Source organism: Ammospiza caudacuta, chromosome 5 (genome assembly GCF_027887145.1).
Source record: "Ammospiza caudacuta isolate bAmmCau1 chromosome 5, bAmmCau1.pri, whole genome shotgun sequence".
NCBI lineage: Eukaryota > Metazoa > Chordata > Aves > Passeriformes > Passerellidae > Ammospiza > Ammospiza caudacuta.
This window is the reverse complement of record NC_080597.1, coordinates 8,539,677-9,116,392: the sequence shown is the minus strand read 5'-3', so window position 1 is coordinate 9,116,392 and position 576,716 is coordinate 8,539,677. Positions and strand designations below refer to the sequence as shown.

The window sequence follows — 576,716 nt, the reverse complement described above, 5'->3', positions numbered from 1 at the left end:
ATGTAAATATGGTTATATTACAACCATATTTACATTCTCTCCAAAATCTGGTTCTCACTGGAGAAACAGAATAACAGCAAAATACTTGAACAAAATACTGCGCCAAGCAAGTGTGCCCCTGCCAGCCTCCTGAAGGCTGCAGTTCACCTCAGCTGCTGCCTTCAGACACGCCCTCAAACAAACCAGGAGCTTGTTCTGCTGTGGCTTGCGTTGAGGTCTCTGAGTTTGGCCTCACTTCCCACTATCTGGGCTTCATTAGCACGGATCAAAGAGCTGCTCTTTCCAGCCTGGGCTTTGGGAACCACAACGTAACCACAGGTAAACTCTGAAGCAGACCACATTGTTCCCCAGCTAGCTGGTGCTTCAAGCCTTCACTCTGAGATTTTGGCTCCTCCTGTACTTTCAGACTTTGGCTTTTGACGCCAGACTCAGGTGCTCTTTGATTCCTGCCTCGTTTGTTCCGCTTCCAAAGAGCAGCAATGGACCTGGTGAAGGGTGTGGAGCACAAGTCCCTTGAGAAGTGGCTGAGGGAGCTGTGGGGGCTCAGCCTGGAGAAAAGGGGGCTCAGGAGTGACCTTATTGCTTTCCACAGCTCCCTGACAGGAGGGTGTAACAAAGCGGTGTGACGGTGTTCACAGGGGTCTCAGGATGAGGGAAGAGATGAGGATCTGACTCCATGTTTCAGAAGGCTGATTTATTATTTTATGATATATATTATATTAAAACTATACTAAAAGAATAGAAGAAAGGATTTTGTCAGAAGGCTAGCTAAAAATAGAAAAAGAAAGAATGATAACAAAGGATTGTGGCTCAGACTCTCTGTCCGAGCCAGCTGACTGTGATTGGCCATTAATTAGAAACAATCAAAGATCCACCTGTTGCATTCCACAGCAGCAGATAATCATTGTTTACATTTTGTTCCTGAGGCCTCCGAGCTTCTCAGGAGGAAAAATCCTAAGGAAAGGATTTTTCATAAAAGATGTCTGTGACAAAGTGGGTGTCAATCTCTGTTCCCAAGTGACAAGTGACAGGACGAGGGGAAATGGCCTAAGTTTGCACCAGGAAAGGTTTAGATTGGATGTTAGGAGAAATTTCTTTGCAGAAAGAGGTGTCATGCTTTGGAACAGGCTTCCCAGGGAAGCAGGTGGGTCACCAACCCTGGAAGGATTCAAAAGATGTTCAGATGTGGCACTTGGGAACATGCTTTAGTGGTGGACTTGGTGGTGTGATGTTAATAGCTGGACTTAGAGGTCTTTTCCAACCTAAACAATTCCATGACTCTGTGACACCATGATTTTTTATTTCTGTCTTGGCTCTGGCCCTAGATATTGTGCATTAAAAGGTTCCTCTTCCTTTCATTACTGGTTTCTGCTGTTTTCCTTTCAGGTGACCCTTTCATGTGTGCGTTTCAGTATTTCAGATCAGGTGTTTGGTGTTTGCCAGCAGCCTTGGAAAGGCACTGTATTTGCACATGTGGAAGACTTTTCCTTAAAGCACTCTGGCACAGCAGTGCCAGCAGGCTCAAGCTCTGTTTTTATTGACTAACAGATATCCCCTGAGCAAGGAAACAGCGGGACTCAGATTCCCTTAGGGAGACTCTTTCAGCAATGCTTTCCACTTTAGAGAACAGAGATTGGCAATTTGAGCATTCATATCCCCGTGGGTTTTGCTAGAGAAAAATTTATCTGTTTCCCAGTGAAAGAAGAGAATCTGAGAAGTCCCAAGAGTGAACATCTCTGTGTGCTCACAGAAGCTGTGTGACACAAGAAGCACAATCACACACTCCATCAACTTTATTTTGACAGTGTAGCTGAAATTTGCCTGGACAAACCTTATCTAAAGAGTAAAAGAGTAATTTATTCCCCTCATTCATTAAATCATTATTTTCTCTGAAGCTGCCTGAGGAAAAACTAGCCTATTTCAGCATGGACCATTTTATTAGTGGTACAGACAGCATTCTACTAGAAATTGAATAAATTCTTACAAGCTTCCAAACAGCTGGGAAGCGTTTGGCATGAGAAAGGAGAGCATCAAAACAGAGCTGAAAACACTCAGGTCTTTTGATAGACATGATATCCCATCATTTTCTAATATGGAAAATCTAAAATGCTGGTTTAGATACCTTTCCTCTTTGTTTTTGCAATCCTACTGCTATTAAATGGTTATTAAGTTGGATGGACATTTTAGTTGCATGGTCTAAATCTGAAATGCTTCCTCTCTCTTGTTTAAGAGTGCAGTGCTCAGCATCTTTGCAATGGTTTTATGAACTTCTAGAAAATTTATTTGAATCTGGTTCCTGTTTCTATTTATGTATCCTAAGGAAGAAAAGCTGTTTACAATAAATAAGTAATGGCCAAGCACTTGTTTGAGTGATCTGCAACTGGTTAGAAGTCAGGATCTGCCTGCACGTGGATGTGACAGGAACGTGAGTTTACAAGGAACACTTGAAGCTTTACAAAGATGCTGATTCCAAAGGGGAACATCTTCCCTTGCTTCATTTTGAAATGTGATATCTCAGTCACGTGGCTTCTCAGGCCTCTTGAAAAGTTATTGCTTGTGTTGTTTCCAACAGGGTAAAGTCAGGGCTGAGGCGCATCTCTAGCAGCTGTGGGGATGGCTTGGATTGGTAGGACTAACAACAGCTTTGTAAACAGAAAATGCCCTTTTCTGTCTCATAACTAACTCATATTCTTCCATTCCCTCTCAAATCACAGTACAGAACAAACCTCTTATTTCTGATTGCACACAGAAATTTTCCCCTCCCTGTTAATTCTTCCTATTGGTTTTCTGCAGAGATTTTTGTGGCAATGTTTTTAATGGATTTTTGTATAAAAATAAAAAAGTACCTTTTTGGTGTTTTCAGCTTAAACCTCAAATTATTCTATAATGATATTATGAGTTAGCATGAATAAGCAAGTCTAGTTATAATTGTTTCTACTCTTGACAATAATGTGTGGTTTACACATCCTGAAATAAAATAGTATATATTGCTTCAAGGACTCATGCCAAGCACAAAAGTAAATTGTGTCACCCTTTTAGCCACAGTGGTTCCAAGAAAACACTTTTATGGATTTAACTTATGTGTCTAATTACCAGGAAAGAGCCCTGAAGGCCTGTGTGTCTAATAAACCCCAACCATTCTGCTTTAAAACTGAGTGCCATAAAAATGGCACAATATCCCATACCTTGTATAGATTGTACTTAAAGAATGATTTCATATTAAGAATCCAGCCCATGCAGAATAATTTATTTTAAAAATCCCTGATATTTCTTTCAAAATACAAGTACTTAAAGGTCAGAACCACCTCTCTTCTGACCCTCTCTGGCTTTTCCCCAAGGATATGATGTCCTTGCAAAGTCTTGCATTGAGTATATCTTTTACAGCCACCTTCTTCCATTGCTCAAAACAAGGCACAGTCTGGTGCATTTTTGAAAGATTAAAAAAAAAATTGAAAGATTTTTTTAGCTGTTAAAAACTATGCATGTAGAACTGGGTAAAACATTGATGTAGTAACAGTCTGTGAATAGTCAGAAATTTATGAACAAGGTCAAAGATGGGGCTGCTGTTTCTAGGATGTGAATGGTGTATGAAATACCTGGTTTCTCATCTCTTGAACTCTACAAATGTGAGGTTGTTTTCATTGGAGAGAGGAATATTCTAAATTTGGAAGAAGTGAAGATAAAAAAGAGAAAGATGAGGAATTCCCAAAAAACTGTGGCAGTAACCCAGGGCCACTTCCATGGAGTCACAGGACAGATGAGGTTGGAAGCAGCCTCTGGAAGTCTCCAGAGAAACCTCCTGCCATCTGTTTTGTAAATAAATTCAGTGACTGAGTTTTAAAGATTTAAGGATATCCAACAGGTTCTGTGGGTACCTTTTCCAGTGCTGTGCTCTCTCAAGTGAATACATTTTTCTTATGTCTAAGCAGGACCTCCTGAAATTTGTTGCATTTCACTGCACAAATCTGAGAACAGTTTTGTATTCTCTATAATCCTTCTCTAGGTACTTGAAGACAAAAAGGAAAAGCCCTCCCATCCTCAGCTCAGCCTTTTCTTCTTCAAGGAGAACAACTCCAGCTCTCACTGCCCCTCTCATAGCTCCATGGACTGACTGCAATATGCCAACATTTTTCTTGCATGGGAAGCCCAAAACTGGACCCAGCAGTGCAGAATTCACCTCACAAGGGCTGGGCAGAGGGGAGGAATCACCCACTGGCAAAACTCCTGCTCATACATCCCTGGATGTGTTCAGCCTTTGTTATCTCATGGACTTCTTCAGCCATGGTGGTAGAACTCCAGATTTGGTATGGGGGTGGCAGGCAATGGTGAGGTACCCTGATAAGAGATAACACTATAAAGGTAAAGGTAAAGGTAAAGGTAAAGGTAAAGGTAAAGGTAAAGGTAAAGGTAAAGGTAAAGGTAAAGGTAAAGATAGATAAAGACGAATACGAATACAAAGACAAAGACAAAGACAAAGACAAAGACAAAGACAAAGACAAAGACAAAGACAAAGACAAAGACAAAGACAAAGACAAAGACAAAGACAAAGATTTGGGTTATTCTATTGCTTGGAAAATTTGAGGCATGAAGAACTAAGACCACTGTCATAGACCTGTCAGCACACCTTTATCTTTCAGGGCAGAAAAACAATTTCTCCAATCAAGTCAAACTGTACAGCAATGAAGAGAGATGTCTTTTCTGAAGGCACATGGGCATGTCTTCCTTCTGGGACAGATCTATTTAAGATAGAGGTTCCTCCAGCATCAGGAGGTAAGAGTTAAATTCATTAATACCCTTCATGAGTTCCCTTTCCCCGTATGAATTATTTGTGCTGAGTCTGGTTATTCCATCCAAGAATAAGCCTTGAATTAGATAACTGAAACTCAGGGAGGATGATTATCCCAGGCCACAAAAATAAACATTTCCAGCTTTATTGTTTTCAAACTTAACTCTGAGCTTTTTAAACACAAACACAATAGCCCTGAGAGGCCATATCTGAAAGGCTGTAGTGAATTAAGTGTATTTGCTTTGTTCTGCAGATATTAGAAGCATTGCCCACAAAATATGACAGGTTCAGTTAATTTTATCTTAGAGAAATGTAATGAGCATCTGTTTTGATTTTGCTCAGTCACTGATACTATTCCTTTTGAACTTGATACCAGCTGGTTTATACAAGTGTGCAAAAGTTGTAAGCAGCCAAGGATGAAGCTATTCCAGTGCTGAGGAACATTTATTCATTCCACTGTTATACTAATAAATATAATACCAAATTAATAAGAAAAAGAAAAAGCCAGGAGTACTTCAAAACACAGCAGGACATGTATCTCCAAATAGGGTCCTTTTTGCAGAAGTGTTTTATGTGTCTTTGTAAATATTATATACAGCATGTGCATAAATGTATTCATAGTGTTATCCTTCCAGCAAGATAAAGTGAAGAACCATGCACTCCATAATATTTATAACATGGCTTCACAATTTATTATGTGCTTCTGCAAACCTCATCTGTCCTTTCCCTGCTCACCTCTCTCTCTTGGGACTATTTCTACCATTCCACACTTCTTGTCACCTTCCAACAGCTGTTCTCTCCTCTCTGGGTAACCCACAGCAAAAATGTGGGGTTTTTCCTCAGAATGTCCCTCTGTAAAATTGGGATTTTTGCCTCTCAGCTCTCTGAGGTGGGACAAGCAGGTGGCACCACCAACCTGTGCAGGTTTCCTGAGCCCAAGTGCCAGCACAGCCCACGTGTCTCATCACTCCTCCCCTCACACAGAGGTGGGATTTGGGTGTCATCCCCACTGCTGGATCCCTGTCAGCACTCCACAGCACACACACACACACAAGGAAATGGAGGAGCTGCTTTCCATGCAGCCACAGAGTCTGGACTCTGCTAAATCATGGATGTGAAACACCACAATGCTTTGTGCTACTGAATGTAGGGTTTTGACCTGTTTCCAATGCCTCCCCTAAAAAAAAAAAAACAAAACCCAACCCAAACCTCCTATGCTATTCAAATTGTGGGCTGAGAAATGCCTGTTCCACAATTATGAATCAACCAAATGTAAGCTGACATTGTTGGAACCCACAAAAGGCACCTCCCTAAGCTGGGATTTGTCCTTCCAGGAAATTTTCAATCATGCAGTGAGTGATAGAAATATCAGGATGATAAAAAAAAAGGATGAGTTTATGTGTGCTTGCAGGCATGAAGGTGCAACAGCAAATACCACTCTTCTGACAGCAAACACAGTGGGGAGAAGAGCACTAAATGTCTTCCCAATGACTTGTGATGCAACATCAGCTCTGACATTAGAGATTGCATTTGTTTGCCTAGCATTTCAAAAGCTCCTGGCTAGAAATCCTGACCACATGGCAATTTTCAATCCCTTTGTTCAATATCTTTGGGGTGAGGAAGGCTCATTCAGTTTGCTTGGATGCACTCAGCTCTTGTGAAGGGGAACCATTTTTCTCCCCCTCAATTCAAATTCCAGTGGATCTTGAGAACAGCTCAGAGGGAAAATGAAAGATAAAAAAAAAGACAGGAAGATTGACAAGTAGCATGTAGATGAACAGAATAGAGAGTAATTCAGAATTCACTCCTGTATTTTGTAAAGATTGTAGATGCTGAAATATTCTTGTTTAGCATTAGTGGCAATACATGATGAAGCCGCTGATCCTCAGGGAATGTATCAATACCTATTAAGGTCTTTCATTCTTGCTGTGACCCTCAATGGAAAAAGAGACTCTGTGCCTGATTTCACTTGCAAAAGAATAGAAATAGACCCAGATACTTCACAAGCAAAATTTTTCTGTTACATAATGAAATGTCTTTAAAAGCAGCATTTTTAGAACTACTGTCTCTAATATATTAAACCTCTTTTGCAAAGGTGCTGCTGGCTTGCTTTGCTTTCCTTGCTTTCCTTGCTTTCTTTGCTTTCCTTGCTTTCCTTGCTTTCCTTGCTTTCCTTCCAAGCCAATGCAAGGGAAGACGTTACGATTGTTTTAAATTGTCTAAAAATGGCTTTCTCCTTTGAAGCTAATAGCCATAATTGATGCTTTGTTTATTTAGTGGATTATCATGCTCTCAGTTTCCTCCAGTAGAGGTAGGTTTTCTTCAGCATGTTTATTGCATATGGCATGGATTTTTGTTTATTTGGGACATAGGGCGGCAATCTGTATTGATAAAGGATCAAAGGGAAAAGATTGTGCACTATTTATTTGTGTTTTTCTTTGATTTAATTGCTATGGCAATCCTTTCAATCTGTATGGGGTTCTTTCCTTTCTATTAAGCTGGGTGTGTTATATCTCCCATCTATATCAGCCACAACTTGGCCCAGTAATTGTGCATATTGCTGATGAACAAGAAATATATGGATTGAAATATCAGCAGGTTGCCTGGCACAGATTAACTACCTGAAAAGGCTGTGGTGCTTTCTTCTTTAAGGACAATTGGAACAAAAAAAAAAAACGTAATAAAATCCTATACAGTGTGCAGTACATAAGATATAATCATCTCCATATAGGACAACACAAACAGTAACACTGTCAATCTCAATTTCATGTCAGTGTAACCAACTTAGATTCTCAAGGGAAAAATTAATATTTGTTTGTGATTATGTTCCAGATGGTAACTCCTCAGAAGTTTTATAGGTAAGTGTTTCTTTCTTCCCTAACAAAGCTTTTTTTCTTTAACTGGAGGAGTCTTGTAAATGGTCCTGTGTGATTACAGGGTGATATCCCTATTAGCTGGTTGTATACTTGAAACCTGTGGAATGAATCTTCCTTTTGGTAAAAAATGTAAACACAAGAAGCTGAATCAAGATCCCAGCCCTGCAATCAGATCTCTGCAGGTGGTCAAGTGAATGCAACTTGGAAATGCAACCTAGAATGCAACCACAGGGAAAAAAAAAAAGGTGGCTTTGACATTCAAGGTAAAAAGTCTCTCTAGACAAAGAAAATATTTGTTAAAGAATACCAATATGTGATTATATATTCTTCTTAGAAGCAAGACAATTTTTCAATGTGTTTCATGTCATCTCTTGCTGATACAGAACAAAAGAATATATCTTGATTCTACTTGGACCATTCTTAAGATTAATAAATGTCACTCTGATGGAAAAGCCTTTCATGCCTTGTTTAGGGACATATTCCCTCACTTTTTTCAGCCTTCTGAAATAGCTCTGACAAATCAAAAATTTCCAGTTAACAACCAGATCAGTGAGAATGCTGGCAGCAAAAAGGGCTCTGATTTATTCACTGGCCACTGCTACCTGTAAACCCCATAAAGCCTTACAGCTGTTAGAGCAGCCCCATGATAGCACAGCCCTTTAGGATTTATCACTCAGTCCCACTCCCAGAACAGCCCACTTGTTTCAGTGAAATGCAGCTTCCAGTTTCATCCTGTAAAGCAATCAGCCTCTTCTATAAATTACCCATTTTTCTGGAGTAGAGACCTGCATTTCCTACACGGGGTGTGCTGAAGGAAGCATATCTGGAAGAGGCATTCCCTTCCTGTTAGGGACACTGCTTCTGTGGAGTTAGCAAGAATGTAAATCTTTAGCAAGTTTAGCAAGCATTTTCCACTTCTTTGCATCAATCTTCAGAGGCTGATTAAAAAGAAATGCTGTAATATTGATGTTTTAAATAGCCATGTGAAATGAGGAATGAGACAGCAATCTACACCTCTCTGTCTGTCTTTGTAAGGATTTTTTGACTGATTGCTACCTGATGATTTACTCAACTCCATCCATGGAAATCTTTGATACACTGTTTCCAAAATTCACACTCCATTTCCAGGATTCATTCATTCATATTCATTTAATCCTATTAAGATCCTGTCTTCAGGAGCATGTTCTCTCTGTTGGCATATTTCTCCTTTCCAATTAGGTGCATATAATCTGCTAACAAGTCTTTCCATGTTATTCTTTTCGTTAAACTCAGCAGTAGGAGATCCTTTCTGTTTACCATTTGTCACTCATCATTCTCCTGTCTCCTCTGTGAAACACCTGATTTATCAACATTACACTTTTATTTTCTGGTCCATTCACAGTGGCTGTGTCTGCTCTCTTCTGCTAGAGGCTCTGCTCAAGACAGGGTTTTGCAGCAAATCCTCTCCCTGGTAGGATTAGCTCCACCTTGGTGTCATGATCCTGTGACTTGGTTCTCCCTCACCTCCAGAGCCCTTTTTCACCTTCTCCTGCTCCCCTGCAAATTTCCCTAAGCTTCTCCAAACTTGATGCTCCCTTGCCACAATGCTGGGAAGCAGGTGAGCTGCCCTGCTCATGCCAGAGCTCCATGCTTTCTTCATCAAAATTACTTGTGGTTTGAAATATGCTTGTCCCCTCCTGGACTCTTAATACTTGAATTAAACTGGAAAAAAGGTTTTACTTCTCACTGCCATCCCCAGCTTAGAGAATGTGCTTGACAACACGTCACATTGACACCCAAAATATTCAGCTGTCCCATCAGTGGGATTCCTTCCTATCCCACCAGTGTACCTCCTTCCTATCCCACCAGTGCAATTCCTTCCTAACCCAGTGTAATTCTTTCAGACACGCCTTCCTGGTAGCCATAACCACAGGCAGAGGAAGGAAAAGCCATGGTCTGATCCATGTTTAACATTCCACAAGATAGGTAGAATCTTAACATACCTGCCAGATAATAAAATCATTCCAGAGGATGCTCTCATCCTGTTCGTGGCCACATAGAATTTGCATAGTATTTAAATTTGCTTCTTATTTGAAAGCAAAGTGATATATATTAATATTTTCAATATATTTTCAATTGTGTGGTTAGATCAATATGTGTTACCATTCCTTGAAATTCCTTTGAAAAGAGGTGTGGTGAAAGTAACCACATTGAATGTCTTTTGCTATTGTACAGTGAAGTTTGTGTATATTGCCTTATAATGTATACAAATGTGCTCAGTTTTAGGCACTAAGGTCCTGTTAAGTCCTTAGAAACACTAACATTTGTAGGGCAGATCTTTCTTGCAACCCTCTTTCTAGATGACAGTATAAACATTTCCAAAGAAAAACACATTTTGTAAGAGTCAATACTATTCATTTGCCATTAAGCAACACAATAATTATTGTAATAAAGTGTAGCGTACACCAAGTGACATTGTGGTTCTTAAATTTCTGCCTGGCTTTAGTAGTTAGAGCCAAATTTTACTGCCCCTCAAATCAATGGGGAATTCTGGAAAGTTCAGTGAGAAAGAGGCTAGAACCTCCATCAGCTGCAAAAGCTTCTTTGTCTCTTCAAGAACCATTGCTTTCAGTTGTACATGTCTACAAATTTGTAGCTTTCTTAACCTTAGCCAAGCAGGAAAAGCTTCCTAAAGATGCCTAGTTAATTATCTTCACTGTGCTTTTACTCCTGAAGCAAATTTGAGCCCCTCCATGGCTCACATTGCAATTTTGAGGTCTTTTATTGTGGGCTAGCAGCAATGTCTAACTCTCGGTTCTTACCTGCTGTCCTTTGCTGATTTCTTCTCTAACACTGAGTTATTCACTGAAAGAGCCAAACTTTCATAGTCCACCTGATGTGAAACAGAGGTGACTTTATTTCTGGAGAGGTGGCCCAAATTCAAGTATCCCAAGAGCAGCCCCTCTCTGCTGCCCTCCCCAAGGAATGATGATGGGATGCACATCAGCGCCGAGTTACACAACAAGTGCCCGAAAATCCTTTCTGCGTTCTGTGCTTTTCCTGCATTAATGAGAGGGTGATGATAAGGGCGTTACAACACACGTGTGCAAGACTGGGCACTGCTTGTTATGACAGAAGGACTAGCTGGGTTCATTGGAAAGAATCTAACCTCTCCCTACCAGAAGAGTGAGTTCTTAATTAGCACGATGGGCCCAAGTTTCAGTCACCACCTTGGAGATTTACAGACCCTGATGCTTGTGCAGGTACAGCACTAATTAAAGATCCAGGCTTGCAAGCTGGGTAGTGTAAGAAAGCCACACCACCTGCATATTGGCCAAAAAAGGAAATTTGTAGCACAAAGCTACCAAAAGTAGACATCCATTTTGTTTTATCATCTGGAGGTGGAGCTAATGTTTCTGTGCCCTCATCTTTGTTTTCAACACCAGACAAAAAATAAACTGGAATGTATTTCTGTTGAAATAAGATGTATTCTCAAGCAGGGCCACTTTGTTATTTCTTACTCTTCAAGGGATTCAAGAGAGGGTTGGTAGCATCAGGCAAAGCTTTAGATTTTATGATGGCAGAGTTTAAGGTTGAGGTGGCAAAGCTCTTTTTGTTCCCAGTGTGATTAGCTTTGCCAAACCTCTTATTCTGGAATGTGAATCAGCACATTGGTACCATTTTCAACTCTTTCCTGACTGATTCCAGATCAGCTTTAGTCACCAGGCAGTCTGGGCACAGCACTGGTACTAAGCACAATCTTGCCAACGACCCTAAAGGCTCTTTCTCCTCTCTGAGAGGTGTTGCCATGGGGCCACAGGGCACATCAGAAAAATCCCCATCTGCTCCTTCTGCAGGTGCATTCACCACGTGTGAGCAAAGAGAAATTGCGTAAAAAAATCTGGTGAGGATGAGGGACTGAAGCCTCTGAGCCAAGAAGCTTTTGTGTGAAAGAGGAAGCAGGGAGCAATGGAGGGGAGGAGCAGGAATCCAGACGTTACCTCAGGCATAAACGCCCCGAGGGCTCGTGAGAGATATGTTGGTGTGTTTATAGAGACAGATTAAAATCAGATTTCACACATAGATATCGAGCACACCAAGGGTTATGAAAATCCTCCTTGACTGGTGAAAGAACAATAGAATCGTGGTTGGTTGCCCAGCAAACCTGGGGAAGCTTGGCTCTGCTCCATGCCAACAGACAATACAGAAACCACACAATGAACAATTGCTTTTGTACTGAGCTGAGGAAATCTCAAGTGAAGGAGGGCAAGATCTGAAAGGTAAGCTTGTAGTTACACAAATCCACCCTATCTTTTACGTATACCTCAGTAAACCATTACTCAGCCTGTGAAACCAGGCATTCACCTCCTGTGCCTTTTCACAGCAGTGTCACACACACTCAAACATTTCTTCAAACCCTTGAGCAACCCTTTTTTTTTTTTGCTTTTCCCAACATCATGGTGGGAATGCCGAGATGCCATTTGGTCTGCAGGCCAGGGCCAGCATTACATGTGCCTTGAGCAGCTGCCAGCCCAGCGTGCTGGCTGTCCCAGCTGCCCAGAGCAGAGGCAGCCAGGGACCAGAGTGTGGTCAGTGCTGAGCACAGCCCGGGCTGCTGGGCCAAAGATAACAGCACTTCTCTCCCAGCTGAGCTCATGGAAGATCCGTGGTGGCTCATTCAGTGGCCCAAACAGACTCCTGTCAGCCTGGAAAATACCACGTAGATAAAGCCAGAGCAGCTTTCAAAGGAGGCGAGGAATGTGCGTGCTTAGGTGTGGAAGAACAGGGTCCTCACGTGCCACCTGGATCTCCAAAAGCATTTGGCAAGTGTGATGCACACCAAGTCACTCGATTTGAGCTCTGTCCTGCTCCAGCAGTCGTGTATTTCCTGTTATTGGCTGCATAAACACTCCAGCAGGCAGACCTGAGGACTCTCAGTGAATCTATTTTTGCTGTCTGCATCTCAATTGCACAACCTATCTATGCTCATAACTGAAAATAATGTGGGACTTGGTTATGGCGTGATACCAAAAGGACTTTTTCATGCTAAAAAGTTATCAAAAAAGAGGGTTTAGCCTCTCTCCTTCCTCCCAAAGCTACAAGAGCTGAAGCCATACACACTTATTTTTCAGTCCTAGAAACTTACTCGGTAAAATTAGCCATTTCAGGGCTGTCTCCCAAAGGAGCACTTCTGCATGTTTTCCATTAAATAAAATGAAAAGGTAATATTTCTCATTTATGTTTTTATGTCATTTCAGCTCGAGGAAACTCATAATCATGACTCCCACTGGGGCCAAGAAGCAGGTATGACAGTGTCTTGAGCTGCAGGGACAATATTCATGTCCCACAGGCAAGAAAAAAGAGCATTTTCCTATCAAATTCCTGAGAGCTAACAAAACCATGTGCTCATGGAGATGCATTTATAGACAGTCAAATCACAAAGCTTAACTCACCTTAAGCTTAGGGAACATCAGTGAGGCCAAGGGAAGCACTTACATATGGTTAGATTAACTGGAACGCTGTGTCACAGCTATAAACTATCTGACTACACTTCAGCCAAAGTTTTATTATTAAGACAGCATCTTAACCGACTTCCCCTCCTGTTTTTGTGCTTTGCATGAGCACAGATATTAAACCCACTCTATATTGTCTTTACGGACACAGAACCTTCTGTGAAAAAAATACAACAGGTCCATGAGCAGAAATTTGCATATCTCTGGAACATTAAATATGGGTCATAAAAGAGTGATTCTGCATAATCTCACTACCTGGGATCAAATCACTGTAAAACACTTTATGGAAAAATTGTCAGGGGATTACATGTCAAAGTGTCAGTAAAGTCATACAGAATAGTCCTGGAAGAGGCCTGGGTGGGTTATGGAATATTTCCTGGTGTCCAAAACGGGACCAAGCAACTTCAGCTCAGCTGAGGCCTCTCCAGTCTCACAGTCAGTAAACTCCAGAAGCAACTCTTCCTAACATTAGGAAGGTTTTTTTCCCAGTATTCAGATTAAATACTCCCCCACTGAGTTGGCCCTACCTTAGTCCTATCCAGTAAAGACATATGAAAATGATTTATTCCCTTTGTCTTTATAGAAATTTTTGTAGATATCAAGATGAGCTGCCTCATTTATTTTTTTCTGTAGACTATTCATGCATACTTCATTCAATTTTTCTCTACATTTTCTTTTTCCTGAGCCTCCAGTCATTACTGCAGCTGTCCTGCTAACTTTTTCAGCCTGTGAAAAATCTGAGTTGGAAATGGTTCATACAGCCTAGTAGGAATTTTGACCTTTTAGAAATTGTATCACTATTGACTTTTTTTCAATTTGTAACCTCTTACCTATAGTGCCTCAGTGATCCTTTCAAATACCAACTTTATCTCATTCTTCAGAAGACATTCTGAAAATTTTCTCCTTTGTTTTGGAAGGGGTTGCAATAGAGTAATTAAATTTCAGCCACGTAGTTTGCTTCTAACACACAAATCCATCTTCTTTAATATAGGAGATGGAAACCACAAAATAATCTGATATTCTTGCAGGAGGCTCAGCTTGGGCAGGGCTCTGTCACAGGCCACAGCTTTTGTACCTACATGTACAAATATATATATAAACAGGTAATTATCTTAAAGTCTGATAAATTGAAGCCCTCCAGGGTTAGATAAGTGAACTTTATATCTTTTAGAAGGGAGAATTTCCCAGCATCCCAGTGAAACACACAACTGTTGCTTCTAGCTATGTTAGAGCCCAAAATAAAACTAATTAAACACGAAGACCAGTGTAGGTAAATTTATTCTAAAAAATAGCCCAAAATAGCCTAGCCTGGAAGATCTGTGCTGTTTTATTCTGCTCTTGAGTTTCACATGTATTTATAATAGATAGGATATCATATACTCAAAGAAGAAGGAAAAATATATTTAAAGTTTTCTAAAAATTATTTTTTTTTTAAATTTGTGCACATATTTACTTTTTAAAAATTACTTAACTGAGTTTGTCTCCATATTTACTATTGCTTTTTCTCCCTCATCCAACCTTAGATTTTACCCATCAACTTGATCACCACATATATGTAAATATTTTAGATATTCAGACATACAATTGATGCTCAGGGAATTGCTGTGCTAGGGGTGAAAATTTCTGAATTGTTCAACATGTAATTTTGAGTATTTTGAAAACATAATCCAATAATTTTCAACATGTGCAAACTCAAGTAGCATTTCTTTGTGGAGTGATTCTTCTGGAAGCCTTACGACTAAATGTATTGGCTTTTTAACCTGCCTCATGCCAGACTAGGTATAAAGTCTTTCCCATTTTTGGGATATGCTATCTACATAATTGCTTTTAGTGTGATCTGGGCCACTTCTGCATGGGCACTACTTATTTATACAAGTACAAAAGTAATTAATAATTGCAATCAAACATTTCAGCTTCGTACTGATCTGACCTTTACCTCTGTCACATTTTAGGTCCTTACTTTCCACCTCCTTTTCCTCCCAAGGTAACATTAGCACTTTGTACAGTAGAACTGACAATTTCCAAATGCGCTGAATTTGTTTGAGACATTAAATTATACTGAAAGGCTCTTTAAACAGCAAGAGATTTGTTTAGAATAGTGCACATCCAGCTTTTGTAAGCACAGGCTAAATCAAAGTATCCATGTAGCAACGTCTCTAATGTCTCTATTTCCTCAGTCTGAGCAGCAGCACTAAAGTTATTAAACTTTCTGTTTAGTACACTCCTCAAAAGATTCGAAAAACTCTTAGTTTGGCCCTTTTCTTTTAAGATTACTTTCAGAGAAAAGTAAAAATAGAAAAACACAAACTGTGAGGGTAATTCATCTGAACCTTGGTGGATACCAGAGATGCAAATCAACTCTTCTGTCTTTAATAGTGTTTGGAAACAGTACTACTGTTTCCAAAAATGTGTTCCATAACAGTTTGGTCTTTCCAGTTCATTTAGGGTCAGTAAAAGAAAGAATTCATTGCAGCAGATCCAGTGTAATCAACAGTTGCTCAAAGGCATCTCCAGCAAACTCTCAGATGGAATGAAATGTGCTACCTTACTTCGGTTGATCCTGGCACATATTGTGTTTGAGGCTTACCTTCACTTACTCCCAGAGAAGAGATCTGACATCAGAAGATGACTTGGAAGGTGAGAGAAATGGGAATTAATTAACTTTACTTGCACACAGGCCTGTCACCCCTGCTGTGACTCCAAGTTTAGACCCTTACTGAGAGATACTTGCATAGAAAACAAGTAGCATAAGAAACATATGTCCTGAAAATCAGCAAATCTTCCTTCTTGCCCTTCCTCTCTCCTTTGCTTCATTTCTTCTTCCAGGTTTCAATAGCATAGAGCTAGGGACTGCTCCAATATGTTTGGAAAACTGCTTTGCTCAGCAACCATGACTTTCACACAGGCTGCAAGATCCCCGAGCAAATCCCTGCTTTGTCTCCTTCAGATCAATCCCTTGAGCCTGCATCATCTGTGTCTGGCAGGAGCCATGTGGGCCAAGGCATTTCATTCTTTTAATCCCTTTTTCTATTCTTCTTTCAGTTTCTGAGAATTTGCTACTGATTCCTATTTCCTCCCAACAAATGTAGCTCTGCAGAAGGAACCACTTCAGCAGGTCAACAGTTTCAACAAGCACTAAACTAGGGGCAGGTAATTCTCCACTTGCTCTCTAAGTGTTTCTCCTGATATCTCTTTTTGGATAAAAGATCCTATCCCTGTGACTCCAGGGACAGAGGTTCTGTGTTTAGTTCATACAATTACTTGGAGCACAGGAGAAGAATTTGGCCCAAGCAGAGGAGTGGAAGGCAAGTCTGCAGCAAAGTACTTGCTTCTCTTAAATAATATGAACCACATCTTAAAATAAACAGTGTCTCCATTAACCAACAGGTCACTCTTGCTCCTTCTCCTCAACCTTAAACAATGCCACAAGGAAATATCTCTTCTTTTCTTCCTTTTGCAAATGCCATTCAGAAAGGGGAAGTAGCAACTAATGGTGAATATGCAGGTGAAGAAAAGTGGATTTGTTTGGGTTTTTGATGGACAGGCTGGCAAGAGGCAGTGACAGTGTCAGAAGAGGAAGAATAGAAGGAAATCTGGTAAGGACACCAAATCCTTGGGATTATATTCATCCAGTTCCGAGCAGGATTTGCCTAATAGCACCAGAAATGTATTACCTAGAAATCCCATTTCTTCCACGTACCCGAACTGACGTTGAGTCAGTTATGAGATTTCCCATACCACTGTTCTGTAATCACTCAGAATAGAAATGACTTCAGCCATTTCTTGAGAAATAGCCATCATGATGTTTTAAAAATTGGCAAAAGGTTCTCAAAAACTACTTTCACTGTGGCAAATTTAAAGGGAAACTGGATTACTTCAAAAAATGCTATCCCTTCAATCGGTATGGCAGCCACTTGAGGACTGGACAAACTGGAAAATAAAAGTGTTTTTTTAAGCCTTAATTTTTCAAATAAAGTCCCTCATGTTTGTCCACATTTTAAATTGTGTTTTCCTAGTTATCAATCCCTAGGAAATGCCCATACACTGGTTTCTCAGTTCTTTTTCTTGCTAATTCCTGTTCTACAGGGCGAGAAAAAAAAGAGGAGGTCTAAGTTTTTTTGGTTCTTACAACTGGTTTCTCCCCTGATACTGCACAGAGGTGTTCTTAATGAAACATTGTGTGAAGCACAGATTAATATCCTTTTATTCATTCAAGGAAATGGCATCTCCATCTGCTCTGAGATGAAGTGAAACAGTGAAAGCAAACCCGTATTGCAAGTCTACATTTTATATGGAGGGAAATGGACCACATAAAATACAAAGAGGATAATGAACCAGGACAGTTATTAATTAATAAACCAGAACTCTGCCTATTATAAATATCCATTAAGCCTTTTTTTAAATTCCTTGCAGTCTTTTGAACTCACCATGTACCAACTTGATGAAGTCCGAACACTTATTGTTACTTTTTAAAAGGGGGAAAATAAAAAAGACAGGGGCCATGAGAAAAAAAGAAACTTTCTGCTTTGCACCACACAGAACAGTCAGGATACTTCTTTTGTTTTAAGGAATTAAAAGATTAGGCAATATATTTAATGTGTAAGGAAATAACTTATCTGGTTGAGCTCCCTTGAAATATGATAGATGGCAATTAGGTGAATTCTAGCCTACAGGATGATACATTTTATTCATTCACTACCAAACAAACTCAAGAGTTGAAAAGATCTGAAAGAATACATTTCGCAAAGCCAGCACAATCCTATGTGAAGCTAATCTCTGCTAACAACCCAACAATGTTATCCAAATTGCCTAAGGTGAGGAATGAATATAAAGGGAGAATGCACATTATGTTTCACTAAGGAGAATAGATGTTAATTTAATTAAACAAAAAGGCTTCACAGTGCTTTCAAAGCAACCACAAATGTAAACACATTTAATCCCTGGGAAAGTGGCTATTGTAGTAGGCAGTGAAATGCCATGGAAGCGTGACCAGAGCCTCCACTGGAAGCAGCACTGACCCAAATCCCCCACTGCAAAGCAACCCTTGTTGTGACCCCAGCTTCTGGAGCTCACAAGGACCATGCTTGTGTCACTGCCACAACCACAGCTCGCTGCTGTGGGAGTGCTTGGTACGAGCAGGGCGCTTCTCAGCCACGGGAAGCAAAACCGACGCTTTGGGTGTTATTTTTATTCAGCCTTTATGTGTCTGAGAACTAAATCTGACCATACATCTGTAACACAGGAATCTTTTCTTGTGTCACAGAGCCAAGCTAATACCCACTGGCTCTTGAAACCTGGTAAATGTCCTTCAAGTTGTACTCCAGTTTAGCAAAAATGATCCAACAATGCTTAGGAGAAATGCGTGCCTGAGCAGCACACCAACATAATGCATCTAAGCTCCATTAAATATTCAAATTCAGTATGAACAGAAAAGGTGTTTTTATTTCATGAGCTCTCTCTATAGGGGCAGAAACAGGGGTTTACTAAAACAAACCACCAGAGGACACATAAACATGACTGGAACAAGCACATAGAGCTTTATGCTCAGGTGTTCCCCTCCCCTACTTTCTCCAAAACATTTTTAATATGATCAGCAAGGAACAGATCTTTTTATCTTTATTACTGCCATCTCTAATTTGGTTGATTCTATTGGTTCTTTCAGTTGCAGAAAATAAATATTTCACAAGGTTCTCTGTACCACTGTAGAGAGAACCTACAGTTCTCTGCTTATACCCTTCCAGAAAGATTTAATAGAAGAGAAGGAAAATGCACGTGGACCTGCCTACACAGAGGTGCTGTACATAAACTAATTGTCTTTGTTCTATTTGCCATAGCAGAATAGAAGAAAAAGAGTTATTTTTCTTTCATGTCTGTAAGTTAAATCAGTGAAGTCACGTGTGTCTGTGGAATCTTAGGAAGAGGAACAAGGGAGGTGAAGGAAAAAAACACTGCTTTGAAATGTTTGAGAATTAAATTAACAAAACTGGTTCAGTGACAACTAATAAAGCTCTTGAATGAAAAAATATCCATCAAGAGTTCACTGCAGTTAGTAGTCACCACCATATTGAAATTTCTAGGGCGTTTTGAAGTGCAAACAATGAAAGGCGGTTGTAGGTGCCCTCCAGCGCATTCCCTCACACATATTTCCCTAATGTTTCTTTATTGACATTAAAAGTAAACCTCTTTCAAAACGAATGCAAATCATTGAGCTGAAGGACAGCTCAATGTCATTCCTGACTTCCACGCTGTATCATCTACGATGGGTGTGTTGTGCATGAGGATCTCCAAGGGTGGTTGGACAGCTCCCTTCCCCTCCTCAGCAACTCTGCTCCTGGCTGTTCAACAGGTCCTGGGGTGGTCAAAAGCTCTTCATCTCCAAGGCCTTTACTTTCTAATGGAACAGAATCATTTGGGTTGGAAAGGACCCTTAAGATCATCAGAGTCCAACCAGATCCAGATCATGGATGAAGACATAGAACAGAACGGGCCTGGGGAGCACCAATGGTGCCTGGGCACCAGCTGGACCCAACCCCACTTCCCACCCTCTGCTCCTGACTATCACCATGATATTTTCTGAAAAATCCTCTTTGCCCAGGATTTTCTCCTGGGAAGCTGAGAGGTCTCAGAAAAGAATGAAAATAATAATTATCTGATTGCTTGGAAGTGTGGCCTGGAGATCATTTACCAGCAGGAGCATCTTTGATTGGTTCCATGTGAATTGTTTTTAATTAATGACCAATCACCATCAGCTGTGTCCGACTCTGAGGAGTCAGTCATGAGCTTTCATTATCATTCTTGCTAAGCCTTCTCTTTCTTTAGCATAGTTTTAGTATAGTAATTCTTTTAATATAATATCATATCGTAAAATAATAAATTAACCTTCTGAGAACATGGAGTCAAATTCTCATGTCTCACCTCATCCTGGGGACTCTCACAACACCACACCTGACCATCCAGCCACTTTTTCACCAGCGGGCTGTCCACCCATCCCAGCCATGAGCAGCCAGGAGAGCTTTGAGGGAGACAATGTCAAAGGCTTTACCCAAGTCCAGGCAAGCAGCGCCCACAGCCTTTCCCTCATCCTCTCAGTGGGATGTCTTGCCATGGAATGGGATCAGACCAGTCTTTTAGAGCCCTGGGTTGGCTGGGGCTGTTCCCCTCATTGTCCTGTGTGTGCTGTGTGGTGGCACTCAGCAGGATCTGCCCCATCATGTGGTGTTCTGGACTCTCTCCTGAGCTGGGCCACACGACCTGGGCACATTTCAACACCAGAGACAAACAGCAACAGAAACTGAGAAGCTTCCTGTTTCCAGCACACTCAGTTTTGTATTTGAACAGGCTCTGAACTAAGTGCAACACAACTGATCCACCCTTCCCTGGGGGTAGGGAGTTAAATACTTCCTTTTGCCAAGTTTGCCATGTAAATCAGAGGGGGTTCCACCACCTTGGGAATGCATTCGGTGCCCTTGTCCTTGAATTCTGACATTCCGTGCTCCGCAGTAAATGCAACAGAGTATTTTCAGTGGAAGGAGACACTGGACACTGTTTCCTGAGGAGTGGAGGGACCCAAACTAGTTTGAAGTCATGCTCAACTTAAAAAAAAAAAAAAAAAAAAAAAAGTGAAAAAAGACATTATAAAGGTTTTTTAAAAAAAGGAAAATAATAAGGGCAAAGAAGAATAGTGAGGAAAGGGACAAAGGATGAGAAAAAGGGAGAAAAGGGCAGAAATGGAAAAGGGGAAGAGAAAATGGGAGGGGGGAAGCAAGAAAGAGAAAAGGAAGAAAAGTAGAAGTGGAATGGAGCAGGAGAGGAGGGAAAAGGGAGGAGAAGAAAAGGCTGAGGAAGTGAATATTCAAGTAGAATTCCAGTCAAGACAGAGTAGATCTGTACAGTTTTGGGTCTCACCTATTTTAATGCTTATGTTTATCTATTTGGAGACCCTGACTGCTCTTTTGTGTAGTGTACCAGTCTCTCATCCTTTCAAAATGAGTAAATGCACTGAGTCCCTGCATTGCCTGGGAGCCCAAGTGAAACATAAAGCCCTCATCAGTCACCAAGGGATTCTTCCTCCTGAAAATACAAGATATAGTTTTGATAGCAGAGCTCCTGTTGTATAACCTTCCAGATAATTTAGAATCTTTCTGACTAGCCCACCACAACTTATTGCAAGGGAGGAAATCTACCTGGACTTTTATTATATATTTATGTATGCTAAATCTCAGGAATTCTACCTTAAGATTATTTTTGAACCTTAGGTGTTGCATGAGCCCCATTCTGACTTCCAGCACAAACAGGAATTCCTTCCTCCCTGGCAATTCCATTCACTGCTATTCAAATATATATTGTTTATAAAATGGTTTCCTTCATAATTTGTCTTCATATACACAAGCAAATACAGAGACATTTATAGATTTAGCAAATGCCAAGCGTTAATGGAAATACTCATTGATTAATTCTTTAGTGTGGCCACAAAGCAGAATTTCAAGAGCATTCCAGTAGATGATGCAAAGATTAAGACTTGGGAAGACAAAAACATAATTCAGAAGAGGTGTGGCAAAAAAAGAATTAATAAAACAATTCTCCCAGACTTCCATGTAGATGGACCATGGCCAGAGGCCCCCCATTTCCACCTCCTCCTTCTCTTCCTCCTCAAAAATCTCCAAACCACAAAACCTACTCTGAAATAAAAAAATACCTCAACAGAAACCAAGACTCAGCACGTGTTCATTAGCATGGCTTAACAAGGCTATAACGTGCTGCTTTTCTTTTCTTGTTAATAAAGTTTGATAGCTGTTATTTAAATTGAATAAATGTTAGAAGACATAATTGGCATTTCAAGAGGATTCTTCAAAAATTAACCATAAAATACCTGAGATGAGGAGAAGGAGGCAGGGAAGTGAGAACTGCACAACTTAGTCCCAGATTTACTTTCTCCAGCTCCTTTTAATTTTCTTTTTTTCAAACTGTGGGGAGCAATGATCATACCAAAAATAAAGAAAAGTAGAAACTGGAATGTACTTGTGTGATAAAATGGTCATGGCACCATTCACTGGAATCCTATAATTTCACATGGTATTGAGGAGGTGTAAAATAATAGTGCAGACCTGGCATAATTATGACAATTGCTACTTCAGTCAAGTATTAATTCTGAGGCTTCTCATGAGGCTTTTTTCTTTGCTTTGTTTTTTTTTTTTTTAGCAGTGAGTAATGCCTAGACCATACAACTCCTCTGTCTCCATCACCTCTTTAAATCAAGACTGCTGTTAGGATACAGTTTATATTTAGAAATAATAATGTATATAGTCACAGGAATCCATGAATGAACATGGGCAGGCAGAGTTTTCCCTACAATCATGCTTGCCTGGGCAAAGTACCTTAATGCAATAGAGCTACGTGAAATTCTTGTGCTACGTGTTGCTTGAAAGTCTTTTTTTTTTTCAGCATAGGAAAGATGGTATGTGTAGATAGTTATTTTTCAAGCTACCCTCATTAAGACAACAAAAATCAGTTGGAAATGGTTTCCCTCCCCTTCCTCACCATCTGTTATCTAAGTATATCACCCAAACCCCAGGAGACTGAGGGGTAGTGCTGGAAAATTCCCCTCTGCTCGAAGGTGTAGATTTCACCCTCTACCAAATAAAATTTAAAAAATAGTGATTTTTAAAAAATCAGCTTCACCCTGTACATCTGGATTGAGGATCTTGGCAGAAACTGCATTGGGATGCAGAGTTGTAGTAGCCTGCTATTGCATTCGCAGCAGCTGGAATTGCAGACCCTAATTTGGAGTTACAATGGAATGCCATAAAGGCAAATGCTTATTTGGGTTTGGTTACAGCCCTTCAGCTTTCACAACATCTGTCCCCACCCACACAGGGCCAGTTTCATCTTACAAAAGTGGGGGTAAGCCCTGTTACCTGTATCCTTGTGTCAGGAGACATTTGCAGGACCTACATTTCCAGACTCTGCTCTGGCAATGATCCTTGTAGGTGAATTCCTGTATTCCTGAATTCCCTTCAAGGCTTAACTCCAGCAAGCTGCTTGTCATTTCTCAGACAATTCCCCTTCCAGCCAGCCCTGATCCTTGGCATCCCTGCTCCTCTGTGGTCTTTGGAGCATCCCACAGCCCCAGCACTCACTCAGTGTTCAGCATGAGCAGAGAGCTCAGTCCTGCAGCATGGGGACCCTGTTTAATATGGCACAGCAAACCCTTCTGATCTCACCAGCACTTTCTTAACAAGAGGCCCTTCAGCACTCAAAAAAAAAAAAAAAAAAAAAAAAAAAAATCCCACCAAACATTAAAAGCAAACAAACAAACAACTTCCTTGAAGTTTTAATAGCTCACTTAGTGGTGGTGACAGATGTCGGATTGACGGCGGTGCATGAGACAGCTTTCAGTGGTGCATGCACAGGTTCTGCTGGGGCACTGACAGTCCTTTCTGCCTCCTGTGCCACCCCCAGACCTCCCCTCATGAATGCAACACGGTGCTGAAGGCATCACCTGGAGGGACCACCTTGAAGGACAGTGTAATCCCCATGCCAAATTAATGCTTGGGTTCCTGGCTGACACTGCCAAGAGAGGTGCCAGTCCTGATGGTCTTTTTAATGTAGATACCTGCCACCCACTGAGAGCCAGACTGAGAGACCATCAATTCATAAATTTATTCTATTTATTTTATGACATCACATTCAATTAAACTCCTATTCCAAAACCTCGGGTTGTAGCTGAAAATACCTCTAGGCAATACCTTCACATTTAAATTAAAAAAATATCTCACTTCATCTGGCTTCTTCTATTCCTCCTTCCCCCTCATTGTGGCTCAGAAAGGACATACAACAGATGAAGGACTATGGAAACAAACTGAAAATCAACATTTTAGACATTATCCCAGCAGGTGTGCATGTTTTTCTTGGAACTTATGAGAAGCAGTAAATATTGCAAGCTCACCTCTGCCCATCTTGCTGCAAACAGTGGCCAGCTTATAAACACCATCCCATTGCCACTGGTGGCAGGGGACATGGCCATCAGAACCCACTGTGGGAGACTCTAAAGAGCTAACACCTTCTAGTATTGCCTCCCATTGATGCTTTAAATTTTTCATTAAAGTTTTGGGTTTTTTAAAAAATTTTTCTCTGTTTGAATTAGCCAGCAGCAGAGAAAAATCTCATGGAAAAGTAATGGTTTGGGGCCCTTTCAATTCAGATGCGAATCACTTGGCCTAAATAAGCAGCCTGTCACTGCTGAATTTCATTACTCATTTCCTGTCATTAAATTAAATGAGATTAATAAATAGAAACTGAAAGACAGTTGGCCAAATTCAGCCCTCCAGTGAAACTCATCCCCAGACAAAGCTGTGAAGGGAGCCCAGTCATTCACTGTATGTGCTGTGGGGCGTTTCTTGCACCTTTTAGAGATGCTCAAGCAGAGTGGGATTGCTTAATTCCATTTGTCCCAGGTAGGCATCCCAGCCTGACAGAAAGCACTGCTGGACACCAGACAGGTTTTGATATAAATGGGAAGAGAATCCAGCCCCACAGCCGAAGAGAGACTGATTAATGACATTTCAATGAGACCCTAATGCACCAGAGAGGAGAAAACATCCACAAAGAGAAGCCCCAAGCAGCCTGCACAGCCTTTGGGGCTGTTTTCTCTGCCAGGGGATGCAGTTCCCCACACCCCATTAGTGCCCATCCCTCTGAGGTGCTGAGCTGAAGCTGTCCCACACACTCTGTGAGACAAGAACCGTTTGCTTCAGCAAAGGGAGTGAGTGAGAAAAGCTGAAAGAGGACTCAAAATCGGGATGCAGTTGCCACTTTGCCCCAAATCTGGTCCTGTAGTGCCTGGGCATGGTGAGACAGACGAGCCTGTTGTTGTAGTGGGAGCTGGCAGCAGCCCCTGGATGGAAGTTGCTCAATGCTTTCCATCCTAAGATTCTTTCAATCCATTTTCAAACAGCGTTAACACCTCCATTGTTTGTCTTCGAAATCTGGCACCAGTGGGGATTGCCCCAGGGCCAGTGTCATGCCTTTCACTGGTACTGTTAATAAATTCAAATTTGGACAAATAACAGAGGTGTTGAAAATCATCATTTTTTTGGGTTTTTTTTCTCTGTGTTTTCCAGAACCCAGAGTTATTTTGGCAAGTAGCAAACACCCCCAGAGGTTTGCTGTGTCTGCCTCCGCGCTGCACCCTGAGCATCTCCATGCATGGCAATGCCTTGGGCTGGTAGAGGCAAAATCCCTCTGCCAGTCCACCAAGGGGACTGGGTGTGATAGGCACAGGAATCCAACAGCAAGTGTGGGGTCAGGGAATGGTGGCAGGAAACAAGGAAGGAAGAACAAGTCACTGGGATGAGGTGTCTGCAGTGTGGGAGCTGTTGACAAAGAAAAGAGAGTTGAATGGAAGGAAGAGGGAGGGTTACAAGCAGATATGTAATAAAGACATCACTTAAAATTAAAATTAGGAACTAGAACTCCCTGTGCATCTCCCTCAAATGTCCAGCTCACATTTTGTACTGAACTGAATGACCTCTTTCTCTCTCATGACACTCAGTTGGAAATTGCTTGCATTGTTAGGCCTGCAGGAATTGTTATCAATGGGGAATGATAAATGACTGTTTAGAGTAGAGCTTTTTTTTTGTGGCATCTATTAATTAAATGCCTGTAACTAATGAGAAATTGCATACATATAGCTAATGAGAGAAGGCTGTGGTTTTAGTTTCCATTGTAAGGCTTCCAGAGGTGGAGAACCAACAAATTCACAACTGCTTTCTGTAAGTTGAAGTATGGCAGAACTCAATGGCAGGAAAACATTACTATTTTGTCACAGGAACCCTGTGTCCATCTGGAAAATGAGGCAGCTCCTGCTCCCCCTGAAGATGTGACAATCTGAACTAAATACAAATTAATCTGGACCTAATACACAAAATGTTAGAGAAAAAAATGGTGGAGAAGATGAAGGGAAAACCAGCACACCTCCAACGATCAAGCATGTGGTCATAGTTCCCTTCATTTATTTCTGTGCTTGCAGTAGACCCTCAGAGCAGCAACAGAGAGTGATGGGAAGCAAGTGAGCAGCATAAGGTTACCAGAAATCAGTGAACTGAGGCCCTGTTGCTTCTGGAAGGTGGAAGCAACAGCAAACCCTCAAGGCATCAGGATGCAGGGGACAGGAAAACACAATTCCCATGGTTTCTGTGTCATCTCGAGGCCCATTTGTGTAAAAATCTCAAACACAGTGCGTTGGAGCAGCAGATATTCAAAGGCCATCTTGAGAGGACTTCTGAACTTCCATGATCCATCTAACTAAAGGGAAGAATTCTGCAAAGAATGGTCTAGAAATTAAAAATTCACATTCTGGCTGAGACTATTAGGATTACCTCTGGGATTATTGTTTACTGACTTTCCAGCAATGCCTGTAGATTAATTATTTCAAGACAATGTTCCAAACTCTTTTCCCAAGAAGTCCTGTTAATGTAACCTTCTTTAACTACTCTTTTGATCCATATATACAAAAAAAGGTCACACAAAGATTTGAGGAGGTAGAGGAAAGCTCTTTTGGTACCTAAAATTCCACAGTTCCTGTAGGCAAAAATAATGTTCATGTCCCACTCAAACTTCTCTCAAGGTACTGCATTTAATTTTGCTGCAGCTTTAGAATTGTGTTATTTTCATTAAATATTATGGAATACTGATGTGCAGTGTTGAAATGCTTTTTGATACCCTCCTGTGTTAACAATTAAGAAAGTTATAATATCTGGGGGTAATGTAGAGGCATCAAAGCTAACACAAGTCATTCCCTGGGCTTTAAAGGAAACTCATGTTAAGATCTCCAAGTTATGTTTTAAGTCTGTATGGTATTTGGGAAGGCCCCTGAAGGAAGATGATCCATAAGGAAGAAATATCATTGCAAAGTGTAGATGTTCTTACAGGATAAATTATACTTCAAGAATAGAACATATAATGTAATTCTTGTAGAATTGTGTACAACAAAAATTTTAAAAACCTGCTCACAATTTGTTAAAACACCATTAATCACAGTTTCGCAGTCTAACAAAGCAGTAATTTTTAAAAATTTTTAATTAATAGTTTCCTACTTTCCATTTAGCACAGCGGGAGAATTGAATCAGTAATGACACAGAAATAATGCTCAAATAAATATATTTAACTTTAAGGAAAGGGCTTGTTCGTGTCTGCACTAAAAGGAGAATGATTAATACTTCAGCTATTATTTGAATGCCTAAAGGGCATCAACTCCTGTTTTCCCATTAAAGCCAACACTGACTCAGCGTGTGGTTGCATGAGGTGTTTCTTTTTGGATGTGTCAACTGAGAAGGAGCCTGATGCAACTGCAGCCCAGCTCTGAAGTCAGAGCAAATGGAAAGAGGCACGTAGTCAGGGCCTGATGGTGCTGAGAAAAATATGGCAAAAATAGATTTATTTTTCTGTCAGCCTGCTTCGCCATTAAACGCCAGTTTGGTTTTAAGGTTTTTATTATTTAATCCTGCATTACAGTCACACCTGTCAGTGTTCTCACTCACCAGTGCTGTGCACTGCTAGGTGTGTGGCACCCTGGGAGAAAGCAGGAAAACCTCACAATGGATGCTTTCTAGGTGCAGACGTGCAGTTTACACAAGCACAGTTTGGCATTTCGGATCGTAAAAGTTCATTTCAAGTGGCTTGACTGGGAGAAAGGACTTTCAGCTCACTCCAGTACACATTGGTTGCTGTGGTGAATGTTTCTTTACCACAAGATGCAGTCCCAGACATGAGGTTTCATAACCCTTTGCCAACCCTTTCTCACTAACGAGATCAGTCCTGGGCCCTCTCCTTCTCTGCACATTTTTAATCTTTAATTTTCTGTTGCTTAAAACTTTCCCAAACTAATGTGCACTTCAGGAAGAAACACCCTGTGCCCACTTTCTACCACTAGATAATTTCCTCCCTAGCTGTGTTTCTATCTGAGCAAATCTCATTTATGTATATCTGCACTCTGAACTCATACAGCTCCCATCCATTCCAAGGAAAGTCTTGCACTCACACAGCTAAAAATCACAATCCAAGCTGCGCATTTTGCATGCAGACACCTGGAAAAGTTCCTGAGTATCCTGCTGATGTGACTAATGGCATCAAATAATAACATTGCAGTTGTGGCTGCAGATTTCCAAGGGCATCTCATGGAGGTGGTGTAACACATATCCACCATAAGGGGATACAAGCTGGGAATAAAATTCATAACATGAATTGAGCAATATCTGAAATTCTGTCAGATTTTCAGAAGTGGAGTGAGCATAAACACCCTACCTTGATTGTTTACCTCCAAGAGGGCCTTCCTAGACAGAAGAGTTCCCTGTTACATCCCAGACTTACTATTATTAGCAAATAGATATATCTATATCTATATCTATATCTATATCTATATCTATATCTATATCTATATCTATATAATGTGTGTAACAAGTATAAGCATATACAAATCTCCATATTTACTATACACATACAAAATACATAACAAACATATTTTTTATATTACATTTAAAGCCCAGCCCATCTAGACCCACATCTGTATGACAAATGACATTTTCTTTTCCTGTGAAACAGTCCCTTAAATGCCGAGGATTTAGGACTGAGCGCCCTGAAGCAGAGGATTCCATTCCATGCCCAGATCTCTCTGTCATAAGTGGGCTTCTCAAGAAAGCTGAGCTTTCCCCCAGCAAGAGACAGATTAAAATGCTGAGCATGGCTTTTTTTTTTCCTCCAGCCAGACCACAAAACCCTTTCTCAAGGAAGAATGACCTCATATTTTATTAACCCCAGCACAAGGCCAGTGAGCTCACACACACATACACACACACACACACACACATACATATATATATATATGTATATATATATATATATGCAACCACACACCCAAGAAAAACCTGCAAGACAGACTTTTAAAAACAGAACTTCCAAGGAAACATTAGTAAACATAGATTCTGGAATCTAATTTCCCTATAAAGGTAATGCCTGACAATGGTCCTTCAAGAGCTTTGAAAAACACATGAGGAATTTGCAGGCGTAATTTATACTTTTCCATTTCCTTTGCTTGCTCCTCTTTGGATCTAACAGGCAAATAAGTAAAACAATACATATTTTTTCTTCTTATTGGATTGCTTAGAGGAGAAAAGCAATTTGAGATTTTCTTTATAAGTACTCCCAAAGGACAGAATACACAGAAACCCTGTGGGACCAGAAGCACTAAAGCTGCAAACAAACCCTGCAGAACAGCCACGAGTATCTGGACATTGCCACAGAAATTAAATCCTACAAAAATGTGAGAAAAAGCAAAATGAGTTCTGCATATTCTTTCAAGGTGTATTTGCACCCTTCAGAATAATTTCCTAATTCTGATTGTCCTTTGACAATTATGACACAGCAGAAGTTGAAAAGATGCAGGGCATAACTCTACTGAGAAAAACAACTTAAATAAAGAAAAGCTTGCACAGGAAGATAAAGAAAAAGGACTACAACTTCCCTGCTGGAAAAAGAGATGACAGAAGAGAAATATAATAGCGTCTATAAAATTCTGAATGGCAAGGAGAAGATGAGCAGAAAACTACTGTTCCCTTTTTCTCATGACATAAAACATGAGGGAGAATTCTGTTCCCTCCACACAAAAACAAAAGGAAGCACTTTTTCGCACTACATAATAATTAAACTGTGGAAGTCAACCACAGGATGTTGTGGAGGCCAGCACTTTAACCAAGTCCAGAAAATGTTTGAGTAGAAGTCAGGAAAAATAAGTTTTTATTGGTGGTGCAATGCATCTACCAGTCTCTCTCTAAATCAGCAATTATTGAGAGACAGGAGAATTTAATTGGGAAGGTGACTCACTTTATATTAATGTCTGCGTCTGCTGTTGGGTCCTGCTGCAGGAAATCCAAAGGTATAGCTACACCTTGGTGCTGCACCTTGATTCTGATTTTACAGGATGATTTACAGGCTCTTTGAAGACTTTAAATGTCAAGGTGTGTGTAGGTGTAGGTCCTATGAAATAATGCACGTACACAGAGAACTACCACATTTGCCTTTTATTTTCATGAAAATGTAATTTCCTCAAATCAGTGCAGAGATGAAGGGAGCATACACGTTAACATGAAACTAGCAAAATGCATATGAGATAGGGTTATTTTTCCCCTCAGTGTCTACCCAGTCTCACAGTTGGCTTACTTTCAGCCCATGCTCCTGTTTTAGTGTGTGACTGCTCATTTTAAAGCAAGTTCTTGTAGGCATATGCTCAGTGTGATTTCCAGCATTGATTTCATAACCAGAACATCATCAATAAGTTGGGTTTTTTATGAAATTGAGGAATATATAGTGAAGTCTGACATCTGACACAGGGACTGTGTGATTTCAATGTTCATTGATGAAGCTAACACTGTCTGGGGCCAGGCAAGCATCAGAAGTTTTCCATGTAGTCCTGCAATGCCTTTCAATCCTTAGGCAGGTTCCAACCCTTTTAATATTTTAGCCCCTGCTGTGCTTGGTTCTGAAGCAGAGCAGCTCAGCTGTCCCTGCCTTGAGCCCATGGATCTCCCTTTCCTGGGATGTTTGCACTCCCAGTGTGTTTTGCTTGGTCCAGGGCACAGCTCTGCTTTCCTCTTCTCCCCCTTTCCTCCAAAGTATGGATTTTGTAGCACCTGCATCTGTGGAAACCCATGTCTACTTCATGTATCCTTGTTGTTCATTAGGTATCAAGGTTAAGAAACCAAATTCCTGTAATCCTACACAGGATGTTAGCCTGACTCTGGTGAGATGAAAAGGCAGCCAGGGCACAGCTGAAAGGGCCAATGTCCCAAACTCATGGTTCATTCCCAACAAATCCTACTGCTGTTTTCATAGGATTCCCATAGATTTTCGAGGATCAGCGTTATTTCTGGAGTGCAGGCTACCTAAGCGAGGATTCTATATGAAAACTGGAAATGATAAGTGGCAATTTTTAAATTGGGTTCCTTTGGATTTCTGGAAGCAGACCTTGTTTATGATCTTCTCATTTGCATTGTTCCTTGAAATGTTGGAAAGTTTTCTGCCAGCCTTTAATCCATAGTAGCTGCTCATATTTAAAGCCTGTCACACTCCTGACATGTTGGGAAGTATCTCAGCCCAGTATAATATTTGGCTTTCAAATTTTTATTTTGCAACAAGAGGACCAACAGTCTCGATCAGCGAGAGCAACTTTGGTTATTAGAGTTCGGACACGAACTTGGCTTGCTAATGCCAGAGAAATACAAGAGCCTTCTTTCATGCTCTTAATGAAATCATTAATTATGTCAGCGGCTCAAACGATACATCTCCAAACACTTTACATTACTTTGCAAAAGGGTAGTCACATAGAAATTGTAGGGGGAAAAAGATATTCTTAACTTCTAAATTCATAAATTCTAATAATAAATAGATTTCTGGTTCCAGGCATTTTTACAATCGTTTTCTCTGATCCTCCCTCCTATTCTGTCATACTGTGTCTGAGGATTCTGTCATTGCTTGTGGGGGAAAAAAAATGAAACTGAACAATATATCCATATACTGTTGCCTCGTTGCAACCTAAATGAACTTCCTGAGGCTGAAAATTTGGCATGCATCTGATTAGCAAAGAAACCATCTCAATAGACTTCTTTCTTTATTGCTAAGATTTTGCTGTACCTTACTGTGACCCTTGCTATATTTCCTATCATTACTAAATAGCTGTTTTGATTAAATAATCAACTTGTTGACAATGTTATAAATAACAATTAAATTATTTATCTTTCAGGACTTAAGTAGACACAGCTTCATGCTTTAAAACAGCCTCCATTACAGAAATGAGCTTTTATAGATGATAAATAAAACCAGATTCCAACTGCTAAAGTCAAAAGGAGTCTTGGGGAAAACTGTTTCCAATCACAGAGCTATAATAATGCTGCTTGTGCTGTAGTACACTTGGGGAGATAGAGAACTTTTGGAGTAAAGCAAAGACTGACATTCAGATTGGTTTTGTTAATTTTCCACATGAAATATATAATTTAATTTTTTATTCTAATAAGGCCAGCTCCCCTGTTACTGATTGTTTCAGTAAGCAGCCATTCATTCTCTTTCTCACACCATCAAAGCTTATCTGTTCTGTGGTGGTATAAGTAGAATAAAAAGCACAGTAGGATGGAAAAGATAGCAAAATTAACAAGATAATATAAATATATCAAATTTTTATTTTGTTTATGACCAAGCGCTGTGTTCACATGACTCATCAGAAGATCATGAAACCTACAGTGAAATTTCTGTGAAAGAGGCTGGGATAAAAGCCCCAGAATTCCTTCACACTGCAGTGATTTCATGGAACTTTGTACAAGGAAATTTTGGGACTTAAAGGTGTGATTGCATTATCTATAATGTGCTTCCAACAAGGCCCTGGAAACAATGAGAGAAATTCAGAAAAACTTCATCTATATGTCCCCATGCCAATATTACTGGGGAACCTTCCAGTACTGAGGGTGGATTAAGCAATCACCTTTAAATGGGATTTGAGAGAATGGTTTCAGGTCAGTGAACAGGCTGATGTGGTTTGGTTCTTTGGAGAAACTTGAAAGATTTGGTACCTTGTGTGAATTACTTCAACAGGTAATGTAAAACTTGAGATGTTTCTAAAATAGCTCTGATAACACAAGGGTGTGATTGAGCTGTACAATCAAAATTTGTACACAAAAAATTAAAAGTCAGGATGGAAAAGCTTGGGAATCAGGGTATAAACCAACTGTAGGAGGTAAACTTATTACAGAGAGATATCCACAAAGGGCAATGATAGACTTGAGAGATTAAAAAAAATAAAAGCAGAGAAAATACCAACTTTTCATACTAAGGTTAAAGTTCAGGAACAAGAAGACTCAAAAATGTTGAGTTGTAACCCAGCTGTAGTTGATTGAGGTTCATGTAAGAGTCACAGTTCCAGCAGAATGACTTTATACCTGTGAACTTTGCACTTGGCAAAATATTTCTTTCCTGCACCAATGGGATGAAATAAGACAGAAAAAGTCACAACACTTTTTTAAACGTGCTATAGTTCTTCCTGTCTTTAGGTAACCCACACTTGACAACATTCCTGTTTCTTTCCCCTTGCAAAGGAGGTTGTGTGGGTTTTGCAACACCAAAGGAAAAAAAAACAAAACAAAACAAAACAAGTCCTAGAATTCTTCTCATTAATACTGTTCACAGCTGTCTCTGGTTTGATTTCTAGCCTCATCTTTTGGCTAATGCAGTTCTCAGATAAGTTTCCAACCCCTTTCTCTTGGCTAAATCCCAAATCTGCTTCTCCATCCACATGCTCATAAATGGCTCATTTCTTCTGTTCACAACACCTTGTTTAAATTCCTCTTTGCACTGGGCACTGAGTTTCATTACATTCCTATACCTGGCCATTTAGAACCATATCCAGATGATCTTTCCTCCTTTCCCACTTTCCTTTCCTTGAGCTTTTCTTTTCATTGTGCTGTCATAACCCTTCCTTTGGGATTGTTGTGTGTTTGCATTACTACAAAAAAATAAAACTTCACTGTGGACTGAGACCCACAGTACAGAGCACAGAACCTTTATTCACTCTCAAACTGCCTTTAGAATGATGATACAGGAAACTCCCTCTGTCCAGTTCCACCCTTCATTCCATCTCTCACTTGTATGGTCTGGAACTTCAGCTTAACATGGTTAAAATCCCAGTGGAGCTCCAAGTCCACACACTATTTTTTACTCTTTCTCCCTGTTGATAAAAGTCTTATCAAACACGCAGTCTCTCTCAGGGTGATGGTTCTGGACCTTCATTTTGGTGGTGTTGAAAGGGGACTTGAGGCATTTTTTTCTTTCAACTCTTTTTCTATGCTCAAACATTTTCCTCTTTCAACATCTTCAGAAGATATCTTGAACACAAAAGCTTTCACCAGGATGCTTCGTCCCTAAATCTTAACCCTCATCCACTACAAATTATTTATCAACTGCTCTGTTAAAGGAATTGTCCAAATCATCCTTTTTCCTAGTTATTTCAGTCCTGTAATTTATATAATTCAGAACCTTCTGCTTCCTCCCCCTTATTTTCTACAGGGGCAAACAAACAAATAGAAAACCCCAATAAACAACAAACAAACAAACCCAAATAAAAAACAAACTACCTTTTATCCCTTGTTTTAGATCCTTTCACAACTGAACTTGGCCTTACCTGGCTGTTCAGTTCTTTCTATATTCATGTGTTCACACTAATAGCACTTCCCTCTTTCCCTGCCTGGTCATCCACATCAATTCTTGTATCCTTTATACCATTAAACCATTTCCATGCACACCTTTAAATTTCACCTGAAGCTTTACCTGCCTTGATTTACAGACAGCAGGCTGAGCTGATACAAAGCTAGCTGAAATTGATTTGGGATTATTGTTATCCCTTTTTTCTTGTTTTTTTCCCCTGTTGCAACTTGTCCTTAAAGTGGGTTGTTAAGCAGAAGATATTTTTGTAAACCAGGAGTTCCCACAGCACCAAGTGCAGCAGTCCTGTGGCTCACAGGCAGCCTGGAGATATTTTATATTGTGCAAAACTCTCTAGAATATTCAGGGGATCTCAGAGGCTTGGCAAAACTTGACTGTCTTAGTTCAGCTTCTGTGTGTTTATGGGAAAAGACCTTAAAGTTTAACAAAGGTGTTGCTTTGTGCATTCTTACACTCACATTTTTTTTTTTATTTTTTTGTCAGTAAATGCATTTTGAGGCATAACAAGTAAACAGCTTATACAAGCCTGAGCCTGAAGCTGAGCACCTGCACCTCGAATAAGATCATTGTTTGAGTAAGGTTTAAATAATTTAGTACAAATTGGCTTTCCTATAGGTGTTGACAAGCACATCATCACTAGTTACTAATGAGTGCAGGATTCCAGAGGTCTGCAGAGATATCGCTCTCCTCCTCCCCTGACTGCGCATCTGTCCCTCGAAACAAAGAATTTCACAAACAAGCACCTGGAGACCTTGATTAAAAACCACCTGCTCTGAAGCTCTTGGGAAGACAGATTGCACAGTGTGCAGGTGGCCTCCACAGCACAGCTTGCTGATGTTTCTGATAGCTGGAGTCACTGAAATGAAGTTTGCTTCCCTTCCTCCCACACACATACCCAGCCCTTTGTGGTGCTTGGCCTCCTGAAAGGAGTTTATGAGTGTGCCCTCAAAGGGTCTGACACAGCCTGGCTGCAATGACAGGACTGATGAGTCTAACAAACCCTGCCTTTGTCACAGGACGGGCCTTTCTTATCACTGAGGACCTTTCAGCCTGCAAAAATAGTGATATTTGGTGAAAAGAGGACAAAAGCATCCCAGAGATAACCAGTTAAGGAGCCATTTGAGAAGCTTCACCACCTGTTGCACAATTTTTCCCTATTCATTCCTGAGCCTCTATGGAAAGCCATGCAGATGCAATGAGATCTGACATCCCTCTCCCTGAGTCCTGCAGGCTCTTTATACAAATGGGATCCCTCCACTTTAATGTCATTTTTTTTCTTGGCACAAGGTTCCTGAGGGAGTTTCGGTGCTGTGCTTTCAAAGGTGGAACACGAGAAAGTGATGGGGAGCTCTGCTGGGTCTGAGCTCACATGAGGGATTTCTGCAGTGCCTTGGGTCTGAAACAGTCCCTGGAAAGGACTAGAACAGCCTCACACCCTGAATGAATTAACTCCTTGTGGGAAAGCCCAGGAGCCTTTTCTGTCTGTGTGGAAGCATAATTTCAAAAGTGATATATCACTCAGAGCTGGAGCAAGGAGCTCATCACCTTTCCATGCCCAGCTACAGCCCTTTGCCAAAAGCAAGAGGCAGAAAAGGATCCAGGGGACCTCTGGATCCTTTGGGTCTTCTTGCCCTGCTGCAGGGACAAAGCTTATCCAAGAGGGCAATTCCAGTTAGTCAGACAGCAAAGGCAGCACTTCTACAGGGCAAAGATGGGAAACCAACCTAAATATAGTGTTTCTAACCTGAAAAGCTGTTGAGAAACCTAAATATTTCCAATAAAAGAGAATGCAAGCCCTTGCTGTTATTCTGGTCTGTAATGCTGTGACCTGTGATGCCAAGGTGTGTGTTACAGCCTTGGACCTCAGTTCCTGGCAGCACAGCCACCTCCAGCTCCCTGCTGGAGCTGTCCTCAGGCTGACCTAGGCACAGCTGGCTTTGTTTCCACACCTTGTGTGGGGCCAGCCCTGAGTCATCCAGGAAAAACTCCCGGCTCTCACTCCCTCACCTGCCAGCTCCAGAACCCACGTTAGACTCCAGGCGTCTCAAGGGCTTGGAAAAACAATAAGAGCAGCAGAACCCAGGAATTCTGCCTGTAAATGTCCAGTCCTGCCCAGAGCCAGAACTCTTTTGGGCACCTTTACTCTTCCATTTCCCACAGCCACTGAAATTTTGTCAAGCATCTGGCAAAAATAGTCTAAATTTCTGACAGACAGAAAACAGCTTCTAGAGAGCACCATTTCTAAGTCAGATCAAACACACAGAGTAATATTTCTAGTTTTAAGAGAGATGAAATCTGGAGATGAAGGAGCAATTAACCTAATCTCAGTGTAAGGCAAGTTGTTATAAGAAACATTTTCCTTATCTTGAGATAAACATATAATAGCTAATAGCTTTTATAGTTTATCCTTTCTTATTTCTTCAGGTTAATTGAATTTCAAATTTGATAATCTAGTAAATTTAGAACTCTAACCTGCAAGGGTTAATTGAAAATCCTAAAAGGCATGATTGCTCACATCTCCTACTGTCCAAGCTTATTATACATTGTGTCATGGGCAGCTCTCCAGGCTACATTTCACTGTGCAAGGCCTGATTAAAGCAAGTGAGGTGGTCATTCCACTTTGCTTATTGCAGCCTAGAGTTCACAACCTATGGGACATCATGTCTGCAAAAGGAACCACACTGAGATTAAAGGAAATTCCATATTTAGAGAAGGGATGGCCATATAAGATGCTGACCACCATCCAAATGAAGTGCACAAAGAGAAGCAGTCTGGTTTCAATGAGAGCTGGACTGGATCCCATGACTTCTGGGAAGAGGTTAAAGATGAAGTTTGTTCAGTGGGAGTTAGGGATATGAAAGCAGATAATTAATGTGGTGTGAAAGAAGAGAATACAGGATCATTTTACTTGCATAGGAGCAAAGGAAGGAAGAAAGCACATCTGAGTCAAAGCAGGGGATGCACCTAACCGTTGCAGTCATCTCTACTTTTTAAAGCAAGAAGCAGAAAAATTCCTGGAAGGCAGACAGGGGATTACCAAAAATAATTAGGTTAACAAAACCAAAATGCATAAAACAAAGATATGTACTTCAGAAATGTTAGCTAATAGAGGCTATGCTCAAGGTAGAGCTTGTGATGGTGCCTTTCTGCCCAGAATCACAGGCATGACTTCAGGCTTCACACAAACCTGTTCTCTCCATCAGCGTGGAAAGGCAGCCTGTCTTCTCAGCTGAGAACTCAAATGAGACTAGATGATCCAAACTACAACTTTCTCTTGTGCTCCATGAGCTAGAGGAATGGAAATGATCGAGCAAAACCATATCCAAGGAAAACACACCCCAGCTATACTAGCCCTGTGTGGCTATGAGAAAGCCACAGCCTTTTTGCCCAAATGATCTGCAAAGATAAAGATAAAGATAAGATAAAGATAAAGATAAGATAAAGATAAAGACAAAGACAAAGATAAAGATAAAGATAAAGATAAAGATAAAGATAAAGACAAGATAAAGGGAAAGGGAAAGGGAAAGGGAAAGGGAAAGGGAAAGGGAAAGGGAAAGGGAAAGGGAAAGGGAAAGATAGATAAAGATAGATAAAGAGGAAGATGAAGAGGAAGACGAAGAGGAAGATGAAGACGAAGATGAAGACGAAGACAAAGACAAAGACAAAGATAAAGATAAAGATGATAAGATAAAGATAGGATAAAGAAAGTATGTCTTAACCACACCAGCCCTGTGTGCCACCAGAGAAGGAGACTTTTTCTTAGCTCACCCCTTCTTTTCTCAGCTTTCAATTCCTTTCCATTGGTCGTATGATGGCTGGCTGGACTTCTCTTTGTTTAACCAAAAAAAATTCCAAGAATAACTTCTCAGAATAACTGTTTGGTGGGATTTTTTCCTTTATTAAGCATTCAGTTTTCACCCATTGGAAAATATCAATTCATCACAAATGTAAAAAAGTCTGGGGTGGGAAGGAGCTGAGGGAAACTGAGAGTCCAGGAATTAGGACTCTGAATCAGAGAAAGGGAGGACTTGACCTCTGGTGTCCCACAGCCCGCATGAGTACATTAACCACTAAGCCATTCCAAGGCAGGAGGTGAGTCTGTCTCGTCTCAGAAAAGTGTCTAAAGGGATGGATTTTGTTCCAGCACAGCGCAAAAACAAATTACAAATCTTTCCCCCCCTCCACCTCTTCTTCTTTAAATTGAATTCTTGTTCTCTAGCCAGCCCAGCTTGGTATTAGTTTTGTGTGAGTTAAACAGACCAGACACGTTTCTTCCTGTTGGTATTTGATAGATATTCGGTAAAAGGGGGAAAAAAAAAAAAAAAAAAAAAAAGAAAGAAAAAAAGAAAAAAAAAAAAAAAAAAAAGAAAGAAAAGTTCGGTGTGTGTTTAGGTGTGTTTCAAGCTGGAGTCAAGGCCAGAGAGGGAATCGGGAGCTCCGGGCCATGGCCGCACCACCATGGACAGCGCCCCGGGGCTGGAGCGGAGCCACGGAGCCGCCCCGGGATCCATCGCCGCCTCCTCGCCCTCGCCGCCGAAAATTGCTCCGTCTGCCGGGTTCTAGGAACCAGACAGAAGATCTGGCAAAGCTCTCTCCTCCTCGGTTCCACGCAACTTTTTTTGTGGGTTTTTTTTTTTTTTTTTTTTTTTTTTTTGCTTTGCCCCCATCCCGGCCCCGCCCGCCCTTTCTCGAGTGCACTAAATTGAATGCATATTGTCCAAATAAACGGCTTCGTTGTGTCAATAGCTGGGCTGGGGAACTCCGGCCGCCCCTGGGGTGCGAGAGGCGGCTCTGCGCAGCCACTCTATCTCTGTTTAATAAAGGACATCGCTGTGCTCGCTTGGAGCACCACGGAACGTCTGGGGCTTGCTGATGGGGAGGGGAAAAGCGCGTTTCTCCTTCTCCCCGAGCAATCCTGTCACTCAGTGCGAAGATGACACCATGTCAGACGTGGAAAAAGGAGTTTCTCTTTCCCGACGGGGAGGCAGAGGAGAGGAGAGCACCCTTCATAAGCACTGCAGAGCGCAGCTAGAATGCGTGTGTGCTACAAAGTCTGCCCCAATCTGCGAGCAATTGCACCGCAACCTTGTCCTCAAGCCCACCCTCGGAAAAATATTCCGGGGCTTCGCACCTCGCCTGCAGAGAGCCGAGCTCTCTGGTTTTAACCCCGCCGGATCGGAGAGGTTGGGCAAACCAGGGGATTTCTGGTCCTCGCAGGACGAGTCCAGCGATCGCTGTGGTGCCGCTCCCTTCCCTTCCCCGCCAGGCTCTCCAGCCTGGGTGTTTGTGTGCTGAACACCATTTTTTTCCACCCCGGGAAGGCTGGGGAGGTGAAACTCCCCGTCTGAACCGAAGCCCTGGACGGGTGCAACTGAGGTTATAGAAATCCGGGAGGGGAAATGACGAAAATGCTTTATTGTGAATAAAACAAGAGGGAGGAGGGAGAGGCGGAACTTCGCGGAGGTGAGGGATGGGAAGTTCGCGGAGCTGAGGATTTATCCCGTCTCCGAGCGCCGGGCGGGGGTTTAGTCATTATTTCCCTTTCTCCCTGGGGCTGCAAGGGCATCTCCTCCCCTGAGAGCTGAACCTGCCCCAGCCCTCGCTGGATTTTGTTTCGCTCCTTGAGCGGCTTCTGGGGGCAGCTCAAGGCAGAGCCCCTGGCCCTATTCCCCGCTCGGGAAAACCTGGGAAAGGGACTTATCTCCCCAGCCAAGCTCCCGGGTCAACCTCCTGGTAGAAAAGCTGATTTATGCCTGTTTATACGCATGGAAAAAAAGGAGGCAGAAGCCAAGCGCGGCATCCCTCCAAAATCTCATTGTGTTTGAGGCGGGAAGACGGCAGATAGTGGAGTCAGAAAACTTAAAGTGATAAAGTTTGCCTTGTCGCGGCGGAGAGGGCTCAGCCAGCAGGGCAAACACGGGGTTTTGCCTCACCTGTGCACGGCTGGAGCCTTTCCCGGGGCACACAGAACCAGGGGCTCCCCCCGCGCATCCCGGCCGCAGAAACAGCCTGGGCGGGCAGCCCTTACCGGGCCCGCAGGTGACAGCCCCGCAAAGGTTGCGGGATTTTCCCGTCCCCGACACAGGACCAGCCGTGCCCGGGGGGCTCCGGGAGCGCAGCCGTGCTCGGCACAGGTGTGGGGGGTGGAATGCTAAAGCTCCCAAAGCCGGTGCGTGCTCCAGCCCAGCCCATCCCTTCTCGCCCCTCCGAGGCCGGGCGCACCGGGGGATGCTGCAGGTGGAGCATCCCCCGCGGCATCCTGCGGGAAGGGAAGGCTTAAACCCCAGCTCAGGGGGCTTTTCTGCCCATCCTGCCCACGGAGGAGGGCTCGGGATTGCGGTGAGGCTTGGGACCAGGATTTTGCTCACGGGAACCTGAGTTTGCTCCTTTCAAGACGCTGCTGCACCCTCGGGGATAACAGCGCTCGGGGAGCAAGGGGGGCATGGGGTGACAGTGACTCTCCCAAAATCCTTTGGCATTGCTCAGCCCCTGCCAGATTAGCACAGCCATAGTTGGGTTTTGTTAATTTTTTTTTCTCTCTTCCCTCTTCTTTTTTTTTTTTTTTTTTTTTTTTTTTTTCTCCCAAGCCCACTGAGGCAGAGAAGAGGCAAACTCAGCCATAGGAAGGTGGTTAGTGATGTCACAAGTTTGGTCTTTTCAGTAAAAGCAATGGAGAAGGGTCTCCCTCCCTATATATATTAGGGGAAGCTTCTGTTCTTCATAATAAAAAGAGCAGCAAGGGAGAAAAGCACCTGCTTTTAACACCCTTTATTTAGCCTTTAGCTGTTACAGGCAGAATCAAAGCTCTGTAGGCTGGATTTTTGAAAAGCATTGACTTTTATATTTTTAAATTTTTTATTCATTTAACTTCTTTTTTCCTTCTTTTTCTTTTTTTTCTTTTTTTTTTTTTTTTTTTTTTTTTGTTCATTTTTCTCCTTTTTAAGCATAGAACATAGTTTTGGAAGCGATTGCTGAGAAGAGCAACCACTGTTGGCCAGAGTGATCTCTGAGAGGCACAGACAGCTGTAACTCAAGGAAAAGGTGAAGTGATAAATTGAGAAGAAACTTCAGGATTCTGAGTTTATAGAGGCTATTTACTTTTCCTGAGTCTGTAAAGGATGATGTGTGTTGGTTTTTGGTGTATTTTTTTTTTTTAAGAAATAATTTCTGGGGAGAGAAAATTCTAAAAATATTTGATGGAAATTTTACTTTTAACATGAGCAATGAACCTGATGAGTTTATGGGGGTTGTTTTCTGGGGATGTCACGATTATTTTTAATTAGTCGAAAGGGCAGTGTAAATCAAAGACGCCTGTTAGCTATACATTTTAATTTATAGCCTACCAGGCGTTCAGGGAATTTATTTACAGCATAAACGATTTAATGTTTTCAGCATGATTTCTATTTCAGCCTTTATGGTGTTTCATTTGCCTGTGTGGTGTGGAATCTGGGCTTTTAAATCGCGTCAGCTAAACTTCAAATAACCTGCAGGTAGAAGACCGCTTTGCTTTGCGCCTCAACCCTCCCGGAGCGCCTGCTTTGACTCGGGGGGCAGGATGAGAAGGAGCCGGCACGCCTCAGTGTGTTTTGTTGCGGCTGGTGGTGGTGTTGGGAAAGCATTCCCTGTAAATCAGGCTGTCAGCGGCTCCGCGGGCTCCGGGAGCATCCCGGGATGCTGCGGGCACGGAGCGGCGCTCCCAGGTGTGCGGGGAGCTGGGCGAGCAGGGCATTCCCTCGGGATGGGGCTGCGGGCGAGGGCAGCGCTGCCCTGGCTCTGTCCCCGTGTCCCCCTGGAGCAGCGGGGCAGCGCCAACAGGCTGGAGAGGCGTCACCGTCGCTTTCACTGCGGTGCTGTCCCGGCATGGAAAAGTTTGGTGCCTCCAAATTTTGTGTCGGTGCCCGCCGTGTTTCGGGGATAACCGGGTTTAACCGGGATTAACCCGGGTTAGCCGGGGCTCCGGTCCCCGCACAGCCCCGCGCCCTGGCCAGGCTGAGAAGCAGGGCGAAGTGGAAGGCGGAAAAAAGGGAGAGGAGGAGAAAACTTTCCACTGGTTTACTTTTTTGGCCAGGAGCGCCTGTGTTCATAGAGCGCGAGTCCTCCCCCCAGCCCTGCCCCTGCGCTCCCCCCCCTCGCCGCACAATTAATTAGCATCATTAGGAGCCGACCCTCCAGCTAATAGGGAGCGGCGAGCAGCCACGGTAGGTGCAAGGAGAGGCGGCGGCAGTCCCGGGCAGCGCTCGGGGGCTTGAGCTAAAAAGCGCTGCCAGCGATGGGAGGAATCCCCGCGGCTGGGGAGGCGCTGGCCCGGGGGTAAACACAGAAAGGGAGAGCTGGAAGGTGAGCGGGAGAGGAGTGCGGCTGCAGGAGATGCGGAGAGCGTGCTCGGAGCGCTCGGGGTCCGCTCGGTGCGTGTGCTGCCGGGTGCTTCCCTTTCCTCGCTCCTCTTTGGAGCAGCGCTGACTCCCGGTCTCCGTTTTGGCTGCGGGTGTCCCGCCCGGGCTCTCGCTCTCTCCGCACATGTTCCTAGGGCGCCATCTCTTTGCAAAAGCCTCCGTCCTGCCGCAGGTCTCCCAGAGGCTGCTCCGGAGCGTGTGAACATCGCGGGCTGCAGCCCAGTCCAACCTGCCGAGCCAAGCGTGATTCCCGGCCCCTTCCCAGCCCGACCTTCCCGGCCCCGGAGCCTCCCGGGGCTGCCGCTCCTCCCAGACCGCTCGGGCTCTCCAGACCTCTGCTTGCCTCTCTCCTGGTCACCGCTTCCCTCTCTCCTTGTCACCGCTTGTCTCTTTCCTTGTTGGGGACCAAAACTTTTCCGGCAGCTGGAGACGCGAACCTGACCTTTTTTTTTTTATTTTTGCAGAGGTATTACTGAAAGGCAGATGTGGGGATGCGTTCCGCCTCAGCCTGTGTGTGTGTTTTGTGTGTCCGCGCGTGTTTACAGGGAAGCGAGCAGCTGAGCTGACTTTTGGGAATCTTTCCTTATCTGCAAAGAGGGCTTCTGCTGTAGCACAGAGCCCTGAGAGGGTGGCTTAGCGGACTAGAACTAAGCAGGGCTCAGGGAGCTCGCTGAACCCCGCTCTAACCCCGCTCAGACGAGAGCTGGATGCTTTTTGAACTCATACCGAGAGAGATCTTGCCTGCGGGCAGCGAGAGACAGAGAGAGGGAGGGAGGGAGGGAAAGAGGGAGGGAGAGGCAGACAGCAAGGAAGGGAGAGAGACAGAGCGAAGTTTGGAAGGAGTGAGCCGAGAGCTCAGAAAGTTTGTTTTTCCTTCAGAGCCTCGGAGCTGGTAGAGCCGGAGCGGGGACTCCTTGCAGACGGCGCTGGCGCATCTGTCCCTGGGGACTGACCTCTCTTTCCTTGCAGGTTTTTAAGCCCCCGAGGATACAATGTTCGCTAAACTCTTCCAGCAGTGGAGTTTCGCGGTGTTCCTGCTGAGTTATTCCGTGCCCTCCTACGGGAGATCAGTCGAGGGGATCAGCCGCAGACTGTGAGTTTCTCTTTTTCTTTTCTTCTTCGCCTCTTTCTTCTAAAGAAAGAAGACGGGGGCCGTGGGGATGGAGGGAAGGAGGGATGGAGGGAAGGAGGGATGGAGGGATGGAGGGAGGGAAGGAGGGAGCCCAGGAGGTTCCGCAGCCGGGTTACCTGCCCGGGTTACCTGCCCGGGTTACCTGCCCGGGTTACCTGTCCCAGGTGCTCACCTGAGAGCCAGGAGGAGGCATTGGGGAAGGAAAAGGGCGTTTTGCAGCTGTCTGACCTTACAGAGCTCCGGGGAAGGCGATGTGAAAGCTCAGGGGCTTCTCTTCACACACACCTGGGTGATTGTTGTGCAGCTGCCCGGGACCCTGGCAGGGAGCATCCCGGTTTATCCAAATGCTGTGTGTGTGTTACACTGAATTACAGACACTTCCTGGGCTCTGGCGTGGAGCCAATATTGATAGGGGTAGGGGAAACACGCAGAAGTGAGGGACATCGTGACACTGAGGTACTGAACAATTTCTTTGGACTTCTGCCACTTCAGGGGGAAAAAAACTCCAAAGGGAGTCCAGTATCTTACTTATAGGCAGAGGCATATTTTTTGATAAATGATAGTGTAACTTAAGACAGTCTGTTCAGGAAATGACCTTTTTGCTTCTTCCAAAATAATCAGCCTGGTTTATAGTAATGCCCGTACACAAAGTGCAGGAGAGGGCTCTGTGCTGATGCAGGAGCAGCTCTCTCACACATCCAACTCGCTGGCTTTCTCTGGACTTGCATCAGATTTTCTAAGGAAGAAACACCTCAGCCACACTGGGGAGGGCTGTATTGTTATTCAGTTCCAAAGGAGGCCAAGTTGGAGAAAGAGTGCTGGAAAATCCGATCACAACTTACAGGGAAACATGACACAGCAAACAATTTCAGATGGGTTTCCTTGTAAATGTTTTATTGCATACATAAAGAAAAGATCTCCAAATAGCATTTCCTCTGCCAGTTAAGCAGCACACATAATAATAATAATGATAGTTTAAAAAAAACCCCAAACACCCAAAAGGAAAAAAAAAATAATTACCCCACGTGAAGCGACTTCAGACACACCTAAAGTTTGGCACCAGGCAGAGAGCTATTACAAATCTCCTACAGCAAATTGTGTAGAACATGTTATTGCTGATAATGTTACAGTGTATTATTCTCAGTCCAATAACTTTTAACTGCTTTGTACTCCTGAAAGCTGTTCTTGGGCTGTTTCTTTCTTTTGGGACCATATTGTATAGAGAAATCAAACTTCAGTTTCAAAAATAAATTAAAAAAAAGAAAATAGCTGAAGTGCAGTTAGATGCTGTTATTTTCTTGGCTAGGAAACTCTGAAATGGATCTAAGCCAAAATTGGTTGTAAAAAAAAGAAAAATATTTGCAGAGAAGTACTCTTTCTCTTTTTGAAGTTAGCGTAGTTCTAACACTTGTTTTTCAAGGTCAGGATTCCCAACTTCCCCATTCTGTCCTGACAGGGGGGAAGAAAAGTGTAAGCTAACCAGTGAAAAGGTATTTCTCAGCCCCCTCTTTGCTCTGGCATGTAAAATACACACAAGAAACCGGTCAGCTGTCAGTTAGTGGCATTCGTGTAGTTTTGTTTGTGGGCACAGCACAAACACAGACACCACACTCAAACATGTGTCCTGTTTTAATATCACCACAAACCATTCCTAGAGTTAATGGTTAATAACTCATTTAGGCTTCAAGATTTTTTTCTCTCAGTCAAAAACTTCAGCCAGTAGTGGATGAAAATACTGAAGCACATTATTATAGACATGCAAAAATAATCAAAATTACATAGGCCTAGTTCTACAGACTTTGCTGAAGCAAATATCTCATGGCAAGCAGCAGCAAATTTTCCCAAGAAAAGGTTTCCAGACATGTTATTTGTTATAGGAGTGCTTTAGCTGCTAAAGAACTTCTGAGAAACCAGTAATGTCTCAAAATGAAATTACATATTTTTATCATCATGTCCAGACATCGCAGCATCGTGTCCCTAGATCTGTTCAAAATATTTTTCTGAAGCCTGAGATAGGTTGAGCAGATTTCCCTCCCTTTGGAGTCAGTGGCAAGGGCACTCACAGTCTTGCAAAATACAGAGAGCTGACTGAATCCTCCTCAGTTATTTTGCTGAATTTAGGATCAGACCCAACATGAACAGTCAAGGATAATAACAGCTAAATAAGAGCAGCTCTCTGAGATAGAAGTGGTAGCTTGAAGAATGTTGCCTTTTAGAAACGCTAGATATCTCAAGGAAAAAAAAAAAAAAAAAACCAAAAGGAATGTGCCTGAAAAGAGCAGCTTATCTGGAAGTACGTGAAGTCAGGATAGTCACAAGTCATGGATTTCTGCTGCTCTCCCCGTGAGGAGACACTCAGCCTCATGTGTACACAGTGTACTTGGATCCAGTAATTAGTTTGGATGCTCTGGTCAAGTACAAACCATCAACATCCCTCCCTCAAAAGTGTCTGCCACATGTAAGCTTAGCATTTACTGCTCTTGGTTTGGGTACAGGATCCTTCTCCTTGGAGGAGAGGTGTGTTTTACAGAAGGATGGAAGGGACCTCTAGTGGGTCATCTTAACCCTAACAGCCTGATGGTTTTTTCCATATTGTGGCCAATATGTGAATGCAATCATTGCAGCCTCCATTGCCTTCCTGCTCTGAGTGTGTGGGTGAGATATTGTTGATATCTTCATTATGAAGCACTCCTTACATCAGTCCTCTTGGGCAAGCCTTTCTCCATGGCTTACAAACACAGGAGCTGTTTGAATAACTGAGGCAGAAAGAGGCAGGAGGTCACAGAGATATGTATCTACCACATCTTTGTTTCAAGGAGGTTTTTTTGGTCTAGAGTATACAAAGGAAGCTGGTAGGCAAAATGTAATCCTTAAGTCTGGCTGAGTAAGAGAAGTCATGTGAAATGTAACACTACATAATGTTATACAATCATCTGGAATAGCAGAATGTTATTTGGGGCCAGACTTGATGCTAAATATCATACAGACATTTAAAGAGAAACCTTCCCTCTTTGGCACACCAGTGCCTCACACGTCAATCCCTGCATTATTTTGGAAATGCATACTCACTCAAGATGTAGATCTTGTAATGCTCTCTGACTGCCTTGTGTGTACTGGAACCAAATGTTTAGCTCTCAGCTCTGTAAAATGGAATAGGCTTTCAATCAAGAGGACTTTGTAATAACAGGCTTTGGAGAGTCGAGATTTTGTCACAGTGGGGAAGTTGACCAAATACACATTAGAGGATTAAGGCAGCTTTGGGTTGTCTGTGATAGAAGGAATTATCCTTGGTAGTTCACAAGAGGCAGTAGGAAAGCTTTGCTCATCACGAGACACTGGTTTACACTCCCTAAAGCAGAGAGATTTCATACACTTTCTATGAACTAGGAGGGTGAAAGCAGAACTGCATTTCCCATGGAAATTTGCTGAGAAAACAGGCTCCTGAAGCTCAGAATGTAACCTGAGTCACACTGGACAGCCTGACAGGCAGCACAGAGGCAGTCAGGGTGAACACAGGGTGCTGGGCTTGCCACTCAGACTGACCCTAATGAGAAGGGTGTTGGAGATGGCTCTTGTTCAAAAAACTTCTTCTGAGGCAGATCACAAGCTTGTGCTAATGGTCACAGCTGCACTGAAGGGAAAGACAATATAGGATCAGCTGAATGCATTATCACATTGCATTTTTGCTTAGGGACATTTAGAAGAGGGGCATAAAATATTTGTCCTAAAGGCTGAAGTCATCCAAAACTGATTTTGGGATGCTTAAACCACAGACAATATTTGATGACATGCACTCACAAGCCTCTGTGTATGCAGAGCTGATTTTGAGCAAGATTTTGACAGTCATCTTCCGGTCTCATTGTGGAATGGGGGAAATCTGCTGTTTGAATTTTGCACTGAGCAATAGAGATGTAGTATCACTTCAATCCATTACTTGAACCCAATACTCAAAAAGTATATTATATAATACTCTACAAGACAGAAATTGAAGGGGATGCTCTTAGAACAGAGCTGCTTAAAATTGCCAACTACCAATAGCTCTGCTGTTGATCAAGTCATAAACCTGACGAGTTTGGCTGAGGGGACTGAGAAAGAGAACCTGCAGAATACTCCCAAATATTTTGCATTTTCAAATCTGGAAATGGAGGAGGAAAAAGAGGGATGGGATGGAAGGAATATTCACTCTCAGTGATGTGTCTTTTCCCAGTTCACCTGCATGCAGAAACCACTTCTCATCCAGCTAACTGACCAAATGATCGTAGGAATAGCAAGGCAGTGAATGGATTTTCTTTGGCCAGTGAGAATCCAGTCACATGCCATATCCTGATGCAAGAGGAGAGATTCCATGGCCAAACTCTGCATGCTGGAGTAGAGCAATTGGAAGGATGAACTGCATTATTGTATTCATGGGAACATAGCTAAAATCCCAGCTTGTGCTCTGTCTGTGGTTCGCAGCACAGCTGTGCATCTATTCCACTTCAAGAAAAAGGCATGTATTTTCTCACATTTTCCCTGGTTATTTATTATCCAGGTGTCATTTGTAGCTTCTTTCCTCAGATGTTTAATACATTCCTTGCCAGTACAACATCTCTAAAAGACAGATAGCTACTCAGCTCCCAGTTCCTTGAAAACAAGGCAGAGCTCAGTGTACCAAAAGGTCAGGATGAACTCTGGAGAAACCACTCTAAAAAAACAAGGATGCTCTTGAAGAAGATTCAGTGAAGAGGGTTAGCACAAAATTCAAACAGCACAGCATACAAGAAATTTGGCCCCAAAAATTCACACTTCAAGCAATACTAGGAGGGCATCTAAAGCCATAATTAGACACAAGTGAGCAAGCAGTAAATCCACAGCAGTGGCTGAGGCTCTTCTCTGCTGATGCTCAGGCTGCCTCCTTGGATAGCTCATTATGGACTGAAGTGCCTGTGCTTTAGGCACCCAAATTCAAATATTTTTCCCTTACACTCCTGCATTTGCACTTATTTCAATGTAGGATTAAAATGCACTTTTATGTGCTTGTTTATGTTTTTGAAGTACATGACTGAGCAGAAGAGAATCACCAGAATGGCGCTGTATAAACACCGCTTCCAGCTCCAGCACAAGTGCTGGGTTTCCCCTCTCTTGCTGCATTATCTGACCCTTTAGTTTTTCTGTCTCTGAGTAGGAGAGATAGGAACTGCCTTCCTGCTTTTACTGCCCCAAGTGTGATATATTAAGAGTCATGATGCTTTCCTAGAACAGGGCAGTGACTAATCCAGCTCCAGTGGTGTGTGATCGGTCAGCTGAGAATTATTACCCGCTTAGGTCTTTCTCTTCTCTGCTGACAGCAGCTACCCTGAGGATGAAGCAGGACTTGCTCCAGCAGTCTGGCTTCACTGGATGTCTCCAAGCCTGGTACATGGTCACTGTGGCCACCACAGCCAGAGAAGAGAGGAGCTTTGCCAAACACTGGGCAATAACCAAATCCTAAACATTTTTCCCCCCCTACTCTCTTTTCTCCCTTTAGCAAACGGGCTGTATCAGAGCACCAGCTACTGCATGACAAGGGCAAGTCAATCCAAGACTTAAGAAGAAGAATATTCCTCCAAAATTTAATCGAAGGAGTCAATACTGCGGAGATCCGTGCAACGTCGGAGGTGTCACCGAACCCCAAACCTGCCACCAACACCAAGAACTACCCTGTCCGCTTTGGCAGTGAGGATGAGGGCAGATACCTCACTCAGGAGACAAACAAATCACAGACCTACAAGGAGCAGCCCCTGAAGGCGTCAGGGAAGAAAAAGAAAGCAAAGCCTGGAAAACGTAAGGAGCAAGAGAAGAAAAAGAGGCGAACCCGCTCAGCTTGGCTAAATCCTGGCTCGTACGGCGATGTCGTGACCGAGAGCCCACTCTTGGACATCTCTGTTACTACACACAATCAAACTTTAAGGTAATTCTGCTGTATTCTTTTGGGGAGCATGCCATGTGTTTAACTGAAGTTGTTATCCCTTGGTGGGAGAGGCTGAGGCCAAGGCCTTGCTCAAATTGGGAGTAAAAGCAGATTTTTGTGCTCATGACCTGGCAGTGGCTTTTCGAGCACAGTCTCTGCAGGTAAGTGCCTCTCCCACCTTGCACTGGGGACAGAGCATTTCTTTCCTATGAGACACAACTCACATAAACAACTTATTGCCAAAATCTGCTTCCTGAAGCTGAGTAGCAAGTGAAGGTAATCATGTAAAAAGGAAACACATCACAGTCAATTAATTTTCCCTTCCTGCTTTAACCTTAGTGCATCTCACATCATATCTTGGTCCCACACTTGGGCCTCAGCAAATTGAGAGATTTGACTTTTATTTAAGGCCTTGCATCCATAAAATGGAGAAGTTTTGTCTCCTTCCTCTCAACACCTCCCCTTTTTGGCAACTTTCCTACCCTTGCTTTACAGTTTTTCATTTCACAGTTTAACCTTAGGGGAGAACATGGAAAAATTCTCTCTCAGTAATATCTGCAAACAACGCAGATCGGCCTTTCACCATAATATTTTCCCTGCCATTAGGATTTTCTAATTCAGCTCCATCCTTTTGCCACCTTGTGAAGCAATTACATTGCTGCTTAAAAATGTTTGGCATTGCTCTTGGAGAGGGACAGGCTTCCCTCATGCATGACAGCAAAGGGCTTTTAGGGCAGTGGCCTGGAGACATCAGCCTAGATGTCCCAAGTGAATCATCCCCTTGCAGTCATCTCAGCTTGAGTGGAAATCTGCACACTTAGAGACAAAGCCAAGGATTCCACTCTTCATTCCTCCTCAAATGTTTGCATTTCATCAGCAAAACTCCATCCTTTTCTCTCCTCCTGCCCTTCACCTTGGCAGAAGAGAGACATCTGAGCAGTGCCACTTGTTTGCAGCAAATCCCTTGGAAAGAGACACCAGCTGTGGGATTTACTGAAAATCCAACCTGGGTTTAGTTTTACAGGCCACAGTTTGCAATGTGCTCCATCGCCTCAGCTCGTGCTGGCATCTACAGGAGCTGCCAACACCTGGGGCTGGGCACTCAGACCATGGGCCAGGGTATCCCTGACCATCAACCAGGGTATCCCTGACATAAACCAGGATACCCCAGACCATGGGCCAGGGTATCCCTGACATAAACCAGGGTATCCCTGACATAAACCAGGGTATCCCTGACCATGGGCCAGGGTATCCCAGACCATAAAAGAAATCTAGAATGTAGAAAAAACCATCCTAGGGAATTTCAGCAGTTCATTTGCTTGCTGTGCCTTCTTTGGTGTCCATCTAATGGGATATATAAAAGAGCTGCAGGTACAACCCTGCTGATTTTCTCAGTTCAGCCTTTCTGTTTGAAGTGTGTCTGGGTGGCTGAAGGCTCTCAGCTTTACTGTGGAGCCCAACATCCAAATGCAGCATTTCTCACAGATTCCTAAAAATGACTTGCATTTTAGATAATTAATTGGAGATTATTAAACAAGGAGAATACTTTAAAAAAGGAAAAGGGAATTCCTCCTTCACAACTACAGAGAACATGTTGATTCAGCCCTAACAAACTTCTAGTACCTGAGTTTTTGGTTATCTCAGTAGGCTGGCAAAAGATGTAAACTTTGAGCATGATTTTCACTGTATCTCTGTGCTTCTTTTCTGCTGGATTAAATCTTCATGTCAATTCTCTCTGATCAGTCTTGAAAGCAAAATTTTGGGTTTAGGTCTAAAATAAATGGACAACAATAATATAAACTCTAGATCTCTTGACTTACTACAAGGAGTATCTCATAGAAGAAGCCAAACTTGCTAAACCTAAGTCCAAATCACAGAATGCAGCTTGCAAATTATCATTAGTACAGAGCCCACTGTCAAGATGTGGCTGAGCTTAAACTTTAAAACCAAGCCTAAAATCCAGGCTAAAATGAAAATGTCACCCTCCTAGAAGTAGACTTGAGTAGTGCAGACACACACACATACAGAGCCATGCTGTATTAATTATGTGCCATTGTTACACCTCTTGGAGTATATCCTGAAATGGACCTTAATATTGTTGGAGGAGGAGCTTCATGCTAGCCTTTCCATCCCAGGCACTTTCAAAGTTATTTCTCATGGACATTCCATCTATATTTCCATTTAAATTAAATTAAGGTGCTCTTACTTAATTTCCAAGAAAACCTTTTAAATGGATAAACTCCCAAATGATAGATGTACCTTCCCTTTTAATGTGCATGCTAAGAAAACCTTTTAAACTCTCCAGGAGCTGAGTTTTGTTGTGTCTCACATCCCATGGGGATGCTACCCCCAGCTCTGGTGATCAGTCCTGCAGCAGAGGGAATCCCCACTCCATCCTGTATCTCCACATTCCACCCTCGGGTGTTTCCCAGGGAACCCCTAAAAAACACATGTGCTGCTCACAGGGACAGGAGGGGAAAAAGCACCTCAACCCTTCAGCATTTCCTGCAGCACCTCGTGCTGGAGTACAAGGAATCCACTGAAAGCTCTGCTTTGTTCTCATGGGGAGAGAGAGCTGACAGCAGCCTGCAGCATCCCCGGGAAAGCTCCCAGCTGACTGCTGGATGCAGCAGGAGCTGCAGGGGGACAGCACGGCATGGTTGCTTTCTCTCAGGACCAAGCTGTCTGGCTCCAAGAGAGAAAGGTTCAGGAATAGAGGGTTATTATTCAGGGTTATTTTCACTCAGTCAGGCACAGGAGGAGATGCTATCAAGGGTGTGCCTGCTCCGAGCCCTGTGATTTGCTCACATGCACCACAGCCTAAGGGGTGGTCTATCAGTGAGAAAAAGAGACCAAATAAGCTCCATGACGCTGTTTTAATCAGAACATGGCATCACACCCCAGCAGAATTACAAGGACTACTGTATTTTTTTTTTCAGCACTTGACATTTTTATCATAGGGTGATACAATTCTACTGCCTGTAGCATCACGAATCTTCTTGCATGAGGCTCTAAATAAATAAATAAATAAATAAAAAGCCCCTTTCCATTCCTCTGAGGGTGACAAACTGTGGGTCATCACACTCCTAGAGGGGTTGCATTGAGAAAAACATAACAGAGATCTTGAATAAATGTCTAAAACTGTGACATGGTCAAACAACCACTGGCAGATAGTTACTAGCAGGGCACATCTGTTACAGTCTGTGGCACTCTTGATATTGATTCTATGTCCACACATTTGAAGTAAAAAAGTGAAAATTAATTAATTTTCCTGTTTTTCCTGTCCCTTCTTGTCTTTGCAGGAGGCGCTGACGTTTTCAGCAAGAGATATTTGGAAGACACATTGCAGTATTCTGTAATAGTGAACATATGGGAAGTATTAAAATATTTATTACCTGTAAATATTGTAAATGCTCAGAATAAAACCTTTTCCCCCCATTGCTCTCTGAAACTGCACATTTGGTTATTGTGAATTTTCCTTTTTTTTTTGGCTAAGGCTAAGACAATTCTTATTGTCCCATTTACCATAATTTATTTTGTTGACTGGTGTATTTATTTTGTGAACGTATCTTGGTGCTGCTGACTTTCTATATTTTTTGTAACATAATGCACTTTAGATATACATATTGAGTACATTGATATCTGACATAAAATGTTCCTGTTTTGTGGTTGATTTAAATGAATGCCTACATACAATTGTCCAAACTGATTTTCCTTTGTGCATGTATAATAGCAGTATTTTAAAATTTGTAAAGAATGTCTAATAAAATATAATCTAATTAAACCCTGACTCAGAAGGAAAAATGCGTTTTTTGGGTAATTTCAAGGGCAGGAACAATTCTTTTATATTTTCTACATCTGAAAATTGTTTTAAATGTAATGTGTTTACATTGGTCTAAACTCCCACATTTTCACATTAGCTTTCACTTAAAGATCACTCAGAACGTGTTTTTGTTCCAGTGCTCTATTTCAAGTTAGTTTGGTCGCTGAACAACCTGGGGGTGGAAAAATGGTCCCAGTGCAGGGAAACAGATTCCAAAGCTGCCCAGGCCCAGAATCCCAAATTTGGCTCTCCATGGATGAGACCAGCTAAGAGAGAGACCCCCTTAAGACTTCATATCCACTGGCTGAAGGAAACACAAGAAAAAACTCATGGTCTATCCCTTTTTCTTGCTTTTATCCCTTTCAAATCACAGCAACTGCTGTGGGGACAGCCTGAGTAAAGGGAATTGTTTCACAGAGATATCTGAACTTCGCAGAGTCCAACTGAATTTCCTCTGTCCCGCTTCTTCAACACCAGCAGCACCAGAAAAAAGGCAAGCATGGAAAAATAAATTACAAATCCTGGGAATTTTGAGATAGTTCTTGTAATTGTTGCTCTGTCCTGTAGTTGCCAAACTTTTCCTTTTTTTCCTCTTCTTTCCCTTTTTTTTAAAGTGCCATCTTTTTCCATTGCCAAAGTACAGCCATCATGTAATATAAACCAGATGTATTTCTGCTCCCTACCCAATCTTGCAGAAAAACTACCTCCAAGAAAATACTAAAAGCAGGAAAACTTGAGAAAAAAATGACCCATCCTTCCCAATCTGCTTCTCTGAAGTGTGAAATTCAACTCTTCATTATGTCCAGTTAATTTCAGCAGCCACAGAGCACATGCGTCCTGTTTCCTTTTCAGATGAAAAATATTATACATGATGAAGCACAGCACTAAGGAAAAAAGGCAGGGTTTCTGCACATTTTTGACTTGGCCTCCTTGCACATCCTGCCTATTTATATCATCCAGCTAATGCTTGGATTTATATAACTGAAGTTAACTGCGACACGTTCAGAAAACAATTTTGTATCTCAGGATTACCAGCGTATCCCAGCTGGAGCTAAAACTGAAATCTCTGGTGGTCAGAGGCAATTTATCTTCATCAGAGAGGATGAGCCTTGGCAGACAGGGGCCCAAAGAGCAAAAACCAAACCAAAAACCCAAGTGCTTAACCTTGCCCTCCTCATAAGAGGAAAACTGATTTTGAAGTGTCTCCGCTCTGCCCTGTATCCTTCCACCGTCCACTAAGGACTTGTGATTTTTTCCTGGTTTCCTAGAGGTAAAATCTGCAGTTTTGGAGAGTTTAAGCAAAAGTCCTGTTTTTCTGGAAGATATTTGCACAGGCCTTACAAAATCTGTGTGTGGAGCCTGTGCTTCACAGACTCTGGTTTGAAAGTTGATGCTGCAGACTCCACCAAGCTGAGTGCAATAGTTTTTTGAGCTCTCAGCTTTACAGGAAAATAAATCCTGAATATCCCCATTTCTGAGAGAAACTAGAGCAGCTTTGCCTTTCTTGTGGTGGGGGGTAAGATCTCCCTTAGATTTCAGTTTCTCCCAGATATTTCAGTTTCACTTAACCCCTAAAGGTTTAACAAGTCTCAAAGACCCCTACAGTGGTCAGGACCTAAGAATCAGGACTTATCCTGCTATTTTCTAATGTCCATGACACCAAATGCTGGAGGAGAAAAGAAATAATGCTCAAAATATATGCTTAAACTTCAATATTTCATGTTTCACTGAATGACCTCTAGGAACAGGTCATTCAGTAGAACATGAAATATCTGTACATCATCCCCACCAGCTTCATTCTGCTCCCTGCCCCACTCCCAGCAGGAAAAGCAGCCAGAACAGAGTGGGGAAGTTCCTCCTCTCTTTTGCCTTTTTTTTTTCTTTTATTTTCTTTTTTTTTCTTTTTTTTTTTTTTTCCTTTTTTTTTCCTTTTTTTTTCCTTTTTTTTTCTTTTTTTTTCTTTTTCTTTTTTTTTTCTTTTTTTTTTTTTTTTTTTTTTTTTTGTTAATACAGCCCCTGCAATTAGTTAGTGGAAAATTATTTTTGTTTAATATTTTAGCAAAAATACATTACAAATGAGAATTTGTAAAAAGATTAAAAACCCTGATTTTTTCTATGTAATCATGTTTATTACAGATTTATATGGACAAAATTTGTTGTAAAAGGGCTAAAGGAAACCTATAGATTTTCCATGATCAAAAACGAAAAATATCAACAGTGTCTAAATACCTAGTCCATTGGGAATACTCTTAGGAAAATGAATAAAAGGAAATGAAGTTGAAGACAAAAATGTATAAGGGATTGACTTTTTATCTGGATATTGTTTAAAGGAATGAAACATAAATTACTTTGCCTTCATCATCTCTGAGCATGAGCCTGCTCAGATGGCAGGGTCTGCCCTCCTGGAGGGTGGTGGGATGTGCACAGAAAGTCCTCTCATGCAAGGAGCTGAACCATAATGAAGGCTTTTGCTGATAAAGGAGATTCCACTGAATTCGTGTGATTTTTTGAAGGTTTACAGCATGCCCAGATGTTCCTCAAGGTGATAAAAGAGCATTCACCATGCAGAGGATGCCCTTCCAAATTTCCACTTTTTCCTCTGTGAGCCACAGAGGTGCTAGGGCTCCTCAGAAGAAATTCCAAAGGATTTTTTACCATGGGCAACACAATTGGTTTTTCTTAGTTTACGTTTAAACACAGAAATCTGGCTGAAATCTCCTGAAAGGCCCTTTCCAAGGTTTCAGCTAGAGAGTCAGAATTACAATGAAATACGAGTCCGAATTACGAAGGAATTTGTAATTTGAATTGCAGATTTCAGAATTACAAAATTCTGGATTACGGAATTACAAAAATCCAAATGCGAGTCAGAATTACGAAGGAATTTGTAATTTGAATTGCAGATTTCAGAATTACAAAATTCTGGATTACGGAATTGCAAAAACCCAAATGCGAGTCAGAATTACGAAGAAACTTGCAATTTGTGATTCGAAATTTGTAAAGAAAATAAATTTGAAATTTGAAATTTGAAATTTGAAATTTGAAATTTGAAATTTGAAATTTGAAATTTGAAATTTGAAATTTGAAATTTGAAATTTGTAAAGAAAAGCAATTTGAAATTTGAAATTTGAAATTTGAAATTTGAAATTTGTAAAGAAAATAAATTTGTAATTTGCAAAGAGTGAGGCCAGAGTGCCCCACCAGGGGACGGTGGCCTCACTCAGGTGTGCCCTGAGCTGCAGTCCTTCCTCCCAGACCCAACCAGCACAGTCTGGAACTTTGTTCCTGCCCAGGACCTCCAAGGTTTGACACCCCACCACATCTCTGGTTTCACAGCAGTCCCCGTGTTTACTACAGAACTCAAAAGTGGTTTTAGAGACATCAGATGCTGACAGCTCTTCCCAGCAGCTGCCCTGCGCTGGCCCTCCATCACAGCCCTTCCCAGGCTCCGTGCGCTTGGCACAGGAGCTCCTCCAGCAGCAGAGCTCCTCTCACAGAGCTTGTTTCGTGGTCCTTTGTAAATACAGACATTTATCTGGCCTTGGAGACGCACAGAAAACAGCCAGAGCAGTTCATGCTCTCAAGGAAGGCATTTCAAGCACAGGAGCTGCTTGGCTTGGTTTGAAGCGTTCCCAACCTGCGGACAGCGCTGACCCAACACAATGCAGCCACAGTGCAGGGATCATGCCTGTTCACTTGTGAGTAAGTGCCCTTGATCTGCTGAGCCACCACAGAGAACTTGGCTTTCCTGCAGTGATTCAGAAAGGGGGGGATTGCTGGCTGTATTCGGTTACAGCCTTTAAGAGTTTGAAACATTTTGTTATTTGGTCGTAATTTACTGCAGAGAAAAAGTGCTGTGATAGTTTCTGTGGAGTCTGAGGAGCTGTATTTATTAAAAAAAAAAAAAAAGAGACACTACTAGAGGAAGCACAAGCTACTACAACACAATACCTCCCAAAATAAAATGGGAACCATCAGGATGAGGAGTTGGGTCAGATGAGCAACAAAGTCACTAAAAAGTACATTTTGTCCTCTACTGAAACCACCACCGGTTTCTGCAAAGAGATTCAAGAACAAAGCAAGGAAAGAGGCACATGCATTCATCCCCAATTTTAATGGGGAGAGCACTGGGACTCCTTGGAAACATAATTTCATTTCTTTATCCTAGTTATTATTCCAAATGGAGTCAGATTTGCCCACTTTTCTGAAGGTTTGTGAGCTGTGTGAAAAGCTTGGGGCAGAAATGTAAAGCATTGGTGCATAGCCTGCCCCTCTCCCCCTAAATGGATTGGTTGGTTGGTTGATTTTGGTGGTGGTGGTTTTTGTTTGATTGGTTTTGTTAGTTTGGTTTTGTTGGTTTGGTTTTGTTTTGTTGGTTTTCCCCCGTGGTTGCTTATCCCAGTTTTTTAATCAGGCTATCAACACAGACATCAGGTAATGAGTGACAGGTTCCATATTCACCCAGATAAAGGTGACAATGCTTAAAGACATTTTCCAATTAATCCATCCATCCCCCAGGAAGCCCCTGTGGACCCTGACTTCAGTGGAAGCTATGCACACAGCTTCCCACACAGTTCTCTGAACACACACCCCCTCGAGTCCACTTCTTTAATTGGTTTCCTGGACAGTTCTCCTCACAAATAATTTTTTCCTGCAGTTAATGCTAACTAATTTGCTGTGGAAAATGTCTATGATCTAACCTTCTCCATGCCTTTCTTTCCAGATGTGCGAGTGATCCAAAAGAGTGGTTTGCAATGCCTATGCCATGGACCATCCAACAGCTGGATTCTGCCCTCTGACAGGGCAGGTGAGCATCCTCTGCACATTCACAGGCTCACTGCTGTGCTAAATACAGGCCAGGACTTCAGAGAGCATTTTTGAGGCCACTCTGCATATTGTGGATAAGTTCCCTTAAGAAAAACTCCTGAACATTTGAAGGGAATAATTTTTTTTCCAGTGGAACTTACAGGAAAGCCCTACACATTCACTGAGGAAAATCCTTCATTATGTATTGGAACCACCTTCTTTGCCATGGCTGTGCATCTACAAGCACGTCACAGGCAGGAGGGATTTGTGGGGATTACCGCTGTTAAAAATACATTTTACAAGATCTGGGTCACTCAAGAAGAAAACTATGGGACAAGAAAAGTAAAAAGGATCCCATCTTGTTATCTTGTGTATGCATTTTCCCCATTTTATCACTGCACTAGGGGAGTGAAGATCTACTCTGATTCAGCTCAAGTTTTCACACTGTTAGACATTTTACCTGTTTTCATAAACTTGTTCTTGCCCTCCCTCACCCTTTACTAGCTGCAAGGCCATGCAAACACACAAGCACTGGTGCGGCTAACTCTGAACTCTAAACCAGATCAGACTTTTCCCAGTAAGAGGAAAAGTCTGTGTAACATTCTGTCAGGTCAGCAATCAGATCAGCCTCAGTGTGAAATGGGAACTGCCCCTGGCTCCTCTCACCCAGGCCAGGGAGCACAGGGGTGATGTCCCATCCTTGGGACAACTGGAGCTTCAGTGGCCAATTCCTCAGTCAGGCTTTATGGCAGTCTCCTTTTGGAACTCTGAGACAAAACAGGGAAGATTTAGGGCTTTGCTGTACTCACTTTAGAATGTCTACAGTTTCCAGTGCCAGCAGGCAAGAAGAGCCTGTAAACAAATTCTTCTCCTTTCTACCTTTTGCATTGCTCCTGTTCCAATAACAACCAGGAGAGATTTACCAGGAAAGCACATAGGCTTAATACATTTTTCACAAGATAAAATGGGTTTATCATGCTTTTGGGGATAATGATGGATCTTCTGGTGTAGCAATGACATTCTGCTCACACACATGAAATCACCAGAGATGAAGGATGAGCCTCCTTGTAACTCCCCAAATATCCTGAGAAATGCATTTTGGGTTGGTGCACAGCCTCAAGCAGTTTGAGTCTAATGTACTAATATGAATCCCACATCATTCCTTACCCATAAATAAGTAAGGATTGCATGTTCTGGACCATAGAAGGGTTTCTCACAGGCACAAGTGCTCACAGGGAGGCTCTGGAGTTTGTTGGGTACAGAACCTGCCAGGCACTCACAGCAAAACCACAACAACACACAGACCCTGCAGGGAAGGGGGGAAGGAGAAGGCAAGAGCCAGCTCCAGAGGCTGGGAGGATGTGTGGGCTCATCTCCTGGGACAGCCAGCACAGAGTTCCTGACAGCCACGTGAAGCACACACAGTTCCAAGTGATTGCTGAGAAAAACTGGCATTGGTATAAAAAAACTTTAAAAAAGTTTGGGATTTTTGAGTGTGAAAGATCCAGAGAAGCTGTGCTTCAAAAGGCCTCTTCCCAAGCAGCCTGGATGTTGTGCAATGGCCACAGGAAGTTCCTTACAGGACGGAGTAGATTTGTTAATATCTGAAACATCAGATCATGAAATAAGATACAGAAAATGATATCCACATTAATGAAATGCAGCTGACATCTACTGATTTTGGATTTTATTTTTGTATTGTGCTTACTCCTACATCAGGACTCCATAGGGGTAAGCAGATCCAGAGCTCTCAGCTTTTCTCAGTTTTAGACGCTCATTATTGGCGCAAGAATGAAAACTTTAAATAAATATATCACAATCACTATGACTGCATCTGAGCTGCTCAGATAATGATAAGATGACATGGAGTAAATACTTGGAGTTAAGAGCAGTTCTAACAACAGTTGATTTGTCACTTATATTTAATCCATTTAAGAGACATTTTTATCAGACAAAGATCAACCCACTGGGACCATTAATAGTAACACATATAAAAAAAGCCAGCAGCCAGAGACCAACAGAGACAGACGTAGCAGTCTCATGTTTGAAAATCAGAAGTAAATTTAGAGCACGCTCACATGAACGTTTTGCTGTGTGTGTTATTATTTAAACAGCATTGTAGTAAGAGCATATGCATGCATAATCAAAACCATGCCCGAGGATCTAATGAAAATACTGGGAACAAAGGAGCTCAGGAGAATGCCTGGCTCTTCCCAGGTGATTTTAGCAAATGAAGAGGAAAGGCAGCGCAAAGGGAAGCTGCCTGGAAGAGCAGTGGTCTGATCTGTGAGAGCCTAGGTGGGATTACATGGAACAATCCTCGGGGAACATGCAGTGTCTGCTAGGTACCGAGAAAGGAATGCTGCTCTGAGTGCACTATAAACACCCTGCAGGGCTTTTGTTGATGTTAGCAGGAGCTGTCCCCGGGCACTGCTGGATGTGCTCACTGCACACCGGCTGCCTCTGAGAGGGGGGAGGCTCACAGAACCACAGAATCACTCACAGAGTCACAGAACCACAGAGTCACAGAGCCACAGTGACAGTCACAGAACCACGGAGTCACAGAATCATAGAGTTACAGAATCAGTCAGAGAGTTAGAGAATCCCAGAGTCACAGAGTCACAGAACCACAGTCACAGAGTCACAGTGACAGTCACAGAGTCACAGAACCACAGAGTCACAGAGTCACAGTCACAGAATCACAGAATCACAGAATCAGTCACAGTCAGAGTCACAGAATCCCAGAGACACTGAGTCACAGAATCAGTCACAGAATCACAGAATCACAGAATCACAGAATCAGTCACAGAGTCAAAGAGTCACAGAATCCCAGAGACACTGAGTCACAGAATCAGTCACAGAGTCACAAAACCACAGTCACAGAGTCACAGAATCACAGAATCACAGAGTCACAGAGTCACAGTCACAGAGTCACAGAATCACAGAATCAGTCACAGAGTCAAAGAGTCACAGAATCCCAGAGACACAGAGTCACAGAATCAGTCACAGAACCACAGAACCACAGAACCACAGAGCCAGTGACAGTCACAGAGTCACAGAATCAGTCACAGAATTCCAGAGTCACAGAGTCACAGAATCAGTCACAGAGTCACAGAGTCACAGAGTCAGAGAATTCCAGAGCCACAGTCACAGAGTCACAGAGTCGCAGAGTCACGGTCACAGAGTCACAGAATCAGTCACACAGATTCACAGAATCACAGAGTCAAAGAATCCCAGAATCACAGAGAGACAGACACAGAGTCACAATTCAAGAGTCACAGTCACAGAACCACAGAGTCACAGAGTCAGAGAATCCCAGAGTCACAGTGACAGTCGCAGTCACAGAATCAATGAAAGAGTCAAAGGGTCACAAAGTCACAGAGTCACAGAATCACAGAACCATGGAATCACAGAATTACAGAATCATCAGAGAATCCCAGAGTCACAGAACCACAGAGTCACAGAACCACAGAAACCCAGACTCACAGAACCACAAAATCCCAGAATCATCAGCGAATCCCAGAGTCGCAGAACCACAGAATCAATCCCAGCATCACAGAACCTCAGGATCAGAGAATGACAGGATATCCTGAGCTGGAAGGGTGGAGCCATAGGGATCACTGAGCCCAGCTCCTGGCCCTGCAGAGCTCCATCCCCAAGAGTCACACTTGTTCCTGAGAGTGCTGTCCAAATACTCCTTGAGCTCTGTCAGGCTTGCTGCTGTGACCAAGCTTGTCTCAAGGCAGGCTTTTTCATCCATCTCAAAAAATATCAGTAGTCAGCCCAGAAACCAGATGTGGATCTCACATTGGATTCTCAGGACTCATCCCTCATTTCACCAATATTTACCCTTCTGCCACTAGACAGGGCTATCAAGAATAAGGAAGGTCACAGCAGATCAGACACATAAGTTATGTCCAAGCCAAACTGCACACTGCAGGCATTTCCAGGCTGGGGAATTTATGTGTGGATTTCCCCCAGTACAGCAGACAATAAATTCATTTGTAAGGATCTTTCTTAAACAACCAGACTTCTGTTTTTTGATACTGTTGTGAGGCATGGACAGGCAGGGCGAGGGAGGCTGTGGGGCAATATTTAAGGGCCTTTAGTCATGGAAACCTTCTTTTGGGTTCATTGGTAGCATTGCCTTAATAAAAAATACCTCCAAGTGCGACGGTGTTCACAGGGGTCTTAGGATGAGGGAAGAGACAAGGATCTGAGTCCATGTTTCAGAAGGCTTGATTTATTATTTTATGAAATATATTATATTAAAACTGTACTAAAAGAATAGAAAAGAGGATTTCATCAGAAGGCTAGCTAAGAATAGACAAAGAAAGAATGATAACAAAGGTTTGTGGCTCAGACAGAAAGTCCGGACTGCTCACTTTGATTGGCCATTAATTAGAAGCAACTAACATGGGCCAATTAAAGATCTACCTGTTGCATTCCACAGCAGCAGATAAACAATGTTTACATTTTGTTCCTGAGGCCTCCCAGCTCCTCAGGAGGAAAAATCTTAAAGAAAAGATTTTTCATAAAAGATGTCTGTGACACCCAAGGACCCGTCCGAATTTGACGGCATTTGACTGATTTTCGACACAATTTCTCTTCCAGTCTATGTTGATCTGTCTTTCCTTTGCCTACAGAGGTGTCTCAGTCTCAGCCTCTGATGCCCTCCCCTTTCATCCCTGTCCTCCAGGGCTGTCCCACCAGCCCTCTGCAGAGCACAGATTTACAAGCTGTACATATAAGGTGAGCAGGCTTATAACTTCAGAGCTTCTGGCACAAGGTACAAAGTAAAGGCAACAAAAACACTGACATATGCAGCTGTTTCTTTAAATAAGGGAAGGCCAAGCAAGGTGACTGCTGCCAGCCAAGTCTGAATGTATAAAGAGAAGCACTTCCAGAAAGAGGGCTCACAAAGTTCTTGAAAGTGGGACCACCTCAGAGATGAAGTTAGTCCCTTCCCTTCCCCCAGTCTTCCCTGACCTGCCTCAAACTTCAGCAAATCAGTTTTTCCAAGCCTCTCACCCCCTCCCTCCCCTTGAGCAGTCTGATTTTTCTATGTGAACATTTTGGCAGATCTGAGAACAGTTTTGCTCATTCGTTTAATAGTCACAAATAATGGTTCTGTTTCACCAGTTAATTATTTCGCCAGTCTCACAGATGCATGCTTTTTCTTCATGTTCAGTGGGGAGGAATCCAGTGCCCACACAAGCAACAATAAAAATCTTATTTAAAGACTTATCCCTTCAACACATTTTTGCTCTGTGGATGTTTAGAAAAAAAAAAAAAAAAACAAAGAAAAAAAGGAAAAATGAGCCCAATTTTTTGGAGGGTCACAGCATGAAGGACATAAATGAAGAGAACCACTGGAGGTCACTGTGACAGAAAAGGAGAATGAGTCAGATGAAAGCAGGACCTCCAGTGCACCAGCCAGTTTGTGGTGGTAGTGGTGATGGCTGTGGGGCTGAAGGGGTGAGAGAAGAGATTGTATCTTCAGTCTGACTTTACTGGAATTTGGAGCCACTGGCTGCAGAAGCAAGGCAGGAGGTGAGGCTTGTGTCCACATCAAAAGCTTGACTTCTGACCAGGTTTCCCTCCAAAGAACACCAAACTTTTATCTCCTCTAAGTGTTTACCATCTTCAGTCTGACTGTGAAGCGTCCTGCTCTGCTCAGGGTCTCCCAGCTCGGTGCCTTGCTGGATGGGAACTTTTGCAAAAGACAAAATTATGTTATATTTTACGTATATAATACCAATCTGCTGTTTTTCCCAGCACTGAGGGAACTTTCAGCTCAGACTTTGCCTCTTCCCCAGCTGGCAGAGAGGTCCCAGCCCTGTACACAGCACATGGGACTCGTTCCTAAAAGGAGAATCACACATTGGTTTCAGCTCTCCAGCCTGTTTCCAAGAACTGCATAGCTCGAAATCCTCATTTGCTTTATTAATGTGTGTGTGGGAGGGAGGAAAGGAAGCGCTCTGGGGGCAAGGGGGACAAGCAAGAAACTTCACACCTTTCAAATGTAGGGGGTCATTTTCTGCTTTTTCCACCCTTCCCCCGGCCAGCTGTTAGATCCCACGTTTCTCCAGCCATGCCTGCTGCCTCTTGGACAGAGGAATGCACAGCAATCATCACTTGCAATGGCTGAAATCAATTGGCAGGACCCACAGGAGAGGAGGCTTGCGAGTTCATTTGGAATAAGAGCCCAAAAACCCACACAAGTTTGCTTTTTTGCTTCCCTTTGGAAGTACCCCCTCTTTACCCTGCAGCTTCCTTCCCACCCCATAGACTCTCTCTCAGTTTTTGATGTGCCCTGCTGCCCTCCACAAGTTTCTGGTGACTTCTTCTTCAGCTCAGAATACCTTACAAAAGAAGAAAGAAAGTGAAATATCTGCTGTCAAATACAAGAACAAAAATCAAGCTGCAAATGCTGCATCTTGTGAGCCGTGTCCCCTTCAAAAGCAGCTTTCCTTTCTGCCTTGTTTTTTGGGTCTGTCTGCATGTATTTTTGACTAATAACTATGCATACATGCACATGCACGTACGAGTGTGTGTGGGAGTGAGTGCCAGGGAGCACATAAAGGGTATTTGGGGATTCTTTGGTTTTGGACTCTCACACACAGTTGGGGGAGGCAAGTTATAAACATATAGGTAGGTCCAAGAATGAATACTTTAATATTTGCAGACCCTGGTGGCTGCCAAGTGCTAGCATTTCAGGGATGCATATTCACATGCAGCTGGAGACACACGCTGGAAGGTGCCCAACATTTTGCCAGTCGGGTTCCAGACTTGAAATATCTCAGCAGACCCACATGTGGATGTTAACACAAAGCAGGGAATGTTTCCCCTTATTCTACATACTCATTAACTAATCAGCAAGCAAAACAGCTTGCAGAGAATGGGAGGATGGAAATCACGCTTTACTAGAAATCCTCCTCAAGGCCTCCAAGTCAACCTTCTACCTCCCCAACCTGGAGAAAGACACCAAAGCTTATTAAACTCAATAAAAATCCAGCCCACAGTCATCCCCCTTTGGGATGCCTCACCTTCAGGATATTTTCTAGGCATTTGTGCTAAATGGCTCTTTGCAGCTGGGGTTTTTTATTTGATTTCAGTTTCTTAGGGCCATCTCCCCGCTCCAACATTCCCCAGGCTGTTTACGGCCAGTCTCACCAGTGAGCCGGGTGCCAGCTTCATTTAATTTGTTTTTCCAGTGGCAGCAACAATCTGTGTGGAAAGCATAAACAGAGGGAAAGAATCTGGAATCAGCAAATGGTGTGCACAGCTGCACGCCATAATTTCTGCTAGTGAAAGTTTTAATTCCGGTCATCAGAAGAAGAGCAGAAGAGTTGGAGGCAAAGGAGAGGTGGAGTAGTGGAAGAAATATAGCAAGAGGAAATAGTAAAATCCAAGGCAGCTGGAGAATCTTGGAGTCATTATAATTAAGGCCCAACAGGTTACAATTTCTCCAAAAGAAGTTGAAGCCAGAAAGCAGCCAACAGGTCTTCAGGAGGAATCGCTCAAAGATGTGATTCTAAAATACATAGCTGTAGAAACAGGAAAATTTGTTCTTTTCTCTTGCAGATAAGAATGTTTCACCAAGACACAAAATGAGGGGAAAAGAAGTCAATAAGAAAGAAAATTGCCATAAATTTAAAAAAAAAAAAAAACTTCTTTAGAAGGGAAGGGAAGGGAAGGGAAGGGAAGGGAAGGGAAGGGAAGGGAAGGGAAGGGAAGGGAAGGGAAGGGAAGGGAAGGGAAGGGAAGGGAAGGGAAGGGAAGGGAAGGGAAGGGAAGGGAAGGGAAGGGAAGGGAAGGGAAGGGAAGGGAAGGGAAGGGAAGGGAAGGGAAGGGAAGGGAAGGCCACAGCTCACATGTCCCAGAACAGGATGTACTGGGGGACCTTCCCTCTATGCCCTCACTCCCTTCCCAGATAAGAGCTGCAATGGGCCTTGTCACATTCAGATTATTGCCCAGATAATTCTTCTTAAGAACTTAATTTAAGAACTTAAATGGCTGCTGATATCAGCATTAGGTGTGGGCATTAGTACAGAGTGAGGTGATCCCTGTGTGAGGCCTCAAAACCTGTGATAGTTGAATTTGTTTGTGAGCTGACATCTATGTTGACAGCCTTCACAATTTTCTTTTGATCCACCATCACTCACGCTTGAAGACACACAACTGATTGAAAACTTTACACTTCTAGCAGTGGATGATATTCATATTAGTTTATTCGAAAGAAAGAGTGAAAAAATATGTAAATTCAAATTCTTGCATATCAGTCATGCAAAAAGAACTCTTAAAAAGTAAATAAATTAAATAAAATATAAAATAAAGACTTCTGAAGTAAACAATGTATTTTTATCATGATTATTATCTTGTAGCTCAAAGGAGCTATGGATGAAGACAAAACTGCAACTGAGTTTTAGCAAAGATTTCAAAGCATTGCAATTAAGCTTAACTTATTTATTTGAAAACTCTCTTGAATTTCTAGACTGGGAAGTGGCTGAAAGACCATAAACAAAAAGGCAATAAGAAGGACTGCATTTTTGTCACAGCTGTCATGCAAGTCATGGATTTTCATGTGCTTTCAAAGTATCCGTGACTTTTGATATTTAGGGATTTTGCATGTGGGCTGGTAAACGTGATGGTTAAAGAGCTGAACCAATTTCTCTGAAAACCCCGAGTTCTGCCAAGTTAAACCCTCGACTGCACGGGAGGCTAATGGAGAGCAGGAGCTCAGCAGCAACGCTGTGGTTACACAAAGGATCAGAGCCCTGAATTCTCACTGAGAGCTTTAATTCCTCCAGGGATACAGAGATTTCTCTTTCCCCACAGCATTTGCTGTTAGGTTGGATTTGCAAAGGCCAGCTCTGGCAAAACAATGACTGAAGCTAAATGGCTTCTCACAGTAAAACACAGCAAAATAATTACTTGAGGGAAGGAGGAGGGGGAGAAAAAGAGAGAGGGAAATAAAAGGGAAAAAAAGATGTGTTATTTATAACCAAATAAAACCCACAACACCTTCACCTGCATCCCTGCATCTGTCACAACTCTCTCCTGACACTTCCATACAATTGTAAGAGCAGTGAGTCAGACCAAAGATCTGTCTGGCTCAGGACCCTGTCTCCAAATCTGGCCAAAGCAGATGCCCAGGGAAAATTATAAGCAAAAGATACAGTGATACTTCCTTGGAACACTCTTCCAACTTCCAGCAATTTGCAGTTTAGGGACTTTCTGGTTTTGTATTTAATAGCCTTAGTAGATTTTTCTGCTATGAATTTGCCCACACAGTTTTTGAAGCTGTGTGGTTTTTTTTCTTGTGGTTGCTGTTACTGAAGATTAATCAGAGAATTCATTACTAAACAATGATACTAAATGAATTTTCAGAAAGCACAGGCAAATGTGCCAAAGGAATTGCCCTTGGTCCTGTGGTGAACATTCCTTACTAAAAAAAAACAAAAAGAGATGGGGAAAAAGAAACATTTCTATTACTCCATCAATTGCCTGGTCACACAAGCAGGATGAAAAAGTGATCAAGTGTCTCAGGATACACTTGAGCTAATTATACACCAGAACTTCTATATATACAAACTATACGAACAAGAAATAAAGATAGGAAAATACTGTTTACAGTAAGAAAGGCTGTTAATAGCTATGACAGCGTGGAGAGGCATTTCAGACAGACAGATGATGGTTTCCTGAAAAAGCCATGATGAGGCTATTCATCCTTTTCCAAGTGCACTTGTTCAAACAGAGGATGAGTTTTGCAAAGGGTCACTGAGTTTCCTACAGCCAGGGCACCAAAGGCTAAATTGATCCAGCCAAAAGTCCTGCTGTTCCTGCTGTGCCTTCTGTGCTCTAAACAGAATAGCAGGAGCTGGAGACTTCTGAAAACTCCCACTCTGAAGGGCCTTACCACAACAGATCATGAATTTGTCATCAGACTGGCTAAAGAGGCCTCTTATATTCCTTGTCAAGCTTTCCCTCTCTGTTAGAAGGGTAACCCTGCGCTCATGCATTGTGCTGTCCACTAGCAAACAGACCAGTTCTGCTGTCAAACCAGCTAGAAACAAAACAAAATTGCTCTTTTCTTTTTATTCCTGTCAATCTTCAGATTGACAATCTATCAGATTCCTGATATCTTCTTTTCATAAACACAGGTAACGAGAAGTGGCAATCAAAAAGACCCAAACCAACAAGCCGCAGGAAAGAATCACATCAGGATTGCATAAGCTTGTAAACTAGATAGGTTAAACTGAGGAAATTGAAATTCTGCATTGAAACCCCAGTTCTAGGAAATGTCAGGGCGATTCTGTGTCCTTGATTTGCACGTACAATCACAGATAGCGTTCATGCATAGAAAGGAATATTTTTCAGGGGAATTATTGCAGTGAGACAGCAGTATAAGGCACTTTAAGGGCATTGGGTGTCATGAAAAACTCCTTATTCCATTTATCTGCAGTCACTGTGGACACAATACAACTCAGAAATAATTATGTGCATTGAGTCAGACCACAGAGAAGATGTCAATTAGTTTAGTCAATTCAATATTCAAAGTCCTCTACAGACAGGACCCTACAGTCACAGGTAATGCTGCCAGCTCCATCTTACCTGTCCAAACTGCACTTTCCATTCCAGGCCTTGGGAAGTCCTACTGCCCTGCAAGTGATGTTTCCTTGAGTTCCAGAACTCCATGAGCCTGAGGCTGCAGCTGTGGTCCAGTTGGAAACCCATCATGGAATGGCTTTGCCCAGCTTTGCCTGCCTCTGCCAGTCAAAAGTCTTTCATTAGTCAATGGAAAGAAAGGTTGGGGTGGGGTTTTTTATCCTTCTTCCTGAATATATTATTTACCTTTTGATATCGACATTAGTTTTCTGTTCCCTTTACAAATAGTTAAGGCTCACATAGACTTTTTAGTGTCAATGTGATAAATAAAAAGCCTGCTCACCAATATTCTGCTTTTAAGGCTATTTCCCATTCATGTTTTCTGGGTTTGCATGGTTGTATGGAGTTTTATTAAAAATACCCATTTTCTATCTTATTAGACTAATTTTTTAGTAATAATGACCTTGATCACAGCCCTTGGAGAGGAAAAGGAGGGGTTTTCCATCATTCCTGAGTCAGCCCAAGAACACGGCGGCCCATGGGAATTCCGCAGTGCCGTCTGCTGTGAGGCACCAGAATGACTGAGAGTGCAGCAGGGCTTTTCCTCTGCATCTCACCTTCCCCACTAGTCCCAAGGACTCTTTTGCCTCTGTGCAGATCCCTGCAGAGTTTGTCCCCATGCCAGTTTCTCTGGCTCTCCTTTGTGCTGTGCCTATGCTAACAGCGCTGCGCTCCTTATTTCCAACCCCAATTTCACCATCCGTGTTATTATTTTCTTTTGTGGGTGTGGTGAAGCCGTGCTGGTTTCCGAGGTATGACTGCCTCCCCTTGCCAGATCTGTGACATCATCTTTCCTCCAAGAAGACCTCGAGAAAATTCCCTTGGGAGGCTGCCCATGCAGAGAGATGGCTGGCCATGGGGCGAGGCGAAGCTTTCAAACCAAGCAAAGCACTGACATCCTTCCGGAGGGAGCTGAATGTGCTGCTTCTGCAGCTTCTGCTGGCCTTGGAGCAGGAGGTGGGCAGAGAGGAATCCACCACTGCTTGGTCTGAGAGAAAAAGAGCAGTGCCTGTGCTGACTGACCAGCTGAGCACAGCCCATTGCTTAGCAAGGATCAAAGCAACCAAAGTTCACAGGAGCAATGCTTTCTCCCTTGACACCCTGAGTTGTTCCATTAAGGTAAAATTTGGAAGCCCAGTGTTTGAGTGGCAGGTGAGGGGGTTGTTGTTTAACACTGTGGTGTTCAGTCCTGATTTTCAGGCTTTTTGTTTCAGTGCACAGTGAGACAGTGAGAAATGTTCATCAGTTACCCCACCACCAGCTGACAATGTAAACCAATGTTTTGAACAAAAGCTTCTTCAGTGTCTCAACAGATTATTAGCTTTAATATTTTCTAGAATTAAAACCATGTTTAAAAATTAATGCCTCATACAATGAGACTCCACTAAGGGAATTATTCTATCCTGCATATTCCTGATGGGTAAGCAAAAGGGAACTTCATGTTTGGCCATAGAATAAGTAGCCACAGAAGCACAGCCTAGAGCTTGCCTAGAATCTGACTAAACTGAATTAAACTGAACACTTTTCACTGCAGCTGCCAGCAACTGGAGTCTACAAATCCCCATAGAATAACAAAAAGGAAAAGCAATGGAATGGAATGGGGAAAATATTAGGCTGCAAATCACAATATTCCTCCAAGCCAAAGTAAGGCATGTTTATTCCCCAGCCCGCTTCTCACCTCAGGTTTGATTGATTGCTGTTGTGTTCTGACCAGATTAGAGAGCTAATAATGAATTATGGATAATAAGCAAACACAGGAAAGAGAATGAAGTCTGGTTATCTGTCTATATTTTTCTTTAAATCATAGACTTTTCTGTGCACTGGTCATGTACAAACGTTTGAACATTAGTGCATGTTCAACAATTCCAGGCAGGAAGATTTTCTTCATTACTAAAAATAGATCTGCAGCCTGTTAAGCACCAGCACAGTCATTAAGGAGTTATGTGTATTCTCTGATCAGAAAATAGTTCTACCTTGCCATGCCAAAATGACATTGATATTTCTAAAATTAGCCAGGGGAGGTCAGTAATCTTTTAATAGCTGCTAGAAATTGGCAACCTAATTAAGTTATGAATTGCAAAAGGCTTGTCAAGTTGGAACTACTTGTTCAAAGACCAGATAGATATATAAGGAGAGGTTCCTCATCAAGTCTCAATTCCTTTCTGTGTAAGTAATGCCCAGGAATCCTGAGTAAGGGCTGGTCCCAGCTCCACAAGTGTCTTGGGAGCTGGTTAGCTGCTTAATAGGTGATCTAAGGAAAGAGTAATTGCAAGTGTGGTTTCATTTTAGTTTGGTGTGTCTGTTTTGTTAATCTTGGAGGAGGAAGGAGTTCAGTCATTACCCTCACTCGCTTTGGTGATTGATCTTTTTTTTGTTCCGTGGAAAGGGCAGCTGGCAGAGCGCTGAGGAATTCCAGCAGGCTTGGAGTATTCCTCAATGGGCAGCTGGAGCAGGGCTGAAATGGCCAATGTTTCCAAGGAACACTCGGGGTCACCCAGCTGGTTCCTTGCTGGCCAGCCTGGCAGTGCTCCCTGCAGGAATTGCTGTGGAAGTGGGGCAGGACCATCTTGTGCTCTCAGCAGAGCAGTGGTTTCAGCACCTGAGCCTCGATGGTCACTCAGTTCCCAGCACACACACACAGAGGAAACTGGACAGTGAGATGCTGTTTTACCACAGCATTTTTTTAAACATTAAATTACAGCTTCCTACCCCTCAACAAAGGATCCCCTTGGAGGTTCACCCCTGTAATTCACTCTAAATAACCAGAAAGGCCATACAAACTCCATCTTCTGCAGAGCTGTGCAACTTTTCCCCGGGCTGGGGGTTATTTTCCCATGCAGAAATGACCCCTTGGGCATTATAGCATATTTTCAGTTCATATTTACCTGATCTATGAGAGGCAAAAGCAGTTCTGACAAAAGCAGTAATTGCAAGAATGTAATGTTAATTTCTGCAGAAGGCATGGTGTCTGCATGCCTGGGAAGGGCCCAAGATGCTTACAGCATTTCTATTTTCCATGCTGTGGTGAATTTGGAACCTCTACACAGCTTAAGACAGAATAAATTTCACTCCAGCACAAATCTCTTGATCATTTCTCCTTCAAATGTGGGAAAACAACACTGAGAATGTGGAAAGTGTAGAGCACATCATAAATCCATGGACACAGGAACTCAGAAAGCTGCATAAGGCACATAAGGTCCGCTATAAAGGAAGCACTGTGCTTTCATATTATTTTCTGTTTAAAATCTACATGTGTGGTTTGGGACAAAGGTCTTTTAGTGTGGAAGAAAGAAGGTTCAGTGTTTTTCTTTATTTTTTTTTTTCCCTGAAGAGAGGTACGTCTCTGGAGAGACAGTGGAGAGATGTGCTCCAATCTCTAGCACACACTGCTGTGGGAAAGGTGGAATTTCTGAAACCACAGAAAGAATTCTGGGGAGAGCTCAGCACCCAGGATACAGCTCAAGTGTGAATAACCAACAGGTGCTTAAATAAATGTGCAGCTTTTGCATTTGCTGGAGTTTCCCTGCAGATTTCTGATGCTGGAGTTGGGATGTCTTCCCCTACCACCTAAATCCATGTGAAAGCATTCCTGATCTTTCTCTTCCCAGGAAGGCAGAGAGTGGCTGCTTCTCCTGGCACAGAAATGTGACACCTGCATATTCCTGCTGCTGCTCGAGGAAGCAATTCCCTGAAACCAAAGGGGAGTTTCTGTATCACCAGATTCCTTGGGGCATCTGAGTCTGTGCTCCACAGAGCATGGGAAACCTGCAGGTTCCTATATTCATGTTTTCCACATGCCTGCCCTTTTCCTTGTCCCAGATGAAGCGCAGAATTGAAATCCCCCGAGGACTTTCGGTCCAAATAATCCAGACAATCTAAAAACAAATTGCAGGTTAGTCATCTCTTTAATGAAAGAAGTCAAATCACCAGCATCAGCTGTCACAATAAATGCCATCAGCTCTATTTTTGCCCACATCTGCTCCATACTGGAGAGAGACGTGGAAGCTGAATTTTGTGATTCATGCTCGCAGTGGGAGCAGGGGTGGGGCTCATCTCCCCTCACTTTACAGATTTTAAAATCTTTACAGATTTTTTCTCAGTTGAATGGGCTGCTCTGGGCTCCCTTGATAGAGTTTTCACAAGTGATGGAGCTCATTTTGCCCCCCATTCCCACCAGCCAGACCTCAGAGATTGGCTGTGATCCCAACACAACCACGGATCCACCATCAATGGAAAAAGTAGGAAAACATTCTATAAATCTATCCAGAACCTTTCCTGAAAATATCCATCAGGACACATTCTCACCTGCCTTGTGGAGCTGCCTAAGGGGTATCAGGAATGCAGTCACAAACAGAAAGGGGTAACTGGGCTGGGACATCTGAGACCACCCAGACCCCCAGTGAGACTCAACATTGGTTTAGGAGCAACCTCGCCTGACTGAAAGAAATCATCAGCTTTGTATTGCTTGTGGCATCCTAAACTTCATTTTTCCCAGTTCAGTTTTCATTATGTTACATTTATCCTATATCCTATATTATATATATCCCTTATATTACATATATCCTAATCCTACTTTTCATTATATTACATTTCCCTCCTTTTCTTATATAAATGCACTTTTTGCAAAATAAAAGAATTATTTTAAAAACTACAAGCCAAACATGAAAAATTTCTAATCTAAATAAATATTTACATTTTACAGTATAGATAATACTTTAAAAATATTTTTAGGTAGTTACACTGCACTGGAAAGGAAAAGTAAGATAATATTTTCCTCAAGAAAGGCTTGCTTAGGTGAGGTGAGCTTCAAAAATTATTGTTGCTTTAGGAAATAACGATTTTTCTTGTGGCACAAACAGATAGAAATATCAGAATGCAACTAGAACTACAGCTATGTGGATGATTAATCAAATTCATGGCCACCACAAAGACTGTCTTAGTGTTCTTCCTGCAGATACTCCACAGCACTGCAAATTGCAGAGCAGTGAGGTGCTGCTGCTGTGGGAGAACAATCACTCCTCTCTGCTGCATAAATGTGGGGTTTTGCAAACTGGGGGGCTGCAGAAAAGTTCAGGTTCTCTGAGGTTTCTCTGTGCTCTCTTTCTGCCTGATCATTTATTATTCAGAGCCAGAGACACCCAGCAGCCCCTCCTGTTGTAAGACACAAAGTCCTCAGTGGGGTGCACACACAAAGGATCAATGAGAAGGGATGACATAAACAAATATTTGATACCAGTCTGGCAGTCACTGTCCTGCCCAATGCAGGAACCCAGTTCCCCTGAGAGCCTTCTGCAGGTGCTTCTGGAGCAATTTCACCTCCTTTGTGCCAGACCCAGGAGAATCCTGCCACTTCTGTCCATGACAGGATCCAGGGACACAGCCCAGCTTGGCTCAGTTCCTACAGCTGGACCCTCCTAAATAATTTCATTTGACTTCTCGGCAAAGAGGGGAATAAAAGCTGTTGCATAGCTGTGAGGTGCCAATTTTCTGTTGGTCTACAAAGATCTGACAGCTCAGATCCTTGCTGTTTCATCCCTGTGCTGTTTCAGTGGGTTTGTACAGAGAGAGATTCGTGAATGCAAGATCTCGCCCCAAAACTTTACACATCTCTGGATTCTGGGGACAAAAAAACCAACAACACAGCACTGATGCAATTACCAGGATTAATTTATTCATTGGATTGGAAAGCACTTGTAGGAACCCAATGAATCACCACTGAGTTGATGTTGCTCAGTTAGAGGTAAAAAGCTCCAGCCACGAATCAGGAAGAAAGCAGAAGTTGTAGCTGGGCTATCAACCTCTATAATCTCTGTGCCCACACACCTACACAAGCACAGTGCCCTCTGTAACAGGGCATCCTTAATCCTGCTGAAATATACACAGGAACCTGTGTCAAATCAAGGCTCTCATTCTGCAGGATATTCTAGATGCTGATTTATTCTAGATGGTATTATTTATTTAGGAGCTTTTATTGCATTGTGTGTAAAGAAGGAAACAAACAGATGCTCCATTTAAAATCCTGCCTTAAGAACCCAGGCAGCTTCCAGCAGGCACCACAAACCTGTGCTAGCACTGCAAGCTGCAGGAGACAGGGGGTTGCATTGAGAAATTTTGTTCTACCATACCATGTAATAAACAGCTCTTAAAAAAACCTCTTTTGGTTACTGGCAGTGTAGGTAGGAGAGCTAACCTCCCACCTACTGGAACTCTCTCAAATCCATGGAAAGAATATCAGTGATTTTACTCTGGAGCTGGCTTTAAAAGTGTGCATATCTTACATCAAATCAAGAAGCTGCCTTTAAAACAAGAGCATACATCTTGTCAAACTTTTCCAAATAGAGATGGCTCATTCCTCATTGAAATCATGCCCATCAAATATCTGAATTTATTTGTTCCTGTAATAAGCTTTGTAATTCCTAGAATCCACACTTAACACCCAATGGGAAATTTGCTGTATTTCCTACAGATTCTTAAAAGTAAATATGGATTTTCCTAACACTTACCACGTTATCATAGCTGACCAGCCTCCACGGTTTTCCAAGAAATCTTTGGGATCCTGTGTGGAAAAGTGTGTGTTACATATGGAAACATGTACTGGGCTTGGAAACTTCCATGGCCTGGAAACTTTGCAGCACTGAAGGATTTATTCTATCATCCATAGAAATATTAGATCCTTCTGAGAATCTTTCATGGATGTAGGCTCTTTGGGTCTATAAAGAGAGGGAATTTTCAGCTCAAACAAGTGCCCAGCATTAAAACCTCCACCTTGAAAGGACAGAGTGAGGTTTAATAGGCATTTCAGTGCCAGGACATGTCAGTCAAATTATTATTGGCTCTGGCTGCACTCTCACAAGCTGTTACATTCTTTACCTGCAGCGGAGTGGCGCTCGAAAAGGTGCAAAATTCTTCTTTGCTTTTGAAAAAACACCAATGAAAGCGAAAAAAAATAAAAAAAAAGCCAAACCCACACACCAAAACCAAACCAACAACCCAAACTGCCCAGTCCAATTCACACAGCTGAAAACCTCTGATCTTCACATAAGAAGGGTAGACCCACAAACTTCAGGAGGAAGGGTCCTTTGAGAGGTAGAAGCAAGTCCACAAAGCCCAGACATTTATTAATTAATGTGAAATCCATGAAAGCAGCTGATTCCCAGCATAAATGGCCGTGAATTCTGGCCTCATTTCTCCTGTTACCACACAGGCAGGGATGTTTGTGCATGCATGGACAGGGTTACATAACATTGCACAAATCACAATAGTGACCTCAGGCTTGCTCCCAGCCCAGGTCCAACTCACAGAATCAGAACTGTGCCTTGCAATAAAATCTGTCTCACTCAAGTGTTGTGTGGTTCATAAATTCCCAGGATGGGAATTTTTCTTCAGAGAAAATGAATCACATTTTACAGAAGGGCAGGGAGGAAAGAAAGAGAGGGAAGGGGAAAGCAAAATTATTATTTTTAGATCACAGTGTTTTGAAATGTGATCTGCTCTTTAGTCTAAGATTTCCCATCTGCCCTGTCTCCTTTATTTTTTTTTCATTCCTTTTTCTTTTTGTGAGGAAAGGGTTAAGATAGGAGAGAAAATCATATATACACAAAACAGCTTTGTCTGTAAACTCTAAAAGTGTGTTTGGCCTTGCAGAAAAGAAGTCCTACATGAATTTGAGGAGTGGAGGCCAGGGGATGTTTTGTGGGGAATCACACTGCTCTGTAATTAGAGATCTTGTATATGCATAAACAAACTCTGCTGTAAGATCAGCAGAGAAAAGACTTGCTCACTTGTCTGATGGCCAAGGAAATTTAAACCAGAGCAGGCTATAAATAGAATGAAGAAGAAAACAGAAAGGGGGGAAAAAGCTCTAGCGGGGGAAAGAAAAGGCTCCTCCTGGCAAAAGGGTTAAATCTCTGCATACAAACTTTGTCAGACCTGGTATAAACCTCTTTTTCTTTGAGTTCATAAGAGATATCATGGCACAGACCTTTCCTGTGGAAATTTTTGACCATCCCTTAGGTGTGGAGATGAGCTTTAATAAGTTCATTTCAAGGCAAGGGTCAAAGTGCATTTCAGACAAAATGAAACTATTCCAGTAATAGAAACAATTTCTATGGCCAGAAACTCCACCAACTGAAGCTGCCAGGCTGTGTCCTTTTTGCAGGCCAGGAAAGCAGAGTTCTGTTTCAGCTCCCAGCCCTGCCCAGCTCCGGAGCCATGGTGGTCCCTCAGGGGTGATCTGCCACCTGAGAACTTCCAGACACAGCTACATCATCTGGAGCCCGGCGCAGGAAGCACCTGTAGGAGTTTTACATCCACCAGGGACAACACCTCCCAGCTTGCAGCCGTCTCATCTGGCCAGCACAGCCAGGGACCGACCCCCTCCTCCTCCTCCTCATCCTCCTCCTCCTCCTCCTCCTCCTCAGGTAGCCAGAGCGCTGGGAAGGGGCCACAGCTGATGCATTTCCTCTCTGCCATAAAATGCACCATTTGCTATCACAACCTCTTTCTCCGTGGGGAGTGCCTGGTGAGGGATATTTGCTCCTCTCAGCCTTCCTCCTCTCCTCCTCTCCCTCTGTTTTTCCGCCGCCCCCGCACATGTCAGCCCCGGGAGGTTTCAGGGGAAGGAAGAGGAAGGTTGTGCATTGTCTGGGAAGGGTTTATAAGCTGCCCTTCTGGCACAGAGCTGGAACCAGGACATTGTTCAGCTGCATGTCTGAACTAGACCAACTAGGCACAGTTGGATGCCATTGGGTGGCTCACAGGGAGTAAATTATCCCTGAGAGAATTAACCAGCAGCACATCAGCCCAGCTGCAGCTCTCCCTGCCTTCCTCTCTGCTTTTGGCTTTGCCAGGCATTATCCTCACAATGCCAAGTGCACCTTGGATTATTCCATGTTTACTGCACAACACAGCAACCCTGGGAGACAGGGCTGGAGACGAGGCTGCCCACACTGCCTGGCTCCATCCAGGAGCTCAAGCACCTAGTGGAGACAGAGACAAAGACAAGGCCAGCGATATTGCAGCTCAGACAGGATCACAAACAGGGCTGGAGCACAGCCTGGGAATCCAGACAGCAACTCAGGACAGCAAGAGACAAGAGACACCTCTCAGGCGCACTGTGAGCCCAGGACCGAGCTCAGTGGAGCTCATGGACAGACTGATGTGCAGGGGCTCCATGGATGGAAGCTCTTGCCCTTTTCAGGAATAAAGCAGTGAATGGAGTACAGGAATAAAAGAAGTGTTTAGATTGGGTTCCTCATCCCTTTATCCCCATTTTCAGCATCAGCATATCTAACACCTTGACCAGTTCCTTGAAGCCAACTGGAGGAAAAGCATCAGTCTCTTTTGTTTGGGTTCAGCCAGCACTGTGATCGCATTAACCATTCAAAGCAGCCAGAATGTTCTCCCCTTTTTAATCTCTGTGAGATAAAACCATGAGATGCTCATGCAAGTCTATCTGAAGGCACTGTATGTCTGCCTGAAGAGAGCCACCTTTTACCCTGTATTTAAGTGTAACACCCTTACCAACACTATTGTCCCTGCTGTCCTGCAGCCTAAACACAGTTTTGCAGTCTAAATCCAAAGTTTCACTCTGATACAACCAGAACCTTAAAGTTTTAACCTTAATCTGCAAGTCTGAGAACAAAAACTCTCATCTAAATGGTGCATTTCTGAGTCAGAACCACACTTGCTGTAAAGTGTTCCATTTTATAAACCCCAGTCCTTGAGGGCAAACAGTTAATTGTTTAATGGTGTTGTGCAAAAATTCTAGAGGTGAAAAATCCCCAAAACACCTGCTGCTGTAGTTAATGCCTGTGCATTTACTTCTAGCTATGACATGCATACATATAATCTGTCTGTGAAGAGAGCAGTATGGAAAGTTTCAAAAAGGCAGGAATGTTCAAGCCATTTTCTTCCACCTTCTCTTTACCAAAAAGACAGAGAGAGAATGTGCAGACAAGTGTGATCCCATAACAAATGGTGAGAGGGTTTAACTCCTTTTAAGCAGACACACACACATAGTGGAGGGTTTGGAAAAGTGGCTGTGCAGTAACTGGATGATAAATCACAACCCAACCTTGACAATTTTCTGAGAACATGATTTAATGTCAGGCAGCCCACTGGCTGTGCTGCTTTCCTCCCACGTGGGCTGTGGAATCGCAAAGCTCAGAAGCAGGGGGACCAGACCCAGTGCAGGTTTTATTGACCATTTGCTCTGCTGTCCTCCCCTCAGGCACCAGCTTGCTCAGGTGCCCCACACCCTAGGAAAGCATCCCACAAAGGGCCCTGAGCCACAGGCAGGAGCAGAGACGAGCTCTTTCACAAGCTGAGATGGCAGTTTATGCCCAGAAGCAAAAGAACTGATAAACCTCATAATAGTTTAACCTCACATGTTAACTACAGGTATTATTCCTATTCAAGTGCTTAATCCTACCCTGGCTCTCAAACTGTTTGTCTCCATGTCCCACAGCAAAAAATTCCACAGGTTGATTAGATGCCACTTTAAGGTTTACTGCCTTTCAAGTGCTTTAAGCACATATCCTTCATTTTATCATGTTGATCCAGCATGAGGAGATAAATGGAAGTGTCCAGTTAATTACTCCTCAGTCAGCTCTCATCCTGGTGGGAGAAGAGCTGGCCAGGTACCCAAGAGCTCCCAATGGCAAGGAAGGATGTTCCTAAACTAAGGAGGTAAGGGTTGGGGCTCCAAGCATCCTGGGTGGATGTTAATGACAACAAATGTGTGGCCAGTGTTTCTGAAGTGGCATATCTTTGTTCCCACAGAAATTTTATTGCATAGTTTAGTGAGAGTGAATTGATCTGTTGGAAGAATCCTCATTTAAATCCTCCTGAAGTTTCTCCTGTCTACCAAAATCAAGCTGGGTTCATCAATGTATTTTTCTCTCAGAGGCAAAATAATAATCCTTCTTTGCTCAGATTGGGATGTTCACCTATCAGGTGTCTGCAGAAAAACACAAACACCCATAATGTGCCTTTTGAATATATATTTAATTTCAAAATTACCATTTACATAAACCAGCATTCTTATGGGGACATCTTAATTTAGCATAATCTTGATTCTCAAAACTGCTTCTAAATTTTGAATGGAAATTTTCTGTGAAGTCTAGTTTCAGTGATTTGGCACTCACCTGGAACCCTTGTTTCCTTGAAAAATTACTTATTTAGATAAATGGGACTGCTCTGTAATGACAGAAAGACTAAGCTGCAGATCTGCCTATAGACTCACAGCCAGCCTTCATCAAAATAAGCTGTCAATAAGACACAGCAGACCAGCACAAAGAAATCCAGTGGAGTCTTAGGCCTGGCCAAATACATATATTTAAAAAGGCTGGAATATTCAGTAGCTGGGGGGACCACAAAACAAATTAAAATTACTGTGTTTTAAATCTTGGTATAACTTTTTTTGGTACAAAAATAATTAACATGGAAATCCTCTTACCATGTATGAGAGATTACTGCATGGGAAGGAGGAAACCCATAGACCACAATGATTTGAGACAGGAGAGGCTGACCAAATAACCTCAGGGTGGGTGATAGCCTACTGATTGGGGCTGTCAGCTGGGATATAAAATCTGGATTTAAACCTCTGCTAAAGCATTCTCTGCCAACCCACTCCAGTGCCCTAAGCAGAGAGCTCTCAGCTGTCCCCAGGTGCCTTTGCACATGTGTGTGAAGATATTTTACAAAGCCTTTTAGTCCTCATTGGCCTCACCACAACACAAGAGCCTTTCTTGAACCTCACACACTTCTGTGGGATGAAGCACTCATCTTCCTGCTGTTGAAAGCTGTGCACTTTTAAAGCTCAGCCTCCTGAAAATTTTGACAGAAGGAACTGGCTGTGTTAGATCTGCAGAGGATTCTGCTATGCAAACGGGCACTGAAGTACTCAAACCATCAAAGCAATGCTTGCTATTCAACAATGAGCTGCCATTTGTTGCCAGAGAAACACTGTGTTGAATGAAATGCATTTAGGAAAACATTATAACAAGGGGAAAATATGAATAATCAACCTAAAGCAATGAGCCACGGAAGTTTGTTTTATGAAATGTCTTCCGGACTGTCTCAAAACATCAGACATGCTGACAGAGATACCAGAGAGGTTTTCTACTATTTCCTAGAGAGGTGGTTTCAACCCTGGATTCATCATCCCAAAACTATACCAGCTTGGTCTACCTGTCAAGTTGAGTTTTTGAGTGGAGGAGACGGAAAGTCTGAACATCCTGAGAGAATCTGAAAGAACTTCCTTCCAAACAACGTGCTCATGGTTATGCCTTTTTTTGGTGCTTTTTTGTGTGTGTGTGTCTATATATGAATGTTCTCCTCTAGCTCTTCTGTATTCTTCCTCCCCCTTCCTTGAAGACAGGGAATCAAATCATGCTCCCTGCACCAAGCAAAGAAACTCTGGTATGAGCAGAGAAGGAAAATGACATTCCAGGAACTTCAGCTGAGCTCTCCACAATCATCTCCCATCTTGAAGCCTCTTGTTTTATTAAATCCATTAATCCAGGCATAGCCTGACTTATAATGAACCAGAAATTCAGTTTGCACATGAGCAGCCTTCCTCCCAGCATGACATATTCTGCATGCAGTATTGCAAAGCTGATTGCCACATCCCTGGAAGTGTCCAAGGACAGGATGGATGGGGCTTGGAGTAACCTGGTCTAATGGAAGGTGGGGTGGAAGGCCCAAATAAATTATTTTTAAGGTCCTTTCCAACCCAAACCATTCTACCATACTACAACTCAATATATTCTATATATTCTTTATTTTCGTTGTATTCTGCAGGCTAGTACCAATGTAAGACTTTGTCCAGCAGGAGCAAGAAGGCAACAAAAAAGGAACTGTGCCTTATTAAATCATGCTTTTTTGGTTGTTTTTTTTCTTTTTTTTTTTTTTTCCTTCCCTCAGGTGCTCCTGAAGTTACACAATTTTGGCTTACTTAAGTTAAGAAAATCTACTGGGAATCACATACACACACAGTATGTGTATGTGATTCCCAGCTCATTAGCCTACTGGGTGATTTTAATAACCCACAAATATTTGAGGAGGAAAAGAATTTCCTCCTTACAAATGAAATTATGGTGTTATATAAGCAAGTCTGGTCATATCAGCATTGTGTATAGAACAGCCTACAGCGGGACTTTGGTCATTGCAGGGAATAAATAAATGTATTGGTGTATTCTGCGCAGATGAGCAATATCTGTTCATCTGAAGATATGGAACCTTGAATCCACTGCAGTTGTCTTTTTGTTTTCAAGGGTACAGGATGAGTTGCAAGTTGAACAAAGCACATTTTCAAGTAAAACATGGGGCAAAGAGAAATCATAAATGAATATGAGCTCCCATCTGGGCCTTGAGATTTCTTGATTAGCCAGTCAACAGACACAGAAGGCAGAAAAAAACAATCTTAATTCTCTCACCCTTTGTGTCTTAATTAGCTGTTAAAACACAGACTTGAAAACACTCAACAAATAACAAAAACACTGACTCATACCAAACCTTTTTCTTTCCTTTCCATTTGTTTTTCTTTCCCATCAAGTTTCAAGCCTTCTTAGCTAATTTAGGTGTCAACCTACCTTGTAGAAATGCTGTCAGTTTTATGACATTGTTTCCATTAGGGTGTGCACTTTTCCATTTTGATGTCTCTCCTTAATAAGAAGTTCCATCAGAATTAAAACACTTGAGGGTAGGATTATGCCTAAGTATATCCATTACTTTTGCTCAAGGAAAATAAACTGCTGCTGTCACTTGATAGGAACTTCATCTGTTACAACAGGATTTCTTTTTTTCACTGTAATTCTGCCTTTTTTTCTGACTGATGCATATTCTCCTATGACACCTTCCTGGAGAATTTTTCCTCTGGCCATATGTATTGGTCATCAGCACAACCCAAAAATACCATTCCAGGCACGCAGCTGGTTCTAGCACATCTCAGGCAATCTGAGCCCTTCCACAGGCATTGTGTCTGCTCTGCAGGAGCACCACACCTCCAGGACCTGCTGTCCCTCCTCAGGATGCTAATCCAGATAGCTCTGAGGGCACAGGAACAGCCTGCCAAAGCAGAGTGAAACAGAGATCCCATATTCAGATTTCTCACTGCTTTTATCTCACTCTCCAAAATCCTTCCTTACTTCCCTAATGACATGGGGAGGCTGCTGCTCTCCCAACAATCCACTGAAAGCACTCAACTCCTTGTTGCTGTACTAAGTGGAGCCCAACCCAAAATTCAGTGATGCCAGATGAAGTACAGGCTCCCAAGCATCTCTGATTGGATTTGGGCAGCTGGGGGAGAGGGATTAGTTCAATATTCTCATTAGGTTTATGCCTCATGGTCAGCCTCAGGCACCCAAGAGCTGTGAGCAAGAACTCTGCTGCCACACAAAATGTTGAGATTTAGTTCCTTTGAAAGCAGAAAACAGTAAAAGCAGGTTTTGTCCACGTTCAGTTTTAAACTCCCACCAGCTTGCTTGTGACATTTAGTTTTGCCAACTCCTAGAAATTTGTATGGAGTGATCTTTGGCCTCAGTATCCCCACACAAATTAATTAGGCACTCCTTCAGCCCTGTGCTGAATCCTTCAGTGCCTAAAGAAATCTGTCCTCTGTGTCCACTGCACATTTGCTGCATGTGCAGAAGATCTTCACCTTCTGACCAAACCAGGGAAGGGCTGTTTCCAGAAGACTTCTACTTCTACATCAACTCAATGCTGAGGCAGAAGTAATTACTTGAGAGGCATCTTGTCCCATTTATTTCCTGGAATGGAAATTAAAGGAGCATGGTGAGGAGGGAAGAGAGAACCAGAGTGTAAACTGACTCTTTTTTATTTTTTTTGCCTAGTGATGGAGCCAGTTCAGATGCCCTAAAATAGCGGGCAGTTTCTGTTCCACTTCCATCCCAGGAAAATAACATCAATGCTGTCTCTCCTTGAGGTTCTCTGGTATCCTGAGGAAGAAGAGCAGAGGGAGGGATGGCTCAGGCTCCTGCAGGAACCTCACAGTGCTCTGTCCCACAAGGAGAGCAGTCCCTGTGGAAAATCCAGCTTGGCATGGCACTGATGGCCAGCAGCAGGGTCAAAGGCCCGTGGTGGTTTAAGGTGAGAGGTTCACAGCTGGCACTGCTGCTGGGATGAGCTCAGACACCAGGGTGGCTCCACATGGAAGCAGTTGCTGATGCTGTTAATGCTATTAATAAATCCCGGGCTTTCCGTCCAGCCCTGCAGCTCCATCCTGCTTCCCAAGTATCCAACCGGACTGAAAACGCAGATTTGGGTTTCTTTGCACAACTCCAGTGATCAAGAGAGAGGAGCCAACCCTGCAGGATGTTCCTGGCCTGTAGAACTTTGCTGAGTGGTCAAGGGAGGGCATGGTGACCCAAGGCTCTCCCAGCTTTGGCATGACAGGCATGGCTGAGGAAGAGGAAAATCCTTTCGGCTGAGGGAAATTAATTCGGTCTTGTGGCTCCTCCAGTTCTTCCCAAGCCAAGCAGGGATCTGACCTAGCTGGGAATATCAGAAGGTGGCACAAAGCCAGGTGTGCCATCCCTTTATGAGGGCTCCAAAGTCAGAATTCAGGATATATTTGACTGGGTTGCTGTGCTCCAGCATCACTAGGCCAGACATCTTTTTTAGATATTACATTTTACATGTATGTTTTAAATAAATAGCCTGTATTTTAGGAGCACTTAGCCATAAGTATATAAACTGCTCTGAGGTTTACCCCATTGGAATTAGAATGAACCTAATTCATAATTCAGACATCAGGCTAGAAACAGCTCAGCTTTGCTCCATGGACCTATAGCTTGATGTCTGAACTGCCCACGAGACGCCCTCTAATCCCAATAGCTGTAACCTAACCTCAGAGTGGTTTCTAAACTTACTAAATAAATATACTTTTTAAAGAGGAATGCACCATATTTATTAGGGTTTTTGCTCTGTTCAGGCAGGCTATCATTTTAGAGCAGTTCCTAGGAGAGAGGCTGTGGAGAGACACAACTATATTAAAAAAAAAAATTCAGAGCCTATTTTGTTTGGGTTTTTTTAAATATAAAATTATTAAAAATCCAGCTGGTGTATTTAACTGACAACAGGAAGTATCTGATGGTACAAAGTCTTAAGAATAAGCACTTACCCATGCAAAAACTTTCTTTGCATGGGTAGTTACACTGAATTCACTGTCCCTGCCAGCTTCAAAAGGCAACCAAAGAATGGGCTCAAGTTCTTGTTCCGTTCCTCGATCAACATCTTTTTTGCATGTTCACATGTGGTACTCAGGTATATTAAAAAAAAAAAAAATTCTTCCCATTTAAAATGGAGTGACAGCATTTGGTTTTTCCTCAACGTGTGCATTCAACCCTCACTCCCACTTTGCAACAAAAACCCTGCTCATTACCAAGAATTATTTTAGAAGCATCAGTGTAGGAAGACAGAAAAGCTGAATTCTCAAAATAGCATTTTTTGCAAGAGGAAGGAACACATTAATAGCGTGAAAGTCTGGCTGTCTGATCAGATCGTGGCGTTCAGATTTTATCTTCATTGATCATTTTTCAACTTCACTCAACACTTTGGATACTGGAAAAGGGCTGTGCAGCAGGGACTTTTCTGAATGCCTCAATACCACAAACTGTATCTGGTCAGTCTGTCTGCTCTCCATGTGTGCCTGGCTTCACAGCAAATAAATGCCAGAAATAGCATTCCTACAGGATTTCCAGTTCAAAAGCCACAAGAATGTTCTTTCTCATGGTATGGCACCGCGCAATAAAATGGTGTCATCTGGAAAATCACAGCCTTGGAAACAAATGTTTTTCCCTCTTGACTGATTTAAATCATCTAAAAATAGATGGGTTGTCATGTAACTTTATATTTGTCAGGGGAGCCCCTCATTTCATCTTTTGACATTACAAGAAATGTATCCCATAACAAGACAGACAGATCTTCCTAGGGAATCCCCCAGGAATATTTCTTTCTTTTTCTCTAACTGTGGAAACTCCTCAGAAATGAAACCAGAGAGCAATTCATCAAAGATTGAGAACCCATTCAGGGTCACTCTGAGCAAGGATTTCAGGATTTATAAAGTACAAATTTAGGGGGATAAGGAAGGAAGTGTCACGGACAAAACTCCTCTTCAGTTCTTCTTTTTGCTTTCCTAAGTAAGACTTTTAAAAACTGACTCCATATAAAAACAGGTTGTCACATCTGGTGGGGGAGAGAAACATCACCTTAATCCTGATCTGTGCAGCTGAGCCACTCAGGAATGGTGTTTGTCTGTTGACTTCAGAAAACAGGAAAACCTTGGAGCTGAGAAGTCATAGCATAATTGAACATAGAAAACCAATAATCTAACTGGATAATTGAACCAGAAACCAAGGCTTCACAACTTGTCAAGGAAGAATCCTTTTGGTTTCTAAGATAACAGCTCATCATGGATCATGCATTGATTATGGAAGGTCACCAAAATACCAAATCTACTGTTGTCTTCTTCCCTTTCCATTTTTCCTGGCTTCCCTCCTCAGACTTCTCATAAAGCAGCTTCTCAACTCTTTTGTCACCATGTGAATCCAGTGTAAACAGAGATGTTTGTGAAACCTGCTCTTCTAAAATCAGCTGGTCATTGATGAGCAGCAGTTCCCATCTCCATGTACTTGCTGCCTTTTGCAGAAACTCAAAGAAAAAGCATGGTCCCCATTTTGAGAGCGTTTCATTCCCATTATTTCAGATCACTTTTTAACAATCAGCACAAAAACTTGAAGAATTATCTGCTTCATTACAAGCCCAGCTCTTTATTTCCATCTGAGAGCATTCATACTTTCACTATTTAGAGTTCAAGGGTTCGGGCCACACTGATGGTCTGAAGCTGTGCAGACATAGGAATTCTGGCAGTCTCTTGAACACTACATTTACAATTCTATATATAATCTATATCACATCAAGGATCAAACACTCCTCATAAGCAAAGTAAGCAATAAATTGTTATGTCTGAAGGTGTCTTTGCAATTTTCAGTGACTCAATTCTGAGAAATGCTAATGACGGAGAAAAGAGCAAGTCTGCAGGTGTGGAGTAAAACGTCAATTACCATGAGTGGCATGCTAGATTTCAGGTAATAAAGGACAATTAAAAGGACATTTATACACATCTACCTGACAGGAGGGTGCAACCAGGTGGGAGTCAGGCTCTCGTCCCAAGCAACAAGGGACAGGGCAAGAGGAAACAACATCAAGGTGTGCCAGGAGAGGTTTAGGAGGAATTTCTTCCTGGAAAGGGTGGTCAGGCGTTGGATGGGTCTGCTCAGGAAGGTTTGGAGTCCCCATCCCTGGAGGTGTCCAAGGAAAGACTGGATGTGGTACTCAGTGCTCTGGGCTGGGTGACAAGGTTGGGATTGGGCACAGGTGGGATTTGATGACCTTGGAGGTGTTTTCCACACTCAGTGATTCTGTGAATTAAAGGCTGAATTGTTTCTATTCTGGTGACAATCCTGTAATTACTTCTTTCTATCCTACTAAAGATATATACAAGCAAAACTCTAGGGTACCTTAGAAGCCTTTTTTCCTTCCTTTTCTGTTTGCTGTTTGCTTTGTTGGCACCTACCTTTCTGTACTAGCTAGCAATCCCTACATTACAAATTGTCCTATTAACTCTAGAAACAACAGGCATATTAAAAATTAATTTTTCTAAGTGGGAAAATCCGCCATTCTTGAGAGCAAAAGCCCTTTGCTGAAAGCACTTCCTTGCCCAGCCCCAATAATTAACATCTCTTGGACTGAAACACCTCTGCTTGGCACCCACAGAAGAGATTTGCATGCAAGCTTTCTTCCACATACTTTTGCTCACCAGCTGCATACGAGATCAGCCAGGACAGGCACATGACATGCTTTCACATGAAATGCACATGTGAACCATAAGCCTGCTAGAAATTCCCAGAACCACAATATTTCACTTGTCATCTCACTTGGCCTCCTTCCTACACTGCTACAGAGCCCCACAGGCATCTTACATTTTGGTTTCAGGCATTTGGTCACCCACATTCACAGCAAAACTGCAACCATGTTTTGACCACATATAATTATTGTTCTTCATCTTTCCTTATGGTTTTGAAAAGTTATCTGGCATTTACGAGCAGCAGACATTTCCTTCTCTTACAGGTGATAGCAAAATGATGGATAGTGACAGTTCTGAGAGAGGAAGAATTGGCCCAAAATCTGTATGGAAAGAGAGGTCTGATAACTAGATTTTGAACAGTAACTAAGCATTTAAATGAGCAGGCAGACATCAGCCAGGATTTTAAATCTCTAGACTTTTGATAATCTAAATGCTTTTAAAAATGTAATTCCCTTTGAGAAATGGAAGATCTCACTAAATAAGCCTAAGGCCTTGGTTGCTTTTTATTTTCTGTTTGACTTCCTTCTCTGAAGCCCACCTGTAATTGTGCCTTGGGGCATCTCTATTCATTTGGGAAAAGGCAACCACCAAAGGAGTAAAAAGGGTGTTGCTAAAACCTTGTGAAGGTCAAAGCACTTTGACCACAGCTCTCCACTCTCCCAAACCAAAACTCAAGAGGGCTTGTTGTGGAGAACAGCACCATTGGCAAAAGCAAAACCAACTTCTCAGCCCCTCAGAATGGGAAAGCTTTGGGGTAGAGGGGTAGGCATGATGGAAAAATAAGAGAAAATGGGACATTCCCCACTCCTTGGCCTACAGCAGGGACCTTGAGCCCAGCTCCAGCTTACAAACATGAAACCACCCACAGAGTTTCACTGCCAGGTCCCACCTCGTTCTTGAGCTCCTGCAAGCTCCCCTCCTTCCTTTCTCCCCTGCACAAGGACTCACTGTTCCCCCAAAAATATAGTGCCAGGATTGGTAACAAACTGATGGGAGGAAGGAGCTCCCAGCTGATTGTCAACATTTGTATCTCCCAGAGGGCAAAAAGGAAGAAATTGTGAGGGGGAATTTTCATCCCCAGTAGAGTAAAGATATTGAGGCGATTGGCACCAAAGAATCTGTGTCCAGGTGGGCCTCAAAGTGGATGATTACCTTTGCAAGGGGCCCTTCCATGAAGATCAAGCCTTGTATCCAGTTGGGAGTTTTCTGGTCAAAGTATGGAAATATCTCAAATGCAGATATTACACAGCACCCATCACAGAGCAGCACTTTGCTGGCTGGAATTTGTGAGGATTTCACACAGGATTTCTCCTAACAAGTATTAACCTGAGGGCTTCCTGCAGGAAAAAAAAAAAGGAACAAAATTTGTATCTGCATCAGAAGGGAACTGTTGTTGTCCATGTAAGTGCCTGAGCTTGTAGCTTTATTTTTATTCCAGATCCACCAAGCACAAGTCTTGCAGCACTGAGTTTCCACTTCATTTCCTCACACAGGTTACCTTGTCCATCTCAACACACTGTGACAGCCCTCAGCATGCTCAAGATGTTACCATTACTTGCAAGAAAATACATCCAGAAAGTATTAATTAAAAGTATTAATTTAATTTTGGGGTTTTGCATGTGCTTCCCAAGAAACGCTGCATTGATGATTCTGTACAAACTCACTTTTTGTCACTTCAGAAATTGCTGCACCCTGCTTGTTTGAGAGCAGGATCTGGTCTCCTTTATCATAAGAACCTACTTGGTTGATGTAATTCTGCTTTCATGCAGGCATTGTTGTTCAATAATTTAGTGATTGCTCCCAAATTTAAGCCTAAATGTATATTCAGCTCATGTCGACACACATCCTGCCAACATGAAAAACCATGCACTCTAGGAAAATAAGCAGAAGGAAAGAGCATTAGGCAGTAGGAAGAATACAGTACCAAAATAAGTGTTTTGCTCATTAGACTGTGTTTTTATCCATGATTCCGAAAAATGGCAAAATGCAGTTTGTTACACTTTCAAGCTTTCTGCATAATTCGTTTCCTGCAGGAGAAGTTTGTTAGTGAAGAAATGGCTAAGAGTTTCAGGGCATTTTCAGAAATCCAGAATTATGTTTAACCTGTGTAAAAGTTGTCTGGCTAAAGAATCCGAATTTATTAGAAATGTCAATCAATAACTTAAGGCTTTGTAAATTTTAGCAAATAAATATCTTGCTATGGATAGACCAAAGTCCACTTCAATTTTCAGTGATCACAGTGTAAGGCTTCATATAATTTAGTGGGAACAGCACTAGACACTGAGGAGCACACCCAGGAGGTCATAGAAACATAGAACTATTTATGTTAGAGAAAACCCATAAGACCATCAAGTCCACCCACTGACCTGACACCACTTTGTCCCCACTAAACCATGTCCCCAAATGCCACATCTATACATCATTTAAATCACTTCAGGGGTAGTGACCCAACTTTTTCCTTGGGCAGCCTGTTCCGATGCTTGACAACCTTTTCTGTGAAGAAATTTTTCCTAATATCCAACCTTAACATCCCTTAATCCAGCCAAGCACCTCTGAACGTTCTGAGCATGGCTTTGAGGGTTGGAGAACATTAATAATGGAGATTCTGGAAAACAGCTGATAGGAAAATCTGGGGGCTGGCACAGTGGGAATCAGGCTGTCCATGGCCTCAGTGTCAGGCTCCTTGCCAGCACAGCTTGGAGACTGCCAGTGCTTGACAGAAAGAAACACTTTGGACAGAAGTTTTCCTTCAGGTGTCTTCCTTCAAGCATCAGGGATCTCTGTTTTGGAGCTGCAGCTCCAGAGTTGTAGATCTGCCCTTCCAGGTGCATGGATTGTCAGTGGCTTCCTCAGTTATAGAAAACTTGAAAATTTTCAAGTTTTCTATATGCAAGTATTTCTATATTTCAAGTTTTCTATTTTCAAGTTAACACAAACAACCAACCAAAGCAAGATAAATCAATTTCCCTTCTGGCAATCTGTAATATCCTTTGTTTTATTCACCACTAAAAGTTATAGAAAACTTGAAAATTTTCATAATTTAAGAGACCTGGGCACTCCCACCTTCAGTGCAGTATCACTGACCACTTGAATACTTCCTGAATGTTTGCAATAGGCAAATTTTAAATTATGAGTTCTTATAATTGCTTTTCATATATAGTTGTATCCTTTCTTCTGTATATCTAATACAGATCTTTGGACTGAAAAAAGAAATGGGAACAAAGACAGACAAGGGAGGTTTTTAAATGTAGGAAGCACAAAATGTAAACAAAAGTTACATTGCTGGAAAAGGAGACAATTCTCTTAAGAAGCGCAGTGGAGACATTCACTCTTAGTCTCAGAACTGAACTGGCTAAACTTCAAAAAGCAAAAGAGACTCCAAATCTGGTAAAGCAACTCCTCATCCTGCCTTCCCTCAACAAAAATGCCCCCCTGAATTCAGAGGAATTTTCCAAAGGAAGGAGCAAAGGAAGAGAAAGTTTGCCAGAGGTTACATAGGGAATTTGCTGCAGAGCCAGGAATGGAGCGAGCTGCTTGCTGAGGAGTGAGAGGCAGGTCCTACCCTTAGACCACAGCAATCTCCAGATTTAGCTAGAGCAACAGTGAAGCCAGTCAAACAACACCCATCTCCTCAGTCCCTAAAGGTGCTGAGACTTCCAGATGAAAAGCACAGCGTGCCCAAAGCCTTGTTGGCTTTTGGGGATGGAGCTCCTGGTGATCCCCACTGCCCCGTGCCACTGAGAATTCAGGGCTAACCAAGGTTAGGGAGAGGGTTTTGTGTGGGATTCAGGGCTTCCTGAAGAGCAGTGATCTGAAATAAAGAGTTCAACCCCACGTCTGCAGCTGTGGTGGAGTCCTGCTGCTATGGAGTCCTGAACCCAAGCCACCAATCTGGAACAAAACCAAGCCAGTGACAGCAATAAAAAAAGGGTTAAAAAGAGCTGAGCTCTTCCAAACCTGTATGTAACCTTAAACCAAATATTAACAGAAAAAAACCCCTGGCATTCAAGTTGGCGCTTAACTCCAGTTAATGAGGAGTTCAGATTTCCATTCTAAACCTCTTTTTCTGTTGCTTGTAATTTTCTCAAATAAACTCCGTTTTGGGCTGAAATTTTCCGTGCTTGAGATTTTTTTTGGAAAGTTTATACAAAATCAGTTAAACAGTTTATTTATGTTAGCGCTGAAAACAAAAAAAGCCACACAAAAATATTTCCATGTATGCACTGATCAGATATTTTCTGCTCAATGAACTCAAGATCAGCCACAGTATGGAATTTCCAAATTTTGCTTGTGTTTATCCACAAGAAGTTTAGGGAAAAACCCAACAACAAACAAACACGAAAACCTCAATCTGGACATTGACAGGTTGAGTCTTTAAAGTCCTTTAAATTTCAGTTTCAGGATGTTATGAAAGTACTTTCTGTCTTTCAAGAAGCAGTGGGAAGATTTATAAATGGTTGGAGTGGCAGCATCATACCCTGTGTGGGTATATCATGGGCTGCACACTGTGAGTTAATTCCACCTGAGATTGTGCTTGTGGACTCAGAGAAGCTGAATTCCACTTGTTGCAGCTGTGCTTTGGCTGCGCCAGTTGTCCTGTAGGCCCATAAACCCACTTTTGATTGCCAGTGATTCAAAGGAGAAAAGATAAATTTTAAATTCCGGTAGTGCAAGTTCTTTGAAAGGCAATGCTCACAAGCACAAGCAGCAAGACTTCCCCTGTGTCAGTAATTCATCCTTGAAGACTGCACACAAAATCACTGTGAACATTGCAGTCTGGTCCTTTGGGGGAAAGTAAGTAAAATTTTTGTTCTAATTAATCAAAATACCTAAACATATGCATAACTATATATATATCAATAGCTATGTACATGTCTATTAATACAAAAAGTCTATATGTTAATTGGCCAGCAGTGTTTCCTTGCTGACATGAGGTGAGAAAAAAGATGCTAAAACAGAGTTTAGCAGAGATTTCGATATGGTAAAAACACAGGACACTAACTATGTAAAACACTTCAAGTATGTGTGACATTTCTTAACACAGACAACCAACCAAAGCAAGATAAATCAATTTCCCTGCTGGCAATCTGTAATATCCTTTATTTTATTCACCACTAAAAATGTTATTAATGGCTGGGATGCTCAGCATGCTTATGAAGAATGTATTTCAATCCCTCTGATGAATGATCATAGACAAAATAGCTTATTTCCACTGAGAAATCTTGCTAGTTGGTAACAACAAAAAAAGACAAAAGAATGAGAAAAAAAGAGAAAATAGGTCATTACTTGCAAACTCCAGCAGTCAGGAAGAGTTCATTTCCTTTGTATTGTACTTTTTTACGGGGGGCATTTGATTTCAGGGAGAAAAAAATCACAAAACATTATTCTCATGAATGAAAATCCCATACTCCTCTGTAGATTAGTTTGTGTGAAGCTCCTCTTCTGCTCTCATCTGATTAAAGCCTCATTTCACCAGAGGGAATACTGAACAAAAATACCATCCTGGACATAATTCACAGCTGAAGTTACTGGGTCACAATTCCACAGAGCACATCAGTGGCAGTATTTCTGCTCTCAGAAAAACTCACAGCCTTGGCACTAGTTCATAAATTTTTAAGCACACATGAATCACAGGCATTTTTTTGTCCACTTTTCTGCTCATGCTGATATTCTGTTGTTTTTAACCAGAAGTCTCGTTACAGTTTGTGAAGTTTGGAAGCAAACAAAGGGGGATGGTGCTGCCTCTGGGTAACCTGCTTTCACAGAAGTAGTAAGCAAATGATGTTTGGCAGGTTCTGATGTGAAGGAAATGTGTTAACTCAAAACACAAGAAGCTCCTACTTAAAAAAAAAAATCCATATCAACACATTATGCTTCCTTCAGAGAAAAAAAAAAAAAAAGAGGAGAGAGAGAAAAAAGCAGGCAGACTGTCTGAACCACAGACTCCCTTCAGTCTCTGAAGCCCACAGACACACACTTTGTACAAATATATGATCTTATCCACAGACACACAGATTCTCCCCCCCTTCCCCTCTTCCCTTGCTGCCATCCTTACTCACAGGGGTGGTATGTGGGCTGTGCATGGAGAGCACAGACACTACAGCCTGCCTTGGCACACGCAGATCTCAGCGCTGGCACACACACACAGGAGGATGTGCACATGACTGTCCAGGCCAAGATGGGAATAACACAGCCAGAGGAAGCAAAAACCACCACACTCTCCTGTATTAGTACTGCTTGACACTTCCAGTGGGACAGCACACGCAGGAAAATTGAAAAGAGCTCTCCAAACACAAGGAGCATTTCGTGTTTTCTTCATAAGCATCATTGTCCAGGCAGGAAAGCTGAGGGGCATGGAAGTCAAAGGAACTGGTTTCCCTCTGAGTTCAGGCAAGTCAGTGGAAGGGCTGGGATAGAAGATTAGATTCCTAATTATTCATTCATTCATTCATTCATTCATTCATTCATTCATTCATTCATTCATTCATTCATTCTGACCCCTTCCAGGACACTCTGAAAGCAGATCTGGAGCAGGGCAGGGCACAATGGGTACCCCAAAGTCACAGCACACCCCAACAGGTGGCAAATGCCACAGGCAGCTGCAGGAGCAGTGAGTAGGAGGGCACAGGAATTTTGCCAATGTCCTGGCCAGTTCCAGATCCACAAAGCTTCTTTTATTCCACAGTTCCTCCCACTCTATGCCAGCTTCTAGCATGGGCTGAATTGGAAGAGGAAACGCCTCCTAAAGAGTTGGGAGACACTCATGGGACCAGGGAGGGGAAGGAATGCAGGGGAAGGAGTACAGGGCTCAACCCTGCCCATCTCAGCTCCTCGGCCTCCTGACAGCTCACTATCACTGTACTCTGCTGTCTCCCCTCTTCCTGCAAGGGAAGAACCAGCTCCTGTTCATTCCTCTTTCTTCTCTCATGCCCTTACATAAGTCTTACTTGGCAGAAGATGTGGCATTTTTAGTATCTAGGAGAAATACATAAGATTATGAAAAATTTGGATATTAGCAACAGCACCAAGGCTTTTAAAATGACATAAAATGACATCCTCCCACAAAAAATTATGAACAACTTTTTTCCCCAATTGGTTTTATTCTGTATTACAATTTATAGGTTGTAAAATACAGCAATATATCTAAACGAGTGTTTAAAATCCTTTGTTGATCCACTTCAGTTGGTATCAGCTGCTTCTTTTCTTCATCTCCTTTCCTGCCAAAGATTCTCCACATTGCAGCCTGAACCAGAGGTGGGAGAGGTGACATTGTCAGCTCAGTGCTCAGTGCCATGGCAAGAATCTTGTGCTGGGAGCAATGGATGCACTGGAGGATCAGGAGCCCAGCCGGAAGAGGGGAGAGCTGTTTCATGGGTGAACAATTACCTCGTGTTAATCTGCACAATACTGAACAACAATTCATTTCAGCAGGGAACACCTGGCTAAAAGAAGTCACTCTGCTTTTGGCAGGGGAAAGATTCTTCCCCCTCCCATCCTTTCTGGGGGCACTCATCCCAGTGAGACATGGTGGGTGTTACCAAAATGCCTGTACAGCTGGTGATGTGCAAATCACTTTATCCTGGAGGTGAGGAACGGGTACCAAGTGCATGCTAAGTGCAGGAGTGATCCCTCCTGGAGCAGGTGCAGTTGGTGCTGGGGTTATACCTCAGATCCTGTGTCCAGCTCTGGATCCATCACTACAAGATGGACATTGAGGGGCTGGAGCATGTCCAGAGAAAAGACTGGATCTGGGGAAGGGGCTGGGGCACAAATCTCATGAGGAGCAGCTGAGGGAGCTGGGGGGGCTCAGCCTGGAGAAAAGGAGGCACAAGGGGGACCTTCTGGCTCTGCACAACTCCCTGACAGGAGGGAGCAGCCAGGGGATGTCAGGCTCTGCTGCCAAGGAAACAAGATGAAAAGAAATGGCCTCAACTTGTGCCATGGGAGGTTTAGTTGGGATCTTGGAAAATGCTCAACAGGTAGTCAAACATTGTGAACAGGCTTGGGGATTTTCACTGAAGCCAGTGCTCAGATGCCATCAGACATTGATTTAGCCCAGAAGAACCCTGACACTGGGACAGGACCTACACACAAGAATGTCTATTAAGCTGATGTTGGCTTTAATTGGTTCAGGGATGGAAAGCTATGGTGTCACAGAGAGCCCCAACGTCCCTTGGTGGAACAGGCAGTTAATTCTGCATTACAAGAGGTCTGTCTGGAGGCTTGAGGTCAAAAGAGCTCCTAAAAGGATTTTGAAACTTTCTCGTAAATGCCGAATGTTTAAGTTATGATTAAGTCATGTTTACCCATTAATTGTGCAGTAAATAAAGCTGTGGCTTTAACCTCCCAGAGGCAGCGAGGCAGTGTGTTAATTGGGGCTGAGAGCAAGGCCTGGGAGGCACAAGTGTGTTATCAGTTGTGCTGACATGTGCTGAGCTCTGCGGTCGCCGCGCGCGCCCGGCAGATCCAGCGCGGGCTCCCCCGCCATGAAAGGGCTGCTGTCTGCAACACCTGGCCCTCAGCCAAGGTCTCAGAGCCTGAAGATCAAGAGTTGGTTGGGTTGACTGGGGTTTTTTTGGGGGGGTTTTTTTGGTGGTGTTTTTTTTTTGTTTTGTTTTGTTTTGGTTTGGTTTTTTTTTGTTTTTTTCTCCCTCATTTCTATTGGTTTTCATAGCTCCACTTGCCCCCTCACAGGCTGACTCATACAGCAGCAGTGCATGGGGATGTGGAGAGAGGAGAATAAAGGGTGTAAAAGTTTGACTTGCAAGCTCTGCTTCTATTTACTCTTTTCCCACTCTTTCTAACCTCAGCCATTTAACAATACTCGGAATTTAGTCCTAAGATGGGACTTGAAACTTTCCCACGGGTTGAGGCTCCCTGGATTCAGAAATCTGCACGAGCCATTGCTAAACATTTACCAAAGCAGTCTGCTCTCAAGCTCCCAGCATGTTCCTGGGGCACTAAACGGAGAAGCAGGATAACAGAGGGAAGTGACAGATAATTAGGAAATGTGAGGAGGAGAAGGTGATGAAAAAAACCATTGGTTGTTCACAGAAACACTCTTGCAAAAATGCTTCCCAGACAGAAAACAGAAATCTAAATATTCTCATGTGAACTCTTTCATGTCCATCTACAACCCAGTTTCATACCACTCATGCCAGTACCTTTTTTTGCACCTCTATTCCTGCTCCACAGGACATTTCTTCTGAACTTTTTGGGACCCTAACACATAAAAATGTGATGATCTCTTACAGCAGTCAGTCCTGATCCACTAATCCAGCCCACAAACAAATTGCACAATCAAAATCCAAGGAAATTCTGAAAGAAAAAGGAAGAAATGTCAGTGCCTGAGAAATTATTATCAGATGGGGAGAAGTGGATGGATCTTGAAACAATTCAGTATTTTGTTGCTTGGGTTTGTTTTTTTTCTGGTAGTGTAGCATTTTCTTAAAAGAAACCACAGGACTTGAGATATTACAGTCCTGCAAACACAGCTGCAAGCTACAACCCAGGAAACATAGATCTAGTTCTCACTTCTGATTCATTACATCACTTTCTGCCTGGTGAGCCCCCATTCTTGTCTGCCAGCAATATTTGTTATAATAACAATTAATATTTTATTGTAAGCTTGTTGAAGCAGGAATTATCTCTTGCAGAATGAGCACAATGAAGACATTAAATCCAGCTATAGCAAGGAGGGATTTTTTCACAAACAGAACACATGGTCTCTGTCAGAAAACACAGCTCATCTAATATTTATTCTCTACTTACATGAAAATAATAGATTTATTTTCCCATTCCTCCATCACCAAATTACCATTGTAGGCTCATTATTTGCAAAGTAATTAAACAGACTCTATCCAGATGATCCCTGAACAACAGCAACAAAAATGTTGATGTCACTTTCTTCAGTATGAAAGCCATCATGTTCCTTAAAATGAGCTTCCAGAAATCTGTACAATTCACACAAAAATGCTCACTTTGACATTCAGATGGGAACATCCATGGGTATGTGACAGCATCAGCAACACCAGAACAACACCTATTTCCAGTTCATTCCAAGTGGAAATCAATAGTGGCAGGATAAACAGCTTTCCTCACCAAACAGAAAGTCACTGGCATGGACTGAACTGGAAGAGAAAATTCCATGATCCTCTCCTTGTCCTTAATCCACTGGCCCTGGAATTCCAAACTGTATGCAAGGCAACTACTTTTATGTTTTTTCCTTTTTAATCAGCCATAATAGGGGCATTTTGGTGTCTTTCAAAAAAAAAAATCTTGAAATAAAGGACAATCTATCTTGTTATTGTTTGTCTGTCAAGGATATAATTTTTGGGAGACAAATTCCATGGACTGTTTTGACAGTGCAAATTACTGTAGGATCTGTGCAAAGAATGAAAACCAATTTCTCATTCTCCAGGGGTGTATCCACACATGGGCAGATTAAATTAAAAGGTTTGAAGCAAAAGCTCCCTTTTACTTCTTCTTGGTGCAACTCCTATTACTTGAAAGAGATATTTTGAAATACCTCATACTCACATGCAGTTATGCATGGGGGGTTGCAGACACAACTTTAATTGGTCCCCAGGACCTTGCTTTGAAGTGATGACTCACAAAGAGTATTTTGTCAAGCCAACTGTGCCATAAAAATATTAAGTGTGGCTTAAAACAGTAAAGGTTTTATTATCCTGTTAACTTCCTGTCATGAAGCATTGCATTAAATTGTACTTTTAAGGGATTAATGACCTATTTGCTTCATTCCTTGCTGCAGTTGTGGTTATAGAAGCTATTAAAAGCCATGTTATCAACAACAGTGTTAATGAAGATATTGGAAAATCAATCAAGCACAAATATATTCTAATCCATAGTATTAATCCAATTGCCTTTCCCTAGGAGAGGGTTTTGTTTTTTTATTTTTGTGTTCCCTGATGACCTTGAAGCATTGTGGCCATTTTGTGGGCACAGCCAGGGGAAGTTAAATGTTTCAGAAAGAAATACAATGAAGAAAAGTCCCCACCTACATTGCACAAATCTGAAGCCCCTCACTCAGGAAGGAGCATCCAGAAGCGTGGAAAATGTCCCTGTCAACACAGACAACAAACAGCACAACGTGCCACTGCCACAGCTGAAAACAAACACCAAACTATGGGAAACAGCCACCATTCCCGGGGTTGTTGTTTTGGACAGACTCACTGCAAGACAGAAAATTAATCCAATTTATTCCGTAAGAGACAGGTCTGCAAAATCTGCTTTGTGAAACAATGATGGATTCTTAAAGTTCTTGTTTATAAATAGAACCAAGTAATTGATTTCTCTGCTTGTTTGGCAAGTAGCTTATCCACAGAGCTATGTGGTCCTGGGAAGATGGAACCATTCATGCAGTTCTGCCGAATTTCGCAATCACTTTTGACTAAAAAAGATTAAAATGTTGGAATGCTTAAATGTGTTGCCCTGATGCCTGATTGAAACATTTCAAAATTGTATTTTTCTTTCTTCTTTTTTCTTTTTTTTTTTTTTTAAGCAGGATTTGAGAAAAAGAAGTTAAAGGTGAAACATTTCAAGCAGACTTGAAACAGGGTCATATTTTCAGTATCGCAAGTAACCCAAGCCCCCACTACTTGTGTAACTTAGCACAATTTTTTTTTTTGTTTCTTTTTTTTTGTTATTAAATTGCTAACCAGTAACAAAACACAAAGTGCTCCATACTGGTATTCTGATTGCTGCTCAGGGATTTTCTCACCAAGCTGCCACCACCCAGAGTAAAAAGGACATGAGGACACTGGTCCATCACACCGGTGAGAAATCACTGAAACACAGTGAATGTTCAACACCCCCAGACACTGCACAGTGGAGGAAAGGAGTGCTGAAGGCAAAACAAGCCACCAAACAACCCCTCAAAGCCCTGTCTTTCCATGTCCAGGGATGCAGGAGGTCTCCCAGCCATGGGCACCCTCCTTGGATGGAGATTGATCCTCTCCACCCTCAAGAGTTCACTGCGAGAGGGGCTGTCCCAGACGGGGGCTCCCAGCTCAGGCACTTCCCTAACCCCACACAGCCACTCACAGAGAGAACCCAGCCCAGCCAGCTCCCAGCCTGGTCCCTCATCAATGGATCTATTATCTACACAATGCAGTTTTTAACATCTTATATGAAGGCCTCATACATATTAGGATGCGTGGCAGTCAATTTATTTACCTCAGAAAGGTGAAGAGATTCAAAAATTCTGACTGGTGAGTAATTGGTGCCAAAGTAAGGAAACTAATGTGAGCTTTTCTTCCTTCTAGGTTATCTTGTTTTTTTTTTTACTGACTGCATGCAGTTACTGATAGAAGAAAATTCGAGTGTGACTCTGCAAATGATTGAGAAACATTTGAGGATGCTGCTCTCACATGGGATTGTGAAGAGAGCCATCTCTGACACCAAGATCACTGCTTATGCACTGCAAAGCAGGTGAGTTCTTTCTTTACATCACCATTTCACTGTAAAAACACAAGAATTGCAGTGAAACTGATAATGAAGTTTTTTTTACTCTCTAAGTTATAGTCATAGGTTATTTAATAATGCCTGCAGAGGCACTAAACTTTTTTTTTTTTTTTTTAATTTGCAATTAGCACAAAAGAAAAAGGAGTGAGAAACATTTTCAGAACTATTTCCAAGGTTAGTTCTTCCAGGGTGGTGCCTTTTACCATTAGCTGTGTGCGGCTTCAGACACCTGAGCGGTGTTAACAGCATAGATATGTCAGCTGAACTGGTTACTTGCTTTCTATATTTTCCTTTTATTTCTCTGCTTTTTAAATCTCTTTTAGTGTCTTCTTTATTCTTCTCTCTTCCTTTTTTTTTTTCTCTGATTACTGTGTTAGTAGATGGAATAGATGTTGCTCATCTATTCCTTCTTCTTTCTGCACAGTTGTCGTGGCCTCTTCCTGCCTATTTCAGACCACAGATGGCATCTACAGCTTGTTCAGACGCAGAATTTTAGGATATTCAGGTTCTCCATCATGCAGTTGTGCCCTTGGGAAGCACTGGATGCTGGACAGGAGCAGCCCATTGAACCATGATTTCCAAAGCCTGGATGTAGATCCTTCATCTCCTGATACCAAGTGTTATTGATGCAAATGTTGACACAGGTAGACAGCAACTTGCCAGAAGTTTTGGCTCTGCATAATTCGAGTTGACTCTAAAAACTATTGGAAACAGAAACCTATATAGAGCTTACAGGTTTAAAACAAAGCCAGCTGTTTATGAGGGAATGCTCTTCATTAGAGGAGCTTTCAGAGATGCTGAAGAAAGGCTTTTGTCTCAGATTTCTGGGGAGAAGATAGGGATTTTTTGATATAAGTTGTTTTTACAAATTTTATATGCTGTATCATTGAAAATCTCCAATGACTTTGAACTTCTAAAACTTTCAATAGAAATGGAGAGAAAGGCAAAAAATACAAGCCCACAGCCATGCACACTCTTTGGGAAATGCAGAGATAGCATAAGCAATAGCACTAAAAAATCCATACCATAGCAGATCAGCTCATCCAGTGTCAATGGATTCAAGCTTTATTATTAAAAACATTTATTACTGAAAGCACTCAGAGAGCAAATGCTTGTACCTGATACTACATTACTCAATTAGTCTGAAATATTTAATATTCATATCAATGAAATAACTCTACATGGGGAATTGAAGAAATAGGGACTAATATAATGCTGGCTGCTGATTCTGATTGACAGCTGTGAAGTATAGCCACATCTGGTTGTTAAAGTTTAAAGGATTTTAAAATTAGAAGTAGTGTTTCTGAGCCTAGCACTGAAAAACCCTGACATTTGCAGTGCTGGGAGCAGGCTGTGAGAGGGATTTCTATCCTGGTTTCCCACCCAGAAGAATATATTTACTGTTCAAACATTTTGAGGCAGGCACCCATGGAAATCAACGGGAACTCTGCCACGGGTTTTAAGGGGAGCAGAATCTGTCCCTATGTGTAAAAATACAGCAATATTTTTTTTCCTCTGACTGTTAAAAAACCACCATCACAACTGGATGGATCCCAGTTTTAAACACTCAGACACGGGGCCTCTTTACCACAGGAGTCTCCAACGATGCCCATCCTTAACACCACACCAGCTGCCAGCAGAAGGCTCTGAAATGCTGATTTTAATCAAAAACTTTCCTTTCAAATCTATCCTGCAGTTTACTCACAGCGTAAAAGTGCTTCTCAGCGCTGGAATTTTCAGGATGCGATGCCGAGCCAAATTCTGCAGGCACAGCTTGCTCATAAGACAGCAAACTTGTGGCCCACCTTGGAGGCTGTAATAGGGCTACTGTACTCAGCCTCCCACCCTTGGTGAAGCCCACTAATAGCATCTGTTTTATAGCATTCACTCCTGCAACCTGCTAGTTCCTTGGCTCTCCTGCTGTCACAGAGAGGATGTGCTTTACTATGCTGCAGGTCTGGTGGAAAGTTGTCAGACTTCAAGCCAAAATGTAAAAGCAGCCAGTGCTGAATAAATGACTTGAAACACTTTCTCCAGGGACCCCTTCCAGGTCCAAGATAGGCAGATTTGGCCAGTGTTTGTAGACAGTCTTGCTCAGAGGCAAATTAAAAATCAAAATACAGACACCGTTTGAAAAACATCGAAAGCTAGACTCAAACATCCACCATGTATTAAGACATTCTTATATAAAAATAACCACAAGGTTGCAAATTCATACTTTCCTACTTGGTGAGACCAACTGCAACCAGGAATAAACCTGGACATGTGTGGGGCAGACTGCCTTCAGAGAAAGCATAAAACTGGAGTGAGAAAAACAGGAGGCTGTGAACCAGGCAATTGAATGGAGCAGTGGGTGGGTGGCACACGGAGCAGGACCCTCACCTGCCCCAGAGCAGCCCACAGGAGCTGCCCAGCTCAATCCACTGGGACAAAGCAGGACACTCACGGTGGAAATACTGAAGTTTTACCCAGGAAAGTCCATGGTACAAATAATGCCTTAAATTTTAGCTTTCATATTTTCCATATTCTGTACTGCATTAGTACAGAAAATGGACTTCACATAAAGCGTTAGCAAGCTCTGAACTTAACATAAAACACAGAAAACTCTGAACTTCACCTAAGGTGTTAGCAAGTTCTCTTCACAGTTTAGTTAGACCAAACAATCCTTTTCCAACCCCAGAACCAAGGACACTGTTATAGCTTTGGGCTCAAAAAGCACAAACAGTGAATTGAGGAGAGCAAACTGGGAGGATGGGACTTCATAACTTGAAGCTGGAATTGGACAGTAAACCCCAAAATGTAAATGGACCAAAACTTATAAAAGTGTAAAAATGTGTGACCTGCTGTCCATCTTGGGCAGAGCCATGTCTGGGCTCTTGTACTGCCCAGGGTGTATTCAACACCCTCACAATAAAGAATTTCCTCCCAAGATCTAATCTAAACTTCTAAATCTCATTCAGTTTAAAGGAATTATTCTTTGTCCCATCACCACATTTCCTTACAAAAAGTTCCTCCCCAGTTTTGTTGTAGGCTCTCGTTAGGTACTGAATGGAGAGCCATGAGCAAATGCCACCTACCTTATTTCATTTTTGGGGGGTTTTGTACCTGCAGAGCATTAAGAAATCCTACACTCTAGCTGCCAGGTGTGGCCACATAAATGACACACAACTGAGGGGGTTAGGATATTACAGAATGAGTACAGAAGAGTGGTAAAGTGGAAAAAGAGACAAGGGAAATACTTCAAGCCAGTTTTGCTTTATCTCAGAGAGGTACAACCTCAGACAAAACCAGTCACCTTTCCAAGCAGCAGCCCTTCCACATGGTGCTTGCTCTTGGCAGTCACTGTTTAGATTCTCTGGCTGGGCTCACAGCTGGGCTACATAAGAGATTTTTGGGTGTAACAGAGCACTGCTACTGCCACAGCCCAGATTGCCACCAGCATCCTGACCCCTGGTGGACCACAGGCTGTGCTCTGGATGACTTGGAAGCGGCCATGCAATTGTTAGGGCAAAATCTTGTTTACAGCTCTTGCTTCCCACAACACAGAAAGAATTTCAGCCCATGAAGATCCTTTTGCATCCTCCTGCTCCCCTTCTCCGTGGCAGGATCATGTAGCACAAACTGCTCCCTCCTCACAACCCCAGTTATCGTTGCAAATCCTCAGGATCTGATCACTCTGCCTCTCCACGCTGCTCCTCCTGCCATACATCACCCTTCTTGCTATATGGGACAGCCAGAGCCACTGTGAAAGCTGCAGGGCTCCCATAAGAGCCACTCATGGCACGAGCCAGGTCTCAGTGCTGCTGTGGTTTGGTGAGGAGCTGATCATGACAGATCCATGGCACAGCTGGAACAGAACACCCTGCAGTCAGCACTGCCTGCCTGGGACACCTCTCACTTTTGTTTTCACTGTTCTTCATCGTTTTCATCTGCTCATCCATCTCCCTGTGTGTGTGCCACCAGTCCCAGGGATACAGAAGCAGCAAAATGGAGAGGATTTCTGTGCTTCCATGAAACTGAAGTCTATCCTTGCATCCATATCTGAACAGAATCTCACTCAAGCACTTCAAGGTTAAAATCTGAAACCAGTCATTGCGGGATGTACTGTTTGTGCACTTATCAGAAATGCTCTTGCATTACCTGGATTTGGGAATGACTTGAAATGTGTTTAAAATGATAGTGAGGAAAAGAAAAATCTCCCAAGCAGTAAGGAGATCAGAATTTGGGGCACATACCCAAAGTGATATTTAACACAACCTTCAGCCAACTCAAACCTCATGTGAGACAGTATTTGCCTGCTTGAAAATGTGTGCTTGCACACTAAAAGTAAAATTGTGCCAAACAACGTTAAAGCATCACTACAACTTATTTTAATTATCATTTTCAAGAGGAAATGGTGAAAATGTGAGTTAGGAGGCAAAAGGAAGAAATAACCTGGAATCAAAGGAATAAATAACCTGGAATCAACCACATTCTCCAGCTGTTTAAGCACCACAGAGTTTTCTAGGCTAGGCAAAAATTTTGAGCTGCCTAAAAGTCCAAATTTTTACTTTAAAATAATAGCATCAACTTTGTATTATGTACATTTATTAGGCATTGATGTTGCTCTTCATGCTCCATCAGAGTGGGCTTGTGTGGGTGTAGGTGAAGAGAAAATTTCTGTAACCATTGGGGGAGGAAATTGAGAAAAAATAATCACTGCCAAATTTGAAGCAAGAGAATGAAGATGCTTTTCCTGTGTTGCCCCAGTTAACTAGACATCAAATAATTAGTCAGAGTGGTGGGTTATTGTTGTTTGTGGGGGTTTTTGGTGTTTTTTTAATTTGGGGGTTTTTTTTATTTTTCTAGATTTGGGGTAAAAAAAAGGGAAAAAAAAGCAAAGCTTCTCACGATCTTTAATGCATAAAAGAGCCTGGGAGTCCTGGAAGATGCCAGGAGAATTTCTCAACATACTCACTGAAATGCTTTAGAAGGTTACACATAAAAGTCTGTCTTCAAGAAACTGATAGGACCACATGCCAGCTCTTGGATACCTTTAATATTGAAAAGAGCTGCCAATGTTTATTATTTCACATCCAATTTGTTGCCATAAACAGTTCAGAAGCGAGTGATTAACTTCACATTAAAGGGGCTCTGCCAGCAAGGGAACAGAGCACGACAGAGGTGCCAGAGCCCGTGGCTTTGCTCCTGGCCTGTTGGGAATGCTTTCAAATCACACAGCACCAGACAGGAGCAGAGCTGGAGGCAAAAAGCAGAATAAACTGAAAGCTGAACAGTGTGACCCTGTGTGTGTGTGTGTGTGTGTGTGTGTGTGTGTGTGTGTGTGTGTGTTATTATTGTGTCTTACTGGAACACTGTTATTGCAAGCCCATCATGACATCATGATAAAACTGCAGTCAAATCCATCATATTTTTGTAAAGGATCTCAAGGCTCTGGAATATTTTGACTAGAGGGAAAAGCAAAGTCAATCTCCCATCTTCCACAGCTAACAAGAGCTGACCTTCTCTGAATTTCCTTTGAAGGTTGTACAGTGCAGCAATAAACATGTTTCATGCAACACATGAATCCTGAGTTGAGGAAAATAAGTTTTAGATTTACACATGGAAAGTGAAATGGAGGAAGGACAGGGAAAATAGACATCCAGTTAAACTCAGGACACTCACAACAAGTCTAACAGAAATGCCAGAAACGTCAGTAATCTGGGAACATGGATTTGAGAGATTATACCCCTTCCAATCCCACTGGTATGGTCTATCAGCTCCCTCTCCTCAAACAGGGAATCATCAGTGGTACTGAACAGCCTAAGGAAAAATATTTTCCATCATGACCAAGAGCTGCAAAAAGATACAATTATAATAAGCCTCCACTCCTGGAAGCAAGTTTTTACTTCATACAAATAATCCTTTCAGAGTCAAAACCATATATTTATTCTAGATAACAGATTTTGCACTGCTGTTGCAAAATCAGGCTGTGCATTTGGTATAGCATTTGATCCAGCAAGCCCTAGCAACATTTTCTTCCCCCCATCATGGGGAAGTCTGCATCTGTGCTGGAACAGGCTAGATAGCTACTTAAATATTTACTAAAGGAACTATATTATATGCTAAATATTTATAGAATGCATGGTATACTTCACAAAAGCAGTGAACTGTAGCTGTGGAATAATTGCATTTGGTTTATCTTAGGTATATGAGTTTACTTTTGGAAATGTTCTTGAACAATGCAAAATGTGACATTTTTATAGCATGTGACAAATGGGAGCTTGTGTTAAAATCATATTTGGAATTGTGACTTTAGGACAGAGCATGTAGATCATAAAGAAGTCATTAAACAATCTTATCTTAATCTAGGGTGTAGATCCATATAAAACTGGAGAATGTGTAAGTTTTTATGTTTCAAATGATAAGATTATTTTAACACTGTGGTTTTCATGTGCTGTAAGTGTTAAATTTTTAATTGGGCACTCAAAATCATCTCGAGTGAGAGGGATTATCTGGAAATTAATTTCTTTTAGATAATACATCCCTTAAAGTTGAAGGAAAATCTTTGCAGAGGTAACAGTGACAGGAAGATTTTTGCAGCAGGGACCTGGATGAACGTATGCCCAGATTCTTTTATACAATATCCAGACCAAAAGCAGTGGAACCATGACGTCCCTGCAGGTTCTCAACAGAGGAGCAGCTGAAGGTTGAGATTGGCACAAAACCTGGTGCCAGTGGCCAAACAGAGCTGGTTCAAACTCACACAGAAAAGGGAGTTCTCACTCCTAATTTCACTGGTGAAGTTCCACCAAGGTGGATTCATTCTGACCTGAGCCTGCTGAGGAACATTTCTTCATACCAAAAACCTCTGAATGCAACAGTGCCCACCTGACCCAGAACAGATTGAACTGACAACCACCTAGAACAAGTTCATGTGAAACACTGGCAGGGTTCTAGGAAAGGCTGCACATCTTTCCCTCCCTATCCACCACCTCTTGCTGCTGTAAAAATCCATTCTCTGTTGCAAATCAGTAGGATTCAGACTAGGATTAAGACTACTGCTCTGAGTATTCCTCACTGGTTCCTTTTTCACAGAGATCACCTGCAAACCATGGAGATCTGTGATGGCAAAGCCTGGGAAGTGGTTTTTCTGAGATCCCAAAAAAAATATTATGCAATATTTTTCCAGGTCTTTGTAGGAAACGATCAACTAAATAATTTTCACAGTTGTTAGCCCTTGTGGGATCCCATCAGTGTCACAGCACGTCATCAAAATTGATATTTCTTCTGCAGATTCGAGCCACAAATTTATAAGTCATTACTTGCAACAGAAAGGTAGTTTTAAGTGAATGAGGTAAAAGAACTTTGTGTCCTAAATATTCCTTAACAGCCACTGCTGTCAGAGAACAAGGGACAGAGAGATGTGCACGGCTGCTCCCTTGTCCCAAAATCATCTCCAACATGCAAGGGATGTCCCAGTCACAGGAAACACAGGAGATGGGAGAGGAAATGAAAGGATGCAAAATGAGAAAATGTCTCTCAGCATTGGATAGAACAAACTCTGGCTAAATGAAGTATAAAAATGGGCAGATGGTGGATGGACACCTGCACCAAAGTGGTGTGCATCCAAACCCAGGTTATCACTTTGTTGTACAGATATAGACCCTCTATTTCCAGGTACTTTTGTTTCTCTGTCTCTCTCCTTTTGAACATGCAGTGCTTCTGTTGCTACACTCCATGATTAAATAAACCCCACTGCTGGGTTCTCCTGCGTCACATGATTCCTGTTTGCTGATCCCTGCTCAACAGCTTTCAATGGACAGGACAAATAAAATGTATTTGCAGTTTCTTATCTGGAATAAGAAAGCATTGCACAAAAACTGTGGAGAGTTGAACTGGAAGAGCTGCAGTTCCACACTGGAAGTGAGGGACTATTTCTGTCCAGATAACGTGGCTCAAAGGCAACCAACCCAATTTAATTTGTTCCATTGAGCAAACAGCGCTTTCAAAGTTGCAAAGCCTTCAAGAGAGGAAGATACAGAAAGATGCTTAGTAAAATGTACAGAAACAGCTCAGGGTGTTGACTAGACCTTCTAGATGGCTAATTAGAAACACTTCAGAAGGCACTTAAGCACTGAACTTTTGAATTTGAGTCCATTCTGAAGAGCCAGAAATTTATTGTCCCCATATTTAAGGCATCACAGACCATGTTAAAAAATCTTTGCCCCTTTTTTCCTATGGTGCCATTGCTGTACTTATATGTGAACACTAAAATTACAGGGTGCTCTCCACCTCAATTCACTTTTTCATTGCACCACAACATTTTCCTGACCATTGCCTTCATTCACTTTCAAAGATATTTGAATCCTGACAAAAAGACTGGCAGACTTTAGCATTAATATATGTGATCCATGCTTGCTGCAGAGGGTGGAATTCAAATCCCAAATTTTCTGCCTCTCAAGAAAATCACGAACTTCTTTGAAGACCTCCCACAGAAACCAGGAAAGAATTAATGGGCTGCTGAGTTCCTAATATGTCCCACCCTGTGGCACCTGAAGGAAGTAGGTGTTAGACTGGCAGGGAACAGCTTGACAGGTTGAATTTCCAGCTATTTATGGCAACTGACAGAGGGGCCTGCAGCCAAGGACGGCTGCTCCCAAGTCAAGCCTGCCTTTGGCACGGAAATCCTGGCAAAATGCAGTGATTTTTCTTGCTGCCAGTGACTTGGGGGTCTCTGATAGCAAGCGGGATGGAAGTATTTGCTGTTGTTTTTCTCCTCTCTGGCTTTTATTGATCACTGGAGGGGTGAGGAGGCTGCTGAGTGCTGGGCCCAGAAGGGGTGAACGGGTTTATGTTCCTCCGTGTTTACTTTGGACCTCAGGGGCCACGGAGAGAGTGGAACTTTTTATGCAATGCAGCTGGCAGGAGAAAAATCTCTCTGATTTGAGGGTGTTGGAGGGTGGATGGATCAACCAAAATTCAGAGGGAAACAATTTCAGAGTCACTATTAAATTATGCTGCTCGGGAAGGGGATGTTCTCTGGGCCACACTGATCAATTCTCACTCCTCAGAGTGGCAGGCAGCCTTCACAGCCAGCCTTGAAGAGCTGGACCAAGCTCCCAGTGAAACCACCCTGCCAGAAGAGCCCTGCCCAGGTCCCCCCAGGCAGGTACAGTTATTCCAGGCTGATGGACAGACAGACAGACACTCCTGTTTCACCAGCTGGTTTACAACGCTCAGAGGACGCAGCGGGAACAATGTTCATTTCAGTACTCCAGTAGCTGAAACAGATTTCAAGATAAAGCAAGGGAATTAACATAGAGGAAAAGCAAGCTTGGACACACAGATTTTGGTGCATTGTACAGATGTTTAATGTTTAGACATCTTGGGGTAAATATTTTATTTTCTGAAAAACAGACAATTTAATTATCCCACATAAAACTTCACAACTGTTTTTTTTTTTTGTTTGTTTGGTTGGTTTTGGTTTGGGTTTTTTGGTTTCTTGGTTTCTTTTAGTTTTGGGGTTATATGGTTTTGGGTTTGGTTTTTTTTGTGTTTTTTTCTTTTTTTTGCTTAAGCAAGTAACAAAAACTAGTTACCCATACAAACTGAAGAAAGAAGGAAGTTTATGTTTACTGGGAGATTTGCCAAGGCACAGGAGATTTAGCTTTAAGTCTATCCTCTTCCTCAAGGATTTCAAATCCCCATGTGGGACACACCCTTATCTTTCCTATAGAGGAAAACCACCCTGAGATGTTTTGTTCTCAAAAGGTTCCTGGAGCTGTTTCACCTTGCATGGAATATCAGCCAAAGTTCTAATCCTTGTAAAAATAAATCTTCTCTACTTGTATAAATTCACAGTAACACAGGGATGATGCCTGTCAGTCCCACATGACCATACTCAGGTAATTTTTTTGGCTATGGCATTATCACAGCTTGTGGGAGAAGGATCTAATGCCTGGATACAAGATTTTTTTCTTTTTTTTTGAGATGCTATTGTGCAAGAAAACAAGCAAAGAAAAATCTCACAGCACCAGGATATAAGGTAAAACACTTCAACCTCACCTCACACACCACATTTCTTGGTACAAGGAAACACAGATGTGCTTTGCTGGTCAGAACCAGAAGTATGAGAGCAATGTTTTCTCAGTGATTCCCCACCAGCATAATTGTAGAGATGTTCACCTTCTCCCCAGATATTCCTAGGAAAACATCATTCTCCTGATTTTTCAGAGCCACTGTATTTGATAAGCTTGTGTTAACACAATGGACATCTTCAGAGTGAAATTCAAACACCACAGATGGGGCATATCAGAGATCACACTGTGCCAAGGCTCTCCAAGCCTGTGCCTCTTCTTTCATCAGCCAGTTGTACAGTTAACATCCCTTTGGATTCTTTCAGAATTATCAAATTCACTCAATCATGTGCCTAATTCCAAGCTGGTTCTCTTTATTAACATCAAAGGCTTTGGATCAGGCTCTACTAGAAAAAAAATTAAAAAAAAAAAAGAAAGTAGTTTTTCTTCAAGGCTATTGTGCATTTTTATCAGGTCCACAATAGAGCTCTGTGACTCCTCTCCCTGCCTCACCTCTCATCACACACACATTAGCAGATAACATGACATTAAAGAGCCATCAGTGTCTCCAGGAAAGCTGCAGGAAGGTTTCTTGGCCTGCCAGGCAGCAGTTCTGATAAGGGATCACCTGCACAAGCAGCACATTCCTACCTCACTACCAACACTCTCTTCCAAGTACAGATGCCTTGCCACAAATTACTGTGACTGAAAGGGTTTGGGATGTAGCAGAAGAGATGGGAAGAGGGAAAAAGGAGTTCTCATTTTAAAACCATTTCTGTCTGGTTCTGCAATTGAAAATTGCTTATGCCTGGAGGTTAAAGAGTGGCTGTCTCTAAGCATCTCTTTCCTAGATTAATCTCCACCCCTAGCACCCAAAATCGTGTATTTATGGGCTCCACTGCAGTTATCATCAATCAATAATTTACAGCTTCAAAATACACATTCTCAAATGACACAGCTCTGCTCTTCATAATAAATCAAGGCCCTACCTGTGGGCAAAAACTTCCCTTACAACCAAATAAAAAGGCATTCAGTGGGATACCAGACAATTATAACAGTCCCAAAGTGGAAAAAGTAGATTGTTATAACAATATCCAAAGATGAACACAGAGCCCTTTTAACATCACCTCCAAAATCACTGCTCAATTGAAAGTGTTTTAACTTTAGTGAATGGTGTAAAACTTAAAATTAGTAAATTAACCCAATTAAATTAGTTAACTGCAAATTAGAGTAAGTTTCAGAGGAAATGAAGTAATGACACATTTTACATTTCAGGCCTTGCACAGCTGAAGTCATGTCCTTGAAGAGCTACAGATATTTCCCTGCTCTTGCACTGTTGAAATCCCTGATATTTTCAATACTAAGTACAGAAAAGTAATCAAAACTCTACAAAGCCATTTTTCAAAGCATGACTAATAAAAGTAAACCAGAAAGTTTATAGAATTAGTAATTTTGAAGATGCTGAAAATTATTTATAAAAAGTGTTCTTATCACAAGACACACCCTTTAATACACCTGGAAAATATCAGAGAGTGGAAAATCACCTGAGTGAATAATCATAAATTTCAACTGAAAAGTGGAGGGAGGGAAGGATGATTCAGAGTTTGTGTTCACTGCTCAATCTTAAGTAATGGTGTAAGTACCAACAAACAGCAAAAACCTTTGCTAAGGTGCTGAATGTCTTTCTCTCCTCTTGAAGCATTTATAGGTTGAAGATGTTCAGCACATGATGTACCTGGGCACTCTAAAACTGGACCCTGTAAAATCAGCCTTCCACTAGAAAAGCACAGGAATTGTAATGATTCCTGGTTTTTTGTTCTAATTGCAAAAAAGAAACCAAATCTTACTTTAGACACTGATATTCACAGGAGGTATCAGCATGTGTTTACTGGTAAGGTCACTGCTTTTAGAAAATAATCCATATAGCATGTATAACTAGGAGAGTGATTTTAAATCTGTGAATGCATGATCCCAATCAGATCACAAAATCCAGACTCCTTTTCCCAACTCCACTCTCCTTCTCAAGAAGTAATAAAAAACAACTACCTAGAGGTTGCACTAAACTAGGCTCAAAGCTGGTTTAGATGGAAATCACAGTCTGAGAACAGCTGTAAAGGGGTTTAAATTTTCTGTCTGAGAAAATGAGCTCTGGCTCCTAAGCCTTACTGTGGGGCTAGGGAGCCACCCTTTGGTCACTGCTCTAAGTGCAAAATCCATTTATTCACACTGACAGCTTCTGCCCTCTTGATGAACACCTATAAATTTGCTGGACTTGCCAACAGGTGTTCCAAGGATGTCTCTGGTTTAGCATCATTTACAGAGTGTATCTTACAGGGACGGCAGGGAGGAATAACTTCTGCATGTGGGGGGGCTTTGAGCACGTTATGTGCCAAATAAACAAAAAATGTTATTACATTCCGTGCCCTCCATTGTCCATCCTGTCACAGACACAGATCAATTCCCACAAACTGAGTGCCTGCAGTATCACTTCTCACTGAAAGGAAACTGAACATTTGTAGCTTTGTAGGTTTCTCTTCCCAGAGCCCAAAACTGACTAAGTGAAAAGGTTACACCTGAATTACAAACTACTTAGTGACAGACAGACAGACACAGATGAGTGTGAAAAGGAGAGCAACACACAGAAAAAAACCAACAAACTGCTAGCATATGATTTCAGCACAATGGGCTGGACACTGATGTAGAAAGGCAAAGTCCTCAAAGAACGTAAAACACAGATATTAAGCTCAAGAGAGGTTGGCCGACAGGGCAGAAAGGGAAACCCGTGGAAAGCAGCCAGAGAGATTAAACTTAAGCCCCACACAACTCCTATTTCACATTGAAAACCACAAACCATTCCCAGAAAGGAAGAAACTTTTATGCTCCCTCTTAGCCTTGATATGAGCAACCTTCTCAAATGCTTCTGCATTTTACGAGGAGGGACTGAGTTCCCAGAGTTTGCTGTTTACTCCTCTCCCAGGACTTTGGGGGCTGCTGTTCTTCCTTTCAACTCAGGATCATCCTCTGCCATAACCAGCTTTTGCTGGTCAGTATCACAGGGAACCAGTCCATGAGGCTGAGAAGATAAATAGTGGAGATATAAAGCACTGGATAACCCAGACACAGCAGGAAAGCAGCGGTCTGGAGGATGGATCCAGACTTGGGAACACCAAGACCAGGAAACTTAGATGAACCACAGATTGTTGGGTGACCAAACAGAAAAAAAGAATAGAAGGAAGGAAAGAAGGAAAGAAACAGGCTGGAAATAGTCATTAGTTCAAATTACAGGTAATTAGCAGAGTTTGAAGTAATTAGCACTTGCTGAAGCAGTCTGAATAGCCAAGGAAGTGGCAGTGACAGCACTGAGAACAAATGTACTTCACAGGAACTCAGGAATTCCTTCAAGATGAACATTCCTACTCACCCACTTTTGGAGATGCAGATGCCAGGAGCTGGAAGGATCTCTCCAAGCCCACATTTGGAGCAACATGAGGACAACAGAGGAATTTCCAGTTGATCAGACTGCAATGACTCTTTGGCTACTTCTAAAATCAAGAAATTTCAAATTTCCTCCCACCACCAGAGAAAGGAGAGCACACCAGATCACTGCACAATTCCATTGGCTAAAAAGTAGTGTTTTAATTATTCTGTTAGTGGCTCTCAGACACTTTTCCTTGCCCCAAAATATAAAAAGTGAATATGGAGTATAAAACTGATAGAAAGAAAATAAACAGGGCACAAGACAGTCATTACAGTGTTTGGTTTCTTTCCTGAGGTATGGGGCCACACACACTGCATACTTTTCTGTAAAGGATTTTGTTTAAAAAAAAACATTTATTTTTATTTCAGCCTGTAGTAATGGAGTACATTTAGATTCTTACACTAATTAATGCTACCACTAAATTAAACACCAGTTTTGATTTGTGACTGCAGTACTGTCAGATGTCAGTGCAGGAGCCATTTGCACCATGGACTGACAAAAGGGTCTGATTGTATTTATGGTCAGACACAGCTTTGTCCTCTGCATTTGAGCAAGTTTTCAAGGTGGTCACTTGATTGCTGGAAGTTGAAACCAAGACAAACCCAGTGTGGAAAGGCCTCTTCTGAAAAAGAGTAATCACACCAAGAAGATGATGTCATAGCTTTTGGAATTAAGACTGCACTAAGAAATGAATGGGTTTGAAAGGTCTTGATTTGATAAACCCCATTGCAAACCCAGGAGTGACAGAGTTTCTTGGTTAATTTGCTAGGAAAAAAGAATATTGTGAGTTAGTTGTGATTCCCTCCACCAACATTGGTCACAGTTGACTGTAGAGTACTGAATCTGGAACTGAAATGAAATTTAGGAAAGCAAGTAGCATAATGTGACTGAGATAATTTATCACCAGGCTATGGCACCCTGCTTATATTTATTCTGAAACACTTCTGGAAGAAGCATCTTATGAAAATCACCTAATTATTTCATTGCAGAAGAGTAATTGTGTGGTCTGATACCGCTGTCAAAACACAGCAGTTACACAATGCCTTCAAAGGAAATAAAAACACATCAACATGGACTTAGCTAATTGAAGTCATACAGAGCGGAGTGGCAGGCACCAGTTTGGGCTGAGGCAGGACATTCTCCACCAGGCTGCAAAATTTCCACCCAAAAAAGGCAAATCTCAGAGACCCAAAATACCTTGTATTGTGGTTGTTTTCATCCTGAGAGTGTTCAAACAAAAATGCCCTCATTCTGGAGAAGTTTCCTGGGATTTTCTGTTTGGGTTGCTACAGGTGATTGGAAGCACAAAGATTAATGTGTGAGCAGGGACTGGCAAGGCACTTTAAGACTGATAACCCTTTAGCAAGAACAGATTTCATTCAAAACTATGGAAAAGCAAGGAATTACAGGCACCCTGAGGGAACCATTGCTGCCTCATCCTCTGTACAACAGACCCCTGTCTTCAAAAGAAGATTCGGACTCCTGAATTCTAATGGAGAAACAAAAAATACATGTCCACACATTAAGAATGAGTTCAGGTGCTTTAAACCTCATCTTATGTGTATGAACAGCTGGTGCAGAACCAGCATCCCTGCAATGTGTTCAGCACATCTCTAACCTGGCTCTTCTCCTGGTAGGCCAGAGCTGCTTCTCCTCTCCTTGCTGTGAGGACACACTCTCCAGAGCTGGGCAGGCACCTCAAGCAGACCTTTTGCACTTGTGAGCTGCAAGGAGAAAAGGGGCCAATCCTGGCTGCAATTCTGCCAGGCAGGAACTGGGAGAAGCTCCTGCAGTGTCCACTGGAGAACCCCACAGAGGAGTGCTCACAGTGACCACCTTACAGTGCCCTGTACACAAGGACAGCATTGTGTGGCAAACCTGAGGCAGCCTTCCCTGGTGACACAAGAATGAGCCAACACTCAATGTCCCTGCTCTGGGGGACGTGTTCAGGGGGTAATTTATGAGAGCCAAGCCTTCCATGCATGTCCCACAGGAGGGTTACCAACCAGGATGTGCCAGGAGCAGGATCACCCCTGCTCAGGGACATCTTCACAACACGCAGCTTGCTGCCAGCTGCAATGTGATCTTTAAAACTCAGTTCTAAGTACCACAGAACACAACAAGGTAACTAAGACTCAAACCTTTATGACAATTAGGGAACTCCACCATTTGAATAAAAAGCCTTTTTACTTCTGTCTTAACAGCAGCAAGAAATGCTGCCAACTTCCATTAAAGGAGCATCTACTTTGCAATAGGCAACTGCAGCCTCTAGGTAATTCCTACCAGTCCCTGGAAAAGCATTGACTACAAATAATTCAGAGAAAGTTCTTGATGGGACCCCAATTGCTGGCACCTTTGAGAATCTCACTTGCTACCATGGAAGAGATAAAAATGGGACAGTATAGAGAATCTGAAACAGTGTGCATTTGACAGAACATTGCTTGAGTAAAAACTGTACTTTGAAAGAAATAAATCCTGTTGTGATTTTGATTATACTAATTATTTACTTTATTGAATTGTTTCCACTTTTAAAATGTATATGTTTTGTGCTACACTGTCTACTAAGACAAAGAATAAAACCAGACTGATCAGTTTTGCATTTGGAACTCCTGTATCAGTTGCCAGCACAATAATTTTACGTTTAAATTGCAAACAATACCTGGTGAAATTTTAATCCAAACTAGTAAAATTTTCAAATCCACATCTTCAAACTGTTTCTGGAAGCATTTCTCTTCATACTGAATTCTGAAACCTTTTTAGAGAACAGAATCAGTATTTTATGCCTGCATTATGCAACCAGATGACATTCTGAAAATGGAATTATTCAAAGGGAGCAATATTTTATCAAAAAAACATAATGAACTGAAAAGAAAACCCTGGTGCTGCTACACTTTTCGCCCATCAGGCAAATACATAGAACAGATCAGAATGTTCTGTCCAAAGGCTGGGAAGCGCCCCAGGGTCTCCCAAGTGTCCGTGAAGATGTTGTACTTCAGGAAGAGACGCTGCTCCAAGCTGGAAGACAGAGTAATATTCCTACTCAAGATATAGACTCCATCGTTGTGGAGCGTGCAAGTCAAGTTAAGGCCGGATTTGGAAGAGTTCTCGTTGAGGTAGAGCCACTCTTTGGTGGCGATGTTGTAGGACTGCACGGTCAGCACGTCCTCGCTGGGGCTGGATCTGTGGCCGGGCCCTGGCTCCAGGATGCAGCCCCCCACCAGGTAGATGGTCTCCTCCACAGACAGCATCTGCTGCTTGCGCACGTGCACGTCGCACAGCTCCAAGTTGGTCCAGGAATCAGAAGTGGGGCAGTACTGCAGGATGCTCATGTTCCTGCCTGGAACACAGAGGAGACGTTCACAAGTCAGTAATTCTGTCACAAGGCACCACGTGCAGAAGTTTTTCCTCTCCTACAAAGCGTCCCAGCCTTTCCTGCAGATCTCTCACACCACACACTTGCAGGGCAAGCCAGGGAAGAAAGAGTGATCACTGACAACTGCAGCTCTTTGCCCTTGACAAGAAACTTTGAACGTTCTGTTCCTTGGCACAGGGAAAAAAATGAGGCTACTTCTGGCACATTACATGATGTAAATTGTCTGGGCCCCCAGATTTTAGCAGGATCTAATCCCTACCTTTCAGCTCATGCTTTTAATTTTGTCTCTGATTGATACATAAGTATTTTTTTACAAAGAGGGAAATGGAGCAATATTCTCATCTCCAGAAGTGGTCACAGATGAATCGAACTATCATGAAGAGAGTACACTTCATTAATGGCTGCCAAGTGATGATTTATCATCCAAGCTTAACTCTGATACATCATATTTCAGTCCATGTTTCAGTTACATTTTCATGTTTCATTACTTTTAACATTTCATCACTTCGCATTTCAGTTCCAAAGTTTTATGGAATAAAATTTGTAAAGCTGGTTAAATTTCAGCAAGTGGTCTGGATGACCTAAGGGCACTTTATAAAGAGAGAAACACACATTGTCAAAATCATCTAAGAATCAGGAACTCATCTCCATAATTCACAACTCAGTGTGTGCATGTGTTTGCAATAGTGTTATTCCACAAAACTGTCACAATGCCACCCTAATTTATGGTGCAGAGAAGACCCTGGCTGTGCCCAAGGCTTCACTAAATTATCACAGAATGCACACGACTCAATAAATTCAGTCTCTCTCAAGTCTCTGGAGACCTGAGCTCAAATCCAAGCTCAAGTGACAAGCAGGAACAGGTTTGCAGACTCTAGACAGGTCTTTTATTAAATCTCCTCCATGGTACCAGTCTGTCCTGCATGATGGCTTCTAGATGAGCTCCCAGGGGGAAGAGCAGACAGGGACACACTGACAGGCTCTGTGAGGGCACAGGTATAAATAGCCAGAAATATCACTGGACTGTCCTGAATGAAGTGCATCAGTGGCATGATCAGGGAGGTGCTGCTCCATCCAGCATTTGCACCCTGATTATTTTCATGGCAGTGCTCTGTGAAACTACAGCTCTACATATAGATGACCTTTGTCTACAAACAACCTATCATTCTCTGACTCATTAAGGGGAGGAGAAGTCCCAGTTAAGTTTTATGACTATCTATAGCAGTAAACTTCCATGGAAAATGTGCTATTTGAGAGGAAGTGTATGAAATAGAAGTCCATTTCAACATGGCCCTCACATGCTCAGTTGACAGTCTCGGTCTTTTATATCCACTGAAACAACAAGAAAACCCCAAAACAAAACCCACAATACAAAATATGAACGCTACAGTGTGTGACATGGAATTTCTATTCGGATCTAGGTTCAGAAGTGAGAGCTGTAGACTCAAGAGAGGGACTTTATTCAAGAAGGGTCATTATAATTTACAGTGGGAAATTCCAGATCCTGCCATCTTTTGGAAAGTGCAGTCTCAGGAGAATGCTCTACACAAATTTAAAAAACAGACCACAAAATCTACCAAAACTGAGGTATATACAGAAATACCAAAAATTACTAAAAATAACATAATAAAAAAACCCCATTAATTGCTGCATGTGTTTTATGTAGTAAAGGTAGCAAACCAGCATATAAACCTTAGTGTTTCTCATATCTTTAGGTCTTAACACTTTCTGACATCAGCATACTTCAGAAGGAAAATTACCAGTGTAACTGTGGCAATTCTGGTGTGTAAGTCTGCTACCAGTGTGTCTTTTATAAAATTATTCAGAGGCTCAAATCTGCTCAGAAGTTTGTTCTAACATCAGTTCAGTTTTGCTTGCAGTACTGTCTGTAAAAGTTGATCTGTCTTCTAATTTCATTCTCTGCTTGGAAAGAAAGCCTTAAAACTGCTGTGGTCAACTGAAGTGGGCAAAGGCCAAATTCAAACTTACAAAATCCTGGTAAATACTGAACATTTGACATGTTTAAAAAATTGACTTCCAAAGCTCTGAGAAAATGTCTTCCTCCCAAAAAATGGCACTATGCACTTAAGAAATGAACAAATGGCAGCTTTTTTTAACTGAACTTATTTCCCCACTAGATAAAAGAAAAGTAATTGTCAGAAGAGAATGAAACTTAAAATCCTCCCCTCTGTATAGTGTCTGCAGAAAATTTGGTATAGAAATTAAATAAGCTGAAAGTGCTGGTTCTTGCTTCTGCTTTTGATTGTTCTATTCTGTTATTAAGGTACACCTTGAATTTGCCTGTGAAACACTGAAATACTGTAGTGAAAAGACCATGATATCTATTAATACATGAGAAATACTAAGGCAGGCAGATATTTTTTATTAATTATTCCTTCTGACAGTCTAAACCAGGTATTTAAAAAGGAAACAAAGTATATCTGTTGTGACCTCTCTCTACTGTGTGATCAAAATCTAAGAAAAGGGGTAGTGGCTAAGCTGGGTGCTGAAGTAGCCATCAGCTTGTTCTCTGCAAGCAACAGAGCCACAGGTCCACAGAGGCTCTGAAAAAAAAAATAAAATACCTGATTCTTCTCTGATAGAGCTATTATTTTGTTTTGTTTATTTCACCAACAATTTTCTACCAGCAATTTCTTTGTGTTTTAATCAGCATTATGCAGCCTTCTCCATGAGTTCAAAAGCTTTCATGAAGAACAGCAGAAAATTATCTGGGCCTTGGAAACAACCAGTAAAAAGCAACAAGAACTAACAGCAAACTTGTTACCTCGTGCAGTGTATCCTCCAATAACGTAGATCTTGCCCTTGCACTCACAAGCTGAGAATTCTGCAAGAGGGTTTGGCATGGACGCCACAAAATTCCACCAGTCGTTCTCCGGGTTGTAGCACTCCACGTTGGAAAGGGACTGGCCACCGATGGCATAGAGCTTCCCACTGACAGCCAGCAGCTTGAAGTTGGACCTGAAAGAACAGATTGCAGCACTGAAATGAGGTGCATCCATGGGCAGAAACACAGAGGGAAGTTCCTCCTACCCAGGCTCTGACGGACTCATCACCACTCACAGCTTTCTTGAGGGATCTGCAGCATTTGAACTCTTCTGTGCCAGCCCAAAATGCTGTAACTACACTGCAATTACTCAGGACAGTAACCAGTGACAGTTTGAATGGTATTGATGATGCTGCTGAGACTGAGGAATATTTTATTTTGTATTTCAGTCTGTGCCAGTTCAGCTCTAGATGTTCAGTTAACCACTGTGCTCAGCACACAGGTCATTTTTATCAGGCTTTTAACAATGTGCCATCGGTAGAGAAAAGTGCATTACATGGACACACAGAGAAAGATGTAATTTCAGCTAAAATTGCAGAAATTTCAAACAAGGCTTGATGGATGCCTATGAAGGCATACTTATTTGACTCTCATTAATAACCCTAATAAAAAAGCAATTTAAAGTGGAACACATTGAATCCTGTTCAGCAAAAGAAAGAAGAGAGAATCCCCTGTAGCCTACTCAGCATTAAACTACTAAATACATCCTCTGAAGCAATATCTATCTGTAAATTATGTTCTACCCATAGCTAAACCAAAATGACATTGCACCCCATGACCAATGCCCTCCAAATGGGTAATTTATTTCTTAGTCTGTTCCACTATGCTCTCAAAATTCACACATGGCAAAGGACAAATTCCTGATTCTGAAGCACGAGAAGTCTCCGATCTCACACCCTGAAGGTAACACAGACAGAAACAAATGGTCCATGGGTGTTAGAGGGGCAGATCTGGAGGAAGAACCTGGAGGATGTGAAGACAGAACTCTTGTATGCTGCTCTTCCTTCTAGCTAGGAAGTCTGGTCTAACAAAAGATGAGCTTTCCCTCTCCCCAGGAACAGTCTCATTGCCTAGAAAGGTTGTTCCTTCTCTTCTGCTGAGCCAACTGAGATTTTACCATTGCTATCCCAATTAACTGGATGTGTGGCAGTCTCTGGAGTGCACCAGCTCAGCACAAAGCCAAACAGGGAACTGTGTTGTGTCTAAAACTGAAATGGTGCTTCAGACCTGCTGGGTAGCAAAGGGAGTACCACCCTGCAGGAATCCAACATTCAAAACTTACTGCTAAGTACTTTTGCAGGTTTTGTCTGGATAAAATGAACCCTGCCTAGCTGAAGACTGCCCTGCAGCTTCTTTTATTAAATCTATTTGGAAAAAGGATTTGTTTCCCGATGGAATCACTTTGTTCTTGTCAGCCTGATACAGCTTTGGAAACTAAAACGCTCCTTTAAAGGAATTAATTGCTTTTTATTCTTATTTTTTTCCCCTGACATCTACGATTAGGTCAGTCTGTTCATATTCCCTCAATAGCAATTATGCTTTCCATTTCAGAGAATCTGGAATAACATGGCAATCAAAAGCAGGTATGAAATGAGGATAACTATTTGCAAAACATTATTATTTTGAAAGCAATATACCTATTGCAAAAGTTAGGACCGAGAAAAAATTTCCACAAATTAACAAAGGAGAAAAACCACTGGGAAAGTTATCTATTGAAACACAAACAGGATAACTTTCAGCTTTAAATAATCTAAAAGGAGGCCACAAACCTTTGCATCAGTCTTTTTACCACTTCCAAACACTCATTAAAATGGATGACATTCAGTGGAGGTATCTCAGATTTATGGAATTCACTAACAATAAGGTTCATTTTACTCAAAAGTAGCTGCAAGTATCCACCAGCACACTTCATATGAAAGCTTGGACAATGGCTCAATATGTTATGAAAAACTTCTGCCCTTCACCTTTCCATGCCAGTAACAGCAGGTGTCTTTATGGAGAGTGCACATTAGGAAATATTTAGCGCATTTTTAGTCTCTTTTCATGTGTGGCAGCAGCTGGAAACAAGGAAAGCAAACACTGAGCAGGCAGCCAGCTCTCCACAACCAACTGTTCCATGGACCACAGCCTGGAAACAGCAGGGCCGAATCAGACAGATTCCACCACGACAGAGCTCCACTCACACCTGTGACTTGTCTAAACCTGAGGGACCAAGATGTACTTCCCAAAAACCAGGCCTAGAAGGTCCCTTCTTGCTGGGACAAGCTGAGATATGAGCTGTCTTCTGCTGCCCCCACTGACTCTGAACAGGAGCCCAGGAACAGCAGTGAGTGGGAGCTGTGGGGTTTCACCATCGCTCAAAATCCGTTCTTCACTCAACAAAGGGCAAAGTGCTGGTGCACAAAGGAAGGAAAATATAACAATGAATGCAAAGGAGCTGGAGCAGAGAGGCTTTTTGCATGGAAGATGACATTCCATAGCTTCCCAAATCTCTCATGGCTCTGCACTGTGCTCCGTGTATCTGCAGGAGCCCGTGGGGGCAGCGGCTATGAAGGACACACACAGTTTTTGTTCACTGACAATCTCACTTAGGGTACAACAAAAAGAGTTAGCCCAGATACTGGGGAGCACTTTCTGATCAGAGGGGCGGCTAAACATGGGAACAAGAGAGCTGGGAGGATGATTCCAGTGTAGGTTGGAATCTACACTGCTGGAATATTTCAAGAGCGAGTTAAATATGTATTTATTTGCAAGGTAGCCTAGGTCCTGCTGCAGAACATGAGCCTTGGAGTAACCAGCATTGTTTCTTCCTGCCAAATGATGAATTTAACCTTAAAATTTCTCAAAAATCAGATGAACTGTTTATTCTAGAGTTAAAGCACTTACAACATAGACAAGGAACCGTGAAAACACAGTTATGGAGCAATTCCAAAGTGTTTTACATATTTTCAATGACTTCACTTTCCTCCCTTTTTTATATTATGAGAATTTTCAGAGTACACTGCATCAAACATTTAGCTTTAGAAGTGTGTGATACATTTGTGGTAAGTAAGGTGTGGATGGTTCTAACTTAAAAAAATTTTGAAGTCTATTTTCTTCCAGCACAGAAGAATTGTGAGCAAATTAAAAAAAAATAAAACACTAAAAAACGGAGAAGGAGAAGCTCTCCTGAACAAGCAGTATTCCCTGGAATCATCATCTCCTACACTTCTGTAAGAATCCTGAGAGTGGCAGTGGTTCAGGTACAGATCGCTCACAAAAATCATGTTCCATGTGCATAATTCCAGCCTGGGCTTAAATAGGTCTTCCAGGCCTGGGAGATTTACCTGCCATGAGTGGGAAGGTTCTGATGGAAAACTGAAGCGGAATATAACTGGCACATGCAGCAGAAATCCTATGAGTATATAATTTTTAAATAGTAATTTTCACCAGACAGTGTTCACTTAAAAAAAAGGAAAATGTTTGGAAAGGTATTCAAGGACATTACTGAAACACTTTGTTACCTTCTTGACTCCAGAGACCAGATCTTGGGCAACGCTAACATGGAGCTGCTTCTATTAAAAAGTTCAGGTCATTCTCTGTCTTGAGAATTCCAAGTACAGAAACACGTCTAGAATGAAAAGGTCTAGAAAACCTGATCTGCTGTGGACTATTTGTGATCAGCACTGGATTTAGCACTCAGATGATGAGAAATTCCACGCTCAGCCAAAGGCTTCCTTGGTGAGCCTGAGCACATTATTTTAGCTCCCTTGGGTAGGCATAAATTGGGAATAACACTCTCTGAAGCTCCTGGGGGATATCACAAGAACATTATACAGGACTTGGCTCTTGTGAAAAAGTTTGAAATTAAAGTAATTAGACCTGTACACCTAAAAAGAAAGCCAACAGTGAAGACCCAAACCAGAATGACTGCTAAACATTCAGGTGACTTTTGTCTTCTACTTAGAAGTAACTTTGAAGTGTTTCATCTAAGCATGAGGAGATTACAACAATGGAAATAATTAATGATAAAAACACCATAGAACCTGAAAGGTTTGTTTAGGGCAGAAAGCTCTTACATGAAGAGTAGAGCACCAAAATTATATCCATAACTCCTCAGCCTTCCTTTGAGGCCAACACATGGGGCCACTCATGCAGGACAAATCCAGATCCTCTGCAGTCTGAAGTCAAACCAACTTCAATGGAAACTAGAGCCCGCCCTGAAGGTATGTCGAATTTCATCCATGGGATGTAATTGTATCAGCTGACATAAATTCATTTGCCAGACAGTCACATGGCTGTAATTCCTAAGCAGAAGGCTGGGCAACCACCCTGCTTATTTTACTACAGCATAACAAAACTAAAAATACAATGCCAAGAGAACTGCAGCTCCACTTGCAGCACAGATGTGTGGCAGACAGGCATCAGCACTGCACATGCAGCATGCAAACCCCTCATGTTAAAAATGATGCTGCTCCTGGCTCCCAGGACACAGGCCATCCCTCCTGCAGGAGTACCAAGCAGGTAATCAGGGAGCTGACATGCTATGTCAGATAGAAAAAGCAATAATTAACTGCAGAGCTGAGACTCTGTGAAGCTGGTAAAATCAGAAATGTGTGTTGTGAAGGGGTCAGCTGAGTTTTCATGAAGAAAAAGTTCCCCCAGTTACTCAGGGAACAATGTCCTCACTGCTACTTTGCAGGTGTAATTCTGGGGACTTTTTGGCTTGCAATAACTACCTGGAATTTAAGAATAAAGACTATTCCAAAAATACTGCAGAAAGGCAGCAGGCAAATGGGTAAATGGCCAGTGTGAAATTCTAGTCTAAAGGTGTCACAGACATCTTTTATGAAAAATCTTTTTAAGATTTTTCCTCTTGAGAAGTTGAGAAGCTTCAAGAACAAAATGTAAACAATGATTATCTGCTGCTGTAGAATGCAACAGGCGCATCTGTGATTGGTCTCATGTGGTTGTTTTTAATTAATGGCCAATCACAGTCAGCTAGCTCAGACTTTTTGTCCGAGCCACAAGCTTTTGTTATTATTTTTTCTTTTTTTATTCTTAGCTATTTTTTGATGAAATTTTTTCTTCTATTCTTTTAGTATAGTTTTAATATAATATACATCATAAAATAATAAATCAGCCTTCTGAAACATGGAGTCAGATCCTCATCTCTTCCCTCATCCTCAAACCCCTGTGAACACCGTCACATAAAGGAACACCTTGCTGACAACTGTGATGGTTGTGAAGATTAAGCTGATGTGGCAATGCCATTGAAAACAGTAAGAGGATAAAATATCCATGTGTTTGTCTCAAGTATAATGATTATACATCCTAGCAAAAACAAAAAAAGGGAAACTGTGGAGGAAAAAAAGGCTGATCTAGAGTTTGAATACACAAACTGCAAGGTGCAACAGAGGCCTTGAAAAGCGATTTTTTAAAAACCCACCTTGCAGAGTCAACATACATAGTAACAGCTCTCTTGCTAAAGACATGAGAGAAGCAGAACCTCGTGATTTGATCAGTGTGGCACTTCTGTGATCAATTTCCATAGGAGACACGGTGTGGGCTGACCCCACCCTGCTCTTCTAGTGAGCCCAAGTGCTCCCAACCCCCTTCACACAGGTCCAGCTGTCGAATTAAGCTAGCTAAAACATCTCTGTTCCCCAGGCACCTCAGGGAACTCTGCTACAGGCTCAGCCTCTAAGAAAGGTCTGTAAGAAAAGGTGTTTGTAGTGCTTAAAAGCCAAACATTCATTTTACGGATGAAACTTTTCCCAGCGCCGTTCCAAGCAGTCAGAAACACTGAGAAAAATGGTTTCTGATCAGTTGAGATGACTGATTAGGGAGGTGATTATTTTAGTAAAATAGAATTCTCACAATACAAGAAGTGGGGGGGACAAAAATGTGAAATGGGAAAGACTTAATTTTAGGTCTAATCCCTGTTTTGAGAGGGTTTAGGAGGCAAAAGCTAAATAGAACCAGGAATAGAGACTGCAGTTTAACTACCCAGATACAAAGCATTTATGCCAACAGCTTGGGTCTCTGTGCATGCTCTTTCAGTTCACTGGATAGAGAAGAGGATTTCCATTCTACAGTGAATTTTGGCCTCCTTACTTTTTCTTTTTTAGAGAGAAAAGATAAAATTTAAAATACTTTTACTAAAATGGAAACAAAGAGGAAGTTCATGTTGGAAACAAAGCCAGTTTGTTTCAGTGAAATGAAAGCTTTTGTTTTTATAACTCCAAAGTGTGGTTAAGGTAGAGGAGCCACAACCTTGGCCAGGGACAAGGCCTTCCCTCTTGGGCCCTCCTCAAGGCTAGGTCTCTATTGCTCTTTCAAATATAAATTATACAAGTGTTTCTGAATGCAAACTAAAACATCAATGTGTAATAAACAGTTCAAAAGGATAAAGGTAAAAAAGAAAAACTGTCAAAACAATGAATGATTCCCAGATCCAAACATTCCCATCAAGTGAGAAATTTCTCACCATCTTCCTGACGGTTTTTCTGGTATTTCACTGAAGTGCAGGCCTAAAACATTCAGATTTTTATGAAATGGACAACTGCTGTAACTAAATGGTTTTGGCCATCTCCAGCTCTGGTATAGCCTGTACATCCTTGCTAAGAGCAAGAAAACTTGTCACATACTTATGTGAAAAGTGCATATTATATGGCTCTAGGCAGATATTTACCATATGTATTTTTATGTATTGATTACTAGTGCTGTATTAACATTTTATTAATATGATAAATGTAGTCTTGTAGTTAAAAGGTAACTTTTGTAGTTAAAATAAGAACTATGTTAGTGGGATTTTTTTAAGAAAGGAAATGAGGCATTTGCACCAGACAGCAGCCCCAGGACACCTAAATCTTTCAGAGAAAAAGAATTTATTGTCCTCTTATAAGAAGAAACGAACTTCTTCCCGCTTCGAAGGCGCTGTTAGGATTCAGAGGAAGAAGTTGAGGATGACCAGACAGAATCCTGTATTTGAATGGAATTTATGCATCATGTATGAAGTGTATGAATATGCAACAGGCTGTTGTTTTTAAGGGTTAATCCTCTGTTAACGGGTGTCCTTTTTTGGGCTCATGCTGCCCAGAAAAAGGTAACCGGCTGTCCGTAACTCTTTGTCTTTATTCTCTCATATTGTCCTAATTCAATCTGTCCAAATTATTATTACTCTAATTGTATTACAATTTTTATAACCATTTTATTACTATTAAACTTTTAAAATTTTAAAAACAAGCGACTGGCGTTTTTCACTCTTATCTGGAGTTACAACACACCAAAAAGAAAGCGGGAAAGGAGTTTTCTCATTGGGTTTGTTTGGTGGTTCAGAGCACAGAGAGGTTTGTTAGTCCCACGTGAGCGAACAGGATCTACCTCAACACCAGACACGGACACCAGGGAGCAGAGGTTACCTCTTCTGGTTCATCGAGGCCAGCTGGCTCCACTCGTTCAGGCACGGGTTGTAGCAGTGCGCGGCCGAGATCTCCTGGCTGGTGATGCGGTAGCCGCCGACGATGAACAGGTAATTGTCCAGCGTGGCCGAGCCGTAGCCGCGGACGCTCACCAGGTCGGCGGGCAGGTTGTTGGCCAGCGGCAGCCACCGCTGCGCCTCCTCGTCGTAGCGGAGCATGGCCCAGGGCGCGTCCCCCGCGGGGTGACAGCCGGCGGGCAGCCCCGGCGGGCCCATGAAGTCCCCGAGCAGCACCAGCGTGGCCGTGCCCCTCATGCGCCGCTCCCGCAGCTGCTGCTGCAGCGCCGGGGGCAGCAGGAGGTGCGGGCGGGCGTCGGGCCTGCGCAGCACCTGGTGGTAGTGGGCGGCCATGAAGTCCAGGCAGGCGTCGTGCAGGTCCTGCAGGCCGTACACCTGCGCCAGGCGGTGCAGCTCGAAGCAGTTGCCCAGGCGCACCTGCGACAGCAGCAGCCGCAGCAGGGGCGTGACCTGCAGGTAGGACGCGGCCTCCACCAGCTCCTCCAGCAGCGGCGGCTCCTCCTCGCCGCCCTCCTCCTGCTCCAGCCTGGCCAGGCAGGACGTGTTGATGAAGTCCAGCACCAGCTCCAGCCCCAGGGCGCTCAGCCCCCCGCGCAGCAGCTGCTCCTCCTGGCCCTGCCCTGCCTCCCGCATGCCCGAGCGGTAGAGCGCTCGGAAATAGTCGCTCTGCTCGATCAGCTTCCTCTTGCACACCGGGTAGCACTTGTCCCCCAGGCGGATCTGCACCACCTCCTCCCCGGCACCGGCCCCATCCCCTGCTTCCCCTGCCCGCTCCTCTTCCTCCTCCTGCTGCCGCCGCCGCCGCCGCTCCGCCAGGGACATCGCTGACCGCGGGCCCAGCCGCGCCTCAGCCCGGCCGGAGCCGCCGCGCCGGCTCCTCCTCCGCGGCCGGGCCGGGCCGGGATGGGCGGAGCGGCCCCGGGATGCCGGGAGCGCTGCCGCCGCTCCGGCCCTGCAAGGAGCGACGAGGGGAAGCGAAAAAAAAAAAAAAAACAAAAAAAAAAAAACAAACCCTCAACCGCACACAACGCACAAAGGGAGGAAAGAGAAAAAAAGCCCGAAAAAGGCAATGTTTGAGCGCTCCGGCGCTGCCCGCCGGGGGGGCCGTCAGGGCATCCCTCGGGCCCTGCCAGGGTGGGTGTCCGGGGCACGGTGGAAAGGCCGGTGCTGGGCTCCAGGGCACAGCCCCGAGGCGCAGCGATCCCCCCTGGCGCTCCCCTCTCCTGATTTGGGCCGGGATCGCAGCCGCAGCCGTAGCTCTAACCCCTTGCCATAAATGTACCGCTGCATCCCTGGCCGGAGGCAGCATTCCCCAGGCACTCCCGCAGGGAAAAAGCAGCGGGAGAGCGGCACAGGCAGCCTGGTGCCATCGCATCCCCGCTCTGCCGCATCCCTTCCCCAGCTGAACTCTCCCCCTGCACGGCCAGAGCGGCACAGGGACCCGGGGATGGCGAGGGCTATACGGGACTCTGCTCTGACCCTCCTGGCTCCCTGCGTGTCCCAGCCCCTGGTTTGCCCTGTGAAGACACTGCATAACCTCTTCTGCTGCTCCATCTTTTCTATTCACTGAGCTCCTGGAACAGGACATCTCAGGAGTGAGCTACGTACCAGGGTCCTGAGTTTGTTTGACATGAACAAGGAAAGAGGAAATTAACAATTGAGCCCTGAATTTGTTTGACATGAACAAGGAAAGAGCAAACTGAGCATCTTGGGCAAGGGTGAAATAGATTTGCTGTTTGCCTTGTTATATTCTTCAAACACAATAACAGTTCTTTATTTTAAAAAAACCTACCATCTGCCGAAACAGATGGAAAGTCTGCCATGCCCGTATTCTTATATGCCGATATGTACTATAAAGATGTTCAAAATATATTTTTTATCTTTATAAACATATTCCCTTCGGATATTGCAGACCACAGAAACTCTTTCACTTTAGCAGTAGTGTGACTCATGTCCAGTTTGTGCAGCTTGCTTAGTTTTCAGACAACTCCCTAGTTTCACTGCTCAGAAGGGATTTTTTCTCCTCACAATTAAAATATTGCAATGGTATTAGTCTGTTTTGTGGGGGTTTTTTTCCCTCTCTTGTAAGGAAGAACAGGGTTGTTTATTTTTTAGCATTTCCTCTATGAAATGATTGTGATCCTTTTTCACTGTTTTGTTGATCTTCAGCTTCTTAACTCTAGCCCATGGAGATGACACAAATGTCAATCTCAGTTACAGGTGTTCTCTTCTGCTGACTTTTATGAAAGCATTTTTTGAGGTGAAGTAGATTTCTGCAGGTGTTTGTTTTCCACATTTCAAAGCATCTTCATCGTCTTGCTTTTGAGGGGCCCATTTCATGTTCTGAAATCCTTTTCTATAAGATCTCAACCAGATTAAGAGGTCTCTTCACTAGTTGGGTCACCATCACCTCTCACCTTCTCTTTCCTACTAATGTGTTTCACTGTTTTCTTGGTTTGTGTTCCTCTTTCAGTCTTCCTCATTATTTAATTAATATGCACATTCCACTTTCCTGTCTTCTGTTCTTAATAAAGCACCACAACATTACACCTAGTGTTGAAGTTTAAGTATGAGCACTTGGCTGTTTTTTCTCTGCTTCAGGTTCAGCCTTCAAAAGATTATCCCACACAACAAATGTCTCACCAACTCAGTAGGAGTCCAACCCTTAATTCCTTCTTGTCCTTTAATTGCCACAGTCAGGCATTTCAAGCAATTGTAATCATGATTACTCCCAAGGAAAACAGAGATCTCATGTTTGGCATGGCCAGCAAGCTGTCCTGTTGGAATACAAGCAGGATTGCCATCTTTAGACATCTGCTTTGGAGTCTCTTATGTTTAATGGATTTGTAAGTTAGCTCCTAATTGGTGAATGCTTTTTTTCCATGTAGTCAGTTATGGTAAGTTCAGCCCCAAAGTGTTGACACCACAGCTTGGGTGGATGAAATTTTCTTCTCTGGTTGTATGTTGCCAGATGAGCCTATACCTGCCTGGGATTTCCAGTCTTCTTCCTCACAGTCCATGAAGTTTGTTAATGAGCTGGATCCATTCTGGCATGCAGTAGTGTTTTATTCCTGCCAGCAAACTTTTGCTGGCCCTGACTCCCACAGTTTCCCCAGGAGCTCTCACATGCCCAGGAGATCAGCAGTACTGAGTGGCCACTTTTACAAAAAGCCTGTTTCCTTACCCATTTGTTTTTGTTGTTGTTGTTGGGGTGGTTTTTTTGTGTTCATTTTCATCTCTCTGTACTTTTTCCAGGCTCAGGGCTGGGCAGTTGTGCTAAGCCAGCGTGTGCTGACAGAACAGGTCCCTTGTTTTTTCCTACACTCATCAGTCATGTGTGATGTGTTTCCAGAGTACTTACACTGCAAATGCACCAAGGCAAGGGCTACTCTCTTGTTCCACTCTTGTGGAGATAATTTTGTTTGTCTTCCACTCTATGGTTTTACTGGTTTCTTCTAAGATCAACAATTCATGTTATTATAATGGAATCAAAGAAGAGGCTTTGCTGTATCACCAGCAATCGTCTTGGTTGTACCTTAAGTGAATAGGAAATGTATTTTCCAGAGTTGGATCTCTATTCCTAGAGCTACAAAGCTGAAATGTGTCATTCAGAGCCATAAAAGATTTGCATGATCTTTGAAACAAATATGAAGGACTATCTATCATCCTTCAAGAACATGCTGAAGCATCAAACATGAAAACAATCATGGTAGATTTTAAATCTAAAATGTTAAATGAGTTTATGACAACATGTCCTGAAGAACAAGACACTCGGAGAGGAAGACAAAGGTAACTCTGCTCAGCTTTTCAATACCTGTCTTCTAGACTTTGGCTCCTGGGGCAAAGTCTTCAAGGTGTTTTAGACAGTTCAGGCCTCTCTTTACAGTGCCTGAGAGACAAACTGATACAAAGAAAAAGGGTTCTCAAGTGCCAAGAAAGGGACTGTGCAGATACCAGAGAGTGTCAGTAAAGGCTCCCTTGCTCCAGGGTTCCCTTGGCCATTTGTGCTACATAATTCTTCCCTGTGTCTGGTGCCTGGACTATTTCCTCATAGTTAATGTCTGAATTTCTTCCAAGGCCAAAGAGAGATCACTCTTTTCTTTTAAAAAGACGTGGAAATGGAGGAAGCTTTTTTCATACAGCCACTCCATTGTAATAGACCATTCACCCATGACACAGAGAATCTCAGCCTTTCTCTGCCTGGGCACACATTTCTGTAGCCCTCTGACTTTCCCAGCATAGCAAAAGCAAGGAATCACAGGGACTCAGGAGGGGCTCCTGCTACAGAGAAAAGTGAAGCCAGGGAGACACTGGATAATACTTGAGAACCAGAAATTAACACCAACCTGAATGCTCAGAGGAAAGAACCACACTGAGTGAAAAAAAAAAAAAACAGTGGAAAAATTTAATTCCTTTCAGCCTTATTAATCTAAAGGGTGAACTAGAACTGAATCTGGGGATATTTAAAGTATCCCTGCTATCTAATATGAAATATAAAGTGCCACATTCTGCCCTCTGAGACACCAGGGAATTGTACTGCACTGCCAGGGAACTGTGCATTGAGTAACAGTGGAATTACTAAAGACAGGAATTGGTCTTTTGGAAAGGATTTGCCAACTTCTGCCATTGTTCAGTATTTTCCCTGTCACAGGATACAAAGTAAGCATATATGGAACTTAGGCATTATCCTGCAGTATTTCAGCATTTAAAAATTTTGGTTTCTAAAGGATCTTGGCATTTCTGAGAGCAACTGACCAGAGCATAATTTTACTTCAGCTGAACTCTAGCATTTGTGAAGGATGACCTGCTAAATAAAGGTAATTTCTTTTTTCAGATTCGCAGCCAAACAAATCACTTCTTACACAGTGCCAATAGCAATGCTATTAAAAAAAAAAAAAAAAAAAAAAAAAAAGCAAAAAAAAAATAAAGAGCAAGCAAGCACTCTTATTTCTAATAGCACTTGCTCGGACATTATTCCCTAATGTTTGCTGTATATTTTTTCTGCTTTTAATGTGCTGTTTATTGATTCCTTGCAAAAAAAACAAATATATTGAAGCACTACTGAAAAGATACTTGGGGTGGCATGTTTTTTGAAAGCAGATTGTTTATTATCAAGTACTTACTAGTCACATCTGAGTGATTAATACTAAAGTGTGTGCTCCTGGGCAGCAAAAAGGCTGTGTGTGGTGGGCATTCTCTGTGGATCATGTAAATCTTTGCAGTGGCCTTCAACCTGGTCCATTTCTTACACCACAGACCCCTTAAAGAATTTCCTTGAAACTCCCTCAGGTGAAATGAATGTTCCCTGGCAAAACCTGAATGGGGGTCAGGCTGCTGGAGTGCTCTGTGTGCTGCTGGATCCCCTGTTAGGGGTGTTTGCTCTGCACAAATGTGTTGTGCATCCACAGCCAGGAATTTCTTGTGCAGCTGTGCCTGGAGGAGACTCAGCTGGGTGCTTTTAAAGCAGCAGATATTTTTTTAATCCTGGTGTAGACAGGCAGTGCTGAATTTTAGTACATAATAACTAGGTAAAATGAATGGTAATCCACATGGAAGACTTCCACTCAGTATCCATCTCTGTAAAATTCACCACAAGATTGAAACTCCATCTCCTTTGCCCTGTTCAGGTTCTGCCATAAATCAGCATCTGTTTGTTAGTGTTTGCTAAACATTGTGCCTTTTGTCATAAAACTTGGCTGAAATTAATCTGCAATTCCACTAGATATATATTTGTATAAATCTAATCTGGCTAAGACTTGTGTTGCTCTTTTCTTGAACACTCAGCCTTGGAGCAAAGGCTTGGCCAGAATTAGTCTGAAGCCAAGCTCCCAGAGAATCTCAGGGCCTGGCAACCCTTGGAAACAAGGGTTTAAAAAACTGTTTGTATAAAGCCCCAGGAAGAAAAACTGTAATATTTTACCTCTTTTTACTGGGGTGGGACTGAAACCAGAATCTTTGGATCCAATTGTCCCTAACCTCAGAGAAGGTCAGAGTTATTAAAAATGTGATACATTGCTCCAAACCAAAACCTGACCACTAATAGCTGTTTTTGACAAAACAGTTCTCTCAAAAAATGCTGTTTTGTTGGACTCTAGATATTTTGCAAGAGAGTTTTGATTTCAAGGAAAATTTTAAAGGAGAAAGAAAGCAAGCACCTTATTTGAATAACGTCAAAGACTTGGTTTGATTTTTTCCCACACATTTACATGCCATTATTTCCTGATTCATCACATTAATCTTTTATAACTTTTATACTTTAACAGAGTTACAGTGACATATTCTGAAATTATCAATATACTTGGCTTACTTAAAACTTTGACCGTACCACTACTATAATAAAGGGAAAATACATGTGCAAATCTCAGGAAAATAGACAAAGGTGATTTTAACACAGGTCTGAAATTCAGTTTACTTATGTGGGGCACAACACAGGCAGGGAGCTTCATGCTGATGTTATATGGGATTATGCTGCACATTTCATTAAAATCATTACTGACATTCACAGGAGGACTCGGGCAGGTTCATACCTCACCTGGGAAATTGCTTGGGTCTCACTTCTCAGCTTGTCACCTTCCCACTGCTCTGTCACGCAATACCTGGAGAAGAGATGCACTCAGTGTAACCCATTGTTGCTTTTCAGTGCCTGAAGGGAGCCCACAGGAAAGATGGAGAGAGACTCTTGACAAGGGATGTAAGTGCAGGACCAGCGGGGATGGCTTCACACTGACAGAGAGCAGGTTTAGGTGGGATATCAGGAGGAAATTGTTCCCTGTGAGGGTGCTGAGGCTCTGGCACAGGGTGCCCAGAGCAGCTGTGGCTGCCCCAGCCCTGGAAATGCCCAAGGCCAGGCTGGACAGGGCTTGGAGCAACCTGGGATAGTGGAACTTGTCCCTGCCCATGGCAAGAGGGTGGAAATGGGTGAGCTTTGGGGTCCCTTCCAACCCAAACCATTCCACAGTTCTACAACTAAATAGATCCTTTCTGGTCTTTACATATTCTGAGTGATAGAACCATATATTCCATAAAAGCAGTTCCAAAAATCAAGACATGCCTGTTACTTCATATGGAAAAAGTGTGTGCTTTTCTTTCTGTTTGGCAAAAAAAGAGTTAATGCCTGGTGAGCTTCCTTTGTGCTGGGAAGCTCCTGGATTGTGCCATTCTCACTGCTGGCCCAGGTGGGAAACTTCAGGGGCTGTTTCTGATTATAAGAAGGATCATGAAAAAGATCATTTTGCTGTTCCAGCATGGCAGGTCCATTTATATCTCTTTTACTGAAAGGCCTGCAAAAACATTTATATTCACAGGAAACAGGCCCCCCTAGCTTTTTGTTTTGCAGGAGGAAATGTGAGGAGTCAGATGAAAGGAGTTCCTAAATAACATGAAGTGCTGGTCTGGTACTGGCCACAGACTCCCCTGTATCAGTGGCAGCCTCTTGGTCCCTCTTTGCAGAGCACATAGAAAATCAGGTTTGCAGGTAAGACTTGGCCATTTCCTTCTTGCAAAATGTCTGTGAATTAAAATTTCAGCACTAATTTACATTTCGCATTGAAAAGTCAAAGTGAAATTGAGGGGAGGCTGGCAGCAGATGGTGAAATTTAATAAAAGATTTCTGTTTTTAAAGGAAATTGCCTAAAGCAGCCATTTATCTACTTGTTTTAATCACTTTATCTCTCATTAAAAAGAAAATTCCTTACAGCTATTTCTGCCCTTAAAATTTATTCAGGAAAAGAGGAGGAGGAAAGAATATTTTTCACCTCTTTGTTAAGTGCTTCCCCAGATTATTTCAGGTTTCTCTTCTTGGAGATATGGAAAGAGTAGGAGTGAGAAAAGCAATCAGAAATCAACATTTTTGCATGCAAATCTTGCAGAACAAAACAGATCTGAAAATCATACTAATTCATACTACAGGATGTAATGCCAAAATACAATCATGTCTGTCAAAATTGTGAGTGTTTTCCAAATCAAGTGATACCTTGGGATATTTGGAAAGCTGAAACAAATATTTAAAAAAATACACTGTCTTGTGGTAATGGTAGATAAATGTCTAAAAGCTTCCCTGTGCAGTCCACTGAGTGCAAGCTATCAGGCATTTTAAAATGTATTTAAGGTTTTAAGTGCTGATTATCACAGAGATGAAAATATCAAACTCCAAAACTAAATAAAACAACACAAGTGCCAAGAGCTGCTTTTCAGGATAGAGGCCTGAAGAATTACTCACTTGCCCTCTTTCTAACAGTTTAATTCTCATATTTCCCACAACAGACATTTATTTGGAATCCTCTTAATTATAGCTTCCAATGAATGAAATAATGCCTTGGCCTTGCTATTAGATCAACAGGGGTTAACCTGCTCTGGGCTTTTTTATCTTCCACTGAGCTGTGTAGGGTACAAAATATTACACCTGTCAGTTCATTTCCAAATTGGGGGCCTAGTTCTGGGAGAACAAACATCATCTGTAATGACTGAAGAACTAAAATGATTTTGAGGCTCTCCCCACTCCACTTAAATGATCTACACTTCATGTGGAAAAGAGGAAATTCCTTGATCTCAGTCTTGAAGAGTAAAAACACAGTGTAAAATATTCTTATGTATTGAACACCCAATTTTTATTGTAAACTGTACTTTGATCTAAGTCTCTCAACCTCACTATACAGACCACTGGGTTTAAATCAACTTCTGTATTGTAATATTTTAAATCTTTTCTGTATGAAAAGTGTAACGTGGGAAGCAGGGATCAGACTTGGTCCTATTTAGGAAAAAATGTGGGAGTTTCAGGTTTCAGATCAGGTGCTTGAAAAATCATCTCCCTGTGTGTCAGCTGTGTTTTCTTTCTGACAGGCCTTTTCCTAGCAGAAAACCTTGTATGGACTGCTCAATGGTTTTAAAGTTATTAGGGGGAGAACACGATCATAGCTTGACTTCCAGCCCTCCCCAGTCATAGAGAGTTCATCTGGTTCTAGATCTTTGCAAATAAAATTTTATTGTTCTTGCAATCAAAATAGTGTAGGAAAGGGAACAGATCTCCACCTCTGGCTGGAGGTTCACGTGTTAGCATAAGAAGGCAAATTTCTGCAGTCACCAGATAACTACAAGTGTTCAAATCCTAGACAGAGCTGTTTCATTGTAGTGAGTATAACAGTGTTCCTGAACAAAATGAGGTGGAAGAAGGTGCTGAGCTTGCAGTTTTTCACCAAATCTCAAGGCTGTCTGCATGGCTTGGTCTGAGGACAACAGACACAAAGAAGGGACCACAGAAACGAGTTCTCTGACTGACTAAAACCAGCCTGTCCCTTTTGTGTCTCAAACCCACCTCCAAATAATTAAGTTAGAGAACAGCAATAATAACTCTTTACAATCTTGTGCAGCTCATTAAATGTCTGCTCTCTTTCAGCAGCTGCCCGGACGGCACCATGGGCATTGTGCGGAGGAGCCCATGCCCCTGGCAGCATCCCCAGATTTCCAGGGATGCTCTCTGCGGTGCGGGCGCAGCGCTGGGGCAGAGCGCGGCTCCCTGAGGCCCTGCAGGGGCCATGGCCGTGCTGCTGGCGGCGGCACAAGCGCTGCTGCTGCTGCTGCTGGGGCTCCTGGGGCTGCCCGGGCTCCCCCAGCGCCTCTGCTCGCCCACCGCCTTCTACAAGAACTGCTGGATCCGGCGCTTCCCGGGGCTCCTGCTGGACCTGCGGGAGTCGCGGCGCCGGGGAGCGCGGCTGCTGCGGGGCTACGCCGAAACCTCATCCCAGCAGTGCAGCAGGAGCTGCTGCCTCCTGAGCAACGGTGAGTGCTGGTTGGCGGCGCCCTGGCACGCACTGAACCCCCATTTTGGGTAATGTTTATATAAACAGCCTGAAGGAGAAACAGGGGGTGGAAGGAGGCAGGAAAGCAGAGGCACATTGCAACTGTTGTCCCATGGAAAGGAAATTGATAGTCTGTGTTTTTTCGGAAGACTACACTAGGAACACACTGAAATCTTAGGGTCTGCTTTGCAACTTTAGGTCTTTGTTACAAAGCTTATAATAGCAATATTAAGAGAGTAACTTAGTTGGCAATGCCAGCATTAAGAGAGTAACTCTTCAGTATTCATCCCCATCTATGGGGCATCCCCATCTATATTATAGAAAACAAGCAGTGACAGTGATTCCAGCAGCATTCTGTTCCTGCAGGATGGCATCAGACTAGGACATGGTGAGAGGGAGAGTGGAGGGGACACACAGTGTGTCCTTCACTGAAATACAAATTTCCCTCTTATTCTGTGTTTATACCATGCAAACCAGGTAATACTAAAGTTATAGCAACAAATAATAGCAGTTATTCAGCTGGCCGCCCCTTTTCTCTGGTAAACTCTGGCTCAGAGTAAAAATAAACAAAATCATTCTTTGTCTTAAGCCTTGTACTTTGTCTGTATCACATTGCACTTGTGCTCTACAGGAGTGTATTTTAGAAGGATACATGAATTGCATGTTTGTGGTGCCTAAATTTTTAAAACTCTCCAGGCTGGAAAGGGGTTGGGATATGGTTTTGGAGGATGAAAGTGAGGTACCAGTTACTAAAAAAAGTCAATATAAATTTAGATTATATTTTGAATTATGAGCAAAAATATGACCTTCACAACCTGACAGTGACATAAATAACATCCAGCAGCAATCCTGCGAAGAGTCAAATTCTGTCTTAAATAATGTGAGGTGGGCAAAATACATACATTTTAGCAAGGTTGTTCCTGTCTCAAAAACAAGCTTTTTCTCATATCCCCCCACATGGGACTGGATACTTACAGAGATAATAAATGGTAACTTGAAATCTCCTTTTTATAATCACATATAGTCAAACAAAATTTGTTACTATCTTAACTAAAGCAGAGACATTAGAGGGCATTTCAAAGGGCTTTAAATGAGTTAATATTTAATGAGATACAGAAGTAGAACTCATATGGCTGTTCTAGTCCAGATGTAAAATAAGAATATAAGTTCTCTTTTGACTGTATGCTCAATTAGTTTATATGAGAGTTTATAATGAGAGAACCAACGGGAGGAGGATCTGGTCTCTACTTCCACAGGATCTAGGCAAATATATTGAACTTCTGATGTTAAATAACATCATAACATGCAAAATGCAATGGTCATTCCGCTGAGAAGCTCACCTTTGTTCTTTATGGGTTCCAGTCTCCTGCAATCTAGCAGTCTTCTACCATGGAGCCATTCATGGGAACAGGAACTGCCTGCACATGTCTTGCCCAGCTTTGGAAAGCTGCATTCTAAAGGCTGGAGTTGATGTCATTTTGTACAACATCACAACAGGTAATTAGGCATTTCATTTATAAAGCTGAAAACAGCAGTTCTGGGAAATGTTAAAATGATACCAGGTCAGCTGCTGTGCTAAATGATCTCCTGAAGTAACACACAACACTAAAAACAGATGAAGACTTATTTCCTTTTTCATTAATATACCTGCTTCTGAAAATAATTCCCCGCTTTCTTCCACTCAATGAGAAAGGAGCTTGAAGATATACCCTGCTCTCAAGATTCATGCTCTGAGTACCTCATCAGTGCTGTCCTTGGCCAAAATATCCTCCCAGCTCTGAGAGAGGAGGCTGCCACTGCTCCATGTCCCCAGACCCAGGCAGTAACAAAGTTGAATATTTATTTTCATTAGGCAAATGCCCTGTGAGCACAGAGGTAACACAGACAAACACATAAAGCAAACACACCAACACAGGGAGCACCAAAAGCCTCATCCTGCTTTTTGTGTTAGTGAAAATATATAAATATGTGTAGATACACACACACATACATACAATGCCAAGTCCCCTGGCAGCTGGGCTGAGATGCTCTCAGGGTGCCCAGTCTGGACCCCAGACTCAACACCCCTGGGACGTTTGAGCCCCCAGGGTGCAGCCTCCCTCCAGTTGCTGCTGCAGACTGTCACACACACAGAGCTTTCCTGGATTTTCATACCCTCACTACCCTTTCCTCACCTTTGGTTCCTTCCCTAAGCATCCCATAGTAAGTCGTGTGCAATCCCAAAATGCACATCCCTTGCATCCCATAAGGTGTCCCATAACCCAAGGCAGTGACACCTCCAAACCGAAAGGGATTATTTGGGCTCCCTGCCCTGCCTCTCTTTCCATTTTTGTGGGTGTGCAGACAAGCTTTTATCAATAAACTAACATTATCCTATTTCCATAGGGATTGATCCAGATCTTCTCATTTTTGAGAAACTGAAATCCCAAGAAACAAATGCCTACTCCTCAGCAAGTAAATCTGAGAGGCAGCACAGCACAAAGACCCCTGACGGGGGAAGATGCCAACATCACAGTGGCACCACGTCAGGTTCTCCTCTGCTCCAAGCTCCTCCTGCTGCCACGAGCCATGGCTTACCAGCAAACACTCCCAGCCCCAGCTGGAGCCTGACAGTGCAGAGAACTGAAGGTGCTGCCTATGGCAGGGCACAAACCTCCCCAGCAGCCATTGATCTTGCTGAGAGGACAAGCAGCAGGTCAGCCATCACCAGCTCAGCCAAGACTGCGCACTCAGCTTGGAGCCCCCGGCCTGCCCAGGTGTTATCACACGTGCCCACCCGTCCTCACCTGAACAGCAGCAAGCAGCACCTCAATGAAACCAAAGGCTACAGTGGGAGGAATTCCACATCAGACAACGAGGCAGCAGCCTGGGAAGCTGCAGCTTTGGGGGTCTGGCTGATTCCTGTTGTCCTGTGCTCCTCTCTCCTCTGCCTGTGCTGTTGCACTGTTGCCCTAACAGCCGGGCGCTGCAGCTACAGGAGGGGTCACTACAAACCTGTAAGGACAAGAACAACCATGTCCAGACAGCTCATAAAACATGCTCCTGGCAGAGGTAATCTGTGAAACAACATCCCGGCTCTGAAACAAACAGGATTTAAAAAATGCACCCCATACACCAGTTTTTTTCTCTCACAGAAGCAGTGATAACTTAGTTCAGAATATTTTGGTTATTATTTAATTCTCAGCAGATGAAGCACAACTCCTGTCTCTTTGGGTAGGAAACACCCACTCATAGCTCCAACTGTTTGAAGCTTTTTGGTTCATAATCTGTTGCAGATTATTGCCTGACAAACACTTTAACACTTTCCCCCACGTTCAGTGCAGCTGCAATGTTAGCATGTCTGTGTGGCAGAGAATTATTTAACTGGATGAGAAATCCCGCTATAGTTATTTTTGCACTTGTCTATCTGCTACCAAATGAATAAACATCCCATGTAATGCAGGAATACACAGGTGACTTATGAAATGGTCTTTATGTTTGAAATGGTCAAAATGTATTGTATTTGCAGGGTGCCCCATGGCAGGAAGGAATGATGGATCTGACTCCATGTTCTTAGAAGGCTAATTTATTATTTTATGATACTATATTATAATAAAGAATACTATCCTAAACTACACTAAAGAATACAGCAAGGATACTTACAGAAGGCTAAAAAGATGATTATGAAACTCGTGACTCTTTCCTTGACAGAACTTGTCCTTGATTGGCCAGTGAGTGAAAACAATTCACATGAAATTAATGAAGCAATCACCTGTTGGTAAACAATGTCCAAACACATTCCAAAGGAGCAAAACACAGGAGAAGCAAATCAGATAATTATTGTTTTCCTTTTTCTCTGAGGCTTCTTAGCTTCCCAAGAGAAGAATCCTGGGCAAAGGGATTTTTCCAGAAGATAGGACTGTGACAAAAATGATCCTATTTTCTGCCAAAGAAAGGCTAAAAGAAACCTAAACTTGGTAAAGAACTAGGTCTGTACTTTCGTATGCCTTTCTTCAAGATGAATACAGCCATTAAAACTCTGCTTGTGTTCACTTTATAGTCTTGAGTGCTGCCAAGAAGGCAATTCAAACTTCCAGACCTTGCAGCACTCTATTCCAAATATAATTTCTCCAAAAAATCTGGGAATATACATGCCATTATTATTGCTACATAATTGCATGTAGTTTTTAGGATACAGAATTTACACACAGGTAGCTTCATCTAATTTAGATTAGAAAAATTATCTTTTCTTGACCTAAGCATTGCCCTGTAGTTTCAGCTGAATAATGTGTTTCAGTTTTCTTAGCCTAGGGTTTTGCCAAGCATTGCTGAGTACTCTGTTATCTTCAATTACAGAGGCATACACAGTTTGTGCTAGGATTAGTTGTTTAATGCCTGGGATTTTTTTATTGGAATACCAATTTATTTTTTGTTTCTGAAGACAGGAGAGTGCACAAGGTCTCCTCCCTGTTTCACAAAGTAAGATTTACAGTTTGAGAAAGCACTATGGTAAAACAATGCCCCTCACTCATTAATCTATAATGCTGCAAAGAATGCATTTTTTATCTGATTCATGATTTAACCATGCATCAAGGACAGGGGAAGATGCTTAAATCCATAATATATATATTTATTATCCATTGCTGAATTTGCAGCCACAAAAGCCTGTCTAAGGAACTTAGCTCTTACAGTATCAATGTGGAAACAAAATGAATGTGAGCCATCACCTTTCTACTCTGTGCTGTTGAGGTATTACTGTTCTCAGACAAATATTACAGAGCTCAGCTGAAAACTGAAAGGTTCTATCACATTGCAGACTGCACTTCAGAGCACTCTGATGCTCCATTGAGTCTTACTCTCAATATGTTCTGGAGAAGAATCATATAATGCAACTGGGACCTCGATTCTTACCAGAAAAAGATACAGGAGACAAAATGAAAAATGCTATCTGTCCCACAAGCAAATGCTTCTGGAGCAAGATTGTGTTCTGAAGAGATTTCTTGGTTTGTTGACAGAGAGGAAAAAAAAAAGGCAGAAAAAGGATTAGATGAAGCACAACAGCAGAGCTATTTCATTAGACTAAGAGAGTCACAAGAAAATGAATAAATAAATACATTTTAGGTATGAGGGAAAGCAAGAAATTGGTAGCAAGATGATTTGTGCAGATAGCACATCCCTTTTTAGGCAACTGCCCCTTTATCCCTTCCTTGTGCTTGTAGCATCATTATGCCTGAAAACAGGGGAAAAAAAATGTCCACTCTCAGGAATGTTTATATGGGGCATAAAAGGAAAGTTCCCACAGGTGTGCACAGGGGGATGCACACCTCATTTACATTGTAATGTACATGACACATTAATAAGTGACCAGTGCTAAAGATGTGTTTATTATTGTGCTGCAGAGCTGCTTTAACCTATAAATCTCTTAATCTCTAACTCTTCAGTTTTTAAACTTCAGCACAGGCTTCCAGAGAGATGGAGGATGATGCAGTATTCTACAGTAAAATAGAGATGTGTAGTTTACTTCTTAAAAATATGTGCTGTATTTTATATTCTTGAGGTTGGGAAGGCTCCCACAGGAGTTAAGATCCCAGTGTTCCAGGTATTCTGCACAGTCACAGAGAAATACTGTCGCCTTCAAACACAAACAGTTTAGAGGCAGAAGCAGAATAGCAGAGAGGAACATTCAAGAGCTCAAAATAGCATCCAAGCTGCCTTTTGTCCTGCCCACTGCATTACACAAGTTCTGTACTGTAATCACAAGGGTAAGTTTGAGTTTTATCCCAACATTGCTCTTGGCCAGTAGGCATCACCTGTTTTTGGGAGAGACACTTGGTGCTCAGGAGAGTCACCTTAAATCCTGCTTGTGTTACTTGAAACATTTATAGGATGTATGTAAGCTAGATTTGAACACTTCAGAGAGAGCTGGACATGCCTGTGTATTTTAGGTTTTCCATCAATTAGCTGTGAAGCTAATGAAAAAGTCAGTTTCCCTTGCTGTGCTGTTCTTTCTACCAGAAAGAACATTTCTTTCTACATTGTTATTATTTATAAGGTCAAATTGTTGTTTCAGCCATGACTTCCAGAGTTCTGCTTAGGTCCATTCTGTGAAAAGCAAAGGAAAATTGGGATGTCCTCTGCTGCAGAGGATTTTCTCAGATGCTCACATGTCCTGGATACAGAAGGACAGCTTTGTGGAGAAAAGCAAACTTACAGGATTTGGGGTTTCTTAAGGCATTTCAGGGCCTCACTCCTGCCAGCCCTGGACACACCACTGGCTCCCCAGGCTGGCTCCTAGGGCAGCCCTTGTGCAGGCACTGACAAAGCTAATTAAGGAAACATTTCTCCTGTGCACATACTAGAAACAAACTGCCTCTGGAACAGAGCCAGGCACAACTGCAGGCCCCATTCTCTTGAGTCAAACTGCACTTACTTCCTCCGTTGTTCTGGTTTGATGGCTGTTCAGAGATTTGGAATTATACAGATATTCCCATTTCAAATGGGAATTTTAAACATTGCCCTCATTGTCCCTGGATATAGGATAACAGCTGACACTTTCCCCACATTAAGCTTCTGCTAAAATTTTACATTAATACACATCCACAAGGAAGGACTACTAAAGAACCAGGTCAGCCAGTGCAAAATTGGGATTACAGAACATTTTCAGTCTTTATACAGCTCTGGCAAATTCTCATAGGAATTGCTGCATTAACCTCAGTCTCTCACCATATGAAAACAATCCTGACCTAAGAAGAATCCTTCCTAAACTGACAGTGTTTTGGCACTGGGAGGAGATGCACTCCTTGGCTGTATGTACACACAGAGCACACAGTGAGAAATCCTAGCAGGGAGTGAGTCCAGCACACAGAATGCTGCAGGGATCAATTCCCCTCAGCTTTCAATGTCTTTTTTCTTACACTGCTTCTGCTCAAAGAGCTGCTGGCATGGGCAGCTCTTTTATAGGTATGCAGAATCCTTAACTCCCTCTGCCCCTTCTAGAGAATGACTTTCTCTGTAAGTTGAAATCTTACTAAGCCAGGAAGGTAGAACAAAAGCAAGATTTATTTATGCCCTTTCAAGGTTTGGTAGGAATTTTTTTTCTTAATTATGAGAAGGCAATGAAATTGTGATTCCAGAGTTTTAAATCAATTACAAATTATCAAATATAAGATAAACATCCATCTAATCCTTTCTCTGTGCTACATAGGATGCTACAAACCTTTTTTTCTTTCCTTGAAGCCTGGGTACATTCAACAGAGAAGTCAGCAGGCCTGAGGGTAACAAGGCTCAGTCCATTTCTATTTAGTTACAAACTCACCTCACCAACTCTCATCATTCTTCCTGTCCCAGGTACTCTGGGATATTCTCAACAACTGCTGGTTCACTTTCCCATTACCATCCCATTTTCCACCTTATTTTACTCCATTATTTTAAAGACAGGTGCTTTAAAATAGGATATTTGTTTGCCCTCATAATAACTGAGAACCTAAACCATCCAGAGTGCTTCAACACCTCTCCAAGTCAGATTCTTAGGCAACATTATCCTTATTTTACACATAGGCAAAAATCTGAATGGCATTTGAAAAGCATTTAGAGCTCCTAATTTTCAGACTTTTAATTAATGGAACTAGAAGTATTAACTAATTTCATTAGTTTTGACATTGTTGCTCTAGGTTAAATGCCCAAAGTGTGAGAAATCAGAATGTGATTAAGCAGAGGACTGATCATGCTAACAAAACACAGAATAAAACATTCAAGTTACCAGTATGAATCCAAACATACTTTATTCAAAAGACAAGATTCATGGACAGGACTTAACTCATCATCAACTTTTTGGCTCAAGTTCTGAATAATTATACATCCATATAATCAGAAATATTAACACAGAAGTTGAATATCTCTGTAATGAGATCTGCTCTTCTCATGCTTGTATATTCAGCAGCTTCTTCACAGATTCCTTGTACTGAGATATGTTACTTTCTGTTTCACCTTCATTTTTAAGAGCAATGACTGAGTTTCTGTAATTCTTAACCACCTCAGACGCCAGCAGCTCCTCCTTAGTGACATTACTGACATTCTCTGAGGCTTTTATTCGAAGCAGGGTGTCCAAGGCATTTTTCTGAGACTGACTGTTTTCCCAGATATACTCTTCCATGTCTTCCTCAGACTTCTCGCTCTCCCACTTCTCAGTTTTCTGAAAGAAAATGCACAACCTTAAAAACTACCCAGGACTGAAACAAAGCAACAATAATTTGAAGAAATTGATCTCTCATTGCAATTTCCTTTAAATAAAAACTGCATTCATGGTGGAAGGTATTTCCTCCTTGTAACTCAAGCCTGTATGAGCAGGATGAACTCCTTTCTCCCACCCACCAGGTTCTTTCTGTATCTGGCAGATACAACTGGCTGAGTCAGAGTGGGAGAAAAAGCTTATGGACTGTACATAATGAGTAACTAAAAACCTTGCAAAGTAGTTATTTTAAAGAGCCCTCAGCACTGCAGTTCTGGAAGCAGAACTATGTCTCTAGCACAGAGTTCTGGTCTGGCTGCACTGGCTGGTTGGGGGAAAGTGAGACAGTAACAAGTAACCCATGAAGTGATTCATGAAGAAAAGCACCACCAACAAATCCATTTCTTCTTCCTGCAAAATACATTGCTCAACAGAATCTCTATCCACAAGGTGCTGATCTTTACCCAACCAGTGCTGCAAAATTAGACAGGATCACAAGTAGGGCACTGACAGAAGACACCATCCCAGTGCTTGTAAATACACTTATTCTGTATCAATTCTGTCTTTCAGTATGTCTCCAGAAAGCCTTGAAAGAATCTTTAAGGAATATTTCAAATGCTGTTCTTATTGTACTTTGATAAATACAGATGCTTCAGTGATATATCTGCATTTTTATATATTTCCACTTTTATATATTGCAGGCTGTATATTTGAGTATTTATAATTATTTAGTACTTTACTGATGTAACCAATATGTCATATCTTTATATTACCTCATCTATGTAAGAATCACAATTTGAAGTATTTTGGGTTTAGGTTTGTTATTCATGTTTTTCTTACAACTGTTACAAAATCATGCCTAAATAAAACTTGCATTTCTCTGGAAATATATTCAAAGAAACCTTATAGTAAAGCCTTTACATCACACTGATTTTGTCTTTTCTAAAATCACTTGCCCAAAAAGGGCTCTTCAGTAAATTTTTAGCTGTGCTATGCACAACTAAAAAAAAAATCTTGCAAGTCAATGTAGGAGGGTTTTTTTGTTGTTGTTCAGGGTATATTTTGTTTGGGAAGGGTAAGGAGGAGTGTGTGTGCTGGTATTTTCATTTGTTTATTTAAAGGTTATTCTTTCCACTAAGGATCAAGGCTGCTGCAGTCAAGCCACAGTATTCAATAACCTTTAATTAAGCCCCAAGATTTTTTTCACCCTGCAACTCTTGTGTGCTTGGATTCCTCCATCTGAATTTAAAACAGTTTCCCAACTGCTGTGTCCTGCACCTGGTAAATGGCATCTCTTGTCTTTTGAGTCTGAGTCCAAATGTTTAGTCAGAAGCAGCAATCCACACTGCTCAGAGGTTCATATGACTGACATTAAACCCTGGACACAATAAAGCACAGGAGTAAAAGGACCTCACTCAATTTCTGGAGGGGAAAAACAGGAACAAAAGGACATCCTGTAGCCCTGTACTGCTGAAACATTAATGGAACAAGTGGGCACAGTGAAGTGTTCCTTGTCTGTTTGACAAACCCTGCAACCCAGGGTGGAGATTTAGAGTTTTATATTAACAGCATCATCCTGCTTTACACATCCCCTGGTTACCTGCAGAGTGGCTATCCAAGACATTTTCTCCCCTGAACTCCAACAGAATTTCCAATCCAAAGCCTCTCTCACAGGGATAGGGTTTCTCAGGGGTAAGGGAATATGGGTATCACTGCTGGTCACTCCCTGGACCAAACTCATGCCTGAAGTTCAAACAAAAAACCCCTGCGAGGCTTTTAAACACTTCTCAGTCACAGCAGAAACAACAAGGACTAATGACAGTATTACATTTATCTCTCCAGGAATATCCTTCTCTGTACACAGCAACTCACAGGATTCTGGAGATGCATGCTGATAAATAGATTAAGATTTCCCTACTTACTGAGAATTACAAAGCAAGATTTTAAAGCAACTGTGGAGTATTTCTTTCTTGGAATCTTTCCCAGCAGAATGATGTTGTCAGCATGGATTTTAAAATAAAATCTTGACTGTGCGGTGGGAGGTGAGGGGGAAGGCAGGAAGGGATTTGACAGTAGGGGGAGATTTCCAAATCCATTAGTTTTTGCAAACTGTATCCAGTGAAACTTTGATATCTTTTCAACAGAATTTACTGCAAGAGAAAAGTGACTGTAGGATTATACAGGCAATTGGAAGCATACTCTAGGTAGACAAGCACCATGAAGCTTGAACAGTGGAAATGTTACACAAAATGTTGCAGTCTCAGTTTAAAGTGTTATGAATAAAACTAATAAGGACAATTAAATAAAGCTCAAAAGTTAGGTCTTTATCACTCAAATTTTATTAGTTGAATTATTTTTGTCCCCTGCAGACTTAACATGTTAGTGAACATGTTCCAAACTGTTCACCAGTTTTAAAACTGCAGTCTTAAAAATGAGAATAAAAGTGTGAGAAGTGGAATCCAAGTATGATATTGCATAATGTTTTTCTAGAATGCCCAAATCTGTGAACCAGTTTAAAATAAGAATTCACTAAAAATGGTTTCCTCATTCTATCACACCTAAGACAGAATCTCAGTATTATCCAGCTTGGCTAAAGATGCACTCAGCTGATACTTTCAACCTTTTCCTCTTAAAAAACTTACAATAAGAATAAAAAAAAACCCAAATCAAAACACCAGAAAACAATTTTTTCATATAAAGTCAAAGATCTAAACCTATGACTAAAGAGGCATAAAAGGTTATTTTTTCACTTCCTAATGCAAAGATAAAGGATTATTTTTTCAATGCCATAAACATAGTAAGAATTTGTTTCTAAGCAAATTTTTAGCTACAGTTTAAGCCAGTCTTTTGGGAGATTTACAAACCTTTACAGTGCTGAATCTGAATTCTGAAAGAGTATGAATGCTAAAATAGACTTTGGACAGTGAAGTTGCTTTTTGCATGTAAGCCATTAACAAAAGGCTTCTCTTTATATGGTACCTTAAAGTGCAGAAGAAAGGGAAGAATTTGGGATCTCTTAAGCAGGCATTTCACCATCAATGTGCTTGGGGTTTTTTCTGCCTGTGTAACTTGCACAATTTTGTTGCTGCAGTGATACAGAGGCTTAAAATTTTCAGTTCCCTGATCTTCCTTTTGGGAAAAAAAAATTAACTAAAATTCCTCTTGTGGCACACAGAAATCTTGAGGGCAATTAAAAACATGACTCATGTTGGTTAATTTTCTTGTCAATGGTTTGAACAGTTAAATATTTAATGCTGTTTAGCAAAGACCAGGTATTTTAAAAGATTTATTTTTGAAGGGAAGCAAAGTTCCTTAAATGCCAAGTCAAATTTCAAACTCTGTATAGCCTGGAATAAATACACCTATACCTTTGTATTGCATTGAAATAAAAGATGCTCTGTGATACAATAATCTTAGATTTTCACCTAATAAATAACAGCTATGCTAACATTTTCCAAGTTTCTGGGAACTTTCAATCCTAAGAGGAGTTGCCAAAACAATTATGTGCTTATCTCTTTGGATATAATACACTTTGATCTGTACTACTTAATTAATTAACAACTTAGAAATCTCAACACAAGTTTGTAGAAAGGCAAAACCTATTTGAATTATATGAGATTGGATACAGAAATTGTAATTGCTTGGTGATGTGGAATGAGTTAAAATCCGTTCTTCTGAATAAGAAGAACTGTATTTTCTAGGGCACAGCAATGGCACAGGACAGGTAGGACCTCTAGAGGGTCAAGGGAAAATCAAGAGAAATTATCAGGATAAAAATTGCAGTGAGGTACAAATGCATAACACAAAAGGAGAACAAGCAGAGAAACAAAAACAGAACTCTGCCCTAAAGACTAATACTACATAAGAGATGCTGCCATAATTAATGATGCTCTCAAGTCTGGTCTCTGTCCCTGTAACTAACTCAGGAAAGTTGCCATCAGTCTCTTCAAAACTAAGGACAATATCTAATTTCCCTAGGCTGGAGTAGCTGCATGCATTTTCTGGAAAATCCAGGTTTCTGAGAGGGTCATTTGTAAGGTATTTATCTACCTCACTTTGTTTTTAGAAGGCTGACCAGATAAGATTCTGATCTCATCAAGACAGATCAGTGATATTAAAAATCCAAGATGATTTTCTGTTCAGTTTATTAATGTCTATGCCCCACGAGACTTTGTTTCACTCCAACATAGACTGAAAACTGAACAGCCTCAAAAATTGTATTTATGCATCAAAAAGAGTTTGTTGTTCCTCCAGCAACAACAAACATGGAGCTAAGCACAAAGTATTACAAAAAGCTTACTACAGTCAGAAATATTACAAAGACAATTCCTAATTCAACCTTTTGATGAAATGCTCATCCTTTTTGGTTCCAAGAGGTACAAAAAAAGTGTAACCTTCTTCTACTAGAATACACATATCCTGTCAGGAAACCTCCTTCCTTTGATTTTAGATGTTTGAACTCAGAGAATATGGATAAAGCCACTTTAGCTTCACCTTTTCTGGCTCCCATTACTGATGAGGATTTTCTCAGCTGATTCTGGTGAGCAGGCAACGCAATCCATGGTTCAAAACAAAGGACACATTCCAACATTCACAGATCAGCCTCACCTCAGCCTCAGTCTGCACAACTTAAACCACGCTGAGAGAGAAGCCTGCCCTAGGAAGGGAGGGCACAATTACACCACCCTTCATTGTTCTAAGGTCCCCAAGTCAGGAGCTTCACCCTGAACATCTTCAGTGATGCTAAAAGTGCCCAGGGAGCTTCAGCAAGACTTGAGTGCCCCCTCCACCTGCCACTGCCACTCTACAACCCCCATGCCATAACATCCTGAGTGTTCCTAACATGAGCTTTGGAATCCTAACTAGCCAGAGACCTGCTTAGGTTTCAGCAGTGGACTCATATCCTTTCCACATATTTTAGGCTAAATTACAAGGTTAACTCCCACTATGAAACTGCAAAATTCTGCTGTTACCAAGTATTACCGGCATGACCTGAAGTGGTAAAAATTATGTTTATTTGGAATGGCTTAAAATTACTTTAGTTAAAAAAAAAAAAAATGAAGATGAAGCCTAAAGAAAAGCTGTATGGTAGATTTGAGTGTTATCATCAGTGGTCATGTAAAAATACCCATTCAGCATGCAAACACAGCCACTGCATCCCACCAGTGCCTTGCCACTGAAACTCTAAAAGGAAATGCAAAAGTAATTCCCCTGAAATTCAATCAAGCTGTACAGCTGCAGGGTTGATAAATTTTAGTTAAGCCTCCAGTGCCATGCTGTCTGCCCATTCTTCATTTTTTTCCTACCCTCACCTTTCTGTTTCTTACTGTAAGAAGCAGTGGAGAATAGAAAATCCCGGACAACTTTTTAGTAATCTTTTAAGATCCCAGCTTAGCAAGGCTGAATCAAGATCCTTCACTCTCCCTCATCCTGTGTATGTTGAAACAGCACATGGAATTGGAGCAATAAAAATTTAATTCCTCCTAATGTTTTTCCTTACTGGAAAATTGACTTTGTGCTGCATTTGCTTCTCATTCCTACTTTCAACTCCTGACAGAATTGGACTTTTGAGTGATTAACTATTAATCCAAGCTGTGTGAAGAAATCCATCCATGATCCTTTCAACCACTCGAGGGCAGCAAACTCTAACTCTTTAAAAACCACTTGAACCATAAACACACATCCAGGTTTGGAGTGATGTTACAGCATTCAAGCAGGACCAGCATTTGAAGGCAGCAAAAATGCAACTGGTTAAGCTGCTGATTAATAATCCATTAATATGGCTCATTCTTTCACTGAATAATTTAATCCAGGCACAGTCCTAGGGCATAATTTGGAAGGAATCACAGAAGTACAAAGAAAAAAAATTAAATTCTTACTAATTGGAGCAATTCAGCCATCTAATATATTCTGAAAACTAAAAAACACAAATATCTGTGTTTAATTAAGCAGACAACTAGCAAACAGGAAGCAAAACATCTCCAAGTATTTTAGAATGAGAAAATAAATGAACATTCTTAGGTTTTGAAGATTTTTAAGACTGTTTTAAAATAAGTGAACTCAAGGGTCTGATACTGCATTTGTAACTGTAGTGAAAGGATGATGCATTCCTGGCAACTAAAACATAATTACACTTGAAATTCCATTTCCTGATGTATATCTGCATATAACATTTCCCCCTATGCATGCTTCCAACTGACAAAATGCAGTAATCCAGATACTAACATAAATCATAGGAGTTCTGTCACATTTAAAGAGATCATGGGCAAAGTTTTCAGGCTTGAGGGCAGAAGTTACATGGATCCAGCTTTCCTTCACTCAGCAGGAATGGAACACTGCTCTCATATTTTGATTCAATTCCATCAGCCACATGCATTAACAGTGTGGCACTACTCTGCTGGGAAAGTCATCAAATCCTACAATTAGTTCTGCAAACAGGACTGATGTTACTGCCAAAATGGAAGGCCAGGCCCTGTCCATCCCCCTCCAATATTAAAGTTCATGTAAATGAAAATAAACCACACACTGTTTGCTCATGGTTTACAAAATGGATCCAAACTATCTTTCAGCAAGTTATTAAAAAGCATTATCCCTGATCAGGGGGGAAAAAAACATGCCACAAAATAAAACATGTCACACAAAATAAAATCCCATGTCTCAGGAAACCATTAACTTTTCATGGGAATCAAAGACAATTACAAGTGATTGACAAACTCATCAAATATTAACGTGGAGGATGAAAGGTAATAAAAGTGCAAGGGACTTGTGCATATTCAATACACACTGAACACTCCCATATCAATATTGCATAGCCCTGTCTGCCAGCACTAATTAAAGCTGGAGCCCAGCACAGCCATGGTGTTTGTCTGAAGTTATTAAAGTGAGCACTGTCTAGCTTCCTTGTCATTGCTTAATACTGGAAACTAGCTGCCATTAATTTAAGATTTGTAATGCAACGTGATGCTGTTGGGGAGAAAAACATCCATGTGTACTTGAAATCTACAGCAAATATTATCTTTCACCACCAATTTAATTTGATGCACTCTAAAATTACAAAATTATCCTTCAAGGCAAGTGCCACTGAAAGGGAAATATATTTTAGCCTCCTTAGGATGTTCTTAACATCAGCACTGCAGTGATGAAAATCAAGAACAATTCATAAAAAATGCTAAATGCAGACATTTCCTACTCTAGAACAACTGAAAACAGTAAATATGAGCTTTAGCAGTGGATGAGGTACAACTTCTGTAAGAGTGACATATGGAGATGGTGAAGGCTTTGTCTGTCTCAAACAATGGGATAATGACATGGGACATTTGAACAAAGCTCAGTCATCCAGAACATTACTATGGATTTCCAACAACAACAATTTCAGTTCAGACTGCTCACTTGTTTTCTGTAAAAAATGCCTGTAAAATTGTTGAAGGGCACCAACACAACCACAAAAACACAGCAAACAAATGTGAAGAATTCCCTGTGAAAGGAACAACTGCAGTCAGAAAGTGGGAAGGCTGCCCCTTTTCTGAGCAAGAGAGAGCTTGAGACAAGGTATGTGAGAGAGCATTTAAAAAGAACACTTCCAAATGACAGCCATGGTTCACTGCAGCCCAGGAAGAGCTCAAGAAAAGACATTCTAATTAACAGACAGGAGTTTTGAATCCTGCAAAATGTTCTCTTGGCTGAATTTGAGGAAAAGTGAATTGGAAGAGAATAGAATTGTAAGGTCATTTACTTTAAAATATGACAGAGAGCACATTTAGAATCCATGCACAACTGCTTACCCAGGATTCGTGGTACAGAACTGTGAGCAGGTGCATGCCATAATCATAGTTCTGCCTTCTTAGGGGACACCTGGAAATGCAGAAACATTTTTCTGAACAAAAGGTTAAAATCTACCATCAAACTTTGTACTGTGTAATGTAGGGAATCTAAGGAAATGTGTGGTTGATTCCTGTGTACTTCTCAATTACACACAACCAAGAATAATATCACGGAAGCTTGAGTAATAAGAACACAGGAGAATGGGCAGCTGCAAGGCAGCAGGAAAATATTGTATACCTTGTATACAATACCCGAGGATTTACAAATCTTCTGGAGACATTAGAAACTTCTTTGCCCCCTGTGCCAAAGTGGAATCCAACATACATTAAGTCTGAACTCTTTTAAAATGTGTTTTTAACAGTTAATAACAGGAGAAGTGTTAATTAAGTGCCATTTTAGCCTTAAATTATAATAATTCACCAAGACAATAACTGGTATTACTGGAAGACACCCAGTCCTTTCTCAGCTGTGGGCATTGCTACAATATTTTTGTGTCCCTCTGGCAGCTCACCTGTCTGTTGTAATTGTGAGCACATCTGTCTCCTGACAGTACCGCTCTCCCACGAGCTTAATCAGCTTCTTCTTTGCATGGTCATCCAAATTCAGGTTGGAAAGTTTAACCTTCAAGAAAAGGAGAAAACAATTTTAATTCCTTGGAAAATCCAAACTCTGAACTCTGGAAGTACTTGAGACAGGCAGATCTTCTATCAAGGTGAGCTATTCAGGATGCATATTCAGGATGCAATTTATACCTGCATAGTATAACTTCCAGAGATGGTTTAAAAAGCTGATTTAGTGCTGGTTTGTAGAGGAATTTTTAGCAGAGAGCCTTTCTCATCTTAGCTGCCAGGCCTTCCCCAATCTTCCACTGCATTTGATGGCAGAGATGCTTAGGAAGAAGAACTTGCCATCTTCCTGCCTTGGGATAAATCAGGATGGGGAATCAAACCAGTACAGAGTTGCAAACTAAAGGGCCTGAACATGTGATGGGGGACAAGACAATGAGTTCTAAAATTCTGGAATTCTGTAGGTGTGGAACAGTTCATAATTTGCAGAATTTCTTCGGATAGTATCACACTGAAGTCATAAGACAAAAATAATGTGAGTATTCAAACAATTTATACCTGCATAGAATCCCCACATCCCCACAATGCCTTACAAGTCCCAAGGCCAGTGAATATGAATGGACACATTTGGTGAGGAACAGATAGATGTACTTACTTGTGTGTGATTTTGAGTTCCCTCCATTTCTCTCATTTCCTTACAGAAGATCACACTGGCATGTTTGGAAAAGAAACCCAAGCACTGAGGGGTTTGAAGCAAAGGCTGTTTACCAAAACTACCACTTACTCTTAAGGTCACCACTCTTGCTTTGGGATTCCGAATAGAAGTCCCTGAAGAAACATAATCTACTGTTTCAACTTCAATGGGAAAATGCTGCTCACATTTCTCATCACTGTCCAGAGCACTTGGCCATTCAGTGCAGAAATCTGTACAAGGGAAAAACACTCATTGTATTATCTGTATGTTATATACCTGTAGCTTTGGTATATTTGGCTGGGTTTTTTTTTTTCTTTCAAATGAATAAAAATACATGTTTTTAAAATTACTAGTCTGAGAAACCATACTCATTTAGCAAACAGCAGTGTTTCTGCTAGACTTGTTCCTGTATTGCCTTGTCTGTTTTTGTACTGGCTTCCCCAAAAGAGGATACAGCACTGCAGCTGCAGTCTCACAACTGCCAAACAGGATCATAGAATGGTTTGGGTTGGAAGTGACCCTCCTGCTTTGGGGATTTTTTACGAGATCCAGCTGCTCAAAGCCCTATCCAACCTGAGCTTGAACACTTCCAGGATGGGGAATCCACAGGTTCACTGGCAAGTTCTTACAGTGTCTCACAAAACAGGCTTCCTTTGCCTGAGTTCATCAGGTTCCCCTCACAGTTTTTCTGGGTGGAAGGATGCTCCTGGACTCCAGTAGACCCTGTGTCTCCCCAGCAGACCCTGCTCTCACAGAGGGTCTCACATTAAAAGCTCTTTGGTCATTAAATGCAGCCCATAATGGCTACTGACTGAAGCCTGCTCAATCAGAGAGTTCTCTGAGAACTGAGTCACATTCATCACTCACCTTCTGGAAAGCACTGCACTATCAACTCATCAGTTCAAGCAAGGTCTCGTGCTAAAGTAACATTTCAGTCTTACTCTTGTGCTGGCAACCTCCTGAGACTTATCTGCCACCACCTGGATGACTCCTGGCAGCAGCAGGAAAGCAGACAGTCCCAGCCACAGCCAGCTGAATAACCAGCTCCACAAGTGTACCATGCCTCACCTCCGTCACACAGTCACATCTTGTTCTGTCTGAAAACTTCCAGAGATGGTTTAAAAAGAAAAACCCAACCAACTAAACAAAACAAAACAAAACAAAACAACAAAAAAAAAACCCTCAACCTCCCCTCTCACCTTTGAGAGCAGCACAGTGCTTCTTAATTGCAGGAGGAGTAAGATGCAAAAAATTGGGGATCTGAAACAGACACATTAAGAGTTACCAAAATAATAGCTTTTTGTCTGATCAGAAGTAAATGGGCATTACTGAAATCTGATTATACTTCTCACATTTGCTAAGGCAATATAACATGCTTAAGGAAATATTCATTTAAGCAGACTCTTCTCAAGTCTGATTTAGGGAAAGACTTGAATCTCTGACAAAAGTCACAGGCATGATCACCCTAAAAAGTCTCCTGATATAATTCACTTGTTAATTAACTTTATATTTGTTCCCACTTAGAAATTTGAGAGGATTATAAGACTTAATAGCAGAAAGCAGTCTCCAAAACAAATAATCCACTCAAAGCAGTGCAGCCTTAGTGAACAGTGAATTTAAAAGTGACCCCCCAGCCATGGCACATGTTTCACCTTGATAAGCTCTAGGTTGCCTTCTTTTGATGGAGGCACTCCTCTCTTCACTGGGTAGCCCATTCTGATGGGGAGAGGCACAGAGGCAGGTTTGAAGGAAGCTGCTGTTGGGTACACACTGCTCCAGTCCTGATCCACAGCCATCCTCTCTGTCCTGGGGGGTGCAGCCTGTTCAAGGGAAAAGGGGACAGGAGATACGTGGAATATACCACAAGGCAGGATCAACACATCAAACAATGATTTCAAGAACCAATTCCCACAGCTGGGCATTTCAAGACACCTTTACAGCCAAAGTTAGTGCTGATTTGTAAAGGAATTTTTAGCAGAGAGCCTTTCCCAATCTTCCACTGCATTTGATGGCAGAGATGCCTCTGAAGAATAACTTGCCATCTTCCTGCCTTGGGATAAATCAGGAGGGGGAATCAAACCAGTACAGAGTTGCAAACTCTATTTTCTAAAGGGCCTGAACATGTGGCGAGGGACAAGACCATGAGTTCTAAAATTCTGGAATTCTGTAGGTGTGGAACAGTTCATAATTAATAATGCTGAAATTTCTTGCCATAGAAATTCCAGTGTAGGGACAATGTACCAGTACATTGCAGAAATAGCTTATACCCTCCAAAAACTGACCAGCATTTCAGCCAAATGCTCTTAGAAATAGAAAAGTTTTGTGCCAGAAAGCAAGCACCACAAATCCTGTAAACTCAGCCTGAAAACAACATTGACATGTCTGGGTTATTGGAAATGCCACTTTAAGATACTTTTCAGACCTGCACTCCCTGGTGTCAGTGCAAGTTAACCATCAGCTCAGTGTATATTTTTGATAACACAGACTGAAAAGATTACAGAAGGCGGGTGCTGGCCTGGAATGCTCCCAGGGGATTGTTCCACCAGGATTTGACTGCAGAAGGGGCTGCTGGGCAAACTGACACAACACACAGAAAACTCTCCCAACACGTGAGCTGCCTGTAAATTTCAGTACTCACTGATCTTACAAACTGTGGTGTCCTGCCTCTTCTCCTTACTGAGCCTGAAAGAAGGAAAAATAGAAGGGATTAACAAAAAGACATTTTAAAAATAAATTATTCTACAGTTTTGAGAGCAAAAAATGTAGGATAATTCTGTATGGGTTTTTTTAGTTTTGTGACAATATCCAGTAATGCTCCCCAATCTTTACATGGAAGAAGGGGAAGATCAGATACTCAGTAGTAAAGATTACCAATTAATTTTGTAAAAGATAAGATTATAAAGAACTTGGAGGACAAAAACGAAGGACAAAAATGAAGAACATTTCTGCCTTCATTTCTATGCTCCCTTTCCCCTTTCCCACACAGCAGTCACAAATCACTCTACACGAGCAGCACAAAATGGATAAATTTAAGAGTTCCCATTTCCAAAGGAGAGTGCCATGGCTCCATCCTTTCCTTCTGACAGCTCAGCTTCACACCCTCCCCTGTGCCACTTTGCAGCACAACTACCAGTTCATGAACAGTTCAGACATTGGATTGTTTCTCTTCTAGAACTGGGAGTGGGGAACACCTTGATCCTGCTCCCTAGGCACTTCCAGAGAAAGTGGAACGGGAAGTGAAAGAGTTTAATCCATTTCAGGTCTGGGATTCTCCTGGCTCTACTTTACAGCTCACTGATTTCACCTGGAGCTGTGGTGAGGGATCCCTGGGGATGCGTTAAGTCTCCAAATACCAAACGAAACACTGATTTTTGCATGCCTGTCTTCATTTCCTCCTCCTCCTCAAACTCTAAAACACTTCCAAACCCCACTGTCCAAAAACCACACCAGAATATAATGTGGCCTCAGACATACAAAGGTGAACCTGATGACTATTATTTTCAAGAGTCTGGTTTGAATTCAGAGGTTTCATCGATTGTACATATTTACCATAAAGCAATGACTGAGATTTAAGAAAGGATGTTTGGGTTTTTTTATATCATTCATCTTACAACCCTACCCCATAAAAACTTGTGGATTTCACATGTTGTTTCCTTTATCTGAGAACTTTATGCCTCTTCATCCTTTTCTTGCTATTAAAATCTTAAACCGAACGATACATCTGTTCAGGGTGGTGCAAGAGATAATATTCAGATAATATTATTATCTGAATATTATCTTTATTATTATCTTTATCCCTCGACCTACCTTTTTCGTGGTGTTTTCACATACAGCCACACATCACAACAACTTTACTACATCTGTTAAAAACATATGTAATTTCAGGCCAGGACACGACACCGTCTGCTACGACAGCATCACCGGACATCACTCAGAGGCGCTCTCAGCGACCTCCCGAGCTCCAGATGCCCACCGGGAAAAGCCAGCTCCGACTGGCACAGGCCAGGCACGACCCCAAAGGCTTCCCAGGAGCACACACAGCGATGAAATTCCCCTTGGGCACAACCTAACACAGGCACCGCTCGGTGCAGCCCTGCCCGCCATGCCGACGGTGCAGCCCGACCGCCCCGGGCACGCCGCGCTCACCTTCCCGAGCCTGCGGCCCTTCCCTGCCGCTCACCGCGGGCGCCGACGACAAAGCGGCGCGTCCCCATCGAGGGGTGGCTGGAACCCCGCTGGCAGCCCGGGACAGCAGAGCCCGGGACAGCAGAGCCTGGGACAGCAGAGCCCCGGACAGCAGAGCCTGGGACAGCAGAGCCCCGCCGCTCAGCCCGACCCGGCAGCACCGCCCGGCCCGCGCCGCCATCCCAGCCCCGCCGCGCTCCTCCCGCGGCCCCGCCCGGCGCGACGGCGGCCGGCTCGGGTCCGGCCCCGCACCGGCGAACGCGGCAGCGCCGCCCTCATGGAGGCCTATAGGGCCCGCTCTGTCCCGGGAGGAGCCGCAGGTGGCCCGGGCACTGTCCCTGAGGGCTGCTGTGGGGCTCTGAGCTGGGAATATCCCGGGTGAGAAACGTGTCCTGGCCCTGCACAGACACCCCGACAGTCCCTGCACAGACGCCCCAACAATCCCTGCACAGACACCCCGACAGTCCCTGCACAGACACCCCGACAGTCCCTGCACAGACGCCCCAACAATCCCTGCACAGACACCCCAACAACCCCACCCTGTGCATCCCTGAGAGCGGTGTCCAAACGCTCCCGCAGCTCTGGCAGCCTTGGGGCCGTGACCATGCCCTGGGGAGCCTGGGCAGTCACCGACACCCTCTAGGGGAAGAATATTTTCCGATATCCAGCGTAAACCTCCTCTGACACAACTTCAGGCCCTTCCCCAAGTCCTGTTCTTGGTCACAGAGACCAGAGATCGGAGATGCCCCTCTGCTTCCCCTCATGAGGAAGCAGCAGACAGCCATGAGGGGCCCCCTCAATCTCCTCCAAGTTTTTCCCCCTCACAAGTTAAAATAGAACTTCTCCCCTCAGTCTCCTTCAATTTATTTTTGGGGGATTTACTTTTCCCCCCCATAACCGAAGGTAAGGAGGACTGGTGAAAACAGCCATACAATACAGCTCAGAACAGGAGATCTAGACAGCAACTGAATAAAAGTTTAATGAACAAAAGTTTAAGTCAGTGTAGCTGTAAATTGAAACACAATAGCCATTAATGTTTGCTAGGATAAACCACAGTCCTGTGTATTTATTGAAATTAGTATTTAAAACCTTCTGCTAAAAGTTTGATGGCAATAATCTTTCCTTCATGCTGTTCAACCAGAGCTTCCTGTCTCACATTCACCTCTTCCCACAAGATCCTTCAAGCCTCCTTTTTTTGGTGCAGAACAAATTGAATTGTGCTGGGCTACATCTGAGACATGCTGAACACCTCATCTGAGTTACAATGGACTGTGACTTTTCTAGCAAATACACTGCAAAAGGGAATCAAGGTTTTGACTCTCATTTCATAGTGAAAGAGCTTCAAATTAAAAGTAATCTAAATAGCTGCCTGGAAAGTCCTGTATTAAAGACATGGATGCTGCTCAGAGCTGGGGCCTTAGAACTCACTAAGAATAAAGTGAAATACCATAAGGCACATTGAGAGTTTCCTCTGCAACACAGCATGGAACCTCCTTTTCAAATAAAAGCTCCTTTTAGCTCTCCTAATGTTTTAGCCACAAAATAAATCTTGATAGCACAGGTGGTCCCAGTAAAGTGCCCGGTTTTCCAAGTCTGGTTGAAAAAGATATGCACAATTTTACCCATGATGTATTTATTTTGTGTAAAATATACCAGTATATCATCCTGAAGGACAGGAAATGTAAGAGGAGAAAAAAATCTAAGAAAAACATGTAAACAGAAAGGACTATATGATTTGTTTATATCTAGAAAATCAAAACATTGATAAACACCATGTGAAATCAAAAGAAGGAGAATTGAATGCCTCGGAATGTTTTTCCATACTGGAAAATTGACTTCCTGCTCCATTTCCTTCTCTTTACTGCTTTCAAACTGGATTTTTTCGGTGATAAACTAGTAATTGAATTTTCCTCTCTGCTGCAGCACTACCAACCCAGAGTCCAACATCTTTTCCCAATGGCCACATTCCAGAGGAGGCATTTATATTTAGTAGTATTTTACAAAGTTTGGAAAGCAGCACATTCCTATACATTCACCGCCTGCTGGTTTTAATGGGAGGAGATCCACGGCTGTCTGAGCTGATGAGCTCTTTGCTCTGCTGGTGACACCGTGGCCAGCACTGACCTGCAATATCAGTGTTAGTGCCACCCAGATCCCAGGAATTTCAGTGCTTTCTCACAGCAAAAGTTGGTGCTGATTTGTAGAGGAATTTTGAACAGAGGGCCTCTCCTATTTGGCTACCAGGCCTTTTCTAACCTTCCACTGCTTTTGATTTCAGAGATGCTTAGGAAGAGGAATTTGGCATCTTCCTGCCTTGGGATAAATCAGCAGGAGGAGGAGGGGCATTAAAAGCAGTATGAAATTGAAAACTCTGTTTGCTGAAGGGCTTGAGTTTGGGGTGACAGGCAAGACAATGAGTGTTGAAGTTCTGAAATTCTGAAAGTGTGAAGCAGTTCATAAAACCCCAGTTACTGAGCATTGGGGGGGGAGCAGATAAGCTGCTCATATGCTTATCGAGGAATATGTTATTATCATGGAAAATGTGTCACCCAAGGGTGACTGTCCTTCCAGAGCTGGGCAAGGCCAGTCGTGTCTGATACCGTTAGCAGCGACCATGGCTGAGGGTGCCGAGTGCCCCACTGGGCAGCCAGCAGTGACACTGATCTGTGCCAGCATTGTGGATCTGCAGGAAGCTGGGAAGGCTCTGCAGAGCGACCTGGGCAGGCTGCAGGGAATGAGGGTCAGCAAGGCCTGGTGCTGGGTGCTGCATTTGGGCCACAGTGGTTCTCAGCTCTGTTACAAAATCAGGGCCAGAGGTTCTTGGTTGACTGTTGGTGTCGGTTGCTTCTGGCAGTCCTTCAGTTGTCCCTTGGGTCACCCATAGACCTGCAGAACCTTTGGGCTGGTCCTGCTGTGAAGGGTCAGCCTTGCTGCTGCCGGGGTGGAAGGCCCCCAACCAAGGTAAGGACATTCCCCATCTCCCTGGATTTTCTCCAGAGCACAGAGATGCTCAGCAGCTGACTGCAGCCACATGTATTGAGTGTGCTGACAAGCCAAGCTGAGGCTCCACTGCTGGAACTCAAAAAGCTCCCCCATCCCTCCCCCAACCTCTCATCTCATCTGTCTGAGGACACTGACCTCCTCCCTAAGTATTTACCTTCTGCTGCAAAGCTCAAGGTCAAGTCAAGGATGCAGGTACCCTCTTGGTCTGCTTTTCTGACACTTCCATGGACAGCAGGAAGTACAGATCATTGTTGGGATCAGTGGGCCACGTTCTGCTCAGTTTGCAGCTTACCTGCACTGGTGGCGTGGCGCCTCAGTCTCCAGCTGTGAACAGGACACTGATCTTTCCGTAGGCAGAAATGACTGTCTGAAATACTCAGGCCATTCCTAAAAATCTGCATGAAACTTAATGTTCTCTGCCATGACACATTGTGTCTCCATATATTTCTGACCCTTTTCTCTGAAATCTACTACTCTAAGGAGTATGGAGACTACTTAGAGTTATGTTTTATAGATTACTTTGGGCTTTTCACACAGAGTTGTTCAACAAAACCTTTTCTCTCCTCTCTGTCTGCAGCGTGAGCAAAAGACGTAGCCAAGTTTTCTCACAGCATGGATAACAGCAGTGGTCCTGTTCTTCTCTTTACCTTGCTCCTGATGCAGAACACGAGCAGCCCCAAAGCCTCCTCCCCTCCTGCTGGCTACGAGATGGCAGAACTTCCATTCCCAGGAGCCAGCCTGAGCAGGAACCACTCTCTGGTAGAGTATGGGCTGAGGCCAGGGGAAATCGCAGCTGCCAGCGTGGTTTGGGGAGTGCTGTGGCTGATCTCTGTCATGGGAAACTTCCTGGTTTGCTCAGTGATCTACAGAAGGAGGAGGACACAGTCCTCTCCCAACTATTTTGTGGCGTCCATGGCGTGTGCAGACCTGGTGAGCAGCGTGGGGAGTGCGCCCTTCCTGCTGCTGCAGCTGAGCTGCGGGCGCTGGGTGCTGGGCAGCGGCGTGTGCCGGCTGGTCAGGTACATCCAGTACCTCACGCCCGGGGTCCAGATGGATGTGCTCTTCACCATCAGCTTGTATCGATGCTACACTCTCATCCATCCCCTGAATTTCAGAGTTTGCAGGGAGAAAGTCAAGAGAATGACTCTGATCTCTTGGCTGTGTGGTGCTCTGTTTGCATCACCAGCCTGTTATCTCTATGGCTCCAGCAGTGACCACCACTGCAACTTCTTCCTCCCCAGTTCTGAGCTAGGAGTCACCTCTGGTGTCTTCCACCTCTCATTGCTGTTGCTTTTGATCCCATCACTCCTTATTATCCGCTGCTACCAGAAACTCTTCACCTACATTTGGAGAAGTGGGACTGAAGGCACAGCTGGAAGGAGGACAATGAATCTTGTCTTAAGAAGAAAAGTGAAAACTACCAAGTTGTTTTCCATCTTTGTCTTGAATTTTCTTCTGTCCTGGCTGCCTTTCTTCATGGTACAGTTGTGGCACCCACAGGAAACAGACTACAGAAAGAGCTCCTTGCTTTTCCTGGCCATCACCTGGATCTCTTTCAGTTCCTCAGCCTCTAAACCAATCCTCTTCTACATCTATGATGCAAACTTCAGAAGAGGAATGATAGAAATTTGTTGCATGTGGAAATACCCCAGAACCGACATCTACACCATTACTGCCGGTTCCAGGACAGCTGGAAATCACATTATCCCAGCCCAACCTCACCAAAGACTCACCTGTGATGCTTTTAACAGAGAAGTAAAGGAGCATGAGCTTGCCAGGCCTGGTGAGTCCAGTCCCACAAACACATTTGCCAAGAGAGTTTCATTACTTTGAAAAGGAATGGATGAGCTGTGGAGTGCTGTGTTCCCACAGAAGAAGGAGTATCTTTCACCCTTTTGAAGGACTAAATAGGCACATATTTTAGACCAGCTCCTAGGGTATAAAAAAAAATAAATGTTCTGTATTATTTAATGGCTTGTGTTTGATGTGTTTGTTCTATTTTATTTCAGTTTTCATGTTCTGCTTTGGGGAACTCCTTTCCTGGAATCTACAAGAGTCCTCACACTCACTGTCTGTAGGGAGAAAAGGAAAAGAAAGAAATACTTCTTGTTACAATCCCTGTAAGGGATGGGCCATAGTGTAGAAATACCTAAATCCACCCAAAGCCTTTTAGGCTTCCTTCCAGTATGTCCCTGGGGATATTCCTGCACTGGGCTTGTCTCTCTTGTTCAGACCCCTCTGGTCTGGTGGACAGGGTGGTGTTGGGTTAATGGCCTGACTGGGTGATCTAAGGGGTCTTTTCCTACCTAAACAATTCTAGGATTCTGTCTCCTTCCAGTCTTCCTGTGCCTCCATTTCTCTTTGGGAATGACCTCCTCCTGGAAAAGTTGCAGTGGATTTTTTCAGCAGAACAGGTTCCTGGACAAATTTCCAACTCACAGCTTCGGACTCCTCCTCCACACAGGCCCCAGTGGAGGAGCCTCAGGCTCTGCCATCTGGAGCCACAGAGCCATGATTCCATTGCATGGAGTTGTGGAATATCCTGGGTAGGAAGGGAGCCCTGGCCCTGCACAGACACCCCAACAATCCCACCCTGTGCATCCCTGAGAGTGTCATCCAAATGCCCCTGGAGCACTGGCAGCCTTGGGGCTGTGGCCATTCCCTGGGGAGCCTTTCCCTGGTATCCAGCCTAAACCTCCCATGACCCATCTCCAGCCATTCCCTCAGGTCCTGTCTCTGGTCACAGAAAGCAGAGATTGTATGTGTCCCTCTGCTGTCCCTTGGGAGGAAGCTGCAGACCTCACTGAGGGCTTCCCTCAGTCTCCTCCAAGCCAGTTTTCTCCCCTCACAACTAAAAATACAACTTCTCAGTCACTGCATGCTGTTTGTCTCCCCAAAACAACCTCTGTAAGCAAAGCTCTGTAGATTTTTTCAGGAAAACACAAATGGATTCATCCCTGGGAACATTTTCCCCATGGAAACAAGATGGTGATGCTGTCATGTGTAAATCTGGACTAGGTAGTGCTCCTTTTCTTAAATTTCAGCATTTTTTCCTGTGCCTCAGGACATGTTAGTGCAGATGTTAATTGGGGGTTTTTTTGGTGGCAATATGCTTGTGCCCCTGGCTGTGCCCACGAGTTCTGGTTTTAATCAGTTTGTTTTATATTGCAACAGGGCTGTAATGTATTTTACCCTCTCATTACTAATACAGCATCTCACAATGACTTCATCAGAATTATTGGTCAGAATGCATTATGAATGATAGACAGTAATTACTACTGCTAATTAAAGTATAAACTTTGCAATTACAGATTTCCACTAGATTTTTGGTAATTTTACAGATTGTGAGGTATGGAATGTCCATCCATTGTTAACAGCTGATGGAAAAAGGACAAGGAAAGAGATGATGGAATTTTTCGTAGCAGTGTCTGGTAAATGTTCAAAGCTAAGATTAATTATTTAAATTATGTAAATCTTTGTATTCTCAAAGTTAATTCTGAAATGAACATGTCCAGAGATCAAAGGCAGTGAGACATCTGAGTGGGCATTTGGGCTTGAGCGCCCCAAAAAATTTGAATCTATCCTGAACCTGAAAATTGAAGATTTTATACCCTGAACTAAAAATTGAGTTGTAAGCAGTAGTAAGGTGCATGGACACACCTCTAGAGGGTATACATTCCTCATGCTGTACACATGGGATATAAAGAGGCACTGAATATCATATAATGCATTCATAAGTATCTCTTATAATAACTGCTTTTACAATAAATAAGAGTAAATATTTGCGTTTTCATTTTCAGCACATATGTCAGATGTACCCCATTGCCCTCACCATGAGGAGTCATTGTCAAGGCAGAGAGAAACACTGTGCATTTCCACACCCCTCTGCTCCTGTACATCCTCAGGACAGACACTTTGCCAGTCAGTTTGTCCACCTGAATGCCTGATGGAGAGTGGTGTTAGTGCTCAGGGCTGGAGAACTCTTTGGTTTACAGTGGTACTTAATATAATTAGTGCATTTTACAAATGCTCAGCAATGCCATAAGCCAGTCTTACTGACCTTCTAGGGTCCTGCTCTATATTCTCACTAGAACATTCTTACTTAGAAGCCACTCAGAATTTTATCTCATTTTCCACATTAGGATAACATAAGAAGAGACCTTTTGTTGAAAGCATTTAGTGCCAGTCCCAGAACAAGATCAGCTGCAGGTGTTACACGTTTGCTTCAAGTTCCTGTTTCATGACTTCAGTGTGGGTCACTTGCATGTCCTGGGTTGCAGTATCAAAAGTTACTGATTTATTTTAAAATCCTCACAAAATTTTCCTGGTTTTCCTAGAAAAAAGCCAGTAAGTCACAATTATTGTTCACAAGTCAACTTTCAGTAGAGTGATCCATGCTCAGCACACAGCTGCTTTTGGTAAATTTTACTCAAGATGAACATTCTCCTGCTCAGGAGGGTGCTTTTAAAGAAACATTTATGGGGTATTCTAGTTGCTAGAACACATAGCTCTCAAGCTCACTCACTTCTTCCACAATCCTTACTTCCAAGGCAGCTTCTTTTCTACAACAAAATTTAAACAGATCTTATCACAGATACCTTTATTTAGATTTCCTGGATTCCGATAAGCTAAACACAGTCCCAGATTTCCAAAAGGTGGACAAAACTGGAGTGCCTCAGATGCCAAGTGTCTTTGCTGAGCTCATCATATCCAGCTGAATGTGTTAATTCTGGGAAGAATGTAGGATCTGCTTCTCTGCTGGAAACATCCTGGGTGACATTCTGAGCACCCAGAGCGGTGGAATGGCACTCACCAGGGAGCTCTCCACCCATCAGTGTGCAGGAGAGCTGTCAGCCTGGCTTATTGGGATTGCTTGGAATGCAGTGGGAAGACCCTTGGCCAGCCTTTGTGCTTGTGCTTTTTAAATCTCTGCAGAACACACTAAGCCTGACTTTCTGGTCCTGCTGCACGTGTGCACTGCATGTTACGTGCTCTGGAATCAGTGAGGGGTTTAGAACTGCCAGAGGAAGCAATAGACAGCTCTCTCAAAAAAATTACAGGAGATGGAAGTGAGAAGTAAGAAAATATGCTTCACTTTGAGCATGAGGTAAATAATTTCAGATGAGTTACTGCCTGAGGCTCCAGCTTAGCTTAGAAAGAAGGTAAAGTAGACATGGTACATGAACTAAATTCTTAATGTACCAGTAAAAGTTCAGTTTACTGCTCTTTAATATCAGTTTGGTAATCAACTAAAGGTTGTATAAAAGAGCCCACAGCTCCCAGAAAAGAAGCTTTGTGGAAAAAAAAAATGTCTTAGTTGACTTTTTTAAACTTGTAAATGTAAAAATGCCCAACTGCACTTACCCTGAAAGGATCATTGTGATCTTTTCCAACTGCCTCTTCAGTTATAACACACATGTAAAGATTCTCTCCTGAAGCAATAGCTCTATTTTGGTCAATCTTTTCAGATATACTTGAAATAAGCACCCACATTTCGTGGTATTCTGTTACAACCCTAGAACCAATAACAGTATCCTTTTCCTCCAGTGCATCACTAATGATTTAAACAAACCCAATCAAACAATGCTGGGACACTTAATATAATTGAAGAAAGGAATCAAGTAACAGCTGAGGTTCACTATGCAAGAATTTATATTGCCTCTTATTATGTGAAGGTTCTCTGTGGCTCCTATCTAGTTACCTCTTCAGCAGTGACCATAGGGAACCTATTTCATGCAGTAATTTTGTCTTCCTTTAATGCAACATAAGCATAACAACAGATACTTTGCTCTACATGTTAGCAGATTATTTTAGTTCATCTGCTTTATTAATATCCAGATATTGAAAATGTTGTGGCTTTTATAAAACTATACTATGATTTATAATTAAAGAATCATGCTGGCCTAGTGAAGAGCACTTAAACTGCATACCAAGATTGTCCAGGTGGAATAACATGAGAACAGTGAAATTTGGCTGCATCATTGTTAAAATGACTCTCATGGAATGCATTATAGTTATTGTTTGATTTCCCATAGTGTGTCAAATGGCAAATATGTGATGCTGGATTTTGTCCCATAGAAATTAGTGCTCTTGAAACTTTGCTGAGCTATGGTGCAAAAGTCATGGAATCAAAACCTTTCCCAGTTCCAGCAGAGGAAAACACACTTCTTTGTCAGCTCTTTCACCTGGTTCTTCAGCTTTCATCTTCCCCCCCTCCTTGTCGTGAGAGAGAACCTAACATAGCAACAGGATACCAAGCTAAGACACTGAGGCACAGGGTATGTATATTCTTCATGGAAAACTGAAATGTACCCTGAATGACTGTGGAATAATAGTTAAGCCATACAAGTGATTTGCTTATCTGAAATTTTTCACATACACATGCACACATACGCAAAGATAAGCTGAATGCTTGACATCCTCGCTGAAATAAAAAATGCTGGGGTTTTTTAGGAGATGTGTGTTGGATGGCTGTGGACTCATCAGGACTCATAAAAATGAGAGAAAAACAGGACTTGGAGTCCCTCTTAGCTACCTAAAGGGGGTGAGATGTGATTTTTGGGTGGATGAGGGTCTGGGGCAGGGCAGGGGGTTGTTGGGCAGGGTCTCTTTGCTCCCTCCAGGGTGCTGAATCCCATGGGTACCACTGAACATCCTTTGGAAAGGGATACAGCCTCAGGGTATGGTTCCAGTACACAAACTGATGTGCTTTGCTGGTTTTGTGTTGGGATGGTTATGGATGTCACTTATCAGTGGGGTTTATTTTAAAAGAGCTACCTGTTTTCTTCTGTCTGCATGGTCAAAAGTGGCTGAATAGCTTTTTAACCAACGAGTCAAAAGCAGAACTAGAGATTTTCAGAATAAAATTTAGGCCCAGGTGCTTACAATATTGATGAATTTTCAAGAAATGAAAGGTACAAGTGTTGTAGGAACAGACAGACAACCTGGCCTGAAAATTGCTTCTAGTTCCCCCTCTAATGAGTATATGAATTAATTGATTTTTTTTATTTCCATCAGGCAGATAGAGTTTATTAGTCAGCATAACAGCAATAGTTTATATCTTATTGTGTGATTTAGTATAAGTTTTATACATTCATGATAATTCTAAGATTTATACATTCATGATATGCATCATATTATGAGGTTGACACTTCACAGCTGTTAAAAAGTTCAAGCATTTCTTGAAGAACTTGCATCTTCTGTTAATTTTTCCAAGGAAATATTTTAGTTTTAGTTTGAACAGAGAGGAAAAAACCTTCATAAGTGCGGGAGTCAGGTTAATTTCTTACTGGAATAGTGTCATGGAAATGAGGGATTTGTGGAATTAGACACTACTCTGGGTCAAGCAGTCAGCTTTGTAGACCTATCTATGTTAGTACAAAAATAATGAAGCACTGCCAGCACTCATAAAAGGCAATTTGTCACATCATATCTTTGCCTGTGTGGTAAAATGCTACAATACATTTCTTTTGGAGAGAATGGAAGCCCAGTGTCTCAATCTGGACATGCACCATCCTTCCAATACCACAGTGTACAAGTCGTGATAATCTTAGTTTATGTTCAGCATATCCTTGTGAAGGAGAATAATGGTGCTCATGGTGCACATTAAATAGACTGCCAAGTGCTCCAAGATAACCGAACTGTCTAGTTTGGCAAGACAAATATTGTCTCATTACATTTCAAAAATAAAAAGTATAGGGGGTACTGTTAAGTGAACTCAGAGCTGAGGCTCCATTCCATTATTCTTAATTACCTTTGTTCGCAGTCCCTTGTAAGAGCCCACCAGGCTGGGAAGCTGAATCAGAGAGCAAGGGCTGGAATTTTCTTCCTTTAAAGGTGGTTCTGGGTACCACCACAACTCGCTGGGTTTGTGCCCCAGTGTGATCACTGCTAAGATCCCACAGCTGGCCCAGGGGGCTGTGTGGCACTCAGCAGTGCCCAGCTGCTGGCTATCAGTGCTGGCAGAGCTGCAGCTCGCAGATCCAGAGCAGATCTTCAAGAGCTCTGATGCAGAGAGCTTACGTCCGGAGAATGGAATCCGGGATGGACAGAGGGGCGCGGGAACGTTTTCCAATTCTCATCCATTATTTACCCTTCAAGATATTTTCTAGCATTAAGAGTTCCACATTATCTGTCTCTTGCATTAACACTTTCCTTCTAGAACACAGCCCCCAGAGGAGACAGTGATGGGTGCTGCCAGTGGTGCTATGTTTAAGGTTGTCTCTGAGAAGTGCCTCCTCCTCAAGAAGGGGCTCAAAAATGCATCTCAGAGCCAGACATTTCTCTGTGCCTTCCCATCCTGGCCTTCTGGTGATAAATTCCCAGGTCTAGTGCTAAATGCAGTGCTGTCAGGGTGAGGAAGATGTGCTCTCTGAGCACAGGGGTGGCACCAGGCCCACCAAAATGAAACACATGAAGTGAGCCCAGCCACAGAAGTCACATTCCTGTATATACCCACTTGCAGGATGCTCTGTGCATCTATAGTTACCAGTGAACACTTCAGCATTTATTTAGACATCCCTGGAATCATGCCTCTGATGTAGGTCATAAATTAGTGAGGTGACTAATTGCCTTTTGAGGTTTTGACCCGAAGATGTGATAATACTGCTTTTAGCGGGTGTGTGAAGGAATGAGTTCAAGTCTTCCACCTCTCAGTCTATTAAAATCTTATCATTAAATTATCTTTTATTCAACCAAGAAGTAGGAGTCAGGTGCTCTGCTTTCATTTCTGCTGGGATTTCAAACCTGCTGCTATTATGTTGAGTTTTTGCATTTGCAGTAAAGCTGGGTACTACAATTCCCTCAAAGGAAATTTATTTTTAACCTTAAAAGATCCACAAAAATATAATACCAATATTACCAATATAAAACCAATATTACTTCTTGGTTGGTTTGTTGGTTGGGGGTTTTTGTTTGGTTTGTTGGGGTTTTTTAATTTTTTTTTTCCCTCCATACTTTGGCTAATTTTGTAGATCTTGAGTAATTACATTCAGGAGAGGTCAGAGGTGAGGAGAGATGGAAATTTTTTCATTTAGCAAATTACTGTCTGGAAAAGTTAATAGAGCAGAGAATATAAAAGTATTAATTAATGCAGCAAGCATTTCAGGAAGAAGCAAAAACCTGGAGAAGGATTTTTGTGGCTCCAGTCAGGTATCAGTTCTCAATGACCACTCACCTGCAGTAGTGTGTGGAATAATGTATTCAATTCTGTGCACAGGGTAAACTGAGCAACACAGCATCCAAGGAAAATGTTCTGGATGGGTTGGTTTTTAGATCAGACTACATGTATCATGTATCAAGAAAAAAGAAAGGAACTAAAAGGGTTTGGGCTTGCGTTTTTGTTTTGTTTTGGAGTTTTTGCAATGGTATGGGAATGTAACTAGGAAACTAAAAAATAACTTTCTGGAATAATCTTTCCAAGGCAAGAGATGCCTTAGCCCCACAAACAATTATGATAAAAAGTGAAGACTATGTGCAATGGCAGCATTCCCCACTGATGATAACCATAGGGTGAAAGAGGTACCTTTGTTGCATTCTCAAACTCCTGGCTCTGGAAAATTGGGAAGCTTAAGTTTGGAATGTTGGCACTGCAGACAACAGTCTGATTTCTGTTACAAGAGGGAGGAAAGGAGAGAAATAGCAGTATTCTCTTTCTCCTTCCTGATTAGAAAGGTCAACAATAAAATGGAGAGTTGGATGCTGGAATGGTTATGTTTGGGATGCTTTTCCTCCAAAATTAATATAAAAAATGACCTGGAGCTCAAAAGGGCAACAACATGAGAGAATCCTGATTTTCCAGTACTTGATGTAACAATGAAGCACTGCTTTTGGCTTTGTCAAAACTTTATGGAAAGAGCCCTGAGCAACTGAAGCTGTTGTTTAATCTTTCCCAGTATGAAAGGAGGATGCAGAGCCTCCAGCTTGCCACAGGCATCACCTAATTCAGTGTTTAAAGATGTGCAGTAAGGAAAGGCTGCTTTTAATGCATTGCAATGAAGTGTCTGCAGATAAGAAAAACACTGGGAGGGAAGTTAAGCTGTTGCTTGTGATTGCCGGCTTTGACAGCAGGAAGAGACAGAAGTAACTTCTCTCTGAAAACATCCAAACTGTTCCCGGTTCTTTCTGTGCCTTTTGCAAGGGCAGCCATATAAGGCAGCCCAAAGGGAGGGCCCCTGCCTTGCTCAGGGTGGGACTTGGGGAGCCGTGGGCAGAGCCGGGCAGCAGCTCCTCTCCTGCACCTCTCCAGGGACTCCAGGGTGTGCAGCAGCCGAGGGACACGCCTGGAGAAAGTAGGTGCTGATTGCCAGCTGCTTTCAGGTTTTTGTGTGCTATGTCTGTGGGATGCTGTGTGGGGATGGAGCAGCCCAGGGAAGGTGTGCCAGGCTTGCAGCTCTGCCTAGCCAGCCTTGTCCAGGCAGCCTCAGCACCCCAGAGTGAAGGGATGTTCTTAGAGGTGCCTCTCAGGCTGACTGGGATGTAGGGCTTTGTGCTTTAATGTTTGCACCCTCCAGCTGTTCATTAAGAGAAATGCTGAGGGAAGGGATGAATTTCTCTCTTTGCACTAGGACTGATGTGAGAATGTGAACTGATGCTCACCTTTCCATGAGCAGTGTTAAGAAATGAGCCTTGTGTAGGAAAGTCATGTTAAAATATATATATGTAAATACTTTGTGGAATAACTTGGAAGGCTCTGTTCAGATGTACTGCACTGGGAGTTCATTCACTACACATGAGGAGCTTTAAGCAACAGCAAAAAATACGCTTTATTTTAAAAAGGGCAGTGTGAAGGGGAGTGTGAAGGCTGAAATTGTCTCTTTAAAATATTCTGCTGAGGCTAAAGTAGCTCTGAATGTCGGGTGTAAGAAATAAGGCAGTTCAAAAAAAGACATCCACTCTCAGTCCTACAAAACTCTTAATGTTGCTGCTAAGAAATCTGCTGCTCTGTATTAGCAGAAATTGAATTCTGCTTTATGAAATACATATTGATCTAGAAGAACCCTATTGTCTTTTCTATTTGTCTAGGTACTTGTTTGAGAGTAGCAAAATTAGGTGCAAACATGAAAGGGCTTGGAGAAAATTGAGGATCAGGCAAGGTTAATATAGCAATATTAACCTTCCAGTATCAGTTATCTTTAATGGCATCCTCTTTTTTACACTTGAGAAAAGTTGTTCCCAAGTACTGTCTACTGCAAGATTGGGTCCCATGAGGTGACTGAAAAAATTTATTTAAGTCTTAAATTCTTCCTGTAATATTGATACTTTAGATAAGTTCTTCTGAGGTGCAGGTGTTTAAGGTCAAAGCCTCATTCAGGAGTGTTTTGGGCAACACTTCATTTCTAATCAGGGCACCTCAAGAACTGCTCAGTTTAAAGTAATCTGGTAGGATCAGCTCTCTCTGCTGCTGCACAAGTGTTGCACTGTTTAAATAGTTCTAGGCTTTCTTTTTAACAATGTAACTTCAAAATTCATTTTATTTCCTTCCTCCAGAAGTCTCAACCTCTTCCCTTTCCCAGACTCCTGTTCCTTCTGTTGTTACTGTCTCATAGGTTTTTCTGACTTAATTTCAGAGGATGTGAGTGGCAGCAGGTGACAGGCTGGAAGCTCGCGCTTGTGTCACAGAGAAACTCCATGATAACAGCACAAAGTCACCTTATCAGCTGCTGGAGCACCTTGGGCACAGAAGACATCCAATCCCTCCTTCATGATTTTAAATATTGATCAGAGGCAGCAATACCTGAGTGCTGCTGCAGGATGTCCCGTGGTGGTGCAGAAGCTGCTGCACACCCGGTGTGTAACCACCGCGGGCAGGATCAAGGCTCCTCCACTCTCCAGCTGAGCACTCTGGGTGGAAACAGCAAATCTGCACCGTTGCTGGAAGTCAGGGGGAGCCTCAGCACCATGCAGTACTCTCCTGTGGCACTGAATGCAGAGCCCTCCATGGAAAGGGGAGCTGGGATTGCCCAGAGCCACAGGGAAGGCACAAAGGCTGCAGCCTGCTCGGACAGCGGAGCCGGCAGGGCCCGGACCGTGGAGTGCTTCCAGAGCCAATATCTGACCAGAACCAGCGCCCAGGGACAGGTCTACAACTTCCTGGAGAGGCCCAGTGGGTGGAAGTGTTTTATCTATCATTTTGCTGTGTAAGTACCTGCATTTTCCCATGATCTTTGGTGTAAGAAAAATCTGAAACTGCTCATTAAATCAGCCAGGAATCAGTACTTGATCTCCTATGCTCAAAACCTGTTCCATGAGTAATCCTCTCAAGGCAGTGAAAAAAAAAAAAGCCAGTTCCTCAAAGAATCAGCCACTATATGCATAATCATCTCCAGAGAAGGCTTTTTATTCTTCAAATGATCTTTGTTTTCAAGGATGTACATGTATATTTGGAATTTCTGAGGGTAAGTCCTTCTGTGCTCCTGGCAGTTCTGATTGCTGGCTGAGCTGCTTTACACTGTCCCAGCTTCAGACACTGCATTTTTTAGCAAATGTGGCAGGTCCAGCTGTGATGAGACACATTCTGCTCTTTTAAGTTTGTTTTGCTCATGTTAAAGAGCCAAAACAAGTAATTTGTCAGAAAAACATATAACATTACTAATTTGAATTGATTTATAGTTGTGAACATGAAATGAGTACAAACTTGGTGAAATGTTTTTCATTATACCATGTATGTAGTACATGCAAGGAGGCAATTAAGGCTTCCATTTACCCTTGTAAAGCAGTGGTTGATATATTAATCCAGCTGTTACTGTTTTCTTTGGTTGCTTATGGTATCTGTCAAGCTTAGCAAGACCTCAATTACTGTTCTGAACGCTGCTGAACAGAAAGATAATTTGTCATCTTAGCTGTAGAAAGGGTCCAGTTGTGCTCTCACTGAGACCAGAGCAAGTTTTACTGGCCAGCTGAGCCAAAAGGCCTTGCTTTCATTATAAACTTAGCATATTTCCTAAAGAAATGCAGAGTGTTGAAATTACTCTGTTTGTCTGAGATAAACTATGGCCTGATTGCATTTTGGGAAAAAACCCATTATCAGTGACTGCAGTCAGGAACTGCCCAGAAAAACATATGGTAATTCTAGGGATGAACCCTAATGCTTCTATTTAGCATAAAATAGTCTCATTAATACTTGCTTCCTTTCCCTCCTCAATATCATATATGTATTTTTGAAAGGATTTTTTGATTAATGAAATTTCTCCAAGCAAAAAGATTACGCCTCCTTCAAGGACTATGCTCATAGCATGCTTTATTCCTAAGAACTAAAAAGATGTGATTTGTGTAGATTTAAATATATGAATAGTCATGATTCAAGCCTAGTTGAGACTACTAATCTTGCTAAATTTCATTTGTTTCATCATCTGTATTGCTTTTATCCCCAACTGATAAAATGTACTTTAATATGCACTTTTTTCTTCTGAAATGGGCATTAAAATAAAGAAAAAAATTTGTACAACCCCTCAGTACTAGAAAATTGGAGAAAATACTGGTAATACCAACAGCAACTGTTTTTTTAAGGATTCCTACCATTTACATGAAAGAATATGTAAATTGAGTGCTCTTAAAAGTTATTTGTCTTTGAGGCTCCTAGAAAGGAAACATTTGAAACAGCTTTTGGCAAGCATTTTGTCTCAAGGATATTTTTGCTAATAATTATCCCAGTAACTACATGATGTATTCATTTAAATAACAAGTTTCTGTTTTGGAAAGAACATGCCTTATAAGATTATATATCATTACAGCAAGACATTGTTAAAAAATAAACTACTAATTTAAAATACACTTAATTTTATAATTAGAACAATCTGTAATTTATTTTTAAACAGCTTCTTGTGTTTTATGTGTGGGTTTGGAGGCAACTTAAGTGCAGCTGATTGATGGTGATGATTATGATGATTTGTTCTTTTCCTGACAAATCCAAACTTTAAAGTATATGGCTGATATTTGTGTAGCCTGGAGGAGCTGGATGTGCTCTGTCCCTTCTGTCCTTCATGTGCCACAAAGATCAGACAATTTATTTACAGACTTGGGGGAACTTTCTGTCCAAGAGGGACTGGAGTCTGCTCTGATCTGGAGTCAGTTCTGCTAGAAGGAGCCTGACTTTCCAAAACCAGGCAAGGTGAGGGAACAGCAAGTGCTCCAGGAGGTGACCTCTTCTCATTCTGAAATTACCAAGATAATCACCGATAACACTCGCAGAAAGTTTCATTTAAGGGAATAAGCTCAGGGTTCTTATGGAACTTTATAACAGTGGTAGGAAAGGGAATTATTTTTTGCCTAATTAAATCTAGAATTTGTATTATTTTAGTGGAGTTATTGGAGTTTTAGTGGAGGTTGCAATTATGGTTTCAAAACAAAGTGTTTGAAGGTGTGAGTGGGTTTACTTGAGAATCCCTCCTGCTGGTCTTGAAAACCTTCTCATTTGGATAACTTCTGGTTTAGTTTTGTGAAATACTTCACTTCCAAAAAGCCCAGTAGAGTAGAGGATTTAGCAAGAGCTGAGGGCTCGAGAAGCAGCTGCTCCATGAACTGACAATGTATTGATCCAAACCAAGCAATTCCTGTGGCTGTGTGAGAGCCTTGGGGTGTTGGAGATCACCTCTGTTAGAGCCCAGCTATTTGCTGTGAGTTCCTCAGTCCAGAAAAAGCAGCGTGTGCCTGGCTTGGATTAACTTCTAAACTCAGCTATGCACTTGCTTAAATCACATCCAAATGTCAGGTATTAGGTATAACCCTCATATTTTGAAATATGAAAGAAAAATACAACATGTATTGGTGAGGAGTTATTTGTGGCTGTGGCCTTACTTGGCAAACCTACACATTTAAATAATTTAATTGCAGGTGGAGTCTTACTTATGTGATGGATATTTTTCTGAAGCCTACATCCATATAGTGCCTGCTGGAATGGCTCCACTGTGGGCGGGAATGTTGTGTGCACCTGGCTGGCTGTCACTTATCACTGTTCTGTGAGCCACAGAGGCCACCTTGTGTCAGCCCGAGGTGATGTCGCAGTGTGGCTTCCAGGCAGGAAACCCCCGAGTGTGCCCACGATCCATCGTGTTTTCCCTCTCAGTTACACCCTGCTCACTGCAGTCCAACTCCCTTTTCCTATCTTTTCCATTCCTCTGGAGCATGCAGGGACTGCTAATTTTGGTCTTACGTGCTGCTTTTGCCTAGGTAGATGAATTTTTCAGTTAAAAAGCCAGAGACTTAGAAGGAACCTGGGTTCCTTTGGACTAAGTGAGGGAACAGGTCAACTGGCTAACTCTCAGTGTGCTGAAAGAGGGAGAAAGGAGAGCCTGGGACTGAGACACTGAGATCCACCTTGGTTTGTGGTGGAAGCTGAGACTGGTGCCAGAGATGCTGAAACTAGAGGAAAACAATACAAGAGCAGAGTAGCTCAAGAGCAAAGAGAATCTGACAAAGGAAAGAGGAAAAACAGGTTGTGGATATCAGAAAGCTGGATACAGGCACAAAGGGGACAGCTGAAAAGGGTCAAGAAGCTCAGAGGGCCACTGGGAGGAAGAGGGGTAGGACATGACAGCTGGGAGCTAGGGAAAGCGGGGGTGTGGAATTCATGATGGGACAAGGAACCTTTCACCCTTAGGCAACTAATTTGAATCTTGTCCAAGTCAATAGTTCAATAGAAGAAGCAGTGGTGGCTGTGGGGAGATACAAAAGGAGCTGTTGGTCCCAGTCCAGTTCCTAGCAAATGGATGTCACATCAGCCCTGGAGTCAGCACAGCTGGAAGGGCTGCTGTCAGGCTCTGGAGAAACCACAGGCTGGCTGGGAGTGGAGGCAAGTCCAAGGCAAGAGGGAGGTCCAGGACAGGGACTCTTAACTGTGTTCTCAGCCCTGCCATTTTCTTGCAGTGTAGCACTGCAAAATCTTTAGTGAGAACTTGCAGCTGTTCCAGGTCACTTTGTGCTGGTTTGGCCACTTGTTAAATGAGTGTTAGACCTTGCTCTCCTTCAAAAGTTAGACCAGCCTTTGTGTCCCATAACCTCCTTTGGGATGAGGTGAGCTGATCTACCAGCTCATTGCTGACAAGCCAGCATGGGTTCTGCTCCCCTCATCCACCTCTAGCACTCAGCTTGCTCCTGCCAGCTGTATTGTCCTTTGATACTTAAACTTGGAGTTAACTTGGATAACCAGTTCAGCTTCTGGCACCAGCAGCAGCCTCTTACCCCAGTGGGAAAGAGTGGATGGTCTTCAGTCAGGTTAGTACTGCACATGAAGCACCTTGAAACACTTCCCCACTCTTGTTTCCTCAGTGGATCAAAACTACTTGTTGAATTTCATATAAAATCACGCACAATAATTGCAAAGTAGCATTGCAAATCATCTGGCAAGTACTGCAGACCACCTGGTTTGACTGCAAAACGTTTCATAAATGCAGGTTTTGGGTAGTATATAAAATAAAGTCTGGTCTGCAGGCAGCCTTGAGATTTCTGGGGTAACAACTCCTCCAAATGGTGACTTAGAGAAGGTGATGGCTGTTGCTCCAAAATATTCCTATGGGATGCTGCCTGTCTCTGGGAATTGTGTGGTAGACAGGGGAAATATCTTCCCCAGAGTGTGGTTTCCCAAGAGCTGACAGGGTGATTTACCAATGCCAAAAGCTCTTGGTGCCCCTCTGCCACCTCCCCTTCTTCCCTTCTGGACACACATTTCTGCTGCACGACTCACGTTTCTTCTGGCACTCACTGGAGCCCTCCTACGCTTCATCAGCTCCCTGTAATGGCAGGAATCTAGATCAGCAGGAAATGAGGAGCTTTTGGGACCTTCAGGAATTGCAGCATGTCAGCAAGTGGTCTAACGGGGCTGCAACCAGCACTGACACAGTTGGCCAAGACTGCAATGGAATGAGGCAAAGTTCTCTTTCTTTTTTTTCTTTTTTTTTTTTTTTTCTCCCAACAGAGAGCTGTGGTGTGGGCTCAGTTTTATATGAAAACATGCCGTAGATTTAGTTTGTTACCCCTCTCCTCCTCCAGACCAACTCCCACAGCTCCATCAAAGAGAAAAAAACACACAAAAATCACAAAACCACAAAAACGCACACACACACACACACACACACACGCACACACACACACACACACACACACCTGTTCGTGCCATCTTGTTGAAGAAACCTCAACTGAACAGTTACTTCTGAATAATTAAAAGTCCATGATCCTTACAAAAATGTGAACAACATCAATAACACCACTGATGTAAAACTTCATGAGGAAAGTACAAAAAGATAAAAAAACATGTTTATAAAAGGGGGTGATAGCCAGGAGAGGGTTTTTTCCTTTAGAAAAGATTCTGTGTACCAATGTCTGGGTCACTGTGAGTAATACATAAACAAGTGAATTCAGATTATTTGGACAAATGAAAAATTGCAATTTTTTTCATATTATTGTTTCTCCTCAGACTTTGCTTTCTCAGATTTTTTTACTTCCTCCAACTCCACATAAGAAGTGCTAGTTGTGTTCTGTTAATTGAATTGCAGAAGTTCAGAGCCACCATTCTGGCTGATATTCCATTTTTGTTTGGCGTAAAACTGTTGCTGATGTAAAGAACTTTAAAAGGCAAAATATGTAAGGCTCTAGTGGTTCCATTTAATGGGGCACTTGCCTGCATATATTTTGATTCTTTGAGTGTAGCAGCTCTTTAGAGAACTGAAATAAGTTAGCACAGTGTTCTCCAGCTCCTGTTTTTATCTGGAAATGAAGCATATAACCCATTATTTATAACTGTTTATCTCAAAGGGACTGTCAAATTCCCATTTCTGTCCTTTCCACAATTATCTCTAGAATGCAAGCAGATATTTTGCTTTTTCCAATGATGTGATTGTAGTATGACCAACACAAGCAACAACTAAAGTTCAGAGTAATTATAAGCACATGGCTGCTTTTGAGATTCTGGCTTTGACCTTGATGTTGCAGCTTAATTCTGGACATGGTGTACTTTCATAAGAGTAAGGCCTATTATTATTATTATTATTATTACTCATTACTTATTGTGTTTAGAGTGTTTCTTGCCAGCATAACAGTTAATTATTTGGAATTTTATATAGAAATGTCACTAACAAAGCTTTCAGTTTGAACTGGAAGGGCTACTTTTCATCTGTGTACTAACTACTGAGAGGTACTAAGCAGTTTTCTCTGATGACAAGCTTCAGGTACCAAAAGAGGAGCAGTATTGAAGAGAAGAAACTCAAAAACTCCTTATTCTTTAAAGTGGGGTGTTCCTCTTGCTGCTTAGAGGTGCATGGATGAGATGGTGGAATGGCTGAAGTTGCTAATGAAGGGACACTGATAGGAATGAAAATTGTCGTTAGGGTTCTGTAAAGTTCCAGGGTTTGGTTGTTCTAAAAAAACATGAGGGTAGTTATTAATTTTTAACCTCTCTTCCTGAGGAAATGGGGTTTCTGCAACCACACTGTCTGAGCATGTTCTGTCTGAAAGGGCCTTACCAAAAACCTGTGAGCCAGCTGGCGAGTTCCAGCTAACATGGACAGGGGATGAGAAATGTCAGAGATACTGTGCTCCTTCTCATTTGCTTAAAACAGACATTTGTCTAGAGGAGAGAGAAATTAATATCCCCAAGATGAGAACACTTCACTTTGAGGTCCTTTAGATTGTTTGGCACCAAGGAGTCTTTTCAGTAGAGAGATGTTAGGAAAGCTCCTAAGGAAGAGCTTGGATCTGGGAGTACTTCGTGTTAGGCACCATCATCTAACCACAGGGCACAAAGCCACAGCATGAGTAAGTTCTATTTTCATTTTTTGAATTATTGATTACTTTTCCCATCATTTCTGTAAGAAATTCAATCCATCTTATTCCAGAAGCTCAATTTCGTAATAATCTGAGCAATTAATATACATTAACATCTGCCCCCATGGGCTAATGTTGTTTCTGTAGTGAAAACAAATACTGTAGCTTGACATTGCTATGGTGCTGTTGATGGAATTTGGTTATGCTTTTGTGGAAAAACTCCCCTCTGTTCTTACAGAATCCAGCAAAATAAAAAGATATTCCTTGGTATTAATGTTATAATTGCTCATGAACTCGAGGACTGTACATGGTACCAAATTCAAGTAGAAAAGTGATGACCAAGCTGACATTGACTCAGCAGATGTATTTTCACAGCATCATTGTATACATTTGTTCTTTCCCTTTTCTTCTTCTGAACCCAAGAGACATTATTTAATGTGAGTACTATGAGGAAGCTAGTGTTGCATTTTGAATGGTGGTTGGAATTTCCTGTCCTAAATCACATGCCAAAACCTACTGACTTTTGTGTTACAGTCAAGGTTGGTGATAAAAGTATTAGAATCATCAACACTGAAGTCATGATGATGGACTGGTTTTGTCACTGTTTAAAGAAGTGATTATGTCACTTCTAGAAAGTCTTAGCTGTAGAATCAGAATGGAAGATTGCAAGACATGCAAAGAAAAAAGCAAGAGAAACACAGAAGCACAGACGTCAGTGGAATATATGGGCACTCAGTGGAATCAAGGAGCTTAAATCCCAGGAAAGGCAGGACATTAAATAAAAGGTTTCAGTAAGACCAGTGCTCCTGGTGGTTGTAAGGGATGCATGAATTCAATTTGTCAGTTCTGAAGTACTGCCAGATAAACTCGTACAAAAAGCAAAATCCAAATCCTAGTGCTCTTCAAAGAACAGCAATTAAGTTAGGCTGTTACATGTTTGGAAATGTGAAGTGCTCGTTACTAATGGAGCTGTGGATGTTTTATAAATAACATCCAACAGATTGGGTCAGTTGATCCAGAAAGCTGGTTTCATGTGGGAGACTTCTTGTAGGATGTGTGGCTCATGCTGTGGTTTGAACAACATTGGTTTTAGCTGTTGATCCAGCCCTGTTTGTGATGAATTCTGTATATGCAGGTAATTTCACTATTTGTGAGTGAAATTTTAAATTCCCTCGGTGTTGTAGAAATATTGACTTATTATTTCTGATAGGAACCAGGAGGGTAACTTCATGTTATGTGCAATGGGGCTATTGGGCATTTCTGGGTGCAATTCAGAAGAGACAGCTGAAAACAGATATCCTCAGTATATCCATGCAATAGGTAGGATTTTCCTTTGCTGAGGGCTTCAAAGCTCTGAAAATATTTTATTCTGGGGTAGGAAAAAGAAAATCAGATATGGCCAAATTCTCTTCTAGGCAAGCTCCCTGTTAGTGAAGTCTAAAGCTAGGCAGGTTTCCATTAAAACATGTCTTGTCTCCTTCTCCACTTCTGCTGAAACCAACACATTCCCAGACTATTTCTAATTTTAACAGATTGGTATTTTCAGCAGAAAAATTGTCCCTTTACCAAAATTTCCAACCAACTCTAATTTGTGTATGATCACATATGGATAAGCACAGGACCTTTCAAAGACACATCAAACCTCAGGAGCCTGGAAACAGATTTATGAGAGAACTGAGGGACATCAAAACTTGCCCACAGAGGCACGGGGACAACCTTCCCTTCATGACCTAGAAACTCTTTTGGATAATAAAAATATGTAAGGACCAGGAGTGAGGTTTCATTCAGAGCAGCAGGAATGTTTTTCAGAAGCACATGGCTGTTCAGCATGAGACAGTGGAGTCCCATTTAGAAGAAAGTGTTTCATTCACTCAGGAATGAGAACATGCACTTTTAGAGTATGAAAAAAAAGAAAAAAATGGTCTCCTTAGTTTTCCTGCCACAAAATGACCAGTTAAAATAGAAAGCAGCCCATGCTGCTGGAGCCCCTCAAAGAACTTTCTGTTTGCTAAACTCGTTTATTGTCCCTAACAACAGGCTGACTTAGAGCTTTTGGTCTGCTTTAGACAGCCCTGTAGTCTGTCATCCAGAAAAAAGCTGCAACTCCAATTGATGTAGTTGCACATAGATTTACTTGGACATATTAGCCTAAATTCAGTCCATTTCTCTTTTAATTTAAGTCCAGCTGAAGCAACTGCATTTCTTCTCCCCTACTGTGATAGTAGGCTGGAACATTTTGGCTTAGTTTCTTAGACTTATGGGACAGTTTGGGTTGGAAGGGACCTTTACAGATCATTGAATTCCACATCTTCCACTAAAGCAGCTGCTCAAAGCTTCTTGAGAAAATAGCAGATAGAAGAAAGGACTATCTAAGGAATCTAAAAGGCAGGGTTTCCATGTACTTTCAGCTGGAACTTGTAGAAGCCATTTGTAGTTACCTGCGTGGAGGGCTTTCCCAGAGTGAAGAGAAGCACAGTAGCTCAGTTTTGAGGAATGAACAGGACACATCTGGTTGTGTTAAAATCAACATCAGCCCACGGTCCAGGACACTCAATTCTGTACAGCATGGGTTTCAATAGCTTTTCCATAACAATTTTTCTTGATTTGCTTTCATTATAGAGCTCATATTTTTATAAAAGTGTTTTTTTCTCCAAACAAGACTTTGCAGAGTCAACAAAGTTTGGTAAAGCCCAGAAGGCCCCAAAGCTACTGTTTTGTGCTTGGTTGCCAAGGAGCATATCTCCGTCTGTGAATTTACAAGTTTGTCCCCTCCCCACCCATCCCTTTTTTATTGTCCAAGAGATAACATTCCCACGAGCATCTGGTATATCAGCACTTCAAGTGCACTTATCTGCAGGAGATAAACACAAAGCCCCACGTGCACAGTTTTTGCTAGAAATGGAATTATTTGCCACAAAACTTAAAAAGGAGGAATTATGACTGCTCCTCCTTTAAGAACTTCCCTTAGGCTTGTCTTCCATGGAAAATAAGTTTGTTACAGCATGACCTTTGGAAGGTTCACCCTGGAGAAAGTGCTTGACATCATTTTGCTCTCAGTGTAAAGTTAACCTCCTAGTTCCCCGTGTTTGTAGGCTTCAGTGAAGTGTGCTCATGGTCAATAAATCTATTAAATAGAATTTTTCCCTATAACAGCAACAGAAACATGTTTCCAGTTACACCAGCTACTCTACAAAAAGAAGCAATGTTTAGGAAGACCAGGACATAAAGAAGCACTAATTTGCAGCCTTTTTAACAGGATTGCGTCTTTAATCTGGTTTCCACATGGGACAGATTTAAGGATCATGGTCTAAAAGCATTGATGAGAAAGCAGTTGTATTTCTGTGTATACCTGAGGCTTAAGGAACAGAGCAGAAGTCAAGAAATACTAAAATTTCATTTACATTAACAAGATGTCTCTTTGGAAAGCATGACACTTCATCTTCTGTAAGTGTGAAAGGTGTTATGTGAGAATCTGAAACCAAAAGGGAAGTTCTCAAATGCTCCTCTTTCCTCTGATATGTAAATTTTTTTTTTTTTTCTGCTCAAAGAGAGAATGAGGAAGAATCTGCAAATAGGTTATTAGGAATAAATTTCCATCTTCAGAAAAAAAAGTTGGAAAAGAAAGCCAAGAAGAAGTTTTGAGAAGTACTTCACTATTTTTACTAGCTCTGTGGCAGAAAAGGGAAAAAAAGTATTTGCGGAAGTAACAGCTCAGGTTGTGGCTCAGCATCCTCAAGAATCACAGAATGAAAGAAAACAAAGTACTAGAAAGGAGAACCTCAGTTCCTTTGGGATAGGAAAGAGTAGACCAGCTCTACTAGTTGGTAATTATTTATATCTCTGCCTTACTAACTTCCTGCCTTTAGGAGCTGAACAGCTGCCAGTGGGTGAAACTGTTCTCTGTGGATGCCATAACTCCCTGCAAGCAAGTAAACAATCACACCCTGTTTTCTCACCCTCAGAGCACAGAGAATTGTCCTTTGCAGGAGAGAATATGGATAGCAGGGGCAACATGAGGAAGCCAGGCTGGAGCTGGTGGGGAAAGGGAAATTCCATATCACAGGCTTTAAATAGCTTTACCCCAAGCCAGCAATATGAAACACACATTCATCCACTTGCCTTACCTATAGGTATCCCAGAAATCCAATCAGAAATATTCAGGGGGACCCAGGATCTGTTTGGCACTTGCTGACAAGTTAACACTGGTAGACTTTGGCATTGCCTTTGAGGGAGAGCTGTCCCTCTAACCAACACCTGCAGTGAGACCCTGAGAGAAACAGAGAGATATTCAGGGAGGAGCCTTGCTGGGGGTTTGCCTGTGGACCATGCATCCAGCTCTTTTCAGGGAATTTGGCACTCACCCAAGCTTTTTCCCTCCAGCGTGTTTAGATTGGTTGGAATTGTTTAGCATTCCATTAGGAGCAGTCCACCAAGAGCTTTCATATACTGCGAGATCGCTGCCTGGATGACAACCATATTGGCTTTGTATTTGGTTTTGTGTCTACCTTGAAACACTCCTGTTATTTTTACCTTCTTAAGTCCATCTAACTCCGGCTGAGAATACCAGAAACTGTCTCAAATGCAATTTCTCAGCAATTCCAGTAAAGGACAGGCAGATTTACTTCCATGTTGGTTCCAGAGTAGGAATTATGTTTTTCCATTCCCTCTCACTTCAGCAGGTTGCTGTGTCCCCATGGAGATGACAGCCTGCTGACAGCAGGGTTTTCTTTTTGTTTTGGGGTGTTCTTTTAATGTTCTTTTAATTGGTGGGTTGATTTGAGGTTTTGTGTGGTTCATTTTGTTTTATTCTTTTAGGGTTGTTCCTGTTTTTGATGCCCTCACTAAATCATTAATCTGTGTTTGTCTTTGACTTTGTCCCCACTGCAACTGAATTTGTACTCAGCTCCTGTGAGCTGCCCTTGCTATTCATTGGGAAGGAGTGACACTCACTGGCCAGAGGATATAGTGCCATAAGTTAAGTGAATTTAAAGGGTCCTTTGAATGGTTTTACTGTGTGATTTGGAAATGGGGGAAAAAAATAAGAAAAGAGAGAATCTCAGTACATAAAACCAGGAGAGAAGGTTGTGGAACTCGTAAACCATGAGAGTGTGGCTGAGATCAGTCCTGAGCTTAAGGTGCTGTTACCCTTGTATAAAAATAACATGTATTATCTGGATCCTTTTTCTCTTATATTGTGGATCAGGACAGGTAAATATTGAAGAAATGCAAACTTGGTTCAGAGACAACTGTACATGTACAGCTCTATTAGGAAATCTGTTTATTAATAGTGGCCCTAATCTTCTCAAATCTCCACTTGTGCCTAAATAGTGTCAGAGTCCTTCCAGAGCCTGATGAAAGGAAGCAGGACCTTTTGTTTTCATAACTTCAAATCCAGTTTTAGGCTTGAAGAGGTCAGCTGTTGTCTATGTGGCAGCTGAGAAACAACTGTCCCTCCTTGCCTGTGTTAGCACATACTTGCAATTTCCTTGCAGTGTGTGAATGATCAGGCCAAACACACCGAAGAACTGTTTCCAGTGTTCAGTGTTCCTGGGGTTCCTAAGGCAGTCTAAAACTCTGAGGCACTCTAAAAACAGAAAAAGATTTGTTCCTGTCAAGTTTTGGGAGATTCCTGTATCCTGTGCAGGCACCACTAACCAGGGGCTCTGCCCTCAAGCTTAGTCACCAAACTCCTGGGCTTGTGTCAGCTGTGGGCTTGAGGTGCATTTCATCTCTTCTTCTGCAACACTGATAAAAGTGTCCACTGGGCAAGACCATGGATAAACTCCAAAGGAATTCATCTTGTCACTCATCTCTAGGTTGTACAAGAGTTTTTCCCCTTCTTGATAAGCTTTCCACCTGTAATTTTCATGTGAAAGCTACCAAAACCCACTGAGTGTAGTTTGTGTCTCTGTTAAGTTGTACAGCAGTCAGTGAAACATGAAACATTCCCTCTGACAACCTTCCCTGAGAAATATACTTGATAATGTGAGCTTTACCTATTGATTTACTGTGTTCAGCCTTCCTGCCATTTTTATTCCATGTTTCTGAAAGCTGAATGAATGCAAAATGATGATAATCATTTGAGTAGGAAGAATTGACTGATTAAACACAAAATATTTGTGATAAAAAAGTTATGTGAATGACAGAGAGAAAAAACCCCATATCTAGATTTACAGTTCAACTTGACAAGTCACTAAAAACTGTTTTCTTTTTACAGATTTCTCCTGGTGCTGATCTGTTTAATATTCAGTGTACTGTCTACTATAGAGCACTATTCAGAGTTTGCCATTGGAACCCTTTTCTGGATGGTAAGTGAATGTTTTTGTGGAAGGGCTGATCTGTTTGACTAAACCTGAATTGCTTTCTGTGAGCAAGAGAGATAACTGTTAAAAATCCTCATGCAGAGCATGCTAGCAGGACATTTAAAAGAGTGCCTGCTTTCATTAAAGAAAGGTCACAGTTTAATTGGGATGATTATTTTCTAGATCCATGAACTATGAGGACACTCGTTAGATTACCAGTTTTAATGAACTTGCTTTTCCCAACGTATATCTCTTATAGGGGACAACTGGTGTTCATCAGTCTTGGGCAGCATGGAACAAGGTATTTTATAGGAATGAATTTTTAAAGTGTGTGTTTTCTAAGTCTTATGGTAAAAATTTGGCCAAGATCATTGCTTTTCATAGGCAGGTGATTCCTGCAGCCTGGTTTGCTGCTCTACAGAACAGAAAGGAAGAGCTCCTATCACACTGCTGTCACCAGGGATTTGGATTTGAACTTGGTGCTTGCTTGGTGGGAATCAAAAGTGCAATTAACTTGCATGAAGACACTAGACAATGTCCCTCCTCTGTTCCCCCCTGCCTCTATTCACCTTTAGGGAGTGAAAAAATGGAGATTAAACATCCTTGATAAAAATGGAGTAAATAACTTTTGAACGGTTTCTTGCAATATCTGTATTTTAGCCACCCAAATCCTCTGATCTCAGTGTGTGATGATCTCAGTATTCTTATTCTAGTTTCATTTTGCCAAATGGTGAATTTTAATGTGATAGAATTTGGTTTTCCATCTGTTTTTGAAAATAAAAATCAGTTACTTCTTTGTTTTCCTATGGCTTAGGCATAGCATGTACAGGTTTTGTGTGCCTCTCTGGAGTTTTTCCTCCTGCTGTTTCCTTAGTTTCCTTCCTAGAAATGGCCAGTACACAGGGTAGCTGTTCTGCTGGCTACTGTAGAGTCACTTGCCTAGAACAAAATTATCTTAAAACTTGGTTTGGTCTGAAAAATATTCACTTCAGTAAGAGATGATTGTTTTTAGAGCTAATGAAATCAGTTTTTTTTCATAGAGTTGGGAGACTTCTTGCTGCCAGGAGTTAAATGGTTGAACTCCTGCTTGGAGCACATCTTCCCACCTTTACCTGAAGGAATTTCCAGCTGTCTCTCCCATTTGGGCCAGGAAAGTGTTCACCCCACAGAAGTGTGGAGATTGCTGTTCTCTTTACTTCTTTACTCTGATCTAATTCATACCACAGCTGACTGTTTATTAAACTAGAGTTTTATCTCCTCAAGCGCATTCTGCCAGCTCTCTTGAAACTGGGGACAGAGGACACTGCCAATGCGATGAGAATCAAAGCTGGGCCAAAGCATTTAATGGATCAAGTTCAAAGTGAAATTGGCTTGTTTCTCTCCTGAGCGAAGTGTAATTCTTTGTATAGCCCTCAGCAGCAAATAAATCCTGGCATGTGATGCTTGTAGTATTTCCTCACTTGTGAGAAAACTACTTTTCATTATATTCAGGTAGATTACCAATCGGGAAGCATCAATGTCAAAAGTGTCCTGTTGCTAAGGCCTGACAAGAGGGATAGTACTTGAAGACATGGAAATGTTTTGTATTTTCATGGGAGGGGGAGATGGTGTGCCAAGTACAACTTTGGATAATATGAGTCACTGGAGCAGAGATGAGACATTGGTGACAGATGTAGCACTAGATGTGTCCTAAGACACCAGAGCCTGGTGTTTCAAAGATGTCATTATGGTAATGTTCTTAAGACATCTGGATGTCTTAAGAAATCGGTATTTTTTACCACAGTGATGGAGATTTACATGTTGTCTTCTGTCTGTAAGTACAAAAAGGCCAAGGGAGGCAGTGAGAGCTCCAGGATCCCTCTGCAGCCACAGCCAGAGAGGGATGAGGGCAATGCTCCTGTCCAGGAAAGCTGTGTTAGGATTGTAAATAATTGCCTGAATAAACACCATTCAGGGATCCAGTTGAAGGGGAAACAAAGCAAATTTGGGATGTGAAATGTTGAGTAAGAGAATTTCTTGTCAGGTGTGAAACCAATTCAGGCAAGCTCTATGAATATACCAAGGAGGGAACACCAGAGTGTTTGTAGCTGAAAGGGAACTGAAGAAGCAGTTGCTGGAACTAAGAGTAAAAAAATCCCCCAATGTTTACTCTCCTCCCATTTCCTAAGCATATGTTCTCAAGTCTCTGACAATTCAAGTGAATTCTGGAGGAAAGGAATGTGACTTTTAGCCCTGTGTTTCAGTGTGAAGGCCAACCTCTTGTCTTGGAGATGACTGAAGACATTGCCTAGCCACAGATTCAGGTACAGGCTGATGCTGATCCCCACTGCCATGGTTGTTTTATTTGATGCTCTTGCTTGGGCTCAAAGGAAATGTCTGTTCTTTGTACTTACAAACAGAAGACAAATCCATCTGATCCTCACTGTGGTAAAATCAGTTTACTTCCATGACAGCAGGATTGGTGAAACTGCTTGTCTTGAACTTGAAATGTTGTTGTTTGAAGGATACTTTTTTGTTCTCATGCTACCAAATATTTTGTGTGTTCCCTGTCACTCTTGGGAGAGTTCTTCCCAGCTTTTTCTGACATACTCCAATTTCATTTTTTCATATATATACATTGTATGAGATTTATAAATTCCTGACTGGGTTTCTTTCCCTCTGCTGAGTATTTAGTAGCCAGCCTTTGAGGGGAGTGACAGTGATATTGGCACAAGGATTTGTATTGGTAAACACCAACAGAATGGGTAATGAAGAACACAGCTCTTTCTGAATCTTTTGTACTTGCAGAGAGAAGCCTGGAGTTTCCAATACTGTTTAATGTGGACTACAATGACAGTGTACATGCTATTTAACAGTGTACGAAAATTAAATGCATGTACCATTCATTTTTGTTCAGATTGTACCTATAGTGTGGTATGAAAATGAATCTGAAGCTTCCCCAGCCTTGCTTGGTCCTGTATCTGTACCAGAGGAAGATTTCTCACTGGTTTATCCAGCAGTATTTAGGATGTGATGCATTAAAAAGTTCTTGTGCAGTGTGTGGGAATACAAGTGCAGTGGAACAAGGCAGAGTTGTGAATAAAGTATTTGCAACACTCAAGAGGATCCTGAGTTACAGCTGAGTTTCCTTCCCAGTTGCCCCAGGTTTAGGTAACATTTTATCCTCCCATTTTGTCTCCAGTTCTAATTCTCTAATAATACAGTTATATTTTTATCTGGTTCTATGATTGTTCTGTTGAAAAAGTGTTTCTAAAAATTGCCAAGCCTCTTGATTAGGCTTTTGCCTCTCCAGCAAGAGGCTGTAACGTTTCCTTGATGATCTAGTAGTTTGTGTGTCAGTTTTGATTTGTAAATAGCATCTAGATCTTTCAGGATATGGAATGAAAAAATAAGCTATAAAATGGGCCAGGTGTACCTCCTTTGAGGATTAATCTTTCATGGTTAGAGGTCATATATTTTTCTACCAGGAGAGGTCACCATGGTAGTTTCTAAAAGGCCGATTTTTATTTTTATTTAATTGCAAAAGACCTTGTAAAAGAGAGCTTCTTACTTTGTGGGACAACTTGCACTAACTGTGCCAGTCTAAAAACAACAACATAGTATTATTTTCACCATACACATGATGTTTTTACACACTGTAACAGCACAATAAACATACAATTTGTATAATGATAGTGTTACAGGAGTAAGGGAAAAGTTTTGCCTGATTTAGTATTTTGATGTTAATTACTTTTTAAATTTAAGAATACTGAGTGTATTCTGAACTTGAAGAAAATAGACTGGTTTTGCTATAAATCATATTGATTCAACTGGTGAGTTCAGGCCCTGTGGTACCTCCCTTTTGGAGACAGACTTTATGCATCTACTTTCCTCTGGAAAAGGAAAATAGAAGACCCAATATACAGAAGAATTTCCTTTCTTTGCTGGAAAAAACACTGGCATCTCTCCCAAACACATGAACAGCTGCAGTTCACTGCACCAGAGGATACACAATTGCCTCAGAGACTCTCTTTTCATGGAGATACACATCCTCCTGCTGTAAACGTAGGCAAGGCTGCCCAAAGTACTCAAACTTCAGAGTGCCAAATGATAATTAACTTACTTAACCCACCTAAGGCATGTCACTGTTAAACTGCTCTGATTCTGAACTGGACATCAGGGTGCCTTTTTCTCTTTTCTCTTTCTCTTCCTCCACTGAGGACTTCCTGTCTGCAGTGGAGGAGCTCTCCTGTTGATTTTTGTCTGTCTCTGGTTTTGCCCCATCTCCCATCTATGCTGTGTAGCTGTTGGGTCAGCTCCAACCTGTAGCAGAGGAGAAACAAGCCTGCAAAAACTTAATTGAGTAGTCTCTGTGATTTATGGTGAATGCATTCTAATAGGTCTGAGGCTTTTTTCTCCATGCCATCAAAGCAGTCAGCATTAGGAAGTAAAAAAGGCAGAATTTTTATCTATTTCTTGCCTCTGTGCTGGTTTATAATTCTAAATCTGGTCGTTGCCATACTGCTTGAACACTTAGGGCCTTCCCCAGGTCTGTTTGATAAAGTGATCATTGGACAGAGCAATACATGGAGTTCACAGGTGCTCTTCCTGCTGGCCTCACCACACTGTTTCTGACAGCTGATAATGGACTTCTTACAGGGTATCCCATAATAATTCATGGCATTTTGTGATACTTGTGCAGTGTATATTGCCTGGTGACAGCAGGTGTTCATGAGGTGTCCAGTCCCATAAAGGCACTGACAGCCAAACTGCCTTGGTGGAAAATACATTAATTTCTGTGTACTGTGGGAGAGCCAGACCCTGTGAGTGCAGGACACACATGAATATAAAGAAAATTATGGCTCATAAGCATTTGCTGTATTCTTTTAATCCTGTGAAATTCTGAGAGAGAAAGCAGGGAGGAGAATCCCTGTTCCTTTCTGAGCTTCTTGTTGGTCTGTGGGAAGATGAAAAAATAGATTGGGAATATTATATTATAACAATACAAATAATAGACATGGAATATTGTTTCATACATAAAACATATTAGGAAAAAAAAACTGAGTCGACAAGTCTTTCAACACATTGTATAAGCTCAAGTTGTCTGCTGAGTGATCTTGCTGAGTTGCCATTGTTTTTCTGGAATCAAATGCAACTCTCAAGCTTCTCAGTGTGAATTATAACTCAGTTATTCCTGTGGGTTATATTACCTTGTGCCTAATGCACCACAGAACACACTCGGTGATTACTGTGTGCTTTTCAAATGTCTGAAATAGAAATCCTTCTGCAGTAGGTAAGGCTGATTAACAAAGCTAATTAACAAAGAGCCAGCTCATAATTCCCTTAGTGAAGTTTGACTCACTGGGGCTCAGTGGAGTTCTCTGTGCAAAGGGGTTTTAGAATATGGCCAGGAGACTTGAGAAGCATTTCTTGGGAGTGAGGGGAAGGTGGAGAGACACATGCAGGATTTTTTCAGTTCCTCTCCTCAAAATATTGACACCCTCCCAAATCAAAAGGTTAAAAAACATGGAAGTAATTATTTAAAATTCTGAAATGCATATTCACATTGGATTAATTCCACTCCAGGAGCAAAGCTAAACCCTTCACCACCTACCAGAGATGGTCCCTTCAGGGATGTGCTGGGGGGAATTGGAAGGCTTCTGTGGTTCTATAGAGAAATTAGAATTTCGGCCACTAACTTACTGAATCTTAATCATTATCTATTTGATTATATTTACCTTAATGGCATCTTTCAGAATGAAGCAATTGAGAAAAGAGTCCTTGTCAAAAGTAGCTGATTTTCTTTGGAGAAAAATTGTTACCTGCTTAAATAGAATTAAAAAATAACTCTTCCTCTGTGACTCACCCAGCTCACTTGAATGTGGCTGTTACAGGGGGAGCACCCTGTGCTTCCCTCAGGAGTGTACAGCTTCATTCCATGCAGGAAACAGTAAACAAATGAAAGACAAGCATATTCCTGGTAGGAAGTCTGCAAATTCAGCATATTTGTCAGTTGTGCATGGAAGTGTATTTTTAATGAAAAGTTAAATCCACTTGTATCCAAACAACAGCCTTTGAGTGGATTGGTTTCACCTAAAATTTGGAAGTGTAAGTTAACGGTACTATAGGACACTTAGCAGCATTTGGCATTTTTTGTTCTGTATTTTGGGTATTCTATTTTCACACTGGACATCTCTCATCTTTGCAAGAGCCAGCATGATGGTAGAAAAGAGACATTCTCAGTATCAGTAGGTTTTCATGGCATTTGAGTAGCTATTAAACTGAACAGGTCACTAAATGGACATTTTCAACTGTAAGGACTGGAAAACCTTGAAGACAGGTTATCAGATTAAATTTGGGACATAAGTACACGTGTGCAAACATTTGGACTATTAAACCTTTATGCCTCTTTCTGAGGCTTCATTGTCTGGAGCTGCCATTCCTTGATTGAATCTCCGTGAGAACACACTATTCATTTAGCCATCCCACTTCCTCCTTTTACCCCAGCACCTAAATATTCCAATAAAAAAGTGAAGAGAGCCTTGTGTGTGCTCTCCACCTAAAACACAGCTGCAGCTGAGAAAATACCCTTCTTTTTCATGTGTGCACTTTAATCACTCCGGCGAACTTCCCTCTCCTGCTTCCCCAGTGCAGTTATCCATAACCAAACTGGGATAAATTATAAATTCCAGGCTATATATTTAATTTACACACGCACACACATGCCTGTGTAAAAGTGTTGGGTTTCTGTGTTAATGCAGGCATTTTTTAATTTGGTCATCAATGACATTTTTGGATAAAAAGTTGATGGCTTTTCCACAAGGGTTTTTTATTTGATTGATTGAATTATATATAGGGGAAGTTATTTGTATACATATTTCCCTTTAAGCTTATTTTTGCAAAATTTTAATTAAATTAATAAAATGAAATTATACTAGAAATAGCATAAACATGACTATGTATTATTTTATTATCAATTTGGTGGAGGAAGGGAAGATTTATGCAGTGGATAGACTTCAGAAAAGTAAAAAATATTTCAAAGATGAAACTAATTTAAGAGCAAGGACTATTATAGTCCTTATGTGTCTTAAGTCTTTTCCCCAGAATAGAGGAAGAAACACAGCAATGGAATGCTGCTACTGACTTTAGCAGAGGTATTGGATAGCACAGACCCAGTTTAAAATCTGTAATTAAATTCATTTGTTGGTATTCCTGTGGCAATTTGAGTTGCTATGATCAAAACAGGAAGAGACTGTGACATGTGTGAAGAATCCATATCCATGGATATGGATCTCATTTTTATGAATAATGGTTTGCTCCCACTCACTAATTTTGGTTTCAGTTTCATTAGAGTTCATCCATGGCTTTCTGTTGATGCCAAGCTGCTTTCCAGGTCCATTAAATCTGCTCAAAATCCTTCATCGTGCATTTCTTCCTTGACCACTTCCAGGAGAAGGGGAAAAATACTGCTGGGAGCCAAAATCAAAAGGGTTTGTGGGTTACTTGTGAGTGTAGTCCCATTTTGAAAACAAGGGTTCTGGAAAATTGCAGAAGGCTGGAGAATGATCTCAAACTGACACACAGATGGACGTAAATTTCATTTGCAGATTGTTTCTGCTGATTTTCTTCTGGTTCATATTTTGTCCACAAGTTCTCACCATTATTTGTTACCATTATAGTGAGAATTAATACTTTTTCTGACTTTACAGAAAATTGCTGGGTTGTTTTTTTTTTTCCTTTTACCAGAAGGTAAATGTGAGGCAATAAATTTAAGGCTCTGAAAAGTGTTTATGTGTAGAAGAGGAAAAGGAGGGAGGTTAGGGGGTTTTTGGAAGGTGAATTTAGTGAGGTGAAGATTGATCAGCCTTGGCAGCTCTGGAAATGGATGTCTCCTATCTTGCATTAGGAGTATACACAACAAGAGTGTAAATGTCACAATCTTCCTTGTTTTTTGAAGGACCACCTGCAGACCTGTGATGTTTGTTCAGTTTCCATGCTTTTTTGGTCTTTGGCCTGTCTGAGGCTGCCAACAAATGTGTTAAAGGCTGTGGTTTTTGTAACGTGGACACCTGTCCAGGACAAAATGAACTGTGATCAGTAATTAATGTCAAATTTGTTGAAAATGTAAGTTCCTCCTTTCCCTCCTTCCTGTCAACAATTTATTTTTCCTTTCCATGAACTGTGCAACCTTGTTGACTTCATTAGGGTTTTCTGGACATAACCAAGATGGGTTCTGATCATAAAATACCCTCAGGCCAGATGCAGTTTTAATTTAGCTTTTAAAAGTGCCCTCAGAGGATAATCAAGGAAAATCTAAGAAGTTTTTTCTTCCTTGGCACTTTTCTGATTGTCTCCTTTCTACGCAGCTTTTTACCAAAAGCAATTGTAACATGGAGGTCCATGAAAATTATTCTTCCACTGCCATAAAGAGTGCTCTGCTTCCTTTAGTGGAACTTAGAGATTCCTAAGAAGAAAAGCAAAATGCTAGAGTGACAATACAGGAACCTTCTTAAGAGATAGACAATTTAATAAGTGAGAGAGTATCTTGCAAAATTCCAGAAATGCAATAATTCTTTTCCTCTTTTCCTTTTTAGATTGTTCTTATGATGTGATTTGACTATTATACTTGAATAAATATTTCTATTTAGACTGTAGACAGAATGCAAACCTAGAATTACTTGTAGATGCTCTTGATAATACATATACTAAAAAATTAAACTTGGAGAATTAATTTGCTGTTTATTTTCTTGTGCTTCTGCCTTGAAAATCGCTGTAAGCTTTCTTAGTTTTGTACTAACCCTTGGTTTATTCAGGCTGAAAGTACCATGCAAAAAAGAGGAAGACTGTGCATATTTTCTTAGTTCTCATTCCAGGCAAAACAAGGATGCAGAAGTGAACACAGCAATGTTAACCTAACTTTGTTAAAAATCAAAATTAACATGAATTTTTACGTGTTAGTGTAGAGCTTTTTCTTTTTTTTTTTTTCAGCTTTGAAATATTTTGTATTCTCTTGAGCCATCCAGAATGTCAGTTTTAAAATCAAGTTGGTATTGTCATTCAGTGAAAATTGTGATTTAAGTGTGTTTTGCTTTTTGGGTGCTTTAGAATCCCCCAGGTGCAGGTTGAGAGCACGTTCAAGTTAAAATGCAAACATTTTCCAAAGCTGTAGCTTGTGCAGTAGGTGTTTGGTGACTCTGAATTACTGGGTACAGTTTGGGTTGGAACAAAGCCTAGAGGCTGTGCTTGGGTTGTGCTACCACACTGCAACAGAGAGGAAAACAAGGAAGGGGGGAACAAAGATCTCAGTGAATCTGCCCACGTTTTGATCTTCACTAATCTGCTTTCTTTAGAAGTATTTCAAAGTACACCCATCCTTGGTCATGCGCTAGTGCTTCACAATGCAGTGCTGAAGAGGGGAGTGATATTAAAATATTGATAATTCATTTGTTTACATGTTGGATATACAGCTCACCTCCGTCACCAATCCTTATGGGTGATTTTATCTTCCCAGATATCAGCTGGGAATATCATACAGAGGACTCAAACAGGTCCAGGGGATTTCTGAGCACGTTGAAGAGAACTTCCTGGCACAGGTGGTCGACTAGGAAAGGTGTCCTCCTAGATTTGTTATTTATGAGGGACTTGTGGGCAAAGTGATGGATGATGGTTTTGTCTTGGTGACCTTGAAGGAGCCAAGTTTCAAAAGCTGCTGATAGAGGAGAAGCTGCCAGCAAAATTTGGATCCTGGATGTGTGGGGAGCAGTAGAGGCTGGTTAGTAAAGTCTCTTGGGAACCTGCTCTTGGAGGTATTGGGGATTCTGAATGCTGGTCACCTTCTCAAGGCCATCTCCCAAGGGCACAGGAACAGGCAATTCCAAAGGGTTGGAAGCCAAGCAAAGCTGGCCAGAAGACCATCTTGGCTGAGCAGGGATCTTCTAGAACTTAGGGAGAAAGGGGGGGGCAGGTGACATGGGAGGAGATTCTGTCCCCAAGGTAGGGAGAAAATTAGTGCAGCCAAAATTCAATTGGAGTCCAAGCAGGCCAGCACTGGGAAGGACAATAAAAGAGACTTTTACAAATATGTTCATAGCAAAAGGGGAATCAGAAATAGCATTAGGTCATGGCTTCAGGAGATTAGTCACCCCAAAATTGGTCTAGGCCACCACCTAGACAAAGCAGACATTTAATGTACTCTTCACTTCTGCCTTCAACAACGATGGGTCCTGGGAAGTCCAGAGTTCTGTCGGAAAACCATGACTGTTGGGGGGATGATAAAATCTCAGTCCACCCTGAGTTTGTTTGAGGCTTGCTGCTACAGCTGGATGAGCATAAATCATGGGGCTTGGTGGGATCCATCCCAGGATACTGAAAGACCTGGTAGATGTCATTGAGGGACCTCACTCCATTTATTTTTCAGTGGTTTTGAGAGTCTGGAGAGGTCCCACTAAACTGAAAGCTGGCAAATATTGTCTTCAGTTTTCAAGGACATGAAGAAATCACTTCCTTCTTGTGATTTCAGGCCTGTCAGTCTCATTGCAGTGCCTGGTAAATTATGGAAAAAGTTATTTTGGGAGTTACTGAAAAACACTCAAGAGACAACACAATCATTGGTTACAGCCAGCACAAGTTCATGAGGGAAAGTTCTGCTTAAACAACTCAAATTTATCCATAGTTGACTAAGGAAAGTCAGAAAATGTGGGGTTTTTTGGATTTCAGCAAAACTTTTGATCCTGTCTGTCACTGAATCCTTCTGGATAAATGCTCCAGCACAGAGCTCAACAAGCCCATGGAACACTGGATGAGCAGTTGGCTCAAAGAGTTGCAGTAAGCAGGGTCACACCAGCCTGGCCCTCAGTCACTGGGGAGGACCCCAGGGCTCAACTTCACAGTAGTGTCACAGACATCTTTTATGAAAAATCCTTTCCTCAGGATTTTTCCTCCTGAGAAGCTGAGATGCCTCAGGAACAAAATGTAAACAATGGTTATCTGCTGCTGTGGAATGCAACAGGTGCATCTGTGATTGGTCCATGTTGGATGTTTCTAATTAATGGCCAATCACAGCCCAGCTGGCTCAGACAGAGAGCCCGAGACACAAGCCTTTGTTATCAATCTTTCCTATTCTATTCTTAGCTTGCCTTCTGATTAAATCCTTTCTTCTATTCTTTTAGTATAGTTTTAATATAATATATATAATAAAATAATAAATCAAGCCTTCTGAAGCATGGAGTCAGATCCTCATCTCTTCCCTCATCCTGGGACCCCTGTGAACCCCATCACACTCCAGTATGTTTTTAAGTGATCAAGACTTATGAATCAATGCACATTATAAGTTAGTTTGAGAGATGTACTGGACTGGGGAGAGCTGTGAACTCCCCCAGGCCTCACAGAGAGATCTGGATAGACCAGAGAGCTGGTCAATCACCAACTGTATGGAAATGCACAAAAGCGAGAGCTTTACCCTCTCACTGAGATGAGCCTGTCCTGGTTATACGCACAAGCTGTGGGACAAGAGGCTGGAGAGCAGCCCTGCAAGTTCAATGCCTGTCACCAGGGTGCCCTGGCAGCCAGAGGGGTGCCCTGTGTCCTGGGGCACAAAGGGATGAAGGGAGGGCATTGCCCCAGCCTGCTCTGCACTGGTGCAGCCCCACCTGGAGTCCTGGGGGCAGTTTTGGTGTCTCAATAGAAGAAGGACGTCAGAACATGAGAGCGCATCCAGAGGAGGGCAACCCAGGTGGGGAAAGGCTTGGAGGGCAAGGAGGCGTCAAAACAAAATAAGAATAATGTTGTGGTTTTCCTTATGATATACTGATGGAATGGAGCTTAAACCATCTGTTTATTCGTGCAAATCACATTCAGGAACTGATTATCTCTCCCTTTTATTTACTGCCTGGCATATGCATACAAAAAGTCAACGGATTAGGCCAAATCATTTTTATTGCATTATCTATCTCAACAAGCTCATTTGTATTAGTTCTATGAATAAATTAGATGTGCAAACTGTACTGATAATGAGAAACCCAACTCTGATCTCTTCCCTCTTTCACTCTGTTAGGAGATAGTTCTGGTGGTGTTCTTTGGTGCTGAGTACCTGGTCCGGCTGTGGTCTGCAGGCTGCAGGAGTAAATATGTTGGCTTCCAGGGGAGGATCCGGTTTGCCAGGAAGCCAATATCCATCATTGGTAAGTTTTGAACTCTTTTGCAGTGTTGTAAATGAAAATGGCCACTTCTGCACGGGTCTTGTTGCAGTTCTGAGCTATGCCTACCCCTCAAGCATTTATCTGCTTTGCGATTTCTCTTCTTTTGTGTTGGTAGAATTCTTAAAATATGTTTAAGGCAGACATCAACCTTAGAAATGCAGGACTGTAAAGTGAAAAAATGAATAAAACTTGGGTAATTGCAGGAAATTGACAAGATTTTGAACACAAAATCCTTCCTTGGGTACAAACAAATTCTTCATCTTCTTCTAGAGCTGGTCTATTTTTGTGATGTAACCATGAGGCCCGTAAGGAATCATTTCTATTCCTCATTGTGTTCTTGATTTCCCTCTCAATTAATAAGTGCTTCTTAGGTTTGTATATTAGAGAAAGTGATAGTCTCACTGACCTGTGATTTCAAAGGGTTCTCTCTGCTGGTATTTTGATGCTACCACAGCAAATATTCATGTTTTATTGGAGCCCCTGGGGAAGACACCATGGGTTTTGTTAATAAAAGCTAAGAATGGCTGTAGCTGGTTGTGCACTCCAAGTGTCAGTACCTCATTTAACCTTTGAAATTCCCCTAAGGATATAATACATTGGAAATCAAGATTTGCTTTTCCACATCAAATGCAAATGGAACAATGTCTGCACTGACAGAACAAGGTAAACTTGGGAAATACCTTTGCTGGGAATGATTGAATCCTACTGACTCATCCCATTGTTTTCAAATCAACATGAATAAAATACAAACACTGGAAAAAGAAATGAAAGGATTAGAACAGAAAGTAAAACATAATGAATTAATTTTATTTCTTCATTAATATGAAAGTCTTTATTTTAAATTTAGAAAAAAAAAATCCACTAAAATTTCTTTGGCAGCAGGGAGATTTCTTCTATGGGATTTTGTTCCCTCTAAAATTTGGGTTAGTTCTTAGCAAGTTCAACATGGAAAATCCCAATCTGAGGCAGAGGGAATGTTCTGGGACACACAGACTCAGTAAAAAGATGGGAGGTGGATTCTGATGCAAAGGTCTGGGAGAGGAACATTTAAAGAGACTGACAAGCAACCAGGAGCTTGAAGGGAAATCAGCAGGGGCTGGAAATATGTGGTATTGAGAGGTGTCAGAGAAAGGGCAAGATATGCTGAGGATCTAGGCTGTAAAATAAGGCTGTTTGGACCAGTAAATCTGGATTAATAAGGGAAATCTAAGCACTGGAAACTGGGATGAAAACTAGGAACAGAGGAGAAGCAGAACTAGAAGAAGAGGTTTGGAGAAAAAGAAAGAAAGAAATATCTATACCACAAAGAACACTTTCAGAAAAGAAGAAAGTGCAAATGAAAAAATCTCTTTCACTCTCAATATGTGGTTGAACTCATTTTCTGAGCATCAGTCTTTTCCACCCCTAGTGCCTGTCTTCAGATGGAGATGTCTATGTCTGACAATTTAGTAAAGACATGATGCATCATTTGCTAAAGGGCAAAGATCTGTGTTATGATGTGATGGGAAGAAAACCCACCCTAAATTCCAGTGTTCACAAATATACATTCACACACATACACGATAAAGGAACAGCATAAAAGAATTTGCAGTCAGGCATTCAAAAGCTAAAATCCCAAATGAAAGCTCCTTCTGTAGCCTCATCCCTCCCTTTGTTAATTTTCATTTTCATTTTTACTTTCATTCGTGCACAATTAGTGTAGTACAGTATTTAAACTGACTGTGTGCTTTCCCTTGAAGAGGAATCCAGGTTTTACAGCAAAAATCAGACTGGCACTGGAAATTAATTCAACTCAAAGAGTGAAGGATGCTGCTGGTTATAGAACTTCTGCAGTACTTGTTGCAGCAACGACATGGCTGTAAATGAGGCAGGAGAATGTTTAAAAGGAGAGGGAAAAACAAGTTAACCTTGCTGTAGGAAACTGTTGTTGCTGCTCAGGTTGGATCCCATCCTGCCTCTTGCCCAGCCATCCCATGGAAAGTTGGTTAAAATCAGTTTTCACAAGTGGGCTTCATTTTCTGGATGTCCAAAGGCAGACTTTGAATTTGGGTTGCAGAGATTCTGAGCCCTCACAGCTGCAAGTGAAGTCAGCAGGGCTGGAGTTTTGAAGTGCTGTATAATGTTAAGTGCTCTGAAGAATAAAATGCTGCCTGTTTCAAACTGGCAAAGGAAAGTTTACCAAAGTTTTTCCTCGTTCTGCCTCCATTTGCTACCCATTTATAATAATATTCTTTTGTTTTTAGTTAGAAATTAAAAGGGAAGCATTTAGGTGCTCTAAGGAGGTTCACCACAGAAATGCCTGTAAGGAAATAAAAAAAAATCTTCTTAGAATAATGTTACAGCAAGGTTCAATAATTAAAAGAAATGGACATGCTCACTGAACTGGGATGAGGAAAAATAAGGGATGTTGTCTCAATTGTAAACTCAATCTATCATTTGCATTGTATAAAGTGTAAACTGCAAAGTTGTGGAAACAAAACAAAACAAAAAAAGAACTCTGGAAACTATTTTTTCATACAAATAAAGACAGTATCACAAAGTAAACTAACAATTCTGATTTGTTTTAGCCAGCCTTTCTTCTGACAGTTCCATTAGGTTAGAAAGCTTGGCTTCACAGCTTTGATACAGCTTTCAAACTAAGTGTATATGTATGCATAATACTTCATGGATTTCATTATTGTGTGGTGAAAACCCTTGCATTTCCTCTTGGATCAGAAACCTTGAGCCAAAATATGGGTCCATTTCTAGGGTGCACAAATGCCTTTGCATTTTTTGAGGCAAGCAGCCTAATCCATCGGGTTCTTTGAAAGGTCTGTTACTGAATTAATCCTGGAATAAACTGTAGCCACGGGGGTTTTGATGTGAAACTATTACACAGACTTAACATGCCCACCAAATTTCAGCTAACCATTTCTTTTTTGAGGTGCTTTCCTTTGTCTGTATTTGTTGTGTTTTTTTCAGTACTGAGATAAAAACCAAAACCAAAACCAAAACCAAAACCAAACCAAAACAAAACAAAACAAAAAAAAACCAGAACCCCCCCCCCCAAAAAAAAACCCAAAAAACCAAATTAATGCATTCTTTCTTCTTTTGTTTATTTGTTTGTTTGTTTTTTAACAGATCTGATTGTGGTAGTAGCCTCAATTATTGTTCTGAGCATAGGATCTAATGGGCAGGTGTTTGCCACCTCTGCAATAAGGTAGGTTCTGCTGTCACTGCAGCTCTTCACTACCACAGAGGTGTGTATCTGATTGACTAATTCCCAGTTTTACTGTGTATCTGATGGCCTAATTCCCAATTTAACTGCATGTCTGATATTCCTAACACAGGGAAAGTTACTCCATTGAAGCACTGGGGGACAAGTTGTGCTTGGTGACTGGTTGGGAAATCAGTGCAGGAACGAGGCAAATGAAAAATGGTGGGAATGCTGAAGCCAAGTGGAAAAAATGAAACATTGTGTCCTATTTAAAACATCAAACAACTGTCTCTCTGAGACAAGGGAGAATTACAGAGCATGGGTTTATTTAAGAAGTAATCCAGACAGTGCTTAACTCGGTGCTTTTTGAGTATGAGTAATTACTTTGTTTAAAGAGTAATTATACTTTGGTGGATTTGTTTGGCACGAGTAACTCACACTGTACACAAAGCAGAAACATCTGATGCACACAGTGTTTGTTCAGCTTGCATCCAAGTACTGCAGGCTTGTTTTGGGAGGTGAATGAAGTGAGTAAACAGAAGAATGATAAGCAGTAAGGTGTATTTCCTACTCCTAACCTAACTTCTAAGATGTGCTGCATGTTTTTTCACATGCCTCTGCTTCCCAGTGCAGTGGAACCACTGGGAAGTGGGAATGTCCAGTAGTGTCTAAACTGTCCAGCTGTGTAGGCAAACACTGGGGAGAACTACATGTACAGAGTGTTTTTAAGGTAATTCTCACTGTAGAACATTCATCCTTATCTGATGGTAAAGACGCCACTCAGGCAGCAGGAATATCAGCTCCTATAGGAAAAGAGGAAGGTGCATGTGGAAATTCCAGGGGTTGGGGTTTGTTAATTTAACTCAAAGCATAGGAAAGAGTTCAGTGCAAAGGCCCTGTGTGTTTATACGGGAGCCCAGTGGGTTTTGGGCTCAGTGAAGCCTTTCCCCGGTGCTGAGTCCAGAGTCACTGACCTACACCTCAGAATGCTCTCCGAACACTAACCCACATCCCTGCAGTGTTATCATTGCTCCACAGAAAAGCCAGCAGGGTCAGGCAAGTCTGAATTAAAAATCAAAGCCTGTCTCCACAAAAAAATCTTCTTGAAGATTGCTAAAAAGAGCCAAAAATACTTCTAGTGAAAATTTTTCAGGTAGATTAATTAGTGTTCATCCTTTCCTGTTTTTCACTGGCTTGTTTCAGGGATAAGATAGTAAGATGACTGCAGGCAAACAAAATTCATTGTCAAAAGAGTAACTAAATGAAATATTTCCATGGAATAAAACTATGCTGAAGAACCATATTGATAATTACTTTTATTTAGTTGAAAATATTTGGAGCTTATGATTGATTTAGTTATTCTCCTAAAACACATAGGACTCTATCTATTTCCAGTGATATCAGATATATTTCAGTAACTCACACAACAAGGATTTCAGTAGTGCCATGTTTGATTCATATTCTGCTTTTGGCAAATAGAGAAAAAGGTTTGCTCACATTTGTGTTAGGAAAACTTGAAGTTTCCCTAGGAAAGGAGGCATTTAAAGTTTGGAATAATAGAAATTATACAGGTTTCCCCTGATTTGGTTTGTTTTCCCATTAAATAATTGTTTTCACAGTCAATATTTCTGAATAAATTTGACTGTAATTAAATGTGATCTAAACACCGAGGTGCCTCAAGCCTGCAATGCCACCCCAGGCAGGGGCAGTGCTATCACAATTCTTGAACACAGCAGTGGGTGAGTGGACATGATCAGTTGTGGGTGGATAAGGCAGTATTGTCCTCAAGCATTTTTATGTGCTTATTGCATTTATTTTAAAGCTTCACTTCCCTTACAGAGGGATTCGCTTTCTCCAGATCCTTCGGATGCTCCACGTTGACCGCCAGGGAGGCACCTGGAGACTCCTGGGGTCTGTGGTCTTCATCCATCGACAGGTACCCAGCTTTTAAACATCCCCTAAAACTCATTGGCTTCAGTGAATTCTCTCTGTGGGCTTCAAATAATGGTCTGGTGTCTTGGTTTGAAAAGACAGGTGTCTGCTAAGGAAGGCAGGAGCCTCTCTTGAAATGGAAAATGTAAACCCTGCCCCTTTGGAATTATTGTAATTTTGAAATCAAGGGGCTCTCAGGCAAAGGTGCAGGAATAGGAATAACAGTTCTTTACTAGGAAAAATAAAATACAAATGCAATAGTGCAAACAACAAAAAAAAAACCCCACTGACAGAGTCAGAATACAAGCTGACACCCAGTTGGTCAGGGTGGTGGCAGCAGTCCTATTAAATGGTGGCTGCAGTCCTTCTGCAGTGACAGGGGTGGTTCTGTTGGAGCAGGAATCCTGGACAAGGGTGGAGTTTTCCTCTGAAGGTCCTGTGGTGGTGTAGATGGGTCTGGTCTTTGTCTGGGAATCCAGTGGAGAAGAAACCTCCTCCTCTTGGAATCCAGTGGGAAAAAGGCTCCTGTCATGCTCCAGTGTCAGATTATATCCAAGTAGGAATGCTTGGCTCCTCCCCCTGGGCGGAGCATCTCACAATGGGATGATGTAATTTTATCAGTCATGCAGTGAGACTCAATGACTCATTAACAGAAGATATTTCCTGGAGGGAGGATTGGTTTCTGAAAGAGATAAAGAAAACTGCCCAATTAACAGAAGATAACTTCCCCACCTCTAACAGATGGCAAATAGAATACACACATATTTTACAACCCAAGACCGCTGGTTTAAATTATGTGTTACATAGCAAGAGAAAAAAATACTTTAAAAATCCATCGTGTGTTTCTTCTTCCTTTTAAAATGGGAAGCTATTTTTGCTATTTAGGGCAGTGGCTAACAGGGTATAAACAAAAATGTTTGGGTTTATTAATTAACTGTTGTAGTCTTTGATGTTATCCCTCAATGTAATTTCTTAAACACAGTTTTGTGGGCTGCCTTTCATATTGCAAGTACTCTCCACTATCCCTACAAAAGATGTATTCCTAGCTTTGTTTTCCTGGGGAAAACCAAACACTAATGGGAAAGCCTTGCTAGAAAAAGTCAATTATTCAAATATTTCTGTTGTGTTCACCTTGAATACAAAGTTTTCTAATTCATTCTGTAAATTAAAAAAATGAACTATGTTATGATGCTGTGTAAGAAAAGTTACTTTTTCAAGGGTGTGGTGACAGAGGCAAACCTGGCTATAAATAGGTGCATGCCTGCTAAAGCTTTGAAACAATTTTTCTGTATGAAAACTCATTAAGCAGGAAGAGTTTAAAAGTTTTTCTGCAAATTTAAAAATATTTTTAATTGAAGGCTTCTTTTTGAGTGTCCATGGACTCTCTTGATGATTAGCTTTATTAATATAATGGAAAATTATATAATTAGCCTTGAAGTCTTGCATCTCTGTGGAGGGCTAATACTCTGCTATTAATCTCCACATCCCACTTGTAAGTGTGGCTAACTTATTCTTATGAATGTAGATTTGTTCTCCACATACTGACAAACACAAATTTCCATGCAGACCTTTTTACATTTTCTATTTAGAAAACTGTTTTTCTGGGACAGAGAATGCACTGCACTTAATCCAAGCCAATAATTTAATGCTAAAAGTAAGTTTCCTTCCTTTTATTTTTTTCCTCCAGTACAGTAGGAACTTTTATGTCACGATGGCTGTGCAGAAGTGATGCACACCAAAGCGCTGTGGAATAAAGTCTCCTTTTATACTGTACAACAGGATGACTTTTAATGCTCCAAGTCTGTGTGGTCTCCATTTATTATGCTTGCATTGCCTGGGTATCTTGCTAGGGCAGAGCTGATATCCAAATAACTTGATATCCAAAAAAATGTTTGGGAACATTTCTTTCCTGTGGGTGTTCAGAGTTTTAGTCAAGAATCAGGAAATACTCTCTCCAAAACACAACACTTAAATCTTATGTGTTACAAGCATAAGAAAGTTCAATGGTTTAAAAGGGGAAAAAAAAAATTATTGGAAAATAAATTTATGAGTAAACGCACCTGAAGTTCTGCTTATCCAAAGAAGTGATTATGGTGATAAATAAAACTCCACAAATCTGTAGTACTTATCCAAGCAGATCACCCACTAACACATTAAGAAAAAAAATTACCAAGCACACATTTCTGTATTGACATTGGACAAGTGTAGCTGAAACCCTAACACGGTACCAAACGGAAGGAAAAATGGAACCTTTATTCCTGTCCAGCCTCTGAAAGAAATTTTTGTTTAAAAATTTAAAAAAACCAAAACCAAAACAAAAACACCTCAGCTGCTTTTTCTTCACAGGCAGAATACAAAGTCCTCATCTATTTTTGGTGTTTTTTGCATTTGATAGTCTTTCAGAAAATATGGGCCCCTAAACCCGTAAGCAATGTGAGAAAATGAATTCACATCTTGGTGCCCTGTGAAAATAGCAAGCACTTGTACCTCCCTGGGCCCTGAAGAGCTTAGTAAAGTTGTCACCAACGATTTCTATGTGTTTTGGAATTTTACATATAGCTCAATTAGCTCACTCAGGCCTGGTTTGGCTAGGATGCTCTTCTATTTTCAGCAGGTTGAGCTTATATACCAGCATTTCTTGCCAAAGGCAACAAAATGTGAGTCAATATCACATGTGGTGGTGGAAAGCCATGAAGAAATGGCTGAGGCTTGCTGAAAAGCCAAGTTAGCCACTCAAGCTCCAGCTTGTGAGCCTCTAGGTTGGTTTTGCTCCTTCCTCACCTTGCTTTGTGAGGTCTTCCACTGCTCTCAGGACAGGAGGGATTGTCATATTTTTTCCAAGTGTTGAACTTTGTATTGTGTCGTCCTTATTTTAAATGAAAATGGAGATACAGCTGAGTTTAAAAAATGTGCTGACTCAACTCTCTCAGTATTCAAATCCACCTTTGAGCATTTCTTGTTCTTACTGCTTCCTGTGTGTGTGAATCTGAAAGTCTCTGCTGCAAAGAGCTATTTGTTTTAGGCAGCACTCTTTATTCTTAAACTCTTAGCTAATAAAACCCAAATCCAAGTCATATATTTTAGCTGTTTTACTGGAGGCAAATGTCAAACCTGAAGTATAACATATTAATTTTTCTACTGTGATGCAAAAGCCCCACAGATATTTGCAACATTTTACAATGATGTATATACATATGTATATCGGATGAAAACCTCATACACTTGTTTGTTTTCTCTCTCAATAGGAACTTTTAACCACTCTGTACATTGGATTCTTGGGATTAATTTTTTCATCCTACTTTGTTTATCTTGCTGAGAAGGATGCAGTTGATGAGGATGGAAAGACAGGTTTCTCCAGCTATGCTGATGCCCTTTGGTGGGGTGTGGTAAGTCCTCCAATAAAACGTGTGTGCAAACAGGGCCCGAGGTTTTCTGTTCAAATTGTGATCTTTTTAGGAAAACCTGGCATTTCTTTCTTTGCAAAATGCATTTCTGTAGGGAAGCTTGACAACCTCCTCTGAGGGATACAAGCAAGAATCCAAGAAATACAAGTAAAGTATTGGGGTATTCAATTTTATTGTGAAAGCAGGTCAGCAAGTTCTTAGCAAAGGACACCGAATGCTTACAGATATGAAAAGTAAAAATCATTTCAAAAAGTAAATACATCTCAAAAAAAGTAAACAATCTCCTTCAAAACCTGTATCACTTCCTTTAAGCTCTACTTAGTTATCTCAAAAGGTGCATAACTTAAAAACCTATTCTATATGTGAAAGTAGGGTTAATGATGCTATTTTTTTTCTTTATCTTCTTGTGTAAAACACACTCTCTCAGTAATAATTCAGACTTTGATGCAGGTTATAGGTTCCTGTTTTTTGGTTTTTATCTTTAACTTATACGGGGGGGATAGAATGTAAGAGAATAGAGATGTGCAGAAAAAGGCAATCTCACCCCTGAGGAGTTGCAGCTGTGCTAATCACCAAAGATTAGGAACACCTGCCCTTAATGGGCCACAGGTGTGTCCAATAATGATGAGTGCTATATAAGGGTGGGTTAGGTGGTAGAGAAGAGAGTTGGAGTTTGTTGTCTGTGCTGTGAGGAGATCCCTATGAGAAATCACCAAGGAGGTATGTAAGCTTTGCAATAAGATAGCAACGAACTTAGATGCTGCATAAGTCTCTACTTAATGAGGTACACAGAATTATGGACTATATTACGTGTAGCCTGAGTCACTACTCTGTAAGTGGTTCACTATAAAAACATTTTCAACATTAATTTCTTCTCACTAGGTTATGAGATATTTATTTAATCTGCAGAGTATCACCTATGACTATGCTTAATGGTACAAACCCAGAAGAATCAAGTGAAAAAAAGAAAAATCTACTCAATGCTAGATGGACCTGATAATCTAAGATGCTGGGAATCAATGAAAGCATGAAGCAAGCCATAGAGCTTTCACTTGTCAAAGTCCTCAGTGGGCATGGGATAAAATTTTAAGAATATGAAACCTCATGGTTATAGCTGTGAAGCAACCTGTAGCTAGTGGAGGAAAAGTATGTGTATCTCAGAGGTAGAGATGGTGCTGCATTTTAAAAGAAAAACAGTAATTGGAAGATACCCCATGCCAGCTTTACAAGAACAAACCAGTGCTCTTAGTCTCACTTATTCTTCCATTATTTTTGCAGTTCACCTCAAACACCAGTGAATTGCTTTTAGCATCTGGTTCTATCCATGTTTGTTTGTGCACAAGTTATTTCTGCATGTGTTAAAAATTCCGTGTGGACCCAGTGTACTCTTCCTACCTTTCCTTGTTTCTTTTTTTAGTGGCTTATTTTTTTTTTTTTATTCTAGTTTTCCAGAGTTGCTTCATTAGTTGCATTGAATATTTAGGTATGAATTAGAAATACTTCTAATCACTATATACTATTACATGGATATGAGTGAAGAGTAAAAAAATTAAGGTTAAAAAAGTCAGAGTGTGTTTCTACAGCAATGTTTTGGACTTTGGGAATTTAAAAGGAGTTGTGAAGACCATCAGAGAAGTTTAAAATGCACAGTATCTCGTTTACATAGATGACTTGGGATCTGTGTTCCAAAGTGTGTGGATGGGAGATGCAAAGTGTTCAGTGGGTTTTGTTATTTTCCAAAACTTGACTTGCTTTGTGTAGCAGCAAGATAAAAATCAGCTCCTCTTTCTCTGGCCATGGGGGGAACACTGTTTAAATTGTTGTTCAAGCTTTTCAGGCATCCAGGCCTCCTCAGCATTTGGTGAGTCACGGTGCAGGTGCAGTTCACAGCTGGGAACAGGAACAAAGGACAAAGTGAATCAGTTTCTTTTTCTTTTCAAATCTCCTGGAACACAGAAACACAGATGTGGACTTACTAGGGAGTGAAATTTGATTTTTGCTTCTGCCTTTCAAAACTGAACCATTGGAAAAAAAAATCTTGGTATGAAGTATTTGAAAGTCTTATGTGTCTGACAAAACCACAGAGTGTATTATGGGGAATATTTTGCTTTGAGGAGAAAGTGCAAGCTTGCTGAACTTGATACAAATGACCTGAAAGGTTTAAATACAGGGAAAAGAGAAAATAAGGAATGAATGAGAGTTGGAATGAATTGCTAACTACATTCACCTGCTTCAGTTAACGGCAAGAGTTTTTCCTCCTAGGTTTGGCAGGCAAACAGGTCTGCAAAGACATATCAAAGGCTTGTGTTTCACATGGAGTCATTCTCAGCAGTTGTAGCATGTAGGGCACATGTAAAAGCACTTCCAATAGCATGGTCAGCCTGCCAGAATTGCAACCTGAGTCACAGCATTTGCCCTGTCCCTTTTGGGTATTTTTTTGCTTAAAAGAAGAGCACATAGGTGGCTTCTCTTCTGCTGGCCCTCCCTGCTTGCCTCTTGCTGCTGGTAATGCTTATTTGCCTTGCTGCAAGCTCAGCTATTCTGTACCACTGGACTGGAGTTAAATACCTGCTCCAGGAATTGGTGTTAACTGGCACAGGTACTTGGGATCAACTGCTCAGAATTTCCAGCAGTAAATTTCCATGCCAGAGGTAGCAGTTGGAATCCCTTTATATTTAGTGTGGTTTTTTTGAGGTGTGCTGTTCTGACTCCTCACACCTGAGGACACCTGCCTGTCTTTAAACATCTGAGCAGCCCTGTTGACTTCTACTAAATCAGAGTTCTTCCCTTTTTGAGGTATACATGTGTGTGTTGAGAGCCCGTGTGCACAGCTGGAATGTGCCACCATCAATCCCTGTCACAAGAGGTGTCATTTTCCAGAGCCCAACATTCTCTGCTCAGAAATACTGATAACTTTGGGCTGTGCAAGTAGAAAAAAAAATTCTGCTGTGATTAAGAAAGCCAGAGAATTACATTATTTATCATCCTTTCCATGTATTCAGTGTGCTAATTAAATTACCAACAAGGAACCCTCTTAAGGTAGCTGGGGAAAAACTTCCTGAGACATGGTCAGGCACCTGCAGGAGTCTGCCAGCCAAGTGCCTGCTGTGGAGGTGGAAAATTCATCTTTTCTGTGGTTACAGCTTTCATGCTCTCTTCCATAGTAATATTAAGGCAGCTCAGCATTGCTGCAGTTTGGTTTTAAGTCCTGGCTGCTGGAGAATTTAGTGAAAAAACCAACCAAAGCCTCCCCAGAAAAACCAAACCACCCTCAAAAAACCAAGAAGCCTTTCATAAGAGAGAAGAGGGGAAAAGAAAGGGAAAACTACTGACTTTGAAGGGTCACCTGGGTACACTGAGGAGCTGAAGTGCTGTTAAAGAAACAGCTTTAACTTCTTCCACTGCATTTCAAAGTTGAATTTTGGGGGTCTTATTTAATTTTGGGGACTGGAAAACTCATTGTCCTGCTGGTAGCACACAGCACCTGAGTCACTTGACCAGCCCCATTAAATCTGGACAAACACCTGGAAAGGCAGAGCTCCTGCTGGGAGCAGTTTGCAGCTCAAAAAACCAATATTCATTCAAGGATATAGCTACTACAAAGTGGTCTTCATCAAGTGGAAAATTCATGGTGAATAAACACAAATATAGCTATTTTTTGGAACTTGGAAAAACTAAGTTTGGTAGTAGTTGCTAATTTTTTCCCTGCAAATCTTTCTTCCAGCTTTGAGAGTAGGAGGAAACATATTCTTCCCATGCCTTTATTGCTTGATAGTTTCTTCAGAGAAGACTATTTTTGCATAACATCTAAGCATTTGTCAGCAAATTTTTCCATAAAAGGCAGCCTCTTTATAGTCAGTGTAAATTTACATATTCTTTTAAGTCTGTTTTGGCTGTGTTTCTGCTACCATTCAAGGCAAAGTGAAGGGAGGGGGACTAGGTTAGGGGCTGGTACATCCAAATAAAAGTACATTTTTTCTATTTACAGCTCTCCCCAGTGGTTAGTATTGATGACAGAGCTCTTCTGTTCCTCACCAGAAGCTTTTTGCTTCTCAGGGATCCAAGCCATGTTTCTCACACCATTTTATGGCAGCATCAGAGCTCTGAGGATGCTGAAAACCCCACACCCCCAAGGGCCAGGGTCTCTGTTTTAGACCATGGTGTGTGTGTCTTGTCCTGCTGAGGCCCCCATCAGGTGGGATTTCCTGTGGATTCCTGCTTTGGGATCAGCTGGTTATCCCCTTCCATTGGGCAGCAGGGGCTCCTTGTTCCATCAAAAACATTCCTGATGGACCAGCCACCACCTGGATGCACCTGCTTTTCCTTCCTGACCTCTGGCTCATGCTGAATTCTCTTTCATCCTGTTTGGGGCTATTCCTATTCTTCAGAAATAGCTCCAAACATCTGTCCCACTCAGGCCCTCCTGCCTCTGGGGCTTTTCAGGGCTGGCTGGCCACCTCTGCAGCAAGTCTGTGTAGAGCCAAGTCCCTACAGACTTGAGGGCATTAATTGACCTAATGACCCTGACCAGCATAACCCCACTGGAGGTGCTCCATGTACAATATTTCAGCACAAGAGAGGTTGTCTGTAGTTCAACTGCAGCTGTGTCTGGGTTTGGGCTCCCTCATTCCTGATTTCCACCCACAGGATGATGCCCTGCTCTTGTCACCTCCCTGCAGGCTTGTGTGCTGGCCTCTGGATCCTAATCCTGACCTGTGGCTTGTCAGACCTGTCTTGTTGTGCTGCTGCATTATAACCCAGACTCTGGGGTGGATCTGCCTGCACTCTCTGCTTCTGTTTTTCTTGAAAGGTCCTGGGTCCTGACTGGAGAGGTGCTGCCCTGCTGGCCCTTTTTTCTCCCTTGATGGTGGGCTCCTTCTCCCTAGCCCTGATAAGCAATATCAGATCCAAGTTTAAGCACCTTGTGGCTTAAAAACATTTTTGAGTGGCCAGGTATTGTTGCAAAGTGGGCCCAGCCAGGGAATAATGTTCTGACTCCATGATTTCAGAAGGCTGAGCAAATGCTTTATTAAGCTATATTTTATATAATATCTATGTATATAATTATATATAATGTATGTATATAATTATATAGTTATATATAATATATATGTACATAATTATATACATAATAGTTATACATAATATATACATATAATTGTATATATATAAATATATATAATTATGTACATATTTATAATATATATAATTTATGTAATATTATATATTATGTAGAATAATATACATATATAATGTGTCTATAATTATATACATTATATATAATATATGCTTTAAGCTATATTATAGTACACTAATACTATGCTACACTAAAGAAAAACCTGTGACTGTCTCCAGACAGTCATGACACAGCTTTGACCTAATTGGTCAATCAAGCCAAACAACCCTCACAGGTGTCCAATTAACAAATCACTTTGGGTAAACAATCTCCATAACACATTCCACATGTGCCAAACAACAGGCGCAGCAAATAGAGATAAGGACTGTTTTCTCTTCTTCTCTGAGCTTTCTCACTGCCCTCTCCTGGAAAAATTCTGGGAGAGAGAATTGTGTCCCTCTCTCTGTTCAGAGAATGTGAATGTCACAGCCAGGTCTTGTGGGGGAGAAAGAAAGCTGAGCACAGGCCTGAGCTGTGTTCAGGTCTAGCTCTACTGGCAGGCTGACTTTGGGAGATAATACATCCTGGAATGGTTGTTCTTCCTCCTCTTGCTGTGAGGATTCAGTTGGGATGGGTTTGTTCTGTCCTTTTTCACTCCTGTCAGCACAGATTTCCTCATTCCCAAATCCACACCCTTGTTTCACCCCTGTCTCCTGGTACTTCACTAATTACTTTGCCCTTCTATTCTTTTTTTCTCATGCTTTGTGAAAAAAAAAAAAAAAAAAAAAAACACTAAAACAGATGTTTCTTCCTGGTGTAGGTAACAGTCACAACAATTGGCTATGGAGACAAAGTTCCCCAGACGTGGATTGGGAAGACCATAGCTTCCTGCTTCTCAGTGTTTGCCATCTCCTTCTTTGCCCTGCCAGCTGTAAGTGGAACTTGAATCTCTTCATTACAGGTGTGTGCACCTCTGTGAGTGCCTCTGGCTCCTGTAAGCTGTGGATCACAGCAATAAACACGTGCTGTTTATTCAAGCTACCCAATTCTGCTGTTGATCTGCTCAATTTTAGATTTGTTGGAATAAATAGAACTTGACAGTGTAGACATTTGAAAATTCATTTTATAAAATCTTTTATTAAATGTCTGTTTATTCCCGGTGCAAAGTACTTTATTTAGGTATGTGAAGCTATGTACATGTCTGAGTAGTAATTTTGTTACTTTGCTAGGGTATTCTGGGGTCTGGTTTTGCCCTGAAAGTACAGCAGAAGCAACGTCAGAAGCATTTCAATAGACAAATCCCAGCTGCAGCTTCCCTAATTCAGGTAAGGCCACAACAGTAAAATACTAAAATAGTTTATTGGAGAGAGAGTATGGCCTGGAAGTTCAAGTGCAAAGAATCATAATTTCTAAATTTATTATGGATCTATAACTTGTGTTTAGCCACTTTGCCATTTTGATCCAGATCAGTAAGTAGAGAAAATGAGAATTGCTTCTCCCTTTCTGGAAGCTGTGCTATAGCTGATATTCACAGGCATAATGACACTAACTGGATGCAGTGAGTATATATAGTAAAATACTAAAAAAAAATTAAAAATCTTCACTATAATATTTAATTCATAAGTTCCTTTTCATCTTCTTTTAGGACCTGTGCATCTGCCAAATCCTGATGTGATGAATGTACAAACACATTAAAAAAAACACACCTGTTTTTAGAAAAATCTCCCAGCGCAACATTCCATATGATAATATAAAGAATTGAGTAGCAGAGTGCACAAACATTCATTGTGGCACAGTGGCAGAAAAAAGAAAACGCAGCATTCAGTGGGGGATTCACTTTTATGGGGGTTGAGTTTGATTTACTTGGGTTTTTTTTTTTTTGCTGTGGGTAGAGTTTGACCCCAGTTTGTGGGAGGAGCACACTGAATTATTTCTGTGTGATGTGTGTCCTGGTGTAAATTGCACTCACCATGCTTGTACTTTATCAGGAGGGGCGTTTACCTGAACGCCTTGTTGTCAGTTGGATTTTTTACAGAATTTGCCGTGCAGGATCCCAGTGGCTGCTCCTTCCCTGAGGCTCTTTGGGTTCCTTTTCAGACCCTGTGGCGCTGCTATGCAGCAGAGAAATCCTGCACCTCCACGGCCACCTGGAAGATCTATGTGACAGCTCCCGTGCAGAATCCCAAAAAGTCTCCAGCGCCATCTAGTCCCGGCCTGAGAAAACAGGTGACAGCACTGGCTCTCTGCTTGCTTTTCATTTTAAATTATAACTAACTTGCCAAAAACTTCGTGAAGGGCCTGATCTGTTCGGGTACCTGAAATACATTTATTTTCCTCTGGCCACAGCCCAGTTAGTTTTGTTTTCCTTCAAACATTTTAAAGCAAAGAATATCTTCTAACTGAATTTGCCTGTTGGTCAGACAGGTACCCACTCTCCATTGTTTTATCCCCTTTGGAGTCTCCTACTTTCTCAAAGCACAAGGCAATGGTGCCACTTTCCCATTCTGCATTCATTTTTCAAGGTGGTTCATACCAGAAGGAGGAGCAAGCCAGTTTAAAAATTTACCTTCAGGCTTAACATGAGGCTGAGAGCGGTTTTAGAAGTATTTTGATGCATGTCAGTGCATCCACTGTCCACACTAATACCTATTTCTACTATTTTCCCCTATTGAATTTTGAACGTGCATTTGTTTAACTGCTGCAGAGCTGAGCAGAAGAAGGAATTCCAAAAGTTTCAATGTAAACCATAACAAAGAATTGTTTAACAAATTAACTTTAGATCAAGTAGCCTTGTCCCGTATATGAATATCTTGACCCTGCAGCGCTTTCTGTTGATCCAAACCTTCATTTATCATTTTAAAGTACCAATTATAGTGTGTTTATTAGGCTGTCTTTAGGCTTCTAAAATCAGGAGAACTGTTTGGAGGCAGGAGGAAGCATTTCTCCTCTCCTGATGTGCGTAATTTAATTTTGCCTTTTTGGAAAAAGGTGAAGTTTTCTTTAGTTGAATATGCTGCACAGGGCCCAGTTCATAGTTCCAAGTCTAGGGTAATGTTGAATTTAAGCTTTAGAAAGATATTCCTGACAAGGTGATATGTACTGAAGTCATTAGAATTTTCTATGCCTTGAGTTTTGGTCCCAATTTGAGAATTTTACTAATGGCCTGGTTTCTCAGAATGCTCTAGTTGCCTTCTGAGAATCAATTTCTTACCAAATTTTAGTTCATAATTCAGAGTCAGACACTTTAAAACTATAAACAAAGGTTGCAGCCCTTTCACTGAATTTCAGTTTCATCCTTTAAATAAAGACATTTGACCTCAAGTGAATTCACTGCACAGTGAAGCTCACATGTGCACTTGTCTGTGTTTGACAGCATCTTCTGAGACCATTCCATTCCTCCTCTCACAGGCCAGAAGATACAGGAGAAAAGGGAGGCTGGGATGTGGGAATGGCTCTGCACCTGTAATAAACCCAGGAGAAAATTCCCTGTCGGTTCCCCAGATCACCTATGATCACATTGATGAGCAAGAAGACAAAAAGGATGTGTCCTTCTACATTGGTGAACCCAAAGGTAGCTTACTTATTCTCAGTTTATCCTTTTTCAAGAGACAAACTTACAAGGAGTTGATGTGATGAAGGGAAGAGTTCCATGAAAAAACAATTCCAGGCTAATCAGTAAATCAAAATGCCTTCAACCAAGGATGTTTGCATAACAAAAATAGGGGGACCGGAATGAAAGGAAGTCTTTAATTCATATGGTGTGAATAACAAAAGAGCTTTCTTTGTTCACCATCAATTAAGATGTTGGATTCATTGTTCATTCTTCTTTTTTTGAGTAATTTCAGAGGTTTATGGAAAGCTTTCTCAGGTCTATCCCACCTTTTACCTTTACCTCTTCCTAAAAGAAAGAAAGATAAACCAGGAAAAATATTTCTACTTTTTTTTACAGCCCCCTCTTAAAAATTGTGCAAACAAATTGTGATAAGAAAAAGTAACTATTTTTATCCCCACATCAACTGTTTTTTTTCTTATCCTTAATTTAAAATATTGTGTGTCTTTGGTTATATTTCAATATGGAAACTGAATTTCACTGCTGAATTAACATACTTGCTTTGTCTGTAAAATCCTTTCTTTAAAATTCAGTTTGTAATGGAAATATGAATGTTATAATGTGAAATATAAAATGGTATTGTTTACTATAAAAGGAGGTTTTCTAGAAAGCTGGTTTTCCCCTTTTGAGTTGATTTTCTTTGTCTGATGGAGCTGGGACTCTGCTCTGGATCTGCTACATCTTGAACTCATAACCTGAGTTCTGTTCCATACCCAGAGGCATTTCCAGTGCTTTTAGGGTTCTGAGCGAGGGCATGAAGTGTATGATATTTATAACCAAAGTTTCTGCTTTAACTCCCCATCTCATAATAGAATATTGTGTTCATTCTCAGCCTGTTTGTTGGGCTGGAGCAGCTTCCCTTGCTGACCAGATTTTGCTGAGTGTGTTTTTGGTGTTGTGATGGATGGAAGCAGCAAAGTGTTGAGCTGCTGGTAACGGTCCTGGAGGGCACTGAGATGTTGGGGACTCTACCAGTGTTGGTTCACTAAAGCTGTGTTCTCTCAATGGTCATAGTTAATCTGAGCAAAGCTCCGTGTGATAGGAAAGAGAGTGATGAGATAAACCTGTAGCTGTTTCTGTCTGACAGGAAAATGAAAACATTTTCCCCATTTTTCTTAAAATGTTTTCTTCTAGTACTTTCATTCTAGCTGGTTGAATTTATTCTTATTCTGAGAGACAGCTATGCATATTATTCCCTTTCTAATTAAACTTTGTCTATTTTTTGTTTTCTTTCACCTTTTGCCTTAGCCAATGGCAGGGTTAAATCACACTCAATTTGATTTTCCTGATTCATTCCTTCTGTTGCAGAGCTTCCAGGAATGTAGCTGGCAAACTGAATTTCTCAATTGACTGAGCATTCTTGACACCTCTCAAAAGTTTAAGCCTGATTTCTCTCAGTGAGGTTCTCCTTGCCAGAATTAATAATAGATTTCTATTCCTGGGGAGTGGAAGTACTAGGCTTCAAGCCTGTAAATGGGGCATTTTTTTCCTGTCAAAAAAGCTGAAAGCAGAAAAGGATGAGAGGATCATCATTCAAAAAAGGTAACTGAAAGGGGCCGTGCCAGCTTCTATTGGAGTGTTGCTGTGGTGGAATATTTTATTCATTGCTGGTGGGGGCTGGATGTTTTGCAGATGATGGCAAACTGCAAGGTGGAATCAGATCACTTTTCTAGGCCTGACCCAGAGGAGCAGAGCTGCTGCTCTAAAGCAAACCAGTTCTTTGCTGCTCTGCTCAGGTGTGAGAGAGGGGTTGTAGGAAAGTCTAAAATTAATGAGCAGGACTCAGTAACAGTCCCACTGATAAAATTCCTTGTTTTGGGCAGAAATAGATAGAAATGTAGTTCAAGTATCCTTAAAAAAGGAGATGTTTGCCTTAACTCAGCAGTGGCATTATGTGAACACGCCTTTTCTCCTGGAAATAAGATTTTCCTAATTGTTCATGTATCCGCATCCACCCAGCTTACTCTTGGCTTGCTCAAACCTTGCTTGGGAGGCAGATCTTCCCAAGATGGGCAAAAATACTTTATTTCTAGGAAGAAATAAAGGAAAGGGAGAAAAGGGAAGCCTTAAAATAGAGATGATCAACATTAAGGTTTATGAGATGTTTCTGTGTATGTGGAATAAAAAAGAAACCCATGTATTGAATAGTGCATAAATGAAAAACATGACCTTTGTTCACCAAAAATTGGTAGCGTTTTGAAACAAAAGCTTGATAAGCTACAAGAAAAATTACTCTTGACCTCTGCACTGTGCATGGGGTTCTGGGTGTGACTGATGAAAAATTATCTGTAGCACTCATGATTTGTCCATCCTTACAGAAAGGGAAAGGCCAAAAGTTTTCCACAATAATAGTTTCCTTGTTGGAAATCAAACCTCTCAAAATGAAGCTATTTAGAAAGAAATTAATAAGGAAAAACTAAAAAAAACCCCAGAGATTTAGGGAGTTCCAGAAAATAAATGTGATGCTGAGTCGTAGAATAGCATTGCATGGAATGGGTTGGATTGGAAGGATCAAAGAATCTTGGAATAATTTGGGTTGGAAGGAATCTTAAAGATCATCCAGTCTCATGGCCATAGGCAGGGACACCTCCCACTATCCCAGGTTGCTCCAAGCCCTGTCCAGCCTGGCCTTGGGCATTTCCAGGGATGGGGCAGCCACAGCTGCTCTGGGCAAACTATGCCAGGGTCTCACCAACCTCACAGGGAAGAATTCCTTCCTAATATCTAATTTTGTCATGTCCTCTTTTAGTTTCAAACCATTCCCCTTGTCCTGCCACTGTTTGCTCATGTAAAAAGTCCCTCTGCAGTGTTTTCACAAAGTCCCTTTAGGAGCTGGAAGGATATAATGAGATCTGCCCAGAGCCTTCTCTTCTCTGAGCAATCCCATCTCTTTCAGCCTGTCTGCACAGCAGAGGTGCTCCAGCCCTTGGAGAATCTTTGTGGCTCTCCAGTGCAGTATTTATTTTTTTTTTTCATGGGTGTCTGTTGCTTCAACTAAGAAATTATTTCATACCATGGTGTCTGATTTAATATTTTCATGCAGGGATTTAAAACCCCCAGTCATTTCATCCTTAGCTGAGATTATATCCATAAGTATTCCCTGTATTCCTGAAATTAATCTTTACCTGTAGTTCTGCCCATCCTTGTACCTACTCCTCTGCAGCAGGGGCTGTTATCAGGATGACAAGGCATGTGCAAGCCCTCTGACATCTTTAATATTCCTGTAAGGTTTAAAGAAGCCACTCAAGTATGAACATTGTAGTTAATTAGAAGAGCAAGAGTGTCAGGTCACAGAAACCTATCCATGCAGAAGGGAAACAGCATTTTGGTGTAACTGGAACTTTCTAGATGCATTTTGAGTTTTCTCTTTAAACATCAGCTATTCACCTCAATGCACCCTTCACAAAATGAACCAAATGGCTGTTTCATGGTGCTTTTTATTAGGGAGGGAAAAAAAATAATGGAAATTTGAAAGTTTAGACCTTGAAGGTCAGCCTCCTGGCACAACTCCAGCAGATGGAATGTATTATTCTCTGTCAGCTGTTGTAGGTTGCATACACAACTCATTATTGTTAGATTTGTCAAAGTCACAAGACTCTCATAGTGATAAATCTCTGCTGGGCTAAAAATAAAACTCCCTGTTTATCATAGTGCTTTTCTGTTTGATTTTTGGAGTTACTTGTGTGCTGATGTTTAAAGCAAAACTGCACAAAAGCAAATTTTTATCAAGACATGGGAGGATATTTCAGCTTTCTCTGACCCCTTAACCTTTGTTGTCCCTCTCATTTAAAATGTGCAGTACTGTTGATGTTGATTTATTCTGTCTGTAATACCAGTTTGGATGCTGACATTCCAGCATCCACCTGTCTGGAAGTGAGCTGGTTTTTCCCAGAGACTGGTTGCATTTCCCATTGGGAAAAGGGGCTGCTTTCCCTTACTGGTGTAGATGGATTACAGTCTGCAGCACATATAAAGCAGCAAACATTTTAAGTGAAGTGGATTCAGAGAGTCCAGTGCTGACAAGCTGAGAGAAAGGTGAGAAAAAACACGTGGCCAAAATTAACAGAATAAAGCAAACACCAAAGCTTTTGAGAGTCTGCATAACTGTCAGTAAGCCTGAAAATCATAAATATGAAGGCATGCACCAAATCAGCATGAGAAAGTATCCAGGCTTCTGACAAATGTCATGCTCTTAAGGTGGGTTTAGCAGATGGTGGTGGCTTTGCAGTGAGAATTTGTGGTCGGTGCAGAGCTGTTCAACGTCTCCATTTGTCTGTCAGTTCAGGGCTTGTACTGATGGTACTTGCTCATGTGTGAGAATTGTGGAAACACCTCTCTAACAGCAAATTTTCAGTCTTTACTGGCTCAGCCCTGCCTGAGTGAGAACTTGCAGTGAATTCTGTGGTTTATCTCTCATGGCCAAAGCTGATGACAGCACTGGGAGTGGGGATGGGGCAAGGGGAGGTGCAGGAAGAGAACAACTCAACTCTGCCAAACCCACTCTTACTTCTGATTAAATCTGGCAGCTTTTGAGGTTTAAAAATTTATTTTTGTTCTGCATTTATTCAACTCCCTGTTGTGCCTGGTTTAAGACCAGGGTTTGAGTCACTGGTCACATCAGATTTGAGCAGGGACTTTGTACCAGATGTTCCCAGAGACCAGGGCAGTGCTGTGTGAGAGAAGGTGTTTGCAGCTGCCTCAAGGCTTTTTCTAGACATTATCAGCACAGCAGCGGGGGGAAAATTAGTTAAAAACTGAAAATACCTGTGCATACCCCAGCCATAGGTGCTTTGTTGCCAAAATGAGTATTTCAGGTAACTGTTAAAACATAAAAACATGTAGAAAATTGGAGAAGCAAATAACTTGTCTTTGAGTCAACATATTGACTGATAATGACACAGGAACAACTTTTTAAAGTGAGATTATAAATTGACCTGATAAATTGTAAGTTTTTGGTAAGTTCTTTCACAGTACTGATGCAGCCCTGATTTGTACTCTGGGATCCAGAACGTACATGGTCTTGCTGTGTGAGGCTCAGGGTAAAAGAAGGAAGGAAATCCAAGATCCTCTCAGAGAAATCTATTCTTGATGGCAAAGTCAGTAATTGGGTTTCTCTTTTGATATGTTTGAGGAATCGGCAGAATCTCCTCACTAAATGCAGACCCTTGTGGGGTTTTCATGACATCTCTATTGGAAGAACCTATTGACTTAGCCAGCCTTGGGGGGAAAAAAAGGGAGAAATGAAATAAGGTTTTTCAAGAATGCAAAGTCAGAGCTAATAAGGTACGGTAGAAAGTAGGTTAAAAATTATTATACTGTGCTCTGTATCAAAAAGGGCAAGCACATATTATAAAAGTAAAAAGTAGAATTTGGTGCTAGAATAACTGAAATCTTCACCTAGTATAGATCTAATTGTTACAAAAGACTCAAATGTAATGGTTGGGTTTTATTTTTCTTAATAACTAAAAAGCTGCAACTATAGTAAGAATTCAATTAAAACCGTTAAATTTGCTTTTAAAATTCTGCCTGTTAGGCTGGTATTTATGCTCACTTAGTTCCTGGGTATAATTTGCTGCAGAAGGAAGAGGGGAAGTACACAATGACTTGTTGAAATCTCATGTCCTTAACAGGGAGGAATATGATGTTTGTGGTGACAGTTTCTCCTTTTCCTCCTGGGATCCACTTGGGGTCACTTACAAATGTTTCCCAACACCCTTTGACGTATTTCCCCATTGCTGTGCAGCTCCAGGTTTCATCAGAATTTAACATCTTATGTGTGTGAAATAGCATTTCTTTGTTCTTTTACCTTTACAACCAGTTTTGTCCTATTTCAGGACTGCTTTTTATTTTCACTGACCATAAGTGAATTGTTAATAGCTGTGGGGTCTCCAGTGCCAAGCCTGTGCCCCATCTCTTATCTCCTGTCTGTGCTCACACACTGCATCCTGTGTTTCCACTTCTCAAGGCCTCTGATATTCTGCCTCAGCCTGTATTTCTGTGGACTCTGTCATTATTTGGTTGTAAATGTCTCGTCCTACTAAAATAACTGCTGCAGATACGAAGCTGTGGTTGTGCAACACAAAGATAAACAGAAGTAAAACAAGATACAGACACCTGCTCAATTAGAGGAATTGCTGCCACAGCTAAATCAGGGTCAGGTCAGGGAAGGTCTGGAGAGAGCAGCCAGAGAAGCCTCATCCCTCAGGAACTGCAAATTTCACAGCAGTGCTAATCCAGCATAGAATGACTTGGGAGACATGGGAGCTCTTTAGTGAATTCACATGAATATCCCAGTCTGCAACAGTTCCAAAACTTAGGAAAGATGAGAATGATCTGGGTAAATGGTGAGTTTTTCTCTCAGTGGCCTAAGCTTGAGATGAAAATCTTTGTAGAATGAAAGTTTGGCCCAGTTATACCAACTGTGCATACAGTAATGGTGTCAGGGAATAGTTAATAATTTTTTCTGTCCCCTGAAAAGTAACACTGAATGTGCTAAAATTGACACTAGAAATTGTGTCACTTGTTATTACTTGGAAAATGATTCAACGAGGAGCAAATAAAGTTAGAACATAAGAGAAAGGACTGGAAAAGATGCACAAGTTAGGTGGGTTTATATCTCTGGGTTTGCAAAGAAGACCCCTGAGGAGCCAGGGAGTGATCAGAAGGAACCTGAGAGCCACCAGCAGCACTGACAGGAGGCTGCTGAGATGCAGGATGATGATTTGAAATAGAAAATTTCTGTCCAGCTGGATCCACCTACATTTGCTTTGCATTGCAGGGTAAAAGTAGATGATGTATGTAATCTCAATAGTGGTTATATATAAGGGTGTATAAGTACCTAAATCTAACCAGGCAGATTTGTAATTAGATGGAAGTGTAAATATTTAGCTCTAAACAGATATCTGGTCTAATTTGATTTTCTGTGCAATAAGTGTTAATATATAATCCAAATCAAAGTGTAGGCTGACAGTCTAAATAGATACAAAAGTGTAAACACAGGAGTGTAAATTGAGATAAGGCTGAATAGATATGAGATGCAGTTGTAAATTCATGTATATGTAAATGTGTCTGTGTCTAAATAGATTTAAGAGAAAATAGATCTAAGTGAAAATAGATAGGACACATGAAATATAGCTCTTGCCTATGTATAAGTAGCTTTGTGTGTGAAAATGTAAATTACTCTGTTAGATGAGGGTCTTAAAAAGAAAGAAAAGGGTGTTTTTAGAGAGAACTAACCTCTAAATATCTTTTTGGTGTCCCTTCCCTTTACCTCAGGTGCAGGGCTGAGGCTGTGGGGAGGGAGAATGGGAATGCTTTGACCCCATTCCTGTGGGCTGGGGCAGCCCCAGGTATGGCCGATGAGGATGGGAATGGAACAGCCCCAGGTGTGAGGATGATTATGATGATGGGAATGGGACAGGGATAGGGACAGCCCCAGGTGTGGCCAGTGAGGATGATGATGGGACAGGGACAGCCCCAGGTATGAGGATGATGCTGATATATTCAATTTTGGAACTTGGCTCCAAGGGAAGTAGGAATTTAAGAAGGAAAAATAAAACCCAACAAACAAGAAAATCCCAAACAAAAACCACAAAAAGCACCCCCAGTCAAACCAGTCAGTAGGAGGGATATAAGTAACAGGGAACATGAATTAGTCATGAGCAATCATGTCAGATCAAGTGGGTTTTGTTTGTGGTTTTTTGTGTTGGTTTTTTTTTTTTTTTTCTGATGTGGCAATGTGCATTTTAAGCAGGAGATAAGCAGAAGACAATTTTAATTCTGATTTTGGTCACCTTTTCCTATATCATCTATGTGTCCATAAAAATAGGACCTGGATTATAGCCTGGAGAGCTGGTGAAGGCTCCTGTACAGTGGATGAAAACTTGCTGGAATTTGATACTTCACAAAACATTTACCAGAGGGTTGCTGCTGAAATGACAAATACACTTAGAGAGATTTCTGCCTCGGGTGCTATGAAAAAACCCATCAGTGCTCCAGGCTGTGGATTAGGGAGGAATTTTTATTCCATATGCAGTTGGGACTGACCCAGAAGTGGCTGAGAGCGCTCTGGAAGGGAGCTTTCCCCAGGGCAGGGATGCTCCTGCAGTGTCTCCCCTTAATCCTGGATCAGGAATTCCCTGCAGTGATCTGTCCCCACACTTTGGATATCCAGCAGCTGCTTGGCCTGATCTCCAGTCTATTAACCAGATTATGGCATGTAATCCCACAGTGTGGAAAAAATGAGTCCCTGACTCGTGGTCCTGAGGGATGTGTCGGGTTCCCAGCCCTGCCTGGGGTCAGGTGGCCCAAACCATTTTGGGGAAGCAAGAACAGCCTTGGAGAGAGTAGGAAAAAAGGGAAATTGGGATTTGAGGTTTCCCTCTTTATGGAGGAAACCTGCTTAAGGCTGTGATTTTTCTAATTAGTTAACTTACTTTGATATTAAAAATCATCCTGCAGCTTGTGTAGCAGGGAATGGGGAGCTGATATATAAATTAAGGTTGTCTGGGAAAACAGTCTCTGGAACATGAGATGGAAATCTTTGCAGGTTATCTAGCAGAGGCTTTGGTTAAAAATCTTAGTCTTTCTGCAGAATTGGGGTGTTGGAATTTTATAGATAGCTATTGATATCTGCTTTTAGCTGTATTTTCTGTTAAATTAACCCTTAAAAGCACAGATAAGGATGTGCTATGCAGTTTGGATTTTTCTCACTATGAGCACTTAAGAATTCCATCTATTTGCTCAGGGAGGCAGGAACACTCTCACTCCAGTGTGGAAATGGAACATTGTGGTCTAAAGTACCAAAACCCAACCTTCGAACTGCAGTAATTTAATTTCAGACTGCAAGGCACATATCCATGCAATGCAGTGGGATGAGAAAAGGGAAAGAGGGAGAGGGGGGAATCCCAGTTTGGACCAGTGGTGACACACATACAGCTTTATGCTGTAGGCTGTGAGGCTCATTGCAGTTCCCTGGTGACTGCATGGAAGTGAAGGCGTTTTTGACATTTTTGAGCCAACACGGGGCCTTTTTACTGAAGGTGAGAAGCAGGTGCTTCTTAATGGGAGTAAGGATAACTTACTGCATTTCTGCCCTTTTTTTTTTGCGTGTTCTGGTTTTGTAAAAAAGCCCAGAATTGTCAGCTTCTGTCTCCAACCCTTTTCCACAAAATAAATCGGTTAAAAGCGAGGATCTAAGGCAGTGACAAAGGCTCCAGCACGTCTTGGAGATTCCATCTCTGCTGGAATCCTTGTGTTGGTGTTGAGGCTCATCCTGTGCTGAGGAGGGAGGGCTGAATTCCTGGATTCTGTTACAGATTCTGGGGGTGACCTCGGGCAGACAATTAACTCGCTGTGCTTGGGTTGCATCATCTGTTCCATGAATGTAAGTCTTGTCTCTGTCACGGAGATTTTGTGAGTCCTAATTGTTTATGAAGTGTTTTTAGACTGACACAGCATTACAGAAGTGGAGAATGCAATTAGTCAATGCAGGATTAAACACGGGCCTGCACAGTTGTTTATCCTCAGCATAAACAAGGAGGAGTGGTAATCAGGGATGGCGGCTTTTGCAAGAAAAGCTGATTTTTGCAGCAAATGTAGTGAATGCTCTGTGGGGGAAATATGATGTGATTTAATCTAAAGTGTAAAGCTACATTTTAGCCACAAAAATTTGGGGTTTTTTCTGGTGGAAATGGCAAAACATTATTGTAGAAGATGAGGGCACCATGTATAAAAAATTACAACCTTTTAAACTGGTTTTACTTGGATGGTGGAGTAGTGCATACACTTTTACTACTCCTTAAAATATACTTTTCCTTCAAGTGAATTAATGCCTTGAAAATCATGTGTTTTGCTTACTTCTGTTGTATGTCAGCTGGGAATGCTTAAAAGATTCTATAATTAGACTCAAAATAAACACTGGTTCTTTAGAGGGGGCTGTGTCCATATATAATAACCATTAGTAGAAAAATAGAGAAGAAAAGGCTGAGTGTTCTATTTATTTTGGTTTTGCTCCCTGTTGAAGTAGCCAGGTGTAGCCACTTCTAAGCAATTTTACTTTGCTTGATGTGTCTCTTTGCACAGCAAGCTCTCTGCAGTCACAGACAGTGCTTGGGAAATAATTTTGATATTAGGTGTGTGTGCTGTTCTTCCCAGATCTTCCCAACCACAGCTCCATGGGAATATTTGCCTTGGAAAGAATTTGGAAGTTCTGTGCTTTGAAAATGCTTCCTTGCCCCGCTCAGCATAAATGCTGGGATGGAAAATCTGACCTGTCAGTTTGCTTAAGGACACACACAAAATGTCTTTATTTCAGTTTAATCCCATCAGGTGTGGAAATAAAACCTCTGAATGGTTGAGGATAAATAGGAGACAAGCCTAAGAAGTAAAGCTTTGTGTCAACCTCTGTGCATGATAAAAAGTGTTTCTGCCCTGTTTGTAGTGATGGGTCATAAAGGTGATACCAGTGTTGCATTGAGCCATGGCCTGGTTTAGTGACACCTTAATATTTCTTTAGTTCCACTTTGACTTCAGGAGACAGCAGTGTGTGCAGTGAGAGGGGCTGTGGTTTGGGATTTACATCACTGGGGTATTTAAAAAGAATATTTGTTTGCTTGTTTTTATTTTTGAGCTTTTTCCTTTTAATTCTTATCTGCATAAAACCTGATGGACTGGAGGGGGAAAGAGTTCATTGCTCTGGAGGCGGCTCACAGTCTCTGTTAATCATGAAAACTCAGGGGAAAAAAGGTGCTGCACCCAGTGTCTGCCAGTTTCACTCAGAACTCTAAGGGGATTTCTCATGACTATGGCAAAAAAGAAAAGCAGCTGCTTGTCATTTGCTTAACCTTGCTGGGGCTGAATTTAATCAGTAGAAAACATCTGGAACTGATTCCCCTTCAGTTTTGGAGTGTCCAGTAATATGCTGTGTACATACAACCAGTGCACCTTTAGCATTGGAATACTTGGCTAAATCATGTTTTGCAATACTGTTATCTTTTGGAAAGAGAAAAGGAAACAACAGTAATTTCCCAATGAGCAAATATTTGCAGTGTTCTGTATAGGTTGCATTGCTGGCTGATTTTGTGCAGCTGTTGTATGAAATCTATTGATCAGAGTTAATAAATTTCCAAGTGAGTAATACTGTTTATTTGTATTGATTAAAATTGGGCCAAATTCTGAGCTGTTTAGCATTGCTTGACTACAACTGATGAAACACTTTGACCTTGTTTCTTTTTTGACAGAATGCAATGTTAAATTATGAATAAATTTTTGAGGCTGTAAAAAGCTTCAGCCAATTATCTAGGAGTGGTTTTGGTTAAAAGTCTTAGGCTTTCCTGCAGAATTGGGGTGTTGGACTTTTATGGATAGCTATTGATAGCTGAATTTTAGCAGAATTTTCTTTTAATAAAACTCAAGAATGACTTGGACAGTAATACTGATAAAATGGAAACCATTGTTAAAGAGCCACTCAGAGGAAGAGACATGGAAGAATAACATGTATTTAGACAATGTTTTGTGTTGACAATGCATTCCTTCTTTACTAGGGAAGCTGGAAAAACTCAATTTATTTTTTTTCAAATATCAATCACGTTCACTTGCAAAAGGACATATATATTTTTAATAGAACCACTTTGGAAACCACAAGTAACTGTCTCTGGAAAAAGCTCTTTCATCTTAGAGAGAAGAAGAGAACTTTGCATTGAGTATCCTGGGTGACCTGGCCATAATTTCTCTGGGAATTTCTCTGTGGTAAAACCCACAGACGTGGGGGAGGCTGATGAATTTCTGGGATACCCCTTCCTCCCTCCTTTACCCTCTCTTTTAGGGAGTTTTCCTACTTTCCCTTCCATGCTCATATGGGTAAAACTCCTTTATGGCACCTCCTGTTTTGTGTTATGGAAAGAATAGAGGTGTGATTAGTTGTATCAAACACACCAGAAAGTAGCCAGCTTGGGAATATAAAGCAGTGCTGATGGCTTTTAAAACAGTGCATTATTTTAATTAGATCCTGGTTTTGTCTTTTTCATCTGTAATAGTGACAATCCACCATAAAGGAAAAAAAGGCTCCTGGATTTTCCTTCTTTCATTCTTGCTGACATGGACTTAATGTCCCCTGTAAAAGGAGAAGAATATGTTCTTCCCCTTTGGGTAAGGTGAATTATGAGGAGAACATTTGTAATACCATTCTGATAACTAATTCCTGGAATTCTGGCTTGCACTCAGCCTTGCCCTGGATCTGCCTCATGAGTATGTAAACTGCAACAAGGGTCTGACCCTTTGGGTCTATTTGTGTTCCTTTAACTCTTATACTGTTCTGAGCTCTCAGAACTTGATTCCAGTTGTAAAAAACCCCAACAAACCTTAAGTAGCACAATGCCAATGTTTGCTGCTGGTGGCTTTTTCATGCTGTTTTTAATGGGGTGAATCAGACCACGGCAATGGGATATCCAGAGCTGGTTGTAATAACCCAATTAAGATGCTTTCAGGTCAGGTTGACCTGGGTCTATCCAAGATTAGCTTGTGCTAAATGAGCTGTCCTGGACCAAGGGCAGCCCAAGATAAAGCCTACAAGTTTCTCTTGCTGTTTCTGTGAAGGGCTCAGGTTGGCTCCTGTTCCTATAACCTTGTAAAAGACAGAGGACAGAGTGTGTGCACTAGTTTTTTGTGTATGCAGGGGTCCAGCAGCTGAAGGCTTTATAATACAATACAATTTGAAAATCCTGATGAGCAGAAAGCATGCAAAAAATACATTCAAGCCTGCCTGACCATGATAAAGTGTGTTAAATAGGGTCTTGTTGCTTTTCTGGTTTGGATTTTTTCTCCTGGAGAAATGGGATCTCTGGAAGTTCTGTGGTTGCACTGTTTCTAATGAGGTAAAGTCACATTGATAGCACAGTTAGGTCTGTTGACAAATCAGATGAGCAAAGTCACTTTTAGCTGCTAGACATCTACTTGGGAGAGGTCATGATGGCTTTTGTGGGGCTTCTGCCTGGTAAAGACCTCAACTTTCAGTATTTGCTGTCATCTTCTGAAGTCTCCTTAAAAGAGTAAGAGTGTTCTTTGCTGGATAAATTAATGCATTAGTGTCTGCCAGTCTTGGATGTGAACTGGTTGAAGTGGAAAGAGCCTGAGCTGAAATACTTCTGGACTTCTCTTATAATTGGAGAGTGAGGCAATTTAAGTTGGAGTCACTTAAGGGGCTGTTTCAGTAGTGATTTCTAATAAAAAAATAAAACTGAGCAACTTTATTTCTAATTTTTTGAAAGAATTTAATTCAAAATAAGGCTTCTTAAGGAGCTCTGATGCTGTCTTGTATTTCCTCTTTCATTTCCACATCTCCCCTCTGAGCACTGAATGGGGTTTTAGTGTGTTGCCATTTCCTAGGGTGCTGTGACACATCCAGAGTCTTCCCTTTTCCTCCCTGCATTTTGCTGCTGCTCTGCCTGGGCCAGGCAGTTTTTCTCTGCACAAGATGAAATTGTCAGGGATTTTTCCAGCATTTATCTTAACTCCTCTGCCAGCTGTCTGAAGAAATTGTGCTGGGAGAGAGAGGGCATTGAGGAGATGATTCTGTGCCATGCAAGCAAACCCCACCATCACATTTGCAAAACCAGAAATGGCCAGAACTTTACACCCACCAAGTGTTCCAGCCAGTTGCAACTTCCAACCCGTTTAAATCTGACTCCCAGATAGGGAAAGGGCCTTATCCAAATGCAGATAAGGGAACACTAAAACCTTTATAGCAAAGGCAACTCATAAAACACAGTTTGGGGGACATCTGAGAGGTGTCCCCAATAGCAAAATATAGTGCTCAGAATAAGGAAATAACTGCAAATTAGCATCAGTGGAAAGGAAGGAGGAGGCGGGGAACAAGGCATTAATTTCTCCCTTTTGATCTGAAACCAAATCTCTCAAATCCTTGGGTGAAACATTTGTGCTGCTAGAGCTCTGAGTGCCAGTGACAGTCTTGGATCTCAATGATTTGGGGCTGTAATAGGAGTCTTTGCATTATCCTCCCCAGAGCAGTAATTTACCTCTTAATTGGGCTGTGCCTCTGCTATTTCCGGAGTCTGTAACACCTTTTTCTGAGAGTTTATTTGAATTAATTTTGCTTAGATCTTACCTTTCTAGGGCTGTGGCATGCTGCTTCACTAGTGTTGCATTTTTTGTCCCTGCAGCAATATTAACAGTGTTGGAGGCCACTGCACGAATATTCCATTCACTGGGCAAGTGAGCATCCAGATCTGCACTAAATCAGTGTAAACAAACTGTGATGTTTTCTGAGCACCATGGGAACAAATTTATTGTGTCAGAAGCCCCATCAAGGATCCCTGGATGCCACCTCAGTCCTGGAAAGTGCAGCCCATAGGGAGTTCTGTGTGAAGGCAGCACTGTGTGTTTGTCCTGTCCTTGAGCATCTGCTCTGCACCTCAGCTGCAGACAAGGCAGTCAAACAGTTCTTTGTCCTGGTCTGTTGTTATCTGATATTGGGCCAATCCAGCTGGGTGTTTTTCTGTCTCAGCATTGGTACATATCCTCCTGGGATGGCTTGTACTCTGCATCTGGGTGGCCATGGAATCCTACTACCCCCTAAACACACCTACCAAAAAAGATAGATGCACATCTGTAATGAATTATCATTCTGTCCACATTTAAGAGATGAAGTGAAATTGTTGTTTTAAGTCACTACTGAATGATTACTTGAGAAGTCTTAAATATTCATTTTCCTGGACAAGAAGAAGCTCAGTCTTGTTTGATCTCTTATTTCAGACACAAATGGGTTTGTTGGCTTACTTGAAACAGCAACTTAACAATTTTCTGTGAGTTATTACAATCAAAAAAGATATCCAAGTGCTCTAACAAAGTTATTCTAGAGAAATTTTTATTCCAGTTATGATATGATTGTAGTAGATATTATAGGACAAGAGGGAGCTTGGAATTCACTGCTTGGGTTCTCCACCTGAATTATGACACTGAGTGGTATCTGAATCTTTAATGCCACAGAAAGTGGAAGGGAATATTCTGCAAGGGTTTGCCTGCCAAGAGATAGCAGAGCATCTTTGGTTGGTCAGTGACACAAAGCAGATTGTCCTAAAAACATTTGCAATTTCTGTCATCCTGGCAAATGAGTCTAAAACAATTAATGTTGGATGTTGAATAGAAAATGAATGGATTTGGATGGATGGATGAATTAGAAGCCAAATAACCTTTTTATGATGGTGTTAAAATTGTTTGGTTGGAAATCAGGGTGGTATCAGGAAGCTGGGTTTTCCTCTGATGGCTCTGTTAGGGTTCAACATCTGTAATGGTGTGTTTATATAAAAATAAGAATTATGAGTGTGATAAATATTAAGATGAATAGCACTAAGAAGGAGAATTGGGCCTTGTTACTTTCACACATAGCAAAGATGATTTTGTCTCTCAAACCTCAGTGATGTGGTTTAAAGAAGCTTGGATAGAACCAAAGCTTTGTAATGGGGCTTATGGGGTAAGAAAACACACATCTGTTGTAATTTGTCCAATATCTCCCTTCCCTGAAGATGCTGATCTCAGTCAAGTCACTCCTGAAATTCAGCATTCATCCAGATGAATGCTCTTGAAATCTGGTGTTGATGGAACTTCTCCACGCTCCTTGTGCAGGTCCCTTGGAGGAGGGAGAGAAGGGCTTTGTGACATCTCTGTGGCTCTCACTGTCACAGAAAAGCCATGGCCTGCTGCCTCTGTCCCAAGAGCTGCAGGGCACATTCAAATGTATCTCCACAATGGCATCAGTAAAGAGAGGCTTTAGGTGTGTTCCACCTCAGGGTTGTGTCTCACTTTTAAATATCACCGTTGCCTCCCCATATGAATTTTTAGATTACTGTTGGGAGTGTAGAAGATGTAATTATTCTGGGTCTTCTCAGAATCTGAGTTTCAAAGCACTTGAATTTTAATGGTAGCAGCAAAAGCTTAACAATTTCTTTAGATTATTTTTTAAGCTCTTCCATTAGAAAATATTTGTAATTAAAGTTCTGAATGAGCAACATGAGGAAGTTGGAATGTGGCATTAATAAAGGATGCACAATCCCGACTCCCGACTGACCCCTGAAGTACAGAATTGAGGACCCCATTAATTTAATTTTAAATAAAATGTGATTGGTTAATGTGCAGCATTTCTAGGAAGATAACTTAAAGGGGGGGTTTGTGCTTATAAGATGTTTCAGTTTGAATTCTATGGTCTGAATGTCTGTCAGTCAAAATTTTTAAAGTATTGGGTACCCATTACAATGGCTGCTTTGAATTCTCTTTTTAACAGTTGTAACTTGGACTCTTACTCAAGTTACTGCCCTACCTAAAATATTGTCACATTCAAGATTAAAAAAATAAAAATATTTGCAGCAAATATATTTGAAGTAGGGAATACTCGCATAAAATGTTGTTTCTTTACACCTGGAATGTATGAAATAACAGCTAAAGCTTTAGTTAGGAATCGTTTTCATTTAGTGTAGTCAACAGCTGTGGATTATTTTGTTGAACTTGTTTTGAGCTTAAGGAAAACATGGAAATTATCTCTTCTACTATTAAGATTTACTTTAATTTACGGATTTTTTTTTTCAGTGTGGAACAGGCAGGTTGGTAATAATATTGTATGTATTGAACTCATGATCAACACTAGTAAACAGGGAAATTGTTCTACAAGGATTCAATTGTGGGAGGGCAAGAACTGCATAAGACCAACAAATAATTGTGGCATATTTCATTGTAATTACAGTAACTGGGTTTTGTGTTCTTTTGAGTCAAAACATTGACAACAATTCAGAAGATGTTTCTGGTTTTACTCCAGTGCAGTTTGTATGCTTTGACCATTAACAGTCATGAAAAATAAAAATGTTTTCAGACTGGTTTATTTTCTCTAATAGCCACACTAAAACTGTACTTCCTTGTTAAAATAAACACTTTTACTATAATGGCAGTTCTGAATCCCATAATGGAATGTAACTCTATATATTTATATTACATGATACATTCCCTATGTGTAATTCTAAGAGTTTGTATGTGTTAAGAACTCTCCCTGCAGAGCTAACAAGCTGCCAAATTACATTTCACTGACTATTAATTGTTTCAGTTTAAGGTCAACTTCTTCTTGTCCTTAAAAAAAAAAAAGGCGAGCAGTGAAGAAGGATCACTTTGAAAGCTATTTTTGTCTTATTTTTCTTCACTGTTATTGCTGTACATTTTGTTCTTCAGAATAACTGAATGAACAGTCAGGTATTTCCAGCCTTAAGAAGTTAAATGCATCAGCATTGTTGATTTGAATTTGGTCTTGGAGAGCTGATGTCTGAACATATTCACAAGGTGTAGATGGTATCTCCAGCTCAAAAACATGTTAAAAGTGCTTGTGGGCACAAGGATCGTGTCAGATAAGCAAGAGAAACAGGCTAAGTCTTAAGAGACTAAAGAAATGCTTGTCAAAATAGTTTGCTGTAGAATATTGAAAAACTTTGCTCTCTTGGCATCATTTGAATATAGTTTATCTGATTAGATGCTTTCCCAAAGGTGTCCTTGTCACATCCTTCCTGGACCAGCTATGGCAGCATTTGGGCCTCAGGAGATCATGACGAGCAGCTCTTTTCTGTGTTTTTCCTGCTGTCATAATCCTCCTGCTGCAGCCATGAGGCACAATTTAATAGCTATTAAATAATATATCTACAATTTAATGGCTATTAATCAATATACTGTGGTATTCACATACTCTTTGAACAGAGAAGACAGAATTCTCTCTCCCAGGATTTCTCCTGGGGAAGACAGTGGGAAAGCTCGGAGAGAGAAGAGAAAACCATTCTTATCTCTACTTGGTGCTCCTGTTGTTTGGTACATGGGGAATGTGTTATGGAGATTGTTTACCAAAAGGGATTTGTTAATTGGACTCTGCTGGTGTTTGTTGGGACTGATTGACCAATTAGGTCAAAGTTGTATCTTGACTGTCTAGTAAGGGTCACAGGTTTTTCTTGAGTATAGTTTGAGTGTAGTGTAGTATATTATAAGATAGTATAGCTTAAAAAAGCAGTTCTTCAGCCTTCTGAAATCATTGCAGTCATTGCAGGTTATCCTCTGGCTGGAGGTTGTCCTGCATCAATAATATATTTACTGTGCAATTCACTCTGTGGGTATCTCTGGTGCTTCCCTTCCCAGCCCAGAAGGAAAATGTGTTTTCCAACCTCTTTGCCAGACTCTACTCACTCATAACCTCCACATCACCCATATGGACTTGAAGGAGTTTAGAAGTCCACTTTTTTGTGTATCTTTTGAAGAAAGAGCTTTCATAAGAAAAAAAGCAGTCCTCTTCCGTTTTCCTCTTCCGTTTTCCTCTTCCGTTTTCCTCTTCCGTTTTCCTCTTCCGTTTTCCTCTTCCGTTTTCCTCTTCCGTTTTCCTCTTCCGTTTTCCTCTTCCGTTTTCCTCTTCCGTTTTCCTCTTCCGTTTTCCTCTTCCGTTTTCCTCTTCCGTTTTCCTCTTCCGTTTTCCTCTTCCGTTTTCCTCTTCCGTTTTCCTCTTCCGTTTTCCTCTTCCGTTTTCCTCTTCCGTTTTCCTCTTCCGTTTTCCTCTTCCGTTTTCCTCTTCCGTTTTCCTCTTCCGTTTTCCTCTTCCGTTTTCCTCTTCCGTTTTCCTCTTCCGTTTTCCTCTTCCGTTTTCCTCTTCCGTTTTCCTCTTCCGTTTTCCTCTTCCGTTTTCCTCTTCCGTTTTCCTCTTCCGTTTTCCTCTTCCGTTTTCCTCTTCCGTTTTCCTCTTCCGTTTTCCTCTTCCGTTTTCCTCTTCCGTTTTCCTCTTCCGTTTTCCTCTTCCGTTTTCCTCTTCCGTTTTCCTCTTCCGTTTTCCTCTTCCGTTTTCCTCTTCCGTTTTCCTCTTCACATTCTTCTGAGCTAGGTCTGAAAAGGATGTTCAGGCAGCTGGGTAGATAACCCATCCTCATGTGCATTCCAGAGTATGTTTAAGTGTTTCTCTCCTCCTGTTATCCAGCACTACATGCATTTTTCCAGTGCTACATGCCCTTGTGATTTTCAGTGATGTGTTGGTATTCATTTACATCCCTGTGCTGTCCCACCAGCCCTGTAATGAGTGATTGAGTTCCAGGGGCTGTAAGGCAGTGTGTAATTTGGCCTGCAGGCTTATCTAAACGAAAGAATGTACAACAAATAAAGGCAGCATTAGTGCATTTTCAGTGCTGATTGTTTCAAATCAGATACACAGGAAACCAGATGTTGAAGTTTATCTAAAACACTTGCAGCCCAGCCTGTAACTACAGCAGGAAGAGTGCTCAGCACTTTTTGCATGGAATTAGCAATGTGTCTGCAGCAAATACAAATTTATTCTTATTCCTCAATTCAGCTTTTGAGATGTTCTTTTATTTCTGTTCTCCTTGCAAACCACCGCTTAATTAATTTTGGTGTGATTCTGCAGATGTTTTGGGGGAAAAATGCAATTCTTGTGCATTGCCCTGAATTTAAATCAGCCACATCTTGAATGATGATAATAAATTTAGCTGCCTAATTAGGTACAGAAAGTAGCCTGTGCTTTTTTAAATTGTACTTGTAACTCTAAGAGTTGTGTATGGGACGGTGTGAGTATGTGGCATTTGCAGATGGCTTACATTTGAATGTGTAGTAAGGATGTAAAATCACAGCCTCAGATGCTCAGATTTGTAAGTTTTACATAAAATTAAAGTAAAATACCTTTATTTGGAGTAGTACTGAGTATACTCCTGTAGCTTCACATGGTAATGAAGAAAAGCTTTTATAATTTTGGTAAAGAAATTACTCACTTCATGCTAATTCTGTTTTACTGTGTTATCACAACATGACTCCTCAGAGGAGCTTGAATGCCATTTGCCTGCTGAGATGAATGATACCAAAAGCAAGCTGAAGAGTTCTTTAAAAGCAGGCTGGTGTTGAGGTGTCAGACACTTCCAGGCCTCTGGGCTTTTGTTAACTGTTGCCTTTCCTTTATTCTTCTGAGGAAAATGAGGTTTTGGAGATGTCCCAGTCCCAGCCCCAAACCAGTTTGCCTCTGTGGGTCTTTACAAATACAATATTTTTAGTGAGGTGGTACAAGTTCCTGACACAGGAGAGTAGACAAGACACGGCAGTGTGATCTCACAGGCTGTTCATCCCTGCAGATAAAGGAAGCATGGTTATCCTAGGGATTTTCTGTCAGGATGCATCCTTACAGATGAAATTAAATCATATATTTATGTCCTGTGTACTTATGGCACTGAGTAGAGCAGCCTGGCACTATGAGAGAGGGTTTTAACTGCTGCTGATCTGAAAGGGATGAGGAGACAGTGGCACTGAAGGAACAGAGACCTGATTTTATTTCACCTTCTTTATCTGAGAAGAGGATAGTGCAACATCCTCCTTGTTATTCTGTCCTGCTGTTGATAGGCATTGTCTGTTTGGGAATGACCACAATAGTGCAGTCATGTTTGCTGCTGCATTTCTAATTTGGGAGCTTGCCTTTTCCCCATAATTTTCCCCATCAGAAGTTAGTGGAATATAGATAAGGACTCTAAGGTTAGATAAAGCCAAAGAGCATTACAAAAAATACATCTGGGTTATGCTTTGATGTGTTTATTTTATGACTTCATCATTTTAGAAATTAAAAGTATATGAAACTTAACTTTCTTTCTTGCTGTTTGATTTAATCAATTGCTCTGTTTCAGGGCTCTCTGGGTTTGTGGCATCACTGTAATTTATTGTAGTGTGCTAGATACTATTCTTTATTTTCAAGTTGCTGCTTCCAACTTTTCATGCTCATGAAATATTATATATTTTATTATGAAACCAGTACAGCTTCTTCATACTCTAAGTAGTAACACATGGAAGGGAGGGATGGCTCCTCTTTTTTTTCCCTCTTCATATTTCCTTGCCTCCCCTGCTTAGTACTCTGCAGCATCAAATGTAGGGCATTAATTCCCATAAAGTCAGTTTGGACAAGGAAATCTTATGAAAATAAATATAGAGAGGGAAGACAGAGTTGTTCTGGCTTGAGCTGCAGCTGCTACAAACTACCATCTGTAGTAGCTGGGCCTTACAACTTTGAGTTTTATTTCTGGAAAACATCACTGCCATGTGTTGAATGTATCATGATGCTCCACATTTCCTCAAAGTGAAAGCACTATCATGAATGATTATTATGAATTACTTTATTGCTCAGGAGCTTATGGCTTCTTGACATTAAAAAAGAAATTGTGCCTTTCAGTGTGATTTTTTTGGGAATTTTGATTTATGATGAACATTGCTGTCTAAATGAGTTTTGGAAGTTCAGGGAAAGTGAGTTAACTGCAAGAACTGAGTTGGTTCAAGAATGAATGTTTTGAATAAGAAAATAACTGCTCACAATTCTGACAGTCACTTAAAGGACAGAAAATATTCAGAAAATACCATGTATTACATGCATTTACCATTAGCATTCATTTAGGGACCAGAACACATTATTCATGTGTTAATATTTTAAAGCAGAAACATGTAAAATGAACGAATTATAAAAGCATAGAGGGAAATCAGTATTAACCAATTTTTATTAGGGTTGCATGCATAAAACATGTAAGTAGTCTCTGGTGATAGCTTTAATACTTTCCAAAACTAATACTTTGAATTGAGTCAAGTGGCTCTGAGAGTAGTGGGGAATCTCATAATCTCACCACCCAAATATGATCAGTCTCAGAGCTGTGATTTCTGCTTCATCTTGATCTATTAGAGCAGCACTTCTGTGAGCAGCTCTTTTATCTCAGTATACTTTTGAGATAAATCTTGTCTGCAACCAAAATGGCAAAAATGGTTCTGTCCATGGATCTGACCATGGAAGCATGGGAGGGCAGAGGGGAAGCAGTGAGGCAACCTCCAAGACGTGACCCAAATACTTAATTTTGAGGAGTTAAGTACACAAGTTCCATTCTGCTGATAAAATTTACTACAGAGGATGTGTTACACAACCTCCTGTTTGTGTGGAATTAATAATCACATCATTGTCTTTTTCCAAATGAAATGTGCCCTCCTTGGGGAACGAAGCTGCTGCAGATAATCACAGCAGTGCTCACCAAAGGGAAAATTTGGGTGCCTTATGTAAAGGCACAACAGAAGCTTGTCCTGCTTGTGTGGGTAACCAAGCAGAGGCTGTTAAATCCCAGCATGAAGTTCCCCACATCCCAGCAGAAGGTCCCTGGTCAGGGGCAGGCTCCAGGTGCCCCTGCAGGAACAGCAGAGCTGCTCAGCACCGCACATGGGAGTGGTGAGGATGCAAAGGTTTGGAATCTGGCTCCTGCTCTCATCCACCCTTGCTCAGAGCTAATGTGCTATGGGGCACATTGCAGCGGGGAAAACTTCTCAGAAAAAGAGCTAGCAAGCCAAATGTGAACACTTAGGGTTTTCTGGGCTCTTTGGGAGTGCCTGGATGCAGATTGCAAACAGCAGTGTGATGAGCCACAGAGGAGTTTGATAAAGCAATAACAGACCAAATCCCTCAAATGGCAGGACTAAAATATAATCCTATGATTTCTCATGGCAGATGCACTGCGGTAACTTTAGTATCTATGCAGTGCTATGAAGGAGGCAAACTGCCATGAGTTAACCAGGCCCTGCTCTGACCCTTTCAGCAGTTCACTGTGGAGCAGGAATTGATAGCAAAGCAGAGTTTTCCTGTTCATCTGATGTGCCTTATATGGGCACAGTGGTTTAGCTCTGCCTTGGCCCAATCCCAAGTTTTGCTAAGTTCCTGTGAGGAAAACCGTACTGTAGCTGAAGCCAAAGCTCCCCCAGTTGCATTTTGCAGATGTGATCATGTGCCATGTTACTTGTTCAGATTGGTGCTTCCCAAGGCCATACTTCAAGTATGGGATCTGTGTGTTTCAAGACTTGTTCTGGAAAAGTAGGAGGCCACATAGTTCTCTTACAGAACAAATGCAGAACTGGCAGGTCTCACAAAATAAAGCTCCTCTAGAACAGCCAAAGTGTTTCAGTAATGCTGGGAGAGCACAGGAGTTCATGCTTCCAGCGCCAGGAAGATTTGTGTTTCCCTTAGAAACACACATTTTGTGATTTAATGCAGCAGAGGGAAATAAAATAGCTTTGTCATTTTATGTCCTTTGTCAGTGTTCAGTTACACTGTTTGATAATTCTTTTCCATGGACTTAATTTTTATTCCTTGCCTCCTGGGTTATGGCTCTTCCAATAGCAAGCTCTGGTGTTGTGGGCTTTTTAGTATTTACCTTGACTTTGAATGAAATCCAGCTGAAGTGTTGTTCTGGAAATAACTGGAGATTTCAACAATTTAATTTTTTAGGAGGCAAGGTTTCTTATTTCTGTCACATGGGTTGTTTTCACAACATATGCCAGTTACACTATTTAGTCTTTACTTGTTTTGATGCTTAATTTTAGTGATTCACCCACACATACCTTTTTTTGCCTCCCTTGAATTTGCATGTGTCATCCTATCCATTTTCCAAGTTAGACTCTGTCAGCTCACGTGCTATGCGTTCAAGGATGATCAGAATTCAAATTTATAGGTAGCTTCCTAGAAACTGTTAGATCACCAGGAATCATGAATGAAATTGCTTTTAGATCAGAGCAACTTAAGCTAGATACACTTTATAGCTTTTGAACCAAGTTAATGCAGGAAAAGATAATGAAGAGAACTTGCAGCAGAAATAGCTTTTGAATATTGCTGCATTTGAACTTAGAAAGATAGGTACATGTACTCCACACAAATATGATGAAGTCAGCCCTATATTGGATGGAAGTCTTTAGAAAATACTGGATTTTGCCACTTACAGGGTTAGCTGCACTTCTCTGATTTTTTGTAGTATCTTAGTGAACTCCTTCATTAGTTGGCCATTGCACATTTTCCAAATCTGTAATGAAATTTGTACCTTTGTAACACTTGGAACATGGGCTAAACTCCAGCACAGCTTGTGTTCACCATGGTTATCCTGCAGAGCCAACTACATACAACCCCCCGAGTCTTCCTGGTTCACAGGAGAAATTTGGAACCCTGGTGGTTATAGTGACCAGAGAGCACTTTGGTTTCAAGTATTCTGTTTGTGTGATAATAGCATTTGAAATAATGGTTTTGAAGGTATTAAAGCGTACATATCAAATGGTGTTGAGTGAGGAAATGGAAATCTGATAGTGTTGTCATTTCATTGCAAGGGTTCCATATTGTCAGAGTTTCATACCTCCTTGATGTTTCTTGCAGGCAGCTCCTCCAGGCACTGACTCTCCCTTGTCCTCACAGCAGCCAACTGACTCCAGTTCCCACCAATCCACTCTTTTCTAACACTCTTCTTATTGAATACAGGTGTGGCCTGGTAAACTCAGGCCTGTTCCCAATCTCTAATAATTGGCTCAGCTGCAACTCCTTATTGGTTTAAGATTGCTTTCTGTACTACCTTTATTTCCTTATATTGTATCCCCCTCCATGATAGTTTGTATTGCCCTTCCCACATCAATATTGTCCAGGTGGTGAATTTCTGTTTGCGGGAGACAACCCTCAAGAAGACAAACCTTTCCTGAAAGAGATTCCTTGTGTTTGAGCAATGTCTGTGCCATGGCAAGAGCTGACAGATTGTAGATAACGTACGATGATCTCTTTGCATCCTTTGTGCAGCGAGAAGACGCCTGGAAGGGCACACCCCAGACGTGTCACGGGCCAGCAGCTTCACTGACGACATTGACCTGGTACCCGAGGAGTCCCCGCTGCCAGCGGCGTCTGATGTGGCACAGTGAGTGAGAAGCAGCTCTTACCTGATCCTTAAATGCTCATTAACAAGCAGGGACACCTGTAACTGAGTAAGAGCTGTGCTTTGGCTTTGGCTGGCTGCTCTTGAAGTGATTGTGGGTTTGATCTTGTTTAACTAAACGTGAACGTTTCCTAGTTTAGCCTAAAGTTTGGTGGAAGTAGCCAGATGCTTGGAAAAGCAGCACTGCTCTGTGGTGGGTGGCTTGCAGTCTTGGTGTCTTTGTTTTCCCACTTTTTAAGGCAGCTGAAACAGCTCCTGAGAACTGTGAGCTTTACAGACAGTTTTATACTTGTAGGCTGCCCCATCAGGTTAAGCTCCAAAGCAGTCCTAATAGAAATTGATTGGACGCCTAAATGAAATAGTCATTTATAGATACAGCCTGAAAACAGAAAGGCTACCTCATGTAATATTTTTATAAAGCAGGCATACTTTTAAGGGAATGATGTTCCACAAATATGAAAGTGAAGTTATTGTCCAGGACAGAAAATCCCCAACAGGGAGTTCACTGCAATTGTTGAGTTGTTGCTTTTTCTTGGCTTAGCAAGTATTTCTGGAAATAAAATAATCATGCAGGACAACTTTATATTGTGTTTTATCAGGATCTTGAGTAACCTTCATGCTTTTGTCCTGTAAAACACATGTCCTATTTTGGGCATGGGGATTCTGGAGTAAATTTCAAATGTAAATTTCAAATTAAAACACAAAGGAAGACCTGGATGGACCAGAACATCCAGGTGCCATAGCAATGTTTTATCTCCCATCAGAAACTGATACAAATAATGCTGGTGAAAAGATCTCTTGAGTTAGCAGGCTCATGAAGGTCTAGCTGATGTTTGGATGTTATGGTAATGTTGGTGAAAAACTCACCTGGGATCACTCTTGCAGGAGAACATCTGGGCTTGGCCCTGGAAAAATGCTTTAGCTGAGGCAAAAAAAAAAAAAGAAAAAAAATTATTGCTTGCCTTTAGATAGGGAAAAATATCCACAGTGGTGTTCAGAATGAATTTGAAAGCAGTGTGATTCTGTTCTATGGTGTGATTGCCTTTTAGAGCGTTTCTTCCACATCCTATGTTTACTTTCTGTCCAGGGAACTCATACATATGTGTCTGCTACATTTGTAGTAACTGTACACTGTGCTTCCATATGGGATATCCTGGTCCTTTATTTACCAAACATATTGGCCTTGCTTTCAAATCAGAGAATTCTGAATTGTTCTATCAAATTGGTCTTTTTTCTTCTTTTTATTCAGCACAGTACAAGTAAAGGGTTTTGAATTTGAGAAAAAAAACCCCCCTCAGATCTAATCTTATTTCTACCATTTAGTGCATGAAAAATGGTGGGATTGTAACTTAATTTTTGTAGTGAAAACTCTACCTGTATTTTTAGCTTCTATTGTTTTTTAAATGCATTTCTGCCTTGTGTGGAAAATAAGGAGTAGCATAAAAGTAATCAAATGAACATATGAAAGAAGAAATTAAAATACGGAGAGATTTTAAGTACTGTGCTACACAGTTTAAAGTCTTATACTGTGAAATCATTAATTCCTCTTGATCTGGATTTCAGGTGCATAGAAACAGAATGATCTTGCAAATGAAATTGCAAAATGAAGGATTTTTACATCCTAAGTCCCACAATAAAACACATGTATAAATTACAGCTTCTAAATACTAGTAAGAAACTTCAAATGTACAGAAAACATAAGGCCAGAAATTACAGATATAAAGGTGCCATGTGAGAGCAAAGCCAAAACATGATTTAATCTAGTTTTCCGCGTCTAAATTGAGCATAGCAGTTTTCACCTCTATCACTGATCATCTCATTTTTTTGTGTCTGTATTTTTACCTAGTAGGATGCATTCATTTTAGAGTCAAGCTGATTCTTGAGCAGAAACGTGTAGTGTCTCCTTCTTTAAACTGTGAGCTTTATGAGAGAAGCACAGAAAGCATTGTATTTATGGATCCAGGTTTAAACTTCCAATTTCAATGCAAACAGTAAGATATAAACACTGTTTTCCTGGCACACACATTAATATTAGAAATACTCAGTGTAATTATTTATCTTTTCTTTTGGCAGAAGTGTAAGCAGGTAAGTCCTGGTGTGTGCTGCCCTTGCTTTGGTGTGTGAGCTTTCCAAAACAGCACGGCTTCTGCTTTTCACTCAATTATACCAACAAATCTTCATCCTGGAGTCATAAAAGCAGTCAATGATAAAACAAAAACACTTCCAAGAGTAAAATTTAGCCAAAAAGGAGTGTGTGGGTGTATATGTACATATGAACACACAGTGAGCCTTCCCAACTTGCAAAATAAGTGAAAACTTGGCTTTCACATATCAGTTCATGCCAGGATCCCACAATGATGACAGTTTCACGTGAGGCACTTTGTGAACTCAAGTTTGACTTTGAGGAGCTGCCAAAAGCTAAAGTTTTGTTTGCCTTCAGCAAGTATTTTAAACTAAAAAATCAATCCTGCAGTAAACCTTTATTTCAAAGTCTGTAACTGGTCATTTTTCAGCTTCCTGTGTTGATTATGAAACGTGGTGCCAGGTCTACAACTGTATTGTTTTATGGGTTGTTTTCTGTAATGTGAACATCATAGATGCTCATCAAGTCTGCTCTGCTGCATGGATGACAGCAGAGATGCTCTCTGGTGACCTAAGCTTTGCTTCAGGCCACATGCTCTTGCAGATTCCCTCCAGTGTGTGGGAAGGGCAAATGATATCCCAGGAAAACAGATTTCTTACCCTTGAGCCTCATTGCCTTGGACAAGGCTCTGTCACATCAATCTGCACGTGTGTAGCAGATTCACATCTCAGTAACTCAGGTGGGTTTTGCCAAGCAAGCACCAGGCTGCTTGAAAACTGCTGATGTTGTTTAAGGTGATATTTGACTGAAAGCAAACCAGTTCAACGTGTTGCAGCAGTGCCCAGGTGTCAATGGTGGGTGCATCCACCAGTGGAATTCTGATGTGAGTGGTCCATGCAAGCCTGGAGAAGAGCTGAGCTGCCCTTGTGTCAGTGAAACCAGGCAGCAAGATGGAAAATGGAGCTTGAGGGACCTTTCTGTAGGAGCACAGCTGCTTTGGATCCCTTAGACAGCTGGGATGGTGTTTGTTTCTGGTGATCTCTGCACAAATGTGAACAACTCCTGAGCCAGGGGACAAAAGCATCATATTCAGATTATAACTCTGTGGCTGCCTGAAGTTCTTGCTGAGTATCTTTGGCCCATTTCCTCAGGGGCCAAAAGTCCCATGTGCTGCTGACCTGCATAGAGCTCTGTTGGTTTATAATGGCTGCTTCTGAGGTGTCCAAAGCTGAATAAAAATGATGGTATTAGAGATTAATCAATTCTGATGGATTACACAAATGTATTAATTTCAGTCAGTTGATGAGTAGTTCTATTTTTAGCAAGAAGTGTTTGGACTGCCTCACCGCCTGACATAATTACTCACATAATATTTCAAATTCTCTGGTGAACAGTCAGAAGGGGACTCCATCAGTGTATCACTGGAGTTTTGCAAGAGTAAAGGAGAATCCAATAACTTTAAGACTTAGTATTTTAATTCTTTTTATCTCCAGCTGGTTCTATTTTTATTGTGATGACATGAACCCTTGGCCATGACAACATTTTCTGTCATTCACACCAGAGTTCAACCTTCCATCAGGAAAGAGAATTTGACCAATAGACTGCACTGAAAGATTACACCAGCCTCTGGTCCCTGATAGCACAGTCTCAGCAAAAATACACACAGCAGCAGCAGCTTTAGAGGCAGACATCCTGTTTTTGTTTTTCGGAGCGCTGTGGTTTGAAGCCGTGCTGTCTAAAGCTCTGTGCACTCTGAGGAGAAGCAAAAGCCAGAAATTCTCTCTGTCAGCGTGGCTCAGCAGCTGTGGTTGGGTGTGCATTTTGTGTCTGGCTGGGGTCACAGGGGGGTGAGTGCCAGCAGGTCCCTCTGGCAGGTGAGGGGCACACACTGTGCCCTTGCTCTGCCCTCAGGGCACAGCTGAGCAGTGGCTCCTCAGCTGGAACAGGGAGCTCAGAGCTGTTTCCCACAGGGAAAATGGGGCTTCATTACTTTTCATGGGCTCAGAGTGAGACCAGCAGTTTCTCTTCTTTCTGAGGCTCTGCCCACAGCACAGTCAAGCTGTGCTTAGGGGCCATGGGTTTAATCCAACCCTGGTTAAACCAGTTCTGAGCAGAGCTTTAGAAAGCCTGAAGGTGCTTGTATGTGAGTATGGTGAGGCTGTGAAAATGGCTCACTTCTTCACTTTGAGGTCTCTAATGTAACAGAAGCACAGACCTGACTGTGCAACCAATCTGATATCCACTGTTCCCACCTCCTCCAGCTTTTTTATTATTTTAAGCTCATAGCACAAAACTGGCTCTTAGATCCACCTACAAAAGGAGTAGCAGGCAAATCCAGCATTAAAAAGTGGTTATTAACAATGTTTTCCCCCACTGAGGAGGGGGGAGAACATAGACCTGAGGTGAGGCAATGGATGCCAAACAAACCTCTTTTAAGGGGGGAAACTGCAACCCTGAGGATGAGGGTGACTGAATGCCCTGCTCTGTGTCATCACTGGTGAATCCTGATGCAGAAAGAGCATCCCAAATTCATCTCCAGGACCTCAATCCTGTGAGGATTGAGGCTTCATGAAGCCAGGGGGTTGTGTTCTCTTTGTGCTGCCTGGAAGAGCAGAGCAAAGCTGCTGCCCGCCTCACCAGAGATGGGGGTACCCGGGGCACTGCTGTGTGCTGGGCTGGAAAATCAAATTTGTACTCAAAGGACGGTGCTTCGTGGTTAGCCTTTTAGAATTTTAGCTTTTCTCTTTTAAAACAAGTTTAGGAAATGTGTTGGGTTTGTGGTTTTGGTTGTTTTGTTTTGTTCTTTCCAGAGGAAATAGGTTATCATATGACTGGCAGGTATGAAATATGACTAATTTCCTTCATTGCCCACTAACACAGAAATTTTATACAAAGTGAATGGGACAAATAGTAAAACTTATGCTAGGCCTTAAAGCTTTCATTAGGCATTATCAAATAAAATCATCATTGTTAGGCCCTTGAAAAAAGGGATGTTAAATCCATCTTCTGACTTTTAGCCTTCCACTATCTGTAGATTGTAGTGAAGGTTTTATCAGGGTCTTTAGAATATTTTTGTCCTTCTTTGTCTCTGCTTGAAAATCTAAGAGTGCAACTTGTAACACCAAGCATATTTTCAGTCTTTCTATTGTTTTGGTTTATCTCTGCCAGCTCCATTTATATTTTTATTTTTATCTTAACTTTTTCTTATAGCTTATTGCTCTTTAATCATATTAAAGAAACAGTTCATCTTCTCAGCAGAAACTCTATCCCACTGAATATAATATATAAAACATATATAACATGTAATATATTATATAATGTATATTATATACAACATATTTATAATATATATAGTATATATAACATGCAATATATATTATAATCCAGTAATTGAATAGTGATCTTGTGTAGGACAATTGAATCAACTCTAAACTCATTAATAACATTTTTATTATTAAAATAGTGTCCCTGGGGTAACCCTCAGTATCATGAGTGTTATATCTTGTTATATTCATCTTGTTTCCAGGCTTCTAATTGTCTGTGGGTTTTTGACGCTTACTAATTCCCACTTTCATGTACATCGAACACAGGTGTTACTGATGCAACTTGTTCTGTCCTTAGCATGGCACTCAAAACCACTATAAATTGCTTCAAAGAGGGATTTTTGCAAGCATCTGTCAGTTCTGACCAGAAAAAAAAAGGAGGTAAAATAGTGAAAATTTAATAGACAGTAGTAATTGCTAATCTGGTTCTATGCTTTTTACCACTATATGGTCATGTGTTAAATTACACTTTTTAGCACTGCCCATTTTTGTCTTGTCACTTCTAATTTAAACTCTTTAAAAGGGCTGCCTTGGGATTTATTTCAGCACCCAAAATATTTTTATTACCATGTAATATGAAAGCAAGGCTGGCATTAGTATAAATTGGTGGCAATATGCAATAACCTTTTACAAGAATTTGACATTGAGGGGGTTTGGAGGTATTTATTCTGGAGTCACTGTGAATTTTTGCTCTTTTATTCCAAGAATGAGAACATTTGGCCAGTGGAGGGCACTGCCCCATAACACAGGAGAAACACAAACTCCTGTTTCAGCTTTCCAAATCCCATTTGTCATTTCAGCAAGCTTACTTATAAACTTAATTTATCTGCATCTGAATTTCCCCCATGTTAAATTGGCAAGGTGCCACACATAGAAAAAAACCCCTACTATACTTAAACATCAGTTTAATGAGCAATTTAACCAACCCCCAAAGGCTCAGCTTGGTGTGGTGGTTAGAGTTTCTTTCCTGGAAAACAGACTATTGTACACCCCACTGAAGGCTGTCAGAATATAACTGAATGCACATTATCATGTAAACCTCTCTGCAGCAAAATTCCCAGATCTGATGGAAAAGTGTGACATAAAAAGTTGCTTCTGAAACAGAAGCTTCTACAAAATATTGTCTAGAGTTGATTTTTTTTTTTCCTTAATGAGTTTTTAAATAATTTCACAGAATTTTGAAGTGTGAATCAAATTTTTCATGGCAGGGGTGTGAAGTGATTCTGGGATATATGGCTGCAAATTTCTGTCAAGAAAATATTTTACAAAGAATGCATCTGTTTCCAGAATAAATTAAAGACTCCCCTTTGTGGCTTTACTCTACACAGAAATTATTTATCTCTACAGCAAGCCAGAAAATAGGAGAAAAGGCAACTCGAACATTTGTTATTGAAAGGGGTGCAAGGAGCTGGATTGAATTCCTGGTCTCTTGTCTGTACTGTGAGGAGAAAGCCAGGGAAGGGGGAATCACATTATTAAGGCTTTGTTTGGATGTCAGAGTTTTTCAAGGTTTTAGTTAATTATTATTATTATAACTCAATTGTAATTTCCAAGCTCCATGACACATGACAATATCATGAGTGCCTCTATGTGCAGCTGTGATGGAAGTTTGGAACAACATAACATGAGAAAGAGTGTTGTTTGCTGAAGAAGACAGTGCAACCCTTCATATCAGACCACCCCAGGCAAAATAAAAGTGTGTGGCACCTGTGTTTTGGGGAGAGGAGCATAAAAAACCTTGGTGAGAAAGGTGAGGTGGTGGCACTGCAAAGAGAAGTGCGACCCAAAAAACCTTGGTGGGAAAAGCAAGGTGGTTGCACTGCACAGAGGAGTGTGACTCTGTCCCTTCTGCAGAAATAACCAAGCACGTTTGCTGTTACCCCTCATTTGGTGGTTTTGCAGCATTTTGTGTTTTAGCACTTCTGCTGTGAGATTAAATGGGGTGTGGCTGAACCCTGCCTGTGCCTGTTCTGGTCATAGGCACTTGGTAGTGCTCATTGTCTGTTTGTGTAAAAATAGAGAAAGGAGAAGCAGGGATAGGAATCCAGGGTGTCTGCAGCCTCAACATTCAGGTCATTGCTCAGGTGGTTGAGCTCCATCTGTAGCCATGATATTTTCTGAAAAATCCTTTCCTTAGGATTTTTTCTCCTGAGAAGCTGAGAGGCTTCAGGAACAAAATGTAAACAATTGTTATCTGCTGCTGTGGAATGCAACAGGTGCATCTGTGATTGGTCTCATGGGGTTATTTCTAATTAATGGCCAATCACAGTGAGCTGGCTCAGACTCTGTCCAAGACACAAGCTTTTGTTATTATTTTTTCTTTTTTTATTCTTAGCTAGCCTTCTGATGAAATCCTTTCTTCTATTATTTTAGTATAGTTTTAATATAATATATATCATAAAATAATAAATCAAGCCTTCTGAAACATGGAGTCAGATCCTCGGCTCTTACCTCATTCTCCAACCCCTGTGAACACCGTCACACTCCATCCATAAACCACAGGGTGTCTTTTGCATTGGCAACATTCAACACAAAAAGTACTTTAGAAATTCTTTACACCAGTTGTCCTTCCCTTTCCTTCCATGGCTGCTTCCCTGGGCTGCTCCTCTCTCATACCAACCAAACGCCCATCACTTCCTAACAGTGACTGTAGAACCTCTTAGGATCAAAAAAGGATGGAGAAAAGCTTGAAGGCATGTAGACACCATTTTTTTGGCTAGAACTTGTGGAGGGGAGAGCGGAGATAAAAACCTATCATTCTTTCTAAGGCAGGAAGATTTAATTTTACCTTAATATTAGCTAAGTGTTACCCTGCTGTCCTTCTGAGCATGGACAGCAGCCCTGCAAGGCAGAATCCTGCCTTCCACTCAGGAGAGTCACTTTTAATCCTCACAGCCTGCTTTCTGAAGAGGTGACATGCCTGTCTAACATGCTGCTCCTACAGACATCATTTCTGAGGCAGCAGGAAAAAAAATTCAGAAACTGTAAGTGAAAGTTAAGAGAGCTCAGTGTGGTTAAGTGAAAAGTTGTGATGGGTGCATTGAGGACAAAAAAAAAAGATAGGAAATAAAATTTTATTACAGGTATCAGGAACAGTTCTGTAGTTAAAAAATGCAATTTATGGGTGATTTCTTTAGTGTTTCATCATTACCAATTTTATGAAAATCTACTTTGAAACTTTCAAAATAATTTGAACAATAATACATTGATCATAAATTGAAATGGCATCATTTGGTGATGATGTTTTATCAGTGGAGTTTAAACAAACAATTTGGAGTTATAACTGTATTTCTACCCAGGAAGCAGGTAGACTGTCCACTTAGCCTAAAATGAAAGAAGGAAGACACTTTTCTTTGTTTTTAAGTGTTAATTTGGTGTTTATCACAGGGTGCTGCAGTTTTGCCTTGTTTCCCAATCTCTAGACAGTCCTATTCTGTATTTCCTGGTCAAGTGCCTTTCCTTATTGAAATATAAATAATTGTTCATTTCATTCAGGTGGCTTTTATAGACTTTTGTATAGTGCAGCATAGTACCCAATGAAGCAAGACACACTTGCTTTCACTGCATTAAAGGATATTGGAATTCACATGACATGGCTGAGTTACTGAAGCTGCCTCTGTTCTATGGGATGGACTGAGGGCTATGAATTGTTTATGGCAGATTCAAAAATACTTCTCATGTATGTTGGTGTCCTACTGATTTTTTAAAGTTATTTTTTCCTAAAATAAATTTTAAAGACAAATCTTACAATGCAAAAAGCAGTTCTTTAGTAAAGCAAATGCCATTTACATCTTCATTGTGTGTTTAAAAACAATGCAAATTCTCATTCTTCAGTGAACACTGAGATCACTGGTCATTCAGCTGCAGTAAAAGTACAATTTGAATGTATCTCCTCCATATTTCTTTTTGTCTAAAATAAAATTAAGATGCCTTGCAATGAGCAGATATCTCTATTAAAACTCTCTTATTGTTTACAAGATGTTCACAACAAAAGTTAGTAATTTGAGAGATCATCTTATATCTTCTCATGGCTATTTTCTTGGGTAGCCCTACCAAAACTGAAGGAATGTATTCTAGACCTGAAATTTCACTCATTTACATCTACACATATATATATTATATTTAATTACATAGATTTAAAGTAATGATGAAATACTCATTGATAAATAAACACACAATTTAGGTTAAATATTAATTGCTCCTATTTCTGTGCCAGGGAGGTAATGGAATTGTTGCAGCCAATGTAACTAACATATGTCTGTGTCTAAATAGGGCTGATATGTGAAAACTGGTAGGTGAAATTGCTGCTTTGTTAATTTGACCACTGTATTTATAATCTCTGTGCTTGAAAACTCTATTTTAATAAGTTACTTCCAGGAAATTTAAATTCTATAAAACCTGATGGTTCCTCATGGGTTTCTCAGCTCTGACACTTTCACAGCTGCACATGTTAAATCTTTTTATAGGCCAAACTTGATGAACTCCAAATGGGACAATGGAAGTTGCTTTTCAGGTTGGATACACTGAAATAGATGCCAGACAAATACCAGTGCCAGTTGCTTGTCTGCTTTTCCTTTCAGTGCTCTGCAATTTGGAGAAGCCATTATACTCTCTCTTTTACTCCAGATTAAACCCCCTGTCTCCGGGGCTGCTTTTTCCCCTGCCCAATAATGCTCCTAGATGTTATCACCACCTTCTCAAAAAACTTTGCCCTAATTGCTTAGCTGTTTGTTTGCATTGCTAAGACAATTTATCTCTGGTCTCTGGGTCAAAATGAATTTATCAGACCATTACAGTACAGAAAGCTTAGTATGTGGGCACTGAAGCTTGCAGTCATTGCACGCTATATTGAGCTCTGTTCCTCCCAGTGCTCTGTTTGCTCCTGGCCTGCTGTAATGGCATTTTTCATAACTCACCGATACTTATCTCCCCTGCTTTAGTCAGCCAGGCTGCCTACATCCAGGCACTGGCTAGAACAGATAATCTTGACGGTCTTTTTATTTTTTATTTAGTCAGCTGTCTGCAATATGTGCGGTGCTCGTTAGTGTAAAAATATGCTTGGAAACGAAGCTGCAAGAGCTCTTGAAGCTGTTCTTATGCTGATTTCTCCTACTCCAGCAGTTGTCACTGAAGGATCCCCTTCAGTGGGTTCTGTGATTTGTCCCTTCAGTAATCCAAATCCAATAATACAGTGTAAACTACTTTCCACATGTTCCTGTGCCTACTTAGCTACTTTGTTCTTAAAAAAAAATACAAATTGCTTCTAATGTGAAATGTGTGGAATTTGCAGCATTTCAGATAAAGCACACGCTCTTCCTGTCTTTAATTCTTTTTAGTCCTTCAACTCTGTGTCTGCTGTAAATTTCTTACTTTATCTATGAACTTTTCAGTTTGTAGAAGTCCAAATTCGTTCTCATCTTGACAAAGAATTGTCATTGGTTTGGTATTTTTAATGTAGGAAAAGTTTCAATTTGATTTCTATGCATAATCTTTTCTGTGTAACCTTGAGTGAAGGGCTTCCATTAGTGTCATGCTATCCACCTGCCAAGCTCTGATTAAATTTTAATTTAGAAAACAAGCCTGTTAGTGTTTAACAAGCACTGGGCAAGGGGAACTTGCTAGCCAAGGAAGGGCTGTGCTACCTTGAGGGCTCTGACTGCAAATCCTTTGTCTGCCCCCTCTAGCAGGGAAACCCAAGGTCAGCTCTGAGTAAAATAAGGTATAATTTATTAAGCTGATTAACCCTGCTCTTTCTATACAGCACTGCTCTGTCAGTGAGGGAGAATTGCTTTGTGCCAAATAAATTTGCTTTGTCTCAGCAGCACAAATGGGCTGGGCTTGTTCTGTCTTCTCCTGCTTGTCCCTTTCCCCCTGCAGCTCCTGAGGCACAGAAATAAAATCAATTCCTTACCATGGGGGATTGACCAGTGCAGTGTGAAGTGGTGAGGACAGGGTAGAGAAGTGGACAGGAGCTGGGGAGATTTTGGCTGAAAAGATGGGGAATGGAAGCAGGGAAAGCAGGACCTGCCTGGATGAAAATTTGGAGCTCTCACCCAGAGCTCCCTTGCGCATCTTGCTGGTGACTTCAGAGATCACCTGGGCTCCTCTCAGCTCCTTTCATCACCATAACCCCCTCATTCTATCATCAATCCCTGCAGTTTCTCTTATCTTTGTGGGGTGGGAGAAGTGTATGTGTGTGTGTATGTCTGAGAAAAGCCTGGACAACAAAATTTGACTTTGCTCACTGTGCTGAGGAGCCTTGACTGAGCTCTGCCTTCTATTTCAACGCTCAAGCATCTGAGTTTTGCCTCTAGCTGGTCAAGAATCTGAGTGTGTCCTCAGATGGCCTTAGAATTTTTCCCAGGAAGAATGTCTAACTTCTGCAGAACTTGGAGGGAAGTCTTCATCTTTTGTTATCAGCACATCTCTGCTGGATGGAATTGATAACCAGGATAAAGGGGGTAGCCCATTCCCTTTTAATTTACAGTCAGCCCTGTTTGTACTTGATTAAACAGAGTTTTAGAGATAGAATCACATAGGTTTACAGCTATAACCACATAGGTAGCTATTGGATTTCTGTAAAAAGTGTCTATACTCTGGCTAACAGAGTTCTCTCTTTCCTGTGATATTACATTACACCTTTTGTTGCTGGTTTGCCTGGTTGTGAAAGCAAACCACCTGGTGTGCTTGAACCCCTGCATATTTACATGGAGTCTAAATTTAATTTTATCACTCATGCATAGTATTAAACCCTGAAAATTAAGTCAGAATTATCCTCCTGCTTACTTTACAGCAAGTCTCTGTGTGTGATGGGTAAACACACTGTGGGTGGCCGAGGGTAAAATAAAATTTCAGTGTTTGTTCGCAAGGGCAGATTTCTTCCCCTTCAAAAGATAAACACCTAGCCACAGTTTAGTAGATTTTACCAGCTGGCCTAATTGATTCAAAAAACAAAATATCTCACAGATGAATGTAGAACTTTTGAAAATTATTTTGGTATTTTAATAAGCATATTGTAAAGGTTTTGGAATCCTCTAACACTCAAAACATGACCTTTATTTCAGATGTTTGGATTAAAGACTTTGCCACAGCCCATATCTCAGGCCTCTGCAACTAAATTGGAAATACAAACCCAAAATATATACCCTTACTTTATCTATTCAGTATTATACAAGAGAATTATAGCAATTGAGGAATACTCATAGTATCACACAGTCATCCTCTCTTTTCAGCTGTATCAGCTGAGTACTAATAATGAACATCTCCAAAATCTCCAGTTTCAGCACTGTGACACTTTAATGCATGAGCTAATGAAGAGCTGGAGGTTATATAATCTTATCCTTGCCTGCTCCTTGTTCAGAAAGTGCTAATCTCTTTCACAAACAGAAGGGGCATGAGCTCCTTATAGAACTTGCTATTCATGACATCACCATTCCCCTCACTGCTTCTCCTCTATGTCTCTTTTTTTCTTCTAGCACTGTCTGAGCAAGGTAAATATCAGTATCAAAATGTGACAACAGCTGTACTTCTCCCTGGGCAATGGGTTTCAGCCTGTTCTTTGGTTTCAGTGTTCTTGTTTGGGCAGCAAAGAGACAGTGTAGAGTTGTCTGAAAATTCAGGTGGGTGACCCCATCTTCATTCAAGAAATATTCTTCCCACTTGTGGCCATGGCTTCCTTATCAACCTGTTTTAAACTGCCTCAGTTTATTGGGGGGTAGGAAAGTGAAGGAAGCAATCTAAGTCCAAGGTTTTTTGGTTTACACTTAGCTCTCATTTGAGTTCTTTTGTTTAAACACAGCTGGCCTGTCTGGGGCTGACACCCAGCTGTGCTCTGGCAGGTGAAATCTGCATTCGTGCTGCAATGGAAACCCATGGAGAAATCTGAGCAACTCTGGGACATGGGACAAGGCCAGCTCTTTCTCCAAGTGCACTGGATTAACTTTCTCCATGGGCTCTCTGAACTCAAATTACGAAACGGGCTGTAAACCCTGGTGTTTACACACGAGCTTGCGCTGAGGGGCTGAGCTGCAGCCCCGGCGCTGCCTCGTAGGCAGGATCTGGGGGTCGTGTGGGATTGGAACATTGCACAGCAGCCTGTGGGAGAACACCCTTTTGATCAGACACAAACCACAAAATCCAAATCACAAATGGGAAACAGCTTTTGGGTCTTGTAATTTCTCCTTAATATTACTGAAGTGTCTCTGCGTTGTCGTCCTTGGAGATGCTGAGGAGAAGATCTGTGAACATACATTTTTCTATCACTGAGATATTCTGATGGTCAAGTTTAGTCTTCTCTATCTTAAAATCCATCCTTGTTTTGAGTAACAAACTAACAGACCTTATCTTCTTTTCCTTCACGTTATCATGGAAATATTAAACACAGGGCTTGATCACTACTTAATGCTTGCCCTGTTTGTTGTAATGTTCTGCCAAAGTGCATTTTCTACAAAATCCCATCTTCATTCCTCTTTTGCAGATGTCATTTTGCAAAGTATCCATGCAGCAAAGTGTCTTTAAAAGCAAAGGATGGTAAAAATTGTTCTGGTATTAACCATGACTATAGGGCTATTAATTTATTTTTTTTTTAATAATAATATGGCTCCTATTTTTTGTTGATGTCAATCATCTGCAAGAATGTTTGGTGTAGGCAGAATTTAACCCTGCTTTCTAAAGGAATTTAGAAATTTTTAGTTTCTAAAGGAATTCTAAAGCAGAATTTAACCCTGCTTTCTAAAGGAATTTAGAAATTTTTAGTTTCTAAAGGAATTCTAAAGCAGAATTTAACCTTGCTTTCTAAAGGAATTTTTAGTTTGAGGCAAGAAGACAAGAGGAAGTCTAGCATGAAAAAGTGTTATAAATTTTTTCTTGAAGGTCTAAATCAAGAGAACTTTGAAATGCTGATGTATTAAAAAATGTGGTGCTGGGTGAGAGTTACAAGCCTAAATAACTCTGTTTATCCAGGCTTGTACCTATAAACAGTAAAACCTTTTATGATTACAAAGACAAGAAATGAACATTTATCTTCAAGTTCTTGTTGATGCCTGTCTGTTCTTAGTCAGTAGCCACATTTTTAGAACAGTAAACCTTTTATTGTCTGACTGCTCTGTAGAAGAATGCTGCTTCCCAAAAGAACAATGTCAAAAGTATGCCTGTAATGTTGTGCTAAAAGTATTTTTAGGGGGAATAGCAAATGATGCTGGTGAGGTGTTTTCTTTTGGGGGAAAAATGCTTCAAGTCACTGGCAGAAAGTCAAGGGAATGACCATAGAAGGGCAGGGGTTTGTTGTTGATTTGCCAGCAAAAATGAGATGTGAACTCTGTGAACTGAAAGAACATATGGCCACCTGTCTGGAAATTTGACTTGGGGGGAGAAAGCAAGGGGGTATGATTTGTGCTGTTTTCCCATACAAAGAAATGCTCTTGTAGGAATTCTGTATTTTTGCTTAATTCTTTCAGTTCCTTGAAGAAAAAAACCTGAGCTAATTAGGGACATATTTACATTTTTACCTTTACTATGAATGTGCTAAAGGGAGAATGTAAATTCTTGCAAGTCTGTCACTTAGGGTGACAAGGGGTTAATGTTTTTTCACTATCTGTACCCAAACTTACTGTGCTCATTCTATGGTCACATCAAATGCTTTTAGAAGTACAACAATAACACACTGCCTTTGGAGCAGAAGCTTTCTCTTCACGTGGAATTTTTATTTAACAATGATACCCACTGAAATAAAACACAGGACAGTGTAACTTCCAAATACTTTTTAATATTGCTGCTGGGTTTTTTGGTTTTTTTTCTTTTTTTTTTTTTTTTTGTTTTAAGCATTGAATTAAAACACATGCTGCAAGGGGACTAAAATGGCAGTAGAGAAGGGAGAAAAATGAGCTGCTAAAATCAGCTGGTTAATAGAAAATAACAAAAGATGATTTTAGGAAAATTCTATTGAGTTTTAATAAACAAAAGGAGTAGGGAATGCAATTACAGATGAATCATAATAAAGACAGTGGAAAGTTGGCCTCTTTGGACAAAGAATAATAAAAAGCCACAGTTGTGCCTATTTTCTTTTGGTGGGGGGTGTTTAATGATTAATGGGTTCATATGAACTTTATTTCAGAACTCCCATGAGAATGATTGATCAGAAGGAGTATTTTCATTTTCTTTTTATGATTCAGAAGAAAAATTGATACATAAAGATTTCTCTAGGTGTAGTTTCGTGGAAGGTGTGGCTCAAGAAAACTGGTTCCTATGAATAAAAGACCTGTCTGGGTGGGGAGTCTCCAAAAGCTCTTGAGTAACTTAGGACAGTAAATTGTTGGAATTTTGAAGCAGTTATTAAAAAAGAAGTCACATCAAAAAGTAGAAGTAATATTTAAACCAACAACTTGCCATCAGGACTCTCTCAAGATTCCTCTCCCCAAGTGATTCACTTTGTTTCACCAGATCCTTTCTCTGTTATCTCACTGATATATCACAGAAATCCTGGCGGTTCCTTGCTCTCAGGGTTGTGGTTTCACAATCAATTTGAAGTGATCTAAGACTGTGCTGCCTCCAAAATATTTGTCTGGCTCCTCCCTCTGCCCTGCTGCTTCTCTACTTCCCCTTTTCTGCCTTTCTCAGCACTAGATATTATACAGATCGCTTACCTGGTTAAGTACCTTCAAAAGACCTCATAGAAGTGGCTGAGAGTATTAAAGTTGAAAAGAAATCCTTAATTATCTTGGGGCAATTATTTATTCTGAAAATAAGGATTTTTTTTCCATTTGGGCTTTCAAGTTTTATGGAACTACACTCCTTAACTTTAATTTTTTGGAATTTTTGGCCCTTTTCTTTCGCTTTGTTTAATGGTATGGTCAGGTTTCTGTTTGCCTCTGTTGGGTCAAAATACACTGATTAATGGATTCTACTGAGATGACACACCAAGGTTGTAAACTTCAGTCTGAGAGATTCTCCTATTCCTTATTTATAAAGTTCTGTTTCAGGATAGTAATGTGAAAATAAGCAGTTTTTTTGAAGCATATATCCCACAGCATCTTGATGTGTTTTCACCCCAGCATTAGCAGACATTTATGTACAGAATTTAAGGGAAATACCTTTATATCCATCCAGGGAGGGGCATACAAAGAAGGAACTTCAACTGCAGTGTCCTGGGTCAGATTTATCTCTACAGGAGAACAAGACCATTTTATAAATTCACCAGCTGGGCTCTTTCAAAGAGGAAGGACCAGAATGAAAAATTCCCACTGCACAGGGTTAAATCAGACATTTGGCCAAAATGGAAACACAGTTCAAAGGCAGAGTGAAGAAATAGGGATGTGCCAGGATTGAGTGGACCAGGAGCCAGGCTAAGGAACAGAGTGTGTGCAGTAGGAGGGGCAGGGCTTGGGAAGGAGACCATTCACCAATGCTCTGAGTGACAAGAAGTAATCCACATAATTATTAGACTTAAAATATTCCTCTTTCCCCACACCTCTCCTTTTAAGCAGTAGAGGCAAAGCTGTTTTTTCCACAGGCAGCTTCAGTCCTGCCTCAGAAAGTATTAACTTTCTTCTTGAATTCCTTTTTATTGTCCACACAGCTTCAGCATGGAGTTTTTCTCTGCCACAGTTTTTTTGTGTCTTGAAAGGTCTGGGCAGTTCCCCACTTTTTCACAGCCCACTTGGATTTGCCACCTGGCCCCGTTACTGCTTTCTTTGTGCCAGCTCTTCCCACTGGGATAGAGGCTGCAGGATGAAAAACACTGATTTTTGGGACGCTGGTGATTTCAGGAGTGGAAGAAGAACCCATTACTCACGCAGTAAATAGGTATTTTTAGAATTCAGATAGAAATAAAAACTCTGTTTTTTCCTCCTCTACTTCCTACTAAACCCCAGCAAGAGTAAATTCTCCAGTCCCACTTTTGTCATTGTCCATGGATGAAAAAAGACATTTGGGATTTTTTAATGACATCATGTTGCACTGGCTATGACCAGTAAAAAGAGGAAAAATCTGCTTCTTACAGGGGAAAATCCTGTATTTATTGATTACATTGTGCATTTCCCAGGTCTGCCCAGAGTTGTTGGCATGGACATGTGTCACTCCGTCAGGCTTTACTTCTGCTGCTGATTAGAATTTGTGAGTGTAATTGCACAGAGACATTTTTAATTTTGAAAACTGAGTGCAGTGTTAGTATGAGAGAGTTGTGCTTTTGATGTGATGACTGTGGCAGAACTTGCTGTGTTTCTCCAAATTCTGGATGATTTCCTCTACAACTCCTCCACAGGTCTTCTGTGCAAGTTTCCAGCTAAAATATGGGTAAATAAATAGTGCCACAACAAACACAAAGAACTTCCAGATTGGGTACAAATATTTGTAAAGAAAGCTCCTGAGTATCAGCATTTTTAACTCATCTAGGCCCTTGGAAGTCAAAATTAGTGTTTCCTGTTTTCAGTAGCTGTTTACAGATTTTTGCAGAGTGGGTTTGTAGATCAGTCTTGTAGCTGATTCGTATGGGGAAAGCCAGTAAAGTCATTGTTTGATGGAATTATTATATTCAGTGATGACACAGCAAATTTTTTTCTTCACCCAAAACAAACATGTCTGAAGAAGTGGTATGGAAAAATGCATCTTTTTTTTTTTTGTTGTTTTTTCCCCTCTGCTAAACAAGTACATTTTAAATCTGTGTAAAAGTGACCTGGCACATTGATAAAGTTACAATTCAATCAACGTTTTGCTACTGTTGTCCCTCCAAGGTAACACTTTTTTCTTCCTCTTCCTCTGCTGTAGACTTTGACCTGGTAACACACAGTGACTTGCAGCTGAGCAGCCACACCTTGGTGAAGTCACTGCATCCCCACTGATCCACATCCAGTTAAACCCTGGAAAAGCTTCTGCTCCCTGTTTTGTATCAGGACAGAGCAGTCAGGTTCCTGGGGCAGCAGGAGGAGCAGGGGGAAGCCCACAAACCCTTGGAGATGAGGTTTGGGACACTTGGAAAAGCTCAGGGTGGCCCCATCAGGATGAGAGCGCAGGGAGAGGCTCTGGGAGTTCATGAACTTCCAGCTCAGCCAGGCTCAGGAGCTGGAATGTGGTGATATCATGGGCAGCTCTGCCAAGTGACTAACCAGAGTGCCTTTCTGTTCTTTGGTGAGTCTTGTTGGCAGAAATCCCTTCACATTTCATGTCACGGCCTTTAGATGTTCTCAGAGAGCTCTGGGGGTTTCATCTGGAGAATTCCAAGTGTTCCCACCCTGGGACCTCTTCCTGACGGCTCACTGGATATTCTTGATTTGCTGCCCTCCATTGCCTGTGATTTTCAGCCTGGATTTTTTGAAAGATCTGGAAGTAGAGGGAAAACAAATCTGACAACTTTCAGTAGTATCATAATTGAGGTATAATCTTCAACAAAGCATTCTTTTTACAAATGCCACCTTTCTATAAATACCACCTTTCAATGACTCCTGAAGATTCATCTCTTACTTCTCAACCATTTTGGTGTGAGGCAATCTGTATTTCTTGGTGGACTCCATAGAGTTTAATTGCTTTCTCCTGGCAAGTGACCATGTATGCCACAGTCAGCAATGTTGTTAAGCTCTAAAAAAGAAAATTAGGCTGTCATTTTAAGTGTATTACCATTTCTTTAATGTTACATCTTTCCACAGTGTTCCCCAAATACATTTTAAAATCTACACATTTAAAAAAAACAAAACAAGTCAGTCATGCTGGTGCTTTCTTTCCCTTTTGCAGCAACTGTTGGTATTGCAAAGTCCCTTGTTCTTTTCACTTTAACCACCAAGTTCCCATAGGATGGGGTAGAATCTGACACACAGACAAAGAACTGGAGGTCACAGAAATAAATGTTTCTGCAAGATTTCCATCCTAGCCCAGACCAAATGCTCTTTTCACTTTGGGTCTAACTATTGGTTGTGATGATATTGCAAATTTAATGATTATTTTTACACAGTTAAAATCTTTCAAAGTAGGAAAAAAAAGCCTTTTAAATACAAATACTCCAGCCTGTCAGAACCTGTGCATTTCATTGCTGTTCATTACAAGAAATGGCAAATTGCTTTTGGGAAAAAGCTCCCACTTGCAAATAAAATACTCTGTACTGACTTGGATGGTAAAAACTTTTTTATTTGCCACAGATGTTGTTAAATTTTAGCCAGCTTGGAATTTTATGGACAGCACAAACCTTTATTTTTCTTTTTTTTTTCCTTTTCTTTCCTTTTTTTTTTCTTTTTCCTAACTGGTACTAGTTAAATCAACCCTGGCAAAGATAAAGCCAAACTTTGACACACAAGCTTGGAATGAAAATATTCAGTCCCTTCTCATGCAAAGCCCACCAGAAACCCCAAAAGGGTTATTTTTAGCTTTTGTTTTCTCCCAGGATAGATAAATGGAATCAGCTGTGACAGAGACATGATTCACCAGCATGAAAAAGACTGATATAATCCAGAACAAACAAACAAAAGCAGAAAGGGGCTTCAGGGAACAGGGAGAGATGGGTTTATTTTTAGTTGGAGTCCATAGGTTTTGCAGACATAGGATTCCTCCTTCTCCCACCTCTGTCCTGAAATTCCAGCAACTTTTAGGCTACTAAGCAAGAGGCAGGAACAATCTCTGTTCATGTAGGAAGTCTGAAATGTAGCAGAACCCCTAATATTTCAGAATTAGCAGAATCCCTTATATTCTTAGCAGAATCTCTAATATTTCTTTCTTTTAACTCTTGCAAATATAAATTAAGACACATCCCATTTTTAAAGGTGTTTTAAAGGTAGTTGATTTAATATTTTCTAATCTGACTGCAGAAAATGGTTTTCTTCTTTGCACCAGCAACCAAAATGTTACAGCTTTGTTGTCTTTGTAGTGACAGACACCTGTGATTCTTGTAAGAGACAAAGGACACTGGACTGGTGACCAGGTCCATAATTCATTTTTTTCTCTATCTCAAGGATGTGAAGCTTTGATACATTTTGATTTTAACACAGATGGCTGGTATTAAAACCAGAGGTATTGCACGAGTCTAGAAGCAGAAGCTATTGGAAAACAATGTGCAGTGTTAGCTTCTCTTTAAAGCACAAATCTCTCCAGCTCCCATATTTCACCAGGCATCCAGCCACTGTCACCACCAGCTTGTGTTTGCTGTAGTTCAGTGAGTCTGTGTGTAAGCTCAAATTGTTGCTTTGCTTTGAAGTCCCAGTCTGTGTGTGTATTTATTACTCTTTTTCTTTTTTTATATTACTATTTTTTATTATTTTTTATCCTGGGCACAGGATTTTCCTTGAGTTATGGTGGGATGGAATCCGAGTGATCTCGAGCACATTAAGGTGTTTGCTTGCGGCTTTGCAGAATTCAGACGTTTGCAGAAATGTCTGAAGATTTGTAAAGCTTTTATGGCAAAGTTTGCATTTAAGTTAATTCTGAATCTGCCTTCTCTGTGTGGAAGCAGAATGTTCAGAGTGTCCCCCAGCAGTGCTTCTCTAAGGAGAGGGCACAAAGCTGTGGGAGCAGGAGAAATTTCTGGAGAAGACAATTGGACTCCGTAGCCCCACAACAGTAACAAATAATTGTGGGCATGACTTCCTTGCATTTTCTCCAGAAAGAGGAGAATGAACTTCCCTGCAAAAGTGGTCAGGAGCTGGCTATGAGCCTGTTCTTAATGCAGGGAGCCAAACAATCTGTGAAGTGAATTATGTTCTGTATTTAGCCATCACAGAAACCATAGGCATTGGAAGGCCTTAGAGTGAGTAGCGTTCATATCAAAGGAGGATCTTCTCCCCTGAAAACTTTATTGCTAAATTTGACCCCATTTTCCTGACAGTAGTGATTGTGGGCTTTGTTATTTACTGTAAACCTGTCAGCACCCTGAACAGGAGGTGCTGGTTTGGTGAGAGTTTACCTGTGTGTGTCAGGAGCCTGAGGGTGGCAAGTGCAGCATCTGCACCTTTAAGGTGCTTGAGCCCTGCAATAAATTAACAATTTGGTTTTGCTTCAGTAGATGACACTCAAGTTCACTTTACAAACAAAAAAGGGAATGAAATGTGAAGTTTCTTGTGGGAATTGGAGTGTTGTGTGTAGAATCCCTATTTCTGGTTTCTTGCTAGTGGCAAGAAACTCTTCAAATTATCCGGTTGTGAGCATTTTCTCTTTCAAACTTTATTATTTAGCATTTCAAGCTTTAGTATTTATTATTATTGCCTCTTCAAATTATCTGGTTGTGAGCATTTAGTCTTTCAAGCTTATGTGAATTTTGGGAAAAAACTTCAGAAACTTGAATATTTTCATAGTGAAGCTCTTTTCAGTGAGTGTGTAGGTAGGGGAAAGAGCAGTGAGTAGGGTGGTGGGTCTGTCTGAGAAGGGTGCAAGCACAGTCATAGTTATAAAACTGGATGTGTGTACTAAATATGAGCAATTTGCTGCTCTGCTAGCCTCACTCAATATTTGGTAGGGTTTACATATCACAGAGTAGGAAAAGATAGAATCTCTGGGGGTCTCTTCCATCTTGGTGTGTTCTGTGATTCTGTGTTTCATGATTCATGATGTGGCTGAAGGATATTGGTATTTTGGAATGGTTCTTATGGAAGGGAAACTTTGTACTGAGGGTGTTTCTTTTTTTCTCCTTCCATATTTTGTCACAAAATTGTGCTTTTAGCAAACTCATGCAAATTCATGGTGGCTTTAGTATCTACAGTCCCCTACTTTCTTTCCTTCCCATTGCTTGCAACTTGTTTCAGTTTATTTAAAATTTGTCACCAAAATGTCTTTTTACCAGAGCATGCTGCACCCCTTGGCCAAAGCCTATTAAAAATTTAACTGCTTCATATTATTAATATGTTAAAAATTAACGGCTTCATATTATTATTAATATTTTATAAATATTAACATTTTGATTTAAAGTCAAAGCAGTAAAAATGCACACTGAATATGTCTTACAATCCTACCCACTTGGCTTAATGCTGTCCATTAAATACTTTTTTCCAATAGGATGAGCGTGTCAAAGCTCTATTCTCACTGCTATTGTAATTTAAAAACACAGAAAAGCCCTACTACAGATTGTCTCAATTCTTGCAAGATAACAAATACCAGATGAGTTTCCATTCTGCTCAGCAGAATAAAATGGACCAAGTTTAAGGCAGAATTTAAGGTACAAAGTAGATCATAAGTTGCTATATAATGGCCTTAGTAATTAAACATAGAGATTAATTTTTTTAAAACCACAAATGACAATAATTTGAAAGACCTGTGATAATATTTCATTAAAATTCTGTGAAGGCAGTGGTACTAAAAGGGTTTTATTTCTCCATTGATCATATCAGTGAAAATCTCTTGTTGGTAAAAAACTTTCTATCATGTAGATTTTGTCTGCTGCCACAAATCAGAGAGACTTTTCTGAAATAAGAAGACAAAATAAACACAGGAAATTGCTGTTTTTCCAAGAAAGCTTTAAAAACAAGCTGCATTATGTCACTTCAGAAAATGTGAGTAAAATTAGCAGACTGGATGTGTTTGTTTTGGTGACTTTTCACTTCCTTCACTAATTCAAACATGCTAAGTTATGCTATTACTCAATAAACCAACTCTTTTTGTACAATTTTGTACAAACTGATAAAAACACACTAGAAAAAACAAAAAGGAGTGGGGGAAGGGAAGGTTTTGATCCTAGAGTGTATTTTCTGTATTTCTCTTGATCACTCTAGTGAAGTGACAGTGGCAGAGAAGTTTTCAAGACAAACAAGACCCCAGTTTTCCTTTCCCTCTTGTTTCCAAGGGCCAGAGATGAGAATGCTTATCCTTTGGAGGGAATGATACAGGTTTACCTGCACAAGTGTTTAAAATCTCTATGTTTATTCATGTAATAGATCACCCAAATGCTCTACAGAGACAACTGCATTTCATATTTAAGGTGTGTTTCCAGCCTGTGTTAATTGCTAATGTGCCCTATTCTGTATGGGTAGTAGGTAGGAATTCTTTTCACTGTCTAAATTTCATTCTATTTCTCTTGTTCTCTTTTGTGCTATTATGTGTACAGATATTACATTTAAAATTCAACAAACAATAAAAGCGATACAGGCCATGATGTAGAGTATAATCTTTTTATGGATCTGTTGCAGAGAGCAAATACTGCTGTAAAACTGACTTGGAGCAGATAAAAGTTCCCCTGGCTAAACAAAAGCTTGTTTTACTGCCTTGTTTTCTAAAGGGGAGTAGGGAAAAAGTCAGGTTAATTTTCTGTTTGAAAAGTATTTCCTTTCCTGGTTAGAGTACAAAAAAAGGACTCTCAGTTTCTGGGTTCTTTTCCTTAGTTTGGCATCAATCTTTTGCTTAGCCTGAGCATGTGAAGAGTCAGGTGATGTTATTTCCATTACACCCTGTAAAGTGTTTTGAGATATGTTGGTGAAAAATGGGGCAAAAAGCAAGTTGTTATTGCAGTTCACCTTGACCAGGTACAATCACAGCATTGTAACCAGATGCAAAGACTGTTCAGTGTGGCACTGCCAGGAAGTTCACAGCCATTATTCCCATGAAACTAAATTGAAGAAATTAACTTTGCATGATGCATGATGGTGAATTTATTTTTGGGGGGATTGCTTGTTTGGGCTGGTTTGTTTTTGTTTTTTTACCAGTAGGTTTCAGAACACTTTCCAGAAGAGAGTGTTGATGCCATTCCATTTTGCAGGTGGAATGTGGCCCATAAAGAGGGAGGTGTGCTGTATAGCTCACCCAGTGGAAGGACTAGAAAGAGAATTAAGTCCTCCTGGCCATCCCAGCTCACAGAGACTGTGATACATGCCCATATTTACTACCCATGCACAACTTTTTGTGCTCCTTTCTGGTTTTCTCCCCCTTTTTCTTTGGTGTGAGAAGACAGTCATTCAGCAGTGTAAAAAAATAAATAACTCAAAAGGGAGTTTCCTTTCTTTCTGATTCTCCCAAGTTGGCCTGTATCTTTCCCTTCTGCATGTAAATCAGTCTGAAGCTGCTTTACACAGTTATAAATAAAAGCAACAGCACATGTGCAATATCATCTCTGCACTATCCTGCTCTCCATTTGTCCCACATCATCCCAGTAATATTCCTGCCAGACAGGGCCATGCCAGCTCATGAAGAGCAATTTGTTTTCTTTTCACATGGTGCTTCAGATTCCTTAAGTAGCCTTGTGGGAAATTCAGAATTCATTTCTAGAAACAGCAGCCCTGATGCCTCAAGGGTGCTGCAGTGGTCTGGAATGCTGGCCTTTGCTGCCCACTCTTTTTTTCTTTTTTTTTTTTTTTTTTTTCCCTCTGCTGCAGTCTGCCAATGCTTCTACAAATATACCAAGCACCAAACATTGCTTTCAAATCCTGTGGTGCCACTTTGCCCCTGTGCCAGAAGCCTGAGCCTGTTGTGCACAGTTCAGCTGCACTGTGGCCATTCCTGTTTTTCCTGTTGCCAGCAGCAGGCAGGAGGAGCTGCAGGTGCAAAGCCAGCAAGAACCTGTCACAGCTGGGAAATAGCTGTGCTGGGCACCCAGCTGGGACGGGGAACAGAAGGTTTTCCCAAACTCTTTGCACTGCAGCAGCCTCCAAACTCCCCAGTGGAGTAGTCTGGTTCCTGTTGTGTTTCCACAGCAATAGAATGTGAGCTCACAAGTGGGATGAACTGGGAAAAGGTTTGCCCCATCTCTGACGTTTTGGAAGTCCTGTCTGCTCCATTTTCAGAAGATTTATGGGATTCCATGGTATTGGGGTGTTTTCCTGGTGAGAATTGTGAGAAAACTCCTATTCCTCAGCATAGGCTTCTCAGAAATTTGCACTCAGAGCAAGTGGCATCATCCACTCAAACTGTCAGTGTGGGTGAATTCACATTGCTGCCAGCTTTCCAGCACAGTGCTGTGTGTGCATGGTGGGAAAACAGGCACCAGCAGCAACAGGAATATGACCTGGATCTCCAGAGATGCCACAGGAGTCTTTGTACACCCGTGGGCTGACCCTTAGGAATGATGTTTGAGCTCTGATACACTCTGCACTGCATCCAGTGTGTTGCTCACTGCAACCACGATGTCATTTCCAAACTGTGAGCCCAGTGCTTGATGCAGGTTGTGCTCTGGGTGTCCTTTATCTCCATTTTTATGAAAGAGAGCCATGAGGAATCCTGTTTATAATCCACGAGCCACGCTCAGCCTGACCACAGGCCAGGGTGTTCCATCCAGAATTACTGCAGAGGAGTTGCTTCTTGTTGTGTGTTTGGTGATCCAAAAATCTGTCTCAGATTCCCGGGCAGCATAAATTAATACATCTCTATTAAGTTTGGGAGCGCTGCATTAATTTGGAGCAGCTGGTCCAGGGTGTGAAGCAGTGACAGCTCGTGCCCACAGCACTCTGAGGAGCTGCTTTGTGCCTCAGCCTTTGCAAACAAGTTGCTTCTGCCTTTTTCCTCCTCGCTTTGCTCAAGGGTAAAGCAATATTTTAGAAATGTATGCCCTGAACGCAATTAATACAGGATGATAAATATAGAAGAAAATCACCGTGGTAGAAATATAATTGAATCTGACTGGATAATAACTGAGCCACTTTTAATGTCTAGAGAGGTAGTCCCTAGTGTAAAATTCAGAAAGGAAATTAGCCTTCTTATGTGTCTTCCATTTCCTCTAAAGTTTGAGAGTAGAATTGCTAATGTCTTAGGATTCTAATGTCTTAATTATTGGCAATTTCTCAAAATACCCTTTGATGTGACAGCAAATAATTTTGGAAACACAGTGATTTTATATTTTTAAAGAAATGGAAAATATTCTGGGGATACTTTGCTACCAGAATAATTTGTACAAGGCTGTATAATTTTTTGTAAGGATGAATGATGAGACAGGGAGGCTAAGAACAGAATGTTTATATAGTAAGTGAACTACAGAAAAAAATAGCAACACAAAAGAAGCAGCCCATTTAAGCAAAGACCACCATGCTGAACAACAAATATCCACACTGGCTGTTCTTTGAAGTCAGACACTTAATGCCTTTTATGTCAACAGAAATCAAAGGGAAAACCGAAGCAGCGAACTTGAAAGGTTAAATTGCACATTGGTCATGGCATAGTCTGGTGTAAACTCCAAATGAACAAAAATGCAGAAAAGTTTGCTTTGGTGGTTTTTTGGAGTTTTTTGGGGGTTTTTTTGGTTTGGTTTTTTTTTTTTTTTATGAACCACTTTTGCTCAAGGACTGCATGAGCAGAGATTCTCAACAAGAGCAGGCTAAAACATAATACTTCCTTTTCCCTTCGTGATTCAATGTCAGAGGAACTGATCCTTCCCAGGAACTGTCCCCAGGCTGATGTGTAACTCTGGGAGTGCAGGAGGCACAGGGTTTGCTAAAGCTGGGAAGTGAAAAGCAGAGGGAGGCCTGCAGGTAAATGAAAGCCACTGTCATTGTCCTGCACTTCAGAGCCACCAGTGCCATTTGCCTTCCAGCACAGGCTGTGCAGGCAGCACTGACCTGTATGTGCTCAAATCTCAAGCTTGGTTTTCTTGTTGAGAGTTACAAAGATGATGCTGATCCTAACAGGTGCCATGGAGCAAATGACAGAACTCTAAGCAGGAAAAGAAACCCAGAAAAATGGATAGCTGATCTCTCAAATTTACCCTGTCAGCCTGTCTGCACACCTTCTAGACAGAATTTGGAAAATATATAAATTTCAGGGGGATGGGGAGTACCATGCTTTGATTTACGGTCAAAATTTACTGTGTTGATGCAATTATGAAAAAGTTAAAAATGTGAATTTTTAAAAAATTATTTACAATGATATCAAATGACAGAACATTTCACATTCTAACTTGTTTTAATAATTTTAAACACTTACTCTCTGTCCACTCAGAGAAACTGTGTTTTCATATGCTTCATTCCTGCATAAAACAGACCTGGAAGTAAAAATTAGTTTCTTTCAGCAGTGTATTTATATGGTTTATTTGCCTGCCTATTTTGTTGGCAATGAAATTCTGTGCTGTAAGCATTCTGTTGTTAAAAAAAGAAACATAGCATGAAGTCAGCATAAGCTGGGTAGTTGAAACTTGCTTTAGTTTTTCCCAATCTGCTTTAGTTTTTCCCAATCTATCATTAAAAATCATTAATGCAGAAAATTTGAGTGTTCTTGATAACCAAAAAAGGTTTTTTAAATGCACATGGTTATTGATGCACACGTGTGTGATTGCAAACATTTAGGACTTGATAATGTTTTAAAATACTTGCTTGTGAAAAGAACCTCAACAATACTTTTGTACCAGAATTAAGGTATCAATTTCAATATTTGTGTTTAATTAGATCCATTTGCCAGCTCAGTTGATATTGACAAGAGAATCAGCACAGGGCCCACTTTTGTGGACACACAGAATCAGCCTGAAAATATTAAATAGCATCTGGCAGTGACCTGCACTTTGTAAACCATATTTTTGAAGTCAGCTTAGCATGTTTTGTCTAAACAAACCAAGAAATTAGAATGCAGAGGAAAGAAAAGCATTCCAGCTGCAGATAAAAATAATTGCTGAAGCACTATCAGGAGACACCAAGTGATTGAGTGGAGGCAGCAAGTATTTTGTATTTTAGCTGCAAAACAGGACACCAGGAAAGAAAACAGAAGGTCTTTAATATGGTACTATCATTAAAAAAGGTTTGGTTGAGCCAGTATATTGTACACAGAGAAGTGCTATGTTTGTTAGAATGTGTATGGAGGGAACTGAGAATAATTAGACTTATAATAGGAGTTTTTGGCTCTGGTTGTGCATGGTTTCAAAGCCTCAACTGTTCTTGAATCCTTAATAAGTTAAGGAATGAGTACAGCAGAGGAGGGAGCAGGCAGAATCTGTTGGAGCAGCTTGCCCACGCCAGTTTGCCAAAATCTAAATAGCCCCTTGAAAAAAGGCTTATTTTTTGCTGATGACATCATTCCTGCCACTGTCAAAGTGTGACAAGTCTTGGCTTGCCTGAAGAAGAAGCAAAAAACCTTTCCAAAACTGACACTGCACACATCTAAAACATATACAAGGACTACTATGAATGTGAGATATTTATGCCCTCTTCTCATGCTACATATTTTCATTCACAAATAGGTTTTTTTCTCTGAAGCATTTTGACTTTGTAAATCAATGCATTTTTAATACCTTTGTGATTTCATTATGGCTGCCTTAGCTTGGGCACAGGACTGTTTTGATATCAATGCCCACAACACGCCTTTTTCTATTGTAGTTGATTTTAAGGTCACTGGAAACGTCTGTATAAAGTCAGGAAAGCCACAGGTATTCCTGGAGGTGATCTTTATGCTTGATTTCCACAGCACCGTACCACTCTTATCTCTTTATTTCTTTTCCCTTTGGATTTCTTATTCCTTCTGATCTGAAGGAATATGGGGAGGATGCTCTGTGAATGTGTTTTTCCACGCTCATATGATTTGCCATTTTCAGCATCATCCCCAGCTGTGAATTGTACAATGAATAATTAATGTTGAATGGTGACCTTGAACCTCATAAAGCTGATTAGTAAGACAATGCATCTGGGAGAACAACTTTAGGACTGTGCTTGTAAAAGAATATCAAAACAGCTTAACACAGTAGGGAAAAGCCCCCTGGAGCCCTTTTAAAACCAATTGCCTACAAATACTTCTAAAAAGAACAACTCCATAGTAGGGGGAGGAAAAAAAAGTGTAAAAATCCTATGAAGTTCAGAAAATAAACCAGCTTTTATACTTAATTGCAACAGAGATATTTGCAGTTAGACACTGTATGGCATTACAGAGAGAGGGTACAGACAGCCAGAATAAAGCATTTTTGTCTTTTCTAGTTCAGATTGTTACGGCACACTTGTTTTCTAGTTCACTGGATCCTAAACCCATTCATAAACAAGGACAGCTCCCTGATACTTCAAAGCAGAAAATATTTGCCCCTGTTCCCAGTTGCAGAGGCTGCTGGCAAACTGCTTAGAAACCCAGGAAATTGTTATTCTTGCATGCTGGCAAAGATGAGGGTGATGGAGATTTCAGGAGGAGTTAATGCTTTCATTTTTCCTGAAAAAGAGTGAATGTGTAATTTTGAGAAATGGATCTTTGTTTTTATTTCTATTAAATGACATTTGTCATTTGTCATTTGTTAGCAAGCAGACAGGAAACATTGAGTTTGTTATGGAAACATGGCATGGTCCAGTTGTGCCCTACAGCAGCCTTAACTCAGGCAAATCTCTTCATATTACTTTTCTAACCCACTTTATAAGCCCTAAATCTGGAATACCTAATTGATATATTAACTTTGTTTTTCTTCACAGCTCATTTAATCTGGTAATACTTGAAAGAATTTAGCAGTATCTTTATGTTAAATGATTTGATCTAGCTCAAGAAATAAATGTCACTTAATTATAAAAGGTTGTGTTTCCCAACACTTTTGGAGATTTTATTCCAATTTTGGCTGATTCCAAAACAAAAATATTTCAAAATTTCATGGTTTGGAAAACATCTGCTCCTCAGCCTTAGCCTCTAAATAATCAGCACTGGTATCTTAGAAAACTGAATAAAAAGCCCATACACCTTCAGGGCAATCAAAAGTATGCCCAGATTTGGGCTCAATTTGGCAAGTAGTTTGTCAGAGATGATGATTCATTCCATAGCATCACTTAAATGTTTGTAATATTAATGTCTTCATTTTAATAACCACTACCAAAATAGTTAATCTGAAAGCAATGAAAAATTTAGATATAGATTCAAATTATTTTTACACTGGAGTGTATAACACAGTACAGTGTTCAATCACTTTCAGGTAGACTTCCCTTTTTTTACTGAATTGGTTTCATTATGGAAGTAAAAGCAGGTTGTGTTCTCTAAAACCATAGGAGTTCAACAGTGCAGATCTAACAGGTTTTAAAAATCTTGCTACAGTTTTAAAACATGCTCGGTAATTTTCTCAGTATAGGGAAAATTGCAGTGGTTCAATTTAATGTGCTTATCAATCCTTTTATAAAATAACACTTTGCTGAAGCTACTATGGATTATCCAAAAATGGAGCAAATGTTTTGTTTTGTGTGTGTGTGAGTTTTTGTACAAACAGATTAGGATAAAATATTTTTATTCCTAATTGAAATATGAAGCTGTCATGAAAAGTAAATTGTATTTTGAAAGTTATTTAACTTTTAGATGGTTCCTGCTTTTACTTCCATGGCAATGTCATTCAGAATTTTTAAGGAGTCTCTGAAATGCATGAAGATTCTATTTGCCAAATATTTGAACATAAAAGAAATTAAATTATATTAAATCTTTTTATTTTAGTTATGAACAGGGGAATCTATAGAAAGATTCACAAGGAATTCTGTTCTTGGGGAGAAATTTTTTTTTTGTAGTGTGGAAGTAGAAGTGACTCTCAGAAGTGGGCAAGTTGTGCCTAAGCAGTTTGTTCACCCTCTTTGCTTTCTGTGACACAACAGAGGGAGTGCAGGGTGTTGAAGACTTGCCTCTGTTTTTCTGACACCTGCCAGCCCCCCAAGATCAAATCTGTTGTATGCTGAACATGGGAGAAATACATGGGGAATAGGTAGGCTGAAATCCTCCTGTGCTGCTCCAATTTTGTTGTAAGGTTTGAGCAAAGTTTAGAGAGGATTGATGGCATTCTTACCCCACATGGCTGAGTTTATTCTGCTTGAATGTCAACCAGCTCAACTCTACACCCTTTTTTATTGTGTTGCTTTTTGGTGTCTTTCTCCTGCCCTCAAATGTTGCACTATCAGCCAAGAATAACTTGAGGCTGAATTCAGCACTGCTTTTAAATGTTTTCAAAACATTACAGGAATGTATCTGATGTTTTTCATTCTAGATGCAATTTTAAATTTATTTTTTTAAGGTACTTAGTAAAGCTAACAACTCCCTGAAAGCAGCAAAGTGCTGGTGATGGAGCAGAGGAGAGCAAAGGTTCTGAACCCAAACCCAAGATGCTGCAGGAGAGGCTGCCTGGCAGCTCTTTGGGTTCAGGCCCCTCAGCTTCCAGAAGGATCTTTGTGTCAATGTAGGCTAGTTCTGTTCCACTTGTATTGACAAAAATCTTACTAATATCAGAGAACTTAGGCTTTTCCTGCCCTGAACCTTGTGTATTTATCAGCACTCATCACCTTCATTTTATTATAATTGACTCCTTTTCTGACTGTGATCTATTCACAGATGACATTATGAACATCATCATCCAGCAGTTTCACCCTGAAATTTAATGGGTGATAATGTATGGAATTTTATTTGCATTTTTACTATTGCTTTTTCTTTATGCATCAGGCAATATTTGCTGAGCAGGTCTTGGGTGGAGTGAGACAGGAAAGGATAGTAACTCAGGTAATTATAATCTGAGAATCCCAGGATGGGTCAGTTTGGAAGGGACCACAGTGGCTCATCTGGTCCCACCTCCCTGCTCCAGCAGGGCCATCCCAGAGCACAGGACTGTGTCCAGAGGGTCAGGAATATCTGCAGTGAGGAGACTCCACACCCTCTCTGGACAATCTGTTCAGTGCCTGGGCCCTGCCCAGGACAGAAGTTCTGCCTCATGTCCAGGTGGAACCTCCTGGGCTCGGTCCCTGCCCGTGGCTCTGGTGCCATTGCTGGGCCCTGGAGCAGAGCCTGGGCCCTGCTCTGAGCCTCCTGCACACAGGGACACCCAGGGCTGAGGGCCCCTCTCAGCTGGGGCTCCTCTCCAGCCTGCACAGCCCCAGCTCCCTCAGCCTTTCCCTGCCAGGGAGATGCTCCAGGCCCTAAACCATCTCTGCAGCCTCTGCTAGCCCCAATCCAGGAGCTCCATGTCCCTCCTGTGCTGCTGATCCCAGAGTGGACACAGCTGTCCAGATGTGCCTCACAGGGCTGGGCAGAGGGGCAGGATCACTCCTGACCTGCTGGCACTGCTCTTCCTGATGGACCCCAGGGTCCCGCTGCCCCTCTTGTCCCCCAGGGCACTGCTGGCCCAGGGACAGCTCCTTGTCCACCAGGTCCTTCCCCACAGAGCTGCTGTCCAGCAGGTCAGCCCCACACCTGTACAAGTGCTCAGGGCTGCTCCTGCCCAGGTGCAGGACCTGCATCTGCTCTTGGTGAATCTCAGAGGGTTCCTCTCTGCCCATCTCTCCAAGCTGAGTCTCTCTGAAGGGCAGCACAGCCCTCAGTGCTGTCAGCTGCTCTTCCCAGCTTTGTGTCATCAGGGAACTGCTGAGGAGGCATCGACCCCTCAGACAATCTCTGATGAACAAGTTAAACAACATCTCAGAAACAACATCTCAGTTCCACCCTGGCTTAGGCTTGCACTGCTCCCACAGAAACTGCAGCTTCTTCTGTGAGAATCATGTTTGGGCACTCCCAGGCTTGCAGTGGCATTAATGGACATTAATGACCTCACAGATTTCATTATTAATATCTATTGTCATGAAACAGTGGAGGAATCCCCCCATGAGCTGTATGGAATTTAGTACATCTCCCTAGTAAGTTCATTAGGAGTGAATATTGAAAAGATTTTCCATCCAGTCTACAGCCCATCCAAGTCTGTGCATGGCTGCAGATTCTGCCTTTGTGCAGCAATTTGATGGCTGTGCTGTGCCAGCTGGCAAAAGACATTATCCTGAAGGATTTCAGCATCTCAGGTTGGAGATGAAGTCTAGGAGAAATATGTTGTAGTTTTCAGCCTCCTCCAGGCATCAATTCTCTCATTTTCAGTCCCTCAGCTTGAACCAAGTCATCCTGCCAGGTACAAATGGTGAGAACAGGACCTGTGCTCCTGAAGAAAAGCAGTAGGAAATCTGACAGTAAAATTATTGGGCAGGGAACTAACCCAGGCATGTCAGGCTTCATTAAATTTTAGAATCTGTGTTATTTGATAAGGAGACAAGCACAGCCCCTGATGATGGTGTTGGGTTGTGAATTATTCAGTGAGACCTGATCATGCAGCTTGTTTTTACTCAGATCATTAAGCAACTGTGAGATAGATCACCAGTAGTCTTGCCCTGGAACACTTAGCTGTTTCAATTATCTCAGCTGCAGTTTTCTTCTGAAATGTTCAGATTCTTGAAATTAAACTGACAGCTTAGGTCCTACCAACTGCCACCTTAGTGAAGCAGGAAATTCTGTGGTTATGGACTTTACTGTGATTGATGTTTTATTTTTCACAGTAATTGATTGCCATCACAACTTGGGTCATTTAGAGTAGCTGGTTGTGTGATGTTTCTATCAGGTTTTCTTTGCTCTCTTGGAAAATGCCCCAGTTTGGTTTGGGATGAGTCACATGTAAGAGTTGAAAATCTGTTTATATTCTTGCATTGTTTCCAAAGAGACAGAAATGGAAATCAAGATTTGAAAGCTAATAGACAATAAATATAATAGCTAATGTCAAAATTACACAATATTTCATTCCATGTTGTTTGATCTACTTGCTTGATTTGCTAAGGTAAAAGGTAAAAATTGCTCAAATTTAATGAAAGAGAAATTTCATCGGAAGGATCTGTTTTGCACCCTGCAGTAGCTAAATCAGAAAATTCATATAGTTCCCAGAGGAAATGTTATAAATTAGTCTTGTACAGTGTTACTGTACAAAACTGGCAAAAACAGTAGGGTATAAAACAAGAGTCGAAAAACTGTTTAAACAATGTGAACGCATTACAAAATTTGTGCAACAAAAACTAAACTAAAAGCTGCCATGCTGGGTTGGGTTTTTTTCTGTCCCAATAATATGATTTCCCTTACATATTTTATTATTAATTTAATAATATCAGGAAAAAAACCATATTCATTCTGTCTGCATGGAGATGTGTTGCCTTTTTTGTTCTCTTACCTTTCATGCATTCAGCTCTCATCTCCAGTTAACTATACTATAATTTAAAATAGATTTATACAATTTAGATTTAATTAATGGGACAATGTTCACTTGTATATAGTTTTATAGAGTAATTGCAAAGCAGTGACTCATAAGGCTTTATCATGGAGCTACAGGAAGGAGTTTGGATATAGTGGAGATGATTTGCCAAGTAGATGTATTATATCCTGATGAATGCAGATATAAAAACCACTCTTTTTTGCTGACAGGTAATGAAATGGACTTTGAGACTGATTTCATTCTGAAAAGGGAAATATTCAATATTTCAATATTCAATATTAAAATTCAAATCCAATCAATATTGAAATATTCAAATTCAATCAATATTTAATATTAAAATTTAAATATTCAATATTTTTCAGCTGAAAGTCCCCGTTTTCCCTCTCAGGAATGCAAAGTGCAGAGAAGTATCCAGGCAATGGGAGGTACTGAAACTACAGAGCAGCTTTTGTACTCCAAGCAAAAATAAAAGTGGGTTCTTTTCACAGCCCGGCCTGATGTATATGCTGGCAAAATAAATCAAGTCCTGGCCAGCTACAGATAGTTGGAATACTTTCCAGAGAACTCCATATACCAGGAGTCCTGTAACTAACCACACTATCAAAAGAGGGGTTTCCTATGAAACTGCACGGGACATAGGAAGCAAATTAATTTGTGGTTTTATTGACAAACGTTATCTGACACAACACCATGCTGTATCGTTGCAAAAATTACTGAGTGAAAAAGGTTGGAAGAGATTGGCAAGGAGTGTCTTGTGAGTATGAATGAACTTAACATGTGCCAGCCACGGGTAGGTGGAATGTGCCACTTAACAAATTATTCTATTTTTAGCACCCAAACCTTCCTCATACGCTTCCAGTCGGGAGAGTGCGCGGTGTGTATGAGTGAGGATTCCAAAGGGAGCTGCCTTTCCCTGGGCTCTCCAGGCTCTGGCTCTGCACAGGGAAGGATCCCAGGGCAGCAGCAGCAGCACGGGGCTGGCCCCTGGCTGCAGCCATGGTGTGGAATTTCCCCGTGCTCAGGATATTATTTAGACAGCAGCACACTTACAAATGTGTCGTAAAATTGGACGCCTGCCGGGGGGAGGCTTGGGCCTCCTGGTTTACTTACTAAGCCCATGTTTCAATGGAGGAGCAAATTTGATTTTTCTCCCCCCCTCCCTCTCTTCTTCTTTCTCTTTTCCCTCCTCCCCCACCCCTCCTTTGCTAAAGAGGCATCAGTGACTGGTGAGAAGAACTGACCAACTTGACCTCCTCTCCCACTGGTGGTCATGAGAATAATACAGGAGGGGGTCAGAGGTCAGCTTTTGAATACTCTTAGGAGCTAATTTATTACAAGGAGGGAGTTTCACATTGGCTGAATTATTTTCTTGAAGAGAAGACCACACTTGAGTTTGTTTATGCCTTGTGTTCATTGGGAGTTCTCTTTAGGAGCCTGCCCATGCACCTGTGCAGAGCACAATAACAGCCCTTTTCTGCAGGGCCAAATAGCCCCACAGCCAGAGGCAAAATGGGCTGGCCTGCAGCACAACCTGCACTTATTTCATTACAGAATGGAGTCCAGAGGGGCTTTCCATTGTAATTCCCTCTTCCCACCCACTTCTTTTGCCCTTGTCCTGCTGCTGGGTGTTTTTTGGCTGGTGGAACATGGGGAAGCTGGGATGGGGGAGGAGGGAAGGAAGAGGAGTGCATTTGCACAGACAGCATGCTGAGAAATAAAGGCTGAACTCCCTCAGGAAATAAGGATCTGGCTTTCCTGGAAGTCAGTGACAGTAAGAGCTGTCATTCTCTCAGTGCTTCCATTTGCTGTTGGGGTACACGGAAATTATACATTCTGCTTGCATTTCTAGCTGCCTTAGCTGCCAGGAGCACTGGGTTACCTTATGACTTATGAGTTTGGAAATTATTTGCCTGGATTTAAATGTCCTGGCTACATTTAATCTCTCTGCTGCTCGGCTACAGCCCAGCAACCTCCTCTCTGTCATCCCTCTTGGTTTTGTACAGTGTCTGGTGATATCTCAAGCATCACTTGCCCTCAGACAGGGCAGCTGTGGCTGCATATTCTATTGAGACTCCCATTATCCAGAAAATCTTGACCTTTTGCAGTGATTTTTCTTTTTACAAAACAACCTCCAGCCTTTGTTTGCAGTTTAAAGAAGGTCTTTAGTGTGTTAGGAGGTGCTGTGCATTAAGCTCTCTGGGCACTGAAATCTGTAACTTTGCCTGAATGTTCTACTGATTTAAATTTGTCCAGATTGTTGGGGGAAAATCTCTGAATGCCAATTCCATGTAAACAAAGCAACTTTCTTTTGAACACAGTGGGAATAGGAGGCTGAGCCTTCTCAGCACTGAAACCTGGGTTTGTTGGGGGAGTTTTACATATTCTGCATTTTCAAGCACCAGGACTAGGTAAAGCTCAGGCTTTGAATGTGCTCATTAGCTTTGTCTGAGCAGGAAAGAGGTTGGAGCCACTCTGGGGATCTTGAGAACAAATTACGTAGCTCCCAGAGCTGAAGTCAAATTTAAGGAAAAAGACTTTCTGCCTGCAAGATTTCTGCCTGTCTCTGCAGTTGGTATTTTGTCTTAAATATCAAGACAATTTTCCTGCTAGAATTTTGGAAGGGGATTTACAGCCATTTAGCAGATATTGCTGGCAAACATTTATAAGTTATATGATGAAAAGCTTATCTGCACAGACAGAAGAGCAGACAGGTTTCCCTCCCTGGGCTTTCCCAAGGCTGTCATAGGGGAACACCAGTTCCATGGTCCATCAAGGTGAGAACAGAGATTGAGGGGATCACAGCCTGGGGTTTGGTGCTCATTTTGGGGTGCAGCCTTCTGGTTTCAGCCTTGAGGAGTTAGTTTAATATCACCTGAGGGAGTAGTGGGTTGCACAGCTGTGTGGGTGCCTGTCGCTGACAATAGTAAAAAATCTTACAGAACATTATCAGAGTAAGGGCTGTGACGATAAAACCACAGACCACAGTGATGAAACTGAAAGGAAATAAGTACATTTCAGTGTAGATCTAGAGGGAAGAAAAAACCAAAAACACCCAAACATTTTTCCATGCTCCTCAAACATGTGGAGTCAGAGATGAGTCCCAAGACTCCAGAAAACAAGCACCCTCCTGGCAGAGGGTTGCACCCAGATATTCACACTTACACCAGAACATCTGAGCAGCATCCTGAGTCAATGAACAGGAAGACATCTGGGAAATGGTTCTGCTGTGCAGAGGCTGGAACTGAGCCTGTGCTCCCCACTCCACCATTCCATGCTGCGGCGCGTGGGCCTGGCCCGTGTTCCCCTGATTTTGTCCTTCAATTTATGGGATCTGGAGGTCAGAAGCTGCCATCTCTCCCACCTGCACTGTGTCCAGAGCCCTCAGAGCAGTGTAAATGCTGGGATCTGCCAACTGAGGTTTCCATTCCGTGACACAGGGGTGCTGCTGCTGGGCTGGGCCTGCATTGTTGTTGTGGGCACCGACCCACAAACCTTTATTCAAAGCGTGTTTCTGCTTTGTTTCATATTTTCTCTGCTGCTTTCACTGTGCCAGGGGTTGATTTTTCTGTGCTTACAGAAGAGCCTTCACAGGGGTTCACAGGGGTTTTACTGATAAAACCCAATCAGGGAAAGCAGAGCTGAGCCAGCCTGTTGGCATTGAGCAAAACCAGGCTGGACACAGCACCCACATCACTGCTGCTGGAGGCCTGGCATGGCCTGGGGTTTGCCAGGATAGCTGGATTGGATTGGATTGGATTGGATTGGATTGGATTGGATTGGATTGGATTGGATTGGATTGGATTGGATTGGATTATCCACATGCCAGACTTCCCCTGTTGACTTCCCAGAGGAAGGAATTTCTGCACCCATGGAGTTCAACAGCCATAACAACACCGTGTTAGTAGTTGATGTTGATATATCAATTTTGCGCTTTCGTTGCTGCTCACACCTGGTGGAGCCTGGCCAGTTTCAAAGTGGTCATGTCTAGGAGTAAAATGATACCTAAAGCTTCCTCAGAGAGTTGTCAAACAAGGATGTTACAGTTTGTTTCACTCTTGATCAGCAAGGACATATGTTCAAATGTGTTTCTTCCATTTGAATTTCTTAGGGATACAAGGAGCAGGCTCAGTAAATCCAAAAGTTTGAAATTAAATTGGCTGCAGTTTATATAAGTGTTTAATATATAGAAACTCTGGTTCTATGCAGAATTAAAGCTGGTTTTTAATTTAATTAACCTAACCATCAAATAATTACATAGACAATCTCATGAGCATACTTAACGTTTTGTTTATTCATATGTAACAGCTCTCTGCTTTATTCCCTCCTGGGAAGACTTTATTTCTTTTTCTACACTTTCAAAATACAGGCACTTCAGCAGCTTAGCTGAATTAACTGATAATGAATATTTGATGATAATGAATATTTAGTAAGCATAATGATCTGTGGGGTTTTGTTATTTTATTATGTCAGTAATACTGAGAGTCTGTATGGATCACTCACTCTCTTTTCATTTACACTGTATTCCATTCAAGGAAATCTTGATTTCTAGGAATGAACTTACAGTTTATGACTGACAACAACTTATTTTTGTGTTCCAGCATCAGGATGTTTTGCTGAAGCACTGTGGTAGACAGTAAGGTTCTTCATGTCTGTTCTACTTTGGAAGGTCACATTCCCTGTTTTGATTTATAACATTTTACCTATTATTAGAATAGCCAATCTGCCAGATTGAAAATTGGGAGCCATGAAGGTTAAGAAAGATTTTTATGCTGGCTGAAAGATGTGTAAAAAAGTAAACAGTGGTTTAATAGTGGATCACCTGCCCTGTATAACCAAAAAAACCTCTAATCTCCACTTATAACTGATATCCAGAGGCAATAATTAAATTATTCTTCCTGGAATTTGGTTCTGTCACAAATAAGTCAAGTCACACCACCTTATCATCAAACTAAGCATTTATAATATTTGACAGCCTAGGGAAAGGTAACTATTGATACATCTATTTATGTTGTTTTGGATTTTTTTTTAAATTGTTGTCAAGCCTGCTTTTTCTAGGTTCATTTAAAAAACAGCTTACTGAGCAGGGTTTTTGTTAATTTACTAATTCTAAAACTTTTAGAAGGGAGAGCTCTGCATGAGCAAACACTTTGTGTACATCCATACAATCACTCACCCTGTTAAAAAAATAATTACCCTTTTCTAAGGGAAAAAGATACATTTCTGCAATAAGAAGTGGAAGAGTTTCATAATTGTGTCTTGTCTGGAGAGCTGCTGGTTGCTTGGCTGGTGTGCTCCTGGGTTGTATGCTGAAAATATCCCAGTTTGGCAGGGACAGCTGAAATTAAGGCTTTCATTGGGTGAGGGCTGTTTGCAGGGTCTCCTGCTGAGCCTGCTAAAACAGATATTGTGGGGTAATTTCTGGAGTTTTGCCAGTTGCAAACAGGGGGCCCCAGCAAGCCTATTAAGGTAGGAATGAGGTTGGAATGCCACACTTTGCTACGCTCTGTTTTCCACTGTCCCTGCTCTGCTGACCACCAGAGGAAAAATAAATTAGTTTTTTTTTTTCCTCTATAATGTCTGCCATCCCTTATTACATGTTGTAATTTATAAATAGTTCATCTGATTCACTGTGATTTTATTTATTTTTCTTAGCACAGAATAGAATAATAAATACTTTCTCATTGACCTCCCTCCTTGCCTCTGCAAGTAGCAGGACAAGATGTCATACATCCACTTTATTTTGTTGTGAAGCCATAAATCTTTATTAGCCTTTTGCTGATGTTGTTTAGGAGGATCAACATTAAAATGCAGCTTTTGCATACTATTTTAGTGTTTTAAAGAATGTTGTCATTAAATAGTCCTGCCAAACTGGCTCATTTAGGGTTCACTGAAGTGTTGTGTCTCAGCCATCCATTGTGAGACTGATTTTCTTGTATGGTGGGAAGTGTGGCTCAGGACAGAAACAGAGTTGTTGCCTTAAAATTGGGAAAGGCTACTGCTTTACCATAGTACTTGCTGAAGGTCAGGCAGTTTGGAGTGTGGGTGTCCAAAAAGGAGGTTTTCCAAGGACTGGATTTATTAAATCAATAACTTTATGTATCTGAAACAGATTCCTTGCAATGTGGCATAAAGCATGAGATGCAGAAGTTTGGAAAGGAATGTTTTGGCTGGAATTTTTCTAGGGGCGGGGAGCATTTGGTTTGGGTTTTTTTGTTTTTTTTTTGGTGCAGGTTGTTAATCTTGGAATAATTTAGCATTAAAGTACTCTACTGTATTTTGCACACAGATCTGGTTTAACACACAAACTGAATAGCCTATTGCTCTTTTCTTCAAGGTTTCAGAGCTAGATTTTATAGGTTTTGGCAGTCTATACCTAGAAGTCTCAAAATTTTTCTAAAAGCAATATCTCATGGCCATAAATTATCACAACCATTTTAGGTTTGTAAAAAGCCTACATAAATCTCCCTGTAAGCACAACAATAAAAAGTGAAAATGTGTTTAGTAATGTTTCTTGGGTCACCATTGCTCTGAGTTGCATGTAACAGTACCCTAAAAACTACAACTGGAAGCCTATCTTATTACCTATTTGTTAACTCCCACCATAACATACTGCAGTAATAAAATCACTAAGCTGTGCTGTTTATTGCCCTTTTGATATGTGGCAACACAAGTGGACCACAGGCACTCTAAGATAAAACAGGAGGAGGCTGTTTTTCAATATTAATAGTGCAGATGTCAGATCCTTGCCTCCTTGGAGCCAACAAGCCAAGTCTGATTGTTGTGGTCTTTCTGAGCAGTTGATTTCATGCAACCTCTGGGCTCCTTATTTGCTGGTAGAGAGAGAGCATTGCTCAACACATGGCTGGCATCACTCTCAGTCATTCTGGGAGAACATTATCTAAATGACTGAGCTGTTATTGGAAACATCCCTGCACGTTCAGCTGTGCTCTGTGCTTTGTGAACCTATAGGAAAGCACAGTTCTTGCTTCAAAGAGCTCATAATGAGGTTCAAAATAAGGCCCACCACATCAAAAGAGAGATACAGGACAGGAGGGAGGGAAGACGGGGAGAACTGAGCTGCTTTTGTCCACTGGGGCCCAGCAGCACCAGGCCTTTAACTCCTCACTGCTCTGAGCTGCTCAGTGTAAGGGTTTTAATTGTGGCTGCTGCAGCCAGTCCCCTTTCCCAAGAGTGTGCCCCAGTTTGCAGCAGGACTTGATCTGAATCCAAGCCCTGCTCTGTTTCCTCAGCAGGGCTGTGACCCAGATCCAGCAGCAGCTCAACAGCTGCACAGCACCCGCTGCTGCTCAAGGAAGTGCCCAAAGCCAGCCTGGAAGGGCAAAAGTTGGATAAGATTTCTGCTGTGCACCTGAGCTGCTGCAATTGCACTTGATTACACTTAAATGCAATTAAGTAATTTAATGATAACCTGCCACGGGCATTTTTTTCACCCAGTTCTCCAATTGCCCCATGACTTTACATAAATGTTGTGATGTGATGGTCATGTCAAGGTTTTTTCACATTCTTATTTTTCACATAGTCACTGCAAAAGATAAAATATTGTGTTGTTCAGTTAATGATGATGCTGGTATGTCCTTGCCAGGTGATTGACAGGCAGGAAAGAATGAATCTTTAATGTGTCTTGGCTTTTAATACTGATAAAAAAATATACCTTTGAAACACTGGAGAAGGTCCAGTCAGGTTGTTGGCTAGAAAAATGTGGGATTCCTTTTTTTTTATTCTGTATGAGTGTGGAAAACTGAGTTGCAAGTTTCTCCACCATAGTCAGCAGGGCAGGCAGCTAAACCTGTCTGAATACAGGTCTCCCACTGAATACTCAGTAAATGACAAAGCAGGTATGGTATTAAAGGGGTCCCATCCTCATTTTTTATCAGAGAATTCTTGCCAAGGCTGAGGAATTTCCCATATCACAGCTGATGGGAACCTGCCCTTTAGGGATTTTTGTTTTCAGCTCAAAATTTTGTTTTTTCTCACAAAACCACTGAAAAATGTGGTTTTGGAAGCTCTTTTCCAGAGGTGATGATGGAGGAGGAGAGGCAGTAGATATATGCTATGGATACATCTCAGAGTAGAAAAAGCATCATCCTACACAGCTCACAGAAACTTAATTTTCTTTAGTATCTGGAGCTGGAGGCTGCACATCCTGGAGTAAATGATGTAGTTAAAAATTGCTGTAAAGTAGAGTTCCGTGAGGCATATCTCAGTATTAGCTCAGCTGTCCATTTGTTCTACTGGCCACAGAGGTTTTCTCTGTGCTCCCAACACCCTCACATTTCTTTTTCCTTGACCTTTGGGGAAGCCCTGCATGCTCAAAGCCTCACATAATCAGTGTCCCTTTAAGGGCAGCTCAAACCTGAGCCTGCTCCTGTTGGATTTGCTGTGTTCTCTGTGGCAGATGATCTTTCATCCCTGTATGTGTGCCAATGCTCCTGCAACTGCAGTTGCTGCAATCCCCTTTAGTAAAAGCAGGCCTGAAATAGGGGTGTTCAGACAGCACAAACCCCTGCCCCCAATTCTTGTATGAACGCTTTATTTTGACTGCTGAAATATTTTATAAACAATATATATTGCAGGTACTTTTCAGCTGTTCTAACCATTTCTAATGTAGCAGGTTACTCACTGTAGATAATTGTCTTGCAAAATGATAAAATCACCAAACCTTCTAACTCCTACTAGCTTGTAGTTGTTCTATCACACAATTGGATTTGAAAAATGCTGTAGGAGTGAAAAACGGCAACTTTAGTGCACAGCTAGCTTCTGTTTGTGTAAGTGAAAGCTCTGTCTGTCCTGTAGCTCTGTCCTGCCCAGGTGGAGACTTGGCCATTGAGTGTGAGAGTTTGGGGGTGAAATTCAGCCTTTGCCCTATAACAGTGCCAAAATCCCCATCAGGTCACTTTACAGGTGTCAGCTTTTTGGCCAAGGAGAAAATTAAAATTCTTCCTTCCATTCTCTTGCCCCATGCCCTATCTGTGACTGACCTTGTTAATTCCCAAGTCAAGCAAGAAGGTGATTCCCTACTTTCCACTACTCCTCAAAACAGAGAGAGAAAAGTCGTGCCTGGGAGTGGTTGGCAAGAGAAAAAAGGGAGTTGGGAATCTGTTTAAAGCAAATTTTAAATCAATGTGCACAAGAGATGCAGAGGGCGCTCAGACACCAAAGGAATAATTGGTGCTTTGAGCTGCTCTACTTCAGTTTGTGCCCCATGACTCTGTAAAACCTCGTGTCCTGTAGTTAAAATTACTAACCAAGTGATTACACCTTCAAGTGAACAGTGTCTAAAGGTTTGTTCACATTTTGGAGGGTGTTTTTGTTGTTTTTAGGAGAATGAAAGCAACTCAAAGGGATATGTATTGTAATGTGCTTTCTTAAACTCCAGAAATGGCAATAATAGTTGAATTTTATTTGAAGAATGAAAGACAGCAGCCTTTGTGTACAAAGCATTCCCTTCTTTCTTAGGTATAATGTTTCTAAAATTTTGACAGTGTTATGCTTGGAAATGTAACTTATTCCTTTGATAAAATATTTAAAGGTACTTAAGTTTGTGCATTTGAATACCTAAAACCAAAACTCACCTCTAGTATTGGTGTGTGGCCTAAGATTTCCTGACAACTGTCTGCAGTATCTCAACATTCCCATGTAATAATCAAAACTGTCTCTTTTATTCTCTTAAACTTAGGCTTCAGAACCTGGTTAGAGGAAAACAGAGTTATCTTGGCTTTCTCACTTTTTTCTCTCATATATTTATTTAAACCAGATTTTAAGAGTGATCAGCATCCACAAGTATGAAATCTGTTCTTTTCTGTTCACTCAGCATGGAAGTGTAAGATTTAACTTTTTCCAGCTCCAGTTATCAGTGCTGAGTTTCTTTTTGTTGTTTGTCAGCTTTTTTGAGAATCTACCCTTGACTATGCCTGTATGATTAGAGATGATGTATAGAACAATACCTATAGTGAAGAGGCACTCTCCTTTTCATTTTTTAAAAATGTTTATAGTTCTGCCAAATGTTTTCATTTAGGTTGAAACTATCCAGTTGTATTGCTATGTGGAAGAAGTGTTTTCTCCAAACTTGAGCCTGTTCATGTTTGCTTTTCTGGCTGAGGAAAATATTTTTTCATATGATGCACACATAGAAAAGCACATACATAGTATATTTTAAGTTATAGTGTGGTTGAAATGGGAAATAATGAGGATGATGATGATGATGATGATTGATGATTGATGATGATACTAATTTGATCTCCATCCAGAGGATTGTGGAGTTTTTGAAAGGTCATAATCCCTGGTCATACATCTCAAGGAAATCTGTTTTGGTGTGACTACATTACACCAAATGTAGTTACACCAGGGCTTGATGAAAACAATTTGTGCAGGCACACTGGCCTTTTTTATGCTTTTCCACCCTTTGATCTTCTTCCTTGCAAGGATCACTCTCCATTCCATTGATCCTGTGCATTTAAGAAGGCTGAGTTGGCTTCCATTTGTGTTGCAGTGATGGTCTGCAAGGTGAGAGTTTGAGGGTTTGTCCTCTGCAGCCCTTGTCTGTGTGTTCTGGTTCCTGACAGATACTTCATAGTTTTTCCAGAAGCTGTAAGAAGTTACTGCTTAAATGAATATTCCATATCTGTGGCATGTGAAGGCATGAGAAAAAGGCATTGCTGTAATTCAGCTCTCACGTGTCGTGGCTGAGCTGCACCAATCACATTTTCATGGTTTCCCAAGGAGAGGAGGGCTGTGAGATCATCCCATGTCTCTGGTTTTGGCAACCTCCTCCCTTCCTCCCCCTCTCTCTCCCTTTGTCTTCAGCAATGACTTCTGAACCCCCTGGCTGAGTTCAGTCTCATTTTCTAGAGCAGAAGTCTGAAATTTGTTAAATTCCTCAAGGTGTAATGAGTACTGGCAGTCAGGTAGTGCAGGGACACTCCAAGGAGTGCCCACAGAGGAAAAGGCTTCCAGTGTGAGATGGAGTTAGAGCGCAGAAAATCAGCACTGGGGCAGCTCTAAACAAAGACATTGTTTCATCAGCCCTGCTGTTTGCAGATATGTTTGGGTTTAGGCTGCTAAATGTTGAGCTTTGTGTCAGGATTAATCACAGAAGTGCTGCTGCATGGGAAATTTATGGGAACATTTTGCAGTCAGACATGGATTTATTTTCTTTGCTTGTTTGCACACTTGTGTGTGTGTGTGTGACAGCAGCCTCCTGGGGGAGGCAGACAAATGCAGCCTTTGGGGCTGGCCTTTCAGCTCTCCACTGTCTCTGCCTCTGTTCCTGCTTATAGACAAATGGAAACGTGCACTAACACGAAAAAGAAATCTTTTATACAAACCTGTGTGGTGGCTGTGCGGCAAAGGTGAAGCAGTTTGACTGTGAAAGCCTCTTGGAGTGTAACTCTGCTACTAAATGTTCCTGCAATCCAGACCCATTCTCTGCAGATATTTTATGCTGCATTTTCCTCTTTTCTTGCTAATGGGAGGAAGAAAATTTGCCTCTCCTGCTGTGCAAGTGACTGATAATGCTCCAGGTGATTCTGTAGTAGGTATGTGCCCAGAGTTTTTGAATATCCTGCACCATGGACACCCAGAGCTAGCAAGGATAGTGACAGTGGAGGGGAAATTATAGACTTGAAATAGGAAAAATGTTTACATGGTATTTAAAGGCCCATACTAAGGGTTGTGTCCCAAGACATTCAACAATAAAAACAACTATGTATTTACACACACCAGTGTATATGTATTCATGTTACATTTAAAAAAATTTCATTAACAAGATACATAGAGTATTTTAATTGTCACAGTCCAGTATAATTGATATTTTCTCTCTCATGTTGTCTGTACACAACCAAAATGTAAAAACAAAAGGCCTGACTATGTGGGGATGACTCACCAGCAGCTGATCTCAGCAGCCCTGCAGTCTGGGTTTTATCCTGAGAGTTCAAGGAGGATTTTTTATGCACAAAGCTGTACTTCTTGATATTTAATATTTCAGGTCTCATTCCCACTGACAGTCTCAAGCAGACAGGGTCATGACTTAACTTGTCCATGAAGTAAATAGAACACTATTGATGCCATAAAGATAAGTCATATTCATTACAAAGACCACATTAAAGACACATGCTTGAAGAGGCTTGTGTTTGGAAACCAGGACAGGCCAGATTGATAATTGTCCTTGTGATATCAGTTCAGTCCCTACACACATAAGCACAATGATAAGAGCTGGTTGGGAATTGAGTAACAGATTTGTCTTTTTATGTGCTTCATATTACATTAAATAGTTTAGAATCCTGTAGGGACATTTTTAATGAAATATGAAATATCCTAGCAAAAATTGAAAAGACATCCATTTTCCTGGCAAAGTGATACCTTGGAAAGACTGATAAAAACACTGTTTGTTTCAGTTTGCTGCTTATTTCAAACTGGTAGCAATTAGGGATGCATTCTTTAATTAATTGCCTGGCTACAGTTTCCTGTCTGTGTATGGAGTAGTTGCACAAGAAATCTGTCTGCACGTTGAACTTCTGCACTTGACTCATTGAGGGTGGGATTTGGTTACCTCAGTGTCAGTATCTGCTGCCATTTGAGACACCAAGGCATCCCACCTGGCTCCTGGCTGCGATTTCTGAGGGGTGCAAGTCCCCAGTCAATCTTTCCTCCTGCCTGAAGCCCTGTGCAAACATTTCAGACGTGCAGTCGTGTCTCAAGCAGCTCCAGTGCTTACACACAGACAGGTCACATCACACCTGACTGACTCTGCCAGCTGGAAAACACTTATAAAGTGGAGCTGTTTGTACAAGAATGTCATTATACAGATTTTTCTCACCTGAATGTTAATCCCAGGAAGAACAGCGCTCGTGTGCCAGGTGTCAACATCTTTAAGCAGTGTAGGACTTCCAGTTTTGTCTCATGGAACAAGGTGTGTGCAGAAGGGAGAGCAAAATCCAGCCCAGGAATGTGTGCCAGTGAAATCTGTGCCCCCAGGGAGATGTGTGGGCTCTGAAAAGGAGAACAATACAGGGGAACATCCTGGGGAGCAGAACAGAGGCAGTGCTGATAGAAACTACAGGGCTGTCCAGCCTCTGTGTCCATCTGTGGGCACGGACAGATGCTCTGAGAAGTTGGCAATCAAAGCAGGGCAGAATGTACAGATGCAAAAATCCTCCCTGGCATCCTTCAGGGATTCCTTCAGGAATGTGTCCAGTTGCTCTGTAGTCACAAGAGTCAGTTTTAAAGTCATCATCCCATTTCCTCACTCAATAACACCACCTACTTTGCAACCAATAAACAGGCATCACTGGCAAACTCATGAACTTCTCAGGAGGGCAGTGTAACATTATTCTCATTTCTGGTCTCATCTTTTGAGTTTGGACCTACAAACAATTAATGATATTTTACCACAGAACTTTTGGGTTGCTTCTGGGAGTTTTGCTTTGTGTGCTGCATTGGTTTTATAAACCCTCCTGTATCCTGGCAGGATTTCTGCATCCAAAAGTTAAACCCCACAAAGCAACAAGAACAAGAAAAAAAGAAAAAAAAAACCCCAAAGTCAGAGCTTTACAAAGACTGATGAGCCAGGTGGACTCTGCTCAAAGTGCTCATGTTTAATTAGAGAACAGGTAGGTCTAGAGACCACATAGGTCTAGAGACCACTTATCACAGATTGTCACTGTTTGATTTCCTCCAAGGAAACAGCTTCTTGTCCCAGTATTTAACTCCAGCTGTTGGTAGGACTCAGATTGATACCTGTGAGTTAAGGATGGCCTAACTCTGCCTACATCTATCAGTTTTAATTAGTTAAAACTACTATGTAAAATGTCATGATATAATTGTGTTTGTTGGGTTATCTCCTCAGAGTTCCCTCAAGGCTCTCCCAGACAGTCTTTTCACAGATGTACTCTAAGCAATTTGTAAATGACTCCAAACCAAACCCTTATCCAAACTCAGAAAAGCTTGTGACTATTGGTTGTTTAGATAATAAAAGTTTCCACTTGAAAATTTTCAGCTCTGTGCAGATGCTTTACAAACAATCTAAAGGGGTACCCTCAGTGTACTTATAAAAGTACATGGAACAGTTTATATAAAATTATAAATATATAAACATAACATATATTAATATAAATATAAATATAAATATAAATATAAATATAAATATAAATATAAATATAAATATAAATATAAAATTTTGAATTCATCTAAACATGGATAGCAGAATCTGTACATTACCTATTAGGTCAGAATTCCACGAATTACCAAAAAAAAAAAAAGGAAGAATAATTTATTTATGCACATTTGATTAGTAAATTCTGTGGCACACTCAAGAAAACTTTTCCTAAAATTGGATGGAGAAAGACCAGTAACAGACCATTTGCCAAATGTTTATTTACAGGGAAATAAAACTTAAAAAAAACCCAAAACAACAAAGAAATGACCAAGCCACAAAAAAACCTTCTATGAAATATGGTTTGAGGGCAAAAAAGCTACTACCTGATTATGAAAACATGACATCTACAATAATCTGTAGCTAATTCAGAATAAATTGTAATAGGTATGAGACATCAAGACCTATGTGGGGGATTATTTTGTAAACAAGCTTGCAAAATCAAAAGGTAAATTCCACGGGGGAAGTTAAACAAAATGATGGGGGTTTTTTTGCCTCAGTTTTCCTGAAACTGCAGTTGTGTCTGTGTGGTATCACTTTCTAAATCTAATTTCAAGTGTAATGCCATAGAGAATGCTCATAGACATTGTTCTGAAGTGATTTATCCTCTAAATCACGGCTGTCTTACTGCCTGCCTTCATCTGAGCCTAAAAGTATAAATGAACTCCAAGGCTTTGATCTGGAAGGTTCAAAACTCAAAGGAGATTTTCCAAGGCTTTGAAGTTGAGCTCTAGAGGGGACAATGCACTGTGCACTTATTCACTGGGGGAGTGCTGTCATCAAACAGCCAAGACTGCACCAGTGTAAATTCATTACAGTGTTTGATGTAGCATTATTACATTAGTATTCATTTTGGTTTTGAGTCAGAATACAGCAAAAAAAAAAAAAAAAAAAAAGAGATAAAAAAGCTTCTTTTGCTGCTTGACTCCATTTGTTAATTAAAATATTAATTTATTTATGACAGAATTTTACAGAGATTTTTTTAAAGTGACTCCTGTTATCACCCTTTCCACTGTTAAGTAAACTTCTGAGAAACTGCTCAGAGAGATTCTGAGGTGCAATTAGCAGCTTTCACTAAATGACAGCAGGCAAGGAAAAATTGATGTAGACTTTCAATAGGGGTTGCAGGAGGTACAAAGTGCCTCATGGCTGAGCACACCTTCACTGGTAAATCAGCAGGCACCAAAGGTATCTCTGGATCTGAAAATATCAGAATATCAGAGTAGGATATAAAAATACATAGCACTATGTCGGTGTTCCCACATAACTTTGTAAACACATTTTGGTTATTCTGTAAAGAAAAAAAAAAAGTGTTTTAGTTTTTGATTTCTGCCTTTTCAGTTGAGCTGTGTGGCACCTCATTGGTAAAGAACATTTGATTGAAATCACTCTCTCTTGTGACCTGGACCAGATTAAAACAGAAGCTTTTGCAGATAAAAGGCTTGTAGGTTTATCTTTTCTGTTACCTGCTCCTGAAGAGCTGCAAGCCCCTTTCTGTAATTTCATGGTCCTTTTGTTGGGAATGAGTATCATGAGGCTGGGGACAATGGCCTGCTGGGACTGGCTGTTTCAATAAAGACTGGATTATGATGAGGAGGATTTTCCCCCTCTGTCCTTGTCAATTGGGATGATAACTAAAGCAAGTCAGCTGGCACATTCATCTTGATATTTCAATTTACCCTGGCTTTGTCTCACTCCTTGTTCACAAGTTAGCTGTACTCCACCATTTCCAACTGGCAAGTACTCACTTCATGAAAATGATAGATTTTAGTCTCAGTTCACCCAACAATTAAAAAGTTTACCTGGGCTAATTTAGCGATCGCTATTCCTTATTGTGGAACAGATTCCTGGTTTTTTACGTGCAATATTTTCCTAGGCTTTTTTTTCCTTCTGCTTGCTCCCAGGTGCAGTAAAGTCAACATGGGTTAAATACAATCCTTTAGCTCCTTCTGCATAAAGATCTGTATTGTAGCCACGATGTTCCTGCCTGGGGAGTGGATTGCATCCTTGGCTTGATTCTGCTACTGACCTTACCTGGAGCAGTGGTTTGTCAGCACCCAGCAGAAAATAGATGTACTTTTGAGAGTCTGTGGTGCATCTTCCTGCCATTTCAGGGACACGTGAAAACCTAGGAGGAAGAATATAATTTCTATCTGGCATTTCACTCCCTTATTGCAGCTTTGCTTACTGTCCCACAGACTGAGTGAATTTAAACCTTATTGGCCACTGCATTAGCTGTAATTCCCTACACATCTTGCAATAACAATAAAACAATCAGTGGACACAGATGTTACCAGATTAAGGAATTAGCTATTAGTGAGTAGGTGCTTAAGCATGACAATTCTTTAAAAATATGATATCATCACAGCACTTTCTGAGCATGCAAATGGATTTGTTTCCTAAACTAAACAAGAAGATGCATCCTAGCATCCTTTAGCCCACAAATCTAGACTAGATCTAGCCATAGGTAGAAACCAAAAATGTCCATAATATCTGTCAGTTCCCCTGCAGAAAATGTCTTTACAAAGCTAATCCTTTTTTGCTTCCCTGTGTGCTAAAGCAAATACTCTGCAGTGGGATGAAGAATACTTCTCCTAACGTCTTCATCGCAGGAAGTGATTGAATTTTCAGTTTAACCTATTTGTAGCCTAAAATTTAGCTGAATGTTTACAATGCTGAGGAGAGCCCAAGCAGAGGTTTCCTCAGCATTTTTCAGGATGCTGATGCTGCTGAGAACACTGGGTCAGATGCAGAACATTGGTGTAAAAGTTTATGTTCCTTCAGAAATGCTACTTGTGGCATACTATTTTATTTTAGCAGTGGTGAAGTCTGGGAAAGACCTGACTGTGCCAATCACACACTGTGTGTCCCCACCAGTGTTTGCCACTCTATTTTTACACAGCTGGTGACAACTGAATGATAAGTTGTGTTTCATGGATGGAAATTTTATTTTGTTCCAGTTCTCCTGGCTTTCTCCAAGTTTAACTATGTCTATATACAATGTTTGTAGTAGATTTCATCAGCAGTGCATCTAGAACTTTTAATTTAATGCTAGTTTTGAGAAATAGCAAAAAAATAGCTGTCAAAGCCCTGCTTCCTTGTCCTGGTTCAACAACCAAAAAGGTGTGGATAAACATCCAGGATATTATTATCATATGCTGCTATGTAATAGAAAGATTATTCTGATTATTTGTTGAATGTAAAATATAACCTTTAAGAGCACTGCTCATATTTCAGAAGTAAACCGCGCAGCATTTTTTGCATAGCAGTGATTAATATTGTTTATTTTGCAATAACACTCAGCTATCTCCTCCAAAGATTAGGTGCCACTGCACTGAATATTTCCTATGGAGTTAATCACAGTGATGTTAAGTAGGGATAGGATTAATATTCTGGTTGAAACAGAGAATAATTTCCAAACTCTGCCCTTTTTTTTTTTTTTTCTTTCTGCTTCAAGGTACAAATCACCTCTACAGAGTTGTATTTGTAATTTCTATCAAATTTCAAAGTCTGCTGATTGTGACCTCTGGATGAGTTCCCTTTGCAGCCATTCTCACATTCAGCTTGCTACTCCTTCTCTGTCAGTGAATTCAGGAAAATTTGACCATTCCACTGCAAAAATATAAATAAATTGAAAGGCTGAGGAGATTGCTCTGTGCTCAGCTTGGCATTCCTTCATAAGTGTAAGTAATGATTGATGTTTCACTCCTTGCTCTGGTGATACCCTGCAGTTCCTGAATGAAAAAGGTTGAGCTTTTTAATTTACTAGTTAAATTTGGAAGTCACTTTCCAGCAAATTGAAAATGTCTCCTTATGTAACTCACTAGCTTTTAGATATCAAGAGAAAACTTTTCACTAATTTACTTTTTAAAAAATCCAGAAAGAAGCAAGTAAAATATTAGTATTATAACAAAGGATTTATTTTTCTAATCCTTTTCTGGCTCAGGGTTGCACACTTGGGCTCTTACACAGCAAAACAGCTCTCCCAGTTTCTGAATCAGCTCCTTGAGGAGGAGGTTGAAAACCACCAGGAAACTCTGGAACTTTTTTTTTTGAGATGGTCTGCTTCCTCCCTCTTTCTCCTGTCTGCTTCAGAGTGGTAGAAGTTAGAACAAATGTTCAGTTAAAGAAAATATTTCAGAAACAAAGTGGAGCTTGAAATAGTTCTTGACATCTCCTGTAATAGCTAATTCTATTGCATTGTTTTTGATGCAATGTGTCTGGTTGGAGGGTTGAACTCACACCATTTTATGATAAATCAAATGACTTACATTTAGAGCAAGGAAATCAACATTTTTGTTTGTTTTAAGCTAAGGCAGATGGAATAGTTTAAATAAATTGGTTGCTTTAATTATAGGATTTTAACTAAGAAAGTTTCAGGTGTCTGTGATTTGAAAACTGTAGTATAAACTTCAAACCAAAACATCATCACAACTTTTGATTGATTCTGTGACAATGAAGCACACATTAAAGATGTTCTGTATATTTCACAGTGATATTAAATATGTCCTTTAAAAGAAGTGTTCTCAGCTTCCATGTGTAAGAGCACATTTCCATGGGAGCTCTGCTTACAGTTGCTTTTTGGTAAAAAACTTTGTTAATATTAGGGCAGTAAAATCTCTAATCTCATCACAACTAAGCTTGCCAAACACAGATTCTTTTACCAAAAAAAGTGGGAATATCAATCAATTTGCAATGCCTTGGTTATCTGTTACTATCACTTTAATTTTTATGATAGCATTTTTAAAACCCCCTTGATTTCAGGTGTCAGTTTCTCAAATTAAATTAGTTTTTACCTCTCTGATCCAACCTAAGTTTATAATCAACAAATCAGCTTCCAAATGAGTACTGTTGTAATTTGTTTTTAGAGAGACAGTGATAGGGAAATAGTAATAGGGAAAGATACATCATTAGTTGATAAGGAATTATCTAAGTAGCCTTAAAAATGTTAAAACACTGAATAATAAGTTGTTAAATAATCCAAGCATTGTCCTCTTTGGAGTACTTTCAGTCCATTACATTTCATGTATAGTTAATTTATCCCATTCAGCCTATATTAAAATGTCAGTTTTACACTGAATTCTGAGGTCATGGTAGTGTGTGACCTTCTTGGGAAACAACAATGGAAGTGGTTCAGGATAAACAAGTGTGGAAAATGCTGTTCAGTAGATTTCAAGTTCTCTGTATTTTCAGTAGGTTTTATGAATGAATAGTGCTGTCCATTTAAAAAGAGCTTTTATTAAGCCTGCAAGGCCACAGATTTGATATGGCATTCCTGGTGTTGCATTGTTAGGCAATTGCTTGGCATTTCTGAGGAGCTAGAAAGTGTTTTTTTGGGAAATGTGAAGGGTTCCTTGGATGTTACTGTTCTGTTTGGATGTGAATCAGCAAAGTTCCTAATTTCCCATCTGGAATCATATTTATAAGGCTTTCCTGTTTCATCTTCCCCAAGAAATCTAAGTAGAGAATTTGCAAGGCAGGAACGATACCAGTGTTTTTGTCAGCACCTTCTCCTGTGACTTAAAAAGCTCCCAAAAATATTGTAGAGAAAAAAATGCAGCTCCTGGAGTGTTTCAAAATCATCTACAGCAAATGCTGTGGTGTGATGGGAGGGAGAGGAGTGTGGGGCAAGAAGCTGAAACTAAGAGCCATGACTTCAGAGGCAATTTTTTTTTATTGGTTTTTTGTGGGGTTTTTTTTGCCGATAAATCTGGTTCTGCAGTAAACCTGCTGTGGAGATGAGTTTAAAGTGCATGAAGACCAAGATCTACAAATCTCTCTCTGTGCCACGGGGTCAGAGGGTCCCCTAAACACAGGGGACACAGGGAAATTGTCACCTGGAGAGAGGGATGGCACAGCAGCTGAACCCTCTGCAGGCCTCCTCAAGGGAGCTGGGAGGGAGCTCCCGAAGTGGAAAAGTGCCCTCTCTGACAGCATGAGCGTTCAACAACACATTTCTCCATTTTTCAGCAGTGTCTCAGGTTCTTTTCTCTGACCTGCAAAGTAATGCGGCTTAATAAGTTAATAAATTGAACTGGCCACAGCTCCTGGCCAGTGCAGATATCCACAGAGGTAATCCAGTTTGATTTTGAAGAGCAAATTAATTGACAATAGGACTAGCAGATAGTACAAATACCTAATGAAAATTCAATGCAAAAAAATCATAAGCCTAGATATTTATATATATATATATATATATATATATATATATATATATATATATATATATATAATATAGAGATATTATTATATATAATATATATAGTTATATATATATAATATATGATTGATGGATAGATAGATAGATAGATAGATATTATTTAATATCTAAGTCAGCTTGCAGTGGTCCAGTCTAAATGAGTGGACTCTGTAGGCAATGATTGAAATGCACCTGGTTTCATTTTAAGCATTTATTTTAATATTATAAATTAAATTATATTACTTAATATTATCATTTTTATTGGTGATAATTTGTAGTCAATGCTCAAATTTTGTGAGTCATCACTTATGATTCATAAATTAAATGTTGTAATGAATGTGTTTACATATATATGTATTTTACATAAATATATATACACTTTCTTCCAGTTGGCACAAGGCATATTTTGTATTAAATAGATAAAAACTGAAAATATTTAGGCAACAGCTCACAGCAGGAAGCATCAGCAGGGAAGGTGTGTGTGGGAACCAACATGTGAAGCACATCAGGGAAGAATGGCTTGTGACATTCCTAACAGTCTTGCCTAAATGTGTTATACAGAAGTAGATTTAATAATCCAAGTTATTAGTTATGTAAGTACATGATGTTTCATAATGTAATTATTAACTGGGTGAAAATGTTTGATGTTGCTAATGGACCTATTTTCTGAAATTTTCCCCTTTTTGTGCAGCTTTCTGTGAGCCACAATCAGGGTAGGAAGGTTTAGCTGCAAGTGAGCGTACACCCCTGTCCTATATTCCCATAAATTCAAAAGTCATCTCATGAAAAAACTGTAATATCTGTTGCCATAATAATTTATGCTTTGTAGTAGAAGTAATTCCAATCAAAGTCCTGTGGATGAAGTGGAGAGGTAACAACAAGGATATGCTGCTTTTTCTGTATTGTGTAAGACACAAAAAAACATGCACAGGAGGGAACAAAACTTTAATAATCCCACATCAGGGAGACAGAATGTACCAATCAAAAAATTTTTACAATTGCCATCTGCTAAATCTTTCTCTCTAAAAGAACAAAATGCCCACAGCTTTATTTCTTATATTAAGTAGAAACAGTGTTTAGAACTGGAAGACTCATATAAACATGACAAATGTTATGAAATGGAAGCAAAATATTATCAGACAAATCAATTTACATTCAATTCAGGAATTATAAACCAGTGATTCTTCCTGTGTTTTAAGGAGTTTTCTGTGTGCAACAGTTCTCAAGCATCAAGTCTATTTTCAGCTCCTAGCCCTGAATGCAAGCAAATGGGAAAATCTGAGTTGAGGAGAAAACTCAGCAAAGAGAGGTAATGGCTTTTGATGAATTTACTGGCAGGTCTGTGTATGTCATAGTGGGAAAGCAGAAATTATAAACAAGTCTTTCATTTGGTCTGAGCAGGTTTGGGAATACAATGTAGGCATTTATTGGAAACAAACCCACAATGCAATGGAAAGCAGTATTTTAGTTGGCTCTGGGTTGTTTTGTTTTTTTACAAACCCTAACCCTTGTTAATCATCTGGTTTTCATGTATATATTTCTAGATGAGTAGTACTCCAGGAATAAGAGGTGGCTGTCATTTTGCAAGTGCTGAAGCATTAATATTTAATTCCCTTGTCACCTGATGATCCCTGTTAATTGAAAACATTGCTGTATCATAGCTACACCATCTGTTGAGATCAGCTGAGCTGGAAGCCTGTGGGTTCTGTCCTTTTAGCAGGGATTGTGATGCTGGATTTTTGGGGTAAGACTGGTGGGGCATGTTCTGGTTTTAGTGGAAATTCTTATCTTTCTTAACAGTCTGTTTTAATAAGTGCACCTTGAGATTATAGGGGCTTGGTTTTCCCTTTCCTTTTGTGTTTTTAAAGGAGCTGGGGCTTGTGGGTCTTTGTCCTGCTTAGCAATTGTGTTTGAGAGCCAAACAGATGAGGTCAGGAGGGGAGGAGTGCAGGGGGCTGCTGCAGGTTTGGAGAACTGAAAGTTTGCCCAAAATGCAGTGACTTTGGGTGGTCTTCCCTGGATGACACACGGGAATAAGCATTTGAAATGTGACTCATTTTCAAATCAGTAAAAGGGGAAAGAAGGTGGCTCCACTTCATAAGTATTCTCAAGTTTTTCATTTTCAAAAGCAGCGGACAAGATTTTAATTTGCAGCAGATTCCTCTTTATAAGAGCACCAGTCCAACACAACACAATGTTCTGAGCATAGGTTAAGCAGCTTGAAATAGTTACTTTTACAAAGCAGAGCAGTAATAACACTTTTCCCTGGCCTTTTCCAGGTTCTTCCTTCTCTTTCATCTACTGAATAATGCATGAGGCCCTAAGAGATTTACCCCTATGTGGAATAGAATTTTTAATCATTTTCTATATACTCCTTTTAGTATTTTGAGAGTGAGTCTGCTTTTTTTACCTGCTTTTAGATGCAGGAAAATCAAGTGTAAAGTTGAAACAATTTGAGTTATTGTTGTGATTTAGTTATAGTTAGTTCTACTTAGAATATGAAAAATGTGGTGGCAATCAGATTATATAATCTGGAAAGTCATTGAATTTTGAATAAAGATCCCAAAGCCCTTTGGGTTAAACTCTGATGTAGAAGAATACATTTTCATTACATTATTTACATTACATTATTTTCAACTAGACTCAATCTGGAATAATTATCTGCAATAAAAATGCTAAATATGAGTTTTCCAAAGGGTGGACAGCTTACCCATCTTTCTCTATAGAAAGAGAAAAAAGTAGAACCCACTTTTGATTTGACAGATCAAAACATTCCTGCAGTAGGACCTAGTTTCAGGAAAAAAATGCTAAAGATGAACACTTAAAATTGGTCATGAGAAAACAGAACAGTGAGGAGTTGGGGAAGAATGTGTTTTCCTTCTTGAAATCTGTTTGAAATCTGTTTATGAGGAGGAAAAACTATTTTAAGGATTTGCACTCAAGTGACAGAGGTGTTTTTAAGTCAGATGGGCAAAAGCTAACTCAAACATCGGGAAGTGAATGGATATTCTAGAAATGTCATGAATGCTGAAGCAGGTCACTCAGGGAGCACTAATCAAGGCTGGGAGCACATTACAAAGCAGTAGGAGTGAAATGAGATTACATTCAGTTCATAGTGGTCATACCAAAACCAACACTTGACACTTGCTGCAATTACTCATCTGTGCCACTTACAAATGCTTCTGATATAACAGAATCACATAAATTTAGGGGTACGGAATGTATTTTCACAAAGGTACATTTCCTGATACTGCAGTCATTTCCTAGGTTAAGTGTACCTTGAATATATAACCTTAAATTCAGTCCAACAGTGTTGTTGGAAGTTGGTTTCCAACAGAAAGTTCTGGGTGGATTTTATCTCCCAGCTGGCAATCATATGGTGCAGGTCACTCTCCCACCACCCTTATTTTCTTCATTTTATTGCCACTAAGATTTCACATTCTTACAGTAGTTAGAGAGTTGCTATTTTCTTGGCTTCTCCTGCAAGCACTGTTTATTGTTTAGCCTTATCCTATCCCAAAGCCCAGTTCCAATAAAGAAGATACATTTGCTTGAACTGCAGGAGTAAATAACGACATGCTGGAGGCAGAAAAAATAAAGTGAGTGAATGTGTGCCTGCCAGATCAGAGATCATAAATCTGCACACAAATAACTCCTGTCAAGTTGTTGACTGGGACATTTACTGTGCTTTAGTCCCCAAAGATGATTTTACTTTGCACATCCTTAGGTGTGGAAAGACGTGGTGGGGAGTAGCTGGTAGGAGTCAGGGAATAAAGCAAATACAGGATTTGGAATACAGGACATCAAATGCTCAAAAGGACAAAAGGAGTCCACAACAGCCTTTTCCAAATATGTGTGGATGATATTTCAATGTCATTAATTTTGATTTGCATACTCAGCTTTAACATTTCCACATTGCAGCAGAACCTCGAAGTTAGAGCTTGGACCCTTTTTTCAGACCCGTTCTCCATTCCTTCTATTGTAAGCAGGAGATTGCTTGCAAATCAAGAATTCTACCAGAGAATTTGACACTGAAATGAAGTGAATGAAGTTTCAGGAGTTCACCTTCCTCTTGTAAGAAAGATGTTCAAGATTTCTTTTAAATTGTTCTTGTATTCATTCTATGATTGGGCCAAACTTCAGGCACTGCAGAACTTCCGAGTCAGTCTGTATGATTTCTTATAAGCTGGGAGTAATTTAGTTTTTCAAAACAAGCAGTCCTAAATCCTTTAAAAAACCCAATCTCTGTATATTTTTCTTTTTCTTTGAAAAACATGTTGCATTTGAGACACATGACTAAGGATTTAAGACTGCCTCATACTCTGAATGCACAAAAAGTGAGACTTAGGATGTTGCACTAAACTTAACTCTGATGTTTACTGGTATTTAAATTCTCTGGTACAATTTTTTTGTTTGGAAAAGGGAGAATGAACAAAGGGAAATAAAGAGTCTGAGCTCTACCTTCAAAGTTCAGCTGCAATGTGGAAAATTTAAAACTGAATATGCAAATCAAAATTAATTCCCAAAGATCAGGGCCATGGAGTGCTCCTTCAGTTGAGGCTATTTTCATGTTTGATAAATAATTTCAAATATGTGCTATTTAAGTCAAAATGGATAAGAATTAAGGTGGTTTAGAAAATGTCAAATTGATGTTTTTACAACTAAGGAAATTGTGATTTGAGCCAGCTCTCAACTATAGCAATTTGATGTTAAATAAATTTGTGGTACAGTTAAATCACATACCAATCTATGAATGCCAGCTGGATCAAAGGGGGACCTGTATCTAGAGAGAAAAGTGATGGTTTACTTTTTCCTGCTATATCTGTTTGCATTTTAAGCTGTTTAATTTTCTTTGAAAATTAAATGAATTTTCATTCTAAGCTGATTCAAATAGGCATCCAAGCTTTTACCAACGCACATACTAAGCTGATGCACATTAAACATTTGTAACTCTGGATTTGAACTTGCAAAGAACAACTTCACTGGTTTTAGTTTAACTTTTGCATTTTAAGTATGTTTAAGGTTTTTAAATTTCATTCAGTTCACTTTTCTTTAAACAAAGCATTATGTAAAGTGAAGGTTCCTGGTAATGTGGGTGATTTGAAGTTTAAACTCCTTTTTAATACCAATGCCCTCAGTTTTGAACTCTGTTTCCCCCTGGCTTTTATGACACTCAAAATGCTGACTGATACAACTGATTTTGGGGAGAGATGATGTGAATAAAAAATCCCCCATTTCCTTCAATTTGATTAGGTTTTTTTTTTACTTTACTTGTATTTTTTGTCTGGCTCATAGACAAGCATTGAATCATCTGCAGTTTGACTGGGGTAGTCTGTGATTTGCTGCCTTGCAAAAAATAAAAAAAAAATCTGGTCTAACAAAACAAAAGTGTGTCTCCATACATACTGGTTCAAAAATATGCTGGGATTTCATCTTTGCTGTCATCAAAAGGAAAGGTCTTTGTGGCCAGCTGAGCACACGTGACAGCTCTGTCATTAAAATGGAATAACCCTGGAGCAAAGGGGAAGATGTTTGAAAAATGAAACTTCATGGCCAAGTACTAGTTAGGAGTACTTTGTCCAGGGATTCTTTCTGCTGTTTATGGAGATAGAGGTTTGCAGCTTTAGGAATGAAGCTGTCAGCTAGAATTCAAATTTTACTTTTAGAGGTGACTATTACTTTAGCTTTCATGCTACTGTAATAGTTTTTATTTTTAAACATGATATCATGGCACTACTGAACTGTGGGTTTGCCTTTCATATCCCTACCTCTTTAATTAGAAAAATTTGCTTCCTGGGCATTCAGTGTTTTATTTGAGGATGGAATGCAGGAATTTATTTCCACAGTTGCAGTTATTTCACAATCGTACATTTGGCCTCTTTTAAAAAGTGAGAGGCCTCTTTTACTTTCTTAAATTTTTAATTCTGGAATGTTTTGACTCTGTTGCAAATGGGCAAAGGAATGCAGAGCAGTTATGCTATGTCAGTATGTGACTGCTCAAACATTTGTCATTCTTAAAAGTTCTTGTTTTTATTGAGAATACTTCAGAAAAGGCTTCCAGCTGATAAGTATACATTCATTTGTGAGACCATATATATGGAGACAGAGTGACCTCTTTAAAATACTAGCACTAGCAGTGGAATAATAAATTACCTATTTATTTTATCTCTTGGAAAAATAAACCCATCATTTTCTTGTGTATGCTCTGGGCCTTTGCTGAGTAAAAAGTGCAATGTGAATCTCATCCAAATTTCTGCCATCAGTTCTGTACATTACATTGCATTTCTTTCATTACATTTCCATCAGGTCTGAAATAACTCCACCAGGTCTTCACATGAGTTCTTTGAAATTCAGGCCACTCCCCTGTAGTGCTGTGTATGACATCAGTTTAATTGAGGCAACCAAGTTAGAAATGCTTGGCAGTGATAACAAATCCATTGTCCCTCCCTGTCACTGCTGATTAGCTCTAGGGGTGGAAAAAACTTTCATTCAAAGCTGAACTGCCCTGTTCCAAAAGGAACAGTGAACAAACAGGGATCAGCATCCAGAAAAGTGAGTCAGGACTTGGTCCCAAGGGTTTCTGTCCTGGTGCCCAGCGTGCCCAGAGCAGTGATGGTGAGAGGCTTTTGAGGGCAAAGAGCTCTCTGAACTCCAGCTATTTCAGAGTTGGAAACTCTTCCAAGGAAGAGCTCAGCTTTTCAGGAAAAGAGCCATTGCTTTGCTTTCAAAAGGGAAAAATGGAACCTTCTCCTGATTGAGCCCCATCTTGACTCAACACCATCTCCTGCGGTGCAGATGACATGGGGAGATGTGACTGGGAGGAGAAGGGTTCTGCTGTGGGTCTGCCAAAGTGCTGGGAAATCATCCTTTGAGAGTAGGTTGCTGTGGGTAGTGCAGGTTGAGTTAAGATGGAAATATCCTGGAAAATGAGGAAAATTGTCGGGGGAAAAAAAAAAAAAAAAAAAGAGATAAAATTATTAGCAAGAAGTTTCCCCGGGCTCAAAAGCAGGAATGATAAAGTGTGTGAGTAGAAGGTGGGGGACTGCAGCAGCTTTGCAGAAAAGAGTACAGATGTTATTTCAGAGTCAACACAGAGGATAAGGCAGCATTTTCTTTTCCCAAGAGAGCAAATACCACCTTGGGACATATAAACGTTCAGGACACACAAAGTAATCCCACAAAACCTCAGATTTGGGGTAACAGTGTTTAAAGAGGAGAAAAGGCTCTAACTGATAGCAATGCAGATAATCAGCAAGCTGGACCATAGGACCTGTGAGGAGCCTGTTCTCCTGCCTGGGGAGTGAAAGTGTGACAGTGACTGTGAGGGTTTGAGAATTCCCACAAAACTTGTGTCAGGAGGTAGGAGCTGATGTAACCTAAACACCCTATACATTTATACACCACTTCCCTTACAGGCAAAATTTAAAATTGGGTATTTGCTATAGCAACATGGATTTAAGAGAAATCTCCTGAAATCTTTCTGTCTCCAGGAGATGCTCTCAGAAGGTCTTTGAGAGGAGGCTGAGTCACATTTATATCAGAAATGCATTTTTATGTAAAGTCTTCTGCCTTAGGAAAGGGGATGTTCCTGAAGTCCTGACCAGGTAGAGGGTGTGAAAACACTACTACAAAACAAATACTGTTAATTGGGATTGTAGCTGTCTTTTGCACACAGTTTTGAAATGTAAAGGGATTTATTTTCTGCTTTTTATCAGATACCTTATTTTCTTTTTAGAAATTATAAGCTGTCTAGTTTGGAAATGAATGTTTTGAAATTTAATTCTATGCATATGATACAATTTTATCAGAAAATGACATCTGTTAAAAATGGCACCTGAACTTGCCAGTTGTGCTCGATTTCCTCATTTTTAGTGTTCTGAGCTCAGAAGAGTAAAGGGGAACTTGAGGGTTTGGGAGAATTCAGTTCTTTGTAAAATTACCAGATATTATTTTTTCCTGGTAAAAAAATGGAGAGAGCCACCCACCCATGGGAGCACATTGGCCACCCTCAGGTGACAGAGGCAGACACAGGGGACCCAGCAATGTCTCAGTTTTATGTAGGGCTGCTTGCAGGCTGTTTCCCTTCCTTCATTTTAAAAATGTTACCTGGTAATGTGCTAGAGGTTTTTTTCTGTTTTCAAGAAAAAAGTTGGCTGTGTGCTTTCTCCACTCTCTCATTCTGCACTCTAATCCAGTGCTGAACAGCTCCTCCTTTTTGTGCTTAGCTGTCACCAAACATTTTGACTATTGAGCATTTTTTTTTTTTGTTATTACATTTTGACAGTTTTCATTGCATCCTCAGAGACTTGGTAAATTCTTGGCTGGAAACTCTTTTTAAGTAACACTGAATCAAACTCTGCAGTTGAAAAAAACTCTGGTAGGAGCCAACAGCATCTTGCTTTTTCCCCAGTAGGTATTCACTGATCCAAATCTCTAGCTCAGTTCTGGTATTCCAGGTTTACTGTGGTATTTCACTGCACCCCTACCTACTGCATGACAAATTGCTGGCTACCTGCAGAAAGGGCTGAAAAACTTTTCTGCCACCATGAATCTGTTTCTGCAGCACTGTTTCTTCCTGAAATGTGCATGAAAATATCCACAAAGAAAAGTATTATTGCCAGAGGACTTCCTGCCTCTCATGGCTGTGCAGGGGCAAGCTATTACTATAAACTATAACAGCTCAAGGTCAGACAAATAAACACCTTGAAGGACGTGGGAATGCACATCTTATTACCTACAGTTTCCATACCTATATATACACATATATAAATACATGTATTATTTTTGCTTTGTTTTGGGAAGTAATTTTTTTTTCTTCCTCTCCTGGAAGCCAAAACACAAAGTCTATCCTGTCTCAGTTTCTGGTGGGTGAGAATGTTGTTGTCAGCTCTTTTAGCCTTCCTTTCCCCCCCTTGACTCAGTGCTGAGGTATCAGATGTTTATTCACTGGTGCCCACTGTGCTCTTAGTTAAGAACATGTGTCCTGGCAGGAAAATCATTAGATTCACTACTTTTTAATGTAGGAGTTCATTTATGTAGGAAAATTATTCCTATGTCATATGTTAATAATAAATGTTGTGGGGTGGGGGGCTGTTTTATTTGGTTTTTGTTTGGTTGGTTGGTTTAGGAGAGAGTTAAGGGAACGGAAATAAAAAAAAGTGAAACTTTTTTTTTAAAAAAGCATTGGTTTTAGTTCACCAATATTCTTTGTTCTGTAGATGCTCTGTGTGTCACTTTTGATTCATTTCAGTGTAGAAGATGGAATTGGCCCAATCAGCTCCATATTTCTTTGTTGTCTTTTGCTTGCTGAAAATCATGATTTAGCAAGGAAGTATTGTTTCAGCTGCCAGGACACGAAGCTGACTTTAAAAATAAAATCTCTCAAGCTAGAAATTTGGATTTGCCATTAAAACACTGGTGTCTGTATTTCAGCTTCTGATCCTTTCCTGCTTGCACAACTAGATACCATTTCTTCTAAGTGTTTTATATGTAACATCTTACTTCATTTAGTCCTTAACCAGCAGAGCTGTCTGTGTCTTTTGTACCAATTAAGTCAGTTTTGATGTCACTGTGATTATTTGACTTTCTGTGCAGACTCAATAACCTCAGTTTGGCCTCCTCTGGGGAGACAGATGATAAATCTCTTTTGTCTTCTGAACATATGGCTAACTTGCTTCAAATCTCCCTTTCTGGCTGTCAGTCAATCACTCTCAGGGCTCCAGAAAGGAGTTACTCCTAATGACAGTGTCCAATCACAATGGCCTGGCATGAAAGGCAAACTCTTTGTTTTAGTCTCATGTAAGAAGAACCAGAGCAAGCAATCAGCTCCTACCTGTGCACAAAAGGGCCACATCCTCTCTGGGTGGCTGCATCCCCACTCTTAGGTGAGCTCTGGTGTCACACATTCAGTGGTGGAGCACAGCTTTTCCTTGTTTGGAAAAAGAAAATTAACTTTTATTATTATGGTCATTGAGTTCTAAGATGAAGAGTTTTAGTTGTATATTTAAATTTCTGGTTCTCCTTTCATATATCACATGCGTGTTTCTATTCTGAGCAAGCTGTTCAATATATTACTCTTTTTCCTCTTCAGTTTCATAACTTCTGATAATATTTAGATAATATTAGAGAAAAGATGCATTTTGCACAGTCTGAGTTATGTTCTGAACGTCAGCATGAGAAATGAAACATGCAATTTTTAAAGTGTACTAAAAGATATCAAGAATGTGTAATTAAGGATTGTTGGGAATGAGTAAGGATTTTTGTGGCCACTGAGAAGCATTATCACGTGTGGACAGTGGTGTTGCAAAACCTCCACTGAGATTTCTACGTATGAAAAGATTATTGTTGTGTATTGGTGGTTTATAAAGGGTTCCTAAAGGCAAGGCTTATTCTTTTTAATCCATTTAGATCATATTCCACAACAAAAATGTGCTGACTCTGTATGTTAGCAGGCAAAGGGCTTAGCTGTTTATAAAATTCAGGCCCCAGGCTCAACATTAATGAGTCAGCTAACCTCTAGCTAAACTCTTGATATTATTAATTTGCAAGAGTAAAGAATAGGTACTGAAACCCCTAAAAGAAGAGAAATAGAAAGTTCAGCTTGAGGCTTCAATCCATTGCAAATTCCTTTAAGGCTGTAGCACAGACAGTCAAATGTTCTGGTGGGAGAGGCTTTCTTCTCTTTATACAAATACATGTTACTGTGCTATTTACCTTCCCCTTACTGACAGAAACAAAGACAAATCCTGGTTTTTCTCAATCAGAACCTGAACCCAAATATTAAAAAAAAAAAAAAAAAAAGACATCAACTGCCCTCCTTGACATTCACTTTCTTTTCATTTTTTATCACTTTTTGCCATGTCCCATTTCATCCCTCCCCAAGGTTTCTTGCTTCAGGCATATTCAGAATTTAATAATCTTTTATTTAGACATCTTTAAACTCAAAATGTGTGCACAGATTAGAAAGCTCATAGCTTAATATGTTTTGGGTTTTTTTTTTGAACCAGCCTCCAGATTTTCTACTGCCATAAAGTCCATCAGTCATTACCTTGTCTTTGGAAGTGCCAAGGTAAATCCATGAAGGGCTGCAAATGTGTGATATGTATGTACTGAATCAATAGTAAATCCATTTTTATTCAGTGTAATGAAAGCTTATCCAAGCTTAGTTAATGCATTTGTTAAATTGCTGCATGAGCTTCCTGGCACTGACATGAATTGAAAGCTTCAGTTACCTTCACCACAAAACTAAAATCTTGTGGTCAATGATCTCATCATCCAGCCATGGTTTAATTGCTCACTTGCCACTTTCTGATGTATATCACAGTGTGGGGATGTTTCTTTCCGAAGCATTTTACTGATGTTATTCCTTAAGCCTTATCTCTCATTCCAGGGTTTGTTTTTTTTTTTTTTTAATGTTGGGATTGATTCTCCATTCTGGGTTGGTTGGATTGTTGAAGTTATCACTGAACCAAAGTTTTTCTCAGCACATCTGGGTCTCTCTTTGCTTGCTAGGGAACATGCTTCCACACCAATCAGCAACATCTTAGATTTTTCTGTGCATTTGGGGTGTTTTCTTCAGTACCTCCACACTTAAGCTGACAACACTTCCAGTGATACCCAGTGATTTTAATCTAAATCTAATCTAATCTAATCTTTAATCTACCCAGTAATTTTATTCTTCCACCTCCTAAGGCCACCAAATGCTATAGCAAGATGTACTGGGAAAAGCAGGCTGCTGGTCTTTTTCTGTTATAGACCTTTTTCCCCATACAATTCATTTAAAAATGGATATTTTTAAGCATCAATTTAATGTTGAACAATGTGCAATAAAACTCTAAACTAAAACTCACTGGGATATGACCTGAATTCAGTTTGCTCAGTCAAAAATGTCTTCACCTTCACTGTAAATGCTGGACACTGTGAAGATCTGCCTCTGACCTTGATCTTCAGATGTGCTGACACCTCATTTAATGATCCAGCTTTGGCTTCTTGCTAGAGAGCAGCAAGGAGCACTTGGAACTCTGGATGTCTCAATCACACAGGGCAGCAGAACCTTTAGTTTTGTTTTCAAGGGCATTAAGATATAGAAAGGTGCCAAGCTGACAAAATGGATCAGTTTAGTAGAAGGTTGCTGGAAGTGTTGGACCTCTTAGAATCAAGGATGTTGATTCTAAATCCCAGCTCCCCAGGGTGGAATGGCAATCCTGATGACATGTTGGACCTGAGGGCACTGATATTTTACCTTGTGCAGGCTTGTGAGCATTGATGCCTTTAGTCAAAGTTATCTTTGATTTGAAAATTTTCCTTTATCTGGTAGAGAGAAGAATCAACAGGAAAGGGAAAAAGGAAAACATCTTCAGTCTCTGGATTAAAAACTGGAGGGTGCAGGAGGGAAGGGAAAGCAAGACTTCCCACAGTTTTTAGAGATTTTTTAGACTGCTTGGGCCAAATTGGTCTGTTGGCAGAGAAAGGCAGGGAAAAGCAGTCATGTGCCACTTTTGAGTTTGGAATAAATCCTACATATCAGATGTCTGGGGAGCAGTGATCCCCAAGGTCCCTTTACTTTAAAACATAACCTCATCAAGCTTCAGAAACCTTCACAGTTAGAAGTAATTGAATTTGCTGTAGCAGTGGCACAAACCTCCCCAGTCTGCTGTGAATAGAGAGTGCTGTGTGCCATCACTGCCTCTGAATGAGAAACAGAGCTTGGGATAAGCTGTGGAGCAGTCAAGTGGCATCACCTCATGCCAAGTTTCACTCCAGAGTGAACGTTTTTGGGCTCTGACAATTCTGCTGTGCCATTAGAGCTGCCAGATCCTGAGGTTCAGTGGGGTTAGTGGGCTCCCAATACAACACAAATGTTTTCTTTCTTATGATTTATGGGCCTGTCTCTGTATCTTTTTTTTTTTTTCCTGGGGTCTTGGGTAGGGAAGTGAAGTTTTGACCATGCCAAGCCTCTCTGACTGACAAGTGTCTCAGTGGTACCAGGAGAAAGGGGATTTGTTGGCTGCAGCTGAGCAAAGAAAACTGCTCACAGTTGGCACTGACAAAGAAAAGTGGAGTAAAAATATCACAAGGCCAAATATGCAAAGCACTGACAGCTGAAGCCAAGCCTGGACACAGAAATGGTGCAGCACTTTGGACCAGCACTTTTTCCAAGCAGATAAAAGAATTTATATGAGGTAGAGCTGTTAATTTTCATGCTCTGTAAAAATGTTCAGATCTTGGAAAGCTGAGAGTTTTTAAGTGAAGCCATTGACAAAATGAAGTGCTTATTACTGAGGAAGTGCATGCCAGGATTCCTTAAGCAGTGCCATTACTAAGGCAGGGATAATTACCCTACTGATACAACCAAGACATAAATACAGTGAAGACATTAGGTAAGTCAGGAATTTGAAATTCTATAACTTATGTGTATGCCAGGCTCTGGAAACAGTCTGCTGTTTGTATGCCTAACTTAGAAACTGGGAAACACAATTTTGTTTTAGCACTCACAGACCCCAGGAAGAACTGATTTTTTAAACACATGCTAAATATCCAAGATACTTTTCATTACTTATTAATACAGACTCATACTGTGTTCAATATTAGTTCTCTGTCCAACTGGCCATTTCCAGCTTTTATTCTTGAAGAAAGCACTTTCAGACACGGTACAACTTCTCTCTCTCATATTTCCATGCCAGCTTAAACCTTGCTTGACCTGGAACCATTTTAGGACACACATTTTTATTCTCTGAGTTTTTGCTGCTGGAGCTGCTCAAGGCTCAGGCTGCCAGTTCTGCTCACCCATCACTCTGAGCCAAGTCTGAGCCAGGTGGTGTTTTCCTTTCCCCTCAGAAATAAAACTGAATTTGTTGAGGGACAAGAGCTGTGTCAGGTTTATAATGATGTATATGTCAGGTTTATAATGATGGTGTCATCAGGAATTTTGGGAGTTTATAAGAAGGCATCAACCATTCACAGAGCTGAAGACAGATCAATTTGCAAAGCCTGTATCATGTTTTTTACAATACCACAAGCATGAAACCCCTGTGCTTTGAGTATAAGGTGTGAGCAGAGTGGAATACAGCTGGCACTTTAAACAAAACAAAGCATTTCTGTGCACCTTCCCTTCTTCATGAGGTGTGGAACAGAACAGAAAATATCTATTTTCAGGTCAGATTTTCTAAAATTTAGATAGACTGGATAATTTTGGAAAGTTATTTTTTACTGGAAAGTGTAATTAAAGGAGATGCAATATTACCATAAAAAATTACAGGTCTGTTCAGATTCTAGTTATGTGTCTCCTTTAGCTTATGGCATATTCAAGTGATATCATAACAATAATTTCATATCTTGAGTGTCCTTTAAAAAGAATTGATTGTAACATGCTAGTGACAGAAGAAAAGCTTAGTTTCAGGCTTTTAGCTCTGAATTTTTTCACATATTTATTGGTTACCTGCTTAGGTGACTGGAAGGCAGAAAGTTGTTGCATGCTGATTGGAATGGGGAGATACGACCATGTTACATGAGGCAGCTCAGTAATTCCTTTCCTGCTGTTGTCAGAGTCCTTTTGGGTGCTGCTCAAGCTTCTGCCTCCTCTGCACCTCGCCCATGTTTGTGTGGGAAAGCACAGGGCAGTTTCAGGTCTGAAATTCTGGGAGAGAATAAGCAGGGCAGACAGACTGACAGCCAAAGTGTGGGTTTGGTTTTCACTGGATCGACCCTGGGATCAACAAGGACAAGTCCTGTCCCTCTAAACCATCCATTCCTGAACCAAGCTCTAAGTGTGCTCTGAGCGAGTGGTGGACTTTTACAACCTGTGTCAGTGCCTGGAATTCCCCAAATCCTTCAGAGAAGATTTATTCCATGACCGTGGGGAGAATCCAGTTCAACCTGGCAGCAGTGCCAGTAGTTTCCTCAACTTTCTAGATCCCAGCTAAGACTCGACACAGGTTTGATCTTGTGGCTGGTTTAATAAACTTCTCTGGCTCTAGGTGCTGCTTCTCTGAGGTTTAATGATCATTAATTGTGTTCCTGCCCAATATGCTGCTGACTCAGCACCAGGAGGCATTTTCTTTGTGGGGACACATAAATAGGGGATGCTGTGATTTTCCTTGGCTCGATTCCTTCCTCCACTGAAAAGAGCAGTCAACAAATCAGAATGCTGATAGGTCTCCACAGAGGAAAATACTCATTAAACAACAGTTTGTTTTAAATAAACCTTATTTAAAGCATCAGGAAATAATTCAGCGTCCCACATTCCAGCAGCACTTGCAGTACATCCTAATGAGACTGCTGCTTATTTACATCAGATCTGCGCTTTCTGGTGAATATTGAACTTATATAATGTAAATAAAGTTTATGTTTACCTGAGTGTCTATTTTTCATTTATATGTTGTTGTATAAATACTTCCTTTACATAGTTAGATAAATCTCTATTTGTTTTGAAACTTTACACTGGAGTTTACTCTCAGGCTTACAAAGTTGTTTTGAATTTTTTTTTAAAGTAGAATAGATCTATTGCACTACAACATTAATGTGCATTTAAAACATTACACTTTGATTAAATTGTGTAGCTAACAGTTAGCTGAATTTAGTAAAAAAATGAGTAAAACTGAACTCTGATCCTTCCCATCCCTCTGTCTTTGCCTGTCAAATCCGTAATCCTCCCAAAATGAAAGAATAGTGAGAGAGAGGCTGAAAAACAGGATGTGCTGATGGATTTCCTATAACTTTGGTTGGGAGCTGGGTGTTTATTTTTGTAAAATCCCTGTATGCAGTAATTAAAAAGATGAAACTCTTGCTGTGCAAGTTACATAAGAAGCTATTTTTATTAAGTTATCTCTTCAATCCATGCTTTAATAACTCTTCTCACCAAGCTTTCTCCTCTCTGTTTAAAACATCATGCTTTTTAATCCATCTCATTTATTATTGGATTTCCATTTATTATTGGATGTCCATCTCATTTAATATTGGAAAGGCTTCAGGAAACATCCTGATAGTGCAGCTCCATTTTACAAGCAGCAGGTAGGAATCAGTTCCAGGCTGAGGGTGATATTAATCAAATCCAGCCCAAATCAGTCTTTTCCCCTCCTCCTGGTTCAGACCAATCCAGAAGGGAGGGCATATTGCAAAGGAGACACATATTAAAATTGTTTTTCTTTCAGGTGTTTCAAAATGCTTTAAAGCTTGTGCTGACAACACTTTGGGTTCTCACAGTCCAGTTTAAGCCTTGATTTGTTTTGGGTGGTTCTTTCAATAGATTTAGGTAGGCATTGATTTGATTACCTAAAATCCTTGGGTGCTGTACTCCTTGCAAGTCATTCCATTCCTGATGTTTTAAAGACAATCTTTAAGCTTCAGTGTGCCAGGGAGCAATCTTTTCCTTTCATCTTCATTGTTCAATTTTGTCACTTTTCTAGATATGGAAAAAGTAGACTGGGAAAGGAGATTGTTCACTTTCAGGTCAGGCAGGACAGAGGAGAAGGAAGGAAGTGCTGTGTGGAGTTCCTCCCTCTCTTGCTGATAGTAGGGAATGGGAAAACTGCTCCTGCTGTGCACAACATCACACCTGGGTCAGGTGAGTGGGATGCATTCCTGGCTGTCCACTCTCATCAGATGTGGAGGGATAGAATGTAAGAGAATAGAGATAGTGCAGAAGGCAATCTCACACCTGAGGAGTTGCAGCTGTGCTAATCACCAAAGATTAGGAACACCTGCCCTTAACAGGTCACAGCTGTGTCCAATAATGATGAGTGCTACAAAAGAGTGGGTGACAGGTGAGTTGGAGTTTGTTCACTGTGCTGTGAGGAAGGAGCCAGTACTGCAAGGAGATGACCATGAGAAATCACCAACAAGGTATGGGAATTTTGCAATATGGTGCCAACAATCAGAGGTATCAGAACAGGGACATGAATGCTGTAAACATCTGTGCTATTACTGGGCACGTGTATTAATGCATATTTGTGCGCTCTACTGGGTTCTTTAAGGCAGTGCCCCTTTTCTCTTGTGGTTTCTTTTATCCATAATACTCCCATTAACCTGGACAAAATAAAAACTAAAAATCATGGTCAAAGCAGGAAGGAAATCCTCTTTGGGTTCAGTTATGCAAGAAGCCTGCTGCAATGAAGAATGTGGAGGAGATTTTCTGAACACCCCATTTTAGCATAAAGTCAGTGGAAAGGCTTCAGGAAACACCTTGATAGTGCAGCTTCATTTTATAAGCAGCAGGTAGGAATCAGTTACAAGCTGAGGGTCATATTAGTCAAGCTAAAATAACTGTTGCAATAACTGTTCTTTAGATGACATTCCTTTCTTTCCAATTCTTTTCTCCTGTCTAATTTTATCAACAAAGAACAGAATGTTGAATGAACTTGTGTAAAAGTCCTGTCTGGATTCAAAGCATCACTAGCAGTTTTTATCAGTGTTCTGTGTGTGAGCCCAGCAAAACTGCAGAAATTGAGTAAAAATTGAGTGATTGCATTGTGCCGCTAACAGAGGGCGAGGGAAGGCAATTAATATCTGTGGACACTCCTACAACCCTTTTCACTCCTGTGAAAAGAGGAGTCAGTGCAGTGTCTGAGTGCACCACTCACCCTCATGGATCACATAGCTCTCACCCTGAAAATACAATATACTCTGTTCCTGTTTGCTCAGAATAAAGATAGCAAAAACAGCAGCCAAACTTCCCAGGGCCAATTCTGCTGTCAGAGCTTCAGCTAAAACAGCAGTGGCTCAGCACTTTTTTTCCCCCCTCATCAGCGACCTCTCTGTTTCCCACGTGTTCCCTCTCTCCATTTCCAGTGGGAGACTTCATCTGCATCCACATGGTGGAATTTCAGTGGCAGAAATTCCCACTGCCTCTTTTGCTGAAGCAGCAGAAGGGATTCTTTGTCAGGTGGCTTCCAGCATTTCTGATGCTTTGTGTTGTAGCACTTTGCCCACCGCAAATGAAAGCACTCCAGAGTCCTTTTTTACTAGGACAGACATTTAGAGATCCCAGCTTCAAGTCAGCTTTGCTGTGTTCTTCTGTGCATTGTGCATTTTGTTATCTCAGCTCTGTGCCTGCATGGCTATATTACACAGAGCAGCAAACATTTTCTTGCTTTTTGCCCCCCTTGATTGTGTTGCTTCTTCTGGGAAATACAAAGCAAAGTTTAACATGCTGCATTATGTGTTTTTATTGTGATATTGTTTTATTGTGATATCTTGTCCCATGCAATTCAGTGGCAATCAAGTAATTGAATTTACCGGCAGCCTTTCTGTGGGATCTCATAACTCCTTGCAGCTTCTATTTATGACCACAAGAAGTTTTCCTCTGAAAGTATTTTATCTGAAAGAAAAACTGTCTAATTACTATCCTTTGTTTTGAATTCACTATAAAATATGGTAGATATCGCTTTTTCAGTTTTGTATTATTCAAATATGGAATTGAGATACCTTGATAGTGAATATTTTTATCTCTTTAAGATTTAAGCTTTTCCCCATAGTTTAGAAGAGACTTTAGTCTGATACATTTTCTTTTGCTGTCTGTATCTTTGATAAGACCATTAAGAAACCTTCTATCAAGGGAATTATTTTATATGTGTATCTATTAAATATTTTCTGTAACTTTGTTTATGAAAGCTAGCATTAAAAAAAAAAAAAAAACACATAGGAATAAAAAACCACAGATACCTGGGTTAATATATCCAGAGCAACTATAAAAATAATTTTCTTTCAGTGTATCTTCCTAGGGCAGTAAGTCTTCGGTGACATCACTGTCTTTGATCTGTTGCTATTTTCTCCTCAAAACTTTAAACCCACGATAAGTTTCAAAGCTGACAGGGAAAAGGGACCTTGAATATAAAAACATTACTGAACCAAAAGGAAAATAGTGCTGTTAAAGAATCTGTTTGATAGGAGACAGACAGACAAGTGAATATAGACCCCAAGAAAGGTCTGTGCATCGAGATCACCCACAGTGCTTGTGTCTCTTGGCTGACAAACCCTAAAGATAAGGAATTGCTCCAATGGGAAGGAGCTGAGCCTTTCCTGGGGACCCTGTCCATGGACCAGGTGGCTTCCATGTGGGGATATAACCCCAGTTAAGGGGAGCAAGTGCCCTGCTTTACAAACAAGGTTGTGTGCAGGGAGCTCACTTGCTTGCTCCTCTGTTCCCTCCCAAGGAGCTGAGGCCAGATGCAGCACCTTGTTGTGCCTCTTCAGTGAAACTGGATGCTCTGACACACAAAAGGAAAGGAAAAATGCAGTGGTGAATTCTAATGATTCCCACTGACCCAGCAGTCTTTATCAGGTAAAGCTTTTGTAGCCACCTTGCAGCAGTGGCAGATGAGAGAAGGGCATGGGACTCACTGCTCTGCTTTGACCCTTTGAACACTAACCCATGGATATTGTTCCTTCCTCTGCCCACATCCTGCCAAATAACTGCAGCAGAATAATGTAACAAACAGTCTATTAAATGCTGGGGCTGGAAGCAGCTGCAGAACCTGGTCCTGCAGGGGACACAGACAGGTGAATCCACTTGAATCCTGCTGCAGGTGAATGGGGGCAGAGGAAGGAAGGTAATTTAACACCACAGCAGTGAAGCCAGGCTCAGGAGATCACTTTCCTCAGGGATACCAGATGGTGAATGGCTGTAAAGAATGACCCCACCCAGCACTGCATGTGGCACCCACCGTTTATAATGGATGGCCCTAAATATTTATTAAGTGTTATTAAAAAGCTTATGTTACAGCATCTCGTCAGATGCACCACAGGCAGGGTAAGGTTACAGAGGTGGCAATGTTAAGCCTTTAGTTGGCTTTTCTGCAAGCATTTACATAGTGTTATTTCTACACTAATGTAAAAAGACTGAACTTGTGTTAGAAAACTGAAATGAAGATTTCTGTGCCCACCTAGGAACTCTGGCAGCTGTAGAGATTTTAGCAGGTGGCTTTGTCATTTTGAATGCATGTGTCAGAGAAGCACTTTTCTTTCTTCCTTCTTTCCTCATGATTTCAGCACGTGCTGGCTGGCACAATTAGTAGGTTAACTCATAACAGAGGGGATATCAATGACAGTCTTTGTCACTGAAAGAAAATTTCATTGCTCACTGAAATCTTTGGGGTTTTGAGTCAGTTGGTTGCTTGGGGTTTTTCTTCCTTGTTTGTTTTTCATGTCAGAATGTGCAATAGTACTCAGCCTTGAGGAAAATGAGAGCAGGGGATGTTGATTAAAAGGGCTGAGTGCCACAGAGTGCTCATGGCCGGCCTGGCATCCTGTATCAAGTTGCAGTGTTTGCATTGTGGTGCTGTCTGGAGTGGATGCCAGATGCTGACTTTGCCTTTTGAAACTGGCCATGATGAGCCCAAAGACAGCTCTCCAAGAGGAGAACCCACCTGAGCTACTCTGGAATTTTGGTCTCCCAAAAAGAGGGGGAAAGGTTTTCTTCTCTCTTCTCCTTATGTTCTCTCTGTCCCTTATGTTCCTCCTGTGCCTTTCCAGGAAAACAAATGTCCTTCTGAAAGAGTGTTCTCACTTTGCAAGAGCTGGTTGCCACCACATTCCCAGAAAACAACATTAGGAGTAGTAGGTTATCAACATTTTTTACTTAAACATCCTAAACATTTTCCAGTGAGTATGCAAACCTCTTTCAAATATGCACAGCATAAATAAATTTGCTCTCATTTATGACATTTCCTAGCTGCTTATAAATAGTCTGCAGACTCCAGGTTTCTCCAGGCAACAGGTAGAAAACCAAGGAGCCATTATAATACCTCCCTGCTTCATCTTTGACAATAATGTCTGTGGGTTTGAGTGTTCTGCTTGACTGAGCTAAATCACTTCTTACATAAAACAGTGGCTTCTTAGAAATGGATGTTATAATTCTACTGTAACTGGCATTCATGAGTTAGATTCTGGCTATTTGTAAGCAATTTCAGGTCTTCCTTATTATTGCCTGGAAGCACATTTTTGTCATTGTGTTGAGACACAGACTGAAACCAGCTGGTGTTAGGGCGGTGGTAATAATGAAAATCAGGATACTGCTAAATGACTACAGTATCACTATTTGTTTTTCTTGAAATGTGAAAAAAATCTCAATTTTGTAACTTGGTGAGATGAGCACCTGTGTTCTCAGAGGATGCAGCTGATGCTGGGATGAATATTTTTGAATGAGATGTTGTTTTAAAAGTTAAGGTATAAGCTAATGTAAGTAATCTCTTGGACTTTTAACTATGATAAAAATAGATTGTTCATTGCCTACCCTTTGAAGTGTTTTCTAATGTTAGCTATGTTTCCATGCTCTCTTGGCACAAGTGAAATAGTGATTATGTAAGCATTTAAATTAGCCTCTGGGGTCCTTTACTAATTAATGCAGATGATTGGCTTTGCTTAGATGTGAATGGTTTCTTACTTTAGGGAAAGTAGGATATTCCTCATGGATGGGGAAAGCTGGCATGTCTCATGTGAAGAAAAAGCCCAGATCCACATATTTTAAAGGGCAGAAAAGAAAAAAAAAAAGTAGCCAGAAATCTTTTATGTGTTCCTGCAAGACCTGAGGACAATCTGAAATGTCCTTTGAGAAAGATTCATGAGTTGTGTTGTGAACTGGCACCACTTTGGATTTAGTCCTGTGCCAAACCTCTTTGACACTTGGGAAACCTTCAAGAGACTGAAATTTTGCAAAAAGTACTAGACCCCACTTCAAGTCTCATCTGCCTTGTCAGAATGTTGTTTTTACATAAAGTTTTCCTTCAAATCTGTGACTATACCCTATCTGCTGATGTAGGTCTTCTTGACATGGTCTTTCTTTATTAATTTATTCAGTACTCTCCTGTTGTATTTTTTTTCTTTGTCTGCGTTTTGAAGGACTAGATGAAAAAGATTGCTGGGTTTATTTGGTGTGGGATTTTGAAGAGCTAGATGAGAGAGATTTCTGAGACTCTTTTTGGTTATATCAACTAAACTAAAAACCATTGAGTCTACGTTGGCTTTGAAATTTTGCTTCCCAAAAGTATGTTTGGAAACCAGGTTTGAAAACTGCAAATTTTCCATAGGTACAGTGAAAAAATTTCTTATCAATTCTGCTTCAGGACTTTCATTTTGCAGCAGCAATCTGGGTAGTAAGTTTTGACACTTCCTACACTTTAATCTGTGTTTTCACTTGCTCAGTTTACAGAACAAATGCTTCTTGTAATACATACAGAAATAAAAATGCACACTACCATTATTCACTTCACTCATGACAGCCTGAGATTGATTAGTTCTAAACTGTTCTGAAGCAGTTGTGCTGTATTTAAACTGGAGAGGGCTGTTAAAGACTTGCTCTGCTGTCTTTAAAATATTTTAAAATATTTTTCCAGAGTTGTTCTGCTGTGAGACAGGAATATTTGATGGTCTGACTCGAAATTTGAATATTTTACCCCATGATATTAGAAGCAAAGGTGAAGGCATTAGTGAACAGAGCTTTGTTTTAGGGCAAAGGGCAACATATCAAGACATTACCTAACAAATAAAAATGGAGTCTTTCACCTTATTTGTAAAAGAAAATGGTGAAGATTTACTTTTTAGAATGATTGTAGCACACATGTAGTGCTGTTTTATGTCTCCAGCAAAGTATAACAGATGGACTGTGGGTTTATTGGGAAAAAAAAAGTGTGCTGAAAGATTTTTATTATGTGAGAAAGAGAGAACAAAACCCAAGGAAACATCTGGACAATTAATCTCTCAAACCTTTGTATATAACATGAAGAAAAATCCTGAAATATTTCAGAAGTCTTGCTCAGAAAGAAATTAACAAAGCACAATAAGTTACCATCCTTCGTGTGAAAAGATCTTTGTAATTAATAATTAATTGATGCCACTTTTGGAAAAACAAAGTACAGTGTTCCTCCTGAGGTTTCTGGTGTGTCATTATAAAGTGATGAATCACTTTCACTGAAGCTGAGCTGATTTGTCATCTCCCAAGGAAGCAAATGTCATTGTGGGGGGAAAAAAAGGTTCTTTACCTGTTATTCAGCCCTGTGTGGTGTCTGGTTTCTGATCTGGACCCAAACATCTGGCAGCCCTGCCACGTGTGCACAATATGCACTTCTGCTTTGTGGCCCTCCCTGTGGGGAGGGCTTGGCTTCTCATTTTAAAGCTGCACGGTGACAGGTGAGCAGGGGAATAGGTGCTTTTTGTCTGGGTTGGTGAAACATTATCTCTTTTTGAGAGGGTTGCTGTTTCAGGGGGTGTTTCTCAGAGCTGGGGGGCCAGTGAGCTGTTCTGCATGGAAAGGGGAGGTTGCCATCCACACCTGCTGGTTGTTTCTCCCTGTGTTGTTCTTCCCTGTGACACTGCAGAGAACAGCCCCAGATCAAACCATCCATGCCCTCATTTCCCTGCCCTTAGCTGGGATCTTGCTATGTTGATTTCCTCTCCCTCAGCTTTAGGAAATGGCAAAGAGGTCCATTCATTGGTTTACCCCCTTCTACCCTTTGAATTCTGGTGTTGGCTTCCCCTCCTTGCAACCCCACTGGGGGTTTTCTGGAGATATAAATTCAAACACCACTAGAAATGTGTATTTTGGCCTTTCCCCTGCTGCCCCAGCCAAATAAGAACGCAGATATTTTTGCTGCACCATTTCAGAACAGCTCTCTCTGGACCGGGGCTCCTTTTCCATCTATAACTGTGGGAGCTCCAAAGCAGGAACACAAAGGGAGTGATAACCAAATCCCACCAATAAATCATTCCCACAATGCAGTGGTAGTAATGAAAATCAGGATACTGCTAAATGACTACAACATCACTATTTGTTTATCTTGAAATGTGAAAAAAAGTTATGGCCAAATCAACCTCCTTGTTGAAGCTCAGGCTCATGGTTTGTGACCAGCCTGGGCTCTTACATGTCTGAAAATTTGGTATAAAATACCTGCCTTTATATACTCTTTAAGTATTTTTTTATTATTATTATTTATTATTTAATATTTTCTTTATTCATAATTTTAAATGATGAATGAAGAAAACTCGCTAGTTGTGGAGAGGAATGTAAAATTATTTTAAGCTTTTGGTTTGTTTGTGGTTTTTTATTTGTTTAGTTTGCAGGGATTTTTTTAGTTCTTTTTAGTCAATCTAACAGATAGGAAAACCTCTAAATACATGGGCTTTAAAAATAGCATGGTTCTATCCAAGCTCTTGAAAACTGAACTGTTTCAAATAACCTGATTTACAGTGCCCAGTATTTATATGATCTTCCCCATTCAGCTTATCTGGTGCCAAATACTGTCCAAAAATATACTGTCCAAAAATTCCTTGGTGGCAAAGTATTTTTAATCAGACTGTTGAAGATCTACTTTTGGTAGAACTCTTGTTTCATGTCAGCTGCAATATGGCTCAGTATGGTGTTGCAATTAGGGCTTCTTGAAACAAAATTAGGACAGTTATAAAATTAGGATCTAGTGCCATCTAGATCTAGTAATCTAACATCTAGTGCCATCCAAAGAAGTTGAAATTTAATAAAAGGGTAGCAGTCTTTGAAAAACTTCTGTTATTCTATTAGCAATAAATTCTACTTTGATTTTTGTCTTGCATGAAGGTAGAAAATAAAATGTAAAATTCTGTAGAACAATGTACCAGGGTGTTTCCCTCTGGGAATGATTTGCTGTTTTGAGTCCTGCCATGAATGATGATCTTAAATTAATCAAAGAAGGTTTATCATGTTCTCACCAGTGATTTAGGAAAAGAAAAAACCATGAAATGCCATAGCTACTTTCATTGATTCAATGTGTGTGCTGTTTTTCTTTCATGAATCATATTTGAAAGGGCTTTAGGAAATAGATTTAAGTAGTGTCTTTTGATTGTTGTCTATATTTGTATTTTTAATTTTTGAGTGTATACTTACCAGTTATATTTGCCAAATTAGTTGAACTCAGCCACTGAAAAATTAAGATTTCAGGATCTAGATTTTTGTACTGACATCAGCTTCTGTGTCTACCAGTTCTGCATGTGAATGAGATTAACATAAGAGTTTTCCTTTGTGATGAGTTTTTTCAACAGCACTGTACTGGGCTAAATGTTATTCTGTAAAATGGACAATTTAATACTTCCTTCAGTTACTGGTCACTGAAATAATCTGAAATTCACCATGGGTATATCCATTATCAATGTCTCACCAAGTCATGTCTTCCTGACATGAAGAATATATAAATTAATTTTTATAAATTATTTTTAATACTATACTATATATATACTTTTTAATTGCTATAAATTAATCTTTAAAGTTCAATACTGTAAATGTATGACATAGTGTGAAGATAATCAATTTCCCTTACAGATCCTAATTCAAGCAGTGTTGGACCTCAGAGACAGAGGGTAGTGGCTGGTTTTTTTACCATGGATTATTTGCTAGCTGAGTCATGGTGGTACTTGTGGTATTTTAGCAAAGAAATGTGGCAAAAAGAGCTTGATGGCCTGGAAGGACAAAAACACAACACTTGGTTTGGGAAGAAAGTAAGAGGTTGTGTTTTTCTGGAGTTTGGGTAATATTTTAATTGTTTAGGGAGTAGTAATAATGTCATTAATTAAAAGAAGCAACAGGAAAATTGTGGATAGCTTTCTGAAAAAAACCTCATAGGTAAAACCCTGCCTTTTCTCACAATATAATAAGAAATGTAGTAGAACCAACCTTCCTGTTTCCTAAAGGATTAATTAAATCCAGTTATTACACATGAACCGGGGATGTTTGCAGGGCACAGCCATGGCCAACCATAATCAACTTGAAAAACTACAGCACCAAACTGCTGCACTAGATCATTCTTTAACCAAATAATTTTATTTGCATTTGGATGGAAAATACATTCTGCAAATGAAGAAGGAAACCTTTTCTGCTTTATTTGCCTAATTCTACATCTGCTCTCATTGATGGTCAATTCAGAGGGCACCAAACAGGGCAGGAATACAAACCAAACCAGAATGAGGTGGCAAATGGAGTTCCCAGGAATTTGGCATGAGACATCAGTCTCATCCCTCACCCTGCTGTCCCCTTCAGAGTTGAATGTTGGAGCATCACTTGCAGATCTGGCATTACACTTGGAAAACAGATGGTTCTCCTCCCCACCCAGGTTTTTTATTCTGCTGCAATAAAAAGCAAATTTCATTCTTTACCCTGCACAGAAATTCCTGGCTGCAGGTTCTTGGCAGTTTGTCTTGCTGTGGTGCCTTTGGTCACTCTCCCAAGGAAGTCCAACAGGGCAGAGCTGCAGAACCTCACACACCTCCCAGTCTGGTCAGCCAGATTGAATTTGGACAATTCCCCCTCCTGCCCTCAGTGTGAATCACTCTGTGCCCTCAAACATGAATTTTACAAAGGCAGTGAAAAGGTCGAATTGTCGTGGGGGAGCTTTCCTTTCACTTGGCTGCTGCTTGGTTTTGGAAAAATTTGGGAATGAAATAATTGTGGAGATATTAATTTAAAAAAATCTGGAGATATTAATTCAAACACTACTAGAAATAGTAGTGTAGTGTACAAACTTTCCAAGTTGGTATTTTTCTAATAAGTTGGATTTTTACCTTTGAATGCACAGTGGATGATGTTGGTGTCCTTCTTGTATGGCTGCTCCTCTTCATGGTGAGGTGACGAAGAGAGAAAAAGGCCTTGGAGAGGACTTGTGTGAAGTCCCTAAGAGAGCCTAATTTCACTGAACGATAGAGGCTTTTTTCTTTTTTTCTTTTTGGCTTTTTTTAATTAGATGATGTCTTCCTTCTGAATTGACTTCCCCCTTCTGTAATGTTTTATTTTCATGACTTGTTGAGTACATAAATGAGAGACATTTTAAGTACTGTGAGGGTGAATCAAGCACCTGATTATTCCCTGGAATTAAGCTCAGTCTCTTAACCTGACAGTATTTTAGAGCCAAAACTGCTTCTTTTCCTGCCACATGGGTCTTCCAAGCCATGTTGTGTGATCTGGGTGAGCAGCACAGAGATCAAACCTTATCAAACCGAGGGTGTCAGTTCCTTTGGAAACACAATGGAGCTCTTGCAGTTACAGACATTTTGCACAACAAGGGGCAGGTGTTGGGTTCCCTTTATTTATAAATGTCAGGGCTGAAGTTGCTGGCAATGAGCACCACATTACTGATGGATTTAAGTCAATCTTCCACCACATTACTGACGGATTTAAGTCAATCTTTCTGCGCTCTACTCATTTTCTTCATTTCACTGAGTACTTCTGATGGTGTCCTTATTGTGATTTCCATCCATACAAGTTACTTCTAGAGAAGTGTTCTCTGAACCCATTTCTGGTTCTGTTTTCAGATAAGTTGTCACATTGTGGAGGCTTTGCAGAGACTGAAATGAGAGAAATCAATTGTGTGTGATTCTTGTTTCTTTTGTGGAGTACGTCCTCCCAGGATTCTCAGCCATGGGATGTGACAGCAGCTTTTTTACTGTAGCTGTGTGCTTGTAAATGATGTGCATTTCTTTTCAGCATCTTGTCCAGAAATGCAGTATTTGAAGTGGAAACACTGTATCTCTGGAGAACACTGTGTAATACAAAACATATTCTAGTCAGATATGATTAACTGCTTCTGTTACATTCTGGTTTTCTGTGATTCTTATTTGCTCTAGCATTGGTGCACTGCACTCCAGTCTCCACTGCACAAACACATAAAAATGCTGTTTTTCTGAAAGAGCCTTTTTCCATACCAAAATGGGCCTCCAGCCCCAGTGGGCTTCCTCATTTTGCAGAGATCCATTCTCTTGTATGTAGTGAACAAATTCTTTGAGTTTGAAACTCTACCTGATCTCTCTTTACAGCATGGACTCTTTGGCTTTTTATTGCTGCAGTAAATCGGGGCAGTTCCATCAAACTGATGGGATTTGTGTCTGCTTTGCAATGCACATAGATGAAAAATGCAGAACTGTTACATATAAAAAATGTCATTAGAAGGATATCAGTGGTTCAAATGCCATAATTCAAAGGCTGAAGGTTCACTGTTTGTTCAACTTTGTGTGTAATCCAGTCTGTAGCTGCAGAATCACTTAACATTTTTCAGTAGAATATTTATCTGGGGTTTTATGAAAATGCATGTTTTTAACAGTTATTTCCTCATTTCTGAAGACTTGGCTTTGACACCACATTATTCCCTTGACAGAGGTGCTTTTATTTATGTGTCTTAAAATATAAATTCCAGTAGCTGTGATGTCCCAATCAATATTCTTTAACTCTCATTATCATATTCCCTTTTTTTTTTTTAATGCTGCATCTCAGATTCCCAACAAGTGTTGAAAGTGAAGTCTTTGAAAGAAAGCATCGCCAAGGAATACAACCCCCAACCTCCCATTACAAAAAAAGACAAAAAAAACCCACCCCCCCAAAAAAAAAACCAAAAAAAAATGAAACAAAAAATAAACACCCCAAAAACACAAAAATAAAAAACCATAACAAGAGAGTTTACTGGTATTTAAAGTCAACAATTTAATTAAATCCATGAATGGAGCAAGATTACAGTAGCTATAGAGAACATATTTTTGCTTCTCTCTCTGGTTTAGCTGTTTTTGTGTTCCTGTTTCACAATTGTCTGTGTTGTTCCAGTGGGTGTTAATCTTTTGGTTTATAACATTATTATTATTATTTATAATTATTATTATTTCAAAGCCTATCAGTTGTTTGGTGGGGAAGTCACCATGAGGGGAAAGTGTTGGCAGAAGGATCTCAACACTGTGCTCTTTATCACTTGTGTGTTTGTTTCTACCATAGCCACTCTGCACTTCCAAAAAATAAACACTATTAACAACTTCTACTTTCTGCCACATGCTAAATATTAATTAATATTAATTAGGCAAGGCTGTGCTTAAAATCAAGGTCTTCCAGAAGCATAAACCTGTCTTGTGAAGATTTAAAACCTTTAGGAATATGCAGATTATACGGGGCATGTTTTGGGAGTATCTTGCTGAGCACTTCAAATCAATTATATTTTTAGAACCCTAGGGCATAATTTGCTTGTTTTCTCTGTTTTTCTGGTTTCTGTGTAGTAGTATCAGTGGGACAGTGTTAGATGATTCCAGGCATAGGGATTCTTTGGCACAATAAAATTTATTTTTTATTACATTTTCCAACAATTCCAACAGCTACTGCCAATTTATGTCACTTGGAAACTGAGCTACTCAACCATAATATTTTCATATTATTGCTTTGGCTTAGGATGTTTCTCCCTTGTGCTTATGCCTAAGCTGGATATGAAGTCTAGTGAGGGAATTGAAGAAAAAGAAGTTTAAAAGGATGGTTAAAGTTAATTTGAGATAAAGCATGGACCTCACTTTTGAGGAGGCAAAAAATTTCTTGAAGGATTGAACTGGATTTTAGCTGTTTGTTGTTATGCTCTGTTTGCCACAAAGTTTCAGCAAACTTTGGCTTCCAGCCCCTTCTGAGTTATTGTGTTGGAAGGAATCACCTGCTGTGTACGGGACATCTGGGTAAAGCTTAAGGATTTGACTGAAGGGGATGCTGATTGGTGTTTTGAACAGTCTGCATGAGAGGTGCTGCTGTTTTGACTTTTGCCATTTTTAAATCTTTTCTATTGGTAGGTTTTTTTGATGACCTAAAAGGTGAATCTCCTTTTTCTCTGCTGTTTCTGGGCCAAGAGTTGCTTTAAACCTCTGTGTGTAAGCGGAGAGAGGGGAGGCAAAGAGAAAAAGAAGTATAATTTCTTTTTTGGTACCTTAACCCCTGTGTGTCAAACTGCTCCAACATTCCACCTGTAAGCTGAGTTATTTGTTAATTCCACTGCTGCAGACTGTGATCTAGGAACAGATTATTTACTAATACAGATTTTCTGCCATCAGTGATGCAGGAACTGAACCTTTCAGTGACATTTACATTTGCCTCAGCTTTTCAAGGCTCTCTTACTGGTTGGGAAGCCGAGCTTCTGATGCCCCCTGAAAATAAAAAAAAGGTAAAAGAGTTAATAGTCTAGAAGTGTTTGCTGTCAAATGCCTGGTTTCTGTGGGGTATGACACATATGAAGTGAGGTGGACTGAGTTTAGTTCCCACTTTGTGAGCTGGCCAAGGCCAAATTCTCTCAACTCCATCAAGCAAAGGTTAATAATAAACCAACAGCTCATCAGTCATGTTTCTTCATGGCCAGCAGTATTCCCAATTTTCAGGCTAACCTGGGATATCCTTTGTGAGATGTCCAGCAAGGAGGAAGGCATTTCCAGAAGAAGAATAGGTTCTGGATGAGTGGCTGCTGAATTCCCTTGGAGCCCCAGCCTGATGTGATGAGGGATTGTCTGTGTCTGCTTGTTAACAAGTTAAATGGAGGAAGAAATTATTATTGCAGGGGCCCTGAAAATAGAACTGAGAAATTCAAGGAAGCCAAGTGGTGTCTGGTGTAATTTAAATTTCTTTTACCCTTCCCATTTGCTGGTTTGGCCCTTTTTTGTGTGTGTAGCAAGGGCAGAAGGAGTGAGGGGAGAAAAGGGTCTTGTACACAATGAAATATTGAATAACTTCAATTACTGACAGGACCTGTAGGAGAACCATTGTCTGGTGGAAAATCCAGGGTCTACAAAATCTACTTTTTCTATGCGAGAGCCTGAAATATTGCCAAAACTCAGCAGGAAATCCAAATTGCAGGATATTGTTTCAGGTCAGTTTGGTGCCTATTAGAATTTAGCTGAATACGTTGCAAACATTTAGTTTTAAAACAACTTAATATACCTGCTTTTTCCAAGCAGTACATTTCCCTCCAAGGCCTGAAATCCAAGCTGCTTTTGCTTCCTGAAGCCTGAGCTGACCAGAGGGCTAATTCTGACATAAAATAACAGTTTTCCTTTAACCAGTCTTGGTTGTAACATAACATGGTTAGTCTTGTGCAACTCATCATGGAGTTACACAACTGGAATTTATTATGGGAGATAATAAAGAAAGCCTAATATAAATGAGATCTTAACTGGAACTTTTCTCTTTCTCAGTGGGAAATGCATTTTAATGTTGAGATTAACTCAGCTGAAGCGGTTTTGTTTTTTTTTTTTTTTCAGGTCAATAGATTGAAATAAGATGCTTTTATTTAAAAAATATAAAAATATATGAATGTTGATAGCAAGAGAAATACAAGTAAACATTCCCTTGGCCTCCAGAAACTCTCCATTAAAATTTTATTTTTTTCTGATATTAATGGTATCCAAAATCACCTTAAAATTGTGAGAGAAAACAAATGGATTAGCTTCATTTGACATTACTGCAATAAAGTTATATTGATGCGTGTTTGAAATATCAAAACTTCTCAATTAAGAAAGGAAGTTTGAATATTGACAACTGGATTTTGAAATTCAGGTACAGCATGGAGAGCGTAGGTGTGATGTAGGGAGGCATCCGAGGGGTTTTCTTCAGCCCACAGACAGCCTTTTTTGTAAAGGCAGACATAGCTGGATGAGGTGGAGATGAAATGTTAATTTGTAAGCACTTCTGTGCTGTGTTTATTTACACATTGATGTTCCCATGCTGATACAGAGATCTGGAGACCTTCCTGGAGAGAAGGGCAGAACTGTGGATCTGTCTAATCATGTTCTGGGAATTTAACTCCATCTTGTTCCCTCAGCACAATTCCCTCAGTTTGCTCATTATTAAGGCTCCATTGCTTTAGTAACATAATATTGGTGTCCAACTGCCAAAGCAAATGTAGGGTGTAGATTTTCATAAGTCAGAGCTCTGGAAGCTTTTATTTTATTAACTATTCTAAAGCAACACAAGAGTTGCATGATAAAAGCTTTGCATGCTCCTTTTACCACATGTGCTTCCAAGAGGAACTTGGGGGGTTATTTATATGTTGTGGTAAAATATTGCATTAGCACTTGCTGCCTCAGCAGACTCCTTGGGTTTTGCTGGCTTTCTCCTCTGATTATGCACTGGCCCCACACAGTAAAATATAATGAAGGGCTTTGGGTATCGCAGACATCTTTTCATGAAAAATCCTTTCCTTAGGATTTTTCCTCCTGAGAAGCTGAGAGGCCTCAGGAACAAAATGTAAACAATGGTTATCTGCTGCTGTGGAATGCAACAGGTGGATCTGTGATTGGTCTCATGTTGGTTATTTCTAATTAATGGCCAATCACAGGCAAGATGGCTCAGACTCTCTATTTGAGATAGAAGCTTTGTCATCATTCTTTATGATTTTATTCTTAGCTTAGCTGGTCTTCTGATGAAACCTTTTCCTCTATTCTTTTAGTATAGTTTTAATGCAAATATATATCATAAAATAATAAATCAAGCCTTCTGAAACGTGGAGTCAGATGCTTGTCTCTTCCCTCATCCAAGAACCCCTGTGAACACCATCACATTTGGGGACATTTCAACACATCAATTCTCAGTTTTATCCAAAGGGCCATCCATGGGCAGGCCACTTGCCCAGTACCATGGAAGGACCTTTGTGGCTTCTGTTCACACGGTAACAGTGGGCAATTCCCAAAGGGCCAACAATGCCCAGTGATAACATCGGCCTGGAGCTGGGCAGACCCCTCAGCACTGCCAGAAAGGATCACTCTGATGGCCTGTTGGAGCCATTCTTCAGTGCCAGGGCTCTGTGATAACACCATTCAGGCCATGTCTGGGCTGGGCCTGGCTTGTTGTTGTAGCTCCCGGGGCGGGAGTCAGCTGTGGCCTGATCTGTGTCAATAAAGGCCCAGCACAAGCAGAGGGGTGGCTGTGTTACCCTGAGCCATATTGTCATGGACTCTTTGTTTTCCCCTCTGGTGGCTGCTGAGGTCAGACGTCAGTCTGGGGGCACACAGAGAAGGGCTCTGATGGCCAGAGATTACCTCATTAAAGGACTATGTGCTGTGCTAACAGTGGCTTTCCCAGTGTTACTTTAGGTAAACCCTTGCCTTTTCTGGCCTAGTCATAACACTGAAACGCTTCCTGTTAATTATGAGCTTCCATCCAGGGTTCCTGGAGAAGAGACAGATGGAGTGGACATGCCTCTGAGCATATTTCCTGCCTCCTTGTTTGCTGCAGCTTATAAACTGGTGTTATGATGATAGTGGAATGGGGGATTGGAAGGGACAGAAGAAGAGAAAGAGGAACAAGTCGGCTGCTTTTCTCTTCCTGCCTCTTCCCACTCTCTGGAAGGGCTCTGCTGAGAGGCAGTGAGCTAACTTAAGAACTGTGGTGTTATCCTTGGCCACACCCTTTCCATGGAAAAGCGTGTGTCAGAGCTGCAGAGATGCCTCTCCCCGCAGAGCAGTCTGCACAGGCTGCCCCAGCTATCCTGGGATGACCTCCCACAGGCTGCACACACTGTGGTACCTTGCTCTCCTTCTGATGCCTGAAGTTTTAGCTTTGTTATTTTCAGATTCTGTACTGCATTAGTGTTAAACTGAGCTCTATGTGGAGTGTTGGTGAGCTCTCTTCACATTTTGGTCAGGCAAAACAATCCTTCCAAGCATGAGAACTGAGAACACCCTCTGCCTCAGGCCCTGAGAAGTGGAAACAAAAGTGAGTCAAGGGGAGCAAACTGGGGATACATGACTTCATTACCTGAAGCTGTAATTGGAGAATTAACCCCTGATATGCAAACAGACCATACTTATATATGTCTGAAAAACTCCTGACCATCATCTGTGGAAGCCCAGGGTACTGGGAATATTTCTCTATCTGCTCTGGGGTGTCCTGACCCCCAGGGCTGCACTGACTTTGTCCCTCATTCATGGAGAAAGTTTTCTAGACTTCAAGATAGACAGGAATCCACAAAAGTGTGAAATAGATTATAGAGAGTAGTGTAGGTGATCACTTGGGGAGAAATTTAGGTTTTGGGGTTTTTAGTATGTTGTGGATGGAAGCAAGATGGAGGGCACAGGGTGTCATCCTGGGTTTCTTCTTCATGCTTCTTCTCCCTTCTTCTCCATGGGTTTGGGTGGCATTTTGTAATTGGGCAGAAAAGCAGCTCTGTGGGATCAGTTATTGGGTTAAAAGGGAAAATAATCTAGGTATCAGTTCTTAATTGGATACTTCAGTCTTAAAAGACCGTGTAACAAGAGATTGTTGGCCATTTTGTGCATTGCTGCTGAACTCGTGGTTGGGAGACTGTTTTACTGATAAGAAATTATAAACAGCTGAGTCCAAACATTAAACTCCCATCTCAAGTGCCTTCAATCCCGACCCAGAGAAACCAACAACTTGAACCCCCACAATTGTCCATCTGGGGTGTAGCCTCTGCAAGGCTTTTGGCTGCCCTAGGCCTACCTATTGCGGGCCTTTAATAAGTACCCACTTTATTCTCTTAGCTCTGTCCAGCCCCTGTTCTAGGCAGCCACTCCAAGGCTTCACTTCTTCCTTAGCTGGGCTCGCAGCTCTGCTCCACCACTGGGCTCTGTAACCTCCCTGTGCTGGAGGCTGAGATCCAGTGATTCCTCTGCCTTCTTTATGTCAGCCCCTGGAAAAAAGCAAAAAAGCAAGCAGCTTGACTTCAAAATTAGCCTTCAGGAAAAGATTCTTTAGCACTAAGAGGTGTTTTAAGGTATCCAGGACCTGCTGGTTTTGAGTTTAGAGGTGGCATTAATTTTGAGTCTTGTAGCCTTGATTGCCAGGGTAAAACCTTTGCTTTAAATGATTCTTGAGATGTAGAATTTGTTCTTTTTGGACAGCTGCCTCAGAAAAAGAAAAAAATTCTGAAAACCTTTTTTTTTTTTATTTCCAAACAGAGTTATTTTCAAAAATATGGCTCTTATACAATTTTTCCTTTATAGTAAAAGATGTCTGTGTGACTTCTAATATGTTGGTATGCTTTCATAGTCTGTAAAATTGCATTGCATTTTAATTGAGTGGCTCCTCTCACTGGGGTTGGAAAGAGTGATTCAGAAATGGTTGTTTTGGTTTTTATTTGAGAGACGTCTTTTATAACTGAAGAAGTTACTGTAGAAATAACAATTAACCCTTTAGTACAGAGTCAGGTGTGGGGTGTAGGAAAATGAGCAACATTAGCAGCACTTCCAAACTTCCTCGCTTTCACAGACCACCTTCTAGCTGGGAATCACAGGTGCTGTATAAACATAAATATATATGGCTAGAGGAAGCCTGACCCATGGGAATGTTTTGATTTTTTCCTGAGATCACACATTGGAGCCTGGTGAAAGAGTCAGGAAGGGTGCCAAGGTTTCCGGATTTGCAGTGCTTTGTTCTTGCAGACAGACAGACAATATCTCCAGCAGGCTGCGTGTGTGCTGACTGCATTTACTGGCATTTGCATGTACACAGCAGAGGGCATGAACATGGGATCAAATCTCTGATAAATAACCTATTTCCCAACATATTGTCTGTGGGGAGTGCAACAAATGAAGCTTGGTTTCCTATGGATTTGAGTTTTATGGCTGGACTCTGATGTCCGGTAAAATCTTAAGTTCCAGCTGAAGCTTTTCCCACAGCTGGGATATTGCAGAGACTCTTGTGTACTTCCATTCTCTGGAGTCTAATAAAATAGAGGTTTATATTGCAGTCTTTCCTGTTTGTGGGGCACCACTGATGGGGTTCCCTCTTTTCATCTTTGCTGCTTCTATTTTCAGTAGCTTTATTGGAACAAAGCATAATTGTGATCATTGTTCATCTGTCAAAATGGTTATAAAAGTCCATCTCAGTGTTCATCTGTCAAAATGGTTATAAAAGTCCATCTCAGATTTACTAAGATGGAAGGCCAACAAAGATGTCAAATTATGCAGACATTACAATCACTTTAATTTTCTTATGGCACAGGGCTAAAAACTGGGTTGTCCTTTCAAGAAAGGTGTTGGTTTTTCTTCTAAGTAAAGCATGGATAAGAACTGGTATTTACAAATGGTGATAATACTTGAATATGATAATATGGGTTGCCAGCAAAGCCATAAAAAATTATTAGTCTGACTGATGATAATGGATGCAAGTGCCTCAGAATCTCTAAAGGGAAGAACAAATCCAGTACTAGCAAGGTCTGTGAGGACAGGCAGAAAAACTGGAAATGAGAGAGTTGATACTATCCAGAAGTAAAAGCAATTGAACAGTCAATTACTTCTAGAAGCTGTTTGTTTAAACATTGAACTACTGCTAGCATTTTGAGTTATTCATCTGTGAACAAAAAAACAATGCTGCTGTATGTCCCTCAGCCATTAACTGCAAACCCTTAGGAGCAATTCTCTTGAAATCACATTTTTGACAAAGCAACAGTAATAATGTGGGTTGGAAATTGCACTTGGTTAAAAAAAAAAAAAGTTAAACTGCAATTTAGCACAGCCAGTGAAAACATTTGTTTCACAAGTTTAAACATTCCCATGGGAATGCTGGAGCAGCCCTTCTGATCTCTCTGTGTATATCCAAAGGAAACATCTTTACAATACAGATGCTTGGGAAAACACTCTGGAACAGAGACATTGCTTCTCAGGATCACAGAAACACAACAAATTTACTGGTGTTTGTTTATAGTTAAAGGTTTTTAAAAAACAGCAGAACAGATTTGGAGGAGTGTTGTTTTTTATGTTTGTTTGGAGTTCTTTTTTTTGGTTGGTTGTTTGTGCCTTTCATGCTGAGGGTCTTATCTTTTTCCAGACAGGGATAGGCACAAACAAATCTCTGTGCACCTGCAGTAAAATAAAGAGGTGATTTTGATGTCTGCAGTGGCAGTGGATGAAGCTGTCATAGCTGGACTTGGGCCAGTTGGATCAAATTCACCTCCCACAGGTCGTGTTTCAGTGGCTCCAGAGAGACAGTGGAGGAAACTTCCACCCACTTGGTGCTTTGGTGATGTGTCAGTACTTGAGACATGACAAATCTGTAAGAATTTTACTCCTGTGTCTGTGCTGGACAGGAATTTGTGCCCTTCCTTTGTAAAACCCTCCCCTCCAAGTTGGATAGATGTTACTTGACAAAACCAGGTGTATTTCCCTGAAGGGCTCAGGCGCTGCTGGATCATGTTTCTGCAGTGGCTCTGGTGTGTGGATTGTGGTCTCCTTCACAAACATCTCAGCACCAACCTGTGCCCTGGACTGTGGGACCTGAGAGGGGAGCAAAGCTCTCACATGGAGTTCCCAGCCACACTGGTAGAACTGGCACAAATACCAGTGCTGCTCATCTACAGGACTGCTGGAACACGGGCAGCAGCTCTCCTGCCATCATCAAATGGCTTCATGTCATTTTAAGGCGTTGTGAGAATCAGCTGGTGTTTGAAGAAGGTGTTTGTTTTGCAAGAAAGCAGAGTAAGCTTTTCAAAAATATCCTCTTCATTATCAAGTGAGGGAGCTCAGCCCCTGTGGCAATGACTGGGTAATGTCTGCCAGAGGTGAGGAAGTGACTCCAGACTGTTTTGAGCATTTTGAGCATTTCTTTGAGCCCTGCTAGGGCTGAGGGCCTAAACCTTAGTTGCTGTCGTACATAAATTAATCACCTCCACAAGGTGATATGAATGCAGTCTGAAGTTTATATTTTGTGATTCTTTAATATGATTGCTGTATCATGGTATTTTGGCTGCTCCTTTAACTTTTTTTATGTGCTGAGATTCCTCAGGGCCAGTAGTTCAGACCTGTCATTTAGAAGGGCGCTCAGGATTGTCCTGCTAAAATTCCTGCCACATCCAGCAAACTGCATTCAGCACTGCTGAATAAAGCAAAGGGAGTCAGCTGCTGTTTTCCTTCTCTCTGATCTCACTGAGGATCCTCACTGAGCTCAGTGTCATGGCTTGCTTTGGAAAAGCTCATGTGAAAGTCACACTGCACATCCATCCTAGTGGCAATCTGGGAGCATTACCTTATTAAGGTCTTTTTCCTTTTTGCCAGCCTTTTTCCTGCCTATCTTGTATTTGATTTTGATGTGTGATCTCTGTCTAGGGTAAAATAAAAATTTGGGCAGCCTTCAGTAGATCATAAAGAGTCTTTTTTCAAAAGAGTGCCAAATTTTATCTACAGCACAAAGCAGTAAATTAGTGCAGGCCTTTAACCACAGTTGCATACTGCAGTCTTGGCATAAGATGAGTCCTTGCTGCTGAGTGCAGAAGGATGGTCAGTAATGATTTTTGTTACTGCTCCTTGGATGCCTGATTCATAATTCCCTGCAAAACACTTGGTGATTGGAAGTAAATATAAAAATAAGTTCCTAAGGAAATTGCATATGCTATAGGAGACAGCAAGAACATTTAATTCCCCAGAGAATTTATTGGATAGAAGCAGAAAAAAAAGACTATGTTCTTTTCTTTTATGATTCCAGGGCAATTAAGCATTCCTGAAGATAAACTGCTTTAGCCATTCATCAAAGCCAGTCATTCCTTAATTAAATTAACTGTCAGACCTTATTATGATTTGGATTTTTAAAAATATTGTAACAGAAGCCATAAGAAGCCATGTTTTTTTAAAAAAAAAAAGCAGCAAATGTGTCATAGACCAGCTAAAGAGCCCAAAATGTCTGACTCAAACAGACGGCCACAGGAGTGTGATTCTCAAATCCCAGCTGCTCCCACTAACCTCTTGCCAGCACACCTACAGCAGCCTGATCCTGGCTGGTGTGAGCAGCTGTCCATGTAAACTGATAAAAACATTACTGTGCCACTCTCTTCCAGTAATAGTTCCATTGAAAACTTCCAGCTGTTGCAGGCAAAAAATATTCTGATGAGGACAATGTGGTGTTTTTCTAGTTCCCCTCACTCAGCAGTTAAGGGGATGTTGCCTTTAGCAATATTTGCCTTTGTTCAAGGCCTCCTGACCTGAGGGATCTGTTTTATAGTGCACTCATGACCCCTCATTACTGCATACACAAAACAAGACGTGGCTGGAATGGTAGAAATACATCTGTTAAGTGAAAAAGCTAAAGGACATCTATGTGAAGACATGTATCCTGAAAAAAGAAAACATTAATGGAAGGGACTGAAGGCCCACTCAAGTGAAGCTGACACTGAGTCTGGCATCCCTTACTCTGAAGCTTTAGTTTTATATTCGTGCTGGTCCAGTGGCAGGTCCTTTTTTGAAGAGTGCAAAAGTCATGTTCCTGTGTCTCTACAGCTGATGTTCATAATAAATGGGTTTGTCAGTATTCAATTATTGTGGAAACTCCTGTATCTTACTGTTCATACCCCTCAAACACTCTGATGTTTATAGAGATCTGGGTGTGACCTCAGTGTGCTGATGTGTCAAACAAAGTTATATTTAAGCAGTCTAACTTTTTTACTGAGCTGATTTCACAGAATTGTTGCACTAAAATTAGTCTTTTGAAAAACTTGATTTAAGGGGAATGAGTTTTCAGCCTGGGTAGTGCCTGTATCCAGTGATATCATGTTGCTCACAGTTTAGAGCATCTGGGTTCATGACCAGAGTGCAAATATCACTGAATGTCCCATTTTATAACACACTTGTGTGGTGATTGTCTTGGCAATAACTTGAACAGTGTTGGATATGGAAGGGTCACTTTTGCTGCTGACCAACAGTTGTTCAGAACATTAAGAGAATTCACAGTGTGTGGAGGGCCAAACACTTCTTGGAGGCGCACAGCAGGCACAACTTGCAGCCAAAGGGATTTGCAAATATTTGGAAGGGAAAGTACTTCCCATGAGAGCAACAAAGGGCTGGGAGAGGCGTCTGAAGGTGTGTGAGGTGTGTAATCTCCATCCTGAGAAATACTCAAAGTGTGCAAGGCCCAGCCAAGAAACTCAACCCAGTTTGAGAGGTGGGACAGGGAAATCTGCTCCAGAGGCTCTGGTGCTGCAGCCTGTGGGGTGATGCTGTAGGGTGCAGTTCAGTGGGGCTGTTCTGGTGCTTGGGACAGGTGTGGGGTTGTCTAACCCAAGCAAGGCTCAGGGTTGGCCATGGCTCAGAGCAACCTGGGGTAGTGGGAGGTGTCCCTGCCCATGGCAAGGGGTGGAACTGGATGATCTTTGAGGTCCCTTCCAACCCAAACCATCCTATGAATCTGTGACTTCGTGGTTCTCACCTAGGGGACTTGCTCTGGTGTAGTGCTGGAACCACACTTTATCAATGAAGGTGGATCCTTCTTGACAACAGCAGAACAGGTAGTTCTAGAAGTAACATTTATTTTATAAAATACTTTTTTTTTTTTTTTTTTTTGTTGGCACACTCACTGCTTTCCAGCAATGAGACCAGAAATTCTGATCATACTTCAAATGAAAAGAAGCCTCCAAATACTTCACATTCCATTCCCTAGGAAATCTGCACTCTGTGAAAAGTAGATACTTTGGGAGCTGTATAGCTGGACTTTGTTTGATAAAGAGAAAAAAAAAAAAAGGAGAACAACTGTACTGAATTGTGACCCTCATCAGGAAAAACTGAATTTGCTGTTCAACTGGACTAAATGATTTTTCATTAAGAGCATGGTATCATTAAAGGCATTAAAACCATATGCAGTAATTGACCAAATTATTGCAAATTGTCCAAGACTGAGCTAATAAGCATTTAAGCTTCTTAAGTGCATAATATTTCTCTGTAGCTTGGAAATTAACATGAGCTAGCTCTTAATGACCTGAAGTCATTGGCCAAAGCTGTTTCTATAAAGGTACTCCAAGGTGTTTTTCTGTCCATGTTGTGTAGCTAGAAAAAAAAAAATCTGCTTGAATTTCTGTAGGAAGGAAAACACGATCTTTTGACCTCAACATTTTGAATTCTGTATTCTTTAATTCTGAATCAGTGACAAGGAATGAATAAACAGGTCAGACAGCTTCATAAAGTGGATATTTAGAAGAGGATTTTAAAATCAGATGTCAAATTTGTCTGATAAAGATGATGTGAGTGTGGCAGTCGTAATGCAGCAGCTGGCAAATCACACCACGTTGGAGGTGATCTTAAAAGCGCCTATTAAAGTCCATAAATACTGATCAAGCTCTTTTTCCTAATATCTGAGACTAATTAAGCAATTGTGATCACTTTGTTACAGTCTGAAGATCGATTACTTAGGAGGAAGACAAGAATACAATAATGATAATTTTTGATATCTAAAAGACTTCAGGTGTTATTCCACAAAATAGTGGAAGTGATCCAAGTCTCTTTGAGTGTCCCATTTTTTATTATTCATGTCCTGGGGAGATGCTGGCAACATCAAAACAAGTGACCAAACTGCTAATAGGCACCATTTTGTTTCCATTCCACAGAAACTAAAAGTCTTGTTTAAATTTCAAAACTGCAATTTTATTTTAGCATAAACAAAGGGATGGGTTCTCCATTGTTAGGGATTGTTTGACTGGTTTGTTTGTTCTTAAATTGAGAGCTTGATGTGTGGAACTTCCAAGGTCTTCAACAACACTACTACTAAATATTAATTTGAGGGAAGTGGGTTTATCTATGAGGTTTTGTAGGAAGTTACAATATTAATTTCTATCTATAAAACAAAGCAGCTAATTATTAATGCAAATGTAATGGGTATGTGGTATTTTGACCAAGAACATCACCTGGGCCATTAAGAGGTTGCTCATATTGCAGTTAATTTCTGAGATCTGATGCAGGGTTGGATATTTAGAAGTTTTGATGTGATTGGGCTGCATTAGTGAAGGTTGGGTTTGAGAGAGAGCACCAGCAATAGCAAATAACTGGGTTTTTACAGGCTTTCTCTGCATGTTTCTAGTATGATTATTGGACACCTGTGTATCCAATGTTGTATTTCTAAAAATCCCCATTTTGTATTTGATGTAACAAAAGTAATGAATGGCTCTCCTGTAGCCATCAGAACATTCCCATTGTTTTCTTAATGTTCCAATACCTAGGATATTATCCAAGAAGCCAAATAATGTATTTTTAATAAGAAGATATACCCTGTAGAATATTCTCCTGATTTATCTTTGTTTTGGAGACACATAAGGATATTTATATATATCTCTTTATATATTGCCATATTTCTATATTTACATAAATATATGTATATTTTTTTCATAACTGTATATTTATATATTTTATTGATATATTAATATATATTTCTATATATAATATATATAAATATATTATTGTTAATTCAAATACATGTTTTGAAAGACAATCATGATATCATAACTCACAAATTAGAACAGCCAGGAGGAAATGTCATGATCACAAGATTAGCTCAAAGATTTAAGTGTGAGGTCAGAGATTTGACTCAGCAGTGGTGTTTTGACTTTTTTTCTGAATTAAATGAGGGAGCCATGTATGAAGCACAGAGGCAGATGAGCTCTGTAATTCATCTGTAATTTTTATTCCATCCTCATTTTGAGCTGTGTTGGTTTTTGGCATTTCTGGTTCAGGATAGCAGTAATGACTCTCTCTTGCTATCAGTGTTATTGGGCATTTACCACAAACCTGGTGGTTGGCTGTACATAACTTTTCCAGAACACAATGGTAGAAATTAAGGTTTTCCATTCCCACTCATCTGTAATACACTTCTTGTTGCTTTTCTTTCCTCTTTTCTTATGGAGCCATTGGTCATTACTTGGCACAGATATTTTTTGGTGAAATATCCTTTTTTTGGGGTTGTGCATGCTCCATTACTGCAATGGAGAATTGGAAGGGCATCCTGGCATTGGAATTATTAAGATGAGTTTTGAACTGCAGATCCAGTAAAAAAATCAGGAGCAGCAATGTATTTTACTTAGGCTAAGCTTGGTAAAAATCCAGTGTTGGTTACTGGCACTAAAAATTCAGACATCTTTGCAAATGTGTTAAGTGCTTTGTAACCCAGCTGGCCTCTCTTCCATCCAAAAAAACCCACAAAGTGGCATTCTAAAATGCAGCAGAACACACCTGCAGTTAGCACTGATTTTTCTGAATCAAAGGCTGAAGTAGGTAATTGATTTTTTGTTGCTCATTTTGACCACATCTTTCACAAGAAAGGTGAAAGATCTTTAATTGACTGCATTTAAAATGGTATCACTCATGAGAATTGCAGGGCTCAGAAACAGATTTGTACAAGCCTTGGTAGAATTTCTATATCACAGATGAATTCAACATTTAATGTGAGTCTCAGAAGAAGACTTTACACAGACCTAGATATTTTCTGAAGGGAAAAGATATTCTCCCTCATTACATGAGCAGCTAGCCACAAGAAAATGAAATCTTAGGTTTATAGATTACCAAAAAATGTTCTTTCATGTTAGGAATGATGTCCTTAGCAAGTGTGCTCATTTAACTCAATGACCTAAAAATGAATGGTTGATTTCTAGTATCTAGTGGTATTGGAAACAAAAGTATTTTGCCTAAAATTCAGCACACATGTTTCTAATGGAAGCACATATTACTGCAGCCTCCTGGCTCTGAAGCTTTTGATCCATAAACTCAGGATCTTCAAACATTTCTACTCACCTGCTTATTTAAAGATAGGTTTTATCCCACCCATAACTTAAATTGAAATCATGGCCTTTACTAAAAGGGAAAGAGAGAAGCAGCACTTTTCCCTCTGGACAGGAAAACTCTGGGAAGCAATTAGTGGGGATCTGCAAAAGGAAGTTTTCTACTCCACTCCTCTGTGCTTTCTGACAAAACCAGCCCTTCCAGTTGGCAATCACTCAAGCCCTTGAGAGCAGATGCAGGGCAGATAAAAAGGGCTGAGGGAGCCATGGGATCATAGCTGGGTCTTCCCTGAAGTGCTGGACTGTGGTGATGTTCACTGGGGTCCCCGAATGAGAGAAGAGATGAGAATCTTGACTCTGTTTCAGAAGGCTGATTTATTATTTTAGAATTTATATATTATCTTAAAACTATATTAAAACCATACTAAAAGAATAGAAGAAAGGATTTCGTCAGAAGGCTTGAAAGCAAAAGGAAGGAATGATAATAAAATCTTGTGACTGACCAGACAGTCTGAGCCAGCTGGACTGTGATTGGCCATTAATTAGAAAGAACCAACATGGAGCAGTCAAACATGCACCTCTTGCATTCCACAGCAGCAGATAACCACTGTTCTTCTTTTCCTCTGAGGCTTCTCAGGAGAAAAATCCTGGCAAAGGGATTTTTCAGAAAATATCATGGCTGCACTGGGAAAGCAGGGGAGCCCAGTTCCCAATACAAACAGCCCCAAGTCCAGCACGGCACAGAGCAATGCTGCCTCAATTCCTTCATTTTGGGCAAGAGGAATAATTCATGGCCAGTATTTCTTTGAGTGTTCAGAGGTCACCTAAGCCTTGGCACTTCTGAATTTTGCATGACCATGACCAAAATCTCAGTGTGGTGTGAGCACCCAGCTCTGTACATGGTGGTGGGGAGCAGGACAGTATCTAGTGTCACCACTATTTTTGTTTAAATTTCTCCCTTGAAAACTGCCCCTCCAGAATGTGGAGAGTATCAAACATTTTAAGCCAGGAAGACTGGATTTTATTTCTTTTTCTCCTTTTAGAATAGGCACTTAAATGCTTTTGTGTGTGTGCGTGTGCAGGTTTGGCAGGCACTCTCTGTACAATGTGGGTCTCTGGTGAAATCAAAGTCACCTGATCAAGGTGCACCTTTGGAAATGCAGTGAAGTAACTTTTTGGAAAGGCAAGAATTTAATTTGATTTAACATGCACACATAGAAAATTAAGTTAGAGAGCCCCAGGGTGAATAATTTGTTCACTTGTACCTTGTGTTTCTGACAGCACAACAGAAAACTGGCATTCAATCCACTACCTCCGGAGCTTTTCTAGCACTTTCACATCAGAGCTGGAATTCTCCCAGACTGTGACCTCCATCCTCTGGCAGAGCTGCAGAGACTCAGCCAGGTAAATCCTGGCTGCTGCCTGGCTGAGGAGTTGCTGTTGGCCTCCAAATTTCCTTTTTTTCCTGTACAAGGGAGACCATCTCCATCTTCAGAGCACAGTGATATCCTGAAAAATTCCTGTGTTCCAGAAACCAGCTGCCTTTTCCTTGAGAGTGTGTGACAGCATGGATTGTTAAATCTGGATGCTGTATGGAAAAGGGGAATTAAATTTAACAGATATTATGGAAAGGGAAAGCCTTGATTTCTGCAAGTGAGGGATTATAAAGGCAGGGCTACCTCAAATTGGGAAGGAGGGGAGGTGAGTTTGAGGTTTGTTACACATCATTTTCTGGCCTCATTACAAGTTCTCTGTGGCAGACTAATAACTTCTCTGACCTCAGCTTGTCTCTCTCCAATTTAGGCTTATTACAGATAACTATCAAGCCTTTTCTCCACATGTATAAATCCATAATTAACTCTGGTTGCAGCACAGATTGTAAGGGCACTTCTGCCTCATAGGCTCATCAAAGAATTTGAAATCCCTTAGAAGACATTGTCCATTTAGTCCTTAGCTTCTTATCAGTGGCATTTCCTGCTAGCCTAAATACATCCCCAATTAAATCACACACCTCAGCCTTCAGCCTGTTTTACTTGGGTAGTTTCTACTGCTCAGTGAGCTTTCTTTCTCCCTGCTTTATGTTTATTCTTTTTAAAGAAGGATTTTCATACCCAAGAAAGCTTTCAGACATGCCAGACATAAATCCTGGCTGATGTGGAGTGATGCAGATCTGATTCCACAGAGAAAAGGTTTGGGAGGATCCAGAGAAGGGAATCTGCCTTTTCCACACTGTCCTTTGAACCTGTTACAATAAGACTTGCCAGCCAGTAAAGGGAATAGAAGGTAAAAATATGTCTCAGGTGCAAAATGCAGTAGGTCTGTGAAATTTGTGATGTTCCTGTGGAAATAAATCCTAAAGAAAGCAGAAGGATGAGTGCAGTGATTGCTCCTTGGCAAGCCCCAGCAGTGGTGACTCACCAGTTCTTGACTAGAAAGAAAATAATCACTCCTTCCTTACACATGATTAATTTCTTGAAAGGCTGTTAGCAAGGTGACAGCATTGTTCTTTAAACAGAAATGATTTTGTTTGTTTTTCAAAATGAAGGTCTCTGATCGTCTAATTATTGAAAACATCAGTGGAAACTTGGAGCTCTCTTGCTTTTTTTTTTTTTTTTTTTTTTTTTTTTTTGTGTGTGTTTGTGATTTCCCATCTGATTCAGTTCTGGCAATTCTGAGTTGGATCAATGTAATTTTATGGGTAACAGATCCCAGTGTCTCAAACCCAGGACTGTTATCCAATGGCAGGATCAGGCAGAAAAGAAAATGTGTTAATTGTAGTACTCAGCTCTCAACTGAGACTTAAAAAAAGAAGTAGGGAAAGTTTGATTTCCCTATTTTTATGTGGGTTTTTTCCTTACTTTGATTCTTCAAAATTCACTTTGTGTCAAAAAGATTTAGGAGAAACCTGGCAGACTGTGTGCTATGTGTCTATCTGGCTATATTTGCTATTTACATACAGCATCCTGTGGAATTCAGAATATTTTAGGTGAAATGCTGTGACCGCCTGCTTTTTTAGACTGCTGGAATTTGCATCACTCAGCTGTCATGGGTGATGATAACAGTTCATTAAAATGGCACCGTTTGGCAAGCATATTTCTCTGAGTTTGAGAAAAAGCACCAGCAGTCCAAAAAGTGACATTTAAAAACATACTGGTAATTTTGTCTCACTGTCCTTTAAATTTTTTAGTGAACAAAAAATCTTAATAGAAAGAATTTAGGGAACATTTTGTTAGGAGGGGATTGTCCATCTGCCAGTTTCTGTATGAGCACTATTTAAACACTGGGGTCAAGACACCCCCTGTTGTTCCTTAATTTTATTCCTTTATGCTTGATAAACAATATCTTTTATGTCTGGATTTTTGTGATGGTCTAGAATTCTCAAGAGCCTTGTTTATCCTGCTTTTCCTGAATTAAGGACCCTTCTTATGTTTTATGGTTGAGAATATTGCCACTCACATAACCATGTTCTCCCATGGAATGAAAGGGAAACTTCCAGTTATTTACAGCATATTAAAGATCTGTTTGAAAATAAATTTTCTCATTCAGTATTTAATTAAAATTTTTATCATTGAACTGTAGCAAATTAAAGGAATTCATAAAGGAATGGGTTTTCATTTCAGATACACAATTGGAATTTTTCTCACTGTTGTAATTTTTTAGTCATCTCTCTCATACTTTGAATTTTCATAAACTTATAAATGGGAAACTAGATGTTTTGAGTTTGATTCTAGATTACATGAGCTACTTCAAGTTTTCCAAAGTAATGCATTTTCTTTAGTGCCTTTCTTTGCATCCTGTGCATAAATTTGATTCCTAAATTATATAGGGATAGGGGGAAGAAATGGGATTTTTCTTGGATTTCAGTTTAGGACAGCTGGCAGGTCTGCCTCTCCTCCTCTTAAAACATAATATTTACTGTCCTAGCATTTCATGCTCTTGGGATGTTTTTATTTAGGGGAGATCCCAATGTTAACCTCAGCAAGGACACGTTGAGCCCAGAGCTATTTATTATGCTAAAAGCTTTTCCTCCTGAATTTCAAACTGCAACATTGCTGGGGTTTTTCATGGTGGGAGAGTGGATGCTGGAGATTCAGTTACAGGTTTTTGTTTGGCTTCTGCCCCTGAGGAAAATCCTGCAACTGTCAGTGCTTTCATAGAGCAAGCCTAGTAGGTATTGCTTTTAAAAATCCCCTTAGGTCACTGTGTGCAAGCTGAACTGGGAGATTTTCACAAGGATCTCCATTGCCACAATGGGTGGATGTAGGATGTGGAGATGGGCAGCTCAGCACTCAAACCCATCCTGCTCAAGGATGCTCTGGGTGCTGGGACAGTGGCAAAGGCAGGGATCAGTCAGCCTCGAGCAGCTCTCCCTGCCCACTCCATCCCACCTCCATCCTGCCACAGACAGGGCTGGGGTCTGCCAGGGCTGGGCTCAATAAGCCTGTGCACGTGTCTGGATAAAGGAGACATCAGCTTTAATACTCACCCTGGGTTTCCCTCTGCTCCTCTTTCTTGCAGATAAATAAATGTCTCGTGCAGGTCACAGGGGGAGCTCCCCACTAAAGCAGGAAAGTAATTAATGGTAGAAACTTATTATCTTACCCCTATTGTTTTCTTATCAGGTTTGTGAAGTCTTAAATCATCTTAAAAGAAGAATTTATAACAAATTAGCCGAACTTCTCCTTACACACCATTCACAGGGAATAATAAATGTTCTATATCAGCTTAAGAGCTGTTTGATAACAAATTTTTGGAAACGCCAGACTCAGAATTTCTCTGTTTGTAACTCTGATCTCTGTTTCATTTGCTAGAGAATATAAAACAGGAAACTATTTTGGTCATAAGCTCTTCAGAGAGCAACTGGATCCTTTGTAAAATGCATATGTATTTCTTTTCATTGGTTTACAAAAGCACAGTGATTCCCAAGTCTGCAAAGCCTTGAGGTTGCAGTAGAAAATACAATCTATATTCATTGTGCAAAATGACAAGGAGCTGCCAGATACTGAATTTGCTACACATTTTATTGTTTAAAACAGTTGTCCAGCTTGTTTGAATAGAAATGTGAGGTGGAAAAATAGATGAAGGGAAGAAAAAGCCTGGAAGAGGAAAAGGAATGTAAATAAAAAAGTGAAGGAAAAATTCACAGTTGATCTGTGATTGAAATTATTGCTTCTAATGTATTTCAGAGTTGTCCTCAGTAGTTACAGCACATATAAGTAATTTTTGTAAGTGCTGGCCTATGCTACATAACAGAAATTTATTCCTTTCCATGCAGTTAAAGTAACCTACAAACACAGCAGTTGTTTATTATTTCTAATCCCTTGGTTGAGCAGGTATCAAAATCCCTTTTGTTATTTGAAGTAAGGGAATGAAATGTGCCAAAAAAAGTATTCCAATTTGGACTTTCAGCCCTAGGCTTCCTCTAAAAATCTTTTTGCTGGATCCTGGAATATGCTCCATCACGTCTTCCACGCATCTCCAGGCTCTGAGTTTGCTGAGCTTGTGTACTGTTCCTTTTCTACCTCTGAGGCTCTCAAGTCCTTTGGAGACTTAGAAGAACATTCAGGTATTTCCAGTGTGGAGTTCCTCTGTGGCATGTTTGGGTCTTTGTTGAGCAAAAGGGATTACCACAAGTTGAAGGAGACCAGAGACAACATCCAGGATAGAGCAGAGAGCATCCAGATAGAGTAAGAATGGAGTGTTCTGCCCAGGGAGGAAGTGTGGGATAAGAACTGAAACAGATAAGTATGCAGGATTTTAATTTTAACTTGCAGATCCTGTTAAGTCCCAACTATTTTGCTGAATGCTAAAGGTTGCAAATTAAAAGGATTGACCTGAACTGAAACTCCTTTGGTAAAACCCAGGATGAACTACTGCAGCTCTTGTGTGTTGGTCTTGTGGAAAACAGTGTAGGTAAACTTCATTTATTCAAAACTTTGCTGTTGGCTCACAAAGGTTGCCCAAGAGATTAAAAAAAATAGTGCTGAACACTTTGATTCTCAAAGTTCTGATGATGCATTTGCAGAACCTGGGGGTGTTAATCCTCCTGGCTGTTACAGGACTTGCAAGGGTTTTTCAGGGTGAAGAGAGAGACGAGAATGTTGACCTCATGTTCAGAAGGCTTGACTTATTATTTTGTGATATATATTACATTATAACTATACTAAAAGAAATAGAGAGAAAGTTCTCAGAATTCTAGCTATGCTAAGAATAGAAAAAGAATGAATAATAAAGGAGTTCTCTCTGATTCTGTCTCAGAGAGAGCTCGGTCTTTGATTAGCCTTTAATTGTACACATCCAACATAAGCTAATCACAGGTGCACCTGTTGCATCCTACAGCAGCAGACAACCATTGTTTACATTCTTTTTCTGGGGCCTCAGCTTCCCAGAAGGAAAAATCCTAAAGAAAGGATTTTTATGAAAAGATGTCTGTGACACCTGGCCTGGCCAAGCTGCTGCTTCAAGGATTGCAGTGAGGTTTTCCTTCGCCTCTGCTGCAGTCACACTTGGCCCAAAATTCCTTCCTAGCTTTAAATAATTGTGTCCACTCACTGAGCTTTGTAAGCCCTCCTTGTTCTCTGTGTATTGGAGGCTCAGAGGCTGCAGCTCAGACGTGCAGAGGAAGCACAAAGCAGTTCTTGCATCCTTTCCTCCACCACTGGAGCTAAAGCAGGGCTCTCTCCCTGGCCTTGCCCTGCATTCCCTGAGCTGATCTCCATGTGCAAATCCCAAATCTCTACCCTAGTGCTGCACATCCCAGAATTCTGTTTTGTGTAAATATTCCCTCCAGTCCCAGAGAATCTCTTAGCCCAGGTTATTCCTCACTGTGTGGGACCTGATGCTGAAGGAGAATATTCCTCTCTTGCAGGCTGGGAACCTGCATCCCACTTAGCTAGGCAAATCCATGTCCTTTGGTTGACAGGCACTTGTCATTTAGCTTGATCACATTTTTTCAACCCTGCTGCCAAGAATCTGTGACAGCAGTGAGTTCCATCAGTGTACAACTGCAATAACAGAATAAATCAATTCACCATATGGCAAGAGTGATGGTGGTGCATTTTACTCACCAGAAGGAATATCTCCAGCAGCTAGATGTGATTTCTTGTTACTGCAGGTACAATGTCAGATGCTTTTATGAAGCCACATTTTTTTCCCTCATTGTTTTGCTCTGCTATCTACCCTGGAAAACAGCCTGAAATAATGAGAACTTATCATTAGTGGCAGAAGGAATGTGCCCAATTTTTTTGTTCTCCCTTGGGTGAATTAAACTCTGATTTTAAATCAAGGCATTATTCTCTTTCAGCTTGGCATTTATAAGCCTCCTTTTATTTTAAGGTATGATTCAATAGAAAATGCTGTATTTTGAGCATGTTTGTTTTCCTTAGGTAAAACAATTTTTTAAATTTTTTTTTACTGGCCAGCAATTTTTTTGTGCTTTTATTTCAATTTTAATCCACACTTTAGTGTCTTAACTACAAAGTGTAAGGCTTGATTAAAAGATTCTACTCAATTTGAGTGAGAGAGTTGGGCTGCTCTGGTTGATGGAAGGAGTTTCCAGGTATTACTGAAGGTTTGAGTAGCAGAGAACACCATTTAGTGTAGGGTACTGGATTAAACAACCTGCTTCAGATGCTCCTGTTGGATGGCTTCTGAATGGATTCCTTGACCTAAAAAATTCCTGAAGGAAACATCAAATTATTTCACCTTTTTTTATGTCCTTTATGTGAAACAGCTTATGGAAGGCAAATGTCCTTCTAATTTTATGTATTTCTTATGCCTTCTGAGTATTAAATATTGAGCCCTTCTTCCTGCTTGCTGATTTTGGCTTTTATCACTTTATTAAAAAAAGACAAAGAGTTTTATTACTGTGGTGGTCATACTAAAACCTTCAGTTATATCTGTAAACTACTCCATTAACCAGAGTAGCTCAACTCCCTTATAAAAACTGAATAGTATCTTGTTTAATCAAACCTTACACTTTGTAGTTAAGATGCTAAAGTGCAAAAAAAAAAAAGAAAAAAAACCACAAAAAAATGCATTCCACTAGATAAGCAATAAAAAATACATTGTTTTACCTATGACAGTGGGGATTTCGGCAGAATACAACAGAACTGCAACTGTAAGGAAAAACAAAATTATTTTGAAAGATGTTGGCCACAGTGTGAAAAATCTGCTCTTTCTGAAGGTAGACAGGGGCTACATTTACATTACCAAATTCCTTTCTGCTTTTCATTTGCCTTTGGGTTGTTCACCAGCACTTAGAGATTTAGAAGAAAGAGTGAGGAACATAAGAATTTAAAATGTAGCTAAGAATACTATATCATTAGAAATTAAAATATGAGGGAAAAAAAAGGAAGCAAAATAGGACCATAAAATCCTGAGATACTCTGGCTCATTCAGTGTATCTAGAAGTTTTGTTTTATAGGCAAGGAGACTACACTTAATATCAGAAAGTGAAACTGAGGAATGACATTCTGATGTTGTAGTCTGGCAACATCTCGTGCTGGCTAGCAGGATCCCCAGCCCAGAAATTTATGAGATTCTTAGGCCAGCCAAGTGCTCATTTTCTAGGCGAAGTGGAATTATCATTTTGAGATCTGCGTTGCTTCAGCTCCTGGCCTCAATGTGCTTTTTATTTGTGTTTCTTCTGAAAATGTTTCTCCCTCTGTCCAGTTCCAAAGAGAAAAAATTTTCCCTAAGGGTGCAATCCAGAGAGGTAGGACTAGACCAGAGCAGGGGCATTTCTGAGATTAAAACAGGAGAGAAGTGGGTTGGCTGGCTAATACCCTAAGGTATTGGGTTATTTATTGTATTTTCATCAACAGCATCCCAGTGTGAGCATGTCTCATTTTGCAATGTACAGAACACCTCTAATTTACTTGGACACTTAGGATTCCAGTCCCAGCCTTCATTTTTGGATCTTATTGCAAGGATTAGACTGCAATGGCTGGGGTGCTCTCAGGGGGAGATCAGGGACCACATGGAGGCAAAATTATCCTACCCCCAGCTGCCTTAGGTGTCATTCCTTCCAGTCTGAGCAGAGATTTTATGGGAAGAACTCCAATCTCTGTGACGGTGTTCACAGGGGCTCTTAGATGTGGGAAGAGACGAGGATCTGACTCCCTCTTTCAGAAGGCTTGATTTATTATTTTATGATATATATTACATTGAAACTATACTAAAAGAATAGAAGAAAAGGTTTCATCAGAAGGCTAGCTAAGAATAGCAAGGAGAAAAATGATAACAAAGATTTGTGGCTCAGGCTCTCTGTCTGAGCCGGCTGGGCTGTGATTGTCCATTAATTAGAAACAACCACATGAGAGCAATCACAGATGCACCTGTTGCATTCCACAGCAGCAGATAATCATTGTTTACATTTTGTTCCTGAGGCCTCTCAGCTTCTCAGGAGAAAAAATCCTAAGGAAAGGATTTTTCATAAAAGTTGTCTGCGACACATCTCCGCAGTGGTGGTCACATTTTATCAGCAGGAAATCCCTGCCCTTTCTGATGGGTGCAGTTTTATCCTTGTCCATGTCGCCATTCCTGAATCATCTTCTTCCCTTAGAATCATGGAGAGTGGGTCGTGCTAGCATTTTCTAGGACTTGTTTGAAGCTGTGAAATCCATGGGTTTAGTCAGCTCAGAGCTGGGGGTTTGTTTTACATAATTATACCATGGCCAAGGCTTGAAACAATCGCTCCAAGTGTTATCGTTCTCATTAGGAGGCCCTGTGTTCCAAAGATGCCATCAGCTTGTATGACATCTGTAATTACTCCATCATATCAGCCTCTGCAGCCCTGCTGAAGCATTTTGGGGTTGTTTTTTTTCCTCCCTGGCTGTGCCACATTGTGTCACAAACAGCCAGTTGTTGTAAACACTGCAGGAACAGAGGGGCACACAGACAGCCCATTGACAACTGAGAGGCGACCCAGAAGATAATTGCCAACATTGGTTGGGAAAAAAAAAAACAAACCCAAGTGTAGGCAGACAGGAAGGATATTTTTTTATGAAAGCAGACAGTCTTAATTCCAAAATTAATTGTGTCTCCAGCCACTGATAATTAAAGGGGGGGAGGCAGGGCAGAAGCAGTGCTTTTCCCTTTGTTGTGTAATTTACCTTATCTATCAGGAAAATGTGCTCATATGGAACAGGACATGTTTGGAGGATGGATCATCTGGCTTTGTTTTGGAGATTTAAGCACCAGAGAGGGAGTGGTTGAGGACCAAGAGGCTGCAGGGAGACTTGTGTCCAACAGGTTTTAAATGGCTTTAGGTGACTAAGAAATGTCTTCTTGTGCTCACTCCGACATGAAACCTGGTCACATTTCCAGAGCAGCACAGCCAAGTGCACCAAACCAACCCCGTGCTGGGTCAGCAGGCTGGGCAAACAAAACACCTTCTCTTGGCCAGGACAGCCAGGGCAAACCCAGCTGGCTCATTCTGACACCCAGACTGTGAAACACAGAGTGGAGACACAGATGCTGCTATCCAAAGTGCAAAGCAGCCTGCAGAAAGTTTCCTCTTTTGCCCAACCCAGTCTAAAGAAGGTGGTACTCAGGTGTGAATGTCCTGTTTGAGTTTGTTCTTTGGCACAAATGCAGCCTTTAGGATTAGGAACTAAGTGAGAAAGATTCTGAGGCTGGTTTTGGAGAGCAGAATTGCACACCCACTGTATCCTTTGTTGTGTCCATCCTTGCCTTCACACCAACAGGGCGCTAGGAGATGCTGCTGTGGAACAGCTCCTGGTGCTACAAGGGGAGTTTAAAACGCCCCTGCAAGTTTCCAAAGTCATACCCCAGCTATTCCTCTGTACTCCAAACCAAACACACACAGAAAATAGAGCTGGCAAAAAATTCACTTTGCACATCTATAATTGCTTTATTTAAACATGGAAATTAATTAGAAAAAATGCCCCCAACCAATTAAAAAATTAGACAAACATCAAGATTTTTGCTGCATTTAAAATAGTAGTTTACTGCTATTGTGTGCAAACAGTATTAAAGGGATAAGACATGATCATTGTCATTTCTGATAAATATAGCTCAAAAATTATTCTTGAACAGTTAGCTGAGAAAAAGGGTCTAGAAGTGTTGGAGAAAAAAAAGGATAAAGCATTTAATTCCATATCTTTCTATTCCCAGTAGCTGTTTCCTCAGCAGGACTTTACTGTATTTGCAATCCAAAATTGAGATTTCCTTTCTACACAGGTTCCCAAATCCCATTGACTGCCAGATCTGCGCAATGGGGCTAAATTCTGTCACATGTTGTTGGTTAGCTTGGCACTTCAGCCCTGGCAACATTCATGTCCATTGCTCTATAAATTGAATTTAATCCAACAACACTCGTGCTTAAAGTCTGAAATGAAAAGCAGCCCAGTATTGGGGAGGTGTGTGTTCAGTGCAGTGCCATGCATGTAAAAATAATCTGGAAGGGCAGCATTCAGAACAGGTACTGAGAAGTTACACATGAATTAATTCTCTCACTCTTGTGACTATTTTGTTTGATACCATGAAACTGGAGGAAACAATGGTCCCAATTCATCCAGCCCAGCAGTTTAACTTGGCTGATGGAGTAATTGAGTATAAACAACGCTCATGTAGGTTTGGGGAGATGTGGATGTTCACAGACATGTCAGGGAAATTCCACTTTAGCAGTACAAGGCATTTTTATGGTGCCACAGTTATGTGAAGGCTCATATGCATATAAATATTTCAGGGAAAGTAGTAGATCCTTAGCCAGATTAATTATATTGTGAAAAGTAGTAATAATGAATCTCTGTTTATATTCATTCTTAGGAAATATAGGCCAGAATTATGCAAGTGATTTTCCATTTTGAGAACAAAGGAGAATACAGTCAGAGTTAGGAATAAATCAGAAACAATGAAAATATAGTTATTCTTTTTAATATAGTTATCCTTTTTATGCTCTCTTTATTTCCTGGATTTAATGCCTTTATATTGGTACAAATTTCAATATTGAATTCTTTCAAATGGTTACTTACATCTGCCATAATGCAATTGTACAGTATTTTACAGTGAAGTAGTGGGTGAAATTGAACTGCCTTCTTTCCACAGGAAAAAAAAATAAAAGAGCAAATCAAAACCACTTTTTCTTCAAATCTTTGTCTTTAAATGCTGAATGACAGAAATGTCTCTTGGTTGGCCGATAACAAATCACGATTCCTGTGGGGTAAGAAGGTCAAAGCATTACATTTTGTTAAGTGGACAAGCATTTGTTACATTTAGGAAGGTCAGTCCAGTATCCAGTGTCATTACTGCAGAAACACAATGTGTTTAATTCAAACAGGGAATCAGATTTCTTCCTGGGTGGACTCAACTGCAGCCAGGGTCCCAGGGAGGAAGACTAACGTTTTTAAAAATTACTGATGATGTTGAGTACCTCAGCTGGCATTTTAAAGAAACTTGACATCTTGAAGCTGTGGGTCATCTGTTATTAGAGAAAATATCCTACTGCAGGTTTCCAAGGGGTGGAAAGAACAAACAGGTCACTGGGTTTTGGAATACGTGCTGTTTCAGCTGTGCATGGGGACTGATATGTTCTCTTATAAACTCTGCACTGTAACCAGTGGGGAGGGAAAGAAAACCCCATAATAAATATGTGCATTTCACCAGGGATAATTTTGTGTTTCTGGACACCAAGGTGTCATTGTGTTAGACAGGATGGAAAACCTGGAAAACCATTTAGGACAAGTGCCCTAAATGATAGAGGAGAGTAAATTTTAGCTATTTGTCATCAAAGGGATCAGCTCCTGAGTGGATTGTTGCAATCTCAGAGCTGCCCACTCTCATGATGTTAATTGCCTTTCAAACTGATACCAGCCCAGCCTGGAGTCTGGCAGAATTAAGGCTTTGGGGGCATCCCAGAACTGAGCCTGTTCCTATTGGGGTTTTGTGGACATGGCAGTATTTGGACAAGACAAAACTCTCAGTTCTGCTACGGAGCCTGTGGGATGTGTTCCTATGTTGTTGTGGCTAACTGCACTCATGTGACTCTGCTGTTTTACCATGGCTGTGGTGTTATTCTCATTCCCTTTCCAGTAGTGGGAGACAGAATTTACATATCCTTTGGACAGTGCCAGGCTTCAAATCACTTGTAACAGCAGTGGAAAGTTAATATTCTACACCTTATATTTTTCGCTACTATTTAGTAACAAATGCCTTCCTAATATCCACATTTAAAATACACTCTGTTTTTGTTCTAAGACATGTTTGATGTACTTTTCAAAAGCCTTTCCTAGTTTGCTTCTTAAATCTAAAGCATTTGAGCTAGCATTCTACTCTCATGTTGCCTTGCAGTCAATTTTGGTTTGTAATGAATTTGCTTTGACTGTGTAGACAGGTGTTTTGAGTTTGCAGAAGTGAAACACCAGATTTTTTAGCAAATATTGTGAACAAGTACTGCAAGTTGTCTCTATCAGAGTTAATCCTTGGGAACTGTTGGCTCTGAGGATTATGAATGTTATGATACCTGAGCAGAACTAATTGAAACATTTGCAGTCATTCTTCAGGTTTTTTTTTGCCACCTATTTAATTATTGTTTTATCATTATAAAAGAAGGGTTTGGTACTGAGCTTTGCTGAGCTCAAGAATTGTTCATGGATTACTTCAGAGTACTACTGAGAAATTTTATCCCTCGCTCCATAAGAATAGTACAATCTTTTCTTTGGAGAACTGGCCAAGTCCTGCCAACATTATCCACATGCTGTGTGCTTCTAAAATAATGTCTTTATTTAAAGTAGCAATCCAAAGTATTGTAATATAATGCAGGTTAAACAATCAGTGTGTTAAAACATAGCTCCAGGTATAATAATATAAAAGACAATGACTGGAAAGACTGTGAGTGGATAAATTCCCTGGGCAGCTGCCTAGCATGCAGACATCAGCTCATTTCTGACGAGATCCTTAATTTAAAATCACCTTGATCCTCCTTAAGGCACATCTCACAGAATTCTTAGATTATTTTGTAGGTACATTATTTTGTATGGAACATACAAAATACTACATTTTGTAAGGAACATATCTGTGTTGTTGATAATTGCTCTTTTAAAAACTGGATAGAAAATACATTTGAGATGTGACCTCTCAGTCTGCTTTTGAGCATAAACCACGGACAGCACAAATGGGGCAAAAGTGAGTAATTGTTTAGGGTTATTTTTAAGCATAATTTTGATGGATTTAGTTGTCTTCTCACTAACCACTTTTAGTCACTGATCAGAATTAGAATAAAACAGTTTGACAGGTGAATGCTTCTCAGAACATCAAGCATAGGGTACTAATAGTTTTTTACATGTTTAAATAGATTAAAAATGTAAATCTAAAAATCCTATCTCATACTGTGACTTCTGAAGTGGCATTTTAAATGTTCCCTTTAAAGAAATATGACATGGTAGGGCTGTTTTTCAGCTTGGATCCTAAATGCAATTTGAAGTTGCTGCACAAAAATAATAGATAAGTTAATATTTGCAGGTCTTCTGCCTCTCATAGTTTACCTGTAGACTTCTTATTGTATCTAATGAGGAGTGCAGCCAAAAGTTCAGCCAGTATTTCCATTCCAAAACATTCCAAAACTGCAAGCCATAAACCTCAAAAATCACAAAATTCTGCATTATTATGATTGATTTTTAATTCTTCCAAATTTTATTCCAAGTTTTGACTTGCAGACATCATACACACATTTTTCATGAGTCCTGGGATCTGGACCTTCAGCAATTCCTACCCAGTGCCTTGCTGCCTGTGGTGTGGGACTCTGAGAAAGTCATGGAATATCATGGGGCTGTCCATGGGGTCACAGGAATAAATAAATGTTCATTAGCTACTTCAGAGCTCTGGTCTCATGCCTGTAAACAAGCACGTCCATGAGTGCCCAAATTTGCTTTTTATCTGCATTACTTTACCTGCTTCTCTGTGTCATGGTCAGCATACAGTCTACTTTTGAAACTTTTGCATATTCACCTCCCAGAAATTCTCTGAGGCATAATTCTGGTTTGAAAAATGTTTCACATCTCTACAAAACATTTTCTGAGCAGAAAATTTGACTCTGACAGTCCTCAGCACTGTGGTCCAAAATAATTAGTGCTGTCTTTTGGATTAGTGTTTGTTGCCAGATTGCATGAATATATTTTTATGACCACATTTTTATTATTCGTTGCTGGGTAACCTGCTGGTTTGGATTCTAGCAAGAATCCAGTGAAATCAAAGTATTTAAACTGCTGCTAATGACCATTTTGTTAGATTATTGACCCCCCTCTGTTCTGTCTCTGACTGTACTAATGGCCAATTTTCAAGAGATTGTTTCCTAATTAATTCTGCCACGTGGTCATTAGCATTGTCAAATATTCAATATCTCCTTTCAAATGGTCAGAAGAACAAAACTTGCAGGTTTTTGTTATTGCTGCCATAAAACCAGAAACTTCCTGACTTGATAATTCAGTTCTTTCTGTGGAGACCATGAGAATGTAACAACCTTCTGCAAGTGCTGCTTAAAATAGTTACATGTACAAAAAATCCTGTGTTCTTCTGAGGATTTTTAATAGGTTTTGCCCTTCCTTTAGGGAGGAAGGGAAGTTAGGTAGATGCACACCACACTTGTCACCCCATTCTGCAATTAGAATATATGCCAGTGGTTTAATGCAAGAACACTTCAGCAAATGAGTCTGTAACAAAGATTTTAAAGATTCTTGTTGTTTTCCATTACCCATTTTTTCCTGCTCTAAATAGCCTCATGTTCCATCTGCTAGGAAGAATAAAAAGTGGATTTTCATTTTCTGCCTATTATATTTGTAATTTAGTGTTCAGCAGAAAGTTATCCCAGTTTAGGCACTTAATTTTCCAGTTTCTTCAGCAATAATGGGGTTTCCAGAAGAAACATGGATATTCTGTTGCTCAGAGCAGAGCTCAAGGGTTTTGAGAGTGAAGTGATCATGCCACCAGGGCTTGTTTTCAGAGTTAAAATTGCCTGGAGCTGAGCATTATGCAACCTCTGCAGATTTCCACAGGAATTCTTTAACTTAATTGGCAGTGGAGTCTGGCTATCTGAGTTTCTGGAGAGAAAGGATTTGAGTTTTTAAAACTGCCTTAGATGTTTTAAATTCAGAAAGAAAGTGGTCGCAATTAAAAACTTTGTTGTGAAGGACTAATACTGGTTCAATTAAGCTGCATTTCAGATTCCCAAGGAATAATCTGGCTTTCAGCTTCTCTTCCCTGACCTGAGCATTTTTCCTGACAGAAGTTGCTTTTTCATACATTTGCTTAAGAATAAACACTGCTGGGGAAAATCCCACTTGTTCTGCACGTGCCTTTCACTCTGAAACCCCAGTTTGGATGTACTGATAGTTTTATTTCCACATTGGCCAACAGAAATAAACAACTGCATGAAAACTGTCAAATATTAAGAAAGGAAAAAGTCAGCTGAACATCTTGTTTGTTTGTTTTCTTTCTTTTTTTTTTTTTTTTTTAAGAAAGGAGCAGGAACTAACAAAATATTGTGTATAAAAGGAAATCTCATCCTGAGTGTTAGAGAAAAGCAATTTCCCTCTCCAACTACTTTGCAAGAGAGGTTTCAGTCCCCATGTCAATGGCAGACATCATTGGAGAAAGCACAGTCAGCTCTTTAGCATAAAACCCCTGAAAAAACCATTAAGTCACAGAACATGGAGTCCCAAAGGCTTGGCAGGCTGAGGTCACTGAGGTCATGGGCCTAATAAGGGAGTGTTTTAATTGGTTTCTACTGTTTCTCCCCTGACATCCCTCCTTTCCCTCCCTCCTCCCCTCCACCAACCTTCACACCTTTGATCCTTCAACTGCCAGCATTCTGAAACTGTATGGAGAAAACTGCAATTATCCAAATATCACCATTACTGTGACACGCTGCAGATAGGGCAGCACAGGGCCTCCACTACTGAGTAATCCTGTAAATTGCTTAAAATAACAACGAAGAGCAGTATACACTTTTCTCATCCATTGTCAGGCTGAAATAAATAGGTCTTTCTTTAACATGCCTAATCCTGCTAAACAGTACAAAATCCTATTACTCAATGAATTATAAATCCTGCTTCAGCACCTCATTTGTCCTGGAGTGTTTCATTGTGAAACCCAGAAATTCAATACCTCATTTTAGTCACACAATCCCTACCACGACTGCTTCTCCCCGTCCCTTCCCCCATCCTCCCGTGCTGGTTGTGCTCAGTGAGGTTTGTGTTAGGGCCACTACAAACCCTGGGCAGGCAAGTAAAGGCTTGTTTATAACCCAGCCTGCACCTTTCTGCATCTGCATTCTCACTGTGCACTTTGGGAGGGTAATTCCAGGTGGTTTGAAGCCCTTGCTAAGTTGGTGTGATGAACTGTCGAGCCACATCCTCTTTAAAGATGTGATAGCAGCACATCTTTATTATTTTCCTCTTCAGTGAAACAATTGCATTTTTCACATTGACACTCTGCATTCACCAAGTTTCTGGGATCTTTGGTATGCACCAAACCTGCATAAAGTAGTTTAAGTCACTTTGAGCCTTGTCTTTGGAGATATTGGAGTATAACCTGCAGCTCCCAGTGGGTGCTGCCCCTTTCCAAAGGTCCCCGCTTGCCCCCGTGGATTTGCTGCTATTCCTGCAGCAGGAGTGGAGCAGGACTGTCTTACCTGGTGGTGTGGAAATCAAGACAGTGTCAGGCTCAGAGGATCACTGTGAAAAGGAAAATTGGTGATGGAGGAAGAGTTTTCTAAAACAAAACTCTCATGAAAACCAGCTGCGTAAGAGCAGGGTTAAGGTTGATTCATCTCCTTTCGTTTGCTAAGTGTGGGTCAGGCAGAACCTGATGGCACAGGACGACAGAGGAGGGAGGGTGAGGAACTGTAATTCCTTACCTCACACTGCAAGGATTTGGTACAACCCAAGGGCAGGATCCCTGGCACTGACCCAGAAAGGAGTCAGGTATTGCTGGAGCTGCTGGGTGTGTGCTGGGAGGGACAGCATCCACTCCTGGAGGTGTCTGAGCTGGCTGTGCTGGAATTCTCTCCTGCCCTAGCTCACATCCTTGGTACCCTGTCCTGCTGGAAAATGAAAATCTGAACCTTGGAATGTCAAGGATTGTGCTTCACAATATGTGCCATCAGTATCTCCTAGCTAGTTTGAGATCTTCTCTCTTGCTGGCTTGCCATTTGTAAGTGCTCTTTAAGATGTGGTGAACACCTGTTTTAACTAGGCCTTTTTCATGGAATTCATTTATAATCCATTATCTCATGTGTCATGCCTCTCTTTGCCTTCAACTACTTTATAGTTGACAACATAAAAACTTCCAATTCTTTTAATGAGTCTATTTTCCCCTACCTTCAATACATTTAAAGGGGAAGATTTTTTAATCAGTTATTTTCCTTATAAAATCCAATGCAAACTGCTCATGGACATATTTTGCTAAAATCAAAAAAATTAAAAAAAACAAAACAAAAAACAAACAACAACAAAAATAATTACAAAAACCCAAAAGCAAAACCAAAACCACCAAACAGCTCTTTTTCCCAAATTGTAGGTAGAACTCAAAGTGAACCTAATCCAAAAATAAAATCACAGTCTAAGCAGAGGGAAGATCACCTGTAGCTATGTCTGATTAGATATTTCAGATTACATGGGGTTTTGGTGGTAGTTACACTGCTCTTGAAATCAGGTAGAATTTATTTCTTTTTGGACAAATTAAACCCAAACAAAGTTTTTTGTGAAATAATTTTTTCAGAACTAACACAAACATTTTGACTTAAATTTTGACTTAGAAATATATGTAAATTTTATTTTTTTAAAGTAATTTTGCAGCTATGAAACACTTTTCCTTTGTTTGCTCAGCCCAGCAAGATCCATACATGTTTAAAATTACTTTCCATCCAGTGCATCATGTTGTAAACTACAGAGCTATCCTAAAAATCCTTGAAATTTCTGAATAAGCTTTTTTGTGTCTAATGATTGGTAACTTTTATCTGAGCTAGGAGATGATGCTTCCAGCAAGTCACCAAATAGAACAGTCAGCAAATTCATCAGGTTAATTTCAACTTGTGGTCTTGACATAAATTTGGGAACTATAAACATTTAATGAATGTGAAACAATTCACAGAAAGTTAGTGCTTGCATGTCTCTTCCTAAATGTACACAGTTAAAGATTAAGAAAACAACTATCAGCAAACAAATGTTCCTGGTGATGTGAAAAACCCAAAAGTCTGGAGCAGGTCAGGAGGGGGGAGAAGGGTGAGGGGGTGTTCAACCCACATTGTTTCAGAAGGAAAGAGGATGCTACAGCTGTAAGAAATTAACACAAAATAAATATTTTAAATACTGATACTGATCAGAGAGGGAAAAAAACTTCAGACTGGGAATACTAAGATTTTAAGATTGTAGGGCAAGGATTTACAAAACCTTAGCAGAAAGAAACAGAAGTTACTCATTAGTAGTAAATTTGCATTTAAGGTTTGTCATCTCTCACATTAATACAATTCAAGGCAGTATTACTGTAGCTGCATCTTTTTGAATGAAGGTCTACAGACAAAAATTAAAAATCTCTATCTCAAACACTTCATGGTTTGAATCCTTAAGTTTTGAATCCTTGAATTTGCCTGTATTGTCACACAAGTAATTCTTGAGACATTCTAGACACGTGAACCCATCTCCTGGAGCTCAGGGAGACTCAGCACATCAGATTTGGTGGGTTATGGCCCACATGGGCAAGGATGCAAAAAGATGGGGGAGAGCAAAAAGTGGGAAATCAGCAGGGAATGCTACAAGGAGCAGGGCTGAACTATACAGGGCTGCATCTCCAACTGCTCACAGAGACATTTCTGTTTTTCTTTTGCCTATCAGGATCTTTGATTGCTTCTGACTAATCATTCCCTATGTGCTCTTTCCTTCTATTTCAACCCACGTTGTGTTCCCACAAGTACAAAAGTGTCATCTCATGTGATTTTGCTGCAGTGAACCAGGGCAAAGCCTTTGTTTTCATAACATGTTATAAAATGTATTCTTTAAATTCTTCATTGATTCTATTAAGCTTTAAAAACAGCCCTTTCCTTCCCCTTCTCTACCTTCCCCCACATACAGCAAAAAAAGGAGGAGAAATCCCCCTAGGCAGAGGTCTGGAATGAGTGGCAGGCTCTGCTCATAGGAGACCCTGGATCCCAGTGGGAAGGGTGGCTGCAGGTCAGGACAGGGGCTCCTTTACAGAGGATGGAGGGGCCCAGGAGTGCCCAGGGATCAGCAGCTGGGCCAGAGCAAGATGGGGAGTTCAGGGCATAGCAGAAAGGAGCTCCTGGAGAGCCTTTGTGGAGCCCAAGGGCTGGAAGAGCCAAGGGTGTCACAGATCAGGAGAGAGGGATTGGCAGTAATGCCTTAAGGAGCTGGAACAGGAGGTTAGATGCAGTTAAGAGGAATAAAGTGGTATTTATTGATGTGCCTTCAAAGGCCACACCCTAGCAGTACCAGAGCCACAGTCATTGTTCCGCCCAAATAGCTACAAGATGGAAGAAAAAGAGGGCTTGGTCGTGAGATCTCACATTTTTATAAGTTTTAGTTTATTTGCATATAGGAGTTAACTGTCTAATTAACACCTTCAGATTATGAAGTTTCATCCTCCTTGCTTGCTTGTCCGCCATCCTCTTTTTGTGTTGTTTATGATTTGGACCTGTAGTTTGAAGAGATTTTCCTTGACTTTCCAGCTAGAATAGGATTGTTTTGTCTTTACCACCCTGTGAAAAGATCCTAATAACATTTATATAAAGCTAAAGCTGCACACCAAAGCAGAACAGAAAAACTTAAAACCTAAGGTATCAGCAGAGCCGAGCAGGGATGCCATGGTAGGGGTGACCAGGTCACCAGCACTGGCATGGGGGTGTGGGAAAGAGCTGGCCTTGCTCTGAGTGAAATACTCTTGCTCCTGCTCCTTGATGAGTGCTCTCTTTACCCCTGAAATAATTGTTTTTAAAGCCTGCTCCTCTACAGTCTTAAAATGGCCTTTTAGGTATGGCAGAGAGGTGACCCCACCGGCTCCGGCGCTGATCACATTTTGCGTTGTTTAAATCAGCGATTTAAAACCAAAGCAAAACGGACATTTCCAAAGATCTTGGGAGTCCTGGGTTTACCAAACTCCCAGGCCACAGAGACTCCACAAAGTCTGCAGCTGAGGGGAGAAATCTCTGTGGATTCCCTCGGGGCTCAGGGCAAGATCCAATAAACAGCCTGAGCTCTGGGGTATCGGGCTGTGATCAGCTAACCCTTACAATAATGCCTTGCACTAATTAATTACGAGGTGACCCACGTGGGCTTAGATGAGGTCATTGCACTCTGCAGTAATAGATGTTAGAGCATAAAGTTTACCTCTTCTTGTGGGTGGATTTTCTATCAGCAATACCAGGATTTTGTAAATAGTTGTCTGAGCGGCTCATCAAAATAAAATGTGAAATGTGCTTTGAGGGAGGACAGAATTTAAAAAATGAAGTTAACAATTGTAAAGCTAGGTCTAGAACTAGTTAAATAATTTCCGACCTCTTCTTTTTCTTCATTTTCTTCCCTTGCAAAAGTTTGGGAACTATTCAAGTTTTATGGTAAACTTTTCTAGATTGTATTGATTCCTTTTTTTTTCAGTACATAAACAGTAACCTCCAGTAACATTTAATTTCATGTGAATAAGGAGAAATAAAGAGGAAAAAGAATTATAGCTTCACAGTTATTATATTTTACTGAAAACTATGGATTTTACTACATATTAGGTATATTCTTATCCATCAAGGGATATCCTTGATATTGTATCCTGCCATACTTAAAATACTGAAATCCAAGTTTAATGACCAATTGGCATATTAAATATTTTAACCTATAAAAATAAGAACATAAATATAAAAATAATAACATCATCATCAGACCTGTGAAACAATACATTTAAGATTACTATTATGTTGGAATAAGTAATATAAAATATTTTCTGCCCGTCTGTAGGTCAGTCTTAATGCAGTATTCTATCTCAAGTTATTAAGTCATTGTCTTCAGCCTAAGGAATAAATTCTGTATCAAAATGTAAATTTTAAAAAAATAGCAGAGAAAAAATTAATCTGATCTTCTTTCATGTTTCTGGGATATACCTGAGTTTTCATTCCATAAATTTTCTGGCTTGCATTGTGCAAAGAGTTTTTTTCCTCCATTCCTCTCCTACTATCCATTATCAACAATAAACCCTTGCACTGCGGATGTCAAAATGTGTGTGTGTTTGTGTGTGTGTGTAAATGCTTTGCTGGAAAACACAAATTCCTCCTGTGCCCTGGCTGAAATGCTTTGCTGAGCCCTGTCACAGGGGCCCCAAGTCCTGTAACAATATTCAGTATAACAATGAACAGGATACCACTGAAATATTTCATTAAGGGGGCAACTGAAAAAAGGCAAGTCTTGTAGATATTCCTTGATCCACTCCCAATGATCCTTTCCATCCAGAAATGTGAGGAGCCCTAGGAGAATGCTTTTTTTGGCATAGTTAGATGTCCAAAACTATACTGCTTGTTCTGAAGTGGTCTCACTGCTGTTGGCTAATATTGTGACACATTGGTGGTTCACATTGCTCCTTGTCCCTCAGATTGCTCACAGTCCCCTCATGGCTTGAACCACATGATAAACACTGAAAATTCTTGCTTCTGCTTTCTTGCACACTTTAGTGCCAACTCCTTCATCTTCAAGAGCAAAATACCCAAATAACATATCTTCTGGCCTTCCATGCCTTTCCTAACCTTGCTTATTTTTCTTTACACAACACAATTCTGTTTTTGCACACTCTGCTTTTCTCCAGGCTGGGCAACTCGTCTCTGTTTCATCATGCTCCATCCTTCTCACTTACATCCCTCCAGGAACTTTTGCCTCTCAGAAACTCTCTGGTGATGACTCACAGCAATAAAAATGTCAGATCCCTCTTGCTCTTTTCTGGATCTACTCTGAACCATGTGGAAAGTCATGGAAAAGGGAAGCTTGCCCTCCTTTCTGTCAAAGGCCAAAAGATCCTAAAAGCAAAAAGAGGGGAAAGCTGTGATGGAAATAAATTTTAACACTACTGAAAGGCATGGTTCTAATGTGTTCATATTTTTGCTGAGATGTGACATTAAGTACAAGGATTCTATTTTTAAATATAGATGGGTAATAAGGGACTGGTTTAAATAAGCACAATATGCATTTACAGTCACTTGGTTTACTACTGATGCTGAAAAATGCCAGTTTATAAACACAGCTGAAACATAAGTGTGTCTGTGCATCTGAACACACAAAAAGGTGTTCTGGGTTACAGAGCTGTTTTCCTTCAATTTTTTGGGTCTAACAATAAAGAGTTTATTGTGGAAAATAGAAGAAAGTAGAGGACAACAGAGCTGAGAGAACTACTCTGTTTCCTTTCTAAGTTTTCACCAACAATTTCACTACAGCTGAATCTGTAGGGTCATCCTTTAATTCCTCCATTGCCTAGGCAAGAAATGCAATTCACCACAATTTTAGCACTAGGTAATAATAATTCCATCCACCTTTAGCAAATTGCTCACTTGCATAGTGAAGTAAATTGCTTTGCTGAGTAACAAAGAGCTTATTTTTTGTCCTTAAATGCTTTGCTAAACTACAGACTGTTTCTGGGCTGTAGGCACAGATACCAACAGATTGTGCCCCTTTGGAGCAGATCTGAGCTGGAAACAGGAGAATGCAGCCATACACATAACAGGAAATAGTACATAGTGCAGATAACTCATGCAAAATAAAACAAAGACGTGGCAACTGTGTGTCACTGCACAGACAATTATAAACACTTTTTTTCTGTGGTTCTGCTGTGAAAAGAAACAAAGTGCAGGCAGTGTTGCTACACAGTTTGTCAGATTGCTAGAGAACCACAACTATGACAGACTGAGATTTTAAATAAGCATTAATAAAAATAGAGTAGTTATGCAGTAAAATAAGGCCACATATTGTACATGGCTTTTGAAAAAAAAAAAATTGACTGCTAAAAGTCTGATACATTTTTAAAATTCTCAAGTGTCATTCATTCTCTTTGTTGGCATACAAAAACTGACAAGGTAAATTAACCATTTCTCCTTTATTTTCAGTGAATTTCCATTCGTAATCTCAAGTGTAATGTAACCCAGCCAGCTGCTTCTTTCCCCTCCTTCACAGCAGGATGTTTATTTATATCTAGTCACTGAACTTAGAAGTTGCAACCTAAACTTTATGGTAGAGATGACAACATCCTTCTGACTGGTACCATTTCCAACAGCTCACATGTTTGGCCTCAGTTCAGTAAAATGTGGTAATAAGGACTGACAGTCACTAGGAAAAAAAAAGGTTTTAATTTCTACCTGGAAAAAACTGTTCTTGTTCTTCATTAGTGGCAGTTGGAGACTCTCCAACTATTTAAACATTTCCATCATTTCTTCTCTGATTGGATATAAACCCTCAGAAAGACAGGGTCTGGTTCTTTTTCATTGTAATGGTCAGAAATCCAGTGTGTGAACAAACAGGTAGTCAATATTGACCCACATAACTGTGAGAATACTTAGAATATTAGCAGTTCTTAACATTTCACCTAATGATGCAAAAAATCTTGTCCTAAATATCACAACCATTCCAAGATTCTGTATGGGCTATTTGACAATTGTGTCTTGAGGAGAAAGAAAATTTTAGCCATCTCAAAATTTGCTTTACTCTTTACCTATTTTCTACACTTTCCCACCCCAGTCTGAGTACACTGGCTCAAGAGTCCTCCAGCATCCACTTCTTTTCCTGGATCTTCTGCAATGCCACAGAGATTGTGATCATCACTATGCTTCCAAGTTAACTACTTCTTTTTCCTCCACAGCATGCACTAATAGTGTGTGACTGTGCTTTACAGAATACTTAATTCTACATCAAATGGAAGGGAGTTTTGGCATCTCCCTTGGTTAGGAGCATCTTAAAATCTAATTTATGCCCTTTGAAGGTTTAGTGTTGGGCTCAGGTCTGGGAAGAACAACATGTGGGCAGGCTATTCTTGTAATTAATTGTTTGCTTTCTCTGGCTGCTCTGAGAATCTGTTCTTTGTCCCGTGTATCTGATAATGTCATGACTCTAAAGGTTCTTTATAGCCACAGCAGCTAATGTACCTTAATGCATTTATATGTCAGAGTCTTCAGATGGGCTCCAAGCTGGGGTCCTGTTAACAGAAACCAGAGCAGGGTGGAAGCAGCCTTCCTGATAACCACACATTCGAGGCCTCTCGTTGTGACTCTTCTCTCTTGCGGTTCCCGTGACCTCTCCCATTCCCCTCACGGTCCTTATTCTGTAACATCCCCTCATCCTTATTACTGTAACAAACATCTTGCATTCTCTAATCTATTGTTTCTAATCTCACCATTTATGCTCTTCTAGAATGTCACTTTTATAAACAGAGTCCAGGGCCTTCTGTTTCCATCCACCATGAGAGTGGGTGAGGAACCTTCTTAGGCTCTGAGAGATTTAGGGTTCATTATTAACTTCCAGGTGTGAGGTGCTGGCTTTAAATATGGAGCAAGGGAGTGTTAAAATGTAGTACACAAACAGCAACATAAGGAGAAGTTGCTGTTATTTTTGCCCTTTTGAAATGCTTGGTTTAAAATCCAGCAGCAATGGGCTCACTGCAGTTAGAATCTCAGCTAACACAAAGTACCAGGTGTAAATGCTGAACATGGGATGATTCAGCCTTTTCATCACCATCTCTCACCAGCAGGATTCCCACCTAAGAACACACTGAATAAGAGTTTGTCCAGCCTCATCACCTACCAGTGATGTGGATACTTTAAGAAAATAGAAGAGGTACCCAGTGATACTTGCCCGCTTTCCCAGCACCTGTGGCTTAGAATTCCTCAGATCTCATGTAAATATTTATTCTATATGTTCAGTGAGTCAGATGCATCCAAATACACACTGTGGAGTTAGTCTAGGCATGTTCAGTTAAATGTTCTGAAACGTGGAGGTGTCAGGTTTCCTGTCTGTGCACTGATGTTCCTGGAAAAATTTACAAATTTAATACTGTGGGTCTGCTGCATGTGCAGCAGTATTTCCTTCCAGGAGTCTGATACAGGTAGCAAAGAGGAACAGAAAAACAGAACAGAAGAAATCTCTGCTTGAGGAAAAGCACTCACAAAAAGCAGTGTTCACTCTGTCCAAGCAGGACTGTCAGAAGCTCACTTCTATCAAAATGACTCTCAGCACTGTAAACAGCTGTTCAGTTTCCAAATTACAGTTTTTTACTTTACTTTACTTGCTCATCAACAGTTATCAGGGCTGTACCATAAACATGGGTTGTCTTCAGCCTTGGCAATGGGTGCATTTGATCTCTTTGACCATTTTCTGCACAATTTAACCAGACTGAGATCTAATGTAAAATAATAATTTGCAGATTCATCCATGCTCAATAAAAGGAACCTCCTTTCTGGCATCTCCCAGTGTAAGCAGGTGAGAAAGGACAGCAAGAAAGGGAATTTCACCAACCTAATTATCTAGAGACATCAAAATAAAACTAGTAGGCTATTAAAAGTTAGCTGGGGGAGAAAGGCAATGAAGAGAAGCATGCAGGGCAGCAGAAAGCAAATACATGGTGGGATGAAAGAGGGAGTTTAAGCAAGTGATCATTTGTCAGCCAGAGAAAAGAACATAAAATTAGAAAATACCATGGGATCATCAGAATGGCAGCTGGATGTCCTTATCACTCATATTATAACAGCTTTTAAAGGGGTGGAAAAATCCTAACTGAATAACCATTCCTTCTTTATATTTTTAACAAAACATATGACTTTCACATTCAGAGGTTTCATTATAACCTCTGGCAACCGAGTGCTAATGGGTTCAGTTTTCATGTCTGCACTTCAGAGTGAAAAAAGGGTCAGAAATGAGTTGCATTTTTTCCTCTTCTCATTTAAAAGAAATGATATTTTGACTTGGAAGGAGCCAAGTGCAGTTCACGTGCTTGGTTTCCTCTGTGCTGCACATAAAAACAGGAAAAGCCAGTCTTTTGGCCGTGCTTCTTTTTATTGTTGGTTGTTTGACATGTTTTTCTATTACAATTCACAGCAGGGAGCGTTTATCTCCGTTATGAAAACCAGTTGGGCCATTGTTAGGGAAGAAAGCTGCACTTCCCAGGAGGAAGTTAAGTGTCTTTGCAGTGTGGTAGGAAGGCATTCTGCAGTGGGAGCCAACGTGTGTTGATGCTGGGGGAGCAATGTCAGGTCTATTTGCTTTAAAAAAGCAAATATTGCATCTTAACTTTCATTTTTCTACCTCTCTTTCCTTGTAAAACAGTAAGAAATATAGTGTTGTCTTATTAATCTTTTTCTTTTACAGTCACAATGTTGAAAGCCATTTTTCCCCATTTTTAAACATTCATATTGAAGATAGTCAATATAGTTTTGTAGCTCAGAGATGTGTGTTGATTCCAAATTACACCATGGGATTTGATTCTACCAGTCAGTCTTTTGGCCAGAGATTGGGTGGCATTACATCTTTGAGAAGACCCATAAGTTAAATTCATTCCACATTGAATAAATATGATATCTGTCTATATCAAATAATAAAATTAGTTTTAAATATAATCCAAATCATGTATCAAAGATAGAAATCTCAGACTGTGTGAAATTTCCTCAGCCAGGAATCAGTATCTGCTCTTTTAAGCAATATTCTGAAGTCAAACTTTGCATTTGCATAATGTTATTGTCAAAATCTGAATGAAGAACACAGAAAGTAAGATTTTCATCTTGATTTATATTGTATGACTTGGTCGTATATGTGGTAGGGTTTAAAATGCATAATTGAATTATTCAGCCTTCTTTTTAAGTTAGATACCCAGTGTACCAGATTGTTAGGGTTTGTTAATTTATTGGGTTAATCAAATTATTGTGAAATCCTGTATTTATTATTATTAATATTTCTCTTGGATGACTATTTGTTTTTATACATGGCTTACAAGCCAATAACAATAACTTTAAGACTAGAAAGCAAAATAAGGATAAAACATAACTGGATTCTCACCTTTTAAACTGCTGGTCCAATGCTTCATTTTGTGCACTTGCTTTTGGGCTCAGTTTGACCTTTGTAAAATATACAAAAACCAGGAGACCAGACTGCAGAGTTCATATTCAGACTTCTGCCTTGGGGACTGGGATTTCTTTAATGCTTTGTCTCTTCAACTGGTGTTTTTGTGCAAAGGCTGTGAATTGCCTGTGAAATTTCCATTGTTCCTTGCAACTTTTGTTCTTTTAATAAGCCCTCAACAATTCAATGTACTAGATTGCCTCTGTGGGAAAAATATTTATTCCAAGAGATCTCACAAAGATAAAAAGCTGATTGAATATAGCTCTTCAGTTCTGGCTGAGGCAAAATAGCAGTACAAGACAAATAATTAGTTCTAATGAAAAAAAAAAAGGCAAAGCAAACAAATTCCAGGGAGGTTTATTTTAGTTTGTTTCACTAAGACTTAAGAATTCCATATAGCAAGAATTATAAATTTCTTGATCACACTGTATTAAAAGTCCAGAGTCCATTTCACACTTGAACTCCTCCATGTTCCAGCTATTTTTATCTGAAGTTATGCAAGACTGGGGTAAATAATCTAAAAGTATTAAAAGCTACAGATATCCAGCATTTAAATCAGCAACTGGCATCCAATTCATTGTACAAAAATAAAAAAAACACATTTTGGTAACCCTTGACACAATGTACAATAGAGGGGTTTTTTGCTTGCATACACTGTAATTGGGCAGTTTTGGCAGAGTTTCTTGCTTATAAAACTTACATTGAGATGGAAGTGACAAATCTTTGGGACTGAAGTATTTCTACTTCTGTTTCTGGAACAGAAAAGAACCTAGAAATCATTGGAATATTTAGATGGTGAAGGCACTTTTGTATTGATAAAAATCATATTGTAAGTCTAAAATGTTGAGATTTAACTTTGTTGATCAAGGGTTATATTTAATACAAGGGTTCAGAGCTTTCCAGGAGAAGAAACTCATTCCCTGGCAATGGATAAATTCCAAAAACATTTTGAAACAGAGATCAAAGTGATTTTGTGGCCTTGCTAGGTTTGCATCCATTAGCAGACGTTACTCCTAAAGAGCAAATACTTGCCTTTGAAATGAAGTAGACTGCCTCAGGTATCAGGTGTTTGCAAAAACGTTCCCCACAGAGAAATACCAAAAAAAAATTCTTTATCTCCCCTTTCAAGGCATATTAGTTTGTCTATAAATTCATATCATCCTAAAGTGTATTTTAGGAAGAAATTAAAAATATTTTCAACAAGGCTGCTTAATCTATTTGCTTACTATCTGCTACCTCCTCCTGAGACTGCTTTTTTTCCTTGACATGAAAAAATAAATGAATGATTCATCAGGCTTCAGTATATTCCTTCTTCTTAGAAGCATTTCTTAGAAGAAGCTAAAAATTCTGCTGGAGTCTGCAATAATATTCTCATGGAGTTCAGAAGTGGGTAGTTCACACAGGATGGAAATGAATTTGAAAAGAAATTCAGGATAATACTGAAAACTCAATACAGGTATTTCATTGAAACTTAGAAAGTAAAGAGGATACTCTTGAAGATGAGAACATAAAACAAGTTATTGGTTTCATTACGAGGGACAACTGAGTGAAATTTCACAAACAAACATGATCACTGTTATCCTGTTTCCTGTATCTAAAATAATTTAAACATCTTCCCATTTTGAAAATAAGTAAATGAAAACGTGCTATATCACATGCAACAAAAATCAGCTCTAACAGATTAACTGTAGGTTCCATTAACAGACCCAAAGCTGATTTTTAGCCTTCAGTTTGTGCAGCTCTGCCCCTACATGCACTTTCATTGCTGGTTTTGCCTGCTCTAACTGTGCATTAAAATCTGCTGTCATAATAAACTCTTCAACAAAAAAAAAAAAACCACAGCAAATCTTCTCACAAGTAAATTCAATCGCTCTTGCAATTTGCCTAATTTGGTTCCGTGTTGCTTGTCACTATTGTTATTTTTTTGTCATGCAATAGCATCTGTAGGTCCCCTGCAGGATCAGGGGCTGGCTGTGTCAGACACTGTGTAAATAGACAGGGAGAGACAGTGCCTGTCCCTGAGCACTCCCAGTCTAAATAGACCCAGTGGGGAGGGAAGCAGGAGGATGGAGCTCTGAAGTGATTTTGCCTGAGGTCACACAACAGTTCATTAATAGTTTTTGGGAAAGAAACTGGTCTTTCTGCTGCCCTTCCAAAATCCTTTCCATAAACCTCTCATATGCTGATTGAAATTTTCTTAAAGACTTGCAGTCATAGTGTTGTCCTTTACTTGTATTTCTGTGTAGTGTGCTGAGTGATTTTCATGCCACAAAGCTGATCCCAGTTCCTTTATGTGATATTGGAATACAGCTTGCCAGCCTGATGGGCCCCTGGGGTTATTATTACCTCATAAATGGAGATTCTGCTCCAAAGATTCTCAAAACCTGAGCAACCTGACCTAACTTTGACATTAGCCCTGAGCTAAAAAGGGATTGAGCTGCACTTCCAGCCTGGATGAGTGTACAATTATGATTTTAGTGGTGACTAAGTTACTTCATTCTTATACTTTTTTTTATAGCTCTGGCAGAACATCATCTAATTCTGAGGGAGTTCACGTTACCCATTCTGTCAACCCAGCACCCTTTGCATGTAGGAAGGAACTTTTCTGAAGAAAAAGTTCCAAGCTCTAAAGTTCAGAGCTTGCTCTAAACACTGACAGTTCTGTCACTGCCATGTATTCTGTTCTCTTGCTTTCCACCCTCTCTCACTCTTTCTTGTCAAGGAAGTCTGAATGAAAGGGAGACCTTTCCATCTGAAGAGTTAATCTTACTCTTGTAACTGTTCCTCACCTGAAGCCCAGAATTGTGTCCAATTGTCAAAGGCTCACACAGAGAGTGATGGCAGTGGGAGCAGATGGAATCCCAAAAAACAAAGATACAATTCTCATATGAACCCATCTCCAATAAGAATGCAAAGAAAATATATTCAATGCAAACACTCTTTTAGTGAAACCTTATGGTCATGAAGTCAAAGGCACAAGTCAGAAGTTTCAGCAGTAGGGTTTTGTGGTCTTGTTGCAATTTTTTCATTAAACTTTTAGCTTTTGTGTCTGTTTTGCCACAGTGGATCTGAGTTATTGTCTGAGGTAAAAGTTTGAATTCTAAATTTCTGACACGAGGCTACCTCTATTAGGCACTATGGCTTAAGTTTGCAACTATGAACACGAGTATGTTGAAAAAACTGAAAACTGAAATTAAATGTCTCTGTAACCACCGATTTGAGCTTTCTGTCTTTCCAGGTGTAAAAAAAATCTACAGTTATGTTAGATGAATAGAAAGCTTTTGTACTGAGTTTTTTCTTCAATGCTTTTGGATTTTTTTATACAGTGGGACATTATGCATCTTTATTTCTTCATTGAGTTTGTAATCAGCTTCTTGAACAAAAGAAAGGCCTCTGAGGAACCCCCAGTAACCAACATCACCAGGAAATCTGCACAGACATCTAAGCCCAGCCTGACTCCCTGTTTGGCACAAATTCCTCTTGCATGGAAGGGTCCTGTGCACGTTAGTTCAGGCCTTTGGCACACACAGTTTTCAGCGTTCACATTGCTGACTCTGCAATGTGCTGTCGTGCCTGAAGAAAGGCACACCTGTGATGGCTTCAGTTTTTCCTTCTCAGCTGAGGCTGGTTGGTGGCTGAATTACCTGGCCAGTCCATCTCCAAGTGTTTCAGCCTCCCACCTTTGTGAGTTCAACCCAGGCACTTGATTTCCCTGCCACCTTTCTCTACTGTAAGAATGGGCTGGCTGTTTGGTTTAGGATTATTCTAATGTTTGTGCAGTGACCCAGATTTGAAATGAGTACAAGAGTTGAAGCTTCCCTACTGTGGTGCTATTTTTACTGCATGATATTTTCTTTACATTAAGAAAAAAATTGCAGTCACCTGAACTTCATTGCAAAATCCAACATAAATCAGGTAAGGGAGACTGTAGTGAACTTTCTCCATTCTCAGCTGAATGTAGTGCAGAAGATAATATCTGAGTATATTTTCACTTCTTTTGAAAACTCCAGCAATCCTAGTATAATGCTAACGCATAGAGGCGTCAACTGAGTTGTGAAGGTACCTAAGATATGGCATTTCCTAAACTCTCCTGGTTAGAGCTGCCACCCTGACATTATTTTATTAAATTTTGTCAGCAATTTTTAATTCTGGAATGCATCTGCTGTTGTTCAAGAAACAAAAATATACTTTAGCAGCAATGACACAGTGACATCCTATCCTTGATTCAACACTTGAGTTGTAAAACTGTTCTATGGGCCAGCTGGAAAGGAGATACAGAAAAATAGTATATAAATTCTTATTTTTTTTTTTCTCTTTCCTCTCTTACCAGAATCTATTGCAATGGAAAACAGAAAAACTCTATGTAGAGACATGGTTTTTGGAGATCTGTCTCTAATATAGGTGTGAATATTGGTGTTCTTGATTCTTTTGTTTCGAGGAACACATGAGATGACCTTAAGTTTGTTGTGTTTAGAGGTGAAACATGAACTACAATAAAATTGTATGGAAAGAAGAACAAAAATATGCCCTTCCTCCTTAAAAAAAAATAGAAATTAAAATTGACACAAGTCCAAGGAGCTGTTGCTTGCTGCTGATGGGAATGAGAGGAAGAAAAACTATTTCCAACTGCTGGCAAACACACTAATGCTACAAGGGAAAAAAGTATTTGGGCACACCTAAAAGATTCATGGTGATTAGTAAATTGCTGGAGTAAATTCCTAAACCTGAGCCCGTGCCCATAGCCCATCAATCTCTCTGTGCTCTTCTCTTGGCACTGGGCAGATGCTCAGTGTGTTCAGCACAAGCACCCTGAAGGATTTTGGCATCCAGAGGTGTGGGATTCCTGCAGAGAAGGCAGGGCAGAGAGCAAGCTTTGGCAACTGGCATTTGCAGGTGGTTGTGATGCATTAGGATTTTAGCCTTTATGTATTTTTCATATACTTGTAATCCTGCAATCCTTTATTTAGTGTGTAGCTCTAAAACCCCATAGCCTGTCAGCAACTGTTGCCCTGACTCAAGGACACCTTACTACCTCAGGCACCAAAAGTTATTAAAAAAAAGGGAGTTTAGGGTTAGCAAACTGGGGGTACATGGCTTCATTACCTGAAACTGTAATTGGAGGATTATGTAAAAGGACCAAGCTTATATCTGTGTGCAAAACTTGTGACCATCGTCCATCTTGGGTCTAGCTTCTGCGAGGTTTTTGGGTGATCAAGGTTTTATATTGAAGGTCTTTAATAAATACTCATTTTTATTCTCTTAATCTTGTCTAGGTTTTGTTTTAGGTAGCCACTCCAAGGTGTCAGTCAGGGCCAGGCAGTGTGAGCAGGGTGGGGAGCAGGGGCTGCAGTGAGGAGCTTTCTCCCATGGTAGCTGGGTCAGCAGAATGAGGTGTGAGTGTGAGCTGGGCTCAGGGCTGTCTGCAGCTGTGCTGAGCTCCTGGGAAAGCTGAGAGCTCCTGGGGACTCAAACTCACCTGACCATGGTCTTTGGGTGGGGTTTGGAGGGGAAACAGCTTTTCATGAAGACACACAGGAAAGTGCTGATGCTGTGCCTGTGATTTGGGGGCTGTTTGGAGCCTTCTTGAGGGAAAGCTGCTGTCATTTAAGGGAGTTTTGTGTCAGCAGAAATGGTGGAGGAGCTGCTACTGTGAGTGGCAAAAGCCATTGGGAGTCTCCAGGTGGGGCTGAGCTCCTGACTGAGGTTTGGGACACCCCAAGGAGTTCCCTCAGAAATAGATCTGGGACCACACATTGTTCTGAATGCTGCATTCATTTTCTGGCTTGTGAGTCAAATTTATTAACAATTTGTGTGCTTGGAGTTTTTTATGCTGGGCAGCACATCCTGCTCTCATTAGTGCTAATTGCTATAGGAAATATGCACATAATCTCCCATCCACTGCCATTTGCCTCTAACAGCATCAGCTTCTAGACAACAAAATTAAGACATGTATGTAATAAAAGAAAATGCCTACAACTTGACTTTATTCCACTTTAGATCTCAGTGTTTTCTAAAATGTGAAACTGCTTGGTATTAATCAAGCCAAGCTGGTTAAATTTGCCTTTTTGATATCTAAAATGGAACTCTGTTTTATAGCTTGAAAGATTGTTTTTTAAGAATATAAAGTTTTGAGAACCTTTGACTGATCTGTCGTAAAATATTTTACTGCAATTTCATTTTCCTGAACAAATATTTTTAGAACATTAACAGAAATTTATGGCATAAATTTCAAAGCCTATCTTATAATTTCATGTACAAATATTTTTATACGTGGTCCCAAGGAAGTTAAAAGTGTAATGTTTTTATAGAAAATATACAATACACCATATACTCTCCATACAGTATATATTATCTAAAATGAAGGAGGAGGGAAGTTTCTTTCAGTATCTCCCAGAAAATATCTTTAATTTAGAATACAGCTGATAAATGTTAGCAAACTGAAATTTTATTTTGTAGAACTGATACACCAAGAAACTGAAATAGAGAATTAAGAAGATGCTTTTGATGGAGATTAAAAAGCAAAACAGTGACTGCAAATTTAGGAACTCTGTGTGTTGTAGAGAGCAGCCTTTAGTCACTAAATCTTCTGTCCCACACATCATCTGTTCAAATTTATTGCTTTTCACAGTGAACAGTCAGAAGTTGCTACTTACAGAATATTTGGGGAGAAGCTTGTGGTGCAACTTAAACCCGGAGTTTAATCCTTGCTTCAAGCCCTCACCCTTCTATTGATGTTGTTAAAGCCTAGACCTGAGCTAAACTCCCTCTGACCCTCAGTGAGGAACGTGCCAATGCCCTGTGCTCAGCATAAGGAGATGAGTTCTACCTTGCATATAATGTAAATAGTATTTATGCAAGCCAGCTCCCAGCCAGCCAGTTCAAGTGCCCTCATTCTCAAATCAGCACGGGCTGTTTTCACTGCTAATTTGCCCTCCTGCCCTGCCAGATGCAGTTACAGCACTTGCTTCTCAAACCTGCCAGGCTTCCCCTGTTTTTTCACAAGCTGTCAGATGCCTGTTGTGGTGTTCCTGAGCTGAAGGAGTGAGTCAGGCTGAGGCTGAGCCAACACAAAGCTCTCCATGGCTGATGGGCAGGTCCTGCTCTAGCTGCACATCCCTCCCTCCCTGCTCTGTCCATCATCCTTGGGATCCAGCTCTGAGCCAATTCACAAAGCTGCATCAGTCTCACTTCAGTGCCCCAGAAAATCATGGAAAATATGATTCTGGGAGGGATTGAAAAACACCTGGAAGACAGCACAGTCATTGGTCACAGCCAGCATGGCTTCATGAAAGGAAAGTTCTGCTTGTCAAATCTGATTTCCTTCTACAACAGGGTAACCCATCTAGCTGATCCAGGGAAGCCAGAAGATGAACTTTTTTGGAATTTAACAAAGCTTTTGATGCTGTTTCTCACAGGATTCTTCTGGACAAACTGTCCAGCCCACAGCTAGATAACATGATGGGTGAGCAACAGGCTCACAGGTTGGGCACAAAGGGTGACAGTACCTGCGGTGACATCAGGCTGGCACTGATGGGGCTTCTGCAGGGCCCCATCATCAGCCCTTGTACTCTTCAACTTCCTCAGTAATGACTTGGGTGCAGCACCCTGAGGAATACTTGGTCAGTTTTCTGATGACATTAAACTGGGAGGAGCTGTGGACTCCCCCATGGCAGTGAGGCCCTGCAGAGAGACCCCCACAAATGGCGGGGCTGAGCAATCACCAAGGGACAGGGCCCGATCCTGGGCCTGGGATGGGGCAGCCCTGGATGCACAGACACACTGGACAGCAGTGCCAGGGAAAGGGACCTGGAGGGGCTCCTGGTCAATGGCCAGGTGGACATGAGGCTGCAGTGTCCTGGAGCCAGGAGGGACATCCCTGTCCTGGGGGCATCAGGCACAGCTGGGCCACAGAGGGATTGTCCCACTCTGCTCTGGGGCAGCCTCAGCTCGAATATTGTGTGGAGTTTTGGGTGCCACAATATCAAAGAGACATTAAACTATTAGAGAGCATCTAAAGGAGAGCATGAGGATGGTGAAGGGCCTTGAGGGAAAGCCGTGTGAGGAGCAGCTGAGGGCACTTGGTCTGTTCAGCTGGAGGGGGCTGAGGGCAGCCATGGCAGTCACAGCTTGTGCTGAGGGGAACAGGAGGGGCAGGCCCTGAGCTCTGCTCTCTGGGACCAGGGACAGGAGCTGGAAGAGCCTGAAGTACTGTCAACAATATAATGCCACTTTTCAAAGTGTTTCTTACTGTGTGACCAGGTCAAACACTGTAATCCATTGTGGGAAGAGTCTGAGGAGTTTTAATTCTGGTGCTGATTATTTCTTTAACATGCGTGTATGTTTATGGCTGGTTCATCTAACCAGGTGTTGGATTGTTATACAGTAAAAGTGTAGTGCTCTTGCTAGGAATTTGAAAGGAGATAGCCAAGGACTGTCCAGGAGAAATATTCATCATTACCAGGAGACATTAATGTTAATACGAAATCTACAGACTTGGAGGTGGGGGCAGCCTAATTCTGATTTTTGACAGGAATGCTCAAGTTTAACACCAGGTTATTCTTAAGGATTTCAAGATTTCAGATTGTGATTACTATTGAGTTTCTTTTAAATCAGAGCTGAACAGAATAATTTGAATATACCTCTAACTAGTAAGTCCTGTGATGTTGGGCAAGAGAAATAGCCCTAAACACTTTGAGGACCATTAACTTTAATTTTTGCCCGATGATGAAAGAATAGTCCAGGTGTTTTGTCTGGGCTTTACAGTATATTTCTTTAGTAGTGAGATGACTTTCATTTGGAAACATGAAAAGGTTCAAAATTAAGAAGTGCTGCTATAATGCACGCTTAATTCTTGAATGGAAAACATCTCACTTTACATCTCATTTCAGATTTTCAATGGCAAGTGTTATGGGATAGAGCAAAGCCTGCATTAAGTGAGCAGTTCCTTATTTTCTTAATGCATTTATGCTTCTGACATAGTCTGTAAAAGTAGTTGATGGCTTGTCTATTTTTGCCCCATGTAAGATATGAATGTGAAGTTTTGCTTCACAAACACAGAATTATCCCATGTAATGTTCACAAGAATAATCAGTCTGGCTCTCTTAATGAAATCAAACATCTACACCTTTTCTCAGTTATGTTTGTTTTTTTTCAGTACTGTGTAGAAATCTGACTTCTCACAGATATATCTGATTTGCCTGTCTCTCATTGAAAAATCCCAGTTTGGGCACACTCTTCTTTTTAAGGGTATATTTCACCTTTACTAATATTACATGACTCTATCAGTTATTAATGCAGTCAACTCATAAACACAGTTTAGGGGGTACTGGCCTTGGAAGAACTTTCCAGGAGACCAATATATCAAATCAGTTCTGAAGTTCCTTGACCTCAGGATAGAATTACAGGTTTATAATTTACTCAACACTTACATGACCCAGAGAACAAAGGATTGCCAAGTCAGTCAAAACTAAATTACTCCTGACCTTAAATTTGTCATTTTCATGCTATTAAAGCTATGGCTAAATCTCTCCTGAGAGTTTATTTTGAGCTTATAAATCAGGGTTTTTTTTATTATTTATATTCATAAATATTTTTCCATATTTATGCTCACTACCTAGAACTTTGCATATACTTTAGTGCATGTTTAAGTATTTTCTGAAATTCACCAAAGAGCTTAACTCATGGAAGTGAATTAAATGTGGTGTTTTATACATATATGTGTCTGTCTCCAAAATGCCCAATTTTCTTGTGATCAGTATGAAAATATGCAATAAAATCATGCAGAAATAATGAGGATAAATAACTGAAGAACACTCCCTGAAAAGAAACACACTTTTAATTGCATAATTGGGCTACCATATTGCAAATTTTAATGTTTAATATGGTTTGATACCTGTCCACAGCCTCTGCTCTCAGGGAAAGAACTCATGTACAGAATTACTTGGATGTGGGTTTGCAGAATCAAGCCCTTCATTAATTCTGAACAGATCTTGGCCTATGCAGGTATTTTTCCTCAGTCATTTGGAAAGTTAACTAGTTCCCCATTCCCTAGGTACTTCCATTAAAGAGCTATTTTGGAAGGTGTAGGAGAGGTGTGTAAACACTTCAGGGTTTCACTTTGCTGCCAGGAATGGAAACTGCACTTTCAAAACGCAACCTGAGGTATCTGAAAAACAGCACACAGGGATGATATATTTTTTTAAAACTTTCTGTGCATTTTCAAGTGTCTCCATAGTGTGTAAGTGTCCATTATCAATTATCTTGATGACACTTTATAATTTTGGGGAATTATCAGTTATCACTCAGACTCAACAGGTTCACCAGTACAGGTGATTATTCTACAGAGAACACATTTTAAAATAGGGTTGGGTAGAATAAAATGGTTTTATTTCCCCTGTAGTTCTCACAGCATGAGACTTGAAAACTTGAGAAAGGTTGAAGTGATGACAATAGGAATTTTAAGATTGGAAAAAGACCTTAAAACTTGAGATTATGAGTCTTCATGGTTAGAGGACTGGTAATAGGAGAGTTGAATTATGTAGTTAAATGTGAAGTAGATCATGCTCAAAACTGTTCCTGTCTGATTCCTGTTTTGTCAGCCTCTGCTTGGTGTCATGTGAAGTCAGGTACCTTTGATTCATGGAATGTTGTGTAAACGTGTGTTGATTTCTATCTGTTCTGGTTTGCACTTCTGCCCTGAGGTTTGCTTTGAGTTTCAGGTTTGGGCAAACTGAAATTGTCAAAGAAAATTCTCTTTAATTTGCAGCCTTTCAAGTGGTTTTGTTTCAAATCCATGCCAAACCTGAGATTTTGCATAGTTTCTTTTTGCATAATAGCCAAGCAAAAAGATAAATTGTGTCAAGCTCCTTTGGAATGGGGTTGAAGTTTATAGTTTTGTGAACTTTTAGAAAACTACACCTGTAATTCATTATCAAGCCAGCTCAATGTTGTGAGGACTTGTTGGAAGACAGCAGAATGCTGGGAGACTTCTGTGTAAGAGAATTAAATTAGAGGAGAAGAAGTACATTTTTACTTCAGCTCCACATGTACAGAGGGTCATGACCTATTTCACTTTTTGGAGCACTGAAATTTTGGGCTTGAGTACATAAATGCTTGAGCTGCTGCATCATCTCTACAGTAAGTTCCTTCAGATCCAGAATAAAGCCAGTTGCTCAAGAAGAAGACAAAACTGATTTGAGGCAATTTCTATATATCAGTTCCTTGGATAAAGAAAATAATTCCATATTAGTGGGACTACTGACAGCATCATTCTCAATTTTTATTTCATTCTTACACAGGGCTTCCAAGAGGAGTTCTGAGATTGTTGTCAGAGAACAATCAGTGGGCATGTGTCAAATGAAATAAAGATCCCCTTGTGATCTGGGGATTGCTTTGTTTGAACATATTTCTGTATCTAGATCTTAAAAACAGCCTTCAGCAGTGCTAACATAATTAATTGTTTATATCAAGTGTTCTAATTGCAGCCATTCAGGTGGTTAGCCACCTTAATGAGTGCATAATTATTTAGAAACACTTTTGATTGAAGTACTGGCATCCTCAAGGCCCAATTAAAAAAACCCAAACAAAACACACACAAAAAAATCAAAACCCAAAAGGCTGAGACTTTGAAGCACTAATAGCCATTATCCTGCTAATTAGCTCACCTCCTGCACTCCAGAGTAAATGGCTATCTTTTGCTTCTACCAGATACTCATTTGCTAATAACTTTCCATGAAAAAAAGAGCTGATGATCTTTCAAAAGAGGGGGAAAAAACACTTAAAAATGGAGTTTTTCCATGACAAAACTTTAGCGGGCAGTGGAAGTTTTATGAATTTAATTTTGTAACAGAGGAGTAAAAACAAAGCTCTTTTGATGCAGGCAGAATTCAGGACATTGTTATCAGTGGAAAATTGTCAAAGCTCATTTCATTATTTGAACTGAGTCTTCCCAGGATGATTTGCTGTTTCATGGGATTCATAGCATGGATATGTCATTCTTCAGTAGTATCCTGTAAACCAGTTTACATCTTTTCTGAGACATGTGGTCTTCATCCTGCAGCAGATGATGCAATGCAGGGTCTGTCTGCAGGGAAGAGTCCCAGTTACAGGGAGGAGAAAGGGCATAAACCAGGTAAAATGTATTAATTTTATAAGAGGATAAAATATTTTTTTTTTATCAAAAGTGCATTTAAAATGGAGGGGGCGAAATTTAAGCATATTATCATTTCAGGTTCAAATGCTTTCAGAATCTTTTGTTTTGTAATGACTTCTAAAATATTTTTCCTTTGTGTTAGGATGGAAACAAAGACAGGAAAATCAGAATTCCCCAGAGCACAAAGGCGCAGATTTCCTCACTTACATTGAAAACAGAATTTTTCCTGTTCTTTAATAGTAAGTCACAAGCAATTAATATATGAACACTTTCCTTCTCTTCATCCACTGGCTGAGCTAAAGGTCTGCCAGAAAAATAAAAATGCCAAGAGGATAGCATCTTTTCCTGAAAGTAAAGAAAAAAATGCACAATCTCTGAACAGAAAGAAGTTTCTCAATGAGTAAGTGAAATCTCTTGAAATAAGCAGCTCAGCAAAACTTCTGGTTTCAGTGATTGTTTTCACAAGTGATGCTTGCAATTTCTTCACAAGATATTTATTTCTATTGTAAACTATTGATAAGCACTGCATATTTTCAGTATTAGGCAAGTGAGACCTGTAGGATTTTTATGCATGTTCTTACATGAAATACAGAGTGGAAAAATAATACGTGTCTGTGGTCACGTAAAGTTCCCTCTGAGGTTCTATGACTATGATCACTGTTGTCTGCAAAACAGTTCAAGCACATTAATTTTTTTTTTCTTTTTAAAGATACATGATTTTTGTCTGGTTTTGAAGTGGCAGTTCCTCCAGTAGCAAAGCAATATCCTTTCTTGGCACAGGGGTTTGTAGAAACTGGCATTGGGGCTCAAAATGGGTTGTGATAGAAGTTTGCATGGACCTTGAGGGGATATCTGTGGGTTTGAGAAGACTTTGAAAAGGCAAATCTGCAGGTGATCAAAGAGGAGATCCCTTTGAGAACCAGTTTTCAAGGGGCTTTTCTGCTGGTATAAACTGGTTGTTGTGTCCCAATGCTCGATACCAAACATTAACAAAGAGCGAAGTAATTTTCTGTGAAGGTGGCAAGTTTCAGCCATTCACATCCCATAAGCAGCTACTCACAAACACCATTCTGTGTGTCCCCCAGCCTGTGTCCCAGCTCAGCATCCAGGTGGGATGCTCAGGATTTCTTGCCATTGTGTGGAGGCCCATGTAATTCTCTGCTGAGTGTTCATGCTGGGACATTCTCAGGATCCCAGGTGCCACCAAACCTTTTTTGCCTTTGGTAGCTGACAGTGACCAGGATCTTTTATTTCCTCTGTGCTCTGACACCTCTGGGAATGATTAGGTTTTATTTCCTCTACTCTGTCTTCTTACCAGAGTGTCTAAAAACTCCAGCCCTGTTCTGTACTGTCCTACCATCACCTCTTAGTGGTCTTTTTCAGTTCTGACTGAACCTGTTCCTTTGTGTTCCTGAACTGAGTATTTTCCAAAGTTGTTCATAATTGTGCTGTGATGTTCATGCACCTGCCACCCTCACAGGGCTTTTTTTGCTGGTGTTCCCTTTCTAACACTTCCACACACAGACCTTCCCATTCATTCTCCATTCTAGCCAGTCTAAGCCTTTCCATTATGAGTTTCTGTAATTACTGGTAGCATGATTCAAACCACAGGCAGAAAAATAATGAAAAAAAAAAAAAAAGTAGGATTTCAGTCTCCCCTTGCAATTCCACAGAGGGCAGTACTGTACTCTCTCCTCCCCACACCAGAGCCTGGTTTCCCTGCCAGGCCATGGGCTGTGCATCTGGCACCCCTGAAGGTCCCTGGAATAAAGATAGGCCTGGAAAAGGCTAAAATTGCTCTGCTACTCCAGTTGGAGAGAGGAGCCTAGAAGCTGAATACTGACAAATTAAAATAAAAAATAAGGCACTTTTTAACAGTATATAAAGGTCTTTCTATCAAGGCCAGTTGCCTTTCTGGAAAGTTACTTTAGTCCTACACAAGGGTTTTGGCTCAGGGTAAGGGCAGCTGTGTGAAATGTAATCCCCTGCACTGTTGAGCAGGTCACATTTATGATCTAATGGTCCTGTTTGGCTTCGGATGCTCTGGGTGTCTTGCATTGCCAGGATCTGGTGAACAGGGAACTGATTCCTACATGGATTGCTCAGGTGCTCAGAGGAGGAGCAGGGCAGGTAGGGAGGGGAGAATGCTTTGGAAAGCAGCCTCTGCTCAGGGCTCAGTGACTTGGCAGTTTATCCCAAGCTGCAGACCAGTATCCCTTGTTTCTTATCACCATTAAGGGATAAACATATTATCACTACTATTTTTTTTTCTTTTCCTGCTGACTCATTCTATTAATAAATTACAACTTCATTTGGGACTGCTAATTGCTTTAAAATCCCCATGACAGCTCCACGAGTTAAACAGGTTTTACACCTATTTTATAGACATATAAACTAGAGCACAGCCAGGTAAAAGAACTTGAAAAAGATCACCAGGAAACAGAGGGGCCAGTCACATCAATCAGTTCAAGAAACCAGGAGTTGTGTTTCCACAGCCCCTGCTGCAACTACTAAATCACAAGAACTACTAAGGAAAGATCCTGCCAAAAGCCGCTGGGTTTTTGTTTTTTAAAACCACAAGAAGCAGTTTGGGTTATTCCACAGGGTCTCTCCCTTGCACTTGGTGCTCATTAATTAATTTCATATTTTTTAAAAGAAATGCGAAGCCTTGGGCAGCCCAAAAGGCATTGAAGTTTTAATTCTCAGAACTATTCCCTAACTTGACTGTTATCCAGTTCCTATTCAGGCAAGATAGGAATTAAGATTAATGACCCCAAACAAACTGGTATTTCAGAGAATCAGCCTTTGCCAGGCATTATATTCTCATGACAGAAAATCATTGAGGCATAAATACAGCGCTCAGTCATTGGTGTATATTAACAACACCACGTTGTTCCCATAAATGCTGAATACAGAGAGGAGGAAAATGAAGTCCTAAAGTTAATTAATTTTGGTTGTGGCATGTTTTTTAAAGTGAGCAAACCAGAACCTGTGGAATAAGGCAGAGTTGCACAGATGTGAAGGCTATTCAGATTCCAGAAAGGTGTCTCTGGGGAGTTGTTTGGACTTGGTGATGGCTGTCTCTGCAGTGTCTTTTAGCAGCTAGATGGTATGTAGGCATTTTTTAAAAGATGAATTGATGAAGATCAAGTTTTAAGGAGAGAGAATTAAAAAAAAAAATAAATTACTTGGCTGCTAGGATCAGTGAATATTGTAATATGTGGGATAAAACATGTCATTATCTGCCAGTATCTGTCCACATCCCAATAAGGGGTTCGTGGTTTAAGGGTGTTTTCTAAGCAAATGAGAGCTGGCGTGGAGACAGGAGTCTTTCACCTATCCTGGGACCAGCAGTAGTGATGGTCAGAGCTAACACAGGAAGTTATTGTGGCAATTTCTAGAAGCTGTTTGCTCAGAAAAAAAAGGAAAAAAAAAAGAAAAAAAGAAAATCTTTCTGTGTTTGCATTTCCACACTGAAAAGACATTCCTATGACATCATCTTGTTTGTTCTGACATTGCAAGAATGGAAGAAATAAAATGGCAGAAAAGAGACCAGGGACTTTTATTTTGCTGCCAACAAAAAATAGAGGAAAGATGTAACCACAGTATCCAATGGCTACTTTAATTCCCAGAGACAGTTCAGCAGATGAGTTGTTGTCCAAGGGCAGTTGGGCTCCCAGACACAAGAGCATTCTGTAGTAAGCTTAATTACTCACTTTAATTATGCATTTTAATTAGCAGGGGACCAACACAGTGCTTTTCTCCCACTTTCTCAATAAACCCACTTTGTAATATTACAGAACAAACTTGTAACTGAAAACTCCAACTGTCTGCAGTTGAGAAAAACAACTCCAAGTCCAGGGGCTTTTCTTCTTCATGAAATCACATTCAATGAGCAGGTCACATCCACCTCTGAGCATTTTCAGGAGCTTTTTGCTTACTTTATTCTGTTCCTGGACAACATGAAGAAATCACTCTGTGCTGCTGCTTCTCCCAGTGGTGTTTCCTTTGCCAGTATATTGTCTGCCCTGTTGTTGCCTCTAAACATGTCCTAGTTCTTCCTCTTCTGGTAGTTTGCCCTCAGAGCTGTTGTCCTGTCTTCCCTGCCCCTAAATTCCCTGCTGTAGGAAATCTGCTTTGTTTCCCCTTCACTTCAGGGAAGGTCAGGTTAGAGGGGCAGGTAGAAGTAGAGGCAGCTGTGTTCTGAAATGAACTCAGAGGCAGCACTGTATGTGGGGTGGGTGGGTGGGTGAAGACAGCAAATGCCACAAAATCTTCAGCAAAACAACCAGATCCCAGAAAGCAGCCCCTCACAAGCTATACTCTCTCACAAGCTGTGCTCTCTCACTTCTGTACTTTTTCCTACCCAGGACTGTACCTGCAGAGGAGGGATTTGCAGTCTGCAGCATTCCTTCACAAACTGAGGCTGTCAGCAGAGCCTGGTGAAGCCAAAGAGGCCTCCAGGCTGCTCTGTTCTGAGAGAAGCCAATCCTAATTTATTTGTAGCTTTGAGCCAAACACAGGTTTGAAAAGGTTCAGGTGAGGATATAGTTACAATAGAGGTGAGGTAGATTTAAGGTGGAGTGGTGATTAGGAATAAAGGGAAAAGTAAAGCTGTGCCAAAATTTTCTGAAATGTTCCCTCAGGTTTCAGTACAAATAGCATCTTATATAATTTCCATCATGTAAGGGGTGGAAATGCTCCAGAAGTGTCTGTTCTTTACAAGGCTTTGATGAAATATTACAAGGCTGGAAACCTCTCGTGTTATATTTCTGTTGTGCTTCTCTGCTGCTCCTGGCCTGGGATGAGCTCTGGAATCAGGATCATTGCCTGACAGTTCCAGGTGTTTGCATGTCAGACTCAAGCTGCAACCTTCTCTTAACTCCTGTGGTTTAAAGAGCTCAAGGCATTTTGTCTGGCTTGGCTTGGCTGAAGGCAATAATATTTTCATTTATAGGGAAGGTGTTTTTTTTTTAAATTTGGATATTGCAGTTTCCCTTAGTTTTAAAACCACATTATATAAGATCCTTTCCCTTGTGATGAGAGCCATTTTGTGTGACTTCATATGGCCAACTTCTTCATCTGCCTGCAAAAAGCTCTCTAATTTTGTCTTCTTTCTGATTCCTCTGCTCCCACCCTTCTTGTCCCTTGTTTTCCATGCAAATAAGATTTCCTTTAAATTTTACCAATGAAATATCAGCCCATTTGAGATAATTGCCCATGGGGAAAAAATTAAAAGTTCAGACTAGGAATCAATGTTCTTCCTGGAAACAGAGCTGGAAAGTGAATAATCTTAATCAAATGTGATGGGAAAGCAAAAAGGCAGATGGAGGGCTGAGTTCTCAAGTAACTTCTGTACATTTCAGTTGCCATCACTGATTTAGTCCCTGGTTTTGCTGCCTTAGCAACTAATGCCAAGTGGACAGCTCCAGAGCAGATGATGCTGTTTGTTACTCTGGGCAGGAGTTACCAACCATCCAGGGACCAGTATCAAAACAGAGTTAGTGTGACTCTCTATGTGTTTTCCTGCTAAGCCATGAAAATCTGACAAATGAATGAAGCTCAGCAGTAACCCACATATTGTGAGTGTGTATCCTCAAACCAGTTTTGCCAATTGGGACAGAGAGCTATAATTGGCCTTGCTGAAGTGGCCTTTGTTTTCCACAGCTCATGATGTCACACTGAGTAACTCCTCTAATGCATGACACCTGAATAAACTTCAGGAAAACCAGTGTGGAATGCACATTCCACTATCTGCAGCCACCCTGCAGCCCAGCCTGGGCAAAGTCCCTTCCCTGATCCCTACACTGAAGTCAACTCTAATGATTGAAAAATGCTGCTGCACTGAAAATGCATCCCACTTATCAGGCTTGTTTGGAGACTTGAGCTGGACCTCAGCATGGCCTGCAATAATTGTAATTCTGCCTGGCTTTAGGTATTTAAGTATCTTTTTTCACTTAAAATATTCCCAAGCACATTAGGCTGGAAGTTATCAGATTCCATGAAGAAGAAAAAAACGAGTACATCTGAACTGGTCAACACCAGCTTTTAACAAACAGAATGCCATATCAAAGAAAGATTATAAAAACATCCCACTGGGATAGTTTTTACAGTTCCTTCGGATTGCATCATCTCTATTTTCTCCTCTGGTTCAATTATTTCCAACAAAAAAGAAAATGTTTGGCTTCTTTGGCTCTAGCTACAGCCTTCCTGCAGTTAAAAAAAAAAAAAAAAAAGAAAAAAGAAAAAAACAGGCAGTCTTAAATACATCCAAGTGTTTTAACTGAAAGTGATGCCTTTCAGTGCTGTCTGAGCCCTGAGCAGAGGAGCAAGCCCAGCCTGCAGTGGCCCTTGGGCTGTCCCACCAGGCTCTGCACCCACACAGGCATAGCCAGAGCCTGCAGGGGGGATTCTGAGCCAGTCCCCTTCCCCAGCCCTTCCAGAGAAGCTGCCAAGTGATCCTGAGCATCCCCCCAGGGTGGAAACTGTGTGAACATCCATGGATCCATGGTCCAAGACCACCACCCCCTCCCCTTCCGCCCTGCCCTACCACAGGCACAGCCCAGGAGCCAAACTAGGAACAACTCCTTGTAATTTAGGATAGTTGGGAGCCCTTTTAAAATTGAGCATCCTGCTGAGAAATCCTTGAGCAGAGAGGTGAGGAGCACACACTGCCTTGGGTCCTTTTGAAGACACCGTTGGAGATGATGTCAGTACAATTTATAGATCCAAGGATATGTTATTTCAATAGACATTTCATGGTATCCATTATGTTACAGATGTTGCAAGGTTCAATTATTAATTTATGTGCTCATAACTTTCCCAAAGCCAGATCACTTCTGTTCAAATTTCATTTTGTTCTCCTTTACAAAGTGTTGTAAGGGAGGATTTTGACAAAACGTTATTTCCTGCTATTTAGGTTAAAAGATGGAAAAGCATGGAAGTGCCAATAAAGCTCTGATTATATTCTTTTGAGCATAACACACAGAAAAAAACAACTCAGCCAATACTAACCACTCACCCCCCTCAGTGTGGACTCCATCCTTATGAGGAGAGCTTAAGCTTGGGTTTCTGGGTAGATTTTGAAAAATAATTAAATGTTTGAATGAGCTGGAAAGCATCTCCTTGTGTGTGTGTGTGTGCCACTGCCCCCTGGTGCACAGAGGAAGGAGAGTTTGGCTGCTCTGTAGGGACAGAATTGTGGGCACCCACCCACCCACTGCTGTTCCTGCCCAGAGCAAGGGCTCAGGTCCTGCTCTTTGGGAGCCAGGCTATGAAAGGAGTTAAATCCTCACCCCCGAGGGAGTTAGAAACCACAATCCCTGTGTAGATCTGTCCCCTTCTGTATTGTTTCCATAGAAAATGCCACATGGAAAGAGTGTGGGGTCAGTCACAACCCCTCAGGCTGTTGTCTCATCAGCTGCTTATCCTAAAATATCTAGGAAATTTGCAGCAAGTGGTGCTGTGCTCCTGCTGAGCACCACCAAAGCAGGGCCCTGAGCATCTCTGATCATTTCTTCTCTCCTGGTGGATGTTTCTGGCACATGACAGACCCACACCTTCAAGCCTGAAAGAGTTTTGCCCAAACCAGGGGTTTGGGATAAAACACAAAGTTTAGCAGGGTAGATATGTTGGGCTGCATTCAGGGATAAATGTCACCTGGTCAGTAATAGTTGTAATTATCTATTGTGGATATTAATGGTCAGAAACTTATGAAAATCAATTAAAATCACCAAAAAAATTGTCTATGATCACACCCACACTACCCCAACCTCCCATCAGGAGGATAGTTCTGGTTGCTGTACAGAACAGGAATTTATCGCATCTGGAGCTGCTGTGCTCCCTGGGGATTTATTGGGACAATTAAGATGACTTATCCAAATGTCTCAGTCTATGGATTTGCACCTTTTCATGTTATTTTTCCATCAAAGTCAGGTTTCACACATTTCTGACTCTCAGTGACCATCAAATCTGAGCAGTCACTTCTATTTCAGAATTTTCTCCCAGTGAGACTGGTGTGAGTTTTGCCAATTGGAACATGATGATATCAAGTGCTCTGGAATGAACAGTTGGGTGACCTTCTTAGCTGTATTTGACAAATAAATTACTTTTCTCTCTAAAAATGAGGCCTGTTCAGCTGTGCATCAAGTCCCAAGAGTTCAGTCTCATTGTTTTGAAAACTTTGGTTTGATAACACAATGGAAAAAGTTCTGTAGCCCTGATTTGTGCTGAAGGGGGGAATTAGGATGAAATTACTGCCTTGGTTTGGTTCCATCTCTGACTTATTTAAACTTGTCTATTTAAGCCTGTTTAAACAGTGCCTGAACTATCTCATATGGTTTAGCCTAATAAAAAAACCCTCAATATGAAATTTTATATCATTTATTTCTAAGGGATAATTTCAAGTTTTTATCTTAACTGCTACACAGGGGAGGATAGGCTAACCCCTAAACCTTAAACTGTGATTTTTTTGGTGGTTATTTAAAAAAAAAAAGTTGTAAAGGCTGACAAAGATTTCTTTATCAATTCTGTGCCATTTGCAAGCAGAATGTCATCTCTGTTCTAGTCAGCAGCCACAGGAGCTCAGCTGGGGCCCTGCATGTCAAGCTGAGAGCTTTTTTTCCACCATAATAAAGGTCCTGCAGGCTAAACTGCTGCTAGCTCATCAGTGACACTTGTGAAATCCCCTTGATGGGCTTACACAAATGTAAAGATTCCTCCTCAGCAGTGCTGCTGATGGTGCACAACAAAGGTAGCTCTTCAGTCATGCTCACCCTGCTTTGTCTCCTGTGTGTTTGCATGTGTGAGCGTATTTTTGTGGAGATCTGCATGATATACACAGATAAATGAAATATGGGCATATAGGCAGGACAGACAGCTGTTTATGCATTTATGTAATGATATTCTGGGACTTGAAGTGAAAAGAGCAAGCAAAAGCTACTGAAAGCTTATTTTAAAAGCCTGTGGCTATGGCATCTTCACCCAATCAGAAGCTCTTAGGCACAGTGTGGGATTATTGGGGTACCAGGAGTTGGACTCAATGATCCTGATGGGTCCCTTCCAGCTCAGCATATTCTAGGATAAGCACTCTTTTCCCCAAAGAATAATTATAAAAATGAATTAGTATGCTAATTCTTACAACACAGTCCCTGCTTGTTTATTTCCTTCAATTTGAAATAATCCACTGTAACCTTTCCACTTTTTAAAGACTGTCTCTAAACTGTGGCACCCAAGTAGGTGGTCAAGCCAATACTTCCTTTTCCCCAGCCAGACACACTGGGAAGAGGCAGCAGATTGTGTTTTCAGGAGATTCTTGCTGGAAAGCTTTCCTGGGATTATCATCACATGTCAAGGATGATGTCCATATAAAACATAGATTTCCCAACAATTCAACTTCCTTGGAAAGAAAATTTTGTTTTCTTTAGTTCACTTATTTTGAATGAATAAAGGAGTCCATGGGGAAGGAGTCAGTCCTTCAAGAAAATACTCGTTCTTATAATTAGCATGTTCCTGCTTCCTTTCTACCCTGCCAAAATTCACCATAAAGAAGAGGTGTGGTAATTAATTGCCTGCCAAGTGGCACAATTAATGTTCTGCAAATGCAGGATCCTCTAGGTGAAGTGATACAGCTGAGTTATAAAATGTCTCATTCTGTGTTTGGATACCAGTACAGACACACACAATGTGCTGAGAGGATGTGTTGTATTCATTTTTATTTGCTTTTATTTTAGGACACTGATTTTTCTTTCCTTCAAAGTACTTTTTGAAGGACTTAATTTCTGTGCAATAGAGCTCACGGGCAAACACTCAGTAAATGCAAAATAAGGAATGCATTCATGGTTCTAAAAACATTAAATATTCTTGAAACTGATGCCAGTTGTGTGCATTGACAGTAATCCTGTCTAATCCCTTCCACATGTATTATCTTTGTACACCTGCTTTCATTGTCTCACTTATCAGTTTTGAATACTTAGAACCACAATTTGCAGGAAGGCAAAGCAGCAGAACAAAGCATCCACACACTCACAGCTTGCTACACTGCAGTTTTGCATTGTAAAGATAAAACACAGTTGTACATTTCGGTGCTCGGAGTCAACATCTTCCATTGAGACATTTTTCCTCCCTCCTGCCCCCCCAGCTGATGTCTGTCTGTGTTTGTGTTCCTTGGCAGACTGACTGAAGCACACAGAACAGCTGTGAAAGTCATCAGGAGGATGCAGTATTTTGTGGCCAGAAGGAAATTTCAGGTAAGCAGCAGGATTGATCCCAAGCGCATCTCGTGAGCTCGTGGGACATTGAAGGTGCTCTCAGAGGGGACTTGGCTTGGTGAAGGTGGCTGTAACAAGTCAAAGGTGTTTTTGAGATTCGTGGGCTCACACCTTTTGTGGATTTTTTAATATCAGTGATCCATGGATGTAGTATGCTACAAACTCCTGACTTTGAGGAGTCAGCATCATTATTTTTACTAGTCATTTTTTACTGCACTTGGTTTTTGGGCTTCTGCTTGTTTAACTGTACTGACCAATACATACCCATCCACTAGCAGAAGTGAAGAAAAACACTGGTGTTGGGGTGAAAAAACCTCTGTCAGGGTGTCTGCAAAGATGAAGAATGTTATCAATCATCTGATCAATTAGGGAATGTTCAATTCCATGCTGTGTATGGCTGACAGATCAATAGGCTTCACTGATGAGTACTGTGGGTGCAAAGTTGCTTTCCCAGGTGTGACTCATGTCTCCAAATGTATTTCCCAGAAAGGGACCTCATAGGCCATATTTTATAAAATTGAGGAGCATCTGCTCTCTGGAAATTTGCTGTCTTTATGAAGTGCTCAGTTAATTTTCTCAATCGGGTTACAAAGTGCTCAAACTGAATGTGCTACATTGAAAATACTGTTTCATTTTGCCTGCTTAGTGAGACTTTTTATGATAAACCTTGTTTGGGATGTGATCCTGATATCATCATTCTCATCATCCATGGGCTGGAAATGCCATGGAAATGAAAAATTAACTTCTGGACTGATTTTCAAAGCCTTCATTATTTCCATCTCAAGGTTCATGCTTTTTTTTGTTCAAGAGGATGCACTGCAAGTTAATGGCCTTTCATAATCCTTTTGAAGAGGTTTTAAGAAAATAAATCAAAAAAACCCCTACATTTCAGGGAAGTTTGATTAGAGCTGAGCACTTAAATGCATAGAAGTATAGAGTATAGAAGCCTGAGATAAGATCCCAACATTCAAAAGACTCTAAATTAGGGCAGATAGAACATTTTATGTATTTCCTAATTCCATGCAGACATGTATCTTCAGATAACCCTATCTTTTCAAATAAGACTAGGAAAAGTCAGTTTGTTAAGCTAGCAGAAAACAGGAGAGCAGGATTATATTATAAATATACCAGAGAGATAAACACTATGGGAAATTAAAAAAAAAATAAAAAAGGAAGAAGAAAATAGGGACACTAGTTCTGTAAAATAAAATCAGTTTCTAAATGAATTAGGATAAAAATTAGGATATTTCAAACCACTAGAGACCTAATGTTCTGGAGCTGTCAGCTAGTGGCAGTCATGCCAAACCTTAAAAACTGAATTTCATCAATTTATGGAGAGAATTCTGTGGGTCAGTGACAGGGTAGAAGAAGAAGAAGGAATAATTTTTTGTTTCTTCCTTTCTTGGGGCCATGAAATAGAGTTTATAGAACTCTCCATTCTAATTAGATTTTGGAAGTTCAAAGCTGGGTAGTATTATTTAGTTTTGCATGCTGAATGTGGAATACTGAGCTGAAATGGCCAGGATTTGGGATTATGAACAGAATGAAAGTCAAAGGAGTTGTTCAAGTGCTGCATTTATTACACTTCTCTGGAAGCCCATTACCTCCTGGCTTCAGTTGTATCATTCTAGCATTTCCTAATAAAAACATGACAGGGGATTGTGCCAAAGTTTGGCAGGACATAAGATGCCCAGATCTAAATCTTTGTGGAAAAAGAGGAGGGGAAAGAGGTAAAAGCTGGAGGGACTTTTTTACTCAGCTTCAGAGAGGACTCAGGCAGATTGCAGCACTTTGCAACTGTAGGAGCTGATGGTTTGGTAAAAGGGATAACTGTCAGAGGACTTCTTTTGAGGGGGAAAAGAAATTTCACTGGGAAAGAGTAGAATTAATTATGCACATAGTAGCTCGTTGGGGAGAGGGGAGGGAAAAGCTCCCCGGCACATCCAGGCTCTGCGCCATGCTTGGTGTTTAAATAGAGAGTGTCCAAAGGAAAGGACACGGGATTTAGCCAAAATGCTCTCCAGGCACCCCCCCCAGTCCATCTAAAGAGTGATACTGGCATTGCTTCTCGGGGTGAAGACAATAGGCTGCTTTTCTGGCCAGAAATAGTGATGTGTCAGCGTCTGCAAAATGTGGAGCTGGGGAAGGGGGAGAAAGAAACCCGACCAAAAACCGAACGATGAGCTGAAAGCTGAAACCTCTCTCCCCCACAAAGCCTCTGCTCCCAAATGCACTCAAATGCACACACACACCTTCAAAGCCACAACTCTTCTGAAAGTATTGGTGCAGGTATATACTGTGTGCAGGGAAGGAATTTTGTCACGAAGAACTCTTGCTTCTTCATTCACTTCACAGGATTTGTTTCCATTCCAGTTCCATGCTTTCATTTGAAATTTCTAGGATTGTGTGGCAGCCTTCCAAGCATGACTCCAGCACATACTGTAGGTGTTCAATGCATGTGTGCAGTGGGGCATGCTAATGGCTCTGGCTGAGGCTGTGACAGAGTGCAAACAGACAACAAGATGACTAATGAGCTGTTTTCAGTAATTTTCAATTACTAGATTTGCAGTTTACCTTTGCTTTTTTTCTCCCCCCCTTCTTTTCTTGAGTCAGAGCCAAAAAGGGAGACATTTTGCCCCACATTTCCCATAAGGGTTCTCAAAATGCTGGTCTTTCCAACAGGCCATGATTTGCATTGATACCTCCCCACACATGTTGATTTTACTTGCTAAAATTTCACTGTGCTGCACTGTTTATAACCACATCACTTTCTGCAAATTCTCCAGACTTGTTTTGAAAATTGGCCACAGTAGTTGCAGCAAGAAACCAAAGCTTGGCAGAAGCACCTTGATTCTCATTAGGATGGGGAATATAGCTGGGCAGGTGGAAGTGTTTTCACTCTCTTGCAATTTTTTTATCTGCCTTTTTTTATTTTAATTGCACCTTTTTTCCCTGATCTCAAAGGTATCACGAAAGACAAAGGATGACAAACAAAACCCACGTGCGGCAGTCTCCTGACTTATGCAGAGCATCTGTCTTCCCTGTTCCTCAAGCAGCAATATTTCTGTCACCAGACATCTCTGCTCTTCAGAGATGTTTGATTCTGGGTCCAAGTGCTCTGACTTGGGCCAATCCCTGGGGTTCAGTCCCCTGACATTATGATTAACACATGGCTTTGGAATGAGCCAGGAGATACTGCACATGGGAGTCCCAGATAAATTATCCATCCTGGGTTTGTGTTTCCCAAATACACTGTGAAGGGCTAATATTTTGCTCAGTATGGAGTAACATGAAGACATGACTCTAACTGACAGTAATGGGAATCATTTGGCTCCGTCTCCACAATATTCACTCCCACAATGGCTGCAGGGGTTTTTTTTATTCATTACAACAACTGTTGTAAAATGGCAGGCGAATGGGCAGATAAAAAATAGAATGAAGGTCTGTCTGAAAGAGAAATCCAGTTTGGCCAATGCTCACCTTTCAACTTGCTGCCTGCCTCCTTTCCCAGCAAGCTCGGAAGCCGTACGACGTCCGTGACGTGATTGAGCAGTACTCCCAAGGACACCTCAACATGATGGTTCGCATAAAGGAACTTCAAAGGAGGTAGGCCCTGTCTACCTCATGAAATATCTGATTCCTCCAGTGCCAGCTGGCTTTAGGAGAGATGTGTTCTTAATGAACAGTAATTGTCCAAAATTGCAAGCACAACAGGGAGCACAATATCTGGAGGATTTAACTTGGAGCCATTTTTAACCCTTTTTATGACCAAGTTTACAATTACTCTTTATTCTCCTCTCCTTTTTCTCCAAGTGGAATTAAAAGAAATGAAGGTGCATGCTGTGAAGTTTATAGTGTGATCCAAGCTTCTCTGTCCTCTTCTTAGAAAAGGAAAACTTTTCAAATAATGATTTACCTTTCTGTTTCCACTCTGTGGTTCTCCACAACTGAAAGAAATCTGTTTCGCTTGTGCTGCACTATCTGGAACTTTTCCCTGTCCACATTCCTCCATGCACATGCTTTCTCCATGTTTGGGGTTTGCAGCTGAAATATTTTGCCGCAAAACTATTCTCTTCTGTTTCAGCACAAAGTGCTTTTCTCTTTACAAATTAATGCTGTGGACTGGGACACCAGAATGAACTCCCCTGGCCCTTAAATTAAATGAAAAAAAAAAAAGTCCTATTGAATGGAATCTACTGTGTCAACATATACAGATATTAAATCCGCCTGCATGAGGCTCTAGGAATAGTTACAAATGTTATTAAGAAGTCATTCTGTTTGTATAGTCTTTGTTATTAGATTACATAGGACACAGGAGAACTATGTTTTAGTTACAACTTGAAAGTCTGAGAAATATTAGTACTCATGAAAATAGCAATAATAATATGGTTTGATTTTGGAGGAAAAACTTTTAAAGAGCTAAACTGCTGACTGTGTGTGCAGAAAGTCATGCTAGTCTCATGTTTTTGCTTGTTTTGGTTTGGGTTTAGAGCTACTGTAAATTCTCATGTAAATTGTGCTCCCATGCTTAGCAACGGAGTTTAAGTTGTTTGGTAATTGCTCTGCTGGTAATTTTCTGTTTGCTTCTCAGGTTGGATCAATCCTTGGGAAAGCCAGGTCTTTTCCTCCCAGGTATGGTGACTGCATTTTATGCAAAATTATTATCTTCATAACTTTGGGAAAATACCCTTGGCTACAGTAATGTGGATTTATAATGCAGGCAATCATACATGAATGTGATTCTGTTAATAAGCCCTAGAATGCCTGTGTAAAGAGAAATACTTTTCATTCAGGTGATAGGGGAGTAAATGGAAATTAAGAATAAATGTTAAAATGTATATTAGAACATGATGAGATGGAAATATCCTGAGGGAAATCCTTCTACAAAAATAGTCCTTCTAAATCTTTTGGTCTGGATGTGGGATTACAATATATGTTTATTCCACTTAAAAAGGTTTCTTCCTTCCTGAACTCATGTCCCATATCCACAACTGACTTGGAGCACAACTGAGTGTGGCAAAATAATTGCAGAGCCTCCAAAACATGGCATGTTGTCAGTGGTTAATATTATCAGAACAAGGAATATCATTCAAAACACATTTTCAACATCTGATTGCTGCAGAAGGCTCAGTAGTACAATCCCTTTTCCCTGTAGCTGGTTTTGTACCACAGGAAAAGAATCTGTCAGCTTGAATACTTCTATAAATATTTATGCATGGGATTTCATTCCAAAATGTGCAAGCTAAATTTATGGAAAAACGTCCCTTACCTCCAAGAATGTATTATTTTATTTCAAGTATAGCATTACCAAACTGAAACTGCAATTTGTGCTTGAAAAGACTAGTGTTAGAAGCACTTTTTATCAAGCAGTTTCTAGTTTCAGAGGAGGTGAATAATTAGAAACTCATCATAGAATTACGTTCTGAGAGGTTCAAGAAGCTGAAGATGTTCAGGAAGTTTGGTCTCACCAAATCTTGAGTCAAAAGGGTCACAGAAACCACTGGGAGGGTCTTAGGTGGGCCTGTGGCTTTGGAAAAGTGCTGGAAATAATCTGAGGTACCAAGGAGCTGACTGGAAGAGGTAGAATGGTGGTTAGGGATGCAGAAGCTGGTGACCTCAGTTAGGGGGTTGCAAGACCAAAACCAGAAGTTATTTGATCTAGTTATTTTATCTAAACCCTCCACAAATCCAAAAATAAGTGGTTCCAGAGAAATGGTGTGCAGAACTGAACCTAGAGTTAGTTTGCAATTGCTCCTGGTGTTATCCAACCCAACTTTACTCCCAGGATTTTCCAAGTGGTGAACAGTGAAAAGTGGGTGCAGTATTTGTTTGTTTGTTTGGGGTGAAAACAGACTTTTTTTACTGTCCTTCTATAGAAAAAGGTTTATCCCTGAGTTTCCCTCAGAATGCATGGCTTATTCTATATTGAACATGGATTTTTTATATAATACTTTTCCAGGCATTGCTAAAATCCTCATTTTTTAACAGTATGGGTGTTTCCCCTAGACTGTGTTATTTTTGTACAGATGACAAGCAAAAAAGAAATGACAATGCAAAGAAAATTAAACTGTCAAGGAGAAAAACATGAAAAGAATTTTTCTTTCCAGCTCCTTTTATTTTTTTCCTGTTTTATTATACTCCCATTCAAAGAATTTTAAGGTCTGATTCCAAGCCCGTTGAAATGAACGGGATTCTTTCCAGTGACCTCAGTGGGGTTTGGATCAGTTTTTTTTATTGAAAAATCCCTGTTGTGGACTTTGATAATATTATATAAAAGCAATTGAAGCCTGTCTATAGTATTATTACTTTTCAAAAGTGAATGATGTCATAAAAGACCCAGAATCTGAATTTACTGGAAGCAATTATTGTTATTTTTCAAGTTAGTTTCTCTGAGATAAAAATGCACTAAAAGCTGTGTTAAAACAAGATAAGGATACGAGAAGAGAATAAAAGCCATGCTGGGTCAGAGCAGTCCTGACTCCAATGGGGCCAAGAGCAAGGTGCTTTGGGTAATGTGTAAAAAAAGCCTCCAGCCTTCCTGTCAGCTTTCAGCCCATTGCACATCAGAGGTTTCCTGACAAGATTGCAGTGTATTTAGTCTCCAAAATGTCCTCAACGAACTTGCCTAATTATCCCTTTAAACTTACAATATCTGCCATATTTTGTACAAAGAATTCTAATTCCACCTTCATGTGTGCATGTTAGGAAGAATTCTCCCTTTTTGCTTATTTTGGTCTTGGCATCTCCTCCCTTTCTTTGAAACTCTTTCAAGCAGGAGTTGATTTAAAAACACTAAGATAATGAATCAATCTTCCAAGGACCTGGACCCTACTTTTATGAGTGTATTCAGAAGACAATCTCTGAGTTTCATTGGAGGCCTGTCCCAGTATTCCAGGGGGGACAATTTTGTCAGATGAAACAGATTCCTGTCGTAATAAACATAATGGAAACTGTTGATGTAGAGGGAAAGAGCATATTAATTGAATTTATGGAATCAACAAAGTAGACACATACAGTGATACAAATAAAGAGTGTCATTCTTGACCTTCACTACACATGATGGAGTTAACTGCTTTTGAATGCTATTTTTGAGACTTACTACAGCTTTTCAGGGGCAAAGGTGAAGAATAATGCCAAGGTAAAACAAAAGATCCAGTGTTTGGGTTCAGAAAAGTACACAAAAAGCTGATGTTTATCAGCAGTTTATCTGAACCTCTTGGTTCTGTATGACACGGGTGGGAATACCTGAAGAAAAGGGCTTTCTTGCAAAATTCTGACAGTTCCATTATTTGCTTTTTTTTTTTCCCCATTAAGTGCCACCTAAGCTTTCTGATACTTTTTCCTTCCAATCTGTTAAAAAGAAATTGGGTCACTGTATCTTTTAAAGCATAAAAAATATGCTCAACTTAAGTTTTATCTTTTTTAAGTCAATTAATATTTGAAATGAGAGGTACCCATATTTCTGCAAGAACTGATTTATCCCACCCCTCCTGGAGGTGAAAATATTTTGGCAGTTTACCTTTTAGGCTGTCCAAAGGAAATCACAAGTACCTGATCCAGGACTATGCCTTACCTTTTTTAAATTTCTTCTACCAATCAGCTGCAAAAGGCTCTGGCTGACAAGAAAAGAGACTCCAAATAAAAGTTGCCATGACTGAGGCAACTTTGTTATTTGCTATTTTTGGGGTGTGAAGGGGCAATCCTGACCTTCTTTTTCAGCAGCACGCACAGTTTACAAACCCAAGAATCTAGATCTTGCCACAAACTCATCCTAATCATCCCTGGATGGAGCTTTGGCAGAGCTAGAGCAAACTCAGGTCCAGGGGGCTGCATTTACACCCAGGTAGCGAAGAGAAGGCAGCAATGCCTCCTGGAGGGACTGTTCTGCTTTCTGAGATACCATTTACAAAGGTGTCTTGGTTTGGAAAGACAGGTGTCTGCTAAGGAAGGCAGGAGCCTCCCCTGAAATGGAAAAATGTAAACCCCCCCCTCTCCAAATTGTTATAAATTTGAAATTAGGGGCTCTCAAGCAAAGATATGGGAGCAGGAAACAGCAGTTCTTTATTAGGGAAGAAAATAAAAAGGTAAAATAAACAATGCAGTCAACTAAAACAACACTGACAGAGTCAGAACATGACCTGACACCCTGTGGGTCAGGGTGCTGGTAGCAATCCAACTGGGATTGTGGCTGCAGTCCTTCTGCAGTGTCAGGTGGGGTTCTGTTGGAGCAGGGATCCTGTAGAAAAGGGTGTATTCTTCCTCTGAACATCCAGTGGAAGAGGCAGCAGCTGTTCCTCTGGGAATCCAGTGGAGATGCTGTGCTGGTGTTCCAGAATCTCCAGATTCTATCCAGGTAGGAATGTTTGGCTCCTCCCTCATGGCAGAGCATGTCACAATGGGTTGCTTTAATTCTTATCAGCCGTGCAGTGACATTCAATGGCCCCTTATCAGCAGGTGTCTCCCTGGAGGGATGAGTGGTTGTGGAAGAGATAAAGAAAACTGCCCAATAACAGAAGATAGCTGCCACACCTCTAACAGATGGCAAATGGAATTCATCTTGCCTTGCAATCTGGGACAAAAAGTTTGAGGTGTCTTCAGCAATCTAGAATATCCGGTCAAATTCCTCATTTTCTGCTTAAAAGAAGCTGATGGCTTTCAGAAAAAATTGAATATTTTTGAATTAGCTCCCCTCTAGTTGTGTAAAAATCAAGGAAGGACTCTTGTTCTATAAAGCAGAGTCGTTTCCAGCTTTTACCATTTTCAGACCATCTCTCTGCAATTCATTTACTGTCCTAAAGGTCCTCATAAGTACTTTTCCCTAATCAAAGGAAAAAAATTATTTTCTTTTAAGTTTGGTATATTCTGATGAGATATAGCACACTAACTGTGTGAAAAAATAAGATTAGGATGCTCATTCCTCCTGTTCATATCAGTTTATGTCTTTTATATCATGTGCTTCCAGTAGGGGAAAGAGTTATTGTCTCTTGAACTGGTGTGAAGAAAAAGTAAAAGTGTTTGATGGGTTTTGTTGGGTTTTTTAGGGGGTTTTTTGTGTTTGTTTTTTTTTGTTTTGTTTTGTTTCTGGTTTTTTGCAAGAGCCATATCTTGTTCTTCACTAGGAAAATAGGTGGGCCAGCTTTGTGAAAATATTAGGAAATTAAAATAGGATTGTGTTGTTTGAAAGTAGAACACTCAGGAAGGCAAAGACTTCCAGGGCAGAAATGTCCATATTAATAAATATATGTTATTATTATTAATCTGTATTAACTATTCAATCTCCTGAATTAGACTGCCTATTGCTTATTTACTAGTATTTTCTCAGATTCAAATCTAAGTATATGAAATAATGGGTTTGTATCATACCAACCATGTGATGCAAGATGTTTTTGATTTTTGTAATTTCTGAGATAAAATGTTCCCATATATATTTTCATCCAGTTATAAGTAATCATGCTTCCTTTCATCCTTTGTCTCTGTGCCTTTCCCATAGGTGTTACAGGATTGCTTGGCTGATCTCTGTTTTAATGTGCCCAACACAGAGTAAAAAATTAATTCTAAAAGGAAGTTATTTTGGATTACAAAGTAAAGCCTGGAGAAATTTAGAAACTTCATATTTATAGTTGGTCATGCAATCTTTGCAACTCTGTAAAAACAAACAATCTCATGATGTAGGAAGTCTGAAATCATCTATCTAGAAAAGATTCAAGAGAGAAACAAAAACATGAGCTAGAACTCACATGTACTGGAGCGACTTTATCTGAATTTGTGCCCTCTCTCCTTACCCCTGTGTTTGGTGAATTGTGCACACACCACATTTGCTCTTAAAGATGGGCTCTATTAGAAAGAAATACTTTTAAATTAGGGCTAGATGCTGTTCCCCATGGAGGCTGATAAGAAATGGGGGAGGACCACAGCATTTTGTGTCTTTCAGAGCCTGTGTGCCAGCACAGGGGTGCAGAGACAGCCCCCTCCACAGCATCATTCCTCCCACTTCTGATTTTCCACATCTTAGAGCAGTGCCACATGCCACAATGCAGCTTCTTACTGCTTATCTGCTCCCTGTTTTCTTTCCTGCTCCACACAGGAATAACTAAAATAGGAAACACTATTAACTTGGTTTGGGATGTCTTGGTGATTATCTGAAGGATGGAATTAGAGCTGGTGAGGAAATTATTATTTTATTATTTAAAAAAAGAAAAATCTTTTTGAAGTATTTCTTCAGGTTTGGGGGACTTTTTGGGGTTAGACCTAAACAAAAACACTCTCTGCCCACTGCTGTTCAAACCACATCCCAATTTAGAAATCTTAAAAGTCATGCTTTTTTTCTGATATATATACCTTGAAAGATGTGTTTACAGATTTACTAACTAGAAAGTAGACAGCAGAGCCAATTATTTCATTTTAGGCAGAGATGAACACAGAGATAAACTTGAGCCTCAGCCACTTACATTTTAAGAAGATTCTGAGGTAGTGAACGATGAATAGTACACATGTATGAGCCAAGCTATGTCACTTATTGTCTGCCCCACATTTTCTTTCCTGACTTTATTTGCTCCTGCAGGTTCTCTGGGGAAACACTTCTCTTTTCTAAGCCTGCAAAGAGCTGCCAAGGGTGCAGGACCTTTTAAAGGAGGAGAAGGAAAGCACAAAGTGCTCTTGCCAGCACTGCTTTTACTGGTCTTCCTCTGGGGTTGTGATGTGTGCAGCACAAGTTACCTTGAGGTGAACTTTGCTGCAAACAGATCGCTAAACATATCCCATAGCAAATATAAATGGTAAAGCACGTATGAGTCCCTGAGAAATCCAGGAATGTGATGAGCACACACAGCCACTCACAGTGAACTCTGGTGCAGTGTAAATTCATATCTCAGCCTACCTGCCAACATATCTCAGCCTTGCTCCTGCCCTCAGCAAAATTGACTTAGCTTTAAAAACCAGACCTTAAGCACTCATGAAAATGGGGCAATGCATGAAAAAATCCAGGAGTAATTACTCCAGGTATTGGAAATACACTTTAATAGAGAAAAACATCCAACTTCCATTGACATCAGCTTGTAAGCTATTTCAGTATAGAACTGTGGGTGTTAACTTGTGAATGTTAAAACTCAGAATGTGTGTGGGTTTGTGCTTCATTCCCTGTGCAATAACACCCTCAAACTATGGCATTCCTTAGCAATAGATCCTGTGAGCAGAAAGAATAGACCCCATTTTCCACAGTTTTCACTCTTGGCTCCCAATCCCACCCTTTGCAATGGAATGTGGGAGGAAAAATGAGAATGCAAGAGCTTTTCCCAGTGTCACTCCTTTGCAGAGAGGAGATGGATGGATGGATGGATGGATGGATGGATGGATGGATGGATGGATGGATGGATGGATGGATCTCTGCCACTCCAGCCCTTGAACCCCTGGATATGCTGCCTCCTAGATCTGCAGCCCCAGTTGGAAACTATTCTGATTTCTTTATGTATAGCAATTTCACCTTGCTCAGGCCAGTAACATTCAAAATTGCAGGTGGGCCCAGGTACATTGCCCATTCCATCCAACTACTGAAATAATTAAACAACAAAACAGTGTTACTCCAGACTCCATCTATACCCCTTCATGTCCACAGACTCCTCTACCAAGGTCTAAGTTGCCCTTTAGACTAACTCAATCTTGTCATTCTGACAAAAAATTCCCTTCTCTCCAGCCACTCTCTTTCACTCATTCATTCTTGTTATGTTCATGTATTTTATGCTACCCTACTATTACCATCTTTTTTTTTATTTTTACTTTGAATAGATATAATTCAGTTTGAATTTATTCTTCACCTAATGAATGTCCCATTTTTATTCTTCTTTAGAAAAAGGGGTAGACAAAGGATACTACAGTATAGGAGCCAGACTGATCCGGCTGGAGGATAAGGTAAGTGCATGAAAGCTTGCTTTTTTTTTACTGAGCAATGATATCTGATCTAGAGACCTGCAAGATAGTATCTTGGCATGATTTACTTTAGAATTACAGGGTTCCATAATAATGAATAATATCCTAATTTTTCTGAGGGAGTTGATGAAGTTTCATGTGCATGTTGTTCAGCATTAACCATTTACCTGCTATGCAGTCCTGGTTCTTGTTTGTAAAAGGAGCTGCTTTCATGGTGAAGTCAAACCACACACCTTGTATACAAATGCTGTGGACTGGCTTGTGTTTATCACACAAAAATTAGTGAATTCAACAGAAATGTTAGTGTCAGGAATCTTTGTGAATAGCAACGGTTGACATCTCATTTACAAATCCTGAGATTCTTTAATGTTTACTGCATTTTTCCCCCTGTGCAGTTACCTTTGCAGCACATTTTCTGCCCCTCCCTCACTGTCTTCTCTCCAGGAATATGTTCATTTTTGTTACTAATTAGAGTTACTTAGCAGTGTGCCCAAAGGCCAAAGCTCAGTGAGGCTCTATTGTCTTAGACCTCTCCCAAACATCCTCCAGAGCTTTTTCCACTGAAGTGATAACAAAAATATGAGTTTGCTCAAAACTCAGACTCTATTTCTGTAACAGTATTTTAGTCAGCTCTCTTATCTACCTCTAAAAGTTCATGTCCCTCCAGCAGGGTACTTTGTCTGGGCAGGAGCAGCATAGTGGCTTTGCTGGGGGGTGTGATGGTGCTCAGACAAAAGTCCATTTGAATTCGGCATATCCACTCCCTTTTTGTAGCCTTGTCTCACTCAAATTTTCATGCAAATTCTCTTTTCACTTTTTTCTGGGGGAGTGAGGTGAGAAGGAAAGAGGAAAGAAACTTCTCATAATTCTTAAGAATTGTGCATCTTGCCAAAAAGCAGAAATTTAAATTAAACTAATACAATCAAAAATCAATATTTTTATGATGATTGCTACGACAACATCAGAAATATGTGACACTGAACTGTCAAAGGACAGATTTTCTTTGATTTTTAGCTTTCTTGCACAATGTCAAGAAAATCAGCCTATCAGATAAAGACATTATCTGAGCCAATTTTAAAGTGGATTGATCCCTTGTGCAGCCACAGTCGTTCAAAGTGAAAATGGCTTTCATTCACATTGCCTTACTCACTTTGAAAGAGATAAATTGCTCTCTGGCCTCTGTATACTCTGTAAATTCATGCCACGCCTTCATTCAGAGTTCTTGAATGTGCATATATAGAGAAACCCCCAATACAGACTGGAAATTTAGCAATAAAAGTATCTGTGATAATAGTTGGAGTGCTTTGAGTGAGAAATTGTAAATACCTCTGGAAGTGGCAGTTCATGGTCTCCTGACTTCTCCATTTATGAAGAAGAGAGGTGAGAAAGTTTTTAGTGTGTCTGGCCTTGGTCCAGCTTTAGCACAATATGCTGTGGATTTGATCAATTTTATTTCAAAGCCTGACTTAGACGGCTGCAGAGGCATCTTGGTGTAAGAAGAGGAATGTTACTGGAGATGCAGGAAATGCTGCAGTGACTGATCTCTGATACCTGCTTGTGTTCTGTGTTTAATTTAGGCGTGGTCTAAATAAAGTCGGTGCATTAGTGGGCAAGACCAAGCTGCTCTTTTGTTTGAAGAATTAAACTTTAAATTTTGCATGGGAACTGGTGATTTCCCCCTCTCTTTACTTATTGTTGCAGAGAAAACACATAGAAAAGGATTAAAATGTGTCAAGATGTTTTCATAAGATGAGTCAATCACTGCAGCTTCCTTTTTGTTCTCAGACCAAATTGCAAATGTAAAATAAATGCCAGACTCAGAGGGAACCCAGGGCATTTGATCTTTTAGTACAAATTACCATTCTTTCAGGTGTACAAGGCTTCAGTCTCATATTCCTGCTAAGTAAGTAGACATGGTGCAGAAGAAGGGCAAATATTTGTTGTGTCGGTTTGCTTGAGGTTTTGGTGGCATAAATTTGGGGGTTTTGGTTTGTTTGAGTTTCTTTTTGTATTTGCGTCTTTTTGGCACATCAGGCTACAATACATCTGCTTACATAATGAATACAAAGTTAAGTTCCCAGCTATATCTGTTTTAATGGGACAATACAAACTACTGCATCCTGCTGTCAAACTGCTTCCCCTAAATTATTTTCCCATGTCTCATGGGCTCTCCTGCTCTAACAATTCACTGTGTAGTAACTGCTATGTGTCCAAACGTGAAACAATATTGCAATCAGGAAGGACAAGCTGAGTTTCAACCTCTGAGCAGAATAAATGAAGCAAGGGCATGTCTGACATCAGGCTCCAGCTGGTGGTGAAAAATGATCCCCCCCTTGGAACTAGAAAACCTTTGGGATCAACCTCTTCCCCCTGGAGAAATTATTTTAACATTCAGTCAACCAATCTAGTGATGGCAACGTCCCAAAAGAGTGACACATCTGATAAAAGGACACATTTTTGGACAAAGGCCAGTTGTTGCAGACTGATAAAAATGCAGTGTGGATTTGAGAATGTTATCTGCCTAAATGAGCTCTATCAATAAGCAGTGAGCACACCTCTGGTCCAGACTGACCTTCCCCACCAGCATTTTGCAGTTCAATAGTTTTATCTGCCTCTCCTGAAGGGAATCAGAGTGTAACAAACCCATTGAGAGCTGTGTGTTGTTCTGCATAAAGCCATAATTACTCTTTTTGCAAAGTGAGGGAGAGGGAAGCGCACATTTCTGATGGTTAAGATGAACTCCATTCCCTGGAGAGGCTTGCTATTATTTCAGCAAAAACATGGCATTTGCTGTACAAAAAGCCAGAGGCACAGGTCTCTGAAGGGGTTGCTTGGTGATTGGAAGAAGCTTTGAGGCAAAAATGTTGCAAAGGCACAAAGATAACAGCCTTCCATTCATGTGGCATGAGAGCACTGCCTGCAGCCTCTTTTTTGTGACCAAACAGACTCCTTCTGGAAGTTTAAACTAACAGGGAAGAGGTAAGAACCAGTTTGTGGAGGATGAAGCATTGTGCAACTCCTGCAGAAAAAAAAGTCTACTCCTTTTTGCCTTAAAGCATTGCAAAGCTGACTAGAAACAGGTAAAATGCATGGTGGTATCTCTCAGGCAAAAAAAAATTCCAAACTTCTTTTTGGCAACATCAGCAGTGTCAGGGCTTCGCTCCTCTCACTGACACGGCACATTGCATAGGGGTTTGCCTGGAACACTTTTCAACCTGTTTTTCCTTGAGCAGAGCATAAAATTCTTATTTTGTTGTGGCCAATGCAATAACCTAGTGTGGTTCTTTTCACAAAACAAAACCCCACTGAGATGTTTGGAGAAAGAATGGGGCTTCCTTCCCAACATGTGATGTGTGCCATTTGGCCAACCCCTCCTTCAGTTCCATGGCAGGGTTTAATTTTATATTATGGTATGCAGCCATTGACAGATCCTTTTGAAATGTATTAAGAGGGAGATTGGTTCCAAGATGATGTTCTAGAGCTGGCGTTAGCTTCTTTTCAAAATTGTAAACTAATGTTTCTTTATGATGAAATGGGTATTCTTTCTTTTCTTTTTCTTTTCAAAATTGGAAACAAAAATCGTGGTGTACTATGTCAAACTGCACGGCAACCTATAAATAAAAACAGGAGAGAAAAGAATCTGCAAATGAAAGGTTAGAAAGGACAGCTGTGTTGTCTTTGAAAAAGAAATCTATTAGGTATTTTTATAATTATATGGCAGTCTTTTTTATGTGGTATTTACAGTTATGATTTACGTCCATATTACCATAACTATTTCCATACTTATAGACAACATGTGATAATGCTGAGAGCCAAAAGCAACCATTTGGTAGCATTTAAAAAATGCAGGAACACTAAGAGAAAACAGGGCAATAAAGCAAACCCTTCTGAGTTTTATCCATCTGAGTAATGCGAGCCAGGACAAAAATGTCATCCAACATAAACAAATGTAGAGGTTGGATTGTGGCAGTAAACTCTCTCTTTACCAATTTAAACACAACTTCAGTTGGGAGCTAAAAGGATGGGCTCAGAGAAGAGTGGTAACAATGGCGAGATGGATGTTGATGAACCTAATTCCTGCTGTGATTACATCAGGAGTCATTAAATAGTAAATTATTTATCATGGCAGTGCCTGCAAGCACCACCAGCATGAAAAGCTAGTAAGATTTTCCATTATGAAGCCCTAATTTGTGAGCAATACTATGATGGACATAACTAAAATGCATTTAAAAAAAAAAGGAACAAAAAAAGAAAAACAAAAGCCAAAAATTTGTGCACGATGAGTCAGTTGCAACATGAGCATGCTACACTTTTGAGGTTTTAAGAATATGTCTGAAATAAACCCCTTTGTTAACAAAACTGGGTTTTGGCACCAAGGTGTTTGTGGGTTGTTTGCCCCCAGTTCCTTAAAGATGGAGTCATTCCATAACAGAAAGCTTTTCAGCAGGCTGCTTGCACATGGGTGTTGTGTGGATTTTCTTAGGTCAAAGACTTATCTCATTTACTCTGGAGCAGTCCAGCATAAATCCATTGACTCTGTGCCATAAGCATGATGTCATCAGAGTTTTATTTTTAATCTGTTGCTGAATTAAAACAAAACACAAGTAAGAAAAAACTAAAGCCCTGATGCCTCCAGCTAAATTGTGCTTCCATTTATGCCAGTGAAATTACTCAGGATTTATGCAGGTGCAAATGGCAGCAAATTTCTTAAATGGCTTTAACAAGATTCCAGCTCCTGTGTTCACATTCTGCTCATCAAGAGCAAATTGACAGAGATGAGGTGAAAGCAGAAATAGGGACTCAAACACATCAGAATGAATCTGAGTGAAATCATGTTTACACCTATTATGACTAAAGGTATCTTCGTGGTATGCTGAGTATTGTAGAACTGAAATTGTGTTCTTGTAACTGAAACATCAAGATAGGCTTTTAATCTGCAAACAAAGTAATGAAAATTTAACTGCTTATATCTCAGCCACACAACTTTTCTAGTCTGCAGAGATGAACTATTGTAGTCCTGACTTCTTCTGACTCTCTGGGATGGGCTTATGCTCCTCAGATAAACCTGTTCAGTACAGTTGAGAGGGAAAGGCTGGGTTTGAGCTGCCTGATTTTGATGTAATTTCTGGAGGATCAGGCAAAAATAAGAGCTAACTCTGATACCCTTTCAAGTAAGAGAAGAGATGGATCATATATTCTGAGGCATAACGAAAAGAATCCTCCCTCAATGCTTCCCTTATGTTTTTTGTTGTGGAGCTTTATCATATGTGGTATTTGGTAGCACCCTCCTATTATTAAGGTTCTACACCACTTTCCATTACAGAGCTCTATTTTCAGTTCCTTCCATCTTTGCCAAACTCCAGCCATCTGGGCTGAAATTCTCAGAGGCAGATGTCAGCCTCAGGCTGAGATCCTTTGGAAAATTTGTATGTCAGAGTGGGTCATCCTTTCTATATCACAGTAACCTGACCTACTGTGAGGATTCTCCCAAAAGTAAACATAAAAACATTGATGGAAAACACTTGAGCTTCTTCTAAATTTGAGCAAGAAAATTGGACAGAAATGGGATAATATCTGCCAGTCTTGAGACCCAAAGGCCTGATCCAAAACGTAGTGAACTCATCAGGGAGCTTTCACATGGATCAGGCCCTGATTTTTAATGGGTGAGGGAACAGAGAGTTTTGCACAGTGCACATTTGCCAGGAGGCAATTCACCACCATAAATAAAATGTTAAATAATTCCAAAGCCCAATAAATGAGTGTGCAGATAGCAGTGTGTGCTCCCCAGGGATTGCACTGACTGGGATCCAGCCCCAACAGTTTGATCTCATTTAGAGCAGTCTCAAGGATTGCTCTGATTAGGCACTTGGTGCAGTCTTGTTGCTTCTCTGCTCTTTTGGCTGAAACTTCATTGGTAGGAGCAAATTCCCCAGGAATTTGGACACCTCGGAGTGTGCAGGGCAGGGGTTTCACAGCCAGATGTGGCAGAGCAGCTGGAATCAGCTGGGTTCAAAGCTTCTTTTTAGTAAGAAAAGCAGAGAGCCACTTGCAGAAGAAGAACAAGTGCTCCTGGAGAGGAGCACACGGAGTAACTGTGAGCACTGAGGGAGAGAAAAACACCACAGTGACTTAGGGCTGCTGGGGAATACCACAAAAGGGAGCTGTTAGAACATTGGGAATCTAGTCAATATTGAGGTATCCAGGTGTTTATCCTGCAGGGAAAAGGTCCTGGAAATAGCAGCACTGACAGAGAAGGCTGTAGATGATGGGTCCTGTCTGTGCCTTCCTGTCCTCCACAAAAACCTTCCCAGCATCACAACTGGCTTTGACCTACACAGAGGAAAGGGTCCTGAGCTTGGAGATGGTGATTTCCTGTGAGTTTTAGGGAAAATCAGTGCCTGTGTAGAGGACAGACACTCTGGAAATCCCCCTGCTCCCAGAACAGACTGCAGTGTGAGTGTGGCTCTTCTCAGGCGCCAGAAAGTCCAGCCACAAATGGAGAGGAGTCACAGCTCTGCTGGTTCTGCTGCTTATGATGCAACAAAGTAATTTATTTACTATTATTGGGTGAAAAAAAAAAATAAGAGCATTTTTGAGAATTAGATTTTTTTTTTTTTTTGTAAAAAGTCAGATCCTCCCATTAAGAGCTTTGACCTGAGCATCCAAAGAACAACAAAAATCAGATCACCTTTAAGTATTTTACATGTAATTTTTAACGTTTTTAATAGGTTATTTCAAATAAACATAATGTTCTACATGATCCTGGGCCCAAAATCAAAATGCCTTTGATTAGCAATGTGAAACTGGAGTATTGTACCAATCCTCTTGGAAAAAAAAAAGTGTAAATGCATTAATGCATTAAGCCTGCCTTTTCTTATGAGCAGTGTTGCAGTGTTTTAAAATTTGTTATTTTCTGATGGAAAAAAAAAAAAGTCATTTGAACACTTTCTGCTACCTCCAATAATTTCAGATGTTGAACAATTTCGTTTAGAAAGCTTTATTCAAAAATGTATTTTGTAGCTGTTCTCTGTTGGTTATGCCTGTGCACTGCAAGTGCTGCCCTTCCTACAGACAGGTTGAGAATATTTGTTTGGAATGTTTCTCCATCTGAAAATGACAATTTGTTTCCAATGGGACATTTTTTTTGAGAAAGCGCCACAATCATGTGTTTTAAATCATGCACTGAAGGAAAGTGTTCCAGTTTTCCACTTCAGAATGACTTTCTGAACGTGAGAATTGGAGTGAAATACTCTTGATTTTCTGAGCATTTCAGTTGAACAGGTTTATTTCTAATTCAATTTTATGATTGAATTAAAGATGTTCCAACATCATGAAGAATTCACAGAGAACACAGTAAAATTTTCTTATAGGAAAAAAAAAAATTTCCTCAGAATTACTGTAGCTATTTCACCTACCACATTTTTCAGATCAGTAGTTCACAGGGCAATTTTAATGCTATTTGAATGCCATATAATATTGACCTCTAATTCATCTTGATCAAGGAAAGTACACTGAAAAAAAAAAGAAACAAACAAACAGATTTTTACTATTCAAATAGTTCCCAGACTAACAGTTGGATTTCTGTTTCATGCAAGAGCTGTGGTGCTGAATCAGAGCAAGCATCTGTTTAATCCTTGAGCTATTCATCCACTGATGGCAGCTGAGTGATGGGCTAATTCAAGCCTAATTTGCTATAACTGGTCTCTGGGTGTTTGCAATGGATTATATGTAAGAAGCAATATGAAGAACAGTGCTGTGCAAGGCAAGTTACAGGATGACAGCACTCTGTAAAAGAAAAGAAAAATAAAAACCAGAAAAAACTCACCAAGTCACTGCAGTAATGTGACAACATTCCCTGATGTATTGGCTGCATCTAAGGAAGAGAACTTTCAACAGAAAATTCATATATAGGACTGCATATAAAGGCTAATGATGTGAGGGAGAGAAAAACTGAAAAACGCTTTTTTTCCTGTATTTACCACCAGTTTGTCCTTTTCAATACATAGCTTTGAATTTTATGGAGCAGGAAAAAGCAAGCAGGCCAGTAATACATATTTCTACAGCATAATTACTTTTCCTACTAGTAAATAGTGTAGATAAAGTAAAATAATATTTTTCCTGTTGAGAAGTTTGGGTGTTCTGCGGTGTTTGAATGAAGCACATGTTAGCCAATGTGTCTGTTCCACACTGCAGTCCTTTGAGACCAGGAGGAGAGGGTTTGAGCATGAGAAGGAGAGGTGGTGCAGAGTACCTCAGTTGTCTTCTGGTCATGTGGGAACAGTTCTTATGTTGTGCCAGGTTCCACCCTCGAATTTTGCATTGTCAGAATACAACTAAATATTACTAAATCACTGAGCACTTTACCCAGGGGTTTCTTCATAGCATTGTATTTTAAGGACTGTGCTTTCCTTCTTTATGAGGGAGTGTTTTTTCCAGGATAAAATGCCCATAAAATAAACTATGTGCCAGAGCCAGCATTCTGAGTTCAGTGGCTGTGATAAGGTGCTTTGGGAGCACAGGGTGGTTCAGCTTGCAGGGGACCTCAGGAGGTGCTGTAGTCACTGCAGCATCCACCATCCCTGCTGTGGGTCTAGCACACTGCTCCAGGAGTGCTGGGCAAGCTGTGGATGGACAAATGAGCACTACAGATGTGCTGACAAGCTGTCACAGAATCACAGAGTCACTTAGCTTGGAAAAAACCTCCATCATCATCGAGTCCAACCTGTGCCAGATCCCCATCTTCTCACCCAGCCCAGAACACTGAATGCCCTATCCAGGCCCTCCTGGGATGAGGACTCCACCACCTCCCTGGGCAGCCCCTTCCAAGCTTGGCCACCCATTCCAGGAAGAAATTCTCCCTGATATCCAACCTGAACCTCCCCTGGCACAACTTGAGCTGTTTCCTTTTGTCCCTTGTTCCCTGGTGGCAGAGCCTGACTCCCCCTGGCTGCCCCCTCCTGTATCTGTAGATAAAGATCTCCCCTGCTTGCTCTGGTTTAGGAGGTATCATCAAGGACCAAACTGGCAGCTCTGTATTTGTTTCTGAGACCTACAGCCCACAGTTAGATGGCACATGTGGCCTCAGTGTTTTCAAAACCTGACAACAAGAAATACTGAAAATTCGGTCACATTTTCTCTTCTGAAAAGCACTATGAAAAATAAGAGGCTATAACTGACTTTAAAAGGACTGCTTTTCAAGAGGTGAAAGATACAGCAAGGCATATAAAGCAACTTTAACAGGTGTGGAATAGAGTCAAAATAGTGTAATGTGAAATGTGGGATAGTACAGGGCTAGGCTGTTTCTGCCAGTCTAAGTTTCTGCCAGGTTAATTGTCTGACCAGATCTCCCTCTGGATTGAGGATCTGGCTCACACAGCTGCCTTTCCTCTTCAGGAGTAGAGATTGCAGAGACTATCAGCAATGTAATCACAAGCTTCCTTCTACCCTGCACATTTCTTAAGGCTTCTGCATTTGGAGTTGTGCAGTTATGGGATGTTAAGGAAACTCCCCAGTCAGGCCATTCCCTCTGGGACTCTCTGGCAGTGGCACTCCCAAGGTCAGAGACTTTTTGGGACTGAAGGCCCTTCCTTGCCCTGGCTCCTCACACTCCACTCCCATCACACCAGCTTTGCCATGGCAGAGGTGGCAGAGTCCCACACGTCTCATTCCATAAAACCACTTCTTCCTGGGGCAGTGACATAGAAACAGCCCAAGCTGCTGCCTCCAAGGAGGGACCCCAGCAAAGGAACTCTGGGATTTTATCCCATCACAGTCTCCCTGTGCTCTTCTTCCCATTTTATCCCATCACAGTCTCACTCCTCCTCCTGAGTCTTCAGCTCCTGTCCCCATCTCCATGTCCATCCACCTCGCTGCCATCACTGGTTTCCATCTCCCTTGTTGTCCAAGGTCGGCAATTCCCAGCTGCTGCTGCTGCGTCTCAGTGTCCATTCACCTGGCTGGCTGTCACCTGCCTTTGTGCCCTTTGTCACCCCAAAGGTCAGCAGTTCATCCTCTTGTCCTGGGCTCCACCCAGAGCTCAGCCTGTACTTCAGTCTGCATTTAAACCTGCATCTCAGCCTGCATTTCCATCTGCAGCTTGCCAGCCCAGCTACCTGCACCAGAGGTGTTCCTCAGCAGTGAGAATTTTTAAAATTACTTACTTCTAGCCCTTGCTATGTACATACCCATGAAAAAAAGAAATGTTGGAGCCTCAAAACTCCCAAAAGGAAGAGGACGAACATGAGCTGCAGAGTGTGTATTTAAAATGTTAGGCTTTTTAAGGGATTTTAATTGTACTGACCATAAGTAGCTGTTGCAGACTCTGGTTTATATTCTTACACACTGTCCAGCAAAAGCAGCTGAAAGGCCAAGTGAATGCTCAGAACTAGACCACCCTGGCCTCTCTGCCCTCATAAACCCATTGGCACCTTCCCTGCCCTGGGGAAGTTTTGCAGGAGTTCAGGTCTCTCCCGAGCTCTGCCGTCAGGACATACCCTAGGAGGCAGCAGAAGCCCATGTTCTTTACAGCAGCTCAAAACGCTTCAACCCCTTTAACTTTCCTCCTCAGCCTTACCACGAGCTGCCTGTTAATGTGAATTTTGTTACTGCCTTTGCACAACCTGTCACTGTAGGTATCTGCAGAGTTTCTTGAAGCCACCAGCAGCAAGTCTTGCCTGTGGCAGGCTGAGCTTGGAACTCATACCAAGGTTGAGTGGGTGCCATGCAGAGGGCATTTCTACCTTTGTGCAGTGCTTTCTCCACTCTGATTAAAAAGTTCTGTAGTGCCATAGAAAGAGGAATGTCCTTGATGAGTGCCCAGGAACTGAAGCCCAGCAGTTTTTTCCCAGCACCACTTTACATACCCGAAATTAATCTGGGCAAGCCAGTTAGAAATCATTTTTCGAAGGGCAGGACTATATCCAAAGAGTGTGCTCACCATAAAGCCATATTTATAAGTATGATTACCATGTAAATGGGATATCCATCTTCAGGAATGAAGGGCTGGGTAGGCAAGGCCACAGCAGTGCCCTCAGGACACACATTTCTGTGCCCCCCTTAGCTCTGACCTCTCCATTCACCCTCATCATTAAATCAGGGGGCAGCTGCCCCAGGGTAGCAGAGATGGCTGGGAGGTGAGGCCAGGGCAGGAGCTTGGGAAATGGTAACTTGACAGAGGAGAAGGGTGGAGGTGAAACAAGAAGTCATTCTTGCTGGAAGTGGCAAACAAATTTGATTTTCTTAGAGGATTTTGAAGCCTGAGCTCAGAATCTGCTTCAGGTGTCGCTGGACTCTGGTCTTGCAGCCTTGCATGGCTGTGCCTTAGGCAGCAGGTTTTTTGGTGCACTGGATGTGTTAGCTGTGTGTGCAGTAAACATATAGAGCTCTGACTGATATTTTGTAGGTTTTGCATCCACATCTTTTTTTATGGCTACTTTTTTACATTTTATGGATTCCAGCCTCCTTTTTTTAGAGTCTACAAAGAACTTAGATTGTACTGAATATTGCTGTTATTGCTAACTGGAGCTTTTACTTGGTACTCTCAGCTCTCCTACTGTAGAACATTCTGAACTCACTATCCAGAGGGAAAAAACCCCAAAAGAAAACAGTATATCTGATGTTCAGAACAAATTTATTTCTAGCCCCAGCTAGAGGGGCTGTTAGTGCAGGGATCACTGCAAGGGTGTCAGATCCTGGAGTCCCAATGAGTTTTACCCTGAGGTGGGATTGCAAAAATAGACTTCTGATCCTGTGTAAAACATGTCTTCTTGGGGGGTAAGATACTGAATGGTGACAGAACTGCTGTAAAGCTAACAAAACTTTAATATGTGGGGAATAGAGTACTCCATATGCTGCTGTGTGATTTCCCTCTTTGGCTCGGAAGGCAAAAACCCACTGCTTGTATTTGGAAGGCAAATTTCAATCCCCAAAATATCTTCTCTGAATTTACTTAATTTTACTGGCTGGTAAAGCAGGCTGACCATAGCTCAGAGTACAGGTTATGTCATTCAGCAGAAAACTCCCTTGTGTGAGCAGAATTTTGTTTCATTTTATTATTTTTTTCCTCCCCTTTCTCCTCCTCCAAGACTATACATACAAAGGGAGGTCACAAAATAAAAATAAGCTGTAGCCAGCAAAGTTCAGGGCTTGAAATAAAAAAAAAAACCCTCTGTATACTTATTAGAATTTCTTGTTAATGAGGTCATTTATGTCAGGGCAGGAAATGTACAAAATAGCGCAGGATAGAAAAATGTAGACACTATAAAACACGCCAACAAATTTGGCACATGCATTACTCCCTTAATATGCCCCCAATGTAATCTATAGATCCCACAAGTGACCACACTATGTTTATGTATGCAAAAATTCCTATATATGTAGCACTCATAGGAGTAGCAATTTTACTAGTGGGAAAAGATTATTGTGGTCTTTTTATATAGCATATAGGTTTACTTAGAGTGAGTCCTTGTAGGAGAATGCAGGACCATGAAAAACTGTTAAAATGTCATGATTATATTAATTTCATACTTAAAGGAATACTTCACTTTAAGTTATGGTTCCAAAATTACACTGCTCATTCATGATGTTTTTAATGTATAATTGGCTGCCTTCAAAAATGTCACAGTAGGAGGAAAAAAAAAATTCGTTTTCCTTGTGTGTGTACTGTTACTATTCCTGTGTTCATTTGGCTTGGCTCGGGGAACCAAACGCCGCAGTCTGAAATAACTTTTTATATGTTGACATGTGCATTTAACTAGAATAAGCAGGCAGAGTGGACCAAGTTGGATTCAGCAAGGAACAGAATATATCTTGTGTTGCACCTTTTAATGTGTCAGCCTCGGTTCCTGATTCTCATTTCATCATTGTCAGGGCACACGCGGAGCTCTGAGCTGCACCCACACAAAGACCAGGCAGCAAGGGAGCACCAATGGGGGGAGCAGGGAAGAGTAAGAAGGAAGGATGGAAAATATAATGTCTTGAAGATAAAGCTAGGAAGGGAATACCATTAATCTGTTGGAATTTATTTAGCAAAATTTATTTAGTCTGTTGTTTTCCAGAGCAAATACGTCTTTACTGCTTCATTGACTGTCCCTTGGTGTGGCCTGAGGAGAGGCTGCTCCAGTCTCACACATACTGAGCTAGATTCTTGAGCCTGAGTCTTGATCATTTCCAGAGTTGATTTGAGCTCCAGGTAGTGGATTTGGTGTGATCTCTAAACCCTGGGCTGCTGCCATCTGTGTTTGACAACAAGGAGAAAGGCCATGGTGCTGCCCTGCAGGAGGACATGGGGATGCATGGAGCCACACTGTCTTCCCCCTGTCCTGTGTGCTCCCCATTCCCCCCGCACCCATCTGGGCTGCAAGGACCTGCCATGGCATGGTTTACAGGTTCATAACACACCTCCTCTGCAGCTGGGGTGCTCCTCAGCTCACAGGGGTGTCCCATAGTCTGAATCGTGGTTATGTCACCTGGACCTTACACAGAGACAATCCTAAACGCTCACAGGGCTGCATCACAAGTGGACACATAAGGAGAATCCCAAGGAAATTTTGTAGGCAGTCCCACTAGTCTGAATTCTCATTACTTTTGGGGAGGGAAAAAAACCCCACTCTTCTGTACCCACCTCCACACAGTCCCATGAGCCTGACAGACACCCTGAGCAGAACAGATGGCTGTGCACTGTGAGAAATCTTTCTGGGAAGCAGAAGTTAAGGATCAGCAGTGGGTAGTGCCCTGCTTGTTTTGCAAGTTAGGCAAAAAAGACACCTTATTCGGTTATAAACAGGAAACCCTGGCCAAGTTAGTGGAGGTTCTTGTCCAGGACCACTCCCTAGATGAGCTCAGGCTCGATGTTCTTGTCAAGATGAAAATCGTGACACGCCCTGTGCCTTGTGCATTGTTGGGACCTGCTCCTGACCACATCTCAGCAGGGCTTTCTGCCTTGGGCACGTTCACATTTGGTGTGCAAAGAACCAGGGGTCAGTTAGGAAAAAAAAAAATCCAAGTGAACAATTAAGGACATTTAGGAAACAAACCCCTGTGCTGAAGTCTACTGCATCAGTGTGACAGCCTATGATAGAGCACCAAAATGCTGGGATTTGGGGGCTTTTTGAATCATTGTGTCAGCCTTGCAATGTTTTAGGTAGATGTTGTGTTCTTCATGACATCTTGTTGGTCTTCCAAATGAGGATTTCTGTGTTTAAATCCCAAAGAGACGTTTGTGTTTGTGCCACTAGTTCTCCCATTTCCTCAATGAAAACAAAGATGGACGTACAAGAAGCTGGTTTATGATATCTGCAGATTTTATTGACTTTTCCCTATGATATACCTGATACTAGGGGGAAAAAAAATTTAGTTGTTTGTGTGTTGACTCGATTACTAAAAAAAAAAAAACCAACAAATCAAGTAAGACTTGAACTGAAAATACTGAAGAAACTTAACCCTGAAGTCCTTGATTCATGTTTCCTTCCATGGTCAAAACTGCCATCTTCACCTGAGGAAGTAGTATCCAGTTTTAGAATTATTCATCTGTTTTATTTCCTCTTTTTCCTCTCCTTTTTTCTTATGTATCATGTGTTGGAGGACAAATATCACCAATTTAAGCTGTTCCATAAAACAGTTTTGTAGTGCAAAACCAAGTAGAATTTGGCTGCTCTGTCACTGGGGGGGACGAGTGCTCAAATACTGTATTTATTAGCATTTAAATAGCCTGAATTTTACACCTTTGTGTGCACGCATGCATTTAACTTCTCAGCCCTCTCCACCCTCTCCCCCCCTAAGGCATTAATGAAGTTTGTTGTTCTCAAAATAGCAGTTCTGTTTGGAATACCTAATTGCCGGGTTTCTTCTGGGTGTTTTGGTCAGAAACAGCCCCGTAAAGAGCAGCCCGTGTGTCCCGGGCTCAATGGGGACCTGTGTTCCCCTCGGGGAGCCCCGTGGGGCTGTGGCTGAGGATCTCAGCTCCCTGTCCCATTTAGACCTCTCCGGGACAGGCAGCACACACTCCATTGATGGGCGCTGTAAAAAAGGGCTGCTGGAACTCAATGATTTATTTATTTATTGCTTCTATATTTATTTATTGCCAGTGTCAAAGAAAAGATTGTGCTCGTGGGCTTTTCATCTTCTCCCTTCTGCTGCACTGCAGAAATATTTCCCTAAATATTCCCTCTAAAATGCACTTGTGCTGACTGGAACTGGATCCTCACAGGCAAACTGCAAGGCTGCTGCTTCTACAATGTTATAATATTTCATAGGTCATTTATAAATATTGTTGCCAGGGCAAATAAATTTCTTCAGAGTACTTAGTCTACTGCTAATAAGTAGTTTATTTAAGCTTGTAAGAATGGTGACATTTCACTTGGAATATCTTTGGCCTCTTAAAAATTGTTAGTGCAGGGAAGAAAAAGGGAAAAATAAACTGGAAAAAAATATTCAGCAGATCTTTTGATATTTTTTCCCTCTGTTTTTACTTGCTTAAAAGGGCCTTCTTGTCAGACAGCATGTCTCTGTGTGAAGATATTACAGGGTTTGATTAATGTGGATTATTTAACATCTTATTTAGAAGATTATTCCCTCCTTTTTTCTCTTTCATTCCCTCCTTTTTTGTCTTTCAGAGCTGCATGAAGCTGAAATGGTGCTTGAGCAGGTTGCCTCTCACATCAATAGTAGTAAATTAATTCCTTCTGCCACTTTCCCCTTTTGGTGTAAACATTATGGGCATGGTGGTGGCATTGTATTTGTTTAATTTTTGATGGTTTGGGGTAGGTTTAAATTTACCATTATTATTCATCTTGCTCTTTGGTTAAAAAGGCTGGGGTTCAGATGGAATTTTAATAGTGATATGAAGACACAGACCGGAAGGGGGGAAGGCTTGTTTTTCGTGGTGGGGTTGTGTTTTGTTGGGGGTTTTTTGACAGCTCAGCAAAGGTGTCAACTCTCAACTCTTTTCATTCAACTACTGAATTCACATCAAGGAAAAATGCTAAAATTTTCTTTCATGTGCTTCCCATAAAATGTGTCATTTCTTTCAAGCTCAGGAGGAGGTACAAAGCTGATGATTTTATTTGTGCATGTGTGGGAACATAATATTTCTATTGCAATCATCCAATATGAAAAGAAAAATAATATTCCATTGAAAACCTCCAGAGATCTTTGAACACAGTCCTGTTTAAAAATTACAATCCCTGCAGTTCTAGAGATGCTTAATACCTCTCCTGACAGAATCCATGCCAGTCTCTCCCAGATGACAGGCAATCTCCAGAAGCTCTGGGAACAGGCAGGGAAAAACCAAAGCAAATTCAAAATATCTATAGGAAGGGGAATCATTTTATACTAAGGGAGTTAGTGGGCACTTGGTCAAAGACTTCTGGTGTAAAGAGCCTGGAAAATTTTGTACATGCCTCATCCAAATCCCACATAAGACTGGGAGGAAGGGAAACAAACCTCCCGTGTGCTCTTGAGCTGACAAATGACAGGGTTTCCAAGAGCAAAGCAGGAAATTGTCTGCACTTACTTGCGAGTTTATGGCAACACAGGTGTACTCTCCTGCAGACTTTGGCCGGCACATGATTTTGTCATTTAAACAGATTGGGAGCAGAGCAGAGCACAGCTCTTCTGAATTGGATTTCTTGGTTCTGAATTGGATTTCTTGGTTCTGAATGGGTTTCCCCTCCATTCCCCTCCATGGTTTCTGCCTCAGAATTCCATGAACTTGTCTTTTTAGTTGCCTGTGTAGGAGATTTTTTGGTCTTGTTTACCTTTTTTTTTTCCTTTTTTTTTTTTCTCTTGGAAAATATCAATCTCTTAGCAGTGCTTTCATTCACTTCCTTCCACAACACATTTGTTCTGAACATTCCTCTTGATCCCCAGTGCACAACAAGGGTGGCATTGAAAGGCAAAATAGGAATTTTCCAAGTGTCTGAGTTAAAAGACAATAAAAAGGCAAATCTGTTTTTAGCCAGGTTTATACAGGTTTAAAAAAAAAAAAAAAAAAAAAAAAAAAAGAGAAAAGCTTCAGGTCCAGTATTCAGTAATGTGGCAATATAATGTGTTGGATCACTTTGAGAGAATTTGCACAAACATCCTCTGCAAACTTACTGTACCTTTTGATCTTCCAGCTCCAGGAAAGAGTACAGGAAGGGGGGAAATGTCTCCAAAGCATCAACACTGAAACAGTTTGAGTGGTAAAGCTTTAGGGTAGCTTTTCTGTGCAAAAATCTGGGTTCCTCTGTGTCCCTGATATGCAGGGACAGGTCTCAGTGTAACTGAGTGTGCAACATGAGAAGCCTCTGAGCTGATTCCTGGCAGCTCTGCTGCTGTTTTCCACTGAAAATCAAAAACTCTGTTCCTCATTCCCAAATGATCTCTCAGCTCCTGGAGGGGCCACAGCTCAGCCAGCCCTTGTGCTGCACCTGTGCTGTTTGATCTCCAAGGAGGGGGCAGGCAGGGAGCACAAAAGACTGCTGCAAACATCAGAATTACCTTCCAGCAGTATCTTCCATACAGAATTATCTTCCAAGTTTACCAGGGGTTTATTACAACTCCACCTTAGCCCCTTCCTGACCATGTTTATGTAGGCTGGAGACCCTTGCAGGAAGGCAGGATGCCTTTATCTAAGATTTTTTTATCTTTTTTCTGATCTTCAGGGCATGCAACAAGCAGTACAAGACTTTGTATGTGTGTTTAATATCAGTGGAATATTTTAGTTTGGACTTTTTTTCCTTTATGGGCTGCATAAAGACACATTTTGTGAGATTTTAACTTCCCTCATAAAACCACTTACTTGCAGCAAGCTGCATTCTGCTCAGTAAAGCTGTCAAAATTGACAGATCCAGCTTTGATCATAGTAACAAATCTGTTTGACCCCAATTTTTCAAAGTGTCCCTTATACATAGGGGGAAAAAATCCTTGCACTTTCCAAAGGCAAACTCCAAAGCTTAGGAAAAATTATGCTGTTGTATGCAAACATTTTGACTATTACTGACCCTTGCTGAAGGAAGCAGCTTGAAGTTTAACTGAGAACTGAATACAACAGCTCCTGGAAAATAACTTTTGTGTTTTCAAAGGGTGTAGAGAGATAGGTATATTTGCAAAATGACTGTTTAGCCTATTGACATACATAGAGCTAATGCTTTAGATTTCAGTGATGTAATCAAAAGAGTGAGATTTGGGGATAAGTAGGTGTTATAACTTGTGTGTGTGGTAGATGTTATCAGCCTGGAATACTACAGATATTTAAAAACTGCTGAATACCATTTCCAGCTATTTCAATGTGCTTCAGAGAAATAACCAATACAGAGCAGTTTGCAGCTGCAGGAGCCCAGGTGGGCCTGGAGCCAGGCTCTCACCTGGCTGGGATCAGAGCTGATGGGGCTGAGCTCCTGCAAGCAGCTGTTCAGTGTTTCACTGCAAATTGCCAGAAGTCCCAGAGCTGGGGAATTTACTTGGAAGTGCTGTTGTGTTTATCCAGAGGTGGAGAAGGTGGCTCTGCCTTTGAGGTACCTCTCAGATGGCTGGGTTTAAATTTGACACTCACCTTTCACAGAGCTGACATCAAATGAGATGCATCTCTTTTTTTTTTGCGTTGTTTTTTTAATTATCTGTCCATGTTGCTGGTTCAAGTGAAAAATAATCACCCAGAGAAGAGTAACATTTTTCAAGATATTAAACCAACCCTATAAATACCTGTAATGCCAGGATCATAACCTCAGGGACAGCATGGCAAAAGCAGGTCAGATCTGTTCTGCTCACTCCTTCATCAGAACAGTGCTTTCTTTCTCTCTCTGAGTTTTTAATAGACATCTCAAGTTGAGATGACTGTCAGCACTTTCTTCTGGTAAGACTCAGTTTTGCTAAATATATATTCTACATTTGTAGCTATAAATATATACAGATACAGAGTACACATTTTCTGTAGGAAGCCAGGTCCCATTTCTAGTTAATTTTCTGATTAATTCAGCATGTGTATATTGCTTTAATTCCTTTTTTAAATTTGAATTTGCATATGCCCAGTTGTGAGAAATCTTTTGACATTTTACACAAGTCTACTTTCAGTTTCTGTGCCTTAGTAGCTGATGAGTTCATTTCTGTAATGTGGGTCTCTGTCTTGGTTGGGACTGAATCCTGTGGTTCTGAGAAGCAGACTCTTGTGCCTGGAAGCAAAATTAAATGATCTTCAAAACAAAAATCAGACTATTAATATCCCATTTAAATAATTAGTTGTGTGCTTTTATAGACAGAAGGGGTTATGAAATGAAACGAGAAATAAAATCAAAGGCAAGTTAAGACTATTTTCGTTTCCCCAAATAAACAAACAAACATCTGTGGAAGGCAGTACTACATAGACTACCAAGTAGAAGAGGTTTTACAGGATTAGATGCCTTATGAGTATCTAGAAGACATTATTTAGCATTTTCTCAAAACCAGACATATGGTCCATGCCTATCCATGCCTCAGAGCCTCATTCTAACCACTACACGATGGATTTAGAAAGAAATTTCTGGTGTGGTCACCTCATCCCTTATAACTGTCCACTAATAATGCTGTCACCTCTCTGTGAGACATCTTTTTATCCATCCCAGATGCTAAACCCTCTTTTCCTTTGCAAAAAAAGTGTCCCACAAGAAAAGCCAGAACCTTTTAAATGCCACAAGACTAAAAATTCTCTCAAGTTCAGGATAAGCCTGCCAAAGACAAGGTACCCTGAGTTTGGACTCTGCAATTGAGAGCTCTGAACAACAGAACAGTGGGTGTAAAAACATGTTGAAGGGTGCAGGAGCTTCAGCTGGGTTTGTGTGTGACTAAAGGAACTCCCTAAAGCAGAACCAGGCCAGCAGAATCAAAACAACCCTCGGTGTTAAAAATACATGGCTGGCTTGGGCTTTTGGTGTGGGAGGACAAGGAGGATAATGCCCTGCTCAAAAAGATAACTCCCTTTCAGCCACTTGAGCAAAATCATTAACCAGGTTGCACGTATGTTTAGGCAGTGATCCTTTAGGATTTTCTGAAGAATCAGACCCTTGTGAGGATCTGAGGGATGTGGTATTTGTAAAAGTCCTGTTCAGAAAACAACCAGCTATCCTGAGGTCACAGTGAATAGCTAAGATTTCTGTGTCTAAAATTGAGATCCAGGCAGTGCTGGAGTGCTCTCCACCCATGGATTTCTCCTCCTCCAGAAAGAGGAATGACAGGAAGGGTGGACAGGTACAGAAACCTGAAGTTGAACTCACTGCTGCTAAACTCTTATGTTTATTATCTTTATCAAGCAGTTCAATCTCCACTGTTCTGCAGAGTACTTCAGCTTGAGATAATTTCTCCTGAAATGCAGCTTCCCCTTTGCAACTCCTTTCCAACACACACTCTGACACAGTTAAAGCAAATCCTCTAAAAAATCTTTGTTAACAGAGAGTTAAAATTGCCCAGTGGTTTCTCATGCCTTTCCAAAATGCCTTGCTCAGCAAAGCTCACCCCCCTGAAAAGCACAGAAACTGAGGAATCCTGGCATAAACCAGCAGAACCTTAACTGTGACCCCCTGGAAGTCTCAGTCCCTGGAATTACTGGCATTCTCTCCAGATGAGTTCAGTGCAGTAGGGTTTTTTCTGAGCCTGATGCTCCAGAACAGCATGTGCTATCAGCAGGCAAGCTGCAATCTGCATTTGTTTTTATTTTGCTTGAGGTTTTTGGCATGAGAATCCCTGCATTTTAAACAGTGTCAGAGAGATATTTTGATAGGATTTAGAAAAAGATGTTGTAGTCATCCCTCCCCTTTCACTGCAGTCAGTTCTCTGCCCGGTGTATGAGCAGTATATGCCTTACCTGGGCATTTTTGGAAGTTCAGACATTTGCCCCTTTCCCTGCCATCTCTATTGGATTTTAGCACATTTAGGGGGAAGGATACACCACTGGCAGGCTCCTCACACTTGCTGACTGGGACAGTCACTTCATCATGCTCCAGTTCCTCTTCCTTTATCTCTTTTTGTATCCCTGTTTTCCAGTCCCAACAGTTCCCCCCAGGACCTTGTCCATGATGCCAGAAAACTGCAGTGCAAGCTAAATACATCTCTAGGTTTTTTAGGCACTTTAAAATCAGTCCAATTTCAGCCTAAATTTCAAGGCTTTCCCCTTTAGTTATGGCAAAACCAGAGTTCTGCTGCAATCAGCATTTCTCCTGTGTTAAAATGAGAAGCAAAAAGCAATACTGTTACTACTCTGTTTCCTTCAAAATGTTTAATTCTTCATAGGCTGTGGTGAAGTGGGGCTTTAAAGTAACCTCAGTAGATACTCAGGGGAAGCAGAGTTGTGAAATGCTGTGCAACATCAGGCCTTGTGTTTGGGAGTATTCAGTTTCTCACAAACCCAGGACATTTTAATGGATAAAAAAGTAAAAAGCTGTAAGAAAATTCTGTTTCATCTCAAGTTCTTGTATGTGTAGTTTACAGGAGCAGTAATTTCAGGCATAGTTGTGATGTTTCTTGAAGTAAGGGCACAGTATCAGCTCTTTAGTTCCAAGATGGAGCATTGCCAGATCCTTTGAGTTAGTGCTGATGTTGGTAAATAATGTAGAGTTTTTGGCTAACCATACAGGTACAAATTTGTAGGTTAGCCCAAAAAAAGCAGTACCAGCACACTGACAGGAATTGATTCAGATGTAGATTCCCTAATAGTTGTGCTCTTGTTCCAGTCTTTCAGGCTGAAATGAAAGCTCAGAGCCCTTTTGATGGAAGCAGAGATTTATGGTTAATTATAGCATTTCCCATGATTATATGTTTGTGCTTCAGTAATTGCTAGATGAGGAGGAACGTTGAAACGATTTTAGGGCTAGTGTGTTGCTCTACCAAAAGATGTAGCTCCAGATATCTCAGCATGGGCCCTTCCTTATTTCTTTATGAGGAAAAACACATGGCAAAAGTTCCACTCCACTGGTCCTTCAGAAAGGTGGCAGCAGGACTCGGTGCTGCTTCTGCCTCCACTGCTTCTGCCCCACACCTTGTCTTCTACAGACAAGTCCCTCAACAGCCCCGTCTGAAAAACAGCAGTGAAAAATGGTCTGGGGTGAACAATGAGCTCAACTCATCCAGACCATGAGTTCTGCAGGGATCAGACAAAATATTTTATCATCAAGAGCAAAATAGATTTGGTTATGATAATAGAGGCAGGTGCCCAAAATTCTGATGCTGTACGTGATAGAGTCACGGCATGGTTTGACTTGGGAGCAACATTTAAAGATCAGTCCAGCAAGACAAGGAGGAGCAGTGACATTTCAACTAGATTAGGTTGCTCAGAGCCCCATTCTTGGCCTTTATGGTAATTCTGCCCTATATTCCAAATCTATGATTGCACATTGCAAGATAAGAAACAGGTTACTGAATTCCCATCCTTGTTTCATAATCTGCACCATAATTGCCTATATTTAAAAAGAGGCTCCTATGAACAGTGTATTTCTCTTTTAAATTTACTCATAAGGAGAATAGTAAAAAGAAAACTACTCTGCCAGATGTTCAAAGACATTTTTATCCCCCCCATCTACTACCTTCATGACCATGGAAACATTGTGGGGGTTTTTTGGGTAGAAAAACTAAAGTGAACTTTGATTAACTTAAAGCTAAAGAGCACATCAGATTTTAGATAAGAGTTCACTATAGCTGTAACTGTGCAAGAGATACAGCAATGAAATGCAAGTATAGTTTGGAGATACTCAGTTACTAAATTAGGAGATTATGATCACAGAATCACTTGTCATGGAAGTTGAAATGAAACTCTTACCAGTACTACAGAATTTATATTTCCACATCCACCCCCAGAAGAGCCAGGACAGTGACTTCCACAATTACTACAGGACAAGTGTTGATATCATACATACTCTGAGCACTTAAGAAATACAGGTGATAAAATAAATGATGGTGATTGCACAGATGACACTGACTACTGGAGCAAGCCAGCCCAGGATCTCATTTATAAAATGTAAATTTAAGTCTGAGTTAATTCCCTGGATTGGAAATTTAGAAGAAAATAATTTTTCCCATATAATTCATCCTAGAGCACATGTCTGACACATATGCTCTTTTTTTCTGGAAGTACTTGGTTCTCTCCACTGGCTGCTAAAGGAGTCTTGATATTGAGGGGATCCATTCAATCCCTGTGCCTGGTGTAGAAAGAGATACCCTTTCTTATCAGCTGAGGATGATGTTCTCCCACTGGCAGCTGAGGCCTGTAGGGGAGCTCAGTCTTTAACCACGTGGAAATGGTTCAGAATAGGGTCTGGACAAGCTGCACGAACACTGCAGTCTGATTATTCCTTATCCTTTCTCTCTTGGCTGCTCAGGACATTGAAGTCAGTATTTTTCTCTTTCCAAAGACATTTGGTACAATAAAATCTCACTATGAGGTAAAGCCACTCCTCGCAGGCTGGAATTTTGCCGAGATGTGGTCCTTGCTTGATAGTCCTGTGATCTTCTGTGCTTGCATTATGCTCCAGCAGAGGCTGGGGAATAAGATTTTTCTCATTAATACTGCTTGCAAATGGCTGCTGGGCACCTTCATATGAAACTGCAAAACAGGATACAAAAAAAAAAAAACCAAAGAGATTTATTTTAGGCTGACTTTAAAAAGAACCAAGCACTATTTTTGGTGTGTTTACTACTCGTCAAAGGGATTTTCTGTTGTCTCAAACCCAGGCCACTGAGGTTTACCACTGCTTGTATAACATTTTTTCAATAGTGCTGTTCCTTTTTCAGTAATTGCTGTGGCTTCCCATGGCTCCAGCGGCCCTGCTCTCCCTGGGCAGCCCGGGAGGGGGGATTTGCCCACGCTGGGGTGAAAGGGGCTGCACTTTCTGGGCCTGGGTGGGGTCCCTGTTGACTTCATCTGCCTCAGAGTCAAGCCCTGGACTGTTTTGATTTCCCTAAAGCCTACTTAGCTTCCTGGTAGGACACATTTCTAAATATAGCCCTTACACTGGATGCAGGAATGTTTACCCATGCAAAGTCAGGCAAGGTAAACACTTCTAACTTTTTTTTGGTTGGTACCTTTTTAATGGAAATGAATCTTGAATTATATTTGGCATCATCCTGGCATGCTGGAGCTAAATACAGGGACTGTCTTCCTTTTCTGATATCTGTGATTTCTAATTATATTTTCGTGTGGAAAGGGGTGATTTAGTGATCCTTCATTGTAGGTGTGTTGGTCAGAGTGGATTTTGCATTCACCTTTTTAATAACACAGCCTTGAATGAATCTGTTGACATAAGCTGAGCAATTTAAAAATACATTTGAAAGTATGCAATGGGATTATGGCAGAGGGCTGTGCCAGAAAAAATACAAGCTCTTACTATGCTGCTACAGTTGCTTAAGCACACATTAAATACATAGTTTGCACCCTCTTTTGCGCTCTCTCTCTCTCTCTTTCAAAGAATGTATTGTGAAGTACTTTTACTTAGGACTGTGCCATTATGTTAATGCAGCTTTGATTCTACTGATGGATTTCTTTGTTTAATCCCTCCTGTGTATTTGTGATAAGCTCTGAGTCAAGATTTGACGTAAGCTTGTCATTCTGTTCACACAAATCTGATTTAAAAGCTATTTGTGTGACTGGTTTGCTTGAATTTTTCAACTGGAGGATGCATTTGTGAGCAGGTTGTTATTTTCTCATAGGGTGCAATCATCTCCTCAGCTGGCACCTCTGAGGAGCAGTGAAGATTCCTCTGTGCCAGTCATAATGAAAAAGTTGTCATGCCGTATCACACCCCGTGGCATTTTCTGTTTACTTTTGTGTAGGGTAATTACCTAATTTTGGTACAAGGTACCAATAATTTTCTTTGAAAGAAAATTATGTCTTTTTGAAAATCAGTATCCCTTCAGCAAGCTCCCTACACAGGAGACTTTTACACCAACACAAGTGACTGGTGCCCAGACAAACGGGGCCAGCACTGGAGCCGTGATTTCCTCCTGCACTCCCCTTGTCCTTCACCCCCCATTCTGAGGCCTTGCACTCATTTACCCTCACAGAATCATAGAATCATAAAGTGGCCTGGGTTGCAAAGGGCCTTAAAGCTCAGCCAGTTTCAAAACCCCCTGCCATGGGCACGGACACCTTCCACTATCCCAGGTTGCTCCAAGCCCTGTCCAGCCTGGCCTTGGGCACTGCCAGGGATGGGGCAGCCAGAGCTTCTCTGGGCGCCCTGTGCCAGGGCCTCAGCACCCTCACAGGGAACAATTTCTTCCTGATATCCCATCTAAACCTCCTCTCTATCACTGTGAAGCCATTCTCCCTTCTCCTGCACTACATCCCAGCAGTGTCAAGAGTCTCCATCTTTCCTGTGGGCTCCCTTCAGGCACTGGAAGTCCACAATGAGGTCACCCCAAAGATTCTCTTCTCCAAGCTGAACAATCCCAGTTCAGGGGGGGTTCGGCAGAGTGGGGCAGAGGGGCAGAATCTCCCCTTTCCCATTGCCCATGCTGGGAGATCAGCCCATAGCAATGGGGCTCTGTGGGATGAGCCATGCCCAGCTCTCGCCACCAGCACCCCCAGGTCCTTCTGCCAGGGCTGCTCCATCTGCTCATCTCCAGCCTGGATTGCTCTGAGGGGCTCTCCTGAGCCAGGTGCAGCACCAGCTCTTGGTCTTGTTCAACCTCATGGGATTCCCATGTTGCTGTTGTTCTTTTCTTGTTTAAACAGAAGCAGGATGCTCCTTCAGGAACAGGCTTCATCCATAAATAACACAGTGCTATGTGTGGTCTGATACATATGAAATTTGAGTGTTTATTTTGTCTGTAATGACAATATCTCCCTTATACAGAGGTCAGGAGGAACTTGCTATTTATTGTAGTGTATTCCTTCCTTGTACTGCAGCAGTACACCAGAGCCCCAGGTCTGAAGGAAGAAACTTCACTAACATAAAGTAAAATGCCAAAAGAAGCAGGGTCACCTTGTAGGAGCCATTCTTGCTCATGCTGAAGGTGTCTGTCCTCGCTGAGGGTTCCCAGAAAGAGCTGAGGTGCACCAGAAGCAGCCAGATGGGAAGGGGGGCAGTGTGGACCTGAAACTTTGTCCAGTGCTCTAGAAAGTCCTGTGATTTGGAGATCCTGGAAAGAAATTTGGCATCAGAGCCACGCTGTTCAGGCGTGGTGAGTCATGGGGCTGGGAAGTCACAGTCAAGCCTTGCCAAGTGTGGGCAGAGCCTGGGGAGCTCTGGATGGGCTCCCTAGGAAGTGCAGGGCAGGGCAGGGCAGCAGTGTCCCCTCCCTCCTTCCATAAGCCACAAGTTCCCCTGGGCTCCTCTGTGTGACATCTCCTGGTCAGCTGGGATATTATTCCAGTTTGGGGAATATCCATCTCCCAAACCTCCAGCAGCAACCCTAATGGTGAGAGCACTGCTTGAGCTCCTGATGCCTTCTCCACTTCCCTGCTAATCCTGCTTTCCTGCCCCGGGAGGGAGCTCTTGGGGATATTGGCCAGGGCTGGTGACAAAATGCACGGCATCATCCTCTGAGTGCTCTGGAAGGAAGCGTAATATTGGAAATAAAAATAGAACAATTGATTTGTGAGCTGAGCTCTACATTGACACAAAAAGGGTCATTGAAAGGGCTTTGCAAAAAGCAAAGGAGGATATTTGAGAAAGTGCCCAAGCTGCAGAAATGCCGAACAATGGGAGTTTAACTGTAATGTGCTTAACCGAGCCTCTCAAACCCTACCCAGCAGTTGTGACAATGCGTGTCAACTGTTGACACGCAGAGGAAAATTGAAAACCCATTCAGAGCAGAGCTATTTTGGGGTGGTTGTTCCAGGCCCTGTGCGTGGCCCGGGCCGTGTGTGTGAATGGCTGCAGACGCCTCCCCAGTCAAGTAGCCGTGGGTTTGGCAATGAGCTCCCTCCCACTGGGAGATAAGGCAGTTTGTACCCTGTCAGTGACCAGAGGCAGCCACAAAACATTAGGCAGGCTCCTGACTGTCGAGGGCTGAAACTGCCTGAAAACACCAGGGTCAGTCTGCTCTCAAACACACTGGTATTATCTCATTAGCGGTGGCATTTACTGCACAGCTCAGGGAGCAGAAAAGGGAGTTGTTAAAAAAGAAAGGGAAAAAAAAAAAGGCAAACAAATAGTATATGAAATCGTTAGATGGAGGGAATGGTGTTTGTACATGGGCTTTTTCTTTATTAAAGAAAGTTGTAGTTGTGCTACTAAGTGAATCATATACAAGCAGCAGATTATCACTTCCTTATCTTACCTCCAAATTATGTTCTCCTTTCAGCTGGCAGCGAAAGAAGGCATTTTATCTGAAGATCAGGTTTTTTTTATAAAGCTTTTTTTTTCTTTTTTTTTTTTTTTTACAACAGAAGAAATCTATATCTCATAATGTTAAGGTTTGGGAATGAGAGACAGGCTCTCCTGCAAAGCTCTTCTTTCCTCTCTCTATATCCATGGAGATCTTTTTCCCAATGGATGGTTTTGCTGTCAGCCTCTCTGCTGCCAGCTGGAAAGTCACAAATGTAGCTCTGACTTCACTGTGGCATTATGGCATAAAGGTTCAAGAGAAGACCAGACAGGAGGATAAAAATACTGGATAGCACATGAGTGGCACATCCCTGAGGGCCAGCAGGAGATGTGGGAAGTGCACAGGAAGCTGTTTCCACCAGCAGCACTGCAGTATGCCCAGCAGATACACTTCTACCAGGCTGTAAACACAGTCACAAGCACAGGAATATCTGAGGTGTTTCCACAGCAGGACCTGGAATTGGAGCTGCTTCACCCTGTCCCTGCTGAGGACCTCAGGATGGACTTGGACTGGCAGCAGCCCCACACCTGTAGCCTCCTGCTGTGGCCATGGGAAGGTCTCACAGGCTTGGAAGCCACTTGTCAGATGAAAGGCTTTGCAGAATATTTATCCCTTCCAAAAGTGTGCCTTGGGATACTTCCTCAGAAGTGGATCCTCCCTGTAGTCTGTGTGTGCACCCTCTGCTGCAGTGGTGCTCTCAGCTGTGACCAGTGGGGTCACACAAATCATCTGCATGGAAAGTTATCAGAGGTGCCCTGCTGTAAGAAATAAATCAGTAAATAAGGTGATATCAGACAAAGGGCTCTCAAGAGGGAAGAGAGCAGCACATTCTGAAAGTGAATAGTGGAAGAGGAAGCTGGGAAGGGTCTTTATGTTTCCCTTCGTGCTCAGGTCTTGCAGCCATATCATGGGGGATTTTATTTTAACAAATGAACCATATACATGAAGATATGCTTTTTACAAAACAGAAAGAACTCCTCGGGTTTCCAGAGTGCAAGCTAGTTCTTCATGTGGTTTCCTCAGATGTGTGTGTTGCTTGGCAGATAACACAAAACCTGTGCACTCCCTGTGAAGGATTTTCTGTCTGAGCTGTGTTGGTGAATTGTACTTTCTCAGGCAGAACAAATTATATGATTTAATTTCTTGCTGAAGTACAGGTGTAGTTCTGGCTCACATAACTTCACATAGACAAGTGCTAAATTACAGTTTCCAAAAAATGTAAGGAGGGTAAAAACCTGCTCTTAATTTCTTGGCTGTTTGGCTCAGGTAGTTTTCAGAAGACAAACAGAGAGGAGTATGCAAAGAACCAAAGGAATGTGTTGAAAGTGCAAATGCATACAGACACAAAAATAATCCCCACCAGTATGGGGATCTATAAAAAGACACTGAGTTAATGATTTGCAACCTTTAGAATGAAAGTTTATGCAGCTAAAGTGTCCAGACAACTCTTTTTTTCTCCCCAAAATTGCCAATTTCATTTGTTTTTTTAGATCAACTTTTCACAAAATGCATAACAGTGGCTTTAGGCTGAATCCAATTGTGTAATCTACTGGGGGTTGTTACATTAAAATAAACTTTCAAATGATAGGGCCCCTCCTGTGCTTGTTGTCATACACAGACATGCTGCTTTATAGCACCAGATGGTTTGGTTTCAGACAAGCTAAAAGTGCTTCTAATTTAATTGAAACAGCACAGGCCAAGTTGTGAGCAAAGAAATGGATACTGAGAAAAGAACAGGACAGGAACTACACTGAATAATGCAGCTGCAATTCAGTGCCAACAGAAAATGGGTTTCAGTATTTTTGACTAAGATGTGTCAAACAAAACCTGGCAGGGAAAAGTTACCTTTCAAATTTCATCCTGAAAGCCAGGAGATAAAAATAAGGTGAGGAAAAATAGTGCAAGTTACAGCATATAATGTGGTTCTTTAAAAGTATTATCCATTCCAGAAGATATTGGTAAAATACAAATTGTATTTGGTTTCCTTCTATTTCTTACAATCTAGAAGAGATGTATAATTAAGGTCTTTTTCTTTTGCACAAGGTCAGAAATATAAGTGTACAGAAAGCTGAGTGCAAACTTACTGGGAAAATCTTCTTAAATGCTTTCAGAATTGATATGTTATGAAGCATATAGTTATTCTGGCCTCTGCACAAAGGAATTTTTCCTTCTTTGTTTATTTGTCCGTTTATTTTCTGTGCCCAGGACAGGTTTACACTAAGTGGGTATTCTTGGATCCATAAATGAAGTGAATGCAAAGAGTGTTTTTAAAAAATCACTGCTGAAGAAACTCCCTGGAATATAATCAGCAGTATTTCAGCTCTTAATAATTAGAGTTACCTTGCACAAAGGCTGTGTGTTTGCTGTTCTCAGGTATTCCTCTGCATACCTGGGGATGTACCAGCAGGCATAAGAAATATAATGAGATTAAAACATCATTAAGATGTGCATGTGAAGCCTTAGAAGAGAGAAATGTAGCAGTTTTCCTATTCTTGAGTGGCCATTTCTTCTTTTTATAGGTTGGTTTTATTTGTTATCATATGCTATGTTTAGCTCACTGATAAATTCATTCAGGCTTCCCCAATTTTTCTTTGTGAATGGAAGTGCAGGCTGGCACAGAGGGCAGGACAGGCTCTCTGCATGACTCTGGGTGTTAAATTGCCTCAAACAAACCTGTCAGGACAGTTAATATGCATTGTTTATAGGAGAGGAGCTATTTTATAGGGAGACTGAGCTATTTGATTGATCACTCTTCACAATAATGCAAAGGGATGCTGAGAGTGGTGGAAGAGTCTCAGCCTGTCTGGCAAATATCCTGCAATTTTAATTGTACTCAGACAGGAAAAAATAGAAGGCATTTGCTGCAGCTAAGTGAACAATCCAAAGTGGACAATGTATTTAACACATTAAGGTTGGGAGTCTGGGCTGCATCAAAGCCTAAAGAGCTCCTCGCAGGACAGCTCCAAGAGCAGCCAAAAGCAGAATTAAGCAACCTCACCAGTCCCTACCTCACCCTTTGGCACAGCCTTTTCTCATATGGAAGGTCAGCATGGGTGGGATTTTTGCACAGGTAACACAGTGGAGGTGTGGGGACAGCTGGGTGGCATTTGGGTGGCCTGGCAATAATCCCAAAAACCTCTGAGACTGCTATTGTGACCTGTAGTTCCTTCATGGCATTGCAAGTGAACTCTGATCTTTCACTTGTCCAATGCCTCTGAGTAAAAGTAAACAGAGATTTATTTATGTATATGTAGCCAGTCCTCTGATTTACCCTCAGCTTTTAGAACTGTTTACATATGAGTTGATCCCAAATAGTCCTTTCTAAAATTGGCATCTATTAGCTCAATCATCTGGCACTGCTTCCATTCTTTAGGGTGAGAGTAGAAGCACACACAGAACAAATCATCAGGCACATTTCAAAGTTGGTTTTCTGCCATTTGTGGTCCTAGTGCTATGCTGGAAAAGAAGGAAAAGAAGCACATAGATTTTTCATACAAATGTTGCTGCATTTATGTGATTTTGTCTTGCTGACACAAATCCAACTGTTGCAATGTTGGGGAAAGAGAGGCAGATTCAGTTGTTCCTTGGGAAGAGCAAGGTGTAGCTTCTTGTTGCTGTTGTTTGACTTCCACTGTTATCAATCCACTCCAAAAGCAGAATTAAAAAAGAAAAAGGATATGTCAAAGACAGGGTCACATCCCTGAAAATACCATGTACAGCACTGGTTTTCTTTCTTATTCTTTCCACTTCAAGAAGACACAGGAGCCATGAAGACTGAAATTACTCCAAAGAAATTATTTTACTTTCACCACTTTCAGTTTTGACGTTTCTATGTCAGAACTCCTTGGCAGGAAAAAAACATTTTCTAAAAAATCAGACATCATGCAGATGTCTCAGAAAAAGAGGCACAAAACTGCTGGTCACTCTCAGAGCTGAAGTCTTGTGCATCTCTGGCAGAGAAGTTAGGTTGAAATGAGAGTTTAAAGTGGAAATCAAGGTGCTTTCTCCTGTGTCCCATGACATGAAGGTAGTTCTAGATGCTCATTAGTGAAATACTGTTGGTGAATAATAAAATGCCACAGTTTTTCTGGTCACATTCCCTATGACATCCATAACATCCATAGCACTTTTATTTAGTGTGTGTTCAGAGAACAGGCATTTTGCTTAAAGCTCCTTATGATATTTTGTTAGAAGTCACAAGGAATGAGGACAGATTCTGCTTGTCTGAAATACATAGGTGTAAATAAACAATGGAGCGCAAATTAATTGCCATATATTACAGAGGAGGTGGGGGTAATGTTCTGCTGAAACACAAATTGTTTGAACTTCATTGATAGTTTTGTACAGAACATAAATAACAGAAAAATCTACCTTAATGTGGGGCATAAGCTGAGTATTAAATATACTGTTGTCTGCCATTAATAATACTAATGTTTCAGAGTTAGAAAAGCTACAGAACAGAGCAGCCAAAGCAGCCTGTGACAGGGAGATGGGAAATTAATTATCCAGAAAGATTAGGCAGAATTAAGCAGATTGATAATAGGAGACTCTCCAGGGATATGCTGAAGACAATACTGAAATGAAAGAAACAAAAAGGATGGGATCACATTCATCTTTTTAAGATAGTCCCTAATTTGAAGAGTCTGGAGTGTGGGATAGCAAGGGGGTGACTCAGAAATGATAAGTATTTCCGGCACATTTGTTTAGTGTTGTTGAAATATTGAACAAATAGCTGAAGTCAAGAGCAACAAGTCAGGGGTTTAAAAGGAGCTCATTTGTTTTCTTTTTGTGAAGGATTTTTGAGATTACATTAGCTACATATTTGAATTTACCATGATAAGTTCTAGGGTGATTTGTATTTATTGGGGTTACAAGGGCAGGCCTCAGTGGACCATAAGGTATTTTTACAGGGCTGTTTCCATAACCAAAATGACACAAAACTGTATTAACTTTTCACAGATTGATAGGGAAACAAACTGTCTGAATAGATGTGTTTGTTTAAAAAGGGCTTGAGGTGGGGGGAATCCCTGCAGGTTTTCTAAGCAAATGTGTACCTATAGGTTTGAAGTTTTAAACTGGGTGTTTATTTCCATTCTCCTAAGATGTAACTGAAGAAAAAGGCAGAGGGAATAAAAAAAATACAAGGAGCAAGAAGTAAGGAGGATAAAGAAAGAATGTCAATCAATGCAGAGGGGGGAAAAAAAAGAAATTTTAAAATCTCACTTCCAGGTAGTTTCTGTGGAACAGGACGGGAGAAAATTCACAATTCTCTTCACCTTGGAAGACTTGGTCATTTGTGGTCATTTTCTTCAGTTAAAATTTCTTTTCCAGCTGAACCCTCTTTCTTTCTGGGTACAACAATTTGAGTGGAATATTTCCAGCTTCATTCTCTGGAGCTGCCACAAAGATACACATTTGCTTCTAAAAATTAAACAAAAATTTTAAAAGCAGATACTGTGATAAAATCAGATTAACTTAGTGTAAGTGAACAGTAATTTAATTTTTATTTATTTGAAGCATTATATCTCTGTTATTACATCACATTTTGTGTCTGTAAGCCACTGATTTCTAGAAGGTGGGAGAGAACAGCAGGGGAAAAGATCATTTTTTATCTTTTTCTCCACTTTCCCCTATTAATCATGGTACCAGACAGGATACTGGGTTACATGGAGCACATGTTTGGCCCAGAATGGCCAGTCCTATAATGTACAGTTTTATGAAGTGATGAATTCTAGAATGAGAGTTCCAGTGTGCTTTTTTTGTAATAACTGGGGGTTTTGACATGCTTTTTCACTTACAGTAATTATTCCAAGGCGGAAAATTGAACAAATGAAAACGAGAAATACAGAAAGCTGAGTTTACATGAAAAATGGCTAAGATGAATTTCATTTTGGGACTTAACATCAAGTCCTGTCTGTATTGCAGAAAAGACTTGCTTAATTTTCATACCTGAGGTTTGTTAACTAATACAACCTGAATTCCTGACTCAGACAAAGCAAACCCTGGTTTTTGCTTAGCTCATCAAAGTGACCATGAGGGGTGGAGGGGAACTCATACAACTTGTGTGTATTTTATTGTTGTTTAAACACAGCTGGTGATAGGTGAGTGTGTTTAAGCCAGGGAAGGCAGAAAATAGTAATTAACACCAACTATGGCATATTGACATTATTAGTTTTAAAAATGTCAATATCAGAAGTCATATATCAGAAAAAGGAAATTTATAGAAATTAAAATTTCTCACAGATGGTTATCTGTGGCTGCACAGTATCCTAAAAATTACAGATAAACCTATCTATTGCCCCTAGAGAGGGAGGTCTCTGTGTTATCAGGAGAGAGTTCAACCTGCTTGAAGCCCCTCCTCTGCTGGGCCACCTGTCCTTGGCTGTGATAACTGAGTTTGTCACCTACAGATTTTGGTGGCATTTATTGATGGCAAAGGCACAGAGAGACGTTTTTGTGGAATGGCTGCGCTGCAGGCACAGGCAGGAGGGTAAAGCATCAGGCACAAGGCCATGTGAATTATCATGGCAGAGAAATACAGTGCTGAGAGAGGGGAAAATCTCCATAAAATGCGGGACCACACTTTGAATCTCTCCTGACTATCACTGATAAAATTTAATATCAAGTAGCAACCAGTGAGAATCCTCTGTCTGTGACTCAAGAGCTGAGCTCATCACAGTCCTGACATGGCCATCCCTGCCTGCCAAAGCTCAGCCTTAGGCAAGGCTTGCACAAGCTGCTCTCTTGGACATGTTGGGCAACCAAAGTGCTGCCAAGTGCTTTGGGTCAGGACTTGCAGATCAGGTTTCTCAGAGGGTTTTTGGTTTTGGCACCCACTTTCCAACAAAATAAGTGAGCCCCCATTGATATTCCTAAGCAAGCACCTAAGAGGTGTCCCTGTGTTGTAAAACCCCTGAAGGACCTGTGCAAACAGGACAAATTCAGAGCAAGCTCTGTGGGAGCAGGTCAGCTCTGGGCTGAGTTGTACAGCAGAACATGGAGTGCCTAACCAAGGAGGACCTGACCTCCAGGCCAGTCTGACCAGATGTACCTGGGCTTCCAAAAGGCCTAAGCACAAAAAAAAAAAAACCTTGCTAATCTGAAGTTAAATCTGCATAAGCATGAGGAGAAGCACTTCCCTTTCAGCAAGCATCCAGTTAAGGCACTGAGCTGGTGCTCAGTAGAAATTAGCTCAGTTTCCAGATGAGAAAGATCCTCCCTAATATGCAGTTAATACTCTCTGCACATCAAATCCACATCGTTAATCTTGGGCACAACACATCTTTTCTCCCATTTGTGGTCTCTGAATTTTAAATCAGCTGTTAGGTCTTTGAGTGAGGGCCTGGCACTTACTAGATGCATTCACATAATCCACTGAGATCAAGCCACACAAATTGGCACAAACACCTTCACAGGCAGGGAAGCTAAACCCTTACACACACATGTCCTGCTGAAGCCCTGTGTGCTGCCCTGCCTCAGCATCCAGGTGGCCCCAGGTAAGCCCTGGGTGGCACTAACACACCCACCCTCCCCATGCAGCCAGCAGGGGCATTTTTAACCCATGACCCACTCACTACTGCCAGTCTACAACAAGTTTTGAACTCTTCTTATCCCCCTTTTCTCTGGGGATCACATTCTGCTCCTGGAGGGAAGCTAAGGAACTTCATCCTTGGCAGTGCAGCCTCAGGTGTGAGGCCACCTGTGGTGGTGTTCACAGGGGTCTCAGGTTGAGGGAAGAGATAAGGATGTGACTCCATGTTTCAGAAGGCTTTATTTATTATTTTATGATATATATTACATCAAAACTGTACTAAGAGAATAGAAGAAAGGATTTCCTCAGAAGGTTAGCTAAGAACAGAATAGGAAGGAATGATAACAGAAGCTTGTGTCTCGGACAGAGAGTCCGAGCTAGCTGACTATGATTGGCCATTAATTAGAAACAACCACATGAGACCAATCACAGCTGCACCTGTTGCATTCCACAGCAGCAGATAATCAATGTTTACATTTTGTTCCTGAGGCCTCTCAGCTTCTCAGGAGGAAAAATCCTAAGGAAAGGATTTTTCATAAAAGATGTCTGCGACAGCCACCCGGTTTTGGGTGCAGGCCACGCCTTTGTGACAGGACTCCTCTCCAAGGCTGCCTGCTCAGCACAAGGTGCATCCTTGGCACCCCAAGCAGGTGCCTGTGTCCCCCAGGGCTCGTGTGACACCCACCAGGGAGCTGGGTGACCACAAAGGTGACCACAGGGCAGGGCACATTCTCGTGCCCCAGAATAACCAGAAGGGAAACTGCAGAGAGGGAGGGGGGCTGAAGGAAGAGCAGGCTTTCTGCTCAGCAGCAATTCATCCAAAAAGCCCTTCAGAGATGCAAGACAAACGGCCCTGCCCCTACTTCACCTTCTAATAATTCAATGCCTGTGTTTGTTGCCAGCTAGAAGGGTTTTTTTAACTCCATGAGAAAAGGAAGGTAGGATTTTAGCAGAATCCTATTGCAAGGCATGTATTTCTTCTTTTTCTTTCCTTCTCCCCTCACCCCCTCAACAAATCCCCAAGGTCATCATTGCAATAAACAGCAGGAAAGGCCCAATTTTCTGCACCTGTGGCCTTGTTTGTCTCTATATTTCTATAGGTGAATGGGCACTGGGGACACAGAAAGGAAGTGAATTCAATGGATTGGTTTAAAAAACTCAGCATGGTAATCAGCAGGCACTCAGGTGAAATGGCTTTAAAACCCTGTTAAAACAGACCCAGAGTGAAACAGGGTGTGTAGCTACAGTGCATGCAGCTTGAGGGTTTTTTTTAAATATAAAAATGTGTCATTGTTAAAAACCAGCCTGTAGTCAAGTAGCTTGTTATTCAGGACACAAACCCCTGTACCTCCAATCTCATACACAGAGCAGAAGAATGATGTTGGCTTTAATCTCCTTTTTCATCCCAGGAAGATTTAGTGCTGACAAAAGGTACTAGACTAGTAGAAAATGGGGCACTTTTTATTTTTTTTTTTTTTTAATAGGATGGACTCAGGCACTAGGAGTTCCCCCACCAGCACCTAAAACCTGCACTCTGCCCCCAAGCAGCTCCTCCTGCAGTCCAGGTTTGGGAACCTGAATTATCCTGGTGGAGCCTCTAACTGCTAACCACTGCTTGGAGTCATGCTTTTCCCTAAGGGCAGATGTTCCCTCTCCATTGCAATGTTCCATAACAGTGTAACACAATTTATTGGGGATTTTTTCCCCAAAGATGCTGCTTTGTGTGTAATTATCCCACATTTGGACAGATTTGTTTTCAGAGTTTTTATTAGGTGCCTAAGGGGAGCGACTTGTAAAGCTGAAATGCTGCAATAATTTATATTCTCCTGGTATTTAAGTTCACTGATGCACTGTGAAAAGAGCAGATCTCAAGTTGTCATAGCTCCCTGAAGGTTTTGGGTAAAAAATACTTTTAAACAATATAAACACCTTTTGGCAAAAGCCAAACTGTTTGCCTTCATTTGAGTTTACCACTGGGTTATTTCTGGCTCTGTTGTTTATCCAGGTCCCTCCTGAATAGTTGTAGTATCCACCCATCTGAGTACATCTCCCTGCTCACATATCATTGCTGCAGATTCAGACCCTGGAGCACTTGTGGGGTTTAATTTATTTGCGCTTGCTTATTTGGGAAAAATTAAGCCTGAAATAGAAATGGGCCTCACTGATTTTTTTCCTGGTGCTGCACTCCTGAGTGGAGCTCCAGCAAGAATGTGCTCTGTCTGTACCCTTGTTTTCCCAGGGGTGTGGAGGGAACCTTTACTACTGAACTCCTTTCAAAGAATACTGAAGCTTTAGGCATTGGTAGAGGAGAAAGAATTTAAAATGGGAAAACCAAAAGCAACTCATTAAAGAAAAGATCAGGTCCAAACTTTAATATAAAATAAATATAAATATACTTATTTTTATATGTTTATAATATAAATTATATGTTATATATATATTTATTATATAATAAATCTTTTTTTAAAAAGGGTCCCAAATAAGTGTTCAGTTGAGTTGCAAGGAGATAAGGACAAGTGTGAGCTGGCTGCATGAGTAATTTGATTGCTTTTTGACCAAAATGCCATTTATGCTCTAGGCTCAGTTCCTCAATAGTTTGGCTGAACACATGCATTCACACTTGTATATGTGTACCTAATCTCAAATACAAATACTCCACCGTGGATATGTTTGTTCAACCCTCTGTTGACTCTGGTGATCAATTTTGAAGCCTAAAAGCTGGTTAACAGCACTGTAAATAGCACAGAGGCAGCTGTTTATTTGCTCACGATATTTGTCGAGCATTTTTATAAAAACAGACGTGTAGAATTACCTGGTGTTTCTTCCTTGATAGCGCAGACAGATAGCACTCACCTGAACTGCTGTTCAGCAGGAGCTATCCTGAGGGCTCTGGCTGGTTCTCCAAACATTCTGCTCAGACTGGGAAGGCCTTGCGACCTGTGTCCTGACTGAGGGTCTTCCCCAGCCCTGGACAAATTGCTTCACCTGAAGAGATGAAGCAATGGTCAGCTGGTCAACACCTCAGTTTGCCTCAGTCTGCAGACTGGGGATGGCTCCAGGTTGTGAGCTAGGCATGAGTGCTGACTTGCCAAACATATGACTGCAAACATATTCACAGTCTGGGGGATGTGGTCAGATGTTCACTGTAGGAGCAGGAGTCATCCAACTGACCTGCAAAAATGAGATAAAACCCAACAAAGCAGCTCACAGAGATCTCTATTTCTATATTGTCCACTCTTTTTAATGTCTGATTCAGTAGGCCTCCACGAAGTTTGAGGTGGATCAAAAAGAAGCCTGTTTGACCTTTTTCTCCCTCCTTCTCCAAGACCACTTGCTCTTACTCACCAAGGCAGACAAATCCTCACTCCATCCTTGCCCATTTCTGCAGCACAGTCAGCTCTAGCAGCACAGAACACCTGTGTTATCTCCAGGAATCAGCAACAGCTGGATGCCAGAAAAGACCAAATCTCTCACAGCCTGACATGATGCATTGCCTCTGCAGCAATAAAATTACTGCTGGGTCAGCAGAAACAGCATCCATAGTAGGTCAGATCTGCTGTGGAAGGTGCCTGAGATGACTTCTGAGTTTCTGTGGTTTATTGTCGTTATTTATGGCTTTGGTTGTTGATGAATACTTCTGGTAAATTTGGTGTAGAGCCCATGGTGTGAGTGTTGTGTCACTGTGTTCCCGAAGCATTCTGAGACAGCCTCCTTCCTCCTGGGGTTTGCAGGCATTCACTATCCCAGTCAGGAGTTAAAGGAAATGTAGGGACCACTTCAGTCCTTGCTGATAAGCAGCTGCCAGTGAAGTGACTCTCCATAGCTGGGTGGCAGCACAGCAGCAATAATCAATAGCTGAATAAAGGACATTGGGGTTCTTCTTCCACCTGCTGAAAAGAGAAGGTGCTGTTCTCCAGCCTGGCATTGTTATGCATGTTCATTGATATGGAGGATGAGGATTTTGTTTTATCACCTGAAAGAGCTGTGTCTATAAACAGAAAAGAGAGAGAAAGGTATTAAAATCTAACCTCAGCTTTTTTTAGTCAAGATTTTTAAATCCATCTCCAGTCCCTAGAGTAATTAATATCAAATTTGTAGTTCAAGGCTATTGGTCCAACACTAAATGAGTTACTCTGGAAGAAAATAGCCGAGTGAACTCGCTCCTACTAAAATAATTTTGCATTTTTTCTGTTGTGTAAGTAGAACCAGAGCAAATCTAAAATTCTGATCTAGCTTAAAAGTCTACCTGGGCTTAAATACACCCTCACAGCAAGGTTTCACTTCTCAAATTAATAGCTTTATACCAGTACAGTTTGATGATAGACTATTGGTTGTTTTGGGGTTCTGAGGGTTGGATTGGTGGAGCTTTTTACAATGCCATTTTCAATTCTTGAAAATAATTCAGAAGGACGAAGAGCTGTTTAATCTGATTAATACCATACCGATGCTGCAGTATCTTTAGACTGTGGCTGAGAGGAGCTCAGTCGAGAAACCCAAGTGCTAAAAATGCTAGTTTCAGTAGGTGGCAGCATCCCCTCTGTGTCACTCCCAAACCAACCCCGACGTGCTGCTCTGGGGATCGAGAGCTGTAAAAAAAACCCCAGTTCCCTGTGGCTGCTCAAGACCCCCAGTTCCACTTCCCAGCAGTGGTGACTACAGGTTCCTGTACCTGATCCCAGGACAGAAAAATGCCTTCCCTCCCTCTCTCTTCCACTTCATGACGTACTTTTGCTTTTGCTTGTCCTGAGATTCTGCCCTCGAAGTATCACCTTTTTTTTTCTGGCGCTATTTTAGCAGCTGCTCTGTCCCAGCCCAGAAAGGCTCCAAAGAATGGGTCAAGTACCTCCCTCACAGGCCCAGCCATCCTTCATCTCTGCCTTGCAAAAGGCTTTGTTTAATTTACTGCAGTGAGAATCACAGTGGTTTGCAAGATAATACAGGAAAGACTCATTCTCAATGTGAAAAAAAGTATAATACTCTTTTAGAGATAGGCAGTCTGGTAGTCACAAAGCTCTACAACAGTGTATAAATACCTGCCAAAAAATCCCCAAAAATACACTCATGTGCAGTTGCAGTCCAGTCCCTTCTCATGGCTGTTAGGCAATATAAATTTATGTATGGATTCATTTTTTAGGACAGCTGTAGAAGTCATCCCTCCCCTCCCTTTTCCTTAAATAGTGTATTTATTTTGGTTGGCTAATCTTCTCTCTTTCTTTGGTGATAACAAACAAGCACAACTGTAGGGCAGGGATTTAGAGGACTCAGTGAGCATCTTTGAAAGGAGAACCCCCCAAGTCAGATTTCAGTGCAATGTGGCTGCAGATCTAAAGCATCTTTTGTGGCATCCACTGGTAATCATGCCACAAACAGCACTGGGACCAGGTATGTTGTGTTGCCTGTAATGAAATTGGAGAGGAAGGAGACTGTTTATGAAGTGGCTGGAGAGCTTCTCAGTCAGGGAATTTCCAGCTAAAGAGATCCAGGTTTTAAACCTGGCTAGATCCTGGGCTTGAATCTAGTTCCATAGACTTTAACTGAAATCCCTCTTCCTTTTTATTCCCTGTCATTCATCTGGAATGCAAGTTTAATGCTAATTTTGTATGTTGGGGCAGCATCAGAAGGCAGTAGTTAGGAGTCAACAGCATCAAAGGAAACTTTCCATAAATCCCATCTCCCTTTGCCAAGCACTGTTAGGGCCATCTTCTGTCCTTAATATTCTGTCCATGAACATTCCTGTGTATTCACCACATAAGGCTAAGAATAGTTCAGCCATTTAAGGGCCTGAGTTTACAGACAGGGACTGTATGAGTAATGGATTGCTGGGTTGGATCACTGCTAAAACATTCTAGCAGTCTATGTTTATCAATAAGGTAATAACACTACCTGATTTCAACTTTCTTACCTTAGCAAAATATTAGTTCTTTGTCAAGCTGAGTTTGGTTTTCTATGCACAAGGAAACAGAGGTGTGTGTAATTACCAGCTTTCTGTTAGGCTTGGTGATGACTTAACCATGATGTCAAATATTTGTGTATTTTCTTAACCTAGCTTGTCAGTCTGTGTTCAATGGATGAACATAAAGTACAAAATCAAATAACAAAAAAATTCAGTAACACAAGAAATTAATTCATCAAAAAGAGCCCAAATCTGTAAAGGAAATCTGTAAATTCATTTGCAAACCTAAGCCTCTAGTAACATATTGATGTATCTTTCAAAATACCAAATCAGTCTTCAGTGTTACTCTGCCACGTGTCTGGATCCACGGAATCACAGGATGGGAGGGCTGGGAGGGGTCTCTGTGGATCATCCAGCCCAACTCCCCTGCTGAAGCAGAATCCCCTGATAAGGAGAGCCCATGGCCTGTCTGGACAGCAGTTCCAATCCTCTGCCAGCCCCACAGTAAATGAGTTACTCCTGGGCTCGGTCCCTGCCCGTGGCTCTGGTGCCATTGCTGGGCCCTGGAGCAGAGCCTGGGCCCTGCTCTGAGCCTCCTGCACACAGGGACACCCAGGGCTGAGGGCTCCTCTCAGCTGGGGCTCCTCTCCAGCCTGCACAGCCCCAGCTCCCTCAGCCTTTCCCTGGCAGGGAGATGCTCCAGGTATAGTATCTGGGCCTATCCAGGTATAGTATCTAGACCCTTCTGGGCCTAGTATCTCCAGGGAGATACCTAGGGGAGATACCTAGTATCTCCGGCCTAATCAAAGCTTACTTAGGATCATTCGCTTTATCCATTCTCATCATCCTCATATCAACATACAGAAATCATCTCTGCAGCCTCTGCTGGCCCCGCTCCAGGAGCTCCATGTCCCTCCTGTGCTGCTGATCCCAGAGTGGACACAGCTGTCCAGATGTGCCTCACAGGGCTGGGCAGAGGGGCAGGATCACTCCTGCCCTGCTGGCACTGCTCTTCCTGATGGACCCCAGGGTTCCATTGCCCCTCTTGTCCCCCAGGGCACTGCTGGCCCAGGGACAGCTCATTGTCCACCAGGTCCTTCCCCACAGAGCTGCTGTCCACCAGATCAGCCCCAGCATCTCCAGGGGCATGGCTGGGAGCCCTTGGGGATTTACTGTCTGCCTGCACTGCCACCAAGGAGCTTCAGTCTTGTCTTCCAGTAGGTGACAGACTATTGCCAATGTCCTACTGGTGGTGGTGACACCCAAACTTCTTTTCTCATTCCTCCTTTGCTGTTGTGAGGCCTAAACTACTCCAGAAATGTGAATGAGGCAGGGTGAAGGGGAAGGGAAGGGGAATCACTGTGCTTTCAACAAGGTTTTCTGGTATTGAAGTGTAGGGGGATACAGTGTGGGTAAATGAAGGTGGTATAGAATGTCATCTTATCCCCTAAATATTTGCAGTTGGGTTAAATACTAAAGATTAGGAGCCGGCCTGATGTTAACAGGCCACACCTGTAGCCAATAAGAAGAGTGTTATAAAAGAGTGGATTGGGGGGAGCTGGAGTCAGTTGCATGTGCCAAGGATGAGTCAGTGCTTAGAGGAGATGCCTACAAGAAACATCAAGGAGGTATGAAACTAGCAATATGGAACCTTTGCAATGTAATGACAATAGAACCTCTTGCACTACAAGGACAACATTGAAGTGTGCCGAGTTCATTCTGGAAGCATTCCTCAGCACCCAGAAGATTTTTTTTCTCAGGTTTATTTTCAAGGAAACTGATTCTTGTACTGACAGCATGGTTCAGGAGTAGACGTGCTGAAAGTAGGGAGTATTTTGTAGCTTTGCACCCTGGTTATCTGTATTTTCCTAAAGAAGTACCATTTTCATGACTAAGTATAGACTTAAGTACCAAAGTACCACAGAAAAGTGGTTTCCAGCTTGTGATCTGCAGCTCCATGGATGACTTAGAGAGCAGCCACAGAAGCTGGTGGTGAGTAGTAAGAACTTAGTCAGAAGACTTAAATGCTTTACACACAGGTCCACACCCATACAAAGAAAAAAATAGTGGTCCTTATTACTGGCAAAGTCTGAAAACCTTGATCTAAAGAAAGATACAGATATAGAAGAGAAGGGACTCAAAATCAAATGTATTTCAGGAGGCTCAGCGGTGGGGAGACCATGGGCATGTCTTTGCCAGCCTGACCTATAGCCCTTGGCGTGGGTGTAAATGAGCAAGGCCAAAGAGTGGGTGGATGCTTTCTAAGGAGCAGCCACATGGAGATTTGCAGGGGCTCAGTGGTGCTGCTAAAAATGACATTTCCTTGGGCAGGGCTTTGCCATGGCTAAATTGCTTCTGGTGCAAATGGAAAACTAACTCCAGGCTTGCCATGTAGAGTTCACTCCAAAGGGAAACTGAAATAAACTGCTAATTTCTACAGAGTCCAGATGAGGTAAATGTAAGGAAAGGAAGGGCACGCAAGAGTGAAAGGATTTTTCAGGACTTTTAGCTCAGGTAAGGAGCAGAATAGGAAGGAGAGAGCAGGGCAAAATAAAATTTTGCATTAAAATTTATCAGTGGACAGCATCTGACAGGTTCCCCCCACTCCAAAGCTGTATTTTGAGCTACATCTCAAGCCTATTTTTTACATAAAATGAGTCAAGAAAAGGAAAAACGATGTTTTCCTTGACATTACATACTAAAGCCTACTTCATAAAAAAAGCCTTAAAACAAACTTATAGAAATATTTTAATGGCTTGGTATTAGTAAATTGTTCCTACAATGTCATGAAAAAATAAAAAAGAGGACAAATCAAAAACCAGCCTATAAAAAACAACTCCCTAAGAAATAAATTGAAAAATGTAATATCTTGCAATTTCTTTTGAAGTCAGCACATTTTTATGTTTTCATTTGGGTGAGAACAGAGTTTTTCATATGACAAGTGATCCAGCTAAATTTTTCCAGCAGACTGTGCTGTTTGTTGTAGAATATTTCCACAGTGAGGAGTCTCCCTGCTCCTTTCCCAGTGCAGAGAGGAAAGCAGGCACCCTCTGGGTGTCTGTCCTTGGCACGGTTCAAGTTGGGTTAGCCCAGGGGCACCTGCCACAGGCTCTTCAGGCTATAAGTGACAATAGGGACCCTTCTGCATCCTTTCTGGGCTGAAAAAAAAATAAATTATGGTAGAAAATTCTTCAAGTTATGCAGTTGGGATGCTCTCTTAGTTAAACTGACAGCCCCAGCACACTCACGGTGAGAAGAAATAGTCCTGCAGTGCTCCCATGATCTGTGTTTGGTCCAGCAGGCAGCACTAGGGTAGAGTGTGTGTGTAAATAATAAATAAATAAACCTTTAAAGTGGGAAAAATGGTTTAAAAAAGGCATTGCAGCTGAAGTCCCATGAGCATTGTTCTCCAGTATTGCCTTTCCTCAGAAGAGTCTCTGGTGTCTCACCTTCCTTGGGGTTTGAAACAAGAGTTCCCTAAGGACAGAGAGCTTGTTTCCAGATTTCTGCTCATCCAGAGTTTGCATGTAGAGGAGATCCTGAACGTTTCTTTCTTTGCCATGATGGGGATGAGACCTAAAGAGAGATTGCACGGTCTGATGGAAGTCTCTAGAGGAGGCTGGGAGCTCACAGTAGCTGAACAGATGAGCCATGAGGGCTTGTCTAGGAAAGAGCTGCCCACCTGGGTAGGAAACCCTGTGGGGCTGGGGACAAGTGCCCAGAAATGTGCAGTGGCTGCTTAGTGGACCAAGCTCTGGCATGGGGGGCTTTGTGTTTGTTCTCTGGTTTCTCCCAGTCCCACCACTCGGTGCCATCTCCTTCACCTGCCTTTCACCCCGTGGGTAAGGGAGTGGTCTGTGGGAGGACAGGGCACATTTGTGAGAGGTGACAGCTCCTATGACAGGCACTGCAAGGGGGCTGTTTACAACGTGATCCCTCAGCAGCTGCTGCGGCGCTGGCCCTGAGCTGTCAGTGCCGGCGGTTTTATGGCACTTTCATCACCATCTGTCACTCCTTTCATGGCGTGGCCCTGCATGTCCTGCCACCTTCCCCTGCCACCCTGTGCCCCCCCCAGCACACACGCACATTGGGGGGCTCATCCATATGGCACCGAGTCATCCTCATCTTCTGGGTCCATCCTGGGGGACTGTGGGGACAGGAGCTTGGCAGGGTGGCCCAGGTAGCCCGGAGTTGTGGGCTTGGAGTAGAAAAACCCAAATATTACCATGCCAATGTGGGAACTGTGATCTGTCCCTGTTGCCATCCCCGTGGATGTGTCTGCCATCCTAATGTGGGCTGTTGGGCAGCAGTGGATGTTTGGCTTAGTCTCCTGCAGGGAAAAGTAGCCTAAAGGTTGCTCTTTGTTTATGTTTTATGATAAACAGCGAAAGAATAAAGCACACATTTTTAAAGAAAAGCATTTGTTTATATATACATAGACACACCCCAAGGCTTAATGTCAGGCCCTTGCTAAGGAACATATGTTATTTTAGCTTGACACATTTTGATTGCAAGATCCAGGACGTTCTTTTCATTCGTCCAGAACAGGAGAAAACTCCAAGTGAGCTGTAGCGCTCACAATCCCCATGGCTGTCTTCCATCACCAGGCTGTGTCTGTGCTGTGAGCACACGTGGTTTGAAATCAAAGCCTGCCCCAGCCTCAGAGAAGCACCCCCAGAAAGTAAAGAGATCTGGTTTGCCATGCCTTAGCTTCCAACCTCAGGGAGCTTTAATGCCTGTAAGCTCAGTGCTGTGCATTACACTGTTATCTGCATTACCTGGGGGGGTTTGAGGGAGAGTTTGTGGCTGAGAGTAAACTTCACTGTAGCAATCCTTTTTTTCCCCTCTTATGTGTTCCTGTGATTGGCCATTTGATTATAGTGAATCCCCAAAGGCTCATGGATTAAAAACAAAGGCTGGTTTGTAAGTGAACTTGCTGTTGATGGATTAAGGCAGTGTGCCGGCTGTAACCAGATCCACAATACAAGTTCATTCATTTGGAGAGCAGCTCTCGACTCGCATTACACCCTCCCTGCCTGCTCCTCACCATCCAGCCAGTGAAACTTTACACCTCCACGATTTTATCACAGCCACAGCAGCTCACCAACAATGTGTGTCATGCTGTGAAAAATATAACTATAAATCAAAGCCCTACATATGGTGCAGCAGTAACCCTCCCAAGGACCCTGCTTCGGAGGCCATCCCTAAACATATTTGTTTGTGTGCGTGCAGTGCGTGTACACATATGACAAGCAGAGGCTGCCACAACAGAGAGCTCCTATTTTCCAAGCTGACATTTCACAGAACGAGCCAAAAGAGTTCATTTTGGAGCACAGAGCAATGTTTGTGATATCAATACCAACAGACGCCTTTTAGACGTTCAGCCTAAAGCCAAAAACATTCGGGGATGATACGTTTTTATATCGTTAGTGGGGAGGCAAAGACAAGCGTGCCCATATTTCTGTGACACGCAGAAGGGAACTTTCACCCCTGGGTTTCTTTTATCTCCCTCCCTCTCTCTGGCTCACGTGCCAATCTGAGCATTCCCAATCCTCAGAGAGTGCGATCTTTAAGAGCTGTCATTACACTTCTCAAGTTTGACAGAAGATAAGAAAGTGAACAACTGGTTTTAATCATGACAGATTCCAAGTCCTGGAAATCTTTCCAGAAGCTGCTCCCAAGAGCTGACATTTTCTGAAGCCCCTTCTCCTTTGGGCACACGTGTGCACACTCACACAGTCCAGGGAGCCTCACCTCCGGAGCTTTTTCCTTGCCAAACACTGTCCCCAGTGGACAGGAATACCAAACCACGATGTACTCTTGCAAATTATGCGTGATCAACTGTTTCTGCTGTGGAAGAGAGCCAGGACCAGGAATGCAACAGCCCAGCTATGCAAAACCCCAAAGAAAAGTAGAAAGAAGTCAAGCCAAAACTGCTGTGCAAATGGCAGTTCTGTCTGAGGAAGAAAGCCCTTTCCAAGGCCCATTTCTAGTCACTGATCCTGATGATTTATACAAGTCTCACCTGCTTCTCTTGCCTGTAGTTAGGTAGTGTCCAAAACCCCACAGATTCCTGGTTTTACTCCTGGAGTTAATTTGTAATAACATGTAAAATACCCTCTGCTTATTTCAAAGGCGCAGCAAGACCGGTTGACTGAATAAAATGGAACTCTGTGGCAGAATGAGTTGCCAAACATGATTTGATTTCTTTTCTGCTGCAAGAGCTTGACTCTACACGAGGCTGAAGTACAATGTGATACTTGCTCTTCCTCCTGAGGAGGTGATTTACACCAGCTATGGCTATAGAAGTGCAAGAGAAAATAGCAAAATTCAAGGCAGATTTTAAGTACTGTAGGGCTTCATGGTTTTCCCCCAGTCCCCTCTAATGTTATGTGCCAGTTCTGCCCTGGCAGAAACAGGACAGATCATGCCCTACCTGCACAATTATTCCTCAGCCGTAGCTGACACTAAGGCTTTGTTGCTTTAATTCTCTGAAACTTTACAACAAATTCCATTTTAAGTTTCTAACAGACATGGAAACAAGACACAGACAAGGTCTGAAGAACAACTTATGAAATAGTTTTAATGGACAGCCAGCTCCTGTGTTTTATTGCCTTTTCTTTACAAGAATAGATATTTTTGTATTAACTGCTATTGATGCTGTTTTGTCTAACTTCTGTGGTAGGTCCTTTCCCTGGTTTTGTCATCCACAAATTTGACAGGTTGACTGTTTGAAAACGAATTTCCTTTTTAAATTATAAAAGCAAAAGCTTTTTTGTTTTATTTTTATTGTTAGGCTTTTTCATTAAAAAAAATTCTCATTCTATTGCAAGCTCTGTAGAACATTTTTAGGAAGATACAGTTGTGCTGAGACAGCAGCATGAAGCAAAGTTTCTTCTGTTGCCACATGGCTGTTTTTCAGTGGTATTGAAGGTACATTTGTGCTTCCTCCACAAGAGAAAAAAATTCCTAATGGAGTAAAGACATTGGGAGTGAACTATGTTCTCTTTATCTGTCTGGATAGTACAAGGAATGGAACAGTTTTATTGAGGAGAGAGAGGAATCTCCCTTCTCTGTGTTTTGAGCTTAGTTTTAGGTTACTTGAATTAAACAAGATTTTTATTGCTTGGCTTAGCATTTTTTAAAAGCAGCTACAAGAATTCACCACGGAGCCAGTTTGAACATTACAGCAATCTGCAGTAATTGGGCTTGTCTCCACATAGAAATTAACTGTAACCATGGGTCATTCATTAAGAGCAAAAGCAAGGGGGTGAGGAGAGCAGAGAGCAGAGTATGGAGTGTTTGAAAATGAATGGACAAACGTTCAGGCATCAGTGCCTTGTAGCTGTCAAATTCAGACTGAGGAAAAGCAAGGTCTGGAGTTGTCTGCCTGCAATGAATTATTAATCAGTCACAGCCCCACCTGGGTTCCTGTTGTGCCTCTGTGTGCAGCAGGATGTAGGAACCTCCTTCACACGTGGCATCCTAGTTGGCAATTCCAGAAGCAGGACCCAGCGAGGAGTCACTGCAGACCAACCAAAGAGTCCCTGGAGTCAGAGACAGATTTTCCTGAGGCTTTGGTGACCTCTGGACACTGTCCTTGGCAGAGATGGCACGGATAACTGAGGGCAAATGCTGCCTGTGTCTCTCAGCTCCTGTCCTGGGGACGAGCAGAGGTGACAATTGAATGTTGTTCACCAGAGCCACGCTCAGTGCTGACAGACACACACTGGTGACAAGAAGTACCTGACATGGCCAGTGCCTTTGGCAGCTGTGCTGTCACCACAGTGTCCCACTCCCACAGGGAGTGCTCCACTGGCTCACACCAACCCATGGATACAGCTCCAAAGACAGAGATAATTTTAGGTTTTAAATAGTTGTGTGTTTTCTGTGGTGCAACTCTTGTGTTTGAAAAGGCCTGGAGTTGTTGATAGATGTGCTGGTGTGAGTAAAGGCACAGCTGGCAGCTGCTTCAGATAAAAACACTGCATGAAATTGTGCCATTTATATAACTCTTGTTTATGGATTGGGAGCACAGGGATAATCGTGGGTTTATATGAAATCACACAGTCAATATAATGGGCATGCCAGTGTTTATGAGAATTCTGCTGACACGGGGGAGCTGAAGGGTTTTAAATCACCCTACCTGGCATTGAATACCTTGGAATTAGGTATCAGGGATGTTTGTGCAATATGTGTTTCATATGCCCTTCAAGAAACTTGGTATTCCCAGGAAAACTGATTTACATTTGTCACTGTTTTTAACCCTGCCTTGGGAATACACCACAATTTAGCTCCTCATAGTACTTGAAGATTATCTCACTCTGTTTATCTTTCATGTGTTTGTTAACTTTTGAGCCTTAATTAGCTCCAGACATCATATTTATGTTCCTTCCACGAGTTCTATCACAGATATAAAATTAAAGTTATCAGTATTTATTTATTGCCTAGATTCAGATAATTGTTGGTTGAGACACCCATTGTAATGCATTTTAAACATGTGGTTTTGCCTAGAATAGTTTGGGAGGCCTTTCTTTTCTGTGTTTATAATTGTGTGAGCTTTGCTTTTTGCAGAAATAAGGCTGTCAAAACTTTTTTAAAAAGCCCATATTTGATGAGTGGTAGATCTACTCTTTATTCCTTCCATTTACATCTACAGAAAGCCTTACACTTCATGCCATACTTGAGTTTGGAGTCCCATTATTCAAACAACTTGAGATTACCTTTGATACTTCCACCTTATAAGATTTTTGCCTTGGTTTCTTTGGGGTTAGGACTCCATCAGGGTCCTGCTCCTTGGCCCAATTCCTGGATTGGGAATTGAGGGAAGTGAGGGAACACAGAAAAAAAACCAGCCCACCTGGAGAATTGACCACTCCTCTTCTTAGATCCTGTTTAGACTCCAGCAAAGACAGTCGAGCTTCCCTTTCCTTCCAGATGAAGGAAAATAAAGACAATTTCCTACTTAGTCACAGAGGAGAGTGGCATGAGCTGAAAGTGTGACTTTTATTCCCTGCTGCCTCTCTATTCCTGTACTGTATTTTCCCTGTCTTGACTACCTAGGTATGATATTTAACAGAAACCCTGAGCTTGTGCTTAGCCATCCTCCCCCTTCCAGCAGAGAAGTGCAACTCAGCTGATTCTGCTGCCATACTGAAATATATGTAATGTATATATAGAAATATATCAAATTATATCTATGGTTATATATATGCGTTACTAGCACTTTCCAGAACAAACAATTAGCTCAAACTTCAGCATTAAGTCTTTTTCAAACACCTAGCTCTTGATATTACCCATTCTAAACAAACTTTCACATTTAAAAAAGTCCAGATCTTGGAAAATGAACAGTTAAGAGGTCCTGTGAGTTTTTGTCTTGCCAGGCGAGCCTCCTTGCCTTGCCATCATTTTTATTCAAGTTGCTGCTGCTGTGCAGTGCCCTAATGTTGTTTATAAATGTGCAGGCACACAAGTACCTACCACAATGAAATTAAGAGCCATAATATTTTTCATTCTGTTATTAAAAAAAAAATATATATATATAGATGTGGGAATTGGTTACCATGCTTGTAGTGCCATTTCTGATGCCCCAGGACACCACAGGCTCTTTTCCAGAAGGGCACATGCCTTCAATGCAGCCTGGGTCATGCCTACAAGGGTGAGAGATCTCAGACACCAAGGGAGTCCAGAGTGTCTCTGTGCAGAGATTTTTAAACATCTTCATCATTGTGTTGGTCTGGGCAACGAAAAGTGGTTTTGCTTCCAGCAGGTGAAAATTTTATGAGTATTTTGATGGAACTTAGTAATTGCCATGCACAAAGGAACCTTGCAAAATAGGCTGGTGGAGTGTAACAGATCTGTGAAATCAAGCTTTCATCATCCTATTAGCAGTTTTCTATGAGTTCTGGAATCTAAATGTTCCCAGTGTGTATCCATTCCTACTCCACCCCACTCAGCACATGCATAAATTTTCTTTTTGAAGGTCCCAGGCTTCCCAGCCTTCCCCTGCAGAAACAGAGGTGATGATTGTAAACAGATAAGCTTCCCAAACTCAAGGGAGAAAACACTGGGAGAATCTGTTAATTTGTAATAGGCTTATTCTTGTATGCAGAGGTATTTGTGTAATATTGATTCCCTCACTAGAAGATGACACAGAAAATTACCACAAGTCTTCATTTTAAAAAATATTATAAAGTAAACAAGGGGGGAAAATTAAGTAGGAAATTGTATAGAATGCATAGATGTGAAGAAAATACTGCAAGCAGAAAGCTATCAACCATTAAATTGCATAGCCAGTTTATCCAAGGATAGCTGAAGCAATGATGTGAAAGCAATAAATGATCTTTTCCCAGCTAACAAATCAGTCTTTAATGGGTGAGGCCAAGTTCTTATCTACACAAGAAAGCAGGATTGTGCCAGCAGCTGGGTGAGTGGACCAGTGCCAAGTATCAGCAAACTGGAGGTATCTTGACTTGTAAAATGTCATCAGTGCAGGCTCCTGGTGCTGCTTGTCCCTGCTCCAGGGGGTTGTGGCCGTGCTGAGCTGATCCCCTGTGGGTCAGGCTGGCTGCCACAGTGGCTCACTGAGCTTCAGCAAAGCTGTGGAAGAGGTTTTGTCCTCTCATGGACAAGCCCCACTCTCTGGGTTGTGCACACAAGGAAGGCAGTGCTGGAGCTGCTCGTGAGCCCAGCTGGGCTTCACTGCTCTGAGATTGTCCCACACCAGGGCAGCTCCCACATTTCAGCCTCTTCCAGGTTGTCAAAAGCTCCAGTTACCAGCCAAGGGACCTTCAGCATCTTCACTGCTGTGTGATGATGTTGTTTGTTGGACTCCCATCCTGCTCCTGAAGGACAAGAGCAGCCACCAAATTCAATCTTCATAATCAAGTGTGGGCAAGATTTTGCAAGTATTCCCCTTAGGGATGAAATCATATTGGCAAATCACTGTCTATGACTCTATGTGTGTTATTTGTGTAAGATCAAAAAAAATCCAGTTGTTGGATTAATCCTTCTCACACCTTTCATGACCCTGATGTCTGTTGCAATGCTCCTGTGATTGAACAAGTTTGAATTACATAGGTGCTGGTGATATCCATTTGATTGAAAATGCATTTTTTGGGGAGGGTTGATCTGAGCACAGAGTAATGCTGTGACAAGGGAATTAACTTTATTGAGAATTTGATTTTGGACTCACCTTTTAACTCTGCTGCAGAACTTTTGCATGACATTGAGCAAGTCACCTAGCCAGGTTCTCCTCTGTAAAATGGGGATAATGAAAACCTCCTTTTACTCCACAGGAAGTATAAATGCTTTCACTGTTGAGAGCCCTTTCAAATGCTTCTGATGAAAGCCAGGTACTATTACAAGGATGCTCACGCTGATGTCTCTTGTATTTGTTTGCTAGTCTGTCTACTAAGGTTACTGAAACTTTTCCAGACTTCTGGCTAGTTTCAAACTAATACATTAAAAAAAAAAAAAAAAAGTGCATATACAAAGCACATGAGCCACAGAACCATTTTCTTTCTCTCCAGTGTGAAATTCCCAATATTTTGAGTCAGGATTTCTGAAGCAATCAGCCTCCTTGGATCATCTGTTTGTGTGCAGCTCCACCCCTTCCCTTCCCCCCACCAACTGGCAAAAAAAAACCCCTGAATACAAATCCTTAAGCTTAAATATTTCTTTAGCTTTCTCCAACTCTCTGTGACCCTGTGTGAACCCCGTGATGACCCTGGCCCATGTGGGGTCATGACCCATAGCTGGGAAACAGTGGCCTAAATCCAAGATGTTGGTGGGGCTGCCTCTCAGAGGTGACTTGACAGCTTTCTGTGGGCGTGGAGCAGCCTTGCAGAGGATGCTCTCAGCTGCCAATCATGAGATATTCTGTTTCATCCACATCAGGGAGTTTGTCCCGTGGAGTTTAAGGAGAAACAAAGCCCACACAGCACAAAAATGAGGTTTATGTATAAGCTCTTGGTCTGCTCTGACTCTCTTGGGGACCTCAAGATATATTCTTCTTTATTTCGTTTTTGTCCTGAAATGGCTCAGATTCTAAGATGGGAGAATTTTTTTATTGTGGCAGTCACTTGGCATTGATTAAACATAGTACCTCAGGAAAAAAAAAAAAAGAGTGATGTCAGATGTCAGAAACAGATCCAAATGAAAAGAGAAGACAACTTTTTCTGAAGGGCTGTGTATATTTTGAATGTCCTCTGAGAAAAATATCTGAAGATCTGACAGTAGCAGGGATAGGTTGGGTCTGAAAAAGCAGAATGGCAGCTGGGAAAATGAGGGATGGATGGTGGTGATGAAGGAAAGCATTGAAGAGTGCATAAAAGAAGCACCAAATGGAGCAGAAGCATTGAAATACATTGCAAACATTGTCATGAAAGAGAGAAGGGACACAGGAAAGAAATCTTTGGGAATGTGTGGCTGAAGGCAGAGAGGGGCACTGACAGCTGGTCTGTTTGTGCTGGGGAGCAGGGGAGTCCCTGTGGGTGCAGAGCTGGCACAGCTCCCTTTCCTGGCCACTGCTGCTGGGTCCCAGCTCTCTGTGTGCCAAACTGGGAGTGATGGATCTGCCCAGCACACCCGGGCCAGGTCATCCTCAAATCAGGATTTATTGGTGCAGGTGGGGACTCGGAACCTGGCAGTAATGGGTGTCTCTCAAACAGACAATGCATTTTCTGCTGCCTGTGAAGCCATTTCTTCTCCTTGGGACAGGCAAGAAATTCTGAGGTCTGTTGGTATCAAAATCAAAGAAATGAGCTCCTCCCAGATCTCCCTTGGTGTGTTACTTCTCATGGCTCCTCAGCTGCCTTGTCCTCACAGCTGGTGGTTTAAAATCCTCCCTCTTTGGCCCCGTGGTACCAAGGACAGGGCTGTGCCAGCAGTTCCCTGGAGCCCATTGGGTTGTTAGCACTGGTTCTTCATTGGCTTTGCAGGAGTTCATTGGCAGAACATGTGATATTCCTTCTGACCGGTGATATTCCTTCCTGAAAATGAGTATTTGCAGCTAAGGATGGTTTCTCTGAGGTGCCTTGGCTGGTCTGGGCTTTCTGCCCTCCCACAGGAAACCCCTGTGCTTCTCACCCCCTCTCTTCCCTGGCCCATAACTTTCCTCCATGGTTATTTCATGCCAGGCTGTTTTCCATTCACTAAACATCTGCCTGTTAAGGAGACTTTTGGAGGAGTTGTCTTAAACTTTAGTCAAGTTCCTTAACAAACCTATTGTTTAGTCACAGTTGAATTGTTAATTCTTAATCCCTTCCATTGTCTTTGGGCCCCATAAGAAAGATGCAAACACCCAGTTTCATTGCTTTCTTTCTTGTGTCAGCCCAAGTGCATGAGTTTTCCCTAAATAACCACTCCAAATATTGTGATTTTATCCATTTTGCACAAAAGAATGTGTTTTCAGGAATATAGTTGTTCACACAGGGTATCCTGAGAGAATAAAAAATGAGTTTTCAGTCATGCTTTATCTTGAAAAATAGTGATGTGTGCTTGTTATTTTTTTCCTTTGAAAATTGGTAGCACTATAAAAGACCCGAATTTCTGAGTAAAAGAGACGCTTTTTGCTTGTCACACTCTCTTGGTTCTGACATCACCTGACAGGGAAACTAATATGTATCTAGTTTATTACAATACCTAGAAAGAGAAACAAGATGCCTTTGGTTGGCAAACTTTATAGTGAGAAGATAAAGGTCAGGACCTTAGCAAGGGCCATGGAGGTTGCAGAGAGTGTTCAAACGATCTCTGCCTGTTCCATGGGATTAAGCATCACCATTTGATCCTATTAATGTCACAGATTGAATTTCACATCTCCATTGTAACAGAGGACGCAAATCCGAAAGTGTCCCTAAGCAGATGCAAAGGCACTTGTGCTTCCACGGGCTGACAATTCCAGGATTCACACACTCCATGCCTGGTTGAAACACCAGGGGAAAAAGTTTCTGAAGTGCCTCTCTGCAATTGTTCCCAACCATTGCCAATTTAACATTTATTGGCATGGTGAGAAGTCTATTTTAGCCATTTCTCCAGAGAATTTTAAGACCCGCTAGGTATTTAATAACTTTGATTAAAATATATCTTTTTACAGTCTTGATTTTCTGCCTATTTCCACTATTTTCTTTGAAAAAGTCATTTTCATCATTTGCCTGCTCTTGTAAATCCATGCATAATGATGGATGTAACAGAAAGAAAACTGGAGAAAATATAATTTGAAAGAAAAATAAAGCCTAAACAGTTTTCAAGATTACCAGGATTTGTGTAAATATTAACAGGTTGAAATATTCCATCTGGAAGGAAATGAAAAAATTAAATCCATATATGTTTGCATATTGTGAGAGTGTTAAATAGAGAGAATTCAGTAAGAAACCCAATACCCTTTGTTAGGTGAGGCTATTTGGTAAATCATGTTTTATAGCTGAATGTGGATTAGACAAGCCATAACTATTTTGTCAGGTTTCGACTGAATGCCAGTAGTTTTTATTGCATAGATGACTTTTTAAACAACTTCATCTTTGACTGAAGGCCTACTGAAGAAGCAGTTTCCATGTGACCTGTCCCTGTTTTTTAGCAGGGAGCAGAAAAGCAAGAATGAAATGATCTAGAAGCAAATTGCTGTGTTAGACAAAGTGGGGTGAGACATAACGAGATAATCAAATGGGATGTTGGAGGAAATAAAACCATTTCTCACATAACTGATTGGGTTCCTTCTGATGCACTGCGACTTTCATGCACTGTGGGGTAAGGGAAGGGCTTCATCAACATCCCCTCAGTGCTGATAGAATGGTCTGCTCATGATTCATTAAGTCCCCTGAAAAAGTGAGGGTTTATTCAAATGCTTCAGCTCTGCCTTGTTCCCCTCGTTAGCACTCAGAGAATGGCAATGAGCTGAGAAAGAGCAGAGCTCCTTTTGCAAGGCCCCTGATTTACAGATCCCCGTGCACAGACACTATCTTTGGAACATTCATTACAGATGTCGGGATCCCCAGCCTTTAATCACTGCCGTGTTAATTAATACCCTATTTGTTACTGTCACTGGCTGAGCACTGGGCGTGCAAAATTGTGAAAGTGCTCAGTGCAATCAGGTAATACCTCAGTGAGGTGCTGCTCAGCTGGAATGTCAGGGGGTGCCAAGAAAAGCATTGCAAGCACAAAAAAAAGAAAAAAAAACAGGAAAAAAAAAGGGAGAGAGGGAAGGGAAGGGAAGGGAAGGGAAGGGAAGGGAAGGGAAGGGAAGGGAAGGGAAGGGAAGGGAAGGGAAGGGAAGGGAAGGGAAGGGAAGGGAAGGGAAGGGAAGGGAAGGGAAGGGAAGGGAAGGGAAAAGAAAAGAAAAGAAAAGAAAAGAAAAGAAAAGAAAAGAAAAGAAAAGAAAAGAAAAGAAAAGAGACTGTGAGTAAGGTTTCCTTTAGACCTGGCCGATAAGGAGCTACTTCTGCTGCCAAAAATGCTAATGCTCAGGCTCTTTCCTTGGGGCTGCACTGGTTCTGTCTGTCCTGGGCCGTGCTTTCCCTCTGTGCTGCACAAGTGCCATGTATGCTGCTGGCTACACAAAGCCTGCTGTGGAATCAATAAGAAACATCCCAAAAGCATGCAGGGAGGAGAAATGTCTTCCAAGCAGATGACAGGCAGCTTCCAGGCTGAAGAGCAGTTTCTACTGCTGATGCTTCAAAGAGAAGGGTACACTGGAATATTAAATATTCCAGCATGTCCTTCTCTTCTAGCAGCATTCCAGTATCCAAATGGGACAAGGTGAAATGGCCCAAACTGAAGGAGAGTAGGTTAGCATGAGAAGTGGGGGAGAAATTCTGCACTGTGAGCGTGGTGAGGCTGTGGCACAGAGGGTGAGTGGAGTGAGGAACTGAGCGCCCTGCCCGAGCCCAAGGAGGGAGGTGGATGCCCCTTCCCAGAGCGATGTGCAACAAGAATCCAAGCTAAGTGCCCAAATTCACCCCCCAAAGCAGCCACTTCCTGCATTTGAGAGAGCAGAGGGAGAAGCCAGGCCCTCAGGGAACTGCCAGAATTGGTGCAGATGAGAAGAACTAATTCTATTTCATCCCAACAACAGCCTTCCATTCTGGTGGTTCTGATTTCTGGATGGATCGGTGTAAAGAGCAAGATTATTTCCAGTGAAAAGCTAAGGTTATATTGCAATATTCTTAACAGGACCATGGCTTCATGTCTCTGGTAATGATGGCCACCAGTTCACCACACTACTTATCCTCAAGAGGAATGCTTTTAATTTTTACGTGACTTCTATCATATATGAATGGTAAGCCAGTGAATCTTTCAGAAGCATCCAGGGACCTGGTCTGTGCTATGGAAAGCCTTTTATTGCACTTTTAGAGTCAAGCAATCTTGTTACTGGAATAAAACCTTTACCTAAGGCTTAACCCATTTCTACTGACAAGTTCTTATGAAAAGAAAAAAAAAGGAAAAAAAAGGAGTGAAAAGGAGTTTTTCTCTCTGTATGTGTTTTAATGTCCGCATGTAGCTCCATGGTATCAAGGTATCAACTCTCTCTTCTGTAATTTATTGTTGATGAGTGGTTAAGAAAAGGAATGAGACAGTCTACACTGGCTTGATAGAGGAATTGAATTTTGTTGAAAATATTTAACTGTATTTTCCAAATCTTCTACTGTCACCTCCAGATGGAGAGGAGAAACTGCATAAATTAAATTAATCTGCAGTGTAAACAAGTTCTGTGGTGGTCAATTTAGTAATACCAACCTTGGCTTTGGCACTCTGGTTTTGTGAGACTTGGGCAATAAATTTGGGTTTTGATGGCTTTCAAAGCTTTCAAAGGGGTCAAAGAATTTAAACTTGCTACAGTTGTGATATAGTTGGGAATTTTCAGAGAGTAAGAATGACTGTGCACAAAATATATCTGAATAATTTAACTTTATTTTGCATTATAATAATTAAATATAAAGCAAACTGCATCTAAAAACTTATATTGCTTATGGCTGCTTCAGCCTCATCTTATCCATGCAGTATTTATTCCTTTCATTTTGCTGCCTTTTCATTTTTTTAAACCTGATTTTAAAAAAAAGAAAAGTGACAAGTTGTGGTCTAGACATTGATGGGCAGAATCCAATGCCTTTTTATGAAAAGAAGTTAAAGACAAGATGACAAAGAAAGTGAGAATGGGGTCAGGTGAAGGGTCCCCAGAAAAAAAACCCATCAGAATAGAGACCCTGGTCTGAAGGAAAAGAAGAAAGAATGGGCAAAGGTCCGGAGACAAGAGGAGCAAGAAATAAACCAGGGGGAGAAGATGGAAGCTTCTGGTAAAGGCAGAGGGGAGAAATAATAAGTGGATGTCTTTCTTTTTCTTTTCAGTTACCATCAGCATCTGTTACTGATAATTTCTGTGTTTTTGAAGAAGAGCTGGTATAGTGAGTGAGCCAGCCCACCAACATAGCCAGCAAAGGAAAAAGAAGAGAACAGGTTCGAAGAAAAGGAAATGCAGGGGGTTTATATCTGATGGTAAACACTTTCATCCTTCCCTGCTGCTTGAATAATGCATCCTAATTTGACATGACTATACTGGTCACCAAGTTCATGCTAGGGTTATATAATCACAATCTGATCGTTTTTCTTAAGTGCTGCTCAGCACAGAATCCTTTTATGTGGATAAAGGAAAGCAGCTATTCTTTTTCTTGTGATTTTTGGCTTGGGTTGATAGAAGTGTCAGCCAAGAATAAAAATACCTTTATAATCTTTAGCCTTTTTCCCGCCAACACTTGTGAGTTGTACTATTATTTCTCCATTGTCCTTCTATCAGCTGACAGAGAACCTGGTGTTTATGCCTCTGTTGGTTTAATAGTACATGGCTCTTGTTCAAGTTTATTGAAGAGTGTTCCAGAAGATGAGTGTGGTCTTCAGATTGTGCCTGGCCATATGTGAATGGCTTTGGCTTTTTTATATCTTCCCTCTCTACTCAGAGGCATGAAGCTGGAACTCAACCCCATTTCATTGCTCCACCTCTGTGAATTCCATGACTGACATGATCTGGATTTTCTGGAGCTATGCAAAATGCCTCAACTTCAGTGACTGCTTTTGTGACAAAGAAAGGAACACCACCTGCCACTTACCCTTCCTTTTACAGCTCTGAAGTTGTCTCTGTGGCAAAAGCTACGAGGGATTTTATTTCTGGGCAGAGTAACCTTCTCTCAATATTGTATTACTTTTTTCTATTTTATTTTATTTAATATAATGTGGCCACCACTGTTTCAAAGAAAAACTCTCTTCCTCAGAAAGTCCTTGCCAGTCCTTTTTCTTATAAATGAAGTGCAGCCACCATGGTTCAAATTGCACTTGCAGCCTCATCTCAGGATTTAAGTGTGCCTGGCTCTGCATTTGTTGTGAGGTTTGAAACGTGACTGATGCTGCAGCAAAGAGCCTTGTTGGTGTCACCCTCTTTAGGAATAGAATTGCACTGACAGGACAGCTGAGTTCTTCTGGACTATAGGTAATTTAGGCACTCACTACTCTGCTGTTTCAAAAAAAGACAACACTTTTCAGCTCCTAGAGGAGCTGTTTCATACACAGCATTTTGTGGTGAAATGCTGGCTGTAATTTGGGGGCTACTCATGGGAATGATTAGACACCTGTCTGCATAAGTCCATCCAAAGAGCAGAACAAGACTTGCATGAATGGTATATAGGGGATTAGCAGCTTTCAGAAGAATTACTGATACCTGACTGTTGTTTTGCAAAAGAAATAGATGTATGTTAAGTACTCATACAGCTGTAGGGTTGTTGGTATAAAAATACAGGATCAGCTTTGTTTTGCTAGGTTTTACACAAGCATTGTATCTAATGTTTGTTGCAGAGAAAACCATTGATTTTCACTGTGTGCTTGCTTGGTAGGGAGCTTTTGGATTTCAGATTTTGCAACCAGCAGCAACACACTGAATATGTTCTCCTTGTCTGACAGTAGTGTGACTCTCTGCACTCATTTCCTTTCCTGTAAAACAGGGAAAACAGGTGCCCTGCATGGAGGGTTCCTCTGCTTCTGCCTGGGGTGGGAATACAAACCTGTCCAAAAAGGGTCTGCACCTCTGCTGAGCAGGGGGTTTGTCACACACTGCAAAGTCAACATGGGCTGGAGTTTGTGTGATGTACAGCCTTGTGCAGCACCCACACACAGAACACATCATGCCCAGAAAAGTGGCTTTGCTTCGTGGCCAGAGAGGGAATTTCCAGGATTCACCCTGGAAAACTGGGATAACAACACTCAAAGAGTGTTTACAGGGTGTCTTTTGCAGATAAACCCAAGAATGTTTGTGGAGCATTCCAACTCTAGTCAATACATTATTAAAAGACAAAAAAACACTCATCAGGAAATGAACAATTTCATATTTAATGCTGGCTTTGGATGCTATGCAGCAAATAAAGGCACTGAGCAATTTGTGTAATAGGAATTGTAAATAGATTTCCCTGTGCTGAGCCCCACAGAACTTTTGCACTAAATCTGGCACTTCCAATCTTTTGAATGTCTGACTTTGTCTCCATAAGCTTTTCAGGATTTGTTTACAGTGTAATAGATGTTTAAAACTAATGATCCAGTGAAATTAGCCTGGTAGAGCAGGGGGAAAAAAAAGGTGGTTGAGATTAATGTGTTGTGTTGTTTTTGAAATATTTGGGATATATGGTAATTTATTTCTAAATGCATATATTATAAAATGACCAAAATTATTCAGCCTTCAATAAGAGTTAGAAAAAGAGAGTAGCCTAAAGCCTCAAGTAAAAGTCTGGTTAAGTCTTTTACAATATTTTAGTTTCTAGCATCTAAAACGCCTGAGCCTTTATGATGCCTGTTTTCTTTTTAATGTGTGGTCTGGGACAAGACTGGAAGGGAAAGTCATGCTGTCTGTGAAGCTAAGAATGGCTACTTAGCATCCAAATATGTAATTAGGGAGCTTTTCATGCCTTTTTAATAAGTTGTAGTCATTAGTAAATTGCCAGTCTTATACCCCTCAAATGATTCAGAGTCTTTAAACTTGACTGGACTGGCCCAATTCCATTTAGAGCAGATGCTTTTTTGTCTAATTTTATTCTTTGGCTTTTGTTAGGGGCTTCAGCTGCGAGGAGAAAAAAAAAATGCTAGCTGCTAATAAAAGGCAGGACAGTGAAAACACAGCTCCTCTTCTCTGCCAAAAGCAGACACAGAGATCTCCCTCCTCTGCCTTTCTCCCCAGCGGAGAGTGAGGGCTCTGATCCCGTGTCACCCACACACACTCCTGCCAGGAAAACAGGGAGAAATCAGGGATCCTGCCTAAATACTTCTAAACTTGTGTTTGGTGTTTACCTACACAGACCCTGAGGAAAATGAATGCAAATTAACTAGAGGTATGAAAGTGGATTAAGATGCATTAAAGCTAAACTGCATGATCTCATAGAGATGCTGTTTCTCAAAATTACCAAGACTTTAATCTCATCAGGACTAATTGACCTCTAGTGTAAATCCAGGCAGACAAAATGAAAATGTGTTGGCTGTGAGTTAGAGTGCTTATAAATCACTAATCACTTTCAAGTTCATTTTTTAATTAAAAAAGCTAGTTGATTAATTGCAGGGTTATTACAAATGGACTTTAAAATTAGGTTGGTCACATCACATTTGGCTGGCATTTTAGCTTTTAAACTGGGATATTTCTATGGAATAATTCATTTAACCAGAAAGTCACCAGGCAGATGCCCACAACCTCTAGAAATGTGAAAATATTCCCAGTGTTTTAAAACCCCTGGGTAGAACCTTTTGAGCCCTTTGAGTTGATTTTGCTTAGGCTTGTGGTCTACAGTAAGAGGAGGAGGAGGAATCACTTTTTCCTTTACTGATTTCTGAAACATATATTGCTGAAAATCCAGCAAGCTGTGCAGCTGTGTACAAGCTCACCCTTCAGGGACCCTTACAAGCAGATAAAATACTGCCCCAGCACAAAATCCCACCCTCACCTTAAGGTATCTGCAAGAAGTGATTCACTCATCTTTCTGTCTCCTTTTTTTTTTTTTTCTCTTCTCTGTATTCATATATGTGTTTGCACTGAGAAAGTTGACAGTACTTTAAATTAATGGGCTACCAAGACCTTTAGTCATCCTCTCAGGATGTTCTGGATGGATGAACGGAAGTAATAATCTCACTGTACCATTTTTTAATTTATTCCAGCAGGTTTTTTTCCCCTGGCTCATTCTGAAAGTGTAGATAAATCACAGGTTATTTTATTTGGGAGATGAGGGAAATAATTAGCTATCGTTCTGAAGACAATTGTAAGAACCATCTTAAAAAAAATGCTCTGAAACCACAAAAGTCTGTAAATTTATAATAAAACATAGGCCAAAGAAATGCCATGAAGAAAGAGTTCCATGGGGCACTAATTCAGCTAATAATGCACATAGGCAATTTTTGGTGTCAAAGACATGAGTTATCACTGTATTCCTGTCCAGAGAGCCCAGCTGTGCTGTCCAAGGGATGGGTATGATCTCATACATTATCTAGAGCTGCCAGAGATGTGGTTAAACTGGAGGCTGCCACACAGGCAGAATTGAGAAAATAAACTTTTCTGATGCTTGGAGCTTGTGCCCAAAACCCATCTATCCTCTTAGGACCTGCAGGATCTTCTCCTTTTCCCTTCACAAAAGCTGTTCTTAAGGGACTTAGCCCGATAACCCTGGGTTTATGCAAAGAAGCTCTAGAGAGAATGGCTGTCAGAGGCAGATGGGCAGGTCCAAGCGATATGGATTAGCATGGTCCTTTACTTTAGGGACAATTTTACCCAGAACCTGAGATGTGTGTCCCAGCAGCGGATGTTACAAGTCCCAAAATACTCATTCAGCCATTGCAACAATGCAGAAATCATTTGAAGAGCTGGGATCCCTGGAGCTGTGCTGCTTTCTGCAGTGACCCCGTGGTTTTCCACGTGCTGTCTCTCTCCTGGCTCTGCACAGCCCTGCAGCCCCATCTGCATTGCTGTGGGGAGCCTTCAGCGCGCACACTTCCCATCAGGCAACCTTTTGTGGTCCTGCTGCAACCCTAAACCAGACAGCTGACAGGAATCCCAACTGTCCAGCACAGCCTGAGGCCCTCCCAGTCGGGCAGATTAACTGCTATAGATTGCTCATTGTTTTTCATCTTCCACCCTGTCTACACCCTATCCGGGCACGCAGCTTTCCAGAAGGGCAAAGGAAAAAGGGAAGAATTCAAAATTCCATTTCACGTTACTGGAGCCTAAAATTTGTACAGTACCACTATTTCTACCCTTTCTGGTGACCAGCAGTCACTTTTTTAGCTTGCAAGGTGTATGACCCATGCTAATTTCAGGAATAATCTACAGTGAGGCCCAAGCACTTTTCTTTGTCCTGCATCAAGCCCAGTTTCTGTCACATTAAATAATTCAGGTGGTTTGATCCCCTTTGAGTATATCTGAGAAGTTTTCTGAAGATACTGTATTTCTGAAGATATTGAGAAGTTTATCTGAAGATACTGTCCCCAGTGTGCTGCCACTGGGTCATGCCTTTTTCCTTTTTTTTTTCTTTTTGCTTTTTAACTCTCATTTTGCATTTAGGTCACCTTTGAAAACAATATTGTGGTCACTGTCACTGATTTCTCTGTGCAGACCTCACTAAAGAGGGGCAGAGGCTCCTCCAATGAAGATGACACTTCCATGAAAGGAAATAGATATAAATAGATATAAAACTATGATGACTTCCTTAGCTTATTGCTTGTCCTCTCTTGAAAGGGAGAAATCAAAGTGCCAGAATCCAAAAATTACATAATAAGGACATACTAACTTTTTTCTTTATATCTCAAAAGATCATAAGGGGCAGCTCAGAAAGCCTCATAAAAAAAACAGTCTTCAAAAATCATATTAAACCTCCTTGAGCCAGAGCAGGTAAATTGTGTGCTTATACAAAGATGACTTTGTATTTTCAGACCCCAGGAAAATGTGGACGCCATATGACAGAACAGGCATTACAAACACGAGATTGTTGGAGAGCCAGCCTCCAAAGCAGAGTTAGGGATGGTGCATAGAGCAGTAGTCTATAAATCCTGCATCCCTGACTGCTCTGGTTGTCTCATTTTCCTGGCACTGTGCTATTATTACATATTTAATGATAGCTGCTTGTAAGCTGCTTACCAATCACAGCCACACACACCTGCTCAGACATTCCTGACAGCTCCCAATGTATTATTGACAGAGGCAAAATGGATCTTTTCCTGTTGGACATATGTTTTTCTCTTGGCTCTGATCTTCTGCAACAAAGGAAAGGGGCAGAAATGGTGTTTCAGCTAGAGCTGAGTGAAATGAATTGAAGCTGGGGACACAAACTGACATTTCCTAAAATCTGGAAGTTTCCAACCAACACAAAAATTTTGTCTTCTGGTTGCTCTTTATGGCTCTTGCTTTGCCTTTGAAAGGGGCAATTTGGGGAAACCTGGCATTTTCAAAGAAAGGTTTTGATGGGCTCAGGAGCATGAGGTGGGAGCAGATCCCACTGACCACTTTTCAGTCTGCCTTCACTCTCCTCTGTGTTTCTCTGTGTTCCAGCAGCTGCAAATCGGTTTAGTTCTTGTGACCCAGTGATGTGCACTGGTCAAAAAGTGAGTGCAATAGTGGCTCTTAGCTACTGAAAACACAAGAGAAATTTTAGACACTGATTTTCTCTCTCCTGAGCAGAAGGACCCTGCTTCCTTCCATAAAGATGTTAAGGAGGAAAGGTTAACAACTTCAGACTTTCAAAAATCAGACTTTTCCTTGCACTTCTTAGAAAAAACTCACTTCCTTTTCAAACCAGGACAAAGTTGTAGGTCTGACTTTGCACTTCTCATTCTGATCTTTAGGAGCTTTTTCCCTTAATGTTGATCAGTGAAATCTTTCAGTGAATCTTGTTGGTGTCTTGTACTTCCTTTGAAATAAAAAATGATTAATATATCCAGTTCATCCCTAACTTGCAGAATATCAAATCTTGGCCTCTCACACCCCTCCCCAGTGAGATTTCTCACCCTCAGAAGAAGGAATTGAAACCCCTCCATGCCAGTCTCAGTGCCTTTCCTTCAGCCTCCTTTGGATGTCATCTTGGCAACTATAAAATGAAAGGAAATGCATGGAAAGGTGGTTGGTTTTGTAACCCAGCCTGAGAGAAGCTTTAGCAAAGCTGCTCTTCTGTCATTTGTTTGTCTGGCACATATTTGCCCATGAAATTCCTGTCCAGGTGTACGACCACAGAACTGTTGCTGTGTGTGACATTTTGGGCAGTATTGTCCTGTTGGCTTGTTTGTGTTGAGATGATTTCAAATACAATGGGCAGCTGAGAGGGGGAGATGCAGGGGTTGCACCCCTGGGCTGGAGAGCAGGGCTCTGCCACTTTGGCAGTTTACAGTAATTCAGTGGTGTTTGTGACGATAAGAAAGCAATTTGGTGAAAGTGAGGTAAAGCAGCCAATACTGAGAAAGATAAAACTGCAGTTAATTCAACCATCAGGAAACTGACCACTGAAAAATGTTCCTGATATGTCATTTTGAGTCAGTCCAGGTTGTGATTTTACTCAATCCACTCCTTGTTTAAGTTTCAGTGCTAAAAAGACCATTTGTCAGGGTGTCACTCAAACAAACTATGCAACAGATACAAAGCAACCACAGTACATTGCTGTGGTGGAGCAGGACACAGAGGCCCTTGCCAGCAAAGTTTTTCTTATACTGTTTATATTTCATCAACCTTTCCAAAAGATAAAGATGTGATGTTGGTGGGAAACAAAATCCGGTAGTCCAGTGGTGTTTATCAACTGCTTAGAGCCAGAATTGTATGAGAAGTCAAACTGAAAGTGAGTAAAGACAATAAACAGAATGATAGATGTACTGGCACCTATTTGCATGTTATTTCAAGTCGTTGACAGGCTGGGATATGGCCTGTGCATACACAAATGTGCTTTTGCCCTCATGTTTTTGCCAGGCATTCTCTCTGCAAGCAGCAGTGTAACTCTGGCACCTATATTCAACAACAAAAAGAGCAGCTCATGAGAATGCTGGACCAGAATCCTGCACACAGGCCTTCCTGCTTTTCCTAATCATCAGCAAATAGGGGATATTGATTGAAAAATTTCCAGTAGATTTAGTCATTAAGCAAATGGTCCTGTTTGAGACAAGACATTGAATAGCACTACAACAAACTCTGCTTGAAAACACATCTTCAAGACCAAGTTTTGAGGGGTTTTCCACTTTACAGATATTCACACTACCACCACTAAAACTATAGCATAAACAATCACCACTATGAAGTGTTTCAAAACATGATTCATAGTTACCATGAAAATAAGCGATGGTTTTGGAAGACAAGGCAGTGTATCAAAAGTGTAACATGACAGAATCCTCTCTATTTCTCCACCAGCTAAAGACATAACATGGTTTTTCTCTCTTAGAACATCAAATATCCAGTTGCAGTAACAGAGAGAAATAACCCTCTGTTACTACAATTGGATATTTGATGTTCTGAGAAGAGAGAAAAACTGTGTTATGATGTCAGGTAATTTCTCAGCAGAGAGGAGGAGGAGGACAGCTAAAATCTGGGCTGTAAGTCTGTCAACTTTCTGTAATTTAAATCAAGTAATTCTGGGGCTATGACAGGTAATATGGTCATTAGTAGAAAGGCTGCCTTAAACTGTAGACCAAGAGTGGAATTTTCCCATTTCTTCATAAGCACACTCAGATCATGAGGTTCCTGCCAATTTGTATCCTCCTTGCTCAGGAGGAGAAGCTGCTCTGATGACAAATGGAGAAAGCTCCTTTTCACTCTTTTAAGGACACACACCATCTTACAAACACTGCTGCAGAGCTGCTCAGCCATGGGTTTTGTATTTAAACTTCCCCTTTTCCATGTTCTAGTTTAGCATCTGCTGACTGCATCAAGGAGGGCATCAGGGAAGGGCAGGTTTGGGGGTGGTTTTTTCAAAGCACAGAATGGAACCCAGCTGAATGAAGCCATCTCAAAGATGGATGCTGTTTGAAATGTGAAATCAGCCCAGTAGATTCCTAATAAAAAGACCAATTTAGAATGATCTGAGTGAGAGCTGCTGAAGGAATTCAAAACCACTAGCCAAGATTCCTTCTAATATCCCAGTTCTGGCATCAGCCACACAGTAGAAAGTGTGTTGTTGCAGTGGGATGAATTTTACTTCATTTTTGATGTCTAAACATCCAGGAGAACTCTCTCTTGCAGCATCACGATGCAGATGGGGGGCTAGACGGAATGAACTGCTCTGTGGGAATTCTGTGGGAGCCATGGAAGTGCCCTGGGCTCACTGCTGACATGAGGCAGGTGGCTTCAATACTTACTTTGGGTTAGAAACCTCTCTTCACATGACATTTTCAGAGCTGAATCCTCCCTCTTGAGGTGCAACTGAGCTGCTGTTGCAGTGAATGACAGCTGGAGATGTCTGTGAAATTTAGGGCAACCCTACACTGAAATCTTTTAATGGTAGATTAATATTCTTTAGAGACATGACAGCATTTACCCTGGCAAGAGTCCTAACGTAAACAAAAATTGCCTGGCATAAAAGTGCGGGTTTGTCATTGCTTTTTTTCTGTTTTACTCAGGAAATGGATGTAGGTTGTTTGGACACCCCTTCCAGGTAAATGTCTCTTCAGCGCAGGAGAATGGCACCATCATTGGTGTGGTGGGAAACCCAGGAGCAAGCTCAGAGCAGGTTTTGACAAAATTGCAAAGGCAGCCTTCACCTGATGTGTATGAAATGGCATAAAAATGTCACCACCCTCACTCACAAACAGAAAAAAAAGACCCAAAATCATTTTAGCCTGCACCAGGACTTTGAAACGTGGATGTGGCCAATCTGCACTTGTGCACCTTTCAGGGACTAAGTCTTGGCTTTGGTCTCAGTGTCTCCTTCTCCCTTTGTGCATAAAGGAGCTTCCCTTCACAGAGGGGCTGCAGTGACTCAGTTGTTGTTGTTTACTAAATGTTTGCCAGATTAAATGCAGTGTGTGAGAAAGACCTGACACAGGCATGGCTTGGGTCTGCTAGCTGGGTTTGCCTGTATTCTTCTGTGAAGAGCAAATACCCTTAGATACCAGAAATCTCTCGTTACAAATTACTATTTTATTTTATTTTATTTTATTTTATTTTATTTTATTGTATTTTATTGTATTTTATTGTATTTTATTGTATTTTATTGTATTTTATTGTATTTTATTGATTTTATTTTTGATTTTATTTTTTTTATTTTGTTGTACTGTATTGTACTTTATAAAATGGTTCTAGAGTAATGTGGAAAGCACAACCCCTCCGTGTTCTCTGCTTCTCCTTAGTCCTGACACATCAAAGCAGCAGCCACAGGGAGACATCTGTCACTAGTTAATGTCATGGTTGTGGAGGTAGAACCTCCTCTTCTGTTTGGGCCAATGTGGGCAGCCCTTTGATGGATGTGTTCAGCCTTCATCCAGTTTGATCACCCCGTGCAGCCCCTTGTTCAGATCTGCGTGTGAACAAGAATGTCCTGACCTGAGATCCTTTTTAATACAGCAGGGATCCGTGATAGAAACCATCAAAGGGAACCTTTGATCTTTTGACTATCTCTTAGTCATCTGCTGCACAATGCAAATAATAATGAAAACAAAGCTAAGGAGCAGAGCAGCTACATTAAAGAATCAGGCTTGTTGCTGGCAACGAAGCTAATCACTGAGGTTTTATCCTAGCCTCAGACTCAAAGAGAAAGAGGGGGGAGGGAAGAGAAAAAAGGGGAGGGAAGGAAAAAAAAGCCGTGCTCAGCAGTGAAACCCTTTACTAAACTGAAATATTGCAGGAGCACTGGTTATTTTATACCAGAAGAGTTAATGAGAGATGCAACCATTACAGTAGAATTTATCAAATAATCCTTATTCCAGTGTTCTTTTCTTGGTCTGACTTGCACAGAAATATGTATCAATGTACATCATAATAGAAGTAGCACTCAGTTAATCAAACTAAATGAGTACTACTGGAGTCTTCACCGTCTTTGCTCCTTTTTGCCCTCCCCTTCCTCCCCCCTCCACTCATCCCCACCCAACAGACCCTGGGGATGGAAAGCATCTTGATTCAGAAAGTGAATATATCATTCAGGAAAATATATCATTGATTCAGAAAGTGAATATATCATTCTAGGAAAACAGTATCTCAAAAATGTGAATCTCTTTGCTGTAATCTCATTTAGTTTTGTAGCATTTTCTAAGACCCCCTAAAACCTCAAAAAAATGCATGTGAGAGTTGGGGCCTGAAGAAATTCTTGTGTGTCCACACACACACACACATACACACACGTGTGTGTGTATTTTTCTTCCTTGTGATTTTGGGAACATACTGAAGGATTCTTTCAAGTTCTAATGCCAGGCATGTCTGTTTATAGAATTTCTCTCTCTTATTTTCCTCTTGCACATAATTATTTAGGTGAAATTTTGATCTGAAAAAAAAAAAAGCCTTGATGTTTTAAATAATTTATTAAGTGAACAGGAACAGACAGAAACACCAGCAGTTTTCCCCTTCTGTGTGTGTTGTTGGTATCTCTGAGCTCTGCTCTAGATGTCACACTCTCTCAGAGGCTGAAAATGTTCTACAATTTCTGCATCTCATCTGCAGGCCCAAAATGGGTCACTCTTCTGCCCAGGTGACTGAACTGGCCAGTGGGCCAAAGAAATAAGTTATAGCAGTCAGGCAAAAATATCTCCATCACCTCTGTGATTATTAACTCAGATATTTGATCGCCTGTAAGAAAGGAGATTTCATGGGTAAAGAGACCAGATTAATTCAGAATATCGACTTCAGTGGGCAGATATTATGAGTTAAAGTCACAATCTTAATTTCAGTTATTCTGAGCTGGAGAGTTCCAGGGATAAACTGTGATCTGGGGCCACAACCACATTTAAAGGTGACATAAAGAAACTTTTAAAGGAGGCCAAAGGTAGAGTGGACGCAACAGGTTTGCATCAGGGAAGGAAATCACTTTCTGGGAGGTGAAATTGCTGCAGGTCGTAGCAAAAAGTGAAAACTTCTGAATAGAAATTTAAGAACAACCCCTAAGAATAGAGATAGCAAATGATGCAGCAGGTTAGGCCAGGAGGAGAGCAGCGGCAAACAGCCTCAAACAAACAGAAAAACAAGCTGGCCAAAAAGCCTGCCTGGATTTTTCAGAAGTTTCTCTCTCCATCTTAACAAACCAAACGACCTCCACAAAAACCCTTCTGCACAGGAAAATGTGTTATCCCTCCTGATCTGAACTGACAGGTGTTAGCTGGTTTCTGTAGAGACACTCCTGTGCCAGGGTGTGAGCCCGGGGAGTTGTTTCCTCGCTGGAGTTTCCCATCAGGCAGCAGTGGTTCCCAAACTGAGCTCCCAGAAGGACTCCGGGGCTCTGAGCAAATGTGAGCACCCTTCAGCCAGAGGGAGGAATCCCTGGAGAATGGGAGCTGTGGAGGAGAAAAAGCTGTTAAAAATACTCAGGGCTCTGTCATGCTCAGGAAGAGGAGCATCAGAGAGGAAGGCACACAGAGCTGTTAGAAAAAGGAGCTCTAAACGTTTATTTGATTTATCAGACCTTTCCTGACACTCTGAAGAAGACAAGGGAGGGACATTACCTATAATTTTCTGCTAAGATATTCAGCATAGCACAAATAACAGGTATGTGGACACTCAGAAGAGCAATTTGGCCACTGTTGCTCCACATTAACATCAAAACACACCAGCCTTTTCACCTGCTGTTTTTTCCAGACTAGTCCTGGGGCAGAGTTAGATACTACCGTGAAAAAATTGCCTTGGTAGATGTAATTTTTAAAAGATGAGTTCTTTAAATTATTGTTTCTTTTCTTGGAGGGTACAAGGGAGACTTTAGGTGAGAAATGACTCTTGGGTTTGCTGGAATTGTTGGTGCAACTGTGTTAGAAGGGACAGAGCAAGTTTACCTTAGAACTGGATGGAGATGGACAGACACTCAAAGTGGAGGTGCTTTGAATTTTTAGGGTGGCACATCTACAAAAGCCAGAGCAGTTCAGAGAGGTTGACAACAGCATCATTTTTCTTTACTGTAGCTGAATTGGGAGACCTTCAAAAGATTAATTGTTGTACCAGTGCTGAACCCTCAGACTGTATCCAGTGGGCTTTAGGTTGGTTTTAGTTTCATATAGGATTGCCTTCCTGATTTTCTTTTCCTGTCTTTTTTTAGCACTGGAGTTTTTCAGTCATTATTGGCAAGGGAGTGGAAATATTATTTAAATATGTCATTGGTGGTATTTGAAAGGAAAAAATAAAGATATTTTAGAAGTTTTGCTTGAATAACAAAGGATTTTTCTTTTTTTTATTAACATCCATGAGCTTTTTGTTGTCTCTTGTTCCTTTCTTTCTGGAGTTAGACTAAGAGGGGGTTTTTTTGTGTTTACTCTTACTAGCTTTTGTGCCACTTTAATTTCTGTGTGTATTTTTAGCAAACCACCATCTGCACAATTAATGGAAAATCCCATTTTACAGAGGTTTTTAAAGTTATTGTTTCAATTGTGTTACAACACAAAGATAGCCCCTGTCCCAGAGAGCTTTCCAGTGTGAGACTTAAACAAAATGCAGCTTCTAACTAAACAGACTCTGAATCCTTCACAAAAATAAAACATTGCCTGTCAGGAATAATATATTGAGCTCTTTAATATGAAAAATTGCAAATCTTCAACTGACCACATATCCTGCAGGAGTAATTATGTCATTTCAGAAGAAAATAAAACAGCCATGTTTTGTCAAATATAAGGCATTTCACACACTATCAATTTTACCGATATAAATACCTAGGGGCATACACAAACCCTGTGATCACCAATGGCAAATTGCCAAGTGAGGACAGATTCATTAAACATTAGAAGTATCAGGCACCCACCCAAACCCATAAATTAAAATTTTAAGCCTTGAATGTTATGCCACTGCACACAAGTTAAATATGTTTGGAGACATTTTTATGCAGCCTAATTAGAACTGGATGGAAATCCCAGTTAAAGTATGATGTTGCTCTTCCTCAGCGTAGTTTTCTTGGCTAAATCCAGCCTTAACAGAGTCATATTCCTTTCTGCAACTTGCTGCAGAAAAGAAGCTGGTGGTGAATGGGGTCCAGAGGACATTGGGAAACTGCTGGGGCTGGATGGTTTAACCACCCTGGTTTGTTTAGGTGGGACTGCCTGCAAACCTTTGTGATCTTCAGGCAGAAAGAGGGAATCCTTAATTAATATTCTCAATAGCAGTGACTAAACCGCTTTGAAACCAGCTGCTGTCACGAGATGAAATTTTCAACAGGCTTCTGCAGCTCCTGTTGGAGCAGCCAAAGTCTCTGCTTCCAGATTTTAAGAGCAATGTGCATCTCAGCAACCAGATACAATTAAAAGTGGAGTTTAAACAGCACAGCAAGCCCGAGCCTGCTCTCCTCATCTTGTCACCAGGCTACACCCACCCACAGCAGTGGCCAGGACAGACCTTTGAGCACTGGGCATGGCAAAGAGAACAGCCTGAGACAGGAGCTGCTGAATTTGCCATCCAAGCAAAGATTGTGCACTTTGGACACTGGGGAGCTGTAGATGAAAAGCCACAAGGGGCTCTTGCTCTCTTGCAGAGGGAGATATTTTGTTTTCCCTCAGCTGAGCTCATACTTGGCCCTCCAGGTCTCGGTTTCTTACTCATCCTTTGCTGGGTGCCACTGCACAAGGAGCTTGCAGAGGGTGGCTCTCAGCTGGGGTCTTTTTCTCCCTTTAATGGGGAAATTGGTGTAGCTGTCAAAGATTCCCTATTGTTGTATCAAATCACTCCTTAGCTTTAAAACTACAGCAGTATACAAATTTTTGTTTCTGTTTTTCAATAAAATTTGGTCCAAATGTTACCTTCTGGCCAAATGATCTCAGTACACTAAATTTCAGGCATTAAAAAAAAAATGGTCCCTATAATTTTGAAATGTTAAAATATTAATATTGAAATATTTAAAAATAGAAGGCAGAATATTCTTCACAGTATTTCTGCATTTAAAAAAAAAATGGTCTCTGTAATTTTGAACTGTTAAGATTGAAATCTTTAGAAATAGAAGGCAGAATATTCTTCATAATATCCCTTTCCATAAGAAGGCTTCCTCTTGTTTCTAGCTGAGAGGTGACCATGCAGTTATACAAAGCAGAGCACAGGCAGGGGTGGGGATAAAGGCAAACCAAACAGATCTGTCATGCTTCAGCTGTGGAGAGCTGATTCCCTGCTCCCCAAATCCCAGCTGTTCCCAGAGGAAGGTTCCTGGTCCAGACCAGAGCTGCTGAAGGAGCTGAATTCAGTGCCAGTACAGGTGGGAAGCTGGACAACAGCATGACCAAGAGTGACCACTGGCAGCTTTTGCACCAGTGCTGGGGCTAAACCCAGGGGCCTCCCTTGGCTTTTTTCCCCTATTCCTGGTAAATTTAAACTCAACAGAGCAACTGTTAGGTAGCAATAATTTTTCTAGAAGTTACAAATGGTCTGAGCAATCCAGTGATGAGTGAAGTGCTCTTTTGGTCAAGTCACAGAAGGGAATGACAGTTGTAAATTAATGAAATTGCAGCAATTATGGTTTTTATCCTGACTCCCTTTTCAGAGATAATGATGAAAGGCTCTGGAGGTAGAGGACATGGGATGAATAATTGATTGTAAAGCATATTCAGAAGTAGGAAATAGCAACAGAAAATCTCCACTGACTGTGGCAAACATCCTGTGGGGAATGCTGATTGTGGATCATTTCTGTGAAGGACTGGATATTAGTGCCTTTCATGGTAAATTAAGGTTAGGTTACTTGGCATTAGCTCTGTTTGAAGTTCAAACAAAAGATAAAGGTCCCTTCAAAAATAATACAAGAAAAATTTTTTCATGTTTTGTTTTGGGTTTTTTTATCAAATTAATAATGCTCATGTACTCCCCATTTGCCCTGCAGCAAAGATTCAGGAGTGTGTTTATGCATAAATGAGAGATATAGGCTCTGCAAATTTATCACAAAAATTAAAACAGGAAAGCAGATGGCAGTCTTTTATTCCATCTGCATTTCACTTTATCAGCTCCTCTTATCAGAAATGCTGCTTAGGGAATCAGTGGTTCTTGCTTGTCCTTTGCAAACCAGAGACACATTTACTTTTTTGTAAATGTCCTGCTGGCTCACACTGGCAATATCTGTCTATATGTGAGTGATGTGAAAGAAAGTAAGGTTACCTCAAAACATTTAGCATAGATTAGCCAGGTTTAACAGGAAAGCTTTGCCTCAATATAAGTCTGGAGCACTAATTTTACTCATTGAGCTATTGTAAAGGAAAAAATTTTAGTGAATCATGGAGGGAGAGAAAGGAAAAGAAAAGGAAAAGGAAAAGGAAAAGGAAAAGGAAAAGGAAAAGGAAAAGGAAAAGGAAAAGGAAAAGGAAAAGGAAAGGGAAAGGAAAGGAAAAGGAGAAGGAAAGGGGGAAGGAAGATGACTGGCTGGACACTGTCACAGCAGATTTGTGGAGTTAATTTACCTATTTTTTCAGGCATGTATTTTAATAAGATATAATGAGCTGCTGAAAAGAGGACTGCTGCTTTATTTTTTCAGCTGATGGCAGTAAGATGAAAACAAGAGGCTTTTTAGAATGACATTAACTTGCACTTTAAAAATTAATAGTGCTCTTATAAATCTGTATTGGCAGGACCTGGAAGAAGCAGGTGAAAATTCCACTGAGATAAATGGCAAACCAGGGGAAGAACAAAATAAAGTCTTATTTTCAGGATCTGGATACAGCATCAGTCCTTCTGGCAAAATGTTTTTCAAAAGCAGTAGAAGTCCTGTCTGCAAGGAAAAGTAAAAAAATATACTATGAGGAAAGTCTGGGACTATTACAATCTTCCTCTTTATTTCTCCTAGTCTTTAAATCAGGGGTCAGTTGATATGCTTGGTATATTAGTTTGGAGTGCTGGAGGAAGCAAGAGGAGAATAGAGGGAGAATATGATCAAAGGTTTTAGAGAAATGGCCTACAAAGAAAAGTGACTCATCTCTGGTAATTTAGTCTGAAAAAGGAAGACTGAAGGAGGAGCATGATCCCACAAGTACATAAAAGCCAGTTAAAGGGAGGGAAGGGATACCCCATGCTCCATTTGCATGGTAGATAAGATAAACTAGAGCCAGAAATGTGCAGCTAAAAGTATCCTTCACTTTCTAAACGCAGAGAAAAATAAAGATCTGAATTAGATTACCTGGTGAGCTGTTGAGACCTTTAAGGATAGGCTTGGAAATCATGTGCCAGGAAGGACAGGGATGCAGGAGACCTGCCTTGGCCAAAGGATCAGCTGGGTGATCTGCAATGGGTTATGTTATCTGATTCCAGCCTGCTGCCACCAGCCTGGAGGGTCTGTGACATAGCAAAGACCCCTCCAGTCCCCAAGGGCTGGTGCAGATGTACCTGACAGGAGGAGGGGTGTTACCAGGTAGGCTCTGGCTTCTCTGAACTGGTAGGGACTGCACAAGAGTCAGCCTAAAATGCAAAATGAGGCTGAAAGTAGAAAAATTCAGCTGACTGTCTGTAGGGTGAGGTGCCAGATCTAGATGTTGGGCAAAGCTTTGCTCTGTCTCTTTCAGACTGCCTTATCTTTATCTTTCAGTTTGCTCTCCCTGCCTCTTTTATCCCTTAGGATAAATTAATTTTGACTGGTTTTGTGAACAAATAAAGATCAGTGTCTTGCGGTTTTCGTAACGAATCGCTTTGTGGTATGCCTTTGTCTGTGCATCACAAATCCCAGTAGATAAGAAAACTGAATAAATATTCCATGTAAAAAAAAATACCACAGAAAAGAGCTAATTAGCTGGATTGATATAAGTTGTTCTGTGACCTGTGAAAGTATGTTAGTCATAATGCTGTTCTTTATAAACACCATGCAAACTCATTCAGATGTGCTGGCAAGCTAGGAAAGGGCAATGTGAGCAGCAAGGAGCACTAATAAAAGAAATTACTAAAAGAAAAGACAGAAGAATGATTTTTGTCTTAAAGCAGTTCCTGTCTAACTAGGTTCTCCCAAAAGCTGCTGACAGCCCTATCACCAGGGTGGGTGAGTAGCCTCCCAGAGTTATGAAACTGGAGTGGTGTGATTTGCTCTGCTGAGGGTGGAGTAAGAATGAGGGCAAGGCTTGAGGTGTAGTTTTCAAATGGTGCACTTGAGGTCATGGACTGACTGGCTCCAGTCAGATTATTGCCCTTCTGTCTGCAGACAAGCCTCTTAATGGTACACCCCGCCTTTAGAAAGTGCACAGAGCAAAACCAGGGCATCCACAGCATGGTGGAGGAGATTCAGCCACCCCCCTTACCAGAGAGGACTCAGCAGTTTGGTCTCAGAATGTAATTCTTGATTGAAGTCATAAAAATGAGGACTTTCCTGGAAGTGAAAGGGGAGAAGTGGTAATGTGTTTTCAGAGCAGAGGAGAGGGGTGTGTAAAGGTTCCCTGCAGAACATCTCTGTGTGTGTGCCTGCCCATTTGTATATTTTCCCCTTCATTTAGCAACCAGCAAAATCAGGCTGTGCACAACATTTCCATCCTGGAAACTTCCTTTCAGGGCTAGGCAATCTGCCCTCCTGGAGCTCCTTCTCTCCTCCTCCTGGGAAGGGAGACCTCGGGGCAGAGCAGTGGGCAGGGACAAACTGCATTGCCGTGGAAGGCGAGGTGGCTTTGCCTCTCTGTGGCACCCACTGCCACCAGCCTCTCCTGGGGAAATGCTCCTTAGGGAAACAGCAGTGTCCCAAATTTGAAAGGAAGCAAAATAAGCCCTCATCTTTACCATCTCAAACAATGTGATCCCAGTAATGAGGATGCTCCTGTCCATTTTTTACAAAAATATATCTCTGGCTCTGGCAGAGTTGGACTCACTTTCTCCTCTACAGTTTGATAGATTCCATGAGTGCAGTGGGCTAATTGCAACCACAAGACTCCTCCAGCCTTCTCCACTGCTGCATGATATCCCCGACTTCTCATTTCTACAAAAACCATTATTTTACTGTGCATTTTAAAGTAGTTTAAGTAAATTAGTGATGTCTTGAGGTTGTAACGGATTGGAAGTCCTGCATTTGTTGTCAGAGTGACTGATGGGGAAACATCATGTGCCAATAGTAAATGTGGTTTCTGGGTTTCATCTGCTTTAAAATGCTTGCACGTGCGTGTATACAAATGCACACAGAAGAAAACTCTTTAGAACTTTCAGACTGGTGCTTCCCCTCTTTAATTCAGTAAAACCTGGATCCTAGCCTGAAGCTCCTCTTCTGGAAATGCTACTGAAATCACCTCAAATTTGGAATGCAGAGTTGCTAGGGACACAGAGTTAATGTTGGTAAGAAATTTCAGAGCAATTCAGGCTCTTATTTTAAATCCATCTTACATCTCCAGGCAGCAGACTCTTACTAAATTTTTTCAGGAAAGACACACCTTGGCAAATCCTGGCTGAGAGAGCAAGTGCAGTAACCTGCAGAAGGCTATAAACTGTGCCTTGGCCCTGTCACATCTTTTTGTTCCTGCTTGAATTTCCTCCATCCCTGTATTCCTATAATTTCACCCTCCCCTTCGAGCACGTGCAAAGAAAATCCAAAAAAACAAACCCAAACCTTAAAACACGGCATTGCTCCAAGAAAAGCAGTAATTAGGCTTTGAGGGGCAGTAGGTTCCAGAGGGCAGCATTTTGTTTTCAATTTAATTTGATATTCACTTTCACCAGCACTCAGAGTTTCCCCCAGGACATACCTTCAGGGGAAACACCAGTCAGCATTTCCCTGATTCAGGGAGGGGCTTAGCTTAATGCACAGAACAGTTTTCCACTCACCACTGGCTCTGGATAGTGTCATGGTTGAGAAGACACCTCACATCATTCCCTGTCCATTAAAGAGTGTTATTTAGATGAAAGTAAAGCCCAAAAAAGCACCTAATTAATAACAGTAATTAACTAATTTTTACAAATTAATACCGAATGATGCAATAAATAGATTTAATTACAGTCACGGTTAAATACGATGTCAGCACCTTTACGTGGAACATGGCCAGCCCACAAGAGTTTTGAAATCACAAATTCCACAATTTTCACACTGCTTACTTCAGATGCCTTTTTGGGGGTAACCCAAGCTCAAGAGCAAGTAGTGCAGAGCATTTTTTTTGCAGAACAAGGGTGCCCTGGACTTTTTAAGCTGGGTACAAGTACTGTACCCTGAATTTCCCATTACAAAATGAGGGGTCACCAGTTCATCTCTGGGAATCCCAGCCTACTGGACTGTGAGTGTCTGTTGTTGGTTGCTTTAAACAGACATAGACATGTTGAGAATTGTCTTTTTAAGTCTGTAGGACACATCCATCCCATTTTAAGCAGCTGCAAAGTTGCAAAGAATGATTGCCTGTGTTTGGTAGGTTAGAAACTCTGTGGTTAATTCATGCCTCAGAGCTGAAAGCTCTAAAAGTGCTGGGTGGATCATTGTGGTTTTTCAAAATTAAGGTGTTTCATTCCCCATAGTTTCTCCTTCTTTGTGTGTCATCATTTTCAAAGCTTTTATGACAGGCTTAAATTTAGAGTCCTTGTGGCTTTGTTGGGGCACCACCTTCACCCTATGTGATCACAATTTCATGCTTCCTGCCTCAAAAAAACAGTGCCAAGATGGCTGGGGAACTTCTCGGTGAGGTAACCAAGGATGGGCAAAATAGCATCATATATGATTTATTTTCCAGTTTCAGGGCAAGTACATCAGCAGGAAGTGTGCCTAGGCAGGTCACTTCATTCAGAAAGAATGGGCTGGAGTTAAGGGAAGACAGATGGGTTCCATGGTCCCAGGGCTGGGGGGAAGTCAGGGATACATGGGAGTGTGAGTATAGTCAGGGAGAGGAAGAGAGAGTTATAAAATACTGATTATTTCCTGGGAACTTTAATTGCTCTGTCTGACCTGTAATCATATTTACAGGCCACCAACATTTCCCAACCCCAGTGTCTACAGTCAGCTTTCTAATTTTACATCAAGGTTGCTAAAGGAAGAAGGCCTGAGCTTTTAATAAATCAGCAGGAACTCTGCCTGGTCAGCTCTTCAGGAAAGCAAACCATTACAGGCAGACAGCTCTGATTATTTGCTTTAGGAATCCAGATTTTTGAAGAGTTTCTGGCTTGCCTTTAGACAGTTTGTCAGTGCACAGAGCACATTTCTATGTGGACCTAGCCCTGAAAAACAGTTTCCTAGTAAAGGATTAAGGAGACAACTATTCTGTGAAGCTACAAACCACTTTTGGACTGCAATGATCCTAGGATTTCTTTCACGGCATTGAACAGTTTCTACCTAAACTGCAAAATACTCTTTTTGCAATGGTTGTGTGCTTCCTTAAATGTTGTATTTCACAGAGTGAGAGTCTCAATAGTACCTCTGAGAAGACTTTTTTTTTTAGCTTCTTTCTTGTATCATCTCTTCCTGTACTTCCAGCCTTAGAAATGCCAGGATTTTCCAGCATAATCAGCATTGTGTTTGCTTGCACAGCCTCTGCAAGAGCAGGATTGGTACTGTGAAGCCCTTTTACTGCTAAGATGGAACGTAGAATTCTCCTCTAAATTGATTTCTCTTTAAATATCCATTTGTTGTGGGGTTTTGGGATTTGTCTTGGCTGGGAGGCTTTGTTGTTTGTTTGTTTTGTTTTTACAGGATTTCCAAAATAAGCAAAGAAAAAATGTCATTGGAAAGGGCCTCTGTTCTTAAATGGTCCCTTACACTGTTCTAACACCAGTGGTTTTGCAGTTGTTAGGTAGGACAGGAGAGTCACATCTCCCTTTTAAAGGAATAGATGGGATATGTTTTACAGTGTTCTGAGAGATCAAAGCCTGAAAAGGGATTTGTATTATTGCTGCTTTCGTAAAGCAAAGCTCTGCCTTCATCAGTCATGCAAAAAAAAAAGGTAGGAAAAGGGGTTTTCACACATCAGGTTCTGTCCACAGTACAAATTAATTAAATTAATAACATAAGGAAGAAACGGTATTTTCTTTCTAGATGCAATTACCTTGTTGAATTGAGTTCAGCTCAGGGAAGCACATTATTAATAAAACCTTGCCATGAATATCAATCAGGTGTCCTAATCTGATACAACTGTAACCTGGAGAGAGAGGCTGCACTGAAGTGATTCAGGGGTAAATAAGGTAAGAGGCAGAATAAAATATTCAGCAGATACAAGGCAAGCCCAGTGTCCCAGGCTTAGAGAGCCCACATATAAAATTCTAACCTCATTATTGATAAAAACATATTACTCTCCTTTCTGCATTTCTCTCTTGGCTTTCTTGTGTTCTGCGGTAAATCCCTTTTTATTGGACTCTTTGGCCCCTGCCAAAGGGGTTTCTTCAAACTCTGAGGTGAAAAAAAATCCAGCCTGTAAACCTTTTTAATATTCACTTTTAAGTGGAGAGGAAGCTAATGTTTAATAAAAACTGCTTCTGCATGATGCTTATTTCTCTTGAGAGCTCCACATATACCAGCTCATCCAATAAAAATATAATGAAAACCTACTATCAAATGGCAAATGAAGTTCAAGCTATGTAGAAAGAAATTTAATATTCCAGTATCAAGCTTTTAAAAGCAGTCAGGTGTTTTGGGCATATTTGGTTTTAGTGGTTCTGCTCAAGACTTCCTATATGCACCTAATTTTCAGCACCTGCCAGTCATCCCATCCCCACTGACAGAAAATGACCACACACAATACAGATCTCTTTTTAAAATCAAGTACACAGGTGGCTAAATTACTTTGAAAGCACTGGCCATAATTCCCAGCATTTTATTTTATTGATTTCTGCTCTTCATTTGTCTCCTTAGACTGCAAGACTTCAAAGAAAATATCACATTGTCCTTTTCGCTTTATCCAGTTCCCTGCACAATGTTAATTAATAAACAAAGCATGCAGACAAAGGAATCAATTCCACATCAAGCATGCAGAATATTTGAGACTCAAAATGTTCTTAATGAGGCTATGGTTGAGTGTGTTTTACAATGCATATGGGTCAGCTGCAAAGTAAGAAAACAAGGGACATATTAAGATTCATTTTGTGGCTTTCATCCTAAAGTTCCTGCCCTCCCCAGCCATCTCTCACATTAGGAAGAGACAGGAGAAGCTGGACAATCACAGAATAGCAAAATCCAAAGGGATTTTGGGAGACAGAGAGAAGATATTGTTAGGTTCTGCCAAGAAAGCACCTGGAACAAATGTATCTCTCTATTATTGTATGCTGAATGAGTTCACCTGAATAATTGCCTGAGATTTAGTAGTGGCATTTCCTGAGGAACAGGTTTGAAATGAGCTTAATCATGACCAAGTGATACTTTGCTAATTTTGAAAAGGCAGATAATTTTTGGACATTTCCATGGGCTGATGAAGAGGTGTGGGTTTGGAGGGGCTTGGGGTCTCCTTCAGTGTAGAAAAGAGTGAGGGAAGGCTTGTGAGCCAGATGTTTCTTCTCAGATTACAGATGTTTCCTCTCAGATTACAGCAACCTGCGTGGTGTCCCTGTCCAGAATGGGGCTGGGCTGCCCCAGCCCTGGGTGATGTCTCTGATTTACAGCTTTCCTGTGCCAATCCTTTGTACAGCAGAGCTCCAGCTGGCTCAGGCAGGCCCAGGCCCACCCTGCCATGCTGAGTGTCTGCAGCAGTGACCATGAGAGGGCTTCAAAGTGTTCTCTGTGCTAAGAGAAAACCCTTGTAGAAAACACTTGAGCTCTGCCATCCCAGCATAGTCCAGCACCTGAGGCTTTTGCCAGCCTGGACTGCAGATACTGTGCAGAAATCTCAGTTGGGTGCTACAAGAAATGGCAGAGACATTGAAAGGAGCACCAAATGCAGGGGAACTACTGCAGCTCAAAGTCCATGCTTCACAGTAGTTTGTTGTTTACATGTTACAGCCTGAAATGAGGAACTACACAAACAAACAGGGGAAAAAATCAACAGAACATCTATAAGCAAGGCAGTGTGGTTTTCTTTGCTCTCTACATCACTGCCCCTCCAAAGTGTCTCTGAAGAGAGGGACATTCCAGCAGCTCACTGCTGATGTTCACATACAGAGCTACCATTCCAGTTTTGGAAACCCATAAATTGGTCTGCATTTTTATATGATCTCTGCTTATCTCTTAAGCTGCAGCCTGACCTTCAGAAGTTGCCCAAGAGCTGGCCTCTCCAGCTTGATGTCAGCATTTGCAGTGAGCATTTACTCAAGTGCTCACACTGGAGTTGCACTGTTGCAACTCCACTAAGTTGCACTTAAAAAATTCAATTTTCATGGTTGCTATGGGGTGGTCTGGGAAGTGTGGCTGCTGCTGGGTCTGTGTCCAGTGCTCTGACAGGACTTAGCTTTGAAATTCAGCAGCAGACTTTTCCCAGGCCAAACCTTTTTACGCACACTTGGTTTATCTTGTCAGTGCTTGTCCACATGGTACGCTATTTATGAAGCATTAAGATAAAATCAAGCCTATAAACATATATTTCATTTGTAGGAGTGGTTTATCTTCCATGAATACATTCACACAGGCAGTCTTGCTAAAGAGAGACGGTTGTACACAATTAATCAGTGTTAAAATAACAGCTTTATTTCATAACTTGAGAGGAAAACAGCTGAGTTAGCTTTGAGGGGACAAAAGACACCTACCTTATTTCTGCAGTATATTTTTTTTTTATTATTATTTTTTCTTGCTGCAGCTTAGAGATTATTGCCCAGACTTTTAAATCTCTGTGTTGTCCTATTTTGAGGAACATAAGCCATTTATTTATATATTTATATATAAGGAAATAAATAACATAACTTTCAAGTATTGCATGTTCTTCAAGAACTACATCCTCAAATCTTACAAGGGTAATCTCTGCCTGTAAAGGTTTTTTCCTCTCTTGTGGTTCACCACATGGTTGCATGAACACAAAAAATGTGTGAGACCAAACAGAACTCAGATCACCATGACATGAAATCTGCATCACTGAATAGTCTGTGTGCTTGTCCCACTTTGAATTCCTCTGTTTTAGGCACAGGTGAATAGAACTAAAACTTCCAGGAAAAGTTGTTCCTGTCCGCTCTGGTGATATGAACACTTTCCTCTTTTGAGTGGAAATAGTTATCATGGGATTACAGCAAACTTTTTCATTGCTGTCTCACACCCTGACTCCCAACCATTCTGTACTGACCAGAATTTTCAAGCTTCCCTGAGGTTTTTTTCCCCTGAACTTTTCCAACTGCAGTTCCCAGCTTTTTCCACAAACTGTTACCGTTAGTTCATAAGTGCATGACCTACTACACTTCTTTTATTCTAACAGTTCACTTCCTAATGTATGACAGTTTGATCCTTTGCTGCACTGGCAATAGCCCAAATTCTCATCAAAAAAGTTTGATGAATGCGTTCCTGTGCATTCCTATTATTGTGCCAAGGCCATTCATGAAAATAATTGAAGAGATCAGTCCAAAAGCTAATCCTTTCACTACAGCACAGGAATGTTTCTGCTTCCACCTCCAACGTGGAAATCCCTGTTGTGCATTTGTGACAGAGACACATCTTTCTCTTGCCCCCAGCCCTGACAACAGCGTGCTGCTTCCATGGCCCCACTGGAGACACCCAAATTGACTCAGATTCCCTCAAAACAGATCAGAATGATGTTGTAGATGGGCCAGATAAATTTTTCCCATGGATTTACATTTGCTGGTCATCTGGTAAAGAAGCAGAGTTCCCAGGTGAGAAACTGTCATGGAAAGGTCTTTTTGTGTCTGCCTTCAGAACCTCCACAGTGTCAGCCTCTCTGTCTAAGCTTGTTCAGCTCTTCTCTGCTTCTCCTCCTTGTTTTTCAGGTGACTCCTTTCATCCATTGGGCACACACTGTTGAAAGTTAATGCCAAATGGGTGGTGCTGGCACTGTCTCTGAAGAAAAGTGTTTTCTATCAGGTTTTGTGCTATTCAGTCCTGAAGGTTTGTCCCAATCCAAGAAAACCAAGGAGATCCAAATATCTCCAAACTTCCTGCCTCTGTGCCCAAGATGGGTCTTTAACCCACCCCTGGATCCAGTACACCACACTGAAAAGAGGAACACAGCTAGCATGCAAATTTAGAAAATACCTGCACATGCTTTTCTGTCTGCATTTGTGCTCCATTTCCCCTCCTGCTTTTGGCACTGAAGCCCATGCAACTGTACTTACTGAAAAATATGGCAAAGTTCTTGTTCTGTTTTATACTTCCTTTCCCTTTCCTCTTTTCCATCTATATGCCCAAGGAGCCCTTTGCCATTTCTTTTAAGGCAGTTGAATTTTCTGGAAGAAGCTGGCTGGGCAATAGTCATGATAGCCTTACAAATCTGCAGTTGTATGACTGAGCTTTTCTTTGACAGATCCCTTCTGAAAATGTATCCTTTTCCCATATTAGGATGATCTCAATCCTGTTTTGAGATAGGATTAGCTGTGAAATCCTCCAAACACCAGCCTGACACAAGTTTGACAGATAAATTTGTGTACCTTAATTCCAAGATAGCCTAAGTTTCCTCCACATTCAAATCTTAGAATTTCTCAGACCAATTTGTGTCGCTGCTGCCCTAAGTTCATTGAAATTTTTCCTTTATTATTTATAGTTTTTGTTAGTTTTTCAGTCTCCTTAGTTTAAGGTGGGTTGAATCATAAGCATCCTAGCTAAGGTTACTTTTCTGAACACTTTGACATTTCCTCGAGTATCTTCGAAACCCAGTTCAAAGAACACATCTCCTTTTGCCTCCTCCACAAGAGTTGCAGTGAAAAAAACCTGTCAGGAAGCCCTGACAGGAACTTCTGGTCTCTAACATTGCTAGAATTTGTTCTCCAACATATTTCTTCAAAGTTACAGTAATATACAACACTCAGAAATGTTTATGTCTGGACTGGCATTCCACAGATCTTTTTCCATACCAAAACGCATCTGTAGCCCAATTTTATTTTCTATTTGAAATGAGAGTAACCAAATAATCAGAGTTTTCTCTTTGTTTATCCACGTTCTCTCTGTGTGTTAATGTGCAGGATTACCGATGGTTTTTATCATTAGATGTGTTTTTGGAGAACAGCAAAAACCATTTGGTCACAACCCCCATTCCAGCCATGGTCAGAATGGAGTTTGGTTATTCCTTCAGAGATGTCCTGCACCAGATGTTCCAGTTTCTTAATTTTAAGATAGATCCTGCCCCTTCTGTACAAAGTTTCATTTCTCCTTCACATTGAATGAATCTGTCACTCTCACCTGCCTGGCTGCTGTTCTTATCCTTGTGCTCTGTCCATCTGTTCTCCATTGCACTTTCAGCTGCTGTCATACCCTTTATTCTATGACCTGGGGACTAGGACCAGATTTGGAGACCACACAGGTCTCCTCCAGCCCTTGCCTCTTGATTTATTAAAAAAAAAAGAGTAAATTCATAGAGGTTTTTTTTTCCATCATCACAGTCAGTCAATTCCTCTTTGCTGTTCTCCTTTCCTCTACACTATCTTGAGAAATCCAACTTGAAAAGAAGCTTTTTTGTGTCTCATAACCCCAAGAATATTCCATCCAGACTGAGTTAGTATTTTCAGAGGCCAAAAAGGGAAGTAGCAGTATACTTGAATGAGTATAACATTATTTAAAACAAAAAATGCTTCTTTTTATAGTTACACTGAATTAAAATGTAATCTTCCTGTTTGTTTCTTTGTGAATTTTTTTTTTAGATCATTTTCCAAACCCATGGTTGCTGCTGATTCTCTTCACTTAACCAGAATGGTCTTTGTTAATTTAAGGAATGGACAGGCAAACAAGCTGCCACATGTGCACTACAGGTGCTGTACCTTCATGACTGAATTTACCTTATCATAGAAGCTTATCCCTCTTAACTCTTAGTGCCATATTGGGCATTTCAATGAACATCCTGGAAGGCCATTCAAATAGTCTTGGACTATTGGAGCTATAGGAACACAGCTAGATCAACATCCATAGTAATTTTTAAATGTAATTATGTAGGAAATTAGGTATATGCCACTGATGTCCCATTGGTATGTGCTCTTAGTACTTTAATGCATGATTTTAACAGATTTTGTTATGAGTATAATAGTAAAAGCTCATTTGGAGACCTGAGAAGTTTTTGGTGTCAAATCCCTTTGCCCTGATCTTCCTTGGAGACTAAAGATCTCTGATTCTTACTGGAAACTGCAGGATTTCTGGCAACTCTTGTGGGTTGGAAAACTCATCTGTTAAAAAGGGAAGTTACAGTGGCCTCTGAGAGGTTTTGGAGACCACACTCATCTACCCAAACATCAGAACCAGCTTTGGCTGATTATGTGGAGTCATACCAGGAACTAAATTTTCTAGGCTTTAATTCTTTTATATAAATATAAATAAATAAATAAATAAATAAATAAATAAATAAAATAAATAAATAAATAAATAAATAAATAAATAAATAAATTTTAAAAAAGCAGGTCCAAGTTCTGATGACAGAGATGTCTTGAATTCTAAAAACAGAGTACATAGAAGTGAGATCAGTCCATCCTATGCCAGGTACTTGCTTCTACTCTCTTTAGCCAGCCAAGTATTGAATTCATAGGGAACAATAAAAAAGCTCTTATGAAGATCAGATTGTGTGAGGACAATTCACCCAGCAGACAGTGGATTCTGCCAGAACAAACTAAAATTCAGTGTTGAATTTGCCACTGAAAAAGGAAAGCCCCAGAGAAGAAAGAGGGAAATCTGTCTTCAGACTGTGTATATATATTGTAAGTGATGAATTGATCTGGAGCTTTTAAGTTATTTGCTCAAAATGGGATTCTGTCGGAAAATATTGGGAAAAGGAGACAAGGAGACCAAAAAGTAGCATATTCAAAGCTGATGAAGAGAAACATTTTCCAGAGGTTGTGTAATTAGTTTACAGATTTAAGCTGCTAAGGTGAGACTTTGGCTCTGCTCAAAGAAGGAATGAGTGTATATACGTGTTGTGTGTGGCCAATTGCAATTTCTAAGATGTGAAAGGAGTAGAAAACCCAGAGCACGACTTCCTCCTGCAGCATTTCTGGAGCTCTTCTCAGACAGCTTTGATGCTGATTAGCACCCAAGGCAGACTCTGAGTAGCAGGACTTGCATGGAACAATCTGTCAGGCAAACCTTGCAGGGAAACCCCAAATACACGCGGAGCAGAAGAAGGCATCAAGTCCACCTGAGCTTGCTTTTAGTGAAGTACAAATTGGTTTCCAGTAAAATTGCATACTTTGGCCCTAATCCTGTATCCTTTTGCTAGTGGGCATAGTGCTCACTTCTAGGAAACAATGACTTTTTATTTCTTTAAGTTTTCGGTTGGTTTTTGTTTGGTTTTTATGTTTTTTGTTTTGTTTTTTTTTGTTTGGTTTTTTTTAATCTTGCCTGAGTATTGCAGCCAGTAGCTTTCAATTAACTTCTTTTGCTGCTCCCATCAGTTGCTGGCACCTAAACAGAAGGATATTTAATTTTGCTGAAATGTGAATGGCAATTTGGGAGAAATAAAAAGTCAAAGTGAAGCAAAGGCTTTTCAGCCCCTGGGACATCAGCAGTATTTTATTGATTCAAGGGGTCTCTGCATTCAGCTGTCAAGATGGTGCAATGAGCATCATGATCTTTTTGACCCGAACAAACACTGAGGGCAATTGGCAGGGCTCTGGAACATGCAGGGAGCAGGTAGGCTGGCAGCCCCACTGGATGGATGCAGGCAGCTTCTTAAAGCCTTGCTGTGCACCAGAGGGTCTGTGAGGTTTTTAAATGAAAGGAATGCCTTGAAATTGCCTTCTGCAGATGGTATTAAAGGACTTAATCATAAGAGCACTGCAGTCAGCAGAGAGGCTCCCACTGCTTTCAGCATGCTCTGAACCAGCCCTGCCCCCAGTATCAAAAGCCAATTTCAGATGATGTCATCCCATACAACAAAAAATGTTAGTGGATTATATGGGGTGAGCTCAATCCAGCCTATGACTAGGCTGAAGAAGACTTCAAGAAGTCTCCCATATTGTGTCTTGAAACAAAAATCCCCACATGTGCAGGCATGCTCCTTGGACCTGAGCTCTCCCTGTAAAAAGAAAAGTTTGAAAAATTTGCACAAGCTTTCTCTAAGAGAGTTTCTCATGTATACTTGCACCAGCCAAGAAAGGGAGGAGGACAGAAAAGGCAGAGAAATAAAAGCATGCTTATGAAAATGGATTGGGGAAAAAAACATTTCTCAGTTTCAAATATCCCGCTTTTTAATCTACAGCTAAGGATTTTTAAAAAATACTAGTGCGGTTCTCAAGTATAAAAATGCCCTACACAGTGTGAAATTATTTTATTTACAACTGTATATATAAATATCTCATTACAGTAGTTATTACCTTCCAGTGTTATTCCTAACTGTTGGGCAAGGCAAGAGAATAAATGATGTTGTGGTCAACTGAAAGCAGGTTTGGGATGGTTATGGGTATTGAGAAGTTGACTGCATTAATTTTACAACTACATTATTAACTAAAAAACTGCCCTTCAACAAATCCTGCAGTTTTTGTAGGAGAAATACCTTGCCTTTGTACTGAAAAGCCTTTTAATAATCTTACCTTTACCTGAGAGAAATATGATTAATGCTTTATAAAATTAATCACTATCATTGAGAATTCTTTTTCTTTTTTACAAGGCTGTAAAAGTTGACAACATTCCTGCATATGAACTCCATAAAGAACCTGTTTTGAGTAACCTAATTTGCACTCTATTGCTCTTCCAGTTTTCTTTCATGTAATAGAAAAATTATTAAATCTAATAGGAGTGGGCAAAACAATTCTTTCTATTTCTGTGGAATTTTACCAAGCATTCAATTCTTCCTAAAAAACCCCAAAACTTGATTAGGAGATACGATAATTAAATTAACAACAATAGTTTGATGGTACATGTAGAATACCTCTGATAATGTTACCAAAAAAAGGGCCCTCATACCTCTTTGAATGTAAAGAGATCTAAAAATGGGTGTAAATGAAACTGTAGTATAAACAAAAGTCAAAATTACCATTTGTAATACCTCATGTCCCACTTGAGCTCTCTGAGTAACTTTGTGAATTGCCTGGAAACTTTGGCTCAGCTGTACAAACAACAGGAAGAATCATCAGAATAAGAAGAATAACAGAGGGGGCTGTTAAGCCAAACTCTTGGGAAGAAGTGAAGTTTTATTTTTAGCTTCTTAGCTGTAAAGTTTTATTTCATGAGGCACTTCCTTTGAATAGGCTTGGCACACCTTTTGCAAGGGATGGCTCCCCATGTCCTGAGGGCAATGAATGAGGCAGGTAGTCAAGATCTATTCTTAGTAGCCACTCACTCAGAGACAAGAATGTGTTGGGTCCTTTCTACCAGATTCAAAACCTCTTCTTTTATCCCAAAGCATGAGAAGTCAGATTAAATTTGCAACATTTACTGTCCTTTGTTTTACTGCCAGAAGGTGCATCCTCTGTCTAAGGTAATAGAGCATTCAAATGAAAATGTGAAATAAAGCTTTTGAAAGTTCTTCAGAAATATTCATTTGCCACAGTAAAAACAGGCCTGTGATCTGTGTTACACCTTTTTAAATTCCCACTGGCTTTCCCCAGGAAACCCTTAACATCTCCCATTGCTTTGGGGAAGAATCTTCAACACCTTCCTCTCCTGCTGCTTCCAGTGCTGCACATCTCAGCAGCCACAGCCCCTGTGGGGAGGGCTGGGTGTCACAGTCTGCTGCAGAAGTTTTCAAACCAGTGCTGGATGGTTTCTCTCCCTCCACACTGGTGCAAGCCTTCTCCTGAGCACAGTAATTCAGCAATCCTTCCTCTGTAAGTGTCAAACTTTCCACTGTCTACATGCATTGACACAGAGGTGTCAGGGAGAGACTGAAATGGAGATAGTACCAGGCAATCCTGCTGGCTTGGAAGAAATCCTGGCTCTTCTCCAGGAGCAGGGGAATCAGCTCTTAACCATCAGGAACAGATCTGCTTGCTCCCATTCTGCTGTTTTAACATAGAGGAGAAGCATTTTCACGTGATGCATTCAGGAACAAGGCACTGCAGCTCTGAGCATCTCCTTGTTTCCTTCTTTTTAAACACCCAGGACCTGGGTGGGTGAGAGGACCAGACCTTACCTGTGGTCATGGTGAAAAGCTGGACTCTGTTCCTGGCTGGAGCCTGCAGCCAGCATCACCCAGGGTGAGGTGCAGGTCCCCTCAGGCTCCCTGTGTACGTGGCCATCCCAATTTCATCTCTGTTTGCAACAAGTGGAAATCTCAGCTGCTGCAGCAGCACTACTGATCTTTCAGCCAAGCTTCCAGGGACTTCAGTGTTCTGTGGAATCTGGGCCCTCCTCCATAATGTGGCTGTAAATTCATTTTTCTATCCAATCAACTGGCCAAGCAGGGCATTGTCCAGGTCTTGAACTCAGGCCACGGCACAGCTCCCTGGGCTGGGAGAGGGATCACTGCACACTGCTGCTCTCGAGCTTCCTCCAAACTCCAGAGTGTTTCCAGATGGATGGAGGGCTGCCACAGTGCAGCAGGGAGAGATGGAGGGTGGGAGGAGAACTCTGGAGTCCTCCCTGCCACCCCAAAAGACATCTCTGCCTTTGCCTTGACTATTGTAGCTCTTCAAGAAGGGCAGCTTTCCATGAGGTTTAATTATTTGAGGGGGTGTATTTGATTTATTATTCATTCTGTGTTAAATCAAATAGATCTGCCCTCCAAAGCTGGGCCAGCAGCTCTCTAGAACTTTCTGATGGTCTGGCAATTGCTAACAAGAGGCTGTGCTTTGTTGCCTTCTTTGCCTGCTGTGACAAACTCGAGGACTGAGTGATACAAATATGAAGGCTCAGGGAAACACTTTCACTGTTTTGAAAATGTAGATGCAGTGGGCAAATCTCAGTCTGCCCTCAGTTATTCCTTGTTGTACTTGGACACATCCAGGACCCCAGGCATCACATTTGAATCTTCTTGAGCATCCCTAGGATCCACCCTGAGTGCATGAACACCAGGCTAAAATATATAAAATATATAATGTGTCTAATCAGATAGTATTTATAAACAGCAGGACTTAGCAGGGTTCTTGCTGATTTTTTTTTTTTCTGGGAACCAGCTAAATCACCCTCAATTCGTGAGTTCTAGGTTCTCTGTAAATTTTCTGTTCTTTATTTCTTTGATGAAACAAAATGGGATAGGTTCTCAATTCCTGGGACTCATTTTGGCTCTTTTTAGTGGAGTTTGCTTACCCCAGCTGAAAACCTGGCTTGCTGATCTCTGAGTTTTACATGTTTTGCTGAATTTCCTCTTTCCTTTCCACTTCTACAATTTTTCCTTCCAGACATATTTTCCAGCACTTTGCATCTTTCTCTCTTTTGGTTTATTAAAACCACCTTCATCATTTTTTTGTTTTTCCTTCTGGTCTCTCCCCACAGCTCTTAATTTTTCCCTCCCTCCTTGTAGAAGGAGTCAAATCTCTTTGGTGCATAGAAAAACATCAAGAGAGAGTTTGATGCAAGAGAGGCTTTATCAAAACAGGCTTTATGAATCATATTGTGTGTGCAGGTGACATTATTGCACAAGAAAACTTGGTTTTATACTTACATCCAAAATCTTATAAAATCATCAGTTTATGCCAGTATTTTCTGATATTCCTCATTCCATTTTTTTCTTTAATAACAAAGGCTTATTTCCCCTGCATTTGTTAATCCCCTATATCTATTCAGAATAGATGTTGATGATGGTGTCCACAAGAGTCTATTTTTTCCTGAAATTAGTGCAGTTAAAGAGAAATATATCAGACAGACAAGGAGAGAAGATCATTCTATTCCTTAAAACCATGATGTTCAGAAAACAACCAGAAGGGGAAACTTGGAAATATCAGCAGAAAAAATTGCTTCAGGGGCAGTGGACAAGCTGATCTGTGGAATATCCTTACCCAATACATGCCCTATACTGTAGCTTTACTTCTTGAAGTCCCCCTTGAATTAGATTCAAGAATATGACATGGATGAACTTAAGAAAGCATGAGACAAGTGCAGAGACAGACAGACTCTCACTCTCTGCAAAGGCAAAGCCTTCATCTGAACCCAAAAGAAACTCCAAGTACATATGCAGAATTTTTTTGCTGAAGAAATACCATTAAAATGAGCAAAATAAATTGCACAAATAAGTCACACCTGCTGTTGGGCAGCAGCAAATAGTGCTGAAGCAGACAGAAGAATAAATTGGAAAGGAGATGGTGGCTGAGGATTTTGACCCATTAAAAAGCCATATTATTTCACCTAATAATTCCTGGGAATATATTGTATGTTTTCTCCCTAAAACTTGTTGAAGGCAACAAGATGCTAAAGTTGCACCAAATATTAATTTTCTGTTTTCTTCCAATGCTTTTCTTTTGTCTCATTTTTTAGAAACTGTGGCGCTCAGACTGACTTTTCTCCAGTGATGCTTTTGCTCTGATGGAATAATACAAAACTATCATTTTTGCCCCCAGACTGACAGTAAATTAATTCCATGTGTGTTCCTCATTAGTCAGTTGTTTCCTAGTCAGGAAAGTTAGGGCTCAGGAGAGCTGCCCTGGTGTCATGGCTTGTCCCAGGGGTTGGTTTTCCCCATGCTGTCTCATGGTGAGATGACATTACACTCATCCCTCCTCAGCATCACATGCCCAATGTCTCTGAGTGCCCTTATAAACCTGTATAAAAGGCAATTCTAGCATTATCCATAAAGGCAACATTTTGGCTTTTTTTTTCCCCTTTTGTCCCCTTCAGAAGCTTGAAGGGAGAAGGAAAGAGAATGTGATGGCAGAGATCCATCACATTTTTATCCTCTATTCCTGCTGCAGTTCCTTCTTGTCATACCCAGGGCTCTGCCTATCCCCATACCTGGATTTAAGATATGATTTGCTCACAGATCAGGTTGGCACAAGTTTCTGGCTGTTGTTTTGCTCTCAGTCTAGATTTTATTGCCTCATTGTTTTTTATCTGAGGACTCTCCCCTCTTTCTCCATAACAGTGATTGGTTTATCTGCTTCTTGCAGGATTCTCTCAGCTCTCTTCTTCCTTGAGACTGCAAAGGCTCTTGAGCAGCGATGACTTCTTTTGTCCCTCCTGTTTCCATCTGTGGCACATGGTTTAATCCCCTGTGTGCTTAAAAGTGCTGTAGTCTCAATTTCATTTGTGAGCTTAATATATTGGTGTCCTGGTGAAACTTAATGGGCTGTGCTGCACAGGAGGACAGGGCAGATGATCGAGCTGTCCCTCCTGGCCCCCAGCTTTATGAAGCCTGCCTAACTGATATTATGCCATAAATCAGCAGCAACAAATTAAATGGGAAACCACAGTCTCTCCTACACACACACACCTGCTGACCATAAAAACTGGGGAGGAGGGGCTGAGTGCTGAAGGGATCCAGCAGTTGCCAGCTCCAATCCAGCCGTGGATGACTGAAGGTTTTTACTGACTGGAGGATTTGTAGCAGCCTTTGTGAAATGAGTTTGGTGGCCTCTTTCCATTTCCCAGTGAGCATAAAAAACTCAACACCCTTTTAATAGCTCCCATAAACTGGCATAGGCTCCCCTTTCTAGAAGTTTTGTTCATATCAGTCTATGGGTACATTGGCTGAATAATGATTTTTTCTTGTGTTATTGACTTATTGGGGGAAAAATGAGGGTGTTTGCTTTTCATAGGTGACAGCTTCCCAAAAGCCACCAATTCTAACTGAATTGAGCTAAGCTGCACTGCCATGCAAATAACATAGGAAACACAGACCTTCCAAAAGCACCTTGACATGTAAAGTTCAGGTTCCTTAATTAGTTTTGTTTTGAATATATTAAAAAATTCACCAAGGAAACAGCTTAATGAACTAGAAATTATAAATAATAAATAAATAAAAAATAAATAAAAATAAATAAATGGAACAAACAGCAAATATTTTCATTTTCAGACTGACTTGAACATTTAGAAGCCCCACAGCCAATTTCCCACCAGGATAAAAAGACAGCTGTGCTCATGTTTCTGCCCTAGTGGGTCCAACTTATTTAAGAGTCTGAAGCAACAGTACAGCACCAGACAGTCCTGCACAGTCCTGCACTGTCCAGTTGGCACTCATGGGACAAATGCAGCCTCCAAGACAATTCATCCATCCCATGCCTTGTCCCTGGCTATTTGCTGGGGCTCAAGAGACCCTAAATTTTGTCACAGCCAGCAAGACATCACAGGGTCCACAGGAATGCTGGCAGGCTTCCAGCCTGTTCCCTAGATATTATCCCTAAATAATAAATTAAAAAAAAAAAAGGCTGAGAGAATAAACTGTTCTGAAGTTGATGACCTGTTTTGTCTGGTCAGATGAAGTGGGAACACGGAGGACAGTCCTAAAGCAGTCAGACACGTATACAAGTGTCGGGATACAACACAAGGAAGGAGTCTCTGAAGAGGTCTTCACACACTCATGGAATGCACTGAGATGGGAGGAACCCACAAGGATCATTGAGTTCAACCCCTGGCCCTGCACAGACACCCCAACAGTCCCTGCACAGACACCCCAACAATCCCACCCTGTGCATCCCTGAGAGTGGTGTCCAAACGCTCCCGCAGCTCTGGCAGCCTTGGGGCCGTGGCCATTCCCTGGGGAGCCTGGGCAGTGCCCGACACCCTCTGGGGGAAGAACTTTCCCTGATCTCCAGCCTGACCCTGCCCTGACCCAGCTCCAGACGTTCCCTGGCTCCTGTCCCTGGTCCCAGAGAGCAGAGCTCAGGGCCTGCCCCTCCTGTTCCCCTCAGGAGGAGGTTCCTTATCGGGCACTTCATTCTTCAGGCACAGAAGTTTTTCCTCCACACATTGCTCAGCTCTAAGAAACTCCCTCAGCACAGAAAGACTTTGCAGGGCATTTGGATAAACTCAGATGATCTGGCCCTTTTTCCTTGCATGGCTCCCAGTGCTGGCAGTGCGGTGTGCAGGGCTTGGCCCAGAGGGGCTCAGGCCTGGCATGCTCAGCCTGGCCCCCTCACAGCTGCACCTCTCCATTGCCAGGGCCAGGAGGGCAATGTGGCACTGCCAGTTGTCGCCCCAAGGAGGGGAGAGGGTGGTTGTGTCAGGAATCCTTCCCAAGTCAAGCAATCCGTGGTAGGAGATGGCTTTATGGGCACAGGTGCCATGGTGGGGCTGAGCCTTTCCCCACACAACACCTGCTGCAGGACCCCCACAGCTCACTCATAGATATGCAAACATGAATCTCATTGACCAGGAGCTGAACTCTAGTAAAAATCACTTTATGGCCTTCTTTGTGATCATTGCAATGAATCCAGATTTCATCTGGCTTCTTTTTTTTTTTTGGTCAGACAAATAGGTCCCCAACAGCAAAACAAACACTTCTCTCCTCCTGAAACACAGCTCTCAGCTCATGCAGTGTGAAAAACCACACTGTGTTTGAGAAGAGCATGTTGTGGTAAGAGGCACTGAAGACATGCATAAAAAGAGCTCATGAAGTCTGAATATAAATTCAAGACAGGTAAAACAATTCCAAAATTATTATTTCTAGTACCCCTGGATTTCTCATTTTACCTCAGCATTTATCACAAGCCTCATTAATGATAAAAAACTTACTTGGAATAGATTTGCTTTTCTTTTTTCTTTTTTTTCTTTTAAAGAAAGCAAATCATAAGCAAAAATTATTTTTGTACACTGGTTTCTCAAAACAACCTGAGTGATTTGCAAACCCTAGTCACCTATTACTTCACCCCTCTAATTACAACAAAATGAGCTATGCCAGCCTTTCTTCCTCTCAGAATTAAATTGTTAATGAAATTAGGAGAAATGTTAACTACTGTTACCAGTGAGATGGCTTTGTTGTTGTACTTGTCTTTCCTCATCAAAACACATTTTATAAAGACACCAAAGTTCCCACAGTTTTTTGATGGGTGTTTTGTCTCCCCACAACACTACTTATCTGCAAGTTATATTTCTTGCTTACAGTACAGACTGGGTGGAAAGCAGGCTGCTCTCACTGCAGCCATGAATAAACAGGCAGGCACACACTTGTAAAGCCACCATGACAAGTTGATGCACAAACAACCCTCAGGCTTGCACCTCCCAGTTCCAAAAGGAGCAGTACTTGCTTATTTTTATTGTTCACATGCAGATGATTCCTTAGCAGTCAGAAACCTTTTTTTCATATGCACTCTCTTCTCTCAATTCTTTATGGACTTAAAAAATTGCACTGTAGGACAGCATGGTCCACTCCTCTGTCAGAGCAGAGATGCTTCATTTTTTTCATCCATTTTACCAGAGGGCTGTGCCTTTTAAGTGAGAACTGACTACCTGTGGAAGGTTAACAGTCTGAAAACTAAATATACCTCCTTATCCATCTCCAAGGCTGGAGATTGAACTTGATTGGACTTAATTGGACTTAAAAACCTCTTCCAACCTTGGCAATTCAGTGATTTACAGAGCTAGGTAAACAGATGCAGTGCCAGCTAGGAAAACACGTGTCTCTACAAGTGTTGATCCAAGAGGGTTTCTTATGGATGACAATTTAGCATCTTGGGTATGATCATTGAACAAAAACATTATTAAAGGCCTTAACAATTGAGGTAATTCCAAGTGAGCATTACTGGCTGGACAGAAAAGTTTTGCATAAAGAGAATATACATTGTGTCAACTCTGAATAGTCCAGTTGCTCAGAGATCAGCCATATTTAATAATTTAATTTGTAATTCCCATGAAGCACAAAGGAGTCTCAATACCAGTGCAGAAGTCAGGGCAATGAATTAATGCAAACTGTATATAAGGAATATATATATAGTGTATATAAATATGTATATATACATATATATACACAATATATATACAGTATATATATGTATATATACATATATATCTATATATGTATATAAGCAAAATATATATATATATCTAAAAAACATATATTCATTATCCTATATATACATTGGACAATGAATTCATGCAATCTGTATATAAGGAATATTTATATATTATACATTCATTGTCCTATATATATATTGGACAATGAATTCATGCAATCTGTATATGAGGTAGTGCATGTGTAGGGTGAATGTATATAATGCCTTGGACAACCCAGGGGATCAGTCAAGTGCACACAGCAGCATCTCAGGTGGAACCTGGAGCTGTGATTGCAGCATCTGAGCTGAATTTAGCTTTACCTGTGACCTTGTCCAAGACTGAGTGCCTCTCCCTCTGGCACACCTTTGTAGCTAGTGCCCCCTGAATTTCATGCCACAACCTTTGATTTTTGAATGATGATGGTCTTTATGAAAAGACTGTCTCAGAACTGTCTGGATTCAAAAATTGGATGGATTAACTATCTGTGCCACAGTGGGAACCAGGAGTGCAGTATCTCAGGGGGAACAAGGAAAATTTGGCTGGAATATAGATTGCAGGGAGGCAGACAGAAAACTAACTCTGGTGTTCTAGCCTTTCCTTAGCTCTGCTTTGCATTTCCCCAGAATATTTCTGAATTATGTAATGCCTTCCACACTCAATGGTTTTTTCTACACTATCATCTTAATTAGTGCGCTGGGCTGCCAATTTGCCATGTAGCAATTAATGTAATGAGGTAATCAGGGACAGATTAGATTTGTCTCTTACTGATCTGGATGCCAGAGTCCAGCAGCATCTCTGGGTGACCTCCCTTGGTGGCTTTTTACCCTGAAGGGAGCACAAGCAGACCCAGCAAAGTGGTGCAAGGCAGCTCTGTCACCCTGCGTCACCCCGGGGCTTTTTCTGGCTGTAACTATCAGGAAATCACGTCAGTGTGTGTGTTAGATGCCCAGCCTATTTGGGCACCTTTTAAAAGAAAAAAGTAGCTTGTCAAAGTGCCTTCAAGAATTTGGCCTTGGGTGAAGACAGTTGGCAGATCCAGAAGCTGTGCTGAGGCCTCCTGAATCCCAGGGGGTGGCTGAGCCAGGAGTCTGCTCTTCCACATGAGGGCTGACAGCACCACATGGCTCCAGTGCTCCACAGATAGTAAATCCAACCACAGAGTTCTGGAGAAATTAAAACAGCTCATGAATCCACTTAAAAACTTAGGGATCTGTCCCAGAAAAAAGTAAGGAGGGAAGGGTTTTGAAAGTATCAAGAAAGAACAGTTCAATATTTTCAAAAATGTGTTGCTTATGGAAAGCTGAAATGTTGTGTTTCAACCATGCTGAAATTGAACTTTTACTCCAAGATGACCTTTAAAAAAAAATCATATTTCATTAAAAGCAAGGAAAGGAGGGCTTTAAAGGAGTAAACTTCCAAAAGCTGAATGATACATTTCAAGTAAACCAAAAAGAAAATTTGATAGTTCCTCTATATCATTCTAAAACTCATAAAATCTCAATACCTCTCAGATTCCACTCCCACTTTGGGTCTCTCTCTGTGGTATATCTGTGGATTTTACTGGGGTATTTTTCAGGCCCTTCCTCTCCTCTCCTGCACCACTTCCCTGAGGAATCCAGCCCTCTGCTCCCCACCCTCCCAGCTCTCCTGCCCTGACATTCAGCTCGTTCCATGATGCATTTAAAAGCAGAGCAAGCTGCCAATTTGCTGCAGCTTTGAGCTGGAGCCCTTTGAAGAGACCCACAGACAGAGAGAGACTGAATCAGCTCCCCAGGGATGCTGCAAGTCAGCAGACTTTGCTGCTCAGCTGCCACAAGGTTCAACTGAGGCTGCCCAGGGGGAGGGAAAAAAAAAAAAGTAAAGAAAGAAAAAAGAAGAAAAAGAAAGATCAGAACTGAAGCTGGGTAAAGGCACACTGGAAACACTTCAGACAATTCCTGGAAAGTAAACAAAGCAAAAAGGAGGCAAGAGAAAAAAAAAAAAAAATGTAGGGAGAGTGTCACTGTTGGAAGCCACACAGGGGGCTCTCAGAGTGGCCCGGGTGGGTGTGTGCAGATCACACCATGGGCTGATATTCTGGGATCAAATAGTGACGTTTTCAGGTGTTTCCCACTGAAAGACAGAGACTGGGGGCTCACCTTTTGAATAAAGCTCATTTTCCTGAGGGCAGGGGAGTGTTGGGGTGCAAAGCCTCTGCAGTGTTTCAGCTGTACCAGGGAGGCCTGTGATCTCTGAGAGGAGCTCTCTCCACAGCCATGACAAACGCTCTGCTCTGCTCTGCTCTGCTCTTCTCTGCTCAGTGAGGCCATGGCACAGCAGAGGAGCAGCCCAAACAGCCCAGCTGACATGGTGCTTGTTCAGTTTTGCCCATGAGATTTTGTGCAGAGCCTGCAGAGCCTGGTGAATGGAAGAGCTGCTCACGGATGCTGCACATCTGCTCAGTGTGCTCATGGATCTAAAGAACTCTTGGACCAGATTACTCCTCACAGTGCTGCTATTATAACTTTAAATGTCACCAAAGACTGGCTTGGAAGCAAAAAGTAACCCCTCGAGAACCATTCATAAAAATTCATGTGTATGGATCATGAAGGTAATATTTCAGCTGTAAGCTGAAATTTCCCAGATAAACCAAAGCTCTAAAAATAACACTTCTTTCCACAGTATCCTGTTGTAAAAGTTAAGGCTGCAGTTTCACAGGAACTGCTCGTTAGAATTATCTCTACCTAGCTACCTCTATCAGGATAGAAGCTTAGTGTTCAAATCAGCAGTATGCAATAGCAAAGAATGTATTCTTTCTGGGTCACTGCTTGTCTGTGCAAAAGTAGCCTATTCAGAGAGAGAAATCAAAAAAAAAAAAAAAGGAAGAAAAGAAAAGAAAAAAAAAACCCACTTTTTTTGTTCTTTTGATTCAGGAGCTTCTCTGTGACAGGAGGAGCTCCAGCCTTAGCTCCTGGGAATTCTTCATATCTAGAACTTACAGATCTCCCATCACTGGTGGGCAGCCTGCACAAAGGAGAGGAAGGTAGCCTGCACCTAGGAAAGTCATTCCCCAGTGGCTGTGGCAAGGAAAGTGCTCCAGAAGTCCCAGGGAGGGCTGCTGGTAAAAGGATGGAGGCTCAGAGGGGAAGGAAAGCAGGGGATGAAAAGTCAGGACAGTGTGTATCCTGGTGCCCTGGGTCACAAACTGATAAGCAGCTCTGTCTTGTCATGAACTGCTCTTTCAGTGCTCTTTGGCTTCCTTCACAGACAATGTGAGTGACAGGACAAGAGGAAATGGCCTCAAGCTGCACCGGAGGAGGCTCAGGTTGGACATCAGGAAGAATTTCTTCACTGAAAGGGTGGTCAGGCATCAGGCATCACCTGCCCAGGGAGGTGGGGGAGTCCCCATCCCTGGAGGTGCCCAAGGAATGACTGTACTCAGTGCTGTGGTTGATTTGACAAAGTGGTCTTTAGTCAAAGCTTGGACTTTCCAAATCTTCATGATCCTATTGTTCTATGATTATAACCCTTGATAAAAAATCTCTCCCCATCTTCTTTATAAGCCCCCTTTAATTATTGAAAGGACAGGGTTAGGTCACCCTCGAGCCTTCCATTCTCCAGGCTGATCAATCCCAATTCTCCCAGCTTTTCTTCACAGCAGAGCTTCTCCATCCCTCTGATCATCTTCCTGTCCCTCCTCTGGCCTGGCTCCAGCAGCTCCCTGTCCTTCCTGTGCTGGGATCCCAGTGCTGCAGCTCATATCCAATCTTACACACACCAATAGTCTCAAATCCTTCTCTGGAGAGCTGCTCTCGAACAATTCATCCCAGCAGGTTTGCAATTGCGGAACAGGAACAGGATCATCCTCCTTTCCTCCCTCCTTTGGCAGACTTTTCCATTTGGTACTCTTAAGGGGCACAGTAAGTGGGGACCAATTTATTCCTTGGGGATTGTGGGTTTGGAGTGCAAAGTGGAGAATGTCCCCATGGAAATTTTTCTTGGAGCTTAGTTACTTTGGAAAATTTGCCACCAAATATCCCCTGCTTCAAAAGTTTAAAGAATATGCGCAGGTTTTGGAAACGAGGCTTTGGGGTTTTTTATGACACTATTAACTTCCAGCTTTCAGTATCATCGACTGCAGAATGGAAAAGAGACACGTTCGGTGCTATAAATCAAAACTGAGGAAAACCTTATGTTTATTGAAAAAGTGAGGATGCCTGCCAAAGGGGTTTTGTCTCCTGAGAATACTGAAAGGCTTAGAGTACATCTGTATGTTATCCTCACTGGATCTGACAAGGGAAAATAGCCATGGAACATAAATACCTTTGCTTTTGTCATATCAAATCAAGCTCTGAGAGATCTTTGGACCATTCACATATTTAAGAATAGAGGCTGGCAATTCAAGGATTAGAATTTCTTCCAGCCTGGAGACAAGCTGGCCTTTCTACAACTGCAGCATGAGGATTCTACTTGGCTGAAGCCTTAGTAGCAAGCACTAAAATAGGAAAAATAGGAACAATAGGTAAAATAGGACATCCTGCTTTAAGGCAGCTAGAAGCACCAGCAAAGCAGGGTGGACTAAGGTAAGAGTACTCTGCCTTTGAAAGCCAGTTTGGCCTTTTGTTTGAACAGCACTGTTCCAGAAACAAATCTCTTCCAGATTGTGCAGGGACTGTTTTTTATGCTTTCCTAAGTGAGGAAGAGACATTTCTGCCTAAGACAGGGAGAGAGAGTTACTTCCATACACCAGCATTCCCTGCTGGCTAGAAGGAAAACAACAGTGGAGTTTCCAAGAAGCAGATATCTGTAAATCCTGTAAGCAAGACAGGTATCAAAAATGAATGATCATAAAAACAATCTCAATACACATAAGAGAAGGTAAAAATAAATCCTCCTCATGCTGTGATTTACTTCTCCACCCCAGATTCAAGATGTGCTCAAGGCCCAGCAGCCAATTTGGAAGCAGAACTTGAGTGTCCAAAGCTCCCAAATGGTTTGAGTTGGGATTTGTACCACTTGCCAAACTCACGTCTAGGTTTTGGCTTTGCTCCTTCCTCACCAGTCTTCCAGATTTTCAAGTATAGAATGTGGATTTGAGCACATTCCATTGCAGAGTTTCTGGTTTCCCTCTGAATCAGGGTTAAATGAGTGTAGCTCTATCAGCTTTTAGATAATTTTGTTGGTACCAGAGAATGGACTCTTGGTTTTGGATTCATGCTTTTGTCCTTGCTTTTCTGCAAGACACATAAGGACTCTGATATGTGCACAAGTGAGGATATAAACTGTGCTAGATATAGGCTTAAATTTAGCATTTAAAGAAGAGAATCATGTCTACTAAACAGAAACTTCCAGGCTTAATAGATGACCTCAGGGAACCCAAGCTGAGCATCTACCCTTTCATGAGCACCTTACCTGAATAAGACTTTAAGGAGGGAGTCCTAATTTTGAAATTATACTCTCTAAAATCTAAAAACACACATCACCTCTAACACTTTATCCATTCACTGAGCCCTTGGCAGGTTTTTTGCACCTTCATTCCTCTCTGACTGGGTGTTCTGTGAAATGCATTAAAGCTCAAAGCCTCCTCAAGAGTCTTACTTTCATTTAATAATATTTTTTTTAATAGCCAAGTGAAGGAGCATTTAAACATTTTGATAAATTATAAAATAACAGGCTGGAAAAAGGATTCTGGGTATTGTATTTGGTTTACCTTAACATCTGTTCAGTATTAGAGAACTTTTACATCCCCAAAGAAGTCTTGTTAGGGTTGGAGGCAAAGAAGTATTTCTGAGTAGTTTCCCTTTTTTTATTATTATTTTACTGCAAATGGTGTCCTCCAGGTGCACAGGTCTGAAGGTCCCTTCTTTGGAAAAAGTAAGCAGCAAACCCAAGAAATTATGCCAGTCCTTGTGTATGTTTCACAGGAGGTGTCCAAATAGTGTCATGGCCATTGGGAAACAACAAAGGTTGATACTGTTTTCAGTTTGTTCAGTGTTGTGTTATTCATTTTTCTAGATGTTGAGTAAATTTGCTCTGAAGAAATTTCTCCTTTACTGCCTCAGCTGTATCTTCATTATTTCCTATCCAGGTCAATGTGCAGACATCAGCAGACAAAAGTTCTCTTTGTCAGCTTCTGCACTGCACAGAGAAGTGCACATATAAATATATGAATTTAATGTCCTATTTATTGTTCTACCCAAATCTGTACACGTGTGTGTGTGTGCCCATTGGGTTTGTGTGGAGGTGATACATAACATTTTAAAACATTATACATACTGAAAAGAATAAAGATGGATTTCTTAGAATCCCAGAATGTCCTGAGTTGGAATGGACACACAAGGATCATCAAAGTCCAGTTCTTGGACCTACCTGATGCTTGATAAGCTTTGGTTTAGTTCATGCTTGAGCAGTGTTATTCACTGCATTTTCATAAAGGCAATCTCTTCTAACCCTAAATTGTCCTCTTCATAAAAACAAATATTTTGGAGGCATTTTATGGCACTCATTCTACTTTTTAATGTCCCACACAATTTAAGCACAGGTTTGCTTCAGAAAGGCCACCAAGTCATACCTGTGTTTGGATAACAAAACCAGATCTCTGAAGGATTAATTATTTTGCTTCCTGTACAGGATATTGATTGTAGAAGGTCTCCATTTTTTTGTCTGTATTTTTCTTTTTACTCAGTACATTGATAGGGTCTGAGAAACACAGTTCTGGTAGGATCTGTGTACCAAGGAGCTTGGTCTCAGAATGAGAGGACTTTTCTTCAGTGCAAGAATGCAGGCTAAGGAGCAAAGGACTAAGCTAGAAGAGAGGGATGGTTTGGAGAATCTCAGATATCTTCTGTTGAAAGAAAACTTCTGTAAATTTACAACTGAAGTCTGATTCTTTTCTCTCTGGAGTCAGATGAGAGTCAGATGAGAGATTCCCCCATATGTTCTCAGTCAGGGGAGATTCAAGGTCCCTCTTCCAGCTGATCCCGTCGAGGATTTCTCACACAAAACTGGGAAGTGAGACCATTTAACAGAAGAGACAATCACCAGCCATTTCATTTCAGAAGTGGATTCTATGGACCATAAATTGCACATGGTTCACAAACCTAAAAGCATCTTCTCTTCTAACCTTTCTTATATAATCCCTTTGATTATTTATTCTTCCTAGATACGTACCAATAAACAGGTAATTTTCCTGGTGTTTGGGCTCATGTAATAAACCAAAAGGCAGCTGAGATGGCAAGCAAACACCTCCTTCCAGCTACAAGTGTTCCAAGCCAAAGACATGACCTTTGATGGCTCCTGTTACCATAAACCATGTCCTGTTCCCATAGGCAGCTCTGCTGCTCTGGTGAGAACTTCCCACATAGCTGCAGATTAAGAGAGTGATGAGGAGTTAGGGCAGTGCAGAATTTAACACCCTGCATTTAAAGATTCAGTTTATCTCTTTGCATTTTTGCCCCACTAAGTAGTTTCTGGTGCCTCTGGACTGCTACAGAAGAGTTCTGCAGTGATGCCAATGTGCATTTTCATTTTCAGATGTGTGCATTCATTTCCAGTAGCCTGCTAGCAAGAATCATGACTTCTCCAAGGAACATTCTCAAGTGATCACCAGATGTTCTGTGTTTTCCTCATAATGCCTTCAATGGATGAAGGAAGCAAGCTGGCACATTAGAGCTCAGCTGATGTCATGGCTGGAGACAGGGCAAGTGGAAAGGCCTGGAGAATAAAGACCCCTTCTCCTGGAAAAGGCATTAGCCAAGGCTCTGCCATTTGTCAGAAGCTGGTTTCTGCATGTTGTGTGCATGTGCAAAGAAGATGATCTACACAGTTTACAGCTGGGCCATCATTTTCAGCCTATTTAACACCATAGAAGAGAAAATCCACCGTGTGGTGGTCAGAGCTCCAGAAATGCAATTAACCTTTTTTAAAATGTTGTTTAATGCACTCAGAAACCCAGGATTTGCTCTTGCATGCATCCTGATGAGCCAGGAGTAAACATCCCAGGGTGATTAATGGCAGTCACCGTGGGTGTGGATTTGCTGTGGGTGTGCACACTCACACCCTCCAGGCTCTAACAGCCAGACATTCCCACAAAACTCGGTTGCTTCTGTGTTTAGTTGCAGAATTTTTGGCATTTGGGCTATCTGCTGGTTTTTCAAGCTGCAGATCCATTTTGGTCAGATTAGCAGAGGCAGCCAAGGAGCCATATCACTGTCATCCCCAAGCCAGCTGTTCTTAGAGTTCCTTGGAGCCATCCAACATAAAATCATCTTCCCAGGAAGCCAGCAGTTACCCTGGGAGGGACAGCCTGGGACAAGAGACAGATGGATTGTAGAGCTGGGAGTGAGGGGTTCAAAGGAGTGAATCCAGGGAGTAGTGATTGCTAATTAATCCTTCGTTTTCTTGGGCATTAAATTCACTTCCAGGCACAACTATTCATGTTGCAGAATGAGTCATCTATAAAATTACTAAAATTTCCAGTCATTTTGCAAAATTATTGTTTCAGCCAGTCACTTAGTAAAATTACTGTTTGATTAATTTCTCAAAATCTGGCATGATTTTTCTACACATGCATGTCTACAGAACCATACAATCACTTACTTCCACACTTGACACTATTTTGTGAAATTATTTAAATTGTCAGTCATTCCACAAAATAGTTGACTATCTCATGTTATAACTGTGAAATATATTCTGGGGTTTTTAAGGCTATCAGGGAGGATTATTAGAGTTATTATGGGCACATCAACAGCATATTTCAGAGTATTCTAGTTACTGGAAATCAATTTTTTTCTCTAAATTCTCATTCATAAGCACAAGCAATGCTTTCTTTTTAGTTTTAGGTGCAGAGCAGTTTCTCAAACTGGTCTGCCACATGGAACATCCCAGTTAGTCACCCAGAAGGTTTTCACAGCCATCCAGATGACAAGTCTGAGCAGAGCTCTGCCCTGGTGCATATTGAGCAAGTCACCCTTACAGTCAATTATCAAAGTGGGCAAGTGAAGTGATTTAGTATCTGAGATATTTAATTCTACTGGAATATTTTCATCTAAACTACACTATGCTGTTGGTGCTTCTCTTCAATTCATCAGAGTGTTGGAGGAAGAAGAGGAGGAGGAATTATTTTATAACTACTGAGAAACCATAATTATAAGCAGTTTTGCTTCTGCTCTGCATAAGTTTTCAGCATGAAGTTGTGAGTTGCAGTGTTTTCTCCTCACATGGGTTTTGGTCTGTAAGAAGGGAACAGCTTTGAGTCTGATAAAAGGAAAATCTGGTCTTTAAAGAGCAAAGGCACATTGGGCATGGCTTTGTAGTGGGAGAGCTACACAAGTCACCTTTGCTAATGCAGACTTGGGTGGAAGGCACAATATGCTCCCTTTTGATTTGATTCCTACAGGCTCTTGGAGCCTTTCCATCAACTTTAGTGGGATTTAGTCAAGCCTTAGAACCTTCTGTGAAAACATGTGCATTAGCAGCCAGATTGTGTACATATTTCCGTGCAAAGATGTGCTTCAGGTATGTAACTCAGCTGTGCTTATTTCAGCAGGCAGTCACATAAATAACACATAAATGCCTAAAGGACTGGGGGTCTTGTGATGCTCAGCAGTAATTGCTTGCTTTTACTTGTGCTTTTAGTCGCTATTTGTCATGAGCTGCTTTCAAAAATGAAAACAAAAGTTCTGCCTTGAATTTTCCTTCCTTTTGGAAAGGACGCAAGTTGTCCTTTGTTTGTTTTTTTCAACACTGAGTAGGCATGAAAACAGAACTGTCCCTAAACATACAACAAAAAAATCATGAAGGGAATGCATCTTTCGACAGTTGTCAACAGATACATTAGGCTTTCTGTGGCAGCAGAAGGATCATCTATCCCCATCAGCTGAAATTACATTGTCTTATCCTTTTCCTTCTTCTGCCAAGATTCCCATTGAAAGGATTGGAAAATTTTCATTTAACTTTCCTGAGGTCTGTATCTGTCAGTGCTGTCCCCCCATGACTATGAGGACATTTTGAAGTCTCCCAAAGAGACATAGTTCAGGTTGAAATGAGAAAAATGCCATATGTTATTTGGGTAGAGCAGTTTATTGTCTAACAATAGTTAAAAAGAGTTATGATGGGGTTTTCCCCTGACGTTATTTATAAAAGAAACAGCATTTGTTAGAGACAAGCCTTTGCCAACATATACTTTCTAAACCATAAAAAAATTTACATGGTTTTATCTTATTCCCATTGAACATATTTTTTCCAAGCCAAGACAAGAGCATCCTGACAATGGAGCAGAGAGCTCAGAGTAATTGTCCTGGTGCTCTTTGTGTCTTGGGGCCCTCCTAAATAAGCACTGACAGATGTTGCAAACAGTGGTCAGGAAGATAAGAAAGGAGGGCTGCTTCCACAACTGAGAGAAATTCTCATGTACTTTAACTGCAGAAAGGAATCAGAGGCAAACACCACACACAGCTCCTCTGCCATGTTTTGTGAGTGGGATCACTGAAGGATTGCCACATTTTTGGAGTTAAAGGTTTATCTTCTGACACAATGGAGAATGCACATGAAGAGTCCAGAAATGAGGCTTATAGATTAAGGAGTATTATTATGTTGGGGGGGATAGATCCTCATTAACTTCAGTTTGGGACAGCACTTCTGTGTGCATGGACCAAAGCAATTCCCTGGGGGCTGTGGAGGCATCAGGCTCTTCTGAACATTCATGGCAGTCACAGAAGGAGATCCCTGGAGTCCACTGACACTTCTGATATGATTGACTTGCACCATTTCCTCTTTTATGGTTTTGATTTCATTTCACACCGACTTGAGGTACAACAGACAAACCCCTTCCAACAGTGCAGACATGCTCTTGTGCCAGTATGTTTGGGGTTTGTGTATCTGCTCCTTCTCTGCATTGTGTAAAGGTTGATTGGACCCACCCTTGATGTGATAGACATGTGAGACCAAAGTGTTAATAAGGCTTGTGAGCAATGGCAACAAAAGCCAGCCCTTCAGAAGTATTTAGTATTTCATGGCTGGCAGACTTCTGTTGCTACAAAATTATTCAAGGTGTCACAACTGTAATGACTGTGAAGAGCTTCAGACAGGCAGGTGATAAAAAAATAGACAGAGATCAGAGTCAGTTGATGCAAAGGAATAGATAATAAATAGATAATAAGAGGAGGAAAAAACCTAAGAATTTCTGTACTGGGAAGGCCCTGCAGGAGCAGGTGGCACTCACAAAGGACAGATCTTGGAGTCCTTTCCTACAGGTCTCTGAGGCCAGCAGTGGAAAGGGCATTTGGGAGTTACTGGGAAAGAAATGAAAAGTGAGGAGAAGGTATATTGCATTTTACTGCAGCATAAATCCCTAGTGACCATACTCTGGATCTCTGTGTGCAGCTCCAGAAAGGCTATATCAGGACTAGGAAGGAGGTGTGCCTGGGGAGAAGGAATGGTCAGAAGCATGTGAGGCTTCTGTACAATTTTAGATTGAGACCAGGACTATTCATCCTGGAAAAGAGTCACTGGAGAGTGTCCATCAGACCAAATATAACTTGGGAGAAGAAGGAGCAATGGCCATTCCCCCCTTCCAGTTGCACAAGAAATAAAGGGCAGCAAATGAGAACAGTACTTACCAACTTAATCAAAGGAAATGCCATGTTTGGGGCTCATGCTGAATGCACATTGGCAGGTTAGTTTAGGTATGCATGAACAGGTCCAAAATGGTAACACAGACAAATTAACAAAACCAGGGTGCATCAAATGTTCTGACAACATGGTTGCAACCTTTGGCCACAGTTCACTGGGAAAAAGAAATTAAGAAAAAGCAAACTCTTTCTCTTCCTGGATGCTGTCAGATACAGGATGTTATGCATAGATCTGGATATTTTTATATGGAACAGGCAGTGTGCTGTTGTATTCTCTTTCTTAGATTTATCTCTTAGACCAAGATCCCTGGCAACTCTCATGGGTTTTTTTATCAGCAGTACTAGGATTTGCTTCAGGCTTGCATGGTAGGTGCTTGCTGAGTGGGCTGTGTTAGCTTCTATAGCAGACATATTCTTCTTTCCTCCTCCTTAAGCACATCTTATCCCTTACTAATTAACAATATTTTACTCATAGGCACTACAAGACTGATAAAGCACCCCTAGGCTGCTATAGACTTAGCATTCTTTTATCTTTCTTTTTGTTTTAATTTTTTTATGTTGCACATCCTACACAGGATGTATAGCCCTCCAAACTTCAAATAGATTCTGCAGTCTGTTCCAGCCATCTGGCATCCTCTTCTCCAAATTATCATGGTAATAGTACATTTCCCCCTGGGATCATAAGTAAAACACAGTCCCTCATAGATGTTTTGTTGCATGGAATATTCACAGCTCAATTTTAGATGAAGCCCAACAAAACATGGGGAGCAGAACGAGGGGGGTTCAGTCTGTGTAGTTCATTAAAGGTGACTCATTTACAAGATGCATATTCACCTATCTTTTGTGGGTATGGTATTGGTCAGGACATAGAACACGGGTATTAAATGAAATTTCCTACAATTTCATGTCTCCATCAGAGATTCCAGAGTAGAGACTGCTCGGCAGTGATGTGGCTTCAGGTTTTCCAGTTTAACACTTGTCATTCCTGCATCTACAAGAATAAATTCCCTTATTTTTAAATTACAAAAAACAAAGAAGCTTAAGTTTTGGAGGATCTGCCAAATTCCCTGGCCTTCTTCACATGAAGGATTTTCCTGGCACAGTTTAGGGCGTAGGAACAAGCAGGGTGCTGGCTCGGAATACCTGGCATTACTGCTGCCACCAAATCAGGTCTCCTGAGATTCCCACTTCACTATTTGCTTCTCAAAGGGTCATCAAATCAAAGTTACCAAAGTAGACTGCTAAAATTACAAAGGCTCTAACATAACCTGTACCCTTACCTAGCAAGAAAATTCACTTCATTGATCATTCAGCATCTGCAAGCAGGCTGTGCCAGAGAAGGAATCACCACATTTAAAGATTTACTAACAGAAGTGTAGTTTTGGTGGCTGGAGTGTGGGTCTGGCATTGAGGGAGCTGAAACTGTGATTCAGGCCTCCTGTCTGAACTTGGGAAAAGCTCTGAACAACTCTCCATTTTTTATTTCCAATCGATAGTGAGGGTGTTCATGTTTCCTTTTACACTTCACTAATCTTGGCTCTGTGAAACATTTAGGACAAGTGAGTGTTTGCCCAGCAGCCATCACAGCAGTTATGGATCACTGATTGCTGCCATAAGGAAAACTCTAATGCCATGACTTGCTAGGCCACTTGTTATAAGACAGAATTACACAAACTCTCTAGAAACTAATGGGAAGTGGCTGAAAACTTAGGGAAAAAAACTAAAAACACTTCCTCTCTACTCCAAAAACTCCAAAATTAAACTTTACCTTCAGACAGAAATTTATATAAGTTTTTAATGCAAAATGAGGTGTGAACAGGGATAGATGGTCCTGTTTACTCATGCTGGGCTCTGCTTCATGTGTCATTGGGTGGCTTTATTGCTTTTCCCTAAAGCTACCCCAAAATACTGAAAGGGACTTAAATGTGCAGCTCTAACTTGGCCTGGAGCTACTCCTGATTGTCCTGGTACCACATGGGGAGCAGAGGTGGCAACTGGTATGGATGTGTGGTTAAAAAAACCCAAAAAGCAATCAAGTGGAACTAAGTGGAATTTGAGAACAGGACAATATTTGCCCCTAGAATTATGCAGATTTCACCAGCACGCACTTCCCCTTCTGTATCTTAAAACTTGAGTTGAAAGTTAACATATTTTTCCTTCAGTCTGCTTATCTGCACTGGTATATGAATTTGAAGCCATTCCAGCATTAAGGCTGTGTCAATACATCTTTTTACAAATAATGTCAGTGTATCAACTTCAATCAACTTCATGGATTCTGTAGGGAGAAGAGAAACCTATGAAAAATACTTTCAACTTCTGTATTGTTTTTACTTTTGTCCTCTGTGAGGCACCTTTGACTTTGGCCCATCCATGTGAACCACCTGAACCAGGCATAATTACTGCTGGTATTTAATGCAGCTGGGAAGGTACCCAGTAAGCAACATGTCCTTCAGGAGGAGATTGCATTTTGTAGCACAAATAAATATTCTTCTGCCTCCTGGGGGAAGTTTGTTTATTTACAGTGATGCACACAGATATATTTACAGTTTGGGCTATTTAGAGGCCTCCTGAACAACAGGAGAAGAATATTTGATTTTATTTTTTTTTTCTGCCAAAACTGATTTATCAAATGTAGTGACTTTCTTGTCCCAGAATTATTGCTAACTTTGACTCAGATCTGCGGAGATAAATATTGTTGGCAAGAAATACAAGGCTGGAATGTGGATATAGATTTTAAAAGGGGGGGGGGGGGGGATGTGGTGACTGTCAAATAGCAGTTAGAGCATTCCTTTTCTGTAATTAAGACATGTTGGTGGTTCTTGTGTGGGGAGCACCTCCCTCCACAGACTGTGGCAAAGAGAAGGGGGAGTCTGTGACAGTGGTGACAATGACAGTAATGCACCAGTGGAGATAGTTTAAGACAGCTGCATCAATCTCTTAGCTCTAGAGGCTTGATTTTTTTGTTGTTTTCTCAAGCTTAGGGAAAGCCCTCCTCCTCCTGTTTTGCAACATCAGCCATGGAAAATACTGTTTTTTTTATGACATACATTTGCAGGCAGGATGTCAATATGTGGAAACACCATCCCTGAAAATTTGTGCATTGGTTAAAACTATCTCTAGAGCTATCTAGGTCTTTCTACAACTAAGGATGTTTTGCTCATTTAAATGCTGTTGAGCTTCAAGATGTCCCTAAACTCCTTAAACAATAAAGTCAAAACAGCAGAAAGAAATTTATTTTATTCTTCCAGCAAAGGAGATTGAGGGTTACTTGAATTTAGAAAGAAATACATTGTAATTCTTAATACAAACTAAATATTTTGAGAACACTTCCTACATTAGATAAGTCCTTTCTCAAGACCAGAGGGAGAGTTTGATTTCCTTGAGTTCCTTCCTTGGAATGATAGTTTCTGCCAAGCCAGATTTGCTCGGGCACACAACCAGCCTATTGCCTCTTTTTTTACAAATCATGCTAAGTTCACATCAGGCAAATGTAGAAATCTACTGCTTGGCATTGTATCCTGTACTCTGAGGGAGCCACGTGCCATGGGTGTGTTCAAGTGAAAAATACTGTGTTGGTTTTGGACACTTTGTGCTTATAGAGATGCATTTTGGCCTGTGTGGGCCGGAAGAGAAAGCAGTGACCTGAATAGCCAAGCATGAATCTCAGTTAAAACATTTACACAGCTGAGAGCAGGAATCTCTCCTGAGCATAGGGAAAACAGTTGGAGCTGTGAAATGCTTTCCAAAGTAGTGCTGCCTGAAGGAGCAGCATGAAGCAGGGCTGGTCTGGAGATCACATTTGGAAGGAACACAGAGATGTTTCCATTCCCATCACTGGCTGGTGCACAGCTCTGGTTTTTCCTCCTCCCTTTCATTGGGGTTGCCACCTACCAAAGCAGAGCAAAAGTAATAATAAAATATCCTGACTCAGCTACTCAGTTTTACCTTATATACAGTGATGGAATTTCTTCTAGAATCAACAGTTTGTCTCTCCTGTTTTGCCTGAAGGGTTTGTGGGTGTTTATGTGTACAAATATATGAATGTATGTGTGTGCGCAGATACACAGGATCTGTGAGGACAAGCATCAGGTCAGGGCACTTCAGGCTGGAAATCGACTCAAATGAGGGAAAAGGCCTCACAACAGACAGCTCTTGTGCACCTCACAGCATCTGGGGAACCCACTATTTTTTTTAAAAATCAGGTGGCAGCCAGGGCCTCAATACTCTCTGGGTGCCCTTAGAGAGGCTACAGGAGGCTTTAGGAGAGCTTAAAATCCACTCTCATTCAATTTTGATTCTTTGGGAGGGAAAAGGCCATTGGAAACTTTGGTTGTTTTCTTTTGTAAAGGGCCAGCAGCCTTTGCAGGAAAGCCCTGCCATTCACAGTCTCAGCAATAACCCTGCACAGAGAGGCCTGGATCAACAGCACAATTTATTCTCAAAATTTCTTCTCTTATCTCCTGGCTCCCACTTTTCACTGCCATGCTGAGGTAAAGATTGTGCAAAGCAGTTGAAAATAAAGCCACTGCTCTCTTGCAATATTCTGTCCCAACAAACATAATAAAACTACTGAAAGCCTGGAGTCAGTGCAGAAAATTGTGATGAAACTACATCAAAATACATTGCGTGATTCTCTAACTCAAATGCAAGTGTTTTTCAAATTCTGTTGAAATGCATAAACTTATTATAATCATTCTCAAAATACTGGGGAATAAGAATCTTGCTACTCCCATGCTTTCAAAAGGAAAAGGAATATTTTTTCTAGGAAATTCACATATGAAACTGGCATTGTGGATCTTAAGCAGCTGTCATGATGGATTGGGTGTATAGCAGTGAGGAGTGGGGAAACGGTGTGTCATGAGGCATTGTATAATTTCATCTGGATTCTCTAACAGCTAGCATGTGTTACTGACAACACCTATTAAGGATTCTCTGATGAAAAGGAAAACAGTAAGAAAAACACAGAACATAGAAACATAGATGTTCAGTAGAACATCACTTTTTAGTTATTTTGAAAAACAATCATAACAGGAAAGTCAAAGAAACTTTACAAAGAAAAACTGATCTTCTTTCCTAGAAACATACACCAGAAAAAAACACCAGAAAATGCCACTCTAGATCAACTTATTAGTCATGATACACTAAATTATGAGTTCTAAATGTGCACATAGCAAACTGCGTAATAGTACAGGCAGCTGTAGCTGACAAGGTGACATTACTACAGCTCAAAGAATGCAAAATATGCTTAGGATACAGTGACATGGAATACAGAATATTGACAGGCAAAGGGATGAAATATCCACAGCATCTCTGGCATTGCTCCAACCTGTCCCTCTGCAGCGGCTGTTGTGTCAGCCCAGTGACACCCTGCCCTGTCTGGCACGTTTCACCTACCTGGGAAGTCCTATTAAGGAAGAAATGGCCGTGGCTGGTGTGACAGCTCTGCTGCTGTGGTGGCTGGATGGGCAGGATCAAAGGCATGGAGGAGCAGGGACAGGAAGTTCACACGCTGCGTGTGACACAACACGACGCAAAGGCTCCTCCACTGCGTATAACGAGCCGCTAAAAATACACCAGTGCTGCAAGGACTGCAGGGAGAACAGCCAGCACCACATCTAAAAATATTGGCCCTATTCTCTCACCACAGGATACCAGTAACGTCAGTGGGAGCCCACTGAAAGATAGTGGGAAGTGTCTGGGAGTTACTCACATCCTGCATGAGCCCACGTCTCCTCGAAATCCGCAGCCGTTCCGTCAGGACCGCCGCTTGTTGTTATTTACACGTGACATCCAACCTGTTTATGTTTTCCCATTCTCCTTTAACCCGTGCTCTTCCTTGAGAGAAACCATCTGAGAGTGATCTAAGGTTTAGTCAAAGCACACTTCAAAGGTTGGGACCTTGTGGAAATAAAGCCCAGGGAATTATGGCCTTTTTCATTTCTACTCAATACCTTCTTATCCCCAGTTATTTAGCGTGGGTCCAAGGCTGGGTTTCACTGAATTTTCTCTGTTTGGGGATGTTTTCCTTATTTTTCTTGAGAGGTCCCTAGAGCTTGGTCCTGAATCAGCTGACCTCTAAAGGAATTTGGGCATCTTTTGTTTTCTCTCTTTTAACCAATCCACAGTACTAAAAATGACTGTATAGAGAATAACTCCTTACTTACTTCTATATGTGTGTGTTGCCTCATATTTCCCATGCTCAGAATCACAGCATCTTTTTTTCCTCTGCTTTGCTGTCTGCAATCCAAGAGGGCAAACCTATTCTCTTTTCTCAATGCTGAGGATCTGCTCCTGCACCTTCTACGAAAGAACAAGTACATCAACTAACCATACATCACTTTATGAAGGGGAAAAAAATCCCTTTACAAATAATTGGCACAAACTTTGTGTCCTGCTCTTTTGTTTCTTTGGAGCTCTCTGTTTCTGAGTGATCTGCATTGCCAGATGATTGCATAACCTTGAATTTAGGGGAAATTATTCTTTTCCATTAGTATTGACTCAGTTTCTACCATGCAATAATTTTCATGCAACCGTTGTTGGAGTCAATAAGGTCACATTGCTGCAGAGAATGAGACAATAACATTGTCAAGATATCAGCAATAGCCTTAAAATTATAGTGCTTTTTTCATACCTTCTCAGGTATATCTACTGACTTAATCTGGATATTATAACTCTCATGCCAGCAGAACTTGTCTTGGATGATTTTTGTCTTGCCAGGACTTTCTGTCTGAGATAAGGTTTCGTGGGCAATAAGCCCTCTGCTCAGTGTTTTCTTATTGCTCTGAAATAATAAACTGTGATTAAAAAAATTGTATAACGCTGATAAAATTCTGGATGACAGTGAATGAAACATTGTTTCCATTGCTCCTCTCTATTTTTATGGAGAGCTAAACCAAACAGTTGTAAAAAAGCACCTGAGAACTGGTGTCCCCCCCATTAGTGTGACTCAGGTAGCTGACTTGCACAGAAATAAAGGCCACAGATACCAAGTGTGCTACCCACTGACTCTGAAATGGCTGTGTCCTTCATCAGAGTACCCATCTGCTCAACCAAAACACATAATTAAAATGGCCACAACAGGGAAAGTATTACATGCCATCACAGCCCCTGAGGACCGGCAAACTCACTGAGATGTGGCTTTCTCCACTGACATAACACTGGATTGTCTTTTTCTTTCATTGTAATCTTCATTTCTGTGCAGAATTATTTGATTTCCAGAAACACAGGTCTTGTTGATCAGCCCCAGCACAAGCACAACAGAATGTGTATAAATAGAGAAGCCTGTTTATTTCAAGTTATTTTTTTCCACTCTGCATCCGGTCAATGGTTTAGATGAATATTTAGATAGTTGAATGAAAACAGGGCTGGGGCACTGGATGAGCTGTTGAGGAAGGAGTGGGCTTCCCATTATTTATCTGCCGTCTTTACATAAATGAACAACAATGCTCCAAACAGTAAAAAAGTCATGCATGTTCAGCAGCCAGTGGATTATTTTGAAACACCTAATTCTAAAATCATAATCTACTTTTTAAAGAGTGTATGTCTTATAGAACTCTCCATAATCACCAAGACTGGGTGATTTGGGATTTTCAAATGTATGCACAATGATTCCCCATAAGTGATTTCTAACCTGAGCTCACATGGACACTTTCTTGAAACCAGAAATATTTTTGGGTATTGATTTTACCTGTTCATCCTTGGGAACATCATCTTAGTTTACAGAAAAAGGAAAGAATTTACCATAATTAAGATGATCTGATTGAGGGGAGAGATGTGGGAGATGTCTCCAATGTCATGAATGGGGAGACAGAGACAGCAGTTAACCATTGGTGACCAAGTGTTATAACAAAGTGACAGGGCACAAAAAGTGATATTAATAGGCTGGGGCAAAGAAGGGCTCCCTGTTTTATTGGGCAGCATGGATAGACTTTGCAGAGTCTCTTGCCATGGCACAGTGAGGAGGGTGAAATTCCAAGAGGTTCCAGGAGGCACTGGCCACATCCATGTGAATGCTGGCGCAGGAGGACGCGACTGCCCATGCTGCACATCCACCTCAGGAAGCCCCTGAAGAGATGATTACTGAGGCCAAACAAGGAAATGAATAATGTTACATAACCTCAGCTTTGTACTCTCCCATAAACATCTGCTGCTGGAAACAGAGGACATGCTTGGTGGCTATTCCATTCTCTGTGCTGCATTGCACCTCCTCTCTTTTTTGTGGCATTCTCCATCTTTAATGGGATCATCTTTAAAACCTGAAAAGTCCTGTGATGATTTTTTGTTTTCTTAAAAAAAAACATAAAGGCCGTACAGATCTGGGTAAATTTAGACACCCTTCTTATTCACACCCTGCTGCTCTTCCTTCATAGTTGGCTACTGTTTATCATGTGTTACACCAACCAGTGTCTTCTCAAGATTTCAGGTAACCTCAGATTTACATGAATTACATTGTCTGAGTCTTGCAATGAGACTCTTCTAGCTCCAGCATGATCTTTCCATACAGTTGTATGTCCATTTCCATTTCCATCCTCCATAAGACTTCTGTCTGCAGGCCCTTCTGAGGTTTGTGTGCTGACACCTTTTCCTCCCTCCTGGGAGGCACCTGCTTCCTGAGACTTTGCTCTCCACAGAGAAGTGGCTCTGACCAGGAAAAATGGCTCTAATCAGGAAAATACTCCTTTGTCCTTCCCAAGCCTTTTGCAACCCAAACAGAAGCATCCATAAATCCCACATCTATTCCTAGGCAGAGGCACCAGGAGCATTCACTCCTCCCTAAACCTGCAGAGTGCCAGCTTAGAGCCTAATAAAAGGTTATCATAACACTTAGAGATAAAAGCAGTTCTGAAAAACAAACAGTTGTGTGTGTGTGTCTGTGTGTATGTGTGTGTGTTCCCTACACAAAATTTAAAATAGAATCCTCATCATCATGCAAACTCAAGGCTTGCCCCTACTTGCAGCAGCCATAGGTTGTATTTGGGCATAAGTAGTTGCTATGGGGCCTGATCCAACTCCCACATAATTCAGCAGGAGCCTTTAAATTCACTCCCACTTCAGTGGGAGTGAAACCTGATCATTTGGGTATTTTGTGAACACTGCCACTATATGCTATAAAAAGCAATGCTTTCATTTTTGATATAAAGCCCAGCGGTGTCAGGGACAGACTGGCTCTTGAACATGGGTCCTCAGTGCTATTGCACTGAAGATAATAAGTGCAATTCATTGCCAAACTCTTTGTTATTACTGCTGTAAAAATAGTTCAGTCCAGGCCATGGGATTATCCACTCCTTTATTTCTTGGCTGGTTTCTTTATTGTTGTTGTTGTTGTTGTTTTTAAATAGTTTTCCTGTTGTGCTGTTACAGATGAGTTCTGGTAAATATTTATCCTTACATTGGCTGTAGATGTATTCCTTTGCTGGTGGGGCACTGCACAGCTCCAGATGTGCAGAACCAAAACTTGCAGGAACCAAGAGGGCCCCAAGTGCAGCCACACAATGGAGAGAGGGCAAAGGCTGCTGGCACCTCTAAGGAGTTGCTGCCTTTGCTGAATGCAGCCATCTCAGATTTTAGGGAAATTTTAGATTCTAGGGACACTTTCCAGATTTTAGCTGGAAAAAGGGTGAAGGATTAGAGACAAGAAAAGGGTGAAATCTTGCCCTATGTTACCCAAGTCATCCTGCACATTACCCAGCCATGTAATGTGGTAGGGCATGTGAACAACTGCAGCATCACCAGGGTGCCCAAAACTGCATTTCCAGCAGCTCTCCTGGATTCTCCTGTTTTGACAATGTGCCTGCTCCTCTCAAGGGAAAGGGACCAGCATCCCACTAAAGAAATGGGTGCTGAGTTGCATGTGCCCAGCATTTGGACTAAAATTGTGTTTAACACAATGAAGAAGATAAATTCTTTCTTTTGCCTTTTTGGAAAAATTAGTGGCAGATTGACCCTCAGCTGGTGCCTTGAAAAACAGCAAGAGCTTGGTGGAGTCACCCCTGCTCCAGGCAAATATCACACAGGGGTTCCTTGAGCAAAGTGGCTGACAGATGCACTTCCAAACACACCTAACCTGCTGTTTCCTAGAGCACATCCACATGGAAGCAGGAAGCAGACTTCCAGAACATGAAAGGAAGATTTGCTTTCTTATCTCGTTGTATTCTAATGTGACTCGAGGCAAACAAAACACAGCCACGGGCTTTGTTATTTTAATTATTTTGTGCAGTTAGTATAAAGCAGTATCACAGTGTATGGCTAAACGTAACTCTTGCTGGCCTGAAAAATCTGCACATAATTCCAGAAATTGCACAGAATTCAGGAAATATTTTTCCTAATGGCCTGTCCTGCCCAAGGACAGCTTTGTTCAGACCTCTGTCACATCATGGGATAAGAAGAGATCCACAGGTAATACTCACCTGGCATTCAGGAGCTGGTGTCAGTTCTGCACAGATCTCCTGCAGATCACTTGGCTGGCACTGAACTAACTGTCTGTATAAATAACTGTATTTTATGATAGGCACTGAAATTATGGTGCAGTGCAAAGCATGTGGGAGTCTTCCTAGAAGCCTGAATTTGTCCTGTGTACTTAACTCTCTTTGACACTTTTTAGCTGAGATAGCAATGAAATACAGTGATACTCGCTGAATAGCTGGAGGAGGAGGAGAACAGTTTGTGCCTTGACAGGCTGAAGTGTTATAAAGTATTTTTTGCAGCTATTGAGAGTTACAGTCTTTCATGTATTAGTTATGGGCCAACTAGAGTTTAGTTTCAGTGAAGATGGAGGAAGATGGGTGCTGAGTGGAGAAAAACTGAAAAAAGCTAGGTGAATATTTGATTTTGTAAAATGTGAGAAAATTCAAATTAATCTGAGAAAATCTGCAAAGGAAAGATTAAATTCTGCCAGTGCCAGTTCTAGAAATAATCCCCTGTTAATGTACCAAACCAGTCATATGAGCTAATATGAGCTAAATTTTACTTGCAGACTCTTTCCTCAGATGTGTTCCCACCCTTCCAGTATTTCTTTTTAAATATTATTTCCACTAAAAAGGTTAAAACACATTTGGCTATTCTGATTGCGCATTCATGATGGCGTGATCCATTTTGATGATGTTTTTCAATATTCATGACAGACAGTCCCACCCTTTAGGCTGAAACTCCCTTTGATTTCAGGTGAGGATTTTTGCCTAATGATCAGGCCCTGGGGTGTCTGGCTCATCAGTTGCTACGTAATCAGCTAAGAAAAATTTAAATTGATAAAAAGCAGGAATAATGACACAGGTTGCTGGCAGAACAAAAGCATTTCAGGCTGTATATGTAAGTAAAATCACCCCCTTGAGAGAAAAAGAAAAAAGAAAAGAAAAGAAAAGAAAAGAAAAGAAAAGAAAAGAAAAGAAAAGAAAAGAAAAGAAAAGAAAAGAAAAGAAAAGAAAAGAAAAGAAAAGAAAAGAAAAGAAAGAAAGAAAGAAAGAAAGAAAGAAAGAAAGAAAGAAAGAAAGAAAGAAAGAAAGAAAGAAAGAAAAAGAAAAAAAAAGAACCCCACACAAGTAGAAATGAGAAATGGAGCTAATGTTGTGTCTGCTACTGTGTTATACTGTGTTATACATTCATAATAGAAGACTCGAGGAAGGATTGAGACAACATTGTCAAGTTTCAGACCAACCCAGCAATTGTTTCAAGTTGCTGAGCAGTTGTTGAGGGAAAAATGCTGAGAAAATCAGGGAACAAACTGTCACAATTCTATGAGATTGAGAGCTCCAAGAGTTTGTGTCCCTGTAGGAGTTGTGGAATCATAGAAGGGCTTGGGTGGGCAGGGACCTTAAAGCCCATCCCATCCCCTTCCACCATCCCAGGATGCTCCAAGCCCCATCCAACCTGGCCTTGGCCACTTCCAGGGCTTCTCTGGGAAATCTGTGCCAGGTCCTCAGCACCCTCATAGAGAAGAATTTCTTCCTAATATCCAACCTAAACCTGCTCTCTGTCAGTGTGAAGCCATTCTCTTTGTCCTGTCACTCCAGGCCCTTGTGAAGTGTCTCTCTCCATTTTTTTTGTAGGCTCGCTTCACGCAAGAAGGCCACAATTGGGTAATCCCAAAGATTCTCTTCTCCAGGCTGAACAATCCCAATTCCCTCAGCCCTTCCTCCCAGCAGAGCTGCTCCATCCCTCTGATCCCTTTGGTGTCCCAGGCTCCAGCAGCTCCCTGTCCTTCCTGTGCTGGGATCCCAGAGCTGGAGGCAGAGGGGGCTCAGCAGAGCAGGACAGGGGGGCAGGGTCCTGCTTTTTCTGATGCATCCCAGGACAGGATTGGCTTTTCTGGGCTGCAAGTGCTGCCTTGTATCCAACACCTCCTCTACCAGCACCCCAAGGAAGTCACACAGATCTAGCACAGAGCTCTGAAATCAGAAAGGTGCTTGGAAACCTGCAGCCCAACGCTGGTGGCCATCTGAAGGCACCCGCTGCTGTCACATAGATGCCACATGGGCTTAAGGAGAGGCCAGTAGGGACACCACTACACCACCACAGCAGTGCTTCACAGACAATGGGCCACTCAAGACAGTCAGAGCTGTAGACCAGGAGACCCAAACCTGGCCAGTGGAACCCTGTGGAAAAAACTCTGTGATGTTCCCAAGGTTTGAGGAGAAAGGAGCACTCTGAAAGCATTTTGTAAGCCACCATTAACTCATCAAAGTGCCTGAAGCCCCTCCTCTGGGGAAAAATACACATCTTGTGTATCTCACATAATATCAGAGATTGGTTCCCACTTTTGTAATAAATTGTTTTCTATCCAAATGCTGAACAAAAAGCATCCAGTCTCTGAGGCTGTTTTCAGGTGGCTTTTAGCCACCAAAGCTCCTGGTGTTTCTTTTGAGCATTTTCGTTTTCTGAGGAGCATAAATGATGTCACTTATCGATTGCCAAACCTATTTCATAATTTCAATAACCTCCAGGGGGCTGATTAAATCTGAAATACTTTGGCCTATTTTAAAGGAAGTCTAATTGTGTTTTTAAGTCAGCCTTGGAACACATGATTCTTTATTAACCTAATAAGCCTCCATTATCCCATTCCCAAAGTTCTATTCAAGCCCTGTATTTAGTGTAAAGTACCGTGCACTGGTTAATTAGAGCATATTATCTTGGATGAAAATGCTGAATCTTATTCTGCAGAGTCAGGGCTTGGAGAATTTGTTAATACTCTGCGTGTACCCAGCTTGGTTCTTATCTGAGCCCTGGCATGTGTTAGCAGGGCAATTACCTACTTGCAATAGCTGCCTGCTTCTTGGCAGAGGGGAGTGCTGAACAGAGAGTTATTTCACCAAAGATAGGAAAGTGACTCATTTTGATTACTCAGTCATGTCCTCTGCTCCTTGTGCGTGCACAATGGGAAAGTCTGATGGAACCAGGGGAAAGAGGAGAAGCATGTGCTGCAGTCACTTCTCTTATTCACCACATCACTGTAGCAAAAGTAAAAAGGCAATAATTATAATAGAACAAGGCTGAGTAATAAAACATTTCACCTCCCCACATTTAGAATCTGAATTTAAAGGGAAATGACAAGTTAAAGACGTCAAGGAGCAAAGGATGGCAATAACTCAATTTCATTTTTTGTTTACCACGATTTCCAGTTTGCTTGGCCTTTTGGTCTCTGTGCTCATGTTGCAAAAAGGAGAAGTGTTCTCATCCAAACAGCACTCTGCTTTAAATTACTGTAGTACATTTTACATGAAAAGTGCATTTACAAATCCACTCTTCCTAATCTGGTCTGGGAAAATTGAGTAGACAGATTGAGTAGCCAGTATGTGTCAGGCAACATTTCTAAAGCCTCCTCCTGACTTGGTGACCCCATTCCCATATTTAAGTGATCCAGGCCTGTAGAAGTCTCCTGAGATTCACAATCATCTCTTACAGACATATTCCATAATTTTAAAAGTTTTTTTCATGAAACAGCTCACTAACTATGCCCATTTTCCTACTGAAAAAATATTATTAAATTAAAAATTTTCAGCACTAAAAACTATACTACTAAAAAGCCAGAATAAACCATGTGCCCCTACAATAATCTATTCAGGTTGATGGTCTGTTCAATAACACATTGTTATGCATTTTGCATGCTAATTAATTTAGTAATGGTCCCATTATCTAATGCAACCTTGTTTCAAGAATTGCAAAACTGTTTTCATGAAGGGTTTCATGACACTCCTGCAAGGTTTAGCCTAACGCTGGCATTTGAAACACATGCAGATTTGTGGTTGTACATCTGACAATGGCCCATTAGTGAAGCAGCAGCATTTAAAACACATCATATAGTAGACCATTTTAATCTGTAGGACAGAATAATAAATCTTTCTTTCCCTTCCTGATTTTTAATATAAAATCATCTTTATTATCTCTTGTGACATCAGCAGAAGGACGTCCAGTAAAACAGCAACAGTTTCAAAGCCATAAATAAAAATCTTCAAATGGTTTCTGAAATTAAACCCTTAAAAAAACCCCCAAAATACAAATAACACCAATAAAACCAACAAACACATCACACTCAACACTGAGTCACTGGGAAAGCCCTCTCAGATAGGGACCACACTGCTAACAGACACCTCTTGACCTTTCACAAACACTCTGTGGCTCTCCTAAAACCTTCTCAGTGACCTTCATGCTTCCCCCTGCTGAGACTGCTCTTCTCACTGAATCCCAACCTCTGATCACTGTTTCAATGAGATTTTAAATTTAGAGGGCTTCCAATATCCTTTTAATACCCTTCCTTTATCTAAACACTAGTTCTCAGTGGAAAACTGTAATGGTTGTCTGCCAATGAAAACATTAACACATGATTTCAATATAAAAGATGCATAAAATTTTGCCAAATGGATATGTTTGAACCTCTTAGAATGCGATAACTCCAATAATTCTATTTTTTTGTTCCACAAAAATTATTTCCCCATTTTTCAGCCATCTCTAATTTTAACAATAACTTGCAGGTGTTTCCTGTTAAGTTGGTAATAACTGCGTCCTGGGATAATAAAACTCTTTGGGTTTGGCCTGTTTATCATATTTAAATTATAACTTAAAGGTGCATCCTGTTTACAAGGTAATAATTATATATGGGACTAAACAAACTCTTCTGGAGCCAGTCCAATCTATTGTGTTATGTTGGGCTTGAAGAAACCTTGGATAATGCCATAGGTAGTAAAAGTTGACTCTCTCCTCTTAGCAAAACTTGGGGAAAAGATAAGGAAAAAAAGGTTGGTGCGTTGTCTAAATTAGGAAATTAACTTTGAAAAAATAAAGAGCCTCTAAAATGAGCAATCAAATAATCTTAAACCTTAGCTGATGGCCAGACAGTGAGAACACACCCATGTGAATTCCTCAGGGTGGACGTCAGCACCAGCCGTAAATGCGCAGCCCTGCACCCCCTGCTCTGTCTCCCATGTCCTTCCAGGGTCTCCTGTCCCTCTCTGGCTCTATTCCCTGTGCTCTGAGGCAGCACTGCCCCATTCCAAGGCCACTGGCCACAGCCTCCCATATCCCTCCTTGCTCTGTGCCATGGCTTGGGTTTTAAATCATGCCCCTTTTTGTCAGGAGAGAAGACCCAAAAGGTTCAAAAAGCCCCAAAACCCCAGGGAAGGAGATCAGCTCTTGAACTCCCAAGTCCTCTGTTGGACAGCTGCCTTACAGTGAGATTTGGGGTCTCATGTTGAGCTCTCCACCTTGCCCAAATCCCTTGCACTGACAATCCCAAATTTCCAGCCCCAGGGCCAGCCTGGTGCTCTCCACCTCCGTGGTTTAACAGCCTGCAGAACCTCGTGCAGTGGGACAACAGTCACTCCTTTGTTGAGGTCAGGACTTTGGGGGCTGGGGAAGGAATTTGGGTTGTCCTGTGTGCAGAGGAACGTAGCAACTGCAGTGTGAAGCATAGAGAGATACCAGCATTCAAAAAATAAACTTCAGAAGCCATCAGTGCCTTTGCTGACATTGTAGCTTGGCTCCAGTGTTTCACTGTTATTTCTTAACAGCAAAATAGGCCCCAAACATTTTTCCTTTTTTTTTTTCTTTCTTTTCCTTTTTTTTTTTCTTTTTTTTTTTTTTTTTTCGCTACATACTGCACAGTATGAGTAATTCAAGGAGAGAATAAAGGCTGGCATTGTATAGCACACTTTCTCATGCACACACAAACCTCCTTCCAGCTTACTGAAGGAATCAAAGGGTGGAGGGAGTGTCTCCAGCATTTCATGTAAATGACGTCTTTTTTTTTTCTCCACTTTTAATGCCACCATAAACTCAGTGTGATGAAGCATTGATGAATAATGAGCCCATGACACACCGTACGTTTAGAACAGCTCATAGATTTGGCACATGCCAAATGCCCCATTTGTGTCTTTTCTTTCTTTCCCCCCACCCCCCCTGGCTCGAGCACAGGTTCACCTTTGCCATGAGGAGGAAATGCAGGTTTATTTTCACCCTGAGCAGCAGTGGCATCCCTCTCTTTAGGGTGCTGTGAGGCAGCTCATGCCATCCAAGCAGGCATCACATCCTCACCAAAGGTCAGCGGTCACCCTGAACTGGGAGCCTCCAGCAGGCTGGATGCTTCTGTTCCTCTCTCATCTCCCACTGTCACCTTCCCTGAAGCAGTGGAGTAGAGCAATCAGGATGTCTTTGTGAGAAAATGCAGCTTCTTATTCAGCAAGTGACTTGGAGGGAGTTGGGGGTGAACTTGTATTTTTATTGAGAATCTGCTTTTCCTGCATTGCCCTGGATTTTTGGTAACAATTGGATTCCTGGATTTAAAACCACCTAGGAAAGAACTCAGCAAGTCCTAAGCCACCAAGAGTGACCCAGCTGTCAGAGGGGGACAGGGGACACTGTCATATGGGAAATGAAAAGCCTTGGTTGGTGGTGGATCTCCAGTGGCAAGAGTATTTCCCTGCAATGTGCCAGTCCTAACCCTGCAGCAAGGTCCATCCTTTTGCCAGCTCTTCCTTACAAAGGGAAAGGTCAAGGATGCTCTCCTGGCACAGACACTCTGCAGACCTCAGCCTTACCTTCTGATCCTGCTCCTGAGGATTGGTGTTCCACTGGAAATGTGGATTTCACCAGGTGGAGACGCCCAGAATGGGTTTAACAGTGCTGGAGGCACAGCATGGGAGATATTTCCCCAGGAAAGAAAGAGGCTGGACAAAATCAGCAGTTTTCAAATTTGGCCAAAAAGCCCATCATGTTAGCTAGAAAGGTCTGATTTCTTAATCATCACTGTGAGAGTACCAGCAGCATAAAGTTTGGTCTTATAAAATCCTCTCTAATGTCTAGACCAGTGTACAAAGAGTTTTCATCTCTCATTTGCCTTTATCACTTTGCCTACGTTGAGATATGGGACAATATTTTATTTTAAGCGTATTTTTTCCAGTAATTTTTTCTAGATTTTCAAATATGTAAAAGGACTCATGTCTGCTCTCCTGAAAGGTGCATAATTTTTTTAATGGAGGCTTTCAAAGCAACATAAGGGAACAGGGCTCAAGGAAACTACTTGAATCTTCATTGCTTTGAAAACATGTAAACATAACAGTTTTAAACCAACCACTTTTCCCCCATTGTTGCCAAAAATCCTATAATGCTTTCCACATGGCTGTTTAAGCTGTAAGAGGTGACATCAGACACCCAGGCTGCCATGGAGAACACAAGGAAACTTGGGTACTGCTGACAAACCATGGGCAGTTCCTTCATTTCCAGAGTTATCAGGACCACACATGGCACAAGCACAAATTAATGCCATTTCTCAACTTGGTTACGCTCATTTCCCTGGGTGACAATCTCTCCTGGATGAGATAAGCCCAGTGTTCCTGATGGGAGCTGCTCCTGTCACTCAATTCAGCAAATAGGGTCAATCAAAGCACTTCATCTCCCTCCTTCCCCAATCCAAAAAAAAAAAAAAGGAAAAAAAAACGGAAAAATAAATGGCAATTTTCTCCATTTTATTTTCTCCATTTCATAACAAAGCTCCAGAAGCTGCATGACCCCATTTCTGTCATCAGAACTGTTTCTTTTTTTTTTCCTCTTCTACAGACAGGCTGCAGGGAGGATTTGAAATAAGGAACTAAATGAGTTTCCTGAAATTGGCTTTTCGTGGCAGAGTTATGGGAACCACATTGATTGAAACTAAGTCCTTGGGGAATTCATTTCTTCTGGCAAAAAATAACAGTTCCTGAAACTTTTATCAGTCTTTTCACACCAATAATTTATATTTTAGAACTCATTTTAAGATGAAGTTGTTTCTGAGGCTAATTATTTGCTTCTAGAGACAGATAAAGCTAAAAGCATGCTGATAATCTGCTTCTAATCTCTCTGTACCAACCTCCTTTAGCCCCCATACAAATCTTCTGGTCAATGATAAATTTGGCAGCTCTGTTTTCAGCATTGGCTCAAACTCAGCTGATCTGAATGCTCTTTTTAAACAAAAACAAAAACAGCTCCTCCTTTACGAAATACATGGCCACTGTTCGCTCCAAGCTGCAACTGGTTAGGCTAAAAAAGGGTTAAATCTGAGTTTTCCATGGCTGCATTGAGTGCTCCTATAATATTTTGCCTCCTTGATTTTAAGTCAGCCACATGGCCGCTGCTGAAACTACAATGCAGTCAGTGTCTGGATCTCTGACAAAGATCAGGCTTTCATCCCTGTTATTTGTGTTACTCCTCAGAGTTTTTTAATGGTTTTGAGCAGAGAAAAATAACAGTCATGGCTTGGAAGTGCTTCAGAATGACCCAGCACTTACCATGGTGCAGCCCTTTCAGGGATGCTTTGGGATCCAGGTCCTGGCTGCTGCTCCACGGGGATCAATGTCTTTTCAGGCAGGTTCCCAGTGACTGGCACAGGAAATATAATAATCTGTAATAATGAGGAGCAAAATTCTACATTCACCCCAGAGACTGGGGCTTGACACTTTCAGAGAAGCTGCAGTCAAGTGGAAAGAAACATTCATTTGAGCACATCAGCCAGATCATGCGAGATTTCAGCTCAGCATGGTGACAGGACAGTCACACCACTCCATGTCACCTGCCAAAGGAGCTGTCCTTGTTCATCACAAACACTGGGCTTTGCCTGGATCCAAATCCACACCACAACAGTTGCTTCTCCACTTTTTTCCTTAAAATCTCTTTCTGCAAGGGGCTCCTTCAAGAGCTGTCTTCAAGTCTTAGAGAGCATGCAGAGAAGTTTTGTCTCTTTCTGTGCTCCACCCCTGCATCACTCCATGTCCTAAACACTTTAAATAAGGGGGACCTTAAACTCTCACATGGGATATGTTAGTATTGCACATCCAAGTAACAGTTTTTCCATCTTTGAGTATCCTTTTCCTTTGCCTTTAGCCATCATTCTCTGCTAGACAACATCTTGGATGTTTCTTTCCTTAGAAAAGTATCTGCTAAAAGTCACTCTTTGCCCACAGCTGATAGAGGATCCTTCTGCAGGGGTGACAGAAGTGGCCTCAGAATTTACCACAGGCCTCTGGTTTATGATGTAAACTTCACATTTTCCCAGAAGATAAAGGAATTTGCACACATGGTGAACTTGCTGTTGTCATTTGTGTAAAGATTTGAAGATGAATTAGCAACTGTCTGATCCAAAGTCCACTGAAGCCAGTAAAGGCCATAAAGAATCAAAGACAATAAAGATACAAAAGAGTACTGACACCTAAGATATTACTTCCCCCCCTTTTTTTTTTTTTTGGTTAATAAAAAACAGTTCAATCAACTCTTTCATTTATGCTCTGCAGCATACAAATAAACATATCATGACACATTTTTCTTCCTTGGCAAAAACAGCTTAACAGAATAACATGAAATTATCAGTATCAATCAATCCATTAACTTCATAGCCAAGTTATGTAAGGAATTAATTTTGTACTCAAAGATAGACTAATCTGAGACTGCAAAACTGTACCTGGTACTAAATCACAGGTGCAGAGGGAGGGACTGAGCTTCTGATGGGTAAAATAAGAATTTGCTGCTCCCAACTGTCCAGTGTATCATGAACTTACTTGGATTTAACATATTCCTCTGCCCCTACATCAGCCATATTCTGACCACAACTCAGACCCAAGATTATCAGGCAGCCACCAGCAGGCAAAGCAAGTGGTATTTACCCAACAGGAGGTAGAGCAGTCCCAGCTCCTGCTTCCTGAATCCAGTTTTCTGTCCAGAAACTTTGCTCAGCTGAAAAAGAAATCAATTTTAGTCATTTGCCTGGGATAAGATTGCAAGTCTTTTAGCCAAGCCAGGGCTCTTGCTGCAGAGCAGCCCCCAGGGGAATGCAGCCATGCATTTGCAGATTACTGGCGCAGGACATGCACAGGGGAAGGACACACATGCTTACATCCCTCCAGGAAATGCCAGGGGGAGAGATGGAGCCCTGCCCTCAGCCCTGTCCCAGGGGCTTAGCACTCCTCCAGAGCCTGACAAATAGATGGCCTTTGTCTGATGCCCCTGAGGGCAAATGCAGGCTAATAAAAACTGGAGTCCACACAGATAACATATAATTGTAACTGGGTTTTAGGCAACGGTCTTCCAGGCTATCTCATTATTCTCTTTGAACAGGCTTTGAATTACACTTTTGCAATTTTAGATAAAAGTGAACCAGTGGTTTTGCAGCATTAGCAAACTGAGTTAGATTGAACAGTTAGAATTAATGGGTACTTTGATTTCATCTTTTCTCTTTAACCTTGAAACCAGCAATCAGGCAGCAAAATCATTTTCCCCTGCTCCTGTTTTCTTCCTTCAGTCATCTTTCTCTATTCCGCCCTCTCAGGCACTTGCTTCTGGTTTGTTTGAATTTGGCCAGGCTGCATTTCCAATTCAGTGGTGCTCTCTGGAATACCAGTGCCTGCATCACAACATTTTCACATTTCCAGTATTGATCTGTGACTATTTGTAATCAGGACAAAGTAAAAATCTTTCTGTTGGTGGTGGTGACCGAACCAGTTCTTCTGGCTGTGCTTTTTTTTTTTTTTTTTTCCTGATCTTATTGAGTGTTGTGGAGTCTGAATGAGTCATAACAATCATAACAAATCAAACTCCACTTACCTTTTGTTGGAGTGGCTTATACAGAGCAGAAGAAATCTCTGAGGAGCTCTCCCACATGTTCTCCTTTAGCCTCAAGCAGACAAGATGCCCCCAGACAAGCCTAAATCAGCTATTCCCAGCCATGAGCCTCTGACAGCCCTGAAATGAACTTATTCTTGTCTTACACATAAAACTAACAAGCACACAAGTCCTTAGTTGATGTGGCTGTTCAAGGCACCTCTGGGTAATGCAATCAAACTCATCCAGCAACAGCAGGATTCCTGAATTTCCACTGTAAAGGCCCCAGATCTCCTGGTGGAGGGGAAGAACCCTCACATCCCCAACCAGACCTGCTGTGGAGCCCTAATACAGACAACCAGAATGTGTCTGCAGTCTGATGCCAACAACACTGCAAATAAAACATGTGCAATAAATACCCAGCTGATATGTACAACAGCCTTATCTGAGCAGAGAGTAGCAGCTAGATATGCCCTTTCATTTATTCATTTATTCCCCACAGGCTAGGCCACCTCCCAGACTTCCCTGTGCTTTGGGCCAAAGAAGCCACACAAATGATAACAGTGGCAGAAGTTACCACAAGAGAATCACAATCCCACAATCCCTCCTCTTTTCATTTTTCCTCCATAATATTTATTTGGGGGGGGGGGGGGGGGGGAAGTGTTTTCACAGGATTTACAATCCACAAAGCCATAAAGACTTGTAGAAGAAAAAAAAAAGAAATCTCAGGTGCTGCTTAAGAAATTCCTCATTTCTAAACCTCAGTGGATTAAAGTTTCTGCCCTAATGACCCGTGTGAGTGCTTTTGTGTAAAACTTTGAATAACTTTATTGATTACATTCTGTATAGCACAAGTCTCTGGACTCTTATTCTTGTTTTTCTCTTCTAAAAAGCTCCTATAAAGACATACAGTACCAGAATGGATTAGTGCATTAGCCCTTGCCTTTGCAGACTTACTTGCAATCCAGAAAGGATTTGGATGAAGGGAGTCTTACCAGGCAGGATCACACTTCTTAGTGGAAAATATTTCCATACTGAAAAAAAAAAAAAAAAGGGAAATGTGACATTTAGCACAATTCAACCTGTTTGATAGCCTTTTCTGTGGGCGGCTACAGGAACAGCACCACCAGACAGCACTGGGGTGCCTCAACAGGGCTGTCTCAGGGCTAGGATGGTTTTCATAAAGAGCTTTCTCAGAAGGAGATAAAAGAAAGCCCTTTGGTAAAGCTGAATGGGAGAGTCCAGCTGGCATAACACAAGTTACAGGTGAAAAATGAGGTTTATTGGCAGAATGTTTGGGTCTGACTGAAAGAGCAGCACAGTGCCCACAGTTTTCCCTTCCCTTTCCTCTGACAGGGTCTCCATGACCATTTTCCTCCTGGTGTTTTCCAACGCAAGGCTCTTTCACACAAGAAAACAGATGACAAGGTGAACACAGGTTTTAGTTTTAAAATGACCTACAGGCCCGTCAGTCTGTTTTTAGAAAGGAAACAGCATTTCTGTCTAAAACCAGACTCTCCACCCTCTCTTTCTACCCTCCCTTGTCCTTTCCACCTGTTTAGATGTTTTCACAGTGGGATAACACATTCATTCCCTCCAGACCGGGGCTCAGCTGTTAGGAATGGAAAATAAAACCCAAGTTTGCAGAGTATTTTTAGCCCAGGCAAAATAAAGCGGTTGCAAATCCCGTCCACCCAGCAGCTCCTCTGGCTTGTGCAGATCCCTGCCCAGAAAGAAAGGAAACCACAGGGCCAGGCTGAGCCCACTGGTTTCACAGCCATGCCAAGCAGTGACTCACCCAGCAATCCCACCCTTCTTTTTCTGCCTGGGTGAAGGTGCCCTCCCCAGAGGTCACATCAGCCGGGCCCTGCCATGGCTGTGGCACCGCTGCTGTCACTGCCACAGGGACACTCAGCAGAGCTCATCTCTTGGTGACTGGCTCACCACCAGGTTCCAGATGGGTCTCCTGTTTCCCTCTGATCTCCCCAGCCTCGAGGGACCGGCCTGCTGAGACAAGGCAGCACGAAAGGGGATACAGCACTAAACAGATGACACATATTTTAGATCCACCTAATGGCTGATCCTGCTTTCCAGGCTCCCCAAGTGCCATTTGTCTTTAACAAATGGCCACACCGGCTGTGGGGATGATATTTTTAAAATGTCTTTGAAAGGGCTGACTTGCCCCTAATGGCATCTGCAGCGTGTGTGTGCCCCTGACAGTTGTCCTCTGTGCTGTCAGGCTGCCTCTACTGCAGGTAAAAGCAAAGTATTCTGAAATAGGAACTGTAAACTGACAAGGAAATGTGTGTAGAAGAAGCATATCCTGAATGGAAGAGGTGGTTTTAAGAACTAAAGAGAGGAGGATCTAGAACACACTACCATCTATGGCTAGGTCTGAGCATCCTTGGACTGTGAGCTGTAAATTGAGTTTATGCTGAAGTTGTAGCAAAGCAGTGATTCCTTCACTGCTGCATTGACTGGGCAGCATCTTGTATGCAACAGAAACACTGGATGCGGGTAAAATTGTTCAAACATTGCTGAGAGAGGAAGATATAAATCCTGAAATACCCTTTATGCAAATTTTTCCAGTTTTCCATCTCTGTCTTGGGAAAATCTGGAGATTTTGTACAACTCTCTGGGACATTTCCCTGTGTACATCTCCCCTGTAAAGCAGCAAAAGACATCCTAGCTCAGCCCTGCAGCCTGTGCCCAGGGATCCTGTTTATAACATGAAACACAACAGGCCCCGCTCAGTTCCCACTCATCCTCTAGCACCTCCCAACACAGAAGTGTTTCCATATCCATTTCCATGTCCATCCATGTGTGACCAGGTGCCAGGGCTGGCCCTGTGGGCTGGGAGCAGGGAGCTGTAAATTGAGTTTATGCTGAAGTTGTAGCAAAGCAGTGATTCCTTCACTGCTGCATTGACTGGGCAGCATCTTGTATGCAACAGAAACACTGGATGCTGGCAAAATTCTTCAAACATTGCTGAGAGGAAGATATAAATCCTGAGATACCCTTTATGCAATTTTTTCCAGTTTTCCATCTCTGTCTTGGGAAAACCTGGAGATTTGGTACAACTCCTTGGGACACATCTCAGACAGGCCCCCTGTAAAGCAGGAAAGGGAAGCCTGTGCCCAGGGATCCTGTTTATAACATGAAACACAACAGGCCCAGCTCAGTCCCACTCATCCTACTGCACCTCCCAACACAGAAGTGTTTCCATATCCATTTCCATGTCCCTGCTGGGAGCAGGGACAGCCCCAGGTGCTCCCAGTGCCTTGGAAACGCTGCAGACACCAAAATGCTGGAGCAGTGTGTGCACACCAGGTCTCACAAGGACCAGACTTATTATGAAGGCATCACAAACAGCTCAGACATATCCTCCTGTCCAAGAAATCCTGGAAAGAAATATGGCAACTCCTTTGGGAACCATTCAACTCTGCTCCATCTCCATTTACTTAGTCATCAGCAGCACGCTGCTGTGGGCTCACTTAGTTGTGGGAGTATTCCAAACAGACCTCCTTAAAAAGCACTTTCTATTTAAGACCAAAAGACAGCTGCTGATAATGCTGCCTTAATCTGGCCATTTTGCTTCTGGCTTCTATAGATTCCACATTTTTCCTATCCAGCCAGCACAAGAAGCAGTTTAGCATCCATTGCCTGGGATTTCTGGGAATGCTCAGCACTGATCTCACTGTAACCAACACCAAGTGTGCTTTGTTTTCCTCTTCCTTTTATTCTTGAAAAGATGGAGCACCCACAAATAGCAAATCATCTGCAAAGTTAAGGCACAGTTATTCCAGTAGCTGACACACTGCTCCATGAATGTTGGCTATTTACAGCAAGTGTAATCGCAGTCTATCTTCTGCAAAATCTTTAGCACGTTATTTCTGGGAGCTCAAGTTATAACTGCTGTGATTTGTGACCGTACAATTTAAGGAAACTGTTCTATTATTCCATCCACTTTGGAGACTTGGAGGAAAAACATCTTCCTGAAGATTTCAGTCCTTCTACAGGGAAGTGAGTAATATATGCCTGGTATTACCAATTAGCAACTATTTTAACCCTCCCCAGGTCTGGCAATATTGCTGCTGGCATATAGCATAAATTCCTTCAGAATTTGGCTTTTTTTTTTTCTTTTAGTAGATCTCAGCTGCACCAACCCAACCAGCTTTACCCACCTTGGATGCAGGGTGTCAGTGAAGACCCATCAAAACAACTCCATTTCAGAACTCCCAGCCTCTCCTTGGAGATCACCTGAAGAAAAAAACTATTTTAAGAACAATAAAAACATTAACAACACAAGTCAGATTTTTAAATGGAAGAATCTTTATTTACCAAAAGAGATCTTTCAGTTTTAAGAAAGGATTCTCTTAAATGCTGGCTTTCAGGCTTTTTCCCAATTCTAGGGACCCAGGGGGGCAGTGTCCACTGAAGACTATGCCACACCAAATTCAAGCACAGAAGGCCAAACAAGAAGTCCTGCTTTTCTCCTTTTAAGCTCCAGAGCGGCCAATAAGAAATCCACAGACCTCAAGTGATTCTGCCAACCACAGCAGAAAATATCTACTGTGGAGTAACATTAGCAAAAGTCTGCCTACAGGTCATGAGTTTCTTCAAGAGTGACTTTTTTCCCAGATGGTCTTTTTGAGCAGTCTCACAAAACCTTTGGTACAATTTTCTGCTATTTGCAGGATGTAAAAGGCAAAAAAAATGGGCATTTTAGTCAAGGCACACATAGCCAAAGCCCCTTATTCAGAGTCTAGCTCGAGAAATTGTTGTTAAACTGGTAGTGACAGGACCAGGCTCCAGGAGATACCAAGTGCTTCAGTTTCCAGGACAGGGAAACTGGAGAAGCAGTAAATTTTGTCATTTCTGACAATAGGAGCACTCTGGGTGCTGGCTGGAGCTTGGGTGTTGCATTTTTGCTACACAACCTGAGGATCCACTTTAGAAATGAGCACAAAAAACCTCCATACATCTCTTCAGCAAGATGTGCACTTCAAAACTTATTTACAGCTGCTAAAATTCTCATCTTCCAAATGCTCTCCAAAGAAGGTGAAAGGCTTCTGAGATGTGATTTGGATGTCAAAAATAGTATTTGGAGAGGTCTCAGTTGTTCTCTGAGGGAGAACAGATTTTTTTACTGACTTACCCTACGTAGATGATTGAATCAGAGTACTAAAAGTGGACTTTTGCTTTTTGCTAGGCAGGGGTTGCCTTGCCTTGCACTAACAGCTTCTGGCTACCTGGTCCCACATGTGAGCAGGTGAATAATTGACAGATGGTTTTCTTTATGCAGCTAAGTAATAACTTTCAACATTATGTCAGGAGAGATTAGGAAGGGGGGAAAAAACACACTGAGAAAAGCTGGGGCTTAAACTTGTTACCCAGTGCCAGGGGTGCCCAAAGGTGCTCGTTAGAGAGGGTGTTTACAGGTGAGCCATTATCGGGTACTGGTATAAAATACTGCCCTGGAAAAGCACTTTTAATAAGCTCCAGCTGCCTGGGAAATGAAAAGCAAAATTCCTGCAGCAAATAGTAGATCTGAAAAACAACCAGTAGTAGGGCTGAAACAAAGGAGCTGAGCTTGAAAAAGCAGAGCTGTGGCTGAGTCAAGCTGCAGTTTGGAAAGGCTATCAGATGGATGTTTGCCTAGCTTTGCTTTCATGCAGAGATTTGCTCCTGCCAGCACAAGGAGCTGCTGAGACCACAGCCTGTCTTCTTTTGCCTTTGTATCCTTACTTGTGCCCCCAGACTTTGCTGCCATGAGATCATAGGCTGTGTTTCTGGGCTGGCTTAGAAAAATGCAGCAGTTTGCAGAGGTGTAATAATGTGTTTTATTTCAAAACAGAGCTTAAAACAGAAATAGAAACACAAACAGCAAGGCCTGACAGCCCCCTCCCCTCCCACTCCCGAAAGCTGGTTGTCTCCTGCTTCCCTTCCCAATTTTCTGTTGGCTCAGCTGGCAAAAAATGAGGGTCATTAAACCTTTCTTTCTTAAGGTAAATGGGAACAAGACCCACTGGCTTCCCCCTGATGCCTGATGGCACAAAACCCCTCCAGGGCTGGTGACAGGCACCCATTGCCTTCATCCTCAGCTTGCAGAATATCCCCCACCTTGTGCTGGCCCTTTTTCAATGCAATTAAATATAAAATAGCAAAATAAATGCAGCCCACCTGACCTCAGCAGCTCCATCTTTTCACCTCGTGGAAGGAAAATCTGGATTGAGAACCCTGAGATCGATTTCCTTGTCCATTTAAGGAGGACCTAAAGGGACAGAAGAGGGCAGAGAGAGAGCCACACTGGCTTGAAGTGAACTGCTTTGGGTACCAGAAGCAGCACAGTAAAGGATACTTTACCCTGTAAAGGATAATTCACCCCTGTTCTTTCCAGACTAATGGAAACAGAACATGCCTTCTCTCACATCTTCTTTTCAGGAGGCCTGGCACATCTGGGACCATCAGAAGCTCAGACATCATCTCTTTTATGGCAGGGCTCCAGTAAGTGTTGCCCATGGATAGAGAAAATGCTTTCTTAAAATGCTTTCCCAGGGCAAGATAGGGATTTTGGCCCTTCATGCACCTTTATTTCCATTATTTTCCATGGCTGCATAAAAAATTTTAGACTAGAGGTGTGTTAATTTAGAGGGCCAGTGTTGTTCAGAAGGCATACTGGTGATCCTTCCCCATCTGAGAAAAAGGCTTTTTGTTATTCCCACAGAATCCATTGGAGTGACAGACTTGCATCTTCCATCAAGGCTGATTAATGATGTTTTATTGAGGTTGTACACCAGCAAATCACTAATGCAATTTCCATCCTATCACCCATGAACACAGTTTTTTAGTTGCTCATGACCCTCATGACCAAATTTTACTGGATCAAAATTGTCCCTTCTGTTTATTTTTGAGTATCAGGAAAACTGGCACGGCTTACCTGTGCTTCAAAAAGCAAACAAGCAAATACATAATTGGGCCCTAGATGCCAACAACAACACTGCATGTTTATTGTGATGGTTGGACATACAGGCAACAGGTTTTGAGCACACTGGTGAAATGCTAAAAGCAGGTTAAGCATGCAGAAAACTGGTTGAGTAGCTTTGAAGCTGTGACAATAACCATTTTCAAACGCAGTCAAAATTTCCATTACGTTTCTTGGCTTGGTCTCACTTCAGGAGGCTGGATCTTGCACACTTGGTAGAACTTGCTAATCAGTTTTTTTCTGGTTTATCTGAAGTGCTTTTCACTTTGGGGGCAATTGTGAAGCAAAATAGAAACAAGGAACAGCACAGTCCAAAGACATTTAAGGTGGCCAGGAACAGTGGAGGTAAGACTATCCTGAGACATGAGCAGAGCTGATTTTTTGTTTCTCTGTGTCTGCACCAAGGCTAAATAGTAATTTCTAAAATTCTAAAATTCTCTTAGGACTTTATAAGCTTGTCTAGTCTGTCACTCCTCAAGGTGACCCTCTCATTGTCAAACCCAACCTGATGGGAATTTTAGGTGTTTGCTGAATCTGTGCAATATGTTCCAGCTAATAAATTTTTGGAATATATCACTAAAATTTCCCATGCCATTCACTCACTTTACATCTTCTCCCTCATTTTTGCCCTGGCAGCAGTAGTGAGACTTTTTGGGATTAAAAACACCCTTTACAGAGTGCAGAGAGCCAAGGGGTAGCATAGACTATAAACTACATTTTTTTTTTCCTGATTCACAGTTTGAAAATTGATAGAGCTGCAGGTTTCCAGAAATTTGACCTAAACTGAGCCTGTCTAAGTAATTTCTTACTCCTGCATCCTGCCCTATGTTTTCTCTCAGTAGCTGGGCATTCCCTTCCAGCCAAGGGGGTGAAAAAGAGGAAAACCTTCAAGTCAAACCCAACCTGATGGGAATTTTAGATATTTGCTGAATCTGTGCAATATGTTCCAGCTAATCATTTTTTGGAATATATCACTAAAATTTCCCATGCCGTTCACTCACTTTACATCTTCTTCCCCATTTTTCCCCTGGCAGCAGGAGCAGAGCTGGGACTGCCAGCAGTAGTGAGGCTTTCTGGGATTAAAAAAACCCTTTACAGAGTGCAGAGAGCCGAGGGTAGTTTCTAGAAATTTGACCTAAACTGAGTCTATCTAAGTTATTTCTTACTCCTGCATCCTGCCCTATGTTTTCTCTCAGCAGCTGGGCATTCTCTTCCAGCCAAGGGAGTAAAAAAAAAAAGAGGAAAACCTTCAAGTGCATTTCCCTTTTCAGTGTGTAGGAGGGAAAGAATGGAAGTGCCCAGGGGCAGCAGCACGTGGCCACACAAACCCTCAGCTGATGATGTGGTGGCACAGCTGATGATGTGGACAGAGGCAGAGGCAGTCCCAGCCTCTCCTGAGCCCAAAGGCTTCAAAAGCTCCCCCCCAGCAGCTCCCCAGACAGCCTGGCCAAAGGGCAGGTCAGGCTGAGACTGTTCATCCCCTTCTCCTTGATCTTTCCCTTCTCCTTGATCTCCCAGACTTCACAGGAAGTCTTTGAAGCAGTGCAAATAAGGGCAGGAGCTGCTGCCTTTGGGTTCAGATCCCCACAAATTACATCCATCTTTCGCCCAGCCTGAGATGTTGTGCTGAACAATAGATGCAGATACTGCAGGCTCATTAGGGCCCTTTTCTGCAAGCCCCAGGCTGGAGCACATCCAGGTTTTCAAAGGCTGGACATCATTTAGCCAATGTGCATCCTCCAGAGCATCTCTGAGACAGACATTTAGCCTGTTGGCCTTAATATCCCTTGAAGATCTCAGACATATGATTCCTGCTCATTTTTCAAATGTGCTTCAGATTTAGTCTGAAGGGGAAAAAAAGTCTGAATTATTCCATTCTCCAGGAAAATGTTACAAAACTGGTTGCCCTTCCAGATCCATTTTATGTTTCTTTGCAGTTTTTTGTTAAAAGGGGGAGAAACAGACTGTAAGAAAACAAGGCTGCATCTGATTTCCATTCATCTGAGAGGGTACGTTTCAAATGTTGCACAGCATTTTCTAACATAATTAATAGAACAAACTTTTTTTTTTTGCATTCATCTTAAGAATTAATTGCAAGTGCCAAGTGATAACTTGGAATAAATTAACTCTTCAGCATCAGAAAAGAAATTCAGCAGTCTGGGTGGGACATTTTGAAGGGCAATTGATATTTATAATGTGTGATTTATAAATTGGGATTTATTCTCTGCTTTTTAGGAACTGTGACTTGCAATTTATTTACTGTGATTTTACTGTGACTATTCCTTTATTTTGTACTTTGTTCTTCTCAGGCGTCTTCATCTTGTTCACTTTGAATTTAATACATGTCGTGAAGCCATTTGTTTATTCACAAAATTTGCTGAAAACCTCTAAGTTCAGTGGAAACAGCATAATGATACTTATGAATTATGAAATTAGACCTTCAGAGCTCAGGCAATAGAAGTACTAAGTGAACTTAAAAGAAAATATCACCAGCCAGAATTTTATGTACGAATCATGAACAAGATTTAAGATGCTAGGAGCTGTTTTATTTTTCAGCATCACTCTCATTACATGGTTATGACAATGAGAAGATGCCATCAGCTCACATCTTAAGCAGCAGACCAAGAACTTAATGTTACAACTTACTTTATAAATTTTTTGGACCAATCAAACAAAGCAAAAGCATATTGACAGTAGTTCCATCCATTAGCACACATCTCTTTGGTTAAAACAATGCTTGCTTATTTCAAATACAATACCTGCTTGTAAGCATTAAAACACAATGCACACAGCTCCATTATTAATCTTAAAACTTCTTAATATCTTGCTAGATAAATTTTTCTGTAGCTTAGGGAATTATTCTAGACAAGCATTAATACACAGACCACTGTTCTATTTGTCTTTGCTTTTCTACTTTTTAAATCATTTTTCTGCTGACCTATCTCATGGCTACTGCATAGCTCTAATCACAGTTCTGCTGTCTCTGAAACCTGCCTTTTCCAACTTTTCTAAAACCATCTAATTTTGCAGATTCCCACAGAAAACATGGCAAAAGCAGAGTTCTCTGTGTGCTGAGTTTCAGTTCTGCAGTGCTCACCTGGAGCTGCACCAGCTGAGTGCTGAGATGGCTTCAACCTGTGCCTGAGCTCCTGCCTGCCTGTGCATTTCCTGATCAAGCAAAAAGCTGGTTTTGGGGCACTCTGAGGGATGGAAGAGGCTCCTTAGAAGATGTCCCAGCCCAGAGGGGTGATTGCTGCAGGTGGGAAGGAGCAGGGAGATGTTCAGGGACCACGGTGACCCCCAGGCAACAGGACAAGAGGCCACAGCGCTGAGCTGCCCCTGGGGAGGTTTAGGCTGCACATCAGGATGAATTCCTTCACAGAAAGGATGATGGGGCATTGGAATGAGCTGCCTGGGGAGACTGGAGTCACCATGCCTGGAGGTGCTGCAGAAAGGATGGGATGTGGCACTCAGTGGTGTCAGTGGGTGACAAAGTGGGCTTGGCTCATAGCCTAGACTCGGTGATCTCAAATGTCTTTTCCAACCCAGTTAATTCTGTTATTTCCAGCTCAGTTCATTCTGTTATTTCCAACCAGTTCATTCTGTTATTCTGTGATTCTGATTCTGCACTTGCTCCCAGGAGCAGCATCTCCTCACAGCCCAGCCCCACCCTGATGGACACAGGAGTAAACCCAGACTCTCCACACACTCTAAATACAACAGCTACTCATGGCATGAAGCTTGTCTCCCTAAATGATTTTGTTTGGGTGTACAACACAGCACTGGCCAGGGTGCAACTGCTGCCAAGCCCTTGCCCTTCCCTTCCACCTCAGCTCCAACCAAACTAATGCCAGTGCTGTTGGAAGCAGGATGTCATAGTGCAGCACACACATACACAGGATCCCTTTAGATTCTGGTTTATATCTGCAGTGAGAACCTTGGCAGCTGTAAAAATATATTTTGGTCTGGTCACTAAGCTAAAGATTTTTTTTTGCTCTAATTTCATACACAGTTACTAAAAGAGTCAGGGCTTTTGGCAGTGACATTGCACAGCTCTGTCAGCTAATCCCTCCCCCCACACACAACTTTAAAAATGATTCATGAAAATCCACCCTGGCCTGGATGATTAATATATTTAAACAATTTGAAAATGGACATGCTTTTCATTGTTGTCTGCTTTACAATGGGATGCTTCATCAGAGTGGAAGAAAGTGGAATGTTAACAGGGCCAGAACATTAATTACTTACATCTGAGCCCCCCAAGCTCAGTAACCAGCTACAAGCACGAGCATCTGGAAGTGACAAACAGATTTTTACAAGGCATTACATTGAATTTATCCCATCCTAGTGGCTGGATAGATCAGCATGTCCACAGAGCTCCTTAATTTTGGTTGAGCACAGTGTTCTGCATTTACTGCAAGCAAGTGCTGCTTGGACAGCAAGTAGGGTTTGATCCTGGGGTTATCCCACAGGATCATCAGTGTGGAGGAGACCTTCAAAATCACCTATCCCAACCATTAACCAGCACCACCATAACCACTCTGAAACTGTGTCCCCAGGTGCCACATCAAGCCACCTCTTGTGAGTCCACCACCCCTCTGGGCATCTTATTCCAATGTTCCAATGCCTGATCCCTCTTTCAGTGCTTGACAACCCTTTCAGTGAGCAGCTTTTTCAATATCCACTCTAAACCTCCCCTGGTGTTACCTCCTGTCCTGTCACTTGTGACCTGGGAGAAGAGCCTGACCCCAGCTCTCTTTAGGAAGTTCAGAGAGTGAGATGTCCCCTGCTGGTGTCCATCTGCCTTAAAGAGGGAAAAGGACTTTTGTGCAGGAGTTTGCAGGGCTCATGGAAAGAGCTTTGCACTAGACTTGAAGGGCGAAAGAGAGAAAACCAGACCTGCTAGAGATAAGCCAGGGCATGGCCACCATTATCTGAGGGGTCTTTTCCAGCTTGAATGATTCTATTATTCTTCAATCAAAAAAACCCAAAATTCTGCCCCTGACACCAGGCTCAAAGCAAGGTATTGATCTGCAGGGTCCTCCTGTTTTTTCTCTCATTCCTTGCCCCTAGAAGGACAGAGAGAAGCACTATTTATGCTCCAGATCCTTTAACCAGTCATCCCAAGGCCCTGAAGTCCCTTGACTGACCTCAGACTTCTTGTAGTTGACAAGAGTTGACCTCAACTTCATCGTTGTCCAGCTGGAATATCAGTAACAAACAGCAATCTGAGGGCTGCACCAAGGTTGGGAAGGTTTATCTTCGTTATCTCCACATCTTTAACCTGGGTGCTGGGGAGACAGCAAAATATCCCCACCAAGTGAGTCCAGTTTGCCTAAGGGCCCTGCTGTTCCCTCAGGAGCAGAGAATCTCCCATGACCAATAACCAGCCTCTTTCCCTTTCTGGAAGCAGTTTTGAGGTGGGACATAACCTCAAAACTGCTGATACCTCCACAGGAGAGAACCACTGCCATTGTCACAGCTCAGTTCCACTGTCACCTGCTGTCCAAGGGCTCCTTGGGGTTTTCTCTGTCATCCAAGGGAGCAGGCAAGAGCATTTTGAAGCAACCCTGGTGTGAATACACCAGCAGTAGCAAAGTATTAGTGAAACCAAGCCTTCTCTCTGCAGCAGACACACACAAAAAAAGTAGTTTTATCCTGTTACTTGAGTAGGAAATTACCAATTACCTTTGGGTTTGGGGATGGGTTAGGTGGGGCAGTCATGAAGGAGACCTATCTGCTGTGCTGGATGGGGACTTGTCACCTCTGTCCCCTCTCCACTGAGTGTGTTCAGTCAGGTGGAGACAGGCTGGAGAATTCTGTGTGCTCTATCTGCCCATTGGGAGTGTCCCAGGGAAGGCAGGGAATGTCATTCCAGTCCTCTCTCCTCTCTCTCTCTGACACAGAGCTGGGGCCAGGTTAGTGCAGCACTAGCAGCCTCTCCTTGTCATTACAAAGGCCTTTCTGTGGGTGCAAATGGGCAGATCTAGAGCTCTGTGAGGCTTTAGGCACCCAAAATGAGACTTTAGCACCTGGCACTCAAGGCTCATCCCCAGCACCCACAGCTCTGTGCACAGGAGTGCACAAATGTGCTGGTCTGTGCTTCAGGGTGTGACCAGCAGTGCCCCTGGGCTGTGCTGCTCAGTGCCTGCCTCAGTCCTAGGCCCTGTCATGACCACAGATGTGGCATTTTCCTACACATTTCACACAAATGGCTCGATTCATTCAGCAGTCCCTTGAATGATGCTCTGTGTGATGGCTGCGGCCAGGGTGGCTCTCCTGCCAGCCCAGGGGGTGACAGGGTGCTGTGGCTCCTGCTCCAACAATGCCTGCAATCCTCTGGGGACTGACTGCAGGGCGTCTGCCTCCAGCTCCTGGAGGGGCTGGTGGGCCAGACACGGATTTCCCCCTTGTGAGTGTCAAACTCCTTGAGCTGTCCCGAGAGAGGAAGGTCATTGCCAGCCTTCCCCCTCAGCCCACTGCACATGACTGCCAGCAATGAAAGATGCATTTAGCTGGAGTCACTGGGGGCACAGTTGCTTTCCAGAAAGCTGTGAGAGCAGTCACCACTAGGGATGTGAGTCTGCATCCCTTGGAAAAGGGAGAAAACTGAAAAACTGACCTTTCCTGGGGTTTGCACAACCAGCCTGTCTCTGCACTCCTGGGTAGCCACTTCTGATGAAAAACATGGTCCTAGTGAGGTCCTTTAGATGTGAAAGGACTGGCAGCTGATTTCAGGAGAATCCCCGGCTCTAATGAAGTAAATAATAAAAAAATATAATAATTTAAAATTATAATAATTAATAACAATGACTAATGAATAATCGATTGAATAATAAAGGACAGTTGAAAAGTACTAATGCTTAACATTTTAAAATTGATTGCTATCAACATAAGCCATAATAAGATGCATAACTTAAAGATTCCCTTTCCTGACTTCTTGTGATTGTAAGATAAGACAGCAGAGGTATGGCTGGAGCTTTAAGGAATCTGTCTTTTTTAACTTTAATGTATTAAAGATACATTAATATGACAATGCAGCATTTAAAAGTCATGCATTGTTCCTGTTCAATTCAACCTGTTGTGTGACAGCAAAAACCTTTTCTTCCTCCTCTTGCCTCCCTGATTGACACTTGATGTCAATTTAGTTACACTCCTAAAAACCCTACAGCACACACAAGTACAAGAACTGCTGTAGAAACTGAGTAGCTCAATCAAGGGCTGAAAACGTTGTTATGATTTTCATTATTTTGAAAATGTACTTTTCAGGGTATCAGCCCTGAAGTGGCCCGAGCTGAGGAGTGTGAATGGCAGCCTGTGGATGCATGGGAATGCTGGGAGGGTGGCTGCAGCAAGGATGGATATTCTGCAGCTTGGGGCAGCCAGTCCACCAGACAGCTGGAGGCTGTAGGTCAACACTGAGCTCTGTTTGTTGCTCTTCAGAAAAGACAAATGTCTCCTCCTCTGGTGTTTTCCTCCTTCAATATCCAGCCATCTGGTACCACAAAAAATAAAGTTCCATTCAGAGCAGGATCTGTGCAAACAGCAGATAAAGCAAATGCCAAGCCAAGATGCCTTGGAGGTGCCGACATGTCCAGATCAGAAAGGCAGGACTGGGCCAGAGGCAAGGAAATCTGTCTCGTCTTCCCACCACATGACACTCAGGGAAGCAAATGAATCTAGGCACTTTAATGTCATCAGGATTTTAGGTTTTGAGCATTTGTTGCAGGATTTGTTCTCAGGAAATGAAGAAAACTGAACAAAAGCCCCACAAGATGAAGCTCTCTCTAGACTCACACAGATATGTTGGATCAGAATGTTCTTGTATCTAGAAATGGACTTGCAGGGAACACAGTTCCTTATTTTCTCAGCTGGCTTACCTGAAATCAAGTTGATCCCAAAAGTGAGCTCTCTGAAGGATGAACTCGGACAAATGGTGCCAATTGGTCCTCCTGACTTTGGTATTACTATGAATTCTCATCACTTAAGGATACTCTGGAATTTGTAAATGAACATACAGTGCCCTCCAAAAATTTCAAACCCTTGCTTTCTTTGGGCTACATACACAAACCATACCTACAGTGTGTGAGGACAAGATAAAATTAGAAAAGTCTCATCATTTGGGAGCTGTAGAGTGAAAGTTACTTGGACTTTCTTTTAATTAAAGAGGAAGCTTGAAGCTATGAATATGGGTAAATTTATCAGTCCTCCTCCTCACTTTCCTGGAGCTGTATTGGGCTCTCAGGTGTTTGCACTCCATACTTCACCCCCAGACCCCCTCCTGGAATTATCAAAGGGCCCTTCCACAAGCAGCAGAGTTTAATCTTGGTTTTCCATGTGCAATCTTGGCACTGTGGGATGGCACAGTACAAGCAATCAGGGCAGTGATGTACTAAAGCAGGATTTGTGCTTTGCCTTGGGGTCAGTCTGCAAGAACCTGGCTTTTTAGCAAAGCTCATGAGGAGAGGTGGCTGTGGTGGTGATCTCTGTGGCACAGGACAGAGGAAGTCACACCCACTCTGATTTCTGTAATCACTTTATTGGCTATTAAAGCCAGGCCAAACAGCACATGCTCACAGAGCACACAGCATTCATCTGCATGAGATATTGGGTCCCTGGTAAAAAAATACAAAGAAGCTGCATCAGGATAAAAACAAAAGGCTCCCCTAGCAATCCTCTGAACACCAAGATTCTTCTGTAGTGCTAAAGGGTGGAGTTCAGGGGGTCTTTCTTGGGGGCTCTCACTTTTTGTATGCTGGAGGGATAGAGGGGAGAGGGTGCCCAGAGGTGAGGTTTGTAGTGACACTCACAGACTTTGGATTGGCCTCCACGTGGGATTTGTTTAAAAATGTCACATGCAGTTCCCATCCACCAACACAGAAGATCCTAAGGACAGGAGGGGTGCAGGTTTTGGGTGTGTCCACCTGGCAGGGCTGGACTCCACTGCCAGTTCCTTTGCTCCAAATGGGTCCTGTGGCCAGCAATGACAGTGACAGGGACACTCAGTGGTGGCTTTATCAATAGGTGACTCCACTGGCTTAAACCCTTAGGCTGCAGGCAAAGGTAGCAGCACTGTTTTGGGCTCTCTCTCAAGAAACATGCCTAGAATTAGGTACTTCATCCAAATGAGTGGAAAGCAGGGCAAGGAAAGCACGGGAATAAAGGAGAGCAGCAGCTGTAAACCCCTGACCTGCAGTGGCTGTGGCAGAGCCTGCAGTGGCTCACACCACCCTGGAACTCATGGCAAGGAGAAAGCCCCACTCTGTGTCAGAGATAAGCACAAACCTTTGACTCTCCCTGACACCTTTCCAGAGGGGCTCAGCCAACACCGCTCGCCCCATGTGCCCCCAGAACAAGGAGCTGTGCCAAATGCCAGCCCGTGGCAAAGGCAGGGATGCCTTTGAGAGCTACAAGGAGCCCATTGTCCCCTTGGCCACTTCCCCTTCAGCAACTGACCCGTCTGGGAGTCACTGGGGGTGAGCTGGGGCAGCTTTGCAGCAGGTGGTGCCACCTGTGCTGCCTAATCCCACGGAGCTCGCAGCCACCACCTCGGCGTGAGTCAGAGCCACAGGGAGGAGAGCAGAGCCCTGGCTCTGAGCAGAGCCTTCACACGCTGGGGCTGTGCCTCTCAGGCTGCTGAGGAGTGTCACATACCCGCCCTGTTAGCCCTTCTCTCCTTGGGAAATGCAGTTGGGATGCTGCTGGCAGGCGAGGAGCTATTTGGGAACACGGAGCCGTGCACGCTCCCCACTGAGTCACCCACAGCAGTGCCAGCTTCCACAGGGACTGGGCTTGGAAGGAGGCTTCCTTGGAGAAAGTCCATGCTGCAAACTGTGCAGCAAACAGGCCCAGCAGACACAAATCCCTTGAAGAGGAAGCCGTTTTTAGCAGCGTTATCTGCAAGTGTGTCCAGTTCAAACTAATTCTCCAACAGCTTCCTGCACTGCAGCCCAGCTACTGAAAAATAATGACAAGGGCCAAGATGCCAAAAGGCTTAGGCAGCACTACACTCCTTCAGTGAATTAGGAATCACTGGAAAAGGTGTTCTTATTTAGCAGCTGGTAAGAACAGTTCAGAGTCTGGACATCAGTGTCTAACACAAATGGCTCTGAAAGGGTGCTACTGTCAGATGCATCAATTCCTCAGGGACAGAATAAGAAAAAGTGCAGGTTTTGGCCATACAGACATTTCAAAGGGCAGAGTAAAGGAGTGCCTCTGGAGGAATTGGACATAGGAGTCCCCATGCTGGATATCAGCATTTGTCCCTCTCACTGAACAGTATCCAGCTCAGGGAGGTCTCTGTGCAGCTCCTGAAGGCTCAACAAAAGATAAGTGAGAGACGCAAGCTATTCTCACTGCTTCACTGGGCAGGAGTCTTCACTCCCACTGGGAAAATTTAGATAAGCTTGAAAACTCCTACTCTGATGATCCAGGAGAAAACAGAGGACTTTAGATGGGTGAGAAAGAGCTTTTCCATCCTGCCAAGTTTTTTCAATCCTCCACAAATTCCCCTCATTCATGTTGAGTTGAAACTGAGTCTTGTGGAAATTATATGTGTCAAAAAAAGAAAACCTTACCCCAGAATAATCAGCAGGTCTGAAATTAGGGCTGTCAGCTGGGACATGGGAAGCCCAATTCAATTCCCCATTTTCCCAGCCTTTTGGAGAGTTAAGGTTCCCCAGAAGTTCTTGGCTGTTCCCTTGGGGGGAGCTTGTTTTTTCAGAGCAGTGAGTGCTTCCTAAGTGATGGCTCCTAGTTCCCCAGTGCCCCTGAAAACTGCCAAAAACTTGGATTTAGAGCAGCTGGTTCTGCCAATGGAGCTGCAAGGACAGGGCAGCTTTTGCACCCCATTATCTCTAGACAATTTGCTTGTAAATGAAGTCAGCTCTAAGACCTGGATCCACCTCTGATTCCTGGATTAGAAAAGAGCATTAAAAAAAAAAAAAAAAGTTGGTAAAATGTTCTGACCACTTAGAAACAATTTCTGTCTTTAAGACACAGGGGGTTTGAAAGGACTGTCTTTGTGCTGGTCTTCCAGTTCATGGCTTAAAATATTGATGGGTCCAAGCACAGGGGTCTTAATAGAGTCTAAACACAACAGTGAGAGAATAACAGACAAAAAGTAAGCAGCTCATTTGTTTAATGAGCTTTCAGCAAGAAAAGTGAACATCAAAATCAGAAGTGTGCATTTACCCTGTCCCAGGACATGCATCTGCAAGCAGCACTCACAGGAATGCAGATGTCATGGGTGGGGGTTGGTTCATTGTTTCCCAGGAGTTTGGAATATCTTTCCATTCCAGGCCACTGCCTGTGCCTTTCAATTTCATCATAAATGAAAGCACAGACATTCACCAGGGCCACGTCAGCACCGAAGGAGGATAGAGGAAATCCTTGGATATTCAAATTATTCAAGAATAAATCAAATAGATTTTGCTAAATAAATGATGATATAAGAATAGAAATTATAAGAGTTAGCTTTTCTGGAGGCCTGTGATAGTAAAACAGGTACAAAAGAATAAAATTTTAAAAGGGCCCATTTGCTCCTTCAAAACCCCATCAGTGTGCTTGAGGGACATTGATCCCATTTGAGTTTCTCTTTTCCACGTCCACCAGAGAGTCTGGGCTCGTTTATCCCTGCTCCATCCCGGCGGCACACACGGCTGAGAGGTCTCTCACATTCCAGCCTCTGGGCTCCAACACTGCTGCATGACTTTCCCATTAAGGAGTGGGGACAAGTCCAGCTCATCTGCTGGGAGGGCCTGGCCTTTGCTGGCCACTCCCTGGCAGAGCAGGACAAGCCGTGTCTTGCCTTCTTTGGAAAGCCCAGCCATCCTTAGGCACAGCAGGGTGAAATAAGGACACTTTGCTTTATCTTTAAATTTCCTTGTTTTCTTGGGCAGCAGCCAGACCCTTTGTTTTTTGAATATAGTTGTTTGTGGTTTAATTTCCTTTGGGTTTTGTTTTTTTTTGGGTTTGGGTTGGTTTCTTGGCTTTTTTTTTTTTTTTAAGCATTATTATACGAGCAAAAAAACTCAGCTGCTCTGCTCCCTGGAATTGTATAAGAGGGACAAGATGCAGTGCAAAATGTGAATTGAACTAAATGGTTTTCCCATCAGATCTTACAGGGTTGTACAGCAGATCTCACACACCAGCTGGGAGGCTCCTGTGTGCCACCAGCACAGCCTGTCCTTAATGGCATTGATGGTTCAAGCTGTACAAGCAAAAGCCACAGGAAACAGGCTGCTCTTTGTGCTGCCAGCTTGTTTTGTGGGCCCAGAGCAGGGCATCACCCTGAGGACTGCCTGAGCTGCAGCCTCAGGCATGTCCAGGTGAGTCCGTGCTTGCTTCTGATGCTCTGCTAAGTCATTGAGGGTGAGCTGTTTCCTGGGAAAAGAATCAGCAGAGATAAATCCTGGGAATAGCTGGGAAGGAGCCCAGGCCGCATCTGCTTCAGTCTTATCAATGGCTGTCAGTATCTGCAGAGAGGAGTCACAGGGTGGGCCAGGCACTTTCTAGAGGCGCCAAGAAGTGGGATAAGAGGAATGGGTAGAAACTGATGTACAGAGGGTTCCACCTGAAGGAAGAACAGATTGTCCAGAGAGGGTGTGGAGTTTCACTCATGGGAGATATTCCAGAACTGTCTGGACACAATCCTGTGCCCTGTGCTCTGACCCTGCTGGAGCAGGGAGCTGAGATCAGATGAGCCGCTGTGATGCCTTCAACCTGAGCCGTCCTGGCATTCTGGAAGCCTTGATCACCTTGTTCCACCCTTGCACACCTTCTGCACTGTGCCAGCACAACTGCTCATGGGGCTGTGCAATGGAGCAGCTCAGGGAATAGATCCTGCTGAATAATAACCAATTTTTTGTTTTCTGAACTATCTTTAACTTGCATCAGTTTCCTCTATCCGGTTCCTGTGGGCCCACAGCATGACAAGCAGAAAAAAGTGCCCACAAATGCAGGAGCAGGGAAAAAGAGCTGCTGATGCTGGTTCATGGAGTCTTCATGCTGAATGTTCACCTCAGCCTTGGAAAGAATCTGATTTTAAACGGCACCCCTCATTAGCAGGCAAAGTTTGTGTCATTTGCACAAGACAATCATCATGAAACAGTCATTAGCATCTGCACATGTGTCAAAATCACACTTCAGTGACATAACTGTGCAAGTGGGTTGTGTCCGGTTGAGGGCGGATAGTTTTGAAAAAGATTCAAGTGTGACATGCAAAAGTCAACTCTGGTTATCTCAAGAGGAATGAAACAGAAGGAAAAAAAGAAACTCTGACAAACAAACTCATCATAGCATTCCTCTGAGTCAGTTTTACAAACTGATGGTCCTGCACCACGGGCCTAGAGAAGGCAAAGGCTCCCATGGATCTCAAAGAGAAGTGTTACAGAAGTTCAGTTTACAAGAACCATGCCAGAACAATATGAAAATCACTTTTCCCACCACTGAAATGCAGCCACCTCCAGCATGGAATCCGCCAGACTTTTAACAGCCCACGACTTGGGCCAGAGAAGACATTTCCTTTCCACAGCTGAGATTACTGTGCAAATAAGACATTATTACACAAAATAGGAACACTGTGCCATCTCCATCTGTGCAGATGTGAAACAGAGAGGGAGCCCAACTCCTTCAGCTCTGGGAATGGAAGCTGCTCCAGTGACACAGGGTTACCCCTCCCGTATAAAGGCAAATCATCCTGTCTTTTGGGCTTGAAAAGGTTTGCAGGTTTGCTGTCCCTGCTGAACCAAAGTGTTGCCATTGTGCAGCCCCTTTCCCACAGGCCTGCTCCTTCTAGGAAGGAAGCCAAGCTGCATTTTGAGGTGTTAAGATCTAAATCCTGGGGGGAAACCTGAGAGCAGAGAAGGGGGCCAGACTTTGTGGATGGACAGCATCCAGACAGAAAAAAAAAAAAAAAAAAAAAAAAAGAAAAAAAAGGCCAGGTATTGCTGAGAATGAAAAAGCCTGGCTTTGGCTTTGGCAATGCTCCCTGTCCTCTGGATGTCTGTGCCTCCCTTAAACACAGCTGCATTGCTTCACCCAGAGCAGTAAATTATTTTTGCTTTTGTTTCCCATTGGTATCAAAAGGTTCCTGAGCTGGAGATGGGCCTGTATCCCTGAGGGTGCCATGGTTCTCCAGGAGACATTCCCATTGCCACCATCCTGCTGACAGCCCTCCAAAGCCAGGCTGCCTAGCAGGGACACAGCAAACCCTCTCTCACCCAGGGCTGATCTCTGCTCCTTCAGCCTTTGCCATCCCCACTCTCAAAGGCAGCAGCGTGGAGTTCCCACTCCCAGTGAAATAATATCAAGTCCCCATGCTAAGATCTCACCAGCAAATAATGCCCACTCTTCTTTTCTCCTTTCTTTTACCTCCTGCTTCTCCTCTCCCCTTCCTCCTCAGCTACCTAAAAGGAGCTTCTGCTCTTTTTCCTGGGAGGCAGTAAAGAAATCAAATGCCTGTGAGTTTCAGCAGGCAGCATTATCGTGAACCATTTTTTCCCAAGAGATAAAAGCTCCACCAGACTTATCCAGCAACCAGGCATTTTCTCAATGCACCCATGTGTCTGCCTACTTGTGCTGATGTGCATTTCCTGATAACTGCCTGCAAACAGGCAGAGCATAACCCTCTGTGCCTTTATCCTATTGGGATAGTACAGAATCTGTGTGTTCCTCACTGGAGCAATTCGAAATTGAACCCAAGAGATACTGGAAGTGCCTTTTGGTGGAAAAACACAGCCTTTTGAAGCCTCCCAGCCCTGGAAAATCCCCTGGCCGCTGGGAGAGCTGCTTTGAGCCCTGCAAAGTCATCATCGCCTTGCAGGAAATATGTTCTTTTCTTTCCGGGGAGGGGAAAGGGGAAGCGTGTGCTGTGGTGAGGATTAACCCTGCCTGTGCTGCCCTGCTTGGGGTGCCCTCCTCTCCTGCTCCCCAAAACCCTCTCTCCCCACAGCAGTGTGGCATCAGGATGGATGAGCTGAGTCTCAGAAACTCTCTGTTCTCAGGGAATGGGGTGGCATCTTCCCAGGCCATGCTGCATCCACAGCTCTCCATCCCAGCACACACAGGCAGGGCAGGGCAGGGCTGCTCACCTGCTGCTGGTGATTTTAACCAAACCTGCCAAGTTTAACAGCAACACTGCCCTGGAACAGAGGCAGTGCCTGTCCTGTGTCCCTGCCCTGCAGTTTGGAAGAGGAAAATTGTGCTTGGAAAACCCAAGAGGGACAGAGGCTGCCTGCAGTCAGGTTCTGTTCTTGTGGTCTCTCACTGTAATCCAAAGCAAGGTTTGCTCTGGGCAGTAGAGAACATTTGGCTTTGCACTGCTCTCAGTACAGCTGAATTCTCCTCTGTGCTCAGTGCCATCTTCTGGAGTCGGACTCACTGATGGGGTAAAAGTTGGAGTTGAGCCTCTTCTCCCAGTGTTTGCTTCCCCACACCTTCTTTGTTTTAAACCAAAGGTTCCAAAGTTAATATTTGCCCAGCATTTCCACTATATGAAGAACCCATATAAAGCATCCATATAAATATGGTAATTAAAAGGTGGCACCCTCTTGCCTTGTTTGAACACCATATAACTTCCCACTGGGAAGGTGGAAGAAGAAAAGTGACAGTTGGGGATATTTCTGGGGATTTCCTAGGGATTCCTCCAGCTGCCCTGACATTTTTAATCTCCTTTTTTTCTCCAAGATATATATCTTTTTCATTCCTTCACATTCTCTCTCCCTTTTTTTCTTCTTCAGTGACCTGTAAATGTATTGGTAAACACTGGGTCAATTGCAAAGCTATCAGGAAAGGTGAAAATCAGACGAGTGACTTGTTAATCATCTCCCAGGCTTTAGCTGTACCCTGTGGAAAACTGTTGCTTCTGCTTAGAGAGCTGGCAAGTGGAGACCCAATTTCAGGTTTTCAAGGATGCCCAATCTCCTTTGTGAGGGAACAAAGAGAGAGATGAGTCCTTGCTTGAGTTGAATTATCAAGGGAAGTGCACTCCATCCCTGGCCTTTGGGAGGCCCTTTGGTTTCTCTCATCCCCACAGCACTGACTAAGCCATGTTTTGTGGGCAGCCTCCCCAAACTGGGTTTGTTTTCTCTTGGCAATCCCAACCCTGCTGGCTGACTGGGGAGCCTGGGCCCCTTTATGAAATGGCAGAGGGGGAAGGGAAGGGAGGGGAGGGAATTTGCATCAATGGTAAATCATGATAAACCCTCCCTGCTATTCTTGCCTGGTGCACATTGTCCTGCAAACCTGTACAGGATGGAGGGGCTGAAGCCCAAGGAGCCTCCACAAAAACCCCTCTTTGCAAAGCCCCCATCCCTGAGCCCTGCCTGCTCCCACAGGTGGCCAGACCCAATTTTAGCTGAATCCAGGGGATGGCCAGGCAGCTCAGAGGAGCTGGCAAAGCTGCAAGCACCAAACAGCCTCAAACTTTTTTTTGTTTGTTTGTTTTTTTGGGGTTTTTTTTTGTTTTGTTTTTTTTTTGGTTTTTTTGTTGCAGAACTTGGCTGTTTGGGTCTCTAACTTTGAGTCCATTCAGCAGAGCTCAGTGCCCAGCAGAATAAGGCCTATCTTTTCAAAAGCAGCGTGTTTGGCCAGCACTCCATGGTCAGTGTACACAGAGGGGGGAAAAAGGGAAATCCTGCAGTGGGGAGAAATGCAAACAGAGGCTATTACCAAAATATGTAGTAATGTGGGGTTTTTGCTGGGGAGGGGGGGAGAGGGTGTGTGTTAACTTTTGTTTTGAAGGTTGAAGAAATAAACTGAGCGCGTTGTTTACCACGCGAAACAAAGGCGGAGCGGGATATTTTCAGGCCACTAAACTTGGATTTCAGACAGCCAACTTGGATTGACATACTGGATGAGCTACAGCCCATTGGCATGGAGAAGGGAGCAAAATATGCATCTGTCCTGGTGCCAACTTAGGATAGGCTGCCGTTTTGTTTGGTGTCTAGAGAGCTGGTTTTCGTAATTAAACCAGCCTTCAAGGCCTTTTTAAATAAAGCTGAAGAAAAGAGGAACTGAAAGGGATTCCTCTCGAGCGTATGCACACTGCTCTAGCAACTCCTGCACTGGTTTCTGTGCAGCCCCTGAAAATGTTGCTTTTTTTTTTTTCCCTTTTTTTTTTTTATAATACTTCCCTAGAAATACACACACACAGCATGCACAGCATGGCAGGACAGGGACAGAGAGGGCTGACCAAGGGAAACACATCCATCCGCTCCATCTCAGGGAATTCCATCCCCAAATTCACAGAGCCTCCCCTGACTCTTTAGCAGCAGCAGCAGCAGCTCTCTGTACCTGTGCACAGAACCATTGCAGCCAGGCCAGCTGAATGGAGCACAAGACACTCTGTTCTGTACCAGGAAAGGGCTTGGGGGGGAAGGAGTGGCTTGTTTGGGTTTTTTTCCCTTTGTTTTTTGTTCCCCCACCCCACACCCTGCCGAGTCGCTTTGATTATACTCGCCTGGTGGACTATGAATCGAACCCTAAACATTATTCTGTTACGGAGGTCACAGCTCTGGGCTGGGGGAGGATTGAGTCACATTCAGAATTTGGTCAGGCAAATAAAAATGTCATTTTAAAGCCTGAACAGCAGTGAGAAAACTGCAGCCAGTTGCTGAAGCCTGAGTGGAAAGTGCAAGGCAGTGACTTGTGCCTGAGCCCACTGAGGTGGGTGGGAGCTTGGGCACCCCCAGAGTCACCCCAAGGTGCCCCAGACCCCTCTCCCAGCCTGTGAGATGTGGCAAAGGGCCAGGAGGTTTTTGCCTCTTTAAAAGGTGCACAAATCTAATTGCACACTTTGTCATGCCGTGGTGTTGGTTTAAGTCACAGATGTTGGGATTCAGGCTTTTATTTACCCTTTTTGCTGAGCCTATTTAGGTTATTACAAATAACAAAAACATTACAAATAATAATAAAAAAGTAATTACAAATGGAACAGTAGAGTGGGAAGGGTTTCCTTGCCTTTATCAATTTTCTTACTTTTTAATAAAAACTTGAAACTAACTTTTTCACCTCATTAGAAAAGGGTTTGGTTGAAATTTAAATTAAAAAGTCTTTTTAGTAAAAGACTTTTAAACAAATCAAAGGCTGGAAATTTAGGGTGTTAACTTTGCTTTAAAATGGAAAGAGGAAAATTCTGGATACCTCTAATATCACTAAAAAGAAATCATCAAGCAGTATAATTCACTCAAAACCATTTAAAGAAACATTTTTCAACCCTGCTATTATTTTATTTTAGGATTGCATATCCAGATTTACCTTGGGTGATTTACCCTTTCAAATGACTGGCAAAATATGAAAAAAGTTGTGCAGCAAAAAAAAATCTCATTAAGTCCCTTGCAAAGGCATTCTTTGCAAAGACATAGGAAATGGTTCCATGAAAATCACCAGCTGAATTCCCCTCCCAGGATTTTGGTCACGGGGAATGCAGGTGGAATCTGTGAGGATGAAGCACAGCTCAAACCAGTTTTGAGTGTGAGCATTCAGAGCACCCTGCAGAACCCTATGCTCATCTCCAAGTGATGGAATTTGCTCCCTGCCCTTTCCAAAACTCCCTGCCAGGACAGATGACAGGACCATTTCTGTTGAGGAGGATGACAGGACAGCTATGGCTGAGGAGCTTTGCAAAGCTAATAACTCACCAAATGCGAGTTTCAACACTTCAAGTAAGCATTGCCTGTTATCAGAGCTGAGCTTTCCTGAAATCTGAAAAGGGGAGGGCTGCAGCCTCACCAAGGACGTCATTTCTGTGGGACCAGGACCTTTAAAAGTGACAGGGTTTGAATGTTGGCACTGGGACATATTTAGGGTGTGTTGTGCATTTTGTCTGAGACATTTTAGGGTGGGTTATGCCAGGTGGAGGCTCAGCAGCTCAGAGTGCACAAAGCAGTTGTGGGCACAGACACCATCCAGCACCCAGCACTGGAGGGACAAGGACCAGGATTGAGGTCTCTGGGGGACACACAGGAGGGCATGGGGCACTCTGCAGCGACAAGGAGATTCCTCCAGAGCTAGCCCAGGTGTTACAGCCCTCCAGCAGCTCTGCAAAGTCATGGGCAAGCACCAGCCCCCACCTGGTATGTCCTGAAAGCTGTGCATTCCCAGGGCGGTGTTTGTAAGTGACCACTTTGGTCACCTTGGAGAAGTGCCATACCCTGCTAGTCTCTAGGAAGGGTCAACAGGGACTGTAAAATGGCTCAGAGCAGATGGCAAGGCTGTGTGTGAAGATGGAAATGGCCTTACAGCATCATCTGAGTCAAAGCCTATGCTGACATTGAGGGAGATTTGCCAAAATCATCGTGCTTGTGCTCCCAGAGACCTCATGTTTGTCCCTCCCCAGCACAGCCTGACCTCCTGACTGTCTGCTCTGAAAATTTTGCAGCTGAACCCCAAACCCAGGTTTCCTTTACAGCCAGAAGTCCTTTTCATGCATTTGGCTGCTTTTCTCTGCAGAGTCCCTCTGCAGTGTGGCAGCCCAGCTCCCAGCCCAGCCCACACCACAGCCCCACTTGTCCCTTCCTGCTGGGCCTGAGCCCTGCAGCTGTCCCCTGGCCACTGCCGCTCAATCAGCTCCTTGTCACTGCCCTGGAGGTGCAAACAGAGAGAAGAAAAGGGAAAGATGGGGGAAAAAAAAACCCATATCTAGTCACTGGTGCCAGGGAAAAGCTGACTTCCTTCCATCTCTGCCCAAAAAAAATCTGTGCAAATAAACCCCTGTGATGTGCTCATGGTGAGCACTGCAAATATTGATGGACTTGTGTACATCTAAGAATTAGATATTAGGGTTTTCTCACAGGAAATAGATCTGTGCACACTTTTAGGTGTGCAAATAGAAGCTTCTGTGTGCACAATAGTTGCCTGCACTGAGCACACCACAGAGCATTTTGCTCACAGAAAAACCAGTTTATGCATAAAATAGCCCAGAAATAACAAATTTCACATATTAAGGACCACTTATGATCCCTCAGCAGTCCTTTGGCTGGCACACTTGAAAATACCAAGCATCTCACAATCAGCACCACCTCTTGGCACTAAAAAGTCCTGAAGCCAAGCAAAACTCTATTTTTGATGATCTGCTGGACAACTATAAACTTGTGGGAGCTGTTCTGATGTCTTGCCAGGAACAGATAGTTTTTCTTTACTTGCTGATCTCTTTGATATTGTATTGGGATATCAAGAACTTTTTTTTCCTCTGGAGGGCTTTGAGAAAAACAGGTCTTGTTTTTGGACTCTCACAATGCGTCCTGCAGGGATTAAAATAAAAGTTGTTTATAATCTATTGCTTCCTGCATTGAAGGGGCTCACAGAGCCTGCAAGAAAACACTGTACTTTGTTGCTGTTGCCACTGTGGGGTTTTTTACATGGTAATTTCACCAGGCTGCAGAATCAATAGCCATGGCTAATGGCAAATTATTGACAGTTATCTCAGGATTAACTCATTCCTGTATCCGGGCCTAGTTCACCCCAGTAATATTTAAGAAGTGCTGGTTCTTGACCAAAGTGTTTTGCTGCCCTGATTGTTGTAAAGTTCTTACTGTTCCTATATACACAACCCCAAAGAACTGGAACTCCTCAATCTCAGAAATCTGATGTAAATCAGCTGATGGTACCAGACAGCAGCCTTGTTTGCAGGGCTCAATGGTCCATTATCTGAAAGGATAACAAGACTAACCCAGACCCAGTAGAATCAGCACTATGAAATCAACTTTTCTACCACCAAAAACAAAGAAGTGATTCACAACAGATCAGTGTGGATGCGCCAGAGGCTTTGAACTTAAACAAATAATAACAGCTGTAAAATATATTTTTCTTATATTATTAAAAATCCCTGATTTTTCCCAAAACATCAGTATGTCCACCATAATCTTTCCCTTCCCTGGGAATGAGAAGTCCTGGTATCAATTTTGGATTATGTGAACCATAACTCTTAAAAACCTTAAGTGACTGCTGCCATCTGTATGACTTCCCCTCACTTGAAAGGGCCAGAAATGCAAATGAATTAATCCACAGGATGAGCTTGATGTGGAAAAATGCTGTTTACTTCAGTATGTTTTGAACAGTTCATGGTTACCCCCTGCTTTGGGGGAAAAAAATAAAAAATGCAAAAGCCATATGACACCAGAGAAAAAAATTTCAAGACCTTTTAGCAACTACTGGAATTAACCTGATGAACCCAAGCCTTGCCACAGGCAAGGTAAACAAATTGACCCTATGACTTCCACATAGCTCCGAGCTGCATGCAAGTGAAGGATCGCTGGCGTCAGGAGCTTCAACCAGAAAACTGAGGCTCTGTTTGCTCACACAACAGCTCTCTTCAAAAGGGAAGGAAGAAATAAAATGGCATTAAGGAACCAGTACAGTGAGGGCATTTCCATTCCAATCCACAAATCTGCCTGAGTTGGTCTGACTTTGTCTTTGCAGCAGAGTTTTTCCCAGCCTGGCATTCTTGAGGTTCAACCTCCAAAGTCTGGAGCAGTGCTTGAGTTTAACTGTGTGGTTGTGCCACCTTTTTGGGCTGCATTACTGGTGAGCTCTTCTGTGAAGCCACATCTCACTGACTTGAGGTATTTGCCAAATTATTGTGGGATACCTGCCTTTGTCCCCTGATCTGTCTGCAAAAGCAAAAAGAAGTCTCTGGTTTGTTGTGTCCTCCCTTCCAGCTGTTCCAGCTATTTGCCTTCGTGCACCTCCCTGGATGTGAGGCTGGAGGACACTTCAGCCCTGCCTTGTAACCTTGACCAAACAGTGCCAACAGCTCCCCTGGCCTGGGTTTCCCAGCTGGGGACACCCCACTTGAGGCTCATTCTGGGCTACAACAGCACACCCAGGACTGTAGGATGGCATCAGGCTGCACCTCTGTGTTCATCAGTTGTGGCTCCAGCAGTCTGGGAAGCCCCAGGACGCCAGTGGGATAAGACATCAGTTCAGGAGGGGCTGCCATGACCCTTGGGGATTTGGTTATGCTGGAGCTGGTGGTGAAGTTGTCTGGGGCTGGCAGACTGCCCCTCTTGTGCAGTGGGGATGACCTGTCAGGCAGCTATGGCTGCACTTTATTGGCAGGGTGTGTGGCTGAATCAACAGCAGGAATAGGAAGAATGGCGTTCCTGAAGAGCACTGGAGCAGCTGACGGCACTGGTGTGTCCAACATTTGTCTTCCACCAGCTCACAAAGTATGTCTGAAACAGATATGACAATACTGGGTCATTATTGCAGGCATAACCCGAGCCCCAGCAGAGAGACACATTCACAATGCAAGGTTCTCTGGTAAAGAGGGGGATTTCAGAGTGTTCTGGCATCTATTCACTCCTGCAAGGGGAGATTTATCTCCCCTCTGAGATGTGACTGCATCTGTTGCTGGTCTATAGCTGCCCTGATTCCTGAAGCCACACTTAGAAGAAGTCAGGTTTAACTGCACCCTGAAGAGAGGTGGGAATTGTACCCCTGTAAATGAATAAATGCAAACCACACAGTCTGCACCATGGCTATGGGCTGCACACTCAGCTCGTTGAAAAGACCACACTCCTCTCTGCTGCCTCATCTGGGACCCACCCTGCCTTTTGTGTACAAAAGGTTTCACCACGTGCTATTTTGCTATGCAGAAATAATTCTTGTTTTTCTCCTGCTTGTGTTTTTGTTACACTCCTTGCAATGGTTTTCCAATATTAATGCCCCTTAGTCACACTGGGGTTAGCCAGGTTTCTGCTCTGTATTTTTTTCCCTCTCCCCCGAGGGTTTGTGGAGAGCAGAGCAGGGAGAAGTACAGCCTCAAATGTAAAATAAACCAGGAGGCTGAATGAGCTTTCACAAGGTAAAAGCATTGTAAAAAATAGATATTTTAGGCCATGATATGGAGGGGGTTGTTTCATAGGCTGGAGTTACCTTCAGGAATGAATCATCCCACTGTATATAAAGCCCATCTGACTGCTGAGAAAAAACCTGCTTTTTGAAAAATATATTTCATCATATAATATTTACATTTGCTTTTACATTGTTATGGCCTTACTGACTATTTAGCAGCCAAGACTTTTGAGTAGTTCTGTTTCTCTTCTTTTTTTGAAAGCTTAAAGATATCTGTAAGATTTGGAGGGACCAGGAGTTGACCTATTGTCTCTATTTGCCAAGTCGGTGCTAATTCCTTCTGCAGGATATTTTCATAAACAAATGCTCCAGTAAAGTTGGTTTGAAAGGAAAAAGGAAAAAACTAAAATGAAAATAGAAGTGGCTGGGGCCCAGCACCTGGCAGTACAACCACAGGCAGCTCAGCAGAGGGTGAGCAGCCCCTTGGGGAAAAACCTCTGGGCACTCCAGGGTGATGAGTAACCCCAGCCACAAGCCATGAGTCAGCCCCCCTCTGCCAGATTAGAAGGGGGAGCTTGGTTTAAGTGTCCTTAGGCTTTAAAGAATAATAACACATGTGGGGTTTTCTTTTTTTTGGTTTTTTTTTTTTTTTTTTTTTTGCTCTCCTTTCTGATGTTTGGACCCTTGACTCTGCACTCTGCTCATGGTTTCCCGTTTCTCTCAAAATTACTTTTTCTTTTTTTTTTTTTTTTTAACTGAAAGCTGAGGTTCTCATCCAATCACTTCACTCCAGGAGCTGGGGCTTTTCAAACAATAAATATCACAAGGCTGGCAAGGAGCTCTGAGAGCTTGTGTTGGTGATTGCTGCAATAACAACCTTGGATGTTTACGCAGTGTAGAAAATAGTGTAAAAACAAGCTTCAGTTTCAAGATATAAATCTTCCCCATTGTGAGAAATAGCTTCAGAGGGCTGTTTGTTTAAATTAATAGTTGCAGAGTGGTGAATAACTGGGATAAAATAACTGGCCCAAACCTTCACCTAAATCCTTGAGGAAAAAAAATAAAAAACAAAACCAGACATTAAAAACTTCTTTTAAGATTTGAAACTTTCAGCCAGCTTGTGGCAAAACATCTTCAAGTAAGAACTCATAGCTGGACTCCTGAACTCAGTTTTAATGAAGTGTCCTGATTTTAAATCTGGTTGTTCATTTAAGATCCTATATATAGATTTAGGAAATCTAACTTTAAAGCTTCATTCTGAAAAAGTATACCTTGGCTTCTTTTGCAAATGTATTTTTATATTCATATATATGTATGTATATAGAATTAGAGAGAAGTATGTTTCTCTAAAATTCCTGGCTTTTGGCCTTGACTTGGCCTAAGTGAAAAGAATATGTGAAAAGGTTTATGAAAAATAAATCTTTGCATCCATCCAGCACCTTTCACCTGGGTATCTCAAAGCGCTTTACACCAAGGAAGAATTAATTATGCCACTTTAGCCCTGCTCAACCCCAGAGGAATCTGCAGCATGGAGTGCTCTGGTGGCTTGTCCCAGGGTGTCAGAGTGGGTTTTCTGACCTGACCCAAGCTAAGGAGGGCAGTCAGCCTCCTCCTCTGCCCTTCCTCCCCACCACCTTCCTCCTCCTCCCACCCTCACTGCCAAAATCCAGCATAGGGGTCCCATGGGCTGCTGATCTGCTGCTGCTGCTGCTGCTGCCTTCAGCACCTCCATTTCTCCAACATTTCTTGCATCCAGTCTCCCTAAACATTCTGGAAAATGCAGCCCTGACCCCAAAGAGTTTACAGGATAAACAAACACAATTTTGTGTGTGGGTGAGAGAAGAGAGATGCAAAGAAAAGCCTTGCCTTGCCAGCACCCCCTGATCGCTCTGCTTACGTGCTTTGTGTCTTTCCCTCATTCTTTATCTTTTTTGTTTATTTAGAATATGCTCTCTTCAGGCTGGGGATGCTGCCTCCTTCTCTGCCTTTTCCACAGTGCAGCCCCAGAGCTGCTTGGAGCCCCCTCACTGCTACCACAGTACAAACAATAATAAATAAAACCAGCACTGTGAAGAGATTATAATTAGAGCTGTGCTAAACTCAGCAGTTTTGGTCTGCATCGGTTCCTCCCTGCTGAGTCTACATTGTGTTTTGGATTTGTATGCAAAAAACCCAAAGCAAAACTTCCAAAGTGCCAAGTGTGGCCGGGTCTAGGCTCAAAATCATGCATATACCAGGGTGGTTTAAGAGGTTCCTCCCTGAAATTACAAATCTGCTCAATCCAGGTTTACTGAAAGGCTCCTGAACCTTTGCAGGCTTTGGGGACCAGCAAAGTTTTTGGGTTTACTACAAAAGCCTCTCTCAGCTCTGCCTAATGTCCCGAGTGCCCCCCCATGCTGCCCTGTGGCCAACAAGAGGATTTAATCTTCCCCAGCTGCCCAAGCAGATCCACTCCTGAGCACCACATCTGGCTTTCCAACAGCGCTTCAGATTGCCACATTCCCTGGCCATGCCCAAATGATGTGGGTAAACAGAGCCATGTCCAAAATCCCACTGTGACCCAGGGCACTGAAACCACCCTGAGCTGAGTAATCCCTGTGAGTGCCTGGGGAGAGCCCTGGGAAAGGCTGGGGAGGGCTGGGGAGGGCACAGCATTTTGGCTGGCACCACAGATGGGCAAATCTTCACTATCAACCCCTTGTGCACACAGGTCCTGCTCCCCTCTGCCTCTCCTGCCAGGGCTGGGCATGGAGGTGAAGCCCCACAAGAGCTGTGATGTCTCTGCAGCCAAACAGCCCAAGGATGGGGCAACTCTCACCTTCCCCTCCTCTCTGATTTTGTGTGCTTTTGGCACGTTTTTCCTCTAAGGTGCAAGTCTCTGAAATAAAGCTGGCAGGAGTCTTACATCAAAAAGTCACAATTTGCAGGGTCTGCTGCGCCACAAGGAGTCATATTGACTTTGATGAATTTTTCAGGAATAATGAGCAAAAAACAAACAAAGATTTGAATGGAGGTTTCTCAGTGTTTTCAAAATGAAAAGGGAGGGGATCATGTATTTCACAGCGATTTTTGTCTTCTGCAGATCATTAGCAAATAATAAAGGGGGGAAATTAAATTGCATGGCAAAGAAACTGTTTACTTGTACCCAGGCTTGGCACAGTCTGGGGGCTTGGATAATTTTTTCTTAATCTTTTTGCAGGACAGAAAATCCACATCCTTATTAACAGTAATTAAAACCTTAGCTCAAATTCCTAGAAAAAAAAATAATATTTTTTGCCTTACCATGGACATTTCAGCTAACTGTGCAGAGGTAAGGGGAAGAAGGGTGAGGAACCCCATTTTTTTTGATGGGGTGCACTGTGCCTCAGCTGGAGCACAGCATAAGACCCCTTCCTTGGGGCTATTGCTTTTTCCCTCTGCTCCTGAGTAATCTGCCAACAGTAAAATTTTCATTTCAACATGGAGGAAGAGGCATCCATGGCCCTGGCACCCAGACTGGGGGCAATACCCTAGCCAATAATTAAATATGGCTTAGACATATGGATGATATTGATCCAGTAGATTAAGGTCACACTTCATGGTGAATACAAGTAAAGGAAAGGTAGGACATGATGATCTTGAAGGTCTTTTCCCACCTCAAAGATTTGTACAATTCTGTTATAAGTAGATGTAGCTACTTACTTATTGTAAGCAATTAAATCTGTAGGGTTCTCAGTGGTCACGAGTGTTATCTATTTTATTAATGAATTTTAGCTTATTCCTCTTTTATTATTGGATTATTGGATTTATTAATGGATTTTAGCTTTCTGATCTGAAAAATATATGCTTTCCCTCCTAGCAGAAAATTGCATAAAGATTTCCATGGCTTCCCAGTTCTACCTCTAGAACCTCAACAAAGCCAGTAACCCAAAATCTTAATTAAAACTCCAGCACTGGTTTAAATTGTTCTACTAAATGCTGGGACAGTGAAATCTCACTGGGCCATTCTCATATTCCCACACCTCCATGTTCATGTTAATACATGTCCCTTTTTGTTATTGCTGTACTTCTTCTCTGCAATGATACATGAAAAAAGAAGAAACATGGAGGAGAAAAATTTTATATAAATAAATATATATATAGGTATATAATGGTCTCCCCTGGCAGTATTCCCTGCAGGATAAGGCTGAAGAGCTGTAAAAGCAATAGTAGGCATAGCTGAATTTTCTTTTCCCCCCTTAATTAACAGCACAGTGCCTTGCAACAGAAAACTGAGGCAGGTTTCTGCTGACTTAGCAAGTGCCTCATGAGGAAGAAATCTGTGTGGCAATTATGGCTCTGTGTCTCCCGCCCTGTCTCCTGTTGTTTGTGCAAGACACCGGCGCTTCTGCCACGGGCTTCTTCACACAGCTGTCCTGTCACTGCCAGCTTTCATGGGTAATCCATCCAGCTCAGCAGAGTTCAAATAAGACACCTCCCTTTCTCTGCTTTAATTAATGCTTTATTTGAGTCTCCCCTGGGGATGTAGCCATGCTGATTTTTCAAAATTCTCGCTTATTTTTCAAGCACGCAAGAAATGGAAAATGGCTGCTGCTGGGATTCCGGGTTTGGGAAATTTGCTTTGCTCAGTGTTCTGTTCTCAGTCAGTGTTTTAAATGGCCATGGACATCTCTTTAGCTACAGAACATACTATGCAATAAATTCTCTAGCTTGGGAAGGAGAAAAAGACAAATCTGGCCAAATTCATTGTCCCTGCAGCCTCTTCTGCTGCCCTGCACACACAGTGCTGCAGCTACAGCCCATTCCTGCACTGGTTTGTGCTGGAATTGTTCAGGCCCTTCCAGGTGCTGAGAAATCCCACATCAAGTCATGAACTGCTCCTTGATATGTTGTTGTTTTTCCTGCACCATCTAAGCCCGTGGGTTTTGCTGATCTGGGATCAAATGCTGGCCTGGTGTGACTGAACAGGCAGACAGACACCCTCAGCACCAGGGCACTGTGGCCCAAATCTGGACAAGGCAGTTCAGAGTCCACCCACTTGCCATGACTTTTTCAACAGCTCATTAAAAATACATGTGCTGTTAATAAACCAGCAAGCCAGTAAAATCCATCAAATGACAGATAAAGCCAGACAGGCTAAAACCAAAGGGCTCAACAAAGCACGTTGAGTCAGTCAGAATCAAGAACTGCTACACCCTCAATCAGCACTGCCTGATAATATTTCACTTGCTCTGGGTTTCTGTGGTTTAATGAGGAAACAATGATGTTTTGTAATCCTGGCTATTTAAACAGGTAACACCCCCCTGTGTTTCTGCAGCTTCTCCCTCCAACCACCCTGTGAGTGTTGTGCAAAGTCCTGGGGCACCTTCAGAGGCTGTGGCACTTTCAGAGAGTGTGCTGTGTAAAGGCAGCCCCAGGGACTTGTCCCATGCTGAGCAGAGCAGGAATGAGGGCAGAAGTTTTCATTTGACCTGCTCAACAGCAGCTCATGGTGCAAAGGCCCAGCTCTCACTTCCCAAGACCTTCACAAGTCAGCTCCTCCTGGGATTCCTTTCACTGAAACAGGGCACAGCAAAATGAGGGCCCAGGACAGGCTCCCCAATGGCCAGGGCGTGTTGTGAGCTTGGTTTTTCTGACAGCAGCACAAATCTGCACACAGACCATTAGTCTGGCCTCAGGGTTTGGCTAAAATGGTGTAAACTGAAAAGAGAAGCCCGGACTGGCCTCCCAGTGACAGCCTCTGATCCCCAGACAATCATCCTTTTGCTTCCTGGTCACTTTTTTGTCCTGGCATGACCAGGACACCACACTTCCAACCTTGTTCTGCCGTGTCCATGTCAATCCTCAAAGAGCCAACACTGGGAAAGGCAAAGGCACCATCTTCTCTCATCATGTCCTCTGCCAACAGGGACCAAGCTTCTTTTTCCAGCACAACTTCCTTCCTTCCTTCCTACAGCCAACATTTCAGCCCCCACATCAGATTACTGCTACCTTTTTGTTTGTCTTTTGTTTTGTTCCAAGACTGAAACCTATCCAATTTCAAGAGATTTCATGTCACAGATTATGTGATCCACATGATTAACAAATATTGATAAGGCTTATCCAAGAAGTGACTTGTGCTCAATGCACAGAGGCTGGCCTGGGGTCTGGACTGGATCCTGGGTTTCTGAGCTCCTGGTCAAGTCCTACAAGAGCTGCCTGGAACTTTTCTAGTACCTACATGTCTTGCTATCTAAATCTCCATCACCATAATGCCTGTGCTCCTCCCAATAACAACACTCCCTCTCGCTTTGCCTTTCTCACCACCCTACAAGTAAAGATGGGCTGATAATCTCAAGCAGGGATATTTGCGTGTGTGTGTGCCTGTGTGTGTGAATGAAGAGCAGTTGTGCATCAACAGCTGTGATAAAGTGCATGAAAATTACCTTGGCACTCACAGTCCATCAGGTATGTCAGGTCAGCAGGGCTGGACTAAGGGAATTCTCCCACTGGGTTCAGTATCAGCAAGTTATTCTTGCAACCAAACTGAAAAGAAGCAGCCCAAAGCGACCTCCCCCTGGCAGGAACTGGTGAACCCTATCTAGCCATGAGGCTGGTGTGGTTAGATGTCATTCTCACGAAGGGGATTTATCTGAGCTCAAAAAAGCCAAAGTGAAGGCTTGATACCGTCTATTCAAGGGGTTAGGTGAGATGCAAGCACCAAGTTCATCACACCCATCTAAAATGCTGAGTGAAAGGCTTAAGGTCACTCCTTTCTCAGTGCTCCTTTGGCATCACTGGACTACTTAGTGCTGCTTTTTCTTTTTATTGTTCCTCTCTGTCCAGTATTGTTTGGAGATTTAAAAATTAAATTAATCAGCGTCTTGGAGCATAACTTACAAGGTGGCTTTATTGTGAAATTGCAGCGTGACTCACGGAGGCTGCAGATCCACTTCTGAGGCCGGGCTGGCTGTGTTATTTCTGCCTGTTGTTTGTCTCCAGGCTGGCTTTGAGCAGGACCTGCAGCCACACAATGCAAGGAGCTGAGAAATGGCAGGGCAGTGCGTCATGCCGGGCGCGGCTGAGCAGCCATGTCACAGGGAGAGATGGCAAAGATTACAGGGAGGATCTGAGCAGGATCCAGGGGAGGGTGAGGAACAAAACATCCTGCAACTGTAAAAATATCCTTGTATGTCCATGGCTCAGGAGACAGGGAGTTCTGCAAAGTCCCATTCACCTGCTGGGGGGAACAAATTCCAAATGTCACAAAGATAGACAGGTGCACGTGGAAAGAGGTAAAATGGGACAATATCTCACAGGAGCCCAGCTCAGCTGGCAGCTGTGGGAAGATTCCCTCGTGTCCACTCAAAGAGTGGCACCACTTGAATTTCTTGAGCCAGAAACAAGTACTTCTGGGAGCAGGAGAAATTGTGCTGCCTGGTTTCCTGTGAGTCTCTATTTTGTGGTTGATTATCCGAGGCTAATAAGGGGCGAGAGCTGAATAAAGCTTTTCCTGTGGTCAGGGCATCCTGTGTGGATTCTCTGGGGTCTAATAATACAGTTCACCTTCCTCTTCTGCCCTTCCTTCAAAGAGGCACTAATTTGGATGTCTGTCTTCTGCACAAGTGCCAAACTTTCAGAAATCTGTATGAACTTTTTATCTGCAAAGATTCTCTGGCAAATATGTCTGAAGTTGGCCTGCTTAATCCAAAGCTGCCATAGCAATATACACATAGATATATCATCAGCCAGACCTCATTTGTTTAGGAAACAAGGATTCATTTAAAAAAAATAAATCACACCTTCCCCAAAGCAGTAACACATTATCTGAGTGCTGACCAGGCCTGGTTTAGAAAGCCAGGGCTCAACTTGTGATAGTTGCTTAGCAAAAGGCATCTTACACCAAAAACATCAACCACAGACACAGATCTTACTGGGGAGCTTCATCAGTGCAGCTGTGGCATGGGAAATGCAAAAATAAAGTGCTCACTGAGAGGGTACAGGCAGGAAATACCCCAGGAGCACAGGGCAGGGGGACAAACTCTGTGCTTTCATTGAAACAGGAAAGGCAGATGGAAACCAAAATAAATGAAGCTATACTTAAAATAAAGATTACCATAGCCTAGGCTGACAGAGGTATTAACACCTGACCTAAGAATGGGTGGGGATGTTTGGGAGAAAGGAAGGGAGGCCTGGAAAATGGTGGTGTTATCCAGATAAGTCCCATGGAATGAAAATAAACACCTGATATCTGCTAAGTAAGGGGTACATGGAATAAGTCAAACATGACACTCTGGTGGTTCATATATTTTTGTGTGTTCATGAAGAATTGGATCTGCCAGAACATGGAAGTGGAGCTTATTTAGGTTGTACTCATGTACCTGTTTACCTGACCTTTGAGGCTGCTGCAAGAGCTCCTGGTGTGGAGCTGGTGTCTCCGTGCTGTTTGCAGAGCCCAGCAAGGGAGCACAGCTCAGAGCTGGGCCAGGTGCTGCTGGCACTTGGCTGCAGGACACTGATGTCCCCCTGTGAGGCGTTTCCCTGTGTCTGTCCCGCCTGGCAGTGATGCCTTTTTCCTACAGCATCGTTGTAGAATTGACGCCAATTCCAGCTCCGTTACAACTCATCCCAAAACCAGCCAGATAATGGGATCCTGTTCATGGGATCCTGTTCATCAAAGCCCTCCTGTTGTTTCAGAGACACAAGCTGCTAGTTCTCTGTGAATATGAATGCCAAGGTTTTTTCCAGCAGGATGTCATGATAGATGACAATTATTACTCCCCGGAGACCTGAGAAATGGTAGTGTAGCTCTATCTCTGGGCATATGTGTGTTTGAGTACTTAGGAGACTCCAAAAGCTTATCCTGAAAGTGTAATCCTGCAAACTGTTGACCACTCTGGCTCCACTCCAGCAAAGCACTTTAATATTTGGTGAACTCAGGAAGACTCTTCCCATGCTCCAAGCACATCCATAAGCACTTGGTTGGAGCAGAGTTTGCTCCAGAGCCACACCTTGCACAAGAGAAATCTCCCCAGGCTAGTCCCAGCCTCTGTGCCTGCCGTGGCCATTGGCTTCCTCACAGCTACCAGCAAGCTAATGCAACACTGACATTGCCTGGCCTTGCTGAAGGGGAAAAAAGTTTCAGTGGATTCAGCATTCCACCTCAGTGCAATATCTAACAGGACAAGCAAGGTGGGAGGGAGGCAGTTTTGCAGGCAGTGCTGTAGACAAAAGATGTCCCTTCCCAGAACCAGCAGTCTCTGGGCAGCAATAAATCCACATGCTAAAAAATAAAGCAATTCCTAAAACAAACAATTCAGGCTTCGAAGTGTACAATAGGCAATTAGTTTGAATAATTGGGTGTAACTGTAGGCAGAGAGAAGCTACAAGACCAGATGTGCATATAAAGCTAAACACAGGATCTAATCAAATCAATCCACCATCTGGAATGAGAAGAAACATCATGTGACAGATCTGGTCAATATGTGAAAATGGTACAAATTTCTGGATAACGAGCTTCAGCTAAATCAATATGTCACATGAGTCAGAAATGGAAGCATCCATAAAATGGATTGCACCAGTTCAGCTAAATCACATCTGATTTTACTGCATTAATACCAAACTGGCCTTAGGTGACCTATCACAAATAACAAGCCGGGAGTATCAGAATCACATACCCACAGGTAGAAATAGCTCATGGCAGACTAAGGTTCATATGCACACTTCTGTCCATACAAAATAAATCCTACCTATCAAACTACTCTTTTCCAAGCAGTTGGTGTTAAAACCCTCCAGGCAGCTGTGTTTAGGTCAGAGAATGGATCCTGGTTCATTGGAGCTATCTCAGGAGCAGGACCTACAACAAGGGCTGGAAACAGAGGAAATGTATTGGTAAAGCCAAGAGTAGAGAGTTGGAGAGCACAGAGTTCTCCACTGCTAGAGAAGGGGTGTTCAGTGGGCTGAGCTCAGGACTCTGCTGCTTTGGAGGCAGAGAGCAGAGCCTCCAGGAGGTGACAGCAAACTTATGTAATCTGTGGGGTTAAGCGTTTCGTGCAAAGCTTCACTGCCTTAGCAACATGTGAGTGTGTTTGTGGGTTTGCAGATTGACTCCAGTGCTCCAGCAGACCATCTTCCCCTTCTGCTGCCTCTCTGGAAATAGTTCAAGTCAGTGTGTTGTGCACATAACTGCTACTGGCTTTCCCAGCCTCCATAAATCATATTTAAAAGATAGACAAAACCTAGGGGTGTCAGCAAACCAACAAGGGGAGGGATTTTTCTGGCCTAAAGTGAGAGGAACTGGGGGAGACCATGTGGCTACTGCAACTATTTTCCACACATGCATTTTGTTTATGGCCTGTGTGTGCAAAATATGGCAGAATAAAAAGCTCTCATGGGAGCTGGGAATCTGTCCAGCATGTGGCAAAGCCCCATTATGACCCAGCCCTCTTCAGCTGTCCTGCTGCCATGCCAGGGGTGTTTCTCCACAAGCCTTTTCTGCAGCAGGAGTCACCTGAGGTAAAAAGATGTATTTAAGCATCAGCAGCTCTCACAAACAGAGGCTCAAAAGTATCCCCAAACAGCCCATGGGTGTTGAAAGCCAATCTGGTGCTCAAGGTGAAGGGGAGGGACACCTTGAGCCCCATGTTCTGACTGACTTTGTGGCTTGCTGTGCCTTTTTGCTTTTTTTGCTCTTTTTTCTAACAGCCCTGCATGTCACCATGGAGTCCAGCCCCCTTTTCACGGGGGGATGTTAGAATAAATACACATTTCAACACTCCTTCAGCTCACCTCACAGTCCCAATAACAACAGTGCAATATTCTTAAACTGCTTTTGCAAGTCTCCTTTCTACAGGGCAGTTGAAAGGATACAAAAGCATTTTAACAATTTTGTAGCTCATCTCCGGAGCGTTTTTGTGAGGTGGGAGAAGGGGAGTTTTGTTGCCATTTGCCCATGGACAGCTGCCAAGCTCACCTGTCTCCACTGAGCCAGGGAGGGCCATATCACATCTCTCTGCAAACTCTGCAGCCAGCTCTGGATGGCTTCTCACTTTACTTATCTGAAAAACACGCGTTGCTCTGTTTAACCCTTTCCCAGCACTCGCCTGAGGGTGTTGCTCAAAACAGGCAACTTCTGTTTGGGCTTAGGGAAAGTCAGAGCTGTGAGGTGGATTTGGAGAAACCTGAAACCAGGACCCTCCTGTGGAAAAAACCTTCACCCAGTGAAAATTCCTCTAACCCTGCAAGTCATCCTACTGACCTCGGGCCGAGTGTCCACAGCTCTTCTTTTGCCACTCCCTGGTCAGAGTTAACCAGCCTCCAAATCAGACCCTTCTTTAAAAACCTCCAATTCCACAAGGTGCTGCCTACATCTCCCTATGGGCCACTTAATTTTTGCACTTAATTTCTGCTTTTAATCTCAAAAATTGTAATGAAAATCCTCCTGTGTAGGACTGACAGAGGAGAACTGTGCCGTTTTGTTTGCTGGCGTTCAGGAAATATTTGTTGATCCTCATGTGGAAGGTGTGACAGAAGTGTGGTGTCATCTACTCCCCTGTGTAAGGATTTCCATCCCTACAAATGAATATTCTCCACCCTCCTCTTCTCCTGGAAAAAATAGAGTGCACTGAATTATTCCCTGTCACATTCTTTCACTGAGCTGGCAAAATACAGTGAAATCCAGCAGAGTTTAAATGATATGGAATATGCAGGCGAAGCTTATCTAAGATAAAGCGTGAAGATCAAAATCAACAAAGCCTCACAAAAGAAAGCCCTAAAAGAGCTTTCATCTGCCTGATCCCATTTCCCTGCCTACACTTCTTTGTACCCTATTGCAATACATTAGTTCTGCTTTGGTTTCTGCTCTGCAGCAACATTTCTGCTTAAGAAAGATTCTGTTGAGTCATTACCAGCATCAGCCAAACAGGCTTTTCAAGAATGGAGGAGAAAATAAAGGCAGTGGTTTTCAAATTAATTCCATGCTGCTTAACCCTTAAACCACTAGTGACTTTCAGACTCTCAGCCAAGTCAGTGCTGAGCAGAATTTGGGGCTGTTGAGCCTGAGACAGAGCAATGTCAGTGCTTTTGTCAGTGATTGACCGGTCAGGCAGTGCTGGCCATGCACCTGGAAGGCAGAAATTGTAGTGAAGGTCTCTGCTGTCCAAGCCACGTCCTAAACACTCCCTTCTTGCTTGTAAACACTGCCTCAGATAACCCACACACCTAAACAGAGGCAGGGAGAAGGGCTTTTCCTACCAGAAACTAGCAGTTGTAAATACAGAAATGGAAGAGAAGCAAGCACATCTCTTCCTCTAGGATGTAGCAGAGATTCTCTACTTCTTCTTTCCCCAGCAGGTTGTATTTAGGAGACAATAGTGGTAACCAAAGAGATAAAACCTGAATAAGCTCCTGGTACCTTGAGGTTTGAGGAGCCCACAGGGGAGCCAACACTTGGAGTGAGAAGAGACAGAAGAGGCAAAAGTGGATAAGGTGATTTTCCTTGCCTTGGCTTTTAAAGCAATCTCAGTCTCCTAAGCTTTCAGTCCACGCTGCCAATGGCCATTTCCAAAGTTATCTTTGCTCAGAAAAAGGCTGGAATCGTTCTCTCCCCCTCTTATTCTCTCTGCCTCCCTTTTTAATGAAAGCTCAGTTTAGATCTGATATCACTCTAAAAGGTTTGCTATCAAAGTTTATTAGACCCACTGGGACAGATCACAGTTTGCAGAGGCTCACAGTTTCACAGCAGATAACTGTAAAGTGAACCATTCAATGTTCTTCAAAATGCTCCTTTTTCTTGGGCTCATCTATAACACAAAGCTGCACTGTGTTCAAGCATCATTAGAAGTGATCCCAGCTGATTACACGATGCTGGCCATAGTTCTGCCTTTGGAGTAAAGTCAAGCAGCCCCCAGCCCCCAGCCTGTCCCACTGGGTGATGCTGAGGTGAGTGGGAGCCATTTGCAGTGAAGGAAAGCCCTACCAGCACAAGGGGATAATGCCAGCTATGGGCTCCTAAAGAAAGATCAGAACTTCAAAAATACTAGGAAGCATGAGTGCAGCTTCCCTTTAAAAATTCATATGTGCCTTTCCCTGCTTAATGATAATGATAATAATAATAACAATTAAGAAGGACTCCTCTACTAGGGACTACAGCTGAGAAATTTCAGCTATAAAGCAAAGAAATGAAAGAAGGAATTAACATGCCTTCCTATTGAATGGCTGAACGGCTGTTTCTTCTTTTCTTTTTTCTTTTTCTTTTTTTTTTTTTTTAATGAAGCCATTGGTGTTAATATGAGGTTTTTAGTAGGCTATCCTCCTAAAAGTGCATGGGAATAAACACCCTATCTGGCGAGATCTCTGACTGCAACATGTATCACCGAGGCATCCATTTACAGTGGGAAGGGAGGGGAGGCTGTTCCATTTCCCAGGACAGTCATGGAAAGCATGATGTCCCACAAGCAAGGGTGGTGAGGGCTGGGAGAGGTACTGGGAAAAAAACATTCACAATAAAGCGAAGAGTGAAGGAGAGTTTCAGGGCAGATGTTTGCAGGATGCATCATCACCAGCCCTGGGAAAAGGCTGAGAGACAAAATGCTTGAATTGAGTCCTCGGGCCAGCAATGTCCTGTCCTTCTGCTGCCATTGTCCCTGTGACTTTGCAGTGTCATCTGCTCCAGAGCAGCAGGCTGGACAAAACTCAGGGAGTGGGTGGCTCTCAGATGCCCATGCTCCCTACCAGGCTTTTCCCTTGCTTTTGGCCTCAGAATGCCTCTCACCAGCAGCATTTGGAACCATCTGACAGCTCTTCTGCTCTCTGATTCCCTAACAGGTCATGCAGATGGACCAGAAGCTGGATGACATCCTGAGCACCCTGCAGGCTCAGCTGGGGGATCAGGCACAGACACAGATGCCAGGGGCAGCCACCCCACCTGTCAGACACCCACAGACACCCACAGAGTCCCCCCAGTGACCCAGGAAATGTGAAAGCCAGGGGACAGCCACACGGGACCCTTCTGCTCTTCCACGTCTGGGTATCTCTCACTCTTGGTGTCCTCATCTATGTCACGGGTGAAATGAAATATAAATTAAATAAATGAAAAATCTGCACTAGTGGATGAAAAAAAACTGAAAAAAAAAATAAAAAAAGAGAAGAAACAGCAAGAAGCCAGCCACGACCTTAGGAGAGCACATAAGTTCTGCACCTGTTTTATTTTATTTTAGCTGAACTCTGGCAGCCAGCAGCAGCCCAGCTCCCATCCCCCAGCCCCACTCGGGCTGAGCACACAAGCACAGGGCACGCTGTCAAGGGAAGCATCCCAGCCAGGGTTAGGATGACCCATTTGTGGGCATGGAAGGAGAAAAGAACTGTTCTTCTGGCATTTAATCACTAAGTTTAATGCTCACAGCATGCCCCAAAGGGGGAAAGGAGCCAGCATTTGAACATGAAACAAATGGAAATCAGTGAACAGGAAAATTAAACAGCATGTTTTGACTTCTACCAAGCAGTGAGGATCATAAGAAGGGCAGATTTATATGCTGGTGCGAATGACAAAGTAAAGACAACAGGCTACTGATTAAAAATATGGAAGTGTACACAGGCTGGTTGACATATGAAAGGCTGAAGCAGAGACTTCAGCTAATTAAAGCAAAGGGCTGCCAGTGAGATGAGATGCATGTTGGAACAGACAGGCAGGAGAGATAGGATCTGCGTAGGCTTACTTCACCAGAACACTGTAATAGTTATCAGCTACTCTGATGACTGTTATGCAAAATGTTCTCAAGCTTTTACCTTCATTCAGCAGAGGTTGTTGACTCCAGTTGCCTTAATTTTAACATAAGGAACCTGTATGGTAATTGGCTATGAGCTGTCTCTGTGAAGCTGGGTTAGAGCCACGGGGTAGCAGGGTGCTGCAGGAGGGCTGCAGCTGTGATTGAGAGTGGCAGGGCTCCTTAAAGAAAACAGAAATGCACACACTGTTGATGAAAGCTAATGGCTGTTTAAATAAACTGCTGTGTATAATGTTCAATGCTAGATTTATTTTTTGCCTTGTAATCTGGCTGTAAATCGAGTGCACATGCTGGCTGACGTGCTGTTGTTGAGGAACACCCCTGGTGCAGGTAGCTGGGCTGGCAAGCTGAAGATGGAAATGCAGGCTGAGATGCAGGTTTAAATGCAGACTGAAGTACAGGCTGAGCTCTGGGTGGAGCCCAGGACAAGAGGATGAACTGCTCACCTTTGGGTGACAAAGGGCACAAAGGCAGGTGACAGCCAGCCAGGTGAATGGACACTGAGACGCAGCAGCAGCAGCTGGGAATTGCCGACCTTGGACAACAAGGGAGATGGAAACCAGTGATGGCAGCGAGGTGGATGGACATGGAGATGGGGACTGGCCATGGGGAGACTGTGATGGGATAAAATCCCAGGATTCCTTTGCTGGGGTCCCTCCTTGGAGGCAGCAGCTTGGGGAGTTTCTGTGTCACTGCCCCAGGAAGAAGTGGCTTCATGGAATGAGACGTGTGGGACTCTGCCACCTCTGCCATGGCAAAGCTGGTGTGATGTGAGGGGGATGTGTGGGGAGCCAGGGCAAGGGCCTTCAGCCCCAGAAAGTCTCTGAACTTGGGAGTGCCACTGCCAGAGAGCCCCAGAGGGAATGGTCTGACTGGTGAGTTTCCTTAACACTGCCACCATGAAATGGATCTTACCTGGCACTTCAGAAAAGGGACAATACAGCACTGCTGCTAAAAACCTAAATAATAAACCAAGCTAAAATGGGTGCAGTGTTACTTACTTGAGTCTTTTAAATATATTTGCATAACCAACAATTTGAATGAGCAGAAGACTGCAGAGCAAAGACCTGATTCCTGGGAAATCCTAAATATATTCTATTCCCACTCATATCCGTGAAAGCCAAGCCTGCATTGCATTTAAAAGCAACCTGAAAGACTGGTCCCCTAATAAGCATTTATTTGGACAAATGAGTGGTCCATTTCAATGTAATCAAATTAGTTTCTAACTATTACCTGTCCCTTTAAAACTCTTTCCCAGGTTTGTGTGTCTGGGAATTCAAGCTTGGAAAGAGCACAATGAGACTGATTCCAATCTTTAGATTGCAGGCGCGTCTTAGACAGAATATTAATGATGTGTGAGAGGCAATAAAAAAGAAAAAAAAAAAAGAAACAATGTGGTTTTAATTAAATCAGCTGACAAGCCGCCATTCCATCTTGTCTGATTACTGCAGAGTTACTGAACATGACCAAATACAGCATGTAACATGGGACAAA

General features: G+C 41.5%; 6 protein-coding genes across 6 annotated transcripts; 4 read left to right on the top strand and 2 right to left on the bottom strand.

Annotated features, from left to right (window-relative positions):
- The first annotated feature begins 43,650 nt into the window (after window positions 1–43,650).
- On the top strand, window positions 43,651–53,578 carry PTHLH (parathyroid hormone like hormone). Its single transcript, XM_058805865.1, has 3 exons — window positions 43,651–43,895; window positions 49,441–49,863; window positions 53,166–53,578. Exons 1-3 carry the CDS (start codon window positions 43,795–43,797, stop codon window positions 53,173–53,175), a joined length of 534 nt encoding a protein of 177 aa, XP_058661848.1. The 5' UTR covers window positions 43,651–43,794; the 3' UTR covers window positions 53,176–53,578.
- A 62,971-nt stretch (window positions 53,579–116,549) lies between these two features.
- KLHL42 (kelch like family member 42) lies at window positions 116,550–128,588 on the bottom strand. Its single transcript, XM_058805828.1, has 3 exons — window positions 127,690–128,588; window positions 120,227–120,420; window positions 116,550–117,405 (listed from the first exon to the last, which is right to left on the bottom strand). The coding sequence occupies exons 1-3, from the start codon at window positions 128,586–128,588 to the stop codon at window positions 116,954–116,956; spliced, it is 1,545 nt and encodes a 514-aa protein (XP_058661811.1). The 3' UTR covers window positions 116,550–116,953.
- An 8,708-nt stretch (window positions 128,589–137,296) lies between these two features.
- On the top strand, window positions 137,297–140,622 carry MANSC4 (MANSC domain containing 4). The gene is made up of 3 exons (XM_058805926.1): window positions 137,297–137,540; window positions 138,923–139,057; window positions 139,946–140,622. The coding sequence occupies exons 1-3, from the start codon at window positions 137,297–137,299 to the stop codon at window positions 140,620–140,622; spliced, it is 1,056 nt and encodes a 351-aa protein (XP_058661909.1).
- Window positions 140,623–145,309: 4,687 nt separating this feature from the next.
- MRPS35 (mitochondrial ribosomal protein S35) lies at window positions 145,310–159,236 on the bottom strand. The gene is made up of 9 exons (XM_058805570.1): window positions 159,151–159,236; window positions 158,994–159,120; window positions 157,486–157,529; window positions 156,500–156,667; window positions 156,047–156,107; window positions 154,938–155,077; window positions 154,099–154,208; window positions 153,548–153,617; window positions 145,310–145,730 (listed from the first exon to the last, which is right to left on the bottom strand). The coding sequence occupies exons 1-9, from the start codon at window positions 159,211–159,213 to the stop codon at window positions 145,458–145,460; spliced, it is 1,056 nt and encodes a 351-aa protein (XP_058661553.1). The 5' UTR covers window positions 159,214–159,236; the 3' UTR covers window positions 145,310–145,457.
- A 3,405-nt stretch (window positions 159,237–162,641) lies between these two features.
- Window positions 162,642–163,868, top strand: LOC131557771 (probable G-protein coupled receptor 19). Its single transcript, XM_058805224.1, has one exon. The coding sequence runs from the start codon at window positions 162,648–162,650 to the stop codon at window positions 163,866–163,868; it is 1,221 nt and encodes a 406-aa protein (XP_058661207.1). The 5' UTR covers window positions 162,642–162,647.
- A 9,918-nt stretch (window positions 163,869–173,786) lies between these two features.
- LOC131557769 (potassium voltage-gated channel subfamily KQT member 1-like) lies at window positions 173,787–574,404 on the top strand. Its single transcript, XM_058805223.1, has 17 exons — window positions 173,787–174,172; window positions 187,006–187,096; window positions 199,122–199,248; window positions 202,387–202,465; window positions 204,302–204,398; window positions 207,640–207,780; window positions 213,735–213,845; window positions 214,144–214,239; window positions 215,012–215,140; window positions 216,323–216,485; window positions 241,159–241,273; window positions 243,365–243,376; window positions 389,492–389,567; window positions 393,100–393,194; window positions 394,180–394,220; window positions 401,431–401,492; window positions 574,264–574,404. The coding sequence occupies exons 1-17, from the start codon at window positions 173,787–173,789 to the stop codon at window positions 574,402–574,404; spliced, it is 1,962 nt and encodes a 653-aa protein (XP_058661206.1).
- Window positions 574,405–576,716: the final 2,312 nt, after the last annotated feature.

Coding starts and splice junctions, on each gene's coding strand:
- PTHLH (XM_058805865.1), top strand. CDS start 43,795: ATGTTCGCTAAACTCTTCCAGCAGTGGAGTTTCGCGGTGTTCCTGCTG. Junction 43,896..49,440: donor GAGGGGATCAGCCGCAGACT/GTGAGTTTCTCT, acceptor TTCTCCCTTTAG/CAAACGGGCTGTATCAGAGC.
- KLHL42 (XM_058805828.1), bottom strand. CDS start 128,588: ATGTCCCTGGCGGAGCGGCGGCGGCGGCGGCAGCAGGAGGAGGAAGAG. Junction 120,421..127,689: donor GCCTCGATGAACCAGAAGAG/GTAACCTCTGCT, acceptor CTGTTCTTTCAG/GTCCAACTTCAAGCTGCTGG. Junction 117,406..120,226: donor TGGAGGATACACTGCACGAG/GTAACAAGTTTG, acceptor TCTGTGTTCCAG/GCAGGAACATGAGCATCCTG.
- MANSC4 (XM_058805926.1), top strand. CDS start 137,297: ATGGCCGTGCTGCTGGCGGCGGCACAAGCGCTGCTGCTGCTGCTGCTG. Junction 137,541..138,922: donor CTGCTGCCTCCTGAGCAACG/GTGAGTGCTGGT, acceptor TATGGGTTCCAG/TCTCCTGCAATCTAGCAGTC. Junction 139,058..139,945: donor TTTGTACAACATCACAACAG/GTAATTAGGCAT, acceptor CTATTTCCATAG/GGATTGATCCAGATCTTCTC.
- MRPS35 (XM_058805570.1), bottom strand. CDS start 159,213: ATGGCGGCGCGGGCCGGGCGGTGCTGCCGGGTCGGGCTGAGCGGCGGG. Junction 154,209..154,937: donor CAAGAGTGGTGACCTTAAGA/GTAAGTGGTAGT, acceptor CTTTTCTTGAAG/GTTAAACTTTCCAACCTGAA. Junction 145,731..153,547: donor TTCTGTACCACGAATCCTGG/GTAAGCAGTTGT, acceptor ATTTTCTTTCAG/AAAACTGAGAAGTGGGAGAG.
- LOC131557771 (XM_058805224.1), top strand. CDS start 162,648: ATGGATAACAGCAGTGGTCCTGTTCTTCTCTTTACCTTGCTCCTGATG.
- LOC131557769 (XM_058805223.1), top strand. CDS start 173,787: ATGTCCCGTGGTGGTGCAGAAGCTGCTGCACACCCGGTGTGTAACCAC. Junction 204,399..207,639: donor TGGTCTTCATCCATCGACAG/GTACCCAGCTTT, acceptor CTCTCTCAATAG/GAACTTTTAACCACTCTGTA. Junction 207,781..213,734: donor ATGCCCTTTGGTGGGGTGTG/GTAAGTCCTCCA, acceptor TTCCTGGTGTAG/GTAACAGTCACAACAATTGG.